Below are 576,716 nucleotides of genomic sequence, written 5' to 3'. Positions count from 1 at the left end.
TCCAAAAGGTAAGTGGACATGATATTTCCAAAAAGTGCTTTTCCACCTTCTTTCAGCCTTTAGAAACCAGGGTGCATGGAGGATGCTCATGGACACCCAGCAGAGCCACCCCTTGCCTGTAGCTCTCACCCAGGGCAGGCTGAGGGGACATGCAGCAACCTGAGCAAGGAGCTGGTGGATAAATCACAACAGAATCAAACACAAACTCTTCAAGCTGTATATTTTTATGGCTGTAGCTCATTCTTCCTCTCTTGTTCCATTATTCCAGTCTCTTAGAGCAGGACATTGTCTTATATTATAAATATATGTTTACCATCCACAGTCAAAGTAACAATAATGTTTGATTTTCTCTCTAGCCAATGGGTATTTGCTGCCTAGGAAATGATCAATGAAATGATAAAGATTAGTCAGAGTCATATTGTATATTATGAGAAGAGTCACATATCAAAGCTGGGTTCTGAGGTTTCCAATTAGAGCTATTTACTTGATTGTATATCTTTCTTGATCTTGGAAGGACTCCCAAAGAGCCTAAATCTTACCAAGCTGTTTGCTTTCTTGGCATCCAATGGCATTGTGTGGCTTTTGTACAAATAAAAACATAAAACCTTAGTAAAAGACCAGAGATGTTGTCCTATAAAAACACACAGAGCATGTAGAGCCAAATTCTAGAAACAATAATAATGTTTTTCAAAATGGAACTCCTGAGAGTTTTGCTGACTAAACACACACATATAAAACTGAATATTCTTTAGTATGTTTTGAATACTTAAAATATATTAAAATTTAAAAAAAAAAATGGAAAAAGGACAGAAGCAACAAAACACCTCATCCTTTGCATATACTTTTAATGAAACCAGTATCTCATCCTAGTTGTTTTCTTTTGTTGCTTTTGAAAAATGGAAATAATTCCTGCTAACGGGCACAACTGAAAATTAACTGTTCAAGTTCAAACGTTTTCTAAGTGTGCCAAGAACAGACCATAAAATGGGTAAAAAAAAAAGAAAGAGCACTAATTACTTTATTTGTCTCCTGAAACTAAACTAACAAGAAAAAGCCTTTAAAGAACACCGGTCTGAAATACTCATATCAAAGGAAAAGACTGCTGATAATCCTGGATTCATTTGCAATGATTTATTCCATATTTTATTGCACAATTTATAAAAGAGAATTGCAGCAATCGTAGCCCTTGCATTGCTACAAGAGATTAAAAGATTTTCTTATCAGACAACTCAGAATTGTGATGATTCACACCTTCATTATTTCTTGAAACACTCCAGCTTCCTCCAGTAGGTACAGCAAAGGTTTTGCATGACTACATCCCTTAAACTAAACAGTGCTCCTGTCATTTTCCCACGGTGCTCAGAACAAGCTAGGGGTGAAAGAGTAACCCTTTTAAGCCAGTTAAACAACCGTCATTATTTTAAAATAAATGAAGAGGAGCCGAGTTATTTACGACTCTGTGCTCATGTTTTATGCATGCCTTACCTTGGAGATATTCGATAGCCCCCCACAACACTTTGTTGGCTCTAGTCTTCAACAAGTGTTGGCCAAGAAGGTCACATTGGCCTGTTCACACCGAGAAAGGTGAGATTTGGAGACACAGTAAAGTAACAGGACAAATGGGAAGACACTGGAAAATTATTTTTGCTGCCAGGGTTTCCATACAAGCGTAAAATCCGGGGCAGGGAGAGTCCTTTCAGTTAAAAGTGAGTGGCAGTACTTCTCACTGCCAGGTTAAATCAAGGATACGCCCAGCCTTGCTGTGCAGGGAGGAGAGCCTGAAGGAGAATGAGCTACTTGCAAGGAATTTCTTGAAATCAGCAAAGAGGAGCCATCATACCCACAGAGAGTTTTGTGGAATTCCCCAGCCAACCATTAGCACAGACCAGACTGGCCTTCAGGGTCTGCAAAAAGATGGAAACTCAGACCCAGAGAGAAAGCACCTGAAACTGTGATGTGTGGTCCAGGGGAGACCTTTCTGTTTTACAAAGAATTTTATGGAGAACAGGAGACCTGAGAAGCCAAGCTTGAGAGCCAGCTGCACCTAATTGTATTGTTCTTCACAATTGTTCCACAGCATCCTCATGTAAAATTATATTTTGGTTCTGTAACAGGTAGATACCTTCTCCAGATGTGGCTTTTACCAGGAACATCAGTCCTGCCTTGGTAAAACCAGGGGAGGGCCCCCATTACACCTCACAAAGGATGATGAGGGGCTGTGTTACAAGCCCTGGCTTAAGGACTGCTTTAACCCCACATTTCCCCTGTTATTAACTTCAAATATGCCCCCCAAAGAAGTCAAGGAGCACCTCTTTTCTTTTGTGATGTCTCCCACTGAGCAATACTGAGAAGAAGTTGAACAGTGGCAGTCACTCCGGAGATGTCCAGCCTGATGCCCACACTCAGGGCTGACCTGCTTTCTCCTGCACACAGTCCTGCAGCAGGAAGGCTGAAAGCTCTCTCTGTGCCCTACAACACACATACATGCTCTGTTCAGGAGGTTGCAGCCCTGTTTTGAACACAAAATGTGCCCAACTACACACAAATTGGTGTCCACTGGTATCTCTACTTTAATCTCATTGATTTGTGTGGCTTACAGAGACTTGGAGTGAAGCAAAACAAAAACACACCTCTGTACCACCTCCTACCCTGGGAACCCCCAAAAAGGCCCTTCAGTGACTTTCCAAAGTCCATTTCAAGTTTCTTTTTAACTGAGAGTTTCATGGGTGAGATATTTAGTAGAATGTGACCCCCCCTAGCTCATTTAGTTTTGTAGACAGTGTATTGTGCTGGAGTCTCTCATCCATTCATGCACTTGTATTACCTCATAAAGGTATTTTTTAGAAATAACACATGAATAGGGAGATTTTTCTTTTCCAGCCTTAGCGATTAGCTGGAGATTAGAATTCAATTGAACAGTTTAGTTAAATATGGGTTTGTGTGTGTTGATATGGCTCCCCATTGTCACTGCAGGTATGAGAGGTTTGGCAGTTTCCCAGCTTGGCTCTCCAGTGGGGGTTCATAGCAATGCAAAAAGCAGAGTCCCACCTTTCAGTAAAATAAAAATTCTTATTGAAATCTTGCTAGTTTCAAGAGAGAGGCATTTGCATGAAACTTATTGCTGTTCCAAAGCTTTACCTTTTTTTTTTTTTTTTGACAGAAATATCTGGTTTTTTACTTGATTTTATATATTCATATATAGTTGGGGTTTGCTCCCCCTTCAATCTAGCTCTGAGGAAACAATATTAGAAGAAGAAGTAATTAGGGAGGCCAACAGTCAGCTGCTTTCTCTGAGGAATATTGGGCAGATGACAAACCCACTACAACATTTGGCACACTATTTATGGGCAGGAAATTTTAACAGAGAAATGAGAAATGACACTCTGCAAATCATGCTGAAGTTCTATGAAAGTTTTTTCCCTGCTAAAACTGAAGGGCCATAATGACAGACAGACAAAAATGAACTTGTGTGCTTTCTCCTTGTCATGATGGTAACTCATAGTTTTCTAAGCATGACATATCTCTTTTTCTGAGCAGTGACAACATTTATAAATGGTAGTCTAAATGAGAAAGATCTTTGGAATAATCTGTTCCAGGTTAGCATATCATTACCAATAGAATACCTCTGATTTGCACAAAACATGAAATTTGAGAGGGTTTTTCCCCTGCTGGTGTAACTCCTTTGCTCTTTGAACTCTCAAAACCACAAAAAATGCTCTCAGAAATATTCCCAGCTGCTCAGGTCATGCTCAGCTGTGCTGATACCAGTTTACAGAGAACACATTTAGCACATTAAGTCTTGATTACATGGCAAAACTGAAGTCAAACAAACATCTCCTCATGCATTAGGGAACTGCACAGCTACAGTAAGTCCTGAGGCATGACAGTGGAAGTTCCACTTGATAAATACACAAAGTAGAGGCAGAAACCACCCAAAGCTCTCTCTGTGTCCCCCATGGAGCAAGCAGCACATGGTGCAGATGGGCAGCAGGGTGGTGCTGGCACTGCAGCTGAGAGATGGCACCATGACATTTCTCTGTCCTCTGCCACAGCTCTGCTGTGCCCCTGCAAGTCTGACCTTGAGCTCGTGAAAGCAGAAAAGACATCTCCATTTCATTAATCCCAGGCCAGACGCTGAAGGCATGTGATGAAGGAAATGCAGATGCACCTACAGAGCTCTGCGGCACAGCAAAGCCGTGTTTCCCAAAGATAGGGATCACAGCTGGTGTCGTGTTACGGGCTCTGCACCAAGAGATCCTTCCTGCCAACATCTGAGCCATGGCAAGGAGGAGCAGTGATGCAGGTTCAGCTCTGTGTGCCGCCAGAAACCTGACTTCACACTCTTGTCTCCTCTCTGACCTGACTAACCTAGCAAGTGACAGCCTTGTTATAAATATCCAAGAATCATGAGGTGGTCACTTTCCCACTGTCACAGCTAATTAACTTCTAGGAATAACTATGGGAACTATTTCATTTCACCATCCCAAACATGTGTGGAGTGAATGTGTACATCTGACTGAACTGGCTGAGAAAAAGCACCCCTCTGTTAAACATCAGGGCAGGTATAAAATCCTGTGGGTATGTGCCACGTATTTAAGGCTCTGCAATTTGCTAGAAGCAGCATCAAGATTTACAACACAATTTTCAATCACTTCCATCACCATTTTCAATCTCTTGCACATGGTGGTACTTGTGGACAGAGGAGATATCAAAGGGTTCATCTGTGTAAAAGCCTCAAAAAGTGACTGCTTTTTAAAAATAAAAAGAAAGTGTATATAAACTGTCATTTCAGTTTAGAAAAATCGAGGCATAACCTCATAATTAGGAACAGCTAAATTGCCCACTCTTTAGTCAACAGCACAAGGAGAAATTTATTTTGCTTAATAAACTGCTCTTAATGATTACTGTTTGTTTGCTTCCTAAATCTCAGAGTAATCATGTACTGCAAGTGGAAAGTGCTGGTGAGCAGGTTTGTCTCCCAAGCTTAAATGACATAAAAAAACTCCTCAGTTTTCCGGTTTGAGGGAAGCTTTTTCTCCATAGCCCCTCACCATTGCTCTGTGAACCTCCTGCCAGCTCCTGGTCAAAAGGGGAGACCTTGAGTTATGGGTGTGGAGGGCTGCCAAGAGCTTGAAACCAGCACCTATATCTCAGGGACACCAGAAAGCTGTAAACTGGCTGGATATAGAGCAGCAATTGTTTTATAATAATTGTCCACCATACCTGCATCCTGTTCCTGTTCCAGGAGTTTACAATGGATCAATGTACCCAAAGTGTTTATACCCAGATGAACCTGGGGCAACTCAGTTCAAAAGACTTTTCCTTCCCTCGTCTGGAATGGCCCAAAAAAAAAGGATTTTGCTCTTCTTTCAAAGAGGGATTACAAAATAAGCAACCATCTCTTTCCCTCTCTGCCCATGTGCTGGAGCACAGAAAGGACAGCACAGGTGTGTTTGGCAGGAGGAAGCCACATCATTCATGATTTCCCTTTTGCAGAAGATTCTGGAGCTGCAGGTTGGCTTTCCAGACAGCTTTCCAGGAACTGCCAGCTGGAATGGCAACGCAGAGAAGCCATGCTTTGCACAGAGACATATGTGCTCTCACATACATACATAAAGCCACTGAACTCACTGCAGGAAAGGTTTTACCCAAACAGCAGGATAAGTAAGGTGTGGAAATTACCTTATTGCAAAATCTAGGTGAAGATCAGCCCCTTCAATTTTACCACGGTAGCAAGGCGATCCCACTCACAGCTGGGAAAAATGCTATTGCTTCCACTTCACTATCTGGTGGCAAAAGCTATTTTAAATTCATAGACAGAAAAAAATGACAGAGCTGAGAGGTTGAAGTTAGAGTGAGCCAAGAGTAGGAAGTGCTGCACATTGTATCCTAGAAACAGCTTTCAGTTTCTCGGTCCTTTTCAGTTATTCATTGTAGAAGGGAGGTTGGAAGAAGTGGTGCAGCTAAAGTAGATAGCAGCTGAATTTTTGCCAAGTGGTCATTAATCCCTAAAATTTCAATCTTATTTTCATTAAAATTTAACAGCAGAGACATGCCCTGGAGTACAGAAACACAAGTGAGTTTGAGCTTCAGGAATGTGTTTATGTGTACATGGGTGGGAAAAAACAATAGCTGGGTGGCACAGCCTGAGACATTCCCTCACCTACAGAAAAAGGATGAAATTATACCATGTGCTTTTTATCTGTAGTTTACACCAAGAAAACATGTGTGAAAGACTGAACACATTATGATTCAGGAAGCATCTCTTTATCCAGATGAAGATGAGGATGGTTTTCTCCAAAGGAAAAAAAGGGAATGTTTTTCCCTCATTATGAAAGAGAATCTTGTCATGATTTAATGGTCCTATGAGAAAGAGTGCTTTGCCTTTGAGAGTCAAACAAAGCTGAGTAAGAATCCAGAAGATTTAAAAGTAACCTTGGAATGATATGCAGATGCTGGTTAAGATGTAGACATGCCTGAAAAAATATTCAGGCCCCCCTCATAAACCTTCCAAAACATATTTAAAGCTTAAAATGGAGTAAAAGTTCTGCATATTTTTAGTGAAATCTAAAGTGACAAGGAATTCACCTGTTTTCTCTCCCCTTTGGAACCAAGTCAAGATCGCTTTGGTGAGAGGAGCTAGCATGTTTTTCAAGTTTATATCATATTCAGTGGGGAGCCAGTGATTAAAAAGGCATTGTTCTTTTGGGGTTTAGCTTTATCCAAGGCTGAGCCTTCAAATAGAGATTCCAGTATGTAGGAGGGGAGGAAAATCTAATTGAGGAAAAGGAGAAGAATGCAGCTTGCAAATTCAGAACTATTCCATCAAAGATAACTAGATCATCTTTTTCATAGCAGGAATTAGAAGTGACAGATGGTCTTGCTGCTGAACCAAAGGTGTAGAAGTCCTGAGATTCAGTCTGTATTTCTGGCTCTGAAACAGATTTCCTGTGCAAGATAGGGTAAAAAAGCAGCATTTCAGTAATGGCCAGCTTCTGCAGACTTCATCTGAAACAGAGAAACCCTGATTTTTAGAAGATTGGTCTGCAAGCCCCAGTTTATTTTCAGTGTGAGGGACCATGTAAAGGCACTATGGAAAGGACAGCTTCTTTCTCACAGATTAAAAAAGCTGAAAATTTAAAAATGCAAAAGCGGTGCCAGATCTTGAAAATTCTGACCAACCGTGTTCCTGAGTGGTGGGTTTACATCTGTGAAATAGAGACATTTATCCCCTTTCAAAAATCCTGTGCATCCACAGGAAAACATGACCTCAGACAAGAGAAACAGAGCAGAGGTAACACCAATGGCAATACCTACAGGTAAGACACCTTTTACAGTTTCAATTACATAAGCCTGCCTTCAATTAAACCTCATCAACTTTCTTCACATGAACTGAAATTGCCTATTATGGTGCTGAATTGCATTAAGCGTTGAATTTGAATTTTATTTCTGTATGCAGATATATTTTTAGTTGGCTTATGCTTTTCACTAGTTTCTGAAAATGGTAAATTGACTTCACTTTTTCTCTAACATTAAAATAAATACCACCATAAAACTAGAACTCTCCAGCAGCTCCGTGCTTTTGACTAGAATTTAAAGTTTAGCAAAAATGTGCATGAAAACAGTGCTGATATTTGCAGCCTCTGTGAAAATCTGCTCAGGTCGTGCTGTGCAAGACTCAGAGGTCCCAAAATACCCACACACAGTCACAGCTGATGGGGCTGAGCAGGACAACCTGACATCTTCCAACAAGCTGAGGATGCTGCAGCACCGAGCAGAGGAGGTGAAAGTGATTTCTGATGCACTCTGGTTGCTCCCATCCTGGTGCTCCAGCGAGGGGGAGGAGGAGAACTCCAGCTGACATGGAAAAAGAGCTTGGGAGAGGATGAGGAAGTGAGGGGCTGAGGGGGAGCAGTTCAAACTGCAGAGCAGAGGAGTGGAAACCTTCAGTGAGGACAAAAGGTCTGCACACAGAAGGCAACAACTGGTTCAAGGAAAGGTGCAAAATGAGTCAGCTGAGGAAAGATGGCACTGGGAAGAAAGTAAAAATCTAAATTGAAACCTGCACTTCTCCATCACCACCATGAATCAATAAAAAACCCCATGGGCTTCTCCATCGAGTTCCCAAATAACCTCCTGGCTGATCAGCCTGTTACCCTAATTGGTAAAGATGTCTACTTGGCATCTAAATTCTAAAACTGTTAAGGGAGCACAAAGGCATAAGTTTAGCTCCAGATGATGGATTGTGTTTTATCATTTCGCTGCATTTTAAAACTGAGCATTTTTTTGGGAAAAGATAAGGCTGTGAAATCAAGTTCTGTAAGAATCTAGTCTATGCTAGGATTAGAGGTTCTTCTGCAGATTTAATCTGACATATCAAATGTGTATTTTGACACTGTCTTCATTCTTTAGGTATTTGAAAGTTACATGATCTCACATTATCATTGATACTAAATTTTTTTCTTTCCAAGCTCATATGTTTTTTTTTCTATATTTTCTAGTGTGAAGACTTTGCACAAATGGCATGTAAAATTCCTAGGACATATTTGGTGAAAATTAGCTTCTGCTGCTGGATCCCTTCTCTTCCACCTTCAAAAAACTTCCATGCACCTGCATATGTTTGCTGAATTCCAAAACAAAAACCCAGAAAAAAATTTCCCTTTTTTATTTTCGCACCTATAAAAAAAAAAGAAAATTCCTTTCTATCTGTGCAATTATTTGGAAACAAAGCTCTTTGTAAAACAAGTCAAAAAAATACACGATAAATTAATGGAAAAATAAAAGTACAGTCTCCTGCCTCCTCATGATACTTTGCTATGTTGTCTGGGAGAAGCTGAGCATTTGCTGCCCTCAAGTGGTGTCCTATTTTTTTCTTCCTACATACATTCATGATGATGCTTCGTCCTTTTTATAGCTTAAATTCAGAGCTGGGGGTTTTTTTGAAAGAAAATGGAAAGCTTGGAGCAAACAGAATTCAGCTTTGATTCACAAAACCTGTGGTTTAAAATGTATTTTTTTCTCTCTCTTTAAATATTAGAGAAATCTTTGGCCTTATTTTGGATATGCTTCATCTCTGTTATACTGCATTGTAGGAAAGGATGCTGACATACACAACCACACAAAATGTGGACTTCAAAAGACCTAAATGTTGTTGATTATTCTTTTGTGGCTTTAAGTTTTGGACTATGCAAAACAAACCAAAAAATACAGTCTGAGAAAAATGTTATTGCTTAAAAAGGCAATTGTAATGGCGAAAAATTGAGTTTGTGTTTATTGAAGATCACGTTGCATCACTGACAATGGGCTAAAAATGAGTCAGGGAAAATGGGATTCCTATCACACTTCAGAAGTGGATTATAACTGACTCAGGAGCTAATTCAGCTGCAGCTCAAAGACAGCTGGGTCAGATTCTAACCCAGCTGAAAGGAGCAATAAGAATTGTGTCTTCACACTGCATCACAAGAGAAAATACACTCTTTCTAAATATACTCCAAACAGAAACCTTCTGTAACAACACACATGCCTTGTTGCAATCTTCACCTACATTTCCAAACCAGCACCAATTCCTATTGACTGCTCCCTGGGCTGGAGCTTGTTTTATTCACGCTCTGGATCCAGGAGCATCAAGGAAGTGCAGAACTGGCCTGTTCACCAGGCTATTGATGTGTGTCATCAGAGCACTCAGGGGCCGTGTGTGCCAGGTCCCAGGGTGGTGTTTCACACAGGCACAAAGCAAACAGATGGTGCCTCAAGGATAATACACGCTCTTGGTTACAAGGAAGTGCCACAATCAAACATAAGGCAAAACTGGGGAATAGGACTGGGACAAAAGGAGTGAGGAGAGCAAGTTCCACATGGTTCCCCATGTCTTTATGCAATAAAAAACATCTGCATATTAACATGAAATAACCACTCTGGATGCATTTATATTCTCCTCCCTCTCCAATTTTGTCCTAATGTCCCCGTCCCTCTGACATATGTTGCAGTCCTATTGTGAAACCAGTAATTTTCTGAAATGTCTGGAAAATAGCAGGTGGGCATGACACGAAAAGGCTAAACACCATCATTTGGGACAGATTGCAAAGGATATGTATATTGCACATACTAAAGGGGGGAAAAAAAAGGAAGGGAAAGGGAAAAAGGACAGTAAACAAAGCAGATTTTTCTATTTCTTTCTAAGATCATACATACCCTGAACTAGGAAATCTGTATCTCTTGGACTGCAACCTGGACAAGCATTGATCCTGCCCCCAGTGCTGCTGGGAGCCTGGCTGGTGCCAGGGCAATGCCAGGGAGGCATCTCTGCTGTTTTGGGGAGCCAGCAGGAGCTGCAGAGCCTGACACAGACAGCACAACACACCAAGCAAAACATTTCATTAATGTGCCACTGCTGCTGGTGCTGTGAGCTGAGAGCTGGTGCTCCTCAGCTGTCCCCTCACCTAACCCACCCCTCAAAGCCCAGATTTCACCCTGCTGGTTGGGCTTGTCTGCTTTTTACAGAGCTCCTTTTCCTCTCAGTTTGTGACAACATGCCATCTTCTGTACTTATTCCCTAATCCAAGCAGGAGCACACATCCAGTCTCAGAACACGCTTGTCTTCACAGCCAACGAAGTCAAACGTCGCAGCAATTACACTTTGGGTTTTTTTGGCAATTTTAGTAACTGCTTCTCTTACATTTCTTCCAAGGGGCAGTAATGAAGCCTGGGCTTTGGTTTCCACCAGGAAGAGAAGCTACAGGGATCTCCTACTTCCCTTCATCCTGCCTACATACCATTTCCCAAAGATTTTGTTTATCTGAGGAAAAGTGTAGCACAACAGAGCTGCAATAGAAAAGCCCACCATGTGATATGATGGGAAAACTTTGAGGAATTTCATGAAGCAACCAAGTGGGAAAGTTGAAGGATTTAACAGAATGCCTGTAATTCCAGCCATTTTGTGAAAACATCCAAGCATTTTTTCTAAATAAAAACAAGCACCTGTTCTAGACTTACAAATACTCCATCTTTAAATTCCAATACTTTATGTTCCTATGACAGATTTTAAGATTATGTAACTTGCCAAGTTACATAGACCTTGTCTTTGTCACACCACACCTGGTTTCCTGTACTAGCAGATGTCATGCAAATATCAAAATATATGTATCAGGAGAAGAATCTAAAATGCCACCATTGGAAAGATCAGCAGAGTTGAGTTCATGAGCTGGAAACAAGAAAATCGATCTCCAGAGCTTTTTTCTTACCAAAAACCCCTCAGGATCCACAATGTGTACGGACAGTGCTCATGTCTGTATCACCCTGCTCCATCTGAACAAACAAAAAATCTGCATTTAAGGAGAGGAGTAATCACAGGCTGCTTTGTTTTGCTTTAGTTACTTGAAAGATACTTTAAAGTGAAATACAGCATGTCTAATTGCAGATGAAGGAGAAAATAGGGATTTCCCTCTGGTGTTATCAATGTTAAACACAGGACAAGAAACAGAATATGTAGGGAAATCTTGACCTTCTATAGAGGAACATTTTTCCTCCTAAATCCTCCAGTTCCTACTTCAGGCATTGTCAGTGCTGTTACCCTGAAATTCTTCATTGCATAGCACTCACTGCTTTGTAGTCCTGCTCCTGGTTTTGCCATCTCCCCACCACTAATTTATTCCTGTTTTGTTTCAGCCCTTCTTCTGTTTTAGCAAGGAAGGAACTACAGAAAAGTAAGGAAGGACTCCACTCACCAGGACTCTGTAATATTTTCCTGCTATACTGTAAAACTTAAAAGCCCTAAATGGAACAGTTTGATGGAAGAGGCCAAGAAACCAGCTGGTGTCTGTGCTTAGACAGAGAGGAGCAGAACCCGCAGCATCTCTGCAAATGATGCCCCTGGCAAGGAGTGAATATAGTTTTGTGGTGGTTTTAGCTCTAACTAAACTTTTTTCCTAAATGCCAAACTACCACATGTTTCAGCAACTCCAGCTCTTTTGCTGTTCCCTAATAAATGTATGAGAAGAACAGCACCAGTGGTCAGCCAGGCAGAACACACACCAGAAGAGAATTTATGATTGAACAGGAAAACAAAGCAGCATTTACATTTCTGAGTTTACAAATCTGGTCAAGCACTGGAACAAGAGTAACAATGAAGCTCTAAAACAAACCTATTCACAGGGAGCAGGGCAGAGGATAGAAAGGTGGAGCTTTTTCTGTCTTGTTGGGAAGAAAGGACATAGAAGACACACACTCTTGCCAGGAGTTAACACAAGGCCAACCATGAACTGCCGTGACTCCTGGGATGGAATAGATGCCTTGGACTAGAAGTTAAGCGGCAAAATATGAGCTGCATGCTCATGTTATTGACCCAAGAAGTCACACATCAACAAATAATTTGGAGTTGTTAAAAGTTCCTTTATTAAAGGCACATTTGTGGCTCTGTTACTCCAGCCAACAGGAGAGGTTCTGGTTTGTAGAGCAGGTGAGATCCAACCTAGGAAAAGGCATGCAAAGAGCAAGAGGAGATATAACTAAAAAAACCCATGGTCTGAGCACAGACCCTTGCACAGAACAAGGTGAAGGACCAGCAGCTGGCTCTGAGTGGAGGTGTTGCAGTACAAAGCACCATCCACACACGACAACACAAAAAGCAACGTGAAAAATACCCTGGCCACGAGCAACAGGGAGCCTAAATGACCTCCTCTGGTCAGAAGGGGCAGAGCCAGGCATAAAATAAAAAATCAAAACTCCCCATGCTGGAAAGGATAGGAAGATTTAAAAACACATAACTGGGGCAGAGTAAAGTCCATGTTCCTCATCACTGTGCCCAAATATCAGGTAAAGAGCAGGAAAGAAAAGTCCAGAGCACCACAAAAAGCAGAAAGATGATTTAAGGCAGACAGTTATACTTTATTCCTTGTATTCTACTAAATATAATTTTAAGTCTTCCTGCTTAAATTTTGGAACACAACAGTGTTCAGTGTCTGGATAAGACACTGAATCAGGTATATGGTTTAATTTCTTATCTTTTCTATTGTCTTGCAACACGATGTTGGCAGATTATTTTCTTCTCTGCATCACCTACTTCACCTCCTAAATCTGGTTATTCTTGAATACTTAGAAAAGACAAATTTCCTGTCAAGAGAAAACTCCTGTGAGTTTTTACAGTGCCTGGTATAATGGGATCTTAACACTAACTTACACCTCAAGGTACTAATAAATTTGAAAATGGTCACTTACACATTTTACAATGCCTGAATGAATCCACTGCTGCAGGGGGAGCTTCACATTAATGTAGAAAAAGTAGGTAATTTTACCAAAGAAACATTCTTTGCAAACCAGGCAGAACTGGTCAGCTGATGTGAGAGAACACCCCAACATGGGGACTATCACGACTGCACCCTGCAGGATGGGTTTCGTGGTATGTGGACACAAATTCAGTCCCTGAATCCACACCACTGCCTGGAGTTTTGCCAGTGACTGCTGTCATTTCATGTTGTGGTGTTTTTTCATAACTTTCTGCATGAGTGAGACTCCAAAGGGCCTTTTGGAACAGGGACCTAATCCCTATAAAGAAAAATGCTTTTAAAATCTATTTGTGTAAATCTTGGCCCAAATATATATATATATATATATATATGTATGTATGTATACGTATGTATGTGTGTGTATGTGCACGTGTGCATTTCTGTCTGTACTAATTATTCTTTTTTCTACAGATTTTTAGGAGATAAGGTGCCAAGTATGAAAGAGAGAGGAAGGCAGCTGGGTTGAAAGCAGAGGGATCGTGGTGTCCCATCAGAAAGCAGAGCTGGTGGCACTTCTACTACAGCTTCACTCAGTTGCCCTAGTGGAGACCTCCTATGTAAAGATTTACAGTAGCACTTCAAAATACCACCATGGGAGACAGGAAGATGGTGAGGAAACAAATATGCAGGAAAGGTAACTGGAAACCAGATGAAAAAGCAATATAAAAATGCAGTATGTCTGTGGTCTCTACTGTTTCTATTCCTCTCACCAATCTGTGACATTAGGTAAACTGATTTATAGCTCGATCTGTTCATTATTAAAAACAACTGAACAAATTCCTGGTTTTCCAGAAGAAGCTACCACCTCTATAAACCAGGCTACTGAAAAGTATCTCCCTTTTTCCTCACTCTGGAGTTCATTTGCTTCCGATAAAGAGTTTGCAGATTGTTTTTGCATATTGATGCACATAAGAAATGCTCTATTCTTTTACACCTTTCCTAGACCACGGGGTAGGCAAAAGAAGAGGGGCAGGTGATAGGGATTATGGAATGCAGCAGGTCAGGAAGATCATTTCATATGACAGAAAGGGTATTTCCAGCTATGGACCAACAACAAGGGATAAAAAGGGGACTTCTGACATTTTGGATACCATTTCAAATCACTGTTGCATTCATTAATAAAAAATAGAAATCAACCACACAAAATTCAAGAGACCTTGAGTTCTGCCAAGGATTTATTCACCGTGTGACTGCAACCAAGTTCATTCCCTTCCAGAAGCTTTTGTTTGCTTTGTCTTACCCATTTCACTTCTTTGGGGCAGGGAATATTTCCTTGTCTGTGTTTTCACAGAAATCAGAGCAAGGGCACTCCAGTCCTGACTGATATCCCTTGCTAATATTTTAATAACGATACCTAAAAATCCATTTAGAGCAGATGGGCTCAAAGTCTTCCAACAAGCAAGGAAGTTAAATGCTGGTTTTGGTTAAGGACACTTGGAATAAATTGAGGTCTCTAAACCCACAGACAGCTCCACAGAACCAATTTAACCACTGGTAGCCCCTCAGGTGAGAAATGTAATCTGCCCCCATAAAGCAGTTGCAGCATTTCCTTCCACACAAAACTCTGCTGCCCACAGCAATTCCTCACAGGTCAGCACAAAACTAAGCTGACCTACAGATGCTGCTGAGCCTGGGGCCAGGGAGGTGGGAAAATGGCACTGGATCACTTGATTGGAAGAAAAGCTAAAAGGGGAAAAAAAAAACCAGAAACAAACCATTCAAGCAAATAATTAAAAAAAAAAACAGCAAAAGACAAATATGATGGGAAATGCAACACTTGAAGGAAACTCTCAGAAAATAAGCAGAGCAAGTTCTTTTTCTCTCATTCAAACAAAAGAATAATAACTACTTCAAAGGAGATACTTAAACAGAAACACAATGCATCCCACATTTAGTTTATTTATGCAGTTGCCAAGGTCACCTATTATATTACCAATGGAAAAGTGGAGGGTTTTTCAGCTTTTAGTAGTTTTGAGTATTACATATTTTACCATTCAAGCACATTCACAGGGTTCTCTTATTTGTACCTCACAACTGATTCTTTAAAGTGCGCAATGTATACTCATTAAAATGTTGGTTAATCAATGACCACATATTCAGTAAAGGTTTGGGGGAAATGGAGATATTACAAACCAATTGTCTATTTAGAATTATATTTCCCAGTCTAGGTTTATCTCCACATTTTCAATTTATTTCTTTATACCCACTAGCTCCTCACCTAGACCCAAAGCAAATTCTGTACCCATTTCACTTAAATCCTTCACAGGTTTATTCATTTCAATACTAATTTTTTTTTTCACTTCTGACACTTTCCAAGATGTTTTCATTTTTTCAGGTGATGTGAATTGTGCCATTCATTCTGCTGACCTTTACAAAGTAAGAGGAACCTTCATTTTTACAAGTCTCCCATTAACATTCAAAATGTCTGTGCCACGTTTCCTCTAGCCAGGTAAATGCAGCTGAGAAGATTAAATGGTCTACTTAATCTGCTGATTCCAGCAGAATCATTCAGACTCACTTAAGGTACCCACATTTAAACCAAATGATTCATACAGTGACAGTGGAAACCAGAGGAATTCCTAATTATTAGCTAAAGTGTTAGTGGTAATGTAAAAAGATTGTGGATGGTGTCTCAAGGAATTTTAGCTTGTTGGGTCAGCCTTTTTTGGGGGGTTAAAGCATCATAGCAAACCACAGCTAATAACTGTGCTTTATTAGCTACTTCTGGTTTTCAGCTGCTGTAGGTTTTAGTTCTCAGCATCCTTCCTTGCCCCACAGATTGAGGCTGACTGGATTGGATACTCCTGTCAGGAGTTTACTTTCGTCTGCAGTTTTGAAATAGCAGCTATATTCTTTCATTTTTGTTTGCTCCATTCTGAAGTCCTTTCCTGGTCCTTCAGTGTTTTTGAAATGCCCAGTTTCCTTAAAAGAGGGTACCTAAGTCTCCCTCACATTTAATGGGATGTGAAACCTGGAAACAGACAAATTGTTTCTGTACATCTTGCAGTATCTCTGAGAATATAAAACACTCTTCAATTTCTACATTTTCTACAGGCATCACAAAAATGAGCACATTTTACTGCAATATTAAATAAAATTACTATTAAAAAGAGAACTGGCTTCACCCTCTCATGAATTTATAAGGAATAACTACAGCTAAATGCTCTTTCTTGATGTCACACCAATCAGCCTCTGGAGGATCAGAAAACCCTTTGGAGAATTATTTTTCTTTCCTGGAATACTTCAAGCAAAGTTTCCAGGAGAAGGAGACAGACCATAGTCTTAGGTGACTTTCAAGCCTCATATCCACATCTCACACAAACATCTGAGCTGGAAATTTGGCTGAAATGACTCACAAAAGCCCTGACAATAATCAAACAGAAATCCCTGGGCCGGTGCAAAGGGCCAGCTGGGGCTGTGTTTTGTGCCTTGTACAGAGTCTCAGATGCTCTAATGGTTCAGATACTCATGAGGAGACTCTTTATGTCCTCACAGCCTTTTGAAGACCAACAACAACTTTCTAGTCCTGGCCTGAGTCACCTTCCAGACAGAGGAGCACATTTATAGGCTGGTGTTTTGCTCAAGCAAAGTGAATGCAGAGACCCAGCAGCAGCCCTACATCCATGAAATCAAACCTATAGGCAGAAAAAAAAAAAACCCTTAATATATAATCCTACCAGGAGGATTATGAAGACATCTGCAGTAAGACAGCTGTCACAATATTTACTTTACATATGACAGAAAAAAAGTCCCAAAACGTTTTAGACACTCTTCAATCGTAACATCTTAATTTGATAATAGCAATTTATATTAAACATGCTGGTAGAAGTTTGAGAACTGGGGGTAATTTAGAAAGAATCAGGTTGCATCCAACATAACAATTTCAATAGAAACAAAATGTTATTTAACAAATCTAGAGTAAATCAAGTCAATTTATCACTGATGCCACATACTGCGAGTTTTCAGCAGAAAATAATTTCATAACTTCTTGGGGGAGAAAAGGGATTTTAGTAGATGCCTGAAGAGAACTCTCACTTCTCCAGCACAGCCAGTTCTGGTTTAGTTTGTGCTAAACACATGCACATATTTACAAAATAATACCACTGTCGAATACAGCTACATTGAAGAGAAGGCTGGGGTGGGAGAGGTCCTGGAAATAAAGTTCTCTAATTGAAATTGCTTTTGGCAGGAGATAGGCAGGAAGCTTAATAGTACAGTATATACCACACAAGTCACATTTAATAAATTCCCTAAATCTGGTAGGCAAGTCTCAGTCAGTTTAGAACATCAGCTGAGACAGACTCGGTTTGCTTCCTCCCACTCAGCCTTGATGCAGAAACATCAAGACAAATCTTTTCCTTACAGAAAAATTATCATATTGGTGTATCTATACAAGGACCGATTACTCTCTGCTGGAAGAGAGTGTTACCATAGAATCAGCCTCTTGTGCTTGGACTCATCAGAAAACCAGGCAGAAATCATAATAAACGCAAGCCAAATAAGCCATGTGAAATTACAGATGCAGAGGAATTTATCATACATGGCTCCACTTTGCCTGAGGCTCAGGAAGTTTCAGGTTCTCTGCTCTGAACTTCTCAGCCAGGAAATATGAGGGTCTATAAAAAATAGCACTTTTGAATATATATCTGTTACATGCATTTTAAAAACCATGACATAGAAACAAAGACAAAAAGAAGTGTTAGTTCCAAGTCAGCAGCAAGTATCTACCATTTATTCATGATTTTTACTTGTGTTTGGGGAAATGTCCTTCTGAGACAAACCAGCCCCTTCCATCTTTCCCCTGCTTTTCTACTCTCTAGACAAAACTTCCACTGTATTTTGCCATTACCAGTGTTATTTCCAGGCATCTGAAAGTTCAAATGGTCTCATGCCATGAGAGGTATTTTCTTCTTTCATCCCATCCTGAATAAGCATATCCTCTGTCTGGTCTATAATGTTCATTTTGGCTGAAGTTCTTCCTTCCTATCTCCCCCTTAAGCACAGACATACTTTTTCTATGTTTCAGGTCTTAAAATCTGTCACTTAACAAAAAGCTGAGAACAGGAGAAAGGAAAGAATAAAAGCTGGTTTGTTCCATTGTGGAAATCCTTCATATTCTGTTCTAAGAGGGTCTCCCACCTCAGATATTTACCAATTCCAGATGTTTCCGTAAGAGGATTAATCCTGCCCCCCCACCCCAAATGAACTTAATTGTTCTGTAGCATCCTGCAGGATATGGAGAGGGGAAAAAGAGGGTATTTTCTTCTTGACCCTTAGCTGCAAAACAATTTGTACCCTGCATTTGGGAACAGACAGTTTCTCCAATGCTCCCACAGTGTAAACATGAGCAATTCTCTGCCTTCAGACTGCCTCATTTAATTAAAGATATCAAATTGGCTTTATTCAATGATATAACAGGAGCGAACTCCTAAACTACCCACTCGTGTTGGTTTCTATCCTAAATTTTCTCAGCAGGCATTTGGGAGGTTTTTGATCTTCAGACATCTGCAATTCACTCTGTAAAGAGACAAAGTCACAAGAAAGACAAAGAATGGCTTAAATCTGGCTGGCAGGGCTAGCTGGCACTGCATAATGCACTTTTTCAGCAGGTAGACTCCAGAAACTTGCTTCATTTACTTCAAAACTGCACTGTGAACTTATTGAATGTAGCATATCTCTGGAGCCAGATAACACTTCAGGGATGGCTTAATTACCTGTGTTGTTCATGGACACAGCACAATTCAACAGAACCTGATGAAAAAACCTGGTGGTGAAATTTAAAACACTAAAGGAAGGTGGAGTGGGCTTTGGTGATGGCATTTTTTCTGGTAGCACCTAAAGAGCATCATGTGCTGTGATGATAGAACTGTTCAGCACCAGGTTGTAGCTGAGCTACTTGGGATACACTCGGGATTTTTAAAAACCTAACATTACTCCTCTGCCTACAATCTATAAAAATTCTTAGCTACACACCTACATTTTTGTGCTCCTTTAGGATGCAGCTACCCTGTATCCCCTCCTCAGGCATCACACAACCCATGGGGATCACCTGGACCACACAGGAATTCCCCAGCCACCACCAATTAATGCTATCCATTTGTAAACACCTCAAAAGATCAGCCAAACTTTGGAGACTAAAAGGTGATCTGTCACACACAACAGGGGTGTAAGATCAGACTTTAATGTCTTCAGTACAGAATTTTCCTTTCAAAGTTTCCTACTTCCCAAATAAATAACCTGTAAGCATATGTGGGGTTATAGAACACAGCTTCTGGGAAAGCAGCTGCCCCACTCGCCCACTTTTCAGAGTTCCAGTTCTCTCTCTCTCTCTCTCTCTTTTTCTCATCTGGCCTCCATTATTTCCAGGATTTTTTTCTTCAATGAATTCTGAACAGAAAGTTATTTGCCATAATTTCTTATTAATTAAGTGCAGAACTATAATCAGCTAGAAGCACTAAAGCATAGCATACTTGAGTTATTTTATGTTCTCTTCCCAAAAAAGGCCAATAAAAATAAAGAAATCAAGAGGCAGGATTGAAGAGTAATTAGTGATTTTGAGTTCCCAAAAGGAAAAAGCTTAAAGGCTGTTGTCAATATCTTTTCTCTGTAAATCAGGTTCTTAGAAAATCCACCCAATGAGAAAAATACTTCCAGATATAAACCCTCCTCTCTTCCAGATTTATAAATAAATGTGCATAGCTAGATTTATATCTCTTTACCTTGCCCAAGTAGAAACAGCTATTAGAAACAATTAAATGATTAACTAATTAACATAGCAGCTCACCATTAACAGAATTTTTTTGTCTTACATTGAGAAGTAGCAGAGTGGAAAATTATCATTCTGTTGCCAGCAGAGCACCAGGAAGCTCTTCAGAAGCAGTGTGAAATACAAAAATTCACTTTCTTACCCGAGGGGTGCTTTTTCCCCCTCACATTATCACCCGAGTCAGTACTGCAGAAGAGATAAATGTCTAAGAAACAGAATTACTTTATGGATTAACTAAAGCAATCAGGCTGCAACTTCCACAGCATGTTGCCATTTTACAGCTGGCTACTGGTTCTGATCTCACTGGTCAGAAGAAGGAGAAATGTCATTAAAACCAGAGAAATTGTCTCAACAAAGCAGAGAGAAGAGCATCCCTACCTTGGCACCTACATCTGCCTCCCTGTGCTGCCTGATGGAGACCAGCTTCCCCAAAACTGGAGCAAGACATTTTGGTGGGGAGTGTGGGCTATTTTTATTTGGAGCTTTTAATTCGGAGCCCTTATGTTTCACATTTTAAAGAAAACCCAAGTGTTTGTCTTTTTCTTGTTGAAATGCAAGTTAAAATGCACACAATTGCATGACAGCAAGTTGCTGACATCATATCCCTCACATGATGTCACCAATGCTGTCAACACTGTGCCATATTTTTAAGTAAAAAATAGCCTTTTACAAAAACAGCTCACATTTTCACTGCCACATGACTCTTCTCTTTTTTTTTTTTACGCATATAACATGCATAATTTACCTTCCTATGCAAATAAATCCTAGCCTTTATTCAACCCCTCTGGTTAAAGCTATTTATAATGGATTAATTCAAAGGCATACAACTTCCTTTTTCACAATTTCCTGCTCAAGACCTTCCTGTAACACCTTTTAAATGACAGCAAATAAGTTCCCAAATACCTGTTTTAAACCTTACACAAATTAAGTAGAAACAACACCACCCCACTTCAAATTAAACAGGAACAACACCACCTCCACACCCCACATATTTTTATTTTTTCCTCATGTAAGGCAAACCCATTCAGCCTGTGAGCTGTCAAACACATTGAGTTCTTGGTTAAGGAAGGGAAAAAAAAGAGATGCCTTGTGTTTGGCCAGGATGGCAAAGCAATGTGCCTCTCACCAGTTGAAAAACTGCATTCCTAAAACCACTGTTAACACTCTTTTTGATATTTTTTTTGGCATTTTATGATGAGCCAGTGATCAAAGGTGGAAATCACCTACTATTTTGCATAATCATGTTCAGCTACATTTTCTCCCAGGGGCTGGAACATCTTTGCAGGGAGTCCAGCAGAAGTTCCACTGGAAGACTCCCTACATTGGCACTTAAAAAGAGTTCTGCTTTCATTATGTTACTTAAATCACCCCTCTATTTCCTATCAGACATGTGGCAATAATAATTAGCAGCAAAATAGAGAAATTTGAGTAAATTCAAATTAATACATTCTCTAGCAAAAAACCTGTCAGTTTCCTTCTTCATTACACATTTTCCCAATTGCCTGTAATTCCCTAGGGTTGGAAGACCTGTCCAAGGAAAAGTCATGGATTGCCATCACTGCTGGCTGGGTCATCTTTCTTCTGAAGTCTTTAAAGGATGTGGTGGATGGGGGAAAATCTAGAAATTATAAGCCTTAAGTCTTAAAGCCAAAAGATGTGGTGAGATGATTTACTTATTTCAGTTGTGACTGGATTTCTGCACCTATAATGACATTCAGCCAATTAAATTTGGTCTCATACACTCACCTGTAAATAAAACATTGTCATTAAGTCCATTTTAAGTACCACTGCAGAAAGGCCACTGCTAAGAAACCCTGAACTGCATTTCTCTGAGCCATCCTCTACATTACATCACTCACAGGCTTCTTGGTGAAAAAGAATAACATGGGAATACCACTGTAAAAAATACTGGTATTATTATAAAAACGAATATTACAAAGGGTAGCACCTCCGCAGCAGGATGCTCCTCATATAAATGAAATAACCCAAGCTCATTACTAACACTTACATTCCCTCTTTCAGAAATTTCTCAGGTTGTATATATTGTGTGACATTTTGTCTTAAATTCGAAGAAGCTAAAACTCACCTGCCAACACCTCTGAATTCACAAGGATCACGAAGAGCCACTGTCTGTGATGTAGGAGATCTTTAGAATGTTGGATTTGGTTTGAAGCTCCACTTCTGCTTTTGCTTGGTTTGACACACTGCTCCTCCAGTGCTCCCCTGATTTCTAAATTGATTAAATCAGCCTGACTGATGGCAGAGGAGTTGGGACAACACACACATTAACTAGACAGAGTAAAATTCACCACAGGAATATTTTGTGACACACCAAATACTGCTGACACTGAATGTATATTGTGTTGTGGTGTCAGTTAAAACTTAAGTTGTAGTTCACAAAATTACACTTAGCCATATTTCCAGTTGAAGAAATAAGCTGGGTGTTACAAAAATACATTACTTCGAAAAGCAAGGAACCTCCTCAGACCTGAACTTGATAAAAGCACTGGAAAGAGCACATTGGGAGGAAGTACAGCACTGCAGGGCCAGAATTTGTAGTATTCCCTTACTGCAGTTGATTTATGAGAGTCCCTGCTTTGCCATGCTGCAAATATGGGTTTTCTGAACCTACTGAAGATCAGGACCATACCCACACTGCCACCAGCACATCCCAGTGGAGCTGGGAGCCTCTGCTTCCCAGTCCTTTCAGCCAGGAATACAAGTGTTCATCTGAGTGCAAAACAGTTTCAGTCAGCATTTACCTAAATTGCAGGAGATACAGGGAAAACTGTCCCAGCTCCTGTGTAACTCTAGCCTCTCTCCAGGAGTCTGGAAGTAGCAATCTTCCTTCCACCACCCCAGGCACACTGACACAGCTTTTAATGGCACTGCTCTCCCTGTTTTTCTAACCTGCTGTATGGATTTTACAGCCCACTTACAGCCACCACCACTTCAGCTCTGTTTGGATTAACCCACAGGTTATTTTCCTGTGGTTTGTGCTCATACCCCAGCTCCAGGAGGCAGTTTGCTGAGGAACAGAAACCACTGGCAGCAGATGCTGCCAGAGACCAGGTATCCAGGAGAAACCTCTGCATCCCAGGGGAAAACTCCAGGGGGAGAGGGCAGGACCAGGACTGGAGCAATGCCCCAGAATACTGATGGAGGTATGGTTTGAAACAACCTTTTTCCTACAAAAAGCTGGCGATGCAGCACTGGGAAGAGCCCACATCCTGTCAAACTCAGCTGCAGGCACCACAGAACACCAGAGAGAGGCCCCAGATCCCCTGCTTGCTGTCACACCTGGGATGGGAAATAAAAGCAGAATATTCACAATTCATTTCTTGTCCTCTCCCTCCACCGAGGAGGGATCCCCACACACTCAGAACACATCTGGCAGATGTTTTCCAAACCTTTTAAGAATCCCATGAGGGAGATGCCATGGCAGGAGAAGATGAGAGGGCCCTAAATCAGCTGGGACAGCAGGATTCCCACACAAACATTCTCTCTCTCAAGCCAGTAGGATTTTGACATGGGTGTCATAACCTCCATCCTCACCAAACACACCCCACCAAAAATTCTGGGCTCCAAACATGACCAGTGGGATGCATTTCAGAGGTCACATTGAGTGATATCTCCAAGGACATTCCACTTCCCAGTGATGGGATTTCTCTTTTCTTTTTCATCCAGACAAGAATTCTGTTATTACTGCTCAGAGATTTCAGGACTCATCTTCCATTCTCCAGCAGGAAACTAAACACTTTTGTGACTGTCCTGCAAACTCTGAGACAAAGTTTCTCAAAACCTAGCACTTATTTTGTGGGAAAGTCCACCTTTTTCAATGAAGTTTTACTCTCAAAGGAAAAGATGATTTCCAAAATTTCCCATGGAATAAAAGCTCTGAAATTTCTTTCAAAAAGAATAGCTAGGAATTTTCAACTATTTTAAAGGAATGCTTTACTGCTTCAGTTATATATACTGTTCTTATTTTATTTAACAAATGGAAATATATGAAATTATTTAGTCAGGAATTAAATATAACTACTCCCATTAATTAATAAAACATTATTTTTTTATTCATTTTTGAAAATCATTAATAACAACGGCAAATGGATACACACTGATGGCTTTGCTCTTCTTTCTGCTTAAAACTTCTTTCTCTGTGCTGAAAGTTTCATCACATTTTTACTAACAGAACATATATAAAAGCTGAAATCAAATTTCAATCAAAATATTCAGTTTCTTTTCACACCATCTTATTATTTTGAAACATTTTCCAAAATGTAAATATATATACATATTTAATTCTTCGTGAATTCCCTTGAAAAATATACTACATGGGCATATTTCCACATAAAGAATTCACCAGATTTTTCCAACAAACTCTTTTCTGGCTAATTGCACTGTGATTTTCATCAAATACAGAATTTTATTTCCTCTCTATACTTCCTTTTGGGATCTTGAGTGCACATACTTTTGCATGGACTTTTCCTTTCAAAAATTAACCTGTTCTCCATTTCTCAGATAAACAAACCATTAAGAGACATCCATCAGATTGCAGAAGGTGGTTGCTTTTATTGAAAATACACATCCAGGAAAGCTGGTGCCCCACCACGTCCCTTTATGACCCTCTCAATTCCAGCTCTCATTTGTTACATCCAGGCTTTTTCTCCTGTGAATGCTGATCAAACTTCTGCTGAGCCTGGGGAAAGGACAGGAAGATTTTCTACCAAAGTGTTTATTTGATTTGTTTCGTCCCTCTGTTTTTCAACATCAGAACCGAGGTGACCAGAAGTTTGTGTTAATTGGCAGTAAATTAGATTAAACAAAAATTCCCCAAGTAGGGACAATTTTGGCTGCAACATCTGCCTCAGTCACTTGTGCTTCTCTGCCTGCACTGGAATTTATGGCAAAATAAAACCAGCCTTATAAGCACAATGACAAAGCAAGCAATAATTTCACCAAGGAAACACTCACCACTCTAATAGCACTAATGTGCAGGTGTTAAAATGAAGATCCCAGAGCTTTTAATATGTGAAATATATTTCACATCTACCTCCTGTAAACAACATCAGACTCTTCACACTATGACAAATCAAAGGGCACAGTATGCTTATTCTTAGAACAAGCAGGTACAGAACATTCCTATCACAGATGATTACATAAAATAATGGATCTAAACCTGACAAATAATAACATGAAACTATTTTTAAGATTTGAACAGTCTTTTCTTACAGACAGAGTTCATTTTCCTACCTTTCTGCTTCCTTGCTTGGCATTAATTCATATTAATGAACCAACACACCTTGTCTGACTGCAGGCACATAACACCACAGAAATCCAAACTTCCTAAATCCTGTCTTCCATTTAAGAGTCTGAAGTGTGTATTTGGAGTGTCAGAAAATCAGAGTGTCTCACACTGTCAGATTTTTCTATTGTCTCAGATTATTCATCACAGAAGCCTGTCAGGGTCAGGTGTATTAGAAGTCTCCAGGACTGACCACCTGCCATGGAAGGATTCCCTCTTACAGGAATGAGGAAGACACAGGGGAGTGAAGGGTGTCAAAATATCAGCCTTTAGGGCAGCAAAAGCCCATGCATTATATCACAGTTACAAAGTAATAATCCAGGAAGGATTTGGAAGTAGACCCCATTCCCACCTCCCTCCTGGTGGAACAGTTTCCCAGAGAAGCTGAGGATGCCCCATCCCTGGAAGTGTCCAAGGCCAGGCTGGATGGGGCTCTGAGCAACCTGGGGTAGTGGGTGGCACCCCTGCTGATGACAGGCAGTTCGAAACAGGATGGTTTTTATCATCTCTTCCACCCCCAAACCATTCTATGACACTTTACAAAGGCAGAACCTGCATGAAGGAACTTTAGTTGAAATTTAAAACCACACAGGTTCCAGGTCTGGATCAAAGCAGGATTTCTCCACTGCCTGAGGATGGGCTGTGCTTCAATCTACCAGCAGTACAAAACCAAACCTGAATATGCTCCCAATGTGAGCTCATCTAAAAGGAAGAAGCTTCAAATTTTAGTTGTCTGTATCTAGGGAGAAAAGAGGAAGTAGCAAAGAGAAGAAAGGAGGTATTAGTAATTCAGAGAAAACTCTTCTACTTTAATACAAACTCCTTTATAAAATTCTTTCAGAATTTTTTGTTAGTTAACTCAGGGGATTCCTACCTCTTTTTTTCTGTGTTCTCATGTTTGTTTCTTCTTGTTGGTTTGACTCAACAGAATAAAACTGCTTCCCCAGTTTATACCTTAATAATACTTTATATTATATTATATTATTATAGTGAATATACTTTAATACCCAGTAAGGTATTAACAGGCACTGTAAACTGAATCATGACGTTTGCATTTGCTCATTCTTGCTATCAACTTGGTATTTCCCCTTCCTCCTCCAATCCTCCAGGTCTCTGAAGGAGACCACTGTGTGGCAGCCCAGTACCAAAAACAGATGGCTGACAGGGTCAGCAGTGTCCCAGTGAAAATTCATCATGGCAATAAATACATAGGGAGTAAATATTCAACTCTTTTTGCTGCAGTCACAGGTGGCAGCAGTGAGAGGGACAGGATAACTTGCTCTGTTGCTGAAGGAGCCCACTCCATGCAGATGTAGTCAAACAGTGTGTTAAGGATCTTCTCTCTGTCACCTTTGCAGGGAAATATTTTGCAGAATAACAGATCTGATGAGATTTCTTTGTAAAGTTTCAACTTAAAATTACCTTTTTTGGTATCATTCCACTTAATTCATGATACGACTTTTATTTTAGAAAGGTGAGTAATATATCAGCTCTTACATAGTCATAAAATAACTTTTAGCTTCTTTCACTGCTCCCTGTGAGAAGCACTGCAGCTGATATAATGGCAAATGAAAAAAATAAACAAGTCCACAAAACTCAAACTCCACCATTGTGAAGGAGACTCATGCAGGGAAAACAGAATCTGAATCAGACAGAATATTAACATAATCTTTCAGTGTCCTAAGGTGTCTCTAAACCAGGACTTTCAAAGACCCCAAAGAGTACCTTCTCATTTCTGAAGCGTGAATGATGATTTCCCTTTAGAAAATTCTAAAATAAGCATCCTGAGACCTCCAAATCCTGGTGCCCTGCATCACACCTCCTTCTAAATCCTGGACAAACAACCAAGCTATGAAAATGTCTTTTTTTTTCCTCTCATTACCAATATGTTCTGACACAACTTCAGCCCCTTGAGCTGTGACCTCATCCCACCAAACAAGCTGAGTAGATCTACAGGTGTGATCACTGCTTGGATGGACAGAGCCAAGGAAAACCTCACCTCATCCCACAGCTCTGTGGCTGATTCAGCAAGTGGAACCTTCTCTTCTGAGTCAGCACTGAGTCACTGGTGGGGCTCAGTGCTATGGGACAAGGTGTTTCCAAAGGAAAAGTGTTTCCACTAAAATACAAACCAAGTTCCAGCTGAGGACTAAGCACAGCTCTCCTCAGCCAGGACAATGAGTGCAGCAACTTAAACATTCAGAAAGTCAGTCTTTTATTTCCTGCATCTAGAAACTAGATGGTTTCATCTAATTATTAAATAGTAAAACCTTCACATCAGGCAGTGGCACTGCTCTGTCTTGCCAGGGGATCATTCTCCTCATCACTTCCACACTGAGAATTAGAGCTCCAGTCTCACTCCTCCCACCCACATTTCCTTACCAAACAGAGCCATATGCAGGCTCCATACTCAACCACCACAGCTCCTCTTCCCTCCCTGTCAAATGGAGCTGGAAGCACTGGATATGTGGCCCCATGTAAACCTGGTTTTCTTCTAGAAAAGCCTACAACCACAGTAACAGGGCAATATTATGAGGGTAAGGGTAGGAAACGTTGCAGGATCTCCAGAGCTCACTCAGGACTTAAACCCTTTCCTTCCTTCCCACAGGTTTTTGTTCCTACAGTCTTCTGAGCAAGCACAGGGTAGAAAAGCATCCATATGCAAACCCTTGCAAGAGTTCATCTCTGTTGAACAGCCTGTGTGAAAATAATTCTCTTTTTTGTGGCTGTTTATATTCTTAGACACTGAATAGTACATGGGACCCACAGGCTTTTTCCCATTATACCTGCCAGGACTGGAGAAATTGCTTCAGCTCTTGTCTGGTGCCTGGGGCCAGACACTCTGTTTCTGTCCTGGTTTCACATAAGCCTTTCCATGTGCCATCCTCTGGAATACCCAGTGGGAATTCCTGGGGGGCTGAACATGGGCCATGCTACCCCAATCAGCCCCAAACCTTCCTTCTTTTCAGCACCTTCTGTCCCTCATGGTGCCCATGCTGGCAGCACAGCAGCTTGGCCAGCAGCCTCCAAAACACCGTCAGATTTCTGGGGAAAGCACAGCCACAGGCTGCTGAAAAAGCAGCCAGTGCTCAGGGCTCTGTCAGCTGGTACCAAAAACTGGTGCTTAAATCCAGAGCAGACACCCAATTCCTCAAGTCTTCCAGCTGTTGGCACAATGGGATCAAGCCCACAGTCAGAAAGTTGATTAAAAAGAATAAATTGCACAGGGAAATGCACAGGACTCACAGCTCTCACACTGAATATGCAAAGCTGAAGAGAGTACACATGTTCTCACCGTGCCTTTGGCTTCTTCTTTTGCTTCCTCTGGCGTCTCATTTCCAGACAACCTTTCCCTGCAAGGCAGAAAAATATCCCAACAGTCTGCTCATTCCAGTGCTAGCTTTAGGTGGACAGATAACAGCACAAAAATCCTTATAGGATAATTTTAGGTCATCCATAGGCTGCATTTTAGAGGTCTGGTACAGCTGCCTAACTGGCTGTTAGATTGTCATATATTTACATACATTTACAAAGTACATGTGGCTTTCCCACCAATGCAGCTAGAAAGGCATGCTCACTAATCTCCAATTTTAACTCAGCAAAACCTTTCCTTTTTTTTCCATAGGAAAATGCCAGTTCCTGAAAAATATGCATATATATTCTGCAGGAACAGATTGATTGAATCAAATCTTCTAACAGCGAGCAAACACACTTCCTAGGGAAACCTGGCTGGTTTCCTGCTAGCTCCTGGCCTCCCTGGGAGCCTCCCTGGTGAGCAGCATGTCTGGGCTCACAGGCTCCCTGCTGCACTCATCACAGGGAGCCCTGTTCTTTTCTGTTTAATATTGTGAAAGAAAAATCTTGCTTTTATTAATTAAATTAAATTTCATGTTCTCGCTCTGTGGGAAGTGAAAAATTCCAAGATAGGTAATTTTCATACAGAAAGGATGTGAGGGTGGTGATAAACTTGCTCATTTCTCCCTCTACTGGAATTTGAGGTTCTGGTGAGCCTTTCATACACATCATTGCTTATTCCATTGCCCACCTCTGGCGGGGTAAAGACAACTGGTGGAAATCCAAACCTGACAAATTAACATTTGAAAAAAATTAAACTAACCAACTGCTATGAGTTTGACAACAAACAGGAGCCTGCATTCCCCAGAGACCAACCATGGAGAGCAGCTGGCAATAAAACTTGATTGCATGTGGTAGCGGTTAGGAAAACAAAACAAAACAATAATACAACTTCAGCACGCAAACTCAAACTTCTAATCTCACCCAGGCCTTGGGAAAAAAAAAAACAAAAACAAAGAACAACTCCATTTTGAAGCAGTACTTTCCAACCATGAATTTCAGAAAGTTTAACCAAGCTAAAAGTTTTAGAAATAGAAAAATCCACATAAAAAATTTAAAAAATTAAGGAAGATGAGCAGGCCAGTGGTGGGTGAGCAGAGCATGTTTCACAGCTCAGCACCCAACCCTCAAGAATTTATCAAGGTGGGTGAAAGATTCACCATCTTAGGACATCTTGTGCTCTTCAGTTGTTGCCTGTGAGCCCTGGACTGTTCTGCTCACACTGCCAACAGGCAGAACAGCCCCTGAAGGCAGCAGGATTTCCAAACAGCAAGGACTGATACCAGCATGATCACCTTCTATTAGCTACTTAAATGAAGTCATCCTCTTTAGGGACATCTTTTGTGGCTGGTATCTGCATCCCTCTGGGTGAAGGTGCAGCCAAAAAATAGCTTTTTTTGTCTTACAGTAGCCTCCATTCCAACAACACATTTCCTACATGGGGAAATGACTGAGGCTTGACTTTGCCCATCCCAGAGAACAGTCAAAAAGCCTGGAGACATCTGCCCAGGATCCCGAGGGAACATTTTAGCTGCAAGCATTGTAACATCTAGGCCAGCATGAGGTAATGTTTTGGCTATCTGCTGGAGGTAATTTGCATGATGAGCACATGATCCTGTTGTGGCTGGTGTTAACATTTCAGATTAGGGCTGTGAAGGGTGTTGAGAGAAATGAAGTAAACATCTGGTCATACTGTTGGAATTTATATGGGAAGCAAGAGAAGTATCTGCAAACCACTGAAAAACAAGATTTAAACATAGGAAAGGGTGAAAAAAAAGAAAAGATAGTTCAGCAGGCCAGGATGGAAGGTATGAATGGGGAGGCTGCTCCTCCTGCTGAGTTTTCCACCATGCACAACATCACTGCTAGGCAGCGTAAGTGCAAGGAGCATTTCCATGTTGAAAGACACAGAGGGGTTCTCTAAACCACTCATGCAGAGAGAACAGTGTGATAGGATTTTCTGTGGCAAGAAACAGACTTCCAGAACAGATTAAATAATAAAACCCCACAAACTCTGCCTTGACACAGCCTTGCAACAAACATGACATATCCACTCCTCCTTGCAGCAAAGGCATTTCGGGTAGGTGTTGAAGAAAACTTGGTATCAAAGATGAGAAAATTAATTTCTATACTGATTATTTTCAGCAGTGAGAGTCATCCCCTTTGGGTTTTGTTGCTGCCATTTCTTTGATGCAAGAGCTGGGAAACCTGTGGGAAGAGAACCCAGGTTTTTTGGTTCCAATACAATACCTGAGCCACCAGATCATGGCATCTTTCTGCACAGAAAGGGCAGTTACAGGCACAAGAGAAATATCCCATATGAAAAACAAATCAGAGAAGAAATTTAACATTTATGGCTTTTCTGACATTATTTTTTTGTTTGTTGATAAGAGGTTTTTGAAAGGAAGAAAATTTAGCTGATTACAATGTAAACATCCTTTTTTTAAAAATAATTCTCAGTTTACTTAAAAGCTCAGAATTGACACTGCTCAGAAAAGTGGCAGCTCCAACAACCAAGGCATTCTCCAAACCTAGACATTTATTATAAATATTATTTGCTGTTTGAAAGAAAAATGTCTTCTAGTAAAGGACATGTTTCTTCCTGAAGGGAATGAGAAGTTTCCCCACAGTCCTAAAAAAGATCTTACTTTCTAAATTGATAATCCTATACATATCTGAGGCAGAAAAAATATACTCAGTCATTAGGACTTGTGTTTTGAATGATGCATTATTTTCACCTGCAAGAAAGCATCTCCAGACTTTGGGAGTCACAGTCTTTATTTTAAGTCTATATAAACAAATATTTATTTTTAAAGTTAACATTTGATATGACCACCTTGGTCACAGAACGGACTTGCAGATTAGATAGGCACCACTGATAGGTCTGAGACAGAGAAAGGAACAGAACCTAAAACCCTAGAACTTAGAGAGCACTTAGAGTGCTTTGAGAAGTGAATAATCTGCTTGAGAAAAAGCAGCCAGTACCCATGAATTCATAATGCCCAGTCAAACTGGAGACAAAAAAAATAAAAAAGTTGCCTTATCTTGCACTTCCAAGTGAAATTCCAATGTCCCCAAGGCTGAGAGCAAGTGCTTGCAAAACTTAATATAGGAATCTTTTGCACCTTCATATTTTATGTGTGTTCCTGAGTTAGGAGCAGATGGGTTTTGGAGATTTAAATCTTTGGGGCTTGACTGCTTAAGGTGCACTTAAATACTTCTCCTTGCTGCTATTATAATGAACATATTTCACCAGTTAATAAGGTAGCAAACTTTGAAATGTAGGCATATGGGCAGCGTGGGAATTCAAGCGAACTTGTGTTTCTGTGGGATGGAACAGCCTTGTGCCATCAAAGGTGAAAATTGTTAATGGCTGGAAGTCCAACATCTGCTACACCACCTTCACATGGCTTCATGTGAAAACAAATTCCATATGAGTCCCTGGTAGGAAGCAGGACCTCGTGAGCCATCTTCAGGCTCACAGGACGCCCTGGCCATCCCTGCCTGGCACAAGCCCAGCCTCCAATTTCACCTGTCACATGAAGCAGGGCTGTGCAGCACTTCAGTAAAACACTAACCTTACACTTCTCCTGCATTTAAACTACATCATTAATTGGTATTTTATGGAGATAATATTTTTAAATTAATATTTCTTTCTATTTTACATGTTTTCCTGTAACAGCAGAAAGCTTCAAAAATGAGACTGTTGCTGAGACTAATTTTGCCTTACCACCACTTTATTTACCACCATTCTGTTTAATAAAACATATTTTTTAAGAAAAAATAGGCTGTTTTTAATTTTATCAGTGTTAACCCTGAAAACAATATTCAAAAACTTCAACAACAAGGAGAAAATTAAGAACCTTCTCACCCTGAAAAATTTGTATCTGATTTGCAATAATTTTTCTTTCAAGACTTTTTAAAGTCTTAAACTTTTTAATATACAAAGCAAACATTACAAACACATTCTCCTCATTAGAAAGGACCCTGCCTCACATCTCTTCATATTTTAAGAATAGAAATTGTTGAAACTTGCACATTCTTGTGTCCTAATAAGTCTTTAGGCAGAGGTCATTCCTCCAGCTAAGGTGACTGTATTGATTAGCATGTGTAGGATCTTGCACAGATGAGTTGTTTGAAAACCCTCTATGATTTTTTAACAGCTATAATTAGAAACACTGGCACAGCTGAGTGAATCAGTGCAGCCACACCAGTGCTGGACAGTGGTACAAATGTGCCTCCCTCCCTCAAAGAAGAAGAAACCACACATACATAACTCTGCTGGTTGAAAAAAAAAAACTAAATTACCATACCCCTAATTAGTTTAAAAAAATATGCAAAGGCCAAGCCCTGGGAGAGAGTTGTACCAGAGTTAACTGGCATTTCCGTGGATAAATTTCACTTGAGAGCATATTTATTAAGTAAATGTGGGTGTTGGTTACCTGACTCACTGCAGATTCTTCCAAGAGCTATTTTACAAATTACTGAGAGAAGCAGGTACCTCCAGGACACAACTGCTTCATCCTAAGGAGGAAAAGTAAGGCATGTCAGGTAAATCACGTGCAGTAATGCCTGTTCTCTCCACTGACTGTAACTGGAGCCCAGGGAGATTAGCTCTGATAAAGTCACCTTCTTCAAATACCTGTAGACACGAAGAGCACGCAACATCATTCCTGCTCTAGCTAAGGCTCCAAGAGACCACAACCAACAACAAGCCTTGATTAGAACAGAAATCTCCCACTTTAGGGCCAGAGCTGCACCAATAATCAACTGAAGCAGAGTTACCACTTACTACATTCATAGGGCACAGCTCCTGCTGTGCCACAAGCAATCCCAAAGGCTTTTGGCCAGACTGCCTGTGTGGCAAAAGGTTGGATGACTCCTGGGGGATAAACCACATCCTATCACTGATCAAGAAGAAACCTGAGGACTTCCAAGTCCCTTGAGGACAAATTACTCAGAGAAATATCTATAAGGCTTTTATTAGTCGTGGTGGTAGTATTAGTAGTAGAATTTAAAATACAAGTGCCTTAAAATAGCATGACCAGGAAGGGTGGATTCAGGGAGCTGACATCTGACAGATGTTGGTAGTTAAGAAAAACTCTGAAATCGAGCCCAAAAACTCACTGACTGAAATAGGCTTGACACCCAGATCTAACCAGGGAAACAAATGCCCAGATCCCTCCATCCTCTGGTGCCTGGGTGCCAGATGTGTCAGCGTCTAGTCAGCAGCAGAGAGGCCACAAAGTACTTCCTCGCTGTTACAAACAAAACCCAGTCCTGGCATGTGTCATTTAATAAATGTGCCTTTCAGTCCTTAATGTTGTGGTTCCCAAAGCAGCCCAAGCTGCGGGAAAGGAGGATTAGTGTCTTTCCAGAAAGGATGCAGCAGTGAGTCACAATCTCAGCACTGCTGTGAGTCACTTCAGCAGTGAATATAAAGTGACAAAACACTCCCTTTGCATTAGAGATCACAGGCAAATCCCCAAATCCAGACTGGGAGATGTCTGTGGTCCAACCCTGAATCCAGATAAGAGCTTCCCCTCTGCTTCTGCTCATTTTCATGATAACAGGGAGCAGAGAGGAGCTGAAACAAGAGACAGCTGGGCTGTAGCTGTGTTTGCAGCTCTGCTCCAGCACCCACTGGAGCAATGACCTGCACCAAAGTTCTGACCTTTCACTTACCACTGTGGTAGGTGCTCCAGCCATCCCTGCACCTCTCTGGGAGGAGCATGGTGTCTGTCCTGGGCAGGACAACCCTCCCCACGCACAGGTCACAGGGAACAGGCAGGAGATTTTCCTCGCTATCCAGTGGGCAGGAAAACCCAGCCTCATTGGGACAAACCTCTAACAAATCAAACCTCTGATAAATATCTCTTTTCCTAATCTAGGTTCAAACATTATGCCTGAGTTGGAGTCAACATCTTTCCTGTAAACAAGTGACTTCCCTGATCAGAGGTTGGACATTCACTGGAAAACCTCCATGTTTTCTGCTAGCAATGTCATGTAAGTCCTCAGCTTAAGCTCACCTCAGATGGTAAAATGATCCCAGAAAAGGTGATGTTAAGGCATTGCCTGCTGAGCCAACCAGATCATTCAGCCCCCCAGCCCTTCTTCTCATGTGCATCAGAGTGAAGTGAAACTAGATGGATAGACCTGGAGGTGTCCAGCAAATGAGTCCTGCAGGCAAATCTAAGCCCTTGCAACAAGACACCTCTGCTGCTCCTGAGAGGATTTTGCATATAGATAAAGCAGAGCTCACAGCTTAAAGAAGTCACAGCAGTTCATGGCAGGCTATAATAGAAAACCTGGCATTTAAATGGAGACCAAAAATACCTTTCATTATATAAAAACTCTAAATCACAAATGCTACTTCACACTTCCAGATTACATGTTTTAGTGAGTAAGTAAAACTGAGCAGGGAACAAACCCTTCTCATTAGTGAGAGACTTACCTGGGTGCATTATCCTGTTACTTCTGAATGACTGCAATTTGAGAATTGCCTCATTGCATCTCAAGTTCAAATTCACTTGGGACAGGAAGGAAAAGCTTGCATGCAAGGAAAAAAAACCAAAAAACAACAAAACACAACTAGAAAACAAAGGTTTGGATTCATATTGTACATCAGTTGCATTTTCCAGTACTTTGCTCCCAGAAAACCCCAACCCTTTGTCTCCACTTCTGAAAGTATTTTTATAATGTAGAGTTTATGGAAAAGACAAAGGAAAGAGCTGCTAAAACCTTTTCTTTACTGTTTAATTTTCAGCAAGGTACATAATAGTTCAAAGAAAGTGGTATCCAAGCAACAGGTTTGAAAGGGGCAAAGTATTAGAAGATTGTTCAATCAATTATCATAGCCTGAACATGCTGTTAACTGGCATAATTGCCTTCGATGCAAAACACACTTTTTATAGTTATAAATAATCACAGAATATCCAGAAGCTATATTAATAATGAAGAAAACCGTCTTTTGGAGCATTCTTCTCACACTCAGCTCACACTCATATATATTTCCTCCCCTAGCCAGAACATCATATCTCACAGGAACTAAAAGCTGACACCTTGAAGCAATGTATTATTTTGATTTTTAGTTAACTATAGCCAGAAAAGTGATATACCTTCAAAACATATATATATATATATATATATATGTGTGTGTGTGTGTGTATATATATGTATATCTGCATTCAAAACATATTTAATGTCAGATCTGCCTCTCTGAAAAGACTAAAAATAATTTTCCACCGTTTCATTCCCTTAGCTCCATGGAACTAACATAGCTGAAAGATTATGGGTAGGATTCTACATAAGCATTATTAAAGAGATAATAAATAACACAGCACCACAGAGAACCTTTTCAATCAGGAGAATAAATATTAACCATGCCCTAAGTGTTCCCCTGTGATCGCTGAGTCAAGGTTACAGGTGATGATTCACAAGGCAGAAAGAACACAACTCGACTTTCAGAGTTTCCATGGCTGGCAGATAGATAATCTCTGTTCCTGCAATGAGCACAGTTGATGGAAAGACAGCAAATGGATAATCTTAGAATGCTGTATCTGCAGAACTGGGCAGCAGTCCTGGAAACATTCATATTTAACAAGCACGTTAAATGGTGCTGTTCAGACATATGAAATGGTGTGTATGTGCTTGGAGCATTAGGCTTTGGTTCAAAAGCCAGAACTGCACCTTATGATGTGACAACACTCCCTCCAAACTGCCACAGACGGGGCTGTTTCCCACTCAGATATAAAAATGAAAATACTTCTCCCAAAGGAGGGTATCTGGCAGTGCAGAAACGAGCAGACAGGTTACCAGGCAGCAGGAGAGGATCAGTGAGGAGATACAGGCATCAACCTTCCCTCTCTGCTCCAGGGCTGCTCTGGCAGAGCCTGAGCCTTCCCTGTGGCAAACCAACTACTTGGGCACAGCTTTTGGGAGCACAGAAAGCAAGGAGGGCATATGGCATCTGTCTGGCTCCAAGCAGAACTTTTTTTCTCCAATCCCTTCCTGTCTGCATTCCCCTGCTCCAGAGAGAACCTGGGTACAGGGATGGGGAGACTCTTCTCCACTGCTCCCAGCCTGCAGCTCAGGGCAGGGTCCTGGCAGCCCCTCTCAAATCCTCCTCTACTTGGCCTGAGGGATCCTACACATCTCCACGGTGGTTTCACCAATCCCTTAGCAAGGGGGCAGTTGAAAAATCGTCTTTTGTCTCAAATAAGAGACAAAACTTTGTCTTTTCTGTCAAACATCAATAGGCAAAGTATTAGGAATTAATTACACTTGGAGATGAATACAGAGAAATTAACTTATGGTGGGCCAACCTCACAGCTACCTGGTTTGGCCCCAAGGTGTTTCTGTTTTTCTCTAAGCTTGTTCAAGTCAATCTAAACCTTGGGATAATTCATGGTAATAAAATTGTGTGGCAAGCCACTTTTTTTTTTAAGAATAAGCTTTCCAAAAACAGTTCCTTAATGTGGTAAAAGGCCTTTCCAATAACTGTCAAATCTGATATCACTCGATTTAAAGAAGAAAACACCTTAAAATGTTCCCCGTGTAAAAACTCTGTGACAGTTTTGATCATTGTTGAATAAAGACATTTTCAAAATGCAAATTCACAAATTTGGAAGATTCACAAATGGAAAATTCAGCAAATCTGGCATCACCTTGACTGCAAAACAAAAGCAAAGTTTGACAAACAAAGAAAACTTCTTTTCTGGCAGGGAAAGTAGGTAAGGAAGTGTTGCATTACTTGTGGAATGTACACTAACACCAGCCACCCAAGGCACACCAAATACCCTGTAGACAGATAAATCAACAGGAAGAGGGAAGATGGATTTGATAGGGATGAACACAATGTTCAAAACAAAGCTGGGGACAACAGTGACTGTGCAGAAGGTGACTGTAAGCTGCACGTCAGCACCAGAGTCTGAGGAGAGGGACCCATTGGTCAGAACACACATAAATAAAGCTATAAGGTAATAATAAGGTAATTTGCATGTGATACCAAAAGTGGCAAGAACGAGGAAAGTGTTACCAGCTAACAGATTCATTTTTACAGCCATCAGCTTAGACACTCTCTCTAAAAATATCACAGAAAACAGATTACTATTATTATTATTATTAGTATTAGTATTATTATTAACTTATGTGCTCATCCCCCTCGAAGCATAAGGGACTCTACACTCTGATGAGAGCTCAGTTCTCAACAATTACCTTGGGGGTACAACCCAAGTTGTTAAATCCTTGTTCTAAAAGTCAGTCTGAAAAATGTTAACATAACTCTTAAGCATCTCCTGCACACTCAATGCTGACACACTGCATGTCTTAAATATGGCCCTGCCACCAACCTGTGCATTGGTAACTGATTTCAGACCAAATTTTCTTTGCTGATTCCAAAGTAGTTTTAAATTAGAGCTCCTGCTTTGAGACTGTGAACTTTGTTGAACCAAAAATGATTTTTAGTACAATTCTGAAAGCAGATACAAAGTAGTACACAAATGGATGCCTCAGAACTAAATGTAAACAGCTCTGTCCCAAGTCAATAACCAATAAGTAGCTGGCAGGTGCTGCTTGAGCTTGCCACCTACACACACAAAATCTGACAGAGGATGAAAGACAAGTAGTGTACTTGTGTTCCACCTCAAGCCCTCTGAATTCACTGCTGGGACTGACACTTGGAACAGATTCCTGCAAAAACACAGTACAATGAGGTGTTTGAGAAGCTCAGCTGTACTTCACTCAGCTGAAGTGGCACACCAAACTTGCTGTAATAATAGAAGGAGGCTGTAGCAAAGGATTTATTGTGCAGCTGGGATGCAGATGATCGCAATTCCATTCTCTTCTGCATTTTACATGTCCTACCTGATTGCACGAGCACCTCTGTCATTGAAACAGAGAGATCCCATCCCTAAAATGATAACACCACCTCACAGCGGTGTTGTAAAATAAATATATACAATCTAACATGCAGCTGCCAAAACTGTGGCACCTGACTCAATAATGGTACTTGGTGTGGATTCACAAGCTGACCTTCCACAGTCATCTTCCCAAGAGATTCTGTTTCAGCCTTCAAATTGCTTTTTCTTCTTTCTTGATTTAGATGCCTGTAGTTGGTAAAGCTTCCTGGAGGTGCAAGCTCCCACATCTTGCTGCTCAGGTTTAATTCTCTTAGGACTTCTGGAGTGTGAGAACAATCCCTAATATCACAGGATATCCCTGGAAGTCCAGACCAACCAGACCCAAACCTCTGTGCAAAGACGAAGAGTTTAGGTCCATTTTTACTCACTGAAAGAATGGCTGCAAGGCAGGAAGGGAAGGAGTGCCATGGGGAATGGGACCTTTAGGATTTACCAGTCCCTTTTGAGGCTCTTGGGACAGGGATTCAAAGGACAAAGTGAATCAGAGCATGGGGCTCCAATGCACCACTGCCTTAGAGACTCTGCTGCTTCAGACATAATTTTCATCATTTTCTTCCAGAAAGAATTCACATTTTGCTTACAAAATGGTTATTTCAGGAGCCTCTTTAACTTCATATCTCCACATAATCCTACACTCTAATTGTACTTCATTTCTTTAATGCAGTGTTAAGTCTTCAGGCACATTTAAAGGCTAGAAAGAACATTAACTGCTTTGCAGGTATTTTTAGGAGACGTTTGGATGACTTTGTACCATAGAGTTCAGTTAGAGTTTCCTTTCTAAAAACAGCTAAGTCATCAACATGATTAAAACATTAGTATTAAATCCTTTAAAGCATTTAGATAAGTTTGTGGCTAGAAATAGAAGAGTTCTTCATTTTTTTGGAGACACAGGACATCCAAAACTGTGCTATGGTTTAAAAGATAACTTTGACTGAGAAAAGGTCACTGGACCTTCATAACCCATCTACAGATCCAAGGCTAGAACCCACATAAATATTCTTTGACAGTCTCAACAAAATTCAGACCTAAAATTATCTCATACATATCAATTAAAATTTGCTCAGTCATCACTGATTTCCCTCAAATGTGGCAAATTCATTCATGTTAATGAAAGAAATAGATTGTATTTGAGCAGGGATGAGGGGCAATAAAGCATTAAACAAAAGACATAATTGAAAATCTGACAAATTCAACACAAAGTCTGTTAAACACGTTTGCTCACGTTTGGTAAAGCACAGCCTCTTTCTCTGCAGAGCCACAGAGCTGTGGATGAGCTTTCACAAAACTTAAGGGGCCAAGCCCACAAATCACCACTCAAGCATTAGCCCCATAATGCAAACATCCCTGCACCTTTTAAAGGGTTTCACAATGTGAATAAGAATTACCTTCAGAAAACAGACTCTGGCAGGATGAGTGGATACTGAGCAGAAATTTAATTAAAGAAATGCTGTTGTGGTTCACAACACAGCCAAGCTGCAGTGAACACCACCAGACCCTTCCCCTCCTCTGGGGAATGCAGAGCATCACAGCTCTCCAGCAACAGCCCACGGGACCCAGCAAGCACCAGCAGATGGTGCTCTGAAAGCAGGCAGGTTTCTAAGAAAAATCAGCTTTTATGAATTGAAATTTGACAAGCATCAACAAAAAATATCTTCAGTAAAGGTATCACAGTAAAATAATAAATTATTCCTGCCTTCAGAGAAAAATACAGCGCCGTAAAAGTGCAATTTCCCCCCAACTCATCTGCTTTCAGGTAATGCTGCTTTAATTATAACAGCACTGCTTTGTTTCCAGAGCACAAGTGCCAGTCATCGTGCAGCAATCTCCTCCTCACCCATCAGAGCATCTTCAAGGCATCATTCCTTCTTGATAATTCACAGATTTGCCTTGGAGGCAAGAACAGTTCAAGTCATTCATTTATGAAACCAAAGACATGCACAGTGTTGTCAGAAATTGTGAAAAATTTGGGTACATGATTCCAGTGCCTTCTCTTTTCCTTTTGCTTGGCAGCATAAAATAGCACTGATTGAATGGATCTCACACTTGAATTTTTTTTCATATATTCTCTATTTAACAGCTTCCAGAGTAGGACTGGATTTCAGCACATACAGGTGCAGTCACGCAGCTGCAGAAGGATGGAGCACCACCTAAAATGAACTTCAATACTGGAGAGCCAGAGTGGGATCCTTAAAGGAAGAAACTGGTGATAAACCAAGTCAAGATATTTAATTTCACTCATAGAAAGTGATCATGGACTCAAGCCTGACAGAGGTGAAGAGGTGTTTGGGCCTCTCTCTCAGGCACATGGTGGGATTCTTGGGGTGTCCTCAATGATCCTGATGGGTCCCTCCCAACTCAGCATGTTCTGATTCTGTGAAAAATGACCACAAAAAATGTGACCTGACGTCCCCAAACAGACAAATCTCCTCACTGGGATCAGGGAAGGGATCTCCACCACATGAGCTGTACCTTGCAGAGCAACAGGAATGTGCCACAGTCAACCAATGTGCTCCAGTCAGCCTGGGCAAGGCTTACTGATCCACTGCAGGAAAAAAAACAAAACCCCCAAACCCCATGTATAGTTAAAATATAGATACTTGATACATGTTTCTCCATTGATTTGTTTGCAGAAGTTCCTTGTATGTCCACTAAACCAGGAGCCAAATCTCTCTAATGACTTCAAATAAGGTATGTGGTTCTCTCTTTGGCTTAGGAATCATGTCATCTTTAATTAAATATTTAATCATTAGGTGGCTCTCTGGGGACTCAGGAGACCCGAGTTGCCTGGCCCAGCTCAGGTTTTCGGTCCATGGTAAGACACCCCAGCTCAGCAGGGAGATAAATCAGGAGGGAGAAGGGGGAAGGAAGGGTAAGGGGGAAGGGGAAGGGGGAAGGGGGAAGGAAGGGGAAGGGGGGAGGGGGAAGGGGGAAGGGGGGAGGGGGAAGGGGAAAGGGAAGGGGAAGGGGGAAGGAAGGGGAAGGGGGAAGGAAGGGGAAGGGGGAAGGAAGGGGAAGGGGGAAGGAAGGGGAAGGGGGAAGGAAGGAAGGGGAAGGGGGAAGGAAGGGGAAGGGGGAAGGAAGGGGAAGGGGGAAGGAAGGGGAAGGGGGAAGGAAGGGGAAGGGGGAAGGAAGGTGAAGGGGTAAGGAAGGGGAAGGGGGAAGGAAGGGGAAGGGGAAGACAGCACCGAGTCCTGGAAGGAGCAGAGGCAGCTTTGCTGGGCTGGAGCAGCAGGGACAAAGAGGGCTGAGATGAAAGAGGAGTAGGGCAGGTCTGAGGTGCTGACACAAGGCAGAGCTGCTGGGAAGAGGTGTGGAGGAAGGGGAGAAGGGTGGAAAGAGAAGGGGAATGCAGTATCCTGCATGGATGCATCCTGGCAACAACTGGAAACAGGTAACTCATTACACCACACCACTAATCCTAATTAACAACCTTAATCAAGTATCAAAGACTTACTTACTGTAGAGTCTGAGCTTGACACTTCTGGCTGGTTTGGATAAGCCCAGGCCACCACTGCCTGCAGGCAGGAGTGGGATTTCAGTCTCAAGGAATGCCAACCCATAGAGTTCCTCAGAACCAGGTCTGTTTTAGGTGGCCTGTGCTCATATGGAGGGAGTGGTGGGCAATATTTTTCCTCTCTAATTGAAGAGTCCACCCTTTTCCTGTCCATTTTGAAGCATAGGTTAGACCAGCTTTGAGGACATACCTTACAAAGCTGTTGACCTGCAAGGACGGATTTTCCCCTGCACATTTCCATGTCAGTTGTCAGCCAGCTATTTCACATCAAGGTTTGTCTTTGGCAACCAGTTCCACCATGAGAATACTCACACCTACCTTCTCTCACCACAGCATTTAACTCCAGGCAGAGAAAGAGCTGCAGTGGCAAAGTGGGCACTGCTCAGTGGGGATGCACCACTTGCCTCCCACACTGGGTCACAGTAGAGACTTGTCAATTCTCTTTTTATTTGCTTGTGATCAATACAAGAGAAGCAGAGAACACACCTCACTCACTGCACCAGAACATACCTTATTTTGCTGTATGAGTAGAACAATTCATGTGTAGATTTAGTACTCCTTAGTTCCTATGATCTCTCCCTTATCATTAAACTCCTCTCTTTTGCCCTGCCTGGTTTTAATAGGATTTTAAATTACTGAAAGACTGTGCACTCTGAGCTTCATTTTTTCCCCTAAGATTTTTTTTATGCTATTGCCTGTAAAATATTTCTGTATGTTTCAAAGTGAAAGGTCAGAAATTATCATGAGGTTGTTTTCTCCTACTGAAGCACTGTTTTCCCACCAAGTCATTGATTTGCATGCAATCGGAAAGTTCCCCTTGCTTAATATCTTTGTCAATCCTAAATCTTTCATTGCCTTGATGAAGAAAACAGATGATCTATCATTTGACACTGCTCCTGAACTATCTCCACTAAAATTAATTGTCTACATTTTTTCCCTTGGAGTAGTTGTAGAGCCAGCTGGTCATGTGGTGATGTTGCATATATTAGATTTTATCTCAGCTTTGACTGATGCAAGGAATTCACATTTGCTGCCTCAGTTTCTTGTACAAGGACATACATCTGGATCACAGAATAGCCTTAGGGTCCCAGTATGTACCTTTTCCCTTCATGAACAATCTTTCAGCTCTTCATCTACAGCAGAAAAGTATTCTTTCATTCCAGTGAAACATCCTACCTTTAGCCTGATTTTATTTTCAGCCCTTCCTGACATCATTGCTATCAACTTCTACTGGTACAACAGATCCCTCCAGCACAAAACCCAGCACTTGCCCTAGGACATGATACAGAATATGATGGTTTTAATTTCACTTTTTAATACATCAGGAAAAAGCCCTGAAGTGTGAGAAGCAGGCAGTGGATATAGGGTTTGTTCAAAAGGCAAGAGGAGCGTTTCACAGCTGCAGAGCACATTTCAGCTAAGGGCCTCAAAACATGAAATAAATTTCACAAGAGTCTTGCTGAGATAGGGTTTTGTGAGGTTCATTTAATTAAAGTTTAGTTGATGAATGAGGGTAATGTTTGGCTTTCTGCAGAGGAAATCATGACAGTGACAAACAACTATATTTCTCATTTATTATGTGAAATTTCTGATGTTTCTGGAGAATTTTACAATAAGCTTTGAAGACGGTCCTGGAAAATCTTTTTCACACCAGAAAATTAAAGAAAACCTGCAACTCTACTATGTCAAACCATAATTTATATCATATTGACTAGCAATGTCACAAATTTATAACAAGGCACTGAGGAGCAAAACACGCCACAAATACAGAGGAGAACAATTGTGTGGAAAATAAGTGACAGGATTATTGAACTAACTTTATCTGATATTGCATGGGAAGATGACTTGCCATTCAGGCAGAAATTACATACCAAAAAAACATCCTTAAACCAGGAAAACTGTTAATTAACACACTCAGGTTCACAGATGTTTTAATCAAGTGCAGTCTAGATGATTGAAACTGTAACTGTTTGCTACCCTGAGTAAAAGACATCAAAATAAATCTTCAGCATTAAACCATGACATGAATATGGACCTTCTAAAAAGACAAAAAAATTTACAATAAAATTAGCATGGGCATTTTTTGACAATTCAATTAGCTTAAAGAAAAGTATGGTTTTACACAGATCACCAAGGATCTATCACTTTTAGGAGCTAAAATCCTTTTCCATTTACCACTAAAAAATCAAATTTTATATACCTCAGACAATACAGAATTCCAGGAATTCTAGCCACGTTCTTATGGTTGTATTGTGTCATGAAATAATAATTTCAAATATTTTGGGGAAGGAGGAGAGCCTTTGGGAGAGTGATAATGGAGGGATAGGTTGGGTCTTACTGCATGGTGTAGGCAGAATCTGCCTTGGGTCTGTCTTGATGTCCTGAACAGTCCTGGGAGATTCATGTCATCACCCCTTAAAATGGAAGCACAGGTTGAATGAGATGTCCTGTAAATGGATTAAAACTGTTAATTGGGGCTTGGGTGGTGGAAATACAGAGTTTCCTGTTATCTGCGGAGAAAAACACCCACAAATCTGCAGCAGGGGTTAAAAATGGGGTAGTGAAAGTAGGGGAAGTTAAATCACAGAACCACAGAATGACCTGGGGCATTGGAAGGGAAAATAAAGATCTGCCAGTTCCAAACCCCCTGCTATGGGCAGGGACATCTTCCACTACCCCAGGCTGCTCAGAGCCCCATCCAACCTGGCCTTGGACACCTCCAGGGATGGGGCAGCCACAGCTTCTCTGTGCCAGTGCCTCCCCACCCTCACAGTAAAGAATTTCTTCTGAATATCTAATTTAAACCTATTCTTTTTCAGTGTGAGGCCATTCCTCCCTGTCCTGGCACCAGGCTGTGGCAGTGCTGTCCAGCCAGCCGAGAGCTCCCACTAGTGCTGCTCTTTATTTCAGCTCCATCGCCTGAATAAGGAACTAAAAACAGGGGATTACTAAAGAGAGGGAAAAGCACAGTAAGAGAAAGAAGCTGTGTAAGGGTTGGGCTCACAGGTGCTTTCACACTCAATTCATCAGCTGTAAAGCTGATCCATGTTGTCAATTCCTCAAAGCTTATAAATTCTGGAAGTTATATCATCTGGAAATCTTGTTGAAAATATTCAGATGCCACTGTCAGCACCTAATGAAGAACTGTAACACTGTGAAAAACAAGGCTTTCCCTGGAGCTCTGGAGAATGATGGAGGTCAGGGTGATCTGTCACCGCTGCCTGTGTCTCCTTTTAGGGGTATCCATGGGCGTTTTATACCTGGTCCTCCAAATTCATGCTGTTGGGACACAGAAGGTATCTAAGACCAAGGGTAAATCGATCTAGTTAAAATAGTTGGTGGGGTGGGGGGATGTTTGGTTTTTTTTCTTTAAATCAAAGCTGCAAGTTGAAGATCTGGCTCTTAAAAATAAATCATGGAGGACTGGCTGTTGGATTGGGCAATAGTAGGGAACACAGGAAAATTAAAATCTTGGGAAGAGAGTTAAAGCTGGCACATCTGGAAGCAAATATTTCCATAACTGTGAATTTAAGCTGGTTGGTATGAGATAGATATTTGCACAGCTTAATAATAACAGGTGATTTTCACCAGATTATGTTTGTGTAGAGCTGAGAATTTCTAATGTTGGGATCTTTGTAATATTCCAGCCAAGTTCATATCTGTTGAATTATATCTTCTAACACACTGAAGTACATCCCTGACTTGGATTTTTCTTTTCTAGCAAATGATGAATATACATTAAAAAGAGCTACATGTTTTGGTCTATGTGTACAAGAACTGGATATCTACATAGGAAGGGGCCAGAGGAAGAGATTTTTACTTTTGGATTAGATAAAGACATCAGACTCAAATAATATCTTTGTACTTTCATTGAAATTTGCATCCAGTCTGGCAATTTCCAGGCTCATATCCTGCATTTGTTATTAAATACATATTTTATATTTGTTTCCTGCGTATCATGATTTGGCTGGCATGACGACTTGGGGGAGCAACCAGACTTTCTGCTGGTACTCAGGAGTCTACTGAGAAAATTGTAAAATTCCAAGTAGTTTACATTTTAGAAGCCTGGAACAATAATTATGAGGAAATTCCACTAGAGCATACAAGAGAGATATTTGTAACTCTTCATATCTCTTGGCACAAGATCACAACAAAATGCAGAGTTCAGGATGAGAAAGCCACACAAATCCAGATGAGACAAACCTTTTATGTCGAAACATGCAGCAATGACCAACTTAATACATGGTCAATTTTCTGATTTTTATTTTTTTAAGCCTTTAATGTGCAAATACAGATTTTTAAGTATTTGCTATTCACCAAATATATTCAGACAAATTACCTGTGGGACAGCAGTTATGTAAGAAATAGGGAAGAAGTTGTGACTTCAAAACCCCATTTCCCTTTCTTGGTAAAAAATGGAATTCCCCAAATAAGTGTCACAAATAATAAAAAGAAGTGATAATCTTGCTTTTCTGGAAGTCATCTTAGAAAATAAAATAAAACATATAAGAAGATTTATGGATAAATGTAGAATTGCTGCCACTAATGAAATTCAAACTTCCCTATTCCTCCAGGACCACCATACACAAAGTTTTGCACAAACAAATAGTAGCTTAATTTTTAATCTCCCCAGACTTGTGTCCATTTAAATGTACCCACTATAACAAAGGTGGTATATCTGCCAGCTTCTTTTGAAAAAATGAAAAACAGAGATAAAAAGTTCATACCTTTGGGTTTGATTTTAAAAGGAGAAGGAGTAAAAAAATAAGTTGAGCCTCCATGAAAATGAACCTGTACATCTTCAAAACTGAAGCTTTAAAACAGCCTGAAACTTTGCTGTTTTATATGAACAGATGCTCCTGCTTCAAGTGATTGGATGCCCTTGACACTTCCATGAGTGTTAAAGCCACGAGTAACCAGCTGTGTTTTATGTATCTGTGCTTGAGCACTCACAGGCTACTAAAAAGAAACCAGAAATAACCTGCACAGCTGATGGGCTGTCATGCTTAGGTATAAATCTTCATTGTCTTTTGATTGATTAATTGAAGGGGGTGATTTTATTACTGAACCTGATCAATCCTACACTGATTTCCTTTGTACATATTGTTATAATAATGCATGCCTTATTTTTCAAAACAGATACTGTGCTCTTTTGTCTTAAAAGGGAATCATCATCAATTACCCTTGAACTTTTAAATCACTGTTTTGCAAACTTCAGAAGGATTTTTCAAGTTAATGAAGGCAAAGGTACTTTCTCGTGACTCAGAATTTAACTTCTGTATTAGGTGCACACAGGGTTTCTATTTACAACACCAAAACAATGCAGATTATCACCACTGAACATTTCAAAACAGTAACTGTGGGCTTTGATGACAAGACACCAAATATTCTTCTAGCAAAGACAAAAACATTGCCGTAGCAGATTTCATCCTACTTCAACGGGCTTGGCTTCCAAATCACTTTGCCCTTCAGAAGCCCCCTGAGAATACAAAGCCAGGGGTATCCAGAGTCAGCAGTTTAAAAACAGTTCCACACTGGAGCACTGAGAAGGAAAATCCTCTGCCAGCTCCTGCCCTTCATTCCCGTCCCCAGGAGGGGGAAGCCGAGCTCCGCCGCTTGCAGAAGAAAGTTGCAGCGGATTAAAAGGAAGTGTGGGAAGGACCTGGTTTTTTTTCCTGAACATCAGCTATTCTTATGCTTGTTCCCAGGAATGAAATTAATGCTTTCCAAGTGTCTCCTCCCATGGCCCCCCACTGTGGACAAGAATCTTTCTGTCCTCACTGAGAGTGCTCTAAGTTTTGGGTCAAAGAGGATTTTTTTATTTTTTTCCTATTTTTTTTCCTTTTGCTCTTGAGCAATAGGAGGATGGAGCTGCCAAGAACCACAAGACCCTTCTGGTTCTCCTCTCAGCCACACAAATGTGCTGCTCAGAGCTTTAACAAGGAGTCCAGAGCCAGAGCATCAGTTTCAATTAACATGAAATGCAAATCTCCTGTTTGCCAGGGCCAGCAGCCTGTCTGGAGGGTTCCTCTCCGTAATGAGGAGGATTGTGCTGCTTCCACAGAAGCACATTTTTACTGCTGGAAATAAGGAGGGCGAATCAATTGCCAGAGCACCTTGGTGCCATTGGAGCCAGCTTGGTCCCCAGGTAGGTCCAAGCTTCGTGTAGTTCCACATTGCACCCCCAGATGCCCAGGGTCATCTGTCCTGGCACCAGAGCCCACCTTTGGGCACCAAATCCTGCACTTGGAGGTGCTGGCTGGCCACCCTGCAGGGCAGGGTTTGGTCTGTGGGCAGGATGAAGTGTGGGATGCAGAAAACAAAACCTTCCCGTGAAGCACTTTGACCGCACTGAAGTGGTGGCTGGGTGTGTGTCTGCAGCAAAAAAAACATCAATTCTGAGTCATTGCCTACAGTTGTGGCTGCTCCAAGGAAACAGAGCCCAGGGAACTGTTTTTTGAGCCTCCCAGGCCGCGAGGAGCTGGGGTGACAAAGGAACACGAGTGTTGTGTGGATCATTGCTGCAAGGGAGGGCAGAGCAGCAGCCCCACTGCCAGGCACTGATCCAACATCCAGGGCAAGCACCCAGACCTGTCCTCCTGGGAAATCAAAACCAAAAGCTTACTATGCACCAATAAATACATTTTATTATCCTCAATGGAGAACTTCAAGGACTCGGAGAATTATGCAAAGCCATCTTTCGATTCAGAATCATCCTGAGAGGAATCTGTCTGCCCGAGGGCCCAAACAAGTGTCCTTTCCCTTTTGAAAGGTGAGCACACCTGACAAGGTGTGAAATCAGGAATTAACCAAGCAGATTCTGCCTCACTGGTTTTAATGAGGAAACAGCACATGCATTAGAAATAGATCTGGCTCCTGCTACCCTGTGGTAAGCACACAGAGCTGTCCCCCTTCTGATGCCTTACAGCTAGCCCAAAAAACGTCACAAGAAATCAAAAAAAAAATTTTTTTTTTTTTTTACAGAACTATTTAGCAAAAGATATTCAGGTTCTCCTGCAATATGATATTTCTTATAGGGTGTGTTAGCCCTGAACTTTTAAATCATCTTGCTTTCCAGTCTTCTTCAAAATTACCAAAGCCAAGCAAATCAAAAAATATATATTTTTTAAACTGAGAAACATAGAGAATATTTTTTTATCTCAGTTCTCTGCTGTGCCTTTCTTTGCATTTGTATAATGCACAGACTTTTGGTTCTTATGGGAAAAGCAAGTACACAAGCAATATACAGCATTGTTGGCCCAGAAGTTTTTGGAGTTTCCTCCTAGGAAAAAAAAAAAATCCTCCTTTTTAGGTACGCATCCTCAGGGAGCAGAAAACTGATTCTGTGCATGACAATTTTTTGTATAGAAATAAATTAAATTTGGCACTGTGATTTTTATCTCCACTACAGAAGAATAAAAGAGTTTGAATGCTTGAATACAAAGAATTTCTAAGGGTATACATGATTTAATGATATACAAGACTCACTGCCACTTTCTCCATTCCAGGAGTTTATATTTCCCATCAGGAAGTGCTGAACATTTTCCTCCACATTAATGCAAATCAGTATACAACATAAATTATTCTCTTAGACTGTTTTTTAATTATGCCTGCTGGAAAAATCTTTATCTGTATGAAAGTTGTGTTAACATTGTGCAATTCAGTGTCTGACTGTATTCATGCTCATTCCCCTGCCAGTGCCAGTGCCAATAGCAGCTCTGTGGCCCAAACCCTGTGCATTTCTGTGGCACAGCAATTCAAAATCTGGGACTGTCCTCTTTTTTTTTTTTTTTTTTTTTTTTCTTGTTATTACAAGAGGGTAAATTTAGATTGAGATACAAGGAATAAGTGCTTTACAAGTGTTTTACAAGTGGTTTTGTGTTCAAGGAATAACTGAATGTGGCACTTGGCCACAGACAACTTAGTTTGGGGTTAGAAACTGTGGGAACAACACCAAAGCCACAGCACACAGTTCCCTCTCTCCCTTAATTTAATTGTCAGGGTGTCTTCTGTACAGATTTGATTAACCCCACACAAATTTTAGCTGGTGCATTCTTTTTGTATTTGGATTTGTATAAGTCCTTTCTTTTGGTGTTCCTGTAGACATCACCAGAGTTCAAGAGAGGCTGTGCTCCCTGCCACAGTGCCACACCTCAGGGACCCTGTGTCACTTGAAAGTATGGAGCACATCCCAAAATTCCTCTCAGCCTATTCCTGGGTCCCATCCAGCCCAGGGTCTGAAATAAACCTGGTGGAAGTGGCTGCTCCCTGTGGCCTTGTGCTGACCTTGAGCGTCCCCCAGCACTCTCTCTCCAATACATCATTAAGCCAAACCTACATAAATCTTTATACATGTGAGAAACAGCATATTCCCTCTCAAAAAACCTCTACTGCCATGTCTTTCTTACTTAAAAGAGAGAATTTAGGAGCCTCTTTTCATGAGCTTGGGCTAGTGAGCCCCTGTGTGCCCATTGCCCTTCCCACCTCTCCCACCTCCTGCCCATGGCCTGGAGTGTTCTCCAGCTCCTGGCAGGCTTGGGAGGTCAGTCCTCTGGTTAAAGGTGGATAATCTTGATTTAATGGGCAGCAACAAGCAGTTTCTTGCCTCTTTAAAGTCCTTGAAAGTTCTCAGAAAAGCCACTGCTTTCCTTTATTACTCACACTCATGCTTTGGAGTCTATGTCCTTCCTGACTGAAGCAGAATTTGTCCTTCAGAGTGTCAATGCTTTCTTTTTCTTAAAGGCAGCCCCAGTTTGTTTTTCTGCTCTTTAAGTCTCTCAGCTCCTAGTCTAGGAGGGGGGCAGCAGAGTCTGGGGCAGCAGGCTCTGTGGTGTCTCTTCAGCCAAAACATCAACCATTCATCAGATTAAAAATGGAGAGTCTCAATTTGAACCTACCCAGGGTTTGAAGCAGAGGACCTGCAAGGATTAGAGAGAAAATAAATGGCTGATGTTGGAAGCCTGGAATCCATCTTGCACAAATTGATCTCATTTTACACTGGGATTCATATTTGAACATCTTTGGCTGTGGGAAGACTTGGACAAAGTTCTTGGCCTAAGTCTGTTATGTATTAATGCTAAGTGTATTTAAAACAGCATAAAAGCAGCTACAGAGTGTGTGCATGCCACAGGTATTTGACTGTGTTTATAATTTTGATGCACTAATATAAAATAATAAAGTGAATACACTCAGATTTTAGTACACTGTGTGTTTATCACTTTCAAGCACCTATTTCTTCAAGAATTTCAATGCTTTTCTAAGAAATAGATGTTCCTAATGATAGGCCTTCAATACCAGAAGCACCTCTGTATTTGATATTAAAAGAACTATAAACTATCCACACAATTTAAAGCACTACACATTTATCACTGGTATTACAGTATTACTTGTTGGAGAAGCCCATCCCCACAGAATCTGGATACTTTACACAGAATTTGAATACTTACACAGAATTTTGGATACTGGTTCTTAGAAAGCATGAGAGCCACGTGCTCGTATTGGCCTCAGCAGAAATATTTACATCAGGGTAGGGAATTGCCCTATCCAGCCCACAATACAAAGATTATGTCTAATGCCCCTCACAACATTAAAACCTGGCTGACACTGTAGCCTAAGAGTTGCACAAAACTGTGTATTTTTCTCCTTTAAAAGACAAAAGCCTTGACCATACAGAGATATCACACAGAGAACATCCAGAACTAGATAATCACGGGAAACAACACTGCTCATCACCTGCCCAAAGGTGACCCACCAGGGAGTTTGTGTGGGTTCCAGAGTTCTCACTTCTGGCCCCATTTTTTCTGGTGAAACAGCCAGCTATTCCCATCACCCTCTCAGGTTACTATTGAAGAATAAAGCCTGTTATCTGCAGGTACTTTAGCACCATATTAGGATCTGATCCTCTGGTTGACCAGCGGCCTTGGCTTGGGACTTTTTTTCTCACCTTATCTGCAGCTTCATAGTATTGTCCTCAGGCTGAAAGACCCAAAGATATTTCTTGAGATGGCAGAGATATTGATTATTTTCTAGATAAGACTGCCTTATACTTCCTGCATTCCCAGAATTTATGCGGGGGTTTTTTGGGAGCAAGTCTTTTCCCCTAAATACATCTCATAGTGAATGAAATTATCAGATAAACTGCAAAGCAGTTCCTATTTGTTGCCCTAAACTTGGTATACAATGAACATCCTATTAAAACATTTAGAACTCTTCCCTTGATAAATAAAATATGTTTATTTTAATTCTTCAAAGTTGACCTAAGAAAATAAGGTCACATTTTTATTTAGCTAAATCACAAGTAGATAGTGCTTGATTGGACACAATTATTACTAAGTTTCAGTATCTATTTCTACTACAGTCACTAAGAAAACATTATTTTAAAATGCTTTTAAAAGGACAGCAACATTTCTTAATACAATGGAGTTTTGATAACACTGTCTGCTGGCATGCTTAAAATATGGAGTTAACAAACTCTTCCCTGGCTTGGACTAATAATCCCTCCAGTGCTGCAAGCTCAATTAACATTTGCAAATCTATAGTAGATATATAAATTGACTAAAACAGGCTGTCTCTCAGGTCAGGGGTTATCCAAAATTTGTGAGATTTCTGTGTCATTTCCTTATTAAGTCCTGGTTTAGATTTCACTTAGGTAAGTAAGACCTTGTTGATCTGAATGATCTTGATTCAGATCTAGACTGCAGCTTTCCTTATTCATATTCCTTCCACAGTGCATAAGAAAATCACACCTTTATTTTTCCTTCCACAACCACATTATTGTCTTTATATGAGATGAGGATGAGATTGGTTTTATGTTATTTCATCAGCTACTTAGAGACTGTTTATGTTGACCTTTGTGGTGACTTTGTAGAACCCTGAGCTCTTGATTCTGTAAATCCCTTACTAAGGCAGTCCCACTGACCCCTCTGTGTCCTCATTTACAAAGCTTACTTACCTGGAGAGTGGAAACCTCCATCAGTTTCCATCAGGTCTTTTACATAAACACTAACATATAAAAATATTCTTTCCCTTCAACCTTTTCTAACGCTTACCAAAACAATGACTATTTATAGGTTAGAATAGTAAAATGTGTCTCATTTTGAGAAAACTGTACAGGATTGTGAATCTGAGAAAACAGGATTTCTTACTCTACAAGTTTAAAAACCATCCTGTAAACATTGAAGGTGTTTTATTTGGCTTCTAATACTGCAATTGCAAGGTTTTTCACATCTGAATAGAAACAGAATAATAATCAGAAAATAAAATCTCCTGAGAGCTTACAGGAAAACAGAGAATAAAGTCAATGCAACTGGTACAATCCCATCAGTATGTTACTGTTTTGTTCTGGGCAACCTCGATTCACATCCATTCTGGCAACAGATGAGAAGCAGTCACAGAACCAAAGCAATCACATTAAATCACAGCTAGACTATTATTTTACTGGGTAATTATTAGAGATAATTGCTTTCAGCTCTTGAGGAAAGGCCGTACAGAGCACTCCCAAAGCAGGCACCACTGCCAGCTGGGAGGAGACCGAGCTCTGCCGCTGCTTCCTGATGTTGGCCCCAGACTAATTCACTTCATGGTCTTGTCTCTGGCTCCAAGCCCATCACCTTTTGGCAAAGCCTGTTGCTGAGGTGTGAGTGCAGGCAGTGACCAGCCTCACAAACCTCTCTCTTTTCTCAGCTACACCCCCTCAGCAGAGTCAAAACCCTGCCTGGCTCTGAGCACAGCATTCAAAAGCAGCCCAGCTGTGCAGCCAACCCTGTGTTCAACAGCTGGACCTCAGCGCAAGCCCAGTGAAACACCACCAATCACTACAGCAAACTTAGGACAGGCTTTTCAGACACTTTCCCAGGCTGCCAGAGGTCAGCAGAAAGTTCATATTTTCTATAAAATATGACTCAGGGCTGTGTACAAGAGCAGGGGATGTTCTCCCCTGCAGGACTTGCTTTCCTTTTAATGGCTTTTCAAATATTTTGATCCTTCCAGTGGGAATTAGCAGAATGCCAGATGGATGCTTTCTGCTTGGGCAAGACCTTACTGGACTGGCTCCACACAAAGCCATAGTCATGAACCAAAAGATAAGGTTCTTAGAAACAATTAAAACTCACTGTTGGGAGGTAATACAGGAACAAATATATTTAGGAGCCATGAGGACATAAACAGTCCAGATAACTTACTGGAGTCTGATACTGGCTTGGGGAAAAGAAAAGTTACTGTCAAGGGATCTTAATTAGAAATTAATAGATTTGATTAATCCCAAGGAGGTAGTAAAGTTAAAAGCATTTGTAATATATATCAGAGGTATATCTGGTATTGTGGGTCCAAATAGCAGATTTAAATTAAATCCCCCCAGATTTCAGGGACAGAATTATCCCAAATTTTCTTAAATGAATTCCACTGCTAGCAACATTCCCATTAGGAAGGGATGCCCTCCATCAGTCTCACCATGGGTGATTTAGGCTCTCACTTCCACACATCCTGCAACTCCTGGCTGTGCTTATTTAGAAGTGAGCCACGCTCCGTACAACATTTTCCATTGTGTCACTGAGTAGCTGCTCACCATTTCTGTCTGTCTTCACACTTGTTCTGCTTTTGTGGCTGTGTGGGTGGATGGGGCTGGGCAGCCCAAGTGAGGAGCCCCCAGGCACAGGAAGAGGCTCTGCGTGCACGCTCCACTGAGACCCTTCCAGCTGTGATTCCAGGAAAACCCTGCAGGGCCCAGCGTGGAGAAACAGGTGTTTGGGTGGGGAAATCAGCACAAATGGGGAAACTGAGAGCTCCTACCTCACGTGCACTCACATTTTTTTAATCCAGCAGGTTGGATTATGGGTGAAAAATCTCTGTATGGAATGCAGAGAACAAAATAAAAGACGAATGTCTGCTGAATTTTGGGTTGCCTCGGTGGTGTGTTGTGTTGCCAATGTATTAATTCAAGGTGGTTTTCATTCCCACTGATTTCTTTTCCAGCCTCCTGTGCTCATGAGTGGAAGCTCTCAAAAATGAAATGGTCAAGGGAAAGATACATATTTTTAACCGTGTCATCTTACATTTCTTGTGGATCCATGCACATGTGAATATATACATTCACTTCCCTTGCCTTGGTCCTGATATTCTGAAAGCAGAACACAGTATGGATTGCATCTGCTGTGTAGATATATGAGTAGCATGCAAGAGGACTGGGATTCCTTCCCTCCCCTAGAATGAAATGAATGCCCAATCTGGTCCATTTAAAAAGAAGAAAAAAAAAAACCAAAACCAAAAAACAAACAAAACAAAACCACAAAATCCACAAAACTTCAAAACCCCAATACTAAGAGCAGGCTTATGAGCTCTAAGGACAATGCTCCTTTCTATCAAGGTTGATGTATTATACACTGAGTGGGAGTGAAAACCACCAGAGTTTTTAAGAAAAATAATCCCAAACTTCCTTTCAATTCATAGACAAGTTGCCTTGCAAATTCCTCCCTGAAAATCCATAATCATCTATTGTTTCCCACAGTCAAAATACACTAAATCCTAATAAACAGACATTAAACAAACACAGCTTTTCAGGGAGATATGCAACAGCACAAACTCTGAGCTGGCCTTCTTTGGGAAACAAAATAAAACTGATTGGAGCAAGGGAAATGATGACTGCTGTGATGAGTCAGTCCCTAAAACACTCACTCAGAGAAGACCCAAACATTGCTGAGCAGCTTTTGTGCTCCTAAGGCATCTCCTGAGGATTTGAGAGGGAGGATGGAGATGGAACACAGCTGCACATCCATCAGCAGTCCTTCACTCTGTTTGCTGTGCCAAACACACACAAACCTGCTCATGAGGGGAAGAGAAATGCACATTTCTGCACCCTAGCTGAGGTACAGCAGGAACAGACAGCCTCTTAATCCTATTTGCTGCAGAATAGCAGACTTAGATCCTGCTAATATAAACACAGTCAAAGAGGAAAATGAAATGGATTGCAACTCCTCCTTCACACTACAGAGAAACTTAACAAGTTCTCGAGAAAACTAAGCCTGTAATACCTTAAACATTGAGAATACAATATTAAAACATCTCTCAGCAATCATAGACCTCAAAGGCTGAATGACCACCCTGTGCTTTCAATAATAAATTAAATATTTGTTTTTACAAGGGCAACATTTCCTTGTTTCTACTTAGAGCATGAATTAGCACACTTAAAAAGAAAAAAAAACAACAAAAACAACCTAAAAACCCTAAAACAAACAAAAAACAAATAAACAGACAAAAAACAAATAAACAAACAAAAAAACATAAAAACAAAGCAAAAAAAAACAGGCAGAAAATAAACCTCCTGTACAACCAAGAACATTTTGAATGTATGTATTTAAGACTTTAAAAAAAATAGTCTATTGGTCACAAGAGCAAATGTTTTGCATTTTTAAAATAACAAAACTGGACACCTGTTTTTCCTGTGGCACAGTAACATTATGGTGATGATGATGATGATGGAGGAAAAGCTGAACTCTGGCCTGTCCTCCTCACAAAATCAGTTTCTACAACATTTAACTCAGAGCTTAATTTGGGCTTATTTATACAAATCATCTGGTCTTAAAAGTAGGTTTACCGGGATTTTGTATTTCTGACTGCCTTCCTGTTCTTCTTTTTCCATTTTCCATTTAAGATTTTGGGAAGAGCCAATCTGTTAACAGACAATGAAGACAGCAGTTTCAATGCCCTGCTAAGAATAGACACAAGTGTTTATAGACTTTAAATTTGTCTGATATGTTGCTCCTCTCATGGAGTAGAGGCAAAGGACCTGATTCTGAACATTTAAAGCACATCAGTGCTGTTGTACTGACTCAATCATTGAACTGCCTTTGAATTTGGGTTCTATTCCACCCTTAGCTGCGCTGCTGTACAGGTGAAGAACAGCAGGCCAAGTCAAAAATTCCTCCAGCTGCAGAAAAGCAAGAAATGCAAAGAAAGGTCAATGTTAACAAAAAACCAGAAGTGTGTTTCAGTTCAATGCTGTGGTACAAAGGCCATCAGGTGGCTGGCTGAGGGAGAGGAGAGAGAAGATAGTCACTCTAACAAGGCTCTTCACTCAGCACAGAAATGAGAAGGGAAACCAAAGACTGGAAGCAAATCCAGGCCACTGCCATGGGAAGTGAAGAAGTTAAAGAACAACGAGCTCTGGAAATGAGCCATCAACTGACATAACAGATCCATGTGGATGTTTTTGTCCTGGGTTGTAGGTTAAACCTGGAGATTAAACCTGGAGGTCTTTCTGGAGGTGATGCTCTAGCCAAGCATCTGCTGAAGAGCTCAGGGCCCTTTGACTCTGGTGGCTTAGAGGAGTCAAAATAGCAGCTTTGATGGTCCTTCAGCCTCTGCAAAGTCACCACAACAAACACAGATCCCAAACAAGATGGGAGGCGAGTGAGGTACCTATGGGAGCAAACAGGCCAGAGGCTCCAGCTGCTCTTTCCTCTGCTCTGGAATCAGAAGGAGGAAGTCTTAAGGGAGCCTGGGTGGAGGTGGCAGGAATGTCTGTCAGCCCTGGGGGCCAGCCAGCCTTCTTATCTTTCTGGTTCAGCATGTTCAGAAAGCAAAAGGAGAGTTCCTTTGTTCTTTGTGGCAAAGGGAGCACTGTGGCTGAAAGCAGCTGCCCAGGAACAGGACCCAGAGGTGCTGATGCCCGGGGAAGCTGAAGGGCTGGAGCCAAATGGCAGAGCAGGAGTGCCCAGCACTCTCTGGAGCAAGGTCCCCTCAGCTGTCACAAGGGCAGGGTCAGTGTTTGCTTCAGTGCTGGCTGTGCAGCATGAGCACAGTGTGGTCAGATGTGTGTGCAGGTGAATGGCAACATTCATCTCCTTTTCACTGCTTTCTGGAGTGTTTCAGGGAGGTAACATCAGAATGGGCGGTGTTTGTCGAGCGGCTGACACCCTGCCAGATCACATCCTTCTTTACCCCAGGAAAAATTATTTCTTCCTCATTAAAGGCAAAAGTTCATCTTAAATATAATCAAGTTATGGCAGATCATGTTTTTTTTCATACTAAAAAGCAGAGTCTTCAAAATTTCCCCTTCAGAAATGAAAATCAGAGTGTATTATCTCTGGAATATGTCCAGACAAAGATCACATTATTGCCTTCATTTGTCACAGGAGCACCTACAGCTCTGTGAGGAAGATTCTCTTTCTTTTCTTTTCTTTTCTTTTCTTTTCTTTTCTTTTCTTTTCTTTTCTTTTCTTTTCTTTTCTTTTCTTTTCTTTTCTTTTCTTTTCTTTTCTTTTCTTTTCTTTTCTTTTCTTTTCTTTTCTTTTCTTTTCTTTTCTTTTCTTTTCTTTTCTTTTCTCTTTTCTTTTCTTTTCTTTTCCTTTCTTTCTTTTCTTTTCTTTTCTTTTCTTTTCTTTTCTTTTCTTTTCTTTTTCTTTTCTTTTCTTTTTCTTTTCTTTTCTTTTCTTTTCTTTTCTTTTCTTTTCTTTTCTTTTCTTTTCTTTTCTTTCTTTTTCTTTTCTTTTCTTTTCTTTTCTTTTCTTTCTTTCTTTCTTCCTTTCTTTCTTTCTTCCTTTCTTTCTTCCTTTCTTTCTTCCTTTCCTTCTTTCTTTCCTTCTTTCCCTCTTTCCCTCTTTCCCTCTTTCTTTCCCTCTTTCTTTCCTTTCCCTCTTTCTTTCTTTCTTTCCCTCTATCCCTCTTTCCCTCTTTCTTTCCCTCTTTCTTTCTTTCTTTCTTTCTTTCTTTCTTTCTTTCTTTCCCTCTTTCTTTCCTTTCCCTCTTTCTTTCTTTCTTTCCCTCTATCCCTCTTTCCCTCTTTCTTTCCCTCTTTCTTTCTTTCTTTCTTTCTTTCTTTCTTTCTTTCTTTCTTTCCTTCCCTCCTTCTTTCCCTCTTTCTTTCCCTCTCTCTTTCCCTCTTTCATTCCCTCTTTCTTTCCCTCTTTCTTTCTTTTTTCTCTCTGTCCGCAAAATGAAGTGGCAATCAATAATCTGGCAAAACTGAGAAATAAAACCCACTTCTCTCTCTGAGTTGTAACTGGTACTTCAGTGTACACTGCTCCACCAAATCTTGCCTGCATTACATCACACCACCATCAGTGATAGGAAAAGGACAGAGGCCATATTGCAATATTAGCTGGAGAGAAGTTCCAGGAAGAAAAAAGTAAGAAAGAGGTCAGAAAGTCAGAATTAAAACATTACAAAATATTACATATATGCAATCAATGGTGCAAGAATTTGAGCCCCAGGGGCTGGAGGAAGATGTTGGACAGCTCATTACCAGCTGATGAGCCATGCAATATTGCTCCTTTTTTACTTTCTGTGGTGAGCCCTGTCCTGCTGTGAACAGAAGAAAGAGGCAGCCCATCCACGGCTGCATTTAATGGCATGGCTGAACACAAAAAATCCACAGGTTATAAGTTATAATCCCTGTTATAAGTGCATATTATATTATTGGCTTTTCACAAATATTCAAATGAATGTTATATGTATAAGGTTAGAAAACTTTGTTGTATTAATACAGTTCCTTCTAATTTTGTTATTGATGAAACTTAGAAATAGTGGTATAATACATATATATGTTAGGCTATAACATGATATTAAAGCAAAATCTAATTTTGTTTATATAACCCAGAGACTGAAAAGATAGTCAGAGACCCCCCTGCATTCTTAGATTATCTTGTCCAGTTGAAGACAGCAGTGCCCAGAACTCCAGGGGAGGAATTTATTGCACCTCTGTTACTGGAGAGTGTGAGACTGAATGGAGCTGAGAAGATTGATCCATTAGGGAGGGGGGCGAGTTAAAACTAAACAAAGAAACATCTGAAACTTAAGAGAAATGTTTGAATTATGTATGAGAATTTATGAATATGTAATAGGGTTCTGTTTTTAAGGGACAATCCTTTTTTAGCAAGGTGTGCTCTCTTGGCTGATTGAAGAGACACCCGGCCATATTTGTATATTTTACTTTATTTCTGTCTCCTAGTTGTCTTTCTATTAAACTTTTTAAATTCTATATAAAAAATATGTGAACCTCATTTTTCACAATGCTCACCTGTACTGACTTGCCCCTAAGCCATTATGGTATCAGGCTTAATGTCCTGACCACTACACCTCCTGAAAGACAGGGCTTTTAGGGGAATTCAGCCCAACCACTCATCTGTCCTGCAACCACATTTTCAAAAACCCAAATGCCACACTACACTATATCTTCATTCTGTATTGCAAGTGGTATCAGAGGGAATTTTTTGAGTTATTTAAGGGCCAAACCAATAAATTTTACATTTTACAATAAAATGAAACTACAGTCCTCATCAAATCCTGGTAGTAGTGCCATGTTTTATAAAATAATTCAATAAACAACATTAAGTCATACAGATTTCAGTTCCTGTTTCTCACTAATTGTCACCCATATCATATCCTGTTGCATTACATGGCTTCCTATTCAGCTGTGCTATGAGGAGAAATAAACACTTTTCTAATTTTTTTTATTTCTAAAGAGAATATTAAAACACTCTTTTTGGTATGTGATGGGCACTGTTTTGCTCTGACACTAATGTAACCAGGAATACAGCTTTCCTTCAAGAGGGAATATTTTCATATCAGAGACTGATTTCCAGAATTTGCTAGATTCTCTACTTCATGGCAATGGCTAAGAGCAATACAGATACATATTCGTTTTTTAACGTAGTATTAAGATTTGTTTTTTACTACACCACTTCTTAAAATAGCTTTCTATAAGGTCCATTTAGACTTGGAACACAATATCAGTTTTCAAACCCATGCTTAACATGTTTTATAATTTGAAATCATAACTCATTTATTTTAACAGTTATGTTGACTTAATGATAATCATAATCAAGTTACAATTATATCTAGAAAATTATGGATAATACTTTTTATTTTAGTCTGCTTCTTAAAAAAATCTTGATGTTTGGTGAGATATGAAACAAAAATCTTTAATTTGTACAGCAAATACCTGTGCTGCCTTTTATCTCCTTAGAGTAACTATTAGTCCTGAGACTTTACATAATTGTGCTTGCATTTGAAAAATGTTTCACCTGTTCACATATTGCCACGATGGCTCTTAAGCATTTTCTCTGAACATTTCATTAGTTCTCCTCACAGAGGTTCACCATGATCACAAACAAAAAGAGATTGTTAAAATAAAATGCCTTAATTCTACCTCATTTTATGGACTTCATCTTACCACAGTTTGGGAAGACTGAGGTTTGAAATTAGTTTTGGTGGGTTCTAAATACCTTTATGTTTTAGTTTTAACCAGAGGGCAGCCAACGTATCCACCATGGGCTTCCTCTTCATGCTCTCTGTGGAGAGTTTGCCAGTGACTGGGATCCAGGCTATGCTGTGATGGGCTTTTTTAATTGCTCAGAGGATTTCCAATGCTCTGTTTCTTACATGGCATCAGAAATGCCATGCTGAAGATGTTGTCCTAAAAACTAACAACTTCCTGTTGGAGAAGGAAAATTTCTGCTGGATGGTTTCAGACAATCTGGTCCTCCTCTTCCTCAGCTAAAGGCATCTGCATCTGCCTTGAGGCTGAGTTTATTCAGCTGTGCTCCCTCTCTTGTCATTCTTGCAGTCAATGTGGTGAACCTGGAAAAAAGAAGGTAACCCTTCTCCAGGGGGTATTTCACACTCTAAAACCTGTGAACTCTAAAACCTGTGAACTCTATTCCCAAACAGATTCTTTCATGCATTATCTAGTGTCCTGAGCAAATGATCGGAGCAAAGGACATCTGGCAGAAATGAAACTGAGCAAAGGAGCAGAGGGAAATTCAGACAGCAAGAGCATTCTTCTCTCTGGAATCATTCCACACAGCCTGAATATGAGAGGCTCAAGAGACATTTTCAGCAATGACATACTGTGGTAGATCTTTTTTTTTTTTTAACATGCCCACACACAGTGAGCTGGGAAAAGTATTGCCAAGGTAGTTATTCCCTGGCTATTCCTAAAACAGCAGGAAATCAACTATCTCAACATGCACAGCTAATAAAGAACTGCAAATACCAGTGCTGCCTTCTAATAACATAACAGAATATAACACAGTACTTTCCTTCTCCGGGTATAAATAAATTGATTGCCATTGCTGCCACACACACAGAGCACATTTTGTCCAAAACATGTGTTTTACAGGGCTACAGGTTTCCTCTTTTGCATTCAATAATCTTGGAATTTGGGTGTTAAAAGTGATGTTTTTGGCCAATTCCCTGAGTGCCTGGTGTGACAATAAAATGTGAGCTAGAGAACAAACAGACAGACTATTGTTTCCTCTTTTGTTCATTCACTTCTCACAAATAATTTTCTCAGAATCACAAGATACTTTAATTGCAGTCTCATCACCAGACTGTTCTTAGCAGTCAGCTTTGCTGTCTTACTCCACTGTCTCCACTAGTTAAGTAAAAAATTTTGTGCACTGTTCTCCCCTCATCCTCTATTAAGTGTCCCTCTTCTGCTTGCTAATTCTACTCACTTCTCTGTAGGCAGAGAAAAAGTGCTGGAAAAGTGTTGCAAAATCATTCATGCTTTTTGTACCTTCTTTTGTTCTTTATCCCTACATAAAACTACACAAAGGTGGCCAAAGCTACTGTGATTTCTCTCTTGGCATTTTTCTCAGTTGCAAGTCATACTTTGCATAAAGCTCTAGTGTCATGCACTGGAACCTCCACAGTGCAAAAGCCAGAGATTTGTGGACACCATTTGACAAGGATGTGATATGTTTCAGGAGTCACAGCATTTCTTTCATGGCTGTCTGGCTCTAAATAAAGTTGAAGTTCTCCACACCACACACAGCCCCTTTTTCCTGTCCCCAGAGGTGTTCAATCTGTCTGAGATCTTCTTCTCTCCTCTATATATGTAGAAAGAGGTATGTCTCTGCTGCACAAAACCAAGTCACTCTGGATTCTCAATACTGTATTAATCAGTTGGGTATTTTGCACATCCACAAGTCCTCTTTGCTTGACACACATTTGAAAGCAAACAGCTCTCTCAGTTCTCTGTCCAAGAGCCCAGAAAAACTGGGATATTGTTTTCCTCTCTTTTTTTCCCCAAATCTTCCCAGTGTTTCTAGTTTCGAAGTCCACAGGCAACATATTTGCCACACACAAGCTATAGGAGTTACTTTCTTCTCCTGACAGCCTTAGATGCTTTGTGTCAAATCGTGTGTGTACAATAAAGAGAGGACAGATTAGCTGTCAACAATTAGGGTGTTTTTCTAAATCACTCTAGGAACTCAGCTGCCTTTGTCTGAAATTTTTCTATAAGTGTGTGGTAATAGGAATGAGGAGCCACATCTTTGATGAAAACTTTTCACACACTCCTGTTATTATTAACCTTGTTTTTGGTGGGATACTTGTAGGGCAAAGATCCTGTCCCTGATGTCTCTCTTTTGACCTCGAGTCAAATATCCCAGCTTATTTCTAGCAAATGCCATATTAACAAACCTGTGCTCAAAAGAATAAAAAGTACATTGTTATTGTATACTATTCACTGTAAATACAAGGAACCGTATCAGCTGCAGCTACTTCTCTTTTCTCGCTTGTGTGGTAAGAAACATCCTATATGTGATGGCAATGATTTGGCTGTGAGAACCCGCTTTAATTAACCACAGGGTTGTTCAGCGTGTGCCCTAGGAATGGAGTCACTGACAGAAGAATGTTTTATGTTATGTTTTATGTCCTCTGAGGAGATCTGCAGGTAGGGACAAGTCAGGACCTGCCTTAGGCTGGGCCTTCATGAGCACCATTTAGAAGGGAAATAGAAGACAAGGTTGCCTTATAAATTAAAAATTCATCAGGCAATCCATATTCAAAAGTCTGATGCAGGCAGCGAAGAGGTTTGGCACTTGACCTTTCTAAATCCTAAAGAGATTCCGAGCTATGGAGACACATTTGCCTTTCTTGGTTATTGGGAAATTCCTTTCCACCAAAACTGGTACATATGTATGAAAAAAGCAGGACAGAAACCACTGCAAAGGACAGCAGAAGAGTTCTTTCAAATTATGCATCTTAGAAAGAAAAAAATTATATCCAGAAGTGTTAAAAGTCACATATAAAAACACAAGCTTTTAAAGTCAGGAAGTTTTTAGCCACAAAGAACTGATACCATGTGCAACATTCACCGAATGCCTTTTATTAAAAAGTAACATCTAAACATCTTTTGACATCTAAAATATCAAAAGAATAGTTCCCAAACTAAGATATCCCATCAGGAAATATTTCAGTGGAAGACACAAATTGGCTGCTGAAAATATGTTCTGATTCAGGCATAATTGCATAGAATGTTTATCTTCCTTTAAATTTAGCACAAATTTAAGCCTGTCCTCCCAAAGTGATCACTGATTTGCAGGTGTCAGTGGTACACAGAGAGGCTGAAGTAGTGCAAAGTTTAAGACCCAAAACTGAAATCCCCCTTCTTGCTGCTGGCTGGCAGCGGAAATGGCGTTGGGTCTTGCACAACCCGAGTTTCACGTTCCTTGTGCACAACGTAATTGCATTCCCAGGGTGACTAAAAACAAGAAAAAATAGAATACGAACGTGGCAGACTTTAACGACTGATGTTGTGACAGCTTTGTGCTGTGTGCCACCAATGCTCACGTTGGCAAAGATGTGCCAGCTGGGTTGAAGATCCTGAGAGCAAACAAGGCAAACGCTGATGTGGAGCCAAAAATGAAACTGCCGAGGCTGGGAACCGCAGCTTTCAAACAGCCGGGTGGTGCTAAAACACCCCCTCACCAGCACACCTACCACAGCTCCAGGTGCGCTTCTCTTCTCTATCAAATCCCATTCAGCTATTTACAAAACACAAATCTAGAATAAATGTGCTATTTATGCAAACATACACCTAATGCACTTTGAAACACAACTTTCCCGGCTCCCAGGCAGGATTCTTCGAGATCCCGGGGCGCCCCGGGCGCGGTCCCTGCCCTCCCCCGGGGCTGGGGACCGATCTCCAGCGCCTCGCAGAGCCAAGAGGATGCCGCCGTGCCCGAGCTATGGCAAAAGCTGCCCAGGTCCGGCTCCCCAGCAGCGGCGAGGGAACACGGATTTGGGGAGAAGAAGGGTTTTCGGGAGCCGGGAACCCCCATGCAGCGGCGCCGGCGATGCTGTGGGAAGGGGTGAGCGGGGATGTGGCTGAGGCGGCCGGGACGGGCAGCGGCCGGTCCCGCTCGGCTCCGCCGCCCGCGCCGCAAGGCGGAAATCCCCTGCGGAGGTGGCGTGGGAGGGAAAAGGGAACGGCCCAAGGCGGGCAGCTGAGCTCGGCCGGGCTCGGCACGGCTCTTCGGCTCGGCTCCGGCACCATGAAGCCGCGGGGGTGAGTGGTGGTCGCGGGGGAAGGGTCGCTGCTGCCGCTCCGTGCGCGGCGGGAAGCGGGGACACGGCGGGTCCTTCCCGGGCAGGGATGCGCATCCCCCTTAGGGAAACGCGAGGTTTGCTGCTGTAGGGGGCAAGGAAAGCGCTGCCGGGGGTTGGGCTGCTTAACTGGAGTCAGGGGCGACCCCCGGCCCCGGGACAGGTCCCGGGGAGCCGGGTGTTGGCAGAGCTCCCCGGCAGCCCGGCCCGGGGTCCCGGTCCGTACGCGGCCATCCAGGGCATGTAACAGGCCTTTTCGGGATATTTTCAGCTGAAAGGTTGCGATGGGATGTGGCTCATCTGGCTTCTATAGCCCAGGGTAGCGCTGCTTTACAGCAGGTGTTAGAAAAGCTCCGCAGGTGACCTGCTCAGGGCACCTGCTGGTCGAGAAGAGCCGTGTCGCAACAAGGTTAGGGGACAAAGTGGGTCTCAGCAGCGGAGCAAAGCCCCCAAAGTTGTTATTGGATATCGGGATATCTCTTGCCTGGCTAGAGTGTGCCACAGAACATCCCATGGCTTTAAGATGAGTAGTGATGAAAAAGTTGAGGTGCAGGTAGGAAGAATCTCTCACCAAGCAAGAATGCATGAAAAGCGAAGTGCAACTTTCTCCTGTTTCACACAACATTTTAAAAATTTGCAGAAGAGGAAGGTGTGGGAAAGAATTGAAACATTAAAAAATATTTTTTTTATTTTTTTTTTAATTAGGAAAACAAGACCGAAGGAGGTAGTGCAGCTATGCCAGCACTTAATTAAGCTCACTGCTAGTGTGATGGGCATGGGAGCTGAGTGAACACAGAGGCAAAAGCAGGCAGAGCATTTCTCCCTTTTTCCAATTAAAGCTTGGAATTAAAACTATTCCAGGGAAACACTGAGGGTTGACGCTGACTCCACAAACCACATCTGCAACTTCCTCCAAGTAGGAGGATGATGCATTTCTGATCTGTCCAACCTTGACTGCAGCATCACTTATTAAAATCAGAAATCAAGGTCTGCGTTGTGTACATACATATGAGAATCAGTTCTGGCTGAATATCTAAATGTCTGTTGGTATTAGCAAATGCCTACCAGGGGGAATTCCCTAGAGAGTCCCATAAGGATCAGTCAGTTATTGTTATCAATCTATTCAAATGAGCTGCTATATCCATAGCTTCTAACTTGGGTGGGGAATAACACCGGCATGGGATTATGAAAGATTTAGGACTACATGAGCTGAGCTTGCCAAGACAGACCTCTAAAAGCCTGGCACAAAAGTGATGACAATGTAAAAAATACAACAGAAGTAAAAAACAAATCCACATGTAAAAGCCACTGTCAGAGGCAGAACAGAATGCTTATGGTGTGCTTCCTTGGGTTTGAGATGGATTGCAGATTTACTGAAGTAATAGAGCAGAAATTCTCTACACTGGGCATCCACTTAAACTTTTCAAGCCTCATCTATCAAATAATTTCAAAAGACACAGAAAAAAAAAATAAAGTATTTTCTTTATACAAAAAATAATACAATTCAGACTGGTTCTCCACTAAAGTTTCTCCAACTCAGTCTCTGGAAATGGGCCTTCAAATAGAGAAAGATTTTGTGTCAGGAGTGTCCTCCGCTTTCTGCATGGGAAGCTGAATATGTTTGGGAAGATGATAATTTTCTTGAGGGGCAGGTGGGAATTAGAGACACTCCTCTGCAGAAGAGGAGCCCCAGGCTGTGCCCAGGCAGGTGATTGCAGTAAAGCTGGGCAGAAGCACAGCTTGTGCCTGGGAAGTGATGTATGAATTCCTGTGCTTGGCTGGACAAAGGAGCAGAAGCTGTGGGAAAAGGGCAGGAAGCCTGGAAGAGAGGGGATTTTGTAAAACATAGCAAAGTGAGAAGTGGCTGCTGGGGAGTGAGCTTAGGTTAGGGCTTGGAGGGAGGAGGGCTAGGCAGGGCAGGGTTGGTTTGGAGGGAAGGCAGTGACCGGTCTGGGTGGGAGACTCGAGCTCAGTCCTGGATAGAAATGGCCTGTGGGAGCAGCTGTCCCTTTGCCCCAGGGCTCAGTGCTGGGCCTGGCTGAGGGCTGAGAGCACCGGGGGAAGGCAGCCAGCTGTACCTGGGAAAGGAGTGTGGCCCCAGTCCTGCCTGCACAGGTGAGCTGGGGACGCTGGTGACAGCCCAGTGCTCCTGTCCCTCTGCCCGTCAGCTCAGCTTTATTGCACCTGTTGCACCTGGGGCAATATCAAGGTGGACATCTCATTCCAAAACCTTTCCTTCATCCTTCTTTCCCTTCCTACTGCAGTCTGGAGGAAAGAGAACACAATGTGTAACTAGGTGTGGTGGTGAAAGGCCATTTTAAAGTAACTCACAGTCCATTTATCTTCCTTAAAACCCCTGTGGGATGAGGATGATAAATCACTTGGACTTTATAAATGGGTTAAACTGTGTTTCCTGAGGCATCCTTTCCTTCGGGGAAACCCCTGCACAGATTTGCCCCTCCTGAGTAATCAAACACATCAAATTCTTCCCATCAAAAACCTTTGCACAGCTCTCCACTATCAGCAGGTTTCCTGTTTACACATTTTTACTGAGTGCACAGCCTGGTGGGCAGCATGGCCAGCTGCTGTTTGTCATTTAACCAGACAAAACCGTAACTCCTTGAGTTTCAGCAAAAGACTGGAAAACCTGTTTTTGACCTGTGCAGCCACTGTCCTTCCCAGTGACTCAGACAGACTCCAGAGCCTGTTTGTCCAGCAAGCCAATTGATTCTTTCAGAAGAAAAGACAGGCCCAACACCAGCCTCATGCCCTCTGCCCTGATTCCAATATTAGTGCATTTTGCTGCTATTCATGGCCTTGGCCACCAAACCACTGCTGAGGTGTATAAAGAGAAGTTTTGCAGCTGTCAAAAATGCAAATCCTTAATGAGGCACTACGTGGGAGCAGTACCTAATTTACCTACTTCTGCCACTATATTAAAACAATCAAAATTGGGTTTATTGCTTATTTAAACAAAAGAGATGCAGAGTCATTTGTAACACTCGTTTGCTTTTTGTTTTAGGTATGGATTTCTATTACTGCTCCTTCATATCCTGAAAACTGGTAAGTTCAGAAAAACTCAGTAAAAATTAAACTGCCCTCCCTTTAATACGTTTGGCCAAGGGCACAAAGTAGTTGTAAAATGTACAATATGAACATCTCTGTGTTTTCTACAACATACTGAAGAATTCTTCAGTGTGAAATGTTTCTCTGACATGCATCATGGAAAGAAGACACAATCAATTTCTATCAGTTTCATTGCAGAGAATAGCAATGGACCTTATGGATGCTCTTGCTTGGATTGCTTTGCTTGCTTTAGAGATCTCCCTGTGTCAACAAAAGGCCTTAGAAGTGGAGTAATAAGAGCTGCCTGTATATATATACATATATGTATATATGTATATATGTATATATATACATGCCTGTATATTCAAAAGTAGAATTATACATCATGGTATCAAGTAGCCAAAATCAGTAATTTTAATTCTACTTATTACTAGTAAATTTACTTCTACTATTAGTAATTTAACTTTTACTACTGTTCTAAAATATCCCTTGCAAAACAAAGGTGGAATTAAATCACACCACCTCGTGATATTTAAATATTCTTAGAGTTCTCTCCTCTGTTCTTGCTTAATCACTGAGAAGGACCTCAACAAAGTCACCAAGGAAACTCCCTGGCCCCAATATCAGGACAAACTGTACCAGATTCATTCTCAATAGATGCTGGCTGGCCTGTTTCTGGCCAGTGATGGAGTTGCACCCATCTTGCCAGGGCTTTACTTTTCCTACTGTTTCAATGGGTTTCCCAAAATCTGAGCCAAGGAATTGTGTTGCAATTCCCGTTTCAAGCCTTTTATTTCCAGTCCCACCCACAGAGTTTACCCTGGTGAACACCCTGCCTTTCCTCCTGCAAGCACTGTGCCTGCCTCAGTGGAATTTTTAGACCAGGGTGCCCAACTCAGATGAGTAGATGAGCAATTTCTGAGTCCAGCCCAGCCTCACAAAGACAGGTCCCCCTTCAAGGTTGACACCTCCCTCCCACCTCACCACGAGCTGTTTCTACATTTCCAAACCTCCACTCCTGTCATCTTCCTTTCCCTCAATCCCTTCCCACATAATCCCTTCCCCCAGCAGTAATCTCTCCCATCCAGCCCCACGCCTGACCCTCTCTTGCCTGACACAGCTCATACCCGGCTTTGTATATATATAAAATATATATATACATATACCAGCCAGTTGCACCAGAGGGGTTTTGGCTGCTCTGGAGGTGATGGATCCAGCAGGGAGGCTGTGGGCAGAGCTGCCCAGCCCTGTGGGAATCACTGACCTGTGCTTTCTGTATCAGCTTTCAGCCACCTTTGCCTTGCTCACAGGGAGCAGAGGCCACCTTTCCTCTGGAAAGCAGAAAAAGTGTTCTGAAAGCCAGATACAGTCATGACTTTACCTCAAGTGACCCTCACGATGTAAATGTCTAATGAACTGGTACTGGAGGTATCTGGGCGTGCTGGTTTGCCAGCTGAGAGTATTTGTTGAGAGGGTGTCACTGATAGTAGCAGTAAAATGTGGTTGCTTTGTCATGCTGGCTTTGAGAAATACTGCTTTTACTCCCCTTCTTAATTTTTTGTGTCTCAAAATAATGGCAGCACTCTTTCTTATCAATGTTTCCACTTCTTGGGATTTAAGGGGAGTTATTTTGCATTTTTCTTAATTAAAAAAAAAAAAAAATCCCAAAAAATAAAAGGAAAAAAAGTGATTATTAAAGCATTAGGACTTGAATGTGTCTGCAGTCAGTTTGAAAAGTGAAATGTGGGTACCCAAGGGGCTAGGAATGATTAAGACTGGTTAGCTCTCAGAGAAAAGTTCCCTTTGGACAATGCACAGACAAATGGACATGGAGAGAATTAGCCACTGGAAATTTGGGGGTTAGGAATGCCTATGAAGTGAGCACACTCACCCACCTGCTTTAAAACTAATACTGGAATCTATATGTGGTAGAATGTACTCGAAAATAATTCCTTTTTTCTCCACAAAACCTCCCTTTTTTCTCTTTCTCTCTTTTAATCTTGTAGTTACTGCACTCGAGAAGAAGAACATCATCAGTAAACTTGGAGACAACGTCACACTAAGTTGCATTTATACAAAAAAAACCTTGGAATTAAAAAATCTACGGGTGTATTGGCAAATAGCTGATGATTCCTATCAAGAGAAGTGTTCAGTTGTACATGCACTGATCTCTGGCCAAGATGATAACACAAATCAGTGTATTCTCTTTAAAGACAGGACTCAGTTATTCTGGGATAGGTTGGAAAGTGGTGATTTTTCTCTGCTATTGCTAAATGTCAGCCAGAGTGATGGACATACATACAAATGTGTAGTGCAGGAGAAAACTGAACATCCCAAAGTGATTCACCAGGCAGAAGTGGCTCTCAGTTTAGCAGGTAAGAACTTGTGTCACTCTGCCCAAATTCTCATTTCCGCTTTTCAAATTTGAGCAATTTTAATATTCTATTTAAGCACACCTTTAATTTTGAAATAGACTTTCAACTACTTTTCAAACTACCCTTTGATGAAGTGAAGTCCACTTAATTTAAATATTACTGACAACAAATGTAAAACTTGGAAAAAGCATGTGAAAATTATTTACTGAGCATGTGTTTCTTTTCCTCTTGTTTTTCATGGATATGAGGGCTCTTGCATGTGACTGGATGACAGCAGCTTAAGTTGGTCCTTTCTCCCTTTGGTTTTGGCTTTAGCTTTTGGCCCTCCCAGTGATTCTCTCAGCTTACAGACCAAACCTGCAGGCGTTTCTCTTTCAAGCAATGAGGGTGGTGTGAAATCCAGCAGTTTGGCTTCAGGATGCATCTCAAAATTTTTCCTTTCCTGTATGTTTCAAAATGCCAACAACTGTTTCTTTTTCTTCTTGCTCTCCAGCAAGTTACAGCCAACCAATACTCAGTGGACCAATAAGAAACAGTGACAGCCCTGGAGAGGAGGTGACCTTCAACTGCAGGTCTGGCAATGGATACCCAAAGCCCAATGTTTACTGGATCAATAAAGTGAACAACAGCCGCCTGTCTCCATCAAAAATAGAGATCATACCCCACGACGATGGCACTTTCAGCGTTTTTAGCACACTGAAGGTGAAAGCCACTTCTAACATGCAGATAGAGTGCTCCATAGAGAATGAGATGCTGCAGGAAAATCTATCAGCTAACTGTAAGTTCCTTCATGCTGCCTCATGTTTTCTAGGTAGCAGGAATATCAACCAGCATGTCTCTTAGGTGTGCACTAACGAGGGCTATGCATTAAATTCAGTAGTTCCAAAAAGTGCTGAGAAGATCTCAGGCTTTGTTTCAACCTCTAGTTATGCTTAGCCATGGACTTGATGTTTAATTCTTCCACGCTGAAGTGAATAACCCACCAAGTGTGTTATGACAACAGCACTGAGAAGCTCTTGCATGCAAGGCAGTTTCTGAGCTTAACCTTTTAGTTCCTGAGGAACATGATGGTCTGGGGAGTCAGGTTGTTTTTTAGGGGCCACCATACAGCAGATCCATGATTTCTGACCCCCTACTCAATGGCCTTGCAACATTCACATTTGCTTTTTACTCTGCCTAGTTCCAAAGTTCAATTTTCAGTTTCTCCAAAACTCAATTTAATACAGTGCACAACTTAAACTAGGTCTGCAGCAAATGGGCAATATGAGCTCAATAGAACAATGTAAAACAGCACAAGTATAATGATATTTATTGCTGATGTGATGATTAATAGTAAAAGCAAGTATTTACTCACTCAACTCTTCACAAAACTAGAAAGCTTTTTTTAAAAAAACCAACCTGTTAACAAGTTATAGTTACAGTACAACTGCTGCAGTTCATTATTTCCAAAAAGCTGTGTAGAGAATCTGTCTGGAGTGGGAAGGCTGATCTGGAGGTGGCTGTTTGATCTCATTGCTGTTCCTGGTCCTGCCTCCAGCCAAAATTTTCTCTCAGAGGTGCATCCTGGTGCAAGAGATAGGAATGTTTCCATAACTGTAGCTGGAGACCCACAGCTCATTTACCTGAGCATCCCAAACACTGATCCCATGACTGTAGGCAAATGATAGAAACTGTAGAATAGAAATAGAATAGATAGAAATGATAGAAATGCATGAGCAGAAGTTGCACAGTAGAGTGTTTATGTGATTATACACCATGATGTCATCCCAAATTAAAGGAAAAACTAAATAACCTCATCATTAGTTTCCTAATGGCAGTGTCATGTTGTCTTCTGAGGGAAAAGACCTTCATATTACTATTTTTGGGGGGTTTTTTTAAGCCTCACTATTGCACTTGAAAGAGTAAGTGATGTGATTTGAAACCTTCAGTTTGCAGCAATGAGTGAAGATTCTTCATTAACTTCAGGGAAACAGGTTTTCACCCATTTTTCTGGATACCATCAGATTTACATTATAGATTCTATATAGATTTATTTTCAACTGAGTCTAGATACAAGCCCAAACATGCTTTCTCACAGTCTCTCAAAGCTGGAGGGAAAGAGGAAAAAGGAAGAAAGTATGGATGCACTATGATGACAGGGAGGAGTAAACTGGTATTTAGACATAATTAGTTGGAGATGAGTCTCACTCAGAAGGAATCACCAAAATCACAGTGGTATGAATAGCACAAATCTTTAGTCCTTCAGAATTTTTTTATGCATGCAAAACATGGTGAAATATTTTCCTGGTATGAAATGTGAACATTTACACCTATGACATCCTTTTCTATTTTATTCTAGACACACAGCAGAAGAAAAGCACTGGTTCTGGCACAGAAAGTGATGAAAATCTAGGGAAAAAAGGACAAGGTGCTCAAGCAGCTGGCATCATTGGCATTGTCTTTGTGATAGGTCTTCTAACTGGTTTAATCTGCTGGCTGTGGAGAAGGAGGTCCTCTAATCTAGTGTCCTATAGAGGTAATGAGGCACTTTGTTTGCCTGACTAAATCATAATTCTTTTTCACTTGCCAAAGTGCTTGATGTTATCCAACAAGAAGAGATAAAGTATGACTAAGCTGCCTGCACACGGCAGCAGTAAATCATGCCCTTATCAAAAACTTGGGGTGCCCTGGGAGGAAAAGTAGTGCCCCAGGATATATTATTCTTCACGTTTTTCTCTTCCTGTGTCTGAGCCTCACAGGAAGTAATTTCTGAATGTGAGAGTAACTCAGACTTTGTGTCTGTTCAGGCCATGGCTTGTCTATGATTGTTTTGTTGAGCTGTGATCCCTGCAGGCTCCTCCTGGACAGATGGCATGAAACAGGACTGGGGTCAGTAGCTCACTCACTCAGCACAGTTTGAAGCAGAAATCAGAGCATAATTCAACCCTGAGAGCTTTAGAGTCACTGGCTGGATGATTCAGATCCTGCTGGGATCAAGCAGAAATGTAGCTGGTCTCACCTGTGTTCCCTGGTGTAGCTGGATTTGCCCACGTGTGTGACTCTAAAAAAACTCTAAAAGGCTTCTTGTGGACCAGACTGAGTCTGCCAATGCAGCTGGGCACTTGCTCTAAGCCCTTTTGCAGCCATCCAGGAGCTAATATCTAAGAGACAGAGCAGGGACAACCACACTTTTCATGGACAAATCCGTGTTTTCAGTGCAGGCTCTCTTCCTCAATGTTAGCAAGGTTGGGTGCCTCAGAAAAGACCAGGGGAAATCAGGGTAGTGATCTTGTCCAGGATCTGCAACAGCTCTTGTAGAGGTCATGTCCTTCCTTCAGAAACAACCCAAGAGTGAGGCAGGACTCTGTCCCAAGATGAGGAGCAGGGCTGTTGCTTCAATCACAAAATCTCTCTTTTCTGAAATGGTGGCTGGGGTTGTAAGCAAATAGAACATTGGCCTGCATTTTACAGAACATTTAGCACATTGAACCCTCAGCTTTGGTGGATAATATTAATATTGCTTAATATTAATCTCATTTTTCTGAAGACTGTGGTTATCTATCCCACATGCTGAAACCCATGCCTTTGTTTCTACAGATGGCCAACCAATAGAAAATCAAGGAGGACTCAACTGTAAGTACTAAAAATATTTTGTCTCAAGTGACCTAACTTCATAACTCCAGTACTCAAGTTCAGCACAAGCCTTTAGATTAGACATAGTGGATGATACAAACTGAAGCATTTTTTAGGCATTAAATCCTAGGTGTTCTTTAACAGGGATGTCATTTGCATCATGTCTGTGAGCCTGAGCCTATATACACTCAATTCTAAAATAAACCCTCCTTTCCTAGAAAAAACACGCTCTTCAGACCCTCACCATGTTCGTGTTTTTATAAGCAAGAATGCAATATTGCAGGCCAGCTGGTTTACAAATTCATTTGTTACTTATAGTAGGGAGAAAAATGAAAATTGGGTGAAAAAAATTAAGACAGATTTGGGAAAAAAAAAACAGAAGACTTGCAGGAGTACAGGGTGAAATCTGCCTAGCTGATATCTCATTTGGTACTTTCTACTGAAGCTAATGACTGTTGGCTGTGTGTCTCTGCAGAACAGGCAGAAAATACTGTGGTTTCACTAAAACTGTCATACTTAAAGAATAGTTCAATGTAGCAGATCCTGTGAATGTACCCAATTCATAGTATCAAGCAGAAGCAAAATAACCTTTAAATTAAAAAAACTTTCTCTGGAACTTGTTTGACAGTCATGGAAAGTGGGTTAATGGTCAATTATTTTCCAGACTGCAGCCTGATCCCCAACATTTGTGTTTGCTAAACATCAACAGGCATTGCACTCTCTCCTGCAGAGCATAATCTATGGAGGAGGATGGATTTTCTCCTTAAAATAAGGAGACATTTTGTCCCTTTGTTCCTGGGAACTGCATTAACATAACACAAGCAGTTGATTTAAGGTCAACTTTTCTTCTCCAGACTTACTTATACCAGGCCTGTCTTGGTTAGATCCCTGGATTTAGCCCATTAGTAAAAAAAAACAAAACTCTGTGAATAAATAAGAGTAAATATTTAACTTGTATTGAAGGCTGCTGTAGCATGATTTGTTCATTAGGAACAAAGCCAAGGCACTTTCCAGATGCTGTCTTCCTTGTCATTTCTCCACTCCACTAGTGGAAGAGGAGGTGGGACAGCAGCCTTGGTGTCTCACTGATGACAGAGGCTGTCCCACCTCTCAGGGCCATGTTCTGGGCATCCCAGTTTAAGGGCAACCTGGATCAATACCAGAGAAAGGAAAATGCTCCAGGAATGTGATCTCTGGTGAGAGATTGGTCATGTCTGTTTAGGCTGGAGAAGGCCAGGCTGATTAAGTACACAATAACAACCCTCTTCAGAGTGTCCTTCGAGAAGGAGGGACAAGTTATTTATTGTGCTAACCCAGCTGACACTGCACTTAAGGCATAACAAACTTAAACAAATGAGATTTAAGCTAGTTGTTAGAGGAAATTGTCTAAGGGTAATTACCCTTAGTAGTTGAGCACTGAGGCAGAGTTTGTCCAGGCTATCAAGTCTCCATCAGTCCAGGTTTGTTGCTTTGTTTTTTCTTAACAAAGAAAAAAAAACAGTACCTGTCTGAAATTATTAGGAAATAAAGCTGGTACCACCTTAGTACAAAAGATAGGATCTAGGAGAAATTCTAGCCTAATTCAATCATTATTTGGTGTTCTCAATCCTGTTGTGTGTGGTAGATTGGGGGGTAAGGCCCTGGGGAAGTGCCCAGCATTTTGCTTTTCAATGCTGCTGTAAATGCACTTGTTTCTGGCTCCTTATGAAGAAGGTCAGGTTGCTTCATGGCAGTGAGAATCTTGAATGCTGCAAACCAAAATGGGACTACTGAAACTAACCTTGCTGATACAAAGGCGAAAAAGAGTTTGGAAACTGGGAGGAAGGTAGACTGTAAAGAAGAGTAACTCCATCCTGGTGGGATTAGTCTCTCCAGGCACCCATTCCAGTCAGTGGGGCAGGATGCTCTGGTGAGGAGAAATTCAGAGCTGGAGCAATTCTGATCTATTAGCTGGAAGAATCCCCTCATTTCCTGAGAGAAGCCTGAGGAATTTGTATTCTCTTGGCTACAGAGAGGCTTTGTGCATCTCATTCTCTGAAATAGTTTTAAATGAGTAACACTGTAAAGGTAACACTGCTGTCCCCTCACATGGGAGGCCACTTTTTCCATTTGCACAGAGAGGCACTTCCAGGCTGTGGCATGAGGACAGAAAGCCCCCAGTGTCTTGGGTATCCAGGCAGGACTTCTCCCCAGTCAGTTCTCTCTCAGCAGCATGAGTGTGTGTTTCCATAGCTTTGCAGCTTGTTCCACTGGTTACATAGGAAAAGCAATGCTAGGAATTATAATTTCTGGACAAGTTTTTTTGTCTATTATTTTATAGAAAGAAGTTATTTTGTTTTTACAGCACCTGCATAAATGGAAGGTCTGCCAATGATTTGGGCAGCTGGAGATGTGTCAAGGGAAGCATCACTCCCTCAGTGCAGCATTGTTTGTGATACAAGTGACAGATTTCTGCCAAGAAAGATGGCAAACAAAAAAATCTGCTGGATTTTCATTCCAGCCACTGACTGTGTCCACAGAAGTGGACACATCATGACTGTGTCCACTCCAGCTCAGCACTTTGGACAGTCCTTTGTGACTGTCAGTGATTTGGGCACCTGTACTGGGGAAAGCAGAAAGCCTGGGACTCGGCTGCTCTGTGCCAGACCACTGAAAGCTGGTGCTTGTCCAGTCTCTCATCACGATCCTTGAGGACTGTCAGGAGCAGAAGCAGCCACATTTCAGGAGCGTGGGACATTCTTGCTGTCACCTTACCCTGAGGATGACTACTGCATGTGAAGAAAGGCAGCTAAAACAAAGAAAGAAAACTGAAGGACTCTGCAGAGTGTAATTTTTGACCTCTTCCATGTTTCTCTCTCTCTCTAGAGTACAATTCTTTTGTTGTCTGTTTTCACCAGCTGTTACTGGGTACAGAACCAGGCAGAACACTTTGACCCAGTCCTCCAAAACCAGGAGTTGCTCTAATGGGGTCAAATACTGAATGTGTTATCATAAGAGAAGATGCCTCCTTTAAGCCTTGATAGCAACATTTTGGTTTTTACCAAATATTCCACCAAAAAGGGGACTTCCACCTTCAACAGGAGCCAGCTGTGAGAAAAAAAACAAGCTGTGGAAATCTAACCAATTAAAAATAGTGCTCTCTGCTATGTAAATGTCATGTTACCTGGACTTACCCTTCTCAGGATGGAACAAAAACTGTGGTTGAGCTCTGCTTGATTCAACTGAATCTTTATTTAAGCACTTTCCCATGGTTTCCAGGGAGGATTTTAAACTGAAGGATTTAAATTGAACTTGTGATTGTGTCTCATCCTTACACTCATCCAACAAAACAAAGAAGTGCAAATTCTATCAGTGTGTTGTCCATGAATATCCAGAAAGCCAAGAACTGCATTTTCCTTGTGCCAGTGCATGTGCCTTGCTGTGTCAGCCCCAAGTCAGCCAAACTGACTGGCTGAAAATCACAAAACAGTAAGCTTTGCTGATGATCTTGAATTCTGAAGGAGGAATTTTTACTAGCTCTCTTGCCTAGATGGAACAGTTTCCCCATCTTGTCATGGGAGGCTGGAGATTGTTATTTTTTAAACAGAGCTCTGGAAACACTTGACCTCTCCTGCACCAGTTGCTAGACTGAAATTGTATGATTTTTGTGAATAAGTCACAGCCTTGTTTATTCTTGCTGTGTGTGAGAAGCATCAACTCTGAGCTCAGACACTGATTTTTCATATCAAGATCAGCTTTCAATTCCCAGACAAGTGAAAATTCTGTTGTGTCCACATCATGTGGAACCAAGACCATTGGGCAATAGTGCAGCAGTGATCTTTTGTCAAACCAATTCCCCCAGGGAGGCTCCCAGCTGAGCAGCTGTGCTTCTCTCATGTCAGTGAATCCAGATATTAGATATTTTCTGAGTCCAAATCTAGTCTTCAGAGTACCCTAAAGGGAATTTGCTTGAGGAAAGCTTGCAGACACCTCAAAAATGTGACCAACATCTGTGCAGATGTGCAGGGTAACCATTTCCTAGTGATCCATAAAAAGTCATAATAAAAAAAAGATATTTCCTCCTTATCTGTCACATGAAATTGTTCTGTGCAGCCTCTGGTGCTGCTGTACCTGACAGGAGCCTTTCCTACAAGTAATTTTCCACTTTTATATTCTGCAACTGTAACAGTTCAGAGATATAAAAAGTGACCTAGCAGCCACTCCACAATATGGTATTAAAACAAATTTAGACTGGTTGGATTTTCTTATTTCTGGGCTACTTCATGGATACACCTAAATACAAAAGCCTTTTCTTGCAAAATTTGTGCTTTCATTTAGCTCTTCTTGGAGGTCAGCAAATCCTAGATGATGGTTGTTATCATTCAAATGACTTGGGAATTTTGTTATAGCAGTTTTTATCTTCACATACTGTGTTTATATTTTAAATAAAATCTATTCATTCTTCTGGATGTTTGACTAAATCTATCAACACACAGAAAAGTCAATCCAAGCCATTGCCCCCACCCAAAGTGGCAGTTTTACTTTTAGCCACGTCCCTCTGTGCTCCTTTTCAAAGCCCTCAGACAAGGGGAGACAAACACAGCACAGAGCTGACCACCTTTGCTTTATTTTGGCTCACATAACAAAACCCCTTGAACAACACAACGAACTCAAAAAAAAAACAGGCAGTAGCCTGAAGGCAGCACTAAGCCTGAGCTGATTTCTCACCCAAATTTACATGTGCAAAGGTACAGCACACGCTCCTGGCTCCTGCTTCCGGAACTGAAACCAGCTCATTGCACTCCCCCAGACCAGTCTTGCACATGAGCACCAGCATCCCTCTGTTTGCCTTCACTAAAGACAGCAGCTCACTTAAACACAAGTACAGGAAAACAACAGTTGATGCAGCTTTGGAGGAAGACTAATAAATGGATTCACTTTCACAGAAAAGTGAGACTTTTGTTGTGGCATGGCTGGTAAACCACAAATGGAAAGCCCCAAGAGAAAACATATGTTGCTACTTAGTGATCTGAATCCATCTGTCCTGTTGTCAAACTCACTAGTTAAATCTTTTTACCTATGAGAGCTGAAATATCTCTTTTGCTCAAGAAAGCATTTCCTTTCTCCAGCTACCCTGACTCCAACATCTGTTCTCAGTTGTGCTAGGTGAAGAAAACTTGTTGCTTTCCCAACTTGCAAAGTGAATCTTTCTCTTATTTGTAGCAAAAATGCACAAAAGGTCACATTACCCCCAGATGTAATTTTGCTAACCTGTCTCTTTTCCAGAGGAAGAGAAACTGCTCTAAAGAACAATTGAGTACAGCCTAACTCCACAGGAAGAAAACAACCCCAGTGCCATAGCTGTAAGGCTCTTGGGAATTTTCTTCTCAATACATGCTGGCCATTAGGGCTTCCACCACCTTCAGGGTATGATACAGGATGGAATCATTGTAATCTGGTCCCCACTTGAGGATTGTTGTGGAGCTCCTGAAGCATGTCTTTAACAAGGATACAGAGGTGACTGGGGGGCTGGAGCACCTCAGTGATGAGGAAGAGACACCTCAAGAAGAGACAACTGAGAGGGGATTCAGCCATCTCTGTCATTGTCTGCAGCGGGGGTCAGAGCATGGAGCAGGCTCTGCTCTGTGGTGCTGAGAAATGGGACAAGAGGAATGGGCAGAAACTGCTGGACAGGAAGTTCCACCTGATAATAAAGAAGAACTTTTTGTTGTGGGTGGCTGAGCACTGGAACAGGAGGCCCAGAGAGACTGTGGAGATCTTCCCTGGAGATGCTCAAACGCTGGGTTATGTGTTCCAGGGGACTCTGTGTGAGCAGGGAGCTTGGACTGGATTACCAGCTGTGGTCCCTTCCCAACTTGCCCATTCTGTGTTTATAAAAGGCACCCCACCTGTTCTTTGAGTTGATCTCTGCATCTGGCATCCCAGGGAATTACAGAGCAGTAGCTTCTATGTCATCCATCTTTCAGGACACACTTATGTGACAACAGGTTAGTTTGTACAATTACCTTCCAACACAGAAAAAATGCTTCCAACATTTCCTGTTGGAAATGTGTTATCAGCGCCACTTAGCATAATTCCTGTATCTGAACCATGCTCCCTGCTGTCAAATGCAAGTCCTTGGCAGCTACTCGTGACATTACTATTAATCACAAATTCTTTGTCTGCATATTGGTAGGAAAGAGCCAGTCTCCCATTTCAGTCTGGCACAGAAAACTGCTGTGTAGAGATAGAAGCTCATATATCAAAGATGTTTAGGCTGATCTTTGAACTTGCCCAAAATAGGTCCCAACAATTTACTAATAAATTACTTATTTGTTTTTCTGTGATTCCAAGAAGCGCTGCTTAGGACGATTGTCCAATTGACAAACTTGGACACAGAGTCATGCTTGGGGTCACACAAGGCTGCCTGTAGCTGACTTGGTGCTTACACTCCTATCTCCAGCTTGCAGAGACCCCTTTCCACTTGCTAGACTGGAAAGTCTACTTTCTTGCAGCCCAGTAGACATCGTAAGTCAACAGAAACTGCTAATTTTGAATGGGATTACACCACACAAAATAAAGATCACCTCTAGAAAAAAATTTAGCACGAGGAAGAAGATATCTCACTCAAACTGGAAATCTTTTAAGAATCTGTCACTAAGAAGCAGCAGTAACACAGCCATAATGTGGACAGCAAGTGACTTCAAATGTTTTCATTTCTTCTCCCAGATCTGTGCTGTCACATGTCATCCCCCTTACAGAGCTGAGACTGCAGTTTCAAAACAAGATCAGATTTGCTTGCAAGAACAGTTCTTCCACAGCATCATGCTGGGCTAGAAGCAACTCTACATCTCTTGATTCATGTCTCTGTCAGACATACCCTTACTGTGTTACCTAACTTCTAAAATGCATCACCACTGCAGTTTTCATAACTAAAAATAGGTCAAGGAATAAAGGTGCAGAATGCCTGAACTGTATCTAATTTTATAACAGTAGGCAAACATGAAATATCTTTATCATCTTATTGGAAGTCTTATTAACCAGCTCAGATCAGTGTGATTAAACTCTGTGTCAGCAAAGTACTACAAGTCCCATCATAAACCTGGTCTTTCAAGGCCTTTTGTTTGGTTTTCCCTGCTCTCATGACCTGAGTCTGAGTGTGCTCATATTTCCATCTGGCTGTATCTGCAGCACAGAGGGCTGCTGTCTTATTCAAGATATGATACTGAGTTCTCTTGTCAAAACCATGAGAAAAATCCAGTCCTGTGCTGGTTCCTGACCTACTGAACGAGGCAGGAGGGCTGACAATAAGGGTCAGATAATGACCATGCTTTCCTGGAGAATTCACTGACTGAGTACACAGGGTGAGGCAGGGGGACTACACCCCAGGAAGCATGCCCACAAACTTGAAGGACTGGAGAAGCTGAGGAGGTGGCTTTGGAGACAGGGAAGTCTCCAGGGATCCCTGACAGAGTGAGCCTTGGTGCCAGGTCTCTTCTCAGCAGCTGGAGATCCCATGAGGAGTCCTGGGCACACCCCAGTGCTGAGGCGTAAGTGCCTTTGAGCAGGAAAAATTAAAAGAACACATAATTAAACACATACATAAATAACCCCCAAACTTTGCACAACTGTTCTGTTTAACTTCAGATTATCTGTTTATTATTTGAAGTTGCATTTTGCATGACTACCATGAGGCAAACAGCTGCCTGCCCACAGTTTTGTATGGGACAGTTTGATCCAGCTGAGAGGAGGAACAAGAAAGAAAGAGGGGGAAAAAATAAAATCTTTTAATCTGCTCCAGCCCAGTGACAATTCACCAGTCCTCAGGAGATGAAGGTTTGTGGGGAAATTGACTGGTTTTTCATTTATTTTTATTTAAAGTAGACCTTAAAGAAGGGCTCCCACTAACAAACATTCTCTGGCCAGCTGGAATCATTAACCACAAAACCAACAGGCATGCACAGAGTGAGCCAGTGCCTTTCATCAACATTTTTGGTAATATGGCAACTGCTGACAAGTTTATATAATATATAATAATGTTTACATAATGTTATACAACACATATAATGTGTCTTAGCTTCATTTTTGAGCAATTCCTACTGCATCACAACATAATCTGGGCAGAAAAGTATTTCTAAGCAAAATCAAACAATTGTTCTTCAGAAACAGAAAACTTGGCCAAAGGAATCCACCAGATTCTGTGGCTGTATTTATTGCATCAATAGACCTTTGAGTCTTGGGAAATAGTAGTAGATAACCCATGTGTCATATACATCCAGTAGTATTTTATACTGTACCAGATTTTGCATTAAAACTGGTTTTAGTGTTCCCAGGTCACAGGTGCTTGGGTTTGAGCACCCCACAGCCACGAGGGATCCCAGGCACAAGAGGGTGTGTCCCTGCCTGCATATTTTTCAGAAGATTTGGGGTGTGGTTGAAGGGCAGGAAAGGAAAGGAATTGTTTGGTTTATTCTCCAGGCAATGCTACTGCAAACAGCGAGGAGGGAAGCACTGAACTTTTGCACCTAGGCAGAAGCCAGGTGAGAAGTTGGCTGTGAAGCTGGCAATGGACCCTAAACCCCTCCTACACAGGCCTGGCTCTACAGCCCAGCAATTTTACTAATCTCCCACTGTGTGTTTTACAAAGCAAGCTATGATCCTAATCTCTGCACTCCCAGATAATGGAATAGAGCACCCAGCCTGGCAATAAACACTTGCATATCATATCTCTGATAGATCCTATCTCAGCTGGAAGCTCCATGCAAGCAGTCAGCAGGGTTGCAGAGGTGAGCACAAAGCAGACACAAGCAAAAATGTATTTGAGCAGAAATACAGTGCAATTCAGCAGAGTGCCAAATGCTGGTCAAATTTTGCAAGGAGATAAACAAGAAAGCACATGGCCCCCACAACATCCTTGTCTGAGTGGCAGGACTGTCACAGACCAGATGCAAACACAACTGGAATATCACTGCTTTCATTCAGACTCTATTTTTTGGGGAGGGAAGATTGATATTCCTATCTCCCCCGCACCCCAACATGTCAAAGCTCGTCTCCCTGTTCACTGCCTATTTTTCACCCTCTTGAGGTGCTGCTCCCCACAGGTTGGCAGAACACCAGCACCTCAATTACACCATTACTAGAGCCTGCCTGAACTTTCACACTAGGAAAAATTCAGCTTTCTCTCATGAAATTTAGAAATAAATATTGATTTTTAGTGAAGGTGAGGTCCAAGATCTGAACAGTTGCTGCTATATACTTTGCCCATCACAAAGTCCCTGCTCACCTTGCTGTCCCTGTGGGTCACAGACACAGTGAAGGTGTTGCTTTAAGGGCCTTTGGACACTCACAGCACAGCAGGTGTTGCTGAACTAGACAATTTCCCCACTATTGGACCAACTTCTGATAGGCCAGAGGTAAAGGACTGCAGATAACAACTGCAGAATGGGCACTTTAATTGCTACTAACACTTACATTAACACATAACCCTTCAAAGACAAAAAAACCCTCTACAAAATACAGCAAGAGAGGCTGGATCTGCAGTCATGTTCAGAAATGGACTCATTAGGCTTGACAAAACTCACACAGGATAGCACAGAGCATGGCAGGTGAGAGCATAAACCAAGCTGTAGGACTTTTTTTGCTCTTGGATCTCATGGTATCCCTGCCACACCTAAGTGGAAGAACCTCTCCTATAATTAGGCTTAGCCTGAGTGTTGCATCACTGCAGGACTGCAGTTGGCATCGCTGGGACCCTGCTGAACCTCTCCCAGGTACCCCTGCTCAGTGCCTGGCTCATGCAATTCATAGGCACAGTTACACCCCCCAAATACTATTATAGTTGCAAATAAGCTGGTTGGAATGTTAAATACCTTTCAAAAGGTGGGTGTATTCCCTGCACATTTCTAGGCAAAGCAGGTCCCTCCCAGATGAAATATTCTATTTTATGTCTTGCTTATGCAGGGAGGAAAGCAACCATACATGGAGCAAATTACACTTCCAACACCTCCCAGTGCTTGCTGCTATTTCCTAGGAAAATCCAGAAGCTTTGTGGCAAGTACAACCATCAACACCTTTACAGGAAAAGTACAAATCCTCCCTCTTGGTGTCCGAGATCCTGAGCCCTGGAGCAGCCACCCACTGCAGGCTGCTCTGAAAAAAGGGGAGAATTTACTTCAAAGAGAAACAAACAGCTAAGAGATTGCCCCAAAGGCTTTATCATTTAAGGGATCAGACTGACAAGAGTAGTAGCACAAATCAGCCTCACATTTGTTCCTTTCTCATGGTCAAGGCTGAATTTTTGTTCTCATTCCTACTGGCACATTCAGTTCATTAGGCCTCGTCAACAGACACATATTTCTTGGCAAGTACCTCCTATTGCCAGGACTTAGGAAATCTTTTGGAAAAAAATGCTGCTGGCTGCCACCTCTTCCTTTGCAACTGAACATGCCACTTCAATTTTTGCTACTATGGCTGCACCATGAAAGATCTTCCACTGTTGCTCAAGTGGTTCAAAAGCAAGCATAAAAACTCATTATTTCTTCATAACTCTGCATCTTCTCTCATCCTGGGATGACAGTCCTAACCACATAAGGTTAAATACATGGAAACAAGGGAAACCAGCCACAAGCAGGATAGCTCCCCACAGGCTGGAAAGCCTCACTCTGCAGCCAAATCCAAAATGACAAATAAAGTACACAGATTTAGGTGCTCACCAGCCTCATGTAAACAGTCTTTTTGTTTCCACCTGAATTGGAAAAGGATTAAGGTTTAGCAACAGGAAGTAGAGAAGATGAGCATGGTAAGATACAGCTACTGCTGGTCTCTGCTGCCTTACCCAAAAAAGCTTGCTGTCTTCTGCTCAGAATGACAAATGGAGTTTGCATTTTCCTTCTGATGATAACCTGGTTAAGACTGTCTGTATTATTTGGTTCATCTGATAGCAAAATGAGAGCAGGGCAAAGAGAAAAACTCACATTTATTAGTAATACCAAGTAGGGTCATCAATATGTGATGAATAATTGCTAGAAAGAGACTTGTTTTTTTGGAGTACTCTGCCAGCAGGTTTAGAAGCCATTTGGATAACAAACACAGAGGGGAAATAAACAAGTGGAAAATGGAATATTGCAAGGTTACAACATGCTATCAGAGCACCAAATGAAAATAGGTGTTATGTTAGTTAAGGTCCCTTGACCAGTCTGCACCAGTACTTCGCTGAAGGCAAGTTTATATTCCAGATACTGGAAATTCAAATATATAAACCATTCATTCTTCCATCAATTCACTTATAGGTGATGAAAACAGTCTGGCTCTGACTTTGGAAAGTATCTGATTCAGTGTTTGAATTAGCAGATATGTGGGCAACTGTGACAACAAAAGCAAGGGAGCTGTGTCCTGGGGAAAAGCAGGCTGTGTTTTGTTTCAGTTGGAAACCTTTTAGCAAATATGCAGGATAGAGCAAATAGAGGGGAAAAAGCACATTTATGCACCCTAAAAGCAGCATGACAAAGGTACTGATCATGTGAACATCTCAAAACACTGAAGTGGAGAGCCTCAGGGACTGAAAACCAACTAGACATTAGGCAATGGCCTGTAATACATGAGTCAGCTTAAGGATTTGTGTTGGCGTGGTAGCTTGTCTCAACAAAGTTTTGTTCTGTGCTTGCTTCATTGCAATGAGTAAGAAGCAAAAAAAGCCAAAACAAAAAACAAAACATACCAAGAGGCCTGCATGGATGAGCAAGGAAATCCTGGCAAAACTCAGGCACCAAAGAGAGCGTGCAGAGGGTGGAGCAGGGATGGGTAGCATGGAAGGAACAGAGACACTGTCTGAGCACGCAGAAACATGGTTAAGAAAGCCAAAATCCACCTGGAATTTGATCCATTCAAGGTTTTGATGGGATGCACCAATGAGTGCTGAGGGAGCTGGCAGATATCATTGCAAGGCCACTCTTGATAGTCCTTGATGATGATGGCAACTGTGAGCAGTGCCAGAGAAGTAGAGGAGAACAAACATCACCCCAGTCTTCATGAAGAGGAAGAAAAAAGATCCATGTTGAACACAAGTCAGCATTGCATCCTCATGGCAAGGAAGGTTAAGGGTATCCTGAGCTGCAGGAGGCAAAACATTGTCTGCAGGTTGAGGGAGGTGATCCCTTCCCTCACCTCAGCATCAATGAGGCCACTCCTGGAGTTCTGGGCTCCCCCATAGAATAAATATATACATCTAAAGGAGAGTGAAGGGCCACAAAGATGATGGAGACTGGAGTATGTCTTCTGTGAGGAATGGCTGAGAGAGCTGGGGCTGTCCTGCCTGAAGCAGGGAAGGCTCAGGTGGGGTTTCATCAGTGCATGGAAATTTCTCCAGGGAGGGTGCAGAGGCCAGAGCCAGGCTCTCTTCAGCAAGGCCCAGGGGCAGGACCAGAGGAAATGGGCACACATCTCTGAAGATCAAGTAGGGGGCTTGAGCAGGGGAGCAGAGCCAGGTCACTTCCAGAGGTCCCTTCCAAGCTCAACTGCTCTGTGACTGTGGAAAAGCCATGACTGAAATTTGAAAGTGTATAGCCGTAACAACTCTCCTCTTCAGGTCACTCAACCCATGCTAAGTTTAATAGGATGATGTTGGAAGAACAGGAAGGGTAGGAAGGAAAAATATTTCTTTCAGTTCTTTCTGTCAAGATAAACAATTGTAAGCCAGTACTGCACTGCTGACAGGTCTTATTTTTCTTTCAAGTTTGACTGCACCCAGGGTAGCACACTGGAACACTGAGCAATCACAGCACCTCACTTCTGGCACATGAGCCATTGATGACCCCGGGAAAAAAATCATCCCCAACAAAAAACAACTCCAAACCAAAGCCCAGCCACCCACTGGAAAGGTTTATCCTGGTGAGCAGTCACCACAGATCAGCTGTATCTATCACTGAAAATCAAATTGAGTGAAAACTGTGCAGCCAAGCCCGCCAGACCCACAGCCTTCACTCCAGCCATTAAATGGCCACAGGTGTCTGTGGCTCCTGTATTTCTGTACACTGAGAGGTTTTGAAAGAATGCATTAGTGATCCGTATCTGCTACCTCCTCCTGCAAGATGGGAGGACAGGAATAACGTGAGGAAAGAATGGAAGACACAGAGGGTATCTAAGCACAAAGCTTAGCCTTTCCAGCCTCAGGATTTATTTTTGCTGGGAGATACTTAATCACCAAGCCAGGGCACTTGGAAGAAAAAATAAACACAAGAGAAACTTGTATTTAAAGACATAGGACTTTAAAGGGATGTAGTGGAAAAGGCTGTTGAAATCACTGGACACACAGGGGAATTACTCCAGCTGATGGTTTAAATTCAGGCTTGTTCAAAGCACATAAAGGAGTTCACCTATGAAGCGTTAGGGAAGCACTGTCACATCCTTAAGCTTTGTTATTGAGTGATTATTTTTTTATCTGGAGCAGGACATGGCACCTCTGAGTCAGATTCCAGCAGCTGAATTATCTTGGACAATACTTCTGCTGCTGTGAGAGGAGCTCTCAGAGTAGCATTAAGATCTTCCAGAAGAGTAGCTCTCAGAAGAGCATGAGGGAAAAAAAACATCAATATGACTTTCTCTTGACATTAATACAGCCATAGATGGTTTTGGTACTTCATTGGGAATTCTAGTCTTGGAAGCCTTCCATTTTTGTGTTTCAGTGCTAGAGAGAAAATAACTTCTACAAACTCAGAAGTTTGTGTCTTCCACCCATAAAATATGAGTTGCATCAGCATTCAAAGATGTCCAAAAGTGAAGTGCCTCAGGAAATACTCTGGATTATCACTGCCACAGGAGCAATTTCACAGCTCCATTATGGGCCTGTTTGAGTGAGAAATTACATATTGCTGAAATACTACCATGAAGCTGATTTATGAAGTGTTACTTTTAAAACAATTAAGTAGGTGTGGGTGGCTTTGTTTTCTATAATAGAATAGTAGAGTGAAATAATAATAGTAAGATGAAAGATTATTTTCTACACTTTTTTCAATTATTTAACTTCTAGCTTAATACAAAAAAAATTCAAGAAAAAAACAAACAGGCTTATTCTAAAATTTAAGTAATTTTTTTTTTATAAGTGTTACATATTAATATTTAAATGCATCCAGCATGATTAAATAGGAAGCCTCTACTAAATCCAAGCAGAGGAGTGGAGATGAATGAGAACGTTAGTTGTATTACTGTTATTTATTTTTAAGAGTAATTATTATTTAATAATCATTCAAATCAATGGGTATGCCTTTCATGGTATGTTTATATAATGTAAAGGTCAACACTAACAGTGCATTAAGAAGTGTGTGTGTGTACATCTGTAAAGTGAACAAAGGGAGATGTCAGAAGGATTCAATTCAATGCAAGAGAGACTACACAGAAGCTAGCAGTTTTAATCAGTGTTGAACAGAATCCACCAAATATACTGTCCCACAACTGCTGAACTGTGCAATTATGCAACTATTTGCAAAAAAGCCCACCCTAGTGAAGAAATGTCCTTGGCAGCAAATGCCCATTGAAAGAAAAACATAAATTTCTTTATGAAATGCCACAGCAGACCAGGCCAGACCCACAGCTGAGCCCACAGCTCAGGGAGATGCAAGAGCTCTCAAGGAGAAAAAGGAAGGCTTCTGCCATGGCTGGTTGAAAACATCAGGGGTAAATATTGCTCAGTACCTGCACATCAAAAGCAGAGAGCCAGGGAAGAAGCAGTGCTTGATTGCAGAGCAAATAAAAGAAACAGATGTTTTTGGCTGTGTAGAATTTGGAAAGGCATGCTTAGAAACTGCAAGGGGTAGCCTCTGTGCTCAGCTGTACAGGAAACCAAATACATGAACATCAGTCAGAACTAATTGTAAGATAAGAGTTTTTGAATTATTTTTTTTTCCTCAATAGAAAGAACTAAGCAAAGTCTCAAGTGCCTGCTTAAGCTGAGATACAAGAGTTGTTTTAGAAACACTGGCAAAATCCTTGTTCTGAGCATTCTCAAGTAGCACATTCATGCAAAGAAATGTTTAACTATAGGACAAAAGGTAGGCTGTCCTCCTAGAAAGAACTGCAACACCTGAAGGCTGCATTATCATAAAAAGCTAAATTCTGGAAAAAGATCAAAGGTGGATGTTCCTGAGCTGTTTCTATTGGTAAAGCAGTAGCTTGCAAGCCCTTACGTCAGCCGAACGTACAACAGTGAGAGCCGACAACAATTCCATTTATTCCTCAGCTTGGCTTGAGAAGCAGCCCCTGATCTGACTCACTGCTCACATCCTGCTCCAGCACTTCCCGTTCACAGCAGAAGCTCCTTCCAGCACCACGTGCAGAGGGAACACGGGGAGATTCCACAGAGGTAAGAAACAAATTGAGTTTTCTGTCTTGAACGAGCAAGTGCTAGAATTGCAGTATTTGGGCTATGGGTTTTGGCTGAGGTCTTTTATACTTGCTTCAGATGATGTAGGCGTGGGGAAAAATGAAAAAGAAACTATATGGATTTGGCGTCTGGTTTGTTTTTTCTCCTTTGTCACAAGCGACAGTTTGTCTGAGGAAAATCTCCAGATTGAGGGGGTTCCCAGCTGTGTAACCACTCTCCCCTGTGCTGGCTCCCAGCTGGGGCCTGCTTAGCTGCAAAACAAAGTGAGGCCACCACTAAAACAAAAGACATTTCCAACTAATTTTCTCACTGAATTCCGCTTTGCCTTTATTTCTTTCTGCTTTTCCTTCGTCATTAAAGTGACACGCTGACAGAAATGACTGAACAGGGAGTCTCAGTTCAGTGAAATTCAGAGGATGAACACCAGGCTGAAAACAATCAAATCACACTCTCTGCCTCAGAATGTCACCTGAGCAAGAGCAAAGGCTCAAGACATTCAGCATCTTGGCAATGATGAGCTCTAGGTAATTTCTCAGGTTCTGAATGGTTGCTGTTCACAAACTGGCAGAGAGTAACAGCAGCTGAAAAGGAAGGCAAGAGGTCCCAGGGTGCTGAGCAGCACAACCACAAAACCTAAGGTCCAGGCTGCAGGCAGTGAAGAAGCCAAGTGTAAGAGTAGCAAGACAAGAAAGAGGGCAAACAAATGTACAGGAGGGTTTTCCCAAACTGAGTCACTGTGGTTTCTGTTACAAGTGGTGGTGGAAATTGAAGAAAAAAAAAAAAAAAAAAAAGAACCAAATTCTGTTGCACAAGCAGGCTTCAGACAAATTTTGTGTCTTGGTTTTGACAGATTTATATTAGATTAATTTAAAAATAAACCACAAAAACTATGCAGCAATAGATGTACATGCCAGTCCCAATAAGAGGGCATTTAAAACAACTTTCCTATCTTAAAATCTATTTTTTTTCTTTATCACTTTATCCTTGAGAGGGGACTGTACCCAACAAATTAATGCAGGGACAGAGGAAGGTAAGAGAGAGACACCTGGGAAAAGTACAGAGCAAAAAATGTCACAAAATCTAATTTCTTACACCTCCTCACCATGAATCTGGCTCAGGCTCCTTAAGAGCCTGCTCATGCCAGATAATTTTGTCTTTTTGAAAGCTAAATAGAAGTGTTTCACCATTTGACTAAAAGTGAATCCTGAGGAAGAAGTGAAATGACACAGCTATAGATTTCAGTTCTCATTAAATCAAAAAGCTTGCCATTACTTGGAGTTTATCTTGGTAAAACAAGTGTAAGTAGTGCAAAGGTCAGCACTGATTTTTCATTCTAGAGAAATTATTTGTCTCTTTCTGGAAAGGAAAAGGAGGTGGTGAGAAATTTTCAGCTCTGAGGGCTCTTCTTGTAATATAGTTCAGGTTATTGGAATATTTACCACGATAAGCATTACAAAAAAGTCTCTGATACACTTTCCCCATTTGGGAAAGCCCTAAAAAAAGATTGTATGGTTGTATACCACACTCAGGAGACTGATCTTTTGGTAGAGCAGTCACCAGTTCTGGGCATTTTTTTCCCCAGAGAAGTCACTCAGTGGTTGGGGGGAGGTGAGGGATGGGTGAGAGAAGAACATTTCACTTTACAAAAGAAAAAATTATATATTCTTTAAAAAGAAAAAAAGCCAATCAACACCATCACCAAACCACACACCCAGGTGGAGTCAGCTCTTTAGGGGGGTTCTTGGATTTTCCCACCTTATCATGGTAAATGGCATCTACAGTTTTCTGCTAACATAAAACAGAGACCTGTTGGAGGAGATCCAGAGTAAGTCCAAAAACAGTGCTGGAACACCTCTCCTCTGAACACAGGCTAAGAGAATTGAGGTTGTTCAGCCTGGAAAAGGCTCCATGGAGACCTCAGAGGAGCCTTTCAGGGGCTGGTAAGAGAGAGACTTTTTACCAGGGCCTGTAGTGACAGGACAGAGATTTTAAACTAAAAAAGGATTAGGTTGCACATAAGGAAAAGATTATTTACTGTGAGAGTGGTGAGGGAATAAAATGGTTTGCCCAGAGAAGTTGTGGATGACCCATCCTTGGAAGCACCCAGGCCAGGCTGGATGTGTCTCTGAGGAACCTGCTCTAGTAGAAGATGCCCTTGGGGAACAAGATGATCTTTCAGGGTCACTTCCAACTCATTCTGTGCTTCTATGATGAATACTTAAGAATCCCTTGAAAGAGTTCAGCTGGTTTGTCTTTCACACCTTTCTCACTTTCCTTCTCTGAACTGTGTTACAGCCTTCCCTCCCTCAGGACACAGAGCCTACACAGCAGCTGCCTCCTATAGAAGCTGAGCATTCCTAAACAGCCACCAAAGGTGACAGCCCAGGTGCCAGGACATGTCCATGACTGAGTTTTGGTTCAACAGGTGAGAGGAATAAGGGGAGGAGAGGAAAATGCATAAAAACCATCCTCTGAGCAATGGGACACTTCTCTGCTACAGTCCAGTATATGCACACACACACTGAATGTGATCATACTTCACTGAGTCTCTCACTGAACACTGACAATTTTCAGGGGCATTTGGGGATGTGTATACATTGTGAATGTACCTGCAGTCATATTTTTCAAAGCAGCCTGAGCCTCAGATACTTCCATTCATTGGTTTCAGTTCACATTGGCTCATGTTTTTTAAACTGCAGCTTGAGGCAAATCCTAACCCCAGGGCAAGGTGTGGTGCAGAGGAGCCTGTGCTAACAGGAGCTGGAGAAGTGCCACTGTCTTAGTGTAGCATTGCATGGGCATGAATTCCATGTGCTGAAGGGAGTTATTAATTGCATCACTCCAATACCCAAAGTTTCACTCCGAATTCACTTCTGTAAGAAAGAACAGTGGTGAGTGGTGCAATCCAGTTTTTGCTTGGTGCAGTTGAGGAATGCAACTTCATTACAGAATGGGAAGGATGGAGAAAACAGGCAAATTATTCATCTAGATTACTATGATGGGTTATAATCTATAGGGTTATAATTTTAAAAATTATTTCTACAACTTAGTTTTGCATGTATTTATTTTCCTCTTACACCACCTTGTGCATATGCTACCATGCCATTTTCCATTCTATTTTATTCCACTTACAACATCCTTGCAAGGCTTCCGAAAAGAGCAGGCTAAATGAGATGGAGGCTGCTGTTTGCTTGATATTTTTCTTGCCTCCCATCAATTTATGAATATAGTTAGTTGTACAATCCAAACACATTTCTCAACTAAGTGCATTTAAGTGTAACTTCCAACTCTGGCTTCTCTTCTAACATCTGAGCACCCCGTGTTCTACATTGGCATGTGCTTAAGTTCTGAATCGGAAGTTTTTTTGTAAAAGCCAAATTGCTTTCAGCTCCTTTATCAATAGTCTTGCCAGGCCAATGATTGCTGTCACCACAGAGAGAGATCAGAGCGAGAGCCAAGCAGAACCTTCCCACTGTCTCTCCAAAGGGAACTGATTTATTTTGACATCAGGAAAGGGAAGAGCATACAGAACTCCATATATGACCTCCTTGTGGTAGACCTTAAACTTGGTTGTTCTTCTTACCCAAATGCAATTACCCAGAGGATGACATTTTCTTTAAATAGCAATAGCAATGATGAAGGGAAAAAAGAAGATGCCCAGAAGACTTTGAGAAATCCACAACGTGAACAGAAATGGAGACAGGAGTGTGCCCATTTTCCAGCTCTACCACAGATCCAGCAAGGGCCATTCCGTGGTTAATTCACTCCCACACACTCCTCACTCAGTCACCCATAGAGATGCAGCTGAAAACTCAGCCTGCAAGCTAAGTTTCCCTGGCAGCTGGCAGGACTATGGGTAGCACTGTACTTACACTTCTCTGAGATTTTTGAAAGATATTTAGATTCATAGACCCTGTATGAATCTAGAGGCCCACAGTGATAGGATCTATACAGCAGAATCTCATCAGAGCTTCTATTGTCTCCTACAACAAAATCAATATTCTTTTACAGAATGATTTGTTTAAGATAAGGAAGGATTTTTTTCTTGACAAGAAATTCTGCAACAATATGTGAGGATGGGACTCCCTGGGGTCCCCATGTGTTGCATTTCTTGCACCTTTCTGCTGGGAAAGGGAGTAGGGGCATGAAATTCAAAGCTTCAGAGCTAAAAGGTTTTCCTGGAAAAGCCCCCTCTATAAGATAGCTGTGTCAAGCTACAGAATCAGGGGTCAGAATTGCATTTCATTTCGTCCCTAAGACGCATGTAAATCCCTGTGCTGTAACATATTTTAATACACCCTCCCCCATTTCTTCTCTCACCACAGAGGAATGAAGCAGAGAAGAGAGTGTTGATTTGTACTAAAGCATTGTCATTCATCCAAAAGTGTACTCTGGGGAAGCCTAATTCCATAAACATTGGCCCACACTTGGGATCTATTAATGTCAAGGAAAGCAGCAGTGTCTTGCTGAGTACAAACTCCTTTTACAATACCAGGATAGAGCTGCACAAGTGCCTGGATGAAACCTTCAGAGTCTCAAACCAAAAAGCAAAACAACTAATTAAAGAGCCAGCAGGGTTGTATGGTAGGTCTGTCTAGGGGATCTTTGAATTTCCTCATGGGAAACTTCTGTCCTCAAATATTATCCTCCACACAGTTAATTTCACCTTTTGAGAACCTTGCTGTGGCTACAGTTTTCATGGTGGTCATGCAATGAAGCCACTTCATTACAGCTGCTTTCCAAATATTGCTTTCACTGAAGCTGAGCCACCCAATTCCGATGCAGAGTGACCTGCAGGAGCTGATCCGAGCCAGTGCAGCTTTGCTGGCTTGACATGGCTGGCAGCATGTCCCTGCCTCAGACCCACCTCAGGCGTGTCCCACACCTCAGAAGGGAGAGAAGGATCTAGCTTAGGATATCCTCGGTTAAAATTCAGTTTTATTAGCTTGGTTCCTATTTTCTCTTACTCTTCTGTGATGAGAGATGTGTGAACAAGTTTCCCACTCAGAAATAGTCCTCATGTCAAGGGTTATCTCCAGGGGGTGTAAATGGAAGCTTCAGCTCCAATGCACCTTGCGTTTGCAGGCCATAAGGCAGTGATTTGGGGGTGAAGCAGCTGTAAGAGATAGAGCTCAGGGAGGTCACACAAATCATGGCAAGGCCACCAGTGACTCCCTACCAGCAAGGTGTGGATCAGAGACACCCCGTGTCTTGTTCTGCTTAGGCCAGGGCAGGTATTTCATCTTGGGTGGCTCCAGAACAGGGACTGCAAGGCCCAGACATTTTGCCATCCTTAATAACTGTGTAGAAATAGGATTATTTCAATTTCTGAAACCTGTGTTCTGTTTCAGAGCTGCCCTGAGGTGTTCACTGTCCTTCAGCTGCCAATTCAATCTCTCAAATGATTGTTTACATTACAGCTTCAGTGATTATAAAAAGGCCAACATGCAACACTCTTAGTTCAGTCTGCTAAATAAACAGTCCTAGAAGGACCAAGGTCAGCTTTGAGTTCCTCCCAGTCTGGGGCATTGAAAGATACAAATTCAACAAGGCTCTTCAAATCCCATCTGGTAGCAGGACAGGAACGTAAGGGCTTTGAACTACAAATACGAGATCAGCATGTTAACATCTAGAGAAGATTTCTGTGAGTGCTCTGAGGAAACTAGGTCATGTCAACTTCACATACCTTGAATGCTTCCTACAAATCATTTCTAACTTGGGTTGAAGCCAGAAGCTACTACTTTGTTTAACAGCTGTCAGTTAAAACTCAGGACAAATCACACCAAATAACTACTAGTCAACTTTCCACAAATGTGTCAGCAAGGGGAGGGGAAAAAAACCAACTTGTTCCATGACATTCTCACAAATAAGACAGACATTTGTGTCTGCAGAAAGGCCAGCTGTAAAGTTTAATGCCATTCCATAGTGCTCTAAATATCCAAATACAATACTTTGTTTTCCTGCATTATAATGAGGCCTTAGGATGTTTGGCAGCCAGCTGTAAAATATACACAATGCCATACCTAATCAATTAGCACCTGGTACTTTGCCATCTGAGGACACCACATCCCTTTTCCTTTGAGAGCTAGGGATGCAGTAGGTGGCCCAGAAGTCCCACCCAACACTCCTCCCCACTGCCCCAGCTGAAGTTACAAGATGCAGTTTGGGTAAGAAGTAGGTAATTGTGACATTCCTATCAAGGATCAATCACCTCAAGCTCCCATTGAATACATCAGCTCTTTTTACCTATACGCAAAGATAATTTGGAGAAGGAATCCTGCCTTTCCAAATCAAAGTTTCTGTGCAGTTTTCACCTCAAGTTTAGTCATTTCTGAAGGCCCAAGTCTGGCCATCTCTTACCACAAGTACTCAGAACTCAAGTTTTGGGCACATCGAAAAGATGAGTTTGCATGAAGAAAACCTTCTTGGTGGCAAGAGAGGATGTGAATTCAGACAGTCCAGCTGTGGGAACAGGGCTGTCAGGGAAAACATCTCTTCCCACCCATAGGAAGACCCACTCAGTTTCTACATCTGTCTGGACTAAAAGTAGCAATGACATTGCAATGACAAAAATCCTCCTGTTTGTTAGACATCTCCCTGGAAGTGTCTACTTCCCTAGAATCTGATGGCAAAGCAGAAAAATCAATTGTTTATTTTAGCAGCAACAGCTGTGCATTGAATACTACTGGGCTTTAGGAGAGTTTGACTGTAGTGGAAGCACACTGATAAGTACTTTGAGGCATGCAAAAAAGGACATCCCTTCCATCCAAACAAAATATCCTCAGCATACTACGAGATGCCAAAGCAGCCCAGCCAGATATGGTCCTGCCTTTACCCTGCACATGGATAAATAATAAAGTATTTGGGCTATGATTTTAAACATTTTGTGCAGGAACAGAATAAAGGAAGGTAGTCTTTTCTAAGGACAGTGCAGCCAGCATTCTTAACTAGAGAAACCCAGAGATAAACAATGATCTCTCACATATCTAGAAGCACAGTTCCTTCAGCTGATATTTTACACATCACAGAACAGGGTTATTCACTGGTGTTTACATACATACACGATATGAGAGGAAGCTCAGATCCTGTCTCTGGTTTGTGTCTATTTGTACCTTAAGAGATCACTAAAGCAGAGACTACCAGAGGAGCTTGAGAGTAACCAGCTTAAAAGTTTTCACAGCTTGGATGCTCAATGTTTAAGTCATGAGTCTAGGAAATATGAACAGAGAAACATTTGAGAAGGCTGGCCCTGACACTACATAGCCATAACCATCTGCTCAGTTATGGATGGCCTCATAAATGACATTGGTTCTCTAATATCCCAGAAGGCATCCAAGGATTCAGAGTTCTTAGGGGATATTGGAGATTTCCACTCACACACCCCCTTGATTTTTGACATGGCTGGAACGACCAGTGCATCTTTCTGCCATTCACGCTCCCAGGCACATCACGCACCCAACCAGCAATTAGCTGCCATATAATATACATATTCAACAGTGTTTCCAAATCAGTGGCACAGAATCTCTGTAGTGCTCCAACCCACTTTTTCCTGGATTTCCAAAGATTAGTTGTTATCTAGGTGATGCAAAACCTCTTCATTTGTGCACAACTCCAGCCAAGAGCTCAGAGGGTGCCAAAGCAAATGTGCCACAGGCACTTGCTACTGTGCAGAGGAGCTTTGTGTCTGTGGCACTGCAGAGACAAACAGCTCCTGCAGCTACCCAGAGATACCAAATCACAACTGTGGAGCTGCAATCTGTTCCTGCTCTTGCAAAAGCATGTACTGGGTCATCCTAGGGAAAAAGCATCTGGTATGAGATGGCATCAGATGATATTTCACAGGGTGTTAATCGGTGGAAAGAGCACGAGTTCAAGGGAAGTAAGGATGAGTGTTGGGAGATGTCATACAAGTAGTGCTTCAGCCAGAGTACTGTCAAGAACTCTCAACAACACTGGTGAAGGTAAATGTTGCTGTTTCAGAAAGGAAAGGTCTGAGTTATTTGGGGGAAGGCAAGCTCTAAAGACCCAACTGTGGGTCAGTGCAATGCTCTGCTGAATTTTCAAGCCTTATCTGGGCTGTGCATTTCACACCCTCAACTTCCACATCAGGGAAAATAGGCTGCAAAACTAAGTTCACCTAAAACTTTCACAGGGGGATTTCCTACATTGAAAGCATAGAAGCACAAAGAGGTCAGGTTGATCTTTCGTAGCATGAAACCTTGTGGTTCTGCACAAACTGCTGCTCTTTCTTTTCAAGTCACTGCTTACCAACGTGCTCCAAACAGCACAAGCATCTAAAAGAGATGCTCTTTGGCATCTCTGACAGCAAGAAAAAATTAGTTTGGTGCACTCTAGACTACAAAAAAGACAAGACAGCAGCGACCCATGTGCTGCTCCCTGCTGCAGCTGCCCACATAGCCAGCAAGTTTCCTTTACAGAAGAATCTCACACAGTTGAGCCAGTGACTCATTGCTGAGGTACTTGGTTTGGGCCCAGGGCCATATCTAAATGGACCTCCATCATATCCCTCAGGATGACCCTATGGCCCCTCAGGATGACCCTATGGCCCCTCAGGATGACCCCACCGTCCACTACCAAGTGACCACCGGATGCTATTGCAACACAAAACATCTGGGCAGAGTTTATTAGCCTGATATCATCTGGCTCCTTTCAGATATTCATTCTCCAGCCTACTTTCAGCTGTGTCCTACTTTCAGATGAAAAGTACTGTGCTCTCTGATATTAAACAAACTCACTGGTGAAGACAGTTCATTACCAGAGCTCCCTTCTCACTGAACCATTTCATCTTAGAAGAGCAAACTAAAAACTATTTTAAAAGTCAGTAAGTTTTAGGACTTCTATTCCCTCCCCCCCCCCCAAGTTCTTGGGAGCTATCATAAATTTACATATTGGGTTGTCATCTTTAGTTGTTAAGTTCAAAGACTGGCTTAACATTTCCCATTCAGTAACAACTGAAAATCAGCACCAGCCAATTGCACAAGGATGCAATTAACAGTTCACAACCTGGTTTCTTAAGAAAAGTAAGGTTTGTAGGATCAAGCAAAACACCTGCTTAATTCCTGCCTCTTCTCCCCAACATACCTTGTAGGCCTTTGACAAATCTTGCAAAAATAAGAAAATAAAAACTCCAAAGAGATTCTCTTCTCAAGGCAAGAAAAAAGACAAAACTAAATCCTGTAAAGTTAACTATTGAGTCCAGGGAACTTGTGTTCGAGGGCAAAAGCATTAACTTCAGGAGACATCAGAGAACCCATGCCAGGACTAATTTGCCCTTTCTGTGCAGTTCTGTGCCCTTTTCTCACAGCAGTTATGGAACAGTTTGCCTTCCCTTGACAGCCAGTCTATCAGGGAATGCAACATCCAATGCAAAATATTTCCATTACTCAGTTCTAAATTCATCTTTTGTAAAGCCATCTGTAATGCTGCTGTAGGCTGGATTTTCTATCCTCTCTGTCCTAGCTATCCCAGAGAACAGCTTGCAAGGCTGCCAGAGCTGATTTTGCATTAGGAAAGGGAAAACACAAAAAGAAATTGCAATAAGAAATGTGACAGAATAAAATTTTGGCTTCCATCTTGCACTGCTCATCTGCTTTCTCCAGGGGAAAGAGGCCTTTTACTGTCCACTGGGGAAAAGGGGAGAGCAGGAATGGGATGAGCTGGGTTTGGGCTTTAAGATCAGAGCTGTTGATAGTCTTCCAGTTCCAGAAGTGCAACACTTCAACCAAGTACAGATTTCACTTAAAAGATCATTCACAATAAAAGTCCTGCTGAAGTCCTACAGTCTCCAACAGGAAAGCCAAGGCACTGAACCACCACAGAAAAAGCAAAAGTAACACACAGCCCCTCCTCACCAAGAGACATGCACAGATAACAACAATGAAACAAGTTGCAGTAGGTCCCCACATATACCTAAAGGGGAGAGCAGGAAATATGAAAATTAATTTACATGCACACAGCCATGGGAAAAATAGGACACTGTTGTCAGAAAAGGGTAGGAGGAAAGATGCCACCTCTTTCTCATGTCATGGTTCTGAGCAGAGACCCCTAAGTAGGAAGGAAACACAAGTGGTCTTTTAGAGAGGTTCAAAAGAAAGGAAGAGTTCCTTACTTTGCTTCCAGACCCCAAGCTTTTTAATTTGAAAAGCAGCCAGCATCTCCCTGGCCGTGATTACAGGGATAAAAAAAATGCTATTAGTGCCATTGCATTACTAATAGAAATTTCTCTTTTGCTGGTGGGACAAGAATGAGGTCTGATCATGCTTACACAATGCTTGAGAGATGGGTGTTCCAGACAGGAAATCATTTGGCTGAACTAAATACAAACCAGACATTAAAAAGATCTGAAAGTTTTAAGAACATTGAGAAACATTCCAGAGCGTGGGGCCTGCAGGAAGTGCTTATGAACCCCACTCTTCCTTCTCCTATTTACACAAGTTGATTGTTACAGACATTTTCTTCAGACAAAAAAATAGATCCACTTCAACTCTGAAGCCAAAAGTCTACAGTCCTTCAGCACCTGGGTAAAATATCTCTGTATGGCTGTTCTGCACTTTGAACAATTATTTACAGATGAGCAAAAGAAGCATGAAGTGCTTACAGGGATTAAAGGCCTGTGCTTGGGATCCTGTTCACATCTGTCTCTGACAAACAGAAGTTAATTGGACATTAATATTCCCATGGTTGTAACACAGCAGTAAAAACTGGAAGCTTTCTGCTCCAACACCAGAGCAGCTAGGTTTAAGAGACTGTGTAGGCTTCAGCTTCATAAATATTTTCAAAAAGCTGGAGATGGGAAAACAATTCCATAGGGAAGAGAGGGTCAGGTTTAAGTCTGCAATATTTAGCAACTCTCAGTCTTATTTTTAACACTGGTTTAAGAGTCCTTGAACCACTACGACTCCATCCCTGTACTAGTTCAAAGTATTCCATGAGCACTTCATGATTTATAATCCAAGCTGGGGCAACTTGGGCTCCTGGAGAAGGGAACAGCTTTTCCATCTCTTAATTATTTTCTCATCTGTTTTCTTCCTTGCATAAAAAAAGGTGCCACCAGAACCTGCAGAAATATCAGAGATAATTCCCCAGCACACCAGTGGTACTGGGTACATGCTATGAATTACTTGGGAAAACTAATTCTATAAACAGCTCCTCTCGCCTCAAAAAAGTTCTCACAAACTGCAGTTGCAGGTCTGTTTACAAGAATTGTGAGAAAACAAACCTCAAATTAAACCCAGACACCCTCACTTTCGCTTTTAGAGAGCAATGCACCTTGAGAGAACAGCTCAGGCAGAGCCCAGCTGGTTTTGGTTCAGTAGCTCTGACATCAGTGAACAAATTAATATCATTGACTGGCCCCAGCACTTGTTCCAAGTCTATAAAACCTTTATGATGAATAGTTGCTAATAAACATGTTCAAACAACTGCATTTTGTAGCTGAGTAGAAGAACACCAGATGTGACTTGGGTGGTTTCTCTTGCTCAGAGGAGCTGTTGTCAGGGTTTGTCTTCCAGGTCTACAAACCCTCAGCAAGGGACTCTGTCAGGTCAGTCCCAAGTGAACACTATTCTCCAGGGAAGAGCCAAGCAAAGATACACCAGCCTTCATCAATCTCACCCTGAACTTCTATTTTCAGACCAACCATTCACAGCATTTCCACATCCAATGCAGGAGCTTCAACAGCATAGGCTGCTAATTAGCCTCATTTACCTAAGAGGCTTATCAATTTTTTGATGCATACTTAACCCTCTCCTATAGAACAAAAATATTTTCTGAACTTGGTCCAGCTTTCTTCCTCTTCTTACCTGGTAGGAAATATAAATCCTACTCATTCTGGCATTACAATTCAGGGTTGAGACATATTGTCCTAAGAGGTCTGATAGAGGAAAAAATAAGCTGCTGTTGAGCCTTGGTGGGATTGTTATATGTATCACTAACAACTACATCTTGTAGAAAGAACCTCTCTTTGAGACATTATGCAAATAAAAATAGCTAAGGGAAGAGAGGAATCACAATAAGGAAAAGAAACTGGTAATCCTGAAGCTTGTTGCTAGCAAAAATAAAAAGCTGCAGGTCAGGATTTTCCCTGGTCTCACTGTATTGGGCTGGAAAGCAATTTTGGGAAATAGAAATTCTCTGGCGTTAGTGTGTTACACTTCCTCCTAAATAAGGCATCAAACAAAAGCAATAAAGGCATTTTATTGACTATTCTGTCAGCTCAAAGCAGTCACTTGAGCCTGAAATAGTTTCCCTTCTGCTTCCTAAGAAATTTCCCCAGAATTTCCCTTTCTCCCTTGTGATTAGGCTATATCCACCACCTGAATTCAAAACTTCCAAGGGAGGGAGTTTTCCTCTTTCCTTCCTTGGGTTGAAAACATTTACCAAGGGGGTTTTATAATTCTGGATCAGTGTGAAAGGTAACTGCAGACTGGACAGGGAAAACCCCACGCTTAAAATTGATCATTTTTGAGTTTTACAATTTTAATAGCTCAATACTGTTCTTGGTATGATCTGGGTTTTAATGGATGTTAAAGATCATCCCATTCTAATCCCTCTCCATGGGCAGGAACATCTCCCACTACTCTGGGTTGCTCAGAGCCCCATCCATCCTCGCCTTGGGTTCTTACTTAGTGTTCAGTATCTCAATTATTGTCAAGTTTCATCCTCTCTAAGTTTTATGGGACTTCAGCTGCACTCTGTCAAGACACTGGACAGTCAGAATGGAGAGCAAAGATAAAGGGAATCACGTTTATGAGCTTTTAGACATTTAGCAGCTGTAAGCAGTGGAAGAAACTGAGACTGTTGAGACATCCCAGGTGTCAGGCAGAGAGCTGAGGTCAGACAACATTCCTTCTTTCAGCATTTCCAGGCCCCAGCTGGAAATGCATCCAAAACACATTCCCACTTAAATCACAGAGCCTGGCTGAGCAGGAGGGCTGGACTCTGGCTGCACTTGGGAAGCAAGAGGGAGCTGCTCCTCCTGTGATGCTCACCCCTCCTTAGCAAGAGGGAACATCCTCTGGCAGCCACTAGCTCTGCTCTGCCCTTTCCATCATTTCAGGCAGCAATACCCTCTTCACTCTGTTTTTCCAAGAAGTCTGAACCATCCTTGTACATGTGTATCTGTGCATGTACCAGGGACTCCTCCACCTCGACCTTCCTTGAGGAACAGCTCAATTAATCATGATATTTCCAATGCAAGCAGAGGAGCTCAGCCCATGGAACAATGGACCTGCAAACTATTGGCAGAAATTTATACTAGGTGGAGATATTTTGGTGTAGGGAGGTTTCTGCAAGTGACAGACAAACAACAGGATTAGGCTTACATCCTCATCTTTAACAAAACAGAATTATTTCACAAAGGGAACCTCTAATGCAGGTAGCATAAAGCCCTTGAAGGCAAGTAATAACTACAATGGGAGGGAAAGGCCATGAGACAAAGAGCAAGGAGAAATACCTGCCAACCACACCCATGCTAATGCAAGAACTCCCCACATATTTCAATCCATTTTGGTCCTTCTTGCTGGTATCTGTCTTATGAGAAGCTATATTCAGGAATTCCTACCACTTGACATAATCCATAATTCACGTGTAGAGGACCAGAGGAAGGGTAGTGAGGTTTTTTTTATTTCACCCATCATCTCTCCTACCCCAGTAAGTTTCTCCCCAGTTTGTATCTAGCAAGAACCTCACACACATCCCTGTCAGTAAGAAGGCTAAGTAATCATTTCAGAGATTATGGCACACTTGCACAGAAGTTGAGCTCTCTGCTCCAAAATGCTGCTAGTAACCCAACCTGGACCATCACTCTTCAAAACCAGGTCTCATTTTTACATCTCCAGATCATCCACTTGAGAAGTATTAGTGTTGGCCAGTGTTGTATTAATCCAAAAGTTTTCACTGATATCAGTTAAATTAATAATGCCTCCAGGACTCTTAACACATTTTAATCTAAGGATCATCTCAGCTGCTTGGTTGTTGAGTAACCCAGAGTCAGGCAATACCACTGATTTAAGGGTTAGTTTGAGCAGATGCCAGAGGAAAAAAACACATCCAGAGAGGAAAAAAAAAAAATAAATCCTTATTTCCATGTTAACATTCTAGCCTACAATACCTCTGTAGGTTAACCAACAGTAAAATAAACCTTTATACAGAGAGTACTAGAAGCAGATGTTCAGGCAGGAACTGCCTCCAAAATAAGAAAAAAATATATAACAGATTCAGCTGAATGAATCCTTGTTTCTTTCTGCATTGTCACTTGGGAGCTTCTTCTTTAAGGCAAGAGTTTCCTAAAAGATAAAGCTTCACACACCTATGCCTTTTTCACATAACTGTAATCTCTTGAAAGAAGAGATCTTTATTCTTGAGAAGAATAATTTATTCGCCAAAAGGGGAAAAAAAAAATATTTTGTTGGAACTGGAAGATAAAGAGCAGTGGAAACTCTCAGAAAAGCAAAAAGGAATTGAGAAAAAGAAGAACTTTGATGGGAGCTGTCAGAAGGACTTTACAAAAAGGAACAATGGCTTTTTGGTCTCATTCCAGAAGCTTCATCAAAGGGCACGAGACCACCACACACCACTAGTCACAAGGAATAAGTCTCACCCATCAGGCAAAGATCAGGCAAAGGAGGGGATACACCTCATGCTGCTTAGGCTGTGCTTCCTGGGGTGTCACAGAGTGTCAGATCTGCAGAACTCAATCCCAGGAGGGTTTAGGACATGCAAGACTGGGATAGGTGGGGCTGGGAACACTTGTTAGGGATTTAGAAGGAGGAAATTCCTCCCTATGCCAAGAGTCTTTCAAACAGGAGGAAAGCAAATAAAAGGCACTGCCCTGCATACAGCAACAGAATTCTCTTGAAGAGCTAAATACTTGACATGGGACAAAAGTTATCTCACACAGAGAATAAAGCATGAATGGGATGAGAGCCCACTGCTGAAAATTACAGACAGATATCATGCCAAACTGCCTAACTCTGACTACACAGGCAGCAGTGACATAGTGTCCCTCTGGAATCTGAGTACAAAAATCCTTCTCCTTCTTGGATTTGCCTTCACACAAGGGAATCAAGCAGATGGAAGACTCCAAATTTTTCAAAAATAACAGCTGGAAATATGGATGCCATGGATCTTGACTGTCTGAGAATTCAACCAGACCAGACTTAACATGAAAACACCAAATACCCACAAGACTGTAGCATCATTTGCTCAGGGTTGAATTCTGTTCACTTGCATACCAAGAGCATGCTTCCTTCCCCCTGAAACTTGAAATGAAACTTGCCACTTTTAGCATCAGCCCCCTGAGCCACCAAACCCTTCCCATTTTACAAAGCCACAGACCAGTTTAGTCTGAGAGTTATTTAGAATGGCTTCCCTGAAATCAAGAACACAGTCTAGTTTCCTGAGGCTTCGTCACAACTGTGTGAGGTCATACACAGTCCATTTTTGGCCAGACACCTTTAGAGTTTTGCTATTTTCCTTCAAACCCTTGGGAAGATGTTCATGTTTGAATTCTGAAAATTGATCCATTACAAACTGAAATTCCTGTTTTCCCTACACATTTTATTTCCATACACAGAGATAAATGCCTCCTTACCAAAGCTATTTACTTAAAAGCCAGGGAGGGTCTAAGTTCCTGCTGCAGTACCTGTATGTGGTACAGGGGAGAAAACAAGGGACAACAGGGGTGGGAAAGGGTCTGGAGCACAAGTCTGGTGAGAAGCAGCTGAGGATCTTCAGCCTGAAGAAAAGTCTCAGGGAAAACCTTATCACTCTCTACAATTATTCAAAGGAGGCTGCAGCCAGGAGAACAAGTGACAGGACCAGAAGTGGCCTCCAGGTGCACCAGGTGAGGTTTAGATTAGATATCAGGAAGAAATTCAAGGGTTGTAAAGCACTGGAACAGGCTACCCAGGGAAATGATGGAATCACTATCTGTAGAAGTGTTCAAAAAATATGTAGAGGTGGCACTTGAGGACATGTTTTAGTGGTGAACACAGTGGTGGTGCTGGGTTCACAGCTGGACTTGATTCTTAGAGGTCTTTTCCAACTTCAGTGATTCTTTGATTCTACAACTTTCCACTAGGAGCAAGTCATGCACCATCACTCATTCATTATCCCCAAGAAGGAAAATCTTTTCAGATCAGAAATGCCTTTGATAACCTTTCAGTCCTCAGAGCCTGTCTGTAGCCCACAACAAGCGACGGGAAATTCCAGCAGCCCGGGGAAACACAGGAAAGCCCAAAGGCAGGACCCCACCCACCGCCTGCACAGCTGGGCTGGTGTGACTGGAGCACAGGGAGGGAGCATGGACAGAGCACACAGAACCCCAGTGCACAGGACAGGGCAAATTCAGAGAATTACAGCCATATAATGTCTGCTCAAACAAACATGAAAAGCAGGCCAGCCACCCACAGCAGGGCACCTGAAGATAAGGATCCCAATCCAAGACTCACCAGAGTCACCAGAGCATGTTTTGCAGCCTGAAGCCCAAGGAAGCAGAGGATGCTCCTTCCCACTGCCTTGAGCCACACGGATGGCTACAGAAACACTCGCTGCCACCACTCACAACTCCCAGAAGATTGCCTTCAAATTAGAGCAATTTCAAAACCTAGAATCTTGAAGAGGAAAGCACTGTCATTTTTGACTACATATCAGCATGTATCCCTCTTCAAGATGTCTTAAATCTCTCTCCTTGAACTAATTATAGGACAGGCCTGTAAATGATGCCTCATGTTGTTTATAGATAATGCTTTCAGATAAGACCAGAAGTAATCAGCCAGTTTCAGTACAGGCTGTTACACCATAAAACCTTCTCTAAGAAACCAGGCTGAAATTTCCACTTGTAAACTCACTCATTAGCTTTCTATTAACTAATGGCTTTTACCTAAAGGTGAAAAGACTGCTACTGTGGTTACATGAGAGGAGGGCATTTAAAGAAATGACAGAAAACTGCCTTGATGTGGCTAAGGAACAGCATGGTGGCATTTTTCAGATCAGGGTACACTCAGGATTTCACAAAGTCATGGAGGAAGGTGCCTCCCACACCCTCCTATAAGCACCAGGTAGCGACAACAATCACTTTGCATAAATCTGTTTTCAAAAGCCAAAGGCATGCAAGGTGGGGAGGGGAGTAAAAAACATACTTGAAAAAATCACCAATGACTAAGCTACCGAGCTTTGCCAGGTGCACTATGAGAAGTTTCCACCTTGGCAGCGGTTTTCGTTCATCTGCTAGGTGATTTTGGCTAATCCTTTCAGGATTACTGCTGCCTTCCCCCGCTGGTGTCAGCCCCACCCCGTATAACCATTCATTCAGTGCCCAGCGCTGGAAGGTACCAGATGAAGGGGAAGAGCTGAAAAAGTAAATCAGTTCCTTCCATTTGTCTTTCCCATTTAACTCACAACAACTTGGGTATCAATGTCACACTCTGGTCACCACACAGGGAGAGCTTTAGTGCTCCAAGAGCATTAAGCCACTGAGAGCAGCATTCAGACCCTTTCTCACCCCATCCCTCCTGCACTGGAAAGGGACAGTTGGAATCCATTTGCTTTAGGACACAAAGCCCTGTTAATCCACTGGGAATGTTTGATTACTTCACTACTTGATTAATTTAATTTTACTGCAGGCTGAGCTAGCATGCTCAATAAACGGCCTTGCACACATGAAGCAAAAGTTGGATGACAAAGATTGTCAAGAAGATCATAATTTTACAGTTTAATCATATGCTTTACAATTTAATCATATTTTAATTGCACCCAATGCCTTAGTTATTTCAGATAGGTTAGCATGTTAAGGAGTTATTAATTAGCATTCAAATTCTTCAGGAAGTGATTATTCATTGCAAAGCCTTACTCAATTATTTTAACTTTGGGGGAAAAAAAAAAGTCCTAAAAAATTCCTCCAGCTGATTTAAATGAACAACAAATTGATCAAATCTTAAATTTGAAAAAAAAATTACAAAGAAAAAACTGTTAGTTTCCAAACTTTCATTTTATTTAAACCAGAAATAGAAAAGAAGGAAAATTAAATAGCTAATAGAAACTGTTATAAGGGCTTATCCACATGGTGCATGAAACATCTTACACCAGCTTAACTGGACAGGAACAGATCTCTCCTTTAGTGTACTAGGAGCATCAAGTTAAGTCAGCTCAAACCAGAAAGAAATGCTATTTCAACTAAACAGCACTGAATTAAGCTAAATTAAGGGTCAGGTTCTCCAGCTAGACCCATCTGAAGCACTCCTGTGATTTGATTCTGCTCCCTTAAAAAAGACCTGCCTTGCTCTCTCTTCATGCACAAGCTTAACTTCAGTAGGGAAGTAACACCAGCATGTGGATGGCAAGGGAGCTCAACATTCTCACACAATTCCAATGCAATTTGGTATTTCAACTCTGATCTCCGTCACTCCCCAGTCCAAAATTCCCAAAGAGGTATTTGTGAGAATCAGACACTGCACAGGGACTCCATGGGAGTAAGCCAGCCAAAGGCAGGGACACAAACAAACCAGCTGTGCTGGTACAACCACCCTCATGTTTTCCTGGAGGCAGAATCAAAACTGCCAGAAAATGACTGACCCTGCAGAAGAATGATACATCTTTCAGGAGCTCTGACTTGTGGGTCATTCCTGTCTGCTGCTACTGTACCTTTAAAAAGGCCTGATTGCTGGCCACACATGCCAAAATTTTCAGCTGTTTCTGAATCAGGAGATTATGATAAGGAGCACCTGTATGTGCAGAGGGAATGGACACAGCCACGGTACCACAGAGCAGCAGCTGCTTGGCCAGACACCTTCAGCATGGCCAGAGACCTTGCTGCTGCCCAAAAGGAGAGGTTGGTGTGGAACCCTGCTCCAGCAGAACCAGTTTGCTCCTGGTATTTTTGAAGCCTTATGTGGAATGGAACATCTGCACAAAGCAGAGAGGGAAGATAAACTCTTGTCACAGGCAGCCACGATGAGAGGACACAGCCTCAAACTGCACCTGAGGAGGTTCAGGCTGGACATCAGGAAGAATTTCTTCACAGAAAGGGTTGTTAAGCACTAGAGTGGGCTGCACAGAGAGGTGGCAGAGTCAGCACCCCTGGAGGTGCACAAGAAACACCTGGACATGGTGCTCTGGTCAGTGCTCTGGTCTGGCTGACAAAGCAGTGATCAGACAAAGGTTAGGCCATCTCAGATGTCTTCTCCAACCTAAATGATTCTGTGATGGGAGTGACCATCAGTGCCTCAGTTTCATTGACAAGAGATTGGCAGGAAGGAAACAAATATGCTTCCATAAATGCATGCCCTTGCCTGAAACATTAACCCCCTCCTGTGGGGAGGGAGGCAAGCACAGGAGTCCAGCAGACAGGCAGGACACACTGTTAATGTCAGGTGGTTTGCACTGAGCATCAGGAAAGGGCTGCTGAACAATTCATAACCAGGGCTTGGCCACGAGGAGAGAGGGAGGAACACAGAAATCCAGGTCTTGGGTCTTGCTCACTGCAGAAAGCCACATTGTGCCAGCAGCAACAGGCAGGAGAACAGCACCAGAACCTTCCAGAACACAGAGTTTCCACAGGGAGAGAGAACCTTGCCTAAACCACTGCTTCCACCATCAGCATTATCTCTGGAGCAACGGGGAGGAGCAATCAGATACTCCTTAAGCTGTGTGATCCTATGAAGATGGCAAAAGGAAGCCCAAACTCCACATTCATTCCCTTCTCCACTCCTGCTCCATTTTGGATTTTTTTCCTGAGAAACTACCTGATTAAAAAGCCTCCTCAAAGAAAAGTGTCCTCTTTTTCTCTTCATTTTCCTTACAGGCTTATTATTTTGTTGGTAGATGTGCAGGTTTGGAGGTATTTGGCAGTTTGTAGGATGGTGCCTACACCTCCTGATAAATACAGCACCCATCAGGTTTCTCCACTTTCTTTGCTCCCAGCTGGCTGCAGAACAAAATCCCTTCCCTAGGCTGAGAGCTAGTCAGTGCAAGGCTTGTGACTCACATCCATCCTACACAGGAAAATACCTTCTTTGTATTGCAAGAGTGTATGCAGATTGCAAACACACAGTGAATCTATATACACAGAGTGTAAATAATATATACCCAGAAATTATATAATAACACAGTGTTTTACATACACAAAGTGAAAGAAAACAGCAAATGAAGCACCAGTAAATAACTTATTCTCTCTTATAAGGAACGCTTCTAGCAACAAAAAATTAAGAGCCTTTCACTCTTTTGCAGAGACACAAGTACCAGCTGAAGTGTCTGGTGAAGCTCCTGACAGGGGCAGATTCCCAAGGGCTGGGAGGCACAAAAATGAAATGGTAAGCTATGTTTTTCCTTGGGCTGTGAAGCAGCTGAAGTTTGTGAGCAGAAGGAATTTCATTTAATTACCAACAGAAAATAATCTCAAGATCAAACTATGACTATAGAGAGGCAATTAACATTGTCTATATGTGAAGGCAAGAGGGAAGTGCAGGTCTGGTGTTGGCTGAACACTGAGAAACCTCAGTTCTACAGACAGGAGATAAAACCCACAGCAAGACTAGATGGCAAAACAAGCCAGGGTTTCTAACCCATCTAGCTTTATATCCAAATTACCTTCACAGATGAAGGAGCTGGGAAAGACAGCATAAATTACACCAGAGAAAAGGTGTTTGATCTCTGCTCTAGCATTCTAACAAAGCATTTGACCTTTCTCTCTTCTCTTTCCTTCTCATTAGGGAGACTGCTCTCTGGATGGTTGCCTGCTTACTGCTTTCCTCTCTGCCCAGAGGTAAATATACCATAGTGCACACCTAGGAATTTGCAGAGGCATTTACATGCGAACACACAGGCTGCAAGCAGGATCTTGGAGCAAAACAGAACAAATTCATGCATTGCTTTGCATATATTTCATCACAGTCCAAGGTTTGCAGGTAACCCCCAGATAAACCTCAGTACCCAAAAGAAGTGGTTTTCAAATTTAAGGTGTTTCAGATCCATAAACCTTAACCTATAAAGTTTATCCTGCCACATCCTTAAAAGTACTCCACCATTTTCCTAAAATTAAAGATGCCTTGGAATTTCATCCTTCACAACCCCCAACCATCTTGCATGTGCTTAGTTCTAGCAGAGTTGACTTTCTGACATTATATTAATTACATACCATCTTCCCTATAAAAAGGATAAACTAGTACGTGTTGTTGAGAGAACTCTATACAAGGAGCAGTTTCCTTATTAATGCTTAAAGTCAGCATCAGTAAGACCTCTGTGTTTGCCCAGAAGTGCCTCACATTTGCCAGATGCTGTGGTGGTTAAAGATGCTACACTTCACCTGTAAAAAAAAGGGGGAACAAAAAAGCCCAGTCCTCATGAGCTTCCCTGCACCACACTTTGATTGCTGAAGCAGGAGTGTTTTCTCATTACAGGAATCTTAGAGATTGGTCAGATTGTCACATTCAGCTTCATCTTAACAGGCTTAAACATTCCAGCAATATTTAAAACACATAAATGAAAAAAAAACCCCCACAAAATAAACTCATCCCATTTTCCATTCAAGCCTTACAGCTGAAAGTGAAAGCTGTGTGGCAACATTCATCTTCTCCAAGATGGAGAACTACCCCTTCTATGTGCAAAGCTTACTTGGTAGGTAACATGAACACTATTAATCCTGATTTACATGCCTCAGCTGCCACCACAAGGCTGCTTCAGTTTTCTGGCCAGGAAGCTCCCTGCTTCCACATCCCCTGCTGCAACAACAGCCTCAGTGGGAAGCTTACCAACATCACCAGCCTTCAGCACAACTTTACTTGGCTTCTATAAGGACACATCCTCCTTGTCTTACCCCTAGAAGTGTGTTCTCCCCATCTAGAAAACACCTTGTGCAGCTGTGGGCTGATTAAATAGCTCATTACAGCAGATTTCAGTCACCTGCTCTTATCCCAGCCAGCTTCAGCAGTGCCTCCTTTTTTGCCTCCTCCTGCCCTGGTTTTACCAGCTGGAGGCAGCGAGGGCAGGGTGGGCTGAACCCTGCAGGTGTTCACAGAGCCCTCAGGAGCGTTACAAGGTTTGTACATCTTGTCATGGAGGAGAGGGAATGGGCATGGCTCACCTCAGACAGGCTAAATACAGGTGTCCTCCATCTTCAGAAAAATAATCAAGAGCAAATAGGTGCACTTCCAAAACCAGTATCAAATGTGCAGGTGTCCACAGTCAGGAGATAGGACCCACACCCTTTCTCCCTCTTTTGTTCATTTAGAAAATCTGTATTTCCCATTTTTCTGAATAGAGTTACAAGCTGTTTATCATCTTTTCTCCATCCAAGTGCAACACCATGCATTGCAAGCACTCTCTCTCCTAATAGCACCCTGCAGACAGGACATTTCCCACCAGGAAAGTCTCACTCCCTCCTCTTGTGGAGGCTCCTTTCTTCCCCTGCCCTACCAACCCCCTGCAGCAGCCTCAGGCACGTTCATCTCCCGCTGTGGTTTCCTGACCATGCTCAGCCAGAGCCACAATCTGCTTCCACACATGGCCTTGCCTCAGGGACACTGCTGAGCACAGCCCTTCCCCAGGCACAAACAGCCCAGGGAAGGGGCTCAGGCTGCTGTTGTAATTCAGGTTCCCTTTGAGAAGCAAAACCTGGCCAGCAACTGATACATTCCGAAAATTACAGAACCACAGAGTCAATTAGGTTGGAAAAGACCTCTGAGATCGTAAAGTCCAAGCTATGATCAAACACCACCTTGTCAACCAGATCATGGCACTGAGTGCCATGTCCAGTCTTTCCTTAAACCCCTCCAGGGGTGGTGGTTCCTCCACAGGCAGCCCAGGTTCCCAGCTGTTCCCAGGTCTAATCACCCTGTGAAGAATTTTTTGTCATGGCCAAAGCATAATGACCGAATGGCTCAGCTCTCCACACAGCAAGGGGATTCTCCTTCCACCACTAACCAGAAAAAAATCTTGGGATATGTGGTTTTTTTCAGCTAAAAGTTGACATTGTTGGGCAAATTGGACTGGGATTTTTAGCTGAAAACTCTGAAAACCCAAGAAAAGCAGATGTGTGGTGATAGAGTTATAGCCAAAGACATTTACTTGGCTGTCTGGATCATGCTTTTCTTTCTGCTGTCGTGTCTGGATGAACAGTGTGGCATCAAAGAAAGTTGATGATATGGAAACAGAGGCCTGAGCATGTGACAAGATGAGCCATGGCTGATGTCACTGACTTCAAGGGGAAATTGGGACTCTCTTTGGTCTTTAGCCTGACACATGCAGAGAGCTGATGCAAGCCAGGAACACCAGAATGACCCCATTGCAACAAAGAATATTTATTTCAATATTCAGTCTAATTAGTTGCCCCTTATGCTTCACAGAACTTTGGCCATGGAAGCAGACTGAGTTGTTTCACAGTGATTTTTTTCTTTTCTTTTTGGAGCAGTCACAGATTCATGCTGCTTTTGTTCTGCTCCATGCTGGGAATAACTTCTTCTTCCAAATAAATTAATCTGCATTTTAATTTTTAACATTATTTTATGCAACTGGTTTGGTCAGAGTGTTAATTTAAACCCACATTCTGTGTTGGAAATAGTTGTTCATGCTTTATAAATATATATAAAAACCTTCTTCCACAACCCAGTTTTCCCCTGGAAAATGTAGAACTACAATCTGATAGGAATTGTCCCACATGATAGTAGCAGACTCACCCATTTTTACAAGTTTTAGTAGCTTTCAGATAACTTAGAAGGATTAATAGAAATAATTGCCATCAAAGTTATTAAATGAAGAGTGTGTGTAAGCTGGCTGCCCACCCTGCCTGTGCCCCTGTTTGCCCACCTGCAGGATACCTTCATCCTGGCTCCTGCATGTGCTAGAATTGGTTGGGAAGGTTGGGAATGCCTCTTCCTGATGTCAGGGACACCTACCTAATCTCTCCAAGGTCTTGGAAAAACCATTTATCTAAAATGGGAGTGACAGAATTTCCTTTCTAGCTGCTGGAGATTAACACCAAAGCGTATGAAGGACTGCCAGACAGGGATCAGCAACAGTGCACCAAGCCAGATCTGCAGAAAAATGCCATTTTCTGTCAGACCCTTTGCAAGATTTTTCAGGGGAAGGGGGATAGGGGCTGCCAGCACATTTTTTACAAGTTGTGAATCATGGTCTGATAGCCAGATAATGGGAGTTGTAGGAGACTAAACTCATCTAGGGGTTTTCTCCTGGTCTAGCACTGTTTTCACACTTTCTTTTTTCCAGCCAGACTTCCTACAAAACCAGAAATTGCTTAATCATATCTGCCCACACCCATTCCACTGCATTCCTTTTTCCTCTTGTGAACTGACATATTAATTAAAGTCAAATCAGACACCTAATCCTAAAAACTGAGATCCCAAAAAGCTGGAAGAAAAATCACCAGCTAAGAGGACAAGCAGAAACAAGCTCAAGCAAAAGCCACACTTACAAAGTGGAGGCAACTTGCATGTATCAACATCTGTCCTGCTGCACAGCTGGCTGGGCTCTGAGCACACATGGCCCTCCTGGCTGGAAACAGAAGGATTTGGGAGGGAGAGTGGCAATAAGGATGTGGTGAAGCCAAATTATAGGAAACCTGGTGCCCCATCTCTGCTGCATGCTGATGGAACTGTCTGGGTTTTATTGCAGGCCAGCTGGGCACCACGTGCCATGCATTTGTTGGGGAAACTGTGGTTTTACCTTGCATCACCACCCCTCCTGGAGAGCCAACCCTTTCCAAGTCCATGCTCTACTGGCAGATTGGCACCAATCTGGTGCACTTCTTTAAGAATGGGCAGGATTCACTGGATGGCCAGGACGAAAAATTCCATGGTAGAACCAGTCTTTTTCTGGACCAGATGAAGCATGGCAACCTTTCTTTAAAGATCTCCAATGTCCAGTTACAGGATGATGCTGAATATTCCTGCATTTACAGACAGACTGACAGCCATCAAACAAAGAAATCTACAATTAAACTCAATGTATCAGGTAAGACTTGTTTTAGTACAGAGGAGTGAGTCAAGGGCAAAATTTTTTGTTGATAAGCCATGTGCAGCCATTGAGAGGGGTTACTTCAATTTTTAAAACAATTTTTCACTCAGTTTCATTCTGTTCCTTGCTTTTGTTGGAAGAATATGTGAGAAAGAAAAGTCCTTTGTTAAGCTTCAGCACTTCAGGACTCCTAAAGGCAAGGCACCTGCCTCTTCATCCTCCCTTTGAGGAAACGTTAAGGAATAATGTCCCCAGATTTTAGCATTTGGTTATTTATGGGTTTGTACTGTCCTTGATCCACTTTTCCCCAGAGGAACAGCAGAGTTAATTTCACTATTTGCACATGGGTCTGTGAAGCAGAAGTTTAATCTCTGGGTATTGGATCCAAAGTCCAGGTCCCAGACCCATTCAGAGGAATGACAGCCAGCTGCTACTTTCCTTTTCCCTTGCAGCTGGAAGATGTGGATCTGATGGCATGGCTGGACAGATGCAACAAGAATTTTTATTTTTGCTCCTTAGGAAAACGAGTGAGACCATAACACATGTTTGAAAATGCCAAACAACTGAGATAACATGTTTGAACTACCCACAAGCATAGTCACCAGAAGGATGAGGGATTGAGTTAGACCAGCCAAACAACTGAAAAAAAAAGGAAAAAAAATAAGGGATACACATCAAAACAAATCATACGTTTTTAAGGTGTCTTTCATGAATAAGTCAGCTGGAAATTTTCATAATGCTCAACCACATAGATTCACTTCTGCTTAAAATAGAAAAAAAAATGTTTTCAAATAATATAAACCTGTTAATATCTTTTTTTTAAATAATTCTAGAGAGAAAAATGTTTTCAAAATGTAAAGTGAAATAACATTTGTTAAAAAAAATTTCAAAGCTAAATGTTTTGCAGTTTTCAAAATTAAAAAGAAAAGATGTTTCGAAAATGCAGAATCAAAATGTTTCCATCTAACTTTAGAGAGCAGTAAGGTGTCTTTGATATAATTCTGTGATCATACTTAAACTTTCAGTTTGTTTGACAGGTGTAGAAAAATCCAATAACATTAACCCTTAAATCAATTATCAGAAAAACAGAAAAAGTTCTAGGCCCAAACAATTAACTTTGATTATTGTGGGGTTTTTTCCCAGCTCCACCTAGGATTGAGGAGCCACCTTCCCCTTCTGGTAAGGCAACACTACTTAACTTGCTAAGTGTCTGAGTGATTATCCTGTGCTTTATTTTGTGTTTGCAAGATTGGAAAAATGTGCTGAATAGAGAAAGTCCAATAAACTTGGGGTGCTTGTTCTCTCTCACTAAACCTGGCAAAATACAGCTGTCCCAGACAGGGAAAAATATCTCCACCACTGAGACAGACCTGGACTGCAGGGAGAAGAGTGCTGAGGTGCCAGGACACTCACCAGTATGGGCATTATAAAAATCACTAAAAAACAAGTAACACAGAAGCCACTTGGAAGGAATAAATCACAGGGTCATCAAGGCTGTGAGACACCTGCAAGGTCATCCAGCCCCACCATCAGCACAGCACCACCATCAACACCCTAAACCATGTCCTCAAATTCCACATCCAGGTGCCTCTTGAGCACTTCCAGGCACAGTGGCTCCACCAACACCCCGGGCAATTTATTCCAATGCCTATTACCCACTCTTTCAGTGATTTTCTTTTTTTTTTTTTAATATCTGATCTGAATGTCCCCTGACATAATTTAAAGCCATTTCCTCTCATCCTTTCATTTGAGATATGGCAGAAAAGACCAACCCCCACCTAACTACAGCTTCCTCTCAGCTAGTTCTAAAGTTAAACTGCCAGATCAAGAGATCTGGGGGGTCCTTTTGCTAATAAATATTTTTTTAAAATACATGATTAATGACTCCACATAAACTCTTCTGGGAAATTAGGGTAGATTTCATCCAAAGGCAATATTGCAATATAGTGCAGATGTTATTATCTAGGTTTATTCATTACAGAGAAGTAACTACACTGGGGTCATTTGTAAACACTTCTGGAGTGAATTCAATGCAGAAAGGATGTCCAGCTTCTAGGTACCATTGTCATCTTCTCTAAAAATCTTAGCTGCAAGCCAAATGATTCTTATTAGTGCTACAAAACCTTAAATTGGAATTAAACCTATAAAACTTTGTCATATAAAATCAACAGCTGCATTTTTTATTTTACTCAGTGGGACTGAAAGATAAGATCTTTTACATAGCAATTATTATATTACATTTAACACGATAAGTTCAGCCACACTATGACATTACAGACAGTTTAGGCTGCAATAAACTCAAATAGAAACTGTGAAAGAGAAATGTTGTAATGTTTTATCTCATGATCACACAGAACTAAAAAACACCCAAACAACAGTTCTTGTGCCTGATAAGCACAAAAAATACAGGAAAAATACAGTCTTAGACCTAAGATAGTCTAGCTGGCCAAAAGGTCTTTAAAAAAACATGAAGTTAAATTCAAGATGGTATTATGTGCTTTCACATTACTTTATAAAAGCAAATAGAACAGGAATTAAAATATCTCCAGCTGTCACCTTCCACAAGAAATCAGAAACTATTGAGGATCAAACTTCTTAATGCAGCATGGAAGATTCTCAAAACCAAATGTAAGTGGGTTATATTTAAATGAGATTGTTTTATATATGTTTGATTCAGCCTTCCTGACAACAGCCCCTGAATATAAACTATTTCTTGTAATGAAAATACATTTTTATTGAGGAAAAAACAAATAAATTATTGGGACAAAAGGGTAGTGTTTCACTTTGCTATAGGAGTACAAACTGAACCACACACCTTTGACACCTGATGGTTCTTGTACTGCAGGATTTTGTGGGACTTGGGGATGAGGAAAGAACAAAAGCCCAACCTTTTAAGTGTAATTTTTTTTACGAAAAGGAAAAGTATATTTCCTGTTTTCAACTTATTTTAAATAAAATCATCAGCCACAGCTCCCCCCCCTTGTTTTTTTTTCCAGCAATTTCTTAAGAGAGAAAGGGAATCTGTTTTATATTAGCTGTTATTTCAGAAGGGACTTAGGAAAATTAAAAAATGACATGCTGAGAACAAAGGCATTATATACAGAAACAGTTCTCACATTTCAGAGTCAACCAGATCAACTAATACTATTTTTATGTAAAACAGAAACAATTTTCATCTGTTTCACTATGGCTACATATCTATTTGTTTGCTGCATGGATTATTTTTCCCAACTACTTTAAAGAGCCAAATTTTACTTTCACTCTGAGTGTCTTACAAGACTCCCTCCGACTCAATAAAACCAGTTTAACACTTTCTCTGGGAAAAATGAAAGGGTTGGGCCTGGAAGAAGACACAAAAGGCCAGGAGGCTTGTTGTTACAACCCTACATTTATTTCAAAGCATGACAGGGGACTACCTGATGTTTACTTGCTCTCTACACATCAGTATCACAAACTCCTTCCAGGAACTGGGGGAAGCTCCCTGCTCGAGACAAATTAACTACAGTGAGCTACTGATAGCTGATACCACAATAGGAACAGTTCTCAGGTATATAAAAACCAATATACATCCTGTTCTTCACAGAGAGGGACTTGGAACACTTACAGAAAAAATATTCTCTTCTTTTTAAGTCAGGGGTTGAAAATCTCTTTTCACTTGTGTGCTACATCCAGCACAGGTCAAAGGTAACACCCGTGCCAAGGGTAATTTGTGTCCTGTGTCCATGCTGTGGGTTTTGTACCAACAGAGGCACGCAGTGCTGCCACCAACTGAAGTGTGTCACCTACATTCTTTAATATTTACTACCATTATCTATGGAATCTTAATCAAAGCATCTGCCTCAGGCCCTGAGTAGGAAGAATGAAAATGTATTTTCATCCTAAAATCATGGAATGGCTTGGGTTGGAAGGCATCTCAAAGATCACCCAGTTCCCACCCCCTGCCATGGGCAGGGACAGCTCCCAGTAAACAGCTGGCTGGTTGTTGCTTTTCTGTCAGGATTTTAAACAAGGATTCTCAGTCATCCAGAAAAGTTGCATTCATTGTTGCTGAGTTTCTGCACCTCTTCTGTGGAAAAGAAAAAGTGATTTGCCTCTGTACCTTTAGACTCTTTTGTCTGGACTCTGTACAGACACACAAAATGAGAATTTTGAAAATGAGCCCAAATCCATTGTTTTAAAAACAATCTTCCACCGATGCATTCATGTAAAATGTGTCAGGCAAACTTCTAATACACTTTCTTGTCAAGCCATCACTTACATGCTGACCTTCTCTTTGTTAATTTTTCAGAGCAGAATCAGATTCCCTCCGGAAGCCCCACGGATGTGCCATGTCTGGCTGTGCTTCCCCTCTCTTTCCTGCTCCTGCTCCCCCTGTAGCTTTGGCACTTGTAACAGGGGAAGTCAGCTTTGTCTTTGGGAATTTTTCCTCACCAGAGGATGTTTCTGGGCAGAACAGGTCTGTGGGGTCAGTGTGACACCTGCTCCAGAGCCACGGGAAGGAAGCACCGAGAGCTGGGAACAGACCAAGCAGTAGGTGTTTGCATCCCACGTTCTGCTGTTCCACAAAACCAAGGGCAGCAAAACTCTGAGGTGGCAAGTCTGCTATTGCATTTGTTTCTCAGAGTCCAGTTTTACTGCTGTCAGGATATACATTTCATTTTGGAATTGTGTGGGTTTGCTTTAATGACAGGATAAAAGGCTCACAAAACTCCGGGATCAGATTATAGTTGATCCCAGTGAGATCTTTTACCTCTCATCTGCTGTCCTTCAAGACGACTGAAAGGAAGAGTGGGGGTAACTCTCCTCTGTGTCAGACAAAAAGTGGAAGTAGGAAGATACTCACATTTTGTGAAATGTAAGGATGGAAACCTTGTGAAACTTGATTCTGTGGAACTTCAGCTTCTGTTTTCACTCCTAAGCGTCATGGGCTATGAGTAAGAGCCCCTTTTTTCCACAAGAAATGTAGTATTTCTTTAGCAGGAGGGTGAAACTCACAGAGAAAGAGGGTAGAAGTTCATAAAATATCCACATAGAGGAAGGAAGTGATGTATTACTACAAAATCCACTGCTAAAAAAGCCAAAAAATTCAGAAGACTGAATTCAGTATTATCATTTTTGTCATGAAATATGGCAAAGCTGGATTCTTACGCTGGAACTGTGCAATGAGAAGTCGTTACTGTGACAATGTTCTTCTTTAAAAGCAGTGCCTTTGGAGGGGAAAAAAAATATTTAAAAACTCATCAAAGTAATTGTAACTGATACCTATGCAAACTAAATGGGTTTATTTCTGGAAAAGTTCCATTCAGGTACCAGAGGTGTCCTGTGCAAATCGAAAGGATCCCGTATACAAACAATATCCAGGAAGTGTAGAAGTTTTTTTCAGGCCAGAACTGCAACTACCCTGCTTCACAACTATAAAAGCATCCAGAGAACAGAACTGGTGGCTGAACACACCTCTCCTGCTGAGCCCTCAGGCAGCAGGAATGACTCACGAGGATGCACAGTGAGTCACGTTCATTTGGAACACTTGAGCCTCTTTTTTCCCAATGAAGAGACAAGATTGCAATGGCAAGGAAGGGACAGAATAAATCAGAGTTTAAAATGGACGTAAAGGAGACAGTTACCTTTGAATTTCTTAACTAAAGGCCTTTTCCCCATGGTGGGGAAGAGAAACAAAATCCCCCACACAGCCTGTGCTGGTGCTGCAGTGAAGCTCAGCTGATATTTGGCTACCCAGCAACAGAGCAGCTCAGTGGAACAGCTGGGGTCCAGCTGCAGAGAGAGATTTGACTGTAAGAATTGTACATACTGTGACTGTCTTTTTGTGTCCCGTCCTCCAAATGTTTGTCTCAGATTTTGTGTCTTTTTCAAGATACAATTTGATCACAAATAAAACCTGAAATAAAACAAAAAACCCTGATGAGAGCAATTGCTTGGTCTATAAGAGTTCTTTATTTGTATTCAGGTTGTTCCTACAGTTAGAGAGACTCAGAAGGTTTAAAAGGTAACATCTGTGTAGTTTTGCTGGCCCTAAGAGTCTGGACTGCCTGCCCTCATTTCAAGGACTCTATGACTTCTAAAAATCTACTAGCCACTTAAGCAGCCCAGCATTTCTCAGGAAGTGCAGAATCCCTGAACAGCTGAGGCTGAAAAAGATCAACAAATCCGACACTTAACTCAGCACTGCCAAGTCCACCATTAAATCATGTCCCTCAGAGCCGCATTTACACATCTTTTAAATCCTCCCAGGGGCAGCAGTTCAGTTAAAGAATCTCAAAATGTTGGTGCCAGCTGTGTGTGAGGACACAGGCCCTGACACGTGTCCAGACACAGCTCTGATGGATCAGCAGGCAGACACAGACTAGAGATAAATTCCCTTGCCAGCAGTGCCCCTGTCCAGAAGGCTGCCAGGAAAAAAACCAGTCTGTCAGGAGCAAGGATTTCAAACCATATCTCTTTTATAAGCTAAAGCCCATGTTTGGTGTCAGGCTTGGAAACAAACAAGGAGCCAGCACATTTTAGGAGCAAACTTTGCTCTTTGCAAAGGGTGCCACAAGGATGTCGAAACTGCACATCCTGAAATAATTTGCTGTAGCTGTGCTAATTGCATTCCCACATAGTGCTGTATGTAGCAACAGTCCGGATGGGAATTATAAAATTCCATAATCATAGCACTGACGGCCACATCAAAAAAGACAATGTCACATCTTTCAGCCAATGCAGGTAGATTTTTTTTTTTTTGGAGGTGCAGGTGTAACTCAGCTGTCTTCTTCCTTTAACAATATACTCCCCTCCTGTCCTACCTCTTCTCCTTTCCCTTTAGCATTTTCCTTTTCCTTAAACCTTTTCTCTCAGCTTTTCTTTTCTAAACTATGGTCAGATTTTGGGTTTATATCTCATCCCAGGTGCCTTCCAGTTCCACTGTACATAAGACATCAAAAACCTCTCCCCCAATTCCTCCCTTTCCCCTCCCCACATCAGTCACTCAGCTCTGCCTTCCATCCCTTCTAGATCAACAGGCACTGTGTGAATGCTGATTTAGCCTTTACTAATTACATACTAAGGACAGCAGTTTTCTCTACTTTTACATGGAATTAAAAAGGTGTTTCCATACTTTCTGAGTACAGAAAGATATTTGACAAGAGTCACAAAAGAAAGTTGAAACAGCAAATCAAACAAACAAAAATCCCCCAACCAAAACAAAAATATTCCCACACCTAGTTTATAATTACTTTTTCTCTTTTTTTTTTTTCTAAATTCTTTTTCTGTCTCACCCTTTGAGAAGAAAGGACTATCAGAAATGTATCACTACACACATTACACTCAGGATGTGGCATAAGAACACAGACCAAGCAGTTCCTGTTTCCTTAAGAGAAATAATTTTAAGAATAAGGATCTGGAACCAATAAATGAAGACAAAAGATAGGAGGAGAAGGAGGTTCATGGCATTTTCCAAATGATTACACTTACTGATGCCAATCTTTTTTTGCCTGCCAAAAATTGCTGTGCTGGGCTTCTTGGCCAGAGATGGGAAAGAGAGACTGAGGGCACGAGTGGTGCAAGGGCAGTAGCAAGAAGTGAGCTGCAAGGACCCAGAGGAGCCCTGGCAGGGCTGTGCTCAGTGCTGAAGGACAGAAGCAACCCCAAGAGCCACCTGCAGCAGCCTTCCCCAGCCTCCAGTCCTCCTCCAAGTAATTTCCCCAGGATACTGGAGGATGCTGCTTTTCACCTGCCCTGCACCATTGGCTTCCCTGTCCACCAGGTACTGATAGGTCACTGAAAATGTGATGTAAATAGGTTTGTAATGTAAACTGTTATGTAAAAAGGTTATGTAAATTGCAAAACCAAATATGCAAATAGTCTTAACATTGCATTTAAGGAATCCAGAGTGGTAGCACAGGGTCCTTCTTGTGCTCCCAGCCCAGATGCACTTTTATTGCTGGAATAAAGAGAGAACTTCTGCTGCCTTTTTTTCACAGTAGCCTCCAACAAAGTAGAAGAAAGCTAAAACATAAGGGAATCCATTTCAGTAACACCTGCATGGCTAAAGAACCTTTCAATTTCAGCCCCAAACCTGAATCTTTTACAGGAATGCCTTTAAGGCACAGAAGGGAGGCAAACTTCCCAATTGCTTTAAACCCAGAGGACACAAATGCAGAAATCTCAGTGGCAGCATTTTCCCAATGACAAACCATACAAATCCCTTTTGATGCAGGCAGCTCAAAGCATTTTTATAAATTTAGGGAGCTCCCCAACAGCATCCCTGCTCAGTGCTGGAAAAGAGTCATTCTTGATTTAGGGGAAAAAGCTGAAGCAGTGCAATTTTTTCCAGCTGACATTGTTGACAGATCAAAAACCTGAGTCAAGATTCCTCACTTTGTTTTGGGTTTGTTTTGTGCCAACAGCAGGAGAAACATCCTCTTGTACTGCTTTACACAGTATTGGGAATTTATTCTATCAGCATCATAATTTCTTGGTCATAAACTGAAAAATATTAGAAGTCAAATCATTTAAATGGACTAATATATTCATTCTCGGAGTGTATTTTGAAAATAAAACCCTTGTAATAAATGCACAAGAACACAGACACATCCAGTGTATTGCATATGGAACTAAAAGGTTTCAGTAACAGGCCCAGTATAAACACATGAGATAGATTATATGCTATTTAATTTCTACCAACTTTACCCCCAAAAAAATTGTAGCTGCTAATAAAATTTTTATTATAATAAAATTAAATATAATAAAATTATATTTTTATAGCTGCTGTGAAAAGTTACTGAAAAAAATGGTGTTAATAGATTATCACCTGTAAATCAAGCCCATTAAAGTTGGCTTGTAAAGCTATGATACAAATAAGACTCTGATGCTTTCATATTTTTTAAAATGCTTCACATGGCACAAACTTTATATACTTGGGTCTGTGCTGTTGTTGGGAAAATAACATTTATTTTGTTGTTGTATCATCCATCTGTTTTTGAATTTAATCATTGCTGTGATTTCTGTGTGCTGCTCTGTGCTGTGTGAGCACCTCCACTGACAAGTGTGAGTTATGTGATTGCAGAAGGGCCTGGATGACCTCTAAATGTTGTTTACAACTCTCCTTTTTTACCACTCAGATTTGCAGCAGCACTTAGGATGTTTAAATGGCCCTGTTTGTTATATTTTCCCAGAGCTGTACTTCATGGCATTCCCAGTGGTTATCTACAACCACCTTTCCAATTTCCTGCAAGTGAAGGTTTGAGTGACCAGCAGACCTTGAGCTGTCCTTCCTTGGCTGGGTGATGACACTGGAAGTGTCTTGTCTTGAAAGTTCCCTCACTGTGAAAATGAGAGGAGCACTCGGTTCTTGTGTACTCCAGAATTTCACTGGGAATGAGAGGGAATCAAGGATATTTGAAAACCAAGGAGCACAAAAACAATTCACACATTGAAAGAGTAATCTCCACTTGTCTCACTTGCAGTACCTTGGTGGCCCACACCTACATATTCTATAAGGCAGGAGCATATGGCTGACAATGTGTTACATTAAAGAAATTTTTAAGAGGTCTTTGGACATTACTATTGCCAAAGAATGACTGTAAAAGAGTATTTATTTTTTTTCCCAAAATTTGGCACTGTAACTGGTAAGAGGCAAAAAGGAGTTATTTGATCATGCTTTTCTAAATTTACAGCGAGGCCAGATTAACTGGTTAATGCTTTCCACTGTCAGCTCCCTTTAGTTTCATGTGGTGTGGGAGAAATGGCCCATAGAGAACATCAGCAAGAAATTAATGTGGACACATTTAATGTAGAATCATAAAATCTTACAATGGTTTGGGTTGGAAGGGGCCTTAAAGATCACCCAGTTCCAACTCCCTGCCATGGGCAGGGACACCTTCCACTAGACTGGAATTTTCACCATTAATTCAGCTAAGCCAGAGGGCAATCATTCCATAGCCTGGCACTCAAAGTTAAACAAATAGCACTGAAAAATACTGAAAACAAGCTAAAAAGGTGATTTTTAATTTAATTTAATTTTTTTAATTTAATTTACATTTTTAATTCTATTTATTTTTTAAAAAAATTTAAAATAATTTAAATTATTTTTAAATATGCAGCAGGAAATCACATTGCTATCAGTGCCATAATTTTCACTGCAACTTCTGTTTCAGCTTTTGGGACAGTCCAAGTTTAGCCCCCTCTCTTCCCCTCTTTCTGCAGAGATGTTGGCCACCACTGGAATTACCCTGGAGAAAATAATCAGATATCAGCTCCTTAATTCTCCTGAGGGCTAAGGCTCACCCATTCAATAAACAAGCTTCCCCTCGGGCATCTGAAGCCCCAGGAAGAAGAAAACCAGGTCAAACAAAAGACTCAAGCCCTGAACTGCAGGCAATTCTTAATTATTTACAGGTGGAAGATTATCCAAGTTCCCACTCTGAAAAGAATTATAAGTAAGTGCATATTCACACGTATAAAATACTGCTAGCCTGCAAAGCCACAGACACTTCAAGAAGCAGTGTGTTTCCTTCCAGGGATATTTCTAGGCCTGATAAAAATCATTCCTGACAAACCTTCATTTTCATTCATGTTGACCATAACACCACTAGTGTTTAAATAAAAGCAAAACAAGAAAACAAAAGAAAACAGAAGAAACATCATCAAAAAACCCCAAACCTCACTGTGTACCTTTATGACTTTATACTACACATTTCTGCATTTTTTTTCCGAGATAGTTTTATCACAGGAAGGGGCTAGAGCTTAACTGATGTGTATTTGCTACTATATTTTCAGGGGGATAAAATAACTATGCTGAAGAAATTAATCTTAACAGCGCAGTAGAACAAATGCATTCATTGCAATGGAAATGAATGATGACCTATCTATTATTGGGAAGGCAGGAGGACGAAATATTTGTTTTATTCTCCATATGGATCCAAAATGTCCAAAAAACTGCCCGACAGAACTGTCCCACGTTCCAGCTGTCACACAGCTGGAATATTGTCCCTGGGTGAGTGGAACCCTGCACAGAACGTTGTTCACCAAGTGCCCTCTGCTGGCTTTTTATTTCCCCAAAGAAATGTCTCTTGTAGCCACAAACCAAACAGGCTTCTCAAACCCCGACTCCCCTTTCTGCTTTTGGAAGAGAAAAGCACTGCTGCCAAATCTGTGAGCACTACAACAACCCGCAGAGAAGCCTTTCATTAATCGGGGTTTGTGTGTAACCATCAGTGAGGCAAAAGGGGACGGGCAGAATCAGCAGCTGAGAGGCAGCAGCTCCTCCCACCCCTGAAAGTTCATCCTGCAAGCACTGGAAAAGCAACTCGAGCTGGAACACATTTATAACAAACTGCCTTTCAGCAGCACAAAGCTCCTGAATGCTTCCCAAAGGTAAGAAATGCCAGGAATGCATAAGGCAGGTGTTGCATGACTCCTGGTGGAGGTTTCAAGAAGCCTCTTTCACTTCTTGTTTCTGGTAGCATTTAGCAAAACATATTAATCATAAACTCCTGTCCACTCGGCTGAAAGTAGCAAACCCCTCACCAGCTCCAATCTGCCATATGGAAGGAAAGGAAAATCCCAAATTTGCAGACAGATCTAGAATAATAATCTCTAAATGCACATGGAATTTCCCTCCAAATTTACACTGGCTGAAAGCCAAGATGACAATCCTACATCCTCCACCAAAGAAACAACTTTCTTCTGATAATAAAAAACTAAAACCAAAACAAAATAAACACTTAACAAACACAACCAAAAAAACCCACACCACCAAATCCTTGAAAAATGCGTGTATCAGAGATAATCTAGTCAGCACATTACTGGGAAATTAGAGAGAATTTTAAAAATGAAAGGTAATTCTGGTGCATGATTCTTTCTCCCTTAAAAAAACCCATACTCTCTAAATTCAGACAAAGTGAAAAAAAAAGGTAAAAAGAGTTGAGGACTGTTAAGAGGGACCATCTGGATGATCCAACCACCAACCTCCCACAGGTGACAGCGATTTCTTCCAAAGATCGTCTTTTTTCTCAGGGCACCTGAATCTGAAGATTTGGCATCTAAGAAAGCTTTGTGCCAGCACAGCTCCACTTCCCAGGAACTGTAGGTATGAGAGCCTTCATTTTCAGCCTTCAGCCCTGCTGTGGTGAGGGAGTTCATGGGAAGGTTTAACCCAGAGCTCAGCTTTTCCAGCAGAAGAAGGTGCTGTTAGCAAAGGCACAGCTGTTCTTCCACCCTGGGGATTTCAATGCCATTTCTGCTGTGTGATAGAAATTCTGTTACCAAATTTCTTTTAAACCTCTTGCAGATGTGGGAAACACATGCACTTTAAAATGCTATTACATTTTATATGAACAATGACCTGCCATCCTCTGCTAAGGCTCTGTGTATAAAATTAACCATAAAAATATCCACTTTGTACAAGCAAAGCTCATGAAGGGGTGTTTTTGAACTGAATTACATAGTGGCAGTGTTTTAAATTCTGTTTCTTACCAACTTGATGCTGAAAATTTCATGAAGAATTTGATGCAGAAGCAAAAAAAGTTTCAGCAAATGTCCAAAATCCACTTTATGAACCATGCCTACTTCCACAGTGACTTGGTATCTGTATATGATTCCTTTGTAACATCACTGGAGTTGGTGATCTGCACAGGGAATATCTGAAATCCCCCAAGAAAAGTGCCAGCACTGAAGTACAAATTCAAATCTTCTAAACACAAACGTGATTTTTTTCTTTTAGTGACAATAAAATTAATCATTAGGAGGCTCCAGGAGCAAAAATGTTTATTCCCTGAACCCTGACTAAGCTGAGCATGCCCAATACTCACACTCAAGCTCCTCTTTGCTCACTTCAACAAGAAAATGTCACTCCACACCCCTGGGTAAGTGTTCAGCCACAAATGGCATTTGCCAGACACCAATTCAATCTAAGGCTTGTAGATTCATTTATAAAGCACACAATTCTCCCTCGAAAATATGGGTTCACTTCAGCAAGTCTGTCATGGAAGAGAAACTTTAATCCAAGTAAGGGATGTCATGTTGCTTGTTTGTTTGAATTTGAGAGATGTTGTGTCCTGCTCAATAGAAAGGTGACAAAAAACTTGGAAGAGGTGGACAAGATTCTGCTGAATTATATATGGAAAAAAATGCACAAAATTGGTGAACTGAAAAGCAGAAAATCTGCTAAAACCAACCAGCATGTTATCAAAGGCAGCTCCCAAACAAAAGTGAAAGGACAAGGATAAGATAAAGGCAGAAATTTATTTATTTATACATCATTATTCCAGACATTCAATAATACTTCTTTGGAGAAAGCTTTATTACCCTAAATCAGGGGAAGTTAGGATAATTTGAGCCTGTTTTTTCCATTCACTACTTATCATACAACTGCTTTAATAGGGGTGCTGTCCTTAAGAGTTGTGCGTCATGTCAGCGGAAATTATTTTCTTCTTCATTTCAAGACCTTTTAAAACTATAATGGGCCAATGGATGAGTTTTTCAAAGTGCTACTGTTGTGGCAGTTGTGTCCTGCTGCTGATTGGTGTTCAGAATGACTTTGTGAGAGTGAGATTCTTTGAAATGGAAACAAAATCTTTCCACTAATACCGAGTTAAATCAAGATGTGGAAGATGTCTTTTCCTTCAACAGATGACCCCGGCTGTCTGCTCCCAAATACAGGCCTGAGCTCAGACACCTTGAACCATACATTCATTCCTCTCTACTCCCATTCTTCATCCACTAGGTATGTTGCCACATGCCAAATCCCTACAACATCTCTGCCCTCAGCTTCTTCAAGGGCTTTGAGTCTCTTTTTCCCTCTTAGAACTGGTTTGACATTGGTGTGTTGGGACGACTTTGCTTCAGAACACATCCAGTCAGCTCCCTCTAGATGGAAAAGCTCAAGAAAACACTCTGTGTCTCAGGCCAGGCTCCTTGTCCTCTGCAATGCCCCTCTCTCAAAAAGGCATGGAAAATCCTGCAGCTGGGAATCAATCAGCTTTGTATCAGCATTCACTAGAGTGTCAACAGGACAAGCAGGTGCAAATGTCTCCATTGGTCCATGATATGTTTGATACTATGCCCTAAATTTAAACATTTCTGATTTTATTTGCCAGTTAATTTTAGCACATTCTTTACCATAGCCCCAATACCATCAAAGATATGGTGTAATGCTGTTTCACACATAAATGCTGGGGTGGTCACCACCTTATTTTTTGTATCCACATGAGCTTCGTAAAAAGGAGTTAAGGAAAACACAGCACTCGCAGATGCTGCCTGCAAAATGAACCAGCACTGACAAAACCTCACAGCTCCACTATCCTATAAAAACTTCCTCCAAATATGTTATATCATTCAGTTGTAAAGACAGCTACAACCTATAATCCAAGCTATGATAAGGTATTTTTGCCAGAAATACAAATGCTGCATGAGAAACCTGTGGAAACACCCAGAAACACAAGAAAACTACAAAATTCACTGATGGCAGTAAAATGTCTCTGAGCACAGTCTGCAGCTTTAGACTTCAGAAGAAGAATAAAAATCTCAAAGAGAACTGACCAGCTGTAACTCACACCAGTTTCATGTGCAAATTCATTTAGCACTTAGTGCATTACTGGGTGTCCAAGGGAGCTGACTGAGAATGACTTCTAACTCCCAGTGTGTAGCTACACAGCAGTAGTTACACAGCTGTGTACAGAAGACTTTCTAATCCTGCACTGCACCACTGCTATCTGCTACCCACTGCACATTCCCATGAAAATCTGTGTGGAAAAGCACAGGTCCTAAATGTGTTCATTCCTTTAATGACACATTTCTAAACTATCTCCCAACATGGAAATTACCAGGAAAGGATATGGTTACTTCTTTCACACAGTGCTTTGCTCCCAGCTCTTTGATGGCTCCTGCAGTCCCAGCATAAGGCCACTTGCCCCCTTCCTCTTCTTCATGGCCCACAGTTACCTCAGCACCAGAGAGCACCTTTGCTGCCAGCACTGGGGAAATGCAGCACAGGCTGCAACAAAAGGAATTTTAAGAGCAATTCTACAACAGCACTATTCCAGAACTTGCTCACAACTGACAAGATTCAAATGGACACAGTCTTGAAAATCTGAGATACATCACAAGGCAACTTCCTCTCAGCATTTCCTCAGCTTCTCCTTTGACAAACACCTACACAGCCAAATCTTTAAAAACACATTTAAAAAAATAGGCTACAAATGATACAAGACAGAAGATACTATTTCCAGTTCCAACAACAGCAGCACATTTCAACCAAACACAGGTTGTCTCCAAGCTCACACTTTCAAACAAATGCCATCCAACTCACATACATACCCAATAGGTTTGCCTGCTTTGTGGAAGTCTTTCAGGACTCGCTCAACTTCTTTGTTCACCTTGCAATCCTTCCCATCAACAGCAAAGGTAGATCTGTCACAACAAAAAACTTACACAAAGCTCAGTATAAATCTACAAACATAGGTATTTCCTATCTGCTGTGAAACTGGCTACAAAGGATCATCACAAACTTAACAGCTACTAAAACCTTGTTAAAAACACTCTGTAGATGACTACCAATGCTTTAGCCAAACTGTCTCTCTTCTAAGGCTTTGGTCTTCCAGAAAATCCCTTACTTAAAAAAAAATCTTAAAATGAGAATTATCAAATCAGCTTTCTAGGATTACTGAGAAGTTGAACAACAATCTTTTCAAAGAAGGTAAATATGTAAGAAGAAAAGGGAAGTAACATTCATGTTTCTCAAAACCAACAAAAAAGCATCTCAATAGCAGGATAATCAGTATTCCACATGGCAAACACTTCTTGTTTCCTTTTTTTTTTGAGCCAGCTGTTGTTTTATAATTATATAACAGGCAGAGAGGGAATAACAGAATAATAACACTACAAGCACCTGAAACCATTTAAGTTTTACCCTTACTTCCCTCAGACCCAAAAAGAAACACCACTAGAGGGGGGAAAGAGGACTTCTTATGCATTATCTAAACTCTTGAATTCTCATCAACATTGTTCAGGGTATTTAAAACAAGACAATTTGACAATAAGAAAAGACTTTGACAGAAGTTATCCTATTAATTAGGAGTTACATATGTAGTAAATAAGGCCATTTATGAATTTTATTGTGTGAATCTTGGTTCACAGAATGACAGAATGGTTTGTGCTGGAAGGGACCTTACAGATCATCTCATTCCCAGCCCTCTGCCATAAGCAGGGAAATCTCCCTCTAGACCAAGTTGCTCCAAGCTCCATCCAACCTGGAGTGGAACATTGCCAGGCATGGGGCATCCACAGCTTCTCTGGACAACCTGTTCAGTGCCTCACCATCCTTACAGCAAGCAGCTGCTTCTTAATATCTCATCTAAACCTACTCTCTTTCAGTCTGAAGCCATTCCCCCTTGTACCATCACACCAGACCCTTGTAAAAAGTCTCTTTCCATCTTTTCTGCACGTTTCCTTCAGGTACTGAAAGGCTGCAATTAGATCACCCCAAAGCCTTCTCTTTGCCAGGCTGATTATGCATAGTTAATTATGAATATTTAGTTGAGGAATCTGATGCTCAGTTGGCACTCACAAGTTTTTGGCAGCTCCAAATCCACCAGGGAATATCACAGCATCATGGTCTGCTGTAGTGAGCTTAGCCAGGCTTGAGATTTTACCACGAGCGATTCTTGCAGATTCCACTAAAACATTCCTTGAAGAACCAGAAATAAAACAATGTGATTAATTAAGCATTTGCACACAGAACAGTGTAAGTAAAGTTTTGCAGAGGAAGAGGAGAGTGAGGAAGGGAGGAAGCAAGAACATTGGTATTTAGTAACTGAAGCTGTTGATGGATCTGAAATGCTGCTGCTGCTGGGAAACACAGGCACTATATATAGTCAAGTCCAGAAAACTCATGTAATATCTTCTCTCCAAGAAAACCACCACAGCTGGCATAAAGCTACTAAAGGCATTCAGCCACATGCTACAAGAGCCATTACAGGCTGCTATATCTCAAGAGTGCCTGACACATCAGACTTACCTTGACTCAGCTTCAGCTGGTTGCCCTTTACTGTGGTCTATGACGTGCATCTGAGGGACATCTGGAGCATACATCTGAACCTCAGCTCCCCCACGGCTCAGGTGCACCAGTACACTACAGAAATGGAGATTAGACATGCAGAAAACTTTTAAGGGAGAAGCTTTATCTGACCCCTAAATCTGCTACAAATATTCCACCAACTGACTTTGAAAGATGAGGGAAAACACAAATCCTACCAAAACAGGCAACCAAGAAGAACAAAAGCTTCCTTCCTCCAAGTCTCCAGGTATTATGGAAGAATCCCATAATTAACAATTAATTAATAGCCATTAACATTTAATCTAGGCCTAGGTGACACATCTCTTTTTAATTCACAGTAAGAGTTAATTCCACTTAAGTATTAACAATTCTGCTGTTAGATTTAGCCCCAGGAACGAAAACTCAAGTGGTTCTGGAATTAAGACTGTATTGAACTCTCTTGAGACTGAATCTGGAACTCCAAATTTCTTTTTCTGAAGAGAGTGTCTCTCAGACTCTGTTTTGGCACAACATGCACAGTACTGCATTTTTGGACAATCACTGAGTTCTACAAGAATGCAGCCTGAGCTCACAAGTGTGAGAAAACTGTAAGAAACCTTCATCATTCATCTCTCAGGGTAATTCTGATGGCCAGAGGCAGCACAACTAAATTAAACAAACTGCTGCAATGTAACGGAGACTTTTTAGGAGCCCACAGTCCCAACTTACGCTGATGCCTCGTGGATTTCTGTGCCATCGTAGACACCACAGCCAGACAGGACCTGCAGTGAGAAAATAATAGAGTATTGCAGGTGACATGAAACTCCCCACAGGATCTTTCACAAGATTTAAAAAAATAGTTAACATACAACAATTTAAATGCAAGCTCTTACTGTGCCAGTGAACACCACGCTATTAGCACTGGTGTCACCACTTGACACACCGCAGAACTGCCATTTCCTATTTATAGCAACCCATCACAGAGTTCAGAAATAACCCCTATTTATTTCCTGGCTTATACATTTATACCACAGTTAATAAACTGACATGCTACCCTTAGGTATGTTTTTATTGTGCACACAGTGGGTTGTTCTGAATATCATTCATCTTTCTTATGAAGTGTCCATATCCATGTGAAACACTTTCTCATTCAGCTGCATATCAATCAGGAAAGGGACAGAAATTCACTTTGAGGTGGAACTTTAAATAAGCTACTTTACCTGCTGCTGTATTTTACCTGAGAATCTGCATCAGAGATCAAAGCTAAATCACTTTTAATACAATAATACAATTATGCTGTATTAGCCATACTTTAACAATGTGGAAATAATACCTTTGATTTGTTTACACCAGAGAATAAAAAGCACAAAGCAGTCAGCTACCCTTTGTAGGTGGAGAATTTGACAAAGTAGAAGGAGATAAAAACATTATCTTTAAAGTCCTTGTAATAAAGAAACAAAATCAAAAAAAACCAAATGTTTCTCTAGTTCCTGAAAGTACACAGATGAACTCTTTCGGGGCTTTTTGTTTGGCCCTTTGTTCTGAAATTTAAAAATCCAGTTAGAAAGTCAATTTCCTTTTCTCTTTTTTCTTTTTTTTTTTTTTTTTTTTACTTTAATCTCCTCCTTCCTGGCTTTCCCTCAGTTGTTTGTTTTTTTTTCTCAAAAACCTTGAGAGTTGTTAAATATGTTCATGTTTTTAAACATGAACAGAAACTCACAACTGAAAAGAACTGAAAAAAATCTGAGCTAGTAATGTTAGACTTGAAGGGACTTTCAGGTCACAATACCCAGGTGTCTGCTATCATGGGCATCACTTCACCAAGTATCACCATCACATTGCCCAGTGAGCAAGATACATGAATGTTCTTCTGTCCATGTTAATCCGGTTCTGATATTTAAGAGCTGCCTTTTACTTCACAACTTTTTATTTTTCATGGAATTTAGACTGAATAAACAGACAAGCAACTGTTCTAAGGTTATGCTCTGTGAGCAATACTTTTAATTTTTTTTTAACTCAGTGAAACCAAAATACTGTGACATTATTATTGTAAACTCTGCTATATATATAAATTCTTCTCTTATTTCAGTACCTGCCTGATAACAAATCTTTTACCAGTCAAAAATTTATATCATTAATGTCAAAAATCACATTTGTTTTCCCAGCTATATTTAAAAAGCTGTGATTTGCTAAAATGACAGCACTCCTGTTGGGTTACTTTTTAGCCATTTGGACCAGCATTCAGCCCCTTCCCAAGCCAATTCTGCCCCAGATTTCCTCATGAAGGTAATGCCTTCTTATGCCTTTATATTTAATGCTGTCTAGACTATGCAAATCTCGAGCTGCAAAGACTGTCCACCGAGTTCCAATGCTGTGTATCCATTTGGGACACCACCTACAGCCTATATTTTCCTTTGGCAATCTGTAGCTCTTTCATCTCCTTGCTTTCTTCTTTATCTGTAACATGTTTTACCCCTTCCTGCCAAAAAGCATAACCCATTTTAAATATATTCACTGCCAGTGACCTCACCCAGTAATACTATGAACTATTTCAAGTTAAAGCCTCCTGGGTTCCTCAGTACAAAGAAGACATGAAGCTCCTGGAGTGGGTTTTGTGGAGGGCAGTGAGGATGAATGAGAGACTGAGGAATCTCTCTTACAAGGAAAGGCTGAGGGAGCTGTTCAGCTTCAAGAAGAGATCACTGAGAGGAGACCTCATTAATGTGTACAAATATCTAAATGGGGACTGTCAGAGGATGGACCAGGCTCTGCTTGGAGGTGCCCAGCAATGGCACGAGAGGAATGGCATAAACTAATGCAAAAGAAGTTCCAACTGAACACGAGGAATAATTTCATTCCTGTACAGTGACTGAGAACTGGTACAGATTGTCCAAGGAGGGTATGGAGGAGGAATACTGAAGATATTCCAGAACCGTCTAGACACATCCGTAGGCCATGTGCTCTGGGCTGGCCGCGCTTGAGCAGGGAGGCTGGAGCCGGCGACCCGCTGTGGTCCCTTCCAGCCTGACCCATCCTGTGATTCTGTGCTGCTTCCCAAAGCATTTCCAGGCCAACAACAACCACACAGACGCCAATTTTCACATGTTTCCGAACCCTGGTCTGGCTTCCTCCAAGTTTCTGAACTGCCAGGGGCCTTCTCAAATTCAGCGTCTGTCCAAGGTTTCCCGCTGTCGCAGCCACCAGGCGAGACTTTCCCAGGCCGCCGCTCCGCCGAGCCCTCGCCTGCACCGGCCCCACCGCCTGAGCGACCCCGGCTGCAGGGCCGAGTGTGGCTGTGGAGAGCCAGACAGTAATAAACCCAACAAGCGCTTCTCCTCAGCGCCGGCCCGGCCCCCGCGCCCCTCCATTACTCACCACAGCGACGCGGGCGGCGCGGCAGCGCCGAGCGGAGGAGTGGAAGGCAGCGAGGCCGGCGGGCGCCGCTCGCCGCAGCGCGGTGCACAGGGCCGGGCCTCGGGAGGTCAGCATGGCTGAGGGCAGGGGGGGCGGCGGCGGAGGAACGGGGAAGCGGAGCGGAGGAGCCGGGAAGGGGAGCGGGTGAGGCCCACGGGAACCGGGATGGCCGCGCCCGGAGGCCGCTGCGCCCTTGGCGGCGGCGGCGGCGGCGCCCCCTGGAGGCGGGGAGGGGACACCTCAGGGCCGGGAGCCGCGGGCCCTCGTTCCCTCCCCGACCCTCATTTATCGGGAACGGCAGGGCTGGGAAGGCGGCTGAGGGCAAAAAGAATACGGTGCGGAAATTATAGGGGAAAAATAAGCAAATTGGCAGACGGTACAAAACTGGGAGGTGTTGTTGGGTCAGTCGAGGGCACGCAGGGCCTGCAGAGAGACCTTGATAAAGCAGAGATGGCCAGTCACCATCTGTACGAACATTAGAAAAGTGCTGGAATCTGCTCCTGGGATGGTACAGTCCCGGATGTACGGACAGACTGGGGAATTAAAGGCTGAAAAAAAAGGTATTAAACTATCAGAGAGTGTCCAGAGAAAGACAAGGAAGATGGTGAAGGCCTTAAGGAGAAGCCGTGTGAGGAGCGGCTGAGAGCCCTTGGTCTGTTCAGCCTGGAGGAGACTGAGGGGAGACCTCACTGCAGTTACCTTTAATATCCATACCTCTCTTCTATTCCAACAGTGGGAAATGACCAGAAAACAAATCCAGAAAAGCAGAACATGCTGAGAAAATAAATTCTGAATCACTGGTAACATCTGCAGTATCTTCATTAACAAAGCCCTTTCAGCATGTGGCTTGAAAGTATTACAAGGACAGACCCAATTCTTTGTATTCAGGTCCCTGCTCTTATTAGACAGTTCTCCCATTAATTCACAAAAACAGAGGGAATCAGAAGTTTCAGATTTTAATGTGTTAATAAACAACAGTAAAAAAAAAAGACAAGAAAGGGCTTTCATCAAAAAAAGAAAAAACACCCCCAAAAAAACCAACAAACCATGAGATTTGTTACACATTCTCTTATAGTTGCCCTATACATTTTCTCCATAGTTGCTGCTATGGGTCCTCATTTATCCTCATTATTGAAATCTCATGACGTTTGGAGGTTACAAAACTAAGAAACTGTTCCAGAAATATGTACATATTAAATCCAAGTAAAGTAACATTTAAAAAAGTTGAGACCAATACATGTCCAATTAAGGAATTTTTTTTATCCTTTTTAAAATTCAGAGTCCAACGTACGACAAGCCTGCACTATAAAATTCACAATACTTAATGTGCAAGGCATTTTAATAAAGAATAAACTTCTTCCAGTTGTATTTCTAACTTCATTAAGAACACTTTTTTGTTTTCTTCCTTGAAGTCAGGAATTATTGAAAGAAAAAATAAATCAGTTAATCAAGAAATCGATGCTGTCAAGTTTATAGCCAAGCAGTACTGGAAATAGGCGAAGTGCCATCCATGGCATATCCTACATTTCCATCACTACCTCCCATGGAACTCCATCACACTGTCAGGAATTGATGCCACTATGAGGGCCACTCATTCTCAGTGAATACCACTGCATAAAATACTGTCTGAGGTTTTCTCCCTCTCACAAACAGTAATTAGGAATGCAAATTATCCTTATGAACGTCTTGCATAAGATAATCACTGTCAGAATCCAATTCTTCTTCATCTTCTGGTGTTTCCTCTGCCGGGCGTTTCATGCCCCGCTGCTGTGAAATGGCCAACGCGTATTTGATGTTGTAGATGTTCCACTCACAGCTGTAAAAATAAATAGGAAAACGTTGTTTTCCTCCTAAAATAAACTCTAAAAGAAGACTGTCTCAAAAGTTTTAACAGCACATTGTCATCCCCCAAATCACTCCAGGTTTTTGACTTGAACTTTCAAATGTAACAATACGTACAGTTTTGAAACATCTTCAAAGTGACGCTGGATGCTCTTCTGAAGGAACTGAATCACAGGGAGCAGCTTCACTGACCTTGGGTGGAAAAAACATGCAGTTTGCAGTGCAGTTCATATTTACATATGGAAATCTAGAACTCTCAAGATTTTAACAAGCATACAACTTCAATGCCAAATTTTAAGATAATCCTAAAGAAACAAAAAGGTCTCTGCTTTTGACTCTGCCCACAATGATTACAATCAATACACGTAATATATTGTGAGAAGTATTTTTTCTAATGTCAAACTACATCTTGAAGACCTAATTCTGCCTATTGCAGCAATGACAGTTCCTTTCAGACACTACAAGACTTCCTGAACAATGGGGAATTTGTTTTAAATTGTCCTCTTGTACTTTAGCAGGAACAAAAGGAGATATTTTGTTCCAGTCATTTCAATAACTGAAACATTAATACCCATGCTGAAGCAAGGGAAGAGTTACACAATGCACTGTTTTTTTAAACTGCAGGACTCCTCAGATTACCTCTCACTTAGCCCATTTAAAATCTGTAAATTTGCCCGGTTTTTTTCCTAGGAATCTAAAAATTCCGTATTAGGGGTGGGCTGAATATAATTCCCACACCAGGCCCGAGTAGTTCTGAAGTACTCTGTAGGAAGGCTGAGTACTATCAGCTATAATCACAATCTGAGTCTGTAAAAATGCAATCAATACCTGCACATCACCTTTCAGCTACATTAAAGATGCATAACTGTTTAAAAACACAGTTGCCAAAATCTTACTATCACTCTTGAACTCACTATGCAGTTATTGTCTAAGCAACTCAAGCAGTTTTATCTGTTGCATTTGAAAAATGTTTCTGCAATATATCTTCACAAACCCAATAATGCATTCCAATTCTGTCATACACACTTTTTATAATTTTTTTAGACCTTTAAGATCAAGTCCAAACTGTAACTTTTATCAATAGTACAGAAGCTGCAAAACTGAAGTGTTCTAATTGCAGTGCATGTATTATCTAGAATGTCAGTAAATGTTAAGTAAAAGCCTTAAACTAACAGGTTTTTAATTTTAACAGTATTTTGACTTTCATGGGATCTCACCTTGTTTTCAGCTTCTGTCCATGCAGCATAAGCAACTTATGAGCCCAAGTGAGATAGAACTCCAAGTGACAAGAGGTCTCAAATGCAGAGCCCAGGAACTCCAGTAACTTCTCCACATACAGGTCTGGCAGTGATGAGCAGACAACATCAACTGTGCAAAAAGGAAAAAAAAGCCCATAAAAATTCAATTGAGTTGAGTTACTGTTTGGAATAACATGAAAGAGACCACAGGAAAGCATAAGGGGAAGGAGAAGAAAGAGGCATTTTGGCAAGTGGTGGGTATTTGGTGCTGTATTTCAGGGCAGAGTAGCACAATCTCTCAGAGGACAAATGTTCCTTCTTTGAACCTTCCAAATACTACCATATTTAAAAGCAAGAAATTTTTTTTAAAAGGAAAAAAAATGTCTTTTCTTGTGCTGTCAGTCCCAGAACTAGGCAGACTACTCCTGATGTGATGCCACAAGTGCTCAACAGACAAGATTCATCACTTTCCTCAAACTGCTGATTACATCTTTGTTTACTGGTTAATGGTCTTCATCACACAGGCACAGTGCTAAATCAGGTTAAACCTGATGTGCCCTTCCAACATCAGCTGCTTCTGAGAAATGACATCCAAAAACTCTGCCTGCAAATCTAGGCCTGATCAAATTCCACGCTGAAAAGTCACTAAATGAGCATGAAGTAGATTGGTAAAATTAAAACATAAATTAACACTAAAAAGTCTACCTTTACACCTCGACTTGTGGCTCCCACATGTTTACAGCTAGCTCAGCCCAGTTTCATGGCAGACCCACTCACCTTCACTGCTAGGGACAGCCTCTATGACCTCCTGAATTAATTTCTTCTCATTCAGCTTGAAGGCCATGACGATAGCCATAGTGTACTCCTTCTGACTCAGTGTTTTGTGTATATTGCTGGGTGTGACATCAATATCCAGCTCAAAAGGATCAAAAATTAGCCCAGAGTCCAGTGAATAGAGCAGGAGACCCTCTGTGGTGGTGGCTGCCCAGCTTCGTCCTAGAAGAGAAATAACAGTATTTAACAACAGAGTGTTCTAGAATGGAAACAGAAGAGTAATAATAATCCTCCACTACTCTATTATTTTGCATGTTTTATACAGAATAAAAAAGAAATCCTAAATTAATTGTTGATACTAACCTGTAGGACAGAATCGCACACAAGTCACCCTTATTTCTGGTTTGAAGTGTCGATAGCTCATGTCACCTAAAAGAAATTAAGAAGTGATTTAATGTATTCACCACAAGTTCACAGTCTAGTTATCAACTCTGACTATGAAGTTGCCATTAAATAATGTGCAGCATGGTAAAACCTGGCAGAATTAAAGACTGGGTAAGGAAGGCACAGTCCATGTCCAAGAGATCCTACAGCTTAAGTGGTGGGACTGAATTTTGTAATCCTGATGTTAAAACTGAGTTAAAGAAGTCAAACACTTCTTATCTGTGTCAAAGGTTCTGATGCACATAAAAGCAGAAACAAGAGAGCAAAGCCAAAGCCATACCTCTTTTTACTCCAGGAAGAGGGATGGCAACACCCTCATCACCTCCACCCCCTTCATCAATCAGAGCCATGCTGCCAAATTCAGTCATTTTTCTCCGATCTAAGTACTCCTGGAAAAACATGCAAGTTCCATTCACTGCACTGAATCTCTTCTCAAACAGCATTGCTCAGTTTAGACTGTGGTTTCACATTACTGTAACTTTGTTCTACTCCAGAGATGCACTGTTTGCTTCCCCAGCTGCAGTCCTACTCTTTCTGTCCTGCAGGTTCCCAAACTGCACTGTGCTAATGCAAGGGCTGTGTGGCCAGAACACTGAAAATGAGATTTTAGGGACCTCACAATGTAAGTGAGATTTTAAGAATCCCCTAGGCCCCCATTTCTAAATACCCATCCCCTCCAGGATTCTGTTTCAGCTGGTTCACTTTCTTTCAAGCCAGATGTAGAACTACACCAGCTCGTAAACCACTGCTGATAAAGCAGGATACTTGGAACAACAGTCAGATACAACCTGACATGAAAAATGTAACAATAATAATTCTTTTTGGTAAGGAGATGGTGAAAAGGGTTACAGGCATTTTTTTCCTTCTGATGTTTTTCATCATTCACTTTGCTTTTGAAGGAATTTAATTTGGCATTTGGCAATATTTAGAAACAGGTTTTTAAAGGTCAGTGATGTTCTCTGTCCACAAAAAATATCCTTCATTTCTTTGCTAACACAAATTGACACCGAGAGTTAGCTTAGTACAAAATGTTGGTAATTTAATTTTTCACTTCCATTTTAAGTTTAGTGCCAACTTAGTATGCTTAAGAGTTCTGCCCATTCAACACAGGCACACTACAAATCTGGCAAGAGATTCAGGAATTAATTCTGTTCCAAGAGGAATATTTCCTTCCGTTTCTCCTGCATAAACATAAACCCATTCTTAAAAAAAAAAACATTTATGAATCACTCTTAATGAGATGTTATACCAAAACCAAAGTTTTGTGGGGGTGAGGAAATGAAAAAAAAAGACTCCTGTGCTCACATACCTCCATTGCATCTAAAGAATAGTTGCATGAAATTTCAAATTTTTTCACAAGAATCTGTTCCTTGACATTATATATACAGACAAATTTTGACAATCCACCTGCCAGAATAGATTGACCATCTGCTGAGTAGCACAGAGTTGTAAAAGATCTGGTAAAGAAAAAGAGAAAACAGTTTAATTTCACTATCACATCTGAGCTAAAAGACATGAGAACAACGTGAAGACTCAGAAAATAACTACTCCATAGAAAAAGTGGAGATCTTCATTCACACATGGTACATACTTCACACACAAATTTATTACCAAGCACTTGGTGCTTTACTATGAATCACAGACAATTTAGAACTTCAACAGCTTTTCAAAATACTTCCATGCTCTGAATCTGAGTCACAGCTCAGTCAATGAGCTCTCAACTACACCATGCATGACACTAAAAAGCAGAAGAGATACAGAAAAACCAATGCCATGGCATGTTTGAAAGACATAGTTGAGAGCTCACCAGCAAAAAATACTGCTTTTTTCCAAAACTTTTTTTCCAAAATGTTATTGTTTCTTTTTCTTTTAATTTGTTTTGACTGGAAGCAATACAGAAAAAAAAAAGGGGAGGGGGGAAAAGAGAAGAATAAAACATTCTCTCATATACTTTCTGAGAGCACATAAATTCAACTTGCCTTTAAACATTACTTCACATGCACAGCAACAAGTAATAAACCCCATACCTTAATTACCTTCTTTAAAAAACATAATAGTTTCTACATACTAATGGTTGCATACTAGTATTTCTGTAGGAAGATATCTACTAAAAAACCAACCCACAGCAAATTAACCACTTGGCCTGAGAAGTTAATATTGTGTTGGCAACCTCAGCCCATCACTGATGAGAAAGAACACGTGCTCAGAATGATGCTGATCAGTCAGAGAACACAGCCAACAAAAAGGAGGCATCTAGATGTCAGGCAGTCTTTTAAAATCCAGCATCAGAATCAGAAATATCTGAACAGCAGATCTGAAATCTTCATGCAGAAAACAAACTGAAAAACAGCTCAAAAGTAACCCAGCGTGGCAGCCCCTTGTCACTGCAGCCCCCTGGACGTACTTGCCCTTGGCTGCCTGCTTGGCAGTTATTTTATCCAGCTCCTTCCTCCCCATCTGGAGATCGTGCCTGCCCTCAATGGAGCCAATCTGCACTGCATTTTCATGATCCCAAAATGTTATCTGGCCATTCAAAGCAGCAACTGCGAGCTCCTTGCCATCAGGACGGAAGGCAACAACAAGAACTGCAAAGAATTTGGCAACAGTTAAAAATGCAGTCAGATACTTTTCTAAGAAGATATCCTTCATTTTTCTACAGTCTTATCACAGCGAGTAGAAAAAGCTTAAGAATAAAAACTATGACTGTATACTTTTTCTGTGGACAACATACAGATGTTCAGCTAATCATAATTTCTTCTCATTCAGCTTGAAGGCCATGACGATAGCCATAGTGTATTCCTTCTGACTCAGTGTTTTGTGTATATTGCTGGGTGTGACATCAATATCCAGCTCAAAAGGATCAAAAATTAGCCCAGAGCCTAATTGAGCTAGAATTAAATTAAAATATTTACTGCACTGTTAACCAAGTACAAGAGTGAAGTATCTGAACTTTTGATTTCCATTTCTATGAATAAGTCTCTCTGTATTTGACATGCTCTGTGGATATTAATATACTTCACATAGTATTTTTATATTTTATAAAAGATGAGAAATTAAACAAAAATTACCATCTGAGTTCATGATAAATGTCTCCTTAGTTCTCCAGCTGTCCAACATATCCCATAATTTGACAGTCTTATCCCAAGAGGCACTGGCTAGAACACACTTCATTGGATTAAAGGATAAGCTGCTGATGGGACCCTCATGACCTGCTAAGACCTAAGAAGAGAAGAAAAAATAACCTGCAATTAGGTGAAATAAACTTAAATCTGTGTAGTCTGCACTCAGTAAACTCCAGATTTAGCCAATAAACCACGCCTGACTTGTCCACACATGCTTGAGATCACTTTTGGACACAGTGCATGATGCACACCAGTGATTCTCAATTTTTTACTTTCACAAGTTTTTAAAAAACCCTCTGAAGTGCTACCACTATATAGGCATCTACAACCACTCCTATGCACACACTTTAGGAATGCAGTGTGCCATTTTCCTCCCTCCTTTCCAAACCATCTGACCAACTGTGAAAAACCAAGTCACTGCTCTGAGAATTCAGTATCTCCTGTAGCTGCTAACACTCCAGAAAAAAAAAAAAAAAATAAAAACTGAAAATAAGAGTAATAGAGTTTTTCATTTCATGGAGCTCCTACTCCTCAAAAAAAAGGTATCAAGGAAAGAAACTGAACTCAAAACTCTGGAGATCCAGGTCAAGTATATCCTGAGTTACTGAAGTGATCTGTATTCCATTGCAAAATTATCACTGAGCTCTTCTACATGTACAAGATATACAGAAATGCTTAAGAATTGAAGAAAATAATTGAAAAATCATGCTCCTGCTCTTCTCCAGCAAAACCCTTCACAAAATCTGTATCAGCCTTAATACAGGAATTAAAATTTTTTCATTGCCTCCAGAAAATATGTGGAAAAGAACATCTCTGAACAAGAAGGGAAAGATTCTCATGCCCATGTGCTACCTCAGCAATATGGGTGTTACTTCATCACCAGAAAGAGATCATTACTCAAAAATTTTAAAAACTATTTCCCACACAAATTCAGGGTGATCTCCGTGCAATAAATTAAAAAAAAAAAAGCTGAGAGCAACATAGTGCAGCTCCAGTTTTTGAATATAAATGTAACAAAAAACTTATTGTACTGAAATCCCTGACTAATCCCAAAGTTTGTGAGTATCACCACACAGTGTTAAATTCAAGCCCTCCCAACACTGTGGGTCCTTACATCCAGCAGCCTCCCACTCTGCATTGACCAGATGAATATTTCAAAGGAATCCTGGGAACCAGCTGCCACAATCTCACCACTGGAGTCCACAGCTAAAGAGGAGAACTGACTTGGTCGTGGAGATGTAAAGGTGCGGAAATTCCGGTACCTGTTGAAGAGGCATAAAGAAATTATGAGAACATTTTAGGTAGATTTAAATGTGTGTTTAAGAAATTTGTTCACAAAAGGAGTTTATTTGTTTTGTAAAGACTTCTAAGCTATGTATAGAAAAAATACTGTTTGTATAAAATTAGATGTGATGCCTCAGCATGATTACAAGATTGAAAAGAAGAATGAAAAACTCTGCAGAAATAAGAGACAGAAATACTCTGAGGAGCTTTCTTCTATTAAATAGCATGTGTCAATTTTTCAGAAACGTGGGCTTGTTTACACACCCAATTCTGTGTATAGCTGTATTACAATATGGAAAATGCTGTTAGCCAAGTGCCTTCTCCCCACTCAAGTAAAGCCAGACAATGATCTTCCTGGATTTCCAGCATCTCTGAGGAAAGTTCTTCCAGAATTTTCTTCACAGAAACTGGATGCAGTAACAGCATTCCTAATTACTATCTAAATTTAAATCAAAGGCTGAACCAAAAAACAGTAAGGCAATGCTGCTCACCTTCATGAGACTTCAAACAAGCAATCAGCAGCTTGCTGTATTTTGAGGGGAGTGTGGAAGCTGAGGACCAAATAAGACACAGAAGCTTTCATGCAAAGAGTTACCTGTGCAGATCAAAGGCACGCACTGTTCCATCGAGGGAAGCACTCAGAATGACATAACCAGTGGAAGTGAAAGTTACAGCAGTGACACCACTGTTGTGTTCTGTGAAGGTGACAAAACAAAAGCTGCTTGAAGTGTTCCACACTTTCACCTGTGGGACAGACAAGAAAAGACTTCTCAGAATCTCCATCATCAGTAACGAGAAAATAAGGGTAAGGCGGCAGCAGCAGAGTAAAGAAAAACTAGTTCTAGAACTCTGCAACAGCATAAAAGACTTTCAGTAATATCCCTAGAGAATTCTCTGCAAATGAAGAGAACAGGCCACAACTTTTCATTAAACCCCTAAAGATACATTTGCAACATACAAATTTAAGTGGAGAAACACAAAGTTGAAACAAAGTTAATCTTCAAGAAAAGCTGTAACATTTGCTGAGCATCTTGAGTTTCCAAGCTGTGTACTGTCAGGAATAAGACAAGTGTAAAATTCAAAACCAACTCTGAAGCCACTACAAAAGTTACCATTGAGATGATATTTCAGTTGTCTGTTTTGTTTTTTCCCTAAACAAAAATCTTACACATTTAAGTTTCTACAGTTTGAGACTTTGGGGGTTTGGCCCATTTTCATTCTGTATGGCAGAAGCCATGAAGTGACAGATCTTCTGGCATTCCAAAGTTTTGATAGGAAATCAGCTACTACTGTTATCCCATTTATGCACCAAGACGTTGTGGCAAAACATCTTTTAAAATAAAAGTACCTGCACACACAGCCTATCATTTCAATGCAAGTCATCCATGAGAAGTTTATTTTTCTTTTAAATAACAAGCTTATGGAATGGCACATCAGAACAAAAAAATTGCACTTGTACAAATCATTTGCAACTAATTTCATATCAAAAACAATTATTAAAAGGTCAAGAAGTTGGGCAGCTGAAGTTCATTTATCCCAAAATATCATGGAACCATAAATTAACACATAATGAATTAAATATTTTTGTATTTATGGTGACTGGACCTATAATAATTTAAATACTATCTGCTTGAAAGCATAAGTGATGCAATTTGCAGACACAAGTAATAACAAAGCAAAATATATACACTCTAGAGAGAAAAATCAAAACATTTAAGGGAAGGATAAAAATTTGACTTAATAGTAAGAAAAATATGTACCGATTACAGTATCAGAGCTTTCTACATAAAATGGAAAGTCAAGCTACTTATGACATTATTAAAAGCTCATATTCCAGCAATACTGCCTCGCTTACTTTGCCATCCTCCCCTCCAGTTACTATGTACTGTCCATCTGGAGAATATGCCAAGGAAACCATGCTGTTGAAATGGCCCTGCTGCTTCAGCACGTAGGACTCGCTCTGCCATTCCCACACCAAGAGCTGACCCAGACCTGTAAGCACAGCAGGATTAACCACAATGACCTCCAAATACAAGCCACAAAACACACAGTGGCAAGCAATATTAAAAAAAACAACAAAGGTTGATGCAGACAGGTTGAATTCTGCATCTTTCAATCCTAATAAGAGCTTTTTTCTTTTATAACTTCAAGGCAATTTCCATAAAAATTTCCTCCATGAGCTGTTACTTGGAATAATGTTTTTAATACCACAACAGCAATGTTTTCAAACAGTTGAGAAATGAGCTGGTAAGAAAAGCAGGGCTGCACATAAGAGCAAAATTTTGGGTTTCATGTAAACAACTATGGACAAGGTGGGAATGCTGGAACATCCAGATAGGTTTGTAAAATGCCATGGGCTACATATGGCAAAAGAAGAGGGAACAGTCCAGAATGAAAGCAGAAATTAACTACAGGGCATCTGGGCTCACCCAAACTCTGGTAGGGCTTTCCTATATAAAAGATGTCTTTTTTCCTGTATCAGCAAAATACTTTCTTGACTCATCAGAATTCTGTGAGAGATTCTTTAGTGATATTTGCTTTACTATACCTAGACACTACAGACATGAAACTATCAATTATTTAACACTTGGAGTCAAAACTAGCAAGAGGGATTTGGGCCTCATGCCCACCACATTTCCCTGCTTTTCCCATGCATACAGACTAAAACGAACTGACAAACCTGAACATCCAAAAGCAATCCAGTCACCGGTGCAGTTGATAGAAATAGAAGCTATCCTTTGGTCTGAAATACTGAAGTAAGAGAATTAACCAATAAACAAACTTGTGTGATAAAACTTCAAGTCTAATATTTATTAATAAATAAATAGCTGTCCAAACAAGTTGTTGGATTGTTGTACTGAACTTCTGTACCACTGTAACATCAAAACTCACAAAGTTCATTCCTTTGTTCTACTCCAAACCATCAAACATTCCTTATTCAGAATGAAGGTAGAGTATCTGCATCCCAAAGATGTACTTGCCAACAGAGAGTAAAACTCCTCAAGTTTAAGAAAATAAAATTGGGGTTTTTTATACATGGAAATTGTTTAGCTGCCATCATACAGCTATGGAAAAGAATCTGATTTGATTTCTCAACTCAGACACAACTTACAGATAATTTTACATATGCAGAACTTTCCAGTTAATATTTTCTACATAGAAACTGAAAATTTTAAAATGGACAGAGTTAAAGAAGTCTACAGCCAACAATCAGGAACTTGAGTAGTCTCCTTATTCAGACCTCATGTTTCCAAAATAAGGAGTGAAATTATATGGTATTTATTACATAAATTTATGGTTCTGCCTTTCCAGAAATTACAGTATTAAATAGATAGTCTTAAGATTTTTGTGCTCTTTTTATTCATCCTTCACTGCTTAACATGATGTGTTCTGAATCAAACAAACATGAAACCGCCGCAAAAGAACCTATTCCCTTCCCCCACAAAAACCAAACCAAATATATTGACAACCCCGTACCTCACCTCAAGGAGTGGATCAGATTGAAATCTGGAAGTTCGTGGAGATGAAAGATTCCAGAGGCAAAACCAGTGACTAAAAGGTGTGTTTTCTTGTGATAGGCTGCAGCTGTCACATTATTAAAATCTCCCTCTTTATTGAAAAAATACCTGGCACCCAAGAAACAAGAAAAAAGGTGATTGTTAAAGAACAGCATGTTATGGAGCTGCATCTCCAAGCAGCTCACCAAAGAGCTGATGAGCCACCTTCATGTCATCTCCTGAAGTCAACCAACCCCTTCCAGCAAGAAATCAAAGCCTCAAGACTTAGGGTACTGTAATAAAGATCCCATTTACACTTTCTGAGTTTCAAACAACAGCTCATCACAGGCCAGTATTTCTTACATTGTTAAAATTACACTTGTTATTCTGAAGGTGAAAGCTAGTGCCCATCATATAATCAAGGTAAGACAGAGAGGAGTTGTACCAGAACTACTTAAAATGGGATCTACAGTAAATTTCTAAATCCTGGGTAGTTTTATACTTTGAATAAGTTTAACAGATGAAAAAAAAAAGCCCAGTACAATAAATCACCATTACAACTTTGATTTTTGATAACTGGAAACCACTTACTTCGCAACACGTGAATATTTAACTTTATTTCTAGTCTCTTGTTCACTTGGATCAGCTTTCCCATGAATTTCTTCACCCTTTGGCTCTTCAAGTAGTTCCTCATCGTCTTCTGCTGCCTTCTTTTCCTTTGCTGCATCTTTAGGGGGCATGGGCTTCAAACCATCCAGCTCAGTGTCACACTGCCACACACACAGAGCTGCATCCTGGCTAATTGTGTACAGCTAGAACACAAACACACAAATTATTCCTGTCCAATACCCATGCTCTGTGCTCTGCGAAAATATGAATATGGACCTGCAGAAGGGTTAGAAAGTGTGCATTCTGTTCTCAGGATACAATTCAAGATGCTTTGAACTGGGAGTTTCACTTGTCCTGAACTGGTGAATTATTTTGCCTGCCCTCAGAAAAATTTTGCAAGGACCAAAGGGCTCATTACCAGTCAGCAGTACAGCTAAGATAAATCATTTTTTCATATTTAAAGCCATAATGCTTTGGGGAAGCAAATTTAAACACATAATTATGGCAGAGCAATCAAGAGACACTTCTAAATTCTGAGATATTGTCAAAACAGTCACCTAAAGATAAGATTTTGTTTCCACTACTTTAATATTTAATATTAAAATTAAATATTAAAATTCAAATGTGTTGTGTGATTATACATACATCTAGGCTGTTCTCTTCAAAAAAACAGGCAACTATGACATCCTTATGGCCTCCAAGAGAATAGTAAATCAAGTTTTCCCATCGTTCTGCTCCAAACACCCACGTGGACATGTCCTTGCTCCCCACTGCAAAGCATCTGCAAAAGAAAAGGCAATTCCAATTGGAACACTGCACTGCAAAACTCTTCACTGGGTGGAGAATGTTCTGGGCTCAACACCAGCAGTCACCACTTTATTTTACAAACAACAGAGTTGTAATCTGAGGGTGGCTTTCTGGTCTGCCTAATTATATTTTTTTTAATTAAAGACAGAATTTTTAAAGTTCATGCAATACTTCGGAGGAAAGAAAATGGGACCACAATGTGCATTCAAATATCTACATGTGCAGCCAGACAGTGCTTCAGTTTAACAACTCACTTGGAATCATCAGTCCAGTCAATACAAGTTGTTTCATCATATGGACCATAGTAGGTTTTGTCCAGAACAAATGCATTAAATTCTCTTTTCTTCCCAGGAGCATGGTACAGGTAAGCAAGGTTGTCTTTTGTAACCACAAATTTCCTGGCATAAAGGGGGGAAAAAGACATAATTGCACACAAATCTGATAAAGCAAACAACTGTTCAGTACAGACTGCAATACAACGAAACAATACAATAATAAAAAGGTTCCTGTGCTACTGAAACAATAAGAATGGATTGCTTTTGAACAAGAAGTATTTTCAGACTGATATTATCTCCCATTTCAACATTATTGAAGAGAAAACCTCAGTAAAAGTCACTGAAGTTGAATAATGAAATTCTTATTCTCAAAGCCTAAAAACAGAAGGAAAAGTTCAAATATTCAAACAAGGATGTTCTGTTTCCAAGGCTTTGCTTTCCTTCTTTTCTTCCCCTCTCAATTCTACAAAGTGACCCTGATCAGCTCAAAATCTCCCCTGACTCATGAATAAGAAACATTCCCAGATCGGTTAGGATGGCTTCATAATCACAACTAGTTTATGGGGCAATTCCTGCTGTTTAATTCTAAAGCATGCAGTCTTTACTTACTTGCCATCAGGGGAAAAGCTGACACTGTGAACTGGCTTGTGAAAATAAAACTGATGTATCACACATTTCCCAATCAAACTCACAAGCAAGGCAGCTCCCTCTGTTAAGAAAAAAGGGATCATGAGAATAATTGAGTTCCCAAAGAAATCATAATCCTAGAAAACCTTTTTTTAAAGAGGGGGGGAAATTTTCAAGACAGGGTGCTTAATATTATTAAAATAAAAAAATACAATTCAAATTATGAGATACTATCCAAATTCTGTAAACAAGTTATTTTTAAGTTACGTAAATAAAGATAACTTCCACAAAAATTCTAAGGTAATTTTTATAGCAGACTACTTCTAATTTTGTGTTAAGGTTGAATACCTAACAATAAAAGATTTCCTCCTCTCAAGGTTTTTACCGAATTATTTTACAAAATAAATGTCTCTTTGTGCAAGTACCTTCATCAATTAGAATGGCAAGGCTTCCATCTGGAGAGAGCCCCACACACACAATATTGAGCCTTGTAGCCAACGGCAACGTCTCACACTTGTTACTGCAATAAAGACACACAACAGTAAAATGGGAACAGGAATGCAGGAAGAACATCTTCGGTGTCAGTGGAACGTTATTTGATACCTTTGTTAAGACCACAGACACAATTTGGACTTAAACCCCCACAATTTTGTTTAGCTGCCACAATGCCATGAACACCAGAGCTGGACTCGATGATCCTTCCAGTCCGGGATGATCTGTAATTCCACATAAGAGACAGGCTCCTGACTGGGATACGGGCACAGGGAGCATCAGTCACAACTCTGGCACACAGAACAGGCTGAAGATGCTCCACGTTTTGTTACACACAAGAACCATACAACTAAATCAAACACAAATCCATTTCTTCCCTTTTCCTTTTTTTCCCCCCTCTGAAATACACCTTTACGCAACTCCTCTGCTGTTCTCCACATGGGTGTACCCACACAACCCCTGACAGCTATTCCATTAGGCAGGCTTCTACCTTTTAATGCTAAAGCAGACGCTTTCCAGGATATTTTGGCAGGCCGAGCATCCCGGAGAGCCCCATGGGTCGGCCTCCAAAACCTCCTCAGAGCTTTATTCCCCCCGAAACCCCCGCGCCGGCAGCGCCAGGCCCTTCCCCGCTCTCTCACTTCTTGAGGTCGAAGAGGGAGATCCTGTTGCCGACGGGGCTGAGCAGGGAGTTGCCATCGCGGGTGAAGCTGAGGTTGCCGCGGCGGTACACGGTGCCCAGCAGGCCGGAGAACTGCGGGGGCAGGAAGGGGCAGGGTTAGAGGGGCTGCGGAGATGGGGATCGGGGGAGATGATGGGGACATGATGGGGAGATGGGATCGGGGGCTGCCCCCCGGCTCACCCGGTACGCGAAGCGCATGGCGGCCACACGTGGGGAGCGCGGCCGCGGAACTGCGGCGCTGAGGGGCGGGCGCTGGGCCGGGAGCCGCACATGCGCCGGGAACGGGGCAGGAAGGAGGGGAGGAAGGAAGAGAAGGAAGGGAGGAAGGAAGGGAGCGGAGCGGTTCCTGCGGGCTGTCACTCCCGGGCGGTGGCGCCGCTCTCTGTCCCCTTCCCCATCCTCGGGCCCGCCGCCGCCGCTCCCGGGCCTCCCCAGCAGCCGCCACCAGCCAGGGGAGCTGTGGTTCTTTTCAGTGAATATATTGCGGTATTTATACTTTTTAGTAAATGCCTTGGGGTGACTGCGGGAGCTGAGCCTGTTTAGTCTGGAGAAGAGAGGGCTGGGAGATCTCATCAATCCATATAAATATGTCGCAGGCAAGTGTCAGAGGATGGTGCCAGACTCTTCAGTGGTGCCCAGCACCAGGATGAGGAGCAATGGCCGTAAAATGAAACACAAGGAGTTTCAACTCAACATGAGAAAGAATTTCTTTAGAGAAAGAGCTCTGGAACAGCTGTCCAGGGAGGGTGTGGAGTCTCCCTCTCTGGAGACATTCCAAACCCCCCTGGGTGTGTTCTGTGTCACTGCTCTGGGTGGCCCTACCTGGGCAGGGGGTTGGACTGGGTGATCTCCAGAGGTCCCTCCAACCCTGAATATCCTGTGATTCTGCAATTAGAGTGGAACAACACCAAATGCCCAGCCTATAGATGTGGGAGGTTTACTTTAAAGCAGTTTAATGGCAGTGGAAAGGATGATGGTGGCCAGTTTGATTCTTTTCAGTAAAAATTAAAAATATCACTAAGAAAATACATAAGAAAGAAGGGAAAGGAATGGGTAAGAGTAGATAGTGGAAACATAATACCACCTTTGGATCTAGTGGTGACACTTGAGTGTTGTCATTTTGGCATTCTTTGCTTAGAGAGATGGTCACAGTCTCCATCCTTTGGGAATGGGGCCCCACAGAACGAAATTTTCTCAGGTTATGTACATTCAGGTTAGCATTGGAACACCCAGATCCCTCCCCAGGAAGGGAATTCTTCATGTCTGATGCAAGTCTGAGGCACGCACCACCTGCTGAGGGAGACTTCCAGAAGGTGTCACGGCTGCTTTGGGGTCCTTGGTGGTCTCAATCCCCATCTCTTAGACTTGCCTGCTCCATGACCCCACTTGTGCACCTGCACTGGGGGTTGTGTGGCCACCATGGACCTGAACACCAAAACTGGCACCAGAAAGATGCTGCCCTACCTTTGTATTCCCATTTGAACGGCTATTAGTGTTTGAGGCTTAGCAATTCATGAAATCCTTACTGTCGATGCTTTTCAGCTGGGTCCTTGGATAATCACTCACAGGTGTTAGTGTTGCAAAATGTGGAGTATGTCAAAAGTAACTTAAGTCAGGATGTTCTTTGATGGTTCTATCTTTCTATTCTTCCTAATCAGCAAGGAAGGAGAATTAATCAGCAGTACAGAGAGCAGTGTCCTTTAGTTATGGATATCCTGGAACTAGCGAGCTTCAAGGATGCAGTAAATCAAGATATGAATGTATGTCTCATACATAAGTTGCTAACTTGGCAAAAGACTCAGGTCCAGGTATGCTAAAACTGAACTATCTCCATTAGACCCTTCCCTGGAGGATGCACAGAAATCAGCTGGAATTACACAACTTGTGTGGAAATGATTAACCATTCATAATAGAGGGGCTGTACCTGAGAGGTTGCCAACACTGAATTTCTGTGTATAAGTAACAGCAAGAAAAGTCTGGAGGGATGTGCTTGATTTGTGGAATACTGTGGTACCTCCAGGCTTGTGCAACTCTGAAATAAATAAATAATCAGTGTCTCCCTCGAGTGTGTAATTGCACCCCAGGTAATGAATCTGATTTTTGCAGACAAAAGCAGCTTTGGTTAAAGCAGATGAAACAATCACTCCTCCAGACCAAAGACAACTCACAGCAGTGGAGAAGCTGATTTCTTTTTAAAACATGTATATTTAGAACTGTAACGCTTACAATTTCATTAAACAATCTTAGTACAATGTGTTTAATCTAACAGTATATTACAGAACAATGTGAAAAATGATTTAATAGCAAACCATGAAAATGGAATTAATAATACCTGCAGTGTCAAAGTCACTAACTTGTTACCTTTTCCAGTCAAAGAATCCCAGCAGTCATTCACACTAAATGATGCTTTGGGTTTTATCCAGAATCAAATGGTATGATTTCCACAGAGAAAGGGCATTCCTTCACAGAAAGAAGATGCATAATAAGAACATTTTCAGCTAGCAGGTCTACTTTATACATCTATTTAGAATTTTAAAATTAAAAATAAAATTAAAAATGTTTAGACCAGTGCAGGGTGCCTATTAATTTTTCAACTTATTTGTGGTTCTTTTTGGAAAGAGGGTTTGTTTTTTATTTCCCTTTTGTAATTTAGCAGAAGAAAAGAAAATAACAACAATGGATTTGTCCAATGAGCAGCTCCTCACTTTTGTTTTGGTGACAAGTGTTTGATGTGGGACTGTTTCCTCTGTGGAGTCTGTTGACAATGCATCATTATAGATCTGCAAGTAGAAAAGGTCATTCTCACATTAAATGCACAAGTTTCAATATCAGAAGCAGGACATCAGAAGAAGTTGTAATTTTTCCAGTCACAGGTGAATTTGCAACATTCACAAAAATTACACTTTTTTTTTTTTTACATTTTTTGTATTTACATTTCAGATATAAATAATGAAATTCTTTAAGTTACATGTTTTAACTTTGCTTCACGATTATTCTACATCTGCAAGCTTTCCTGTATCAAACCAACCTCCTTCTTTCATCATGAATGCACAAGTCTGGCCTCTAATCAGTAATAATTACACTAAGCCTTTATGATGAAAGGTTGACTGTTCAAGTATCACATCATATTGATATTTTTGCCCCAACTTAAAAATTGGGGCAGCAAACCAAGCCACTTGGAAATGGTAATAAAAGAAATTAATCTGGGAACTCAATAAGCCAAATAATTTATTATTAAATTCTATCAATATCTTTCTTTGGTAAGAAATATGCAAGAGGATAACCCAAAGCCCACCCCCAAAAAAAAAAAAAATCATATAATATGTGACATCACAGTGTCTACTCTGTGAAGGAGAAAGCCTCAGAAAATTAAGGAATTTTGTTCAGTTAAGATTGTTTATAGCAGTAGCTCTTCCATGCATCTAAATATGCAAATGATGGAAGTTTAATATAAAATTGCAATGGCAGGAATTAACAATGATCAAACAAACGAACAAAACCAAACCAGAAAAGCAACTGTTACACCAGTGAATGTGTTGTTGTATGCTCTGTTATGTTTCTGGCACATGTGTAGAAAAGCCTGTAAATTATTACATAAAAATTCAAGATTTGGATAATTATATCATCCAACTCTACATTCTAAAATATGTAGGAAGCATGAAACAAATCTCTCAGCTGCCTGACAAAAATAAAGAAGTGGTCCAAAGATTTGGATTTTTTGCTTTTTGTTGCCCTGTGTTGGTTGTTGTGATGCAGGGATGTGACTGCAGGGAGAAAACCCAATAGCTGACACAAAACATACTAAAGTGGCAATATAAACTAGCTGACACAAGCCTCACTGTACATTTAAATTGATACAATTGTCTGGTGCTTCCATGGCCAGTACACGCCGAGTGCCACAGGTCTCCTTGGAGTTAATGTTGCAACAAAGACTGAGCAGGTCATTATCCCATAAAGTGCTTTCATATCCAGTTCCTAACGGGTTCCTGGTCTCCACTCCGAGCTGTCACGTGACATTGACCTCCAGAACGTGGTCGTCCTTGCTGGGAATGACAAGGATTTGCATCCCTGTGCTGCTGTTGAAGACCTGGCCCGGGGAGAAAGGCTGGAGCCGGGGCATGGGCAGACCCTTGTGCTCCCCGCTGGCTGTGGAATGCAGGCTCCCCCTGCTCCTGATGCTGCTGCTGTCAGCCTGCTCATCCACATTCTTGTCCACAGACAGGTTATCGTTTTCAATCCAGCTATCTGTTTGCAAACAAAACAAAAAAAATTGTTTTAGTCTACCAATTAACTCTAAAAAGTCATTTCAGAGCTCTGACAGTCAGCTTAACTCATGTTCACAGTTATTGATCATCTCTGCTGAGGTAAGTCTGTGCACACTTTTGGCCAGCACCAGAAGCAAGAGTGAATTATACTGGTTTGAAAGGAAAATTTCAGTAGCATGACCTCACATCTGTCACAAGCTAGAGGGATGCACACTGGCAGTTCCATTGACAAAAGCTATGTTGCTCCTGTGAGTGAATTCTCACTGCAGCTCTGGGACTACTCATCAGTACACATAAACACTCTACGTAGCTGTGGTAATTTAAACTCTGTATCTAATCTAATGCCCCAATTTTTCAGCAGTTCTTGTATTTCACATTCAATCCCTTGAAAACTGGGAAAAAATTTCTAAGCTAATGAAGACACACACAATTTAAAGAAAATGGAACTGCAGGATTAGAGGGCTTATCAAACAGTTTTCACTTGATTATTAAATCCAGTGACAATTGATTTGCATATTAATCTTTAAAGGAAATGTAAGAGAACAATGCATTTATTACTCCTCCTCAGAGATTCAGGTGGCAACCCAGATTGAAAGTTCCCATGAGAGCAAGTTTTAATTTAGGACTGTGAGTGAAGGTAGCAGAGGCACCTATGAGTACCTGGTCCATTTATGACCAAGTCCATGTATTGTCAGTGTATTTTTTGCTTTGCTTTCCTCTTTACACAAGAACACAGGAAAAGCAGAGTCATTTCTGTAAGTAGCCACGTGGTCAAAATGGCCTTACCAGCATCAAGCTGCATGGAGTGAGCAGAATGGTGAGGGAGGTATTTAAACAATCTGACATCAGGGAAAGGCAGGTACCCAGCAAACAGCGGCATCACTTCCATGTGGACTTTGTGAGTTGCTCGAGGTGCTACAGGCATAGAAATCACTCCAGAGCTTTTCCCACAGACTGCCCAGTTACTACTGTTGTCAACAACTGCAAGAACAAAGAGAAAACACCATAAAGATCTATTGTGAAAAATGGAGAACCCTCAGGACAGTTTTAGAGCACTTTGAAAATCTGCATTTTAGCAACATCGAAAAGCTTTTATGTGTGAAGAGCTATGGAAGGTAAGAAAACAGCCCTACACTGAAGGGACCATAGTTGGGCCTCAAGCCTGTATCTATCCAGTCTGAAGAACATTTCTATTCCACTGGAAGGCAGATTAATGAGGAGAAAATAAAATATTCCCAGTCTAGCAAAATGAAAACTGCTTTACTAAGCAGCTGTACCCACAATAAAGGAATTTATGCCATAGCAAGTCTGGCAGATGTCATCGTCAAGAAAAAATTAGGGGGAAATTTATCAAAATGCTTAGGAAAAGTACTCTTACCTTCATACATAAGTTTTGTTGTGCAATATCCATCTGATTCTGTTAATGCTTCATCTCTGTCAACCTCAGAGAGCTCAACAAGCCGGGTGATGGACACCTCTAAGGAGCAGAGTGAGCCTGTTTTACAGTACTCTGCATCCAAGGGTGGGAAGATTTCAGTTTTCACATGGTACAATGTCTGTCAGGAAGAAAACTGTGCTGTTATCAAGAAAAAGGGGTGTTTTATTTGTGTTTAAACTGAACTGGACAACGGGTACAGTAACAACTTTACACAAAACAGACACAGCCTGTTAAATCTTCTTAATGCAAGAGTCAATAAGTAATGTTCACTTCATTATCGTGCTCAGTTTAAGTAAATCAAAGAACATAGGATCCTGGAATGCTGTGCAATACTAGCAACTTTAAAGATCACCTGGTTCCAACCCACCTGCCATGGGCAGGGACACCTTCCACTAGATCAAATCAAATTTGATTCAATCTATTTCTGATACCAGCAGGGAAAATATATTTTTTTCCTAAACTTCTGGACTTTAACACGGCCTTTCAATGCTCCTACAAAATAGAGCAGTGAATCTTACCATTTAAACAGTTCTTATCAGTTTCTAAGCTCTGCCCTTTAGAGACCCATCACTCAGATTCTGAGTAATAAAGAACTACTTCATCCCACTTTCCTGTCATAGTCTCTGGAATAACAGTGCCCACATCAAATAACTGATTTTTAGTTCCTGCAAAATTCAATTTCTACCAGAAAACCCCCACTGTTTCACAGACACTCGTCTTTAAAAACTCCAGAAAGATGCTGAGAAAGGTGCCAAAAATGCTTGTTGCATGCCAGTAGGCAAACAAACACCTGAAATGTTGATCAATGCCAGTTTGCAACAAGCAGGATGAAAACACTGAAACGGATTTAAACAAAAGGATTTGAAAAACAAAGAGTATTCTCATGATGCTGCTTTTTACCCAAGCATAACAAAGGGTAACACTGAGTTTAGAGATGAGATTAAATAATGTTGATAAAACTTCCTATTAAGGGAATTCTACCTAGCCTATGAGCTTCCTAGCTGATCAAAGGAATAAAAAGTTTGTCCATAAAGGGCAAGAAGAAACATTTCAGCTAATGGCCTAGAAAACCCTAAATATTTCATTAGAGGAGCTCATCTCAAGCACTGCAAAAAACTACTCAATGCTTTCAATAGCAAAGATATTTTGTAAATTGCAATTTGCTTTGGAGAGCACAATCTTAAGACAGTAGGGAAAAAGCAGCTAGCTCAGTAAGCTGCAGACAATCTCCAGCTGCACCAGGAAGGTGAAAACAGAAAAAAAAAGGAACACAATTAAGCACAAGTGTTATGGCCCCCACCACATTTCTGTGGCAAGGATATAATTCCGCTACATCACAATCAGGCTGCAGTTCTGTCACTCACAAACTGACTTTCCAGTGATTCTAAGCAGGTATTAACCTCACGATATAAACAGAATTTTTCTAATATATTTCTTTTTTTTAGGAAACCATATTCAGTTACAGCATGCTACCCTATACTTGGAAGAGTACTTACAAAAAAATTTTCCACTTGGAATTCATAAGTGAACGGCTTCAAGGTAAGAGACTGTTCTTCAGAGGTAGCTGGACAAAAGCTGACTGAAAACAGGCACTGCAAGGAGAGAGGAAGCTCTTTTGTCCACTTCAATTCCCATACAAAGAATATTGATTGCTTACTGTACATGACCTGAAAGAGAATGTTTGGAGTGTTAGCTGCTTCCTTCCTCTGAGCAAGAAGGGAAAATGCACACAAGCATGTTTGTCTGTTCTGACATTGGTACAGTTTATTGAAACAAACTCAATAAATCATTAGGAAATATGCAACAAAATGACTAGAAGTGAATCTTTTTCACAATACACATATTTTTAAAAGATTTCCATTTCACTGTTAGAATCAAGTGTTTCAAAAGGAAACATTTCACAATCAGTGAAGTGCAATTCTGTATTTGAAAATATTTTAATCAGAAGTCAAATTTAATAAAATTACTAATATGTTCTTATGTACTTTTTCCAGGCACCAAGAACGAGCAATTTAGTATGTTCAGACAAGGCTGAAAGAAACTTCAGGGCTCCCCAGAGAACTTGTGGATGCCCCATCCCTGGAAGTGTTCAAGGCCAGGTTGGATGGGGCTCTGAGCATCCTGGTCTAGTGGAAGGTCTCCTGCCAGGAAAGGGGAATGGAACTTGATCATCTTCAAATTCCCTTCCAACCCAAACCATTCTGTGATTCTAAGGTAAAAAACTGTTCTGTAACTGAACTGGTTTATATCTCTATTTAATAGGAAAACTGTCTCTACCTGATTGTTTTTCCTAAAACCCAAAGACAAAACTGCAACCGTAAGATGAAAAAATCGAATAAACCAGCAAGTGAATTTTACCTGTTGAGATGCAGGGTTGAGAGGTACCAGCTGCAAATCTGTACACTCAGCAGAATTTTTTAGGCTGTAATCTGAAAGCTGGAAACAGAGTTCTGACAAATTCTGTACGCAGACTTGCACATATTTCCTGAAAAACGACACAGTTTTTTCAATGAAAACTGAACAGTTACATTGGAAGAGTTCATGTCCATAAAACAAGGCTCTAAAACATCCTCTTTCATATCAAACAAAACCAAAGAACTACACAGAAACAGGATAACTGGGTTCATCCTGTGGTCTTATTTCCAAAACCACAAATTTGTTTTATTGTCATGAAAGAACACGAGAGGAAATGCACATGCTTCCAGGGGAAAGATAGTAGAAGCCCAACTTATATATTTTAAAAAAATAGGCTGCTATAAATATGAGTTATGAAACCCCAGCTCCATACTTTGTAAGAAGAAAGAAACAATTAATAAATAATGAGTACATTACCGTTTGCCAGCTGACAACAAGGAATGCTTAGCATTAAAGGGTATGCAGAATGTTAATGCAATAATAGTGGAGTAAATCGACCAAGGACAATCAATGGTCACCTAGAGGAAAAAGAGAACACAGTTCTTATTTGCAATTGTCTTTGGCATAATGATTTTGCTTTTCTTTTCCTTTCTAAGAGAAACTTTTCTTATCAGGTGTCTATATCTTGTGCCTCCAGGAGGGGAAGAAATAAAAAATTTTAAAAAATCAGTATTCAAAAACTAATCTGAAAAAATAGAGGTTTTTGTTTGCCTGTGAGTGGGATATGAAATCTCAAAGCATCTTTTCCTCTAAGAACTGACATACCCAGTTCTAAAGAATATAAATAAAGGAAGGGGAATAGAAGTAAGAAACTATGAAAGGACACCAATGGCATCTTAATACAAAAGCAAAGGTCAGTATCAAATAAACTTCTATAAGATCTATTATTTAAATGCCTTTATAATAATTTAATATGTTAAATACAAGCTAAAAATATTTTTAAATGCATTTAATGTATATTTGTTTTAATTTGAAGCAGTGCATTTGACTTCATCTTTCTCATGAATCAGAAACTGGAATTAAAGACACAGGTATCCTCCATCCTTTATAAACTGTGGTAAAACACTAAAAGTTAGATTACTAGCCAAGGGAACAGCTGACAACTTATTAACCATAGTGTATATTTCTGCCTATATTTACAATTTCTTTACATTTTAACATTCAGTATGATTTTTGCATATATGTCTTTTGAAGAAAAATAAGTTCCAAGCAAGCAAGTTCCCCCTCACCACCACTTCTATTTTGTGATGTGTTCAAATACATTTCATAATAAAAAAGTTAAGCTACATCTTACTTTTTGGTCAACAGTAGCCATGCAGTTGTCCTGTTTCTGCTTCTCTTTGTTTTTTCTGTGATTTTCTTTATTTGTAGTGTTTTCTTTCTCCACTGCAGGTTCTGTGGCTGAAGGCAAATACATGACTTCTAGTTCAAATTCAATCACATGATAAGCAGGAGCCACTGGCAAGCTGATGCTTGTGATTTTCTCAGAAGACTGAATCCTTAATGATGACTCTGAGATCTTTTCTACAGATGTGTAGAATGGGAAAAAAAGAAAATCATAGAAAAATACGTGGTGCCATATCCACTTCCCAGAATTGTTTGCAAAGACAGCAGCAAGAAACCATGTTTAAAAACTCCAGAGTAACCTCTTCAAACCAGCTATAATCTGCACATGTTAAATATTTAACTTCCCAGGAGCAATGCTCTATCCTTCTTTAACTGCAGGAAGGTAATCGCCACATTCCATGTAATAAAAAGGTTCCTTCTAATGTTCAGGAAAGAACTGAGAGGGCAATTTAACAACAAACTTCAAACCAGCTGAAGAGCTACTTCAGCCCATCACATGACACTTGATTCAAGTTTTTTTATACTTGTAAAAGTTAAGTCTCATAATTTCAATTCAAGCAACCCTGGACACACACACACACATGCAGCAGTTTCACATGCCTTCTGGATTTCATCAATGGAAGTAAAATTGTCCAGCTATGTTTGTCCAAATTCATACTACTACTTTGAGGGTGAAAATTTAGGACCTTTCTAGCACTGAAGTACTCAGTTGCAAATTGTTCTTAATAATGACTATTGACAAACAGTGTCAGTGTTCTTAATACCATAAGTACAGGTTGTTTCAGGATGACTGAACTTGTCAGCCTTTTAAAGAGTATTCATTTTCAGCTCCTGGCTTACCCCTGGTGTTGGAATAGATCACAGCCTTGCTCTCAGGGTGGTACAGGATGGGCATGGCATCCGCGTTGCTGAGCTGCAGAGTGTCCCCACTCTTCATGGTGTAGTGACCAGTGGTCACTGTGAACTTCACCTTCTGGGGAATGCCAGCCAAAAGGCTTTCTGAAGGACAGAGCAGGAATTGTTAACAGATTCCAGCACATGGTTACAATGCAGTAAGGCTTGTTAGCACACAGTTGGTCACACACTGGGGTAACTTACAAGTGTGGGGTTTTGCTGTTATGGGACACATTAAACCCAGCTGAGATACAACTTGTGGGGAAAGCACTTGTTTCAACCTGAGAACCCAAGCCCACTCCATCTTGGATGGCTTAAATGAGCTTTCTCTCTAGCACAGTTTTCAGTGAAATACAATAACCCCAAATAATTTACTAAGATTTTCAAGTTCTCCAGGTTGCAGACAGCTCTGTATTTTCACACCTGCAATTCCAGTCATACCCATGTGCTGTATTTACACAATCAGCTCAACAAGAATGACAGTGTGCACAAAGAATCACAGCTATCAGTTTCACAGGGGTCCCTAATTTGATTTATGCCCAATATGCCTGTCCTTCCTTTGCTACACACTGCAACCTGGAATGCCAGCACAAAATTCATATTAACTCCTCAGCTGCCACACTCAATAGCCTGAAAATAAATCACTATTAAATTCCATTTATACAGTCTAGTAAGTGTTCAGCTGCCCCTGAAACCAATGGATGCATTTGATACTCATTTTTAGTAAGTTCTTACTATCCTCTCTAGTAAAGAATCCCATTTCTTACTTATTTATTGTAAATATCAAAGGGACTCTAGCATTAAGTGAGGAGGAATTTCTTCACAGCTAGGGAGAATACACATTGTAATGGGCTGCCCAGGGAGGTGATCACTGTCCCTGGAGGTGTTTGAAGGGAAGACTGGATGTGGCACTCAGTGCCATGGTGTGGGTGACAAGGTGGTGTTTGGTCATAGGTTGGACTCAATCCCAGACGTCTTTTCCAGCCTAATTGAGCCTGTGATCACAACCAATAAGGAGCTTGCTCAATTACAAATGTAAATATTCACTTCTAATCAGTGTGGCAGCTCAAATCACACCTGGTGTTTCAGTGACACTGCATGTTCAAATCAAAGTTCAAAAGTGACACTACGTGTCCAGAGCCAAGCACTGGACTCAGTTGTTCATCACTGGCAGGACATTATGATGGATAATTTGAAAAGCAAGGCTGTATTTTAGACTCACAACGCAGAGTAAGGCAAACTGAGTAATACTGAAGCCATGAAACACACAGGAGCACAAGAGGAATCATCAAAGCAGCTTCAGCACAGCCACTGCACCTACCAGTCATGGGCTCCACTTTGAGCTGGGGCTCCTGGGAGTACACATCGTACTGCACGATGGGGTAGATGTGAAGAAGGACAAACTGCACCTTTCCCACTGAAGTGCACAGCTGCCTGAGAGTGTATGTCCCAGGTTCTTTGGCCTGGGAAGAAAAACATTTGAATGGTTTTTTTTAAGAAAATACTTCTAGAACAAGCCCTCTACTAAAGAATGGCATGTTTCCATCTCATCAGGTACTTTGGGTTTGTAAATTAAAACTGCTGATTTCAGAAAACTCCGTTTTCTGAATAAATGACACGATTTGCACAAAGGAGCACCTTTTGCCCCATTAAGATAGAAGCTCTAGAGTGCTGTCTGATTCAAGAGAAAACATTATAATTAACAAGTACTAATAATCAAGATAACTAATGTAGTAGTTATACTGTCAGTTTGTTACTCTGGGGTGTGTTTAGCCTTGTTTGTTGTTTGATTTACCCCCAAAGTGCAACATCTATGAAAAAATGTTTAGGTACATTATTAAGTACCTAAACAATACCTGTGCTTATTTGGCTAATTCATAAAAACAACTATAAAATCCTGCAGCATTTATACAAGGCACAGCTTTCAGCTCCAGCTATTGATTTCATACACTCCCCACCACACATCCTGAGTCAATGTTTACAAGAAAGTAACACATACATATTTAATTTCCAACTCTTCCCATACCCTGAGTAATGGGATTCTGGATGTTTCTCGATAAGATTAAAAACAAAAGCAAATCTGTAACACCTTCTAGTATATTTACTCTTGATTCTATTTGGTCTTAGGGACTGCTATGTAATGAGAAGTGTTTTCTTTTCTTCATGTGCCATTTTCCAAGTGTAATACATAAATACCAATGCTGGGTATAATTAAATAAGTCTACAACTTCTGGAGAAAAGTTGTACCAACTCAACAGTCAACCATCATGCAGTTCTTTACATGGCAAATCCAGACTGAAATTCAGTATTAATCATTCTGACATTAAAGTCACTACATTTTAGCCCTAAAAAACAGAAAAGCATGAGTCAAATAATATGTAATATACACATATTTTAAATCTTAACAAGGGATGGGAATATTGGTCTAAAGAATTTAGACAATGCTTTCTGATCTCTTTTAAGGCTTGGAAAAAATTGGAAGATTGCTGTCAGCATAAATAATGCTAATCATCAGTGTAAGGTCTACAGAAAGGATCATACTCCCTCTGGGTCATAGAAGCACAGTCATTCCTCTCCCTGCAGAAGTGGTGCAATTAAGCATTACTTTAAGAAAATTCAGAAAACGAGCCGTCAGCAGTTTCTATCCTCTGGCCAGCTGTGTAATCCAGTAAAGTGACACCGTGTATTACTACAATGCTAATGGATTTTTAATAAATATTTTGTAAAACTGCAGCTCAAATTTAGAGCTTTCATTGTTTTATCTAATAATACACTGCTAAAATTATAACATGCTCAGATTTTCCATTTAAGGACAGGTAAATCATGCCTTGAACAACTATATTGTGGGATTCACACTGAGAAGTCTTCCCATGCAAAGTTCTTCTCTTGAAAGCAAGGTTGGAAAAACAGCAGAGTTATAGAAGTAATGCTGTTTATCCTCCAGTGGCCACCAGATTCACAGCAGAACCAGGGAAATGCAAAGCAGAGCTATATCTAGCTTTCCATCCAGCTCTTCTCCTGGAGTGTCCAATTGCATCCTGATCCCACTAACCCCAAATGCCAGCTCATTGCAGTCCCTAACAGCTTTCTTCTAGTAATGCTCCTTCATCTGAAACCCAGTTTTACATACATGTGAATTCATTTTACATAACAGGGCATTTCCAGCCACCTAGGCCTCTGGTCCAAATCTCATTAACCTGTCCCAATCCTTTGAAAGGATGAGAAACCTCAGAAATTAGGTCAGTAGGCAGTTCAAATGACTGTATTGCCATTCCACAGACGAAAAGAACTAGTAACTAATATCTAAGTAAGTTAGATGATGACTAATGGGGACAATTTTAATTCTAACATCTTCTAAATTCAAATACTATGGCTGATTTCAACTGCTTGCAGGGAGGTTTACTACATCTCTCAAGTGAAAAATTATTCTACCACCCTCTGCAGAGAAGAAAAGGCTGTCAACCAAATTTAACCACACACTTACTGAAGGGCTAGAAGAAGAATTCAAAGCTTTTAGATGTTATTCTGAATGACCTCAACAGCACAGGCAGACTTCATGAGCAGTACATTATACTGCATATGAATTTATCAGTTTAATTTTTGGCAGCAATAGTCAAGATGTTTAAAATAAGTTTAGGAAGGCTGACTCAAATGATTTTAAGTAGGAGAGTTATGTTTTAGCATAAACACAACAGCATCCTTTCAAGGCAGATGATGGTGTAGAACAAGAAAAAGCTGCCAGGGGAATGGATGATCCAAGTGTAACAGGAAGCAATACAGGCACCACTCACCAGCACAATACTCAGCCACTATTTCAAATTCTTCTGTCACGAGTGCTACAGTCACCCAGCTACAAAAGCATACCTGAATATTGAACGTTATTTTATTGTCCCCTGGCTCCAGAGTCAAGTTGTTGCACTTCAACACGTGAGCCCCATCTTCCAAAGTGACCCCCGAGGGCACGTCCAGGGAGCTGCTGCTCTCCTGCCTCCACAGCAGCATGTGTGCGTTTTTGCAGATGATTCCTGCCGTGTTCAGGGAGTTGTCCGAGGGGCTCCTCTCGTACATTTCACACAGCTCCAGTGCTGGCAGGTTGTTTCTCGACAAAGGCAAGCCTGCAATTTCACTTGGGAAGCTGATGACACCATTGGAAGTTTTGTGCTTGGTGAGCCACTCGGCTGTTTTCCTGTAGCTGTTCTTCTCAATGTTGAAGTGAACGTGGATGGCAACCTGGTCCACCTGGACAGGGATGGGCATTTGGCTTAGCAAAGTCAACTCGATGGACAACTTTCCACCCACGTGGACAACAGCATTTGGAGGGTCAAAATGCAGAGTTTTCAGCTGGGCAAAGGAGTGCATAGGCAATATAACCTTTTGACCTGGAAAGATAAAAACAGGGATTATATTATTTTCCAGTGCTGCTGAAGATGAGCAAAATTTTTCTCTTAAAAATTCAGTCCCTAGAATTAAATGGATGAACAACTTTTCAACAAAGAATCATTTCACAAGGAATCAATGCATTCCAATTTTTTATCTTACATGACAATTAGAAGATGTTGAGATATGTTTTCCAACAGTTACTTATACTACAATTTCTATTTCCAGGCTATTAGAAACAACTGAATTAAGAGAGATTGTCCAAGCAGAAGCTGAACATTTCATTACTACAGAACACAGCAGCATTAACTGACCAACTTCCCAGAGCTTGTACAAGTTTAAGAAACCAATAATCAAGGCTGGTGCCTTGAGCCAGCAGCTCTGCTATGCAAGGGGTTTTCATTCTCTTTTCTGCATTCCAAAAACAACCCTAAGGCAGTACCTAAAATTAATTAAGAATCAAGTCTGAAATAACATATTACTTATGGTACATCTAATCATTAATAAAAAAATTCTGAATAAAAATAAGTATTCTTCAGATCTACAGGAAATATTCCATATGAATTTGAATTATGATGAATATCTGACAAGAAGATGTTACTGAAGCAGCATGAAGACCAAAGAGAGGAAATGGGATGGACAAAATAATAAGCTGCAAGTGGATGGACACAGATCTAACATCAAAATCCAGGATGTACTATCACAGAGCTGCCACTTGCATGCCAGCACTGAGAGATAAAGATAGGTTAGGAACTGAAAAAACCCAACACACAATAAATTATGGCCTGTTAAAGCAAAAAAACATAACTGAAAGAGAAAAAAGACTTTGCACTATTCAGGATGAAAATGTTAATTACCCCCTCATCTTTGACTATTCTTAATTAGTGTCGATTTATAAATGTTTTAGAAAACAAAAGTTCAGAAATTACATACAGAATAATAAACCAAATCAGAAAATGGCTCCCCACCTAGCTTTAGGGAACAACCAGATTTAGAGTACCTTTAGTATTAAGACCCAGACATACCTTGGTTCTCTGCATGCTGATTGGTAAAATCCAGTATTTCTTGGCAAAATCTTTTGCGTTCCTCTTCTGTTAAGTGATTATCACCAGCTAAAAGGCTGCTTGTTTGGAGATAACTAATGAAGTTAAGGAAACAGGAAGTAGAAGCCCACAACAACTGGAAATTTGAAAACAAAACATTCAATTACTGCTTTCTGATCTTTAGAGAGAAGACCTGCTGTTATCATCACTGCACTTTTCCGCTAGAAAAGAAACGATGGAAGATTTACCATCATCTGAGATTATTGCAGAATCTCAATACTTCTGTAGCAGACCAACTGAAACTATGACCCATTGTTAACCAGTGCAATCCTGACTCATCTAAAAAGATGCACAAGCACAAAAAATTCATTATTTGTGTATTTGTGTGCAAGACAGTGTCTTGCATCACACTGGCCAACATTTAGCATTAAATAATCTTCAGTATTCTATTTTATTCCAATTTACTTGGCTGAGAATCTGCCAGTTGTTACAGCATCACTTACCATAACTAAGTTGTAAGACATTCTTTAAAGTTTTAAGTGCTGGGAATATAAATGATCACTTGAATATTTAGCTAAGAATGCAATATTTCTGGCTCAGGTTCCTTATGAGCACTTGCAGTGAAGCAGAAAAATTTAAGAATGTTTAAAAGTGATGTGGGAATTTGCAAAGGAGGCTGACATTTAGAATGTGTGTCTTGTTCTAAAAGCACATGAACCAACAAAAAATCAGCACAACAGAACAACCCCCAAAATACACTCTATGGTATCAAATAACTCAGCTGTCTCAGCTTAGACTCAGCATGTCTGACAATCTCTACTGTTAAATAAAAGTTAGAGATATGTCAGAAAAATAATCCCAAGCATCATTTCCTCCTGTCTCAATTGTTCAGGCTCTGCCTGTTAGAGGATACTTTTCAATCTGCCCAAGCTGCTTCTGACACTCAGCCAGCTGCTTCCTTGTGTGTGTGACCAGCAGTGCCCAGCCCTCAGCAAGGTAGGTTTTCAGTGCTCCTTGAAGATACACCTCTGCCTTCTGGGGACCTTTCTTCCTCCTTGGAAAATGAAAAAATGAGCACAGGACAATGTAAGAACCTTTGCAGCCATGAAAACTCTTTACATCTTTTCTCAAGGTGCCGGTGGGGGAGGAACACTGCAAGGAAACAGAGGACAAACTGCAGTGAACCATTTTAATTTTCTGGTAACAGATCAACATATGTGCTTTCCTTTGTTGCAATTCACTTAAGCAAGTAGAACTGCAGTTAATGTCATTATTCCATGTCAATGAAAGGCTCCATATGCAGATCTGTCCCAAGTCAGAGCAAATGAGGTGAAGGAACCTACACAAATGAAACAAAAGCCACATAAAGCTTCTGACAGTTAGCTAAAAATTTGCTTGCTCAAAAATTTTGAAGCAGAAGAATACTTCAGTGAAAATTTTATCACCACACAGCAGTTCCATGGCAGTCTTTAAACATAACATTACTCCCTCTGGTGAAAATTTAAGTTAATTTAGGAGAATCTGTTGCAATGTGAAGATCAGACTGCTTAAGTGAGTATTGGTGGGAAGCATGCCCCAGCATATTTTCCAAAAAAAGCCACTTATGACTCCCAAATTCTTCTAAATAAGAAAAACAAAATGACACAGAAAAATGCAGGAGGTTTTCTCAGTGGATTTCAACAGCAGAGCTAAAAAGAAAAAATATATTTGGAAATCAGGAATAAAATTACTGTTTCACAGGAAGTGAAACAACCACTTTGCAATGATAACCTCAAATATGAAATGGATTACTCTCCAAAAACATGTTTTCTGGCTTTTTTTAGATAGATGCAGTCTATTATTTGTAGCTCAGGTAACAAATGCATTCACTATAGCCTGCTTCCTAAGGAGGCTTCTGACATGTTTCAAAGCTTACTGTTATCTTTCAGATCCTTTTCTCCCTAGAAGAAAGGATCAAGCTAAAGAACATAGGACAGTTAAAGGAAAGAGTACAAAATCATGAGGTGAGAATTAAAGTTTGATAAAAGAGATTTCTAGTTTTCTTTTTTTTTTTTTCCCTGAAATACAGCCTGAAATAGGGTTTATTTAAGTTTTCAAAAATACTTTTTAAAATTCCTGTTTAATGACAGCATATCTTCCTCAGGGATAATATTCAAACTTTTCAAAGGCAATGCATTTAAGACATTTTAAAGAGTCATTTACATATAAAACTCTGCCAAGTCCTTTCCCACAAGCTTGGCTGAGCGAATTCTTCCAATATTTGTGTACATTTCAATGGTGGCATGGGACAGATCCTGTTTAAAAGAAAAGAAAAGAAACCATTATAAGCTTTATGTATTTTTGGCAGCTGTATGGTTATTTCACACAAACTCATAGCCAGTGATTAAGTTACTGTAATAAAATGCCCAGAATGAGTCACATTTGCCCTGAGCACAAAATACACAGCAGTTTGTAACAGGTCACCTTCACTCCTCCTGCAGCTGGTCATATCCCATATCTGTGAATGCTAAGTTATAATCAGAATAATTATTTTCACAAGAGTGCCTTAAAAGAATTTTGCTTGCATTCCCAAATTAAAGTTTATCCCTCATCTTTAAGCTTAATCTCCAGTGCAGCCAGTGTCCGAGCATCACCTTCTTACCCTTGCTCACTTTCCTCCCCTTGCCCTAAGTTTTAATAACAGCAGCAAACCTAAATTAGCAGTTACAACACACACACTGTGTTCAACCACCCAATTTCTTTCCAAAGTCCATAATAATCTCTGGCCAGATGTGTAAATGTATAAAAAACACATCACATCGTGACAGGATAAAGGGGAATGGCTTCAAACTGAGAAGATTTTATTTTTTTTTAAATGCAAATAAATTATCTTAGGTGTGTCTGTAAGTTTAAACTAATCTATGTTCTTGTCCACTGAATACAAGAATTATTATGAGTATACATAAAATGCATATATTTACATGACAGCTACGCAGAAAACCATCTTTTAGAGTGTATCTGATACTGAATTTCCACTGCATAAAAGTGCAGTCATAAATACAAAGAGAAATGGCAATTCCTCTGGCAAACACTACAGATCCCACTTAGTTTCTTAAATTTAGGAAGTCACTGCTAAGCTTAGCAGAGATCTTCAGGTGCAAGTTGGAACTGAATAATAGGAGAAGGTGGCAACTCTGAAGATTTTAATTCTGATCCAGTTACACAGCTAGTCCTATAAATAAATGAAGAACAAAAGTGAAACCCAGTATCTTCAGACAAAATGTTTTGAGATTTTTCTCTTTTGATAAAACTCTGTAAAATTGAGTATCACATTGTTGTCATGTTTCAAGAAAAGTATTCAATTTTTCTTCAGGTTTTTTCCAGAAAATCTTATTGGCCATATGTATATATGAGAAATTTTAAAGGAAAATTATTTAAGGAAAAAAAATTTAAAAACCCAGCAAAAACTGTCAAACCAAGCCCTCAAAAAATCTTTTGACAGTCAAGAATTTAATAATCTTCTATTTGAAAAACTAAACCAGCAAAACAAAAAAACTGAAATTATTACAATGGCTCCTCAGCAGGGGAGCTGTCAGGAAATACACATGCACAATATTAGAATCCTCACTGTGTATCAATCTATGCCAGATACAACCCTGCTATCCACAGATGTCCCACAGTTTATATATTAAAAAAAATCAACAGTATAACTTTAATCATGCAATACTCATTGCAAAATGCAAGCCCAAACCATTTATAGGGAAGCTGAATTCACACATCAATATTCTTCTGGGAAAGAGTCAGTTAATTCTGAATTTGGGATAGCAGAACGTGACAGCCATGACATTGGCTTTTTTAATATCTAAGTATACATACCCACAGATAATAACCTCCAGCTCATAACTGTAAATATTAAAGTTAACTCAAATGTTTGAAACTTGGGGCCCCTACAGGCTGTTAAACAAATCAGCCTTGCACTCAGTGTGCAAGAAATAACCTTTGAGACCAAAATATGGAAATACAGATTTATGTTCTCAATGTATCTTCTCAGGTTTGAAAACTTTGGCCCTATGTAATCCACAGTATAAACACACAAAACTACTATAAATAAGCAAAAGTCATACTTACTAAGTAGTGTTTTTCAAAAGCTTCTACAGATGATAAGGCCTCTTTGAGTTTCTTGTAAGGGCTCTGTGATGCATTGGCTTTGGAAAAAAGCAGGACAAGAGGTGTCACTTACAAATACATTCTGAGAACAGCATCCCCCCATGCCCCATCCCTGCTTTTTCTCCAGTAGAAAGTGGAGAGAAAACTAGAAACTGTTATCACTTTGTAGTTCCAGGTGCAGGTTATCCATTTGCACACAATAAGGTATGCTCCATTTGTTTTCCCAGTAATTTTATTTTAAATACTTGTCTGAAAGCATTAAGACCTTAATTAAAATCCAGTGTTGTTCAAGGCCATTCATCTAAATGCTGGGAAGTGGAGTACCAATGGAAAAACTTGCAACAGTAAGGAGATGCATTAGTAATTAGAAAAACTAAACTGGCATTAAAAGAACTTTTAAGAGATAAAGTTCTATCAATGTGTGTGTGTATATGTAGGGATACTTGAAAATTCTTCTTACTGATGTACTTCTGTGCTCTGCATTTCAGACAATGTCAGCTATTGGAAGGAATTGCACCGTTCCTGGAAGTACCTGTTTCAGGGCGCTCTGCTCCCAGCCCTGCTAACAGATCCACAGTCCTGTTAAGGTCTTCTGAATTGGGTCCCTTCTCTGACACAAGTCCACACAGGTAACCCAGAGATTTCAACTACAAGAGAAGCCAGATGCTTGCTTTTAATAGGCTATAAAATCAATATAAAACTCCTCTTGCTCTATTACATCATTCCATTTTCATTGCTTTCATATTATGCTGCTTACAGGATCCCAAAATTAACTGTTATTCTCACAATATAAAGTAATTTGTTAAGGAATTAAATTGCATGTAAGTTACTGACTCAAATATTGGAACACTCCTACACACACAGATCCTTACATGCACAACACCTAATCTGAGTAAATCCTTCTGATTTTCATCACAAACACCAACAAAGCTTGAGATGTTCAGCAGTTATGACCAAAGATTATTTCTAATAGCTGTGTCTGTATTTTTGAAAACTGCATAATCAAGAAAAGCAGGCAAGTCTGCAGTACAGGGATTAGGTAGCTTGCAAATTCACCTGAAGTATTGTACTCAGGAGAAAACCTTCCTGAAAGAGATTAGCACAGCTAACAGCATTAATACAGTTAACTACCATAAAACCCCTTCTAGACAGCAGCTGGTGGCTCAAGATGAAGAATTTTGTCTTAAAGAAGCTCTTATCTATTGGCCATTTGGTTCATTTACTTAGAAAACTCAATCAACTACTGATTAAGCCTGCAATGGAATAAAGGTCTCAGCTTGTCACATATGAAATGGGGATGGATATTAACCTTTTTTTTTTTTAATTTATTTTAAACTTAATTTTGTCACTAGTTGCTAAATTTCTTCATTCAGTCAGTTCCACATTACTGTCACTCATTATCCTGAAATTCTTCCCTTTACCCTTTGTGTTAGAAAAATGATGGAAGGGAAGAACATTACCATCTCACATTGTAACTCATCTTCCATAGAAACTTCTAAGGAGCATAGGAAGAATCTGATGCACCAATTGCCATTTTAAACAATTCTATCCTTCCTTTATTCTGATCTCCACCTCCCTCTTTTTTATCTTAGCAATAACTCTTCAAGGTGAAATTTCATTTCCCTGCTTTTGTAATAAAACAAGGACCTCAAAGACTCAATTACAGGATTGTTAAGTCTACTGAAACATGAGCAAACTATGATTAAAATAAATAGCAAATATTCTACAGGCTATGCAAACAAAAAGGTGAGTCTTCAGAAGATGTTGGTCTTCAAAAACATCCACAGACACCACAGGAGACTATTTCAGTAGTTTCTGGAGTTTACCTTCTTTCTAAAATGTTTTTCAACTGTGGAAAGCAGTAGCAACCTCAAACATCACATCTTTCATAGGAAAAGAGTAAGAACTCGAAAGTTAGAGAAGCAGTTTAACCAAACTGAAAAGTTCACTTTAGAACATTTATGGTAAAGGCTGGTAACTGACAAACTGGAAATTATTTGTCACTTTCACAGGACACCAAGGGTAATGCCTCCAGTGAAGGCAGGGGCCCAGTACTGCTGTACCAACATGCTGGAGAAATAGTGACCTGTGTAAACAGACTGCTGTAATCTCCATTTTTAATGGTAAATGCATCCAAATCTGGGCATTTTTTCTGCTGTATCTGAAATTCACATGCTCTCCTGCTCAGCCAATGTGGACTGAGCTCATTCTAGAGTTTAATCAAACTAGTGATTAATTATCAAATGATGAGGAATGGAGGGGACAGAAAAAGAGAACAAATCCTTGTAATTCCCAGACTTCAAACGACAAAGGAAAAAGTGAATATAAACATGGATGTCTCATCTAGACCAGATTTAAGAGAATGTACAGAATCCAGTATTATATTCTACAATAAAAAGGACAAAATCTGTTCCAGGGAAACAAATATTATATTTCAACATTGTAATGCCACTACCCCAACACATCGTTCACTCACCTTCTCCGTGGCATAGCTCCACAGGCCAACTGTGTGGGAAATATTTGCATCTATTTGAGCCCTATCACAGCAGCCTTCTATTCTCTGTAAGACTTCCAAGCAACTCAAAAACACCCAGCAATCCAAAGCTCCAGGAGGAACTGAGACCTGGAGATGAACAGGTAAAATTAACTGGGAAATAAACCATTTTCAGATGAGAAAATACTTCAGCAAATGTACTGTATACAGCAAAACCTCTTAGAAGAGTTTACTCTCAGAATACACAAAGCACAGCCCAACTCTTGCTGCTTCCTGAATAATTTATATATATTAGTTCACAAAACATATTAACTAGATTTGATACATTCATCAAGATGCAAGAGAAGGAAAGGAAGACTAATAGGTCTTGGAAAAATTCCAAAAGTCTGAAAACTCAGCTTAAGGAAAACAGAGTTAGGAAAAAATTTCTGTAAATAGACTGCTACTTTCCTAAGGAGACATCGGTTCTAATTGAGACTGAAATGGAAGTATGAAGAAATGCTAAAAACCTGGAAAAGACAAATTGGTCTCTAAGATTCCTTCACAAAAAAACAAGCTTATTCATCAAAGGATAAGACATCTGTCATGGACAATTAATTAAAAAATGGAGATGGAAACAAACAAAGAAATACAAAAAGAGAAAGACAAAGAAAGACAAGAGAGTCTGATACTAGAATCTTTTCAAGAATTAAGATAAAGATGAGCATAACTAAATACATGGAATATAGACACAATAATGGTGTTTCAAAATCCTGTTCATAACCCATGCAAAAATGTTCCTTTTAGAAAGACCATAAAAGTCCTGAAACCTATAATAAACTAGATGACTAATGGGATAGAAAAGTCCAAAGTATGAGCACAATGAACTTGAAGAAATAATTAAGATCTAAATTCTGAAAGAATTTTCAGGAATACAAGGATCCTAAGAACAGAGTAGTTTAGATTTCTGCTGTGTGTTCAGTGGCCATGTTAAGAGGTTTGCCTGCATTAAGAAAAAGGATCACAACAGGGGGAAGTACAGGCTATGCACAATTAAGTGTCACTGTCTCACAGTCAGGACACTGAATTCAGTTTAGACCACCACAGCAAGACAGGAGCAACAGAAATGAGACAGGGCAGAGGAAAACTCCAAATGCTGGGTGCAGCAAAAGGGGAACTGTAGGAAGGGCCTTCAGAGGTCTAGAAGGCTACATTTTGGAAATTAAAAACAAAACAAAACACCACAAAATGCACACACAAATCATACTATCTGTGGGAATACACATTAGTTTGAGAACACATGAAGGTGTCAGCAAAGCATCTGAAGCAGATTTGCAGTTTTTAAATGCAGATGAACAGATGGAACTTACTACCACGATGTCAGACAGACAAAAGTTAGCAGCTGCTGTTATAATGGCACAGATAAAACTAACAGAGCACCCATGGGATGGGGACATGGGTAAGCCACAAAGTATTATTCAGAAATAATCTCTTCTTTTTGTTACAGAGGATTAGCCTGCATAACAGCATAATAACCACTCTGCCTTATTTCCTTCAATACAACACTGCTATAGATTTAAATTAGGGGAACTACAGTTCAACAGATTGGTAATAAATCCATGAAAAAAGCAGGCAAATAACTACCAGTTTAGAGAATAACTTTCCAGGTGAAAACTAAAACACTTTAACTAAACAGATTTGGTTCCCAGATGTGATGTCTCCAAATTTCTTGCCAAAGACATCCTCATGATGACACAATCATGTGCAGCACAATTGTTATTACAGCATCATTTTGATAACTCCCAGCCAGTGCTTATTGAATGCTGGTCAGCAACAGCTAAATTTGAAACATCTCATTAGATTCACATAGTGGAATAGATGACACTGACTCACTTCCAGCAGCTTGAGTTCCTGCACACAGTTGTGAAGAAGCTCCAGTGCTCGCTGGGAAACCTCCCATGGCCTCTGCAGGAAGATTAACAATGTGCACTGCCGAGAGAACAGGTAACTACGCAGGTCCAGCAGCGTCGCCTCTTGGTTCTGAATCAGCTCTCTCTTCTCCATGTCTATTGGTTTCCGCAGAATTAAGCCATTCCAACTTCTCACTGGCTGGCAAAAAAATGTCAGCCAGTTTGCACCATCTAAATAAACAAAGTTAATATCCAAGAATCAACCACTGCTTTCTAGGAAAGCCTCTTCATCCTCCCTCCAGAGATCTGAGCTGCCTTAGTCCTTCCCAAGTTTATCACATGGATAATGACTTAACTTCAAAAAGCAAACCACGAAACCACCAGAACTTCCCCAGCGAGCTAAGATAACTGAATTTCACATTCAATTCCCACAGGCATTTTGTCTTAATTCTATATTTGTTATCAGTATAGTGACAACCTGTCTGTAGTTTATTTATTAGCAATTAAGCCTACCTGAAGTTCAAAACAAACAAGCTTTATCTGCTTAAGTATTTCTTACTCAGCCATCAAGGATCTGCCCCCACTTCCAGGTATTGCACTGCGTTCAGTCAGCACAAATCTGTTTCACTGCAATTACTCCTGCACTATATTTTCACCAGATTCATAAAATATAGCTCATTAAAGCTGTTATATAACAGCATGTGCTTTAGCTCATAAAAACAGTTTAAAGCTATTTGATACTTCTTGCACAGTAATTTTTCTTGAAAATGAAGTTAAATCTTCTGTAGTGCAGATTAAGCACCTATTTCTACTAAGTTTTGGAGTGATTACCAAACATCTTGTGTAATTTGAGGCAACACTGAATGCACTTTTCCAGAAAGCTCTTTACTGAAAAACCTAGCAGTCAGCTGTGAAAACAGCAGCTGTATCTCAGCCAGATCAATACTTGTGTCATTTCACAGCTCAGGGTTCTGGCTGTAACAATCATCCCATTAGAGCAAAACACAGGTTTTCATTAAAAATTGCTGCTTCTAAGACTCAGAGACAAGAAACAAAATTTTGGTAAGACTGTAATTGATGGACACTTGTGTTCGCACACAGCATAAAACAAGAGCACAAACTGGCTGGTGCAGCCTCCCTGTGACTGCCCAAAGCACAGGACTGCTCAGCACAGTGCAGGGATCCCTGCACTCAACATTTAGTTCACATTTTCAGACACTTACCACCAGCCCCAAAGTTGACAACGTATTGAGAGAACAAGGCATCCAGCTCATCATACTGCACCAGGGCATCCTCAAACTGCTGCAGCATCTCAAAGACAAAGGCCAGCTCTTCCTTTTGGCACACAAGCAATACAGGGAACATTATTTGCTATTATTTTGTAATTATTGACATTATTCATGTCTGGTATTACAGCCTATTACAGTATTATCCCCATTCATCCACAGAGCTATTTTTTTTCTAATTTTAATTTCACACATAAATAAAAACCTGCCATTGGAGCAGATTTCTTTCCAACCCAGGGAGGTTCACAAAAAGAAATTTCATACAGCTCTGCCAGTAAATTTTGATGTGTGTCCAGATCCTGATTCACTACAAGATATTGGTCATAAATCTATTAAAAGTTTGAATTTAAATAAATAAATTAATAAATGCTGAAGACTCATCTCCCATAATAGTATTCATGATTTACTCTCAGTTTACACCATGAAGGCATCAGTTGCAGCACATCATAAAAGGGTTTTTTGTACACAAAGCCAAACTGCTAAGTAGAAAAGGCCTCAAAATTAGATATATCCTATGCAAAAGATAGCACCTGCAGTCAAAGGAGACATGAGGATGTGGTGGAGTAGAGATCAGCACTGTACAGGGACAAGAAAATTCCAAAGGAATTGAGATCTTTGATTTTATCAAACAAGAGGTTCTTGTTTTTCTCTAAATCAGCTAAAACAAAATTGTATTTATAACTACATAAAAAATAGAATTCATGGCTCTCTCTATATGGATTACTTCAAAATAGACACTTTTCTAAACATCACCTCCATAAATAACCGAGAACAATCTGAACAAAGAAAACAGCCACATTCATATTAAATACCAATTGTGAGTTAGAGTGTGTATGCACAGTAATGGGACATTTACCCCAAATCCAAGATCAACTACTAAAACACTTTTTAGATGCAATTTGTTTGCTCCAATTGAGCTTCATAAAACTTTGACAAGCCTGAAGAGATTCTGCTTTTTTAACACTGGGAAACTGTATTACTGCATTAACTTATTAAAAGGTAACTCAAACCTGCTTTTAAACCAGTCTCCATAATTCCCACCTCAGCCCTCAAAGAATGATCAAAACATTAAAAGTACCAGAAATCCAACCACAACAAAAAAGCATCATTTTTAAAACTAGGACTCAAGTATTTTCTTCAATATCAAGAGACTCTTACCTGGACCATGAAGTACTCGCAGAAGCTCCATCCTGGCTCAGTCCTTTTCTCTCTCAGAGTTCTCATGTCATCTTCAAACTTGCCTAAGTTTTTGGTAAAGGACATGAGAAGCAATGTCCTGAGTTTGGTCAGGAAGGCATTCCAAGATTCCTGAGAACGGGAAGAGTCTTTCAAAGGGTCAGAAAGTACCACACATCTGTAAAGAGATTGATAAAACTGAATTTGAGGAGGAAAACATATAATTCACATATAAATTCACAGTTGAATACTGTGCATTCCTGATGAATCCAGAGTGAACAATATTTAGTTTTTCTTCCACATTAATCAGAGGAAAAAAAACAAGGTTGAGGGTTATGTTTGTTTGTTTGGAGGCAGCTATGTTGGGGTTTTGGGTTGGTGGTTTTTTTTGGCTGGGGCTTGGTAGCTTTTAAAAAACTTTTTCACATGATATAGTTTATGAGAAGAGTTAAGTATTTTACCCAGAATGAGTACTCTAAATCTTTTCTTTTTTTTGGAAGCAAATAATGGATACATTATTCTAACTACTTAAATATAAGTAATGCTGTAGAAAATCCTATAAATTAGCACAGAAAAGTCTGCCTAGCAATACAAATCAGCAGAACACCAAATATAGCTACTCCTGGTAAAGATTATAAAAAATACAAATCAGGATCTATAAGATCCTGATTAGATATCTACATCAATATATCTATCTATATAGATAGATATATTTATCTCACTTGAAATAATCATCCATAATATATTCTTGAAATATCTCAATATGGTTTTACACATCCTATTTGCTAAAACTACCCCTGCTTTTCTCAGAAAATAAACAGATCCCACTGATTCACAAATAAATAAACTTTTTCAGAGCATCTTCCTTACACAGTTTTTCTATCACAATTTATTAACATCCAGAAAATTAATGATATCTCCAAAGACAGGAAAGTCTCTCATCCACATAAAACACTATTTCTGGTTAGAAACCCCTGTTTTGTTGGCTTTAATGAAAGTGAAAACGGTTTCATACATTCATTACTATTTCCTTAGAATAAAAACATCTGAAGAAACTAGACTCATGTCAATTGTCTCAGAGTGGAAAGGTGATTAAGTGACCACCAGAAACTACAATGGCAAAAAATCAGCCCCACTGGCTTCATATTCCCTACTAACCTCACTCCCAATACCTGTAACTTTGATAAGATTTTTGCAAGCTCCTAAGCAAACAAAAAACCCTGAAGGTCTAAAAGCTGATTATCATCACACTGTTCCCCTTAAACCTCTCTTAGCCAGGAGGAGATATTCAAAAACTATTTGAAACACATTTCAGAGCTGCCACAAAACCCAGGAAGAACTGAAAATAAAATTTCTCCCTTTATTCTTTGTACCAGCCTCCTTCAAAGCACAGATCTTACTGAGCCACCAGTCTGAACGCTGGATATCAAGGGAAGTCTTTAAATGTCTTGCATATGGAGCTGAATTTATAAATCAGCACACCAGTCAAAAGATGAAAATGTTTGCAAGCCCAGGAATGCTCACCTGTCACTTTGCTTGTTACAGAAGTCATTCCTTATTTTATCTACGATAGAGGTTCGGGGAAGGATATTGGTTTTGTTCTTTTTCTTGGCATCACTCTCAACCACCACAATCAGCCAGTCCACTGAGCTGTGAGCTTTGAGAACGTTCTGCCACTTGGTGATGTCATCCTTGACTGTGGTTTTGTACACTTCCGTGTCCTGGGATGAGAAGTGTGAATCATCAAATCAAACAAACATTCTGAACGATTTCAAAAGGCAAGTTTTGTTCCAAAAGAAGGCAAACAGAAAGACATATCAAATGGAATTGGTGACAGTAAGTTCACTTACTGAAAAAAATCAAATGAGGTAAAGCATAGTGGAACTCTAATCTTTTAATGTAATTAATTTCCAGTATTTTGGTTAACAGCAAATATAATATTTGGTACATTATCATTCTTTAGATGACTGAAATTAAGATTTTTAAACATCATTTAAGATCTTTATTTTACACCTTCTAGAGCTTTACAATAAAAACATGTTTGAAATTACAAAGCCAAACTCTTTTATTTTCACATAGTAACAGAAGTGTGATATTTGCACCTTCTGTACTGCTCAAATCTCAACCTGTTTAAAAGCTTTTTCATAAATACATATTTTTTTAAAAAAGCAGAAGCATTGTTTGGAATTATTTTGCTTCTGGGTTGATGTTACACAAATATATTCAGATAATTCTTAAGGCTGTTCTTTTTGACTGGTCTCAGATCAGATGTCGCCTGTGTCCTTCAAGTGGATAATTAATTCACAACAGAGGCAAACCAAAAGGCAGTGAACTGGAGATAAACAGGATTAAGACATTCCAAATCTTGCCCAGTTAAACTGCTGACATCCACCAGTACCTGACACACAGAGAAGATGGAACTAAAGGGAAAAGAGCATATCTTTAGATTTGAGTGCAACAACAGATCATAACTGAACTAGCCTGGCCACATTTCTGTGTTACGAAGAAAGTGCCTTGTGCCACTCCAGTATCACTGTAAGTTCCTGAGCCTTTTTGTGACAAAGTACTGGAAACAGGTTATTCAAATGCCTGTCCTCTTAGTGTCAAGTAACATTACAAACAAAGATACTACTTTTGGAATGAAGTGCTCAAGGTAAGTTTTGTTTCCAGCAATATATCAGGTATGCATGCTTATGCAACACAGACTTAATTGCTTTGACTTTCTGTTTGTGCTGTCTGTTATTTTCACTTGCTTTCCACGCTTATGCGAACAATTTATTTTTAAAATTTGAGTTTTTCTCAGTACTTACACAACATTCTGTCCAATAAATATGAAGGAAGGGAAAAGTCAAAAGGGCTTTATTCCCCTCTTTGGGTAGTAGCTCCTCTTTAAACTGCACAAAGTTGGATTCCAGGTGAATCATCTTCGGAGCACGGCCGTAAGACCTACAGAGTTTAAAAACTGAAATTAGTGGACAGAACAGAAAAATGAACATGTGTTGTGGGGAAGCGAAATAAAGTGAAATACTCTGGCACTGGAGTACACAAACTACACTCACTGCAGTTTGTATAAAGTCAACTAAAATTTGGTATTGCTTGAAATAAGATAAAAGCTCCTTTTTGAAGAACAGAAGCTAGAAGCTCTTCCGCTTTCTTCCAGTAAAAGATTTTCTGTATCTCTAGGACAAGTAGAAAATACCAAATAAGAGAATTCCCCAAATATTTTTTTCAAAAAAAATCACAAAACAGTGCCATACCAAGCTTTCTGAAGGGAAGTACATCTAATTCCATGTGAGGTCTACCTATATTCTCACTGAGAAGAAAGCATATCACTTTCTGAAAACAGCTGCCAAAGTACATCAAAGCACACCAAGACAAATCTGCAAACCACAAAATCAAGAGGAGGAACACAGCATTACTATAATTTTTCTTCAGGCAAAGTTGAAGGGTTGAAAAGATCATCCTGAAGTGCACAACATTCACTTTGATTATCTAGTTTCTCCAATTTCTTCAAATCAGTTCCTCTGTTCAACTCAATTTATGGTAAAAGCTCCTCAGAACACAACAAATACATATTTACTCTAGTCAAAAAATGGACATTGAAACAGTATCACAGAATATAATGTAAGTTTACCTCCTCCATTCCATGGGTTCTCTAGGAAGCTGCTGAGAAAGTGTAGGATACAAGGAAGTAAATAAATTCTGATCTCCAGCACCTAAAAATGAAAGGCATTCATATATTAGCATGTGCAAATTATAGAATATATGTTAATATGCAATTCTACTAATGGTCTGCTTTTATTAAGAACATTTAATTTTGTCTACTATGTGGAAACTGGAGTCCAGCATAGAACTAGATTTTTTTAAATCACTCTCAAGACTTAATACAACACTTTTAAGCAGGCACATAATACATGCACTGTTACAAACTTCCTATTGTGATTTTCCACAGAGCAACGTAATCCATATACCGAAAAGAGTATTATAAAGCTGGTCCAACTCCAAAAACAAGACAAGTAGCTCCTTAGCTGGAGTCATTGGTTAAAAAAATGAAATAAAATAAAATTTAAAAATACTCCAAAATTTAGACTTCCCAAACCAGAAGGCTGGGTAGAGAGTGGTTCCTATCCTTCTGTAGCTGGTCCTACCCCGAGAAAATTTGGTTTAGCACGTTTTGTGCTTTACTGGACTGGACATCATTTCTCTCTCCTCTTTATCTGGGGCTGTTGTTAATACAAAAACACAAGAATACAACACTGCTCTTGAAGTCTTCAGAAATATGAGGTCTTTTAACACAATGCAGGTCCCAAACACCTACATTAAATACAACACCATTGCAAGAGCTCCTTCTACACAAGTTGGGACAAAATGGAGTGTCTAGCACATGAAAAAAATGTATTACCAGTAACCCTTCAACAACAATTCTTAAATTCTCTTAGGTACAAGGAGTCTGACAAGGACAAGACATTAACTAAGATTTTAACAGCCTTATAGACAATTCTGCTATTTCCTGGTGGTTTTCCTTTTCACAATCATTCTGCACACCAGAAAGGGAAGCTCTTCTCACCTTCCTGTGGAACTGGAAGCTGCAGCTGAAGAAGTATCTGACATTCTTTCTTCTCCCTCCCACCCCCCAATCTCACATCTAGACACAAAGCCAGGCATTGCCTCCAGCTTCCTTTATCCTTCTTTAGTTCATCTTAGAAATCCTTTTCTAGTTCACTCTCTTTTCCCCAATTTTCTCATATATATTATTATTTGCACATACAGTATTTTGATGACCAGCACTAGCACAATACTGTCACCACACAATAAAGTATATTAAAAAATTAAAGTTTACAAGTCTGATTAAGTGCAAGAACAAGCAAAAACAGCTCTTCTGATGCCTGACCACATTAGCTATTATTCAACAATGCAATTTCATAAAACAGCTAAAAGCCAAAACAAAATCAATTAATACTTTAGCCCTGTTTCTCCATAAAAGTACTTTATGCTTGATCCTTCACCTTCATCCCATCTGAATTAAGTGTACCATACCAAATGCTATTTAAGACCACAAGCAAATGCCCTGAATAAATACTGAAACAAGTGTTAGTCATATTGTTAATGCTGTTTTATACCAAGTTACACCTCTGTGAGCCAAACCAAGAACAGTCTATTGATTTGCAACTCATTACTGCCCACAGAGAGTGAAACATGGCTTAGTAACTTAGCATCAGCACAATGACCACATCAAAATGAGAGTCTGTGAGCTCAAAGTCTGCTGGAAAGAACAAGCCACATATTTTATCTCTGTAGCATAGCAATGTATTTTTCCTGCACCTCAAAATTCAATGATTGCCACAAAAATATTCCAGGATTCAACATTTTAAGTAAAAAGGACTGCTACTGAATACAGAGGAACTAAAGGATAATGTGTAAGCACCCTGCTATTCCAGACAGACACATCACATTATCAGCTTAAAATGGGTATATTCATTTTAAAACCAGTCAGCTTTTCCTCCTGCATTGGTTTTGAGGGCATATCAAATACACATAAGAATGTGTTTTATGATCAAGGCAACACAGCCCCCTAGGATTAGAAGAAAAGTGATAACAGACCTTCAATGTGAAATACATTGGCTGTCTTTGAACGCAGACCAAAGCTGCTACCATGTATTTCCAACACCCAAAGGGCTGCAACATTTCATGTTCTGCTCAACTGTACCCTGTATCTACTGTAATCAGCATGTTTGAGCTGATCAAGCCAAGAACACTAAAAGTGAAGTTATCAGCAGGCAACACCAGCACAGCACTGACACGGGACCAACCCTGAGACCAGTAAGTACATCAAGGAATTGTAAGGGTTGTCAGCCTGGAAATATGCACAATAAATTGTGAACTGGGTGCTACTGGGCTGCAGGGAAGGAGGGGAGCACCTCACAGCAAGCAGACGAGCACGACCTGTACAAATAAGAGAACATAAAGTCCCAAAAGATCACTATTTCTGGAGTAGTGTTGAGCAAGTTTCCTACAACACAACAGACCTCAAGCACGGCATAAGTCTCATTCTCTATATATATGATGCCTCAGTAGTTGGTGTACCTATGATCTACTTCCCAAAATATTAAAAAAAAAAAAAAAGTAAAAAAATAAGATGGAGAATAAAAAAGAAATAAAGGAGAAAAAACAAACAACACCACTACACCACTACAGGAATTTTTGCTTGTATCTGACCAAATTCTATGAATTTAAAATGAAACATTCCAAAACCCCAAGTAACCTTGGAATTCAAACTTAGGAGTAAACCCAAAACATCTGCACAAAAGTCTGAGAATTGCTTCAAAGATTTTGTTGTAGGATTTTTTGTAATTTTTTGCGAGTTGGTGAGGAGATTATTTTGTTTGAGGTGTTTTGGAAAACCAAAAACAAACACAAAAAAAAAAAGGAAAAAAAAAAAGAAAGATGACGACTCAACCATATCACAGCAAATTCAATTCAGTGGATTGGTCTCAACACTAACACCCAACCTAAACTATTCTGTGGCTGTCAGTAATGAGGCCAGAGAGTAAATGATTATCAGCCACAACTTGAAAAGGACAAGGAATGATGTGGATATAGGAAGGAAAAGTAATTCTGGCATGCTATCATAATTAAAATCAAGAAGCCATCTAGAGAAGGGTTTTCATCTTTCAGAACCAACAAGCAAATAAGACCTAAATATCCCATAGAGATGATAACTAGGGAGTAACAGTAGAGTCTGATAAGCTCTAGGAGCACCTACCTCAGCCTTTAAACCATGTATGTCTGAATTAATCTGCTCCCCATCCAGATGTCAACAGACAGCCCACAAACACAGAAAGAACTCAGTAGCTCTTTCAGTGATACCGCACCAAGTACAGCGTGCTTCTGCACATGAAGTACTAACACACAATAACTGAAAGCAGTAATGTTCAAGTGATACACGTTAAAAAGAAATACCCCAGGAGAAAGACAAGATCAAAGCACTTGTTTCCTTTCTTTCCACATGACAAAGTTCAAAGGGTAGGGCCTTTGGTACTTATCTAAACACTTAACGTGCTGTGGGTGGAGAATGGAAGGAGAGCAGCCCTGAGGAGAAGGAATTGGGGGTGCTGGTGGAAGAGAAGCTCAGCATGGCCAGGCCATGTGCCCTCACAGCTCCTAAAGCCAAATGTGTCCCGGGCTGCATGCAAGGCACCGAGGGCAGCAGGAGAGGGGGGGATTCTGCCCCTCTACCCTGCCCAGGTGAGACCCCACCTGCAGAGCTGCCCCAGCCCTGGGGCCCTCAACATGAGAACATCAACCAGTTGGAATGGGACCAGAAGAGGGACACAAAGATGCTTAGAGTGCTGGGCACCTCTGCTATGGAGAGGAGCTGAGAGCTGGGGTTGTTCAGCCTGGAGAAGGCACCTTAGAGCCCCTTCCAGTGCCTGCAGTTGCTCCGAGAGAGCTGGAGACGGACTTTGTACAAGGGCCTGGAGAGACAGAACAAGGGGCAATGGCTTTAAGCTGAAAGAGGGTAGATTTAAACATCAGGAAGAAATTCTTCCCTGTGAGTGCAGTGAGGCTCTGTCACAGGGTGCCCAGGGAAGCTGTGGCTGCCCCATCCCTGGAAGTGTTCAAGGTCAGGTTGGATGTGGAAGGTGCCCCTGCCTGTGTCAGGGGTTTGGAACTGGACGATCTCTAAAGTCTTTTCCAATGCAAAGGGTTCTGTGATTCTTTCCTCCTTGTCCTTCTTACTGACATTCTGGTAGATCAAATCAGTGCAGCTTTCCTCCCTTCCCTCTTTCCCTATCTAGGACACTTGTTCTACTCTAAATTTGCACAGGAACAATGAAAACCAGAATGATCATCTAACCAGGACTTCCAAGGGGAACATGCACCCTTTGTAGCAGCTATCTAATACCAAAGAACCATAAAATATTGACATTTTTTAGGTTCATGCCTGCCTAAAACCACCAAAATCCCCAATAATCTATTTTTTTCCTAACAGTTTCCAAACTTATTAGATGCTTAGAGGCTTTGTCACTGTAGCATCTAAATATACCACAGTGATTTTTTTTTTTCCTCTAGAGGAAATTATCCTAACCCACTAACTACACAGGCAGTTTAAAACAAAAACTCCTCAGGTCAGATGACTAAAGAAGACAAATATTTTCCTTTGATACCAGTGACAAGCCCAGTCAACTGAGATAAAAGGCTTTGAATACCTTTAAAAAAGGCAGGGCCAAGACTACAATTCAGTGTAGTTTTGTTTGGGTTTTATCCTGAAGTATCACTCACAGCTAACCTTTCTGACACCACTTATTTTTCTACTAGTAAAAAGTTCTACTGTGAATATTTTTTTCTTAAATCACCAGCCTGTAAGAAGTGGATCTACCTGAAGTTTTGGTGAGGTTTTTATATTTACATCTTTTAAAAGTCCTCCTCTCACCCAACTCAAATTCATATTCAAAAGAGGTCTAAAAACCAAAACACAACACAGCTAAATTGCTATGTAAAAACTGTAAGTGATTCACTAGAAGTCCTTTTAGCAAAACTTTAATGCTGCACTTCTAAATCTGTAAACCAGGTTAACACTAACGAGTATATGCCACTTCTTCTCTTGACATATGTAATCAAATATTTAAACACAGAATAATGTATCAACTACACAGCAGTGATGACTTACAACGCAGGGAGCAGTTCTGGTTGAGAACAGGGAAAATGCATTTATAGGATATAGTTGTTAAATGGTCTCACTAGCAGCAAATCATTCTAATCACTTGGGCTACATCCCACTTCTTGCTGGCACATTTTTTTATTACATCTGTCTACTAGTAACAGAAGAACTTTTGAATCAAACTCCTCTAGTCCCAGAACAATATTCTTAAGCCCCTCTAGTCCCAGAACAATATTCTTAACTGCAAGTATTTGTTTTCACCAGAAAAAGATGCAAAATTCCTCCCCACTCCCTACTTTTATTAACCTTTCTGTTCCTGCTGTAGATAATTGGAAACATTTTCTATTCTGGGGCCTACAAAGCTTTTGCTGATGGTTTTTCTGTTGCTGTATCACAGAACATTCTGAACATGGACCAGATAAAAATGATGCATGCCATTCTCTCCAAAGATTATATAAAGTCCATTGTGATAAAACAGATTATTGACAGTGAGAGCAAACATGCAAACACACAATATAAACAGGCAGTAGACAATATAAACAGATACTACGAGCCGATAACGGAATATTCCACAACTGCATGAAGATAATTACAAAAGAACAGCTTGTTAGGAAAGCTCTGAAAAAACTATTAATTACTTCATTTAGCAGAATTGCCTTTTGTCTTCAGCCTCCTTTTCATATGGATAGAGCTAATAATTTAAGTGTAAATCAGCTACATAGGGATAACTTCTTTGGCTGATATATACACCCAACAACAATGCATTTAAGCTCCAAAGACTTTCTCAAAGTTTCAAATAGAATTCCTGAGAAGGAAACATTGTTTGGATTTCCTAGGAAATCAATCTGCACTGCTTTAGAGATTTTGTAAAGTCAACATCGTACAGAAACTACTCGAGTTCAAGATGTTCAATGCAAACACTCAATTTGCCTCTGCAAAAAAAACCCAAAAATTAATGATGCTAAAAATAACCCTTCTACAGCAGTGAGAAAGCTGTAAGATGATTCAAAACACTTTGTAAGCTTACCAGGTTTGGTAGCAATGCAGGTAAATTGCTACAAACTTGAACTGAGAGTTCACAAAGTAATGTGCCAGAGAGAGCAGAACCACAGCTGGACAGGGAAACTCCCCAGTGACTTCACAATCTAGTAAGACTGACAGTGTAAAAAATATGGCTCAAATTAATTAGGAGTTGAGTCATCATGGCACTCAGTCCTACATGACAAGAGTGATTTAACACTCAGGGGTGCTGCCATACTGAAAAAAGGGGAAAAACAAAAAGGAACAGCAACTTTCTGTGAATATACTACTTTTGCCACATTTGGAAAATATGGTTGTCTGTATGCCTAGAGAAAGGGTCTCCAGAAAGTTTGTCATGCCTTGCTGAATTCTCTGAACTAAAAATTCTCTGTTAAAACTACAGGCGTTTCCAGTGATGCAAGCACAATAAAAACAAGGCTAAATCACCTATGCACAGCTTCTGAGGGCAAAATAATCAAGTTACAGCACAAACATGAAAGAAGTACTGACAAAAAATTCAAATGCAACTGGCATCAGATGTCTAAGACATGTGGAACCTGCCATTTTTTTCCACAGGCCAGAGCCTGTACATAGAGTGCTGAATTCAGGGTTGTGCAAACACAGCAATTAACTACGGTTACAATACAGACTAACTCGTAGATTTAAAAGCATAACTCTCTTTACCAAAGCACTCCTTCCAGAGCACTGACAAATTTATTTCAAGTAGGTAAAAACATTTGTTTACAAACAACTCATTATGCACAATGTTGAAAAGAAGTTTCACTATGAACAAAACTCCCTCTTCAGTTCTCTTTTATTAAGAGCAAACCCTAAGAGTTAACAGGAGTTATTTCATGATGCAAAAGTTTACCTGACAGAGATTAATCTAAATCTTGTAGCAAAAGGAAATACTAATGTTCTGAAAAGCACCCTCACTTAACCTTCACTCTTGCTTGGTGTAATCAGAATTCAGCCATCCCTTCAGAGGTCTGCTTTTCCCCCACATGCACCTCCTGGGTGGGACACTTATCCCAGACAGTTCCAACTGCCTGAAACTGGAACCACAGACAAGATAAACTGTGTTTGTTGAGCAGCTTCTAATACCATGGCTTTTAATGTGTTTTGCAACAAACCAACACCAAGTCAATCCTTTCCCTGGAAGGCCAAGCCTCACCTCTCCATAAATCTCTGGAATATAATGCTTAGAGGAGCTTTCCTTCAAGAAAGTCATTATTGGTGAATGCCCTTATTTGAAATATTGCAGTCTCTAAGTACTCCACATCTCTGAACAGAGAAGAAAGGAAACTAAAGCAATTACAGCAAAATGTATTCCCCATTGAAATCAAACATTTTGATTTAAAGTGTAGCAAGTCACCCTTACTGCATTCACCAGAGAGGTAATCTCTGAGCACTTTTGCTGAATTAATTTTAACTTCTGAATTAGGCTGTCTCAGACCAAGCCACTCTAGTCCATACCAGTAAAGATACTACTGCTGTGCTTGTCCAGAGCACTAGAAATTATTCCCTCAGTCCAGGAGTGAGGCATACAAATGACACGTAATGCTCACCTCTTATCTCATCTTTAAGTCTGCTGCTACCATACTGGATGGGGATTGTCCTGGGGTGACTTTATGATACTGGTATCCCCAATCGTCTGGTTTATGTTATATATTAAGTTCTGCACCTTTAAGACTGGCTTTGAGAGCAAGAGAGGGGGAAGAAGAAGCGCGCAGTTTGTGTTAAGGAAAAACATCACTCCCACACATCCCGCTCCTGGACTGTGGTGTCTGCAGCACGGACAGACAGCGGGACAGAGCTTCTCTCTGGCTTTTAGTTAGTTCTAGCTAGCTGAGGCAGAAGAGTTCCCTGGACCTTTGTTTGTTTTTTTCCCAATTTTCTTGGATCTGTGCAAGCCTGCTCTGGACTGAACACCCAGCCAAACCCCAGGAGCTCACGCCTGTGGCCCACCGGGGCCTGGGCCTCGGCACTTTCCAGCGACGGAGGGACTGATAAGAACCTGAGCGAGCCGAGCTATACCACATGAAAAGGACTTTTCTTCCTAGACTTGCCATCCCATCGAACAGCAAGAGGTTTTATTATTTAATATTACTCAATTTCTGTTAAATAAACAGCTTTTTCCACTTCTCTCTAAGGAATTTTTTCTTTTCCCGGACCAGTTAGTGGGGAGGGGCATTTCCCTGGGGAAATCCCCATTTGGAGTTTTCCTTCCTAATTTGCCCTAAACTAAGACAGGATAAAAACAAAACATTTTACAATCATAATGTATGCTCACTCACTACGCAAAATTAATACTGTTTTCAGTATCAGACAACTGGGCTTGATTGAAATCTGGTTAAATTTTGTCTTTGGAATTTTGAAAATTTCCTTATACAGAGACCAGAGTTCTTTTCAGCATCTACTAATAAAAAGTACAAGGATTTACCCTGAGGTAAAACTTTGTGTACTTCAACGGACTAAAATGTTACTTATTCAAATCACACAAGAACTGAGAAGACTGATCTGCACCACCAAGTCCCCCTGCTGCACACATGGAGACTCTCCAATTCTGAATACACATAAAGCCAGAAAATCTAAAAAACCAGCCCCCACAGCCTGAACAGTAGCATTAACACTATAAACTATATCCTCCAGATATTTCTGATGTGCATATTTTTCTGAAATGTGCATTTTTCACACATTTCTTTAAATCTAAAGTGAAATGGATTTCAAAATTCTTTAAATAAGTGAGTAGAGAAGATTCAGTACAGATCCTGCTCACTTCAGCTTATGAACTGCATTCAAAAAAAAGGAAAAAAAGTTTGAGACAGGAAAAAGGACATTTATAAAACAGTTGAGAAATACATATATATACACGCAGAGCTCAACAATTATACAGCTACAAGGTTACAGTTGGATACTTTCTCTAAGTAAGGTCTAAGACCTTAATCACCAATAAATGCTTAGTCCATAATAAGACGACACAGAACTGTGAAACAAGTTTCTATTTCACAGGCACATAAAGCATTCCCAGTGTTCTGGTGATAAAGTGCAAATATGTATTTTGTCACATCATCAGTAGAGATACTTCTGGTAGAGACACTACTGGCCTGACTCAGACCAGCCCCTGGCTGCCTTTTGTTAAAAAGAAAAAGCAGAATTATGTATGCTGATCTCATTCACTTTACCTTTTTATTGACAGCATTATGGATTAGTTAGAATAAAAAAGACTATTCCAGTTGGAAGGAACCTACCAGGATCATCTGGTCCAACTACATGACCACTTCAGGGCTGACCAAAAGTTACAGCATGTTCAGGGCACTGTCCAAGTATCTTTTAAGACACGGCCAGACTTGGGACAGACAGACACCTCTCTAAGGAGCCTCTTCCCTTCTCCCGTTAAAGAAATGCTTCCTAATGCCCAGCCTAGTCCACGTGCTTGTTTTAAGCGAACTTTGAGTGCATCCCTCTATACCTGTAAGAGCAGGGGGGCTCACGTTTTACATCAGGACCACCTGCCTGTCTCTGACACCTGAAAGGACTAATTCATCGCTGGAAGCACGAGATCCCGTTTTGGTTAACTAAACTGTCTCAGGGATGGAACTAAAGCACAGCAGTTAAAGATTAAATTATAATGTCAGTGGGAATGCATCAGTGGGATCGCCGCAGAGGATGCCTCCTCGCAACTTCTCTTAGCACCAGCAAAGCCACACAAAGCTCGCCGGCAGGAAGTTTGGGATTCACGATTTATTCTCGTATTTTACCCTCTTCCCCTAAACACCTCTGAGCACGACATTCGGCTTGTTATTTACTACAGAAACACCCCCAAGTTTGCCCACTGCCATTAGAAAGGTGGGGGGGAGCAGTGAAGAGGCAAACCCCGCCATCAGATCCCCTTTGCAGACGCCCTGTCCCCACCCGGAGCTGCGGGAGCCCCCCAAAACCAGCCACCCCCTCCTGCCTCGCCCCGGGCCCGCAGGGGCACCGGCCGGACCCCCAGCCCGAAGAGCAGCGGCGGCGGGGACACTCACAGGTCACGATGGGCTTATTCTCCATGGTGTAAATCACGGGGGGCTTCTCCCTGCCCTCCTCCTCCTCGGCGGGGTCCATGAGCGGGCGGGGTCGTCAGCCCCGGCTCCCCCGCCCGCCCGGCGCCATGGGAACACCGCCGGGGGCTGGGACGGGACGGGACAGGCCGGGCCGGGCCGGGGGTGGTGCTGCCGCTGCCGCCCCCCCCCCCACCTCCCCCCACCCCCTTCCCCGCGTCCCCGCAGCGCCGCTCCGGAGGGGAAGGCGGGCGGGAGAGGCTCATCCGCTTCCTGGATCACCGGGCAGGCATTACCGCTTCCGGGGAGCGCCGCCGCCGGGGCACCCGGAAAAGGGGGAATGCGGCGGGCGATGAAGGGAAGCGCGGCCCGGCACCGGAGGGAGCTCCCGGCATGCGGGGACCCGGGGCGGGGCTGCCCCTGAGGGAGGGCCCGAGGCGCCCGAGGGTCAGAGCACCCCGGGCCGCCCTGGTCGGTGACGGCCGGCGTGAACGGGATGAATCACGGAATGGTCGGGGTTGGAGTGACCTGTGGAGATCACTCGGTCCATCCCCCTGCCTACACAAGGTCACCCAGAGCAGGTGACACGAGGATGCGTCCAGGTAGCTCTGAAATGTCTCCAGAGAGGAGACATTTCCACACCCTCCCTGTGCAGCTCTTCCAGAGCTCTGCCACCCTCAATGGACAGAATTCCTCCTTGTGTAGGGGTGAAACTTCTCGTGTTTTAGTTTATGCCCTTTGCTCCTTGTCCTGTCGCTGTACACCACGGAAGAGGCTGGCATCATCCTCTTGACACCGTCCTGGGAGATGTTTATTTGTATGGGTGAGATCCTTTCTCAGCCTTCTCTAGACTAAACAGGCCCTGTTCCCGCGGGCTCTCCTCATAAAAGAGATGCTCTTTATTAAAATGAATCTTACTTAAATTCATTGCAGGAGTTCTGTGAGGCTTTGGTGGACTTCATGGGCAGCCGCCCGATGTGTCATTCCCATGGCTGTTCCTGGCTGGTTCAGTGGGAGTCAGAGCACTAGGGATCTATTTTCCACTGACTACAAATATATAAGTAAATATAACCCTTGAAGTTTAATGATTTATAATGTAGGGTTTTAAATGCATGGGGATAATAACACCCCATTACACTTCTGTTGAGTCTAATTAGTGGTATTAGATCCATAAAATTGACCCTTGTTTTACCTTGCACTGAGATGCTATTCCTTTCTTTTAAGTAAATCTCCTGTTCACCTTGGTCATCTGTAGTTTATTCAGAATCAATCCCAAACTTAGAGGGTTTGCATTTACTGTCTCAAATAAAAGTGAGTAAGATCTAGAAGGGCATATTGAAAGTAGCCTACCATAAGGGGTAAAAAATGGAAAACACTGCATACATGTGTAAAGCCAAATGTAACCTCAGGTAGGACTATAAATAATCTGTGAATTAATCATAACTCTTTATTGCAGAGTGGCATTGTACTCAGGTGTTTTGGGTGTTCAGATATTTACAGAAGTCAATTTGTTTAGAATTTTCTTTCAGTAAAACCTTAACCCTATTTTCTGGACTTAAAATGTTGATTCAAAAATACTTACAGCATCCTTGTAGCATATTTCATTCCTTAATACTGTTAAATACTCCCAGTTTTATCTCTACCATTTTACTGTGGGGATTATTGGTTGTTTCCTATTTGAATAATTTCACCAACACATGCACAAAAATTTGCTTTCACTTTGGTTGTAACAAAGCTTGTTTCCTTGGCACAGACAGACTTTAAGAATTTTATATAGCACAATAAATTGTTTTACCTGATTTTCAGGTTTAGGTGAGCAGCTGGACATGAACATTTTTTAGTGCTGTGAGAGTCAAGATATATCATGGTACAATTTTATTTTAAAAATGTCAGCACTTAAACCTGTTTTACAGTGTAAGTGGTAAGTGTATGGCAAAAATTATTTACTGAAACAGAAAAGAAAAAACCCTCTTTATGCACTTATAAAAAATTAGAAATTCCTCCCAGTAAGCTCCAAAGTAACTAATTTTGTGCATCTGTCAAATGGTCCTGAACAGCACAGGTAGGGAAACAGGTACACCCAAGTCAAATGTATTTATCCTCTTTTCTCAGAGATTAGAGCTAAGGCAAATAAATTCATTGGGATTAACATTTTAATCACTATAGAATTTGATAAACAATTTGATTTCCTTTAGTTTTTATGTTGCAGTGTTCCTGTTTCTATTAAAAACAAACATAAAAACACTTCCAAAAACAACCAACAAAAAGATAACCCCTGTACTAGCCCCGCTTGCTATTTTTGATAGCAAGTGAAGCAAATACATCTCCATTTGTGGCTTTTTCCTAAACCATCTTCTCCCTCCCAAAAAACAAGACAGACTTATTATTATAGACAAGAAGACTAAAGAAAACAACTTTTCACTGTGTCTCAGGTGTTTAATTGCCAAAAATATTTCAAAGTCATTTTGATAGGGAAGTGAGATTGACTGGTCTCTGATGGGAAAAGTAGATCTTTTATAGCAAACTGCACAGAGAAAAAAATCAAGCATTTGGAAACTGAGACTTTGACAGTGTTGTGCTTTTACCTTGAATTTTGAAATTAATAGATGAAATGTTCCTTCTGGGGAAAATGTGGTAAAGGGAAAAAGGGACCACTTGAAGGACAACTGGAATTTTGCTTTTCCTCTTTTATACCAACTAAAAAAATCTCTGTCTCTACTAGAAATCATTACATGTCTTAAATGAATATTAATTTTGTATCCACAAAACATAATCATTACAGACACCAGGGCACTGTGGTGCTACAGTTCGCTCCAGTTTTTCAACCTCAGATGCATAGCAAGATGGAATTTAATTCTTGCCTATCAGTCTGTCTCTTTAGGGTTGAAATCTTCACCATTTCAGATTGCTGGGTGTCAGGTACCTAAAACTTTTCTGTTGCCACATTAGAAGGGCAGAATTATGCCTGCACTTTGATTGAGGAGTCAGTAAGAGAGAAGGAGCTGAATTTGAGGTAGTTCATGGCCAGGCAGAGCCTGTACAAGTGCTTATATGTATCAGCATTATCATTTCTATTCCAGCCACAGGCTTAGTGCCCAAGTAGGTCACCTCTGGGATGGATCTTGACTTTGAGGCACAGTATAAAGGAGCAGATTAATCTAGGAGGCGTCTGTATGACTGGATGGAAAGACTGCGTGTATATTACTAAACCAGGAAGAGTTTCCTGGTTTCCAAGTCTGTGCATCTCATTTTCCTGTGCATTTCAGGTCAGTGTGGACAGAAGGGCACAGCAGCCTTTCTTTTCATCCCAATTTCACAGCCTGGCTTCTGCACAGAGCAGAGGTGTGCTGATGGAGCAGGGCCATAGCACACACCATCAACACTCGGGTGGGTGTTCACAGGAACGGGGCTCTAGCAGGAAAAACAACCTCAGAAAAATAGACTCTCTCCAAAAACAAGACACATAAACTCATTATATTTCCACCCAGACTCTGCACATCACACTTGGTTTAACTGCACTTCATTAACTGTTTCATTCGCAGTAGCTGGTGTTTCTTCCAACTTTCACTTTGTGCACGCTGACTGTGCAGCCTCACCACTTCTCCCTCAGTTCATAGCTTCTCTGCAATAGGATTTCTAAGTTACCATACAGAATTCAAAATTTTCTCCTGTCAAAATTTTGCACAGCTGTTCTTCTGTGATGTTTCTTCTTACTGATGAGTTAGATTTATACACCCAACTGCCAGCAGGCAGTCCCATCAGTACTACCTGGCTGGGTTTGGGTTAGGCTAGCTTCATGGGCAATTTCTGTGGCTTTTGGGAACTCTCCATCCTAGAGGAGGAATGAAGTCTGACTTGAAAGGTGAGAATTGTTTCAGAGAAAGAAACTGGTTTCAGAGGTGCTGTTTGTGTATATTGTGTGGTGGTTAATGTAAAACAAGGGTTAAATTTCTCATTGTCCTGTTCTATCATATTTTGTGTGCACAAACCCAGTGGCACAGGTGTCAGGCAAACAGAGGAAGTCAGCATATCCCATATCCCTTTTTCTGCTCCTGAATTTCCATTTCCTTTTTTTTCCCTTGCTCCTCTTCTGTTACGGGTTTGTTTAAATGATGTGCTCTGCAAGGCAAGACAAGGTATTTCATTGTAAAATATTTGGCACTCTTAACTTGATCAAAATAAAACATTGCTGTACCCTTAAGAACCATATCACAGAGATTAATGAGCTCAGTAACTGAAAGAGAAGCAGCAGTGGTTTTCTGAGGAACTCAATCCCATGTCTCAGGTCTCCCAAAGAGCAAGAAGGTTAATTAAATCCTGGCTCTTTGTTGTAACATTAAATCCTAAAATATCATGTCAGCCTTCAGGTCTCTACTGGGAGAACTCTTGGTGAATTTCTTTCAAATATTTAAGCAGCAGGAAAATGAAAGGAAAGCATGTAAAGTGAATCCCTAATTGCCTTATGTTTTGATGCAGTGTCCATTACAGGGGAAAACCCACATTTGAAAATGTTCCTGCTGAGTTTGAAAATTATGATAACCATCCTATTTTGGGGAAGCAGAGAGAGAAAAGATAAACAGAAAGAATGGTGTTGATGAAAAAAAAATAATTACCAGCAGGCAAAGTTTTGATAGGAGGAAAGTAAAATTCTTATGCCAGGTTTCTGTCAGGATGAAGACAAAACCAGCACTGTCTACAGGACAATTTGATTCTCCCTCTCCACTGTTATCTAAGATAACCAGGGCCCAGGGGTATCATGGTAGATCCTAGGATCCCAGGATTTGCTATCAATAACAGTCATGAATTTCTTGTATCTTCTCAATCATATAAAATCCAAGTAAAGATTTACCACGAAAAATCTTATCTTTATATTCTCCGTATCTGACCACACTCTAACATTTCTGCTGGATGTAGTGGGTTGAGCCTGGCCTGCAGCCACACAAACACTCACTCTCCCATCCCCAGCAGGACAGGGGGAGAAAAGAAGAAAAACAGAAGTGGGAATGTGTCGCCCTGAAAACTCAGCTTCTGAGCTTGCTGACATGGTTTTCTAAAGACTCCCAGGACAGTGACTGTAAACATAGATATGCGTACATTCTTTCTGTTACACTTCTTATGATGGACATCTCTCATGGCCAGTGCAGTGAGAAAGTGTTATCCTGACCATCCAATCCCTGGCCATGGTCAGAAGCCTATAAATCCTGGGAGGAAAAATAAACTCTCTCTTCTTTTCACCACACCTCAACCTGTGTCCGTGTGATCTGTTCATCTTCAGTGGCAACAGGAATGCACATGGGTTGAGATAAAAACAGTTTATTAGGTGAAGGAAGGAGAGAGAAATGAAGCAAAGGAAATAATTCAGCCCATCCCACATGCAGAACAGCCATTCTCCAAACAGAAACCACTTTGGAAGCCAGAAATGTCCCTTTCTCTGTCCTAGTTTTTACTGGTGACCGTGACCTTTTGGCATTGTATTGTAATAAGGAAAAGCCCTTTGGCCAGTTGGGGTCAGCTGGCCCAGCAAAGTCCCCTCACAATCTCTTGCCTATCCCAGCCTACTTGCTGGAGGACAAGAGTGTCCAGTTCTACTTGTTTTTACAATAATCTCATTTAACAGATTGGGTTGGTTTCCCTGCTATGACTTAGTGTAGGATCATGCCAGAGATACTAATTAAATGATATCCAGACTTTGACATATTGTCATCCACTACTTAAAACTGAGCCTGTAGATGGACAATCCTGGGTGAAATGGTAGGAGAGAGCTTATACATGTGCTTTTTTACCAAAGTTTTAAGTTCTGTCTGACCTGAAATGATTACAGAAGAGAATGATTACAGAAGAGAAATTTTATGGGGAAGATGAATGTTTGACTGTTCAACAGTAGCAAGTTTTGGAATGAAAAACTGAAGGAATTTCTAGAGAAAGAGTCCCTTTTCAGGCTTAGCATCAACTTTCACCTGTGGAGAAAGTTCAAACAAACTTTTCCAATAAGGTTGAAGGATAAATCCTTGCTTGTAGGGATTTTTCTTTGATACTTTTGGTAATTAATATTTATGGAGAAATGGATATTGGAGTCCATGGGCTTCCACTGAGATGACCATCACTCCGTACAGTGTTTGGGATTAAAAATAAAACAACACAATAACTATAACTAACTTTTACAGAATTGGTGAAGGAAACTTTACCCCAAAGGAAGAATTATTCAAGGAGTCAGGGGAGAAGCAAAAGCCTAGTTTTATGTTTTCACTTTGATTTGTGGCAGCAGTCAGAAAACTGTCACCAAAAAGCACAGAAAGTTTAACTGAGGGAATTCTGTTTTTAGTTAACTAATTTCTTGAAATCACAGCCACCTGCAGAAACAGAAAAAAAAAAGCTAGATTTTTATATTTGGGAAAATAATTTTATAAGATTCTAAATTCCTTTTTTTTTTAAGTGAGTACTTTAAAAGCCACCTTGTCTTTTTTGAATTAGTATGTCAGCCACAAATCATTAGTGGTACATTATAATCAGAATGTTGGCTTTTTATTTCATATTGTTGGGAATGAATCATTGACAGAAATACATTTAGTAGCAACAAAACCAGCATGGCAAACCTATTTCCATAGAAGCTCTATTCAAGAGCATTTTCCTTCCATCCATAGATTTCTGGAGCAGAATCTGCTGTGTTTTGTGAACTATTCCCAATCACCAGAGTTAGAAAAATATGGGAATGTAGAGAAGGTGACAGTAACTGTGGAAGAGCTGCTGCATGTCTCTGTTCTGAATCTCCTAAAAGACAACGGGACAAACCAGAGGGACAAAGTTGAAATGTGGGACCAAAGAACTTCTAGAAGGGTCAGGAAAAGCAAACAGCCTGAAGAAAGGGAGAGAAAAAGAGAGAAATCATAGAAATGCTTATTTTGAACCCTCATTATAGCACAGAAAATATTTAATAAAAGAGTCTACAGAAATACAGGCCAGCATGTGAGGGCAGAGCAGCTGGAGCAAGGAGGAGATGCTCCCTGGCCTGGAAGGGAGAATCAGTACCTTGCTATTTGTCCAGCATAATCTTCACAATCTTTTCAACATCAGTCTCTGCCATCTGGGACTCCTTTCCTGGTGCTGCCTCTCTTCTAGCACCCCTTGAGACAGACTTTCCTCCTCCTCCAAACAGTTTGCTTTGACTAGTTCTCTAAAATCCTACTCATCCAGGGAGGATGCCACAAAAAGGCAGTGTGTTTGAGTTATCAGAGGCAGCTCCAACTTGCAGACATGAGAAAGGCATTTGGACTCAGATCTAGTGCTGAGTGTGTTACAAGCATGCCAACCCACCTCAGCAAAGAGGAACGAGTTCAGAGTGTGAGATTTTGAGTAGGAAAGTATAAACATCATTACCAGGATGTTAATGTTACATGTCTAACGGTGCCAGCAACTGCTTTTGCTCCCCCTGTACCACATGAACCACATTAAAGAAAGAAGAGGGAAAAGCAGACATGACAGACCTTATTCCAAGTTAATTCTGAAGACCAGAGGAATTCAATCCGCAGCTGAGCTACCACTGCCCTTGCTTCCTTTTCTTCTCCCCCTACACATCATTTAGATCCATTTCCCAAGCCACTCAAACATATTTAGTAACTTATTAGCAATAGTGCAGTCATCTTGGAGCCTTTCACAGCTCCCTGAAATCCAAACAACTTTTCACAACCAGTATGGGTAGAAATAAGGTCAGGTGCCAGCAGGCAGAGAAGGCCCTCAAGCCCCAGGAGTTCCTGCAGCTCTGGACTATGTTCAGGATAGACCCGAGTTGCAAAACAGAAACACTTCAGCTGCCAGCAGGGAGACACAGGGCTAATTAGCAGGTCTTGAACAGCAAGAATCAAACTGAGAGCATCCAGCACTCCCCCTGGTTTTTCATGGATGCTACTTCTCTGTATCACCTGTCTGTTCCCTAAGCACTCACCTTTTCCCTGCTATCCAGCCCTGCTGAGCAAGGAGCTGTAGCAGTGTCATGAGAACATCAGCTCAAACTGTGTGAAAATGGAAATCAATTCTCCTGACTCATGAAAGAGGTTTGTAGCAGGAGTTTCATTCTCATTTATGCCACAAGTATGAGTGGCAGAGAGCCCAAGGCAGAGTCCCAGGACAGTCACACCTCCACATAATTCTGAACTTCCTCTTGAGACTGGAGACCTTAGAAGAAAAGGCTTGTTTGTCTGGAAAATTACCCTATCCTGAGAGGAGTTAGAGGCACAGAAAGATACACATTTGAACACTGGCTGTTCTTTGGAAAAGGGGGAGGTAAAGGGACCACCCCCATGGGATGTTTCCATGCACAATTCAAGTGCAGAGGCTTTGGTACCACCACCAGCAACGTGATTTCGTCACCAGACACAGGAAACCTGTCATGGCCTGCCATGAGGGCCTGCAGAGAGCACAATGTTTAATTTAATCTGTGCACAGCCAGAGAGCTCCCTGCTCCCAGTTTACAAGGTAATTCACTGTTCTTTTTTCAGCTATACTCTGCAGTCTGTACCTGGACTCTCTCAGCTGTGGACTGACAGCCCTTTCCTCCAGAATATATTAATTTATATTCATTTTTATTTACTACATGATTAGAAACATAGATGTGTGGTCACTTTAAAAACCACATTACAAAAAATATTATTAAAATACACCTTTACTAACTAATTATGCTTTTGTGCAAACACATAATAGTACTTCTGGGTTGTTACTTCATTTATCATCTTTGTTAGGAGTAGCTTCTGAAGAGTAAGAGTTCTGAAGAGTTGGTAAGAATGAGACCATAAAATTTCTAATTCAATTTTCTAAACAATAAGGATCTATTCTAAGGATCTTCTAAGGATGATTGTTTAATCTCTGCCCATCACACCAGCCTGAGAAAGAGCTCACACATGTCCAAGGGATAATGTAAAACTGTTGGGAATAAGGAAGAAGGGAATCTTAGAGTTACACCATTATTTAAATACTCCTCTCTGCATTTATCAAGGGAAAGCTCAATTCCAAATTAGAATGTGAAATTATTAGTTGTTAAATTAAAATGCATTATTAATTAGAAATTAGATTCCCTTGCAAGCTTATCTTGAACAGGTCCTCCCTGGGTGGCAAAAGTGAAGTACTACAATAATGAAGTCTAAAGAAGAGGCCCAGGAAGCCATTCATAGTAAGCATAGAAGTAAATATTCTGTTGAGAATCCTCCCCTTCAGAATCCTTTTTTAAATTTTTGTATCCTGCCATGACAGCAGCACCCTCTCAGAAGGTTAAATTGATGGGGTATGTGTGATGTCACGGAGAAGGAGGAGGGCTAAACAACCAGAGACTCAGCAGAAGCGTAAGTTTTGAGATCATAAAGACATCCAGGCCACACAGGCTATTTCCACCACAGGTTTCTATTCCAGGCTTTGATCCTATTAGACTCCAGTGCTCTTAGTAATAAAGCTACTGAGACAGCTGTAAAACAAAATATATCATTGATGGGAGAGAAAGGACAATGAAATCTCTCATCAATTCTTGCTTTGACCACCACTGCCCCCCAGATAATACAGCAGCAAATATTTCAAACAGATGATGCTGCTTAGATCCAGGTCCTGTAGCAGCACTGCAAACAAACCTTCACTCCTGTTAGTCCTTTTCAGCTGTGCCTGAAGACACAAAGGTACTGAGAGCCTTGCCCTGAGCACCAAACTGAAGCTAAGTAAAACTAAGCTTGAACCCTCCTCCATGAGCGGTTGAGAAATGAGGTTTCCTCTTGCAAGTGGAACAACAAAATTCTGATATTTCATTTTTGTAAAGGTGCTACATAGTTATGATGTTTTGTTTTGTATCTTGAGTGGGACTGAGTACTGTTTTGTCACAGGTTGCACAGCAGGTGCAAGGCCCTTTATCCTTCTGCTGGGTCTAATAGCAAATCTCCTTGTCTGAGGGAGACAAAAGGGAAAATCTGGGTGTACTGGTGGTTTGGGTGACACTTCTGAACCTGTGCTGAAATCTCTGAGAAGCCCAAGGGAATTAAACACTGACTTCCATCAGACTGAAAAGGAAGTCATGTGCCTAATCCTATTAGTGCCTGTAAAATTCCCAGACCTAACATTAGCTCCAGAGGTTACTCCACCGAGAGATCCCTTTGATATTAAGCAAAAAACCCCATATTGCTTCCATGCAATTTGTTCTCCTTAACCATGTTATTGCTTTGGAGTTAACAGCAATAATTTTTGTTCCATTATGTGCAGTACTTAATTTAGATAGGCCAGCTGCCTTCCTGCATTGCTGCCAGCAAAAGAGTGCACACTCTCAGGAAATAACAAATTTGCAGGTTTCCCTTGCCTGCCTTTTTAATCTGACTGGAGTTCTGGGCCAGGGGTGCTGGGGGGATGTGGTTTCTTTGTTCCCATCTAGCAGGGAACTAACCCTGGTGTGAACAAGTTTTCCTCCCCAAAAACACAGAGTTCCAGTCTGCAGCACAGAGCTGTGTCTTGTCCACAGCTCACAGCTGAAGAATATTCAAAAGCCTTTTCATAAAAGCATGTATTAGCAGTTTGAGGTCTTTTCCATCCTTTAAATTAATCTGGAAAGAAATATGGGGTTTGCCAGGTAAACTCTTTTATCGTGTTCTGTTAGAGTCTTGCTCTGAACCTACCTGCTGGCAGGAAGAGGAAACAGTGCATCCTTCTGTCAGATTATGCCATTATAATCCAAATAAATGCTCTATACTGAAAACCTTAAAATCCTTAATAAATTAAATTTTAAAAAATCAGAATTTTGCCATAAAACTTAAAAAACAAAACTAAATGATGGGAATCACACAATCATGTGCTGAGTGGATCATGAGAAGAAGAAAGTAGCAAAACAGTTTTGCCTGCCCATTCAGCGTTGATTGTATTTTCCCTATACCTCAGTTTTGTGCAATTGCTTAAAGTAAAGCTTTTCACAGCTGGGAGAAAGCCCAGTTGTGCCTAAAAGAAGTCATCCCTGTTTGGTCAAACATGACACTTGCAGCAATTGTGTGAAGAGAGGAGTAACCTCAGAGAGAAGGATTTTCCCCCAGTGAGCCTCAGGGGATCAGCTCAGCTCTGTGGCAGAGTGGACCCTACTTTTATCATCTACAAAGCAGCTTTGCTGCACAGAGGCAAAGGACAGCAGTCTCCTACCTTTGACAAGGTGCTCTGAGCTGATAGGAAGCAAACAGGAATTAGCATTTTCCTGAAAATACTTGTGGAATTCATATTTCACTGCAGCAAAGGTGGGAGGAGATTTGTATGTGTTCCTAAACTATTGGTTTCTCTCTTCTAATGATCTTCCTTATAAACGGAGCAACCACTAGCACTTAACTACTTGTAACTTCATTGGATAAGTGGAAAAAAAAGAGATGTCACAACTAGGCCAGTGCTGAATTTGGCTTTTGCAAGTGTTGCCCGACATCAGCAAGATGAAAAACAAAGGCAGTTCACACCACAAGGCACAACAAAGTAAAACAAGCAGTGCTCAGAGCGAGCTGTGCCCTGCACTGCTGCCTGTATCGCATCAGTCACGTGCTGTGTCTGCATTGAGGCAGTGACCGCAGATGGCACAGGGGCACCTGCTTTTGTCACCCTGCTTTTGGCACTCTGATTTCTAGCAAATGTCTTTCCAGCAGAAAGCAGAAATACCTGCTCCAGGCTCGTCAGCTCAGGTGTCACAATTCCAGTTCTAGCCCCAGCAGCTCATCATAGCAGTGCTGTCCTTTTGGAACAAACCTTTATCACAGCAGAGCATAACGATGTTGGCAGTACAGGGGACTTCTATATGTGCACGTATCTCATGTAATGTATTGATATCATATTTATTTTTGTGGGTGACCCTTAACCCCTAGCAGGAGAAAAGGCTCAGTGAAGATCAGTGAGGGTGATGTGTCTGGTGAATGAATAATGGAATCATAGAATTTTAAGAAGTTGGAATGGACCTTAAAGTTCATCACCTGATGATGAACCTCCCACTAGACCAGGTTCTTCAAGACCTTATCCAACCTTGCTTTGAACATTGGCAGGATGGGGTGTCCACAACCTTCTGTGCAACCTGTGCCAGGGCCTCACCACCTTCATAGTAAAGAATTCCTTCCTGTCTAACCCAAATTTCCCCTCTTTCAGTTTGTACCCATCACTCCTTGTCCTGTCACTACAGGTCCTGACAGAGCCCTTCTCCAGCTTCCCTGTAGCCTCTTCAGACTCTGGAAGGTCACCACAGAACCTTCTCTTCTTCAGGTTGAACAGCCACAACTGTCCCAGCCTGTCCTTGTGGAGGTGCTCCAGTCCTCCCAGCAGCTTTATGTCACTTCTCTGGACTTCATCCAACAATTCCACATCTTTATGTTTGGGACAGGAGAACTGGACACAGCACTGCAGGTGGGGTCTCACCAGAGCAGAATAGAGGTGGAGGATCTCGTCTGGGCCTCCCAGCCATGTTCCTTTTGATGGAAGTCAGGACAGGGTTGGTTTCTGGGCTGTGAGGGCTCACTGCCAGTTCAGGTTGAGTTTTTCATCAGCTATCACCCCCAAGTCTTTCTCTGCAGGGCTGCTCCCAATCCCTTCCCTGCCCAACCCCTAGGTGTGTCTGGGATTGCCCCAAGGCAGATGCAGGACCTTGTACTTCGCTTTGTTGAACTTCATTATGTTCACACCAGCCCCACCTCTCAGGCCTGCCAAGGTCCCTTGCTGTGGGGCATGACAGACCACAGCTGTGGCACTGCCAGCAGACTTCAGCTCTGCACAACAGGGACCAGGGGTGGCCTTTGGTTCACATCAACAGCTGAGTGGATCAACTGGTGGTCTAAATATGGCCCCGAGGGGAATTAAATATTATCCCCTCCATGTGTGGGATGGCTAAAAGAACCTGGGCAGAGAGCACTGGACTCCGACTTATAATATAGGATGTGATGAAATCTGGGAGAGCCTTTCATTAACCCATACCACAGCTAGGAACCTTGTATCCACCTACAAAATCCTGTTACACAAAGTTCAGTTTCACAGAGGCACTCTGTCAAGCCTCTCAGGAACAGATTCCAGTTTTAGAAGCATGTAGCAAGTGTATCAGCCTATTCCTCACCCCAAAAGCCTCTGCCCAACACAGCAACACTCAGAGGGTGGCACATCTGAACCATGAACTTGCTCCCAGTGCGGCAGCTGATTGTATCTGGTATTGAGAACACAGCATTGCTTTCATGGAATTCCAGGCTGTTTTCCCAAATATGTTAATGCAGTATTGGAAGAAAAAGAGTGGAATTAGTAAAATGAAAGTACATACAGAAAATGCCACCACCACAAGCAGCCTCCAACGGTGTTTGCAACTTAAAGAAAGGTTGTGTAAGAAGCTCCCACAGCTTAAAGGTCACTGTGATGTGGACTGCCTAGCACAGAAACAAACCACCTAACAACATTCCCTTTGCCTTCATCCATGCAGCAAATGTATTCTTCCATTTCCACAGCTCCCTTACGCAGTCCTGGCTGTCAAACACTGCAGTGACACACTGCCCCATTGACCTCCCCTTGCCCATAAACCCCGCTGCTGACTGCTTCTTACAGGTGTAGTTGTGATGTCTGACACTGGCTCCAGAACAAATCAGGACATTGGTTTCAGATCAAAATCATCGTCCTCTAAAAATGAATTATGGATCCAAGGAGATCCAGCAGAGGCACTGAGGCAAGAAAAACTGTTATTTGTGAGAACTCAAATGTAACACAAGAAAGTTTTTGCTTGCATACTCTTAAAATGGAAGCCCATCCTCTCCACAAAAAATAGGTCCAGGTCCTCCCACACAGTGACACATGACACCACTCACCTGTCATTTGAAGGCAGCTCAGCCCAACCTAGACTATTCAAAGGGGAACAGATCAAGGAAGAGAAAACCTGCAGGAGAAGCCAAGAACCCAGTGCTTGCTGGGTAGCAAAAAGATGACCCAGGAATGTGATATTATGACACAAATATCATTTGCTAATGGATCACATAGGCAAAAGAAGAGCTGATGGCCCAGAGGACAGACCATGTATAAAGGTACAGCGTATGATGTTGGTGTACACAGGAGGAAGTGCTTTGTCTTCTAGTGAAAAATAAAAACTTAAAAGATGTCAGATTTGACAAATTTGTTTAATCTACAGTATCTCTGTGTACAGCCACTCTACCCTGCTGCAGTCTCAACTTATTATACAGCTTTGGGGTTACTTTGGAGAATTCTTCAGGAAAGGAAGATACCTCCCTCCCCATTCTGATCTTTCAGAGGAGCCATGCAAAAACTTTATATATTGCTGCTATAAGTGCCTCAGTAGTGAACCATCCCTCTGCAGTTCTCAAGGACTGGCTTTGTGCGGGGAATGCCCACAGGGTTAATCTTGTTCTTGCCTCCCATCCCCACAAAACAATCCATCCATGTTATTGCTGCAGACATGTGGCCCTCACATCAGTCAGTTTGCAGGACTGAGACCAAAAAGCATAAATGGAAATTAAACCAACCAAAGCAAAATGAAAATAGCCCTTATTGCATGTTTAGTTACAAACACCAGAGTGGCAAGTAGGTGAAGGATGCAGATCTTGCAGTTCCATTATGGCCTGCTCAATAAACACTGGAAAAAAACCAGATGTTGGGCAGTCACCCTTTTTCATTCAAGTACAATTAAACCCCCTCTATTCCATCACAATATGTACAAAATCACATACAGTTAAATAAACAACTGAAAGCGTGAATGAGGTTCTAATATACAGTACTTTCACACAGCCAAAGCTATTTTATTTTACAAGACAAGGCTTTTGCGTTCATCTTTGTTTCTGAAAGCCCAGTAAAAACAGCGTAGACTACTTAAGCAAAATTTAAGAGACAACTTACAAAGTAAAATTTGCATAGCACTGTAAATCTGCGTATTTGTTTGGGCACAGTTCTCTGTAAAAACTACAGTAGGTGACAGGGTTGGGTTTTCTTAATAGCTTCTTATTTTTCACCAGATTCAGACACACTTCTTCTGAACATCATAAAGTCAAGTGTACGAAATAACTGTAAAAACGTACAAAAATATATACACATGCACAGTAAATGCATACCCTGTATACAGTTTTATTACTCGTTAGATTTGGCTAATAATGATCATCTGGTGACTTACACTTCCCTCCAAATGGCAGGTTTGCAACACAACAATCAGCTTAAGGAGGGCGAGTTTCCTCGGAGAGAAGGTTTTGATTAAAGCTACAGTACTTGCTGGTGATGTGAGGAGTGAGCGAGGCGCCGGGCGGCAGCGGCTGCCGGGCGTTCAGGCGAGTTCAGCATTCAGATGTCACAAGGGACAGCCCGGACACAGCTGAAGCGAAGGGACACGAAGGGACACAGCCTGGCTCTGTGCACAAATGCACATGCACGGAATAAAGGAGGTACACAGAACCCACTCATGCCTCGGGGAGTAAAATTTAATTCCTGATTAGGCTCTGCTACCTACTCTCCCTTCCTTCGCAAATTGTATTTCAGTAATTAGTAACTCATTGTGTTTTCCTTAAGAATGCACGCTGGCCAAAATGAAAAAAGTTGTGTAAGACTGAAAATTGGTAGTGGTAGCTCCCACACTAAGGAATACTTCTAATTTAAATTTTAAAAGTATTATTATATTCTGATTGTTGCTGAAGTGTCTAATTTTAAAATACATTTTTCTCCTGGAAAGATAAAATGCTGCTTTTGCTAGTGGTTTTTAGAACTAGACTATCTGCACTCAAGTGGTCTCAACAATGAATGTGCACAAATAATCCTTCTTCTTTACAATCTCAAAAACTGAATGGTGGCTGGTAACTACAGGTGTAACATTTTAAGAAATACAGGCAGCTTTCTAAGAGCCTAGAGAGGTCAAGGATCAGAAAAACATGTTTGTCTTAGATGCCAATCCCATGTCTTCCCAATTCTGAAGTATGAAATATTTTCATGACTTTTTCTGGTGGCTAACACACTTGGCACAGACCCTGTAATGCTGACTTCCAGAATGTTGTCACTCCAAACCACAGCAGGTAAATAACACACAATCAACAGCCTGCAAGCATCTTGCTGCAGAGACAGATAAACCAGCCTTAAAGACAAACAGGTCAGAATGAGAGCCCCCACCTGAAACAAGCCCTTAAGAGGAATTCTGACCCATATCACATGAACGTGGCAAGGGTTATTTTGTAAGTTGTCACAGGGACGTCTCACATCCACATTACAGTCAGAGCTTGCCTCTCACATAGTTGTCTCTGCTTTGCAAAGCTCCTGGTGATCACTCAGTTTTCTCGGAAAAACAATTTGGTCAGTCAGTGTTCCTGCTCCTCCCAGCGATGCACCTTGCAGTGTTCCTTCTCCCTCACAGCTCCCAGCACAGCTGTCACCTGCTTCAAATCCCAGCTTCAGTCAGCACCAGCAGCTCTGGAGCGGCCTGTTATGATCAGAAGGTTCAAGCAGCTGTGATACACTGGGTGGGAGTACAAATTCAGCATTCCCATTGCAGGGATGAGCTTCTTTGTGTGGGCACACAGCAGAACGTGGAGCTATCACCTGCTGGGGATCAGAACTTTCACACCAGGGGACAGAAGCGCTTAGCATCCAGGAGATGCCGTGAGCTATCCTGCTGCATCCCATCTTTAAAGGAGATCAAGGAATGGATTCTTCACTTTGATCTGTGTTGGCCTCCAGCATCTGCATAAAACACTTTGGTGAGGTCAGCCCAAGCCTGGCTTTAGACTTCTTAGCAAATACTTCTCCAAGATGCCAAAAAAAATCAGACTGTATGTCTTCAACCTGAAACACTCTGTGTAGCGTGAAGTCAGCATTATTAAAAGCCTCCAACTCCACATTTCTTCAAAAGGTACATGAAGCAAAACCAGGTCTTGGGGTAGTCCCAAGACAGAAACAGTACTTTCAGCAAATATCTGATGGACAGTGACTCCCTTGCTTTCTCATTATTCCAGGTCTTAATAAAAATCTTGTCCCAACTCCCTTTCACCAGAGGAACCTGTTGCCAGATAGGGAGGGCCTGTGTGAATAGGCCTGGGAAGGTCTTCTCTTCCCTGCTAGAAGTTTTGCTTTGAAGCAGCAAAGTTGCATTATCACGTAGCAGAAACACAACCCTGTCACTTCAGACCTAGAGCTGTCAACCAGCGCCAAAATTCAGGAAGACAAAACCCCAGCCACAAGAGACAACTGCTGTAGGACTGGTTGAACTGGAAAGCTCCGAGTTCCTGCTAAGAGGTTGTAACCAAACCATCTGCAGAAGATACAGGTGAGCAGATATACAGACATGGGTGATGGAGACAAGAGGTACCACGTGGAAGTGAGCAGACACACTCACTTTTCCTGTGAATACCAGGCAATTAGGACACAGGCAGCAGTCAGATTCATTGGTCAGTAATTAAGTGTAGAGCCCTTCGAGATAAGTGAAAGCAGAACAAAGGAACATTACCCATGCTCTTTGTGCCAGAGACATATTTTGCTCAGTGATGCAAAGTCAATTGCAAGAGCACATTCAGCCCACAATGAGCAAGAGAGAACTGTAATCCTACTGAACCAAGCCCTTCGGGTACCACATCCTTCTTTAGCATCGGCTCTTTGTGCCTTCCTAACTCAGAGGTGCCACATGGCCAGTAGTCCCTGAGCTATCTCAACAGGTTATCAGATGTAGGTCAACATGATGCTACCTTGGAACTGCAAATCCCACTTGGAGAGCAGCAACATTGCTGTTGGTGACAATGACAAGTGCTGCCAAGGCCAAGAGCACACATCTATATCTGTCCATGTCAGTCTGAGAACCACTCCTCTTCAGAGTCAATGCTGAACTCCATAGCAGTCAGCTTGCAAGTCCATACTGAAAAACTATTTACTCCAAACAAATAAGCAGTAAATGAAAATTCTGAAAGGTGGAAGGAAGAAACACTCCCATAGCTTTAAGTTTATTAAACCTAGCACAGTTGAAAAGCAAAAGACAAAAAACATGATATATTTTTGTTTATTATTGCTCTTAAAGGGCTCGGTAGTCAAATATACAAGCTATGCTCTATTAAACCAGAAGAAAATAAGATATAAAATCTATGCTCACTTTTCCAATCCAATCCACTTGCTAATCTTCATTAGTGACATTAACTTCAGCTATTTCCAGTCATTTTAATTTATACATACTCCGTGTACGTGTGCGCGCGTGTGTATAAAAACCCCTATTTGAGAGATAAAACTCAAAATTAAGAGATTTGTGTTGGTTTTGTACTGTTTTGTGCACTGCTGTAGGTTTCAGTTTTTCAAGTGGTTACTGATATGTCTGTTCAGAAGAGCGAAATTTTAAGTATCTGATGATGTATTTATTATATTTTCAAAAAGAAAGCATGACCAATAAGTTATGATAAGAAAATATGAAAAGTTGATTATTCTCCCCTTGATGTACATGCACTAATCCCATGATCCTGAATAGGGAGTTACATGCACTAAGAGGAGAAAAGGATCCTGTAAAGAGAAAGGCTATTAATTCCTTTCTTCTCTAAGCAGCTCCCCTCTTCTCAGCTTTAAGAAGGGATTTATTTTGTGAAATTCTTGTCATGCCCATTAATATACTGCTCAAAATGTAAGTATAAAACATAGTCAATGGTCAGCCTGCTCTGCAAGCCTCTTCTGCTAAGCCAGTACAACTTATATATACTCATTATCATCTTCAGGAAGCAAGTATACAGCATTTTTAACATCTTTCTAGGAAGCAAGAATTATACCCATTACTGAATTACTTAAGAAAAAAAAAAGAACAACAACAAAAAAAAAGAACCCGCCCCACTGTTCTCAGTCCTCTGGTTAAAAACAGGGAAAAGCCAGAGTTAACTTTATCAGCATTTGGATGTCTGACTGTATTTGAAGACAAAGTATAAAAACACGCAGCAAGGAAAACAGAGTTATGGCTAGGCTCTGCTCTCCTCAGTTCCCAAAGCACATTTCAAATTCCACTAACATTTGCAACAGATTTGCAGCCCCTCTCTTAGGGAAGTTTTATTGAGGGGACAAAGATGACACACTAACGTTGGGGGTCTGGGTACAAGGATTCAGCGAGGTGGAGTCTAACAGGAGACAGACAGAACTCAGGTCATCCTTCAAATGCTCTTGTTGAAAAGACCACAAATAAAAATCAAGTGCATGACAGAACAAGTGATTAATGACCCCAAGTAAAATATTTTTCTAAGTTACAAAATTGCTCTTCCAGTGTTTGAAAACAGAAAAACCTGTGGGAGAAGAGGTTACATTCCAACAGTCAAGAGCAAATTTGGAAAGAAGGTAAATTATTACTCTCTTATCTTGGTTACTGGAGCAAAGATGAAAACAACAACCAGTGCTTTGATAAAATCTGCTCTTTACAAAAGTGAGATAAATATTCTAGTGGCAGCTGGGTTAAAGATACCGACCCTGAGGGTTAGCTTCTGCCCTCAGCTCAGATCTGCAACTCATTTCACCCACTTCTGCGAGCAGCAAAATGCAGATTGTGACCTTCAGACTTGAACACACAGGTATAGTTACCATCCGTTTGCAAATAATTCTCCAGCTATGCATACAGCAGCAACCTACAGAAATCTCTGAATCTCTGAATGTGCGTTCATAAAAAAGGGAGAGAAAAGGAAGAAAAAGAAAGGAAAAAAAAGAGGCAGGTACAGACATGATTCTGTGCTCTAATTTTCAGTGAAAAAGACCAAAATGTCAACAAGCAAAACTAAAGATACTTAAAATCCCTGAAGAGACCTTATACTCTTTCTAATGCTTTAACAGCACAATTCACCTTGCAAAAAAACTTCACATGAACATCTAAAGCATGTCAAGTCAAAAGAGCAGCACACCCTGTCCTGACACACACAGGGTAAGGTCCTGGCCCCATCTGAGTCCATGCTGAAACTCTCATTAGAAGTTCAAGAGATGCCAGCATTCAAAATCTGACTGCTACAGACCTCTCTTTTTCACATTATTTTGCAAAAGAAGACATTTTGAAAACTATTGTGCTGATTTCTAGTGCTGCCTCCCAGTTTACTGAGAGAGGTTGGCTGAACTGGACTTTGGTAATGAGAGATGCAAACAGAAATAAAAGGAGAATTGAAAAAATTTCCTTCTTTGCTAAACTCTAAATCCCACAGTCAACCACTAATTCAAAAAACCCAAACAGATCCAAAATTATGGAACATGTTTGATGTGAAACAGGGCAAACAGCACTCAAGACTGAAGTAATATTTTGAAATTAAACAGCCTTGAGCAGTTAGCAGGAGATAGGATGAGAATTTTATCCTATTGGATCTGCTCTATGGGATGTGCTGATGGATAACATGCTGCTTCCAAACTCCAGTATTCCTTCTCCTGCATTACAGAAGTCTTAAGATGTTACCTGAAAATAAAAAGTGTCAGTGTAACATACAAACAGGATTTCATCTGTAGTCATGACAACATAGCCAAAAACACTCTAACCCAATGAACACCTGTCAATTCATTTAAGGAGGGTGTTTTTTCCTGGCTCATTAGTAAGAGAAGCTGGAAATCAATAAACGTTACATTGGCTTTAGCAAGAGGAAACATTCAATGGCTCCTGTTGTAAAAGTGAGTGTAGTGCTCTTGACAGAAACCAGTGTTTTCAGTCATCTGAAGTTACATGTGGCCATGGCCAATGCCCTCTTTTCTCCCCCATCCCAAGTCCCCCAACAAAGCAAGAAAAATTAGTTTCTTCTTCCACCCCACCCCAGATTTTCTCCCACAGCTTGACTACAGGAATCCTTGATCAGGCAGAAGGTTGGTGCATTCTCTTCAGCCGATGCCTCCAACATCTTCATTCTTGGCTCAAGTTTTATTCATTAATATTAGTCATCAGTTATTAAGAAAAAGATAGTTTCTAAGTGTTTGTTGTTGTTTTTTAACTGAAGTTAATCGGATACCATAGTCTGGTTATATGTGCTGAACTGCAGCCATCAGTTATTCCTTTTTCTTGAATTCCTGGTTGCCATAGCTGGAGCCTTTTTCTATTTCAGTTACTCCTATCAGTCTACGAACTCCAAAGGAAGCTTTAAAATACAACAGAGAAATGAGAGGCACATTAAAACCAGTCCAAGCACCTAAGAAGTTACATGTAAACACACAACACGTGAGTTAACCCAATCCCCAAGTCAGCAGTGACCAACAGTGCACTGTACAAGGCTGCACAGGGATCACAGGAAAAATGACACTCAAAGAGAGGGACAATCTAGATTTAAAAATATAATTACTGCTTCTCTTGGTTAACAGGACATGTATCATGAACACTGAAGCATATCCTCTCCCTCTACTTCCCCTTCCTTCATTGTTAGGATTTTCTTGTTGAAGGGGTAGGGGGGGGAAATTTGGTGGTGTTTATGTATTTTTTGTTTGTGGTGGTGGTTTTGTTTGGGTTCTTTTTTAATTCACAAATTATCCAGTACAAGTATTTTTTCTTCAGGCATCATAACAATGGGCTACAAGACTCACCTGCTACTACTACAGCTTTTGTTTAAGATACGAAGGCAAATTTGCCCAGATTAAAGCTTTTGAAACAATAAAAATGCTGTACAATAGAAAGACTAATGAGTGAGCTCCAAACATTTTCCTGCAAGCCCCATTCTCATTAATTAATACACAGAACTTATTGGAGGTAAAGGCTGGGCTTGGCATCTTCTCTGCTTTTATTACCTGCTCCTACAAGTCCCAGGAATGCAAGGATAAGGAGAGGTGATCCACTTGCAAAAACTCCAAAGCCAAATGTGAAGAGAGGAGAGAGGAGAACTGTGGCCCAAAAAAGAAAGTTTAGGAGAGTCCATGGTCTCCTAGGAGGTTTAAACTGCTTGCCAGGAAATACACCTTCCTGATTATACATCTCTTGCAAAGCATCCTGGGGGAAAGAGAAAAGAAAACTGGTTCATGTTTGCACCGAGCAGCCCAAGATTAGTCAGCTCCAGGACAACACCAGGGACAGTATCTGTGCTACAAACTCATCAAGAGTGCACAGCATCCAATTCCATCTACTGCCACTTATTTGTGCATTTCTGTTGACCATCCAAGTGACCTTTAAGCCTTTTGAAGGCAATTTTAGCACCCTCAAAACAAGAAACCTTATTGTCCTCTCCACTACCAAATACCTTCCTCTTGCCTGTTAATTGCTTAGGAATTTAGGGCAGCTTCAGGTCAGAGACCACTTCAGACACTACCAGCCCTCTTAGCTTTTCCTTCCAGAAAGGTCAGCATGATTCAGCACAGCACAAAAATGCTGTATGGAGAGCCAGGAGGGAAGGTCAAGACATGAGCTGAGAGCAGAGACAGCACCACACCAGCCTTAATCCCCCCACTGCAACTGAGCCACTGCACCCCAAGCTCAGCCTGCAGAGGTGCAATGCTGGAACACACCACTCAAAGGAACAAGGTGTGCCCACCACCTTCCCTCAGTCTGCAAGATTCTTTAAGGTTTCCAAGCCTTTACCAAGTATGGGTCAAATCTCTGGTGCTTCTTTTTTTTATTTCTTATTTTTTTTAATTTCCTTTACAAATGGCTGAGAAGTGCAAGGCATTCCTTGCCAATAACAGCCCTTTGAGGACACATCCTTTGTGCAGGAAGAGGATTCCAGTTACAAAGTCATTGCAATAAATGGAATGAGAGGATTCCAGTTACAAAGTATTGCTAACACTGTATGATCAATATGTATAACACCCATGTCCATAAGCAATACCTCCTTGTCAACATCTCAAAATTAAGTTGAACAGAGGTACAGCCAACATCAGGAGAGATGATAGGAAATGGTGTCACATTGCATCAGGACAGGGTTAGATTGGACATTAGGGAAAAAAAAAACCTTTCATTGCTTTGCAATGAAAGCAATAAGACTGTCCAGGGAACTGGTGAAGTCATCATCCCTGGAAGTGTTCAAAAAATGGATCTGGCACTTGAGGACATGGTTTAGTGGTGAAATGGTGGTGGTGCTGGGCTGATGGTTGGTCTCTACATTCTTAGAAACCTTTTTCTACCTCAAAGACTCTTTGGTTCTATAGACCTGCTAAGGGAAGGTAGGGGTAGAAGATGATGAGCTACTGTTCTTTGTAAGATAACCCCTCTCCTTAACTGAATCAGAGCTCAGATAGTCAAATAAATTAGGTTGAAATAAATATAGTGAAACTCAGAACAATTTGCTGTATCTAGAGGCTGAGCATAAGCCTGGCAATGCTGCAGCACAGGTCATCATAGCTGGGGAAAGCCCAGTATACTTAAACTTTCTGTGCTCTGCTGTCTCCCCACAAAGATAAGCAGCATAGAAATCAAAATACACTTTTCAAGTTCAATAATCCACTACTTAGGGCTGGACAACAATTACAGCTCTCTGCTACTCCCCACAGAAGTGTTAAATCTGTGGTTGAGAAAACAATCATCTAAGGTTAGAAAAAGAAATGACACAAGGGAAAGCTGGGAGCCCTCTGAAGGCACGCTGGGCATGTGCTTTATCAGTCCCTGGCAGCACATCCCAGGGACTGTCTGTCCCATGTCACACACCACTGCAGAAGTATTACCAGGAGGCAGAAGGAAAGTGACAGTGGAAGAAAAATGAAAGCAAAGAACAATTGCAGCTGAAAGCTGGGACCAGCTCTCTCTGACAGACAGTTATCACTCTTCTTGAGTGCCTAAAAACACCCACAGGGAAAATGGAGCTTTTAGAAATGCATGACAGAGATCCAAGTGCTGAAAAATGTAAAAAGACAGTGGATTGCTATTAGTCTTCCACAGCTCAGGCATATCTCTAAATTCCATTGTGCTTCCCGGTAATTTGAGACCTCACTACCCAGCCCTCTGCTGCCAAGGGGCTCCTCTGTCCTGCTCCTTCAAGCATTTTGAGGGATGGCTGCTTAGTTATACATAACATCCTCTCCATTCAGTGCAAGAGTGTGTATTACTCACTGCCTTAATACACTCCCCTGTGCAAGAAAAGACAGGCAAGAAAGCAAAGCTATTTACCTTTTCCTGGTAAAGCTTATGAAGCCAATTTGCAGCTTCCTTTTCATCTTGAGGGATATCTTCCAGAGGAAATCTCCTAGTTTAATAAAGAGATTAAAAAATGGAAAGAAGAAAAACAAAAAAAAAAATAATTAAAGGAAAATCCAGTTATTTGATTTTATCCCTCTGCTAGGGAATATCTTCCACTCACTGAAGGGTGTAAATCACAAACAACACTGTCACTGATGGCAGAGGTCTTAAACACAGAGAACTGGGACTTAAGAATCTGAGGTTTTAGGTTGGGAACTGGATGCTATTTAAGACAGAAGAAACTGTACCAGCTCCTGTCAGTTTCAGAGCACATCAGTAAAAGATACATTTCCCACTGAAACACTATTCCTCCTTCACCAGATCTACCACTGGCTGATTCCCAGTGAGCTCAGAAGGAGGCACTCGGAGCAGGGAAAACACAAGCAAGCAGAAAACCCAAGGATAATTGTTTGTTACATTTTGGTAGTGAAAACCCTATTTTGGAAGTAATGAGAGAGGCAACTAAACATTTGATTTAGAACCATCTCTAAGGAAAACACCTGCAGTGACTGCACTTGCCCCTCTTTGCAGCCCCTCAGACTGAGGCACACAGTTCTGGGGGTGTGTGACAATTATGCCCACTACCAACCCATGACCTGACCTCACTGAGAACAGGTCCCTTGTCAGAGCCACTCTGTAGTGGTGAAGAGCCAAACATCCTCCTGCATTCTTTTATTATCTGAGACCTTTCCAACTCAGACCCCTCTATGACTCTGTGAATATGTTCTAACGCATTTCCAACGATTTTGGCAGCCCGTAAGCCAACTGAACACCAGATCTGGCAGATTTACTTACATGAGCTCTAACAAGAGACACTGCTCAATTCACGTAAATAATGCTCAGTAGAAGCTCAGTGAGAAGTCATTTGCTGGAAGCTTTCTGGTGAAGTTGCCATGGCGCTGCTGTCACCACTAGAGGGGACTCACAGCAATAACATTTGATGATTTCCTGATTATTTCCTCTGGAGTCAGTGGGGATAAAGACTGGATCTACTGCAGAGGTAAGCTGCTTACCTCTGCACAGGTAACTACATCTGCATATACCAAGAACAAGAGCTTATGCGTTTCCCTTCTCTGAGCTACATTAAGTCTGTTGGCACAATAAGGACATGCTCCATTTTCAGCAAAAATATCTGTAAAAATAGTCTCCTTACTCTCATAGCTTCTTCCCCAAAACAGAGAAAAAAATGTAGAAAAGCACCTTGAGAATATTCATTCCATCCACAAACATATTTTAAATCAAAACTATCTAAACACAGCCATTTGTAGGGTACAATTAATAATTTTACCTGGCAACATCATCCTCAACAGAATTTTTCGAACCTGAACCTCTTCTAACACTATTGAAAACTACATTTCTCCCCATTATCCCTCCAAGAAGTAAAATAAAATTGCATCTCCATGAGCAAAAAAGGATATTTAACTGAAGGCTGCCACAGTTCAGTGTATAATTAATAATTATACAGATGTGCATCCATGCATGTGCACCTCAGATCCAGTTACATATCCCACGTGCATGTGCCATCAGTGTGGAATTACAGGTGGAACTGCCTGACCAGCTGTTTTGCTGGCTGCCAAATTGTCTGCTCACTTTCCTCATCAAGAATGTTTGGCAAGTGTAAACAGTGAAAATGAAACCCCTTGCAGGTGAGCAACTCCACCTCTCCACGGACAGCTCCACAGTAATCTTTTCAGCTAAGAGACTAAAACGTTGTAGATATTGCAGCAACACACAGACCCAAAGCCAGATGGGAAGGGTGTGGGGAGGGAAGGAGAAAGGCTTTTTTTTTTTTAAACTTTTAAAAACCAAGCATCAACTTCATCATCAGAATACATCAATGTTTTCCAAAGAGTGGGTGAAGCCCCCAGAGAAATAGAAGCAAACTGTCCAAAGAACTGTGGAAAGAATAACCAGGTCATGTCTCAGGTCAAAACATAAAAGGGAAAAGAAGAAATTCAACAGGATTGACCATTTTTATGATCACAAGGAAGCCTTTGAAGCAGAAGGCAGCAAGGAGAAAGCAAGAAAGAGAAGGAGCAGGTGTGCATGCAAATGTGTATGTGCTGGATGGGGTGAGGTGTTAGCAGCTACTCCTTGAGGCAAAGGAACAGTGAGGAATGTGAGCAATGTCCCACCTCATTCATACAATGTCAGAACTTCAGCATTTTTTAATTTTTAATCTGCTGATCAAACCATGTGAGCGAGGGAGAGAAACTGGCATGTAAAAGAGCTATTTCCTACAAGTGACCACTGAAGCTGAAGGATAAGGAGAAGTTGAGTGGACTACAGGAAAGGAAATTACGCTCTAAAATCTGAATACACTCCAATGTGCCAAAGTATGCTTCTTATGGCTCACCTTTATCAGTATATGCTCACCTTACACACATATCTGCTTCATATTTCTTTCCATAAAGAATTCCTAATAAAGATGGGTTCTTGTTTCCTCTGAAATTTAGTGTTACATCATACACTGCTGAAACTGTTAAGGAAAAAAAAAGAAAAAAGAAAACAGGGCTGTTACAGTAGCAGTTCCAACAAGCACCTTCTGGCATCCTTTCTTGAGACAGCAACAGAGCCTTGTGCAAGTCTTGCATTAATGATGTCAGAGTCCCTCACTATTTTGTGTTTACACATCACAGCTATCTGTACCAGCCCCCCCCAACACTTGCAGCTCTGTAAAACACCAGATGACTTGATCAACTAAGCAACATAAAAAGGTTTTTAGTATTTTTTAAGATTTGGATCTGACAGTTCTGTGGTAATTTACAAATTACCAGCTGACACACTGGATCCTCATTACTGCCAGCTCACTAATTGTAATGAACAGAACAGACTATGCTGTGCTACACAGTGTGCTGAATAACACATTACAAGTGCTGCAAGGCTTGGCAGTACCTGTTCCCCTGAGACACTGGACAGCAGTGGTGAAACCTTTGGTTCTGGGCAACAGGTGGTATTTCAGTTTAGGCAACCCCTTGGATTCAGCTACTTCCATACTGATGCGGTGCTTGGTCTCTGTGAAACGAGTTCCTTCACAGTACAGCAGAAACTGTGCAAGACAAAAGCAAAAAAAAAAACCCAAGGTTATCCTGAGATATCAAAAGAAAGCCAGCAGTATACTGAAAATTTTTCCAAGATAAACATACATGTGCACACACTTCAATTGTCCCATCTCTTCACCAAGTATTAGGCATAAGCACTAATCCCCAACTCATTTACCATTACCTTTACATTTAACAACACTCATCCCAAATTTAAGGTGACAAAAAGACAGCCCTAATTGTGACATTTAGAATGCACAGAAAGTAGGAAATTGATTTGCTCAAGTCAATTTTAATCATGATTTCAATTACCAAGCAGGAATTCTTGATTTAAATAATCAATGCTAACTACATTTTGCACTTATATTTTCTAGTTGTTTTCCCTAGAGACTAGTCCTTGGTTCTCAGTTGTAGAATCATTAAAATGTATAGATCTGAAGCTCAAGTTCAGTCTTGAGATTTTCTAATTGGTAGGATTTTTCTGTTTTTTCTTTTCTTCCCCACACTAATCAGGAAGATATATTCAATACAATTCATATCTATATAGTCAAGCAATTAAGTAGCTTAAAATACATTCTCCAGATTCTTACTTTTTCTATCTTTGTAATGGTAGAAAATTACAATGCATTCACAATGTTCTGGTTAAGGCTTAATGCTTCACTATTCATTTTAACAAGCTGTACCAGATAATACTGAAAACTCACTTAAAATGCATAAAAAGCCTCTTAATGTTTTATAAGCCAAATAACTGTACATTACATGTGCTGCTATAAAAGCAAAACTGAGAATTTATCAAAATCTTTGCATTCAAAGCTCTAGGAAGGTTAAGGGGTTGATTACACCACTATGCTGCTGCAGTGAAGTCTAATAGTGTTGCATACAATGAAACAGATGTTTTATCCTTGATTTTAAATAATGTTAAAATAGAAAGGAAAAAAATCTAACTGCAGAAGCATATATAAGTTTGCCCATTTGTTCTCAGAGACTTGCTGGGAAACCTGTAATTTCATGGATCAATGGACACACTAACAGTAACTTTCAATCAAAATCCATGGTCTTTGCTGTCAAATTCACTCACTTGTCCAGAAAAGATTTTTTGTTGATGTGCCTTTTCAGCTTACCTCCTAAAATGTTATACAGATGTAGCAATCAAATGTAAGTATTCTTTTTAAATGGGTAAAAATAAGTTTGGACAGAATCACTAGTGTCACACAGGCCTGATTTATAAATTATTCTCAAGTTTCTGAACTGTTTCCCAAATGACTTCCCTTACCAACAGGCAAACAGCAGCTGTCTGCAGCATATCCCAAAAGAGCCCCTGAAACAGAGCATGGCTTTTCCCCGACAACTCTTGGAAGCGAGCACACCTTCTCCTGGCACTTAAAGCCACAGGCAGCAGTCTGTCACCATTTCACTTCTAGCAGCCAGTACCAGAGGAGGGACTCAACACTTACCCACATATATTCAGGATAATCAGACAAACGTTTCAATCCCTCAATAACTGTATCTCTGTCCTCTTCCCATTTCCTTTTGCAGAAAACGATCTCGAGGAAGTACCACGTCCAGCCAATTAGGGGCACATATAGCAGCTCTCTCTTAGCAAGAACTTTGGAACTCTTGGAGAAAAAACAGAAGTGACAATCCAAAAATGTCATTTGCTGATTTGTGCAACGAGGTTAAACACTTTAAAGCTAAGATGATGGGAGTTGTATCTGGGATCTTAAATGCAAAGGAACTGTTGATAGATGGGTTTTGAACAGACCTATCACGCTGCAGAGGAAGGGAAAGCTCACAGCCCACGTACCCCCAGCACTCCAAAGCGCTCCGTCATCGTCCAGCCGCACAGGAAGTCAATCTCAAAGTTGTGGTTCAGGATGATGATGACATGTTCCTTCCCAAAGGTTTTCACCGTGGCCTCGTCTGAGAACAGGGTGCATTCTGTGCCTGACCACCATTCCAGCAGCATTACCAACTCTAGCGAACATGATGAAGTTGGAGAGAGGAGTTAGGGGGACCCCTCACAGAAAGCATTTAGAGTTTCATCCTCAGCCCCATTCACTGCCCAGCCGCTCCTGACTCCCAACACCGTCACCTTCCCAAGCAGAAATGAAACAAAAGCTTGGAAGGGTACAGACCAAACCACAAAACCATCCCTAAGCAGTATTTAAGGCACCAGACATATGCATTATAGATAATTCAGGAAGTTTTTAACAGCAACAAGTTTGGGCATTGCATTACAAATGCAAAATTTCACGACCACTGGAAAAAAAGCCCAAAGACTTTTATGCCTGAAAAAAAAGACAGTGGAGCTGTTGATTGTTCCACTAAATGAGCACAGTTCCTCCCAGGTGGAATACAAATTATGCATAGATGCAGCCTAATGTTTTCACTCCACATGAAACAAGCCTTATGGAGGTAAACAGACCAATAAAGGTCTTTTAAAGGGATGCAGTGACATAGATCTTCTGTGATAGATTTTAATATTACAACACAGTGCTCTAATTGTTCTGCATTATGATCATCAACACAGAGTTAAAAACAGCAGAGAATTGAGCTAATTTATCAAAATACCTGGGCAAATACAGGAATGGTAAATTTTATCTTTCTTTTACTGCAAAAGAATGATCCCTTTTTCCTCCATTTACTCCAACTTCAAAGTTGGAGTATTTATTCAGCCCTGAGCATTTGTTACCCTTTCTTATTTTCCACCTCCCCTTTTTTCATCATAAAACCCCCTTCCACTTAAATTCAGCATGCACTGACTGTAGTTGCTATGGTTAGCTTATTTCCCTCATTTCAGAACATCGAGGCAGATGGAAGGCATTGCTTGCATCATGGGACAACTATAAAAAGTATGAGGATAGTTCATCCTCCCAGTAGGAAGATTTGCTTCCCTGCAAACTGTAGTCATTGGTATTTTCTCATTTCAACGAGATATGGATGAAATAAAAATGTGGCCACACAAATACGGCAGTTAAAAAGAGTCCAACCCTTCCCACATGACTACACCTGCAGGGTTACCCCTCTGTTCCCTCTATCAGGCTCTGCCAGGAGGTTTTTCAGGGAGATTCTGTTTTTTTTCCAAATAAGGCAGCACCTTCCTGCACAAAGGTTTCTGATCAGTGAGATCAGACAAGGTCAGCTATCTGTACTGCTAAACAAGAATTTGGGATCCAGTCTTGCACCATGCTAGAGAGAAGGCAAACACAATATTTAGGTGAATAATGGGGAAAACCAGTTCTGGTCTGCTGAGGGTACAGAGCTCACCTAGCACTGCTTTTTTCACTCATGACCACTTACCCACTGGGGCTATTCCCCTGTATCACTTCCAGCACTTGCTCATTTGGAAGCAGGACAAATTTATGCACCTTGCTGGCCAAGACAGCTCAACCCCGGTCAACTGGAAATACGGCAGAGGAAAGACAGAATTGTTCCTTTACACCAGGTACAGGATTCTATCAGTGCTTCCCAGCTTTGCATGCTTTGTGATCACTTCCTTTTGCTGGTTACCTGGCTCAGTAAAAGGGGAAAGAGGACAGCAAGAGTGTCCTCAGAGCACCTTCCAAGCAGGTGGCCAGGAGAATGGAGCAGTGGTACCAAACACATCGTGGTACTCTGCGCAAATTTCCCTTTCCATTGTTCACTGTACCAAGGAGGAACATCTCCAGGACCTGCTACATTTTCTTATAAAAATTATAATAATTTGGTTGTGCTTCCTCTTCAAAATCAGGAAAAAAAACCTGCAGAGGCCAGTGTGGATGACTTTCTGCAGAACATTTCTTTCACCTTTCTCCCTAAAACAGTGGAGGATTTGCCAGAGTTCATACTGAGAGAGGAGGGCTGACAAGCCAAAGGATTAACACGAGGAAACAGATTGTCCTTTACAAGTGTGCTGACAAATGATGTAATTATAACCAGGAGTGGGCTCATTTCCTTTTTTCGCTGTGTGGGTTACAGCTCCTTTGCGTGGCACTGATCCTGCCAATGCTACAGCAAGAACATCCTTCTGAATAAAGGAATGGGAACACTTGCACTGCCCAGGAGAGTTCCTACAGGGAATAAGCAACAAGCTGGGCTTCCCACACACCAAAGCAGCTGCATTTACAGCCTCACAAGCCCTCCTGAAACAAAGCAAACAAGGGGCACAGCACAGCACATCCCTCAGCTGAAAGTACCAACATTTGAGAGGTTATTTTTGCAACTGGACTAACCCAAACACGCCGCGCTCTCCAAGGGTGTGATTCATCTGAAAGAAGCTGACGTGGGAGAGCTGCAAGTACAGACTACCTGTCACGAATTTATGGGTTTATGTTGAGGCCAGAGCCTGAGAGACTTCCTTCCCCAGATGTCTGTCAGGAACATTGGATAGAGTCTCTCTCTGTCCCTTTTGGAAGCTGAGCTTTAGGTATTTCAGATACAGTAAGAACAGAGCCTGGTTTTCAGTAGAGAGCCACATGCAGGATTAGCTGTGTATCCCTCCCTGCACACTGATCCTCTGCCAGCTTCTCTTACAGACCCCCAACCTAAAACCACAAACAGCTTGGAGAAAGTGAGCAAAACGTAGCATCCAGAGCAGAACACCAACTTACAGGTTCTTTGCCAAAAGGCTTCTCCATTCTGAAATATATTTCATTATGAATGGCAACACTAGAGCTAGTACATTTAACCCAACTTACCTAAATTGCTATAAATCACAATTGAAGAGCATATTCTCTCAGCTCTTCCATTACAGGCCACCAGCTCTCTGCAATCCCACATAGCATTTACATTAATTTTCAGAGTTTAATTTCCCAATGTGTTAATTTATAACAGGTTATACACTAGGGGTTATCCTACATACAACCCAATTATCTACTCAGATTCTCCAGACCTCTTTGAACAATGGTGTGGGTTATTTCCAGTGTTTAGAGTATATAAGACAGCAGCATTTTTAAAGTGTGATTTTTTTCATGCACAATGCTAACTAGGGGCTGAGCCTAAAGCTTTACAGGAATAAGCAGCTCATATCCTCAGAAAAGTCTAACTATTAATACAGCAATAGTTTTCAGCATGAGATGATATTCTAGATTACAAAAAGCACAAAGAAATTCTTACAAGCAAATTAAAAATAAAAACTCCTATGTTTTCCCACTCTTATCCAACCAAAATACTTTTAAAGTTTGTACTAAGCTCTTCTGTTATCTTCTATTTTTCCTGACAATTTGCCTGCTAGTCTATTTAATTTCCTCTCTCCTGTGCTTCTCAGTGGGCAGGACAAAAAGGACAGCAAAGGCAGGGACAACAAGCTTAAAAAGAGACTGAACCAGACACCTCAGAAAGCTTTTGTTGGTGATACTTCACATCGATGATTTACTAAATGTGTGTGCCTGTCAGTGGACTGCTGAACTGAAATTTCAGTGCTCATTCTGGTGACTCATTTACCCAAAGTGGGAGTTGGATGCTGAGCTGAGCACTAAGGTAAGTGGCCATGCATGCTGGGAGGGGATAGAGAATGGAAATCGATTAGATGATTCACTGCTGAAACAGGAGGTGACATTTGGGTTAAGGAGCCTTCTAAACACACTAAATATTTTCAGAAATCCAGCCCTCTGTTATGCTCTGTGAGGAAAAGAAGAAGGCAACCAACAGGGAGGAAGTTTTGCAAAGGTCTGAAAGAGGAGAACAAAGAAGCTGCACTCAGTGCAGAGCTGACCCATGGGCAGAAGAAGAAAACTCTGACAAACTGCTCAAAGAAGAGACCCTGGCTTCAGAGATGGGCACTGAAGGGTGCAAGGGGATTCTGAAGCTTGTCACACAGCTCAGCTGCAGAGACATCTACACGAGATACTTGAAGATAGACCTCTCCCTCTGCAGCGCATACAACAAACTTGGGCTCCTACATGACCAGTATTGCTCATATGCTCAGTACCTGAGCCAGTCTCACGATTGTCCCTTAGCACAAGTGCTGATACTGACTGAAGATGGCATTGAGACAGAAATACCTCCTATCAGTCCAGAAAAGGCTGAAGGTGCAGAGGAGCTTTACTTCCCACTTTTTTAAATGACAGAATGACAACACACACCAGACCCTTGACTTCTGTATAATTTCCCAGCACTCCAGAAAAAAATAAAGGCTGTTTCGACCTGCTCTGAAAGAATCTACATCTGACTTACCATTTCTCTCGTCTCTGTGTGCAAACAGATACATGCACATACACATATTTTTTTGGTTAACAAAAGCAACAAGAAGAAAAACCCCTCCCCAGCCCTACCCCTCCCATCCCAGCATACTCACGGCTCCAAAGGGAATAGGCAAGGCGACAGTTTACTCGGCGATAAAGCTGCTTGTTGATGGGCCAGAGGACCAGCGTGCATAGTTGAATGAAGTTAATGATCAGTCCACTGACAACAAAGACGAACCCAATGAGGAGGTGAACTATGAACTGGGTCTTCAGGAAGGCAATGAAGCCCATGATAACCACTCAGAAGCGTGTGCAAGGGCCGTCACTCAGAATAACTGTCCTGGAAGAGGGAAAAAAGGGAAAACCAACAAAGGAAAGAATCAGATGGAGAGTGGAGTTACAAGCTCTGAGACAGGACAAATCAAAAGCTCTGAAACAGTCCAGGCTCATTCATCAAGAGGGACCCAACCCAATAAATACTGCACTCTCCAAGCCTGCCTCATGCAGGTCTTCACACAATAAACTGGTGATGGTTCAAATCCCTGACCAAAATAGGAAGAAATCATTATTTACAATTTACAGCCCATCAGAAAGATTACTGTTTGCTGAAGAGACTAATCTCACACCTCTCTTCAAACAAATACCATGTAATTGGGAGTTAATGCTGTGAGGAAGAGCCCTGCACTCACAGTGAGCAGCAGGGCCCTTGTGGGCAGACAGGAGCTGTATCTTTAGGGGTGCTGTCCTGAACTGGAACAGGAGCCTCACCCTGCAAAGAGCAGGGCTGGTCACACACAGCATCAGTCTGGCAAACACCGAGGCATGGAAATGGAAATCAGGTATTCCCACATCCAAAACCCATGCTGGAGCAGGTTTAATAACTTCTCACTTTGTCAAGCCACAGTTCTGTGATCAAATATACCAGTTAGTGTGGGGGAAAACTGTAAAATGATAAAAAAGCCCTAGGCTATGTAGCAGTACAAACTTGATCTGGAATGGGCATTGGTGTAGAATCTTGATTCCAATGAATTAGCCAGAGCACTTAGCTCTGAGTATGTGCAGTTTATACCAGGTGCAGAAAGACTGGCAATGTGTGAACCAGCAGAGTGCCACAGGAGCTTAGACAGCCCTGATCCACCACAAATCCTGTCAGCACAAAGTTAACCCAGCAAACTGTATTTACCAAGCCACCAAACTGAGTTTATTGCAAACCCCACACTATCCAGCACTGGCCTGTTTTACCTGTTGGGTACTGGAAGCCCTGCAAGGCCAACCAGGGTATTATATATAAAACCACAGCCTCGAGGTCTCATCCCAAAAATAAAAGCTTGACCCTGATTTTCTGCCACAGTCACAGCTTGCTGATGGTTTTCATGCTCAGCTTCTACAAGTGTGGCAAATGACCAGATCAAGCAGTAGATGGTAACAAATACTTTTGACAAATCAGGCATACCAAGGTGATGTGGACCTGCTGTCTGAAAATAAAGCCCCTGCCAGTTGCAGGGAACCAAACAATTTTCACTTGCTATCTGCTTACAGTGTGCTGCTATTTATAAAACTCTACAGCAATTTTATTGTGAAAGCTTTTTTTCTTTGTCTCTTCTACCAATCAGGTACAGCCTTTCAAGGCACAGAGTCTCTAGTTTTTGCACAATTAACATCCATTTGCATCATTAGTAACCTACCCATTTCAGATGTACATTAGAGAGGCAAAAAAAAAAGCCTGGTTGAACACAGCCAGTATTGTGCCTGCCACAGAAAGCAAAGCAAAGCAAGATGAATAGTATTGGAGCTCATGATAAATAATCTAAATTCTCCCAGTGTTTTTCTGTAAGGATGAAAGAAACATTTCTTCCACTAATAAATTACTTTAAGAACAGCTGTTAGGAAGCAGAGACTTCTGTTTCAAAAGGAACAAGGGGAGCCCTCCTTCCTCTTCCCTCCCCAAGAGGCTGCAGTTGTCTCACACAGCCAAAACACCACACCAGTGTTCACACATTGCCGTGTGGGAGGCAGCCGTGGCATCCAGGGACTCCCTAGCACTGGGCTTGTTTGTCTTTTCCACTGGCACACTCTAATAAATACTGCCAGACATCAAGCACCAAGCTCTTCACTCCCAAGACCAGAGTCAGTCTCTTCATCTGGTGTATCTCAAAAGCCAGTTCAAACAAACAAGAAAAGAACAATTCTCTCCACCCCCACAAGCTATTTCTGAAGTTCTTGCTTGCCCTCTGCAGAGCCATGGGCAAGCAGCTTGGCTGATGACTGTGTCCTGTCAAACCATTCAAAGGTTGGACTTGAGGATCTTGGAAGCTCTTCCAACATGACTCTACTACCTGTGACAGTCATTAGAGCAGCACTTACAGCCTTTTGCTGCACAGCTTGGCCCCTCCAGACAGGGGCACAAAGCACACACAAACAGCACAAGGACAAATAGGGATCTCCTCAAATAAAATGGTTTGGCTCCACTTCCACAGCCTCTTGGCTTTGACAGAGTCTGTGGCACTCTGGTATTTGTCCCTTACGTTAAGGACATGGATGTTTTACAGACCCCAAAGAACACATCCCTCCTCACATTGCAGCAAGATGGTTTCTCCAGCTTTGTTAGACGTGGAAAACAGGATTTATCACTCTTGCACCAGCATCCTGCCCCAAATGCTCGGCATCACAGAATCATTATGGTTGGAAAAGCACTCCAAGATCAAAATCCAGTCTTTGACCAACCACGACCTCGACAACTAAACCACAGCCCTAAATTCACATCCAGTCACTCCTTGAACACCTCCAGGAATGGTAACTCCACCATTTGCCCAGGCAGTTTCAATCCTCAACAACACCTGCCATTAAGAAATTCCTCCTGATGTCCAACCAGAGCCTTCCTGGCACAGCTTGAGCCCACTTCCTCTCGTCCTGTTGCTGCTGTCTGATCCTCCCAGTGTCGCTGCTGGATACAGAACCTGCCAGTCTCTGCTTTGACAATCCCTCACTTAAATGTATTTGACTTTTAAGAGAATTAGAAATTAACATTAATCCAGGAATTCTGTAACTTTCTGCATCCCTGCCCAAGTAGGCCAGCCAGGCAATTTAGGGACAGGGCAACAGGAAAAAGGTGGACAGCAGCTGTTCTGTTGTATCCCATGGTCAGGGTGGAGGGAGGATGTGGAAATCAATATTTGCTGAAATGAGGAAAAGTACCACTTCTTCATTTGACATATGTATTAAGATCAGATTAGTGAAATATCTAGGAAGTAAACATCTGCCCCAGTCTAAGACATCAAGTCTTAGCACTATTAATTTTTTCTTTCTTAAAAAACCTACCCATATCATCTGCATTTTTAAAGACCTGCTGGTAAAATCTTATTTTTGCCCTTGTTTTCCTAAAACACTGTAACTTCCCAGCATTGACCTTTCAACACAAAACCTTCATTTCCTCCTCTACAACCACACCGAGAACTGTGGGGAATTTCAGCACTCTCCCTGCTTTCACAGGATCAGAGAATGGCTTGGCTTGGAAGAAGCATTAAATATCACCTACTTCCAACCCCTACACCATGGGCAGGGACACCTGCACCAGACCAGGCTGCTCAGAGCCCCATCCAGGCTGGTCTTGACCTTTTGTCTGCCCTGATGTAAAAGTTCTTAAATGCTTTGCATCCTTCAGGGCTCTCTCCCTCACTTCTTTGTCTCTCAAGAAAAGGACAAGGAGACAAATGCCTTGGTGTGGTGGGCTGACCCTGGCTGGAGGGCTGGTGCCCCCCAAGGCTGCTCACCTCCTCACCTGGACAGGGAAAATACAACAAAAGGCTTGTGGGTGAAGGTAAGGACAGGGAGAGATCAGTCACCAATTAATGTCATGGGCAGAACAGACTCAACATGGGGAAATCAGCTCAATTTATTACCAGTCAGAGTGTGGTAATGAGGAATAAAACCAGATCTTAAAAAACACTTTCTCCCAACCCCTCCCTTTTTTGTTGGGCTCAACTTCCTGATTTTCTGTATTTCCTCCCACCCAACAGTGCATAGGGACAGGGCTGTGGTCAGTCCATTAAGCATCTCTGCTCCTTCTTCCCCAGAGCAAGAACTTGTCACACACTTCCCCTGTTCCAGTCCAGAGTGGAGCCCCTCCCACAGGAGACAGTCTTCCATGAACTTCTCCAATCTGAGTTCTTCACCAGCTGCTCCAGCCTGGTTCCTTTCCATGGGGTGAAATCCTTCAGGAACAGGCTGCTCCAGAGTGCGTTCCTTACAGGGTCACAAGTCCTGCCAGCAAACCTGTTCCAGCCTGGGCTTCCCACAGGGTCACAGCCTTCTTCAGGCTCTCAGGTGAGCCCTTCCAGAGGCTGCAGATGGATCTCTGCATCCCCATGGATCTCCATGGGCTGCAGGGGCACAGCTGCCTTGACAGGGTCTGTAGGGGAACCTCCACTCCAGTGCCTGGAGCAACTCCTGCCCCTCCTTCTGCGCTGACCTTGGAATCTCCTGGGCTTCTCCCACAATTCACACTCCTCTCTCTGGCTACAGCTGCTGCTGTGGAGTTATTTCCCACCTTCCTTCTTCAGTACACTATCCCAGAGGTGGTACCAGCATCTCTGATGGGCTCAGCCTTGGCCAGTGGGTCTGTCCTGGACTCAAGGACTGAGCTGTGTCTTGAAGCCTCACATGGATTCTCTGATTTCCAAAAGATATAATGTGCCTCTCAGTAGAAGTCAGAATATAACCATTCTCCTTTACCCTTTCTACAGTCATGGAAGTCCTAACAATTAAACTTCCTGGAGACTTCCACCTCTGCCAAATGTCATTGGAATGTGTCACCAAGCTCAAAGCCATTAGAAGTGAGAATGACAGAAGTGCGGTTTTCATTAAGAAATCAGGTTAAAAAAACCCCAAATGCACAACATGCACATTACAGTATTTCATGACACACAGCTATTTATGAACAAAATTAAAAATTAAACCATTATTTATTCTATAAGAGAGTGTATTCAGTATGAGCGCCAGATTTTAATTAATTTCTTGCTGCCATGTGTGTGCAATCCCTCTGAAGTTCATGATGTTTGTATGACTATGAGCATGAAATTAGAAACTGGCCCACTGATCCTAATATTCCAGCCCAGTGAGAATTAATGTGCTTGACAACAACAAAAACTGTGGCAGGCAGTATGTACATCTCTAGACCTTTGCCTTCAGTTTTTCTGAACATGTTTTGCCATCTTCTGCCCTGAACACCTTGTCCCCACCTTGAAATCTGGTATTTTACCTACTTTTGCTATTTGAGAAATGAGTGGAACTTTTAGATAACTGCATTTTACTTTCCACCACCACATTTTAAAAGAATGCATTTTTCAGAAGCTTAGAAGCTTTCTAAGCCTCCTTGATGTCTATATAATCATGGCAAGCCCTGCCTGTGAGGAAGGGTTAATGATGTTGCATGTCAGAAGCAGTACATAAAAGACATTTTGTTGCCCATCAAGAGTTTCCTGATGATTTTCCAGAATTCTACAAACACACAAGGAAAATAAAACCTAGTTTTTATTCAAAGTGAGATCTACCTGTTTCATGGCTGCTTCATCAGTATGGGGACAGAAAAAAGCAGCAGAAACCAGGAGCTCAAGAAAATGGCTTTTTCTCAGTATACTTTCTACCCTTACAACCTTTCTGATGACCCAACTCAGATTTCTCTTTCAAGAGCATGAAAATCATCAGCTTAAGTGTCTGTTCCTTCACCTCTCCTTCTGAGATCAGAAAACTCAAGAATACACAGCAGCTACCCAAGAGCCAGGGCAGAAGTATGAAGGAAAGCTTCCAATGAAGAAGGTATAGGCCCTGCCTATACTTCTTTGTCACATAAATAAAAGTACAGATCCCAATCTGGTTATTTTAGACTCCTTCAGAAATACCACAATGCCACAGGGGTAACAGGTTATTTTCCTGGCGATTTCTGGGACATTTCACACAAGAATATGTTGGTCACCTTATGATCAATGCTTAGAAGTAATCAGTTACCACTAAGAAATATTTTTTTCTTGCAGAATACACAATACTCTTCTGGCTGAAAGACAGAAGTGCAGTGGCTATCCAGCATTTAAAAGCAAAATGATACATTCATAGCAAACAACCCTGATAACAAGAAAACGTTCAGAAAGACAACAGGTCATTGGACTCCCACTCCCACTGTACCACATCTCTTTCTGGGATAAGGAATTTGGAAAGCTGACCCCCATGATGCAGAAGCCACACAAAACCAGTGGAGAGATTATTTACCCAAGGCTTTGCCCCAGACTTTGAAAAAGCATCCCAAGACTCCTGCCCACTCTGCCAATGGCACCACTAAAGCAATCCCCACTCAGGCCTCCTTTATTTTACAGCCACCACTGGCAACCACAGGTGTCTAGGTAGGATGGAAAACAGAGCTTAGATCAACAGCAGTGAGTCAGAGAGAACAAGCAAATAAGGTATAACAACAGTTTTGGTACCCATTTGAACAGTCTGTACCAGGGATTCTCCAGATAAGCTGTAAAAATAGACAGCTACTCAACTGCATCCCACACAGCATTACAAACCGTCTACTACAGACCCAGCCTTTTAAACCTAAGCATGACAGAAAGATTGTCTTAGTTTCTCACACAATAAAGGTCTAATTTCCCTGAACATGCCTCAGTGAGACGCAAGGCTGATTCAGAGTCCGTTAAAAATCCTGCTTGTCATGAATTTTTAAAATTGAAGGGTATGGAAAAGAACATTAAGCTAAACTGAGATCACAGAGTTGTAAGCTTGTTTTTGAGTTGTAAGAACTAGGAATAAGATCTTGAAAGAGAAAAAAAATAGTACCATCATGAAATCAGATGAAAACATGAAATGTCCATCTTGGCCTTGAGACAGCACCACAGACAATTTCCAGAAAAGGTCAAGAGTGAAAGATTATCACCACTATCTATCTGAAATATATTCCTTACTTTGGGCTTGATCTAAAGGCATTAAAGCCACAGAAACTTCCACTCATGTCAATAGGTTTTTAGAGTATCTGTAGAGATTTTTGATAAGATTACCTCCATCAAATAAAAAGCCTTTGGTTTGACTCATTATCCTAACGAGATGCCAGTACTTCAAGGTTAAAAAGAAAAAAAAAAAGAAAGAAAAAAAGTTGTGCACGTGGCTCTGACATTCATGATCCCTTTACAGGCATATAGAATTAGACTTACTGAAAAGTTTTTACATTTCCTTCTTATCTTCAGCATACAGGTTGCTCTAAGAAAAAAATACCAACATAACCAGTTGATTGTTTAACTTGCATTTTGTAGTCAGAAGACTACAGAACATAATAACAAAGCAAAGAAGAGCATTCAAACAACTCAGTGCAACCAGAATGGGAAAAAAACAGCCCTAAATACTACACATCACTGCACAGAGGGGCAAGATTTCCCTCTTCCCTGCCCTAAATGCAAATTTACTGACATGACTGAGCCTTCTCAACAGCTGCAAAGAGCATTGTGCTTATGCCACCACTAGGGATGAAATTGTATTTTCTCTAACTTATTGCTACAATACTACAGCTGAAAACACCAGCAATATTAAAACGGCTGTTTTCCAAATTTAATTTAAACCGTTTCCTTGTATCACACTTGGCACAAAGAAAGAGAGAGCAAGTGTGCACAAATTCAATTTCTCCTCAGCATACACCCTCAGTTAACACTGTCTCTATTTGAACAAATGGATTGGATAATCAAAATGAACCCTGACTTGCTTAGAAATCTGCTGGCTGCAAGACAACCCCCACAAGGAAGCAGAATGCCTTGTCTTTATTGACAAAGAAAATAATGGTATTTTCATAGGGATTTTCTGTTCACAACAGGGAAACTAGAGAGATTCTGTCATGAGTTCCCTGGGTAAAACCAGCTCAGACAACTTCAATGTCGTGGCTGAGTCTCACCAAACCAGGCTGACATCACTTTTCCCACAAAACAGCCTCCCACACTCACAAGACATCACAGGGTTCTGCACTGAGCTTTCCAGGGAAGGCACCCCACAACTTCGACACTTGGTTGTGCACCCAACTTGTTTTTGTTTCAGGAAAACAATCACTGTCTTATGTTTTAACAAATTTACAATAGCTTCTATTAGAGTATGTCACAAATGCTTGTAGGTGTTTGTGTGCTGCTTCTCCCCTGGATACACACATTTGTCATCCCTCAGTCTGCAGTCTCACGCTTTTGTTTCAGTGTGAGCAACGCAAAAATAATTTTTCTTAGAACTATAATTACAAAACCCTAATTGCATATTAAATTTAGATTAGATAATAATTACGAATTTGGCAAGTTTGCCTCATTTCTCACAGCTTCAGATGGGTTTTGTGGGTATATGCACATTTACACAGACTTGTGAGAGCTCTTGTAGAACTCAGCCTTAACAAACCTTGTCCCAAACTTGAACATTACTGATCACCACCATTTACCCAACTGCATTTGAGCTTGAGTTTTCTTTTATCTGCTTGCTATCAGGGGGAAAAATTAACACCATGGAAGTTCTGTTGTTCTACAAAGCATACAATCACATAATTAGCCTGATTTTGAAAACCAGAGTCAGGCAGACAGATTACTCCTGGTTTCATCCTTAGTGGAAGGCACAGAGACATGAGCCATCCACCCAGAACAAGGGGACCCATGCTCCCACCAGCACAGCAAGACACAGCAGGCTGGAGCAGCAGAAGAAAAGCAGGACTGCAATTTCAAAGAAAAAAGAATTAAAACCAAGGGAAAATACCAGCCCACTGCAAGACATTTACACTGAAATGCACGAGCTAGAGCACTGTCATATTCTGTGTATTTTAAGAAATAAATAGGAACAATTATTCAGCTTTGCAAATTCCTCCTGGCTCCAGACAGACAGCTAAGAGTGACTCACTCAGAAATGGTTGTCAAACACCTTCTGCCAGTCTTGTTCCTTCTCTTGGGAACTTTCAAACTTCTCCCTGGCCTTTTTTGTTTGCTTGGTGGCAGCTACTCTCCCCACTTTGCCACTCCAGATAAAACTCCCCCAAGGAAGAAGCAGGATGCTAATCCTTGCTAGCTCCTCAGTTCCCTATTCCTTTCCTCACGTCATCCTCTCCTCTTTTATACACACCAGCAGCTTCCAGGCCTGTGCAAGAGCCCTGCTTTGTGCCACAGTGGATTTAAGCCCATCCCATCACTGTGCACAGCTGTGCACTGCCTGCCCACCTGGTGTTCAGTTTGTGTCTCAACCCCAAGTTCTGAAAAAATGTCAAGTTTCCAGCTTGCTTTGAGAGCAAAAGCGGGCCAGGAGAAGCTCTTGGAGAGCTCAGCACACTCCAGCAGGTCCACTGCAGTTCTTTAAAGGACAGGCAAATATTTTCAGTCCTGGTAACTGCTCCCTGGAATCTCCCCCCGAGTGCAATGGCTGAGTGTCCTGCCTGAGTTAAAATTGGGGAGATTATGGGCAGTACTGGGATGCAGTATCTGCCAAGCAGCACTGGGATGCTCCTGCTGTTGGACTCTCCCTTTCTTTCCCCAGCCAGGTTCACTCACCAATGATAAACAAGAAAAGACATCACAGAATCACAGGATGGTTTGGGTTGGAAGGGACTTTGAAGCTCATCTCATTCCACCCCCTGCCATGGGCAGGGACACTTTCCACTATCCCAGGCTGCTTCAAACCCCATCCAACCTGGCCTTGGACATTTCCAAGGATGGGGCAGCCACAGCTTCTCTGGGCCACCTGTGCCAGGGCCTCAGCACCCTCACAGGGATGAATTTATTCCTAACATCTCATCTAACCCCACTCTCTTCCAGTTTCAAGTCATCCCCCCATGTTCTGTTGCTCCAGCTCCTCTCTGGCTTCTGTGAAGGCCTCTTCAGATCCTGGAAGCCTTTCTGAAATCTCCACACAACCTTCTCTCCTCTAGGTTGAACAGCCCCAATTCTCTCATCCTGGCTCCATAAGGGAGGTGCTCCAGTCCTATGAACTTTGTGGCCTCTGGACTCGCCCCAACAGCTCCACATCCTCCTCATGCCAGGGGCACAGGAGCTCTACATGGTATTCCAGCTGAAAATCTTGGCTGGAGAAGCAAGCAGAGCACCTTTGGCAAAGACAGTACACCCCTTTAACCCTGTACAGGAAGGGAGGGATACCTGGGAGATCCAGGAGCCAGCTGGAGCTCCCTGCACAGCCCAGCAGCCCCTCACACATCATTTAATGCTGCACTTGCAGTGAACAAAATCGCCACCAGCACCACAAATCATTTAAGCAGTTTTGACTGCTCATTGTGAAAAATAAGCCAACAAATCTCCAATAAGCACAGAGTTTTGCATGCTTCCTACTCCCAAAGTTATACCCAAGGCATGGGAAATCCTTTCCTTAATGCCAACACAGCTTTAGGATGTTGCAGATGTAAAACACACCCCCAGAGAAACCTGCTGATTGTCCACTTGCTCGTGCTCTCTGCAGCTAAGCCATGACTGACCAGTTTGTGTTCAGCACCACACTGATGTGGCTTTGAGGTTTATGGAGGGAGCAGGAGGCAATTTATCTCCCTGGAAGGAGCAGGATGCAGGGGATGACCAATTTTAGCCATGTTTAGTGCTCACAGTATGGGCACTCTGGAAGCCTTGCAGATAGCACCAGAGAATGCCCCTCAGCCAAAGGCAGGGCCCACTACTAAGGCAGAAATCCCTGGATTTGAAAATCACTTTGTTTATATATCAGTATACACATAGATACAACAACATGCTGAGGGGTCCAGCAATTTCCAGGACAGAAATTGTAGGCCTGAAGGAACTTCATTTTAACCCAGTAGTTACACTGGTATTTGGGAAAAAAATGATCTGTAGAAAATCAGCACTGTAATCAGAACAGGGTGGGAAGTGGAAACCAGGAGAACACGGATCTGATGATTGAAGAGTAATGAAACAAGGCTGGACTGACCATAATCAATGCTCTTCTGGAATCAGCTCATTATTTATTCCATCCTGTTGCAATCTGAACACCTATGTAAATGCTACACTGCATCAGCAATCCCACAAATCTTTGATAGAGCTTGCATTTGGACAGAAGCACTAATGTGTTTGGTTTTTTCTACAGGCAATGTGGCAAGAGCATCAAATCTCTTCCCTCCCCACAAAAGTGATTGCTGCCAGTTGAATTTTCTCCTGTTAAGTCGATGCATAGGCTAACCAATAAGAGTTGTAAGAAAGTTAAAGTGAACATTTTAACATTTTAGACATACTCTTGCAAAAAGGACAAACAAAAGGAAGCAATTCTTCCCAGTTCTCAACTGGAACAGACTCCTGCCCTGAGCTTAACTTCTGAAATGCTAAAAATGTGACACATAATTGGTTTCTCCACTTTTGTTCCCCATGCAGGTCACTGTAATTTCTGCACCAACACCTTGAATGTTGTGAAACCCTGATCAGGCTGGGTCCTGACACAATTCCCATGGCTGTGACAGGCCAGGAAGAGCTATAGCCTCCCCCCTCCACTTGACATGAAGGTGGGCAAAACCAACAATAAACTACATACTTGTGAGTCAAAAATACAACCCAGGATTTTAGTTTGATTAAAAACCAAAACAACACAACATACCAGGTACTAAAAAAAAAAACAAAACAAATACTATCTGCTTAAAATGATGAAAAAGGACTGAGACTAAAACTTACAAACATGCTATTTCACAGAAGCAGTTGGAGCTGTAAGTTACCTCTGCAAGTTCTTCTCATATAGCTGAAAAATGGGCACATTTTTAATTTGGAGAACTCAGGACTTTTGCACCACCTGACTGCAAATCATGTCAAGATTTCGCCACCAGGAAATCACATTCTGCATCTAGCAGCTCTATTATTTTCAGCCTTTCCCATGGAGCAAATGCTGATACTGACATTTTCCCCCTCAAATGTATGCATTTTCCATTTCTCTTGCAAAGAAAGACTTTTTGCCTTAATTACTTCGGCTTCTGATAGAGCTAGCAGGTGTAGTGAGTATTTCCTTCATTTCAACTAGTTCATTCAAAGCTGAAAACCCAACTGGGAGTTGGAAAAAAAAAAGTCTCTTGCAATCTCTGAATAAAAAGCAGGTGGGAGAAAATGAGTTCTCTGAATTTTAAAGCAGCCAGACTTTCCTTGGCGCTTAGGCCTTGTTTTCTCCCTTATATTCTGGCTGTGGCTGCTCTTTAGTGAGAAGAATACTATCCAGAGTGGATTTTCACAGTAATTCAATATATTTCCAAAGCCTTTCATTCTTCCTGAAGTTAAGAAGGATAGCTTGACTGCATGGGTGAAAATGCATTTTTATGAATCCAAAAATCTGAAGCTACCACAATTACAACTGGCACCATAAAACAGGATTTAGTCAGATTTATGTCTAGACTCTGATAGTGACACTTTTTAAGCATTAATTGAACACTGTGGGGAAAATACTAACAAATAGTTCAAGAGTAACATGCTTAGATAATATGCCATCCCTTTGACTCCTCATTTCTAATTTGAGATTAACATCTGACTTGTATCTGGTAATTAAACCTCTCATTATGCTCAAAATTCTAAAGTTTAATCTGGTAAAAAAAAAGTTTTCTTTGTTAAAAAAGACAAACTCAAAAAAAAGACCAATCAAACCAGGCTGAAAAACAACTATTTCAGGGAGAAACTTCAGCATTTCTGTATTTCTTATGCAGGGATTCTCAATTTGACAGCAGATTTACTGAAGTGCCCTTTCCTGAGTCACCTGCTCTGCTTTGTACAACTCCCAGGTTGCAAAAATTTCAGAGTTTCTCCACCCTCATTGAAGACAGAGTTTCACTGACAGCAAGTGGCCAGAGCAGAGCTATGGAGCAACCAGACGAACTGGAACATAATAATTTAATTAGACACAGTAAATGAAACTAGATTTTTTTTTTTCCCCAGGTTGCCCCAATAAACTTTGTAACACCACAAAGCCAATATAAAGGCTTTAAAGAAGTTAAATGTTATATAGAAAGGAATCTTTTAGAAAATGTTGCCTGTTTCTAGATGAGTGTATAGTTTCCCCCAAAGACCAGAGCCAGGTGTGCCCTGGAGTCACTCCCCTGGATGGAGGAACAATTCCCAAAGTGAGCTTCACAACTGCTGAACAGAAAACCTGACCTGTGGGGCTGCCACTTCCAATATCAGCAGTAAATTAAATCCAAGGAGTGCACAGGCACAGCCAAACCTGCAAAACAGCAGCTTCCCCACACCCCTGTGGAGCAAGGGGCCCAAACCTGATTCAAAATTGCTCAGCTGGAAGAGAAAGGGGAAGATAAATGAACATAGCTTAAGAGCTGAGAAACTGAGGAGTACAGATCATGCTCCCCCCTGAATCCACAACATGAATAATCCATCACTCCACCTTCCACTCAGCACTCTCCACCTCCATGCCAGAATATTTAGTGTGTTATTTCCTTCCCCTCACTGCATGCAACTACAGGAGTTATTTATACATCAGAAGAAACCTCCATGACTTCACTTTTTCCTCTAGTTGCTGAATCCACAGAGTAAAATGACAATCTGATGTCCTGACATCAATCTGATGCTAGTTACTATCATTCCAGAGACATGGCATTGTATAAATAACCATAACCACTATAACACTTGGATTTAGTCAGACAAGATTACTAATTGCAGAAAAAAACCCTCTGAACTGGGCTACTTGTTTCCCAACCCACTGAGCACAGAAGGAAGCTGCATCCATCCACACACAGCTCTGCCCTGTTCCAGTGCAGCTCTGCCCTGTTCATCAGCTTCCTTCCACCAGACCCGATCCCACCGGAGGAGCAAAGCAATCTCCAGCTAATCCAAAAACTTCCCAGACATATCAAGAGGGTAGTAAACCTAAAATATCTTTGCTTCATCTCCTTCTCCACATAAACATCTATTTTCAGAATTGTAGCTTCTATTATTGATCTCTGGAGAACAAATGATTTGTTTTTAATTCTCCCCTCACCATGGCAATACATGCACCAAGCAGAAAGGTCTCTTTAGTGAAGTGCATTTGATGCTATTTCTGAACTCCAGATACAAAACAGTATCTTAATGGTTTACAAGTTTTATTTCTACAGTAATTTCACGAGAACTCAAGTATCCATCATTTTTTCTGATATTACAAGCCACTTCTCCACTCGTGTTTTCTGATAAAGAAGTTTTGAACGAGGCTATTATATTTTAAGAGTTATTTCTTTTTTTTCCTGACATTTCATACCATCATTTCTAGATAGTTTTCTCTGCAAAGTTTCTCACTCTCCTCTGTGTTAATGTATTCATTTTTGTCATCCTACTTGCTCCCATGTACACAGTTGGTCTCCTCAATCCTTCCCTGGATGACAGTTCCTATGAGAACTTTATGATCTTTGCTACATGTGTCAAAGTTTTGCTTTCACCTTCTGGTTTTATAAATGTATTGGACTGTGTAAAAGCAAAAAGAATACATGTATGACAGGGATCTGAGGGAAAGCATCTTCAAACAATTACAGATGAATATGTATTTCAAACTATAGGACAAACAGGAGAAAGGGAGTGACTCCAGCTGCTGACAGCGTGTTTCCCTGGCACACTCCTAGTGCAGGATGAAAAATCAGCACTTCACACAGACAAGGACAAACCATGGACACCTTCACTGGTTTGAGTCTCTCCAGGCAAAAAGGGACAACAAAAGAGAAAACCCACAGGCTTCTTCCAGATTTATTTCAGTTTCAAAGTCTACCAAACTTCAGATGTTTGCATTTTCAAATGGCCTGTCCCAAGCAGTCACCTCTGGAAAAAGTGACTCATCACTCACTTTTGGACATAAACTAATAAGTTTAAGTCTTTAAAAGAAGACACCAATTTATATTAGTGCCAGTTGTGTTAACAACACAACAACAGTGGTTCAGCACTGCAACAAGGTGAGTGCAACAAGGCCAAGGGAATGCCACCCTTGGACATTTTCAAAACCCAAATGGACAAAGCCCTGAGCAAACCAACCTGTTTCTGAAATAAGTTTGGCTGAAAGCTGCCTCATACTCAAATCACACCCATGCAACTATTTTCTGTGTTGTTTGTTTAGTTTTTTTTTTTAATGACAAGCCCACAACAACAATCTCCACAGAAAAAGAGATGCTGAAATCTCTCATTTGACCATGTGAAGCCATTCTGAGACCTCTCTCCTTGAAATGTCATCAGTGGGCTCTACAGGACAGCAGGCATTGCACATGGAGCAATAATAATTTAATCCAAACTGCCTGAGTTTTCACTCCAGTTCCCAGGTGTTTTTTGCAGCCTGCAATGAGCTTTACCTTGTCATGGCTACTCTTACAAGCATTTCACCCCTCCTTTAAAACTAACCACATCCCCGCTGCAGTACAGTAACTCAGCCACAGATTCATTTCTAATTCTAACAGCTAAATTTATGATGTGATTTGAAACACATTTGTCCATCTTAAGACGGACCTAAGTTTAAGTATTACTTACAACATTTGTTTCACTCCTCTTAATCTCTTTGCTAGCATTAAAATGATGGGTCTCTCTCATGGTGTCTTCCAGATTTCAGAGTACTGAATCACATCTCTCTCACATCACAGTCTGACAACATTTGTTTGCAAAGGGCAACCAAATCAGCCACGGGGGACCAAGTGCCAGGGGAACTGTGCTGCTGCACATCCTCAGTGGAACGGGAACTCCGGACCAGAGGTCTGTGGCACAGCAACCACTGCATGGAGCCGGATCAGCCAAGTCCCTGAGGCCAGCTTGGTTCGTGTTCAAATGGAAAAAACAGCCTGTGCAGTGTGGACAGCTGCTCCTCCAGCCTTTATTATCTCATGTTTTATCTAACCTCCAACTCAGACCCATATATAGGAATCTTTGTTTAGTTCTCGGATAGCAATTGCTTTGGTTGTAGAGAAGAGCTTAACTAGCTTAGAGAGCTGCCTGCCAGAGAAAGGAATTTAGAATGTAGTTCCAAAACCCTGGCTCCTTATGAACTTGGATTTTAGTGCTGACAGTGCTCACATCCATGTAGAGACATGGATAGCAAAGAACATCCAACTTTGTCATAACAGGTTGTTAGCATCCCCCTTCTCCTCTCCCTGGCTGCTTCCATGAAACTTGTAGAATTCCAGTTATTTTGGAGACACCCTCACAGACACTTGCCAGCCAGCCAAGTGTGTCTGGAAACTCCTCCATGAGTTCAAAACATATCACTGAAGAGAGAGACAGATGAATGTATTTGAACAGGACAACACTAAGTTTAATTTCCATAGCAAAGCAGGCTGAAAAATCTGCCAAGCTCAACCTCTTCAGCTCATCACACTTGAACACAGCAATGCTATGTTAGCCCTGATAAATTCATGGTTTAGGCATGTGGGCATGGTCACAAAATTCTTTGGATAACAAGCTTTTAGATAGTCGAGGTTTCTGTATTTTCCACAAGCAGCAGCCACAGCACAGAAACAACCCCCCTGAAACCCACATTGAGAACGCTGCTCAAAGCTCCAACTTCTCTGCAAACTCCTGATTTAGATGAATATACTCTACACTCCTCAAACTGCGTGGTTTGGTGCTACGGGTGTGCTGGGAAGACAGAGGCTGTTTTAATCTCCAGGCACTTATCTCAGAGACAACTACTCAGTCAATGTAGGACACCTATCATCGTCTCAGTGCTTCACTTTAAGCTGCCTAAATAAAGCAGCAGAGCACACAGTGCCTTTTACACAAACACGGTGACGCTTCAAGCACGGGCTGCTAGATTATGGGCACATTATCCACAGATGACAGATAACACAAACCCAGCCCTGATGTGACAGGAACAGGGCTCAGTGCTCACATTTCACCAGTTTAGTGTTTACACTGCGCTTCCCAGAGTGCCAAACCATTCCCATGGCCAGGGGCTTCCCATGGAAACAACCTGTCCCCACTGTCTGTGAATCACCCCCCCCAGCACACAGAGATTGGGAACCTCCAGCTTATTGTGGCTGAAATAACAGATAATACATTCAATCCAAAAACACCATTATGGGAATTGCTAATAAAATTCAACTGAAGATAGACAGAATTAGAGATCACATGTGAAACTACTGTTTAAACACTAGAAACAGAGAGAGCAAAGCACCATTACAGCCAATAAGCAACAAAAAACCAATAAATAAATAAGTAAATACATGAGGCTGTGAAATCATATAGTTCACTAAAACTATACATATAGCATAGGTCTCCCTTCTCAAAAAAACATTAATTTATTGCAGCCCAAAATACAACAGTAGCCAAAATGCTGTGCTCTGAATTATTTTGCTCTTAAGCTGCATTAATAAAATCAAAGCATTCATGGCAAGTTCAGGCATTTGGGCACATCACTCAAGCAACAAGGTTGCTCTAGGAATGAAGTAGAATCACTGTCTCAAATTACCTTCACTTCTAATACAATGTATCCCAATTAATCACACTAAATACATGTTAGTGTTCCAGGTTCCTTTGGTGGCCAGAAGCTGAAACAGAAGGCAGTTTTGGCAGGAGGGGAAAAATAAAGGAAAAGCATTTATTTCAAGTATTTTGTCGCTTGGAAATGGTCAATTAAAACACACACAAAAAAGTACAGAGGATTCTTATGAGATTATCCTATATATTAAGTAATGACAAGCCTACAGAGAGTGATAAATCCATGATTTATGGACTAGGAGATTTCTTGACTGGTTAAAAAGGACAATTCTTTTAGGGGTTCATGTCGTGGAGAGAATTTAACCAAACACACACTCGCTGAAGCGGCAACAAGTGAGCAAAGACAAAGAAGAAAATGTGATGTTGACGCTCTTATAATTCCTGTGTATGTTGGTTCTGCACTGCCAGATTGCTGAGCGTATCCTGTGAAAATTCCCACCTGGAATCAGAATGAGCCTGCGTCAGGAGATGAGGCTGGGAAATGGGGGAACCCTCTGGATTATTCCCATTACAGCTGCCTGTAACTCTGAGACTGTGGTGGTCCCTCACCCTTTCACCACTGCCCGAGCACCATGTCCAAGAAATACAAATTTATCTTTCAAAGGTTTTTTCTGGGGGGAAGTAGCAGGGACACGCTGATTTCCAAGGCTTGGGGTGATGTTACATCAGAAATGCAGCGAGGGCACCCCAGACCTGGAGGGTGCCACAAATCCCAGAGGAACAAAATCCTCACTTCCTTAGATGAATTCCTTAGAAAGGAAAAACTAAATTTAGCCCAGAAAGTGACCAAAATACATCTAGTCCAGCAAGTTAATAAGGGTGCTCCAACCCAGGAAAAGCAAAAGATCTGATGGAATTACAGGGAAAAAAAACAACCCCGAGTTAATCTCTCAATATGCAAAGTTGATTCCCTGCTGAACTGGTGATCTCTGATCTTAATCACCCCCAGCTCTGTCTGAGGATATTCTAAGGGAATTGCAGCAGCCAAACTAACATATTTAAGAAGAAAAAGGAAATAATTAGTCTTTCTAGTTACTTCCTACAGGGCAGACTTATGTTAAAAATTAATGAACTAAAATATTTATCAAAGCCAGCTTTCTTCAAGCAACAACAAACTAAGAGTTAAAAAGACCCAAACCAACAAAGGCAAAATATACTCTGAGGTACTAGCATTAAGTCTCATCTATATCTAATCAAGAGGTTTGAATGAGCTCTCTTTTCACAAACAAGCAGGTGATGTAATTAATTTTCTCCTGAACCCTGAGGTTGTCAAAGAAGAGGATCTGACCTAATACCAGCTAATTCCTGCTGTGTGCAGAATTGTAATCTCTTCTGCAAACCAGATTTGACCTGGATTCAAGTCAAGAATTTTAAGAGGGAACAAAATAAGGGGAAAAAAAGAATTATAAGAGATGTGTGCATGTTATGCTGCATGCATAATGCACACGAATTTGTATTTGCACCAGTACAAAATCTACCTGCTATCAGATGCACACACCACATCCCAATATTGAGTTAAGACATGAAGAATTAATTAAAAACAACACTGGGTTCATGTACATACTTATCACATGAACTTTCTTTTGTTAAAAATAACATTTAGCAGGACAGCTACAGATGTCCCCTAAGCTCTAGAATTCCTGATTTTAACATTAAAACTGTAAAGTCCCTTACACATGCCTGTTTTCTTGCACATATTGAGGACTACAGAGACTAGTAATCGCATACATTTTAATTTGAGCTGCCACACTGTATAGCTGAGAGTTTACATATCTGCAGAGAATCACTGTCAAGCTTAAATGTAAATAAACTCATTAATATTACAAGTGTGTGCATACAAACACAGAGGATCGTAGGCTTGTAAATAGTGCAGGCATAACTGCCTGGAGGAAATACTTGGCAAAATAAAACCAAGATGATCCTACATAGCTTTTAATTTATTTTGTTTTTTAACCACCTTATAAAACAAACAAACAAACAAACTCATGTGTCATGCTGGAAACTTGTTCTCAGCAATGTCACACCCCTTGGAAAGTTCTCCAGGTACAGCCATATTAATTCTAACTCCAGCAAGCTTTTCCTTTTACAGCTGATGTGTATTTTTCACTAAAACCAGTCAACAGATTGGGTTTCTAAAAGTTGTGGTTTGCTCCAGACAAGGTTCTAAAAAGTTTCAAGGTTTATTTTGGCTGAAAGTCTTGGACACATGTGGAGACACAGAGAAACAAGGCCAGCCCAGAAATGTAGGGCAGCCCTGTCCTGCTCCTACCCTTCCCAAACCCAGTCTAAACACCCAGGCAGATGTGGGCTCCTGGCTCTGCTGCTCCCAGCCACCACCCTCCCAGGCCCAGCCCACCCTCAAGGGGTAGGATCTTAATTTTCACCTGCCTGAAGCATCCCTTTTCCATGCTGAAGACATACGTGTCCCACAAACACCCTAATAATACACAGTGAGCCCGTCAGCCTAATTTCCGTGTTATGTGCTGGGACACAGCTGTGAGAACACTAAGAGCACAAAATAGGAGTAAAAGAGCTCTAAAAGGGCTTGCAGAAAAAAATGTAAATACACAGTCACCATCTTGCCCAAGTGGCATCCTCAGCCACTGTGCTCTCAGCTGAATAAGACACAAAAACTCAAACAGCAACAAAACCGAGTCCGGTAACAAATAACAAGGGCACCAGAGCAAATCAGGGAAGATATCTACCCCAGCCATACATTAGCAAGTAGACATCAGCCTTCCAGAGCACTTCAGGAAGGACCACCACTCTCCAGCTCACCCCAAGGAAGTGCTTTAAAGGACAAGCCACCACCAGCACAGTCACGGTACAAAAATCCAACTTACCAATACAAGTAATAGGCTAAAGCCAGGACAATCAGCGTGGCGCAGACTCCAGCTAATAAGCAAAAACCTGACTGGTTTACCAACATCTTCCTAATTTGTTATTGATTAATAAACAAACAAACAAACAAAAAAGGGGGAGAAGAAATGGAACGGCAAAAACGCACGGTGTGAGTCTTGGCTAGGAAAGCGAATCAGTCTTGACATGGAGGAGGGATTATGGTGACAAAAGCACATCGAGGTAAATCAGGAAGTGCTTCAGCTACTAAAACTGCCTGTTCAGCAGCCCGAAAAAACAGCTGGGTGTCCTCTCCACTTTGTGGCTTTGTAAGCCACTGAACTAAAAAAGCCCCTCTTCCCTCAAGAATGAAGGCATGAACGGGGCAGAAGTGGGCTAATATTTCAAACAGGTAATACTGCTCAATAAATATTACAGTCAGGTGGTGTTGCTGACAAACCAAGCTCTAATCCAGTAAGCTCCTTACAGGAAATTACCAGGCTACAATCAACCTCTCCTGGTCCTGTGTGCGCTCAGCATGGCCACTTGACACTTTTTGTTTCTGCAGGACCTGACCAAAGATTTTAACAAAATCCAGATTTAAGCACAAAGGAGCCTCCCATCACAGGACCCAACAGATGACAATGGTGTTACCTCTCCCTTCTCCCTGCTCCAAAATCAGGGCTTTTGGAAGACCTGAGCAAGAACAGTCCATTAGTTTGGTTAACAAAAAAGAGAAACTGGAGCCTGGGAAGGGAAGAAATGAGGTGGCAGCAGCTACACCCTGTGCAGGAACACAGTGCTGATGGGGTGGGTAAAGCTCAGAGCCCCATCCAGATGCTCTGCACCCCAATCTGGACAGTCCAGGTAAAGAGAGACTTGAGGGCACATCCACACAGCTGGACTGAAGAGTGATTCCCATTTATCAACACAGCCCTCTATGAAGATGAAGCATAACTCACCTGGTCAGAGTTAGGCCTCTAAAGAAACAAAATCCAAACAAAATCTAGCTTAAATACCAAAAATAAAATTTAAGTGGTAGTCACAGGCCCCTGACACTCCCATTTTTTGACTAAACTTTAGCAACAGCACTAAAGAGAGCTAAGCCCCTCTTAAAACCCTGGATGCCCTGAAGGTAGAGTCACATCAAAAGATTTCAATAAAGTTGAAAGAAGCAGCACAAAACCACTTAAGATGCAACAAAATTTTTACATTTAGAGAAACAGACAATGCTTAGAATTATTTAGCCAAAAAGGGAAAAAAAAAAAAAGGAGGCTGTGAATTTAAAAGTTACAGACAAATAGGAACTTTATCTGATTTAGCAGAGCTGGGTGAAATAAGAATACAAAAAGCTTCGTCAGAGTGTAAAAGCACACACAGGTTAAATACAACATACTCCAGAAAGTTCAGTGAGTAAAGGTGCAGTGGAAAAGCAGGACAGAAGCATCACAGCATTCATAAAATGTAAAGGAAAATTTCAGGTGCTCTCCATGCACCAAGTCAATACATCCTCCTGCCCTCTTATGCCCTGCACAAAGTCCAGGTCTGTTGTAAAACCTTTTGCAACCTCACCTGTAGCTCAACCACATTTCTCAAGCAACTCCAAGGTAAAAGTCTTACAACTATCTACATCTCTGTCAGCGCAGGAGACAGCTTGCAACTAAATTCTTTGCTTAGGAATAATCAGTTTCTGTGGGCTCCATACTGATTGTGTTCCCCAATCTCATTTTGAGACTGCTCACACCGCTTCTGTTCTCAGTTGCAGAAATAAGGTTATATTTAATAACATCAAAATAAACCCCAAAGCCCAAGAGACAAACACACACACAGTTCAAAGATGACAGGAGGGTTTCAGACATGCAGAGTCACTAAACTGGCACTTGCAATGTTTTCATAGGTGAAGCTCAATCACCAGTTTCCAGGACTGCTGATCAATACTTTTCCAATGCACAACATTCATTACAGAAAATGCACATAATGGATTATGACTGGGCACAGGACAGCATTGTCATTTTTTAAATGAAAACAAAACCCAAAGTAGCAATTATCAAGAGACCTCATTTGGGAAAAAAAAATTACAATATTGGAATAACTGCCTATATTTGGAACAAGGCTTACTTGGTATTTCTATCACAAAAGCTATTCTAAAATTATAGTGCTGGTATTCAAACAGCAATTCTATAATACCAGCCCTTACATAACAAACAGAAAAGGAGTTATCTAACAGAAGCCCTATTAGTACAAAATTATTTCAGTAATAGGCCTCTTGCAATGTATAAAATAGATCAATGTTACGTAATTACAAAATGCTGCCAATCTTAATCTCTGATTATTAAGAAAAAACATCAGTAATGTCTACTCATCTCTAAGACTACATAAAATGCTCCTCTTCACTCCAAGTGGTTGAATTTTCAAGACAAATGGGAATTCATCCTTTGTATTCAGATAAAAATAAACTACAAAAGAAACTTCAGGAGTGTTAAATGCATTTACACACCAAGCTGTGAAACCTAGGGAGCCACCAGCTAGACAGAGTGGGTGAATCTGGAAAATGCTTTGTGGCACAGGCTCATCACTTGTTAAAACAGGGATGCAAAATAAAGGATAAACAAAAGAGTCTCACCTGAGAGATGCTATAGGGAGAATGAAATACTTTGCTTTCTAGATGGAAAAATATGAAGGAAAAAAAAAATAAAAAATAAGCCTCAAACATATGACAGAGAGAGAGAGCCAGCCAGGAGACATCTGTCTGCATGCAAATGTGCTGTGGCTGAACACAAAGTCTCTGACTGCTGCCACACACCGCATTCGTGCCCGCAAGCCCTGCCCAGGTTCAAAGCTTTCCTTTGAAGTACTGAGCACTAATTGGGAAGAAATGGAAACTCTGTCTTCCAAGAAGTGCTGAGCTGCTTTAAATTTCAGGTATAAAACACTATCTTCTGCAGAAGAGAAGCAGTGTGATTTGCTCTCTGATCCACACTAATGCAGGATTCCCTGGTGCAAGGAACAGGCAGGGGCAGGAAAGCTCCTGGGGCTGTCTGGTGGCAAAGCCAGCACCTCCTGAGAGCCAGGGTGGCCAGGGGCAAAGCCAGCACCTCCTGAGAGCCAGCTCAGAGACAAATGCAGGGCTTGGCACATCCCCTTTGTTCATTTATGCCTCATGCCTCTGCTCCAGAGTTTGCTACCGTGAGCTGTACTGCTGGGATGGAAAAGATTAAATAGGATTATTTATTATTTTTATTATTAATCAATAAGTATGATAAACAGGGTAAGGGTAAGCTCTGGTGACACCAGAGCTATCCACATGCTGTGGGAATCACAGCTGCAAGACCAAAGAGAGACAGAAGGAAAGCTTTCCCCTGCCAGTGCCCTGCTATATTAAACCTAAAAAATCCCCAGAAAAGCATTTGCATGATCTCACCTACAAATGTACCTCCAAACCAGGAACTGCTCACAGCTTACCAATGAAGAAAGGCAGCTCTAAAACAGAGAAGCAGAATACATGCCATGCAATTTTGACTTTACAGTCCCCAGTCTTCCTAACAGATCTGTGACAGGTGATAAAGACCAGCCAGCCTCCTGTCACCAGGCTGACACTTGTCACACGGACAAAGACACCTTGTCTATACATTTCTATACAGGAAGACTGTGCTTTCACCATGAAATTCTCCATGGCTTGAGCCTGGAAGGAGACAGAGGCCACGTGGAGAGTAAGCGAAGACAAAAGTCACCATTGTCCCAAATCCACATGTTTCAGATCTTTGTCACAGGGGAGACAGAGAAGCAATAATACTAACACCAAAAGCAGGCATTCTGCTGAGTGCCCGTCACCAAGGCACCTTCAGATAAAACCCACTGTTCTGCAGTCAAGAACAAATAATAGGTGAAAAATAGGACCTGAAAATGCAGCAGGTACACAAGCAAACAGTTTCTCAGTAAGTTGAGTGAGCTGACTTGACAGCCTCAATTACAGCGGATGGGAGCTGGATCCTGCATGGACACTGCTCATACAGAGCTGGGCATCTGCTGTTCACAGCCCAGAGGGGCAAAAAGGAAGAAAGGAAAAGCTGTACAGCAGGGCAGGGACCCACATGATCCCCTCCCTCCTTTTATGGGACCCAACTTCTCTCTCCTGGATGTCACCCTGACTGCCATCAGCAGCATGTTCACTCCTGAATAAGACATCTATTCTTCTTTTGGATTATTTCACTGACAAATATTGCACAAGGCTGTTATCAGCCTGAATCTGTCATCACCCCTGTGGTCAGATCTCTATTTTGCATATACACAAAAGAAAGTATCTTCCTAAAAAGATAGACCAGACTTATCAAGCAGGATGATAACAAAACAAATATATGCTGAACAAAGTTTTGTTGTTCTGTGTTTTCTGTCAAGATCACACCACCCCCTTCTGGTCTCTATACCAATACTGGCAGCAGCCACGCACCACACAACCTTTACACCCCCTCACCCAACAATAAAAGCCCCTCAAACCCCCAAAAAAAGCCACCATACAAAGAAAAAACCCTTCTCCAGTGAAAATTTGAAGATCACATTTTTAACTCAAAGCTGAACTGCATGAGCTTAAGTGTGCACTTCTGCACGTGGTGAAATCTTTATGAATTACAACCAGAATTCTTGACAAATGCAGTAGCCCACAATTCAAAAAAAAAAACAACTTATAAGTGGGAAGGCTGTACATTGTGAAAATTCAGGCTTTTGTTGGCCATTCTGGGTCAGCTGGTCAGCTGGGAAACTAAACAGCAGCCATTCTGTAAACATCCCATCTGTCTTGAAAATCCACATCAGACAAAAACCTGAAAAGAAACATCTACAGCTCTCACCTTTTCTTAAGATCTCCCATCTCCTGGGTGGCTTTGGCATTCTACTGCTAAATAGGCCTGCATATTTAGTTAATTTAGACCATTCTGGATTCTGCAGAGCTGGAGACCCTTCTGTGGTAACACACAGAGACTTTGAAAGATGCTGCCAACAAAGATCACAAATCCAGGACTGGTCAGCCCTGTCACGATTCAGTTTCCCTTGTTCAACTTCTTCTGAACAGAGGCCTTTTAATGCAATGTTTGAGAGAGACATGACCTAAATACCATTTTACTGAGGGCTGCAGGAATCCCAGGAATGACTGGCCCACTAGAAATCCACGCTTGCCTTCCACCAGCAACATTCAGACAGCAATGTTGCACAAGGGATGTTCCACAGCTGATAGTGAAACTTTGGGAGTTCTCACAGATGCTCTCTTTATCATGGGCTCATGTAAACTGGCTCTGACAGACCCAGATAAAAGGACATTCAAATATTCTGCCACTGTGAGTACTTTTTTCAGTCCTACAAGTGCCACAAATCCTGACACTAATCTGACCACAGGAAATCTCTCAGTGATCACAGCCCCAGCCAGGTGGGCAGATGCCTGAGTGGAACCTTCTACATCTCCCTACATTCCTCTGCATTGCTTCCATTTCTGTCAGAGACACAAAAAACCACCGAAGCAGAGGTTGTTTCCTGCTGGAACAGTTATAAAATCCTGGAAGAAATGCAGAATGTGAAATTTCTGGTATAAAAGTAAAAAGAAAAAGTAAAAAGAGCACCCACTTCTCTTGGAGCTTGCAGCTTCAGAACAGTTTGCAAGTCAAAAACTGCTCCCCATCACTTGAAACATTAAGAAGCTAATTAGAAAAGAGAGGTGTTCACTGTACCAAAGCTTCATATTCAAAAGACCCTATGTGCCAAACTGGAATTATGGGTGTCACCACTGTTAGCTTGGCACTGCTTTTCAAAAGCTCCTCAGTCGGGCTGAGTAGCAGTTTGAGAAGCAGCATTTATGCTCTTATGATTCATTTCTATCTGCCAGAATAACCCTCAGCTCATCTGCAATTATATGCCAAAAAATTCAGATATTCAAGGGTATTACAAACTGCCTGCAGTTCAGTGCAATGTGTTAATATAGGACACATTTACAGACTATGAGTCTAGCAAACCAGAGTAGCTTCATTTAAAATCAACAAGCAGCCTGGTTAATTACCAGAACTAATCTAGAAGAATCAATATTTCTCCTATCAAGACATATAACAAGAACCTTCATGCTATTTACTCAGCAATATATAATTGTTTCTAGAATCTGCAGATTTTGTTCACTTTTAAGCCCATTAAGCACTAACTACTTTTTATTAGGTCTACTTAAATTCTTTTTTACCTTTACTGTAATAAACCAGATTTTGAAATAACTAGAATAATTTAAACTTCACTGCATTAATCAGAAGTACTTTACTGTAAGTAAGTTCATTACTTCCAGGCAACTGGAAGCTTTTCCTATGCCTGGTTTGACTGACTGACTCTCCTCCCAGGCACTACTACAGGCTCTAAACTCAGGCTTAAGGTCAGCATGTCCTCAAGGTTTGCTTGTATAACTGCTTTTACAGTTATTACTCATCCCACATCTGTACCAACAAGATATATCTTGAGCTAAACTGTTTGGTTTGGGGTTTTTTTGTTTAGGTTTGGTTTTGAGGTTTTTTGGGTCTTTTTCCAATTTTATAAAGTAGATCACTTCAGTAGACATTAGGGAACAGTTAACCCAGGGCACACAGGACAGTAGTAAGGGCCACTGCTATATCTTCAGCACAGGAAAAAGAACTGCACAAGGTGATGTTTGGGCCTTTTGTTCCCATCTTGCAACACAGATCCAAAGCACCCAGATGACTTCGTACTGAGCAAGTTGAAAGCTCACAAAGCCAAGGCAAAGAGCATCCAGAAGTGACCTGCAAAATGCCCACAAGGGCCCAGCAGCCCCATCACCAGCTCACACACTGCACTGAGCCTCTTCCTCTCTGTCCTTTTCATACATCCCACAGGAAGGGGCTTGCTCAGCTTTTAGAGGGTGTTCTTTATCAGCATTTGCAACCACAGGTTGGTTGTCTTCAGCTCCTCAGTCTGATTCACTCTTGGGCACCACTTATCCCATTAAACCTGAACACCACAACAAGGAGGAAAGGGAGGCTCTCTCTGGAGGGAGACGCAGGTGCAGAGATTGGGCAAATGAAGCCTTGAATCAAAAGTGGCCTTGCTGCTAAAGTACAGTAATATTGTCCTGAAACACATCCTGTGACAGTATTTGTATTTAGATCTGTGCTTTCTGCTGTTTTGGAAAGCACTGCCAAAGGTCCTGAACGTGTGGCCTTCACAACTTACACATGTGAAATCAATTGCTCCCACAGCAACATTGACATTTTCAAAACAATTATGAAAGAGTAAATGCCATTATGGCTTCTAAGAAAGCACTTTGCGTTTGGATTACTTTTTTCTTCTCAAAATAAACATCCCCAGCAGATCAAGTTTGGTCCTTAAAGTTTCACCAGCAGATATTCCCAGCTGGAAGTGGATCCTGTGCTGGCCCAGAGCAGTGACCACCCTGGCAGGGCTGAAAAGTGCTGGGTTCCAGCCATAAATGCACCCAGCACCGTTCAGCAAGGCTGCTCTTTCCCTGGGAAAGAGGCACAAAGCTTAATGGTTTAAAAAGTTTCTGAAGAGCAGGAGAACTGAGTGCTACAGAAAAAAAACACTGTCATGCTCCCTTCCTCCAAATACAAGGTGCAACGACTCAGTGCCCCCCCTGTTAAAAACAGATAGGAGAGAACATCACTTCTGCAAGTTGGGCAAAACTGATTCTGCCTGAAAACCAGACCACACCAACAACAGCAGGGATCACACCTCTGGGAGCAGCTTGTCAGAACATCACTCTGCCAGTGGAGGGGCCTCTGTCCTACAGGCTTTGAAACCACAGCCTCCACACTGGTAAATTAAACATGAAAACAGTGGCTATGACTGGTCTTCCAATATATTTTACATTTTGCCTTGCTTGAACTGTATAAACTCTTGAAACTGTGACTGCCATGACTGCCTTTGTGAGCTGCTTTCAGGTCTAGCCTGATGAATCCAACTATTTTGTTTTCCTCTTTCTGGTTCCAATTAAGTTTTTTATCAAAATTGACTTTTTCAGCAATTTCTACAAATTAGAACATTGACAAGCCTGAGAGACAAATCCCCCCAGAAAGAGACACAATAAGGACAACAGCAGCAGATGACAGATCACAGAATCACGGTTTGGGCTGGGAGTGACCTTGAAGATCATCCAGTCCCAACGCCCTGCCATGGGCAGGGACACCTGCCTCTATCCCAGGTTGCTCAGAGCCCCACCCAACCTGGCCTTAAATGTTTCCAGGGATGGGACATTCACAACTTCTCTGGGCAACCTGTGCCAGGGCCTCACCACCTTCACAGGGAAGAGTTTACTCCCAGTATCTCCCAATATCCTTCTCCCTCTTTCAGTTTGAAGCCTTTCCCCCTTGTCCTATCACTCCAGGCCCTTGTAAATAGTCTCGCTCCATCTTCCTTTCAGGCTCTCTTTAGGCACTGGAAGGCCACAGTAAGGTCCCCTTTTCCAGACTGAACAATCCCAATCCTCTCAACCCTTCAGGGCAGCGGAGGTGTTACAGCCCCCTCATCATCTGGGTGGCCTCCACTGGACAATCAAGAAAAGTAAAGGCTGAAGGAATTATTCAGGGGGTTAGGCAATCCATGCAGCCTGCAGCAGTTCTTCACTCAGAACATTTCATATCCAATTTATTCCTCGTTGCAGGTTCTAGTGACCCAAGACACGACACCCAGGCCACACCACACAAGGGCACAGGTAACAGGGCCTGGCAGCCTGCAGAGCTGGGTATGAGAAACTCAGATTTTCTCTTCTCTGAACAGCTGCACAACTTGAGAACTCAAGAGCTGTTACAATTCAAAATCTTGCTCTCCCCTGCCCCAGCATATTTTAGCTTCTCAGCAAACTCATCCATGGCCTTTTCAAGCCTTACACACAAAGAAAGGCAAAAATTGCAGCCGTGCGAGTTAAGAAGTATCCTACAAAACAGCAAATGCATAAAAAAGGGCTTTCTTGTGCTTCTGGGGCATTTCTCCTACACCAGTGTCAACCAGAGCAGGCAAAAACATTTTACACAACCAGTTTTGAAAGCAGCTGGTCACCATGACACTGGGACAAGGCTACCTTAATAAATCAATCTACTGGGTGTCCCTCCACCCACCAAAGCTGCAGGCACTCAGCCAGCTATAGCTGCAATAGCTAATTTTTGAGGGTCAAATTTTTGACCCAAGAATATTTTGAGCTTGCAGGGAGCATCTATTTGCCCACCTAATGAGCTGGGATCACTGCTTTCACTTCCTCTACAGCAGGAAAATGTACATCTTAAAGGGATGTAACTTTGCACAGGGTCAGTACATGCCCTGAACACAGATTGTGGCTGATCCAGTATGTGCTGCTTTATGAATCACAGCTTTGAGAAATATCTCACAGAAAATAACATTTTTGTCCTACAATAAACCTTGAAAAGTGATAGAATGCCAAAGCAATAATTTAGGTCCTTGCAAAATCACCAAGATCAAATTATTTTTCTTACCAAAAAAAATCTACTAATAGCCCCTGAAGGGTCAGGGTATCAGAGATCATCATTAAAATGTCAACATCTGACAGTAACCACAGGTTTTAAGATCTTGCCTTGAAAAATCTGCTCCACTGCTGTGTCAGTGGGGTCTCAGCAGCTTTCCACTTTCCCTGTCACTGTTTGTAGGACAGACTACCAAAAAAAGGCAAAAAGCAGGAAGCTTGCTGATATACTTACAGATTTTCACACCTGGTTATTAGATAAAATTTCAAGATGCTCAGATTAAAGGCAGCCTAAGGTGACCCCAGTCAGTAGTGATGAGATTTCTATGAAGCCCATAAAGGAGGTCCTCCAGGCACTGTAAGGGCACAGCTGCCCTTCTTGTAGATTTAAGGAAGGAGGAGCCAGATAAGCACTTCTAGAGTCCCAGGGAGGTTTATTTGTGGTTAAATCTCTGCTACAATGATTACCAGCAGATACAGCACACACCAGACAGCAGAAGCAACAAGCTCAAGTGCTGATTTCATTCCTCAACTAAAATTCTCTGAGTGGGAGACTTCTGACGCCTCTCCCAGCAGTTCATGCAGCTCTATGAAAAGAACAGGATTTGCACACCCTTTTTTCCAGTTTGGTTTTTTTTTTTTCCTCTCCCCAGAAGCATATTGCTACAGACAAAACGCAAATACAGAAACATGGGGGAAGATTTCTTTCTTACCACCACCTCTGGGGACCACTTCTGGCACCTGGCAACACTCAGAGCAACAGGAGAATCCCCATCTCCTCCCTCCAGGGAAGTACCACTGCTTATGTCTCAAGAGATTTGTTTTCTCATTTGCCTATAAGCAAAAAAGACATTCTCCAGTGAATGAAGGTAAAAATATTTTGTTTAGAAGCAAAATGCAATGCAAACAAGCAGCTGCCAACCCAGGTAATGAATAACTCAGACACTTCTTTCTACAGTTATGAGTCTTTTTCCTTTCTCTGTATAAAAAAAACCCTACTTGATCCTTCTTCACATATATATTTCTACATTCAGCTCCACAGGTACCAACTATTATTGCTTTCAGAAGGCCTAACTGGCACATGTCTATGAAATTAAAAGCAAGTGCTCTAAATCTACCACTAATAGTGAAATTGCAGCTTCTATTCAGACAGAAGCAAAGGCTTGCATAAACAAGAACTAGCCTACTTTTCCTGGCTTTACTAATCAGCATAATAAAAGGTTATTTTATTTCTCTTACCTCCAAACCCTGTCTTGAGAGAAGTTACTGAAAACGAAGCAGAAGCAATTATCTGCTCTCAGAACACACACTTAATCCCTATATTTTATTAAGAGTGTTTTTTATGATCCTGAAGCAATTAAGCTAATCATTATTTAATTTTAGATTACTGAACTGGAGATTTACTTCAGACACAAGCTCACTTTCCACATAATTTAGTCTCAGTAATTAGAGATGTACTTTACCCAGAGGTGGCTTGTTTAAAGCATGTTATCTAATTTCACAAGCCTCACACCATGAAAGTTTCATGCAGAAACCTACACCCCAAACTTCAAAAATGAGAAAAGCCCTGAAGACACTCAGATTTACCAGACCTCAAACCTATTTTTCCCTTAAAAAAATAAAAAATAAAAAATATTCTCCAAACATGTGCCCAGCAAGTTAGTGTATCACAAAAGCTAACACAAAGCATTTCTATAACCCACCACTCCTTCAGCAAGTTGTTAGAACAAAGAGTGCTCCTCTCACACAGATCACTTCATTTATAACTTCTTTTAACCAGGATGCAAAGTGTGCAGACAAATAGAAGTGTTTGATTAGGATGTTCAGCAGGTACCTGCCACAGGATGTAATCAGTGAGGAAACATTCAGACACTTGAAGAGTTCTGTGACAGTGTTATCAGAGGAACAGAAATAAGGACCAGGCAGGTAGGTTCTTAGTGTACACGCTGACCCTGGACATGATGCCATTGGAAAACTGCTCAATTCCAAGCTACTTCAGATAAAACTGTGCTGTAGAAACCAAACTGTACTTGGAAACACCAAGTACCCTGGACACTCCTACCCACCCTGCTCAGCTTTAGCTCAGCAGACAGTTAATGCCAGGTCATCCAGGCTGGGACATCGGCCAAGGTTAGTTTTATGTCAAAACACACTTCCTGGCTTTTGGAACAAAGGGCATCATCTTCCACCACTGCCACTAAAGAGAAGGAAAACATGACCAGGCAAACATTTGAAAAACACACACTGCTTTTTGCAACTTTTTGCCTTCTAAATCCTCCAACAAAACCAAAACGTGCATCTGCTCAACACTCAATTAAAAGCCAACTGTATTCCAACCTCTAAAAGTGCAGAAGATACAGATTCATTTCAAGACTTTAGTGCCAGTACTTTCATGAACCAGTTTGACTTGTCACATAAGAAAGGTGACAGAACTCACCAACAGCACGTGAGATTTCAGCAAAGACTGACAAAGAAGAATCAGAACATGAAGCTACAAAGAGCTCAGAACAAAACAGGCTGGTTACTGGGAGTGTGTTCAAAATAAATACAAGTAAGTGTCAGCTATCTGGATATTCAACAAACATACTTTTCCACATGGTATCCCATTAGAAGTGTGAACTTGGAGACAGAGGAATTGTGACAGCAGTAAAGATTCTGCCCAAAAGAGATGGTGCTTGACAGCACAGAAAGAAAAATCTGCAGGCTTTTTGGAAGTAACTGATGAAAAGACAAACCCCAACAATCAGTCTTCTAGTTAATTAATGGCTTGCATACAAAAAAAAGAGTAATTATGGCAGCTGGTGACAAAGCTGGGAAGCAATCTGAACATGAAGGCGCATGGAGATGTTAACAACACAGGCACCATGGCCATGACTGGAGCCACAGGACTGGGATGCACTTGCTCCTCATAAGACAGTAAAGACAACAATTAGGAAGGAAAATAAACCACTTCAGGCAAAAAAGGCTGCTGAAACCAGAACAAACAGGTATCAGCTGGTCAAGAGTAAGTTCAGGCTTGAACCCTTGAGAACAGCAAAGTTCTAGGAGAAGTTTTTGGTGGCAATAAACCTACACGCTTAAGGAAGCTCTATTATGACATATTACCAGCTTTCTTTAGCTCCAACTATTTTTGTAGCTGTTCCATCTAAATATTCATCAAAAGGTCTATGAAAGAATCACCAAAAGCAAGTGGTTCAGTTGTCAGTGCTGGTGGGGGAAGATGATACTGTGAATTACAGAGCTGGGGGGAAGCTGGCTTATAGGATAACACATAAAAAACTGCCGTAACATTCCTGCACACCTGCATGACAAACAAACACTGTTAAATTTAAAATAACATCAGCCATGTTGTTTTCATTAGAATCCACACATGCAACTATGGCAATAAAAAGTGTTCATTAAAAAAGCTCAGCAAGTCACGAGCAGTATCTCATCCTGCTTCCCATTATCCCACAACAAAGGGATCCTTAAAACCAATCCAACACAAGTTGAGCTGCTCCTTGGAACAAGCACTTTCTCTGGTCTTGAAGCAATTCTTGAAAACATGGGCTACCAGAAGGATCTTTGCCTTTTTCATTGCCCGTGTACAGCAACTCCCATGCAGACATTTTACTAAAGCTGATAAAACTGAGGTCAAAGTTCCCAGAATGAAAGAGTGAAACTGGTAAGAGATTAATTTCTGGTTCAAGACTGAAGCACAGCAGCGATATGCAAGAGAATAGAATCTGAAAGCAAGCTTTGATCTGGAAATGTTTATTGTACTGGTGCCTGCTAAGAGGTACCTGAGCCCCAAAGAATGAGAGAGAAGCTCTTCCCATTTGAGATCTTCATCTTTCTCACTTGGAAAATAAATGTATTGAGATACAAATATATAGATATATAAATAAAACACTATGTACTGGACACTGGCAGCTGTATCAAATTGCTTTTCTGATGTCTTCTAAAATGGAACAAACAGATTTAGGCAGCACATTGAGGATGAGAGACACAGTTAAGCATACACACACAAGTATTTTTCCATTTCAAAACAGTCCTGCAATTAATTATAAATGTGCATGCACTTAAACACAGTTTCTTTCTTGCACAGTACTTGCACTGAATTCAATATAACCTTCAAACCCATGTTTCCATTAGCTCCTTTGTGATACCAGAGCTTTGAAAATATTCTCAGTGCTCCAACATTCAAGGCACACAAGATTCAAAAGCGGCCACTCACAACTCTATCTTCAGCATCATCTCACAAGGAGAACATTACATTCCTTTTTATTTCCTCCACCCCTTCTTTCCTTTTTCTTAAATCATTTATTAAAACTACTGAAAGTATTTTCTGGTCAGCTTTCTTCCTCACTATAGGAAGCATAAATATCTTCTAATCCCTGGTTCCACAGCTTAGTTCCCTCTCTAAAGGCCATCTTCTATATAATAACCTGATGTTGATGGACTAATGTCAGGAGAAAAAGTGGGTGAAATGATAATGTATTTTTAATCACAAGTTGAATTACTCCCTAGATAGCAAAGCTGATTTCATGGCATGCCCCTCTCTCAGTGCCTTATGGAATCATCCATCACTGACAGAATGACTTTGAGAAATTTCTTCCTGCTACCATCCTACAACTGTGACCATCACCTCTCAGAAAAAGAGCCTTTAAAAACAAAACTAAAGATAACTGGAAATTAGCAGCAGGAAAACCAGAGAGGATGTCAGTAAGTTATGATGGGTGTACAACAATCAGAAGTGGTTTCCCCCCTCGTAATCCATACCTGACCTATGAACCTTCTTGCCACGGCTGTCAGAGGTGGTGTAAGTAGAGTGAAAACAGAACTGGAATCCTGAATTACACAGAAATGACAGAGCAAATACCAGTTATTGTGTTGACTGTAAATCCTGTAGTAGGGAAATCCATTATAAACCAGACTACTGATCTAGACGGACCAATGACAGACAAATTCTCTCCTTTGCAAGACGGAAATTAGACTTCTTCAGCAAACAAAGCTATTCATTTTCCATTGCAACTTGCAACCAAACCCTTCAAGTCCTGAGCTTCTCTCTAAGACAAGAGAGGCAAGAATGAAACGGGTGAATGTATCTGTGGCCTCATAATACCACAAAGATCCATGTTCACTCAGCAGGAGAATGTGAGCACCAGCAGCCCATCAGTTTCATCCAACTCTCTCCCTAACCATGTAGAGCCAGGGTTCTGATGGATAAACATCCTGGAGCAGGTTCAGCTGTGGCAGCCTAAAACATTACTGCCCCCTCTTGCCCATCCCAGCCTTCTGCCAGGCATCACTGCTCCATTCATCCACCTCAGCTGCTCCAAGCCACAGCACAGTGTCACTTCAACCTCCTGATGAAGGTGGGTTCTTATCATGGCTCTTATTTATTTTTTATAGGCAAACTGCCTATAAAAAAAAAAAAAACCTGTAATTTTCCAGCTGTGAACTGCTGGGGCTGAAGCAGCTGCACATGATCCCTTCTGCAGTGGTTGGCAACACCTGGAGGAGGAGGAGGTGATGTCAGAGGTCATTGCAGCAGGTTTGATACAACTCTGGTCCAAGTCGAAGAGGTTGAATTATTCTTGGTGAAAGAGGCTGCAATTCTCCTGTTGCTAGAGCCCAGAGCCAGGGTAAGTTCTCAGCAAGTTAACTCAGTACAGCACTACAGTGCTGGAAAACTTTCACTCCGAGTTTCAGAGGGGACAGAATTCCAAATACTGGACAGGAAACCATGGCCATGTGAAAATGAAGCTGGGAGACAGCTGCCCTAAGCAACCAGGGCAGAGCATCTTTGAAGCAAGTGAAGTGTTCCCTGTCCTGGGAAATCTAATCCCAGTTACAGTCCAGACAGAGCACTGTACTCCCTCGAGTAAATTCTTACAGCCTGGTTGCCTCTGAGGTTTTCCCATGCCTTACCCCTGATTAAAGGCCTACATGAAAAGCAGCATAAGAGAATAAGTGTAAGAGGGGAATTTGAACAGGCTTAGTCAAGGTTTCTCCATTTCCTTGTGTTTTGGAATGCTTGGGGGTCTAGATGGGTTTATTAACAAAATTTAAATTGTAAATAAATCTTGAATGTTGATGCAAGCTCATCCATACTTTCTAAAAGTGTTGCCTAAACTGGCTTCTGGGAAGAAGTAGGCCCTGAAAAAGGACCTAGATTATTATTTTTTAATGACCATTAAGTGCACACTTTTTTTTTTTCTTACTGCAATATATAATCTGTCACGTTCAGAGTGATTCTAAGAATTTCTTTTTTCTTTTAAACACTTTTACTTAGAACAAGCCCATTACAGACAATGTTTATGGCAACAGCAGAACACAGAGCTATGTAAAGCACAGAAACAAGGAGAGGTGCTGTAATCAGCATTGAAATACTACAGAGACAGACCTGAGCAGAGTGAGTGTGGGACACATACACAAGAACAATCTGCAGAGTAAGGGATAAGCTTAACTTCCTGATTTCTCCTCCTCTTTCACTTTTTCTTAAATAACAAACAAACAAAAAAATAAGCTGCAAACATCCTTCCTCTGGCTTCCATTCTTCCTCATGGTTTCCTCTGGCTGATCTCTGTAGCAGCACATCCCTTTCACTACAGTGGTCCTCTGCCACCTTCATTTTGTGCCCTGCCTCAAACCCTGGGGCTGAGGGCCCCTGAATTGTCCCCAGGTGCTGCATCAGCTTTTCTCTCCTATTGCTGTGATGTTTTCTTTGGTGTGCAATAGATTTATAGGTAGCTTTTAGAGCTTTCAGTGGACTTTAGTCAGGAAAAAAAAAAATAAAATTCCTAAAGACAATTCTTCATAATTACCCAATAACAAGAAGCAATTGATCATTAACTTTCATGCTCTGATCTTCCACAAGCAGACTTTGCAGTTACTGAAAATTAATCATTTCCTTAGGTACTCTTAGGCAAAGGTAACAGGAAGGAGCTATCTCATGGGATTTGAGAATTGCAGCAAGTCTTTGGCAGAAATACCTTTCCTTTACCAGCTCTGAGTCTGTAAGGTTCCAAAATGAAAACCTGTAGGTGAAGTGTCATCAGGATTAAAACTCTCAGCCACCTGGACATCCCAGCAGGCCAGACTCACATCACCTTGAGCTCACCCACACCCTTTCTCAGCCTACTTTAAGCCCCCTTTAGCAAGGGACTCTCACCAGGGTCACAAGTCAAGCAGGCTTGGCTAAAAATATTCCCTGACACTGTCCCTGGTCTGCCTCACTGTCACATCCACCTCACCCTGGACATCATCCAAGGGACAGTCGTGTCCCAGCACTGGGCACAAACCTGTTTGTAGCTCAGGGATCCTCCAGGAGTTCTTTTACTCCCCCTGGTTAGATTAAACTACCTACCAATGTTTCTGTTTATTCACCATTCGTAATTCAAATTTGAGTGAAATTAAAAGGCTCTAGAATGGCAATCTAGTTAAGAACTTTAATGAAGAGCACTTTAGAAATAAAATCTATTATAAAGCACTTAAACTAATGAAGGTTGCTCCTTGTCCAAAATCCTAAGCATTCTGCACTAAGAAGGTAAAAGTCTTTTAAAGAAACCTTTAAAATTCTGAACTGCTGCAGGTAAGATCTGAAGAGACAACAGTGAAACAAGCTACATTTGCTATCATATCTCATTCCAGGACAAAACAAGGAAAAAATAGTTTAATACCCCTCTAACCTGAGAAAAATACTATTATTCTTTTTTATAGGTGAAGCCATTTCATAGTGAATGAGATGATAATCTTGAATGCATCACCACTTCAGGCTCTCAGAAAAATTATACATCTGCATACTCGTACTATACATATTCATACTCATACCAGGGAACAGTGTCTAACAATAGTATAACAATAAAAAATTCAAAATACAATCTTCAATAGAGCTAACAGTGGAGGTAGAGAAGGCTTAGCTCATCTTATGTAGCAGGACTTGTACACTGGAGTTTTGAACTGTCTTTTTTCCCCTTGTTTACACAAGGAAAGGTTTTTAATACCATCTTAATAGCATTTTTAATTAACCAGAAATATACATAAATAATAGATTTCCAGAAGCCTGATGGGGCTTGCATTATAAAATAACAATGTAATTAATTCCTATGAGGAAGCATTATCTTTACACTGTCCTACCTTGGTCAAACACAGCGAGACAGTAAATTTGGTTAAAACCAGAGAAGAGGGGGAGAAAATAAACCAAGTCAAACAGAAGAGTAGCAGCTGAGGAGACAAAAATACTTGTGATCAAAGGCTGGCACAGCATGGGTGTTTTATTAATCTTGCAGAGCCTAGGGAGCAGCCCTGCCATGGGTCTGTCCACGCTCCTCCCCATGGCCACACCTGTGACAGGCACAGAAAAGCTCCCCAGACCACTCTCCCTGGCCAGCCAGGGCTGGCACGGGGCCCTGCTCACCCCAGCCCAGCGGGACTGGAGCAGGTGCCAGCTATTTTTATGTCTCAGCTGCAGTTTACATCTGACCTGCTCTCAAGTTCAAAGAGAGAAGCAGCCTCAGCAAGCCCTCGGGGAGGGCAGAGCCATGTGCTCCCAGCTCATCCGTGGAGGAAGGGTGGCTATGGATGAGCAGGTGGTGGCCATGGAACCGTCTGCAGGAATGGTCTGCTGCAACCATCAGAAACCAGCACCTGTCTGATCCTGCACAACCTGAGAGATGCCCAAAAGGCCTGAGCCCTCATCCCCCATCACCACAGCAGCCACCCCTGACAGCAGCAGGCCATGGGGACGAGCTCGGGCCAATCTCAGTGTTTCTGGACACTGGAATGTCTGCACAGCTCGTAAATACAGGAGCACGACACTGAATTCATCCGTGTCAAAGGGCACTGAAGTAATAATCTAATCTCAAACTGATTCACCAGTTCACTCTCACACTGCAGATCTCAAAGGACTATTTGGAACAGAATCAAGTGGCCGAATACCTGCAAGGAATCATGTCCACAGCAGTTCATCTGCAAACTGAGAACTACTTGAAAATCCACTTCAGGTAAGTCATTCTCCTGCTACGAAAATCTCAGCTTCCAGGATTAGAAACCTTTTGGAAGATTATTCACTCCCTCATCTGACAGCTAAAAGGATGCCAGAATTACTATATCCTGGACTGCAACTGAGGCCATTCAATGAAAGCAGCTTTCCTATCAAGGGACCATCTTTTCAGTGAGATCCATTACATATCTCAGGGTTTGACTGAAGTATTTAGTATCCTTCTTTTTCCCCATAAACACAAGGGCTGAGCAGTCTTCTAATCTTCAAGATCATAAATGCCCAGCTTCTACAGCTGCAGTAATTAAACCAACTTCTCATTCCATTACCCACATCAAGTCTCTTCCTCGGCATCTGCTCTATTCCCACACTGCACTTTCAATCAAACCAAGATAAGCTATTTTCTAAGATCAGCTGATTTGTCTGTCCCTCAAGACATCACCAGAGCCAAAAGGATTCTGAGCAGATATGATGCATCTTGCTAAATATCCGAAAGGTCTCTTAAAGGAAAAAAAGCAGACGTCAATGCAAGTGGTTATTTTTAGCATCTGAGTTGTTCTATATTTATTCCTTTACGTCCTTCTAAAAAAAGCACAATCTGATGAAGCATTACAATAAAATACACTCTACTGGGAAGTCTGCTTTATGACTCCTGGCTACTGAGTACTGCAACAAGTACATCACAGCACCCATTGAACCACATGAGGTGGTTTAAGGGTGCACACAGAACAATGCTTCCTCAGTCCCAAAGTAATGTCTAAAACAACCCAAACCCAAAAACCAAACCAACCCATCCACACAGAAAGCAAACTCCTCAGTATAATCTGTCATTCCGATTAGATGCCACTCTTCAGACTCAAGCCTAAAACCTGCCACTTTTAAGTATTTCTAATTGTCTAAACCCCCAAAAAACCCTCAAGACACCTTGTGAGTTACCTGTTAAAAACAACACAAACCAAACTCCAGGACACACCATACTGCAACAAAACCTTAAGTTAGCAGGAACAGCAGCAGCTCAGCTCATACAAATTCTCAGACTGTAAAAGACTACTTAATCTCTTCCTTATTCTCTTCCCTCAGAGCTTTTACCTTCTTGCCCTGAAGACTCCTGGCCCTCTACCTCCAATATATTTACCCCAATATCCCTGTGCATCTGATCTTATGCAAATTAGCTGAAGATACATTTTCAAGGACAAGAAAATCAGTTTATCAGTTAATCAAAGGTGTGGTGTGGTTTATTTGTGTAGGAAGAATTATGTCAAATGAATGGGAAAAGAAAAACTGTGTCAAGGAAGCTTCTGCTAGTTGCAGTAAACTTTAATAAGAAAAAGAAAACAGTTTAAGACAGGGTCTAACATTTACAAAACTGGGAAGAAAACTTGTGTTTTGGAGCTAATAGTATTTTAATTTGCTGCTCTAGAAAGACAGCTGTTATCAAGCCACAGTTATTTTAGATTTTTGCATTATGCTAGATCTCTCAACGTGCCCATTGAAACAGCAGGAGTTGGGATGGGGTGGGGGAAGACGATACATGTATTGTCTCTGTGCATTAACTTGAAACCTCTCCCTCCTCTGACCTTGAAGAACTCTGTCTTCCTTCCAGGTATTCCCTACCTACAAGACAGACATGTCCCATCACTCAGCCGTGCCCTTCAAGTATTTTACCAACTGGCATTGCCTACACATCAACAGCTCTCTGATCCCAGGGTAAACAACAGATGGTGGAGGGACTCCAGAGTATGAAGCCATGCTCAGCACACACACTGATATCAGATGAACAGGATTGGTCAGTGGCAGGTCATTGCTGCCTTCATGCAGTGCAAATCAGCCAAGTCAGAGATTTTCCACCGGATAAAAGTATGGATCTTCAAAAAATTATACACTTTTGAAGTTAAAAACATACATGCCTTAATTACCTCAGTCTCAGACTGACCTTTGTATATTTGTCTACAGAGACATTGCACTACATAACTGCTGTACTATGGAAGCCAGAATGACTCCAGGTTAATTTTAAAACAAGCTGTTCTGAACGCTTTCAACTGAGCAAACCCACCTAACTTCTCCTATCTTGTTGTGAAATATTTTTCCTTACTGATTAAAATGTTTCCCATGCAGCTGTGATTTCATTTTAGTCTTCTGCAGAAAACTGAAGAAAATATCTAGTTTCAATTCAAGGATCCTCTTCTCATAGCAACATAAAATCCACCAAAAAAGGGAATTCTCTCACTGTTGTGCATCCTCTACTAACAAAAAAAAAAAAATCAGTTTCTTTATCACTGTAAAGTACCCCAAAGCAAGGCAGCAAAAGCATGAAAAACCTTAGGGAGAAATTAGATGCTTTTTATCCTCTCTGATTATTAAAAACAAACAACAAAACACATACACCAAGCAAAATGAAGTTATTTTTGCTTAAGGAAAGTTCATCTGTGGCAGAAGGAGCACACCTGTTTTATTCTAATTTCCTAGATGAAAAGCTATTTTGTTCAGATGAAACTTCTGAGGCAGTTTGTCTCTTTTGTGAATTGAATAACCCCTTTTTCAAAATGGATTAAATTCCAGAATAAGCACGTCAAGAGAAGTTTGTTCAGAAACCTGCTCTGTGAATGAAATGGGGTTTGCCTCTTGGCAATCTTCTCTTTTCCTCTATTACTTAATGCCCAAACTTAGCTGTTTTATAGATCTTGTCAGTATTTGGGTGTCAAACTGGCCAATACAACCTGTGCACTGGAGAAGGCCAACACACAGCCAGGTGTAACCCACTTGTAATTAGAGCTGCTCACACGTCCTTCCCAGCTCCCTGGTGTGCTCCTCTGAGCAGACACCCTGCAGACCTGAGCTGGTTCCACGAGTACAAAGCTCCCAAGGACACAAACCACCGCGGGGGTCACTCCCTGGACCAGCCATGCTGTAATCAAGAGCACACAAGGGACAAAAATAGCTTCTTTCAGAGGAATTAAGACTGCAACATGACCTCTGGCACCTGCCCCTGCTATGAGAAGGTGGAAAAAGCAAGAAGGGAAGTCCAGCCAGAACACATCCAAGTCCCAGCCATAGCCAGCATCAAAGGTAGTAGCTAAAGAGGGCTAAGTTGCTCCCTTTGCACTTTTATAAGTAATGCATTTTTATATTTGATGTTAACCACCATTTCTGCAGCTCTCAATCCTTTGTGCTGCTTTGCCTTCTGCTGAGGCCCCTCCAGCCTCTTGTACCACTGCTCTTTCCTCAACATTTGCTCTGCCTTCTGTCACCTTCCTGATCACTGCTGAACACCACCCCTACTTTCAGCTTTATTTTGTATCATCCGCTCCAAAATATTCTTTCCCAAGACAAAGATCAATCCCCTCTATGAGCACAGAAGCATAATCTATTGGTTTATACTGCCTTCCAAATAAGCCAGGCCTAAATCCCCCCTAGGCACACTTGGGATCTGGGACACCTGGATGGTTTGTTACAGTCACTGGTTATCCTCATCCTAAAAACTCCAGGCACCACTGCCTTCCCTCAGCAGCTTCTTCCCTTGAGATGGCAGCAGCTAACAGGGCTTTTGCTAAATTTTCCTTCCCTTCCTCAGCCCAGCAAAGCAGACAGCACTCCAAGTGCAGGGTCTCAATGCCCTGAAGCCCACTCCCCTCAAGGTCTCCCCAAGGAAGGTGACAGGAGTCAGAGGCACAAACCTGGAAACAAGGAAGATCCAAAGGGTTGGAGGCCCAGCAAAATTGCTGTAGAGGATAATCAAAAGGGACAAAAGGTTGATTGATTTGAGTGCACACACAGGCATGAAAACATGGGGAGGGCAGGTAAAGCAGATTCAGGATCCATCTGCACCATCTCAGGATCCATCTCTTGCTTTTTATTCATCAGTGCTCACTCACTAAAAAGTCACAGCACAAAGTTTTGTCCCCCTGTGTCTGTTCCAAGACACTGATCACAACAGTTTTTCCTCTGTGACAAGTGTCTTAGATGAGACCCATGCTGGGTACTCCAACTTTTTGAAGCAGACATGTGAGGCTGAAATGACACCCTCAGTGTCCACAGCAGCGCCCTGTGACTCTCAGGGCCCTGCACGTATCTGTGTGCAGCCTTTCCTGCAGGCAGAACCGGGCAGCACATGCCACCTCCATCAGGCAAGATACGAGGTGCTGGCCTGGAAATACCTTTCCATGGCCTGCAGGCAGCAGGACGAGCAAAGAACTGCCCCCAATGTTTATTTAACAGCGGTCCTGGTCAAGGCACCAGGCTGGAATCAATACTGCTCACACTGCCTGGGGATCCACAGAGAGCAAAGGCCCAGGTTACCTTGCTGATAACTCCCTCTACATGAAGGTAAAAGGTCTGGAAGACATCCTTGGAAACCTTGACCATAACTACACCCACACCAGGCTCTCTCACCCCACATCAGCTCACAACTTGTAGGGACAGAGGTTCACGAGACTTTACAGGTGACAGTCACTGTTTTGAGCAAGGCTGAGCTGTTAAAGTTCCATTCAAGGACAGCAGAGATGCTGTACCACAGGGTGGAAGAAGGCCTTGGCTTGTCCTCTCTCACAGCAAAACTCTGTGCCTGCTCCTTATCATTTCACATATTGAGAGGAATGGATCCAACTGGATCAAGCTTCTTCACTGGGCCAGAGGAAAACAGCTGCAAAACTTGAGAGAAAGCTCCTTTTCTGTCTCCCCCAAACAACAAGATGTGCAGAAAGGTGAGACCCTGGCCTGGGTGTGCTTCTGGAGAGCTGATGGTGAAAAACACCCACCCCCTGACAGCACCCTAATCTCGGAAATCAAGCAGGATTCAGGCAGCAGGTTCCACAGGTCACTCAAGTGAGCAGGAAGAGAAATAACATTTGTTCCCACAGGAGGCTTACACAGACACCACTGTCAGGGAAATGACACTCTGTGAAATGAGGAAGAGGATAATTTGACACTTCCTGGAGCAGCAGTTCAAGGACCAGAGATCCAGGGGACAAGTTTCCTCCAGAGAGCTCTGAAGCACATGCACAGGAAGAACAGCCAGTCGAGGGAGTAGGGTACCTCAAATGTAAAGAACATGAAGAGGACAAAAGCAAGTAAAACTGAAATCTGCTCTCCTGGCCCGCTCCTACTGCACTGCACATGGGGCTCAGCTCCCCTGGCAAAGGGATCCTCTCCTGTGTGGAGAAAAAGATACAGAGAACAGCTCCAAAATCCCAGCCAAAGCCCAGCACGGGCACTGAGGGGAAGAGAGGAGTTCTGCTAACAAGTTTTATGAGAATTACATGCTATACTGCGGTATGGTTCTGTTGCTTGGGGGTTTGTTTGTCTTTATAAACTTTTGCTTCAGGCGTCTGATGGACAGGTAAATTTTCAATCTTCCTTACAATATGTGCCTTTGTCACTGTGGTTATAATCCCCACAGCTACTAGAAAGAACAGGGATTAGCATGTCTATTTGAACTACTGATAAAGACAGAAAAGCATACCACATAGTCCTTTGATTTCCAGTTTGAGCAACATCCTGAGCCTGAACATTCAACATGGGTGTATTTTCCCCCCTTCCTCCTCCAAACACAACATTCAAACACCCAGAGGTTATCACACACAGAGCTAGTACTAACCAGCCTCTCAGGATATGAATCCCATGGGCTCAGGGCAAATTGCTGTAGAAGCCTGTTTCTTCTTCAGTGGACTCTGTGCTGATTCACAAGCCTCATGAAGGGCTCAAGGCAAGGGCAGGATTCCACCGTGACACGCACCCTGCCAGGCAATGCAGCCACTGCTACTTAAAGTTCTACTCTTAAGCTTGACCAGTGCTGCTACAAGACAGGCCAGAAGGCCAGATTTGGTCAAAAACAAGTCGGGGGGTAACCTAACAGGGTCTAAGCAGAGTGGATGACAAGGGGCCAGTCCTTACAATCATATTTCTGACTTTTTCTTTTTTACCCCCAGAATTGTCTTCTTGTGTCCCAGAGCACTGCAGCAAGTAACACCACCAAGTGCTTCATTGAGCCTCTGCTTCCCAAACATCTCCCTTTTACAGTTTGCCATGAAGCATCACCAACTCCCACACAAGGGCTCTGTTTCAGACATGCACTGAAGATGTCTCCTACCCTGACCCTCCCTGTCTTCACTTGATGAGTACCCAGAACCTAGAGAAAGCAGCTATCAAAGGAGAGAGGGATGGTTTCCTTACATCCAGGCTCACCCTGACACGAGCAACATGTGGAGCAATATTTTAAGTGTGTGGGGGAAATCCCAAATCTTTATGAATATATTAGAGACTGAAATATTTTTTTTTCAGTAATTTCTTGTTCTGTTTCTTTGCTTTCTCTGCTCCTGCTCTGTATATCATACATTCTGGCTTATTCTCCAGCCATAAGCACTGAGCCACTGAAATCTGAGAGAAAGCAGATCTCTCATGCACTCACATTATCACCACCTAGATGTAAATCCTCACTATTGGCTCCCCAATAAAGAACCAGCTGCAGAACAAAAGGAATATATCTTTTTATATATATATAATATATCTCTTTATCAGGCAGTTCACTTCTCTTATAGGGTCTGGACAACAGGGAACAGCCAAACTGAGGGGACAGGGATAAAAGGAATAAAAAAGGTCAGTGTAGGGAACAGACAAAGCAGACCTGGCAGCTGCCTGCAAAAGGAGACAGAAACAGTTCTACTTCCAAATGAGGCAACAAGACCCTCAGAAACAGGCAGGAAAAATCCTTACCAGAGCTGTACACTCATACCTAGCACCATTCATTCCTGTTCATGTCTGGACAATACTCTGAAGCCTGAGGAAAGGACTAATTTGAGCACAGCTCTTCATTGGGCTGATGAATCAGCTCTCCAGTGTGCATTCTCCTTAGGGAGAAAAGGGAGAACTGGCAGAGGACAGCACTGCAGAAGACAGCAATACGAGGAAACAGCTGCTGAATTTGATGCAGAAGCAGCCCATCATGTGGGGAATATTTTGGTGCAGTATTCTTGGCCAAAATCCTCACACCCAGCCGAGCACATCCTCCAGCATGAAAGGAGCAAGCACATTCCCTTAGGAAATTCACAGGCGTTCCAACTCCAAAGCGCTGGCACAGCAAAACCAAGGCTCTGGGTTCAGCGCATGCAAGTAACAGCAAGACAGAAAATACTCTGTAACACACGGCAAATACCAAGGGAAACATTATCCATGGTACTATCCTTGAGAGGACTGCAGCAGTGTGCACCCAGAAGTGATGAGCTTGTCACATGCCCACATCTGTATTTTCATGAAACCTGCACAAGTCTGAGGATAGTTTTTACAGCACCTTGAGGTCCACTGGCCTTAAGTCTGTACTGTTAACTTCACTCACTAACCTTTCATAAGATTATATGCAAAATGAATTTCAAGTCTTTTCTATAAAATTATTTTACAAAACCCTTAAAAATACTCAGAATAAAACAAGGGTACAAAGCAGGTAGGGCCTCTATACCCTATACATGCTCACTTCCACAGGCAAAAACATCTCCAGGAGAGGCTCCTGCAGGTAAGGGATGCAGAATCAGCACTTCAATTTCCTCCTCTCCATGCAGAGGCAAAAAAACCATCCCTGCAAGTGTCCTAAGGCCATGTTAGATGGGGTCCTGAGCAACCTGGTCTAGTGGAAGGGGTGTAGAAATGAGATGATCTTAAAGATCCCCTTCCATCCCACCCCATTCCATGATGCTATTGATGACTCTGAAACATGTAACAAAAAATTACAACTGCAAATGTACATGTGCTCCAAGGACTCCTCACACAATTCAATCTGTTCCACCAAGCAATTTTTATACTTGGAGGAACATAAGTGGGTTTATATTCCTGTGCCAGACTGACTGGTCTTCTCCTTTTCCTTGGAAGTAAAAAAAAAACCTTCTCTCAATCCTGTCAGCACAGAGATAAGGATCAAACTTCAGAGAACTGCAAGTAACCCAACCTTTTAATTTTTCCTAATGGCTCACATGTGTCCCGTCAGTAGCAGACTAACATTTTCCTTATTTGTTCTTTTCCTGCACAGAAGAAAAGAGCTTTCAGTCTGTGTGAAAGACGATGCCTTGGGCACTCCCCACGGGCCTCTTATTGTTCACTGTAACTTATTTCTCCTGCTGGCAACTGGAGACTCATTCAGCAGATTTCTCTGGTGACAGGTATAATAAGAGACAAGCAGATAACTTCTATTGCATCTCTGGACACCTGCTCTGAAAGGGGTTTCTGTTCTTGCACGCTGTTATTTGAACACATATTTGACCTTTCCAAAGAAAGCTCCAGTTTTCCACAGAAAAGCCTTGGTCTGACTGTCAAACTGAAGGGTGGTAAAAAAAACACTTATTCTCCTCAAATCTCTTCCAGTACTCCCTTCATGAATTGAAAAACCAACAGCCTCAAGGACTTATTTCCAGTCCTGCAAAATACAAGGCTTAAAGCAAATAGGCCTTACTGTTGTAATACAAGTAAAACTGACACTCTGCCTATCTACCAGAACTGTAAAAATACAAGAGTCCTGTGAAGGAGTCCTGTTGTTTTTCCCACGAGTTTTTTTCCATGTGACCAAAAGGTCTACTTTCCCCCACAAAAGCCTTGACAGGAACCTGGAAAAGCAAAGCAGCAGATTTTTTTTTTTTTTTTTTAATTCTGAATGCTGAGGCACTGAAAACTAAGGGAAGGCTCTACATACACAGCAAATTCCTGAGCCTGGTGAGACTCAGGAGTTGAGATCATTGCTTCCTCCAAAGTCAGCCTGAAGAGTAGAACCATACTAGCAGTCTTCTAGAATTCACTTAATGGCTTTCAAACCAGTCAGTAACTCAACCCAAATGGCATAAAAATTAAGTCCTGAAGAAATGTGAAGAGGAAAACATGCACATCAGATTTTGGGACAGTTCTTGAGCGAGGGGAAGAAGAACAGATAAAGAAAACTCCATTGGAGAGGCAGGAGAAGCCACACGAGTGAACAAAGATGCTGGATGAAACTAAAAAAACAAAGAGGTCACGAGCCACATACTTCAGCAAAAACCAGCATCCCCTGGAACAACTTCCCAAGGGCCAGGATAGTCTTTGTAACTAATAATTTTTTATATCAAGTTTGGAAGCTTTTCTTGGAGGAAAATTACAGTTTGCACCCAGATTTATGAGACATGGGCTTATCCCTGGGATAATTCCTACACCCTCTAATTTTGGCTTGTGACTTGAGAAGCCAAGGGGTGGCTCTGCAAAGGGATCAGGGAATGAAAAAGGGGAAGGGAAGGAAAAGAAAACAAGAGAAAGCACAGAAAAAGATACAGGGGGAAACAAAGAAACCATACTGATAATGAAGAAGGATGAGTAAAAGCAGACTAAAAAGATAAAGTCAAAGTATGTATACAGTAAGTGGATTTCTTTTAGTAAAAAATGCGTGGGAGAAAATAAACAGATTAAGAGAAAACAATTCTGTGCAGGAAACAATTCTGGGGCTGGAGCAGGACAAGCAGAGGCCATGAGGGAAAAGATGACAACTTTATTTGCTTTTTCTCTCAGATCACTGAGTATTTCAAGGGTGACTTTTCAAGCACAAAATTTCCTGTAGCAGAGGCAGGGAGCATGGGTCCAGCTGGCCATGCAGACACACTGACCAGTGCTGAGCTCAGCAGTCAGTACACAACACCACATGACAATAAGCCAGAAAAATGCTACACATTCACCCAGACTCCTCCAGGTGACAAATCCTTAGTGATTCCCCGTTCCAAGCAAAATGTGGGAGCAGCTGCTCTTTTAAACTCACTTTACTCCTTTCCATGCTGTCCTGATCAATACAGCTGTTGTTCATTTACTTGTTCTGAACTCCATGACAAGGGAGAGCAGCGAAACTTTACCTGGACACCAGCTCTGGGGGGGATCAGATGTGTGCAGGCTTTGTGATCTATGCAGAAAGAAAGGGGACACCAGGAACAGGGACACAAAAGCAAGGGACTGCCCAGCCAGGCTCTTTCTACTGCCTTCTTTAAGCAACAGCTACAGAATCAAGTAACAGCAACCAAATTTAAAGGGTTTGCCACATAATGGTGTAAGTTCAGGTCTTTATAGTCAAGTGTAGCTTGGGTGGAAAACTGTATAGGACAGATCAAAACATCCTGACTGATTCATTAGGCACAGAGGTTTTAAAGCAGGCTGGTTTGTCTCATTTACAGCTCTATCAATGAAACCAATCAGCCTCTCTGAACACAGCAAGAAAGTTTATTTAGGGCAGCACAGAGGCTTCTCTCACCTCTTCAAGGCATGGGATGGCAACTTCCAAGGGGTGCTGGACAGAGGGATCAATTCCCTCACCAGATCCAGGTTTACTCCTAGCACATCCAGCAAAACACACAGACAGAAACTTCCAAGTGGATAAACACTGTATAAAAGCTTACAGCAGCTGGGCCCTAACTTAGGCAGAAAAGGGCAGAAAACACACACAGCATCATATGTACACAAAAAGCCATAGACAAAAACTAACTTAGGGAAAATAAGTCTGCTAAAAGTCTTAGGGAAGTAAAAACAGGCAGCTTTACTGCATCCCCTTTTGCTTCCACCTATATGGTTCATCCACACAACTTCTACCTGAGACAGAGAAACAAAACACAAAAAAAAAAAAAAAAAACAACCCAAACCCAAAAGCCAAAACCCCCTGCAATAAACAGATATTAAAAAACATGTTTCCCCTCCCATCAATCCTACAGAGTTTCTTTACAACTCATGCAATACTACCCTGAATCAGGTCAGTGATCCTCACACTGCACGGTATCAGAAGAAACAGAAAAAGCCCTGCTCACGTACAGACAGACTTGAACGACTCCAGAATGACTCAAGGAGAAGGGAATAATTATTCCTAAGCACTAAAGACAGCTGGCAATTTACTCACACCACATGCAGAAAGACTTTTGAGCATTCAGCAGCACAGTCAAAGAGATTTATTCCTTCTTACGTGTGCCTCTCTCCCTGTGCTTCCAGTCTCTTTGCTCCTGGGAGCTCCATTAGTTGTGTTAAAGTGTATTCCTTTTTAATCTACCTACTGCTTTCCAGATTCATTTCACAGCATGGTTTTTAAAATTTTAAAATCAAAGAGGAAAAAAAAAAGAAATCACAACATTTGACCATAGGAAACAAACACTGCCCAAATAAGCAAGCTGAGTTTGTTTTTTTTTCTCCCTTGCTCTGTATAAATTTTTTAAACACAAAGAAAGGCAATGGAAAAAAAGATAAATGAACAGTCAACTACCAAATAAACCAGATTTCTCCATGTCATTTAAATTTGACATATCTGGGTCCTGCAGTAAGACTGACTGCCTTCAAGCTCCACCAAAAAGACTCAGTTGCATCCGCATGTCAGTAGTCTGTTTTCACACCTCCCTGTCAGCCTGAGTTCAGGTTCAGGCTTTCCCTGATTCTTATTTTCCAGGTGCCACAAGAGGCTAAAATGGAACAGTAGAGCTGCTTCCTACACAAAGAAATTAAAAAGAAGTGAGATGCCTCTTCACATCCATCACATTCATTTCCATACAGAAAGCAAAAGACGTCTACTTATTATCCTCAGAGGAAACAGAAATACATGAGTAAAGACAACTTTTCCTAGGTAGATGAGAAATTTAAAAAGTAATTGCTGTTTCTGAATTATGGAACCCATAAAACAGTATTGGTAGTTAAAGGTTAAAATATTTACTGGCACATGGAAAATAGAATTCCATGCTGACAGAGCATCCCAAGTATAGCACATTCAGTGGTAAATGCATTAGGAACTCATACACACTCCAGAGGTGACATGTAGGGGAATTGTGGTGCAGGACAAGGAGTAACCAGTACAAACTGAAAGAGGAAAAACTTAGGTTAGATATTAGACAGAAGTTCATTACTGTAAGGGTGGTCAGACACTGGAACAGGCTGCCCAGGAAGGTTGTGGATGCCCTGGGAGCGTTCAAAGCCATGTTGGATGAGGCTTGGAGCAACCTGGTCTAGTGCAGGTGTCCCTGCCCATGGCAAGATTATCTTCAAGGTCCCTTCCAACCCCTTGACATTCTGTGATTTTGTGATTTTGTGATTACAGCTTTCCTGTAACGAGTTCCGAACTTCACCTTGCCCCCCAGCACAATCATCACCTCGAAATACCAAATCCCAAACCACTTCTAGCAAACTGAGAAACGAGGTTGCCCCGTTCTTCCCACCCAGCACCAAGGACCTGCTGTGGCAGAGCTCCACAGGAAGCAGCCCTGGCTCACCCACTGCAGGGAGAGCTTCTCCAGGACAGGGGAACCGCACGCTGTCCGCACCAGGAATTCAGGCACAGCCAGAGGAGCAGCTTCCCTGACTTCCCCAGCTCTCACAGCTCACCAGAGTTCACCTCAGGTTCAGTGCCCCAAAGGGATGGCCAGCTCCACGTTCATGCCCTCTCCTTAATCCAGGGATCCTTCGGCAGAGAAGCGCCCCGCGGTATCCCCGGCACAAAGCACGGCTGGCCAGACGCCCTGCTGCCTCCAGATGTGTCCAGCTGCACGTCAGAAGATCAGGGAGGCACTGCTGGAATGGCCTGTGCTGCTCAGAGCAGGCTCAGAGAGGAAGAGCCAGCACGTTCTGACCATCCCGTGCAAACCACCCCTCACGTCCTTCACGGGTCCAGCCGCAATCTCATGTTGCTTAAAATATAAATACCCCTTGGAAAAGGCACACAGCCAGGGTAAAGTGCACAGGTAAAGCAAACACACAGCTGCCCTCTGGACCTCTGGTGGGTTTTTTTTACGATCACAAGAGAGGGTTTTGATTCCTAACCAGTGCATTTTGCCAAGAGCCAGAATTGGCTTTTCAACCCCATGTCCTGCCCCACTGCCCAGCCCTGATCACAGCGCTGCAGGTACTGCTGTCGCCTCCTTCTGAAGCTAAATCCTGCAAACTTCACCAGCCCCGCTGCCAGTGGTTTGTCACACCACAAAGCAGCATTTCATTACAACCCTCAAACGTAATTTGAAATATTTAGAAAGCACAAACTACAGTATTACTTATCCATTACAATTCTATGATACACTGCTGTGAGACTCTGCTTTTCAATGTACATACTGGCAAACAGAATATATTCTGACCCATATTCAAAGTTGTGGCTGAATTTTAGACCAAGAAAAATAGGTAAAAATAAGCAGAATGCCTTCTGAAATCAGGCACATTAACGACTACTGCAACAAGCATTTGATGCACTTCAAAGGAAAGAATGTTTACTTTCAGCAGTGTAATAACCTGGATGAAGCATCATTCTAAATGCTTGTCATTAGAGATGGGCACAAGTTACTGATCTGCAGGGAAGGTTTCTAGTTATTAATTTCTAGGTATAAGGTTCTGCTTATCACTTGATTCTTAAAATCGGCCAACTCTGCTCCTTTCTCTTGGACTTAGAAAAAAAACTAAGAGAAAAGGAATATATATGTAAACTCCCCCCATGCAACTTTTCCCCTTCCATTCTATGCCTTGCCTCCCAGAAGGGTATTCAAAACCAGGAAATACTTACTCAAAATATTAAACAACTGAATCTATACAAACCTCTGTAAAAGGAGCCATAACAAAAACAGAGTCTTAGTGACCAAGTAACCTGCACCACCTTAATATCTGAGAGATATTCAGACAACAAGAACAGCACCATTCAGAGACTCCTTGAACCTTACCCCAGTTTGCACTGTTGATGTGGCTGCTTTCCAGAGACTGGATTTTCTCCTAGTATCTACACTCATCCCTCTTTCCACAGCTCAGGATGGTTGTCATATTTTTTGTTCTAAGGCAATTTGCAACAACACCCCCTTTTGTAAGTCCAAATCACTCTTCAGGAATGATGACAGAATTAAAAATAATGAAGCAACTTCATTCAGGACACATGGGAATCTTGAAATCAAAAGGATTTAAACATTTATCAGAGTGTTATCCTCTGGATAACAGAGGACTAGAAAGCACAGAGGTGCAAGTAATTTTTGCTAGGGAATGACTTCTGTCTTCATAGGACAAATATTTTTCCAAAGCTGCTAATCACTGGAGTTGTTTTATTTTGTTTCTTTAGACCATCAGAGCCACCACAAAGCTACCACACAGTGTTTAGTTTGGAAGTACTGTGTTAAAAGACAATGGCAAAGTAGTGGTAGGAAAAAAAAAATCTCACCATACCGATCACTACCTTACTCCTTCTGCCTTGATCAGAGGAGCTGTATTTCACTGAAATGGGGATAATGCTGGGGGCCAGAAACAGGGAAGACAGCAAACAAGCAGACACTACATTGCTCAGCTGCCTATAAACTGTTCCATGCATAATAAAAATCTTGATCACAACAATAATGAAAATATTAAGGCTTACAGCACTTGCAGGTCCGTACGTATCTGTTTTTCAAGGCAAGTTATTCCTACTCCGATGCACCTGCATTTTTACAATGTTCCTTTATTACAGATTAAAATGACTCTGAAATTAAAGTCCCTGAGTAAAGTCATATAGCCATGAAATCATATGTTCAAAAGAGTCAGATAATCTCAAACTGAATTCATGCACTGACCTGTGGGTGCATTTGCATATTGGCACTTAAAGCTTTTGGCTTTGAACACACTGACACTGAGCACGGAGATGAAAAGGTGACTGAGGTTTGGGGAAAAGGCTTCCAGGTAAACAGGCAGAGAAAAGCTGCTCCTTGAACTTCTAACCAACACTTATGGAAAAGAGCTGGTTTCTAAACATAGCGCCAAGAGATGTTTTTAGATGTTTCCAAGACACATCCACAACATCCACACAGGACTGGCAGATGCCACATTAGACCATTGGGAAAGCAGTGCCCTTTGAGAGTGGTGGCTCCAGGCCAGGAGAAACACCCTAAATTACCTAAAGAGACATTAGATGTTCAGCTAGACAAGCTGCCCCACAAGTCTCTACAACATTTAATTAAAGCAGAGGTAACAATTTAGAACCAGCCTGATCCCTCCATCCTGTCCCCTTCCAGACAGTTCATTTGGTGGACATGTGATTTCAGTGTGCAGAAAAAATGCTGCTGTCTCAGTGTAAATATTTTTAGTATTTTACATGGTACCAGTCTGTCTGAAGAAATTTTTGAGAATAGTGACTATGAGAGAAAGAGCACATCATAAAAAAACTGAGCTGTACAGGAGGAAAATAGAAGGTAGCAACAGGAAACGTCTGGGCTTTCACAACATATAAAGGGATTTATAATACTGCTCCCCTCTATTACTTTGTGAGAGATCATGGCAGTTTTTCCCACCCTTAAAAAAAAAAAAATTAAAAAAATCATTCAAGCTTAAATATGAAAAAGCATGCATTATCAACTCAAAAACCTCCCAAGTTTTAGATATCAGACATTATAGATATTAGCTACCTGATACGCAGTTTTTGAGAAGTGTTTTCTAACTTCATAGAGCCATCCTGTTCTCCAAAGCCACAATGACTGCTAATAGGAACCACCATAATGTGGTGAACAAAGGTGACATCTTTTAGACTCCAAATACTCTGCCTTAATCTGCTTGAGTGCTTTGTAAGTTTACTCTGCTGCGTGGCAAGAACTTTAAATTTCAAGTTCATACTAGCAATGAAACAGGTCAAAACAAAATACATCCATGTTTGATCTACAGAAAAAACACTATGTCAAGAGGAAAAGGTTTTGTTACCCTTTGGGCTTTATTACTTTCCCCAACACATTTCTGTTAGTCAAAAGTACATTTAATACAAAACAAATTAGTGTTATGAAGTCTGAAATGAAACCGTGTCAGGAAAGCCAATCATTGCCAGTGGGAAAGACCTAGTAAAAATTAGTTTGAACACTCCAATTCTTCCAACTTCTCTTGTGAGCAATGCCCAGCAACCAAAACATGCCCATACAAAATGAATCAGCCCTGACTGAAATTTGATTTTTGACCCGATTACATTCTTCCTCCCAAAATAACCTCTCATTAAAGAACTAAAAAGGCTGCAGTGAAGAACTGGCCAACACAACCAGAATCTTTAGTGAGTTAGCACAGCCCCCTCCACATGCAGAAACTCTCACTTCCATCACAAGAACTGCAAAGCTGTCTGTGGTAAGTTAACAGCTGAACAAGTTTTAAGATAGGATTTCTACATAAATTAGGACTGCGTCCAGACCTGAGGCAGAAAACTAGGACTCCTCAAAAGGAAGTGATAACACATCCTAAAATATGGCCAGCAGCTCTTAAATGGCTGTAAAAGCCCTCCAGAGAGCAGTCTGAGCCTCTTGGCCTCTGAAAAAACAGCACAAAGTGCCTTGGTGGGACACAGGAGGGAAGAAGCAGCAGGAACAACTCCGCAAGTTCCTAGTGGAGAAAAAGGATTTGACAAGCAGCACATTCAAGATGCGACAGATCCCAAGGAGCAGAAAAGCAAGGCCAGAAGAGAAGTGCCACAGGAATTTAGAACAGGCAACAGGAGTCCCAGAAAGCAACAGGTTGAACAGATGATGCTGCACAGGCCCCACAGCATCTCCCTGACACATTCCTCTCCTCCAAGCCAGACCAGCCTCTAGACCTGCTGGCTTGCTTCACAGCTTAAAAAACAGCAGTAGGTGCCCAAATGTGGACCTGTTACATGCAGGTCTGCTGGTTGCCTACAGATGGACTTGGCAGAGAGCAGCAGCCCCCACCCCATGGCAACATAAATATTAAACCCAAGAAAAACCAGGAATAAAGTTCATTTTCACTCCCTTCACGCTGCTCCTCTTTCCCCCACACAAAGCCTGTACCAAAAAATAGAGGTACAGGAAAGAAAACCTGATCTGAGTATATTGGAAGCACAAAAATGCAACCCACAAAGATGAAGCATTGCTAGTACAATTACTGCATCTATCATGCTGTGCAGTGCTCAACTTACCTGCTTGTTATTGTAATTTGGCAACTGATTCTAAATGCCAAAAAAAGGGCCCTGACAAAACCCACAATAAGTGGGATGAAACAAGGAAGAGAAGGAGGAGGAGGTGAACAAGAGAAAATTATACCAAGATAAGTTGGAGATGCACAATTTCACCTGTCTGAGAAGATCCACCCTCTTCTAGAGAAGACATGCAAGTTAAAATTTCAAGAAAAAAAGCTCAATGCAGGAAAAAAAATCCCCACTTTGTAATCAGGTTGTATCCTCCTGATGCTGCTGTAACTTGTTAAACACTATTGCTGTCAGCCAGGCACCCCTGCAGAGAGGACCTGTATCAGTGCAGTGGGGATTTTAATCTGTGTAACAATTATTTACAGCTAATGAGGACTCACTGGCTATCCCGAGCAAATATGGACTGTGGAGTACAGGTAACTGGCTTTCTGCTGCTCATTCCCTCTCTCACACGTGTAATTCCACCAGATTTGTGAACTCCAAACACTGTATTATCTGCAAAAGACAGTCTTCCACGATGGAATGTCCATTTACCTCACAGTAACGTCCAAAATGCTTCCAGTGGACAGAACCCCACCTTAATGTTGTCCTGGAATCAAGGCAGAAACACAGCAGGGCTCCCCTCCCAGAAGCCCATCTGGTATTTTTAAAACCAGTAAGTTAGGATTCCCCCAACAGGTACTGAGTTATTAAATGCAAGCTCAGTTTATCTCAGTTCTGTCTGCCCTGTGTAGGCACGGGCCCCGTGGTGAGACTGAATTTCCTTGTGGTCAGGAGGCAAGTTGTGCCTCATTTACATTAGAGATACACACATTTTTGATGCTTTTTAAAACACAGCTGATGAGAGCTCAGCACTGCCAAGGTCACATGTTGGTCACTGCTGGGAAGAGAACTCCAAGAACAAGATGCTCCACTTGCACTTCCTTGCATGGAGCATCCCAGATCGCCTGTGTTTCACCAACACACAAAGACCATATGTCCTGCCAAACAATTTTAGGCTCACCACACACCAAAGAAATCAATTCAGGAAGCTGGATGGTACTTCTTTTCTGCTCTCACAGAGTGACAGACCATCACAGTCCATAAATTTTCTGGTACTTCATCTCAGATGCTTGCTAGCAAAGCCTTCGCTGGTACAGGGAGCCAGGAACTTGACTCAGATTTTAATTCAGTGCTTATGGTTCTGCAAAACTACTTCAGCACCCACCAGCTCTGTGCAATGGCTGCAATACCAAAAAGGCAAGCAGGACTGTGCTGTGGAGAGAACCAGCACCTGAATTTAAATTCTGCCTGCACTTACCCTGCCTTTCAGCTTTTGTTTAGTGTCCTCCATGCATTCCTGGTAGTTACAACTCTGCTTTGGCTGGTCATCAGGAATTAACTGTGCCACAGAAACTCACTGAGAGCCCAAAGGCTGAAAAAAATAGCAAACTGAAGGCACCATGGTTTTTCTGGAGGCTGATCTTTAAGGTCACCACCTTCAAGGCTTTGCTCCACCATCTCCACGGAACACACATGAATTGTAAGTGAATTGCTTCACGTTCTCAAAGAGGAAGATAAGAAGCAGCCCCTATCTGAAAGGACCACTTGACAGAAATACCACAAAAATACCAATATCCTTCCCAGGGTCATTTGATCTGACACTCAGATAGGTCAGTGTTGCCCTGTGCTGGAATTCACAGCACGTGAGGCTCCAAGAGCAGAGCAGGGTTGGAACACAACTCTCTCCCAATATAAAATTGCAGAGTGTGCAGCTAAAGGAGATTTCTGTAAGCCACCTAACCCAGCTGTCCCCAACCTGTGACAGCAAAGCTTCTTCATCACCTTTTACTTCCCTTCATCGTGACTACTAATTTCTTGTCCCTCACCCCCTCCTAGCTTTTTTTCGTTTTTTTTTTACATCAACATAAGGGATGAGCAGGGAAGGCCAGAACTTACATTCTTTGGATCTCCCCTGCCTTTAAAACATCTTCTAAGGGCTCATTTCCCACCAGGGACCAGGCACTCCACTCCCCAGTGCAGAAACACCAAACCCCAAGTCTTCTCCAGCATTTTCCAGGATCTTTTCTTTTTGAGTTTCTTCCAGCAACATCAATTTTACAACTCCTGCTTGGCAACAGAAAGCTTTTTCCAAAGTTTTGCCGCTCTCCATTCTGCATCTTAAATCCTTAAGCTGTCCTCTCTACAGCAGGCACAGACAGCAATTCACTCCCTTCTGCTCCTGCAGCAGGCTTTCAGGTCTTCTCTACACAGAACCATCTTGATTATTTAAACCTTCCCTTTATTACTGTTTCCTAGACATCTCTGTGATTTCTTTTTTCCCCCCCTCAGTTTTTCTTACAGCTTGGTCCACAGGAAAAGGTGCCTTCAGCTGCATGCCACAGTCCAGCTCATGCCAAGGAGAACCATTCTGCAGGAGTGTGTGTGTGCACCCTCATCTAGGGTGCCTGGTTTTTCCTTCTGGAGGCAGAAAGCAAGGAAGGGTTTGTTCTTCTTGGTGTTTTTTTTGCAGTCAACTGACTGACCTGCATTCAAGTTTCCAACTGCTAAGTGGAAGCACTACAGTTTTGGTTATTATCAGACAGGTATTTGGTAGGAGTAAAAGAAAGCCTAGAGCTTTTTTCCCCTTTAGATATTTTGCCAACCTTGCTGTGTTAATAAACAGCATTGAAAAGCCTCCAGAGTAAACACAGAGGCACAAATGAATGTAGACAATGGCATCACCAAAAATTGAGGGTGTTGTGATTAATCTTATTCAGAGGGAGGGTTCAAGAGTACCAGCAGACTCCTCTGTCCCACATTAAACTGCAATATCTCTATATATGATTTTTTTCCAGTGTTGGTATTCCTACTGCACTGGGGAAGAGCAAGGACCCAGCTAGATAGGAGGTGGCCAGTTTTTATGCTCAGTGACAAAATCCTGCTGCCCAGGAATACTCCACCATCCCACACACTGGATTTTGAGGCAGAAACCTCAAAAGAGGGGAACATGGCTCTGTTTTCTCTTTAGGGATCCAGGACAGTTAATGCTGGCCAACAAGAAAGGACAGGCCTGTGAGAGGAATGGGGGGTGAAAAGAGGGAGGAAAACCGTAAGTTGGTTATTTTAGGTCACCCAGTAAAACCAAGACATCTGTGCAATGCTGCAAGGCTCATATTTGGAACTAAATTCATGAGGTTCAGAAAGGCAGCTTTACAAACGCCACAGTATGCTTCAGACCATTCTTAATGCTTTTTGGCCTGAACCCATCACTTAAAAAGTCAGCAATTTTTTTTTGTCACCAAGCCTATCCCTCCCACATACCTCCCTGCCACAGGGCAGCGATACAACAGACATTTCTCTCCAAATTAAATCCACTTCTTCTTGAATGAAGAGGGTCATGGGGATGAGGGCACTACACTTTAAAAAAGGGCATTAAAAAATAATTATGCTAAACCACGTATCAGCACAAATTAAAGAGAGACAGTAAAATGCCTGCTTTCAGCTTGCTTAAATATTCAATTAAAAAAGCCATCTAGGCAAAATTTTATTAAAATAAATCAACGGAGGAAATGCCTATTAAACCAATGTGAAACCACATTCTTTTGGATGTTCTTTCACTGAGAAGGAAGTCTTCACTGTCATTATCAACCTGATCATGTTCTCAAAGGCTGTGCCTTCCTTCACAGCAGCAGTGGTGTGAAGAGCAACCAGTGCTAGTTTCAAATGCAACACCAAGTGCAGTAAAGCTTTTGCTGGCCTCCCTCGTACAAAACCACATCCTCCTCCTCTCTCAGGCCCAGCAAGCCACGTTACCCACAGATAAACCTTCACAACAGTTCATAGCTTCCTTTGGGAGCCATCAGAACGGGTTTAGAATTGCTGCTGGAAGAGTTAGTGTAGATGGATGCAAAGTACAGCCTTTGCACCCTTCAGTGCCTCGAAGGAAAACCAAAGGTTCAACCTGCAGACGAGATCTACTGACAAACGTGGTCACTGCAGATACAGAACATGTCAGAAAATGTTTAAGGTTTGGGACACTAAAAAATTGATGAAATACAAACAGCATGAGGAAAAAGAAAGGATTATACCACTTTCTTTTGCTGTAGAGAAAGGTAGACACTCATTACCTGAATGAAACAAGGCTCATAGTGGGTTACATACAGCAGGTCCTGTTATTTCAAAGATGAACAGTGTCTACCTGGTTTTAACTGTGAAGTATAACTGAGGTGATGCTGTGAGTGCCCCAGGACTCATCACCACCATTTGGGTCAGCTCTTGTTCTCCAGCATGATACTGCTTCTGAAAAGCCAACACACTGCTCCAGCAGTGCGCTGGAACACACCAGAAAAAAACTATAGTATCCAGACAAAAATTAAACTTCTTATTGGAAAGTTGTTGGCAAAAGCTTCAAAGTCAAAAAAGACAAACAGAGAAGTACCATCAAGAGGGCTTTGGTATAGGCAGAGCTGCACCCAGGAGAGCTTGCCAGCAGCAGTATTCACCTAACACCATAAACATACATATTTAATGGACATGTCTTCATTCTTAGACTCTATGCTCCAAAAACCTTTACCATAAGTCATGGTCCCCAGTTCACAGCCACAGCTCCAGCTGCAACAAACGAGCTGAAGCAACGGCATTTTAAACCAAAGCTTTCAAAGGCGAGGTTAAATGCCTTTTCTGGGGGCTGAGCAGGACCCTGGCAGCAAACAAACACGTCTGTACCAGGTCAGAGCCAAGGTCCAGCCCATCTCACAACACATCCCTGGCAGCAGACAGCAACTGATGGCCAGGGAAGAGCAGAGGACCAGGGCAAGCACACTGTGACCCTGCTGCCCAACATCCCAGTGATCTGCAGCCAAGGCACTTCTCTGCTGCTGCCTTCTAAGTTCAGTTTAAGGCATCACTGCTGTTAAGCAATGAATGCAAACTCAGTCTTTTCAGAGCAGGCAGAGGGAAAGGGCTGAGTGTTTTCTAATGAATATTTGGGCAGGAAAGCTTGAAAGGAATCAGCAGTTTTTGGCAGCAATAGGTCTTGTACCATCACAGAAGACGCTGAGGGAAAATGCAGCTGGAGTGTTAGGCCAGCCAGTTCAGCTTCCACTGAGAGAAACAACTCAAAACAATAGAAAGCAAACTGAATTACTTAAAGTACATCCTACCTCATCTCAATTCCTAAAAGATTACACAAACAACATTCTTGCTACAGTGCTAGCTAAATATGATATACTTCTTTTTCCAAGTAGCTGTCCTCTCCACAAGTAAGAGCAACACAACAGGCTAATTCAACGTGAAAACCTTTTACAAGTTTTAGAATAGTTGTGAGCAGAGACTGCAGAAAAGCATGGCCCTGTACCCTTGCCATGAGTGGCCAGAAAAGCAAAAGACAAGATAAAAACCATAAAACACAAAAGCCACCTCAATCCCATGATCCCAGCAATGATACTCCACTGGAAACAGGGATCAATAACAACCTGCAATCTGCTCCAAACTCCCATTGATACTTCTACATTTAGCCAAATGTACTTTACAAACAAAGCAAGCTTTAAAAATTAAAAAAAAAAAAAAAAAAATCCCTGAAATAGAAAGGGGCTCAACCCTCTGTACCGAAAATAATCACAGAAAGTTGTCTGAGGAACCAGAGGCACCACCTCTCCTGTGACCACCAGAAGGAGAAAACATTGCTCAGGGGGTGATTTGGGTCACAGCCTCTTCACTGGCCTCAGGAAATGAAAACCTTTCTTTCCCTTTGGCTTCAGCCCTCTCATAATTCAAACCTGGCTAGCTATATGGTTAATAACCCAAGGGCCATCAGCATCAGATAGATGCAAGAGGAGAAAATTCAGCTCAGACACACTGGTAAGGAGATCAAGACTTCAGAAAGGTATTTGGAGCAAGGAGCCCACAGAAGACACTGCAGCATAACCTCGGGTCAATCAATCACAGCTGCAACTGGGAGACGAGCTCTTGCATTAGGCATTAGAGATGTGTCACACCTAGAGCTGCACATCCCTGCTCAGATGGGAGAACAACATTGACACTGAGACCTGCTGGAAGGTTACCTACCTTTGTCAAATACACTGATTATGACTGTGTTATTTAGCAGTATGTCAGCTGTTATCATGACTTGGGTCCATGAGCAGTCCAGCCCATATCACTACCAGGAACATGAAAGCTGACCCAGCAAGAGAAGACTGAAAACTGGTAACACTAAAGCATGATATGAATTATGTCAAGAGGAAAGACAGGCTGCTTTTGAACCAGCACATAAATCACACATTTCCTCCATCGTGTTCCCCTGAAAAGACCAAATCTGCATTTGAAGTACCAACAACTTTGAATCTCCAGGGGGAAAAAAAAGCGTTCTTTGTGCAGAGTCAAGCTTCGGCAAATCTTGCAGCAGTAATTACAGACACTGCCTCCCCAAGCCATCTGCTGTGGCATTTATGACTCCTGGAAGGGCAGCAGGCAGAGCTGGTGGAGGAGAAGAGGAGTATCTCAAGTATCTCAGCAGCCACAGCCAGGCTGCACAGGAAAGCTGTGACACTGCTCTGACCCAAACAGGAACTCATGTCCTGGTTATCCAGAGCTCCTTCAGCTGCCAGATACAGCTGGTGTTCACACAGCAGAGGAAACAGTGGGATCTGCACCCTTTTCAGATCAAAGGAAATTAGGAGACCATCCTCAAGTCAAACTAAGCCAACCCAGGCTGGCCAGAATCTCACCCCACAAATGAGGAAACTTGTGCTTGGATTCAGTCAGAGCAACTTTCCCATTCAGATGGACACTCCAGCTCACAGCACAGACAACAGCCCCACACACCTCTCCTCCAAGAAGCAATGCCAGTGGCACGGTCAGAATAACTTGGAACAAGTTAAATCCATCCTTTACCAGGACATGCAGGCTCCACCCTGACCTACACACCTTCATGCTGATGACTGCAGCACCTGCAGGTTGTTTTTATCAGCACAGGTCCAGACAGAAGAGGCAGCAGGACAGGCTCAACCACCCCTTGCTCACACAAGCAGGAGCTCCAGCAGCAGGCCAAGCCTGCAAATCCCACCTTCCCAGTACAGCTGGAGACAATGCCCATTAGTTGTTTTGCCATCCATGCAAAATTACTACAATACTCACTTCATAGGGTTGTCACAAGGATTATTTAACATCTCTGAAGAGCTTTGACGAAGAAACTGCGGCTATTGTTCTCAGTACCATGGAACTGGGAACTATCTCACATGAATTTTGCATGACTGTGCACGTGTGACAGTTGCAGCACCAATAGATAATTTTTCTTCACAAAAAAAAAGCACCTCACAGAAGCTCATTTTCTCTGGGCAACATTTTAGTCAGAAATGTATTTTGTTTTGCTTGTTAATATATCCTAAATAGAAATCAACTTTGACTATTTAATTAATAGATTCAGGTGCTGTTTCCAGTCTCTCTTAATTAAGGGAAACACCACGTTTTTTACAAAGAACTCAGTTTAGGCTGTCAGGGCTTCTAGAGAGCACAACTATAATTACCTAAGCAATGCTAACACACAAGAACAACAAGAGGAGAAAAAAAAGGAACTAAAAATGTCACTGGAATCTCATTTAATTTGCAGCAAATGAGAAAGTCTGCATGGAGAAGAGCTGCTACACACACAGAGTCCAATGTCATACCACTTAGGCCTGACCATTGAACAGCTCTTAGCACTGATGCAGAATATTGTAGCAGTTTAAATAGTTGGGTTTTTTCCCCTGAATCCACAGGAGCTGTTGGATTCTAAATGTTCTGCAACACACTTGGATCCACCTCATTGCTATGGAAAACTTCTGCCATTTCAGTCCAAATGTATAAGGAACCTATATGCCTTCTCTTTCTCATAAAATACAGGGAAATCAACATCTAGTTCACTGATAAGCATTTTCTTTTTTTTTTTTTTTCCTGAGCAGTCTGAAACTCCAGCAGTAATCACACAATTAGGCAACAAGGTTGCAACCCAGGGCACAGCCGGTTTGGCAGAGAAAACTACCATTTCCCCTTCTCCAGGCTTCAAATGATCTTTAAACTCTTTGGGACACAAAACCACATCTTTTGTTTGGAAAGCAAACACCCCTTTATTGATACTACTGCAAGATAAATGACAGTATTAAGACTAGTCAGCACACCAACTTTCATTCCCCATCCAAGTAGGAACAGAAAGCTCGTTCTCTTTATTTCGTGCTGGATCTCTACAGAGGAACTGGCACCTATGGGTGCACAAAAAATGCAGCATTGCAGCAGCTAACCTCACAGAACCTAGGTCCCAAGTTCCCCAATTCCCAGGGGATGCACAAGCCCAGAATTACATTTGCTTGTTAAATGTAAAGTTTAATGTTGCATGCGTCACAATAGCCACAAGGGCTGGGGGTGGGGAAAAAGAAATTTAAAAAGATAAAACCAAAAAAAAAACAGGAGACAAAAAAGCAACAGGAGCGACTGGGCTGTTTTACCAACAGGAAGGAGATGTACTACCAATTCTTGCTTTCTCCAGGTTTGTCTCATAGAGATCAACAACTTTGGAAAGTTCAAGGTGCAAGACAACACTTACACAGAACAGGCATGAAACAGAAAGGCCACTCTGGTGTCTCCTCTGCCCATCAGTCCAGTGTGAGGTGTCCTCATGTACCCTGAGCTGTGCATTATTTCAATACCTTCCAGGAAAAAGGCCAGGAAAGCTTTATCAAAATTGCCACCCAGCACTTCCTCAGTCAATGCACCGTCCTCCTAGAACTTTTTTGGGTTTTACTTACTGCAAACAAGATCCCCATAGGCTCTCAGTTCTTTCTCGTAACACTGAATACTCATTTGGACAAGTACAAAAGCCCAAGTCTCCTGCTTCCCAAGACAAATGTCCCATCCAGCACAGCTGCTTAGACAGCTTCAAATACACTCACAGCAGAAGGAGCTGCTGCAAAGGGCTGGATCCAAAGGCAGCACTTATAGATTGGTCTTTACAAAATAGACAAATATTTCTTTCATCTTTGCTATGAGTTGTGTGTTACACATCTAAGTGCTCATCTTCTCATCACTGTCACATCTTGCAAGCTCCTAAATGTGTCCAGACTCACAGGCACAAGGAAATGTTACAGATAAATCATAAATATATACTGACTTTGGAGGCATTGACAAAAAAATACATAAGCAAGGGTTCGCTTCCTTTTTAACCATTTGAAATTTAGACCTCTGCAATTAATAAACCAAGTTTGGTACACCAGCAAATTAAACACTTCCTAGATTATGCTGATTTTGCCCACAGGTGCCCATGTCCTAGTGATAATCAATCCCTAACTTAGGTGCTGACTCACGCCTGGAATCCTACCAGGATCCTGCATCAGATGGCAAACTGATTTTCATGCAACACATTGAAGAGTTTCTTCATCAAGCACACAGCAGAGGCCTGGGGATTAGTGTTCTTTTTTCTTATTTTATCTTGGCTAATATCATGGGTAAAGAAGAACTTTGGATAACGCCTTCAAATATCTCTCTATTCCCTTCCTTTTCATTTTGGTAAAAAAAAAATTATCAATTACTTGTTAAGAGCTAGCAAGAGTAGACAGAGAGTACTTATTACTGATGTCTCTGCACCAGAAGGGAGTAGAACAATCCGAGAAACAATGAAATCCCAGGTTCTCTTTGGGTTTTGTAATTTCTTTTGTTCTTTATCTCCCAGCAATCTGGGATTGCCAAGACACCTGGTCTTTGTTCAGGCACTGACTATAACCAGGCTATGCATGCACTAACCAAGTATGAGCACAAAAAAAAAAGTGAAAGAACAGGACATTTTTAGACACTGCAGATGATAATTAAGTATCTTCATCAGTACCCTGCCCATTCTTATCAAGAATTATGTTCTCATAATCCAAAGCAGCAAGACTGAATGCAACCTTTCTTGGGTTTTTTTGTTTTTTTAATTTGCATAGAGTGTAGAAGCAGCCTCCCAAATTTATGGCTATCATAAATTTAGAATAGGTGAACTCATTACAGTTTACAGCAATACCTTATTCACACTGATACCCCAAAAAATGTAAGCCTCAAATTAATCATTCTGTAATAGTTTTGTGAGTAAACAAAACACCATTTAGGATTTGAAAACAATGCATCTTTCTGCTAACAGAGGCAGAAAGGAGAAAAAAAAAAAAAAAAAAAAAAAAAGAATCCAGCACAGGACTATGCAATAATTTCATTTTGTAAGAAGATTAACACAGAGCAGAAAGCTTTAGCTCTGGCTGGGAAAAGAACATATACTTTGTGCTAGTAGAGTTCCCTGTAACTGTAAGTGGAATTTTGTCCAGTTTGTTAATGCACCTCTTCAGAGATAAAAGAAACCACAAGAGGAAGAGGAAATAACATTCTTTTTTTTCTGTCCAACATTACCTCAACTAAAGCCCATTCTGATTTCAGCCCTTGTCAGGCACAACTTGAGCACTCTCAGCGGAGCTATCTGCAATGCATTGTTAAACTGCACTACAAAGTTTTGATAAGTGGTCCTGCCATTTTTATCATGCTCAGTGGGGACAATCTGGTCAGGTGTTTTTCCTGTGCTTGTTGAATTCCAGCTATATTTGGAGACCAACTGTTCTCTGTCCTGCTTTCTCCAATTAACTGTGTGTATAAGGGTGGAGAGGTGAAGGTGGGAATTAGGCAAGAAAGAGATAATGAGACTTTCTTAAGAGTACATAAAACTGCTCTTAGAAAAGGCTGAAAACCATACTGAAAGTAATGAGCATAATCTTAGTCATGAAGGCTCAGTAACAATAGATGTGAAAGGGAAAGAAGAGTAGAGTACACAGAAGGAAACCAAAAGTCAAGGCTCCTATGAAAGTTACAGGAACTATTAGCACATTTATGTTTAAAATCCAAGGGTCAGAACCATTCACAGCACAAGGAGCTCTGTAACAGCCCAGTGCTCAACTACAACTCCATCTAACTTCATCATCTCCTACACAGCTGCAGTCTTGAAAGAAAATTAATGGAAACTCTGCAAGTTCTACCGCCTGTAGACTCAAACTTGGGAAAAAAAAACCCACATATACCTGAGATTACGCTGAACTTCACCCAAATGACCTGTGGTTCAAGCACAGTCTCAAGTGAAGAGCATCACCACAAGAGAAAGTGCCAAGTCAAGTGGAGAGCTTTACCACTCTGCTCCCAAACACGCTTGTCACGTCAGCAATTCACTGACAGCAAACATGCCATCTTGGACTCCAGCCTATTTCCCTCAGAGCAGGAGAGGGGAAAGGCCATGAAGTTTATTTTGGCCTTGAAATTTATGAGTAAGGTAACATGATGAGCTAATGAGATTATTACTGCTTTGAAGAATGAGCAGCAAGATTCCTGGGAACTCTTGACACTTTCCTTTCTCATACCACACAAGCTCTCTGCCTAATCAATGAGGAAATATGAAGATTAAAAGAGGAAAAAATACTGGAGGGGAAGAACATACAAGTGTGGCATCAAACAGGTAACCATCTCAACACAAAAATTTCCATCAGAATACAGTGTATTAAAAGCTCTAAGGGGATAATCAGCATGTTTATTCATTTAGATGCTTAACACCTTAATATATCCATCAGCACCCTCTGAACAGGCACAACAGCATCCCATTTGGTTGCCTCTCTCAGATCAATAGGGTTTGTTCTTCTCCATTTTGCACTCGCAAGCCGTGCACCCAGGCACAGCCCGGCTCTTCCGAAACGGGCTTTCCTTCTTTCTTTCTTTTTCTTTTAAACCGCTGCCCCACGTTTTGCCTGCCCGCCCATCCATCCATCCATCCATCCATCCATCCATCCATCCATCCATCCATCCCTCCATCCATCCCTCCATCCCTCGCACCCAGCCGCCCTCCTCCCGGCAGCGAGCCGCCAGCCTGCGCCTCCCGGGGCGGCGTCCATCTCACTCGGGATGGGCAGGGTGCGTTCCAGCCGGGACCATTGTGCCCTTCCCCGCACCGCCGCCGTCCCCCCGCCCCGGTACCGCCCGGGCGCACAAAGCGCTGCCCCCGCCGGCGGCACCGGCACCGCCGGACCGAGCCGGGCTGGGCCCGGCGCGGCTCCTCCCCCGCCCCCGCAGCGGGGGCGGCGCGCCGGGGCCTTCCCGAGGGGCCCCCCGGCCGAGCCCCCGGCGTGCGGCAGCGCCGGGCGGGGGATGCTGTCCCGGCCGCCGAGGGTCCGCCGCCCGCATCCGCCCCGCATCCCGGTACCCGCGCCTCGCCGGCGGAGCGGCCCCAACCTGCAGTCCCCGCCGCCGCCTCCTCCTCCTCCTCCTCCTCCTCCTCGGGAAGAGCCGGAGCTGCCTCTGCCCGCTTCAGCCTCCAGCCCCCGGCGGGGGGGGGCTGGCTCGGCGCCGCTGCCCTCGGGGGGCGGGGAAGGGGCGAGCGGGGCGGGCGGCTGCGGGAGCGTCGCTCATTGAGTGCGGCAGCCCCGGCTGTCGCTGCCGCCGCTCCCCGCAGCCGCTACTTCCTGTGCGGCGATGGTTCAGTTCCTCCCGGGCCGCTGGGGGCAGGAGAGCCGGGGGGCGGAGGAGGAGGAGAGGGGGGGAGGTCGGGTCAGATAGCGGGGGCGGGAGCGGCCGCGGCCGCCGCTCCTCCCGCCCGGCGCGGCTCCGCCCCGCAGCGCCCGGCCGGGGCTCCGCGCTGCCCGAGCCGCAGCGGGACGCGGTGCGGCGGAGCCGCCCCCTCTGCGCCCGCACCGCGCCCCCCCCCGCGCTCCCTGTGCCGCTGGTGGCCCTGGGGACATTACCCAGCCCGGGGACGGCAGCGGCCCCGCGCTCGCCCGGCAGCGCTCACCGGAGACATGGCTGTGGCTGCCGCCGCTGCCCCCGGGGAGCGCGGTCCGTGTGCGCCCGCCCGCCCGGCAGCGCATCCCGCGGCACGCACGGAGGGATGCAGGGATGCAGCGAGGGAGGTGCCCGCGGGCCCGGCCCCGCCGCAGCCGCCCCGCGGGGCCGGGAGGGAGCGGGCGGCCGCCGGCTGCGGTGGGAGAAGCTCCCGGGCACGGGCGATCTGCCTGGGAGAAAGGCGGAGATGGAGCCGTGGGGGATCGATGACGGAAACACTCAGTAAGGCAGGAAACGGGCACGTAAGGGTGTTAATAAATGGCACGGTCCCGGGGCGGGATGCAGGAGAAGCGATGGAGGGGGTGGGAGCTCGGTTGCAGGCGCTCCATGCGCTGTAAATCCGTGCCCTGCCAAGGACCGGACGTGGTGGAAGCGCTCCATGAAAGGAGCAGGATCTCACCTCGGCTATTTGGTTGCTATTTGGTTGGTACAAATGTGACACCAACAGACTGAAGGGGTCTTTTTGTTCCTACACATAAACATAAAGGAGCAGGTCGGAACACATCGAAGGCAGTACAAATTCGGTCCATTTTTCAGAGTAAGTTTTAAAAGATGATGGTTTTGTTTGGAATCGTACTCATTCTCCTCAAGCTGTGACGGGATTGCATGCAGGGTCTGTCCTGGCCAGAGAAATTCAGCATGAAGAGGTATTTATGGGCAATAATGAGTTGAGATAGGGACGTCTTCCTCTGCTTTCTTGGATGCAGCATAGGAAGTGTCAAAGCTTGGAAGTCAAAAGGAGAGGAGAGGAGACTCGAGGAGAGGAGACTCGAGGAGAGGAGAGGAGACTCGAGGAGACTCGAGGAGAGGAGAGGAGAGGAGAGGAGAGGAGAGGAGGAGAGGGAGAGGAGGGAGGGGAGGGGAGGGAGGAGGGGAGGGAGGGAGGAGAGGAGGGAGGGAGAGGGAGGGAGAGGAGAGGAGAGGAGAGAGGAGAGGAGAGGAGAGGAGAGGAGAGGAGAGGAGAGGAGAGGAGAGGAGGAGAAATCATAACAACATTTTTAAATACCAGTTCCTAGTTTTAGCTTGCAAACACCTTACTGATGCTACTGAATAATTAGGTATAATCTCCAGGATGGTGAGTGCTTGCAGCTCATAAAGCTTTTTGTTCAAGATCACATGTGTTCATTACCACTGAAAGATAGTCCCAGAATACAGATTTTGAGGAGATTAACATTAGACAGTAGCATGGAAAGAAAGGGTCATAGTGTTCTCTGAATCTTCACAATAAAGCAAATGTTACCCTCAGCAGCCATGCTAGACCTATATAAAAAAAAATAAAATAAAATTTGGATTTAACTGTGATTTAGGTTTCAAAGGTTGTCCCTCTTTTGCCTGTGATAGATGACATTCAGAACATCGTAACTCCACCTACTTTAGAAAAGTACACACAAGGAATATCTAAACATTTATGCTCTGTGTTGATTTGAAGAGCCATTAAATCCCTTTATTGCTGTGCTTTTACTGCCATCACAGAACCCTCAACTGGTTTCCAATTGTAGTAGGAGGCAGAGATTCTGCCCTTAGGTCAGGTGGGTGTGTTGCTTTTCCTTCCCTCTCTCTCCTCCTGGCAGTTCTGATCAGCCTCAGCTAATGCTGCTCACCCCACGCCGCCTTGGCCAACCACAAACTCTGGCTGATCTCCTGTGCTGGTGCAGCTTTACAGGAGACTGCCATAAATTCCAGCAGCCTCCCTGGCTTCCTGGAGAACACCACAGGTGTATTTCAGTCCTCCCATGGAATGGAGACAGGACAAAGGCAATTCCCCTGAGGTTCCTCTGAAGTGCTGAACCTCCTCTTTGTTTTCCACACAGGTATTTGTAGCTCATTTTTTTCTGCAACTTTTGTGTTTGGACAAGGATGTTTATAGAGTAGTGCTTCAATTTTTTTTTTCCTCAGTGTGAATTTTAGTGTATCTCACAAGTTCCTTTCCAGATAAGAAATAGCTCATTCAGAGAAATGATCTCATAGAAGTAGTTCATGACAGTTTGACTGCAGAAACAAAGCATGATGTAATTCTTTAGTCAGAAAAATACTCAGATTCTATCACCAACAGGACGACAGTTAAGCTTGCTTGACGTGTTTCTGGTCTACCCAAATTTTAACTACAGCAAAGTATAAATTCCCTATATTATTATATACTGGCAGTCCTACTTTGCAGTGCTTATTGTGTCCAGTGAGGGTGTTGTGCACATACAAATCAAATGATCAAAACCAAAATCTGAAAGGATGATGCATTCATGGGGTATTTTAACATGAGACAGATAGAGAAAAAAACCAAGAACAAATAAACAAAAGGAAGTACTTCTAAAGTTTGGAAATAAAAATGCTGAATGCAGAAACAGCATTTTAAAAATCCCCAAAGGTACTTACAAAGTTTGCCAAGAAATGAGTTTCCATATTTGTGCTCTGCTGTGTTATGACATCTTCTGGCAAATGACATCTCTTTTTCAGCACTTAAGAGAGCTCTCTGAAGTTCTGGCCATTACCTCTGGGGTGAAACCAAGAGCAACTGTCCTGATATTTATCCATTGTCATCCCCAGGATTAAAATAAACTCTTCCACAGAAGAGTTTGCTGTGTGCATGAAGCAGGATTTCAAATAAAGCACTGCTAACCTTTTCAATTGAACAAAATCCACTTAACACATCAAAGCAGCTGAAATCTACTTAAGAGCATGAGTGAAGCAACTGTTTCAGAGAACCCTGGCAGGTCTGCAGGGCATCCTGGAAAGAAAGTCTCCTGCACTGATCTTCACAGGTCAATTTTTCTGAAAGTCTGAAAATAATCAGAAGCAGATTTCTCTCTTTACCTGGAGACTCTCTCAGTACCCATTTCACCTGCTTGAGCCCTTCCCTCCCCAGATCTCATTCTGGCTTCTCAAACCATTGGGTAGAAGTCACTGGAGAAGGTTTTCACATTAATTTTCAGTACTGAGCTGTGTCTAAGGCATGTTCAACACCCTGGTGCAAGGGCAGCTCCTCATTGTTCCCAGTCAAGTGCAGAGAAGCCCCAATTCCCTTCTGGAGCGAGCAGAATCGAGACAACCACTTGCTTATTGATACAGCAGGTTCTGCACAAGCTGCTGAAGGGTCAAGGAGACTTGAAGCTGACACTGAACTGGAGCTCATCCATTCTTAAAAATTCAGGGGTGCTCCAGCAAGTGCAGATGCACAGCTTTGGTCACATGTGCGAAGCACGACAGCAACAACACTCATTTTCTACTGTTGACACATCCTGTCCTAAATTTAAGCTCTAATTAATTTGAGGTCTCAAGAAAAAAACACATGCTGACAAAATGCATTAACGTGCATGTGATACAAAAGATGGAGAAGGCCAGAATTCATCTCCCGAAGAGGTTAATGCTGTAAGTCCAACCTAACTGAATATCCGCTTAGCTTACCAAATGTTCAGCACTGCCTTCTCCTCATTACTGCAATATTCCCTGTCCTGCTGTGTTCCTGGCAGTGTTGTGCTGCTGTTGATGACAAATGAACAGAGACCTGTGCTATGAGAGCAGCTTTCTAACAGTTACCTGAAAACTAATTGCTGTTAGAGCTGAGATTTCTTAATGCATAAAACTTTTTTTTTTCTTTTTTTTCTTTTTCTTTAGGGAAGTGTGGTCAGCTTTCATTTGGTCATTTTTGAGTTACATAAGCATTTAAAAAAAATGTCCTATCACCATAATTACAAAGGCTTCCAGTATGGTAGAAGAAATGACTAGAAATAAAGAAGCTGCAAGCTAAAAATACATATATAGAGGGCATTTTAGAAGGGACTGCTGATTTGGAGTGTCTGTGTATACTTCAAGTGCCCAGCTTTTCAAAAGCTGTTGAGTTTGTAAAAACAGTTCCCTTCCAGATGTCTCTGGAATTATATTTATGCTTCTTATTTTTCTCTCTCTCCTCTCAGATTTAGTGCTAGCTCAATTAGGAATGAACTCAGAAAGTCTGATAGGGTTGCTTATGAGACTGGACCACAGGGATTCCTGTTTTAGGAATGCCAGATGATTTTAGCCAGAGGTGACATCTCTAAATTTTCATCTCCATATGCAGAATTTAAAAAACTTTAAGTAAGCAGGAAACTTCGACACCTCTGTGAGGTAGGAGGTGTGGGAAGCAGCTTAAATTCCTTTTGTGCACTTTAAATGCCTAAGTGCTTTGCTGCTGTTTTGGTTGGAAATGGACTTTAAATCATATTAAATACTAGTGTAGTTTAATTTGGATTTTCCTGATGCCTTGTACATTTCTTTGAATGAAATCTTAACAAAACTACATATTGCAACAGATAAGTATGTGTATATATTTTACTTGTCTGTATCTTTTAAAAGGATGATGAAGTTAAAATATATATATGTATAAACAGTAAAGTAATGTTAAACTGTGTCATTGGTCTGAACTAGGAAAAATCAGTATTGTCTCTTTTCCACTGGAAAATTGATTCTACTTCTTTACAGAAGAGTCTTCCAATACAAAAATCACATGATGCTGGGAAATAGGTCATGCTGCTCAGCGAAGAACAAAACCTTGCACAATACAAACACACACAATACACATTTTGCTGTAACTACAATCCCTACACTTTCTCTCAAAATTTCATTTGTTGTCTTTGGATGCCCTGAAGTGTATTTTGGTTCTGTTCTTCTCACACGGCACTTGGAGCTGAACCAAACACTCTTGATTTATATTGAAATTGCATATTTTTGCCTGTAGTCTAGGAGCTGTGTTTTGTACATCTTTTTAGGGGAGAAAAAGTACCCATTAATGTTAGTGCGAGATTTTCTGTACAAAGGAAGCAGAATCACAGTCCTATACATAATAGAATCTGAGGAAATACTGGGAAAACACCATTTTTATTTAACCCCTCTTAGCAGTATTTATTCAGCCCCTCTCTTTGCAGTTTATTTTCAGCCTCAGGAGCCTGAGCAAGGCTCGCTGTCCCAGCCAGGCCTGTTTCCCACTGATAACACAGGAGCCCAGGGAGTGCAAACATCTGTACTTTAGATGCTGAATGGGAAATGAATCCAGCACATGCTGTGTTGTGTGGCTGCAGAAGTGTGGATCTGGAAGGGACCCTGGAGATCACTTAGCCCAGTGCTCATTTATCTGGTCCAAGTGCTACACAACCACTTTAGATAAAATCCAGGGGTCTTGAAATGCACCCATGAAGGTTTTCATTCACCAGTAGAAAGCCCTGGGTTCAGCTTTGAGTGACCCTTTACTTGGTTTCCTTTAATGAACTGATTTTCTTGTTTGCATGCATGTAGGTTTGATCCTACATTTGAGTTTTAGTGTCCTGTTCCATCACCCAACTTCCGACAGATTATGAGCTGTGCACAGTCCCCAGATCACAGAGTGAAAAAGAGCTCCTCTATGGAAAACATCTATACAGAGAAGTAGGATGTGGTAATGAAAACCCCACTAAACACATGTGATCAAGGAAACAAACAAAGTGGAGTTCACTGGGGATTCTTAATTCTGAATTTCCTGGTGTTTGCCACAGACACAGGAAATTGATTTGACACTGTTTGAGTCTCTAAAGTAATTCTGGAAGCTTAGTCAATTGATTTCCCTTCACATTGCCGGAATGGTGGACCTGGGCCAAAATGTGAGTGTAAATTAGGTCCCTCAGCTTTGGGAATGCATCAGGAGAGGTTCTCTGCCAACCACAGTACCTTGCTCTCTAGAGGCACTCACACACTGCTCGGTTTTGCTGTGTTTATGGTGGTGGTCAGCACTGCAGGCAGTGCCTCCAGATTTACAGCTGAGTGCTGACAAACCAGCACACCTACTTCATGCTCTGCTCCAGTAAAAACCTCCTCACTCAGAGCTAAGCTGTCTCTTCTGGTTTTGGCCAGAGCTGCTGGCAGGTTGCCCTGCTATGTATAAACATGGAAACCACAAAAAGATAAAAGGCTGCAGCATGCCAGATCCCTAATATAGATGAAAACTTGATTTCTTACCTCTGTGAGGAAGAAGTTGCTTTTTTCCTGGTTTTGGAAACATTTGCAGTTCAGTAAGCTGCTGTTACATGGAAGGGGATGTGCTTTCCCATCATGGTTTTGATTTACTTCAAAATGCTTTTCTGGAGTAATCGATTGCTTTGCCAGCCTGAAACTCAATAAACACGGTTTTAAAAGGACAAAGATTTAGTGGTGCTGCAGTCTGCACCATAAATCTCAGATGATTTATTAATGAATAAATGAGGCCAGAGATGATTGTCCAATATTATCTACCATCATTGTTTACAGTCCCTGATTTATGGACCTGACTCTTTTTCTCAGGTGTGGTTTGGTGATGCTTCTGGAGTCAGACTGGTGCTGTGACCATAAACCCAAGAGGAAAACCAGCTCCTATTTCTGCCACCAATTAATGTTGTAGGTACAGGTACTAGACAAGCCCCCAAGCTCAAGTGGGAACTAGTGACCAAGTTGTGGCAACATTTCTCTTAGTCAGGCTTATTTTTATTGTTTTCTCTGTGTGTTAATCTCTACACATGAGTAATTTTCCCCACACAATGAAATGAAAATTGAGTGTCATGCTATCTGCTTGCTCTGTACATCTGTTACTGGTGCTCTGTTTTGCAGAATGGTGAAATTTTCTGCAGTTTAGAGTACATACATATTTTATTGCAGATTTCAATGTCACTGTCACATTTCTGAGGCTAAGTGGAGGAAAGGAGCCAGTGGACATCCCTCCCTGCAGGAGCATGAAAGGCATTTGTAATTCACACAGCCTTACAGATCCCATGGCTGAAGTATTGCTGTGGTGCATTCCTGCTTCAAAATCTACATTCACAAAATGCAAGTTTGGAGAAGGGCCAGTTCCACAGTCATGTCACAACCAGGGCTTGCCAGAGCTGGGAATGGTAGCAGGGAATGGCAGATTTGGTGTCATCAGCAGTGCTTCAGCACATCTACAGCTGGGAAGAAATGTTTGGTATTTGTGTCAGAAGAGAAAAGCAGCAATTACTGATAGGGAATCTCTGAGGCACATTCAAGTGCACCATCACATGAAACAGACTGTCTCCTCTCAGAAGAAAAAAAAACCTAACCAAAAACCCAAAAGCAACCATATTTGAAAGAACCAGGGATTCTTCAAGCGCTCCTAAGTATAATGCACAGTGACCAAATGCCTGAAAGGAAATGAGCAATTTGTGCTTCCCAAGTTTCCTATGAGAGATTGGGGCTGTAAAAGCCTGTTGTGATTGTACTTGCTCCCATGTATACACTGAGAATGAAGAGGTCATTATAGCAATATATAACAGGGACTGTTAGTCTGGAGTCTAGATTAGAATATGCCCCTTAATGCAAACATTTCCTGGTCAGAAATAGGATATCCATTAATCCAAGTGCAAGGGCTGTGACTGACTTCACAGTGAGACCTATACCTCTGTGAATTCATATTTAGAGGATTCATGGAAGAAACTCCTCCCATTGTAAATGAGGGAATGAATTTGAGGAGCTACCGAACACCCTTGTTAAGACAGGAAAAAAAAGTTACTTTCAGGTCACTTCTTTGGAAAATGTTTGCTATTGGTAATCTGCTGGTAAAAACGTAGCTGACATTTCAGAGCTCAAACCAAGCAAACACAAAGCACAGAGGCAATAGATTTTGAGCAGAGCAGCATCATGGCAAAGAGCTGACTTCTCTAGTAACACCCTGTGAATCACTGTGAGGAAAAGGACAGGCAGAAGGGAACAGGAGGCCAGCTGAAACCACCCCAGGAAATAGTTGTGCAGTACAAACTGAATCAAAGCAAAAGGATGAGTGGATATGTGCAGACCTTCCAGAAGTGTATTAATGTTTCCAGGAGGGAAGTGGTAGATTTCACATGGCATTTGATATCTGCCAGGAGATACCAATAAAGGCACTGCAAAAAGCAAAGGAAATTCCTCTTCTGTGACACACCTGCAAGCACACTGTCCAGGAACAGAGACCTTTTGTGTGTAGCCCTATTTACAATCCAGGAGTCACCAAATTATCGCTTGAGAATGGAGAAGATTCTAGTGAGAAGCTGCATGGCAAAGATCACTGTCCCAGACATGGAATCTCAAGCAGACTCACCAAAAACCACTGAGAGCAAGCTGAGCTGCTGAAATCAGCACAGGAGACACACAGATGTGTCCTCCAGGATGAATGACCAAATCAACCCCCACTAAAGGCACAGAAGCCTTGGATTCAGCAATGCTGTGCTGCACTGGAATATTGGGGAAGTGCTGCTGCTTTCTTCCTGTTTTTCTGAAACACAATCTTGGGCAAGACTCCCTGCCAACAACAATAATAATAATAACAACAACAACAATAACAACAACAACAATAATACATGTTCCCTGAGGAGTGGCTTTTGGGATGAGACACAGCTTGTGCATGTTTCTGCAGTCAGCAGAGCCTCAGGAGCCCTGCTACTGACAGAATTCTTGCAGGCCTGGATGTCAGGGGAGTTCCCAGTGGGAAGTGTGGCAGTGCAAAGTGCAGTGGATGGTGGTTCTGGGCACTGCAAGACTCCTGCCTGTGCCAAACGTGGGTGTAGGTGAAGCCAGGAGACAGGGATTATCTCCAATCACTTATTCCACACAGCAGCCACCAGTGCTAGGAAGTGAGAATCTGGATAACGCTGCGTAGTGTGTGCACTATTTATTTTCAATTCAGGTGGGGAGAAGAAAAACAGTATTGCTGGAATTATGCATCTTGTATCATAATAGTGTCTTGCAGTGTACATCATGGGCATTCGTCATCAAAGAGTAATATTCCATTTGTTTATGGTGCATTTAAGCAATGAATATTGGTACTTGTATTGCAACTTTATCTGCTAACTATAACTTTGTGAAGTTCAAGCGTTTTTGCACCAAATACATTTGTCACAGATGGGAGGAGGTTGCCATAAATACATTAATTACTAGCTGATAGACTGCTACAAAGAGAAGGTTGTTATATCTAAAACAAGCCTAAAAATTAGATGTCTCCAACAAAGCATCTTTAGAATTTGCTGCCTTCAGTGATGCCAAGAGCTGATATTTCCAAATTTGTCTCACTGGCTGCATGACCCTTAAAGAGTGAAAGAAGCAGTGTGCTCTGGCTTTGCTGCAATTGTATTGTCATCTCAACAGAATTCCACACCATCACAACATGAAACAGGTAAAAAAAGTGTATACCTGCAAAATAGTAAAATCAGCAGCTGTTCAGTACTAGATTATGTGTAGCTGAAAGATTTTCTTACCCAGTAACTGAATAAAGTCTTGGCAAAATTTAAAAATGTGAAGAATTCCAATTACTTGAGCAATCAGAATATCTGAAAAAATACTTTCTGAAGCTTTTAAGATTCAGGGAAAGGAGTGAGTAATTATTTGTTTGTTTAATAATTTAAATGCAGACAGGTACCAGAGAAGATTCTAGGCAAATAAATTACAGATGTGAAATATTGACTTCCCACATATCTTTCAGTTTCATTCTTTATCAAAAGTGCTTGGCATTAGTTCATATCAAAATATTTTATTTTTTTTTACTGTCATTATATCACCCAGCACATTCAGAATGCAAAAATTAAGCATTTGGATAAATGTATGTTAGAGCAGGTAATTAATTTAGTAAGTATATACACAGATCTTGTTTGCAAGAAAAATACCTGACAATGTAAAATTATATATGATTGCAAAGCAACCTGTTTTAATGGCTTTAATGCAATAATAACCAACTTCTCCAAATGAAAACAGCAAAAAGATGAAGGGCCAAAAAAAAAACCAGCCTAAAATTGAGTATATAAATCTGGGTGTATAAATCAGTGAATGTCCAACCACTTAAAGGATGATTGAAGTGACTATGGATTCAAAATTAGAGTTCTTGAGTACTACAATTTCCAATACATTAAAAACTTTTGCATATAAGAAAGGGCTTTTTTTTCCCTCACACAGAAATTGAAATGGGAATATTCCTGACAGCAGAGCTTTTAAAACTCTAGCTGTTGAAATGTAAAGGTAGGATACAGGCACACACACAGCCCTGAAAATGTGCAGGTACAATTTGCCTGATTCACAGCTGCCCAGTTACCATTCAAGAGAGAAAAAAATATGTATTTAAGTGTCAACAAAACACAAAAGAGAAGCAAATCCTTCTGGTTTGGAACCTGAAACAAAAAAAAATCCTAATATAAAAAAAAAATCCTGTCATAGATCAGCATGCATTTGTTGCCTGAGTATACAGACCAGCTTTCCAGTCATAGGTTTAACTGAAAGTATGAGAAAGGAAGAGAGCAGAGATTAATATCTTGATTTTTCTTTTTGCCAATCAACAAGATATTACCTCCTTACAATATATTCCATCCACCACGCAGCTTACAGAACAAGTACTGATGATTAGAGTGTTTCATAAGACAGTCTGAACATGGTTTTTTGGGAAAAACTATAAAAGTTGCCATTTCCAACTGGGAGACAGCTCATTAGAAGGCATGAGATCAGCTCAAATTATGCCAAGAGGGAGAAAGAAGAAGGCAAAAAGATCCCAAGGTAGGCTGTTATAAGTATGGATTATTTGCCTTGCCTTGAATTTAAGAAATATTTAACAAAGGGGATGTTTTCTGTTACTCCTTGGAGACTTTAAAAATAAATCTACTCTGCTTTCTGTAATTTTTCCTTGGTTTTAATTGCTCAGGACTCCGGGGTTCTGCTGTGGTAGCAGTCTTTAAATCAGCAACTGAGGCACATCAACATCTCAGTGTTTATTTACCTACCTCTGAACTTGGTTAGAGGAAGGTAAACAGCCTTCCTAGGTTTTCCTGGGTGCTAATTATTTGATTGTAAAGCACAGTGAGGTATCTTTGCCTGAAAAAATGCCTTCTGTGCCTTTTGAGTGGCTTCTAAGTAAACCCTCCCACATCTCCCCAGTGGGGCAGCCTCACTAGTTAAGTGGAAAGGCGATCCTAAATTCACTGAAGGATGTTCAGTGTGCTGAACCCACCCTGCCCTTCATTTCCAGCTGCTGCCAGCTTGTCTCACCAAGCAGTGCCCACAGCCCTGCCTCTGCCTCCAGTCTGTGCACACAGCCCTGTTTTTTGGGAAGGGGGTTGCAGACACTCTAACCATGGATGTCTGCATGGAAGGGGTTTTTTTACCTTCTTTTACTTTCATTTAGCTGGTTTTTACTCAAACTTGCTCCTTGGCACTGACTGTAATTAGGAGGTGCAGCAGGCTCGGGTGGTTTGGGTTTGGGTGTTTTATAGGTTTTCAAAGCTTCAGCAGCAATGTTGGGTTGCCAAGTGCTCTACCTGTGTCGGGAGGTTCTGGCCATCACCATCAGATGACACAGAAGAGAGGAGTTTTCCTAAAGATATGCTTTTAAATGTCACCAAGATAAGGGAAAAGTCCTGCAATCTTGAATTAAAGGTTTTTTACGCTCACTGTCTCAAGATCATATGCGTTTATGATCATAATAGATAGACACACTTAACTACTGCCTTTACAGCATTAAATTTTACAGATGCTGCTTGCAAAATCTGCTGTTCAAAGTAGTCTGAATTTATTAACTCAAGGGTTTAAGTGTAGCTTCTCTCCATGAAAAAAAAAAAACAACAAAACAGAACAACTAAAACCCAGCAAAACAGCCAGAAAACGTTTAAGACAGGTCTTAAGAAAGCTTAGTTCAATATAATTGCCTTGTCAGAGAGAGGAAGGGAAAGTCATGTTCATGTTGCTTCCTCTTCCCCTAAATCAAGAAATGGAATTAAATGAAACTGATGCAATCAGGGCTCGGATTTGGCCATGTTTGTGCAGCTGTGTCAAGCAGTGGCAGCTCTGATCTCTGCCTTGCTGTGACACAGCACAGGCTGTGCAGGAGCCAGCTCCAAGGAGCTCTACACTACATCTCTCTCTGCAGAAAATTTTCCCCCCTCTCCCTTTCTTTCTTCTCCATTTTGCCTTCATTAAGCACTTTGCCTGGTAGTGTTATATCCTATAATACCTCAGAAAATATGCAAAAACATTTACAGTAAGTCTACACAGTATGTGGCAGTTTTGTTGCCATTTCCCTAAATTCTCCCACTAGTTAAAGTCAAGGTAAAGTCCCCATTAAATGGAAGGGCAGAGGATGCTTTCTAAACACCAGTGTCCTCCCAAATTCAAGGTGCAGAGGAATGAATCACAAAGAGAGGAGGGCAGGGAGGTGGCCTTGGCAGCCAAGGGGACAAGGTGATGTTTTGTGTGGTGGGAGTGACCAGAGGCCCACATGCTGAGGTGGTCTGGGGAATTCTGCACAGCCAGAAGTCGTTATTAGGGAGCTATAAATATATATATTATATTATATATGTATATTATGTATATTATTATAATATATAATATATATATATTATAAATAATAACTGATGATACATTTGATCAAAAAAGAGGGGAGGGTGGTATGGGATGGAACTGTTGACTGCTCAAGGGAAACCTTGAGACTCCTTTCAAAACAGCAATCTGACCACCCAAGAGAGGTGGTTGGTGTTGCAAAGCTCACTCTGTGAAAAAGGAAACCAATTTCCTTCCCAAGACAAACACAGGGATCACAGAAAGTCCTGCTCTCCTTCTCCTGGGGCTCAGCCTCCTGGTGTAAGTCTTCCATCCAGCCTTCCAAGTTGCACTGGTACACACCAACAGCAGTCTCACATGACGTTTACCAAATTTCAGGACTTTTGAGGAATTTGGAGGCTACTGAATAAAAATCATTTCTGAATCAGGAACAGGAGTGCAGACATGCACACCTAGCAAGTGAGGGATTCGGTTTTGATGCTCCAATTTGCATGCAGACAGAAACCTGTGCAGAGTGGCTTCATTGCAGCTGAAGGAGAACCTTCCCCCAAAGGAAGCAAACCTGACTGAATTGTTCAGGAGGGCAACATGGTATCAACTAATGGCAAAGAAGAACCACCAAATAAGCATTGGTTTAGCATAAATTTGTGTCTGAAGAGAAATTTAATCAAGGCACCAAGGATATGACAGGAAGAATGTCTCATTTTCTATAAATGAGCACTTGATGACTGGGTAATAAACGAGATTTGGGATTTCTTACGTAGCTCAGCCTGTTTAGCTTAATAAGGAGAGAGTGATGATTATATGATAGGCTGTAAATATCTACCTACAGGGGAGCAGAAATCTGATTAGTGAGAGCTCTTCCACCTACCAAACAAAAAAGTCCAATTGTCTAGATGAAGCTATAAACACAAACTAAAAATGACATGCAAAATCTGAAATGTGAGGACAGGTAACTATTACCAAGCTGTACTAATGCTGAATTCCCATTTCTTTAACCCATTAGAAAGCTGTAGCAATGGAATAGTGGTTTTCCTATTTCTGATAATCTTAAAACTAAAAAAAGACAAAGGTTATGTTTCTTTGTAGTTTTGTTGGGGTTTTTAAAGTGGTTTTTTTCCCTCCAAAATAAGTTGTTTTAAAAAGATTTTTGGGAAGGTGGATTGTGTTGTAGAGATGATCACCCTACATAATCAAACTCCATGTTATTTATAATCTGCAAATCCCTTTTTTGTGCAAACTCATCTTTTCAAGGTGCTTAGCAGGGTGTACCACAAAATAAAGGAGTAAATTTTTCTGGGAACCTCTTGCCAAAACGTTGGTAGCCCCTTAGCATGGCATCCTCATGGAATCTTCACCTTGAAATCACAAGTGTGTGTGAGAAAAAGACCCAGAGCTCTGCAGAGCAGCACCGGTAAAATTACAGTGTTCTGGAGAGATTTTTCTCAAGTATATCTAAACAGAAAGGAACTGAAATGATTCACATGACAAAGGGAAATATCTGCAGTTGAAATTAACTGTCCCATCCATCAAATCTTGGATTTAAGCCTGGCACTTTACACTAAGCAAGAATTGCTTCCAGATTTCCACCAGTCACAAATTGACAGTCTGGGCTAAACAGATCATAATGTGAGCGCTAAGAGAATTTTGATGGAATTGGACAAAGGGTGAAGAGCATTCTAAAAGCTCCACATCTGGTGGCTTAGAAAAAGAAGAGTTTCAGCAGAGAGAAGTTTTATTCAGTCATGGTATAAGTGAAGACATCTTTGGTGTGCTGTGGACAATGCACACAGCGAGATGGACCAGCAGCACTGCCCAGTCACAGTGTGAGCCTCTCTGGGATCTGCCTCTATTTTAAAAAAATCAGGACAGAGATCCAATAAAAGAACATTTCTGCTCCTATTCTCCCCCTCCATCCAAGGCAGGTAGAAGAACTTTGCTGCAGAGTCTGGAGCCCAAGGGTTTGGGCAAACATGAGTGACCATGGCTGGGACATGATTTATATATCCACACATAAAAGTGAACTACCAAGACCTGGAGACGATTCCTTGGGTTATTACCAAACCTTATTTTTGCAGCTTTTCAGAGCAGCAGCAGAGTTTGGTCACTTCTAAGTAACATAAATAGCCTTCTTCTACACATGGTTTAGGTCAAAAGCAAACTGCTTTTATTTGGTTTTTTTTCTGTGGGAGAAGGATTTCTCATCTGAATTTTAGGCAAACAGATCTGAAATCTCAGACTGGAGTCACTCTCCAAGAGATTTGCTTCCAGACTTCAGGCTTTATTGATTGTGTAGCAAGGTTTAAAATCAAATTAAATGCAGTAATTTGCCCACAGGAAAATTGTGTACAAAAGATGTTTCTCCAAGCAAATCTGCTAAAGGAAAAAAATAAAAAGGAAAAAAAAAAGGAAAAAAAAGGAAACAAAACAAAATAAATCTCCATTGCTTAATTAAATCCCTTCCTATGTGACAACATCTTTTTCTCTTTAGAGAGAATTATTTTTAACTTTGATTTTGAAGAATACTGATGGAACAGCTCTCGTGTGAGCCACAGCAAGTAGCAGCAGTGCCAATAGAATAGCTAGGATTTCGCTGGGTTGCTGGGACAGTAGTGAAACTACTGTTGTGTCACCTAGAAAGATAAAAATTATGCACTTTTCACAAATTCAGACAAAAATGTGATAGCAGTCAGATTTTGAGAAGGAACATCTCCATCCATTGTATCAAAATGAAGCTCATTTTCTACCCTAGTACACTCTGATGTATTTTGGGATATTTCCTAGCATATCTTTTTTCCTCATCTCCCAGGATTGCATCAAACCCATCAGCTTACAGCATTATACATCAACAGCCAAGGAGAGAAGAGGGAATAAGACATTTCTGCCAGCTCCATTTGCAAAGCTCACATGAATCAAAATCAAGCACTGTGATACTTCTAAGCAGCCCTTACTGCTGAACCCTGGAGCTTCAACCTGTCATTTCAACAGTGGGGTTACTGCTTGTGTAAGCAATCAGGTCTGAGCCCTCTGGAATTTGAGGAGGGGGGAAAAGTGAAGTCAAACTCCCCTTTTTCTGTCTCAATTAAAAATGCTGTGATTCCCAGGGTGAGAGCCTGTTGGGCAATACCTTAATGGTATTTTCTTTTCATTTAGCACAATTAAAAGGTGATTTGCAGCAATCCCTGCTGATGAGGACAAGTTCCTCCCCGCTCACTGCCCCAAATCTTGCCCTAGGCAGCATCCCTGTCTCTTGGATGCTGAGCCCCTAGAGCATGCTGCTGTTAGGGTATGAGGCATCCTTTCTCAGGGATATGGGAACCTCTGCCCCAGCTGCCAGAAAATCCCAACTGGAAGGAGCTCTGGTGGGAAAGGGATCAGCTGGAGAGGGTTCCCACTGAGGGCAAGGCACAGAGACCTGTTTGGAGGAGGCCTTGATAGGAGAGCTTGTCTTTGGGAGCTGATGGATAAAGGGAGAGCAGCCCATGAGTACACGAGGGGCAGCTGCAGAATCACAGAGCAGTTCGGGTTGGAAGGGACCTTTAAAGGTCAACCAGTCCAAACCCCCAGGAGGGAGGTTCCAGGAGGACACAGAGGAATGGGTGGCTGATGTGGGATGAGATTGCTGTGGCATATTAAAAAGGATGGGGAAATGCTCATGGATTGTGCCCAGAAGCAGCCCAAGCCCTTGGCATTTATCCCTGATCTGTCCCAGCTCCTCTGGGCTGTGCCCTCAGCAGGGACAATGCAGCACACCCAAGCAAAAGGCAATTAAACTTCCTTCTGTACAGCAGCAGGGACTCTCTTTTTAGCTTTAGAAAGCTGCTCTCCAGGGCTTAAATTGAACTTTAGTCTACAATTGAGCAGCACTATGGGGGCTCTGTTCTCAACTGGAGTACCTGCGAATTACTGCAATGTAAATAATAATTTCATAATATTCATGTAAGCCTGTTGTTGGATTGCAGAGTCACACATTAGATTTAACATGCCTGGCAGAAGGTTTGCAGAGAGTGTAACTGGGAGGGCTAAATAACTATGAAGGGGTTACTCTGACATTTCTTCTGAGGGTGATACAGGTTTCACTGCCTACAACTCAGTAGATCCATATGGAGGATTCTGCTTTAAGACTGGCTTTTATTCAAGGCTCTTCAGAGAATCTCCCTGCTTTGCTTTTCAAATGCAGCCACAAGAGGAAAGGAAAAGCAGATGAAAAATTTCACTCTTGTGGGATTTTTTTCTTTAGCTTTGCTATAGCTGCATATTATTTCCCCCCTATGCAAAGTAGCTGTGAAACACATAGGTTAAAAAGGGCAGAGAACATTCATTTTTATTTAGTATTACTATTTACTGCAGAGAGATTATAATTTGGGTAAATTTTCCAGGTGCAACCATAGCCTTGCTCTCAATAACAACTCTCCACTGCCTTTGTGGGATGAGTGAAGGGGTGTCTCCTCTTCTCCAGAGATACTACTCAACCCAAATCTAAACAAACCTTGGCTTGACTTTTAGTTTTATGCTTGAAGGTCACAAGTCTCAGTTTTGTTTAGGCTGCACATGGACCTGCTTCTACAAACAGTGGACTCCTCCCACAAGTACATCTGGTGTTTTATCTCTGGTGTCCAGGAAACGAACCTCCTATCACATGGCTATGATGAGAAGGAGGTTTTGTAATATATTAAAAGTAAAAACCATACAGGACTTTGTTAATTCAAAAAGATCTTGCACTGGGACCATAAATAAAATACTCCATCAGGGTATAGTTCATCCTCGTGCCAAGAGATACTGAAGGACTGCTGAAATCAAAGGACTCCAGAGGACACCACAGTTTTCAAACTGCAAAACTGATGGATGTCAGGATGATACAGGTTGGTCTTTTTCTTACCTGTGATGATAACTTTCTGGTGGCAGATATTCCCAAATTTGAGTAACAAACTAGAAAACCATCCTGAACTGCAAGGACTGCAGCTGTACTTGGTAAGATTGTATTTCTACACTTTGCCTGTTTTGCACTGAAATAATTTTGCATTAATTTCTCTGACTGCTTAACTGCTCCTTTTTCTAATGAGTTAATTCACCTAATTTGGCAAAATACACATGCACATTCCAATTTCTACTTATTTACAGCACTGATCATATAACTCCATAAATGTCCAGCTTAATTTTGTGGTGAGTTATATGTGGTGGAGGCCACCACAAGAATTTCATTAGCCTCAGCTCTAAAGCAGTGGCAGTAATTGCTGTAAGGTTGTAAAGATTGAGGATGTCATAAAAACACAGCAGTGGCAATAAGAAATGTAAATATTTTTGATATCTGGAGACCAGTTAATCTGTGCAGGCAATGTATCATGTTCTATATATTTGTAATATTTCTCTCTGTGCATCCTGTTGGAAGCAAGAAACTTTAAACTGCAGAAAACTTGACTCTAACTCTCAGCAGGTCACTCATCTCCAAAACTGCAGCACTAATTTGTGCTGCTAATAGTGAATCAATAACTCCTTGAAGAAAACAACTATCAGCAGTGGAAATGTTTGAGTGGAGGCTGGGGAACAACCCACAGTGGCACTCACAATCTTTACAAAAATGACCTGTCCAGAACCTCTCTGGGCAACCAGAGCCTCACCAGCCTCACAGCAAAGAATTTCTTCTTAATACCTGATCTAAAGTTCCCTTTTCACCTTAAGGTCATTACCACTTGTTCTATCACTCCATGCTCTTGCGAAAAATCCTTCTCCAGCTTTCTTGGAAGGCTCTTAAGGCTGCTCTCCTTGATATAATTTGTGCTTTTCAACAGACACCAGAATCTCATCACTCCCTTCTTTCGAAGGTGTGTCAGTGGTAGTTCTCTACCCACACTGTCCTGCACAAGCCCTGACAAGTCAGTCTCTTCTTCCTGATGCAGCAAAGTATCCTAAGAAAGATGAAAATGCAGGAACTTGTTTCTAGCGCCAAACCTGCCATCTTACTCCAAGCAAGACAAGCAGTCCTCTGCAAGAGCTCAAAGGGTGCCTGCACACATGTAGACAAACCTTGGTGATGTTAGAGACCAAACACCTCCATTTCAATGTGCCTCTGAGTCATCATCCTTGATGAGGCACAGGCTTCGTGGCTGCAGTTCCCTGAGCTGACAGTAAGGAAAATAAACACTGCTCTGAGAGAAGCAGAGCTGAGGAAGCTCAGTTTTTGGGAAGTTTTTAGGAAGCTACATCTTTTCTCTCTACTCTTCACTCAGTATCCCCCTCTACCTTTGTCTCCTGCAATTCACCCTTTTTCTCTGATTACTCCAGCACCCCTCACATCTCCTCATCACTGCATCCCATGGATGTGCTCATCCTACTCCCAACCTCTTCCCTTGCACTAAGTCAGGGGCAATATCTGCTGTGGCCAGTCCCAAGCCACAGATGTGCTGCTTGTCTGGACATCTGACCACAGGCTGACCCTCTCTCAGGTCAAACAGACCCCGTGGCTGCCAGCACAGGCTGCAGTCTTCCCCAGAGGAGGACACACATGGGAGCTTCACTACTCTGTCTTCAACTCATCTCTCAAATTTGGGTGAAACTGGTCGGTTTTGAGCAGGAAATCTGCAGACCAGTGTGATCTCATGGTCTTTGGAGAAAGCAGCAGGGTTTTTGATGTTATGGTGGTACAAGTGGGCAGCACCAAGGCCCAAGGCTGTGGGACATCATGTAGCAAATCTCTCTGGCTCTCTTTTGCCTCTCTTGCTCTCCTCTTTCCTATAAAGCTCCAGTGTCCATATAAAAAAACTACCAAAAGCCTCTGGGGCCACAATTGCACAAGCTGCTCTTGATCCTCTCTCGTGCTGTCTGTCCTTTTGCAGCAGCCCCTCAGGCAGGGCTGACTCAAGTGTCCTCACGGCCTCCTGAGAGACAGAAACTGGAAACTGATCTGACTGCAGGGAAGAAAAAAAGGCAAAATGGGGGTAGGCATGGTAGCATTAGAGTTCATGGCAGTAATGCTTAAACCAGCACCACTTCTAGGAGGTCATTTATCTGATACACCCTGAATTTAGGGCAGGGGCCACTGCAGTCAACTTGAAACTGAGGTGACAACCCTTGACAAGGGAAAAAACAGCCAATGAACCAATAAAACAAACAAACAAAACCCAAACCCTCCCCACAAAATACAGGAAGTCCAGGGACATCTTAAAACATCTTCTGGGAAATGGTAGGGAAGCCAAATGTACACAGCATGTCTGCCACCAAGGAAAAATTATTCCTATGTGGAAATTTGTAAGAGAAATAAGCCTGGTTGGAACAAAGCAGGGATGAAAATGTGGTTTTTAAATCACCAGAAAAAAAAAACCAGCAAAACAAGGATTAAAAGAGTAGCCTCTGCCAGTAGCCAAAGTCAGACAGATAGCTGTGATACACTAATGAAGGTGTTTATGCCAAGACCAGGTCTGTGCTCAGATAAAAGCACAGCTGGGATTGTTCCTCAGCAGGATCCCACAGGAGGAGGGCAACAAGATTACAGGTACCTCTAAGAATCCCAGAATAAGGAAGTACAGACAAAGCACAGACAAAGGTTTTGCTAAGGTTTTAGTCATGAGGGATGAAATGAGCAAAATTCTGAGGCAAATTATTGCTGGCTATAATTGCTGGCTTCTAAAAGGTATTAAAGGCCCATCCAAACCCAACTGGCCATCACCAGTGAAGAGAAGCTGCCTGTGTCTCTTACTCCCCACGTTACACGAGTGGTCCTTGGCCAAACTGCTTGAGCTCACACCTCTGCCTCCCTGTGAGTGACTGTAACAGGCTGTGAGTGTAGAGGGTGAAATCTGCAGTGCAAAAATCCCTTACATCTCCCTCAGACATCACTCTGAGCTCTGCTGCTCTGGTTTCTTGTGCCTGAAAGCGTAGAGACAAACAAATAAAGAGGTTCATAGCTCTGAGGCCTGATCTGTTCACAGCCCAGCCCCCTCACTCATGATTTTATGTGCTCCCGAAAGGATTGCACTTACCAGCTGATTTTTTTTTATTAGCACTTACCTTTATCTGAAGTAGCTGAGCAGGTGGAAAGGGTTTAACAGTTGGCAGCTTTCCAAATCCATCTCTCTCACCTTCCAGGTCTTCTCTTCCTCCTGCTGCTGCTTTACTGGAATGGGTGAGCTGTGTCCCTTGTTCCTGCTTCTCCTCCCTGATCCCAGCTACAGACCACTGTGTTTGGGAAGTGCCACAGCAATGAGGTAACTCATCCATTTCTCCTGAGCATTTCCCATTCCTGCCTTCATCTGGTGACAGCAGCAAAAAGCAGAGCACCAAGAAGCCTGAATTCCATCAAGATGACTGAAGCATCAGGCTGTGACCTGTCAAATCCCTCTGAAACCTTCTTTTATTGTCTTCAAAACAAGCCCTTCTGCAGAGTCCCTTCTTGTGTTCAGTGCTTTCTCTGTTTTGACCTGACTCTTAATGATTAATGTCATTTCCAATATTCCATTCATGTAAGACATGCATCCATTTATTTGGTTATTGTCCATATTTCTCCACTTAATAGGCACAGAGTACTCACAGATTCAGAGGCTCTTCGCTGTTCTTCAGGAAGTTGAAGTTCAGAGCCATTAGAGACACAGCTACCATCTTGCTGGGCACCTTCCCATATTTTAATGCAAGGCATGAAAGGGCTCTTACAACCCAGGAGTTAAAGCAGATTTATGGCATAGCTGGAGCAGGGCAAAGGTATTTAGAACTGACTGTGCCGTGCCCTGCTGCTCACCAAAGTGACCACAGCTCCCTGGGTCCTTCATGGCTCTTTTCCCTCCTGCCTTTGGATGATCCAGGATTAACCATCTTTCTCCTCTTTTTGCTGGAACTATGCCATCTCCCCATCCCTCCCTGTCCTCTTGAAGACTTCCATGACTAATCTGGGACCTGGAAGTTTCCTGCTCTACCTGTAAACTTAAGCTGAGGGTTCCACTTGCTGCCCAGTGGAGTACAACGAGGGGATGAGCCAAAGTCCAGGCAGAAAATCACCTGTGCAAATCCTTATTTGTGTGCCTGCCTGGGGGATGTTCAGCTTTTTATCTGTGCTGCAGCTTCATGAAAATAAAAATAATAGGAGCAGGGGAAAAGCCTCCTGATTTGATCCCAGCATTTTCCCAGATTTACTTTGTGATTGTGTAGAATCACACCCATCTGCCACCCCTTTGGTAAGAAGAGACAAATAATTCAGCTATTTGGTCTGCAACAAGCACAAGTGCAGAAGTGTGAGCAGCCTGGTTAAGGGAAAGGTTGTGTAATGCAAACTTACAGTTCACAGTAGTCAGCAAGAAGTGGTTTATGGCTTTACTTGCCAGAGGCTTTGTAGAAACAATTTCTGGCCTTGAAAATTCCTGTCTGCCCAGAAGATGAGGAGCATTTCTATCACAGCAATGATAGACGTTCCTGGAAAAAAAATGGTAACTTTCATGTTTCATCTCAAATATTTATATGTATGAGTGATAATACATCACTTCAGAAGAAAAGGTTGATAAATATTATAAAATCAATGTATAGCCAGGGCTCAGCTTGGCCAATAATGCCTCAGCAAACTGAAGGCACTTCTACCTCCTTTTATCTGAACCCGTGTAAATTATGGAATAGTTCAGCTAAACAATAAAGTTACTGAGTTCTCATCATCCATATTATCACTTTGGATCAGGCAGTGATCTGTGGCAGCTTTTATGCTTCTGGCTAAACTGAGATCTTCCCTCACATATTGTTTGTGTTGTATGGAAGGAAAAAAATATTTTGTGCTTCTCCAATAATTTTTAGAAGGTGAGAACTCCTCTGAAGCACAAAAAAGGGAATCATCCTTTCAGCACTCACATTTCTGGAATAATAGCATGAATATTTTATTTCTTGCAACTGTTTTACACCATGTGTTAGCAAACCCACTTAAGAGGAAGTTGATTATTCAAAATATCAGAGACACAATGTGGGCTTGCTGGTACAATGAGAGACATCTTTCTGTGTCTGAGGGGTTTTTTTTTTGTTTTGTTTTGCTTTTTGTTGTTGTTGGTTTTGTTTGGGTTTTTGGTTTTGTTTTGTTTGATTTTTGGTTTTTTATTTGGTTTTTGTTGTTTGGTTTTTTCTGTTTGTATGTTTTTGTTTTGTTCTTGGTTTTTTGTTTGTTTGGGATTTTTTTTTTTTTTTGCTTTTTTTTAACTGCCAAGCAACATTTGGATGCTAAATGGGAGAACTCTGGACAGAATGCTTTCTGTAGCTGAGTTGTTGGTGGCTTTGCTATTGTAGAAATCACAGGTGGTCTGCAGGAAAACCTGTCTGGCAGAGGGTCAGCGACATAAAAACCCAGAATACAGAGATGCTCTGCCTCCCTCCTCCCCATGTGCTACACAGAGCAACAGAATATCCCACACTCATTTGCAACCCAAATCAGTTTCCTCTCACTGGAGACTCACACAGGTGCTGCTCAATATTTTTTAATTAAAAGACTTCTTCACCTTCTGGGAAGAAAAACACCCCAACCAAACCACAAAAAACCAAACAAGCACCTGGGCAGGATCTTTCATTTCCAGCAAAACTAAAATGCACCAATTTCTCTTTTTTTCCCCCACTGATTTTTTCCACTTACTAGAAGACATTGGTGCATGCATGTTTTATTTTACTTTAAATAATCCAAACCCATTCAATCTCACCACCTTTGCACACCCACCAGTGACCTAGCCTGAATTTACACAATTTGGCCATTTCACAGTTTGAACATTGAGATTATCAGAATATTTTTCAGAATGAATCTGTGCAAGCCACACACAACTCTCTGAAGAAAATGAGTACTTGGCTGCTCCAGCTCTCATCACCATCCCAGAAAACTTCCCCTTACACCAGCTGGGTTTCATCTATGATCAGTCAAACTGGAACCACAGAAAAGTCACTATTTTTTGCAAAATTCTATTCTTTGTAGAGAAGGTAAGGTGTTTTTTTTCAGATAAAGGAAAATTAAGAGAATCAGTACATAACCTCTGAGTGTTTTCTCCATTCCAGATAATTTTGTCTTCTTTAAAATGCATCAGGAATTAACTAAAGCCTAGAAAATGAACATCTTTGGCATGGGGCAGAGGGACTAGCCTTACCACTTAGTTTTAAAAAACCCCAACCAACAGAGCAGAGGCAAATCATGAATGGTATTACTGCATATCATGGAAAAGCAGAACCATTTCAAGATCCTGCTGAGCTGGGTAACACCCAGCTGGTAACACCCAGCGAGGGAGACACCAGGCAGGAACCTTGAGACCCAGCCTGATTCAGCCTCCTGGGAAAGGAAAAAGCTGTGTGGTCACATTTGCCATCATGTGAGTGCAAACCATAGAGCCTCCTGCTGGAAATGCTCTCAGGGTGACCCCTGTGCTGTGGCCCCTGCCCTGACAGCTTTTTATTCTCCAGAGCTGCTCTCAAACTGGGGGAAAAAAGGCCAAATGTGAAGCAATGGTAAAATATTTCTGCAAAGTTTTGATAGTCTCTTGCAGCAGAGGATTCCTGAAGCACTAGGCTCTCAAAACCTGTGGCTCTTGGAAGAAATTCTTCCAGACTTCTAAAACCACTTCTAAAAGCATCCAGTTCCCCCTTCAGCTCACTGCTGGGCTGAACCACCTCAAGTCCTGTGCACTGCAATGCCAGATCATTTCTTTTTGTTTTGCCTTTGCCTTGAGGTGGGATGTTCAGAGTTGGTGTCATTTCTTCACCTACCTCAGACAGCATTGTTCCCAACGTTTTCTGGAAATAAACATGCTGAGCAGCTCCTAATTGGCTTTCATCTGAGAAACTGCAGTCTTCTGCTCCTGTTCCCACCCATCACCCTGCTTTGTTCTTGTTTGTATATCTCACTGGTTCTTCTGAGAACTAAAGCAAAATATTTTTATCATTTTGGTGACAAAATGGCTATATTTATTTCCATCCTGCCCTCACCATGTGGCAGACCCACTTCTTCACTTTCCTGATGCCAAAAGTATTTAATATTGGTTTTTTTTCTGGGTTTTGGTTGGTTGGTTTGTTGTTTGTTTGGGTTTTTTTACTATTTCTATTAATATCCTTTGCAATACCTATCTCAGTTTGATTCTTGTCCATTTAGCTGTTACTCTCTCCAGCTGACCATAGCCTGTTCCTAAACACCCTTCCTCATTTACTCAGATCCAAAGTCCCCATTGTCATGAACTAAAAGATGCAAAAACTTTCAAAGCCCACTCTTGAACTGAGCTTTTAAGCACACCACAACAGCCAACTCCACAAAGATTTTTTAAATCAAAACATTGTTGATAAGCCTGTTACTCCTTTCATTTAATCTGAAGAATTCACTTGATCCAAAGTTAATTTCCAAAACAAATGTATTATAATATTCTTATTTTTTACCAAATCAAAATTTCAGCGTATCCCCACAATTTGTTCAGTAGCTGTGTGGGAAAAAATAGATTGATTTTCACTTCCCAAAATATTTGGGATACATACATACCTACTAAATTACCAACATATACCTTAATGTCTCAGGTTAGCAACAGCTCTCAGTAGTATTAATCCATACAATCCTAGAGAGACAATTAGCATCATCCAGGTCTAAACCTAGGGATATTTATTACATGGAACTTCTCTAGCAAAGCCCCAGAAATTTTTCTGACACTTCCCTGCATCCCTAGGGTGATATGGCTTAATCTGAAATTGAGTTGTTTCTCCCTCTTCTCTACAGATACTTTTTTATTGAGAGTTCTCTATGTTTAACATATTAGATTAAGGTCCTCAAGTTCTATTTTTTACAATATTAATACATTAGATCCATAACTTCTCTGAGAGGAAATCGTACAAACAACAAAAATCAGTGTTTTTTCTGATGTGAACTCACAGAGTTATTGGAGGAAAATCTCTTTGTCAGACTTATTTTTGATTCTGGGCATCCCGCAGTTCTTACCCCAGATACATCTGAAGTCTCAGAGCTGTTCAGAGGCAGCACTGGAATTTGAGAATTCAAATCAAACTTGGTTAAAATGATAACCTGCAGTGTATCTTGGAAACCCATCTGTTTCTGACTGCTCTTTGCTCCTCTCATCATGCACACAGCACTCTGTGTGCCCAAGATTAGCCTCAATCAGAAAGCGTGAGCATCACTCAATGCCTGAAAATCTGAGTTTGGACCTGGATGTGACTTCTGAGTGGCACAAATCTGCCTTTCCTTGAGCTGAACTGAGTCTCAACCCCCACTGAGTCGTGCTGATCTGAACAGAGCCCTGAATGAGAAAGGCAATTTTCAGAGTAAAGGGAAATAAGGACAGAGAGGGGAAGATTTAGGTTAGAAGGGACCTTAAAGATCATCTCGTTCCAAACCCCCTGCCATGGGCAGGGACACCTTCCACTAGACCAGGTTGCTTAAATCTCTGTTTTGTTCACACAACAATGCTTCATCCCTTCCAGCTATGGAAATCTTAATCTGATTTCAGGAGGCTGAAGCAGCACAAATAAAATGTTCCTGAATGTAAAAAAAAAATAAATAAATAAAAATGCAGCATGAAAACCCCCCTCCAAACTGTCAAAAAAGAAACATTGATTTCAGGACTACACAAGATAGCATCTAATGACCACAAATGCCATCAGACACTCTGCTTAAACAGGATTTCAGATTACTGTTCTTGCTAAATGAACAGTCATAATGAAAGCCATAACCCACTGAACCTTAACAGAACAAACAAAAAGATCTCCTATTCTGGAGACAACCTGCAGCAAATACTGTAATGGAAATACTTTGAGCAGTTGAAAATTTTTCCTTAGAAAATTTATTCTATCCTCACTGGGGAGAAATCACACTGAAAATATGCAGGAAAATCAGTGGTGACCCTGTAAACCATGACTTTGTGCCATGACTTTGTGGTGGTCACAGTGCTCACAACTCAACATTTAAAGCATCACTGAATTGCAAGAGGAGGGAAAAAAAAGAAGAGTGGAGGGCAGGGGGGAAAAAAGACCTTTGCAGTGCCGCTGGGAATGATGGTGTAAATTTGTCAGGGTGGGATGCTCTGAGTGCAGGGATGTGAGTGGCTGCTCCTCTTGTTCAGGGCAAAGGGCTGACAAATTCACCCACACCTCTGGGAAGGGGCAGCAGTGTGAGTCATTTGGCTGCCAAGTGCAGGCAGAGCAGGTAATTGCCCCTGATCACTCCCTCTGTGCTGTGTTTGATTTCACATCCCCTGTCACACATTCTCTCTCCATCAGACTGAACTCTCCCTGCCTTTTTCATTTCTACTCATGCAGCAATTGCTTCAAAGCTCTCACCAGCTTTTTCCCTTTTTTCTCTGATTTTTCTGCTTCTCCTGAAATCTTTCCTGTAGTGCCATGAGCAGCCCAACATGAACCTTTCAAAATGAAAGCTCATTGTAGGTCTACAGAGTGGCAAAACATCCTGCTTTATTCCCTCATTTCTTTCCTGCTGGTTTTTAATTATCCATTTACCTTTCTGACAGCTGCTGTGGGTTTAGCTGAAACTTTCTTGAACACCAAGATAGTTTCCTTCAGTGGCGATTCTTTGGGGCCCACCACTGTGCACGTAGAGTTATGTGCACTGAATTAAGTCTACTCCTCTGCACTTGATAACACTGACATCCAGTATTTTATTCTCAAGCTATTCAGCACTCTGAGATCTTCCTGTAATTCTTTACAGTTAGTTTTTGTTTTGATTACTCCAGGTCACTGAAAGTTGGTTTTTTTTGGGCAAGTTTTGTCACCTCCAATAATTTTTCAGGTCACTTATGAGTACATGGAGCTGCCATGTGGCCACCACAGATCCCTGAGAGACCCTGGCTAGAGACCTTGTCCTATTGTGCAGGTCTTCCTGCCCTTAGCTTCCTGTCTTTAAACTGATTGCTAGTCCATAAAACAACTTTCATCCTCATGAAAACTTAGTTTATTTAAGGAAGAGACTTCAACAGAAGCTTGGAGGAATCCAAGTACATGGAGTTTACTGGATCAGCTTCATCCACATGTCTGCTGATTCTCAAAAAAATCCCTTAACAACAGATTTATGAGCCATGGTTTCTAAGCTGTACTGATTCTTCTCCATTATTTTGAATTTCTCCATATGCCCACTAATTTTCATTTTCATAATTCTTCTCACAAATCCCTCTAAAATGAAATCCAAGGTTATATGTATGAAGTTGTTTGAGTTCTTCTAGGGACCTTTTCAGGAGTGGGCATCACGTGTCCCACTTCCTCTGACCTTGAGGCTAATTTGAGCAAAGCCAATTTCAGCAGTAGGTTACTCACCACAGTTAATAGTTTGGCAATTTCACATCAGAGCTGCTCTGAAGCTCCTGTGTGAGTGCCATCTGGTCCTGTTGATCTGTTGTTATCTGTTTTAGTGGTTTGTTTTAAAAAGGCTTTTAATGTCACTTCAGTTTGAGACCTTTCATTACACTTGCCCAAGTAAAGTTTTCATTATGGCAACTCCACTGACCTCCTAAATGGGAACAAACACCAGGACAAATAATCCATTTGGCATTCCTGCTACTGCTTTGCCTTCCTTTTACACTTTGATCATTTATCAGCTATACTGAGTTTCTGACTGTGACCTTCTGTTTCTGACATGTTTGAAAATTTTCTTATTATTATCTATATGCATTTAGTGTGATGCTAGCAAGAACCTTTTCACTACCCATTGCTTTTTTATGGTTTTACATTTCCTTTCCCAGAACATGTATTCTCTTTTATTTTAGTCATTTGTACCTTCCCCTCTATTTTGTAAACTAACTCTTTTTTTGTGGTTTCTTTTACTTTGCTTTTTACATGTCCCAACTTTGAAAGTATTTTTTGAACACAAAGTACATCCCTGCTCTGAACTTCCAATGTCAGTAAGTGTGTCTATGACACCAGCATGCATTTTACCTTTTTTAACTGTGCTGTTGATCTCTAAAATGTTTTCTCATTTGCACATTTTTGCCATTTCTGAAGCTCTGCACTGGGGTTTTTGTGGGTTTTTTTTTGTTTCCTGCATTTGAGTGTGCTGTGGTCACCCTGCTAAGATGTTTGTGTGACACTTGTCCACAGCAACTCTCTGCTCACGGCTCAGTCAGAACCAGGCACTGGTTTTTCTCAGCCATGTTCCTTGTTCTGCAAAAAAGCACATACTCATGGCATCTGCCAATACAATCTCTGCCTCATCCTTTCTCATAACCTTCACCCACTCTGCAGGACATCACTGAGACCTCCAACCTCCTTTGTTTTCTGCCATTTCCCACTTTCTCATTGCTATTGCCATTTCTCAGTCAAGGTCAGGTGGCTGAGAGCATCCCTCTGTCCTCCCTCTTAGGCACAGCATTTCAAACCACGGGGATTCTTTGTTACCTGCATGCACAGATGACTTATTTACCTGGTTTGATGCCAAGCTTTTTTATAAACACAGAGTACCACAACGTAATCTTCATCAGCTGCAGCCTACAACTGTGCCATCCCATGGCTCAGCTTGTTTTCTAAGCTTCTGGTATGTCCATTGCATCAATAACTTAAAAGTCGACACATTTTAATTTTGAGTCTCTTGCCATTTAAATTTTGTACTTCCAGCTTTATAGAAAACCCAGCACTTATCTGTTCTTGGCTTTGATAAGCAAGATTTGGGGTTTTTTTATTCATGACTGCTCCTTGCTGTGGCCCTCATTAAATGAATCAGAATTTAAAAAGCCCCACCTTTTTTAGTTGCTGCTGGTTTTTTTTCGTTTGGTTTGTTGTTTTTTGGTTGTTTTGTTTTTTTTGTAAGTAGGGATGTTATTGAGCACTGTATATGGTCAGGAAAGATCTTCAAGTAAATCGAGATTGCTACAGGATGTTTGGCCACTGATATCTAAAAAAAGCTGGGGAGCATTCTGCCAGTGCCTGGCTCCTGCAGTGGGAGCTGTTACACTTTTGTGCTGTTACTCATTAATTAATAGCGCAGAACTGGGCAAAATCAGTCACATCAAGAAGCAAACGAAGCAAAGCAAGGATACAGCTCATGCTTTATCCTTAAAATGAGCTGCTAATGAAAACCTGCTCACCAAGCAGAGCTGTACCCCTGAGCTCTGTGCTCCCAGCAAGAGAGCCTTGGAAAGCTGGCAGATGCATGACAGGGACCTGAGCAGAGCTGGAGAGCTGATGGTTTGACAGGTCATCATCCTAAACAGGAGTCAGAGTGCTTGCTCAGTCAGAAAATCTCTCTGGAGTTTGGGTCACTGAAAAATATAAAGGATTAAATGTCCAAGGAACCCCACTTAACACCAGAGACATGATCACACAGCACTTGCTATCCTGCCAGATCTCATTGCTCCAAGGTAAAAATGTATTATTTACCCTTAGATGACAAACCCTACAGATTTTAACAGATTACTCTCTCTCCAGCAGCAGGAACTTGTTTTGTTCACCATCTGTCGCCCTCGCCTCCTGCTCACGCTGTCACAAGCACGTTACTAATTATTCACCTTCCGTGTCACCACCACAGCAGTGACCCTCCCACTGACCCAAAGCCCACCACAATGGGGGCTGAATAAACACAGAATTATAGTGACAGCCTCCCCCTTCCCACCCCCCAGCCAAGTTTGCAAACTGTGAAGAATTCAGGCTTTTTTACGGGTCAGAGAACTGTAGCATGTAATGCCCTTTAAATTATGCAGCTTCTTAGCTGGCCTTGACCAAACTCAGCTTGGGATGCAGATGGCCCTGAGAAACTCTGCAAGAGCTCGGGGTGGCTGAACCACACGAGTGATGTGGTTGTTCTGCTCAGGAGGAGCAGCAGCTCAGAGCTGGCCCAGCTGTGGTCACATCACACCCAGCTGAGAGCACAACATCCCTCCAGGTGCTCCATGGTCACACACAGGATGAGAGAAGGCCATCAAACACATCTGGCAGTCATCCCTGAAGTGCAGTTATCTGCTCCTTGTCCAGTCCATTTTTGGCTGAAGAGACTTTGCAGAAGACAGAATGGATCTGTGTGTGTTTCCTGGGCATGGTTCCTTACTGTGCAGAGAGTTATGGGGAAAAAAACACATGAAGGGAAGGGATGTGTGTTTATAAACTCCTGAGATTAGGTAATGTCTACCAGCAAGTATCATGACTCATAAAATTTCATTAGCAATCTCAAAAGCTGGCAATAAAACAGTTTTCTATGGAGACAGAGGGGCTGAACCTGCACCTTAACAGTTTTTTCACCCTCCAATAATGAAACAATTCCTCCTTCAGGTCCAGACACTTGTGTGACCTCCACAGCTTGTGAAATTACTTACTTTTACAGAGTAAAAAAAGACAGGGGAGAAAGAGGGAAGAAGGGGGAGAAATAAAGGAGCTGACCTTTTATCATCCCACCCATCCTACAACAGGAATACCTCCATGAAGGAAAACCACTGACTGGGAGGATTCCAGCTCAGAGCTCTCATGGGTGTGTGTTACCCACAGCCCAGCCGTGGCTCTGGGTGTGCAGGGACTTTCTGTCAGCACAGAACCAATCTGCTCAGGGACCTCCTGGAGACCACAACAAGCAGGATTTGCTCCAGGCTTTTGAGCTGCCCTCGCTCCTGTGGTGAAACCTCAACCCCTGAGAAGGGCTTGTCCCAGCTCTGCTGTTGAGGGGGTTGTTTAACTGTAGGAAGATGTTTAACTTCCCTCTCCAAGCCATCATCCTCCCAAGTGCCTTGTAAAGAGACTCCACATCTTCGTTTTTACTGCCAGATGTAACTACAGATAATTTAGAGTCTTCCAGTTATTATTTCTCATTAGTTTTTAATTCAGGAGAAGAAGCTCATATAGTCTGTTAAGTGCTTTACTCAGTGCCTTGCTGAGACTCTCCTCTGATTTACTGATGGCTTGTGAAGACCTTCTCATTGATTTCTCTTTCCCTTTCATTGTATTACTCTAATACAGGAGTAAAAAGATTAACTGGGATTGGTGGGTGGCAGGATGAATGTGCTGGCAGAGGAAAGAGAAGCCAGGCTAGGAGAAGACAAAGCAGTTCTGGGGCCACCAGGGCAGTTGTTTGAGGCACCTCATGGCTCTTATCATGTACTTTTGAGAATCCATCAGTGAGAGGTGGGAGGCACCATGAAGACAAAAATTCTTACTTCTCCGTAACAAAAAGGGAAGGAGAGAAGCCAGGGATTGGCCAAACCTTCACTTTACTGAAATAAATGATAAAAGCCTGGAAAAAAATGTTACAACCCTTTGAAAAAATAAAAATCAGAAGGCTGATGAAATAAAAATACATTCCCCCCCCCCAAAAAAATATATACATATTTATAAATTTAAGTCTCACAGCTTTGATTCATAGCTTTGGTTGTGAGGGGAGCACAAACCATTGAATTCACCCCAAGAGACGGAGTCAGAGCACCAACAAAGGAAGAGGCAAGGGAAGGACCCACTTGGGGCACAGAAGACAAACCTGAGGCAGTTAAAATAGACACTTCCTCTGCCTGCAATAGGCAGCTGATCCATACCAACAAATCAGGAAATCAGGTGAAGGGGGAGAAAGAGAGTTTTAGGCGGAGGTAAATTAAAGTAAGGCAGTACGCTGCAATTACTGAACTCTCTGACCAAATAATACTGTTTTCCTAGATCAATTAGTATTCCATCCATCACACTGAAAAAAAAAACAACCCAACTCTGACATGCCCTCCACTTCAAGCTCTGTTTGGCTATTTATAGTCTCTCCATTTTCAGGAGTGCACCAATTACAGCAGTTCTGCCACGGCCTCCGAGTTTCAGCGGAGCTGTGAGGGGAAGCTGGCCAAAACAGCCTCACAAATCCTGCAGCCTTTGCTCTGCCTGGCCCCATTAGTGGGGGGTATATTTCATCCCAACTCTTTCCTGAAATAAAGGATGCTTTGTCCAAACCCTGCAATGCAAAGGAGGAGACCTGTCCCCTTGGTTTTGGCTCAGGCTCTGCTCTCCAGTTCTTGCTCTCCACCACCGAACCCATCTGAAGGCTGCCAAGAGCAGCTGATGGGGAGCCAGGCCAAGGCTCCAGAAATCTCTTTTTACTCCCCTTTTCCCTCTTCAGTTCCTTGCACAGACCTAGAGATGGTGCATGGGGCCAGGGCAGCTGCGTGGCAGTACTTGAAGCTTCACTGTTAAAATCAAACTAAAGAGAGCTCTGAGAAAGGCAGGAATTCTTTCTTACCCATACCCCTGGGCCAGAAATTGGAAAGCATCTTGAGACACAACTGAAAGCAGTACAGAGCTTTGTGAATAAAAGCCTGGTGGACAGCTTCATTTTATGAGCATCTTGTTCCTCAGAGAAAAGCAGCAGGTACTGATTAGGGGCAGTAACACTCCCAAGGAGAAACATAACTTGCTTCTTTTGACTTATTCATCAATAGAACTGGCCTCTATCTCAGAGGCAAAGAGTTTTGCTATAGACTCTGTGATTTAAGGTAAATTCTTATTTCTTTCACAATGTTGTTTTTCTGGGGTGGGAAATGTGCACACAAACACCCCCAGTCTGCAGACCTGTGAACACCAGTTGCTCAGCAGCACCGTGTCCAGCACGTCTTGGAGGATAAAACACAGCTGGATCCTGACTATCAGGGCAACTACTCTTTTTAGTGCCCAGAGCACCCCAAAACCTGACTGTGTACATTGGAATTAATCTTTCTTATAGTCAGTTTTCGGGGCAGCATCCCAGTCCTCACAGCAGGAAGCAGCTTGCCATGGAACCTTAGAAAAGATCACCACAAAATACGCAGCAGGAGTTCTCCAGATGTAATATTTGGCAACAGGCTTTTTTAGCATTCCAGCTCACTCCAGCCCAGAAAAATCTGAGTCCTTTCACCAAATAATTGTTAATTTGACAGAGCCACTTATGCTCACTTCATTCAGCATTTTGTGAGCTATTCACTTTGGAAAGACATTTGTCTTCTTTTTGCAGATGGAGAATCCTGTAGCCAAATAGTCCTGGATGTTATCCCAGGCCATTTCTTCTCTCTTCCTCATTCCCCTTCTTCCCTACCTCTTCTCCAGACTGAAGCAGACTTCACACAGATTTGGAGGATTTTTAATTTCATCGAGTGTTTGAAAAACAGGAGTGACTCAGGGGATACAAAACATATGCAAAAACATGGTGATTTTAACTATAAAATTTTGAAATCCAATGTCTTCTTGTTCCATTCCTGCATTTGTTTGGTTAAACAAGTTATATTCCTACAGATGTCTTCCCATCTCAATTCCCAAGAAGGAACACAAATAAGAATATGAATTTTCACTCATTATTGAAAGTACCTGTGCCCATCTCAAATTTCTCAGGGCCATTTCAGGAGACATTCCTTTGGAATCTTTGTTTCCCAGGTGCATTTTAATATTTTAATGTTATTTATTAATTAAATATGTATTAATTAAATATTATTAATACTTAATATTTACTATTTTAAAATAAAAATAACTGAGAAACCATTTACCTCCACATACCTCACTTAATTCCCTCCTCACTCAAATCTTTGAATATTGTATTCAACCTTGCTAAAGAGTAGGGACAAATTATTTTTTTGTCCAGTGAACAGACTCTGAAACTAAAAGCTTTTGTTTTCAACTTCTTTTTCTCTCCCTTTTTTTTTTTTAACAGAAAATTGGCAAACCAACCAATCTAGAAAAGAACAAAAAAAAGACAAAATGAAGTGGGGAGAACATCCATCCCAGAAGGACAAAGAGCCAAGAAAATACTTTTTACTTGAGCACAAATGATTTTTAACAATATGTTACTGACATTCTCTAGCTCTGGCTGGAGGACTGTCAGGAGGAACTGACTGTGATCCACCAAGGAATGCAAGCAGACACGTCCAGCATCTGCAGCAGGAACCTTTCTTGGTCAGTCCCTGACTATAACACAGTGACTGTAACACTCTCCTCACCTGTTAAAAATCATATCGTGCAGATATTGAAAACCATCCCACCAGCACACAACACACATCCTCCTCCCTCCCAAAGCTCCTAAAAAATAAAAGGTTTATCAAATGAAATGAGTATTGCTTCTGGAGGTAGTTATTCCCACACACCTGTACAGTTTCCCCCTTTCAGAGACAAGTTTCTTCCAAAAGGACATTCCCAGATGCCCAGAAGCCAGGACAGTCAAAGCTCCAGTCTGTGCTTTCCATATTTGTTTTGCTCCCTTGTTTTCACCAACAGGATAAATTCCTTTTCTTTCCCTCTTGTTACAAGTGCCCTGTCACAAAGGCAAGGTATGAATAGCAGAGGATGGAGATTGAATTGTGACTGGTCCCTGTCCCAGGACTCTGTACTACATCAGGAGGTAGAAAAGAGGGCAGAAGGAAAAGAAAGAAAAAACATTTATTCTGAATTTACCAGCTGACCACTACCTGAGGGAGAGGATGCAGACAAGCAGGCTGCTCTTTAGGAACACATCTGTTAAGTTGGTCGTGGTGGGAACCCTGCCTAAACGCCTCAAAATTTGGATAGGAAAGAGAGGACCTGAAGGTGGGTACCATTAGGGCAAAAAAACACTAGGCACTGTAAGGACAAAAAGGATGATACTCCCATGTTTCTCTCCCAATTTTTAAGTGCTGTAGTCAGTATTCAGTAACTTAGAACAGAGAGTGAGTTTGCTTCCCAGAGAGAGCCCCACTGGAGGTTTTTTCCCAAATTTTGCCCTAAACCAACACAAATACACACTGTAAGGGCTTGCAGTGCATGCCAGGCTCTCACTGCTGCTGGGATTTAAGTGTCCAGGGTGGCTTCATATGGGAGCTGACAGTGGTCAAATAAGAGATTTTTAGGCTTCAGGCATTAGCTTGAGCCTGTGTGAAACTAAGTCACACAACTTTTTCACTCTGGCCTGAGAAATCATAAAGAGGAATCCAAACAGTCATTGGTGAGAGAAAACAACCTTTGCAGGTGTTGTTTGTTCCTTGTTGTTTACCTGTAAGAAATGGTCAAGGGGTGTTGCTCCCAGTTGTCCAGTGATGGTGATGAGTTGGTTTGATGGCCAATGAGAGTTTTACCTTTTTGGACCTTCTTGGAACTGTCTATAAAAGAAGATCTGGAAGAATAAAACTTGCTCTCTTGTGCAACCCAGCTAGAGAGTCTGTGTCGTCACTTTGCTGCTCCTAATACAGTGTGACAGCTTCATTGTGTCTTACCTGGGCCAGAAGTCACCGTGAGGAGGAGTTGTGGGGTCTGTGGCAGCCCCAAAACAGCCTCCTGCTCACTCCCCCTGAGCTGGGATGAGGGTGAGAATCAGAAGGGTGAGAGTGAGAAAACTCCTGGGTTGAGATAAAGGAACAACAGGAAGAGCTGCTGATGAAAACAAAGCAAAACAAAATTCACTCCTCACTTCCTGTGGGCAGGCAGGAGTTCAGCCATCCCCAGGCCAGCAGGGTTTCACCACAGGTAACAGTGACTTGGGAAGACAAATTAATCACTCCAAACATCTCCCCCTTCCTCCTCCTCCCCCCAGTTCTCTCTGCTGAGCATGGCCCCATGTGGTGTGGGACATCCCTGGGGTCCTGGCTGTGCCCCCTCCCCTCTCCTTGTGCACCCCCAGCCCCCTGGCTGGGCTGAGGGGCAGAAAAGGCCTGGGCTCTGTGTGAGAGCTCAGCAACAGCTGAAACACCCCTGTGCTATCACCACTGCTTCCAGCACAAACCCAAAAACACAGCCCCACACCAGCCACTGCCAAGAAAAGTAACTCTACCCCAGCCCAAACCAGCACAGTCATGGGAAATATATCGTTCTTATAATGAGATATCATTTCCCAAGGAAGCAGGACAAATGCTTTTACAAAAGAATTAAGATTACAGCTGAGTAAAAGGCGAGCATGGCCTGACTCCCTGTGCACAGCCGTGGCCTCCTGGCGTGGGACAGAGGGAACAATTCTTTCCTTTATAGGAAGCCAGTGTGAATCCAAGAGTGGAGAAAGGGTCTGTGTGGAAAATAACTCACAGCTATTTTAATAAAAGCCTGGTTCAACACTTGCTGAGCTCTATGCTGATGAAAAAACAACCTTGTTCCTCCTGCATGCTGCCCGCCGAGGAGCCCAGCGAGGAAACAAACGCAGGATACCAAATAATTGTTTCCTTGACCTCGAGGTTTAATAGCAAAAAATAGCTTCAAATGCATTATGCAGCCCTCCTCTCTAGTCCTGCCTTTTAAATTTCCTCAGGCATATTTATCTGCAGCTACTCCATTGATTTCAGTGCTGGGGAAAGGTGTCAGAGGAATATCTGTGGAAAAGTGGGGAGCAGTACTCGTGTAACCATTCCCTCAGTGCAGGATCAATGAGTACCCCAAAGGAGGGATGAGAACCACCAGTGTCAATGAGGGTGACTCACTGCCTCTGCTCACATGTTCCTTGCCTTCCTACCTGAGGTAAAAAGGAAGAATCCCAGAGAAAATCTGGCAAACAGGTTATTTTCTCAAGGCCTGGTTTGCTGATAGCTCAGCTGCTGGAGCTTGCTGTCTGCTCCAGGGAGTCAGGCCCTGGGTTTGCTTTTGGCAAAGGTTTGCTTCATGGGTTTATTCCAGCAACAGCATAGGAATTTTCTGGAAGTTACTTGAAATGCAAATGGCTTCTATTCACCCTGCAAAATATTTTAGTAATGGAGAGGAGTATCAGAAAATAGCTCATTCTGACAATTTGTAGAATTTTCTTAGTTACTTATACAAAGATTCTTGTGCCTGATCAGTCAGTTTTGATCTTTCATTGTTTAGACAAACATTCATTGAAGCAAGTCAGTTTTGTGCAGTTGTGGCCACAGACACTCATGCAGAATTTCCTGATCAAGTCAGGAAAGAAATCCTCTCCTTCAGAAAACAAGAAGATGCTGCTATTGAACCAGAAATTAGGAAATGTTTTTGAAACATTTCAAAATTTGATTTTACATTTTGTTATGACATGCTTTTTTTTTTTCTTCTTTTAAATGTATTGCAAAAATCTCTCCCAAGATCCTAATTTTTACACATCTTAGGAGAACAGTTACCTTTTGTTCTGGTTATCCTCCAGGAGAGCTGAAGGTGAGTTTATAAAAATAGTATACAACACATATAAAATCAGCTTATAGTTACAGTACATTTGACTGTAACCAGCTGTCCAATATGCACACAGGACCAGTTCACTTTCTAAAGTACATGATTTATTTTGTTTCACTTAGCTAGCTCTCCCCCAAAAAAGAAAAATAATTTTGTACATCGAAATACCTCAACCATATTAAAATACAGCTCAGCATTCTGATCCCACTGAATCCAATGGCAGATTTCCACACCAGATTCTAATAGCACAAATATTTCATTTCCAGGTGGAAAAAACAAAAACAAAACACAAACAAACCCAGCCAGCCTTTAGCAAGATAAAAACACCTCTGTTTTAAGTCAGATGCTTTTAAGGACCCAGAAGGTGGGTTAGAAATAAAAAAAAAAAAAAAAAAAAAATAGCAAAAAGGAAAAAGAAAAAAAAGAAGAGAAAAACAAGTGAATACTAGTGCATCAGATTTATGCCATATGGCAAAGTGATGAACAGTTTGTTGTGTCTGAGGCTGTCATAAACTCTGCTCATTCACATCCCCTGGAGATGCTCTGCAGGGGCATTCCTGAGGATTCCAGAGGAGAGCATGTCCCCGTGTGAATGGCCTGATGATGACACCTCCTTCTCCAGAGGCACCGCGTTATTAGGAGGGCAGATAGTGTGAAAATGCAGAAATAAGTCAAAAAAAGGCCAGAGGAGTAGGCAGGGCAACCTCTCCCAGGTCTGCAGCCTGGCCAGCAGAGGTGTAAAAACCCACAGGCGTTTAAAGTATGGGCTGGCAGCGAGGGAAGGAATTTCCCCCTTTCATTCTGGAGGTCAGAACAATGCTGGCCAACCACAACCAGGTGAAATGCAGTGAAATGCAGTGAAATGAAATGCAGTGAAATGAAATGCAGTGAAATGCAGTGGGGGCTCCTGGGGAAGCTTTTGGAAATGCCATTCTTTGGGAATTTTTCAGGGCAGCTCTGGGCACAGCCTTGAGCATCGCAGCTTTGGCAGCCTCAGGAGCCACTGGGGCATAGAAGGGGAGAAGGGTGGGCTGGGGAGGGGATGGGGCAGAGGCAGAAGCAATTTTGATTAAGCCTTTGCTTTTTCTAGTGAGCAGCTGTCCTTGGGTTTTAGCATCTTTATGGGCTTATAAAGAAAAAAAAAAAACATGAAAAAAACCCATATTTGGGCACGCTGATGAAAAGACCTGTTATTAAACATACCAGAGGTCACAGAAAAAGGCATTTTGAAGCTGCCCAGGCTGTCCTGTTGTAAAAGCTGCCAGATTTTTTGCCAGGTTTTGCGACTGTGCCGAGGCACCACTGGCAGGCTGAGCCTCCCAAGCTCCTCGTGGGCAACTTGGCAGTGAAGGGAGGTTTCTGGCAGGTAAACAAAGCTCTGGTGGTTGGCAGGCCTCTCTGGAGACTGTGGAAGCAGGGGATATAAAAAGAAGGATGATTTTGGATCAGCTGAAGTCCCAGGTCTGTGCTTGCAGAGGAGCTGCAGGTCACCCTGGGGTGGGGGAGAGCTGCTCCCAGGGATGCCAGCAGGAGCAGGGTGAGACATCCACTCTCCATGGAGGCAGGGCTGGGTCATCAGGGGCTCTTCTTAGGAAAAAAAAGAAATAAAAAGAGAAAGATAAATCCAACACAGCTCCTCCAAAGTAGCTGATGTACCTTGAAACCAGTTATGAAAGCACTCTTCATTTTATGTAACAAAACCTTTTACTTTAATCTCCTCGTTTCAAAGTGCCTGGGGTATAAAAAATTGAGCTATTCTGATGAATGCTTCAGATTTCACAGCAGCTTCATTGGGAATTTAAGTCCAGTTAACTTCTTACAAGGTAAGAAAATTTCCAGTGACACTGGATTCATTTTGTTCCCCCAGTTTGCTCCCCTTTGGTGCCCAGTCTGGGCTGTAAGAGTTTAGCGCACACTGAAAAAAAAATCTCCTGCAGACTTGTGGGGGAGGCAGCAATCTTTGGTTGGAAAAGATAATTTTTTTTTAAAAGGCAGCCTTTCCCCCAGCTGAACCCTGAATCAGTTAGTGGTACTCACCATACTCAGCTGGCTGAAGAACCCCTCCTGGATGTGGGTGTATCATTGCTTTGCATTATTTCTCTGACTGATATCACGGGAAAGGCTTGGGGTTCCATCACTGAGTAAAGCAGACTGCTATTAGGCTCCTGGATATCCAAAATTCTGGGGTTTTTTCCACCTTTTTTGCTGTCTTTTTTGATCAAATGAGATGCTCATATTATTCTAGGTGTGAGAAGAGAGGCAGACCAGCATCAGATGATTTTGATACCAGTTCACTTGTTAACAAAACCACACAAAATCCAGCTTTGATGGAGAAATCATCAAGTTTTCCTGCTACCAATGCTAAATATCCCCTAGCTGCCATTCCTGCCCCTCTCAGGAGGCCTATCCTTTGGGTCACAAAAGCTTGTTCAACCCCTTTTCACATCTTCATATACGTACACTTACACATCCCAACCTCCAAAAAATACTCAGCTAAAAAAAGGTCTGCACAAAGCAGGTTAGAACCCACAATATTTTCCTTAACTAAACCCATCAAGTGGGCCAAACCCAGTTTGGCCAGTAAACCCTGGATTAGAGGATTTGAACTCCAAGTCAGGGAGCCATCCAGCCTGTAACAACACTGAATACAAAAGGTCTAAGCTCTCCCCTATTAATGGGCACATGCATCAAGAGGCAGAGCAGTGGCCTGTGCTACCTGTCACTCTGACTGCTGCTAATGAACAGTCCTGATTAAAAACTGTTCTCTCCTCTTCTGTCCATATTAGCATTCTGAAGAAAGTTCCTCTAGTAAATTAAATCTTAAGTGAAATGTTCGTTAGAGGGTGTAGGTCGTTAAAGCATATTGGAAATCTGCTAGAATGGGGCTAGATTTGAAAGTACTTTTAATTCATTTAGGGTCAAATCGTCCCTGGGATGTCAAAATGGTCTCTCATTATACCCCCCAAAACTACACTTCCAAGAGGCAGGTGAGAAAGGTGGCAGGATTTACAGGGTAACAAGTGGCAGGAGGTAATTAGCAGCTCCAAATGTGAAGATGAAGCAGGGAGGGCAGCACAAAAACAGTCTCACCAGCAGAAGGTGAGCCAGCACCGACAGCTGGGCTGTGTCTGCTCAGGTTACCATGAGCTTCTTGCTTCAAAGCCTGCCAGTAACACTCAGGGTGTCAGAAAGCTCCCAGAGCTGATTTGGGCTCCCAGCACTCGGCAGCCCCTTGGGCTGAGCACAGCAGTGCAAAATGAGAGCCTTGAAATGGGAACGAGCTGCAGAGCTGACACTGCCTGCAGCCACAGCTCACTGTGCCAAGGGATGTGGCTGAGAAAGGGCCCTTTTCTTGTAAGAGAACCAGCTGAAATGATGGAAAAGCAGGAACTAAAGCTGACCTTTCATTCCCCAACATAGCCAGCACTGCCCCATCTTCTCCAGGTATAAAGTGATGGGTTGGTACAGACTCCAGAAATCAAGCTCATCCATCAAGCATGGATCAGTTTGAGATCTGAGTGAAAGGTGATTCAAATGCCTAGATTTTTTAGAGATTTGAAGAAAGTAGCTAATCCTACATTGTAGGATATGTTCTGGGTTACCCTGGGAGAGGCTGGGAGCCTGCCTGAGTTGCAGCCCAGCGTTATGTCAAGGAAGGGAAAACCAGCAATGTCTGTCCCATGGCAGGCAGGGAGTGCTCCCATCCTGTGGTCCTTTACCCAGATAACACATTAATCACTCAGGCTTTACAGAACAGAAGGAATTCACTTGCCTCGCACTGATTATTGGGATATGCTAATGAGTTCTCAGTCATAGCTAGATAATTGCAGGAAGCATCTGAGACCTTAAGAATTGCATCTCTAAAACCAGATGTTTAGATAATGAGGTCCTCAAGAAACCCAGCTAACAGTAATTAAACAGATAACAAATTTAACATTTAACAGCACCAATTACTATTTTTTTTCCCTTAGCAAATTACCACTAAATTAGAAATCACCATTTCTTTGCCCTGTGGCTATTTTTTAACTCAAAATGACAATGGGGGGAAAAACATAGCTTCTCACAAAGCCTTTATTTCTCTCTGTTTTCACTGTGGATCCAAAGCAGGGAAAAGAGGGAAGGCAAATAAATGTCCCTGAATTAAAGTAATGAGTACTGGGACACAGAGAGGAGTACGTGGAAAAGATCAAATAAGAAATTTCAGGGATGTATTAGAGAACTACAGTAAATTGGGTGGTGGTGACTCAAGGAGAACAAGATCTAAATGCTCCTTATAGCAATTACCAGTGCCTGACAACAAATGTATCCTCAGGCAAAGGTGATTGCACAGAGAAGTCAGGGACCCTCTGAGGCTGGAGAAGCTGCAAAACACATCAGAGCACCTGCTTGGCAACAGGGTTTCAAATCCTTGCCCCTAAATACACACTTGCCCTGGTAAAGCTGGAGGGCAGCCATGGGAGAGCAGGAATATTAAAATTCAGATTTAAATTCAGATTATGTCAGCATTACAAGGACAAAGAACAGCACTAATGCTGCTCTCTATGGACAGATAAAAGCAAAACTCAGAGAATATGACTTGCAATTTTTTTCCTATTTCTGTAACTGTCTAATACTCTTGGGACCCCTCTGGGATGTTATTATATCATTGGAGGCTATTACTGGAGAAGGTAAGAAACCTAGGGAATTTCAGGAATGAGAGAAAAGCTGTGCTGAACAATGGATTGGAGTTTTTGCTGCCAAGTATCCCACAAAGGCTGAGAAAGAAGCAAGCGAAGGCCCCTGAGTTAAGGTTTGAGTACAGCAGGGACTGTTAATTAATGCCTTTAGCATGTCATGAGCCACATTTGCTGAAATGGGGATATCAGGAGGGAATACTATGCACAGCCTGGATACAGGCAGCATTTGTACCAGCTGTGGAGAGCTCACTCAAGGGTTTAATGTGCCTGGACAGAGGCTCTCTTCTCTCCAGTTTATCTGCTCCACCAGCCCAGGATATCATCCTGTTTGTTATCAGATTGAATGGGGTGGGGTTTGGGGCACGATTGTCCCACTCCACCCCAAGGTCCTGTAGTTTCTTCTGGTTTTATATTGAATTTGGCTTCACATTCAATTTATTATTGTCAGGGTCACCCTGTATATTTCCATCCGTTATGCAGGGGATGTTATTTCTTTAATCTGTGCAGTGTCTGGGGGATCAGGACGCTGCATATTCATCACCTCAAACTTTCCTTCCAACTTTTTGTTTTTACTCCTTCTCTTCCTGTTTCTGCAGCTGCCCAGTTTTCAAAGAGATGTAACTCAGCTGCTTTCCTGCCTTCCTTTTCTTCCTTTAGGTCCTGTTCCCTTTTATTATCATTCTTCAGGAACTGACAAGCAGCTGTTGGGTGGCTGCCTAACATTTTATAAATCATTCCATTTCCCTCCTGTGTGTGATCCCTGGCCACCTTCAGGTATTCTTCCACAGCTTTCCAGTCCTGCCAGCCATCACAAGTGCACTCTTCTGAGGGTTCAGGACTTGGATCCCTTCCATGCTTTTGTAAGGAATCAGGGATATCACTTGCCATCCTGCCCACTCTGCCGATTTGTTATGCATTAGTGGTTTTGTGTTGCTTGAAGTTTCACCATCAAAGGTATTAGCAGAAGTAGGTTAAATATGAATTTGTAAAAGTGGGACTTAACAAAATTTGATGGCAAGGGTCACTCTATTACTTACTACACTGATGAAGCACACAAAGGAAAACTGAGTTAAAATTGATTTAGGATGATTTACACACAGACTGCAAAATGTTAAGGGCAACCCTCCCACTGATCAGATCTTACTTTCTAAACCCCTGATAAAGCTTAGGTGAGCTAGGTCCAACCTTAGTCTCAGACTTCATCAACAGTTTTTATCTAAAAAACTTTATTTAGCAGCACTTAATCATTGACTAAACATTTACAGAGTGAATCAATAGGATTTACTACAGTCACAATAGTGATTTAATTATAGATCTGAGATTCCAATGTTTACACTATATTTGCTATAGGGATTTAAATCAATTAACACATGCACACACAAAGGGAAAAAAATAAAGAGAAATATGTGTATGAAGGATTAAATACATAAAGGTATTCCTGTTAAAAATTCCCCTTGAGTTCAATGAAATACTTCAAATGTCTTGGTATTTCTCAGTGGGTGATGATGGAGCCTTGAGGAGTGAGGAATTTCATCCCAGGCCTTGTTGTCAGCTTTTGACAACCATCCTCTGAGTGTGGAAAAGCTGAGGGTTGGAGAACTCAAGAGATCTCCTGATCTCTTGCTCTTCATGCTAATCTGGCCCACATTCTTTAGTCGTTTTATCATTTTTCTCTCAAACAGGGAGTTTCCAACTTTCCAGGCCTTTATCTCCTCTCTATCTTCTGGTTACCTCAACATTCTTGAAAGGTCATAAATTTAAGATCCCAGATATCCAATCTTCAACTCCCTTTGGCTTTGTTTATTGAAGCTTGTCAGGGTCAGTTTCAGCAAACCTAAGGTTTGGGTGATTTCATGATCAAAGTAACAATAAAGATCTGTGAATAAACTGCCAAGTGCTCACACAGGCAAGATGATGTAAATTGAGATGATTTCTGGCTGCTCCATTTTCCCTCCCCAGGGCTTATAAAAGATTTCCCCAGGCTGACCTCACAATTCTGAGGTGGAGTAAGAGCCTTCAAGAAAAATGATGATGAAAACCCCAGTCATTTAATAATAAATCAAGACCAAAATGAATTTGTGATAATTGAGGCAGTGAGTTAACGCTTTGGATTGAGTCTCCTAATTTTAGAATGGGAACCACTTTGCAGATCTTCTCTCTCAGCCTTTCCATGGCCTTTTGCAAGCCCCCACAGGCTGTGTAGCAGCTAATTAAAAATGTTACTTAGGGATGCAAAAAGGATAAAAGTGCTTTCCAAGAGCCAGCTGCTCTCTTCCTGCCCAGAACTCTCATTCTGTGCTGCAGCTCCTGTGCTCAGGACAGCACCCAGCACTGTCCTGTGTCCTCAAAATCAGCATTTCAGGATTTCAGCCCATTAATTGCTGAAGCACAGCCTGAAATTCTTGCCTATGCAGCAGCCTGGGGAGAGATGTGCCTTCCCAGCACCATCCAGGAGCTGGGATTCCCATGGGGCTGAAGCTTTAGACAGCTTGGTGCAGCTTTGCACAGCAAGGTCGTACTTGATAGACTCGAGGGAGCTTTCTCAAAAGGAGAGGAGCCTTTTACTTTATTCTGATTTGTCCTGCGTTTCTGCATATCTATTACAGTGACAATTGGCAATTTTTAGGTTAATTTTGTTTAGTCTGGGGCAATTTCCCCTTATGGCTGGGAAGAGTCATTCACTTCTCAGGGGAAAACTCACCAGCTTCAGTTCAAATGTTTGTGAGAGACTTTGGGAGGAAGGGAGAAGGGGTAGGTGGCAATGGCCTGGACATCACTTTTAGCAAGGAGGGGAAAACTCCAGTGTCCTGCTTTGCTTTGGAAGAGTTGCCCAGCTGGGGTGCCTGAAGGGAGCTCTGAGCACGAGTGCAGCACTACTGAAAATGCAAATAACTCCCCTGTTACATTTTCTACAGTTATTAAATACACCACAATAAATTTTAATTTTATTTTGGAAACAAAACTCAGGCTTTTCTTTCCATTTAAAACTGCCTTTTTGTTTTTCTTCTTTGCATTTTCGTCCAGCTAACACCATGGATATTTTCCTCTATATTTCCAGTGCACTATACCGTTGTTTCAAAAGGTTTTTCCCACTCACCTTCAACAATTCTGGGTTTCCAAGTAGGCACCTCTTGGGGTCACCCACAACCCTCCATCTCAGGCAGTGAGGAGCACTCTTCACCTCAGAGAGGGGAGGAGCAGTCCAGTATTTGGGGGGTTCCTGGGGGTCTCTGGGAAGGGGGAAACAGAGGGAGAAGTTCCCTCTCCTGGAGCACTGGGACCAAAACAGGGAATCCATTCACTGCCAGGGTGTTTGCAGGGCTGGTTAACCCAGGTTTGGCCACCATCAGAGCACTTCAGCAGCACAAAGGGGAAGTCAAACATTTCCTACCGATCCAATAAATCAGCAGCTGTGCTATTTCCCAGCTATTGCATCATTATTACTTCATGCCTTCCCCTGCTCTGCAGGAAGCCATTTGACAGGCAATAAAACAGTCCTTGTGGAGTCTGGTGGGGTAAATCAGCTCCACCCAGACTCTCTCAGTACATTCCCCAAAGGCAGGGCCTGGGGGACAAGTCACCTCCCTCCTCCAGCATCATTCCAAGATCACCATATCCCTGATCCCAAGAGAAAGGCAGGAACAACCCACTCCTTAACCTCATTTATCTGTCTGTATGAAGTGAGGACCTCACTATCTGTCATTACAAGGTCACAAGCAATTTCTTAAATATCTGTGCCCTCCTTCCAGCCCTTTGCCCCTGCACTATTCCTGGCAGCCTTGTGGCTCAGGAACTGATCCAGGTGAAAAGCAATCCCATTTTTGGCTAGCTGTGGTTTCCAGCAGGATCAGCTCCTTGGCAGCTGAAGAGAGGACTCTGGCGTGTCCTGCACTAAATCCACCCCCCAGCTGCTTTGAACCATGTGTATTTAACCAGCAGCAGGTGGAAATTTCACCACACATCTGAAAACCTCATCTGTGCCTGCCCCCGTCATCCTGACCCATCCAAGGCACCTCTGTTGCTGCCGGTGCTGCTTAACTGTCTGCTGCAAGAACCTGAATTGTGTCAAGGGGGTAAAAAAGCCTCAAGAAGACTGGAGAATTATTCAGATCCAGGGAATAATACAGGTGATCTCTAAAGGTGGGCCTCAGATTATTTGGGGGTGTTTGCTCTTACTGACAAGGGCACCTGGGGTTTTTGGTAGCGGTGATTTAGCAAACTGTCATTTAAATATTATACACAAAGCTCAACCTTTACTAGCATAATAAATATAATAAAGTTATAATAGTTCATTATAAACCTTAATAAAGTTGAGTTTTGCACTCAGCCTTGCTGGTCAACAGCACAGCCCCAAATCCCCAGCTGGAGGAGCCCAGGCTGAAGAAGGCACCTGAATGTGTTGATGCTGCATCTGCACCCAAGACTCAGCTGTGAAATGCTGGTACCAGTGCAGGGGAATGTTAAACCACTCCCTGGTTTCCCTGCAGCTGAGGTATTGGTGACAGCAGATTTAATTGCCTTTGTCCTAGCAGGCAGCTAATGAGCATTATGAATAATGCTGTGGCTTTCCAGCCCTTCTGAAATCATTTGTGGCACCTGACTCATAATTCAGCTCGAATCAAAAGGCTGCCAACCTTGTGTATTACCCTTCTGTTCATATTTTATGATTATTATTCAGGCTATTCTTTGGAATTAAAAGGGAACAATGGGATTGGGAGGTGAATTTAGCTTTTATTATTTCACTAAAATTCCTCTTGGTTATGTGGCCTGTCATGATCTCCTGTTGTGTTTGCAACTAAACTTATTTATCCAAGGAAAACAGGGGTGAAAAAAAGTCCAGCAGGGGTAACCAGCCTGCTCCATGGAGAGGGCTGGGCTTTGGGCAGTCAGAGTCCATGGCTGGGACAGGAACGTGAGGACTCCAGCTCCTTTCATCCCCAGCAGCACTCCTGGGGCATGGACAGGGCATGCAGAGCTCAGAGGCAGACGAGACCTTTCTGTAGCAGGTAAATTCCTTGTTCAGAAACTGAGTTACATCCAAAAATTCTCCCCGGAGTCACACCCACCTCCTAAGTCTTTTCCTCCTTACATTTTGCTCCCCCTGGCTGTCTGGTCTCTGCACCACCCCAGCAGCATTCAAGCCCGTCACAAGGGGTCAGCAAGAGCAGTGTTTTTCACTCAGTTCGATTCTCAGCTCTCCCGGCTGACTCAGGGAAAGACCAGGAGCACTTGTTTTCAGGAGAAACTCCTTTTCTTTCAGGACACGTGAGTGTCTCCCACCACAGATCCCCTGGGGTATGAGATAAATACAGATAGAGATAGATACAGACAAATAGATGCCATAGAATGGTTTGGGTTGGAAGGGATGTCAAATATCATCCAGTTCCAGCTCTCTGCCATGGGCAGCGACACCTTTCACTAGATCAGGCTCAGAGCCACATCCAGCCTGGCCTTGAACACTTCCAGACTGGATGAGCCCTGAGCTTCCTGTGGAGATGGATGGAGCTGGACAGAGCTCTGTACACATCTCCATATAAACACTGATGTATGCATCTCTTCGCCTGTGTGCACCCATGTGAATTGATTATGGAGTCATTGCTATCATGAATCTATAATTAAGTCACTGTTATAATTGTAGCTACTCCTATTGAGTCACTTTTTAAATGTTAAATTAGTTGATGATTAAGAGTTGCTAACCCCTTCTACACCTTTGTCTTCTCGTATCCATATACTTTACCCCCTTACCCTTCTGCATCTCTGGTCTTTGTGTAAATCATCCTAAATTGACTCTAATCTGATTTTCTTATGTGTGCTTCATCCATGTCCTAAGTAATAGAGTCACCTTTGCCACTGAACTCTAATAAAAGTTGCACTCTCATAAATTCATATTAAAACCTGCTTCTTGCCAGCTCCTTTGACAGTGCTTCTTTGAGTGGCTCAACTGCTCATTCTCACAGGGCTGTGAGACTTTCCACTAAAATATCCAAATATTTTCAGACCCTTCCCGAGCTGCTGTTTGTATGAGCAATAGGAGAAACAAACTGATTAAATGGAAGCATTGGGCAGCTCCCAGAGCTCTGATATCTGGTTTTGGTGAGACTTGGAATGTGTCCCACATTGGGAGTGCTGGGAAGGAGGGTACAGGCTCAGGAGAGGCAGGTGAGGTGTAAGGGAGAGGTTGCACAGCCCCTGCAGTCAGTGATGATGTGGTTCAGAGCCTTGGAGTGACGACTGGGGGGGATGGAAAAGAGGAAATTTGTAGTGGGTGTGTGCTACTGATGGCCCAGCATCAATGAGTTATTCTACAGGCACTTAGGAGAAATTTCTGGATTTTCATCCCTGTGAAAGATTTCAACTTCCCAGACACCAGCTGGGAATATCATTCTGCTGAGCAAACCTTGAAAATCCCTGACTTTGGTAGGAGGTAACTTCTTATTGCAGACACTCAGTGAGACAGCTCACAAAGATGCTCTCCTGGACTTGCCCTTTGTGGAGAGCAGAGGACTTGTGTGGGATGTGGTGTTTTGTGGCTGCCTTGGCCACAGCAATCGTGAAATGGCCGAGTATAAAATTTTCAGTGTAATGAGAAAAATATTCAGTGTAATGAGAAAAAAAGGACAGCAGAGTTGCTACCCTGGACTGCAGGAGAGCAAATTTCAGGCTATGCAGGGAGCTGTTTTAGTGGAGTACACTCAGAATCTGCTTCTGAGGGTTTAGGGAGCACACAAGGGTGGGTCAGACTTTAGGAACCACCTTTTAGAACCACTGGAGCAGATGATTCCACTGTAGTTTGAGTGAAGCAAGTGGAGCTTGGCCAGCTTGGCTGAGCAGGGAGCTCCTCGTGGAGCTCAAGAGGAAAAAGAAATTATGTGATCTCTGGAAGCAAGGTCAGGCTGCACAGAAAGAGCACAGAGCTGTGGTTCACATATGTAGGGAGAAGACACAAAAAACCAAAGCTCCGTTAAGAGTTGAAAGAGAAACATCACCAAGGGAAAAAAACAGAGACCCATGCTTAGGAAAGGAGATGTATTTTATTGAAAAAAAAAAAATTACATTTCACTTATACACCATGAAAATACTGAGTTGTGTGTTATTTTCATAAGAAGAGGTCAAGACTTGCACAAGAAAACCACATTCTTTATTACAGCATTACTCCACGAGATGAGGCTCTGGTGGCATCTGCACTGGGCATTTTCACTAAACAGTAGAGCAGGGCTAAATGTGCTTTGGGCAAAAACCCTAAATATTGGCCTCTTCCAGGTGCTACTGCCCATTGAAGACATGGCATTCATTTGGTCAATACTGAATTATTTCTGACTTAGAGACAAATCTTACAGTTTCTCTACTCACGTAGGTCCCAGGCAAATTCATAGCTATCCCTCCCCTCCACTTTTTACAACTTTGATTAATTTTTCACATTCACCAGATAAAAGCATGCTAAAGCAGTGTATGGGCTGCCAATCTCCCAGAAAGGAAACAACACTGACAGGGGATGCAGCACACTAACAAACACTGACAGCAAATGGCAGGATCATTGGATGGTGCTGAATTCTCCAGTTTCCTCCCATCACTGCAGCTCCAGCAACAAGCCCAAGTTTCCTCCCCACCAAGGCATGTGTTCACATCCAGCACCTGTCAGGCACTGAATACACGAGCTGTACCAAATGCAGGACAGGTGACATCCCAATGCCATCTGTCACAGCTGTGTCCCAAGGACTGTGCTCCAAGCCAGCTGTGACAGGCTCTATCACACCTCTGAAAACCCCTTGTGAACTAGAGACCTCTTATCAATCTGTCAATGAAAATTAATACTAATGCCACATAAATTCCCAGGTAACTGCCCTTATTTATTTATTGATTTAGTGATTTTTTTCCTTGCTTAAAGCTGGTGGGAAGGAAAAGGTCGTGACCTGGACAACTCTGACACCATGCAAGTGCTGTGAAAACAAACTTGACATTTTCTCCACTTGGATCTCCCTATTATATTCCCTACTTAGAGCACTGATTTATTCAATGCTATTTTCTACTCTGCTAGGCACAAGCATCACAAAGATCATGAAGAACAGCCACACCAATTTTTTTAAGTATTATAATATTTTTGCAACACGGGATGGATTGAGAACACCAAACTCTGCTGAATCGCCAGCTCTTCTTTCAAGTACTTCACTCAAAAAATTTTCTTTTCTTTACCACTAACCATGCAGCTCTGCAATTAGGTCCTGCTCACCCAGCACCTCGCTGCCAGGGGGAGAGGCAACTCCACTCTCCCTCATTTTCAGCAGCTGCATTGTCCCAGACCCTCTCTAGGAGCAGCATGGGCACTTATCTGTTCCCAGGATGAGGAGGTTAAGGGAACTAAAGAAGATTAAAACTTCAGGGGGTTTGACTGGATGAATTCCCCATTGATTTTAGCTCCTTCATGTCCCTTGTTATGGGGACAGGCATATCAGGGACAGCAGAGATGATGGGAGAGGAAGGTTAGGGTGCAGTTTTGTGGTGTAGCTGAGATGGACGAGTTAGATCTACGACAACAGCTGATAATTCTCCACCTTTCTTTTCAAAAGCACAAAAGCCAAGCCTGAATCATCTGAATAACGCACTTCCAGAGTCTCTTGGTTCTCCATGGCCTGCAGAAGAAATCTAAGGGAATTATTACACTGTGGCCAGGGAAACAGGGGGCTGTACACCAGGAGCTTTTGGGTGCACAGAGTTGTGCTGAACCACAGCCTCGGTCCAGCACTGCCCAACAAACCCAACAGCTCCCCACTTGCTCAGAGGAACTCCTCCACATTTCCCCCACGGGAGGATGCAGGCAAAACTCTGCCACCACCATGGGGATGCTGCACCCACAGATTCCCAGGGGAGGAAAAGCCAGGTACAACATATCCCCAGCACTGCTTCTCCCTGCCACAGCCTCCCTCCTCAGCAATTCATTATTCATCTCGGTGACATTTCTCCTGCTAACTTAGCAAAGCAGAAGGATTTCTTTTTTAACACGTCCAGAAATCGGGAACTCTCGGGAGAAAAACTCATGATAAATTCTCCTCTACTTTTTGCAGTGGTAATTTATTCACAAGAGTGGTGAGGATGCTGCCACGTTAATTAAAAGGGACGTGACCAGTGACCTTCAGTTTTGCCAAATCACCAACTGCTCCGGTAGGTAATGACATTTATCATAGGATAATGCTCCAAAAACTCTTTTATGATGCAGACCCTTGTGCTTTTTACAGAGACCCTGAAGTTCAGCCAAAAAAAATTAATCTGGACAGTATGTGGCCAGTTGTGCTTTAGCTCTGGTTTCCCAGCCATAAGAAACAGACTCAGTGTGTTTAGCAAGATGAAAGAAATTCTGCTCTGATTTTGAACCTTATGAGCAGCTTTGCCTTTTGACTGAATGGGATTTTATTAATAACTCAGCTCTCCTGGAAGGTATTTATGAATTTGCATTCAGAACAAACAACTAAAATTCTTCATTCTATTACAGCTGACAAACCACAAGGAAAAAAATCTTTACTTTCCTCATTTGCCTATTCACCTGTCTGTGCACAGGGTTAGCACAAGCTATGAATTAGCTTGGTCAGCTCCATACAATGGGAACAAGCCATTTCAGTTCCATCTTTTGGCTTGTCCATGTATATGTCACTATTAAGCACTTTTAAGACCTCCCTGTCTTATTTAATTAAATAAACAAACCCATCCCAAATTTTTAACCTAACCTAGATGTATTCGAAACTTCTTTCCAATGCAAAATTTCAGGCTTATGATGCAAAGCTTACCTGATTTTAAAATGGATAAGGTAGCAATATTTAGGGTTTTCTTTTTAAACAATGGTTATCTACCATCCTATTGCCTCTCTCTACAATCAAGCGTACAAGCCTTACTGCAGGAAGGATACAACTTGTAATGGCCAACCAGAAAAATACACAAACACTACAAAGCCTACAGTTTCATCAGAAATTAAATCATTTGCTATTACACAGAACTTCATTGTTTTTCTGGCACAGAAGTCGTTGAATTACTACACATGCCTCAAGGACAATCATTTAAGATGTGTAAACAGATAACAGGTCCACCTAATCAGTACAAAGCACCACACAAACTTTAAGTACATAGAAAGTTTGCTCATAAATATTTCTTTGTTTAACAATTCAGCACTAAAAAAATATTACTTAAAAAGGCATCTTTTATTAAGTTATTCAGTTTGTCCAGGGCTGGTGGGGTTGTACTATCCCTACTATATTACAGCCACCTGACTCTCTTTCCAAACCATTTTACTTCTCTGGAAGAAAAGGCTATGTGTGGCTGGGACCCAAAGCTTCAGCACAATCTATAAAAATATAATTCTTTAAGACCTTCTGCTCACATCCTGAAGGCCTACTCAGCCAGCCCCCCAAATTCTGTTTCCCACCCCTACCACATTGCAAATAAAGCTTCAACATACACACACACATACACACACACACACAGAGTACATAAATTACACTCTTCTACACACAGATTTTTCTAAACAGCAATGCAACCACGAGGGCAATAGGTAAGTGTGATTCCAGTGGTAACATATGGCACAGCCTTCTCATATTGCTGGTTTTCTCTCTCTGAATAATGTGCTGCCTTATTCACTGCTCTGCACGTTGGGGGATTTATTACCATTATTTGCACTGTGGAGGCACTGAGTCAGGAATGCACATTTAGGAGCATCCCATCTGCCTCGAGGTCCTCTGCTGCCACAGCAGTAAAAGCACCAAACTGGTGGCACTGGGGCTGTCACCTGGCACTGGTTTCCTGGTGAAGCAGATGGGAGTTTTCCTTGGCTGTTGAATGCCACACCACATTCCTCCCTTCTGGAAATGGGTCACTCCTGAAGCAGTGCCCTGACAGCAGCAGCCCTTTGCTCAGGGCACACTCCTCCAGTGGCTGACAGAACCTCAGGGATTTACCTGAAATCTGCTCCTGCATGCATAAACTCACTGGTTTCCTCATTTATTGACAATAATGCACTTTCAAGAGTTTTCATTTATTTGAAAGGGCTATTTTTGGGCTGTCATTGAACATCTCGAAGCTTGGTTTCCACGGCAGACAAATGTCTTTAATGGACAGGTTTTAGAAAGCTACAGAACTGCTCAGCAGGCTCTCACTTACCAGGAACATGAAGAACGTGTGCTTTCAGCAAGAACATCTCTCTGGGTAACTAATCCTGGGATTCTAAACAGGAGTGGAATGACTGCAGTCAATAAACCAGTAAGGCAGCAAGGGGATGTAAAAGGGACGTGTTTTTCTTTATGAAGAAATATTTTAATACCAGAGTGACCAAAATTCATAACGTGTCTCAAATTTTAAAAGTATTCTTCAACTGGACAAGAACCTTTACTTGGGAGAGCTTCTTTAGTATAAAACCAAACCTGTCCAGGACACAAGTGTAATGATACAGCACTTTCTGCTCTCCTTAACCTGGATCCCTGCTCTCCTCCTGCTGCAAACCACCACCCTGGCAGGGACACTGCTGAGTGCTGGCAGAAGCTCTCGTTCCCACACGAGAAACATTTGCTTCCCACTCTACAGCCCTGTGTGTTCTACCCTACACAGCGGAGGTAAAAACTCAGTGGAGTGCTGTTAAATGCTGCACAAGAAACAGATCTCAAAATGAGTTATGGTTCTTATTCCAAGACCCTCTTCTCACCTTGTTTGCAGGAAAAAAGAGCACAACACAATGAGGTCCATATAAAATGTAAGAGGAATGCAAGGGAGTGGTGAAGAATGCCAGCAATTTTCTTCCTATGAACCATCTTTAAGAAAAATAAAGACAACAAGCACATTACTCACTTCCACATCCATATCTTACAGTAAGATGATTACAGGGCATAAATGTGCTCTCTGCCATTAACTACCCTTTCTCTATCCTAGGACATAACTAAGGAAACATTTAATTACATCCACTTTATTCAGCAAGACTATCAAACCATTCTTGTGCTGTTTAATTCTGAAATGATTAACATATTTAAAAATAGGATCTAACAATTTGTGTGTGCACAGTATAATAAATGTAGATGCTTTTATTACAATCTTCCTTGCCACGTATTTTAAAATAAAATTAATCAATACAATCACCGTAACAGTCTCAGACAAAAAAATTAACACCATCCAATCAAGACACAGTTAAGATACTCAAAAGGCAGTATGAGTAGCTGGAAACATTGGTCCTCTGATTCTTTTGTATAACACATGGATTATTCTCCCCACTTGAGATAAAAATCAGCACACAAACATTAATAATTCATACTGCAGGTTTCTGAAGTGTTTCTATTGAGTGTGAGTAGCACTGCTTTTAGCACAATGTCTTTATGCATGTCTCAATTCTCAGCATGTAGAGACAAATCCAGGCCCAGAGTAGACTGCCTGTAAACAACTTTTGGTCTCTCCTGAACAGGTGGCTCCAAAAACGAGTGGACTTGAGCAGTGGCCACAGGCACTGCAAATCACTCCAGGAAAAGGGGATCCAACACAAATTAATTCCAGAATGGAGAAAGATTGTTAGGGAAGTTGAGTGGACACAAGCACAAAGCATTCACCTCTCCCATGCCTCCATGTGCTGCAGCAGGAGAAGCCTCACTCTGACCTCACACATGTGGCAGTGAAGCCACCAGTCCCCAGCTGGTAGTGCTGGACTGCTGGGTTACACCTTTCCTGCTCTCAGGATGGGAAGATTACCCATGTTACAGACTCCACTCTCTGGGCTAAAGTGCTTGTTCTCCTGTCATCAATTAGTACCTAAGCTAGTTCAGACTGACCTTTTATCTTTAACTAAAGGTTTGCAAGTCAACAACGCTGCAAACACCAGACAACGCTGGTCAGTCTCCTCCAAGGCCCTGAATAAATAGCGGGCACTGTCTGACTGAATCACTTCCCAGCTGTATCAGACAGCAGGAACTCAGAAAAAGATACAGGTATTATATGCAGGAGGAGAGGAGGGAATTAAATATTAGACAGGACTGTGCTGAGTCTTTGAATTTTGTTCTGCACATAAGCTTTGTGTAACTCTAAACAAAGAAAAAATGTGTACCTTGACATTCAAAAATACCTGTTAGACTGCTGTGGCTACAAAATGTTAGCTACAGAATATATTTACAGATAATTTCTGATGTTTGTTCCTGGCAAGAGATGTTAAGCCCAATTCTTCACTGAAGACATAAACCTGACCTAATTTAGATCAGGTGAGTGGGAGTTTAAAACAGGTATCACATGAATAACCCTCAGGGACTCAAGCAGATGAAGCCAGCAGCCCACTGCTACAGGATCCAACTACTGTGAAATAGGAACTTTTGCAAATTGAGCACATTAGTATGAATATTCTTTTCTTTTTCTTTTTTTTAACATGGGTGTGTCACAGATTCTAAGGAAGGTGTGAATTATTGAATGTATCCATTCTCTGAGGAAGTGGAGAAAGATTACACCTGACAGGTATAAACTGCTCCAACAAACATATCACTTTGTCTTTTATGTCAAGATCATGGCTCATCATGGTTTACAATTAAAACCTTGTTTGCAAGGTAGCTCCAAGCTTCTTTATTTCAGAGAAAACAGCCCTTGCCTTTCTCCTTATCCTCTTGTGAAGTCTCTTTATTCCAATGGCAAAATAAAATTGTGCTGTCTCACACTTACTATACGGGCATTGACCATTGTCTGTACAGGCAGGGAAGTTCAGGAAGTTGAGCCCTTCTTCCTAAGAGGATGGCAGGGATTATGCACTTCCACATGAAATACTCTAATTTTAAAAGATAAATAAACTCATAGTTATGTTTGGAATATGGCATGCAGCACTTGGTTGATCAATGTCAGAAACAATTAAAATCCTTTTTGTGTTCAACTGTTGAAACATATCACCAGCTATAGTATTTAAATATCTTTGCTGAAAGCAAAAGATATCTCAAAAGAGGTTAATTGTGCTCCTGGCACAGCCACCCAAGCAAACAGCAACTTATCTAAAAAAGGGGGGAGTATCAGTATGAGTATTTTCCAGCCCATCTGGAAGTTGGTGTTGCAGGGAGAACAAAATTTTAAAATCCAGTGCTGCAAAGAAAGGCAGTTCAATGTGCTCAGAGGATCATGGAATGGCTGAGGTTGGAAGGGACCTCTGGAGATCCTCTGGTCCAACCTCTGAGCAAACAGGGCCAAGTACAGCAGGTTTACTCAGGGCCATGTTCAGTCAGCATCTGAGAATCTCCAAGAATGGAGACTCCACAACCTCTCTGTGCAACCTGTGCCAGTGACTGATCACCTTCACAGTGAATTTTATTTTTCTAATATTTAAATGGATTTTCCTGTATTTCATTTTGTGCTACTGCCTATTTATCACCTCTTGGGCACCACTGAGAGGAGCCTGGTTCCCTCTGCACTGCTTCCCATCAGCCACTTGTACACACTGTCAAGGTAGTTCACATCTTTTTACAGGCTGGGCATCAGCCATGAGCTCATATCTCTGACTGCTAATTTTAGCAGCTGTTCACAACACCAAAAATATTATTGCTAGAAAGGTATTTCATGACAGTGGTTAATAAAAACTGTGGCAGTAGAGTCACATTTTGTAGATAAATTCCTGCTAATTTTTTCCCTTAAATTGTCAAGTAACATGATTTTTTTTTTCACTTTCAATGCCAAATGCAGGAGAGGAAATCAATCAGAAATGCAATTTCCATCCCCTTATGCAGTCTGAGACAAGTAAAGCTCATCAATTTGATCTGGATTTAACTTCACACTAGATTTTATCTTGGGACAAGCAAGAACATGGATCCCAGACAGAAGTCCTATGGAAGTGTGAGTGGCCAATACCTGTCAGCAGACCTGCCCTGTTGCTTTAGTATGTGGCTGTGATCCATAGGACACTGCAATGATTAAAAATCCCATTTTGAAGCCTTATCAAGCAGAACTGTGCATTAAGAATGACATTAATAATAATGTATTTCTGTAATCTCTAATTGGTGTTGCTTGCAGAGACATTATGAACAAGTTAATTATTCTGTTTCACTGCAGTTGATAAACCAGTCCAGACCAGATCCTACTAAACCAAAAGTACTACTTTTGCCACATTTCTTCATTGCTAAGGCTGCCAGCAGTGCTCACTAATGTAAGTCAAGTGCCCATGTAGTTTGTAAGTAAATCCACCCACAATGAACAAATCAAAGCAGCCAACTTCCAGGGTAAGAGCTGCTTCCTTTTTTGCCCTTAGATAAAAGAGAATCAAACCTGGCCTCAGAGGCCACACTCCTAACCAGTGATACTGAATAAAGGCATGATCTTGTTAATCAAGATGTTTCTGGAGCAGTTTTTGGAGGAAAATCACGTGGGCACCCACGGACATGAGAAATAAGCAGCCGGAACCTGTGACAACTGAAATTGTGCAGCTGTTCATGGACAAGAAACAGGAGCAGAGATCAGCAACATGAATGACATCTCAAGGTCACTTCAGAGTACTGAATATGCCAAACATCTTCAAAGTACTCCTACACACAACCAGAACTGTGTGTGTAGCTTTAACCCTGCTTAGTTTCGTAGCAGCTGAGATACTGAATACCAGAGTAGGTAACCAGGTACCTCCAGGAAAAGGGAGCATGGAGCCAGCTCCATTGGCACTAGATGCCATCTTGAAATACATTTTCCAGTCAGTCAAGCATTCCACTAGCAAATTCACATCTACAGTCTTTGGCAAGGCAGGAACATTGCTCTCTTGCCCTGGGTAATCACACAGACTAAGTGAATCTGACAGACATTGGGATACCTGGGAATATGCTTCAATGCACACTAACTGTTCTGTTTTTAAAACGGAGCAAGACCAGCACATATGTTTGAGAGTGGATATCTGCCTATGCTGGGCACTATTTCATGAAAGTCAGGTTTCTGTCACAGATCTAAGGCAAATATTACAATTTACAGGAAAGAAATGAGGACATCGATACATTGTGCGTTATTGGAGACGTGGAGCCTTTATAACACGGTGGCTTTCACTATGATCTCTGGGTTTTCTATGTCCTTTTTGCTTTGGACCATTCTCAGTTCCAGCTGGGCTGGGTTTGGTTTGTTTCCTTCTCCAGCTTGCACTAAAAAGATGACATCAGAATGTCATTAAAAACAGCAGTTTGAAAAGAAACAAGTTACATTGTTCTGTTACCCCACTATTTTCTCCACCTTCCTCCCTTCCCCATTCTCCCTTACTGCTCCCTGCCAAAGGCTTCCAAGGTGGAAAATCCAGATCAGCACTGTGATTTCTTATCACCACTGTTCTTATCACCACACCTCTCTCAGGAAAGAAACACAGCTCTGCTGTTAATTAGGAAGTCACACAGACATGCTCAGAGAACCCACAGATTTCATTAAGAACTGAAATATGGGAATTCCACGGGGAGAGAGCCGAAAAAAAATGCTCCTCACAAGGGCCAACACAGCAAACAAACTATTCTTAGTTGATAAACCCCTCTCAGTGCTAAGCACGCACTCAGAGGGACAGTGGGTGAGCTACACTGAAGCAGGAGCTCTTTGGCACACCAAACTCGGCATCTCCTCAAGCTCTGCCAGACTTGCAGAGCTGAGTCAGGCACAGTCAGCACGACTGTCACCCACCACAAGCTAAACAGTGACATCTGCAGTCGGCTCTCGTCAACAATGGGCTGGGAGGACACAGCAGGAACATGCAGACAAAACCACCAAGCTCTCATTCTGTAAATTCTCTGCCTGCTTCTGCAGTGAGGGGATGCTTCAGGCAGGAAAGCAAAAAAGCTCCTTGAGTATTTCTTCTGATGGCAATCCAGACAGAACACGGGTCTGGACGAATTTACCTTTTGCACTCTTAATGGTCCTTTGCAGAACATGCTGCATGGCTGACACAGTCTTTTCACATGCCACCTGCATCAACACAACATATTCAGGGTTTAGTAAAACTTCAGCTACCTACTTTAATATTACTTAATATTAATTATTTTTAAAACACTGCTATTAGAGGAAAACATGACTGACAAAACAAACATGATGATAACTATGCAATGCAGAGTTTGGGTAATTTTTTTTTTTTTTCACTTAATTTTCCCCAGACAGGTATTAGAAATCATAAGTGTATCAAGGACTCTGTGTCCTTAAGGGAAAGAAACAGAAAAATGGATTTGAGAAATTATTTTCAATACTTATTATGAAGTGAGGATAAAAAAAAATCTAATTATAAACATGCATACAGACTCTAGATGCATACATCTCTAGAAAGTACAACATCTTATTTGGCAAAACTAAAAAATTAATCTAACTGAAATATAACTGTTTGATATCCCTTTTGGCAAAAATGAAACTGTGGCTTTTTATCTGAGGTGAGCGAAAAAAAGCCAAAACAGAAGATAGTATTTAAATAATGTCACAGATTAGAAGTTTTAAAAAAAACTCAAGAGAAACAAGGTCCAACTTGCAGAGAGATGAGTAACTTCTCCCCCACCTTCAAATTGTTTGGGTGCTTGTGTGTCCATGCCAGAAGCATAGCAGCAAACAAGTCTCCTGTTCCAACAAAGACAGCATCCACTTTAGGAGACTCCACTCGAATTCTTTGTGTTATCCTGGTACCATCTGCTTTAGCTACAACACAGAACCACAGTTAAGTGACAGCAACTAATACAACAGCAATCACTAGAATTCAAAAAGAAATGTTTTTAAAAGTCATCATCAGATTTGAATTCCTTTGCTGCTTGGAACATAAAGGAGGATTTGTACCAACTTTGTACCAGCTCTTTTAAAAGGCACAGTCTTCCGAAACTTGGCCAGTTTGGAATAGCATTTACAACTTCTGTACTGTACATACTCCATTTAAGAGGGAGGAGGGAGGAACCACCTTCATTTTTCATCCCTCATAACTGTGTCCTTCTCAGGTGGAAACTGTGTGACAGTGAACACACAGTAAATCCTGGGGACAGTACAGAAGGGGATACAGAGAAGAAGCAGAAGGATATTTGATAACCTATCAAGGGAGGCACAATCTGCTAACAGGACAGTGTGACTTTTCAGAAAAGCATTCAAACATGCCAAGTTCCTGGTTTATATCCTTACTACGAGGGTCACCACCAGGGGCTGTAAGAGTCCCGATAAACCTCGCCTAGGACATCCTCCTCTGCCCAGGAGCTGCATGAAGCTCAGGCATAAGAATCCCTGCCGGAGATATGGTGCAGTTATTCCTGTGTACAGCCCTGCTGTCCTGATGTACTTACTGAATTTTCCAGATTAATCTCAGACCTGGCTTGTCTCCCTAACTCTGGATTGTCACTGGGACCTGTCTGCCACCAACCCCCTGTCCTGCTCACCATATTCAGGTCCTGTGGGTCTGTTCCCAGTGGGTGGGGACAGAGTCCTGACTGGGCTATGGTCACACTCAGCTCTTGTCTTCCCTCATGGAGCAGCCCCAGTCTTACCACTCCTGCTATTACTGCAGGACAAGGTGCCCTCTTAGGAATCTGTGCTCCTTCCATGCATTATAGATGGGCCTGATGAAACTGCTTCTTCAAGGAGTAACTGCAAGCACAGACAGCTTTAATGAGAGCACAGAGAAGGAAGGAGCTCTTGACTTACTTTTTCTGTGGCTTCCCAGGGCAATCAGGTAGTCGTTTCCTAGAGGTGCCTGTAGGTCTGAGCTTGTTATCACCACAGTCTCTGGTCCCATGGCATGGAGCATATCCATTACCTTTCAGCATGCAAAAAGACAGGAATCACTGACTGCAATATGTGTTGATTAAACTTCCATTCACAGTACTGAGGATTTTTAACAAACATCTTATTTTGGCATCTTTTGTAAAGAGAAACAGTCTCTATTCAAACAATCCACTTGAGTTAGGGGCATTACTTTGAAACAGGGGAATCAAAACATCCACATTTAAATGTACACACTTGTTAAAATATACAAGCACTTCTGTTTGTGTTATCTTTGGATGTTCTTTTGGAAAGAATACTGTTTCAGCTGTGCTCAGAATTTTTGCCTGCATCATGTTTTCAAAACATACTATCAAAAGAGTAAGAGAATAAATATACAGACATGTGCTCCTGAGCTGGCATCTTGAAGCATTTACTAGAAAGCCAACAATTCCAGGCCATGAAATCTTATTTAGCTACTGCTTCTAGAGTTACCAAAAATTAAAAAACCTAAATCGAGAGGCACAAGTGTGTCTATCTCAATTTTCTTCTCTCATTCTGTTTCAACCTCCAAACTACAGCTGTAAATTATATACCTTTGCAGATGTATTTCCACTCTGTGTTCCTCACTTAAACTCATTAATAATGTACTTCTGACATCACAATTGGTTGTTGCAGACAGAAGTGATTTTGATTTCACAGAAAAAAGAATTATTTCAATAATGAGTTTAGTATAAAGCATGAATAAAATATTAATTCTCCCAGAAGTGTTTAACTAAAAACCTTCTTAGGCTAGCTATGACTCATGAGCCGATGAATGATAGGGATTTATTTCTGCTAGTTTTTTAATACTTTATTGCTTTTTTTCCCATGTCTAAGCCTCCAAGTTTCTTCAGCTGTCAAACCTCTTTGCACAGACATCAGCTGGGTTTTAAAGAAGCAATAAATCCACCAGCATACACTGACACAATCAGTCTGTGCAGTAATATTAAACTGAATTTCATTTCTCAGTCACAATTCACCAGGATCCTAATCTCCACTATTCCTAGCTGTAGGACTTAGTCCTTTTTATGTTAATATTACATCATACTTAATTTTATGCTAGAAGACACTACTGTCATCACAGGTCTTGCTAAGGAAAGGAAAGCCAGCATGAAATCATGGAAATCTATGTAGAATTCCTACCACATTTAAAGGAGACAAATTCCAGCATGGATTACTACACAGACCCATACATGGCATGCAGCTGGAAAGACAGACAGATTAAAAAATAATACCCTGCTAACAACTTCTTTAAAAATGTTTCTATTTCTAAGCATAATTCTGTCTCTTTGGGAGAGAATTTTTTTAAAGCCCATCACAAATCAGAGCTATGGCATGAATCAGTCAGAAGACTAACTGGCAAAACTGATTAGCATATGCAACTCATGTTTGCAGCTGAAATATGCAAATTTAAAACTAATGGCTGCTCAGCTAATTATCTTCTTCTCAAGCCTAGTTCCACTGGGAAGGATGAGAACAGAAGAACTGAGTTGTAGTCACTGCCATGAAGCACAGCTCATCACCCTCACCCAGCATGGTGGGGTCATGTAAAACTGGGGGCAGTGGAAATTCAGAGATGAGATCTCTGCTTCCTGCTGTGAAGTGATGGTGACCAACTTGTGTTGTTTGACGTTGCTGAAGCAAAAAAACAACAAACATTTGGGCTGACAGGCCCCCAGCTACTCTCCAGGGTGCCACTGCAGTTGCTGCTTGTTTTAAGATTTTGTGTTCTTTTGAAGTTCAAAACTGAACTGGAGGGAGTCCATCATGAAAGTACTTGACTAGCCAACAAAACAAAGAGTTCAACCCTCCTCAAGACATCAATAAAACTGGATTTCTATTTTGTCCTTCACCACCAAGCCCTACAGCTTTTTATTTTCTTCACTTTGTGTGAAAGAACAGATCTTTACGCCTCCATGCAATATATTTGCAGGCCATCTATCAGCTCTATATGGCAATGACAGCACCTGTCAATGCTGTGGATTTATCTGGGAGAATGAGGCAAAGCTGTCCTCACACCCAGCATTGCTGAATGTGGACAGCAGAGCCCCAAACAGGTTCTTAATGCCTGGGGTCCCCTGGGGTTTTTCACCCCAGCCAAATAATATCCCCAGAGCTGGCAGTGTCTGGGTATTTTCCACGTGTGCTGCTGCCATCCTCCTTCACTGCAGAAAGCAAGTTCAGAGAGATGTACTCATTACCACTGTAATCCCTTAATGTGGAGCTCTTTTGGGAAGTTTCTTTGGAATTCTGACACTAGAACAGGAAATCTTTTCTGCCTGAATCATACAAGCTTTAATGATAAACACATGAAAAGGACAGAGGCCAAAGTGACTCCAAGGTTGAAGGCAAACTGCAGCACTGCAGGCAGGAATGCAGAAAGAGATGTCACATCCCACCCTTTGCCTACTTACCTCCAGTGCATCTTTTTCCGTGTAAATCTTCCTGCCTGTGAGTAACCTGAGAATGAAACAGAAGCTTTAAAATAGCAAGAGTTCTCCAGGCAGTGACTGTTTGTCTGCCCTTTCAAAGGAGGAAAGCTGGGACTGCACAAACAGGCCAAACCCATCTGTAGCTCCACGGTCTGCTGGACCAGACCTCTACGTGCACAGACACACAGCACTGCTGAGGTGCACTCACACCAGTCCTACCCTGCCTCTTCCAGAGATCCCTGCATCACAAAAATTCCCTCACAAGTGCTTCTCTCCGTCTCCCATGTAGCTGCTCCCTCCCATTAAGGGGACAGCCTGTGCTGCACCACCTCAGATTATCAACTGACCAAAGAGTCACAACTATGTAGACAGGACAGGCAGGAGGCATTTAAATTCTTAGCTCCTATGAGATGCTGCATTTAAATTCTTAGCTCCTATGAGATGCTGCATTTAAATTCTTAGCTCCTATGAGATGCTGCTGTAGTGGTACTTCTGAATTTTGGATGTGATGGGGGTTGAACCAAAATATTTCAGCTCTGATACTCTGGCACATAATAAAAATTTTCATAGTAATGGAGAAGGATGGGGAAGGTACTTTTTTAACCTGTCCAAGAAACAGGCCTCTGGTGATAACAAGAAATAATCAAGAAAATGAGACACTGGAGAAAATGGGGAGAAACTTTTCTGTACACAACTCCTGGATTTTTTATTGGTTTCAACATATGAAAAACACCACTTGAAACTAACAGCTAAAACCCAAAACCCAACACAGACGTACATAAGGCACTATATTGAGACAAGTAAAATTAAGGGGTATCAATCTTCCCTGTTTTTTTCCACAAGTTTATTTGGCTAGTAAAGGAAATAAGCACTTACTCAGCTTCAAACTGGTTAGGAGTGATTATATCTGCAACAGGTACAACTTTGTCCCTGTAGACTGGCAGGAGATCCTTGGGCACATACTGGGGATAAAACAGAGTGTCAGAAGTTGTCAGCAGTGTCTGAGATGTGGGACTGCAATTCTCCTTCCCTCAACCACCACTCCTGCTGCTGCTGAGAGACCTGACAGCTCCAAGTTCTGCAGGGTCAGAGCATCCTCTAGCTGGGGACACTGTCACCAACAGCCCTTTCTTCCCTGGAGGTGATGCAAAGCACCATTTTTAAGCAGATGAACCTAAACTGGCAGCATTAAAAGGAAATGATGCCTGGGTGCAGAACCTTTGAGTTCTCTCTCACCAAGGTGACACAGCAGCATGAGGAAATACAGTGTCCCAGCTCACTCATGTCCTTACCTCCAAACCAAACTATATTGCTCATAAATTTCTGATCAAAAAGGAATGGTTTTTTGTCAGTGTGCAGCCTGGTATTGGCACCCTGACCTTTCTGTCACCCATCACAGCCCAGTGCCCAAGAGCTGTCAGATCCCACATGAAATAAGTCATCTTCATTTAGGTTCCAGGGCTGGGTCAATTCCCAGGAGGACTGACAATGGAAGCCAGGCTACCAGCCAGAACACAGCTCTTGATACATGATGAGAGAACCCCAGAGAGCCAAGGATGGGGAGCAGGGGGATATTTTCCTGTGGACAGGGTCTGTATAGCCTCTGCTGTCTCAGGAGAGAGCCAGAAATGATCCCAGGGCTGGGAAGCTGTCATTCTTTCCAGATACCAATCTCATTCAAAACCAAGAAATTTAAGTAGAAACTTACTTGATGCTGGGATCCAAAGCCACACTTAGGTAAAGCACCTTTGTTTTGTTGTTTAAAAAACAATAAATCTTTATATAACAAACCCTCACTACACCAAGAATCCAAACAGAAGAGTACTCACCATAGAGCCTTCTCCATTCCACTTGTCACCCATCACTGGATCACACACTGTAAAATAGTTTAGGTTAAGAAATAGGGTACAGTTATAAAGACCCTGGTAGGAGGGAAAAATTTTAGGTTATAGTTTGTAGTAGTGGCTACAGAACAGCACTGAGCACCTCAAAGCTTACACACTCTCACAGCTCTTGTAGCATGCTGAAATTTGTATCTGGTGGCTGCCAATTTTGAAAGAGTAGATCATGTGTCTTAAAAAGTTGTCTGGAATGGTAGTATGGAGGGGAGAAGCATGGGAGAAGCTAACAGCTCTGAAAAGAGTCCTATTTTTACTTCAGTGTATGCTGTGTGTATATTAAATAAAGGAAGTATTATAAGGAAACAGTAAGAAAATTCATGCCAAAGTACTTGGTGTAATGATATTAACACATGTTTGGCACAGGTTCTGGATCACCAGCAGTATTAACAACACATTCCAAGTGTCCTCAGTGAGGATGGAAACAGCCTAGCATTGCACTTCAAAAAGGACCATTGTTCATTGTATTAAAAGATCTTTAGGCAAGATCAAAAAGAAACACAAATCCAAAGATATCAAATCAATGTCAGTATTTCAGGAAGTTTCTATGAGTGAAAAGAGGGCAATTTGTTTTACATTTTAAAAATATTTTCTTTACATTATAATCTATTTATTAAACATAAAGGATCTTAGAAGCCTCGCTGTGATCTCACCACCTGACCACTTCCTTCCTGTTCTACACGGTGAGATGTCTCTTTCTGTTCATACTCCAAAAGAGACTTTGGCTTTCACACAAGGCTGTGAAGAATTCAACAATCCAATAGTATAAATAAAGGCTAAAAAGCAACAAAACCCAGACAAGATTTCTCTGCTATATTTTGCTAATTAAGAACTATGCTTTGTTAATTTTAAGTCAGGTATCACAGCTCAGTACAACACCCTGCAAATCCTGCCAATCATTCTAGACGTTTCATGGCCACGCTGTTTACTGAAGATGACAGCTCAAACCATCATTTCCAGCTTTTTATCCCACTAAATCCTCACTGACTTTGCCCTACCACTCTGAAAGCTTTGCTAAATTCAAGCCTATGCTGGTTATGTTCAAAATTGCTGAAACACTCCGGAAAGGAAGGAAGAGAAGAGAAGAAATCTTTTCTCACAGGTGGAAGCCTGATATGACATATTAGTGACAACAGCTGCTGGAGCCTCTTGCTCCCTGGATAGTCCTAGGGAATATTAGAAAGCACTAGAGCTAAAAAAGCCCTGGAATTCAAGGTAAATCATGAAACTTATGAGGCAAAGTTCAGGGATGATACATGGAACCATGGCAGGGCAACATGGGAAAGCCTGTCCTGCTTTGGTTGACTTGGCAATCAAGGAGAGGCTTCTTCTGTCAGTGCACACAGCCTCTGAACCAGCAGCAGCAGCTGGCTGGGATTTTTAGCTTTTCCTGGATACAGACAACCAGTCCTCAAGGCACATTCTCCTTTGGATGGCATAATGCAAGAAACACACTGAAAGGCAGCAAAAAGAGAGAGAAAAACCCAACTCCCTCAACACCTCAAGCTGCAGTGAAACATCACTGGAGGCCCAGCTGGCTCCAGACAGACCAGAAATGTTGTGTAACATCAGAACAGTGTTTTCATCCTAAAATGTGAAAATGATGAGCATACTCAGTGAGGAAGCAGAAAGGATTCTAATGCACATCCTTACCATACACAAGGTTAGAATTCTGTTGCTTCAACTCCTGGACAATATCCACCACCATTGCAAGAAATGATGTGTCTCTTGTATACCCTTTCAGGAAAAAAAAAACAACAAAACACCTTTGAAGTCCAATTTCATGAACATTTTTTCTGGTTTTAGTTTTGGATAGGAATGCTACACACTTCTCATTCTTTGGATAAATGCATTTTTAGAACAAAGGTATTTCAGTAGTTGACTCGGGAATAATAGGTTGGAATACAAATTGAGACAGTGCTTGCACAACTACAAGTATAACCTTAAAAATCCATTTACTAAGAATGTTGTCTATTAAAGGCTCATATAACTTCAAAATGCTTGAACATATATAAACAAAAGTCAATCTAGAAGGAAAAAAACATTCCTTTTAATAAAAGCAGTATTTTGATCAGTATTATCTTTCATGCAGTAAATGGGAATTTTTTTAAATTCCATATACTTTTCTCATACTTTGTCTTGAAGCAATTTTTTATTTATAGTGCTCTTGCTGATAGAATCCAAAACATTAATGCAATAGAGATTTAACCTTGATAATTTTAGAGTAATTTCCAAAATACCAATAAAGTTCCTATTTTTCAGGCTTAGTAGTAACATAAACTGGAAATGAGTTTTACTGTATTTCAAGGCCCCAATCACAATGCTAGCTAGCATCATATTCCTCTTTCATCATTAGTTCTTAAATTTTATAGATGTTCCTTAATTTATATATTTATGTATTAACTTTAGTTACAACATTTATGAATTGTCAATTTGACTTTAATTTATTGCAGTTAATTTCTTGGGGATGGTGCTGTGCAGGGCCAGGAGCTGGACTCGATACTTGTGGGTCCCTTCCAACTCAGCATATTTTGTGATTCTGTGATTTAATACTATTATTTTTAGCAAGGTAGCATCTTTCAATGTCCTTGGAAATGTACACTCTAGTAAAATATTTTAAAGTACATTTAAAAAGTAGATTTTGGAGATTTCTTTTAAACTTGAAAAATTGATCAGTTCTTGGGTGCTGCAATGAAACAGAAAAGATTTTTTGCCAAAATGCTGGATTTTATCCATGAAATGCTGATAATCACTCAAAAGATCCAAGCAAAGATTCTTTTTTTAAATGACCTGTGATGGCAGACTCGCTGGAAAATAATACTGGGTTTGATTAACATCATGGACAGAGGTATTTAAAACAGTTACAGTGAACTGTAATTTATCTCTTACCTCAACTGTCTTACTGTAAATGAAACAAATACAAGAAGATCTGCAAATAACTAACAGTCACAAAAAGTCCACGGAGTGTTACTTTGTATAACTGGCCTAAAGATAATAATTTTAATCTCAGCTGAGATCCCTACAGTCATCAGACAATTAACAGTCAAATCCCACCTGCTGATAAATTGCTTTTCAGTGTTTAAATAATCATATCCAGGTTGTTTGAGGTACAAAGTAGTTGTGCACTATAGGGAATTTCTGTTTGAAGAAAAAAATCTGACTTTTGGCCCTGAATGAAAAAAAAATAATTGTATTTTAAGTTCAGCCGCAGTGCAGCTGAAGACAAACACAAAAAGTGTTATTAGAAGTTCAGAAATTACTGCTCTTTCTAACCATGCCTTCTTTTTGTTCATACTGAAAATGGCTACAGCAAATCAGATTTTAAAATAAACTTTAACAACACACAAAAATCCTATTTTAAAATAATTTTATTAATAAATATTCCCTTTTTCTCCAAAATTCCTTTTTGCTGAAGATTTCTATTTTCCTTCTTCAAGGAATCTTTTAAAATCTCTTACATCCATTTTGCCAGTGATAGGAAAGGAGTAGAGGTCTTTTCCAAGAGTTGGAAGAGAAATAAAAAAGGAACATTTCAGCTAAAAGAATACTCAAATATCATTTACAAATTTTCCAAACTAACATCTCCTGAATATGACAGTGTGCTTTTCCTGGAAATGTCCTCTGAGTTCCTTCAGGAAAGAAAGGGTGTTTATCTATTTCTCAATAACAAAGAACCCATTTCTGCCAAAATTAATTCCTTAACCTTAGTTCAATCTATTTGCTATTCAGTCTCCTTTATTTTGGAGCTATTCTGTGAAAAAACCTTGACAATAACTCTTTGGACATGCCACACCCTTTAAGCCAGAAGGACAACTTTGGAGTTATAATCCATGCACTTAAAGTTTCCAGTTGTCCCTGTGTATAAAAAGCTTTCCTATATGTAGAAGTCATGAAATCAATCAAATCTGGTGATGTATTTCTGCTTACCTTCAGAAAGTCCCTGTTCAGTGCTGTAAGAAATTGATACTGTTATCCAAACCAGATGCACACCTCTTACTGAGGTGAAATCTGATCAGTAACCTACTTTTGAGAAGCAGGAATTGGGTGAGAAGAAATTTTTAATAAAAACTTCTTGTAGAATCTCTCCTTTCTATGCAGTATTCTACAAGAAGTTCTCTTTGCCTGTATTTATCAACACTTAGTATACAATGCAAACACAGGAAAACACTGCAGAACTGCATTCACTCAGATGACCTACAGAGTAACAGCCAAAAAAATCAAGATACGTGACAGTCAAAACCAAAACCCAACTCTACTCATACTTTACTCACTGTCCAAAGCACTAAGCCTGAAAGACCAAGTAAAAAAATCAAGGACATACACCAGTTTATCAAATCATTCTGCAGTACCACAGAGTTCTAGTACTGCAGACTCAGGAGAAATCATTAAACTCATGTCTTCCTAATAAATTAAAAAAAAATACTCTGACATTCCTCATGTATTGTTCCAGTAAAGGCACTCCCAAAATATTAAGTGTGCCTGTACATGACTGGCCTGTACAAGTCTGTAAATTGTACAAGGGGATCAATTTACCTGCCCAGTTACAACCTCCTGGCTGTTCCAAATTAAACAGCACGAGACAGTTCAGACTATAATATACAGGTGACATTTTAATTGCTTGGTTTGCAACAAGGAGGGATATGTTTTACATTTCCTTAGCCCTATTTTTATCTCCTGGGTACTCCAGGGAACAAGCTCTTCTTACCTGTGAGCACATAATCGTACCGGTTGACCATGTTCAGCTTAAGTCCTTCGTAAAGTTCATGAAGCTCATCTGAATTCAACACCTGACCCTTCCAGTGGGCATAGCCTGCAAAGCAAATAGCAGGTCATTTTTCAAGGGATGGATTTTCTGTTTCAGATCACACAGATGATACATGTGGAGGGACCATGCCAAGTATCAGCACCAGGAAGCATTTTCACCTCCTCTCCTGTGAAATGCTGCTGTTGAATGAAAGCTGCTGTCAGCAGAACAGTTTATGTGCTCAACTTGAGCACACACAGGCTCCTGCAAGATTTCCCATGGAGCTTTTGCAACTACCCCTTTCCTGTGTGGAGGAGGAAAAACATATGCTTTAGACTTTACTGGAGGAGGGTGTTGGTATAATCTATTTTTGTTATTTTATACTATTAACAAAAAAGGAAACATTGACAGTTAGATGACAATATTAAAAGGTTTATAGATTTGTCTGGGCACAGGCCTGTACCAATCAGACACAGCATCCACTGGGACCTGCATGTCACAGAGTGACCACAGCAGAACATTGCCATGGATGCTCTTTAAACATCTAGTGTCACCTGACAGACTTTCTTCCAAAAATAGCACAGCTTCAGTGCTGAGGATCCTGGAGGAGGAAATGAGTAGCAGAAAGACACTACAAACAGATAAATAATATCCATATACTCATCCTTGAATGATCTTTAAGAATTGCAAGCAAATACGCTCAGCTGAGAGAAGCAGATGGAAAGTGGAAGTTACTTGGGATAAACTCAACTGCTTTAAGCAAATAGAGGACCAAGGTCCATAGCAGTCATTTCCAAGGGAAAAAAATAAATGTATCTCCCTTAACAGAACCTAAACATTTGCTGAAAAATGTAAATGCACTTTGCACGTTGTCATCAAAGCCTGCCCATCTAGGTGGCACCAATCACTCCTTTGTATGTAGGAATGGGACTTCCTCCAGGACATTAAATGAGGCATCCACAATTCAACTCTTTCAATCTCCATAAATTCAGAGTTTGTTAAAAAGCTTATATTTTTATTAACTGGAATTAGGAAACATGAAAGGTTAAGTGAGGTATCTTCTCCCATACCTCCCTTGTGTAAAGACAATGGTATTTCATTTAACTTCTGCTCTTGCAGTTACAAAATTCTGTGATGAAAACTGTTGGCTTTGATTATCACTCTAAACTGACTTATTAGAGTGACTGCCAAAAGGTGCCTAAAGCCTGGGATAAGCACATTTTTCAGTTTTCCTTCTTATGAATGAAAATACACCCACGAAATGGTGAGCAGATGGATCATTTTGCTCTCCTCAGCTCACAAAGGCCAAGCCTCTAAAACACGACTGGCTGCCAGCTGGCTGGGGGCCTGACTCACATCAGCCACCACGACTCCCTCCCAGGAAAATGCTTTTCACAAAGTCCCTGGGAAGAAGGGGACAAAGTAAGGGATTTCTGTAGTTTCACTGTAACACCCACCCACCTTGGCACAGGCCCAGCCCCAAGTGTATGAAGAACCCCTGAGTGCACGTAAATCCAGTATCTGGTTTATTTAACAAATATTTGTTTTGTCACATCTGCAGCATCACAGAGGAATAATCTGCTCTCTCCTCTCCCCCAGTCTCTGTAGCACTGAAAAGCCAGTAAAGAAACACAACAGAGTCCTTCCATTGTGGCCACCAAGGAAATTGGGTGCACATTTTTACCTTGAATCAAGGCAAAAAATGCTGACATTTATCTTACACATGGCCATAAAAATAACTATGATAGATGGCCCAGGCAAACCCAGATACTTTCAGGAGCCATTCCTACACAGACCCTGTAAATTCTCTACTTAACCAGAAGTTCACCTTCCCAAGTCAAGCTGTCTTAAATGGTCAGTGCACAGGGTTCATGTTACACTGGTCCTCCAATGAGGGAGAGAAATAAATACAAAGTCAACTTTAGGCAGCAGCCCAGCTTATCTCTGGAGCTGGTGTCGCCCACATGGGGCAGGGACATTGTCTGAACTCTGCAGCAATGACTTCCACATGTAACTTGAGGATTAATTACCTGGTAATGTGTAATACAACCTCAAGTCTGACTCCAAGACAGCCAGAGTTAAAGCCCTAGGGGAAACTCTCATGGAAGCCCCAGCTACTGAGACACTAAAAAAAGGGGAATGCCTTCACTGGAGCTGCAGAGAACTGTGATGTCACTAGGAATTGAATTATGTACACGTAATAATCAAACCAAATCAAAACTGGCAGCTAGATGGGAACCCCCCTATGACCTTTCCCTAGGGTAATTCCATGTAAAATGACAAACAAGAGGCAAATCCCATGACCCTGCATTTATCCTGCTTTCCTGGCAGAATATAACACCAAAATGCAGAAAGACAGAAGAAAAAGCCAATTATCCATGTTCAAAAAGGGTTTCACAAACTGGAGGATGGGGTCCCAGGAACAGGAACTGTCTTGAAAGGGGAAAAGCAGAAAAGGAAGAAAGCTGAGTATTCCTTTTGGGTACAAAACCACCAAATAACTCCCCTCAGTGCTGGTCTGAGAGAGCAGAGAGAACCCTGCAAATCATGACACAGCTCTTCAAAACTCTACTTGGCTCAAACTGCATTAGTCTCCCACATTTGTAATAATTTAAAACAAACAGATGAACATAAACACTTAAACAACCTTATACCCCTTCTGCCTATCTGTGTTATGATCTTTTATTGCAATTACTTGTTGTCTATTTGCTTTTAGCAGATAAGGCAATGATAAATAAGTAAAATACAATGCCTCATCTCACTAAAATGATGAACATATTCAGTCTCCAAAGAAATGTCTTGGTTCAATCGTATGAAAAATAAACAAAAATTTTAAAAAATAAATAAAAATTAAATAAAATAATAAATTAAATAATATAAAATAATATATAACTAATATAGAAATATTATGTAATATTCTATAATATATTATATATAATATTATGTAATAACATATAACTGTGTATATAATAATAAATATATAAATAGTAAATAAATAATATAATATAATGTAATATAAATAAATTTAAATTAAATTAAATTTTAAAAAACCCACAAGAGAGGCAGTTAATACTTCACCCAAGATGAACTTACATACTTGCCTTCCTCTGCTTCTTTTTTCCCACCCGCTCTGGAATTTGTTTACAATCCTCTTAATTACTTTCAAAAACAAGGATGAAAGGAAATGAAAGTACCAGGAATATCAGAAAGAAGAAAAAAACCCAACTGACCAACACAGCAAAACAAAAACAAACTACCATTTTAGTATAGCAAAGCATGTAAGATTCTTGTTTTCCAACCCAGAACATTCTGTTCCTGGGTTTGAGTTCCTCCTTGTGTTGCTCTCTACAGAACTATTCCAAGCGGCTCCAGGAACATGGAAAAATGGAAGAAAGTTGTAGTGTTTAAAGCTCATGATGGACAGGCAATCTAGGCCCAGCTGTGTCACAAAATTCACATTGCAAACTCCGGCAGACAACCTGGTCTGAACACATGATTCATCTGTAGCTACCAGGAAGCCTTCAACAAAGCCAGAAATTAAGTACCAAATCCCCACTGGATTTTTTTACAGCTGGCCACAGTGTGGGAGTAAAATGCTACCAGTGTCAGGCACAAGTGGAGATCTTTTCTTTTTGCCCTGCACACACAGGGGTGAATGAATCACCTGGGTGGGCGGACTGTGCAGAATCACATCAGGACATAACTGTAATTTCTCATGTGTTAGACCTACCAGCCAACCCAACCACCTACTACACACCCCCTAAGTGGAAGTCAAACGTGCTCAAGAATAAAAGGAAAAGTAACAGAAAAAACCCCAGGCTGTTTGTTCCAGAGCTGTTTCAAAGGTAGGATCTGGATGGCAGAGTAAGCACATTATTGTTTAAAATTAACCTACCAATGAGAAACAAAACTGGAAATCACTGAAGAATTAAAAAGGCACTCCCACAAAAATCAATTATACAATTAAAAATAAATCTAGATTTTTATTTTTGCCCATCATATGAGGAGATGCTTCTGCAAAAAATATATTAAAGTACATTAATACAGGACAAAGAGCACAGTCTTAATAGGCTGCATGACAGCTTCTTTCATTTGTATGAGAAGCATGATGCCACTCAAGTGTGAGTCACTCTAATCACTGAAGTTCCTCACGAAGCAATGACAAACTATTCTTCCAGGGGCACTGATTCAAAGCACATTTTCCAAATTTCAGGATTATCAGAAACTAAAGAAAGCTGAATTTTCTGAGCAGGAGTCAGCAGAAGGAGGCCTGTGGTATCTTACTCATTTGTAGACAGAGCAAAAAAAGAGCAATAATGATTCACCAAAGTCTGTTAGTCATAAATTCTCTCTGCATTTTATTTGCTGCTAATTCCAAATTTAAAAACAGGGAAAGAAGGAAAGAAAGTATACCATATCCAAAACTCCACACATTCTTCCACCTCTGCTCCTCTAGCATTCTTTCAGAAATTAAAGTTCACAACTAGATTTTGAAGGAGGAGTTTGTCCTCCAGCTTTAATGATGATGACAGAAATGGTTCTTGCAAAATTTTGTTTTTACAGGAAAATCAAGTTAACTTCACTCACAATGCCTGTGTACTGCAGGACAGTGCCAGACATGAGCTCTGCTTCCCAAAACCATGAGGTTGTGTGGCAAATGTTGGGATTTTTAACAGATTTAGTGAAAAATAAAAAAAAATTTAAAAAAAATATATATACAGAAAAAAGTCAAAAAATGAAAAAATGTGAATCCTAGACATCAGGAGTAGTTCCAGTATTTTAAAGACTTGTGATATTTGAGATATTTTTGGGTTTGGGATGCTCATTTTGGTCTTCCTGTGGGAGGAGGAATCACTAATTTACTGTTCCTTCCAGAGGTTGTCTGCCAAACCCTGAATGGAACACTGATAATCCTTCCTTGGCTGTGATACTATTAAAAACAAATTTAAAATCTTCTCTCTTTTAAGAACCTGGTCACCCTACTGATAATGCAATTTTCCCACCTTCAGACACATTCAGTTTATGGTCAATAAAACTTCTATTAAGCTCTTTCGTGCCCTATAAAGCTGATTTGATCTTGAAACAGAAAGCCAACAAACCACACTTGCTCATGCATTTCAAGTACCAAATAATTTGACATGAAAAAATTGCTTAATTTCTGGAAGATTACAACAGTTTTATCCCACTACTGAAACTAAACAACAGAAAATCCCAAACTGCAAAACTAAATACATTCTTTAAGTAAACAGAAGTCAAACCTAAGCATCTTTGAAAAGTATAAGAGAACCTTTGTACTGTGCCAAAGGGTACAAGCAAAATAAGCAGATTTTTGCCTAAGCTAGGAAAGGCCTCATTCCCTTGTTTAATTATTACCTTTTTTGTGCCCTTCCTCAATAAGCAGAGACAGCTTTCAAGCCACCTTTGAAACACTAATTTTCTATTTCCAAGGTGACACTAAATTCCCTCCATGATAGGCATCTTACAACCTTTTGAAGGCTGCATGAAGTTCAACAGAGTCTGATCTCTGTTCCAAAAGTTAGTAGTTTATTAATAGATGTGTATCTGTAGAGGTATTTAGAGAAGTACCTCAACTTTTGCCTTCTTTTTCCTTTGTCACAAACAACTTTTGCTCTTTTCCAAGATGTTAAAGCCAGAATTTGCTCCCACATTATTTTCTGAAGACACTTAGAGATTTTCTCTATCTAGAGTAGCTCTCCCCTCAAACAGCCTGACACCACCAAGACAGCAGGTGTGTCTCCAGTGATCCAAAAATAGCAAGTTGCTTGGAGCTTCTTCATGGGTGAAAGGTATTGCTAAAATAAACATAAATTTCAGCTTTCTTTTAAAAAATAGCACTGTATTAGGAAGTCTGAATGTATTAGGTGAGTGCATTCCATTCAGGCTTAGAGCTTAAATAAAAATACACCCGAAATGTATCAACACCCTTCTTTCCACCAAAATGAGATTTTTGGATACTTGATAGTACCTGGATGGGCACATAGCAAGGAAATACTGCATCTACTTTCAGTATTTTTCTGATATTTGGGTTAGTAATTTGACTATGACTCTCACAGAGCCATAATTCACAGAAAGCCATTTTGAAGATTCCCTTATTTGCATGCCTGGCTGTGTAAATGGCTGTATTTGTGTTACTTCACTATCTGACTTAATTAGGTTACTCCCTAACAAAAGAAACTCACACTCTGAAGAGCAGAAGGGGACATTAGCACCATCATATCAATGCCCCACTCCCATATTCAGACTTCTGTGAGACTTGAAACAAAACGTGAAAATTACATTTCCATCCTATATCATGAAAATGTGAGTGAAAACATAAGACAAACGTCCTCTCCACTACCATGGGATGAGGTGAGCCCCATGCTGAGCAAGTTCAGTGACTGTGGAGTAGTATCTGTAAAATTTTACCTGTGTGGTTTGAAAACTGGACAGAGTTCACCGTATCAACTTCAAATCCCAAAACCTGTAATAGAACACAGCAATAGGAAAAGTTCTTTTACTAACACAGCTTCATTAATACATTACCCATACCACAAAACACGAGGAAGAACTCCTGGCTTTCCAATGCATACTTAAGAATCTTGGGAGCTGAGTCAACAAACATGCAAAATAAACAGCACAGTGCTCTACTACAGCAACAAACAGGGAACAAAAGTGCCTCTGGCAACAGCACCAGAAAAACAGCTCGGGATCCTCAGGCTGGAGTTCAGCTGGGGATAAGGGCAGAGGGGCTGGTCCAGCAGCAAGCACTGAAACCTTGAAGAAAGCCTTGGCTGGCCTTTCTTGGCAAGAAAAGAAGTACAAGGTACTAAATTAAAGCACAATATGGAGAAATGATGCTGTTTGCATACCAGAAGACCACTTTTTCTTAAAGGAGGACAGAAGGATCTTAAAAGGGATTGACATTACAAGCCATACTCAGATGTCACAATCAGTTCCTTTACAACTAATAGAGAATAGAAAGAAGTCATGAAGAATTAATCTGGTATATGACTGGGCAATAACGGGGAGAAACAAACACAGAATAAAAAAGCCTAAAGCATGTTCTGAAAGCCACCTGCTACACTGCATTACCAGCAATCCAAATACTGAAATACCCAATAATTTCCTAGTGCAATCAACAAATATTCTTGTTGCCCAAAAATATATAAATATGAAAATAACAGCATCCAATCAGGAGAAAATTAATGAGAATTTGTAACCTGACAATACCTGTTTAATACAGACAGGCACTGCTAGTCAAGCCATTTTTAGACATTTTTATGTGTCATGCAAGGAATTCTAATGCAAAAGTGACATTAACAGTCTGACGCCAAGTCTTTGTTTCCACATCCAGCTTGCTCTGAGTAAGAAATCTCCTCAAAAGAAGTGCTGCTATGTATGGCTCAGTGAGTCATAGTGGGAGATAACAGGAATGATGCACCACTGTATATGATCCTCTTTCAGGCAATTTGCTGGGAGGGGGGAGCAGGTGAACAAAGCTTTTCCAGTCACGTTTTCCAGCGAGACTCACGCCTCTCCCCTTTTTGTCGTGAAGGCAACTCCTCTGCACAGATTAAAACCCTTTTTGGTGTCTGGTGCCAGACATCAGGCTTTCCCTGTGCCTGTACTTTCCCTGTGATAAGCCCTTTATTCCGATACCTGGCTACAAAATGAAGCTACGTGCTGTGACAGGTCGTTCCTTCTGCCTGTAGGTGCTACTCTTCTGTTGTGTCACAGCTCACGTCCATGCAGATCTCCATAGAATAAATCTAATTTCAATATTTAATAAAGCATTCTGCTCCTTCCTCACCAAATTGCAAAGTAATTTCGGATTAATGGTACACAGAATGGTGGGTTACCTCAACCTGACCAGGTTCAAATTAAGCTCAGCACCTATGCTCCCCCCAGGTTCTTGTTTCACCTTGGTGGATTTTATTTTAAAGGCACAGGAACTGAATGGTTGAGAACATGACAACACTGTTATGACCTTATCCTTGATGTCTGAACATGCTCTATAAGGAAATAAATGGGAATATGGCCTCTAACCAGACTGTCATCCCATAATCAATTACCTTCCTGTAATGAACAGACCTAAGTTGCTAGTTCCTTAAAGTATCTTGGCAATAACTGTGAATTAATCTATTTCTCTGCAATATTCAGATCATGTCTCTCCAAGTGCTCAACCCCTGAGACTACAGCACACACTTACTGTGATTTACTGACTAATCAGGTTTACACTCAGTGCTTTAGGGAAGGAGAGCAGGCACAGTGCTGCAGAAAGGGCAGCTCTACAACACTGGTCAGCACTGGCCCAGGCGATGGCCACCAAAATGAGCAGTCCTTATTTTGTGTTTTCCCCAGCACTAGTCATCATTTGATTTCTCAACCAAGTTTTCCACAGGATTAGGGATTTTTGGTTTGTTTTGGCCAGTTCGTCTACTTCAACCAAAAGATGGAAAAGTACAAGGGAGGCCACCTCTCTTGGAGGTAGACAGGTGCCAGGTTAGCTCGGCTGTACACTTGGTAAAACATAAATAAAATGGTTTGGAGAGTGGATGAAAAGCCACAGCTCAAATTCTGCAAGGGACCTTGATATTCTCACTTTTCTCATCGGTCCAAAACAGGCTAAAAAAAAACCCTTTAAAGGTCTCCATAAAAATCACTTACTGGTGTTAGTCTATTCTGTCACAGCTTCCAATTTCCTCCAAAGTTCTGTTTTGAATAAACATATAAGACTGAAATCTAATACACCTAATTTTGAAACCTGATTCAACCCTCAAAATAACTCCGTTACTCCAAAGCATTTCCTTTTATGAAGGTGCTTACTAAGGCCTAGGCTTAGCATTAGTAATAGAATAATCAAAAATAATATTGAAGCCATGTTAAACCAAGTTGTGTTTGTTTTCAAGACAAACTGCATTGAAAAGTCCTATAGAGTTTAGTCACCAGAAGACAACCTGAAAACAGGATTGAGGTGATAAAAGCAGCTTTTCACAGCAATCACCTCTTTTAGGACAAGAGAAAAGAACTGTGTCTTTATTTTGGTTTGCATAATTCATTTTAACAACCTGATCGTTCCTAGTGGATAAGGAAGTGTTGTTTTCTTCCTCCAAACAACAATTAAAAAACAGTGTTAGTGACTGTCATGCTTCACACCTAAAGGACATTAGAGACAGTTTCTGATGCACTGAATGATGGATATTTTCCTTGCTTACAAAGGGAATTTTGTTCAAAAGATGTCTTGTTAAACCTTTTTAATATATAATCATATCTTCAATTCTGTGGGCAAAGCTAACTAAAAGTATTGTTTTTGAGGGTTTTTATTCTACTTAATTAAAATTTTCTACTCCAACCAGAGGTTAAATAAATACTAAGTGAAAGTTAACTAATTAGAAATACATTATTTTTGTATGTACAGACCTAGAAAACTGAGATCAAAGCAAATTAATTGAATGACACTAATCATATTAAGAAGAGTCAATCTTTCATATTTGCACACACAAGTATCAACTATGACCTGAAAATACGTATTTCGTAGGATATAACAATTCTCCTACTGCAATAAACAAGTAAGAATAGATTTTTTCTTCAGAAAACTAACAGAAAGTAAACGTTCAAAACAGGACTAAACTCAACATAGAAAATTTCTTGCTTCTATACACACATGTGCTCCTTGTACCGCTGTGTAACTAAACTGAAGCACTCATCTCATTTGGATTTTGCCTGTGGCAGAACAAGTCATATTTGATCAACATCAGGATTGAGCTTACAAAGAAATGAACTTTTAATGTTTAATTTCTGCTTTTCTACACCAGCTTTAGTTCATACCTGTGCTACCTCCCCTGCTCCTTACAGCAAGGATCCTGTGGTGATATTGCTGCCTCTGGTTTGAGACGTGTAGGGGACATCAGACACTGTGCAAGTGTCCAAGGGCTCCAGCTGCCAGGGACACGCATCCCCTACACTGCCACCATCCCCTGACCTGCAGGGTCTGCTCTCACTCCTACAGGCCCTCCAAGAGAGAACAATTCCAAGTTTCCACACTCTCCTGTCACCCTGTGTAAGTGTCATTTGCTCACAGATCTGGAAACCTTGAGTGAATCTAAACCCAGCGCAAGGGTGGGTAAGGATGGCAAGCACTCTTCCAAGGAAAAAATCACTGAGTCCATCCTAAATCTCTCAGCCTGCAGTCTAAGCACATGTCAAATGTTGCTCTTCTTAAGACCCAAACCATAGTTACCTGGATCACATCATACAGTGATACTTGCAACTGAAATCTTAAAGGAAGATGAGAAAATTCAACATATTTTTCAAGTATCTTCAAATAAAAGAGACAGAACTCTTACTCTTCTAAAATTAAATCACAAAACATTAAAACTGGAGGAGTTCTGTGCTTGGAAGGCATGGCTGGCAGATCTGAGTGACACATTTCAGAAAAATATTTGCAAGACTAAATCCAAGTACACACACCAGAGCAGAACACATTAGAAGAAACAATCAGCATGTAGCACGTTATGCATGACATCAAATTCAGCAGAGCACTTCATCACAGGTAGCTGAAGGAAATGAACAAATGTCATCCAGTTCTTCCCCCGAGTGCTTTCCCAGCCTTGCAAAGAGAAAGTGGGACCAGGGCAGGGACATGGTCTAGAGATCTATCCAAATGCACCTCTTCAAAACAGCAAATACTCAAGGGAAAAATCAAAACACAGGAAAGGAAGAGATTTCAAAATTCATGGACAACCTCTAAAGTTGCTGGGTTTTTTGGAAAATGAGGTAGAAGAGGACAGACAGCCTTGTTTTCCTAAAAGCACGGAAGTCACTTAAACTTATATCCAGCTATTATGCCCTAAATAAAAAGCCAAGAAATTAAAATTGCCAGGATTAAATGGCACAAGAAATACCAGTTGTTTCACTAGTAGAGCAAGTCTAAAGGCCCAGACAGACAGAAAATGTTTTGAATTGGATTCCCTACTTCATCTGGGTTCTGAATTTGTTCACGTGAAAATTCCCAGGCTGGGGGATCAGAAAATTCCTTCAGAGTTCAGCCAATTCTCTCCCATTCTCTACACCAATCAGGATTTCCCACACCTGAGTCTACTTCTGGGGCAGGGGTCTCGTTGGCTCCTCTGGATATCTCAGCCCTCACTCTAGAGAAGTTGCAGACCATATAGAGGAAGCTCAACAGCTGAACTACCAGGAAAGTGACCAGGAATGTGGTATCCTTAACACTCAGGGGAAACTGGATATTCTCAAAGAGGGACATAACAGATTCAAAGGAGACGAAGGAAAGAAAAGGCTGAAAAGCCTCATCCCCTGGTCTTCCTCTAACAAACTGTGTGCAATTACCAATAAATCCCAAAATGTGCTACTGGGACTGGGAGGCAGGGTCGAGCGAAGAAACCATAAACCAAACATACCTGACAGAAACTTCAGTAGTTCTATAAACTTCCTATAAATCATTATCACCGAGCCCAGCACAATAACCATTCTAATCCGTGCCCCTCTACTGTGAAAGAGGGCAAAGACAGGTATTAAAACCTCAAGAACTTTTAGGGACCAGGTCCACATGAAGGCCTCCACCCCAAGAGACATTATGTATCCAAACAACATGGCTACTGACTGCTTTATCCCGATACAGAATAAATACAACCAACACTCAGTACAGGTTTTTCCACTTTCTCTTGCCCCACGTTGGGCGCCAAAAAAAACTGTATTTGTCTTAGTTTAGGGCAAATTAGGAAGGAAAACTCCAAATGGGGATTTCCCCAGGGAAATGCCCCTCCCCACTAACTGGTCCGGGAAAAGAAAAAATTCCTTAGAGAGAAGTGGAAAAAGCTGTTTATTTAACAGAAATTGAGTAATATTAAATAATAAAACCTCTTGCTGTTCGATGGGATGGCAAGTCTAGGAAGAAAAGTCCTTTTCATGTGGTGTAGCTCGGCTCGCTCAGGTTCTTATCAGTCCCTCCGTCGCTGGAAAGTGCCGAGGCCCAGGCCCCGGTGGGCCACAGGCGTGAGCTCCCGGGGTTTGGCTGGGTGTTCAGTCCAGAGCAGGCTTGCACAGATCCAAGAAAATTGGGAAAAAAACAAACAAAGGTCCAGGGAACTCCTCTGCCTCAGCTAGCTAAAACTAACTAAAAGCCAGAGAGAAGCTCTGTCCCGCTGTCTGTCCGTGCTGCAGACACCACAGTCCAGGAGCGAGATGTGGGGGAGCGATGTTTTTCCTTAACACAAACTGCGCGCTTCTTCTTCCCCCTCTCTTGCTCTCAAAGCCAGTCTTAAAGGTGCAGAACTTAATATATAACATAAACCAGACGATTGGGGATACCAGTATCATAAAGTCACCCCAGGACAGTTACATAAACAGCTGGATCGTTATGGTTCACCTCTAATCATGCAACCCTTTGGACTTTGCCACTGTGCTGTGTTAATTACAGCTTTGTTTAAAATTTACAGTCTCTTCTCATTCTTTTCTGAAAACATTTCAACCACATAAACACTAAAATGTGTTACTTCATCACCACAACAAACTATTGCCTAAGATTGTTAGAAATTAAATATTCAAACATATATCCCAGAGGAGAGTCTCAGTTGTTATGTAAAGGGGAGGATGAAAAACAAGAAGAAAACTATTTCACAATATGGGAAATTGTGAGTGCAGCAACAGAGAAACGAGCAAGAAGATTTTGAAGCAAATGCAACATCTTGAATTCAGTTTCAATGATTGCCAACCTTTATATTTGTGTAATCTACATTATGTACCAATGGAGTACATTGGAGACAAATAAAGGCACTCATTTTTACCTCCTAATCCTATTTGGTATCTGATTATTAACACCACTTGAGTTAGAAAACTGTTAACTTCAAAGATTAGCTCTGCCTCCGAGTAAATATTAATATAATTTCTCATTTAATAATTTTATTTACTCTGAGAAATGTGAAGAGCTGTTACTGAACTGCTTCTGTTTAAATCTGTAATGCAGCTTTACTATGTTCTGCTGGGGAAAAAGGTGTATTTCCAGAAGTGTCACACACTTTGTAGTACTCAAGAAATTCTCCTTTCTTTGTTGTTTGTATGTAGTTTGGGAATGAAAAAAGTTTGGTTTTTTTTTTAAGAGAGAAATATCTTACATCTCCTAAGTGTGTGAGAGAAACTCACTTGAATTACAGAAACACCTGAACTGAACTAAGTTTTAGTGGTTTCCAGGATACTAAACATTAGAAAAAACAAAAAAAAATTCCCAATTTCCAATGCATTATATGCACATATTCAGAGAAAGGGGGCTTAGAGGGGGCTGAGATGCTCTGGGAATTGCTGTCATTGGAGGTTTTCAAGATCCAAGGAGGATAAACCCCTGAGTAGACTGGGCTGAACTTAGCGCTGCCCAAACTTTGAGCCAGAGGCTCCTCATGTCCCTTCCAGCCTGGGTCACTCCAACATCCAGTGACACAATTACCTACAAAAAGCTCAGTTTTATCCATTGTGGAACTCCATGTGTAAAATCACACAAAATACCACAACCCCAACCTGAAGTTCTGGCTCTAAGGGTAAAGCCCAGGAGTATTCTATGTTTACTCTATTAACTACACCAGCTTTGATAATAAAGATAATACATCCTTTACTGTTAAATGACCAGTGGACCAATTTAACTAGAATGCTTTAGTTTGTACTTAATTTAAACAACCTTGGAGAACAATGACCTAGTTCTGCAAGAATGAAATTCAATTAAAACCACCTCTCTACTCTGCAACATGACCAATATATATTGCCCTCATAGGGCACTGGCTTTGTGCCTCCAGTGGCAATTCATTTTAAGGTTTGAAATGAAAACCACAAAGCAGTAATGCAGCTCAAGTTAGAGGAAAAATCTGGAATGAGGAAAAGGCAGAGGGAAAAAAACCAGAATAGTGTCAGAAAAGAAAAAACGCAAAGTTTGTTTAAAACCACCGTGTGTAGACCTGCATACATGTTTCTTCCATAGCATTTATGTTCCCGATACATGTTCACAGGTTGTTACCTAAATTTCATGGAATAAAGGCAAGACTTCCATCCGAATTCTTCAGTTCCTTCAAAGTTCTTAATTTTGGAAGACATTAGCTTTACCATACCAGAACACATCAAAACCCATTTTCTCAGATAAGCCCCCAAATGAAACAGTTTCTAAACCACAAATCCAGGGAAAGTACCAGTAGTTGACGTTGTAAACCAAGCTCAGCCATTCATACCTATTCTTTTATTGTGAACACAAGGCATCTTGATTTTTTATGATCTGAGCTACGAATGTGCCACAGGTAAAAATCTCAACTCTAAAAGATGAGTTTATCTCTAAGGGAAACACAGTTTGACAGGAAAAGGGCACAGAAAAATGGTTAAAAGGTAATAAGGAGCAAAGTTCTGCCAATCAGGAGACAAGAACCTTTGAGACTCCACTTCTGAAAGGAGGATTTGACTTCCACGCATCCAATTCTCCCCAAAATAAATGCAGCCTTGTATTACAACACCTAAATTCCTTGCACATCAACTCTTCTGCTTTGTAGCAAGATACCTTTTATTGCAAGTAAAACTTCCATGGAAAAAGGATGACTCTCCTTCTAATTAATAGTCAAATGATGAAACATCCAAGCCAGGCATATCCTGTCCTTTGTGCCAATAAATGGTAACAGACTGATGAGTTAGTGCAAAGTAGGAGTAAATACTGAAAAAAAAGTATAACACACATCATCAAATGAACCAAAACCACACAGCTCTCTCAGCCTGTCCTTGTAAGAGAGATGATCCAGTCCTCTCATCACCGAACTGTGAAATTGTGTCTAATTTTCAAAAATTAATAGCAGCACATGACAAGCCACTGGGCTCTATAGAAAGGAAAAAGAAAGTCCTCAGCTTCAAAAGCCAGTCAAACTTTCTAAGCACTGGGGACTACTTTGATTTATATCCTTTAAAGCACACAGCAGCTTTTTAAAAAAACAAGTGAATATTTAAAAGCAAATACAAATACACAAAATACAAATATTCCCCCCCCACCCACCCTGATTGTTTTAACACCCTGTGAGTTTTATCCCAACTGTGGCATCAGTCAAAGGGCAAATTTTTATAGCACAAAGATGTATATAAACCAAGAGGATTAGCAAGACTTAGACACAATTTATAAGGAATTTTCAAGAAATCTTGTGGTAAGACTCCAAATTGCTGACTTTCAGCAGATCATGTGTGCAGTTCACAAACTGAATTAGCCAGGAATTTTTTGTGTAAAAAATTTTGCTCTATTACATAAACCAAATCCATTCTATTCCTTCCAACTTTTTTATATATATTAAACTCAATCTTAATTGAAGGACATTAACAGAATTAACTTTACTACCACCGTTAAAATTACCCTGTCAAAGAAGGTAATCAAGGTTTGGGGTGTTTTTTGCCAAGAAGTAATGGCAGCAATACTTTCCATTAAGAAAGTCTGTGTGTCAAGCCATGAATTGCTCTATGTATGAATTGTATTACAAGCTGTTTGCATTAATGTCCTAGGGTTTGAAACTTCATCTCACACAGCCATCACTGCAGCTCCAGTGAACACCATTGCTCCACTGTATTCCTCTGGAGATGGCATAGAAACATGTTTTAAAAGGCTGAATTTCTGTAATCAAACTAATTTGGACTGGGAGAAAGAGAAAAATTTCCCAGTTGCAGCTTGTGCCTCTCACTGTGTGCCAGCTCTTTCACTTAATTGCATCTCCTTCCTTTTGCTGCTGAACCAAAAAAACATACATTGTGGTGGGTGCAGAAAAGTAAAAACACTAATTCAGTTTGAGAAATAGGAACTTGGGAAAAAGAAAAGGCATGTCCTGACAATTAGTGAAGCAGGAATAATTGCTGGCGTGGGCTGATAAACCGAACTGAAACTGCTATTGACTAACAATCTCTTTTTTTCTCTGAGCTTTTAATAAGGCACACCAAATATCTAAAGAGAACTTTGTTCTTATAATATAGTTGTATTTTAGTGCAGCTTTTGACAAGGCACTGCAAAGAAAAATCATTAGGATATTGGGGATATTGTGCCAGGATAAAAATACTAGAGCAAATAAACTGGGGACAGGGATGCTGGACATATTATTGGTGATTTATGAACTGACCACTTCAAATTCTGAGGTTAGAAATAGAAAATTACAAAACAGACAGTAAAAAATATACACAAGATGACCTTGAATAAAAGACACAACAATGGAAGAAGGATATTAAGCTATTGGAGAGCATCCAAAGGAGGGCTACGAAGATGGTGAAGGGTCTAGAGGGGAAGCCTTACGAGGAGTATCTGAAAGGACTGGGGTTGTTCAGCCTGGAGGAGACCAAGTGGAAACCTCACTGCAGTTACAACTTGCTTGTAGGGGCAGAGGAGGGGCAGGCACTGATCTCTGCTCTGTGATGACAGTGACAGAACCCCAGGGAATGGCCTGAAGCTGAGTCAGGGGAGGTTTAGGTTGGATATTAAGAAATGATTCTTTCCCCAGAGGGTGGTAGGGCACTAGAACAGGGCTTGTTTCTTCATTGACTCCCCTTTTTTACCTGTGATCAACTGCATACCCATTTTCAGGATTTATAAGCTAACTTCAGCATTGGACACCACAGAGGACACTGTAAAGACTCAAGCAGAAAACAAATCCTTTCTCTTCTGCAAGAGCAGACTACAACTTTTGTCACAGTGCTCTGGCAAAATTGGTACTCACTGAGAATTTTCTGATGGGCTGATCTAGCTGTAATATCATGACGAAGCGAACAGAAAAGACTAGAACAGCCTGAGACTGCAGTGAATCTCTTCTCAAATATTTTTTTTGATTTTTCTGAAAAGGCTTGCAATGCAAGTATTTATCTGAATCGTAATTAGGTCAAATACAAGATTATCCAGTAATGCCTTAAAGATGCTTTTCCAAAGAAGTCTTGGAGACACAGGAATACTTCAGAGCAAATACCACCATGTCACTAATTTTTATTTGCACCTGGACGGACTGATTGGCATGCACTACTAAATGTTCAATGCAAGATGCTCAGATGACATAAAATATATCCCTTTATCAAAATTCCCCTCAGCCATTTTATTCAGCACTGAGAAATTCCTCGCTCTACATCATGACCATTTCCATCAGCTACTCAAACAAACAGCCTCTTGTGCCTGCAAGACACACACCCTCCTCAGCACTACGCCCTGCATCACAACAGTTCTAGATTGGGATCAAGACAGCTGCAGGGTCCAAAGATTCATGGCAGACTGCTCTATTGACCCTTCTATGGGCAGGAGGCCATTCCTGCCGTCTGGAGTGGTATTAAGTGATGGATCCTCAAGACACTCATTTATAAAGGTTACGGCAAATGAAAGACATGAAAAAACTTGGTTCTGCTGCTGTTTTCCCTTTCACTCTTCCCACAAAAGGACAAACATAAAAATAGCAGAATGAGGTGGTGCTGGGGGTCTCTGCCTGCCTTCCACCTAAGAAACACATTCCACCTGAGACTCTTTACTGTTAGGCAACAGTGACTTTAGATGCTGATTTCAGATGGAGAAGTAGGTTCATTGCAGATTTCAGATTCATCATCTTCATGCTGCTTCCTTCTACACTTGGATGTAATTTGACAAAAACACCATACTGTCACTGCAAACTCCTGCCAGCTGGAATCCTGCAGTGCTACACGAGGAAGTTTGCAAACACTGATAAGGAGAGGCAGACACAGACAGCAGCAATAGGTTCAACAGGCGTGGAAACGATCTCTTTTATTTTAGTCAATGGAATGGTGGAGTAGGATCCCACAGCACATTCTTTTCCTCTAATTTTTACTTCATTTTTAGTCCTGCTGTTCATATTTTGGCTAGCCAGATCTCTAATCACCAGTCCATCAGCAAGGTGTGGCAAGCACATTTTGTACATCTAAGGTGGAGTTATCCTAGGAGGTTTGTTTTATCCAGCACATGATTTATGTGGACTTCTTAGGTAGACTGTGAATGGATCCCACTCTCCTACCAAAGGTTTAGACCTTAAACTGTATGGTAAGAGATACTTGAATAAACACAACAGGAAACAGCTCCCTGAAGGAGGGCCCACATTATGTGAAGATCAGATCAAGGTCACACACAGGAAGAATGAAGCTAATAGAGAGTGGATGTCTCACCACTTCCTTCAGAATAAGCAGATGTCTTAGAGAAGAGTACTCTGAAAAATGTTTCCTTCAGCAGACACCAGGTGCAGGAGCCTGAGGCTTGCTCATGCCCTGACACCTCAGCTATACCAAAAGAGCTGTCTGTGGGGCTATGTTAGGGAGCTGGATCAGGAAACTGGCTCAAAAAATAAACACTCACTTTCTTCTTTTCCATTTCTGCCAAGTCATTTATATCCTGGATGACTTCTCAGAGCAGTTTACCACATGGCCTCACAAAATTACTTTCCTTGGAGCATCAAAGTGGACACAAAATAGTGCAGGTGGAACGACCAGCTGGCAGCAGTAAGGCCAGAGCAAACGTTTCCCAATCTGGCTTCTCCACTGAAACCAGCAGATTTCAGTAGCCTTAGAGGACAGGTGACAATATAAATATAAAACTTAAACATTAGCTTGCCATGTATTTGTTTGGTTGTTGTATGAATGGGCAGAGGCACAACGTTACTTCCATTAACTACAGCGAGAACAAAACAGCTGGGTTTTTTTAAAACATATGTTTTCACTTTTGTTAAATGCTCAGAGTTGTGTTGATGTTTTCTCATAGGTAGCGTGGTTCTCACCCCTGTGAGCCAGGGACTGTATCCTGCCAGAAAAATGAGGGTAACCACAGTGAAGATGGATGGAAAAAGAGTTTTTCTTCAGTGTAACCTTGAGCAGTAGTACTCATCATACAAAAAAGCCTCATAAAATACACAGATTTGTAAGGTAGACAGATTTGTAAAATATACATATTTATTTTTTCTAGATTTAGGCCAGACTTTACTAAATACATGACCACAAGCTCCAGTGTACAATTCTGCAAAACAGTATTTAATTTTGAGAATTTAGCCAACACTTTTTTTTCTGCTGTAACTAATTTTCTTTTTCTTTCCCCCTAGAGAAAATGAAGACAGAATTACCACATTGAGCAGCTATAAAGAAACATGGTAAAATTCAGGAAAAAACCCAAATTACTTAGTGTTAAAAATAAGGGGAGTATGAAGGATAACAACTCTTGGCTTTATTGGCTAGTAATCTGCCAAATGAAGTAAGAGAAAAAATGTTGCTGTATTTTGATATTGTGGGACAGACCAGCACTGCACTTCTTTGGATGTTTCCAACGGGCACTTGAAGACTGTCACGGATTCCTCCCTTCAGTTTATTAATGTCATTGATAGCTGTACCACCCTTGCTGGGGATTTCCTAGCAGATCCTCTTCTGAGAGGTAAAACATGAGTGGACCCCGCAGTGGGGAGAAGGGGAAAAGTTGTGGCCAGACTGGAAGAGCTCTGCAGGTCAGGAAAAGCATTTACTGCTGATTTTGGGAGCACCTGCATCCACAGATCAGAAAGCCCTCCAGCTTTTGTTCTGCCACAGGGGAGAGACTTTCCATTTTCCAGTGTGTGCTCTAGCACCTCCTCAATCCCACACATCCAGCTGGCAAGAGGTGCTTTGCATTCTCAAGACAGCAAAGTTAAATCACCATGAAAGGATTTCTACTCAGCCCAAACTACTCCATATGCTTAAAATTCACAAAGGATAACAGAGGGTGAAGAGAAGTTTGTTTTGTTTTTAAATGAACCACAGAAGAGGATTTGGTATCTCAGTTCTCTCTCCTGCTCTATGGATAATTGCTCCAGATGTTAAGGGAACTGGAGCTCGGAGGTGTCACGGATGAATTAACATGAACAAATACGAGTCCTGAACAAAGGCTTGGAAAATTTCAGGTAGTTCAGCACAGTAATATTTTTTTTAGCTATGGTAAGTCATCCCACTGCTGCCAAGCCACAAGATGATGAACTAGTCTGGTTTCTCCTGGGGCTCATATTATCTATCAGCACAGACCTCCCTGGCATGTTTCAAACATTATGCTCATTGTATATATATATATATATATATCCCCTGTACATATTACTATGCAGCTGAACACTCTACTGCATATAGTAATTTCAGAAGAATGGACATTTTATGTCCCAAGACTAATGTCCATCTCCTCACATTAACCTTGCCTCACCAACTCCAGCCTGTTTTCCATACAACATGAGCAACTGAAGTGGAACTTCCACTTGCATCTATTCAGCCTAAAGAAACTAAAAATACCTGCCTGGTATGTGCTCAGTCAGCCATGGATAATGCTGTATCCCTTATCTAAAATGACTAAATATGCTTTTCAAGGAAAAGTGACCATAATTTTTTGGATATAAATAGAAAAAGTGAACAGTAAAAGACAACAGTTTACTTAAAGGAAGATTTTAGAGAGCTATCAGTAACTCTGTATGTCCCCTGTTTTTCTCAAGTATACCTTTTTACAATTTGCATATATATATAATTAAAGATTTTGTTATTTCAAACTATACTTTTTTTTTTAATACATTTCCATACATTTTAACTTTAACTTGAAGCCTTTTCTTCTTTCCCCAGAAAGCTGATCATTCTTCACTCTGTTATCTGTCCCTGTTTGTTTATACACAAAAAAATATTCTCTCATCCGGAGATTTAATTTGGAGCAGAAATAAGACCTCAAACACTGGAAAACTTTAAAAAAACCTCTAAGACTTAAAGACATAAAATAAGGCCATTCCTAACATAAAAATGCCTTAAGCAAGTAAACACTTGCCACTGAGTCTCTGAGTACATTATATTCCCCACACGAACAGTGCAAATCCACCTCTAAGCAAGGTTTTCCAGTCTTTTAATAAGATTTGCAATTTCTTGACAGCTCAATTTTTTTTCCCAAAGAGAGTGGGTGAATCAGGGTAAAGTATTTTTGCTTCCTCTTAAGTCAAATATTTGCATGCACTTTAGACACCAAATGGGATCCTCCTTCATCTTTTCCCTTTGCTGTGTTGAGACAGATAAAAAGATTACATTTCTGTCAAAAACTATTTGTTCACTACACGTCACTACACACACTCCAGTGTAACCATTGTGTCAAATACCAGCATATGCATCTGCATGGTTCAGACTTTCACCATTTACTATGAAAAAGTCAGTGAATTACCAGAATCACCAATCATTGTAAATATTTATCACCATCTTTTTGAAAAGTTTAAAATGCCAACTGGTCAATTGGCCCCGTACACACACTGCACAATAACTTTTAATACATCTTAAATTACTTTCTGCAGCTTTACAACTGTTCTATAATCAGCCTGTGTGAACATCCCTCAGCATTTCTGTATTTTCATGACCATATTTTCTGTATTTGCATGACAAAGGCTTATTTAACAAGCTGCCACTACTGAGTGACTTGCAGGAAGAGTCAGAAACCCCACAGTCCCACAGACCTGACCTTGGATGAGGATGGTTCAGTCAGTCCCACTCTCTGTTCATGAGAGGCTCTGCCCAGCCACTCAGAGTCCACAGCACATCTGCAACCCCAACTGCACTTCTTTTAGGCAGGTCAAAATGACTAATTTTTCAGGCTGACTATTTTGCATTAGTAGCTGAAAAGATTCCATTAGGAGTTTGAAGAGAAAGTTGAGGTGTCTTTGTTTAGAGTTGTGGACCAACAAACTCCCATTATTAGGTAAAAGTGAGACCCCAGCAGCCTCAGTCTAGCCTATCTCAAAGCAATGTTGGGAGCTGAAAGTGATACAGACACCCCTTCTTGTTGTTGTTTGTTGTTTTTGTCTTTTGAGTAATAATCTACTTTCTTATCCCCTTCCAGTCCTGTCCCACTCACCTTCCCTCCCAGCTTACCATGCAGGTGGAAAGTCCACCTCCTGCAATGTTCTGAGAGGTTCAAAGTTTTCTCAGTGCACCTGAGCTGGCTTCATCTGGACAAGCACTTCTGGAAAGGTCTGGTAAAGCCTTTCCCGAGAAATCCATGCTGCCATGTGAGGGGGAGCCACCTTGCTTGGACTTTTTGGATTACAAGTTTTTTTCAGAGCCTCACCTTGTGGAAGGAATTCACAAAACTTTTGCAGCTACATGTGCTGACATCCACATAAGAAGCAAATGCTCTTTACACAGCTTTGAACAAGCCTTCCCATAGGAGTTGTGCATTTTTTTTTGTCTTGGGTTGTTTTGGGTTTTTTTTAATTCATTCACCCCTTATCCACCTTTCTTGAAAGAACAAAGGGAGAAAAAAACAGTCTCCCACAAGCTTCATTTGAAGTATGATTCTAGAGCAGTAATTGTTGTTTCAGATATGCAATTTAGAACAATCTTTGGATATTACAAAGACCAAATGCATTCTTTCATCTTTGTATTTATTTTTTGTTTAAGGTTTAGGTTTTTTCAGCCTTTGATCTGTAACAAAAATAAGAGCTACCCAGTAAGAACATTTCTTATTGTTACTCTGTAAAGACTTTTGATTGATTAATCCTTCTTCTGACTCATACTATTAACACAATAGCAAGGTTTGAAAAAGAAGAGTCATCTTAAATAAGAGATGCACTTTATCTTTCTACACAATTTTTAAGCCATTTGACTGTACTTTTCAACAAAATAAAGAAAAATAAGTCTTAAAGGTTTTTTTGCTGAGGCAGTAGATAATTAGGAAAGATCTACTGCTACTGGTTTTGTTCTCAGCATATACTGGACAAGGCAGCTCAAGACCATCCCTAAATATCAAAGAAATTACCACCTGTGCTTACCAAAGTTGTTTTCCCATCTTTTCTACAATTAAGAAGGAGATGAAAGTGTAGACTTACTATTTTCTTTCCAGAGGAAGGAGAATTACTGAGAACTAGTCTGAGACTCATCAGTCCTTTTTAATATCTGGAACAACTATCTCCATTAGCAGGGAAAAAATGTTAAAAATAAAATAAAATAATTGAACAGATTTGAAAAGGCCATTTTATCCTGTATTGTATAAACTGTTTATGGTTCTACAGCTCAGGACAGACAATTTCATTCTCCAGATCCAAATAATTAATGGTGATTGTCTCAGCTTTTAGCTCTGTCTTCAAGGTAAGCAGATATAAAAGGAAGTCAGGAATTAAATACTCGAAACAGAGGCATGATTTTCTGAAATTCTGTGAGTTTTAGGGCAGACAAAACAAACAGACAAACAAAACCACCCTAAACCATCACTGTTACTGAGACATAAGCAGGGATCAACATTTTCTGGTTTGCAGACAGGAGTGTGAACTATTCCAGTGGCAACCAAATGCAAATGTCCAGTGCCCAGGTAAAACTGGCTGGGATTTTCTCGTGCCACTTCCTTATACATTCAAAACTCTTTCTTAGAAGCTCATGGAGGCCCCAAGAACTGAGCACACAGACTGACACACTGATTCCCAAGAGCTGATATTATGATGGGTGCAGTATATGAATCTTAAATTCCTCTGCCTACCAAAGGTTTCCTGTTGGTCAGAATGAGGTACCTCTGCAGAAGAGGAATCACCTTGTCACCTGGTCCTTCTGGATTCTCTATGGTTTGAGAAGCACTGTATCTCTCTGCCTGCCAGTTCTGCTCCCTTTACTTATTGCCACATTCTGCCTACCAAAAAGGTGGGGCAGGAAGGGCAAGCTAAAATTATATTTAAAATTAACAGCTAAGAGATGTCTCTAAGGAAAAAAAAAATCACATATGATAAAAGTGAAGTTGAATGTCATGGTGACAATATGCACCATAAAAACTATGACAAACCTTAGTCAACATTAGAAACATTTAGAAATTTAGAAACTTTTTTTGTGTTTTAAAATAATTTATCTGGCTCACAGTAGCAACTCCCCAAGGTAATGTACACCCTACTGCTCTTCTCTCTTAAAAACTGGACAATCCTGAACCACTCCCTCATACTAAAAGCTAGGAATTCACAGCTGTGGAATACCTTAAGACTATTTTAAAAATAATTCAGAACTACCTTCAGAACTTTTTAAGCTACTAAGACCATGCAAGTGAAAACTATTTAAACTCTTGACAAGGCAGAATTCAAAGCGGGGCTGAGGGCAGTTCACTTCCTGGCAAATCTAGGTGCATGTTTCCTCTATGACCTATTAGTTAATCTAGATTGTCTAATTACTTAAATGTATTTTAACCTGAAATGATGTCAAGAGTGCTAACATTTCTCATTTAGCTCTATTACTTCCATTATTATAACTGTTCTAATATATGGTCTAACTACGTTTTGCTGTGTTTGCCATATAGAAAGAGTTTACAACGCACTCCACAGAGCAAGTCCTTCCACAAATCTACATTTTAAATACTTTAGCTTTTACTCTAGTGGAAGCCTGACAAAATGCAACCAACTGATTAAAAAAGATCTTAAGGAATTCTCTTCTGTGCAGATTGCTGGCTATTGATAGTAATGTCATAGATTTCCACCAAAGATCAGGTCATGCAAACACGAGTAATGTTTTTTGGGTAAGTCTGCAAAGAGCATGTGAAACCATGTCAGGTTTTTGATTTGGATGCTGCTGTCCAAATGCAGATTCCTGAACTGTTATGTCAGGATTTCAGCCCATCAGACCTCACAAGCACACAGACACACATATCTACATAAACCCTGCCTTGCAAACTCAATACTGGTGAGCTCCAAAGGGAGCCTCACGGAACTGGTTCAGAAAACTAAAGTGAAAAAAAACAAGAATGGGAAATAAAAAGAGTGCCAGACTTGCACCCATCCTCAAGAATAGATACAGGTTATAATTTTCATGGCTAGATAAAAACAATGTAAGAGAAAGACTCAGGTTTGTAATTCTCTTCATAAAGAAAAGCAAAATTTTACTTTGGAGCACCTTGCCCCATCTGATGTTCTAGGAAAACAAGGGTTCAGGTAACTTTCCAGCAAGCACATCCTCACTGAGGGCTGCCTACATAGGATTTTCAAGTGCAGCCAGTAGTGGCAGGAGTTTGGCTGCTCCCCAAGTAAATTTCTTTTCCTCCCACTCCAGAAACTTCTTGTTACACTATACAGAGGAATATTACACAGTTTGAGTGCAACTGCCTCCTTAACAAAGGAGCTACACTCTCAACAGGGTTTTTTTTAACTCCAGTAGTATTTTTTACAGTCATAGCCAAGGAACTAAAAACACTTCCCAGGAACCCATTTGCCAAGTTACACAGCTCATGTGTCACAGAAAGGTTAAGCTACAGAAAAGTAAAGAGAACCTTTGACAGAGAATTAGAATAGAGAGAGAACAGTTGAAGAGACTGGAGATTTCTGGAATAAGTACTACTGTGTGGTCTTCTGCTACACAGAAATTGAAAGGGGAAGTACAATTTCGAGATAATTTTGTTAGGAAAGGAAGGACAGCTCACCTGCAGTTCATGACAACCTTTCTGGCCTGGAGCTCTACATTCTCGTATTTTTCCACAATACTTGGATTACACAGATACATCATCCTTCACCACACATTAATTTTCAAGAGACTTGGTTACACTGTAACTGGACTGTGATATGGGGGTGTGACACTGGCTTGTTGCAGGCCTGATGTCACTCGCATCATTTACCAGAGTACATCTCTCCTGTCTAGCCAAATGAGTTACACCATCGTTTGGTAAGCACACCCCAAGATAAACAATGTCACAACACAGCGTGTTCTGGTAATGACGTTCTTAGAGAGCTCCATACAGACACGCGTGTGTCAAGGCACAAGCACCTATGGATGGACAGGCCCCACATTAGCCCTTTTAGGGTACAGACCCTTCACAAGAGCCAACAGTGCGATGTGCAAAGGTTCGCCCAATGTTTTCCCACCACCGGCGAGATCCAAGCAAACAACTCCGAAGGCAGCACATGACAGCCATGAAGGCCGAGATCTAATTACACCCTCGAGCCGTGTCAGGCAGCTTCTCTGGCCCTGCCGTGCACACGCATTAAGTGGCCCTTACACCCCACTACAGCTTCCTCACACCATCCGTGGGGGATCACCCAGCCCCGCCGCCGCCGGGCGCAGCTGGGTGCCAGCACAAGGACACCGCTGCCCCGGGTCCCCGGCACGGGACACTGCGATGACCCTGCCGTAAGGGGCAGAGCCCCGGCTGGATGCGCCTGTTGGCGGCGGCGACGCCGCCCTCATCCCGGAGCCGGAGCAGGCAGCACGGAGCCGAAGAACCCCACCAGCAGCACCCCCGGCTCCCCCTCCCCTGCCGAGCCCGCTCGCCGTGCCACAGCCCCAGGAGGAACCACGTTAACGGGAGCGGCGCGGAGCCGGCGGGAGGCGCAGCCGCAGCCGCCGCGGGGTGCGCGGAGCCCCGGGACGGGCACTGCCGCCGGCACCGGGGCGGGCGGGGAGGGTGCCCGAGCGGGCATCTCCCCACCGTGCCCTGACCTTACCCCGGCTTGGCAGGAGCCGCCCGGGCGCCGGAGCTCGCCGGGCAGCGCTGCCGTCACACCGCCCGCCCGGCTCCCCGCGCCGCCCCCCACCGAACGGCGGGGGAGCGAGAGGGGGGGGGGCAGGTCCGCGCCCGCTCACCTGCAGGGGGAAGGTGGCCGCCTTGTTGCCCACGTAGCCGCGGACGACGTGGCTCTGGATGGAGAGCACCCGGCACTCCGGCTCCATGGCTGCGCCTCGCGCGCCTGCCCGCGCCGGGCCGAGGTGGCGGCGCCGGGAGCAGGGGCGGGGGGCGGAGCGCGGCCGGCGTGACGCGCTCGCCCTGCCCGCCTGTCACACACCCCCCGCGGCAGGGAGGCAGGCGGCCAGGCGGGCACCGGCCGGCTCCCGATGGACGCCTGCCGCCGCGCCCTCTGCCCGGGGCCGCGTGCGGGACGGGGGGGACACGGCTCCCGGCCGCGGGCAGCCCCAGCGCGGCGCCCCCGGCCCCCCACACCCACCGGCGTCACGCGGTCACGCGCCCCCGCGGCCGCCCCGCCCGCCCGCGCCCGGCGGGGCCAACGGCAGCGAGCGCCGGGCCCGGCCCGCTCCGACCGCAGCTCGGACACCCGGAGCGCCGAGCCCCGGGCATCGCGCCATGCCTCCGGCTGCAAGGGACCGCAGCGGGTCACCGGGTCCAGCCTCCCTGCTCAAGCAGGGCCAGCCCAGAGCGCACGGCACAGGATTGTGTCCATATGGTTCTGGAGTACGTCCAGTGAAGGACATTCCATACCTTCTCTGGGTTGTCTGTCCCAATGCTTGGTCACTGCACAGTGAAGTTCTTCCTCGTGCTCAGGTGGAACTTTTGACCGTCTGTTTCTGCCTCTTGTCCCCTTCCTGGGAGTCACCAAGTAGAGCCTGATCCATCCTCTGACAGCCCCCTTTTAGATATTTCTACCCATTAATGAAGTCTCTTGCAGTCATCTCCTCTCCAGCCTGAACAGGCCCCAGCCTTTCCTAGTAAGAGAGATGCTCCAGTCCCCCACTCATCCTCATTGCCCTCTGCTGGACCTGCTCCAGGAGCTCCATGTCTCTCCTGTCCTCAGGAGCCCAGAACTGGACACAGTAAAGGAGCATTTTATACCTGAAAAGAGATTATATTGAGTTGGGGGCCAGTCTCATCTCCCCATGCCTACAGTGAGAGGGCTAGAGGAAACGGCCTTAAGCTGAGGCAGAGGTGATTCAGATGTTTTTTGCAATTTTAGGGTGCTCAGACATTGGAATAGGTTGCCCAGGGAAGTGGGGGAGTTATCATTCCTGCAGGTGTTTAAGAGACATCTGGATCTGACATTGTATAATGTGGGTTAGGGGTTGCAGTGGTACAGTGGGGTGGACAAACCATGCTCCCCTGTGCCATGCCATGAGCACAGTTGCCCACATCCAGCTGGAAAGCCAGGACTGGCAAAAACATCCCACTTGTGTGACAGTTTCCCTTCCTCCAGTGTTGGGAAAGCCCTGTGGAGTCACAGATGCCAGAGGCAGCCCTACAGGCAGCAATGCCTGGAGGTGGCATGCTGGCCCAAGCTGTGGGTGCCTGACAGAGCACCACCCTCACAGCTGGGTTCTGAAATGAGTGCAATTGTGTGTTATTGACCCAAAAGAAAAAAAAACCCTTCAGAGAACTGCCAAAGAGTAAAAGAAGATGTATGTGTTGGCTGGCAAGTGCTACAATACATCAAGACTCTGCTGAGATAGGACTTGGTAATGTGTTTGGGAATTTCATCTTCCTCTGGCCATTTGTCATTATTGACCAACACAGGTTCAATCGCAGCTCACAACAAGGAATGGCACCTCTTGTTCTTCTTTGTGGAAAGATTTGAATTGACTCTTGAAATAGCATGATTATTTCTTAGCAAGGTGAAAGAGTATTTTCCTCATCATAATCTATTGGAAAATGAGGGAACATACTGTTCTCTCTTCAGTTGTCACTTGCATTAAAAAACTTTGGGCTCATTCTAGGCTGGCCTTAGTACCAACATTTGCTTCAGCCCTTCAATACATATTTTTTTGAATCGCAGAAATCTGTCCATCTCCATGGAAGGCCAGAGCAATGAATTACCTGCATCTTGCATGCTCCCTAGCTTAGAGGACAATTGCTGGGAAACAGATTTTTTTTTTTTTTCCCTTTTCCCTGGTTTTCATCCTTTGCTCAGCATTAGTGCTTATGCACCACCCTGACCTTGTAAGCGAAGATACACACGTCCCAGTTTTATGCAGGATTGCTACTGTCTTGCTAATATTCTGAAATGTCCATCAAAATCCAATTCCTAGAAAATTTTATGCTTTCTGCAGAGGAATATCTGAAGCCTCTCTTGATGCTTTATAATGGATTAAGGAGTAAAACCTGCATACACAGAATGTATGTGACTCAACAGTATCCAGCCTTAACATTTTTCAAAGTATGGGGGAAGCTATATGTCTGTACACTAAAAAAGTTGCCACAAGCAAAACAAAGGAGAGAAAACAATTCTCCTTCCCTTCCAGAAAGCAGCTCATCTAAAGGTGAGCACACAATTTCTGAGCTCTGTTTTTTTTTACAGACATTGCTGTATTTATTCTTTAAGTCAGGCCTCTCCCTCATAAAGAAGGCTAAAAAAAAGTGAAGTTAAGCTTCAATTTCATAGTGATTGTGCTTCCTACTGTGCTATCCTTCTCAAAAATAAAATAACTCCCAGGTACTCCTCCAAATTTGGGGATTACTAAGACTGTTTGAGGAGCAAATAACTGTTCAATGGATGACAGAAAGATTCATTAAAGAAAAAAGGCAGGGCAGGTTAGATCAAAATGTCAGCAATACAGCAGCTGTTCTCAGCTTCCTACTACAGCTGCTTGCTGTAGAACTGCTTGAATGATACCTCCACAATCTCCTGGCCTCCCAGTGGACTGTGCATGGAATTCTGTGGTTTATTTTCTTTAAACTAACCTGACCTCTCAAACGAGATCCCCTTTGTCAGAGCAGAACATTTGTTGGAAATGTAATTTGAGAAGTTTATCAGTTTGAGCAAGAAAGTATAGTCAAAAAGACTACAGGTCATCAACAACTGGCAATCTTTCTTCCACAAATGTTCCTCCTCCTATGCTCTTCTACAACTCACCTGGATGTTTCTCACATCTCCCTCACTCTCTCCTCAGCCTGGCAGTGCACCACAAACACACCCTGTGGCAGACCTGAGGCAAGAATACAAACGAGAGTTGTCTAGCCAGCAGTTCTGGGAGACAGACATCTTTCCCTGCCTTCCTTGCTCCTGGGCAGACAGGACAAACATCCTTCTGGGCCAGTTGTTGCACAGGCTGCCGCCTTCCTACATTTGTGTTGTTACCCTTTGGAATTCCAGCTCACTATGCATGAAGAAATTGTGAGATTACAGCTAATAACAAGCTTAACATGGGTCAACAATGTCACAATATTGCAATATAGGTAATCACCTTTTGGACTGCATAAACAGCAGCAGAGTCTGGCAGGTATAGGAAGCCATCCTGGACTCATCCAGTCATACCTCAGCACTGGTTGGGTCTCTGGGGAAGTACTGCCAAGTTTTTGAAATGGTGTTTTATTCAAAATGGGACAATGGCACAATGCAAGAGGCTGTAAGGAGGATCCAAGGCTCAGGACACACAGCCTAGGAGGAAAAACGACACAGAGCTGTGAGGAAGTAGAAGGGAATAAACTAATTTCCATAATGGAGGGCTTGCTGCCATTATTAAAGGGATTATGAAACATACAGGAAGAGATTGCTTTAAAAGATTGAAGAGGTTTCATTTTCAGTTTGTTTGTTTTTCATAACTACTGGAAGAAATATTTTATAAATATTGATGGCTGTGTGTAAGTTTGTTTTGGAACAGGGAACAGACTTTACCTACCAAGGTCTCCCAATGCCCAGATTTTCAATATAAGCACAACGGGAAAGATATGGGGCTGCCAAGAATATGATACACTGAGCTTGATAAAAGATGCATAGAGAGAGGGCCTAAAATTAGATTTTGTACATTGTATGTGGATTCTATAAATCATCATAGATTTGACAAAAAATAAACAGGCCATGGTTATGTGAAAACAGTATGATTATCCACTCCTTTCTTCAATAAGTCTTGAAGTCAGCAGAATTGGACCATCAGAGAACAATAATTAGAATCATAGTGTCTTTTAGGTTGGAAAAGACCATTAAGATCATCAAGTCCAGCTGTCAAGTCCACCACTAAATCATGTCCCTGAGTACCACATCACATCTCTTAAATACCTCCAGGAATGGTGACTCAGCCACAAGCAGCCAGTTTCAGTGCTTAACAACCCTTACAGTGAAGAAATTTTTCCTAGTATCCAATCTAAACCTCCCCTGTTGCAACCTGACACCTTTTCCTATTGTCCTGTTGCTTGTTGCTTGGGAGAAGAGACCAATCCCTTCCTACCATTTCCTTTTAGGTAAGGTCACCCCTGAGCTTTCTTTTCTTCATGCTAAGATAAGGTCACCCCTGAGCTTTCTTTTCTTCATGCTAACCACCCTCAGTTTTCCCAGCTGTTTCTCAAAGGAGTCATGTTCCAGACCCTTTCCCAGCTCCAGTGAAGAGTGTACCAGTCCAATCAACAAGCAATTCTTCTGTTTTTTTCCAGAAGAATTCTGTGGAAAATGGTGTCAAAGTCTTTGCTCATGTCTAGACAACATCTAATTGTGCATTCCTCAGTCAGAAAACCATCTGGATTTAAGATACTGATTTTTGCTTTTCAGTTGAATGTTTGCTAAGACAGATTGTAAAGTACCTACTTATGGTTGTGATAATTGCCATAAAGTATTAGCAACATTTGATATAGGAGGGCACAGTTATCCTTGTTTCATGCCAAATTTTCACTTGGCTTCATTAAAGTGATTAACTTTGTCAAGAACTGTCAATATTAAGGGATGACACAATCAGAAGATCAAGTGGGCTGTGTATTTACTTACACTTTGACTCAAACCTGTTCTCTGTCACTGACTTCCCAAAACTCCATATATTCTGAGCATTCTTGTCTCCAAATGTCAGGCCTAGTCTTGCAATCCTCACATCCATTGTTTTACTGAGGTAAATGGAACTGCTTCTGGGATAGCATCCAAGGGGCTGGGTGTCAAGCTGAGAGATGGGCCAGTGATGACAAAGTTCTGTTTAAAATGCTGCATTGCTGTCTCAAGTTGCCACAGCTGAACAGCACTGTATGGCATTCTTGATCCTCTTCTCCTTCAGAACCTAAAAATACAGCTTTTTATAAAAACATGCAAGACCCCTATGCTGGGCAATTCTAAGCTAAAGCACTCCTTACACTGGTACAACTCCCCATAACTATACATAAATATTTTGGCTGGTGCTGATGTCTGCACATATTGGTTCCAGTGTCCATTTAATAAAATAGTCAAAGTTAATGAAAGCCAGGAAGCCTCCTTTGCTTGGCTAAGGGAGCTAAAGTGCTTTGTATTAGCTTGCAGTTTTGTCCTGAATGCTCATGCTTGCATCCTGAGGAACCATTTCTATTGCACTTAGTATCCACTCCCTAATACTGGGGAAAAGTAACTCATTGTCAGGAGTTTAATTCCACTTATCTCTTTTTGTCTTTGAATGATAATAATTATAATTCATATAATAATTTAAGGGCTAGCCTTAATTTTATCAACAAAGGTATTTCCAGCAGCAAAGCAGAGCCCTGCTCTGAAAAGCAAAGTAGTAGGAGATACAAGTAATTATGGGGTGACACAATACAACATGTAGTCAGGAGGCCAGCTTTAGAGAAATGCATACAAATGTTTTTGTTTTGCTTCATTTTTAAAGTACTTTTGGGGAAAAACATGAAGAAATTGGTGATATTTCATTGCCTTTAATTCTTTGATTTCACAGGCACTTCTGTACCTGGTTTTTGATATTTAATCTTGAAAATTGTTTGACTTAGATTTTGGGTCAGAAATTCTGCACATATTGCATATCTGTTTTATGAAACGTGATAACAGCTGGAAAAGAACAAGGCCTTTTCTGGCAATGGGAATAAACCTCTCAGCCATGAACTGCATCTCTCAGCAGTTTGTCCTGTGTGTGTCTTGCATCACATGCTGTCTTCTTGCAGTCATGAGTCACTTGCTTCAGCTCCTACCGCTCAGGGATATCGGCTTGGCAAAGCTACACAGCTTATTCCCTGGGGAAATGTGCACACAAAGCAGTGGGAAGTCAGGCCACTGCTCTGCTGGAAACAGAACAGATTTGCATTTGAGTTCAAGCTGCAGGGTGTACATGTTAAGTTGACTAATACCACATCTATTTCTAGTCCTGTTACCTGGGAAATGGTAATTTCATTTTGTTCTTTTCCGTGGTTACAAAGAGATTTCCTACTTTAAATTAACCTTTAAAAATCTGAATGAAATGCAGTAAGTTCAGACATGAGCTACATAATTTTTACAACTATTGTAATTTCACTAATTAGCAAAATAGCAGTAATAGAGGACAGATTTCAGAAGGCTGAGAGATGCTGATACTGTCCCAGGCTGGAAATTCCTTCTAATTTGCTCTTTTTTTTTTTTTGTCTATTATTAGGAGACAGCTCTCCCCATTCCTGTCACTTTGACAATTGTAATTAGTAGCAAAGTCTAACCAATGTAGTTCTGAAAGTTTCCTGGATTTTTCTCCTTAGAACAAAAATAAAATGGTAGAATGAAATCAGCAGACATTAGTGGCACCAGGATTTGATACCAAACTTTGAAACTTGCATTCTCAATGATTTTTCTCCAGGACAACTAACAATCTCTACAATTAAGTAAGCTAAGCTAATAAAAAATATATGAAAATTACATGAGATAAATGGGCAAAAACAAAGACTTGTCATCTGGTTCTGTCAGATATTTGAGCTAACATTATCAGCAGCAGTGGCAGGTTCCTTGAGCAGATAACATCATTGTCCACAGCCAGTTAGAGATAATCAGCAAAAATGTGTGTGCAAGCCCTGAACATGCCAGTGGCCAACTGCAAATTCCTGTGCCTGGCATTACAATGCATTACAATACTTCCTACTCTTGGCAAGCAACTCTGTGCAGCTCAGGCCCTCAGTGGCCAATAGTTGCAGGTTGTGAACAACAAAGCAATTTCTTGCCCTCTCGCCAGAACAGATTCCTGAGTGGATTTCGAAGGGAGAAAGAGCCAGCACACTCTGCTCTCTGGGAGTCTACTAAAAGGCAGTGCAGAGCTTGTGAATGATTCCTAGCCTCGTTTCCAAAAGGGTTCATTAAAGAGTTGAGGGATTTATTTTCAGAAATAAAATCATTCCATGACAATATTCTGCAAAGGCAAGTACACATTATTGGATTAGACAAGTGTTTACAGTTTTAGCCTTCATTTTCCAGTAGATGTCTCCCAGATGTTTACTGTAGTGGCAAAGCCTATGAAAACACAGATCAGCACTGGAAAGAGATCTGCTCCCTAAACTGAGACTGGAATTAATTTCCCTGAAGAGTCTAACTCTTGGCACTTCCAAGTTTTTTTCACAGACTTGACAGTGAGGTAGGATTTGGTCAGGGATTCTCTCCCCATCCCCATTGCTTACTAAAGAGCAAAATTTCCTCACATAGATCTATTTTAGTACTGTATCCTCTTCTGAGCAAGATCCCTGAGAAGGGTCCAGGCTGCAACCTAACCAAACCTTCACTGATTGAAAGCATTCAACAGCAGAAGGAAATTCTAAGGAATGACACACTCACAAATCTTACTGGACTTAGAGAAGTCTGGCTTTTTTGTCATTAAGAAGATCTTGAACAACTATTTCAACATTTTTGTATTCAGTTTCATTCTTATCTTACTGACATATAATGCATTTTTTGTGCTGCTCTGCCCACAGGAGAGCTGTGGGATTAGAGTGTGAGCTATTCCAGTGATGAGGAATTGGCTGGACGGACACAGGACTTGTGGGCAGTGGCTCCATGTCCGGCTGCAGGCTGGGGACAAGGGGTGTCCCTCAGGGCTCTGCCTTGGCCCCGGGGCTCTTGCCTGGCTGCCCCAGTAACACAGACAGTGGATCCAGCTCACCCTCAGCACATTTACAGGGGATGGGAAGCTGAGCAGTGACACCATGGTGACACCATGGAAGGACAGGGCCATGCAGAGGGACCTGAGCAAGCTTGGGAAGTGAAACTATGAGAACCTCACGAGGTTCAATAAGGCCAAGTGCAAAGTGCTGCACCTGGGCCAGGGCAGTCCCTGTGTCACTGCATCATCAAGATTGGAAGAGACCAGCAAGCCCATCCAGTTCCATCATCATCCCAGCACCACCATCACCACCCCTAAAGCACATCCCAAAGTGCCACATCCATCCAGATGGCCAGGCTCAGGGGTGGGGACGTGCAGGGATGTGTGGTGATGTGTTTTTGTTTAATAAGTTTAAGGTTTGTTGCAGAAAGTTTGTTCTGTTTTCCCCTTCTGATGTGGGTTTGTTCCAAATTGTACCCTCCTCCCTACTATCATCAATCATTGTACCCCAACCCCTTTATCCAGATCCTTCCCTGTCAGTCTTACTTAGCACCTACCCTTTGTTCTAGAATCCTCCCTGTCAGTCATATGATATTTGACATTCCATTGGATTTTGTTAACTGTTCCTGCCCCCCCAAGCTTTCCCATTGGTTTATGTACTGCAAGCTCCGCCTTAAACTGCTCCCCTAAGTCTTCCCTATTGGTTCATGATTTGTATCCTCCCCTTACTCCTCCCCCATATATAAGATGTTGCATAGCCTACAACTGTTGTTTTTTGTTCCTAGCTCCTTTGGAGATTAAGCTCGTCTTCAAAACCCATACAAAAGCCCTCCCCTCATTCTTGCCTCCACACTGCGCCTGACTAGCCAAAAGTGCCGTAGAGCTTTGCTCTAAGCCGCACCTCGGGTCATCCTGCTCCCAAGGTGTGTCCCACTCACGATGTGGAGCTGAGGGAGAGCTAGCTGGCTCCAGCACAGTGTCAGGGATGTGTGCTTGGGATGGGTGGGATGGGTGCTGGGCATAAGTGTAAGGGTGCAAGCAGGGTGAGTGCAGAGCAGGAGTGTGAGCACACATGGGGTGTGCAAGCAGGGCACCATGATGAGTGTACAAACAGGCAAGGCTCTGTTGCAGACAGCTGAAGCAGCACTGCAGCCTGGGAGTGTGCAGGGCACGGCTGGGAGTGTGCAGGGCACTGCCCTGAGCTTTGGATGTACTGGAGGGGCTGGAATATCTAGAGCTGCAGTTGGCAAGGCCACCTGAAAGACTCTGGGGAAGGACTGGGGGACGAACCAAGGGAGAAGGTGTCACTGTGGGAGGCTGCTCTTGGCCACCCAGCCAGGAGGTTGATACCAAAAAATGATTCTTTAAGGAACCAGGGTTCACCTCCAGATGAGCTGCCCTTGTCCCTGTGGGGGAATTCAGCTTGCCGGGTGTGCACTGGGAACACCACACAGCTGGTCCAAACAGCCCCAGGAGATTCCCCAAACACCTGCACGACAACTTCTCGGTACAGGGACTCAGGGAGCGGCTCGGAGAGGAGCCCTCTGGGATTTGTTGCTTGTTCCCAGAGAGGCTCTCGTGGCTGGTGTGGGATTGTCTTGGCCGCAGCGACCGCGCAGCCGCCGAGTTTCAGGTCTCTGCTGCTTTGCCTGCGCCCGTCTGGCTCCCGAGATGGGGCAGGCACAGGCGAGCATGGCAGGAAAAGCAGCATCTTTTATCAATGTGTCCATGGCAAAGCTGTTGTCCCAAAACGGATTCTTTCACCCCGTGTGCAAGAAGACGATCCCCACACAGAGTTCAGATACTTCTTTTATTTACACTTCTGCACAGAAACAGGTGCTGGGGGGCAAATCCACAAAGCCAGCACAGCGACTATCAAAACATTTCACTATTTATACATTTTAACAGACAAAGGCATTCATGTGTACTGGCTACCAGTTACATGGTTTTCTTACTAATTTCACATATTATTTCCTTTTAAAACTATTATTTTTGTAGTATCATATCTAAATACTTAGATATTACATGCATATATATGCAATATATAACGTTCTGTATCATATATGTATGCTCTGTCTTATGATATTCAAAAGGTATTTCTTATTAATAATATATATTGATACTATAAATATTAAATTACATGGAATATTTAGTTTGTATGTTATATTAGTATTATGTTTTTGCTATTTACTAAATATTAGTGTAATAGTTTTGGTATTATTAGCTAGTATTATTAACAGTAATTTATAATTAGCCAATATGAATTTCTTAATATTTTCTTCTATTGGATATAAGACTATTTTGCTTCTTGTGCTAACTACTCTTTCTCTATGCTCAGTCTTCCTTTTCTTTTGAAGAATGTTCTTTTTTCTCGCTGGGTTATGGGGTCTCTGGGCCAGGAGTCGGTGGTCGCCATCTCCCTGTGCCAGAAGTACCTTTTCCCCAGCTGGAGCCGATTTCAGCACAGTTGAGTTTTGTCCTCATCTGGGAAGTTCTGCCAAATGTCCTTGTGGCTGTCACTCGTGCGTCCTTGGTGTCCCCTCTGAGCCCGAGCTCCTTGTCCCCAGGCTTTGTGGCCCTGCCCGTGGCTCTGACACCACTGGTGCCTGTCAAGGCCTAAGGCTCAGCCAGGCCCTTCTCCTGCCAAGGACCTGATGTCCCTGACACCTGGCCATCAAAGGCAGCCCGTGTGACAGGGGCAGGCTCCGGGCCAGCCGCCACCTGTGGGCCCCGGCCTGGCGCGGGCAGCGGGCACTGATTGTCCGTCTGTGACCTCAGGCAGGGGCAGCGGAACAGCGCCCGCAGCGCCCGCAGCGCCCGCCTGAAGCGGGACGGGCGTTTCTTGGGGGGAGCCGGCGGCTCCCTGAGGGCCTGGGCTCCCGGCTGGGGAGCTGAGGGCTCCGGGGGGCAGCAGGGGCTGTGCGGGGCAGGGCCCTGGCTCTGTGGAACAGCGTCGGGGTCCTGCAGGAGCTGAGGGTACTTGGGGTTGACCCAGATGGTGTGGATGGTGACGTATTCCCTGTCTGTCTGTGACTCCTTTGTGTCACTATCACCTCTCTCTTGGGACACCTTTGGATATTGTCTCATTTCTCCTTCATACAGCTCTTGGTCAATGGAGTGTTCCCATTGGGGAAACTTGTCACCGTTGTTTTCCTCCTGGAACAGCTCTTGGATTCTTATGTCCAGAAACTTGAACAGCTTTTGGTGTCTTGCAGATTCCCAGTGGTACAGCTCTGGGTCTATCTCACCTTCTGAGAGCTCTTGGTCTATTTTGTCATCCTGTTTGTAGAGCTCTGGGACATTCATATCTTGCTTTTGGGAAGACTCCTGGCCCAAGTAGGGTTCCCACTCTCTCTCCTCTCTGGCCAAGTCCCACTCCACAGTCTGTGGCCCTGGCACATCTGTCCCCCCTACTGCCCCCTCCCACTGCTCCACGAGCTCCCAGTGCACTGCTTCCAGCCACCCAGGGCAGGGGCTGGGGGGGCAGCAGGGGCTGTGTGGGGCAGGGCCCTGGCTCTGTCTTCTGGCAGGAGAAGCTGCTGCCTTGGCCGAGTCCTGGGGAACAGCATCGGGGTCCTGCAGGAGCTGTGGGTACTTGGGGTTGACCCAGATGGTGTGGATGGCGATCTCTTCCACACCCTCCAACTCCTCTATGTGTCTCTGGGGTCGCCTTTGGGACAACTCTGGGTCTTGTCTGACTTCCCCTTCATACAGCTCTTGGCCAATTGGGCCTTCCCATTGGGAAAGGTCATGGTGTCTCTCATATTCCCATTGGTAAAGGTTCTGGGCACCTTCATTTCCCCATTGGGAAGGTATCGTGTGTCCCTCATACTCCCATGGGAACAGTTCATGGACTACCACATTTCTCCACTGGGAAGGCTCCTTGTATCTCTCATATTCCCAATCTCTGAGCTCTTGGACACTCTCGTTTCCCCCTTGAGAAGGCTCCTTGTGTCCCTCGTATTCCCAAGGGAACAATTTTTGGGCTCTTACGTCTCCCCACTGGGAAAGTTCCTGGTATCTTTCATATTCCCACAGGTCCAGCTCTTGGACAGTCTCATTTCCCCATTGGGAAGGCTCCTTGTGTCCCTCACATTCCCAAGGGAAGAGTTCTTGCACTCTCACATCTCCCCACTGGGAATGCTCCTGGTATCTCTCATATTCCCAAGGGAAGAGTTCTTGCACTCTCACATCTCCCCACTGGGAATGCTCCTGGTATCTCTCATATTCCCACTGCTCCAGCTCTTGGACATTCTCCTTTTCCCACTGGGGCAGGCCCTGGTCCAGGTAGGGTTCCCACTCTCTCTCCTCCCAGGCCAAGTCCCACCCCGCAGTCTGTGGCCCTGGCAGCTCTGTCCCCCCTACTGCCCCCTCGCACTGCTCCCCGAGGGCTTCCAGCCACCCAGGGCAGGGGCTGGGGGGGCAGCAGGGGCTGGGGGGGCAGCAGGGGCTGTGTGGGGCAGGACCCTGGCTCTGTGCCCCGGCTGTGGGGGAAGGAGGCACCAGCCCAGCCCTGGCCCCCAGGCCGCTGCCTCCAGCCCCATCCCAGCTCCCTCTGTCCCCTCTCTCTCCGGGGCTGGCCGTCACCTGGGGCCTCAGGCACAGGCCCGGCTGCTCCGTGGCAGGGGGGGAGTTGGGGTTCGCCTCCTCCGCGAGCGTCTCCATCGTGCTCTGCTGCTGAGGCTCTCAGGGAGCTGCTCTCTCCTGACAGAGCGGCTCTCTGGGACTGGGCACCCAGGGCTCTGTGCCCCTTATATACCCCTCTGGCAGCGTGGGGCTCTGCCGTGTCACAGAGGCCTCTGGGCACCATCATGTCCTGCATCAGCGCCTGTGTCACAAAGGGCCACACCCGACATCCCTTCCACAGCCGACCCCACTGGAACTGGCACCGAGCAGCCCCAGACTTGGGCACTTGTAGCCCCTGATGTGCCCAGGCCCCTGTGAGGCTTTGGACACGGTCCCACACACGACAACCCCGGCCTCACCCTGCTGTCACCATCCGCTAGCACAAGTGGGAGTTTGTTTGATCTCAGAGTGCAAAAAGGACACCAAGAGATTTCAGTTTAAATCACAACAGCAATAATGCATCTTTATTTTAGTGCCAGCATCACGGGTTATGTGATAGATGAGAGGGAGAGAGAGAGGGATAAAGAGTCAAAGGAAAGAGACAGAAAAGCAGGGGTTGTAGCTACCAATGGACGTGACAGGGTCACTGGTGTCTTCTTCCGTGGGGAGATCTCTCTCGGAAAGTAACTTAGAAAAGTCACTTTTATAGTCTATTTCAAAGCGAGGGGCAGTTGGCCAAAAGTTGGTGAGATTTATTTACTGTTGTGCTGTGACCTGTTGCTCTGAGAAGCCAGTGTCAGGTCAAGCACACCTTCAAACAATCACTTAGCGAGAACCCACCGCAACCAGGCCAGAACCCCTGCACAAAGTCCCTAGGGGTTTTCAGGGTCTTAGTCTCTGTTCTTGTGATGGTCGTGAGGCAGATGAGGGACACTTGGCACCGTCTCTTCCACCTGCCCTGGCTTTGGAGGCTGGGCTGTTCGGGGCACGAGCCACTGGCCAGATGGATGCAGCCAGGGACTTGTGGGCAGTGGCTCCATGTCCGGCTGCAGGCCGGGGACGAGGGGTGTCCCTCAGGGTTCTGCCTTGGCCCTGGGGCTCTTGCCTGGCTGCCCCAGTGACACAGACTTGGTCACAGACTGTAGCTGTTTCAGTTTCAGATCTCTGCTGCTTTCCCTGGCCCCATCTGGCTCCCACAATGGACCAGGCACAGGCAAGCACTGTTGGAAAAGCAGCGTCTTTTAATGTGTCCATACTGAAGCCACCCTGTGTCGCTTCCTCAGGATGCTGCACAGGCTCTGGGCCAGCCTCTTTTACACTTTTATCTCTGTTCTTGTTTCACCTGAGGATTCATGGTTTAACTTTACTCGTTACAAAGTTTTCTTTGAATAATTACTTTTGCATTCCTGAAAATTATGTGCTTGTCAAAACACCGTGATTAATTTTAATTGATCCTGAGCTGGTGCAGGGCCTGCCACTAGCTGAGGTGGGGTTGCAGCACTCTGCAGGGTTTCTCTGTACATGAATTCTTTTGGATGTGCTGCTGGTAACAAGCAGGCCAACAGCTTTCCAAGTGTCCATCTCTCACCTATCCTGGCACTCTGCAGTGCACATCTTGCCAAATTACCACTTTAGTTACCTATTTTCATCACCAAGCAGTGACAGGGTGTGATCTACACATTCACCAAGGGAAATTACAGGTTGGATATTAGGAAAAATGTTTTTTACAGAAAGAATAATAAAGTACTGGAATGGTCTGCCTGGGGAGGTGGTGGAGTCACCATCCCTAGATGTGTTTAAATAAAGACTGGATGTGGCACTTGGTGTCATGGTCCAGTTGTGGTGTTAGGGCTGGGTTGGACTTGATGATCTTGAAGGTCTCTTCCAACCTGGTGATTCTGTTGAATTCTACTAATTTCTCCTGAGCAATCTGTTAGGTGCTGCTATCTCTGACCCAGTTCCAAAGGTAAGAAGTTCAAGGTGTATGAACAGCTATGTCCTGTCCCAAGCCTATTCCAAAGGCATCTGAGTCTTCATCAGTTTGGGCTCTCTATGCGATCGAATAAAAGGAAGATAGATAGCAGGTACATGCTAGCAAGAACAACTTCCATTGTGCTTTCAAGTATTCTCCCAGATGTTACCCTCTCCAAACCTCCCAAATTCACAGATTTACCCAAAATACAATGTCCACAAAAAATATGGTTTATTGGACTAGGTTAAATGATATAATGCTTAGACATTGTATTTGTATTAACAATGCTCTTGCAGAGGAACATAAAATGAAACTTTTTTCCTGCCTCTCGTGAAATCTCACTGCAGGTAATTCATGACAAATGGCACAGGATACTTTCCAAGTCGCACAGCTTTGACAAGACTATAAGAGATCTTGCACATCCAATAACTGAAATAGAATTTCAACTTTTTGCCTTGCTGCGTTAATGTTGTACTTTTGCGTTCTCTTGAAGCTATGAAGAATTATAAATTATTTGACCTTGATAAGTTGATCAGATTTGTAACAAAAATATAGAGACAATCATTAAAAACCACTGTCTTTTAAAAGTTAGGACACATTATTTTTGACTCAGAGCATGGCTGGCAGCTAGAGCTGGAATAACACTGAAAAAAAAACATGAAGTGACATCAAACAGATGAGTTTTCCTCTTCTCTTTTCTTACCAATACATTTCTCCTCAGGAGTACCACTGTGTCTGTGCAGTGGATATTGTGAGTTACATTTCTTTTTTCTTTCCTTTAATGTTTATTGGCATTGTCACTACCCAAATACTTTGGGTAATGTATTCAAATGTAACCCAACAATGCTGAATAAACTGCATTGACAATGGTCGGGTTTTGTTTGTAAAGTTATCCTGAATGAAATTCCAGACACCACGGAAGACAATACCCACCTCACAGGTATATTTACAAAGCATTACACCAGATTTGTGGCACAGATAGATTATGGATGCATCGCAACAAGCAATCACATCACTCAAATTTTAGATAAAAACCTGACTGCCATTTCTGCCCTCTCTATTTAACACTGTGGGCAACAAAATAGTTGGGCAAGCAACAGGTTCAGTGGATCTACAATCAACAGAAAAAGATCCAGACATTCAATACATTACCATAGTAAATTATATGTATTAAAATCAAACCAAACCCCAATGTGTCTGGATCTTGAATTTTTCTGTGCACACCAGATTCACCAAGTGATTGTTTGCATCTCTGTCCTTGGAGGAATGTGGCATCTCCAAACAGGCATTTACAACCATGCACAGACAAATGGTTTTATGCATATTCCACAGGAGACTTTTCACCCACAGGACAAAGTAACAGTACAACATATTGAACAGGCTGTTACACCCTATTTACCATCATCTTGTCAACAAAATCCATTATGCTAATATACAGTGAGCTTTTTTAAGCATAAATGAACAATACTTGCATAAACAAATATCATTAATTTATCAGTGTATTCTCCAGAGTTCTTTATTGATCACAGAAACAGATACAGCCTAGCCCAGTACCAAATTCAGTCTTTCACTGTAAATGAGACAATAGCAAAATTAATTTCCGGCAATACCACAAACCATTGACTGTCACAAACTTAGTGAGAGAACTGGGACGGATTAGAATTGATCAGCTGAGACCACCCAGCCATCTGGAAGGGCCCCAGTGTTTTGAAGCAATTGTAGATGAGCTTCAAAAGAACAGTTTCAATACAGTTCCTTATGAGAAATAATCTCATCCTCCTGGCAGAGGACAGACAACATTAAGGACTCGTAAAAAGCAGCACTGAAGTATGCAAATATGTCACAAAATACAATTCTATTGGCTGAAGTAGCTAAATAAACATTTATCAGTTTATTTACTTGATAATCCACTTATCCTAAAACAAGGTAATGAAGAAGGTTCACCCTCTTTCTTTCAGGATCACAGAATAACTGGTGTGAAGCTTCATGAACAGCTTTGCTCCGGCACCAGGCTGTGCTTCCAAGCTGAGCTCTAATGTAGAGATCTGCTGAAAGCCTTTGCCTCATTCACATGAGGAAAATTTCCAAAGAAAGATTTCAAATCTTCTAATTGTATCAAAAAAGGTTTTATTTTGATTTAGTCTCCCCCTCCTCACTGTTCCCATTCAGATTATATAAATGATCTCTTGCAGCAATGCACCTCAATCTTTATCAAAGAAGCAAATTATAAACAAAACACGCAGAGTAGTAATAAAAGATCCAAATAAAAACTGAATTCCCAAGAAATGCCAAGTGGACATCTGATTCTACATCAAAACCAAAACCAAGCTGCATGGACTGTAAAGTTTCACCCTGTACTGAGAGGCACGAAAGCTTTCAGAGTGATGTGTCCTATCCCAAGATGCACTACACCCATTGAGCTCACTTCAGTCCAGGCAGAGATTCATGCTCTGAATGGGGGCTGAGTTCTGGCACAATCTGGTGACACCAGCTGCTAAAGCAGAAAACTGGGAGTCTTGTCAGACCTCCAGGAAAGGCAACAGAGGGGGCTGGGGAAAGACCTGGAAATATCATAGATTTCTCCTGCGCAAGAAGGACAATTCACAACTGTGAATTTCAGTTCAGTGAAGAGAAGGAGCCAGCTCACAGTGTGACAGGCTCAAGCCAGCTTTGGCACTTGTGTTACTGAAAATAATGTGGTGACTTTTCCCCAGCTCAGCAGGCAACCAGCTGTGCAAGTTTATTTGCACCAGTGACCACTTGAGCAACAGCTGGGGGTTTCTTATGCCAGGGAAAGCTTGCTTGCTAGCTGCAAAGCTATGCAAGTCCAGCTGTTATTAAACACAGACACAAGGTAATCATTATTTCCAGAAGAATTAACAGGATGCCAGGAGTGACACATGAAAAATGATACAGGAGAATTTTAAAATACATGACCGAGTAGACTTAAAATTTGCATTGCCTTTTTCCAATTTAAACTCTTGTCTAATGAAAGACAGTTTAAAAGCGTGAAGTGCAAGTTGTCTTACACTGGCTCAAAAAAAAAAAATAGATCACTGGAACAATCAAACCCTGAACATTCCTAAGTTAAATGGACAAATCTCTTGGGAATGAGTTGGGCAGAGACCATACTTTTCATTGACCAAACCTGAGCAGAGATTGGATTTTGATTCTTTTCTGTAAAAAGACAAAACAAGTATTTCAAGGTAGAGTTGGTTTCAAAATAGCAATGAACCAGGTCATAATCAGAATTTTGTATATACAATTAGTATTAACTTAAAAAAATAAAGAAGTTCAAAATACCTCCAGAGAACATTCTAGGTTAGCAAAATGTCCTGTACAAAAGTAGGCCACATTTGTTGGTTTAAAAGAAGTCCACAGCAGCTGGTCTCTTCTTAGCTGATAAAGTAAATGGTCTCTTAATTTGGGGCTCTTTTGCTGGGGTCACTGTGGGTGACTTCAGCACTCCATGACGAGGTTTCTGTTCAGGATTGAATGCCACACGGGAAGGTCCTTCTGGGCTCACTAATATACTTTTGTCAGTCTTTTTAAATTCTGTTGAAAAACAAGCCAACAAGTTAAAAAGAAATGCAACCCCTGGAATAATTGTGCCTGTCAATCAACTGTAATTTCCCAGCACTAGAAGCCTGAGTTAGATCCCAGCAAGGATCAGAAGCCTAAGCCTTGGTTTAGAGAAAAGAGATGGTGGCAAAGCACATCTCTCAGCAGAGCCCCTTGGGGAACAGGGTCTGCTGCAATCCACTGTGAGCCCTCCCCGTGGTTCCACAGAGCACCAGAGACTCTTGGCCTTTTCCTCAGACACAAATGTTCAGTTATCCTGAAAAACACCACACTGGACTTCAAAAGATGACAGTGGGTAAGTAGTGTCTCTACTCTGTCTGCTGAACAACTCTAGATCTAGACTCTTGGCCATCCCTCCCCAGCAGGCAGGCATTTATTTTTCATTTTGTTCAGCTGTGTTATATTAACATGAAGACATTTACCTTAATACACTGTTCTCAATTTGAACATGACCTATTGCACACCTCAAAGTTAAAAAGTAGCTAAATGAATACATGGAATATAATTCTATGCTATGGAGTAAGACATTTATTTAACAGGGAAAACACCACCTGCTTACAGAAGAGAAGTGACCTTTATCTACTCATGACCATTAATAAACCACAAGCAGCCAAGATAAAAAGCAAACTCTGCTACTACAAAGTCTGATTTTATCAGCATGTCAGCACCTTTGCCTTGAGAAACAGAAATGAGCAATGAAGACTGTGAAGTGCCCGTGTTCCCAGAGTGCAAACAGGCAGCTCAGGAAGGCAAGTTCATCACCCGGCTGCAGTTTTCCATCCATGAGGCTCCTTCTGCAGGTCACTAATGCAGCACCCTGGAATTGCTCAAGTCTAGCTGCAGGGCTGAATGCCCTAAACTTTACCACCTCCTCTGGAAATAAACTTGAGGAGGGTTTGTAAACTAAATACAAATATTGAGACAAATAAAGGAACAGAACCATCCTGTTTTATAGGTGTTCCAGAGGTGCTGAGTGTGTACAGCTTCTCCATTCCTCAGCTACCAGAGAGACCGTGGACACACACACACATCTCAGACTCACCTGCAGTCATGTTTTTATTCAAGCCAAACGTGACTTTTTTGGAGCTGGGTGTCTGCAGTTTGTTCAGCTATAAAGCAAAATAAAGACATGAAATAAGTAAGATTCCTGTGGCAATGCTTTGAGTTCTTTCACCTGCACCCCACTGATGTAAAGCAGCCTACTTATTCCTTTTTGTTTGAACTGCCCCAATCCTCTGGCACTGACTGCTGCTGAGACAGCACTGTTTCCCTAGCCAAAAGCAAATATATTCCATTTGTACACACATCACCTACTCTCCTTAATGTCATTATGTAATTCAACAACAAACAAAAATATTTTTGTGTGTTAAGCAGATTGGTCCCACTGCACTCAGGCCTCAAACTGCTAAGAGGACTTGAAAAGCTTTAAATGTTAAAAAGGTCTAGAGAAGAGGGCAGACTTCTGAAGTCCTGCACTGTTGCCACTCTCCACAAATGAGAAGTAATGGAGGTTCAAAGTCCCTTTCAAAGATTGAAATCAGTTTATGTTTTTGCTTTCTTGAGAAATGAGCAGATTTAGGATGGTGTGTGTTCAACAAGAAGGCTGAAAGCAAAGGGGAAGGAAAAAAAGACTTCAGAGACATCTATAATTCATTTTCTGAAACTCTGGAGTCATGTGTGACTCTGTCTACAGGGAAATGCATCAGCATTTCCAGTTATATCTGCTCATGTTAAGGAGACTAACAGGGAATGGAAAAGACAGCATGAGTGAGGTCACACTCCTTGCTGGGGAGCTTGCTTGGGAAGATATTTGTCCCCAGACTCAGATGCCCTTTGTGAGATCACCTCACCTGCATGGATGTCCTGGTAGAAGAGATGGTGCTCCTGGCTTTCCTGAAGAATACTGCCTTTGGTACAGTTGATTTTTCAAACTTTACAAAATCACTTCCTGGTTTCGCTTTCTTTTTCTTTAATGGTGACAGAGCACCACTGCTTTCCTGTGAAGGAGGGAAAGGGAAAAATGCTTCAGCACAAAGTACTGTAGCTAATTAATAACTAGTGCTGTGACCAGTGCTGACCACACACTTGCATCAGTTAATCATCATATTTAGCTCCCAGCAGGTAATTTTGCAATTAGTATGACTGAAAGCAGAAGCTGAAGGCAAGTTCTGTGCAGAAATAGGAAAGTCATTGCAAAGCACAAAAGGAAGAATTTAATAGATTTGCCCAGCCCAGCAGAATGCAAACAAACACGTTTTCTCTATGTGCATGAGGATACTTGGCAATTGATCCAGCTCTCCTGCACACAAGTGATCATTTTTTTTCCTTCACCATAAGCAAAAACTCTTTTGTGGTACCTCTGGATGAATAAGATAAATAACCAATGAACAAATACAGCTTTGGGCTAAGATGGAGACTTTGAAGAAAAAAATGGAGTATGAATCTGACTATACTTTTAGAAATTCAGCTATTGTGTAGTGCTACTGATTTCCTGCCTAAAATTCATACTTCTGTGGCATTTAAAGCAATTCTTGTCTCCAGTACAAGACAATTCGTAGGAATTGCACTGGCAGAGCTTTCTACCCTGCTGTGTGTGGACTGTGGCAAGGGGAAGTTCAGTTATGGTTCTCATCAACCTACAGACATGGAATTCCAAAGGCATTCACTGACAAACTGTGGAAAATGTATAGCAGATATGGGATGCTATAGGAAAAACCACAAGGCTTTTAGTTTTCTGAACTGTGGAGACATAATAATGCTGATCTTGTCTGTTTATTTCCTCTTCTCCTCCTCCTCTTTCCTCTGAATATTTGAAGCTAATCCTCTGGAGGTGTGTGTTGTCCTTGAAATCAAGGATCAAAACATGCCCCTCATTTCTGGGCACAAGGCCAGGATTACATAACTAAAATCAGGAAATAAAACAACATGTTATTTCTCAAGCAATGAAAACAAAAATAGCAAAGCTTAATTTCCTCCACATTTCTGCTTTTTAGCTTTACCCTGCCCTCTTCTTTCTTCCATCAGTATTCTCCTTCTCCTGACTCAACTTCCAAGTGTCTCTTCTTGTCTCCATTCCTCTCCTCCCATTTAACACACACACACACTCTCACACAACTACATGGACTGAGCAAGAAAAAGCAAATGCCATGATTTCTTTGGAATTCCACATGAAGAGTGACCCAGTAGCCCATGTCCTGAGAGCCAACAGGGCAGTGCTGGGGTTGTGCTCCCTTTGCCTCAGTGCCTACACTATGCTCTGCCAACAACTCATTTCCATCAAGTCTGCAGGAACTTCTTATCTTGAATCTATCACAGGTCCTGTGATACCTGTGGAACCTGTTGGCCACCTGCAACAAAGTCTTACAGAAAGACGGGGGTGTCATAATCGTACTTTCTTAGACATTAAACTTTAATAGACAAATAAAAAACAGGGCTGAAACATGGAATATTGAGGCAACAGGAGACAAAGCCAATGGTTCCTACTTTGGAAGCCCCACCGTGAGAGAAATGCAGTTTGAATAGTGGGGAGAGAGAAACCTTTTGGTTTTCCTCTCAGCACTTCAACATCAAAAAATAGAAAATGTCACTTATTTCATTACTATCAAAGCAAAGTTTCAATATGATTTTTTTCTCCTGTGAGGGAGTGAGTAGTTGTATCTCCATATACAAGGCTGAACTACTTAACTAATCCTACAGTTTTAAAATTAAGTCAAACAGAAATGAGCTCATATGCTCATAACATGCAGGTTTAAAGTATTTTTTGCACTCATCTGTGCTTTATGAATTTTTTCCACCAAAGTGAGACTGTCAGCGAGACTTCTAAGAATGTAACTAAACCCCTGAATGTGTTAGGGTGAATATGCACATGGGAAATGAGCAGTCAAAAAGAATTTCAGTAGCATGAGAGGGAATAACACCTGCACTCTCTTTCTTAGCCACATTATCAAAACTATACAGTTTTAAATGCTTTTTGACTCTCAAATCACTGAGAAAAATCAACCCTATTCTACCTATTACAAAGAAGAAAATGGGAGTGCAAGATAGAGAGGTCAAAAAAAAAAAAATAGGTTGTTCCCAAACTGCAAAGCATACACTTTTGAAGAAGACATCAGACCTTCCTAGTGAACAAACACAGTATTGTCTTTATAAAATACTGGACCATTCATAAATGTGATCACACAGTCATAGATTACATTAAAGGTCACAGTGCCATATTCTCTATTCCAATGTTCCAATGTTTATTCTCTTTCCCCAAATGCTTTCCCCAAACAGTCCTATCAGTTTTAAGATGGAACAGTGAGTGAGCAGAAGCAGTCACTCCTGGAATTGCTCTGGGCAGTTTCACAAGGAGCTGATACTAATCTTTTGTGCTGCTGCTGCTGCAGAAGGGATGTTTCATCTTCCCATCTCTCACTGTTTTGCCAAAATATGATTCTCTTTGTGAGTATGCTGAAAGCTCAACCGGAGACCCAGTGCAAAGGAATAATTAACCCAGGGACCACAGGTAAAAACACAAGAAAGGACAACCCCATCTTGCCCCTAACATCCCATTTTTCAGCTAGATGGGTTCTTCCAGCTGAGTGTCTGGCACAGGATTTAGTGTCATTGTACAGGAGGGTGTGACACTGTAGCAGTGTGTGGATTTCTGGGGAATCAAGTTCTTTTTTGGTGACAATTTATGATGACATCAGGAAGCAGCCCAGGCAGTTTCCCACGCTCAGAAAGCTAAAGCCAAATTTGAAAATGAGCCTGGCAGTTCCTGAAGCAGGCAGAGAAAATAATGAGATGTACATACCACTTTCCTGCTTTTCTTGCAGACAGTCTCCAGAACTCCGTTGGCTTCGACAGAGTTTAGCACCTCTTTCACTTTTCTCTTTTTTTTCAGAGTTGCTGCATTCTGACTGGAGACTTCCATCCCTTCCAAACCAACTAACTTTGTCTTCAGTGTGACCTTTCTAGAGGGTGCAGATTCAGTCCCTGCCTTTCTTGGCAGGGTCCCCAGCCAGCCTTCCTTGCTGGGCTTTAGGTCAGTTTGCTGCACAGGGGGATCCCCATTCATCAGGACAGCCCCTGCTTTCTGCTTCTTTTTCACAGCCTTAGGAGGTAACAGCGTGACAGACAGACTGACATCCTCTGCTGCACGGGCACTGGCTGGTCTGTTCTGACACGCTGGTTTTGCAGGAACATTCTGCACTTTTGGATTCATTTTCTTCAGCTGTCTCTTTTTCCTCTGTTCTGTGTCAGTCAGACTGTTCTGCACACAGATACTGGGATTTTCTCTGTTGTCAGCTGCTACATTTGTGGTCCCACTGGCCTCTTTTACTAGCAATTTCTTTCTCTTCCTGTCCTTGTTATTTTCTGGCACCTTTTCCTGGCTGGAAGCATTACATCCAGATGTTTCAGCTTTTCCCTCCTCACAACTTCCATCAGCTCTTCCAGAATCAGCACTTTGGCTGTCCCTCTTCTTCCTTTTTTTCCTCTTCCTCTGGGGAACTGATGGCACCTTCACACTTGACAGCTCTTCTGTAGCCTCTAAATCCATCCCCAAAAAAATGCCATAACACACGTGTGAAACAACTGAATTCTATTCTATTTTTGTTGTTTTATTTTAAAATAGGCGCACCATTTTCCTGTTACCAGCCTGTGCAACAGTTTCACTGTTACAGCTGCTCAGGACACTGCAGTCTGATGATGTCTGGCCCAATTAATACTTCGCTAATTTTGCCTTGTCACAGGTAAGATCTAAACCATTCCCTGTGGCAACCCTATTTTTCATAGCAACATCCCTAAAAAGAATTGTTACTACCCACCTGTTAAGCCCATCAGAAGGGCAACTCAGGGGCTCAGTATTCCAACATCCTCAAATTCTTATATTCTAACACTCATCCTGTTCTAAGATGGACATGTTTCTGCTTTCCTACAGTAAATGCACCTGCTCAAAGGAGCAATGTGAACAGCTGCTTCCAGCTCTGCTTTTGACTGAAAATTTTAAGGTGATGCTTGCCTCAGAACTGGGAAGAGAACTCCCCCCACTTTCAAAGAGAACTTAATTTCACATTTAACGTTTATCACAACAGGATACAAATCAGCACATCCTAACCAATAGTGCTGCCTTCCTCAGAACAGCTTTTATCTGACACTTTGCCAAACTGCACAAGTCTCTGCAGATTCTCTCTCTCCCAAATATCGATCTTCCCTTACCTTTTACTTTTTCCGGCTCGTTTTGCTGCCAAGGCTTGACAGCTTTTTTCTTTCGCTTTCGCCTACCAGATTCATCGTCATCTTCATCTGTAGAAACATCTTCAGGAATATCTTGGGGGAAGATTCCTGTTGAGGAAAAATAAAGTATCAGAAAACTGAGAGTCCTACTTCTATGAACAGTCATGCTGTTCCTATACAGCACGACTCCCACAGAAAGAAAAAACAAATCCATTTTCCACATCCGACCTTAAAGAAAAGCATATGACCAATTGCTATCCGTTTAAGCAAAAATAATCATCTTTCATTTAAGGACAAAGTACAGGGTTGCTCAAATTGTGAAAGGAAATTGGCCATCTCACAAAAAATATATCATGTGTCTTAATGAGATTTTGAAACCCCACAAAACCCCCAATATAGTATTCTTGAAATACACATTAAAAAAGAGAAAAAAAAAATTCCAATACACATTTTATGGGAACATTATATATAATTTCATATATATAATGGAAAATAACTACTATATCTCTGTCTGCTGGTCAGTCCTTACCTTCTGCTAAGTCTTGAAACCTGCAGGTGAGAGGAAGGGAGAAAAGAAAAACCAAAACATTATTATTCATTGAGTACCAGTAACAACACTGGCAGCACAGCATCACTGTACTTATTATGATTTTGTCAAAATAGGAACAACATATTTTTGCACAGGAAGTTACAAACTCCGGAAGAGATTTGCCTCAGAAACCCCCAAACTCACACCAAGTCATTGAAAGTATTGAGAAAACAGCAATTTAACACTTTTCCTGTATCTGTTCTTTGCATCACACCCAACCTGATGTCACATCCTGCAGTTCAAACCCACACTGTGCAGATAAGCCCCAGCTGGCTGCAGTTGTCTGATACCAGTGAGGAACAGCACGACAATGTCACCAAGACAAGAGAGGTTGGGCAGAAAGAAAACCAAAGTTATCTTAGGATGAGGTTTATTTCAGCAGAACTCACTTTTTGACCAGCTTGTACAGCCGCTTTCTGTTCAGGGAAGGTATATTTTTCTTGCTTGCAAATTCAAAGATTTTGTCAGCAACCGCCTTGTAATCAAACTGTTGGAGGAAAGTACAACACAGCTGTTCTCAGTTTATCCATGCAGGATAACCCAGTGCAAGTGGTGTTACAAATATAGCAAATATTAAGTTCAATAGGTAAATTGTAAAGATACACATCTTAAAACAGACACTTCCTTTAAACCCCAAATGTTTTCCTCTGTTGAAATTTACGCCCCCTTCACACACGGACTTGTACAGATGGCTGCTTCATTAACAGAACAGCTGAACTCCGTATCACTTTCTTAAACGTTCCTAATCTTAATTCTTACTCGAGAGAAGCAAACCCACTTCAAAATTCCCACAAATATTTAGCTAAATATCAGATGTAAAGTGTGCCATGTCCTAATTCTTGCTTAAAAGCCACAGATGCATGAAGTGTATCCACCTGTATGTGTGTTTGATGGGAGGATGTGTCAGAATCACTACACTGCACTGGCCCTGGGTCCAGAAAACCCAAATTGTAACATATTACCCTGTCTCCTACATATCCCATCATCCATGTTCAATGAAAATAGGCTGATTGCTTCACCACCCTCACTGATTTAGCTTTTAGCACATACATTTTTTAACTTTTGAAACAGGAAAGGAGGAGCAGAAAACAGAAGGTATGGGACAGAGGAAAGAGGAATTTAGACATGGATTTTTTTTTACTACCACTCCCAGAATCACATTACATAAATACCACCTTAGAATAAATCAGATTAAAATATGTTTATCCATTAACACCCTTTATTTCTGCACCTTTTGAAGGGGATGAGAAAAAAAGAGAGCAGAAATATCAGTAACAGAACAAAAAAGCCACAAACCTGAAGAACAGCCCCGATCCCATCATCAACATTTTCATTGATATCCTCTGTTTCTTCAGAGTTCTGTGCTGATTTTCTTGATGGACATCTGTCTCCTATTATAGAAAAGGACCGAATATTAATGCTTTGTCTGAGATAGTGACTCCAAAAGAACAAGCCTTATTAAGCACATCTGAAGGGTAAGACAGGAAAACAGTTATCCTTACAACACCCTGAAGATGTGTTTGTTTGGTTCAGAGCAGAAATGTATTTTCAGGAAACAGGTTCTTCCATCCTTGCAACTCTTCCCAGGGCAATTTAGAGTTTCCTCCTTACCTTTAGTTTTAAGCATCTCTTCATTTTCCTGTTTGTCTTCTTCAGATACATCCTCGTCATCACTGTTGGTGCCCAGCTCTTTCATCAGGTCCTCGATGGCAAAGGGGGACTGATCCACGATCATCTCAAAGACACCGGCGACCACAGCATGGAGCACACGCCGACTGTGTCACAGCAGAGCAGGGTGAGACCAAAGGCAGACCATAAACACCCTCCCCTCCCATGTCAAAAAGGTGGGAATTTGAGGGAAAATGAATGAGAAACAAAGTGGAAGAACACCGAACTCTTCAGATGATGAAAATGAACCTGTTACTCCCTAAACTGAAGTCCTTTAATCCAAGCAGTGTCCTGATAATGTGCCCCACTTTAAATTTAATCTTAAATGTTTAAATGCTGACCTGTATTACGCTGCAAAGAAGCAGCTCAGCTGCTCTATGCATTAAAGAAATAAAATGACTGGACAAATTAACCAGCAAAGGTAATACAGTTCTTATAAATCCATGGAGACTATCCATAGCTTTATTAAACACAAGTTATCTTCAAATGACTGTGCACATTAATGGTAAAATATCCTTCTTTCCCTACATTCGGAAATGATGACTCTTTGATCCATTTATTACCACATTCAGAGATCTTTAATTCTTAAAAAAATATTTATCCTTTCATTGAACTTACTCCTTGGATTTGGCGGCAATTTTGCAGAAAGGTTCAATGAACTTGAGATTCTGGTCTGCTGTGAGCTGTTTGATTAGAAAGAAAAAAAAACATGAGTACAGAAAATGCTGTTATGTGTACATTGAAATTCCTTGAATATTGGTGTTTGTACAGGAATTGGTGTTGGGGATTTTCTTTAACAGTCTTTCAGTATATTATCTAATTCCAACTGGCAGAGGTATCCAGGGCTTTTTGTTACTACTGCTACCAGTAACTTCCAGATATTCCCCAGAAGTATTATTAAAACACTGACTGCCTTGCAGAATTTATTCTGCTGAGTACAGAAATACAACAAAGATTCTTACTTTAGATAAGGAACCATGAGGCAGAGAAAGCTTAAATAGTTTTGTGTACTGTCCCAAAGGTCTGTAGCAGACAAGAATAAGATTTGGGTTTCTCTTAAATGGGCTGCTTGCAACAAAACCCTCTCAGCTAAAATAGAGCTAAAGACCCTTCCCTTCCAAGTCCAATTGATGAGCATCATCTGTGATTTCAAATAGTCTGGGGGATTCACTCCCCTCTCCAGGCTTCCAGTGAGTGGCTTAGCTACAGTTGTGTGACTGTGGAGCTGCAGAATTGATTTGCACTGCAAGAGCCCACACTTCCCTGGTGCAGACTTCTCTCTCTTGATCCACAGTCCAGATCTCAAAATCTGCAGGCAGGATTGGTTTGAATACTGACTGCAAGGAATAGGAATGAAAACTGCTGACAGCTTTGTCTATTGCAAAGAGAAATACCAGAGGCCAGAGACAAGGGGAGGTAACTGAGGAGGAGCCCAGGACAAACGTCCTGGGGCAGCAGGAGGGGTGGAGGAACAGGAGAGATGCTCCTTGGCTTTGCTGCTGCAAAACTCTGCACCACTGGACCAGCAGCCCTTAATTGTCACAGCAACACACAGCAGAGCAAGACATGTCACCAGCAAAACAAACATCTGGATGGGGAGGGTAAACTGCATAATGCACAGACAACTATAAGCAAATATTAGACAACTGTGAAAGCTCACTTTCCTCCTCTATTTAGGTGTTACACAATGAGCCAAGAGCAGGCTTTATGTCAGCCTTTGCAAAAGCAAAGACTGGACAACATGTTCACACAAGGGAAATTACACTGAGTCCCCTCTGAAACAAACAAATGAGAATAGTCTAACTTTTCTATCACTATTTTTCCAACCTCAGTTTGGAGCAGCATAGCAGTACTCAGGAACTTGATAGAAACTACCATATTCCCACTGTCAAAGACATGAATAAAAGTAAAGGCATAACTTGTAGTAAGTCACTTTCTTCATGCTTACTCAGTGTTGTTATATTTAAAATCATTAAAAATTACATAATCTAAAAATGACATTTCTTCTAAGATGCTTCATGCCACAGTTAACATCAATCAGGAATAAAATTACAAAGTGTTTTCTAACCTCCTTTGCACCAACTTTAGCCAATTCATCCAGATAGATATCAATGAAGTGGAATTTTATCCCAGTGGGAGAATTGCTGTCTGGGTCCATAACTTCTTTCATTAATAGCTGCAGCAATGGTTCAACTACACTGAAAAAAATAATAAAGAGGAAAAAAAGAACAAGATACTCATATTCAATTGCTCATGTCTTATTTGCCTTGAAAACAAACTCTTGTCTTGAAAACAAACTCCACTTCTTTACAGTTATGGACAGCTATCCAATTTGAATTTTTTTCCTTCTTTTTTACCCTGAGACCTATCATTGCTATCTTTCAGGAAAGTGACATTTTGTACATACCAAACTTTCTTCACTGGCATTCTTTGGGACCTACTGCAATTTTGCCCAGAACAAACATTTCCAGTCCCAAAGAAAATTCAAAACATTGAAAACCTGTAAACGTTCTTTCAGTTTTACTTTAATACACCTTTCTTCAAAAGCATTTTAAAAGACAAGAGGGAAAAAGGTCATGTTAGGCAGCTTCTTGGCTCCACTCAGGAGGGAAATGCAGTTCTTGAGCTCTCTCACTCTGCAAAGAAAGGAATCATGGTCCTCTCTTCCCACACTGCCTCCTTCCAGTGAAAGATGGAGGCCAAAGCCGTAAGAAACCTTGTCAGAGAACAGTTTGGGTGACCATGTGTGTGGGAAGAAGGGCTCCAGCTTTATCAAACCTCCTCCCACACCTTCTGCTCCTGTCAAGGAACATTTTCATCTCTTGAACCTGAGGGCATTTACCCAGAGCAAAATTAAGGTGGAACAGGAGGGAGGGATGGGGTGTCCTTTAGCTCTGTATTCCTTTCTGTTTCCACAAACATGCCTGTCTGCATCCCACATTTCAGAGGGTGAGAGAGAAAGGATAACCTTTAATTGAAAATAATTGAGCACTTTCAATTAAAAGATTTAAATCTCTTCATCAAAGACAACAAGCTTAGAAGTAGCACAAGAGCTCTAGACAGAACAAATTATTGCAATTATTTGCCTTTTAATAAAATATGGAAGAAATACAACCAAAACTACTGATGTTTACAACAAACAGGAGACTAGTTTACAATTAAGGGGTTCTGTCTTATGAGAAGTCACCATGATACACCTTAGTAAAATAAATACTTATAAAAAAAAGTCAAAGCCAATCAGAAAACCATAAACAAACAAAAAATGCCTTTGCTGTATTTTTTGGGATGCAGGTTCCCTGTCTAGTCTTGCTGTAGGTGATATTTCATTGATAGCTCTTCTGGCTACATCAGAACATTAAATACATTAAATACTGTATTTAATTTATGATGTGCAACACCTTACTATGTTACTAAACGAAGTGATATGAGTAACAAATATGCCTTAATGTTAAGACTTCATGACACTGGCATCTATGGAAAGAAAGCAAGAACCTATTAAATGAAAATATATTTTAATACAGGTATATTGGGTGACTTGTTTATGTCAACAACAATCAAAGATCTGCTTACCCCTCATCCCATTCATTTCTTTTCAGCACTTCAAAGGATTGCCTCAAAATAAGACGCATCAGCTGCAAAGCACAAAGTCCATTAAACATGTTGTTTATGAAAACAGGTAAAAGAGTCACTGTGACTGTAATATGAACAGATTTCTTGATAAACCTCTATAGCTCCTCTCATGAACATTGACAGATGTATCTATCATGTAGTCCAACAGAAGGTTGCTGTGAAGCAAAAAAAAACCAACAAACTATTTTCATATGCTAAGCTCAAAAAACGCATGACCATTTCTACTATAAAGCTTTCTCTTGATTCACGCCCCTGATTTCTTCATTAAGTGCTGCCTTAACCTAAGAAAAGCCACAGCTTAAATAGGACACAACAACATGGGACAGACAATAACAATAATAATTTAATTTACTTGAAAACTGCGCTAAGAGACAGTCACATGTAAAACAGCCACATTCAACTGGCTCAAAACACTTCACTTACTGAAATAACTTTCATCTGCTGATATTGGGAAAGAAAAACCACCAGTGAATTTGCCTGTAATTAAATTATTTCAAAGAAGAAGATAATGGGATTTTATTCTTTATAAAGGTATGCTTTTTAAGACTTAATTTCCTGTTTTAATATTCTGTTTCCTATAGAAAGAATTCTGACTACTGAATGTATTACAGTGGATACTTTACTGGTGGAAAGTTGGGATTCTAGTGCAGAGTCATAAAAGAGTCTTTAAATAGTCTGATCTAAACAACTGATGTTGATACAGTGTCCATTGAGACAGTATTTATATTCCATACAGAAATCAATGATAAAAATCACTGTGTTAGAAGGGAAAGCACCTGAGTACAATATGAACTGTACTGGCTTTTAAATTCACACCGTGATGAGAGAAAGCCTTTAAAACAAACATCTCTTACAATGTGTCAAGAAGACGATACCTTGTCTTCTCTTACAATACACACCAAGGCATGTGCAGGCAGAGCTGCCTTCCAGCACAGCAGCACCACACATTTTCTAGGAGAAAACACCACCCAGACAGGTATAACTACCATGTAGTACTTGTCCAGACGCAGATTGTCAATCCCGTTCCATTCCCGGTTCATCGTCTGCCAAAAAGTCTGGATGAACAGGTGTTCTGCAAGGGAGCATGGAAAAACATCTGTATGAATGGCACAGTGGGCTGCTCTGCTAATCTGAAAGAATCTCAGGAAAGGGATGCAATGCCCTAGGATTCTCCTAGTGATGGGGTCAGAGCTGTGGGAAGACAGGCCTGACACTGGTACAAGAATCAATTAAACTTGAGAACAATGTAAGAAAACGCACACAGCTACTTTTAAAAAACAGTTTAATTACAGGGACAGATTTGTATTTGTTTGGTGTTATATACACACAAGTTTGAGCAAAATATCTATTCTGCACCCATTTCTATCCATGCATTTTTGGCATTGACTGAATACTCCATTTCATAAGCATTTTGAATACCAGGGGCTTAAAAGTTCATGAAACAAGGTTGGTTTTCAGCAGGAAATACACAGAACAGTCTATGCAGAATGGAGAAGTAAGGGGACAAGTTTGTTTTGCTACCTGTCCTGAAAAATCTCACTGGTATCACACTGTGAAGACGCAACTCTTCTCCTGCAACAGCCAGAAAAAACCTGCATCTCATGCCTCCCCTAATGCAATCACACAGACCAGCTGGACAAAGAGGAAAGAAAAAAACTGCCAAAACAGCCCCTCTATCTGTCTGTCTTTATTCTGGCACTGTGATAGTGGAATCACCAAAGAGGGAAGTACCCTACAAAGCATTAGGTAATTAAACAGTACTTACGAGCCTCTGTATTCTGAAACATGTGGATAAGCTGTGAGATATTGGCTGCAAGTTCCTCCTAAAAGTAAATAAATATAATTACCACAAATAAATAAAAGTAAATAAATATAATAGCAGGTTTTAGAGTTTGGTCTCCTCACATGACCAGCAAACAGCAAGAAGTGTGAATTTCATGAGACGGCTCTCAAAACGAAATATATTCTCTCAACAGCTGCTTTAGTACTGCAGTGATCCTTGCACTGAGACTAGGTCAGCTGGAAGAGAAGTTTCAAGGTATCAAAACCTGTTCATTTTACCAGATCTCTGCACAATCATCTTTCTGACAGCAGACAAAATTAAATTAGGAGGAGAAGAACGCCATGTATTTGAATTAATAAATGATGCAAAACTTATGGGGCACTGCTCTCATATAGGTCTCTGTGGAGGGGTGTGAGCTGTGTGTGAGATAAACCTTGTTCATGCAGACAAGTGATTTGAAAATTGAGGAGGTTACTGAGAGCTGGTACTCCAAAACCAGTATCCTTAGAAAGTAAGGAGACAAACCAGTAGAAGTTGACAAAAGTATGCAGCAGGAACAAAGTTGGTAGTAGAGGAAGTGCTGCTGAACTAACAAAGGAAAAGGAAGTGTGGTACTTTCACATTAAAATCTGCACAAATGTTGCACCTGCAGTTAAGGGCAACCTGCTGTTACTGCTTTAGTTACGCAAAATCAACATTTCATGAGGCATTTATTTTAGCTCTCCTTTTGCAAGGTAAATAGCTGCACCTCAGAAGGTGACTCCAGAGATGACCTGTTCATGTGCAGATCACTGAGTTACAGTCACCTCTTCTGCATGTGCCACAGATGGGCTGCAGGGGAAGGAAAAAAATAAAAAATAAAAAATTTCCCCCATTCTAAATTAGTTTGTCCCTAGAGTGTATTTTGGAGGGACTCCCTCAAGCAAATACAAACTCAGTTACTATACCTGAAGCAGAGGTTTATCCTGCATCCACATACAATAGAAAAGGCCCTTCCATATTTTCAGCATCTCCTCCTGACTGAAGCCACCTATGGTACAGAACAAGTCTGAATGAAAGGAAAAAACCACACATTTCCACCAGAATATTTTCATGCAGTTCCCTCTTCTCCCTGCTTCCTTCTTTGTTATTTTCTCTGGGTTCCTACTGAAAGCACATTAATTGGAAGGCAATTTGTCATAGAACAGTGATTCAGTGACTGTAAGCTTCTACCTTGTATTGAAACAACAAAGATTCCAAAGTAATCACAGGTAAGATGAATACCAAGATAATTCTGATAAATGCCTCTGGCATATTTTTAACACCAAGTCTGAAAGAAATTTTTAGTGAGAGTATCAGAAATAGTTTTACAAGAGACATGTTTTTTGTTTTGTTTTGATGTTTTTAGCAAGTCTCACTTTACCAATACTTTTATTCCTTACTAGGGGTTTGTTTTGATAGAATTAACTTCTAGCAATCAACATATTTATTTCTACACTAAACTTTATAGTCAAAGAGCCTGAGCAACTATAACAAAAATATTTCCGATAGTTAGTCTTGGGATGTAGTAACACCTGAATTTTAACAGCAAAAAAATATTTTCACATTCCAGAAGTAAAGTACTACATGGAAAGTCACTAACACCTGCTCAAGAACTGGATTTTTCCTTACATTAGCCAAATTTCTGTTTAGTAAAATTGCAACAGTACATTGTTACAAGGCAGCTACAATGACCTACCACAGCTATTTTCAAATGATGCCCTATTAAATACTGCCAAGCAATCTCATGAAAAATCACTTTGAAAAGGTCACCATCTTCAGTTCTTCAGTAAGCTTAAATTTGCTCCAAAAAGATCACTGTCTCAGGGGTCTGCCAGTCAAAAAGCCCGAGACCCAGTGCAAGACCTAACTTGTGCACCTTCTTCTTGGACCAAGTTATCTGAAAGCAGTTATCACTCAGACAAAAACACCTGCAAACACAGTAGTCCTGATTGCTTAAAAAGAAAGGAAGTGAGGAAATATGCAAAATGCTATGTAGGAAGCAATGTGTCCAGTAGTATTACAGCAGTATTAATTATAAATTTAACTTAGATTTGACAGTATTGTTATGATAAAATATATAACAATTTAATTCACTGATTTAATATTCATGGCAATATTAAAATTAGTAACTCTCTTAAGGGAATTATATGTGTCATACTGAGGGGTAAGAAGCAGTTTTAACCTCACAAGCAGCATTAACCCTACAAAGGCATCACCTGCTACCTATAAATGTGGCTCAGGAGTTCACAGAATTCTTCAAGTTGGAAAAGACCTCTCAGATAATCACTGCCAAGGCCACCACTAAACCATGTCCCCAAGTGCCACATCTACACATCTTTTAAATCCCTCCAGGGACACTGAATCCACCACTGCCCTGGACAGCCTGTTCCTGTGCTCTGAGGGAAGAAAACACAGACTTTCATGGGGTTGCTTTTCATACACACAGAGCTTTTTTAAGTGTCCTAGGCAATCCTGTACCCATTTGACAAAAGACTGACCAAAAATGAGAGCAATTTTCTTATCCTCAAAAGAGTCATTTCAAGATTATGTTTCCTGTTTTTCAACTTTATGTGTTGTCCCCAGCCACAGGTGGCAAATAATAACCATTAAAGTAAGGTAATTTTAAAAACTGAATGCATTGAATTAGCAACCACAGCGCCCACAACTGAAGGCCTTCTATACCTTATTCCTATCCTGAGAAGGATTTTGGCTTTAGGGCTTGAATTGTAATTGTCCCTATGCACAGCAACACTGTTCTGTGTATTGTGGGAGCATGTTACAACCACTCACAGCTACTTTAGTGCAAGCCTTTCAGCATTTGTCTGGGAGTTGGGCTGCTTTGACACTGCTGTCATTGAATTTGTTACATTTTTTCCTATTCTAGATAATCCCAATGGGCCAGATCCGCACAGGCACATTTCAGTGGAAATTACAAAAATCCTGTAAAGATCTAGGCCCAAGTAAGTGCAGTTCTGTCAGACAGGAAATCCCCCAGCAATCTTCCCTCTTTTACTATGAATTATTTCTGTTCACTATTCTTTCGAATTCTTATAGATTCATCTGGTAGTTCAGTGCCTTCCACAGAGTTTAACTTCTTGCCGAAAATTAAGAGCTCTGGCACTCTAAAGAAGCTCCCTCAGCCTTAGCACAGACCACACAGAGCAGTCCTGTCTACTTCTAAAACACCTGACAGCCCTGAACATCAGGTCAACTCCAGCACTTCTTCCAGAAGTCAGCACATTCTCAACTCCTCAGGTTAGGGCATCTTACCTGGGTTGCCTGATGTGTGAGCCTCATCCCTCTCAGAACACTGGATGGGTATACAGCTGCTAATTAATAAATAAGTTAAAAAAAACAAAACCTCTCTCCTGAACATGCTTTTTCTCCAGGCCCGAAGAAGTTAATCTTTGTTTCAATACTACCAGTTTGGATAGTACCTAACAGCAAGTACATCTAAAGGCTCTGGAGATTAGTCACCCTTGTTTCTTACTCATTTGCATTCCATGGTGTGCTGATTTTAACATGCAAAAAGTTCACAGCCCAATGGAGCAATTCCCCTGTGATGGTTTCACAATGTCTTAAAGCAGTGCCTGAACCTGCAGCCTTCTCCCTCAGTTATGGGCACTCCTGCCCTTCTTGTGGCTCCTTCCACAAACTGCAAGGAATCTGCACTTCACAGTGAGGTGTACAGAGCACTGCTGAGCAAAAAGAGTCCGCCTTAGAAAGTCTCCAGTGCTAAGAAATAGAAAGTACTTGCGAGGTACATGATGTACACCATCCTAGTCCCCAGGCAGTCCCTAGATCTATGTTAACTATCAGGAATGGGATCATGACTGTTTGCCTCCCTGGCCTGACCCTGTAAGGCTGTTCTAGGTGCCCTTCCCTCTGTCAAATGTGGTTAATGGGTCAAATACTACTCAGAAAGGCAAGAAACCATATTGATTCTACAGTCTTTTCAAGGAATTCACTGAGGTCCAACCAACACTCCAGCTGCAGTTTAGCTCTTGGGGTCAGCTGGTTCCCCAAAGCCATATATATAATATATATAAAAAATATATACTAATAGATAAAATACAGATGTAATATGCAATAATATATTATTTAAATATGTGGTAATAAAATAATGTGTAAAACAGCTCATAAAATACATGTTTTGTATAAATGAAACATAAAACATAGATTATGCATTATATTATATATATGGTATAGGAATAACATGCATCCATGTGGAAACTGTGCACATGAGGCACTTTCAAGTGCAGAGAGCTTCAGACTGGCCTTGCCAGCCCCAAGCTGACTCCAGGGACCCCACTGAGCTCTTAGTTCTAAGGTGCCAATATACAGCTCCAAGTAGAATTTTTGGAAAAACGTAGAAAAAAAAAATCTTTTGATATACCATGAAGTGGAGGCAACAGGGAACCCAAATGGGTTACACAGAATCAGCTGCAACCACACAAGTGTTGAAAGATAACTCAGCTTTCTTCTATTCCCTCTGATGCTCCTGAGTATCAGTCATGGAAACACAGACATCACTTCACAGAAACAACAGAACATTAAACTTTATGCTGCATATACCGGGATGTTTCCACAACAGAATATAAAACTTTATGCTGCATATACCAGGATGTTTCCAGCCTGGATCAGTTCAGTGCGTTTACACCCTGTTCCTTGGGAACAAGAGCACACAAGGCATCCTGCTCCCATCCCGGATTTGCTAATGGTGCCAGCAAGACCCTCCCTCGATCCATGCTGATCCTTCCCGAGCGGGGATCCACGAGTCCCTGGGCCCGCGGGTGCTGGGGCTGCGCTTGCCGCAGCACCGGGGCCATACGTGTGTATACGGGGTGAAATATATGCTTAAAACAATAAATAAATTAAAAAAAAAATTAAAAATAAAGACAAAAAGTAAAGTAAAAGATAAAAAGAATTAAAGAAAAAAAAAAAAAAAAGCCGGAGAAAAACCCCCGAGGAGGCGTGCCGGGCTCAGGCGCACACGTGGTGCTTCCTTTCCTCCCCATGCTGTCGGTCCGCCGGGGCCGCCGCTCCCCCCGGTTCGGCACCGGCACCTGTCCCCATCCCTGTCCCTGTCCTCGTCCTTGCCCCCGTCCCTGTCCACCCCCCGGCCCGGCCCGGTCCGTACCGGCGGGGCGCTGGGTCCGCACGCCGATGTAGCCCCGCAGCTTTTTGAGGGCGCGGTCCCGGATGCGCTTCTCGTTGGCGGCCAAGCGCTGAGCGAACTGCACCTCGGGCGGCTGCACGGCCGCGGGAGCCATGGCCCAGCCCTGCCCCGCTCCTGCCCCGCCGCCGGCCCGTCCCGCCCGCGCCGCGCCGGCTCCGCCTGATGCCGTCACCGGCGCCGGGCTCCGCCTGATGCCGTCACCGACGCTGGGCTCTGCCGTCACCGCGGGGAAGGCGGGGCGCGGGCAGGGACGCCGGGATGGGTGCGGGAGCGCCGCCGAGTGCTCGTCAGCACCACCGGCCCGGGTCCCCTGGGGCTCTCCACCGGCCCGGGCACCCCACAGATCACAGAGTCATTAGGGCTGGAAAAGAACTTCTGTGATCATCGAGTCCAGTCTACGACCGATCACCACCCTGTCAACCAGCCTGTGGAACTGAGCGCCACGTCCTTCCTGAGTCGAGGGGCCCAGAACTGGACACAGCACCTGAGGTGTGGCCTCACCTGTGCCCAGCACAGAGCCATAATCACTGTCCTGGGCCTGCTGGCCCCACTATTGCTGACACAGGCCAGGTGCTATTGGCCTTCTTGGCCACCTGGGCACTCCTGGCTCATGTTCAGCCTCTGTTGACTAGCACCCCAGGTCCTTTTCCTCCGGGCAGCTTTCCAGACATGCCTTTCCCAGCCTGGAGCTGCAGGGGATTGCTGTGACCCAAGTGCAGGACCCAGCAGTTGGCCTTGTTGAACCTCACACCACTGGCCTCGCTCCTTCCACCCATCCTGTCCAGATTCCCCTGCAGAGCCTCCCTGCCCTCCAGCAGATCAATACTCCCTCCCAGCTTGGTGTCACTCCTGGAGCCTCCAGTCCCAGCAGCACCACAGCAGGGCCGGGCTGCAGCTCCCCACAACTCTGCCTTGCTCTGGCCGTCCCCGGCAGCCCCGTATTGTCACGGTGTTGTCCCGGTGTTGTGGCGGGGTTGTCCCGGGGCCGCTCCGGGCGGGGCTGGGGGCGGAGCCTCAGCCCCAGGCCACGCCCCGAACGCGGCACCCGGTGCGGGTGGGCGTGGCCACAGCGGAGGCGTGGCCATAGCGTGTTCCTTCCCGCCCTCACGCGCTCCCCCTCCCGCGCGACGCCGCTGTCGCCGCTGTCGCGATGTGGCGCAGCGCCGGCCTCGCTGGCGACGCGCAGGTATCACGAGCGGCCCGGGGCCGCTCGGGGCTGGCTCTGAGGCCGGGCCCGGCCCGGAGGCCCGTGTGGATGCCCCGAGGAGCAGAAGGAGCGGGGGGGTTGTGTGGTGGTCCTGGGCCTTGTGGGGCCCTGAGGGGGCGATGGCGGGGCCGCAGGTAGAGGGGAACGCGGTGGGAGCTGTAGAGCGGTGCCAGAGGCACCCTGGGCTGGTGGGGAGTGGGTGGGGAGCGGGCTGGCAGTGATTCCTTGCTGGGGCTTCATCACCAGTTGGGAGCTCTGCCCTGTTCTGGCAGGGAAATGGGATTTCCTTCACTGGGCTCACAGCAGGCAGGACATGAGCTCAGGTGCATAACTTGACCCCTGTGAAAGAACTCGCTGAAGCCAAATTTCCTACCTCCAGCCACCGGCTGTTACTGCAAGGACTGGACAGAAAACTCCTGTTCTCTCCTGTCTGTATTTGGCTTTAACATACTCATGTAGTGCAGAGAGATGTGGAGAAGCTGCTTAAACAGAGGAAATAAAACTTGTCTGCTGTACTGCAGCACTGCAAGGACCTGTGCTTACAGCAGGAACCACAAATGAGAATTTTCTCCTTACTGCATATTTCATACCTCAACACCAGTGATTCACAGCATGTTTTATTTGAATTCAGCTTCTGCTAGTGAACAGAGCTATTTTTATGTACCAAATTTTCCTCTGTAAGTCTGAGTGATACTGAATTCTCTCTGTCATTCATGGTTACTGAGATGCAGATGGCATTCCTCTAAAGACTCCTCTTCCCATGTGTTTTTTCCATGCTTTCTTGAGACCTAGATGAGTGGAATTTTTCTAGACTCACATGGTGTGGTGCTACTTGGCCTTATGAACCTTGCCATAAGCACTTCCTAGAGCAACTTGGAGCTTACAGTTCAAATTAAACCGAAGTCTTTATTCCATACCTTTATTACAGCAATGAACCTTCAGGGGTGGGATTGACCTGTCCCAAAACACTGGATTTGAAAGATAGCTGGGAAAGAAATAGAGTAGAAAGCAAAACTGAAAGGAAACGTTCAATCTGAGGAAGTAGGAAAGCAGAAAGAATTGTAGGGAATGCTTGGAGAGGATGACTTCCATTTGTGTTGTGTGCCTGCTCTTGGGAGGGCTGTGGGGATGGTGCATTTTGAACCTGTCAGAGATGAGATTTTGGTTTGTTAGCCTCTTTCCTCTGGAATATGATGTGATACATAAAAAAATGTCATTTTGTCAGCACTGTTCTCAGTGCAGTGCAAAGCAGTACTAAGATATCTTTGCTTTCTGAAAGTGTATTAAGTGATTGATGTTTTATTCAAAACAATGTTAAAACTTTGTTGGTGTGTGTGTATCAGCCTTTATAACATCCAGCAGAGTGCACTTGTATGTACATCAGAAACTGGACTTTATGGGGTTTTTTTGGTACAGAAATTTTGAAATTAACACACATTCTACTGGAATATTGAATGAAAATTATTCTATAGCTATAGTTTGGCAGGAAAGGAAGCTAATAGACATTTCTGTCTTACCTCGGGATTAAATTATTTACACGAGGTTGGGTTGCAGATGGCTGCAAATAATTTTTGCTCTTCACAAAAGACAAATTGGTTTTGTACAGTGTCCTCCAAAAGAGTTGTTGTAATTTAGGACTGAGGGTCTTGCAAATGTTTGAATTAATTAAAAAGCTGAGTAATTTTATACTTTAGGGCAGTCATGAAACAACAGCTTGGCATATGCTGCTCACATTTTAAAATGTGAGTGTTTGTTTTTACAGTGTTCTCAGATGTATTGCACACACATTTGGGGTGAAGAAACACATGCAGAGAGGTAATACTATTTATTTTAGGCCAAAATTAAGATTTAGGCAAAAATTAAGATTAACAGTCAAGGGGTCAACCTCAGAGACTTTTGGGTTTGCTTGCTGGATAGTTCTCTTAAAGAGTTGCAAATTTCTGAAATGACGTCATAGAGAGGAATATTTTTGTCCAAGAAAAGAAATTGAAGAAGAAAAGCACTACAGGACTGTAACAGTGTGTTTGGTTGGTTGTTGGTTTGTTTGTTTTTGTTTTGCTTTTTTGTTTTATTTCAGAAGGCTGAGACCAAAGAGGAATTTGTAAAAGTTAGAAGGAGGGATTTGGAAAGGCTGACAACTGAAGTTATGCAACTGCGGGATTTCTTACCCAAAATAGTAAATGGAGATATCTTGGGGACATTCCAGAAGCTGGATGCTATTGAATCAAGTGAGTAGCACCATCTTACAAGCTCTTGCAGTTTCTGCCAGAACTGCTTAGAACAAACTGTTGTGCCCCAGAAATAGTTGTAGAGTTTGTGGAGCTGTTCCAGATTCAACTGTGTTGTTCAGTGACTGCTTCAGTAAATTAATGTGTTTGTAGTGAAGAAAATTACAGGCTGCCTTAGGATAATCAGACATGTCAAATTAATCTTTAAAAATATTTTACTGTAGATAAAAACATATGTAGTTCAGGCAGTAAGGGAAGCTGTATGAGGGAAAAAAAAGTGTTTACCCTTTGAGAAAAGGCAAAAACATTTCGTTTTTCAAAAGGTCACTTTGCACAGAACAAAAACCCCCAACAAAATAATGGTAAATATCAGTGGGTAAAAATTTGGAGGAAGTGTAAGTTAATCTTATATTTGGCCTGTCTTGTTTTTTAGCTTGTATGCTTTACTAATAAAAAAAATAATAATTCTGTAATAGAAGTATTTTTCCTGCTGTCCCCAAAGTGCAGTTTTTCAATGTTGTGTTTCTCTGTGCATTACTTTTTCAAAAATTCCCTCACTCCCAACAAACCATCAGGGCCAAAGAGGAGTCAGCCCATAACTTATCTGCAGCTGTACAATTTACCTGGATTTAGGTTTGCCTGAAAAGACATGGAAAAAGCACTGAGACAGATTAGAGAGAGTGTGTCTCTTCTAGAATATCAAGTGATAAATGGGAAATTAATTTGCAACAGCCAGCTAAGAAAGAGCAGGACAGGGCCTCAAAGCCTGTGTATGACAATGTAATATATTGGGGCAGAGCTGCCTCAATGATCCACTCTTTAGGAAGGTTCTTCGATGTCACAAGCAGTGGATAGGGTGTGGAAGTGTTCTCTTTATGCTGTTGCAAGGCATCAGGGGCTGTTTCCAGTTGGGTTAAGTGTTCAAGATCCTCAGTTAGTTTTTACCTACTTATCCTGAGCTTCCTCTCACTGATCCTTCTCACATTCCTTGTGCCAGGCAACAAGGAGACACTGTTGGGGCCATACGCAACAGGCTTATGGCATCAGCGTGGAGATTTTAAAACTTCCTGAAATGTTCTGCTGGCTGCCCAGCATTCTCTGGGTCCTCTAGGGCAGGATCTGAAGCTGAGTCAACCTTTGAATTCTCTTCAGTCTTTCCCCACAGTGGAGATTTCTCTTGCAGGTGATGAGGTCATTTGAACATTTATTCAGGCTCTGGCCATCGTGTGCCCCTACAGCTGGACAAGTGAAGTGCAGATTTTTGCTGCTCCAGTCTTCTTCTACCTCTGCAGCATGAAATAAGGCAGACTGAAAGAAGGCTTTGGAGCATACACATTGCTAAAGGTTGGACATCACAGGGACACAAGCAGCCCTCACTCTGAGAATGGTGCTGTTTGCTACATACAGCCTCTTGGTGTGGCATGTGAAGCTCACAGGAGTCCTGGCAGCTCCTAGAGATGTCTTTTCATGTTGTTCCTACAGAAGCCTAACATGTGATTTGTACATCTCTAGACTTCCATCAGCTGTTGCAGTTTTCTGGGTACTGTTGAGGTGTGCTTGAGCAGAAGAGTCTTCTGCTTCTCAAGAAGTGCAGATTACAGTCAGAGGCTTTCAACATCTCTTGCCCATTCAGTTGAGAGGCTGATGGAGTCTTGAACAGCTTTGAGAAACCTTGAGAACTTTGCACGTTTCACTGGTGTGTGTAGGTCAGTAGAACACACCCATTTCCTGTGGCTTCCCAGGGGTGATGTCTGAGATCTGAGCTGGTGGTGCTCAGTGCAGCCAACACCTACTTTTCAGGCTTCTGTCAGGGTCTTCATTAAGATTTTAGCCAGGGTAGTTTTCATTTCAAAAAGAGGTCTCTGGTTTTTTCTTATTACCCTTCTCAGGAAGAGTGCTTGGCTCCAGGAGTCTTAGAAAAACAGTTCCAGAAGTCTTAGAAATACAGCTCCAGCAATTTTTCTGTACTATTATGGATCTGTTTCATGCAACTTGCTCCACTAGGGAAACGTTAAGAAGTAGCATTTGACTTTGATCTAGCATTTGAATGAGTAGAATTTTAATTCCATCACTTCTTGGTATTCATTCCTATTGTACTCAGTTCTCCACTTTCCAGAGTTTTGAGATTAGAACTCTGATCCAGAAAATCTCCTGCTATGATCTATAACTTTCTGTGGATGAGAATGAGTCTACCTCACATCTGAAATGGGGGCCTTCTCTTCTTTCCTGTGCCCAGTGCCTTGTTCTGCTTTTGAGTCTCCATCTTGGGAGCAAGTGCCACTTCTTCCCAGAGTCTGATTTACCACTGGAGTGATGAAGTTACATGTTTCTTCTTTGTGTGAAGGTGCCATTTCATTTTTTTTTTTGCTCACCCAAGTTGGTAGTGACAGCTGCTTCTTTCTCTTAAGAGCAAAGGTACAGCTGGGAAAGCTGATTTGGCATAGCAGGGGAGTTTCCACAAATGAGGGACAACTAGAGCAGCTTCCACTATTGTCCTTTTTGGCCCCTTCTATATAAAACATTGTGACACCTTCAATTACATTGACACATCCTTTTATCTGAAGCCCTTTAAAAAATCCAGGTTATGTTGTGTTAGCGCTCAGTGGTCAATGTTATTCTCCTTCTGGCTCAGGTTTGGTTCCAGGACCTTTGAAGTTTGCTGGTGAAGGATGGGGCATCTTTGTGTGTCTACTGGCTGGATTCAGGTTGGATCCATCCTTTCAAAGGCTGGAAGTGGTTCTTCTCTTTCTGGAGAGCTTGTTTCCTTGCAGGGACAGAGATTTTCACTGGATGAGCTTACCTGGCACAGCTGAACAGGTTCTTGGCTTGCTGTTGGTAAGAGCACGTTCCGCTCCTGCTCAAGACATCTTGCTGTCAACTTCTTAGGACTCACACCCACACAGTCAGAAGTGCATGACACTGAATTTTCTCCACTTGACAGAAAGAAAGTTTCTTGCTACTGACCAGAGTTGTCCTCAAATACTCAATTAACCCATTCCTCCCTTCATTCTTTTCCTTTGGACTGCAGCTTGAAAAGGAGTTACTAACAGAGCATGTCCTGGCACAGAGATATTTCTCAGCAGTGAGCCCTTGCCTTGCCTCTTTGCTTTCTGTTAAAAAAGTGCTGCTGGCTTGGAATCACACGAGGGCTGAGTGGAAATACATTCTACCTCTTCAGATAAATCAGCCACAAACAGCTTTTCTCCTTTTATACAGGCTACTCAAAGCAATGTGTGTATATTTGAGATTATAAACTTGACAATTAGCACCAAAACAGGAAGGTATCACTTTTCAAATCATGTAGAATTACTAAATAGAATGCCAGAAGCCAAGTCCTTTGTTTAATGAGAACATATTTGGATAATTTTTAATGATGTTGTCTTCTTATGGTAGAATTTGATATGATTTTTGGTAATTACATTAAAAAATACTGTCACATGTTGGGGGAAGTATTTCAAGCCATCCGCCAAACTGTCATGTTCAAAAGTATGGTGGTTGAAGTGGGGTGTAATTTATTATTTTTTAAACTAACCAAGGTTACAGTAGATGCTGTTTGGATTTTACTTTTTGGAGCTACTTAAACATGTTTCCCTTTTTCAGTACAAATACTAAGCATCAAGGATTGTGTTTTTTTAAAGTAAAATACAATACACAGCTATTGTTAAAACTGTCCCTCAAAAAGAATTTTTTTAAACAGGCATCATGTTGGTGAAATGGAATACTTTTAACTTGATTTTTATTCACTAAAATAAAATAAAATGCCTAAGTTAGAATGAATTTCTGATAACAGAAATTTCTGATAACATCAGAAATTAATTTTAGAAGGGAATCTTAAAATTTGCTTGTAACTGAAATAATGTTTAAATAGTTTATGATCACAGAATCACAGAATGTGTTGGGTTGGAAGGGATCTTAAAAATCATCCAGTTCTAACCCCATTGCCATGGGCAGGGACAACTTCCACTAGCCCAGGTTGCTTATACTACTTTATAATAGTACTATTATTTATAAAGTACTATTTTAAAATATTTGGTATAGTTGCTTTTAATTCTTGCTATCCATGTAAGTTGTACTTTTGACTACTGTTGGTATTTTTCTTACATTTTCAATATAGTCACTGACTTGGGTGAAATTTCACTTACGGATTTTTCATGGAAACCAACATGAAAACAAAGTAGAAAACTGAGTAAATGTTAAAAAATCTTTTCAACCCTCAGTGTTTAACAGCTAGATGTGATTCTGTTAAATTGGATGTGTTGGTTTGTTTTCTGAGCTGTTGCCACACAGCAAGTTGTGAGATTCCCATTTAGCCACGGGGAGGTGATATCGCACAAGCAAACGGCTGAGGCACCTCAGTAAAGTCGCACTTGGTGGATTCTCTTTCCTTTAATGCAGGCCCAATGACCACAGTGTGTTCCTTCTTTCTTTTACCTGATTTATCCTGTCACAGACCTGGAGAAAAAGGAGGAGGAAATAGAGCAGCTGAGAATGGATTGTGAGCACTTCAGAGCCCGTCTGGAAACGGCCCAGGCAGATTGCATGAGAGAAAAGAAGGTAGATTTGCTGCCAGGAAATTGATATCTGTGTGTTTGAGTTTTAGTAACAAAAGGAGTAATGATAAAATTTTCATTTTCATGTCACAAAATGAGTCCTCAGTCTCAAAAACAGTTTGAGATTTCTATCCAAATAGTCATCCCTATCCATATGAACATGTTAAAGTAAAACACTGGGTATTTGGGAAGATTGTGGCGTAGCTGGAATCAAAAGTCCTTCACAGAATCAGTTCTTGTGAATTTAACATTGCTAATTGTGAATTTAACATATTTGCAAAGAGGACAACAGAAGATAGTTTAAGCAGTGCAATTTACAGAATGAAAGCAGCCTCTCTTGGTTTGCTGTGAGATGTGTACTTTTATTTAGTGTTAATAGTCTTTCTCCAAGCACCTATTGATCCAATTGCCATGTACAACTGCGAATCAAAGAGCAATTTCAGGGCTCCTCTTTGTCAATATTGTATTAAGTGATTATGAGAGGGGAGATTCTTAACAATTAAGGACTAGCAAAGACACTGATTTCTCAGACTGTGAAGCCATTTGAGTTCAAACGAGTCTCTGTGAGACTCAGTGGTGATTATTTGCTGCAAAAGTTCATTTCCTTGGAGCCATCTTCAGTAGTCAGCAGTTGGGGTTATACAGCTGGCATTTGCCAGCCTTGGGATTGCACAAAGACAGATGAACCACAAAACTTATTTCAATTTTGAAAAGGAATAATGAAGAGTTCAGAAATGCACTTTCAGTGACATCTGCATAGACAAGACACTCTGGAATGAAATTTGTTATGATGGAATAGTTGTCAATCTGGATATTCCTTATTTCAAAATAAGTATCTTCTGGGATAGGTGTTGCAGTTTAGCAGTAGGTACAGAGTTCATACTGCTGTGCACTGAGGTCTTCAGTTCCAGGATAAAATCCCTGTAAAATTGAATGTTGTTGCTTTAGATGTTAATGAAGTGAGTCCATCCATGATTCTTGTTAATACTACAAAATAAAGGGCAGGTTTTGTTTTATGATTTCTTTTGGATGAGTTTTACTTAAAGCATGGATAGGTTACTAGGAGCAGTTGTTTTAGTGTTTCTGCTCAAATCTCTTCATGACTTTGCTGTTGTGCAGTGTGGGGCAGTTGTCTGACTGGGTTGTTAAATGACAGGAAGGTATATTTCAGTGGATTGTGCTCATAATGTTGTGAAGTCCTTTAGCTCTTCAGGATACAACAAAATGGTGTGTGTATATGAGTGATTCTTGCTGCTGTTAATCACTTTCCTGGTGTTTCTCATTTGGTTGCTCTAGGCATCCTTGTGTAGAATTTGTGAATTATTTTCTACATATTTATCTTCTGAAGGAGAAAAAAAATATTCACTGAAACAAACATGAAATAAATGCATTTCTGGTTGAGCAGTGTCCTTTTCTGAGGCTGTCATAAATCAACATTTTGCATTCCAAATTCTCTGTGCAGAGCTGTATCACTGATGAGAGAATTGCTGTGCTTTCTGAACCTGAGCAAAACTTGAAGTGCACATGTTATTCTTGGCTAATGTCTCCTTTGTCTGTCTTTTTGCAGTTCCATACTTGGTCACTGCTGTGTTTTTGTGCCTTGACCTTTTCCTGAAGATGGTGGTGTTGGATAGCACAGGCATTGCTGGGTGATGTGAGCTCTTAGGAGTGTTGCTTCCAGCCAGGTTATTTGCTTTTGCAGGCTCTGTTTATTTTCCTGGCTCTTGAATGTACTACTTTGTTTTCCTTGCCTCATATCTTTGTTCTGATGTTGCTTTTGATCTACTAAAAATTCTGGCATTTTTTTCTGCTGGCTTTGCATGCTTGATGGGGGATCTGGATTTGGTATTACTGGGTTTTATGTCTTACTCAGTATAAGCATCCAAATGCAAATAAAATGTATTAAAGATATATTTCCCTAAGACTAGGACAGTGTGGAAAAGACAGGGAGAATACAGGGATTAGACAGGAAGATGCCTGAGGACATTTTGTGCATGAACATGGTGGCAGAAAAGCTGATAGGCCTGGCAGTGAGTCATGTAAAAGATGGAATTTAGCTAATTTGCTTAAAAACGATCAAAGTATTAAGAAATAAGAGACTTTTCCTGGGAGATTCTGCCTATGGAATCAGCAGCAAGTGTCATTCTTTTGCACATGTAGGTGAGACAGACTTCAGAGATTAAATACACACAGAAGTCTACTTGAGAAATTAAACCTGAACTTTACAAATCCTCACATGTGTGTTGCATCAGCAGCAGTGCAAATCAGGCTGATAGGTGTGATCAGGAGGCTCAGTAGTAGTTGGTGACAAAGCAGATGCAGCTCTGTACTGGTTGACACCACATTATATAAATTTTCAGATGAGTTTACATTTCTATTCTTTCCAAACCCTCAACATGAAGCACTGAGGTGAACCCCAAAAACCAACAAGATACTTAAAGTCTTGATGACAAAACATGGTTGAAAGTCTTGTTCTGTTTAGTTGCTTTCAAAATTGACATAGAAAAGATGCCTTCTCATTTCCCCATACTTCATCCTGACAAACACATTGGGAAGGCTGAGCTGAGGAAGGTGCTTTCTGCAGTGAATTTGAAGATACCATGTCTGTAAATGGGCAAAGTAAGAGCCTTCTGGTTTTTGACATTGTGCAGTCTGTGATTCTCTCTCTTTTAATACTTGAATTAGCATCATTTTTCTGGCCTGGCCTTGGTCTTTCCTTTCAGCACTGTCTAATGCCACCCTACCTGGAGTTAGCTGGGAGCCCCCACCCAGCCTGAGACATGGACTGCAAAATCCCTGCCTTGATCTGGCTGGCTTTAAACCGAGAAGTGCAGCAGCTTTGCTACTCCTGTGGCAGCTGGTAGAAAGCTAGTGAGACCTAGAATCCTGCCCAATTCCATGATATTCTTCTAGCCAGCTTCCCATGTGATTGGAAAAATGTACTACCAAATGGAAGTTGTGCTCTGGTTCTGTAGGGTTGATTTGTTCTCTCTTTATGCTTTGTGGCAAGATCCACTTAGCAGCTCGCTTAAGTGGTCACAGAATCATTGTGTCACAGAACAGATTGGGTTGGAAGGGATTTTGGAGTTGTGTTACCTCATTCCATCCCCACTGCTGTGGGCAGGGATGACTTTCACTAGCTCAGGTTGCTCAGAACCTCATGGATGCACAGTGGTGCCTCGACTTTCTTGCAATGGAAGGTCCTACAAACTTCAAACCTTAGGTGTGTTTTCTGGGGACTCTGTCTTGCTTTGCCACTGCTGCTCAAGACTATGCTGACGGAAAAGAGCTGGAAGAGAAACAGTATTTATCCTAGGTATCCAGCAACTTTCCATGTTGGCTAGAGCAGATGCCTTTTTTGAAAAAAACCCTCCCCTCCTGTGAGATGTTTCCTGTATCTTTTGGAAGGTGTCAGGGAATGCTGGCCCCTGATGCTGAAATCCCCTCTCTCTTGAAGAGACATGGAGCTGTTTGTTCAGGGGGAGGTGTCTCCTATCAGGCTTCTCTAGGTGCCACTCAGTCTCAGTGGGTCACTTGGCTTGACCTTGTGGACAGTTTCTGGTTCCTGTCAGCCTGCACTACTTAGAGACCGCTCAGGAGAGAAGGAACATGTGTGCAACTGCTCTGGGTTACCCTCTATTTCAGAGAGGGCCATGATTGTGTTTCTTGTTCTGACCCCCTAGCCTAGAAACTTGGTGTGGGAGATGTGAAGTGCAACCAAAATTTCCTTACACTGTTCCAGGAGAAGCTGGACTTGCGGCAGCAGCTGAGCGAGGCCAAGCAGCAGCTCCTGCAGCAGGCAGAGTATTGCACAGAGATGGGAGCAGCCGTGTGCACCTTGCTCTGGGGGGTATCCAGCAATGAGGAGGCTGTGAAATCCATTCTAGGAGGAGTAAGTATGGCAGGTGAATACTGACCCCTGGGAGTGCTCTCAGGCCTATGAAACAAGGACCTTTAAAATAAGGGCCCTGCTGTGGAACACACTTTAAGGATGTATTTCAGAAGCTGTTTGGACAGCAAAAGTGTTTTCTGGTTTGCCTGTTCTTTGGGAACCATCCATTTTCATTTAAGAAGCATTGGAGCTGTGAAGTGTTAAGAATAAATGCAGTAATTATTTCTTTTGTTACAAATGAGGGTTATCTGTTTTCCACCACACACAGTTAAACTGGAAGCAAGGCTACAGTTAGCACAATGTAAATATCTTCACAAGCTAACAGGAGGAGAGAATAGTTCCTGGGCACATGCAAGAGTTTCCATGCCTGTGGAGAGCTTGGAGGAGCTATTTCTGTGGAGAAAAGTTAGATCTGTTGATTCCCAACTTCTTTAAATCTCTCTGCTGCCTTAATATGTGAATGACTCTTGGAAATTTAGAGATCCTCACTGCTCGTGGATCATATTAAATCATCAATGTTAAACACTGGCAAGTAGATTATTTGAAAAAGCCAACAATAATAACAAACCACAAGACCAAAACAACAACAGTTAATGACAGTGGCAATATTGCAACTATCACTATTTCACTGCCAAGTGCAGCTGATGGAATTAGGAGGGACTAGGGCAACAGGCCTGATAAAAATACGATTTTCATTCTTTACACAGCCAGCATGAGAAGGAATTGCTGTATTTAATCTGAGTGAACTGATGCCACAGTTTATTTTGCCTTGATTTTCAGCAGCATGATGAACAACAGTGTGAATAGGATTAGTTCATTATAGTAAGTGGTAAGCCAATGTGTTTGTAAGAATTGTTCTAGTTGGGTGTTCCAAAATACAATTACAACTTTATATTGGATATTAGAAAGCTGTACAGTGATGCCTTATTAATGATAACTTCTGATGTTTCCAAATACAAGCAGCAGCAGTTACTAGGGAAAACATCTGTAAAGCACTTCATAAAGCAGTTAAAATTTATATAACAAGGTTGGTTGTTGAAAGCAGTCTTAAGTATTAATATTCAGTTGAATTAGTTAAAAACAAAACTGTTGCCTGAAGATTTGTTTGAAGGTAAAAAACCCAACTGTGAAGATGCAATACTTTGGGAGTTAGGTTGGTTTGAAATGCAAAATACTTCTAGTCATTTCTGCAATCATTAAAGCCTATTGAGCTGCTGTACTTCTGGTGAAGATGAGAGCAACATTTGGGGGCATCATTTTCTTGACATGGTAAGAAACGTGCCTGGGGTTGCAGCAAGACTCCTAGGAAAAGCATAAATGAATTCTGTGGCATGGTGTCAACCACAGATTGCAACTGGCAGTGAGTCAGGTCATTAAAAGATGATGGAGATTTGTCATACAACATATTTGGTTTGGGTTATTTTGGGACAAGTTGTACAGCTTGTAGCTTCTTCACTCCTCCCCTGAGAAGGTGCTGTGAACTACAGAAATGTATGAGAACATCAAGGGTGCTTTGAAACTGTAGCTGATATTTAAGCACATGGGGAAAGTGGCATCAATTCAGAATCATGTCGTGCCTTAGGGAACAATGCCCAAGTTTTTTTCAGTCCTTCAAGCAACACAGGAGTAGGTCTTTCTTGCAGTCCTGTAATGCAAATGGACTGAAATCATGTTAGTGACCAATATATGTTTTGTGTCCATAAGGATTGGGAAAATCAGAACTTAAGCAGCAGATTTGAAACGTGACACAGGTAGTTCTCAAGGCAGTGGGGGAGAGATGCCTGCTGGTTTTGCCCATGTTCCTGGAGAGGATTTGAAGAGGCATCCAGAGAAGCATCATGAGAGAGTTTTCAAGGTTTCCTACCTGCAGCTACCAAAAAAGAAGTAAATTAATTCCCATGAGATTGTTTTGGACGTCTTTCAAAAAGCTTCAGTCAGATATGACAGGCTTCTCACATGGAAATACAACCTGGAAGTTTGATTTCAGAACAGCATCAAGGCTTGCTTCAACTTGAGAAATTTTTGATCCTACAAGGTGTTTTGCTACTTCAGTTGTCTGATACAGTGACAAATGACTTCATGTTTTGTGGCAGCAATTTTTTCATGTTACCTGGAGCTTTCACACAGGATTTCCACAGACAGCAGAGGGTTCATTGCACCATCTGAGCTCAAGCATCTTAATGGCTGCTTTCAGAACGGGCCTTATCTCAACGTGTGTGGGTGAGACATTCTTCAGTCCCATGAAAATGCCGTCAAGTTAATAAGAGATTGTGCAGAGTGTGCAATGTTTGCTATTTATAAACCTGATGGGTTTCTGCTGGAGCTCAGCACTAGTTCAGTAGTGGCTGTCTGGAAAGGAGGATCAGCAGAGAGGACACCAGTGAAACTTCAAGAGGTTGGCAGATGGAAGATTTCTTTTGTTTTCTGTGCAGCATACCAACTTCTCAGAGTGCTTAGTACCTTCATGTTGCCATGTGAATATGTATTTTCATAATGACTTGTTGGGCTCCTCATTTTCTCTCACACCCCCTTGCTTCTTGAGCTATAGTCAGCGCTTGTGTTAAAACTCCTGTCTTTGAGGAGTGGTGTCCATATAAAACCTACATCCAGCACATGCACTTATCTTCCTCCTCTTGCTCCATGATCCCTTCATTCCTGTTCTGGGGCCACAGCATCATTTGTGAAGATACTGTGTTGACTGAGCCTGCTCTTTGTCCCCTCTTGCTGAAGTCACCCCACAGGAACGGTACATCTTTAATGTGGTAAATGTGCAGCAGTAGAGGAATAAATAAATGTTACCGCTAGCTTTGCAGATAGTAATTTTGCAAAAGTATTAAGATTTTCAGTCACTTTACAAAATGAATAAAAGTTCAGGCATTTCTTCAGCTCTCCATTGGGTCAGTGCTGGGAATGACCAGAAATTTCAGCTGCTCCATGAAACAACTGGAAAAATTATTAAAGACACTGGGAAAACCCAGCATTATGGGCTTTCTGCCACACTATTTTGGTTATGAAAGCCTTCATCATCTGTGGGAAATAGAGTTCCAGCAAAGTTTTACTAATTACAGAATTACCAATACACAGAAACAGGTCTCTCCATCCTTTTTTGTGGGCTCTGCACCTCAGGCCAGGCTCTTTGACCTGCCCTGAGCTTTGTACCAGGTGGTGCTCCCTTAGCTGAGATACCTCCAGATGGAGCAGGATTGCAGCTGAGGGGAAAAGACTGTTCCATAATTACAGCCTGTGCTCCTGTTCGTGTGCTCTGCTGTGGTGATTAATTTTTCTCACGTGACGTGGTTGACTTAAGTTCAACCTGTGACTCAGGAGAGACCTCCATTTCCTTTTCCAAAGAACTCCTGCATAACTTGTTAATCTCCATGCTGTATTGAGCAATTAATGAGTCCTATTAGGATCCATTTGAATTCTGCTTTTTTTCCTGGGGACTTTATTGTTTTCTTAGGAATTTAATGCTAAGTCTCCAGTCTTCAGCTGATTTTGACAAAAGCTACTGTAGTAGGCCAGGTAAATATGAAACACCTGGTGCAACTACTGCAAAACAGAGATAATATTCTTAATTCTGATAATAAGCTTTAATTCTGCTGGTTGATTATATATAGTTGTGTGCTTAGGAGGTAGATATGCAGTAGTTCAGTTTTATTAATAAATGTAGCATTGAGTAGTTTCCTGTTTTGTTCTAAGGTAATGGTTTCAAATATTAGGGGATCAAACATGTCACCAATGAATACCTGGTATTTTCTGTTGTTTATTTGAAGTAACTGGATGTTTTAATAATTTGGAAGATTGACCATTTTTTACTGTAGCATCTAATAATTATAGTTGCTGTAGTGTGTATAATCTTTCTTCTCCTCCATACTTGCAGAGTAAAGCAGTAAAGTTTTTCACAATCACTGCCCAGACCATGGAGAGCTTTGTGAAGTCATTAAGTGAAGACATGAAACAGCAGGATTTGGATTCTGAGGAAAATCAGTTTGTATTAGCTTTGGCAGGGATTGTAACAAGTAAGTTAGTGTTGTCTCAGAATAGCATTCCACACCTGCTGGGAACTTGTATTGCCTCATAGAAGCTGCAGTAAATACAGCTTTTCAAAGTTAAGTTGTCAATGTTGATATCTTGGGTGACTTTCTGGTTTTCTGAAGGTCTAGCAAATTTTGTCACTGACACTTCTGGTACAGAAGTGCTCTTCAATTTCAGTTCTGTTACACTTCTGTGCTGCCTGGGACATCGTTAAGGATCAGATGGGTAGGAGCCATTGCGTTCTGAAATTCCCTGTTGCATCCCTCAGTCTGGAATGAAACAAGGACCATTGTACCAGTCTTATATGCTCACATTAGTTACTACACATTGAGCAATGTACTTTGTGAATCACCAGTGGTGCCAATATCTACAAGATTACAAATTGCCAATGGTGCAAATAGATCAGCCCCAGCTTAAGGCATGGACTGAGGATTTTGAAAGTGCTTAAAAAAATGGTTATTGTCAGATACGCTGCACTTTCACTGTGTAAGAGAAGTAAAAGGTTATAAACCTGACTTCCATACTAAGTGGGTTTTTTTAGGGCCAGAAAATAAGTAAAAAGCCACATATCTGTTGTAGAATGACTGTGCTTGATTTGGGAAGCTGTGAGGCACAAGGTTGATCAGAATTTCTGTGAAACTGTAACTGTCAAAATTACACTAAAGACATGATGCAAGGTAGACGAAACAGTCAATATTGGTATAAATAAGTGAATCTTGAATGAACAGCTTTTCTGAATGTGGGGTTTTTAGCTGTTTGGATGTCAATAAAGATAAAATAATAAAATTATTAGGTGATGCATTATGCTACTGTACTGAGTAGTGGGGCTGGTATAAGGGACAATAATAAAGGAAAGTCTGTTTGGAGCAGTAGCCTTTGGAAATAATTTTGTCGTTTGGTTTGTGCTTGAATAATGCCACACTTCCATAGAGGTAGGAATTAACTCCTTTTTTTTGGTTGTGTGATGTGCCAGGTATATTGAATTAAGTGGTTGTAAGACTCTGCAATCCTGTTCCTTTAAAGTGGAACCTATAATGATCAGCTTTGTTTCAGTCACACATTACCTGTGGATGAATATAGCCTTTTGTTTCACAATTTACTGTGCTGCTATTGGGACACTGAGCATTTTGAATAAATGCTTTGGTTGTCAATGCAGAATTTTGAAGGAGCTTGACCAATGTTTGTAGTTCAATATTTGCTGTACAGGTGAATGTAGTCTGAAGTTTATATCAATGCCATAGTTCATTCTTCACAACTGACTTGTCTTTTTAGTGGTCCTGATAATTAGCATAAACTTTTGTTTGAAACATGATTTTTGGTGATGTTTTGTGCTTTCCCACAGATGTGGCTGCACTGGCGTGTGGCCGTGAGTTCCTCGTCAGTTCCAGTCGGGAATTACTGGACACGATGATGCATCTCCTGGGAGACATGAAGCCAGGACTCTGTAACAAATTTAAAGTGTATGTTGATTTTTTTTGCCCCTTTCAGATGAAATGCATTATCTTGCAGTGCAGTTCAAGTGATGACACTAGTTTTCCCACTCTCCCATTATCCCTTTCCTGGAGAGGAAACATAATTTTTGGAAGTTCTTTTCTCAGTATCATTCCTTGCAGATATACTAGGGTTGACTACAAAACTTTATCCAGGTTTTGTGTCTCTTGGGAAGTCTCTTTAGCACCATAATATTGTAAAGGTGAGCAGGGGTGCCCTCTTCTAGCTTGGGAGGGGGTCATGAGTTTGGCATGAAATAAGGAAGGTGTGAGGTCAAGTTTTACAACAGAGAAGATGTAGGAAATGTGAACTCATTTTTATTCCCTTCTGATATGAAGTGTAAAATGTCACGTGTCCTTAGTGAAGAAAATGACTGGATCTGCTAAGAGAAAAAATGAAATCATTTCAGGCTCTTTAGCAGCCAGACTCACCACGCGCTTCAATTTGGAAGAGACAGTGCCTGTAAAGTGACCTTGCAATACAGCTTTAAAGGCAAGGCCCTGTTACACAGTTCAGCTACTGTAAAAGTGCTTTTAAGCTGATGGAGAGATTAAATAAACAATTGTCTTTGCCTTTTCCTCCAAAACCTTAAAATCTGAGGATATATGGGTTTCACTGAGCAAATTACTGTGGCTTAACGAGTGGCTCATCTGCTGAGCTGTGGGCACTGGTCCTGTAGACCTGGTTCATTTGTTGATGAAGGTGGTTTGAGCCACTGTGGTGTTTTTTTGATAAATACACAAACAATTTATGCCCCAGGTAGCTGTCCCAGCTCAGCTGACAAACAGCAGCTCTGTCAGCTACAGTAACCTGCCCACATCCAGGCACACATTTAAGCAGGTTGGATGTGATAGTCATGAAACCAGGCTTAGTCTTCACTTTGGAGAGGTTTTACCTTGCCTAACCTGAGCTGTCAGAGAGGGGGATGTCAGGAATTTGCTGACTGACTGGGCTCCTTCCCACAGTCACTGGGAGGAGATGGTGCTGTCAGGTGATTGCTCATGTGAGGGGGAGCAAGTTGTCCTCTGGAGGAGTTTGCCTTTCCATGTTGGGTGATGAGGGGAAAGCTGAACAGCTTGTGCTGCAGATAGTGACTTGATGATTTGAGATCAGTTATTTACTCTGTTTGTCAAGCTTTGGGATTGAAGGTCAGTGCTAGGGTTTTTTTGATAACATCCCAACTGAAAGAATTGTGGGAGAATCTCAGTTTATGAAAGAAAAGGTAATTTGTGCTTTCATGTGTATAAAAAAATCAAGCCAAACAAACAGAAAAAAACAACCCTGGAAAGGGAATCCATACTGTTTCAGAATCTGTAAATGGGATAAAAATAAAAGTGGACTTTGAGAGGAGGAGGGAAGATGTTCCTCTGAATTTCAGGTGGATACATGTTTAGGGTCCAGATAAGCTATTAAATTATAAACTATTATAGATCATTTAATATTGTATTAATGTAACTGGTTTTGAGGCCCTTTCTTTTGAGTTTATGTCTTAGGTTGCTTGTTATTATGCTTCAAAATCTGCCTGCTTTGCAGAAGAGTTACCCAGGGTGGTGTAAAGTTGGCTGCCAATACAGCACTGCTGGTAAAATATCCATAGAGCAATCCCATGAGGTAGCAAGGAATTCAACAGGGGCCAGCTTTGTAGGCTAACAAATGGAGGGAGGCTTGGATAAGAGGTTGCTCAAGGTGGTTGATAAGTGAGAAGTATTAAACATACGATGCAATAGCTTGAATGCAGTGCAGTGATGACATTTTCTGATATCCCACAAAACCAACATTTTTTTTTCCTTACTCTGAACTTGCCATTGGATAAAAAAAATAAAAATTGCTGTATGCTGACATTCCAGCAAATGCCAGAAAGGACATTTCTTCATGGCCTTGTCAGAGAATGAGGGAGACTAATTTGCTCAAATGTTTTAGTGCAAAATGTTTCCCTTTGTTTATCTTTCATGTCCATAGTCAAAAAAAAGTTCTTTTTTTTTATGAGCTCTGTATGTGTCTTGCCACTGTTCAGTTTGAAAAACCTGTTACTAACACTAGATTGTTCTCGTATCCTTTTGGGGAATTTTACAGTTTCCCAGTCGAGAAAAGAAGGGTTTTGGGGGGTTGGTTGATTTGTTTTTAAATTGTTCTTTGCATGTGAGGTTTTTTAGCTGCTGGTTAACCTTAATCAGCATTTTCATAAGCAGATGTTTCAGAAGAACTCCCTTTTCTCCTCCCATAGGAAGCATAAGCCAGGACAAAATGAAAGACAACTGTGAGACAAGGATACAAAGGTTACCATAAATTCTAGTGCAATTTCAAATTTAGGTGAAGATGGACTCCAGAATCATGATAAATAATGTTTACAAATACATTTATATACAGATAGATTTTTAAAACTGCACCTCACAGATGAAAATGTCTATTCATTATTCTGGAAATGCAATTTATTAAAGCATCACCGTGGTGTTACATGAGAGGACATCAACTTGCAATTCAATCAGTTGAAGAAAAGTTTAGCTTTTAATTTTAAATGCTATGGTTGTCTTTTGCTTAGTTCTGAGGTTTTATTATTATTTTCTAGCTTCTACTTTCAAAAATATTTTTCATTGCTGTGTTACAAATCATGGGAAACTGTGAGTCCAGTTCTACACACAGCAGTATCAAAGTGAGCTGATAAAGAGAGGAGTTCTCTTTTCTAGTTCTAGCAGTCCTGTGTTCTATTTGGATGAATATATAAACAAAAAAATTACAGGGAGAACCTGTCACTTACTCCAAAATTGCTATGATATCCACTATAGTCTATGAGTATGGGATAAAATATATCCCAGGCATCAACCTGAGCACTGAGACTGAAATCTCAGGGGTGTCCTTGCCTTTCTGAAATAGCAGATGTGAAATACTTTAGGTTTCCTTCTCACTGGTGTAGGGTTTGTTCAATGTTAGTAATTGTTACAGTCAATAAACATTTACATAATTGTTTGTAGCTATAATTAAATGGTTAAGAATATGCAACTTTGCTTTTGTGGCAGTTGAACGTAGCCAGTAAAGAGAGATATTTAAACATAATAGTATATTTTATGTACTAATCCCGTGTATTAACAAGACAAGAGTGAGCTTTAGCTGTGCATTTAGTTCTAGATTTTAAAGAAAGCATTGACAGATATAGTAGTACAAGATGTTAATTAAATTTGGCTTGTCTAAGTAGGAAGATTATGAAATGCATAATTAAGACTCACTCCACATTTTAGAAAAAAACCACCTGAAAGTATTGTTTATCCAGTAATCAGTAATTTGTGTCAGGTTTGCTTCAATGAGCACTTTTGCAATTATTATTGCAAAAGATACTCACTAAAAATGTGCTGATACTGGAGATGAAGGTGGTTATAAAGGGCCTGGAAATGCTCCTCTGTTGTGCCTAGGTGAATGTGTTTAATTAAATATGCTGTTACATATTAATATGCCACTACATTGGCTTGTGAGGTATCCCAGAACTCCAAAAACCTCAGCACTTCCCTGGATCACCACCACCAGTCCCTGCACAAAGCAAACAAGTGAAATAAAAATACAAACACAGCAGTGCCTTTTTACGTCACTTTATTTCTAACTGCAAATGTCAAACAGATTAAGGGTGAAAGACATTCTCAAGAAATGTTAACATTGCCATTATAAGATGATGGTTTATTGATCATTTCCATTCTGGCTGATTATAGGTAGTGTTGTGCTGTTTTGTCAGGGCTTGTTCTGGAAGCCCAGAGAGCTGGCTGAAAATGTATGAGCTTTACCAGCTGCAATTTCAGATCCAGAGCACCTCTCCCTGCTTGGCAGTGGCCATTGGTGCAGTAAATTTAATAAATCTGCTCTTCCTTCTTTCTCCTCCTTAATAAGCAAGGTGCACGTAAATGACACCTCTTAAAATTTGGTTTAGCCTGCAACGGGTCACTGCCTTTTTTTGCTTTCTGAAGGTGTTCACAAAGTGTCCAAAAGTCTGCTGGTGGCATAGGAGCTTAAACCATGAGACCTTGTTTGAGAATTGGATGTGAGGTGTGAAGTGCATTTGGAATTACCATTTCTCTTTTGTTTGGACATGGTGGCAGTGCAGTGACATGCAGGTTTATCTCAGGCATGAGGGAAAGCAGTAGCCAAGCTGGCTCCAGAGCAGAGAACATTCCAGGCCCTCCCTGGGACCTTCTTACTCTTTTCCTTGTGTTTGTAAGATGTGATTTAACAGTAAGAACAGAGGTTTGCACAGCATGGCTTATATATATAATTTGAGATTTCTCTCTGTTACCAAAATATAAATTATTAGCACAGGAATATTTATATAATTTGATGCAGATAATAATCTGCATCAGCACACGCTTGACACAAATGTCAAAAGTTGCTGAAGCATGCAAAGAAATCAAAGGCTCTCACATCTCCTTTCTTTCAATTCTAGGCTGATGCTAATGTCACTTTACAATGTGAGTATCAACTTAAGAGGCTTGAAGTACATCAGTGAAAGTCCAGGTTTTATTCCCCTGCTTTGGTGGCTGTTGAATGGTAAGTTGCTCTAAGAACCTGGTGAACTGTGACTTTCAAGATTTTGTAGATTTGCAATAGATGTTGCAAATAATAAACCAGAAATTTATATCTGTAACCTGATAAGCTGACATTAGAATAAAAGTAAACATAAAGGACAAATAGCTGGAGGGAGAAGATGTGGATTTCCCACAGAATTTTTGCCACTGTATGTAATAATCCATTAATGTAAAGTTTTAGGGTGGTAGATTCAAGAATAGGGATTGGAGAAATTTGATGAAGTGATTTAAAAAAAACCAGCCACTTGTGTCTTCACATACCAACTTTAAAATAAACCTTAAGGGGAAACTACATATCTGTTCACTACCATGAACAAAGGAAAATGTACACATTTGGGGGGAAGAAGCCAAGTCTGTAACTTCACTGACCCATTGCAAAAGTGTCTCTTTCTGAAGAGAGGCCTTGTGCTTTAATAGGATTTGGGGCTCCAGGGCTGGAGAACTATTCCCAGCTATGCCTTTGGCCAGTGCAGGACTCCAAGGACGTCAAGGACTTGTGTTGTCACTGTCAGGAACATGAGTGACATCAAGGCTCTGCTCTTTGGAAGGCTTCAAATCCCTGTGCAGGAGCCAGCAGGGACTGACGTTGCCAGTGTGCGCTGGACTGGGCTGGCAGCTGTGTGCACAGCTTGTGAGGGACAGCAGGGGGACAGAGCTGTGACACTGCCCTGCCTGGGCTTTCTCGAGATTTATGAGGAGATTTTGGTGTGCAGATAGAATTGGGGAGGTTAATTATCCCTCTGTGCTGCTAAAGCCCTGCTAAGGTACGACTGCTAAATACTTGGAGCAGCTGAAATGAGAGAGATTGTATCTGCTTTTTCCAGACCTTATTTTGATGCTGATTTTTTGAAAAAGCTTTGGTTAGGGTTGGTAAACTGAAAGCTATTTGTATAGCTCATGGTTCCTTTAATTATTTTACAGAAAATGTAGCTGCTCAAGCTTTTCATGAAATAATTTCCTGCTGTGGAATGCCACAGGCTCTCTCTTCCAAGGTCTCAGGAAATTAAGTAATCCTTGTAAGGGAAAACACCATTTCTATAGGAGTTTTTAATATATTTTGATAAAAAATGGGATCCTCAGAGAACATCAAATACATGGTCCTTTGTTCTGTGTTTTGAAATTTTACACATCTTAGTCCAGGTTTTCCTTTAATTTATGATGGCTAATATATATATAAGTTGTTCTAGTGAAAAATACCAACCCAAAACACGCTCAAAGAATCCTATCAGACTATGAGTTCACAAATATGCCCTTCCAATTGTTGTGATAAAACAAAAAATATAATAATTTGATGCAGTCTGTTGTCTGAAAAAGGCTCATAGGTCAAGTAAGAGGATGGAATGGGCAACATTTATGATTAATTTGCAGCTACTAATGGAAATAAGAAATGGAAAGGCTACTCTGCAATTTGGAAGTGCTAATTGTTTATGGCTGGGTTGTAGAAAGAAGATGATCATGGCTAATTCCTTGACTTTTTGATAATAAACTTCTCCAGTTACAGCAAAGGAGGAAGGTTTTCAGATAAAGCAGTTCTGCAGGTTCAGATTCCTTTGGAGGAAGTCTGCTTACTGTCAAGAGAGAGCTGACTGGTTTGGATATCAGATGAGGGGTCAGATCCAAGACCCGATCTTGTTCCCATCATTTTGTGTGAGATCTCTGTAGTTTTCCAACATTTAACCTATTTCTAAATGTCTCTACTAGGAAAATTCAGCAGCTTCCTCCCACTTTTACTCCTCTCCTCTTTCCCTGACCAGCATCTTCAGGTTCTGCTAGCCAAGATTCAGCTCATAAACACCTGGAGCTGCTACATTATAAGGTCTTGTTTTTTCCATGCAGGAGAGTAGAGCACTACCCTGTGCTGGCAGAGTATCCTGGATGTTCTGCCTGCCTGCAGGAAGCTTCTTCAAAGCCTGTTTTGTTTAAGGCTTATGACATGACTCAGCTTTCCAGTTTTGTATGCTTTTATCACCATTCCAACTAAGAGAGGCCCCAGAAATCATCCTCTGATATTTTTTTTTATTTTCAGAGAATCATCCTATTTGCTTTTCTATTGTCAATCTCCAAACATCCATGGCCTAAGCCTATATGCATCAGCCCATCTTTCTTCCATTTGTATGCAGCTGATAAATCCCTCAAATTCCTTCTCTGAGTTCTCAGTCTGTGCCCATCCTTGTTCCCTAAAGAACAATATCCTTCCCATTAAATGAAGAGAGCAAATAATTGACTTGATTGTCTTTATTTCCCCTTCTTGTATTTGAAGCAAAGATGGATTTGATTCAAGTTGCCTCACAGAATTTTTGAAGAGACAGAAACGTGCCTTGATGTTGAATACACTGACTGGAAGAGATAGAAGGGAAAAAAATCTAATAAAGGTTCCTAGTGCAGTAAGAATGTTAACAGCAAACTGTCCTACTGTCTTCAGGAAACTTGGATGAGCTGGTGTGACTTCATGTTCACTAACAAGAATTCTTAATCGATCTTTCTGCTGGAGGCTTTACTGATCATAGGAGAAAACCAAATGTTTGACATAATTTTTGAAGATAATTCAGGTCTCTGTAGTTTTAACACTTCATGAAGTGGACTGTCTTTTTCTTCCTATGTTTTCTGCCAGTTTTAAACTCTCTAAAAGATGGACACCCTTTAATAACCAACACAGATCACTAAATCCTCTGTGTAGGTATCAGCTGTGCCTGCCTACACCTTCCCAGCCTGGTGCCAGCATAAAGCACATGAATGATGACTCAGATTTCTGTCTGTGGAGCAGCTTGTGGGATCAATGGAGTTCTCCTCTTGTGGAGCACCATGTGTTTGCAGAGCAGCTGTTCCCATCTTGGACAAAATAGGCAGCTTTAGTTTCCTCGATCAGCTGCTGTCCCTGTGTTGGTGTCCTGGCTGAGGGTTTCACATAACTTTCAGATTTAAAGAAGCCCTGTCCTCAGCCACAGAAAAAGAAGCCTGTATCATATTGAGTGGAAATCTACCTGAGATTTGTCAGTATTTTTTTTCTGGTGTTTTCCATCTAAAGATGCAATAAGACCTCCACTCTGTAACTCCCAAAGAAGTGGATTGAAACATTACTCTGCCAAGGATCTCTTGAAGAAAAAGAACTAACAATCAGCTCAGGTATTAATATTAAAGACTAAATTTATTGTTTTTCATTTTTCATCATTCAGAACATTTACCAACAAATGAGAGCTGGAGAAAAGGTGTCTAGGCTCTTCTCTACTTTCTCTGTTTGGTTGAGGTTTTTTGGTTGGTTGGGTTTTTTTAACATTGTGTGTCTTTATTTTCTCTTCTTTTCCACTTTCCTTTTCTTTGAATGCAGTTTAAAAAATTTGTCTCTTTGGATACTTGAGAAAGCATGGAATTCAGAGACACTTGGTTAGTGATACTTCTTGTCCATAGCTGGGAAATTGCTCCAGGTACTTCATTAAACAAAACACAAAAAGAGACATAGGACTAATTTTAGATCTTGCCCTTCAGTTTCTTCCACCACTGTTTCATGTGGAAATCCAACCTTGTTTATCCAAATTCTTTGCAAATGATGGTCTCTACTAGAAATGCTTGTATGAAGCACATTCTCACTTTGCTGCCTGCACCCTCAATATTTGCTTTTCATTACTAACTCTGAAGTTTCTAATGCCTTGTTCTTCTGTCTGAATTTGTTATGGCTGTGAGAGCTTTTGAAATTTCAGGTTGTTTGCATGGCCTCATGTTATTTAAAAAACATCTGGACAAACAGAACCGTCATATTTATAAACTGATGTCTGTATTAAAACAAATTCTGCTTCATAAATCAAAACCAGTCTTTCAAGTGCTCAGCAATTTCATCCTCTTGTCATAGAATCATAGAACCATAGAATATGCTGAGTTGGAAGGGGCCCATCAGGATCATGAAGTCCAACTCCTGACCCCACAGAACATCTCGAGAATCCACCATGTGCCTGAGAATGTTGTCCAAATGCTCCTTGAACTCTGTCAGGCTTGGGGCTGTGACAGCTTCCCCTCCCTGGAGCTAATTCTAGTGCCCAGCCACCCCCTGGCTGAAAAACCTTCTGCTATCCAGCCTAAACCTCCCCTGACTCATCTTCATGCTGTTCTTCAGATGATGAAATTAATCTTAAGGAGAAGATTGCCCTTTAAGACCACATCCATTTGGGTGAATGCAGGGATGTCAGCTCTGACGCAGAGTTCCCTGAGCCGCAGTTATCTGGGAGGCTGGAAGAGTGGCCAGGGCAAGTCTCATGGAATGTTTGCCCTTTTCCATACTCAGCTGCTTGCCTGGATGGAGCTCTGGGCTGTCCTTGCCATCTGAGCAGGAGCAGGAGGTCCTTGCCCTGCCTAACAACTCATGCAAATTGATGTTCTGTGAGGAGCAGTGTTACCCACCAGCTACAGAGCTCTGTGCAAACTCCTGTTCATTCTCATCCCCTCAGTAGAGGCCAGGCAAATTGTGACTGAATTGCTGCTTCAGTTTGGATCCTGGGAGTCTCTCTCAAGGATTTCCCTGATAAAAGTATGACAAACATGTCTGTAGGAGAGTGGGGAATTCTCCTTAGCTGAACTCCATGTGGGAGCAGCCACCCAACCAGGAAGGAGCTGACAAACCCAGCTGGAATATAGGAGCTGTGGCAGAAATATTGCAGAGAGAAAGTGCATTTGTGTCTGTAAGAATTGCAGCAGCAAAGCTTGGTCTTTTTTTCTACTTTGGTGTTCTCCCTGCTTCTTCCCCTCAGAGCATCTTTACCACAACATTTCTTGTCTCCTCAGACCTATCAACAGCATAGAAATGTCTGGAAAATTCTGCTGCTGCAGGTGCTGCCTCAGCCTTGCCAGCACTGGCAATGTAAAAGGATCGTATAGGGGGAAGCCCTGGCCGTGGCTGGCACTGTTGGATATGCTGTGAACACAGATAGTCTGACAGGCTCATTATAAGGAAAGGCTGAGAGGCAGATTGCTCCTTCCTGCTAGAATCAGACAGGAATTGAATTGAATAATACCTACAGCAGTGGTGAGAAGCTTTTGAAATTATAAAGTCATAGAATGGTTTAAATTGGAAGGGATCTTAAAGAGCATCTCATTGCAACCCCCCTTCTGTAGGAAGGGACATCCACTAGACCAAGTTGCTCAGAAGTCCATGCAACCTGAATTTGAACACTTCCAGGGATGAGGTATCCACAGCTCCTTTGGCCAACCTGTGCCAGTGCCTTATCGCACACATAGTGAGGAATTTCTTCTAATATTTAATCTTACCATCCCCTCTTCCAGTTTTAAGCCATTGCCCCTTGTCCTGACACGTTTCTTTGTACAAAGTCCCTCTCCAGCTCTCTTGTAGCTCCTTTAGGCACTGGAAGAGGCTCTAAGGTCTCTCTGTAGCCTTCTCCAGGCTCCCCAGCTCTCAGCCTGTCTCTATAGCAGAGGTGCCCTGGCCCTCTGATCATCATAATGTCCCTCCTCTGGACTCACTCCAACAGATCCATGTCTTCCTTATATTGTGAGCTCTGGGGCTGGTGGCAGCTCTGCAGGTGAGGTCCCATCTGAGCGAGGCAGAGGGGCAGACTTGCCCACAGTGCTTTGGATGCAGCCCAGGACACCTTTGGCTTTCTGGGCTGTCAGTGCACATGGCCAGCTCATATCCAGCCTCTCATCCACCAGCACCCCCGAGTTCTTCTCCTCAGGGCTGCTCTCAATCTCCCAGCCTGTACTTGTGCTTGGAATTGCCCCAACCCATGTGCAGGACCTTGCACTTGGCCTTGTGCACTTCTGTGCTGTTGTACACAGGCACAGCTGTAAGCAGTGTGCTGGCAATAAATCTTGCATTCAGGTGGCCAGGGGATGGTGTGGCCACGTGTATATTGAGTTCACACAACTCTGAGCCAATTGTGGATAAGCTGTTCAGCATTGATGTAATGCAATTACTTAAATACTGCTGTAGGGGACAGTTCATCTGAGAGCCTGGTGCTAATGACAGATGTGACTAAAATCCATCCACGTTATCAGCTGCCTTTTGTCAGTGACTGAAAGCCAGTGACATCAAACTGAGCTGGCAGCTTGCAGGACGTCAGCAAACTCCAGCAGTTTCAACACCTTGGTAAAATTACATCAGCACCTTACGATGGTGATAGGTTTGTGCTATGCCTGTGATCCTGGCTGAGGCAAGCAGCTTGATTTCTCCCCCTCTTCCCCAGAAATAATGGTGATAGTTTTGAAATTGTAGTTGGAGATGTGTGTGCTGGTGGTTGGGAGGATGTGATGCACTGATTTGATTACAGCTAAAGGATTTTTTTTGATCTTGTACAAACAAAATGTTACTCAGCTAGTGTAGAAATAACTAAATCTGGAAGCTGTTGACATAAATATAATGCTGAATAATGAAGATTCCTTACATTTCTCGGAGTGCTTTGTAGACAAGGCTTTTAGAAAACGTCCGTAATGATACTGGAGACAAGAGAAAGATTTCTCTGGTATTTTTTTTAAATCCTCTTAGGAAACATGATTATCCTCAATAAGTAGTATTCTCAAAACCACATGTAATCCTCAGGGAGTGTATTTTAAGGCAGATGTATTTATTTAACTCAGAACATCTCAGAATGCATTCAAAACAATGGCAATCTGAGGTTAAATGTGTATTAAGTCATCTTCTGGTGCAGGATTATTTCCTTCCTTTGCTGGATGCCCGCGTGCCTAATCTGTTCTTCATTTGAGTGACTCAAGCTGTTGAGCTTCCCTGGCTGCTGCTGGAGATTCTTCCTAGAACCTCTCTGCTCTTACTGGAAAATGTTCTTGTTCATCAAGCTGGAAATCATTTCCTGATCTCCTACAGATCCTCATTTTCTTGGCTCCCCTGCTAAGGCTTCTCCCCTGATCGATTCTTTAATTTCTGCAGCCTTTAAACACTTGCAGATAATATTAATATTGATTCCTGTAACAGTATTAATAACAAAGCTCTTTTCATCTTACATATGTGAAGCTTCCCAGCAGTACTGCAAGCCATTAAAAGTATTAGTGTCTTTATTTCATGGAGGAATAATGTCACACAGAGAAAAATTGTAAATGAACTACACAGATTTCACTCCCCAAAGCTTCTTTCTTCTTACCTATTTGGGCTGTAGTTTGTGGCTGCTATTTCCAATGATTAAGTGTAGAATAATACTAAGAACAGAAAAAGGGGGAGGTGATCTGTGCAGTTGGAGCAATATATCAGGCAAAAATATAGGCATTAAAAAATACACAGTGTGGAAGGCATGGAGGCAAAAAAGGAAGGCAAGAGAGGACAAATTCAAGGCTTTTAGTCATATTTTGATTAGGTCAGAATAAGTCTGAAAACCAAAACTTGTACCCAGGTTTTTTCAAAAGGATTCACTGAAGTGTTGCCGCCCTGGAAATAGGACATAAAGTCTTGCTGTCTGTGAGGCTGAGCTGCAGCATTTCCCCAAGAGTTACAACTGCTCATCCCTCAAAGTTGCACCTGCAGGTACTACTGGAGATGATGATGGAAAGAGACTCCTTAGAGCCTTCAGCCTGGGTGTCAGCAATAAGACTGGCTGTGCCATGGGTGTGCAGCACTAATCATGGGGCTTTTATTGATTTGACATGTTTAAAATTGTCCAGCATGCCCAACAGCTAGGATTCTCGTTGCACGGAAAAGGAGAAAATGCACGTTGTTTTTTGGGTTTAGACAATACCTGTGTCCTCAGATTATAGCCCACCCTGCTGCTTTTCCAGGAGAAAGTAGAATTCCTTTCTTAAAGAGGTTAACACCTGCTTATTTCCATTTATGATGGAAGATGGGGGAAGAGAGAGAGAGTGCCTGGCTTTTGGGTGTAGATCAGATGTCACAATCTTTAATATTGTTCTTCAGCCTTGTGCTGCTGCAAATTACTTAAAAATCCCCATCTCAGCAGTGAGTTTCATGCTGAAATCCAGAGTCTTCTTTGGCGTCCATCACATCCTGTTCTCTGGCTCCCCTGAGTGCTTTCAACCCCTATGCTTTAATGAATAATTCTCCTCAGTCCTTTTTCAGGTCACCAGTGTTACATGTGAAATAAGCCAGGAAAGGAAAGAACTTGCCTCAGCCCCACCAAATGCCTCCTCCAAGCTCAGTGCAGTCTGGTTCACCACTGCACTGGTTTTATGCTCCTTCAGTGAGATTTTGGTCTCTCTGGTGATTTTGTGCTCAAAGTGATCTGAATTAATTTTCTCAACCTTTCTGCACAACCCTTTTTCAAAAGCTTGCTGAAGACTAGGTATGCTAATGAAAAACACATTAAAAATGCATGGCACGTGGGACAAATAACTGCTTCAGCTATAAAAATATATTAGATGTTTTCATTTGGAATATGCAGAATAGGGAAGTCTTTCTACCACATGCTTTTGATAAAGCTGTAAACCACTAAATGCAAATGGGCCATTGCGAATGATTAAAATGTAATGCTCCTAATGTTTCAGTAATTAAAAATGCATTCTGTGTTCTTAGCAGTGGAGTTATTACATGTCTTCCTGGCTTAAGTCAGTCAAAGGTCTTTGCTGCATTTCCCTGGCACATTCCTGAGCAGCAGTGCTTCAATACCCATTTCAATTTTGTGCAGACTGAATTAAACACTTGGAAGGTTGATACGTGGTTGCTAGAAAGTTTTATAAAGATTAATATTTTATTGAGCTTTGAGGAAATCTGAAGCCTCATATAAAAAGAAATTAAAGAAAAGCCTGATGATTTACTGCAGATTTGATTTGTTAGTCTGTTTTTAAGTCTGAATAATCATGGGATATTGTTTGTTCATGGCAGTTTGTTCTGCTCTTAAATTGGATTGCATCCAACAGTACATCCTGGGTACTGACTGGATAAATTCAGGGTGATAAATTCCCTGCTTCACAGCAGTTTCAACATCTGGAAAATAAGAGAAAGGTTCCTGGTTATCTCTCCCTCGCAAACACTGCTGGGCAGAAGCTGCTGAGGGAGGACAAAAATGTGGTTTTCAGGTACCTGCTAGAGCCAGCCAGCCACAGCCAACAGCACCTGGGATTAGGACACTTCCGTTATTCCCTGTGCCTGGTGGATCCTTTCACACTTGCTCCTAACAAGCACTGGGTGCTTTTCTTCCCTGCTTTTAGACCCGGACACAGAGGTCTGCCTGCATGCCCTGCGGCTGCTGCAGTCGGTGCTCCTGGAGCCGGAGGTGTTGGCCAGGTCGGGCGCCGAGGTGCGCGAGACGCTGCCCTTCCAGCGCATCGTCGCCCTGTCCCAGAGCCGCAATGCAGAGCTGCAGGCACTCGCTAAAGAACTCCTTGAGGATCTTAAAATATTTGAGTACGAAGCATAGAAGAGCTCTACAACACCAAATGCTTACGTCTTTCCTATATTTTTATGCTGCAAGAGTTGTTGGAGATGGGCTTGACTGAAAAAAAACCCTCTGCCTAAGTTCCTCTGACAGAATCCTTTTTGGGAATTCGAATTAACCTGACGAAAATTGTACTTGTTGGGTTTTAGATGCCCAGATAAAACCTTGGGTGATCTGGTAGAGATGGGACAGGCTTAATTTCTTTGAGCAGAATTTTATTGATAACGGGTTTCCAAAATGGTCTGTGGTTATGTTGTGTATTTGCTGTCTAGATGGGGTAAAATATTCTCATTCCTTGATAACAGTTCATTGAAGTGGTAAACAATCCTTTTGGTCCATCCTTAAGAATTATTGTACTGTGAGAAAAAAATCTGTTGCCTTTTCTAACTCTTCTGTGACAGAATGCACCCCAAGTTCCAGTTTTATTGTTGTTATTTCTCACTGCTCTCTTTCTGTTGTAATAAAAGAAAACTGAAATTCTGTAGCATGTAATGGATTCTGCTTTCAAAATCTGTATTCAGATTCACTCTTAACTGCAAGTCAGGCTGGTCTGTGGCTGCCAGGCATGCTAGAAACTGGGCTATGGTTTTTAGAAAAACCCTGAGAAGGGAAATAAATTGCTGTTGTCTGTGGTACCCAGTTGTGTGCTGAAGAGGCTAAAAGGAACTGCTGCTCTGTCATGAGCAGCATCACATGCCCTCACAACCTTGGGGTTTGTTGGAGCTTCTGAGTACATCTTGCTTACCTCAGGGGTAAATACAAACACTTGGTGCTGGATATTGGTAGAATTTATAACGTTTTTAGAAAATAATAGCACTCATTCCTGTAATGTCAGAAACAGAGCCAGTTAAGTGAGGCTATTCAAAGGAACAGCAAATGAGAAGTGCAGTGCTGTGGTAGCACCTTTTTCCATACTAAAGTTATTGCACCTCACCTGGGAATGCAGCATGTTAATAAAACAGTGTGAACTTCAAATTACAGAAAACACAAAGTAAGCTCCATAGGATTTAAATATTATGATTGGCAGACAGCTTTAGAGGGAGAACAGTGTAAAATGCGTAAGTTAAGGTATGGGGCATCTCCCTTTAGGCTGTTTGCAGAATGATGGATGTTCAGAGTTAGAAATGTAATAAATCAGCTTGAAATTACTTGGCTCAGATGCTGCAGATGGTAACAGTCTGGCTTGGGGCTGTAAAATGAAGATTGAGATCTCACATTCGGGTGGGTTGCACGGGGTTCTGCATGTAAGCACTACACTGAACTTACCAAGCACAGATTTGTGGAAGGCTTTAAATCTTCTGTAAAGTGTGCTTTCTTTGGATTTGTTTTCTTGTCTTGCTATCCTAGTTAATCCTCCTAGAGTTTAATCCTAAAGGGATCAGAATGATAATTGGTAGTTTCCTGGAATATCAACTCATGAAAGTGTTTGCTTTTAAGAAACACTGAAGGGCATCATCTACTTTGCATTGAATTATCTGCTCACAACGGTCTTTCATCACACTTTGGAAGCCAGCAAATAACAGAAAAAGAAAAAAGTAGTTCTGCATGTAGAAAAGCTGATGGAGCCTCATGTCCTGTGGATCTGAGATATTTCTTGAAAATTTCCCTGTCCTTCCCAACTTGAAACTAAGACCTTCCAAGGGTCAGTGTGGTGTGCACAAGCTGGGGGTGACACAGGTGCTCACCACCAAGTCAGTAAACTGTGGTGAAGGGACAAATTCAACCTTATGAGAGGGACTGGCAGTGCATCTGCACCTCATTTCCATGTGAAATCAGGAAACAAGGCAATCAGGACGTTCATCTTAATTGTGTGTCCACTGGCATGGTCAGCCATGCTCAAAGTGGTGATTTGAGATACAGTTTTCCCCAGCAAGCTGCTCAGATCTGATGATAAGTTCTTTCAGTGTCTCCCAGATGACTGTTTTCAGGTGTAGCTTGCCAGGACTGGCAAAGTTTTGGCTTCTTCAGAGCCAAATCATCAATGACCCACCAACCTCGAGACAGCTTTTTCTGTACAAAGTGTTTCATTAAGCAAGACTGGAAAATAAGAAAAAGTCACCTCATCTGTGAAATACAGTGTATATTTACAAATTCTGGAGAAGAAAAGTATCAGAAACATTGGAGAAGAACCTGTGTCAAACAGTTCTCTAGGAAAGTCCGTGTGTTTTCCCTAAGCTTACCTTTTTGAGGTGTTAACAATTAATTGAGTTCATGGAAGATGAAAAGACAATATTTGAGGGAAACTTATCACAGGGAAGCAAAGGCATAATATGTTTTTGGTTAGAAAGTGTCACTGGAGTAAAATGATGCTGAAAAAAGGTGAGTGGATGAAAACCAGGGATAAGCCTGACCCTTTAACATTCCAGAGTACTTGAAATGTTCAAGGTTTCTCATACTTAAATGTTTTAGTGAAATTAAATGTACATCAGTAGTTACAGATGGCATGATGAGCTGCTAGGTCATTCTGCTGTTTTTTGGGTTCCTTTCTTCCCTAATCCCCCATTTGATGGGGCCTGGGACCAGCCCCTCCTGCTCCTCCACAGCTCTAGGGCTGTGCACAGTTAGTTGAACCTTTTCACGGTGGAGTGAAACCTGCAGCTTTCCCCACAGGAGTCTCTTACACCTCGTGCATACTCTTGGACATGTCATGGTGGGATTCTCCCAGACCCTGGCATCTGTCATATACTCTTCTGATGTGCCATAAACTATTCTGGTGGGGGAGAACTGATCTGTTCTCTCCCACAGCAGCATCAAGCCTTCTTTACTGTTCCTTTTTCCATCCTAAAATAGGAGGGAATCTCATGCCATGGGCTGTAGAGGAAGCCGCAGTGACTTGCGATGTGATGCCAACTATTTAGATGGCTAAAATTAGGTGAGGTGAATCCTGCCCTTTGGTGTCTATTTTGCAATAACAGATAAGAGTAAGTTTTCAGATTGCCCTACTGTTTTCAGACAGCATTTTATAATCTTGCGTGTTGATGAGCTTGAGAGATCCCTGTTGGAAAAGAGTGTCTGAAGGCCTGTCTTCATGTGGTCGGTACTAGAAATTAGGCTATTAAGTGACTGTGGATCTCCTTTCTCCTGAAAGACATCTTGTTTTGACAGGTTATGAATAAATAAAGTCTCTGAATAGCAGAGACTCCGAAAACTCAGTGTGCCATAGCTTTATGAAGTTGAACAATGGGTGCTGCACAGGACATTGTGTGACACAAGGGGCTGCTGCAATTAAAGGCTGGTCAACATGCATTGTAAATCTCAGCTTTTATTTTGCTTCAGATTTGCTTAATTCTGAAATTCAGGATCATTAGGAAGCTTTATTGGTTTAAAGTCAAGAGTTCAGCCCGGATTGTAAATAACACCGGCTTTGGAGTGTTGCTTTCTTTGGATCCTTTTGAAAAGTTGGGATTCTTCTGTGTAGTAATTGATTAACTGAAGTATTAATTGATTAACTCCTTTACTTGACTGTTTTGATAGCTTACAGGAGTAAAGGGAGTTCACACAATCAAAGCACAAGCTTCAGTAGCTGGGTTCAAAGTCCAGACTTATTCCAGCTTTGCCATTTCCTCTGTTGCACAATCTCAGAGTTTCAGTGGAAGAGAAAACGTGACTTTGGTGTTGCTTTGAGATTATCAATTACTCTGGACTTCAACCCATATAACTGAAAGTAAAATTTGACTCTTAGGCTAGGCTGTCTCAAAAGATGAAAAATCTGTTTTAACAACTTGTAGAAGAAAGTTCACAGTATCAGCTGCACAATTAAAAGAGAACTTGGCTCCTTTCAGTCTGTATACACCATACAGAGCCCTGGAATGATGCCTGTTTGCTGATGCTCCAGGGAGATACTGGCTCTTTATAGTTCACACTGGTGGTAAACTAGAGGCAGAAGAAAAATAAATGAGGATTCCCTAAACTTACTTCCTGCAGCTGAAGAAGTTTAGCTGTATAATGTACTGCCCCACCAGTTCTTTGTGTGCTATCTTAGGTTGGTGTTCGGGCTGGACCATGATCTGGCTGGAAAGAAACTGGCAAACCTGAGTAGAAGCAAGCTGGTGGCTCTGTACCCTGTGCCAGGCATGGTAGCAAGAGGGGTCTGGCATCTCTGAAGGGCACTGTGAGAGCTTGGGTGGGAACAGCAACCAGCTGTCCTGAGGGGAGGTGGTGTTTGGTTCCCTGAGGACACTGCCCATTCCCAGCACTCATGAGAAAGGCAGTGAACTGGAGTTCAAGGCACATCATCCTGTTATGGTTGCTTAAGAGAAGGAAATAAGTCCCTTTTAAGGAAGAATTGGAGGAAGAATGGGAGATGTGACAATTTGGTCTGGTGGCCACAAGTGAACTTTCAGATGATTCAATTTCAGCTGGTTGCACCAGTCATTTAGCTGCTCCTTTGAGTTATCATTTGCACTTGCTGTATGTGCTGATTAGCGCAAATGGGCTTTCAGAATTGATAAGATTTTACAAGTCTTGCAAATATTGTATGATTCATCTCCTCTACCGCCTCCAGTCTTGTGAGGACACTGGAGGTGAGGAGAAAGGAGTTTTCCTGGGGAATTAGGAACCCCTTCTTTGTTCTGTTATCCCTGCCCAGTGCTTCTACTACAAGTTATGAGCTATGCAAAGCATGGCTGCCTCTTCATTCCTCTTCATAGCATTTAATTTGCAGCTGCATCTGGCCCTGTCTGTGTTGTTTGGAATTTTCCTGGTTTCTATGCTGGAACTTTTGCAACTGCTGGTTGCTGCTTGAATATGTGAGTTCCAAGTTACAGCTGATAAAAAGTCATTTGAGAGCTCTCGAGGTCATAGAGATTTAAACTTCTCTGATGCTTTACGATGACCTTCACAACCTGTAACTTGTTCAGTCGGAAACCTTGAAAAGACTTTGACCAAATTGTACTTGCACATGCCATTTATGGGAACTATAATTTTTACTGTGGGTGTGACTGCAGTGAAATGCCAGGTCCTTCCAAATGCACGTGTTTGTGCTGTTGGGCTGTTGGGTTGCTGGGAGAGGCAGCAACCACCGTGGGGAAGGCTGGCATGGACTGGGGTTCAGAAGGGGTTGTGTGACCTGGGGTGGATGGAGAAGGTCAGCTCTGACTGAGCTGCCTAAGTGGCTTTCGTGCCACCTGAGTCTTGCTTTGAAGTTGAAAAGTTTGAACTTTGAGTCTTGCTTTGAGGCAGGGGATTTGGTTTGATGTTAGGAGAGCAGGTGAGCTGCTCAAAGCTCTCTGCAGAGATAAATCCCTCCTTCTGTAGCTGTATCACCACCAGAGTCAAATAAAGTGCAGCAGTCACCCTGTACTAGCATAAAACAGAAAATGGGCAATGTAGGAAAAAAAGCCCAGTTCTTGGATCTTCACACTTTCCTCCTGAACAGGATCTGTGGTGTCCAGAATCAGTTTTGTGGAATCCCAGATGGCTTGGGTTGGAAGGGACCTTAAAGATCATCTCATTCCAACCCCCTTCCATGGGCAGGGACACCTCCCACTAGACCGGGTTCTTATTCAGCCTGGCCTTGGACACTGCCAGGGATGGGGCTTCCCCAGCCTCACAGTAAATAATTTCTTCCTAATATCTAACCTAAATTTCCTCTCTTTCAATTTGTACCCATTCCATCTTGTCCTATCACTACAGTTTCTGACAGAGTCCCTCTCCAGCTTCTCCCCTATCAGACTAGGCCCTGCTGCCCAAAAATGGGCTGGGAGTCATCACTAACACGGAGTTAGGTCTCTGAGGCTGCTGGAGGCAGGGCTGAGAGGCTGGGGCAGACATGCCCAGGATTGCAGCAGTGCTCCAGGCTCTTCTCCCAGCAGTTTGTGCTCAGGCTAAGGGGCACTGGGATGCACTGTCCTGAGTGAGTGTCCTGAGCTGCCTGACTTCAGAGAGGTGACCAAAAGCACCAGGGCCTTGCTTGTGCCAGGAAATGGTGCTGGCATTTTGTGGGATGCCTTTTCCAAGGAACAAACCTGGGCAGAGGACAGGGTGGCCAACCTGAAGAGCAGCCAGCCACTGAAAACCCAAGTGCAGGCTCTCTTGCTGGCCTCCCCATGGGTGTCCTGGCAGCCTTTGCTGGCCCTGCAGGTGTGTGGGCAGAGCTGCTCACAGGGGAAATGGGACTTCTGTGGGATCTGTAACACATAAGTGACCCACAGCGTGGGTGGGCAGGTGGTTACCTCCGACTCTCCATAGGGCTTGCAAGCTCCCCAGCAGGCACACGCAGGAACACACACATGCTCTCCTCACTGTATTCTGCACTCCACAGCCTGGCTGTTTTTGGAAAAAATTGGAAAATGCAGTGGATGCATCATCCCGTGGCTGACACAAAGGGACGCAGAGCTCTCCATGCACTCGGAAATTGTTTAGCAGCAAGAAGCTACCAATAGCAACAGCTCTTCCCAAACATCCTCTCTCCTCTTTATATTGCAGTAACTGTTTTTTCCTAGGGATTTTCACACACATCATCACTGCCCTGGTGCAGCAGGAGCATGATCTCTTTGAGACAAGAGCGGCTGAGTGTGGTGAGTCACCCACATTCCTGCAAGGAAGCCCCTTCAGGAAGCCTCTCTAGCAACGATCCTGTGCAGCCCTGCTCAGCTCTAACAATGCTGACAGAGTGTAACACTGCCCCGGAGACCTGCCGAGATTGCTTGTCAGGCACAGCGATCTCCAGTGCCCAGGCAGCTCAGCCAGCAGCAGACAGATCCAGGGTAAGGAAGCCAAGGGAAAGGAGGTGCCCTCTTGGCTGTAAATGGCAAGGGACCAAACGGTGCTGGAGTCGTTTCATGAGCACTGATGACAATCTGGAGCACAGTCAGAAAAAAAGGGATGGCCTCTGGGGATCCTGAAGTCAGCTGAAAAGCTGAGCTGCTAAAAACAATAGTGCTGCTGTCAGTGGCTGAGGGAGAGACGAGGTTTCAAGGGCAGATTGCAAGCATGAGAGCACAGCGACACTGATGAAGGAGCTGCCACAGGGCCATGCATGGAGCCTCTCACGGAACGCATTCGGTATCCCACAAGCTTTTGTCCCCAGAATGATACTCATTTCTCAAGATTAAGAGAGGGAGAGAGTGTATTTGCCATTAATTTTTAATTATAATGGAGTGTTCTATAGTGATAGGGAGCTTCTACTGTACAGGCTGTCTGCGTCAGGGGTTGACCCACTGGCAACCTTTTCACTGATAAAGCTGTCACAAGAGGAGAACAGAGGGAAGGGCAGGAAAGTGGTACTGAGGCACTGCTATAATGCCACAAAAAAAAAGGGGAAGCATTACTACACAAACCAAGCATTTCCTCTGAAGTGCCCTGCTGCTATTAAAATTCAATTTCTTAGACTGCATTCCAGTTCCTGTGGGCACAAGAAGATTGTACAGCTTGTGTTCCACTGGTGGCCGGGAGATGTTGTCTCCAAGGCTCCTGTTGGGGCAGGAGATGCAGCCCTTGGGCCTGAGATAAGCTGCTGGGCTTATCTTGGACTTGGGGGAATGTAGATTCAGTTCCCTGTGCAGACAAAGACCTCCTGTGTACTCAGGTAAACAATGTGGAGCAAGTTTGCTGAGGGGCTGAGCTTCTGTTTGAGCATTCCTGATTTCAGAGGGAGCATGCTTGAGTGTTCAGTCCTCCAAAACAGTATTCTGCTTTGGTTCTCTTTTCATGTGACCCCCCTCCTTTCTGCCTTGGCCTGGTCACTTTTACTTGGATTGCAGAATTCTTTGGGATAAGTAAGTAAAGTATCTGTCAGGCACGAGGGGGATGATACTGCAGTCCAAGTAAGGAGTGGCTGAGAGAAGAAGAGGGGGCCTGAGGTGTTGAGGATTGCCCAGTCCTTCTCCCAGCCAGTTGTGTAGCTGTGACATGGCCTCTGCTGTCCTGATAGTCCTCCTGTGGCAATGAGTGAGACCCCTGCAAGCTGCTAAAAGGACCCATCTCAAGTCCTACAAGTCCCTTCCAGCCCAGGAGATGTTGTTCCTGCCAGGTTGCCAAGAACCCTGTGGAAAAAGAGGCCGTGGGCTTTCAGCTCCTGCCTATCTGCAGCCCAGCTTGCTCACAGCAGGCTCAATTTGTGTTAACTCTCTTTGGCTCATGCTATGAAAGCTTAACATGGAAGAAGCCAAAAGTAGCATCTCCTCTATTGCCCAGAGTGTTCCTGCTCTCACCACCATGAATTATGGAAGGGAGAAATGCTCCTCTGCCTTTTCAGATGGGAGACTGCTAAGATCCTAAATGAGGATCCAAAGATCCAAAACTAAATGCTAAAATCCTAAATGAGAACAAAACAATCCCTCCTGAAGATCTTGAAGGAAGACAAAAGGACAAAGGGCACACTGGAACTTAGAGGAAGAGAAAAAAAGAAGCTTGCTTCCAAGGACTCAGCCCTTAAGCACAGTGACGTAGAAAGAAGGAGATTCTGTTTACGGAGGAAGTGAGAAAGGAAATGAGGGTGGGGGAGCAGTTAGCCAAGGAAAGCTCGTCCTTCGGGACAGGGCAGAGAGGTAGGCCTGTTCCCTAGGGAGCTCTCCCGGGAGCAGAAACCTGTCAGTGGCTGCACTGCCTGTGGGCCAGGCTGTGAGGAGACATCTGTGCTGTGCTCTCATTCCTGCTGCAGCACAGGCTGAGCTGGCTCCCTTCCCTCCCCTGGGGAAATGGATCATGGCTGGATGCTTTCAGAATACTGAATCTGTTCATTCTTGAAGAACTCAACTTCCCTGGAAAATAAAAGGTATAGTCAAGGAGGAGGCAACCTAAGATTTGGACTGTGTCTTAGAAACTGGAAAATGACCCATGTGTTTTGTTTCTGATGCTAGTGGGAGCCTGGAGAAGCTGCTTGAGTCTACAGCATTGTTCTGCCTGTGGATCAGCACCTCCCAGGCCTTCAGGCAGGCACAGCCTGTGTTAGTGCTGCTCCTACACTTCATCCCCCATCAGGTCTCAAAACATTCCTCCCTTCCTTTCACAAGGAGTAACCTCCCCATCCTGCTGAGCTGCTGGTTCCTTTGGGCTGTGTCTGATCAGCTACAGGGAAGCTGCAGTGATGGTACCCCTGAGGGGCTGCAAAGCCCATCTTAACCAACCAGGCTGGTATTTCAGCTTCTCTGCATCAGCCACAAGCACGGATTGCAGCAGGGGAAGAAGGAAAACAGCAGCAACAGCACCCAGAGTGCTGCCTAAAGTTACCTGGCCTGTCTTGAGCAATAGGGCCAGGGCAGCAGGAGCTGCCCAGATGCAGAAAGGTGCTTTCTGTCTGCCCCATGGCCACAGCCTGCAGGGGGGAAGGCAGGCAGACAGGTGAGTGCTGTGAGCTGCTGTTTATTCAGAGCCTCTCCCAAGGGCTCACTGTGGTTCCCTTCCTTCCTCTGCCCTGCAGGGGATGCTTTGTTTTTTTTACCTTGAAAATCTCACTGTCCTTGAATTCAGAATAGCAGCCAAGGCCAAGGATACAACAACAGGGACAGGGAAGAAGGTCTTATAGTTATCTGATGATGGGAATATTTTTGCATTTCTTGTCCTTTTTACTCTTTCCCATAAAGACAAGCTTTTTCCTCCGTTCTGTTCTCTTTCCTCCCATGGCCATTAAGCACTAGAAGATATGGATGAGTCTTTGTATTGGAAAAGGCTGAGAAGTGCTGTGTTGGCTCTTAGCAGCACCTGATGCTGGTCTGACTTGGAGTTGTGTGAGGGGCTTGCAGAAAGCACTTTCAGCATCATGCCCTGCCAGCTATCAACTGCAGGGCTTCAGGAGCCTGTGCCACAGGGGGCCAGGACAACATCAACCATGAAATGCCACAGAAGTAGCACCTATTATGTCCTGTTTAATAGAATTTCTGCCCAAAGCCAGAACTAATCTGCAGCTGAGGAGCAAGGGAGCTGTGTGTAGGCAGCTGGCTGAGTTTGGGGGTGACTCAGCTTGCTGAGCATGTGTGCCCTCAGATCTGGTCATTTTCCACCTCCTGTTTGACTTCTCTATCTTACAAAAATATCTGAAGAACTAACTGAAAATGTGTACTCAACAGCATGACACAGGGTATGAGTTTCTGTGAACAACCCAGGTTTTCTCCTGAGGAAACCAATGTGGAATATTTGGGGAAAAAAGTTGGATTAGGTTTTACTCTTTTTTTTCTCATTTTTGGTATAAGACTTATGATACAGAGCAAAGCCAACAGCACAAAAGGACAGAAGTGTGACTTTGCCAACAGAGAGCAAAATGTAACCTCAGCATTGATGATATCATTTTCAGATGAGAAGCACTGAAAGGCATTCCCAAGCCATTCCCAAGCCTCTGCTCCTCACCTATCACTTAGGCAGAGCCAACCCCATGTGTGAGCACTGCAAAGCAAATATCTGCCAGTGTTCCTGCTGTGCCAAGGGTTCTGCATTTGCCTCTGCACCCTGGAGTGTATCTCTTAGCTCTTGGAGCTGGGATGCTCTGGAGTTCACTCCCAGTCAGTTAAAAGGAAACCTGCCTGTCCTTCCAGGAGAGTATCAGGGAAAGCAGTGGGAGGTTTTGATAACTGATTTCTTTCCACACCTTCTCTGTGCAGAGCAGCAGCTCAAGACATCTCTGTTGCCCTTGACCACACCAGCTAGTGGAATTTCCCTGAGCCAGAGTCCTTCTAGATGAAAAGGTAGTGGATGAAACTAAGAATGAAACTTGTGTGTCGACAGAAGAATTACTGGTGAGAAGTTCACCTTTTGATGGGCTAATTTTTCCCCAAACCTGGCTCCTTAGAGTTTTTCATAGTATTTAAAAATAAAAATATGTCCCTGTGCAACGAGTGCAAATGGGCTTCTTGCACCTCTAAGGTACCTCTCCCTGAAGGTGAGTAAGAATTTGAAGGCTTCTCTAGTGTATCTCAGTGAGGATGTGCCACTGATCCTTGCTCTAGAAGAATTAATATTTGCTTCATCTATTTAGAGATGAATAGGAAATTCCAGCAGCTGCCATCTCAGAGGAGCACTGCAGAAGGGTATAGTTAAAATCCAGCATTATGTGGAGCTCCTGGGAAGGCATCTCTCTCCTAATGATGACATTTTTTAAAACACTCTAAAGGTTTGATCTTGGTCCCATTTGGCGTTTTGCCATAGATCTTAATGGCTCTGTGGCTGATCTCTTAATCTCCAGTGCACCTGTGCAAACTTGACAGTTTATTGCAATTTCATGCTTTTTGGAAATCGTCTCACACTAACACCATCAGAGAGAGCAATTTTTAAGGTCATTAGCTCAGGACATAACAAATAAGCACTGAGAGAAAACAATCTGTAAATGTCATATTTGTTTAACACACAAAGTAGCTCCTGAAGAGCAGTTATCCTTATGTCTAGAGACAGCATGAAAATTGCATTCTGTGGATCTGTTGAAAGAGAGAGGAGTATATATAACATGGCTTTTTGTCTTCACTACTCTCTTCCCTATCTCCTCATTGTTCCTTGTGCATTTTTTATTTGACTTGTTCAACAATATTCTTAAATTTTTGGACTACAGACCAGGTCTCAAAGAATAAAGACCTTCAGGTTCTGGTCCTGAGATTTTATAATAGTTGGGGTTTTTTTTGTTCTTGTTTTTTTGCTCAGAGGATAAATAGTACTTTCTAACTGCTATTCCCAATAAAAAGAATTGTGGTGAGTGGGAAGTGTTATCCCTTTTCCACATTAGTATAAAGGTAAGGTCCACTGATGTAACCTGATGTAAATGCTCTCTGAAAAAAAAATAAAAAAATTAAACTTTTATCAGCTGAATCAAGCCTGTGCCATTAATAACTCTACTTTCTGTACTGTGTTATGATTCCCAGGAAAAGAGGCTTTGTTCTCTCTGTCATCATCTACCCTTCCTCTCTCCCATTCTCAGCACAGGATCCACTTCCTAGTACTGGAGCATCTGCCTGTGAGACATCACAGATTTGCTAATTTAAAAGGAACCTTGACTTTTTTTCTGCGTAATTTTTGGAGTATCTGTGGGAAGTCACAGTGACTTTCCCGTTGGTGAGACTGGAAGAGGGCGACAAAACCCTCAACTCCTGAGATGAATATTTAGTAAATACTCACCCTGCCCTGCTTTAGCCATCTGACTTGATATATTTTTCAGCTCTACAAAGACTGACTGTAGCCCCAAGTAAGTCATTTGAAGCACCCAAGTGCTTCTTGTTTATACACTTGGGCCTCCTAGGGATTAAATACAGTGGTATCCAAGATAAATTGGGTGAAATATGCGCTGCTTTATGTGCTTCAGGAACTACCAGGCTATCAGCAAGCCCAGATAAGCTTCAGTAGTGGATAATTATTACAAAGCATTGTGCCACACTTGGGTTAAGCATGACAAGAATTTCCCCAGTGTAAGAAGATGTCAATGTTTGCTGAAAGTATGTGCATTTTTCTTGTCTGCTTAAAATATTTGTTTGTTCATTCTGGAGTAGGTTAACACTGTAAATTGACATTTTACAATGTAAACATTAGCCCACTAGCTAGTTTGGTTTTTTTTTGGCTAAGTTCCTTTAAATATTAGCAACATGTTTAATGGTTGCTTAATTCATTTCAGTTTCATACATTCCTCTAATTAATCTTGTAACTCAACAGGGTGGTTGAGGCTTGAAGCAGGGCTTCACTCCCGTTATGATGACATCTGTTTGCTTTTATCAAGCCCAGTGACTCAGTTTCAATTGATTTGTACACCCAGAGTTTCAGCCACTCTAGAGTGTAGATGCAATTTCAAATTAAGAGACACAAAATGCAGTAAATATAGAAATGCTGTCAGTTTTGTCATGGCAGGGGATTCAGCCTCTTTGAATATTCAGCTTCTGCAAAAGGCTTGAAGTTTTGTCCAGTGGGAGTGTGAAATTCCAGGACTGGCTGTTCAGGTGGCAGATGCAAGAAGTCAAAACCCTCTGGATGCTGAACAGCCTGACACTCTGCCATAACCCTCCTCAGCAGCAACACAGACATTCCCACCCAAAATGTGCAGTTGATCAGCACTGAGACACCAGCAAGAGCAGTTCTTCCGCAGGCAGGTTGTTTCCATGTGGTGGGACTGTGCAGACAGGAACAGCTGTATCAGGGGGAACCACAATAAGCCAGGTTTCCATTTCCACCAGCTGCTCTCAGGGAGAATGCTGAAAGTCTGGGAAATAGGTACTTTTCTTAGGGAGAGGAAGAGGATAGGACACTTCTTCCTAAGCCCTGTTGTTTGCTCTGGAGCATGAGCTGGCCCCTTGGCTTTCAGCAAACGTTCCTTGGCCACTGCCTCACTCTCTGCCAGGAGAAGGCCCTGCAGTGTCCTGCCCCAAAACAACCCCACCATCATGCCCAGAGTGAGTGATGCCTTTTCAGGCTACCTAAAACCAGAGGCCAGACAGAATTAAGGGAGCAAACTGCAGTTATATTTATTGAAGGGCCTTCGGGTACACTTGAGGCAGATGAAGCCCCCCCAGGGGCTACACCCAAAAATGGATGACAAGTTATGGGTTTTCACACTTTTATAAGTTGGGTCCATTTGCACATTGGAGGCTAATCTTCCAATTACAGCTTCAATAATGAAGTAATTTTTTGAGTTTGCTCACCCTCAACTCAGTTTTGTTTACATTTCTCAGGGCCTGAGGCAGTGAGGTGTCCTTGATTCCCAGGATTTCCAGGCCTAGAGAGTAATTGTGTTGTCTGACCAAAATGAGAAAGCAGGAGCTGACACTCAATATAGAGTTTAGAGTTATAAACTGAAGAGTTTAGAGTTACAAACTGAAGAATTTCAGGATTACAAATGCTTAAAAAATAGAAAAGCTAAATTCCTAAGGCATCATGAGGGGCCTCAGCAGGGCCTTGTGGAGTCCTGCCAGGAGGCACAGGTGTCTCTGTGCCCTGCCCGGGCCCACCTCTGGTGTTCCATCCCATGGCTCGGTGATGGAGCAGCCCTCTCCTTTAGGGGGGTGTTGTAGATGCTGAGGGAGTTTGTGGATGTGGATGTGGATCCAGGAGGAGCTTAAACACCTTTGCAGAGGGAAATCCACTGAGCATCACCAGAAGGGTTGTGGACATTGCAGCTGGCTCAGGAAAGCTGGGGCACAAGTATGTTTTTAGGCCAAAAGGGCATTTAGGAGAGGCAGCAAGTACAGCTGCCCTGCTCACGGTGGGCCAGGGGAGCTCAGCCAGGCTGTGCTTTTGCACTGTGGCATCCTTGGCAGCACAGCCAGTGGTGGATGCCCTCAGCTTCTCACCGCAGCCTCCTCCTGTGCTGCCCACCTGCTTTTGTCCAGCACTGCCTGGGCTGGGTCAAACCCCAAGGATTCTTTGCTGTGGGTACTCTGTACAATTTCCCTGCTTGCTTTTCTGCTGGATCCATTCCTGAAGCCAGTCCCAAAGGTGGCCCCACAGACAGCAGTACTTGGCGGTGTGAGGGAGCGGCACAGGGGACAGGAAGGGAGGGCAGTGTCAATTGTCTGAGCCAGAATTGCTGCTGATGGCATTGTGTTGTGAAATCCTGTAAGGCCTGCAAGTCCTGGTGCCCTTGTGTCCAAAGGAACCTCTGCAGATGAAACTACTGATGGTAACACCTGTCTGGTAAAGTTAGGAGAAGAGTTCTAATTTGCAGCAGCAAGCAGCGATTTTAGAGAATATCCCATAGCTCCATAAACTCCACATCAATCCTACCCAGCCTGAGAACAGGTTGCTGTCCTGTGGCAATGAGCTCTGCAGGCTGCCAGAGCTGTGCTACATCATTTGTAGTCCTACAGGTACAGATCTGAAAAAAATATTTTTTCTTTCTCATTTTGTCTCTTTCATTATTCACATGAATAAAGCTAAAAATCTTCCGTTTTTTCAGATTTGAATCCAATGTTTTTTAAATGCCTGTGGCTTTTTTAAAATTTAATTTCTCTGTTAAGGAAAAAAGAAAGTAGAAAATATATTCCTACATATGTATAGGCATGTGAAAATATGTTTATATATAACTGCTGAGAAGAATAAGTCCTGCTATCGTAACAATTTTAAGCAAGAAATGGCTCTGTGAAAAGCAAAGAACAACACATCAGTGAAAGAAATGCCGGTATAAAACAATTGCACAGATTCCTCTGTGAGCTCTGATTGCTGTGCAGCTTTCTGGGAATTCAATATAGCCAGAAATTCAGCTTATGGATAGCATTTTATGGCTCAGAACAGTCACTCTGAATGTGTAGCTGGATTGGTAAATTCATTCCCATAAAATGCAGAGATTTTTCAAGTGCTGAGTGCAGCCCCTGCTGCTCACAGATCTTCCTGTGTGTCCTGTGGAGACCACAGCAATGGACTGGTGGCACATGGGAGCAATCCTGTGCAGATTGTGTATCTGTACACTGTGTATACCTCCCCTTCTGCAGCCTGGCATCCTGTGATTCATTGACCCACTTGGGGCAAAATTTCCCTCTGGAAGTGGAGCAGCTTTCTGTGCCTCCAAAATCACCAGTCCCTCTGGAAACCTGAGAAGTAGCTAGCTGAGGACAACACAAATGTAGGTCTGAGGTGTTTGTTGCACCTGAAAACCCCAAACTGTAACAGTGGTGGGCCCAGTGTAGGGGGACAGGGTGGGACTGACATCCTGGCAGTACATTCCTCACTGAATTATGGGCCTGAGGCAGAGACCTCATTTTCTCCAGATGACTCTCAGGAAATACCCTCCCCATCAGCTATTATTGCTTAAATAATAGGGAGGGAAGTGCAACTGGCTTGAGCTATATCTGAGGTACTCCACAGGGCACATCTCAAATCTGGTACAGGGCAAGGCAGCTGAGACAACTGATTGTAAAGTCACTCAGTGGGCGTACACAGTTCTCCTTTTGCCCCAGAGTTATGAGGTCATGTGGAAAAATACAGATACTTGTTTAGAAATAGGTAATGTGCTGAAAAGAAACGTTACAAAATCTGTTCCCGGTCAACATTTGTGCATTGATCTGACTTCAATGATGGGGCCTCTAGGTAGGAAAACACACATACAAATGTTTGCAGGATTAGAATCTTAAATGTTAAGTTTCCAGAAAGTCCAGTCCAGGAAGGGAAAAGCCTGTCGAGGGAGAGGTCTGCTGGGATTTGATTTATGAACAGGACATCCTGCTTAGTTCTGAGATCTTGCAGATACAATTCTGGTGAGGCCGCTGGGTTATTGTCATGGCAAAGAAAAGGAGCTCACCCTCTCCCTTGTCTGCCAAAGGCACTCAAACCTGTCTGGGCATCGTATCAGTGCTAAACATTTGGCATTTTTTATCTTGTTTCATCACCACTGTTTACTGAGCGATGTTAAAAATGCACGGCATGTGTGCAGCTCCCTGCTGGGAGGCTGACATGGCTGTCATTAATTAGTGACATGCTGTCATCTATGCAGTTAAGATCAGGGTTGGTTCTATCACCCAGCCACAGAAGGTGACTGGTCAGAAAGTTGGGGCAAAAGGCAGGACGAGACAGAGCTCTTGTGAAAGTGTGAGGAGAGGTAGAATTCTTAGGATCTTTCCCAGCTCTTCTGGATCACTGCAGCTGCATCTGCATTTTCCACAGGCTGTGACATGGATCTAGCTCAGCCTGTGCACTCAGATTTCCTCTGTGTGGGAACCAGGGTGCAGTGGGGATGTGAGAAAGGATGTTTCACTCCCACATCATTCTCTAGTAGGAGATAAGAGATCTCCAAGATGTGTTCTGGGGCTGTGATGTTGATACATCTTCAGAAAGCTGCTCTGTTCTTTGGGATGCTCCAGCCACTGAAGGGCTGGCTGTCAGGGACTCCTTGAAACTGTCCCCTGGCTTTGGCTGGAGCTGCAGCACTTCAGAGCCTTAAACTGTTTCTCTGCTGCTTAATTAAATGATGCCAGAGTCCATTCATTCCCAGACTTTAAGGCTGAGTTGTCAGTACTCTCCAAAGCACATCTGTGGTCCTTCAGATGTTTCCCAGGCACAGCTTGGAAGCCAGCAGAGCCTGGAGACCATTCTTGGTAGACACTGGAGATGAAACTGCCTTATTTTGGATGATGAGGAAGTTCAGTAGACTGGAAGCATCTCATGCTGGCTGGCCTTGGTGCCAGAGCACAGACCTGGGCATGTCTGAGACACTGTTCTGGACATGGTCTGGGTGTCTCCAGCCACCTGTCCTTAGAATAGAAGGCTCTTTTGTCTACAGAGTGTTTGGAAAGGATTTTATGGTGCTTTAAAGGTCACTGCTGGAGCTGCTCTTAACTCAGGATAAGACAGTGTAGCTTGGTGGGAGCTGGCATGGAAGGAACTGGGTAAACTCACTTGTCTGGCTGCTCCCTCATACACCAGGGAAGGAAATATCTGCATTGGTAATGTGCTTACCTGTGTTTCCTTCTGGCCTTCTGACCACTGACAAAGTGAACTTTTTAACTTGTTTTATTCCTGATAAGTGATTTATTCACCTCATTCCTTTCTACCTGACCCCATGACCCCACAGACAAGTGCTGAATATTGTACTTTATTGGACACTGCAGAAAATCTCGAGCCCACCCTGTTGACAGTGCGTTATTGGGAGGCATAATTCATCCAGCTGCAGATGAACAGAAGAGTCCTCCAGGGAGAGTATCCTCCCTACCTCATTCATTACCTTGTCACTGGCTGAATCCCTGCAGTTCATCTTTGTGCTTTGTCATTTTCCTGGGAGTCCTGGCACTTCACTTTTACCTCCAGATGAAGGGAGACCAAAGAAGAAACCCCAAGCACATCCCTCCTAGCTGCCTTCTGGAGCTCTCTCTGTCTTCCCATTGCCAGGGTCCAGTTATAGCCATGTCACCTCTGGAATGAAGAGACTCAGGGTGGGTCTGGCTAGCCACAGTTTTCACTTGGAAAGCCCCTGTTTCTAACCTTGTAAGTAGCCCCAAAGGTATGTGGGGCTGCTAAAATTAAGAGTCTGACCCAGGACTGGGACAGGTGACATGACAGCTGCAAAGTGGCCTTTGCAGAGGTTGTTAATCTAACGAAGGGTGATTGAGCTGTGTCAGCCACACACGCACATCACAACTGCAGTAGTGCCTGCTGGGGGTGTGATCTGAGACCCCCCCTCTCAGTGCAGGGACCCCTTCCAAGGGCTGTGTCCAGTGTGGGCATAGCCTCAGCTGTGGGGCCGTGTGTTGGGGAGGTGGCAAATCTGGGTTTGGAGCACTGTGTCCTGGGTGAAAGAGCACTGCAGCCAAGTGACACAGAGTGCTTCACAGAAATAACATTTCTTGGCTCTGTCAGAGAGGTGTGAAAAATTCAAGCTGGTGTTTGCACTGCTCTGTCCCTTCAGGGCTCTTGACTCTTCCCTAGAATTTTGCTCAGTCATCTCATCTCCTTTCCCTTCTCAGCTCTCCAGAGCCATGGCTGCAGGAGTGGCCCACACTCTTTAAGCAGGTTTGTGCTCATACACATCTTCTTCCACTCAGGTGCTCCTCTGACTCATGTAATTCCTTGCTTCCAACTGTTTTGTGCCAGCCTCCTCTGCAGCCCAAAACTTGGCTCTCCTGCCACTTGGTCTCACTATACTGAAACTCTGGGACATATTTTGGTGTCTCTACCCAAATGTAGGCACAGGGGTGCAAACCACCTATGCTTTCAAAGCTCCAAATGGACCCACACAGTGAATTGGGATGGGGCAGGTCCCACCAGGGAGGGCCCTGTGTTCCCAAAAGTGGATGAATGGGAGAGAGGGTGGATGAGAGGACAAACCGTGGTGTCAGCACTGGGAACAGGCAATTGAGAGCCAGAGGGCTCAACTGTCCTCCCTAATCTCACGCAGGGAACCCGTGGCAAATTGAAACAGCAACTCAGGCTTCTCATGTCTGGATCCCAACCACAAAAGAACAGCTTTTGGTGTGATGAATGAGGAGAAAGCCCAGCACATGTGCTTTATCAGCTGTCTCTGTCTGGGACAGAGCAGATCTGGCCCCACACAGGACGTCCTGGGGCAGTGTGTGTGGGAGCTGGTGTGGGCTGGGTGGGAGGCACCGGCCACTGGCAGGGACACATGTGACTGGTAACAGGCAGAGGAGCTGCCCCATTTTGTTCACAGCTGATTTCAAGGTGACTTTGAAGTGGTCTGTGGGATTTTGAGCAGCTTTGTCTGATTTCTGAGAAGAAACTTAAAGTGTCTGCCAGTGGAGAGTCCAGAAGTGACATGATATGCCCAACAACAAAGCTCCCAAAACAGATCCCCTGTAGATGTAAATCAGCACCATCCCCTTGGTCTCAGCAGAGCTACTCTGGCTCCCATCCTGTGCTCCCAGCCATGCTCCTGGGAGGTCAGCAGCACTGGAACAAATTCAGGTGTAATTGCTTCTCACAGGAAAAAAACCCAAAACTGTAAGGAAAGGCAGCTAGCTTAGTGAGGACCAATCTAGGTCTCACTGTTTTCTTTTCCTTGAAGGAAAGCAGAACTGTGATGCAGAGGCAGCAGGACAGGAATGCCATAAAACAATCAAATAATGGTGGAAAAAGTTTACCATCTCACAGTCTTCTTTCCCCTATGCCCTCCTGCCACACAGCAGCTATCCAAAGGGACTTGAAGAAAACCAGAGGCGATGACTGCCTGAACAGCCTTTGAAAGAGCCTGGGCTAGTTCTCACCATCATTATGTTGGGTTTTTTTCACCAGTGCTACTCCACTGATTTTCACTGCAGTGGCACAGCTGTGAAACAGGCTTAATGTAGTGGAGAATTAAACCTTATGTATCTGTATTTGTTTTTCAGAGCTGTGTTTTCCTACAGGAAAAAAAAAAAAAGTGCCTCGAATTTAAAGGTAAGCTCCAAATCTTCACCGCACCATGAAGATTTGCAGATATAAATCCCATTTAGATGACTTTTATAAACCACTGAAGTGCTCCACAGCAGTAGGATTTAACCTTGGGATGTTCACTTGCTGTAATGTGATTAATGAGCCTTTCCCCATGCATAGCAGATATCTAAGCAATTTTTTGTGTATGGAAGTGGAACAATTGTCCAGCTTTACGCAAATGAGGAGCTACTTCAGTGACTGCCCTGTGAAGAGACTTCAGTTTCAATGGGCTTCAAGATTGCACTTTTGTGTTAAGTGGAGCTATGATCTTTTTCCAATGAGTGTTGCTATGCAGGGCCAATTTGTGACGTCCATTATTCTAAAATAAGTAACTTCTGCACAGCAGAAATATGCTCCACTTGCACTGCTAATCTCTCACACAAAGGCGTGTTTGGAAGAAAAGTTATTTATTGCAAGTAATAAATGCAGGTTCTCAAAAGCATTTATAACTTAGTTTCCAGGGCACTCCAGTTTGAAATAATTTCCTTTCAATTTTCTATATTTTCAATCTCTTTCCTGGCTGTTTTAGACCATATATTGCATACTTAATTATTCTCCGAAGGAGAATCTCATCCATTGAAAATGGGATGTGCTTAACAAAATTCTTCACGCAAGAATCTTTTCTTCAGGATTCAACTATGACCTGTTATACAAAGGGAAACGTGACTGTGTTAAATATGAATGCTGTGTCGAGGTCTCCTGACTCAACTACAAATGCTTAGAGATCTCACCTGTGTAGTTTATGAGCTCTTCTCAATCATTGATATAATTGTCCTTTAAATGTCCTCTAGTGGAAAATCCAAACTGTAGTTAACACTCACCCAGTTTTTCTGAAATTACAGAGAGCTTGGGATGCAATGGGATCTGCAGTCAGCTCATCTGTTTTTTTATATGTTGTCTTTCCCTCTAGATAAACTGCATCACTAAAAGCAGAATGGTTTAAATTTGTCCCAGAAGGACCCAGAAACCTTAATTGCATTGGAAACCATGTGAATTACTAGCTACTGAGGACTCCACTTACTTGAGGAGTTTGCATGGGTTTTTTTCAGGCTGTCCTTAAGCAGGTGAAATGCAAATGTATCAATATTTTGGAGAGTTTCTATGATTATTTCGACAGTTCTTTGTAGCTTTGACCATCAGGTGCCATGGGATTGGGAAGTGCAACAGAATAACGTGATGGCAGCAAAAAAATGAGTTTCTTGCAGTCCTGCTTATCTCCTGTATGAGGCTGGCTAAGAGATCCTGACCCTTTTCCCTGCCCTAGCAGCAGCTGGCTGTGGCTGTGCAGCTGCACAGCTCTTGCAGTGGGACAAGGGCTGACTCCATCCTGGTTGTGCAAAGGGTTTGCATACTGGATGAACTACAGCTGCAACCCTCTCTTGTTTCATAATCATGAACGAATTTATAGTCATCCAAGTAGGTCTGAGGATAATTAGCCAAGTGGAAATGAATGTTTCTAGCAAATAATTCATGTGCTTAAAATCCCTACTTGTCCTGTGTGTTTGACTTGCTGATGCCCCTTAGGAATGGGAGGAACTGCAGGTGTTCCTGTCATCTCTCCACCTCTGGAGGGAGGGAGAAGTGAGATTTCAAAGGGGGAGTTAAACCACTGGTTATACTAAAGTCACAAAAAATCTGTGCCTGTAGTGGAAATATCCACATTTCCCTCTCATTTTCAAAATCCTTCCAGGATTTAATTCTTTCTGGCAGACTGTGTTAGTCAAAAGAGGTTTTTCTCTATTCTCTGAAAGATCTTTTGTTTTACTGCTCTGTCATTTGAGGAAAAAACGCTTCTCCATAACAAGTTTTCCTTGAATTTGTTTGGCTTGATTTTTACTTCATCTTCAAACCCACAACAAAACTTCTACCCCAGCATAGCCAATTTTCATGAAGTTCTCTATGAAATACAGGGCAAGCTGTGTTGTCTGCATGCTGTGGGAGTGGGAAATGGAAGACAGCCACTCCTTTAGCAAGGTCTAAAGCCTGTGTGGGACTCAGGTTCAGCAACTGAGTTCGTGGAGTGCACTGTACTGTGAGATGGGAATTGTCCATAGCAGGATGTAGAGCACAAATTTCCATCTGCAGTCAATTCCAAGGCATCCATACATTGCTGTTTCAGCCCGTTCTAGCATGTGTGATGTAGCATGGCTGGGATTGCTTATGGAAGCCGCTGGGTGCCTTTGGAGGCCAGATTTTTCTGGGGATCGTTCCCTCCCCAAAAATCACAGTTGCTCTCATCAAAGTTTAAAGGGAGACTGCAAAAAGCTGTGAACTAATCTGTAAAGTCGTGGCTTGCTTCTCTTTCACCTCCTTCCTCGGGACACGTCTCAAGTGTGAAGCTGGCATTTGTATGTGTAATGCCTGTGCCCTGCGGGAGGCATCCCTTAAGTGAGTCAGGAATTTGCTGTGTGCCTGCTTAGCACACTGCAGCCATGCCTGCCCGCTCCTGCTGTCCTCAATTTCCATTTGTGCTGCTGGGAAGAGAGAAGAAAGCTCTTCCCCTGGTGCTGTCACAAGTAATATGCTGTCCAGACTGGCTGCATGCAGGAAGAGAGGGAATGCCTCCCTCCCCAGGGCTTGTGCTAATCAGTGGGGTGCTGATCAGCATCCATGCTGACCTGGATACCTGGGAATGACACAGAGGACATGAACTGAAAAGAAAAAAAACCTTTAAGCGTCATACTGTGGTCACTGGTTGCTCCAGGAGTGGTTGGAACCCCGTGAGCGGGGATTCCACACACCCCCATGAATATTTACAGAATTGCTGAGTTCCCTCATGCTGCCAAAGTTTGAAGGTAACTCACCAGAACGTTTTTAGGCTTGGTCTGGAAGCTGGAAATTCAGCTACACTCCCAGAAATCTCGAACTCATACCTAGGGGTTGAGTTAGCAAGTATAAAGAAGGGTTCAAGTTAGTTGGCTGATCCATTGGAGAGGTGCTCTGGTTTTTTACAGCTATTTATGCAAGAGTGTGGACACATGTATATACACATAAAGAAGAAATATGGGCTGTTCCCTTGGCCTCATCCCACTTTCCATGAGCAGAAGTGTTGCCCTGGAAGCTGTAACCATTCATGTCTCACAATCTGCCACCTGTCAAAGCAATCTGAGATTTGCTGGTGACAACTGAGTGCTGATGTCTGCCATCCTTGCCCTGCAAATAGCTGAGGCATTCTAAGTCCCAGGCCCCTGGCCCTTGCGTCAGCTCTCCTCCCTGGGATTAGTTCAAACTCAGCCAATCACCCAGTGGCCATTTAGAGTGATTCACTCTTAGCAGTATCTTCAACACTCACTGAAACTTCAGGGGGAAAATGAGTCATTTCACATTATAGAAAGTCATATCTTGCTCTTGGTATTTCTGTGTATACGTGAGTGATAATAATTTATTTTTAGATCGATTTCTACAGCATAAATGCTGCTTCCTTTATAAAGGCCGTCTTGAGAGCCACTGCTAATATTCTGCTTATTGCAGAAAAGCTATAGGAGTTCATTTATTTATTCATGCGGTTGAATGACAGGGAGCCACAGCAGTGGCTGATTGTTGGGAGCCAGCCTGCAGACAGGGGCCCTGTTGCTAGGCTTATCTGCCCAATATGTGTTCAATAATGCAGTGAAATTATCCCCTTTCTGGCATTTGCTCGCTGCTTGAATCACTCGGGTCTGCCTCCGAGAACGTCTGGCGATGACGCAGAAAATCCTGGCTTTTCAGGGAGAGCCATTAGACAAGGTATTTGTCACAGTGTCCTGGAGAAGATCTTGGCACTGGATAACCAAGACCAAGCAAAGGGATAAAGCAGAGCCTCAGGCCTCATTAGCTGCTGTCAGCATCCCAAGGAGCCAAAGCGTTCACCACAGCAGCTGTGGGTGGATGTGGTTTTGGTCCAAGCGCACCCACTGTGCCTGTGCCACCCACAGCCCGTCTGTGTTGGGACCTGTGGCTGGTTTGGGATGTGCCAGGCCTGATATTGCACCCAAAAGCTTCACCTGCAGCACCCTCTGGGTAACAGCCTGGCTCTTTCTGTGTTTAATACAGCAGCACTCCTGCCTTGGGGTCACCTGGCCTTGCCTCACCCAGTTTCACCCGTGGCAGGTCCATCCCTTGCCAAGCCTGTGTGAAGAGGGCAGCACAAATTCCGTGGTAATTCCCAAGGGATCCAGCTCTTGGGCAAGCACAAACTTCCATCACCTTCTCATACATCATCAGAGAAAGGCAGGGAATTCCATCTGGCCAAGAGAGGCATTTCAGAACCCTGCCTGAAGGGACATGGGACAACTTTCTGCTGCACTTCAATGTCTTTACAAAATAATCTCTTGAGTTTTTTACACATATGTGTGTAAATGTATATTTCCATTCCAGATAACATGCAAAATTATATTTAAAAATCCAAATGCATAGCTATGTGTCACAGAGAGGAATTTTGCTGCTCCCGCACCCCCAAACTGAAAAGGATTCGGTATAATTCCACAGTGGAGCGGCTTTCAGCCCAGTCTGAGGTAATTTTATTAATGAACCTAAAATAACAGCAACCTTTACATGAGGGGATCTGTGTGGCTCAGTAGCCAGTCACTGAACACCTGGGGGAGTCCCCCCTGTGCCCATCTGCCCCCTCAGCAGCCCCTCTGGAAGCAGGGATCAGTCCCTCCAGGATCCCATCTCACAGACCCCAGCAGGGAATGTGTTCCCGCAGTTTGAAGCCTGGCCCCTGGGGTTTGGGCTGTGTCCCTGCAGAGGAGATGTGCAGTGTCCTCAAGCACAGAGGGGCGAGCAGGGGGAAGCTGTGGATGAATTCCTGGCTCCTCCCAGGACAGCACAGTGGGTCGAGTTGTCTCCTGTGCCAAGATTGGCCTGTGTCCTTCTCATTTGAGCCTCCTGCCCTGTAGCATATATTTTTTGGGAAATTCCAAGCGCCTTTGCCCTTCTGTATGGAGATGTTTTTCCCTCCCCACTCCTCTCGTGCCTCTCCCCTGGCCTGCAAGGCCAGAGTTCATCCCTGCTCTGGAGCCTCTCTCCAGGTCTTGTTCTCCAAGAAGCTCCCCAGAGGCAGTTCCCTCTGTAACCAATAAAACCTGGTCCAAACTGTGACTTGCCTTCCTTCCCATCCTCCAACTGTTAAATGCAATTTTGGATATAAACTATCCAGATTAAAGAGACAACTGAGACATTTTACTATCATGCTGGCTCCTAAGTTAGATAAATACTATAAATTGTGGAGCCAGACCCAGCTCTGACTTGAACTTTCACATCAAGCTTTAGTTTGATGTTGAAACAAGGTGACACTCCAATTTCAAGAGTACTGACTTATCCCCTATTGGTGTTTATGTAAAGAGAGTTCAGCTCATGGCCTTCTTCCTGCATCATGGAAATACTGCCAGTGTGACTCCAAGTGGTGTTTTCCTTCCCTGTCTTTCACTGTTCAAATGTTTGCAGGGAGAATGGGGCTCAGGCAGCATCTGTGTAGGAGCTGTTTGAGCACAGATGTTACACCACTTTGGCTCAGGATGACAGATAATTCTGATAATTATCAGAAAACATTTCTAAGTAACAGGCTCATTGTCTGCTCTATTTAAAATGATTTCTGGCGAATGATCATATCACAGGCAAAAGACCAACCATCTTCTTATGGCAGGAGAGATGTGTGTGATGAATATGCATGGGAAGGGCCCAAGTGAGGATCAAGTCTGGGAGATGTCTGTCTCCTTACAGTGAAGCTTTCTTGCTACCTTACAGAGAAAATAAGGAAAACCAAGGGAAAAGGCAGGCTGTGTATGATGGAAGATGTGTGCCTGAAATGTGGCATTCAGCGGTTTGGCTGTTTTTACTGCAGCAGCAAAACATGTTCTCAGCTGGCTTAGGAGAGGAAGTAAGGCAAGTACTTTGCATGCCTCCATTAGGACATATTTATGTTTTATGTGACTGGATGACATAAACCACTGGTTCTCATCTCTTTCTGGAGCTGTGAAATCTGGCTGCGTTCATGCTGCACCAGGTCTGCTGGAAGTCAGCACATCAGTGAGGATCTCTGTTGTTTGGCAACCATGGCCATAGAAATTACCAAAACAGACAGCACAGTGTAGTGCTGCTTGATATTTTCCCTGCCTGCAGTCCAGCTGCAGAGCACACTTTCCCATTCTCCCTCTCCAGCACTTCTGGCAGAGACAAAAGCTTTTCAAATCTTTTAAATTATTGCTTTCGTAGTCTTCAATGTTTTTAAATCCTTCATGCCTGGAACATGTTGCCCAGAGAGCTGTGGATGCTCCATCCTAGGAAGTGCTCAAGGTCAGGCTGGACAGGGCTCTGAGCAACCTGGTGGAGTGGAAGGAGTCCCTGCCCATGGCAGAGGGCTGGAACTGGATGATCTGTATTCCAACCCAAACCATTCTATGATTCTGTGATGATTCTATGATTCTAACATCACCTTGCTTGACCTTTGTGTGATGGAAGACTTTGAATTTTATCCTCCAGTTCCAAAAACCAAGTGAGCTTTTGGTTGAACAGCATCTTTTGTGGAAGTTTTGCCAGATGTAAAGGAATCGAGTAATGGCCTTGCTAATGAGTCCCTTGACTGACTGTGCACTGTGTTGGATGTGTGCCAGGACAGTTTTCCTCAATTCAGTTTCTCTGCTCCCTTTACCAGTCCTTTGCCTGCTTTGATAAAGAACTGTCTCCACTTTGTACAGCTCCCTTGGCAAGGCACCTGGACACTTCCCTCCGGGGAGCTGGTAGAGACCCTGACTGAGCTCTAATGGGTGACAACCTCTGACAGGGACCTATTCCCACCACAGCTTGACAGATCCAGGTGTGCTTCTGTGACTGGAATTCCACAGAAGGCTCCATGGCCATGTGCAGGCTTGTGTTCTTAGGGCTGGCCCTGGGAGGTGCTTACCTCGTCTGTGTGGTGTGAACACGCTCACCTCCCATCAAAATATCTGCTGGTGGAGGACATTCCGTGTCCCTCAGTAAACCTTGGATCAGCTTGTGTAAAAGGAGTTTCCTGACACCTGGAGTGACCTGTCCCTGCCTGGAAAAGAGCTGCTCTGTTGCACAGGCCACCCCAGGGCTTCCCTCTTGGCCAGCCAGCAGCCAGTCTGAAGGTAATTAGGGAATCCTGGGCAAACTACAGATGATTTGTTGGGTGTGATGGAGTAATATGAGGGAAATGGAAGGCAGGAAAGAGGACAGTATGCACTTGGAAATCATTTGTGTTATTTATTTAAGTATATCTTGTTTGTTGATTTTTGTTGTTTGGGTTTTTTTCTTTAAAACAACTCTGAAAGTCTGAAGTGCAAAGAAGCATGATGTATTTATCAACTGCAGAACACAGAACTGTTTGTTGACCTGTGGCATTTTTAGCTTCTGCTCCCTCAAGCTGCTGCTGAGAAATTGAGAAATACTTGTTTAGTGGCCTTAGAGTTGTGTAAATCATTTTAGTCAACAAACTTGGCTGCTCTGTCAAGTTAAGGTGACCTTAAAATGCAGTAACATTAGACTATTTGTTTTTGAAATGTTAATGTAAGTACTTTTGCATATAAACAAGAAGCAGCTATAAAAAAGACTCAGTCAGTCCTGAGTGTGCAATAGTGCCCTATCCACAGGGCACATTTTCCAGAAAAAAACCCACATTTTCCAGAAAAAAACCTAAATTACCATCTGGCTGAAGCCTGTGGAAATATTTCCGTTTACTTCAACCAAACCAAGATTTGGCACAACAACAGAATAAGTTTTGGGTGTCCACATTCCCTATCTCTCCCAGATGCCCAGACATGAATTTTGGCCCTCTATATTTATTATTAACATAGATCCCCAAGCACTCTTAAACTCTATAATCAGAAAATGAAGGTGAAATCCCTAAAGCTCTCCCATTAGTTCAGATCTCCTTTTTCCCATGAAAGACAATTGCCTGTGCCATAGATGCATGTCAGCAGCTTCCCTGTTGTATGGATTATATGCTATAATTTGCATAAATATCCTTAAATTTAGGTCTCTTTTCCCATTAAAGCCCTGAGAAGAATAAGAAGGAGAAAGAGGAGGAGGTCTCAGGACTCTAGTGACCAGAACAGAAAAACAAAAGCAGAAACAAAACAGGGAAATCTATTTCATGGAAAATGATCAAAACTTATCCTGATGCATCTTTAATGACTGTTGAGATAAAAGGGGGGTGTGTGTGTGTGTGTGTGTGTGTGTTGAAGACCTTGGGAGGACTGGGGTAAAAACCAAAACAAAACACCAAAAAGGAAACAAACAAAAAAAAACCCAAATAAAAACAACAAAACTAGAAAAACCCACTAAACAAACAAACAAAAAGCCCTACATATAAAAACAATAAAAAGCCATATGCAAATTACTTCAGAGCTATTTGTGACACTGACAACATTTCTTTACTCCTGAAACAATAATAGGAATAAAGGGGGAAAGTGAGAGGAAAAAGAGGAAATTAAGTGCAATTTTGGCAGTAGAACATATCAGGAGCACTTAGGTACTTTTTAAAATGTTATTCAAATTTCCCAAGTAGCCGAGGCCATGACTCAATGAGATCATAAATAACTTTCAGGGCACTCAGCACTGACCCAAATCCATTACAACCACACAGCACAATACATTGAGCTGCTACTTGAATCCCTTTGATGCATCTCATTCACTAGACAACACAGCTTTGGATGCCTTAATGTCATTAAATCAGCTTTCAAGCAAACCAGGTGCTCTGTGTCCACCTGAAGGTGCAGGAGGTCAGGGTGACAGGGTAGAGCTGGGTTGTGGCTTATGCAATGGAGAGGCAACAGTGTGAGTGTGATGGCTCAGCTCAGCTTTATCCTGCCAGAGAAGAGCAGTGGGGCTTTGGGAAGCTCCTTGGTCCCCAGCCTCCACTGAAATAAATATACTGGGAAAGTGGGATCTTTAAAAACCCCTCTGGATGCCCTCACAAATGTGTCTCATGGTGTCAAATTCTCACTAGAAACCACTCAAATTGTGAAATTTCTCCATAATTTCCACAGACTTGGACATCACCTTCCCCTGTGGTCCATGCTCCATTGGGCTGGCCCAACCTGCTCATCCCCCAGGGATGCTTTTAGCTGGCACTTTGGAAGATGCCATGAAGAAAACTCAGGACTTCCCTAATTCACAAGGGCTTCCAATTCCCAGGTTCTAAGGATTTTCCTGATGGAAGGGATGAGGAAGTCAAGAAGCTGCACCTGACTAAACCCCACTCTTCCCTGGCCCAGGGTCAGGGCTGTGGAGCACAGGGAAGGCACCACTGGCAGAGCCTGGATTCAGATGTGACCCTTCAGCCTGGAACAGGCACTGTGGAGCCTCATGGGAGTTCAAAGAGGAAAAGGAAGAGCCTTTTTAATACCTAGCAGGAGGTGGGCAGCCTCAAGGTCTCCTTCAGCAATCTCTAGATCTTGGAAACTGGTAGGATGAGTTTTGGGGTGCTCTGCAGAGCAGTTATGTGATGAAAGGGACCTTGGGGTAGGAACTTCAAACTGAAAGAGAGTAGGAACTCTAGAATGAAAGAGAGTAGGTTTAGATACGATGTTAGGAAGAAATTCTTCCCTGTGAGGGTGCTAAGGCCCTGGCACAGGTGGCCCAGAGAAGCTGTGACTGCCCCATCCCTGGAAGTGTCCAAGGCCAGGCTGGGTGGGGCTCTGAGCAACCTGGGATAGTGGAAGGTGTCCCTGCCCATGGCAGGGGGTTGGAAATGGTTGATCTTTGTGGTCCCTTCCAACCCAAACCATTCTATGATTGTATAATTCTAACTCGGTTGCTGTGAGAAGCTCCAAGGACAGTGAGGCATAGAGAGAAAATACCTCCTTCTGAGGAGTTTTCTAAGGTGAAACTGAAAGATTTTGCACTACAACAGGCTGAGGACTTTGAAAGAAGAGTTTCAAGGCAGGAAGCAAAAACCCCTGAGGTCAGCTGAGGTCCACAAGAGACATTACTTGTGCTGTGTCAACGTGGCAGTGATGCAAGGTCAGGTGAGGTTGGCTCTAATGGCACACAGCTCACAGGATGCCTGGGGAGCCGACGTGAAAGGGGCACTCCAAGTTGCTAATGCCTTCATCTGGGTCAGCAACTAATAGTCAGACACTGATTCACAGAACTTCCCTTCCCTGAGAGGTCCTGTAAATAGATGTATTTTTTTTAAACTGTGAGGAAGTGAGCAGCCCTGCTGAGGATTAAGTGCTCCCCATGTCTGACCTCAGGCATGCTGGCTTTGCCCCAGCCCAAGCTGCCTCAGGCGTTCCTCTCCGGCTTTCTTCACATTTCCCCCTCATCCTTTCCCCCACTCCCTTCTCCCTTCTCCTCCCTCCTCTCCTCAAGGAGGGGCTATCCAAAATTAAATTCCTGCTGGAGTAGGGAACAAGTGTTGAAATCTGGTTTTTTTTCCTCTTTTTCTGTGAAATGCAATTCTTGCTCACTGGTCATCTTATTCTCAGAATATCCCCTGCTGGATGGACCCCTTGCCCCTTTCCCCAATCCCAGTCCTGCACAGCTGCACAAAAGAGGTCAGTGAAGTTGCAGGAACAGCTTTTCCCCCAAGGCTTGGTCTGGCTCTGAAGGCCCCTCGCTGGTGCCAGTTCCTGTGCTCAGGAGATTCCTGCTCACCACAGCTCCAACTGGCTGGTTCAGAGGTTGGCTGGAGCCCACTTGCACTTTCTGGGGTCTATTTCAGTTAAGACTTTAAATACTGCAGAAGATGCTCAACAAATTTCAGCAGAATCCTTTAATCACAACCATGAAATAGTGGAGTTTTCAGTTCTTGGAGAAGTAGGGAATGGGATCGGCAGAACTGCCACCTTGGATTTCCAGAGGACAGGCTCTGGTCTGTTTAGGAGTCTGGTTGACAGAGTCCCTTGGGAGGCAATCATGGGGGTCAAAGAGGTCCAGGAAGACAGAGAGGTTCTTAAGAAGAAAATCCTAAAGGCACAGCAGGACGAGGCCATTCATCCCCATGTGCCAAAAGACAAGAGGGAGAAGGACTGGCCTGGCTCAGCAGAGAACTTTGGCTGGAACTCAGGGAATAAAGGAGCATTTTTGACTTTTGGAAGAAGGTGCAGACAACTTAGGAGGATTGCAAGGATGTTGTGAGGTTGTGCAGGGAGAAAATCAGAAAAGTCAAAGCCCAAAGAGAATTTAATCTGTCTACTGCTGGAAAAGACAGTAACAGTTGTTTCTATAAATTACATTATTATTACATTATAAATTACATAATTATACATTATCAGCCAGAGGAAGGTTAAGGAATCCATCCTTTCTTGGATTTGGGGGGAAATATAGTGACAAAGGCTGAAATACTTAATGCCTTCTTTCCCTCAGTCTTCAGTAGTAAGACCAGTTGTTCTCTGGGTGTCCTGATTTGGAAGACAGAGACAGGGAGCAGCATGAAGACTCATAATCCAAGGAGAAATCACCACCAACCTACTACAAGACATACAGACATACACAAGTCTGTACAAGATTCATCCAAGGATGCTGAGGGAGCTTTCCATGCCACTTCCCATTAATTTACCAGCAGTCCTGGTTAACTGAGGAAGTTACAGTTGATTGGAAGTCAGTAAATGTGCTGCCCAGGTAAAAGAAGGACCAGTAGGAGAATCCTGGGAACTACAGGTCTGGTAGCCTGACCTCAGTGCTGTGAAGGTCAGGAGGCAAATCATCTCAAGTGCCATCATGTGGCACATGCAGAACAACCAGGGGATCAGGTCCAGCTGCCATGGGTTTGGGAAGGGCAGGTCCTGCTTGACAAACCTGCTCTTCTGTAACCAGGTGACCTGCTTAGCAGGTGAGGGGAAGGCTGTGGATGTTGTCTTTACTGGACTTCAGTGAAGACTTTGATGTCGTTTCCCACAGCATTCTCCAGGAGAAATTGGCTGCTCATGGCTTGGGAAGGTGCACTCTTTGCTGGGCTAAAAACTGCCTGGATGGCCAGGTCCAGGGGTGGTGGAGAAGGGAATTGCAGGGTTCCCCAGGACTCAGTACTGGGGCCAGTTCTGTTCTGTATCTTTATTAATTGTCTGCATGAGGCGATTGAGGCACCCTCAGTCAGTCTGCAGATGACTCTAAATTGGGCAGGAGTGCTCTGCAATGCAGGAAGGACATTGAGGGGCTGGAGTGTGTCCAGAGGAGGGCAGTGGAGCTGGGGAAGGGTCTGGAGCACAAGTCTGATCAGGAAGTGCTGCAGGAGCTGGGGGTTTTTAGTATGGAATAAAGGAGGCTCGGGTGAGACCTTCTCACTCTCCCCAAGTCCCTTACAGGAGGTTGTGGCCAGGTGGGGGTCACTCTTGTCTCCCAAGTAACAAATGAGAAGGAGAGGAAATGATCTCAAGTTGTGCCCGGGGAAGTCTAAGTTGGATATTAGGAAAATTTTCTTGATGGTCAAGCATTGGAACAGACTTGTCGTGGTTTTAAACCAATAACTAAGAAAATTACTTATTTCTTGCTGTGAGATATGGATTAGAACAAGAGCAAAACAGGCATAAAACTTAAAAGGGAAAAAAAAGAAGGTTTATTGACAAACTACAATAAGAACACCAGAATAAACTTCCAGAAAAACCTTTTCATCCCCTGTCTACCCACTATTCCCTTGTTCACATGACAAAAGAGACAAAACCTTTGGAACTCTGATGGTTAAAACAGTCCCAATTCTTGCTACAGTCTTTTCACCAGTCTTTATAGAGAAACAGAAGTTTCTTCCTGTTAATTTATGGAGTTTCTCACAAGAAAACTATTTTTCTTATAGTTTTCCATTGCTCTAATGTTAGCTGCCCAGAGCTGCTGTTATTAGAGCCCACTCCTCCCATTTTCACATCCCAAGTGTGTATGGGCCATGAGTCTAGGGATGGGATTTTTAAGGATAAGTTATTCAAAGGCAAAAAGTCTTCTTCATCTGTTTCTGTGAGCTTCACCAGAAAACAGTTTTCTCATTGCCTCTCAAGGCTTCAAATCTTCCAGCACTTCACTGTACCATAATTACTCTACTTTTTTACTCAAAATTTACACTTTGAACACTCTATTCCTCCCTATTTACTGTCATGAATTAAAGGAGTGTTTTCGAGACCTTATTGTCCATTTCCATAGTTTTAACAGAAAGATATTTCAGCTTAATTAAAGCATCTTCTTAATTCTCTACCTTTTCTTTTCTTTCCTGTCACTAGTAGTTTATAAAGTCTCTTTTCATGTTGATCACTCTCTTTTCTCTGTCTGGATAAAAAGATTAATCCGCAAGTCTCATCTGGGAAATGAAAGAGTTAAAATCTTGCCCAGGCTGTTGTAGGTAGTTCTGTGGCTTCGGCCGGTGCAGGAGCTGGAGCCGTCTGCGATGGAAAGTTCCTCATGGCTGCTCTGAAGAGTGTAGGCGCCGCGCCCAGCCCGCTGCAGGCCCAGAGCCCTCTCTCCTTCTTCACTCAGCAGTCTCCAGTGAATCCAGCCACAGCAAAAAACCTGCAGCCGAGCCAGAGATCGGCTCGGCCCGGCCCGGCCGGAGCCCGGAGAAAACCCCCTCCACAGGGCCCGCATCCCCCGGCCGGGAGACGCTGGGCCCAGCCCAGTCCCCGCCCGGCCGCATGGCCTGGGCAGGGAACGGGAGGCCTGGGGCTCTGCCGCCCTTCCCAGCCAGGAAACAAAGAGAACCAAGAGAGCTCTGGTTTTACACTTTAAGGTAGGGTTCACAAGTTGATCCCACTTTTCAATGGCCTAAACTGCTGTCAATTCTCAGCAATGACCGATAATTGGTCAGGAGAAAAGACGCCAGGCAGATCCCAGCAACTTAAACTTTCTTAAAGGTAAAGTAACTCCATGACAACTGCACAGGGAAGTGGTGGAGTCACCATCCCTGGAGGAATTTAAAGGATGTGTAGATGTGGTATTGTGGACATGGGTTAGTGGTGGTCTTGGCAATGCTGGGTTAATGGTTGGACTTGATGATCTTGAAGGTCTTTTCCAGCCTACACTGTTCTATGATTCCATGATTTAGGTCTCACTATTTGCTTCTCATCCCCAACCTCTGTCCTTCAGAGCCTGGCCATTTCTGTAAAGGACGTGTCCTTCAGGCCAATATTTTATGCATTTCTTGATGTCTTTCATTTGTCCATTAATGTAAACTCTGTCTGTGACAGGCTTTTAGCATGACTGTTTCTGTGATAAGTTGTTTACTTCTTTTTCCTTTGGGTTTTGCCTGTAACAAAAATGATTTACCATTGGGAAGCCTTTCCTTGCCTGTTTTTTATCCCAAATTTTCTGCCTCTTGTCATATTTTTTTTTCCTTTTTTTTTTTTTTTATTTCTCCTAGACTTACATCTTTGTGTGTTTGCCACTGTATTGGTCTCCTCAGCCAAGCTGACATTTTTCTGGGCAAAAGTGATTATCTCCCAAACCAGGTTAGGTTTGGGAAGTAAGTGAGCAGAGTAAGCAGAATTTAGACCAGCAAAAGAACACAGCTTTATTTTATTCAGGGAGAACATTAAGATAAATCTTCCAAATCACCCTCCTCTAAATATAAGCTGAGTTTTCTGATATAAATCAGCCAATTTAGCTGCTGGTAAAGGCTTTGTAGTGTAGGCAAGTGCTCCTAAGTGGAGCTGGCTGAAGTGCTGGTGGTTTGACTCAGTTGCTGCACATCAGGTCAATAAGGTCACTGCTCCCCTCATGCAGCTTTCTGCAGGTTCATGCAGATCCCCAGGGGAGAGATGCTCTTCACTGAACCTTTCTGCATTTGTTGTTCTCACATCCTGGGTGTCTTCTGGCAGCACTCATCATATGCATCATTGCTCAATTCAAGGCTCTTGTGTTCTCAAGTCTCTTTACAGGCAGGGTGGGATGTGGCTGGTGGAGCTCGGGGTTGTCTGGGCTTGAGTGGAGTGAATCATCCTCCCAGAGTAATCTCCCTCTCCCTCTGATGCTGAGCTGCTGCAAGCTGTTCCTACTCAGCAAAGCACATAAGCCAATTTCTGGCTCCATTTCCATTCAGCAGAACATTTAACTGTGAGTTTAATATTAAACTCATGCTCAAATCCCTTAGCTTATTAATGGGTTTAGGTGAATGTCCACTCTGCATCACTGAATGAGGCAGGGATTAATTACAAAGAGAGAGGAGCTCTCCAGGTCTGGGTTCAGACAGAAAACTGGTGCAGTCCCACCCCAAGGCTTCTCTCCCCACCAGCTGTGCATCCAACAGTTTATTCCCAGGGTACAGTGTTGATACTTTAATCTTGCTCATCAAAGGATATTTTTATGGCATTAGATTTCCCTGGTGAAAGAGCCTGTGAGGTGGCTGAGGACCTTGGTGAGCCTCTCAGCTCTGCTGGTGTGGGAAGGGTGCTGGCAGCTGGGTGATCTCACATGGCATTCAGAGGCCATCCCTCTACACACCTGGCTCTTCTCATCTCCAACTTCAGACAGCAGAGGAGGAGGATGCACACAAAGCACAATGACAGCTTTCCCATAGCAGATGTCACATGAGCTCAGAAAGGGTAGAAGCTGAAATACTCACTTGCTGCATGTGTTTTCAGAGGGGAGGAGGTGACAGCTCCCTTTGTGCACTGCACAAGAGCAGATTGGGCACCACGTGCCTGCTGGTCTCTGTGAAGATCTTCATTTCTGTAAAGGAGATTCCTCCCTCACTGTTTACTCATTGTAGAAAATGCTGAATTGAAGATGCTTTTAGAAGCATGTTGTATTCAAAAAGTCCTATAATTTAGAAATATCTCTTCCTCTGTTGCAGGAGATGACATAATATTTATGAAAGCCCCGGTGCATGTTGTCCAGATATTGTGGATGCCCCATCCCTGGAAGTGTTCAAGGTCAGTTTGGATAGGGCTCTGAGCAACCTGCTCTAGTGAAAGATGTCCCTGCCCATGGCAGGGGGCCATGGATGGGGGCTGGATGATCTTTGAAGTTCTTTCCATCCCAAACCATTCTATGATTCTTTAATTCTATGGTTGATTCTGTCAGTCCCCGAGTGCTGACAAAGACTACAAATCTGTGGGCAGAGATCAAACTCTCAGTCTTTGTACCTCACTTTTCCCACCTTTATAATGGGAATAATAACAGTTGTTAACCTCACAGCAGTGTGGTATCAGCTGTGTTTAAGCAGAAAGTCTGAGCACACTTGGTGAAACTCCATTTAATTGCTCCTGGATTTAAATTTGGGTTTTCCAGTGTTCTCCTTCTACCCATTAGCCTGGACACCCTCTGATATGCAGTGGCAGTAGGGGACTGATCTGTGACTTCCAGGTAACAAGGGACAGGGTGAAAGGGAATGGCCTCAAGTTGCACCAGAGGAAGTTTGGATTGGGTATGAGGAAAAATCCCTTTACTGTGGAAGGGTGGCCAGACATTGGAACAGACTGTCCAGGGAAGTGGTGGAATCACTATCCCTGGTAGTGTTAAAACATGTGCTGCTTAGGGATTTAGTAGTGGACTTGGCAGCACTGGGTTGATGATTGGACTTGATGATTTTAAATCTTTTTCAGCCTTAATGATTCTCTGATTCCAAGGGTGCAAATCAGAAGCCTTTCCTTGAACTGAGTGAAGTTGTGCCATTGCCAGGCTATGGTAAGGAGAGGATGTTTATCGCAGACTGTTTTGATTTGTAGAGTAAAAACACAGAGCTTAGTCATCAAAAACAGGGGTTAGTCATCAAAAACAATTTACCTTCCTCTCAAAATATGAAAAGGCTTAAAAGTTTGGTGAGGTTTACAGGGCATTGAAAAAACACTGCTATTACAATTGCCGGTGTTAATTCTCATCAGGTAGCCTTCCTTCCCCATTCGAGGGGAGACTCAGAGCTCCTTGTCTGCTGCCAAATGCTGTGACCTTGGTGCCCATAAAAGGTTTCTGCAGTAACTGTCTTGTTATCAGCCCATCAATGTCCTGACACTTCCTAGTGATTAATCCTGTGTTGAAATGAAATTAAGTTTCCATATATTTGGCCAGTGACCCCAGGACTTCCTATTTGGGGAATACAAAGAATAAAGCATCTGTAGCCTACAGGAAGCCAGAGTCTCTGATTTCCTGCAGAGGCAGAACAAGAACAAACAGGGAACACATTTTTCACCACGGCAGTCGAAAGCGCACGTAAGAGCCCTGTTGGCCCCCATGATGAAAACAATTGGAAGGGAGAACATCCCTGGTCCCAAAATTATTTGTGGGTGTTTTGTTACATACACAATATGCCATTAGAAAATAGATGTAACTCAAGTTAATGTTTTTTCCAGGTGACTATTAAAGTTTCCTTTGGCATAGGTCTTTTGGTTTCCATCAGCGAGACTGTGCTTGTCAGGCAAGTGAGTTTTACTTTGCCTTTTGCTGCACTAGGCTCTCTAAATCCATTTGAGATTAGGAAAATGTAGGGATTTTTTTTTCATGGCTTTGTTTAAATGAGCCAGGCCAGATTCAGGCTGATGTAAAAGCCAGTGAAAGGGGCAGGAGGAGGTGATAAGGCAGCAAATCCTCCTTGCAGCCTAACTCTGACTGGTGATGAAAGGTATGGGGGGAAGTAGAGGCACCAGCCTGCCTCCTGAGGATCCCTGAGGGAGAGCTGTTGCTGCCTCTACAGTCCAATTCAGCTGCTCTATACCCACAGAAGGAAACACTTTGGATTGTTTCCAAATTGCTGGTTATGCCTTGCACTAAAGGGCACCATCAGCTTAGAACTGACCTCTCTCTGAATAATGCTCCAACCTGAATACACATAATGGCACAAGTGCATCTGCACATAGAGATGTGTGTGTGTATGTGCAGACAGAGAAAAAGCTGTTTACCCATCACCTGGTTGAGGTTGTTTTGGTTGATGTGTTTCACCCAGCTCTCTCAGGTGGGTCTCACTCCCCTTTCTCAGGGCTGGTGGTGCTGCTGCTACTGGTTCTTGTAAAACGAAATTGCCTTGTTTCTGTCCTGCAGGGGTACTGTATTACCATAACCACTGTGTTTGAGAATACCTTGTTTCCTACAGTTTTCCATCAGTAAAGCCTCTTCTCATGCTTTGTAACCCAGACTGGAGTGAAAGAGGAGACTCAGGCAGAAGCTGAAGGAAGTTGAATTTGGTCTGATTGGTGGCTGGCTAACAGAGCTGTCCTCCAGCAGGTGGAAATGGGATTCCCTGGAGAGTTGCTTGTCTTGGCATTTTGAATAAATTGCTGCCTAGAGAGAAAATGCAAAATGTTGCTCTCCATGAAACCATGGGGGACTGGCTTTGAAGTTTTGGACCTGAGAGAAGGCTCAAAGTCTAACCATGATATTCGTCTGAAAGGGGATCTTTAAAATTTTGTTTGAGTTGTCAGCCTTGGAGTGGGAACTCCTGTAGCCCTGAGAGCACCAAGTGCCTGAGGAACAGGGGATGTGGCTCACAGGTCCTTACTGTGGTGACACTGGGATGATCATGTTATATTAAACAAGTCCCAGGAGAGCTACAGAGAACTGTGAGTGAAGTACGGACAAATTTAAACCACAAAATGCTTCTCACCACTGGAATGCCAGAAACAGTGGGAATCAAAGCTGGTCTGCAGCATTGACTGGATGCAGTCTAGACACATTGACTTTGCAAATGCCTGGAGTTAATCAGCTCTTTTTCTTAATTCAGGCTATTGTCATATGACCTTTGTTTACCCTACAGTTTGGTAGAAAGCTCAAGGGGTACCTGTTTGTGCTGAAATCTGTAGGGATGTGGGAACATAGCAGGGAACATGGGCATTCACAGAGAAGGATGATCCACAAGACTCTCACACTGAAATTCTATGTCTGCAGTGAGCTGGGCTGCACTACCTTTTCATTTTGTTCTCTGCCCTGAGTTTTACAAGGCACTGTGTGTCTCTGTCTATGCCAGTGAGCTGGTTAAGTCTCTTCTAATTATTCTAGAATGAATATTGAACAGACAAATCCAGGCAGTGCTGCCAGCTCTTGTGATTTTGTCAGCCTTGCGATATTTGCTTTTTGTTCTCATGGCTTTTGCTCCTAGATTCATACAATGAAATTCCACTTTCCACTTGCAAACAAGGGGCAGGGAAAGAAAAGCATTCCAGGTCCAATCTACCTGGCAGGGGAGGAAAGTCAGGACCCGTGACACAGGAACTCCCAGGCTGTCAGAACTGGGCTCAGACACATCAGCCCAGAAGAGCTCCATCACTGCACCATGGATATTGCAAATTATCCCTGCTCAGTAAATCAGACTAACAAACTACTGCTCCTCCCTCTCTCTGCTGCACATCACCATCCACATTATCTCATCACTCTCTTTTCTTGCAATTTTCTTTCCTGCTGAGAGCTGCTTGTGGTTTTCTGCTCTTCCAGGGGAAGGATTGCAGGGAGAGTGCTGCCTTCCCTACCCAGAGGTGCTGGAGCCAGATGCAGCAGGGCCTGAGCCTGGGGAGAGCAGCCAAGGCACAGCTCTGACCTCCTTGGCAGCTCTGGTCTGCAGAGAGCCCAGGAGAGAACCCAGGGATACCAGATCCACACAGGATCTTTCCTCAGGAAACATGGGGTGCTGCCCTGGGGGTGGACAGGTTCCCCCGGGGTGCCCCAGTGCCATGGATGGGACCCACTGCTGGTACCTCATCCTGCATGGGAACCACACTCTGCTGCTTCTAGCAATGGTCACCTCTTCCCCATCAGTCAGGGCTAAGCCACTCAGCCACCCCTTCCAGCACAGATTTCCTGTACTGCACTCTCAAGTCCCATGTCCTGCATGAGACACAGCTTTTCTTGGGTTCTTTTGCCATCTGGCCTTTGCCTGCAGCACAGGCTCTCTCTGCACATGTGACTCAGCAGCCCAGATGTCCCAGATGTTTGCAAACCCTTCCAGCACCCTCCCCTACCCTGAGCCTGGTGCACTTTCTTCCACAGCCCCCAGGCTGATAAGGCTAATCCTTATCACAGCAACAGTTCAGTTTTGGTCAAAAGGAGCACTAGCTCTCATGGGGACACCTTGACCCAAAGGTTTAAAGAAAGATCTTTAAGGAAAAAGTAGTTGGGTTGCAAAGGTTGCTGTATACAAACTCAGATTTTCTTGTTCAGAGTGTTTATTCTTGCTTTTATTCTTCTCCTTCCTGTTAAAACACACCATTGTCAATGAGTTATAGATATGATACATGTCTGGAGATGGAGAAGTCATTTTCCTGCTGCTTCTGTTGGTCAAACCCTGCTCTTTCTGTAAGCACATCAGGTATAAGCATTCCTTTCCCTTTCTCTTTCACCAACACCAAGCTCTCCTGGCTGTGGCTTCCAGCTTCACCTATCAAACAGAAAAATAAGCTCTCCTGCTTCTCTTCTGCACAGGGATAACCCCATGGAAGTCATCAGCACTGGTATCTAATGTGCAGCACAGATGGAAAACGCTGTTGTTTTTTTCCAGTGGTGTAACTCTCCTGATGCAATCATTACACAAGGATTTCATCAAAATCACTGTTGTCTTGTCAGTAAACACAGAATTTCCCTGACATGTCAGAGGTGATAACATTTTCCTGATACAGCACATAAATTGCCAAATAAGTGTTCTCCTCATTTGCATCACTTTTACCCCAACACAGCTCCACTAATTTGACAGCTGCAGGAGGGGTGTGGATCTCCAGGGAGGAAGCTCACCTTTGCAGTTCTTGAAATTGATGATCTCTGGGTTTCCAGCCTCTGAGCTGTGATTGTTCAGCAAAAATGAGCTCTACAGAGAACTGATGGAGCTGCACAGCAGCAGGGTCATTAAGAGGCAATGAGCAACCTGATCTCGTTTGCATTGTTTCAGAGACCATTTAGAGTTGGAACTGCACAAATCAATGACAGGACCCTTAGAGGAAAGAGTGGGTTAAACTTTCTATCCTTAGGCAGTCTCTAGTCTGAGCAGTAGTAGAAATTTTGGGTTCTCTTTGATCCATCCTCTGCCCAGTGGCAGAGAGATCAGCTCAGAGGAAGGTCTGGCCTTGTTCTCTTATCCTACCCCTCTTGCAACACCATGCAAGTGACATTTCTGCTTTGTCTGTTCAGTGTGTGACCATATCACTTGCACTCATTTTCACACCCCTTGGGTCTGAGAAGAAGCTGGGATTTTCTGCTTGCAGTTAGAAATCTGTAGATCACTTTATAGCTTTTATCCTAGAAAAATGTGCTCTAGGAGCCAGAAAGGTTGCTGGCTCTTGTGTGAGGTTGCTTGTAGTTTATACGATGCCTGATGCAAATTGAAAAACTTTGACGTTTGAATAGGGAAACTTTTGGTCTGCACTGTAGGTTTGGCTGATAGAAAGCCCTTCTGTGCTTCAAAGCTTTCCTAAGATGTCAAACATTTTGAGTTAATTAGGGTTAGGAGCCATTTCACTGTTTGAATTTGTGACAGCAGAGAGTTAAATAAAGCTTTGCTTACAAAGTCTCTCACTTGGAAACACACACAAAGCTGTTCAACCTTAATTCCCGAGTTTGCTTTACGGTTTTTGGGTAAACATTGTCTCTTCTCTCAACTTCTGTGAAGGAGCTCTTGCAGGCCTTTATTTGCCTTCCTTTCACAGCAGAGTTTGTCTAGGCTTGGTGGGGATTGTGCTAACTTTGCCACCAAGTCTGCAGGAAGACAAAATGCTTTCTACTTATTCACCAGCTCCTTGAGATGACTGCTAACAGAGGCCTGGGGTTTCAAATACAATAGCAGCACTGAGATGATGAGTTAAAAGTTCACAGATGACTTCTGACAAAGTATTCAGAGCATTAAAGGAGGCTCACCACTTGGAAGTTGAAAAAAGAATTCAGGATTGTCACCTGAGCAAGGTGGTGGTGCCTTGGTTAGGTTTATTCTTGACATTTTCACTAACCCTGTAAGACTTTTGCAGAAAAGAGCTGCAATCTTCAGGATTTTGTTAGGATGTAGAACATTCCTCCTTGGTTTGCTTTTTTTATTTGAATAATCACTGAATGAGAGGTTAAGGTTTTATCTACACTGGAAAAAAACCACAATAAACTGTTTTTGTATCAGAGTACCAAAGCAGACAGCTTCATGCAGACTCTACAATACAACATTAGAGTCTTTTACCAATTTCACTTATGTCTCTTGGCAATAGCTCACATTTAAAGTTAAATATAAAAGGTCATTTTTATACTGGGCTAGGGGTGTTTCCATGGGGAAAAGATGATGGTGTAAATGCACCAGATATGTTATAAGTAACTTCTAACACTTTGATAAGTAGACAAGGTCTTTGAGATTGCATGAAGGAGTGATTCCAGACCTAAATCTTGGCCCAAAGACAGTCTAGAGGCTTATTCCTACACATCAGGGCTCAGGCCCTCAGCTGGGGTAAGCTGATGCCTCTCTATTGATTTCTGAAAAGCTAAACCAATTTCCAGCAGAGGAGAATCTGCTCCAGATTTCCCAGCTGCCCTATCAAAAATCTTCTCAGAGCATTGACTGGGGAAAGAAAAAAGGCCTCAGCCTGATTTGAAAGAACATAATAGACCTTTAATTTAATTGACTTAATTTTATTGGCAGCCATTGAATGATGAAATGAAAACAGATGATCTGGATGAACAAGAAAAGGTTAGATGGGAGTAACCCATTAGTAAATATCAAGGCATCATCCTATTGTCCTCATTTAATAAAGGAACGGGTCAGTAAGTATAATCATAAACATTTTTACATTTTAGTGAAGATTTATTTGACCTCATTACTAGCAGAGAGATGGATTCTTGGAACAGCAAAAGATGAAACAGTCTAACAGATGAGAAGTTAGTTCCTTTAGCTGGGAGAGAATGGCACAGCTCTACAGCCTGACCTATTTAATTCCACCTTTTTAGCAGCTGAGCTATTACTTTGGACTGCTGTGGGATAGATGATATTTTTTAAGAGTTTTCTTTGACAAATCTTCCATGCTTACATCTTCTCTTGCCGATTTGGCATTGCTCTTGTGGGTTCCTCAGAGCCAACTAGTCTGGAGTGGCTGGACCATGAAGTTGAACACATGGCTCTGTGGAATGGGCCAGAAAAGCAGATTTCCCACAGCCCCCCAAGCCCAGCAGAGCAGGGAAGGGGTGGGCTGCTCTGGAAACCTGCACAACACAGCTGAGACCTTGTCTGGAGAGGCAGCTTCTCCCCATGGCTGCTCCTCATCCCAACAGTCCTATCCTGCATTCTGTGCAGCCAAGCTTTCAGCTGTCTAGGCTGTCTGGAAGTCCATCCAAAAAGGATTTAACAGCCACACTAAAACCTCATCCAAGGACAGAAGTGCCCTGAGGGGTAGAACAAATATGATATGATGTGAAAGAGAGAAAATTCCAGTTAGATGCAGGGAAACCAGACATGACTCCTCAGTCAGTTTCTTATAATTCACTAGTGGTGGGTGCCTCTTTTGTGGGAGTTTTAAAAGAACATTGTCCAGATCAACTTTGAAGAAACTTTTCTGAATTACTACCTGCAAATAAATAATTAATCAAACCCTAAAAGTAAATTTTTTTAAAAAATGAAAATCTTAGATTTTTCTTCATTTTAGGTGGAGTTGGTTAGAAATATAATATTCCAGGAGTGCAGACTTCTTGCAAAGATGGGACTGGGTTACCCAACCTGGAGCTCCCATTGAGGTTCACCAGCCTCACTTTGCATCTCTGGCAGCTGCCCAAGGGCTGCCCCACTCCCCTTGCTTGTAGAGACAGCCAAATTCTCTATGAGCACCCTGGGCACTCAGGAAATCTCCCAAACCTTACACCACCCCAACTTGCATTGGCTGCCTCAGTCCCACCAGCAGGATGACGGATGCTGCTCTTGTCCCTGTGCCACAGGGAATGCTTAGGCTGTGCTGGTTTCTGCCTTGATTTTCTTCTGCCCTCTTTCCCCAGCTCCACTGAAGTGGCCAAACCTGGCTCTGTGCTGCATCCCCAGCCAGACCTGAGGGGCAAAAAGGCAGAGCCACCAATGGTAAAGAACATGACAGCCCAGTGACTCCACACAGGCTGGGATGGCACTCTGTGGAGCTGATCACACAGCACAAACTTATTTTTGCAGTGCTCCTGTCCTTTCTCCCAATATTTTTCCCTTGGGTTTAATAAGCAGAGCCCCCCCAGGCTTCACAGGTCACAAAAATCAGTGTTCATCCTTTGGTGCCATCACCAGGACTGAGGAGAGAATCTAAAGGGTTCTTGTTTTGGGGAGGGACACAGGCAGCTCCTCTTGTCCCAGAGCAGTGATGAGTTACAGGCATATCCTGTCCTCCTGGGGGGAAAGACTGCTGAGGGCAGAGTCTCTAATACTGCACTCCCACAGGGCACAGCCCAAACCACTGCAGGACACACCTGCTGCTGTGAGACCAGGTGTCAGAACAAACCAGTTTCACCTGAAAATCCAAACACTTTCTCTAGACATAACCCCAAATACAACCAGCCCCATTCTAAATATTTTAATTTTCAGCACTTTTCAACAACAACAACAAAAGAAGTGAAAAGAGGTTTTCCTGGGAAACCAATTCTTGGTGAAATTTTTTGTTCTGGTCGAGAACAGAACATCTTGCAGGGAATCTCCCTGTTTGAATTCCAGCACCAGCACCAGCCTGTGACTCAGAATCAGGACTGCTTTGCTTGGCTCCCAGGGCTCTTGAAATCTGTCTAAGCACCACAGGCCGTGCCTGGCATGGGGTGGGCTCCACAGAGGGAGGGCTGTTCCCTGCACTGAGCTCTGCAACAGGGGAAAAGCAGCTTGTATCTTAACACATTTTGTCTGGCAGGCATTTCAAAGGCTTCTCCTCTGAATCAGGGCTGCAGGCATTGCCTACATTTCCTCTTCACAGAAACTGGCAGGTTGAACTATGCAAAATTCCTTAATCCTGTTTATCTGCTGTCTCCTGAAGAGGCACAATGATCCTGTGCCCTCTCTGAGCTTTCCTCTACTCAGAGTTACATTTGCCCATTTGAAGGCCAAACACAGGCAGGATGAGAGCAGGGCAACCAACAGCCCCTCAGCACACCAGAATTTGGGATTTCAATGTGCAGAAAGGCAGGCAAGTGCAAAGGTACCGTGCCCATTTCACCTTTTTGGATTAATGAAGTCTACAGTGTCCAGAGCAGAAGCTGAGCACATGAAAATTATCCCTTCTGAGCTACAAGCTCAAAACTATGACCTCAAGGGAGGAGTAGTGGAGGCCACACTCCTCCTTGCCTGTTCCTCCTGCCCTGCAGTCCTGATGGGGCGGGAGGAGAGTGAAGATGCAGGCAGGGGAGCCAGGGTTACGTGTCTTGTGGGCCAAAATCTTGATCTCACTGCTCTGAGCTGCTCAATGCAGGGATGCTGTTCTGTGAGCTGAACACAGCTTGTACCCCCGAGGGCAAGGAGAAAATAAATCAGCTCTGTCCTCAACTTTTGCACAGGGAGAATCACTTCTCTGCTTGCCAGAGAGGAGCAGTGCTCTGGTCCTCAGGGGTTCTGCTGGACTGGGTGTCCATGGGGGACAGAAAGTGACCTTGGGAGCTGAGCAGGGCCCAAGGTGGGGATGGTGATACTGGGTCTGATTGCAAAGGTAGGAAGTGAGGCACTGCTGGAGTGGAGGAAGAGGAAATGCTCAGGTAAAGTGTTAGGCCCCAGTCAACCACCTTTTAAAAGGGCTTAACAGTGGTTCATGTACTCTGAGTTGGATGCACCAAAGAAATACCAATGAGCTGTTCTCAAAGGGTCAAAACAACACAGAAGACTTTACTGACAAAATTCAGAAAATCAGGGAAAGTTTGGCAAAAGGTTTGGTACTCCAATCAACATAAAACACTTCTCATAGCATTAACTTGGCCCATTCAGCTTAGCAAACTTTGAGCCCATTTGATGTTAAGTTACTCAAAATATTCCAAGAAGAGGGAATTAGAAGAGAGAAAAAGAGAGAGAGACAGAAAAGATATGGCAAAGCACACATACTAACACATGCACACAGCTACCAACTCCTGGGTTCCAGTCATGATAGAGGAGAGGTAGGGTCCAGATAAACATGATAGCCTTGAGCTCACCCTTAAATAAAAGGCCTTAAAACCTTAAATACCCCTTGGCCTTCACCAGCCCTTCTCCCAGGTAGGACTTCTGGTCACTTTGCCCCTCAGGAGCTGGGTCAGGGCTCCAGACGGGTGGGATGTGAGCAGGGCACTGCCCCACCAGGACCAGGCCCCACCTGCCCCTGCCCCACACACCTGCACCCCAAAATGTCTCGAGGCATCAACCTTTCCAGTCTCTGACACAAGGGCAGCATAAAAGAGGAGGAGGAGGAGGAGAGAGGAGGGTCTCCCTCTGGGGAATGGCCCAAGCCCTGTGGCACTGGGAGCAATGCTCACCTCCTCGGCTGGGACTGGAGTGAAGAACGTGCACCGAATGCTGTGGGAGAAGGCGTGTGATAGCCCTTGGAGTGTTCCTGTCTCACCCCTCTCCCCTCCTGGTGTGTGCAGGTGCCCCTCACTCCACCAGCTCCATGATGGGGGTCCAGTGATGAACCTGAAGGTCTGGATCCTGCTGCTGAGTGCCTCAGGGGCTGGCACACAGCTGTGGAGCGGTCCCAGAGCAGGGCTGGTGGCACACACGTGTCCAGCCGATGTTGGTGCCAAAATCTTGGCTTTGCAAAGTTTGTGTGTGGGTATTCACTGAGCAGAGGTCCTGCCTGGATATGATTCACCTTCCTTCCCCCTCAAGACATTTGGGGACTTATGACCAGGCTGGCAGCCACTCTGAAACACTGACTTTCTCCTGTGGGGCTAAGGAGGGAGGTTCCCTCAAGCTCATTTCCAGAGTCAGCCTCTTTCTGTTATTTATGACATAATTTTGCATAACAAGGGTTGCTCGTGAGCCTGTTCTCTAGGATGGCAAACTGAAGGACCATATGTCATGGTTTGGACTGCCAACACATCAACATTGCAATCATTTGCAGACTGTTTTATATTTCTTTGATTTGGGAATCTGTGTAATTAGCTCCTCAGAACAGCCGGGTAGAGGAAACGCGGTCTGTTATTTAGGCAGAATTAACATCCTTGTTCTCTGCATTGTGATCCTTAGTTTCCTATTCCTGCTGCCAGAGCAGTGGAGAGATCAGTGCTGAGACATTTGTTCTTTGAGTCTGCCTTCATTGCAAAACTATTTCTGCTCCTTTTCTAGGCTATCCTGATGACCTACAACTGGCACAAGATGTGCTGATGCTGTAATTAGTAAATACCCTCTGCAAGTGGCAGCAAAAGAATTATAGCCACCATTGGAGGCTTCGCTTTCAGCAAAAGGAAAAGCACCAAAGAGTTTGCTGCTGTTTACTGCATTTTTCTGCAAATTCCCAGCAGGCTCCAGCCAGCATTTTGTGCTGGAGGCCTGGTAAATAAATCTTTACTGTCCTGTTGTGACAGAAGCCACATATGAATGTGCTGGTAGGGCAAGAGTTGTTATTTTAGTAGGTTAACAAATCCATACAGGCTTCTGCACTGTTAGCCTTTGGCCTCCTACCAGGAGTATGATCATTCTGTTACACTTTCCATTCCTGTCCCAGTGGTTTATGCAGGTTGGTTTTGAGCAGTGCCTATGTACAGCCAAAAAGCAGGAGAGCAGCCACTCCAAATGGCCTGCCAGTCACTTGTGCTTTGGGGGCAGGAGAGGGCTCAGCCTACAGAGAGAAGGGGAAGGAGTGAGAAGGATATCAAAGACAATTTCATTCCCATATTTGCCCTGGCACTGAAATCTGTGGGAGCTTGTTTTTCACCATTTCAGGTAGCATATCTTCCAAAGAATTTACCAGCTCCATACTGTGTCTAGTGCTCAATCAAGAGAGCTTGGCCAAAGCTGTTTCTGATGTTTGGACACCTCTCTTGCTCTTTTTCTTCCTCACCCCTTCAGAGGCTTGTGCACCCATGGATTCTCTGTTGCTCAGAAAATTGTGAAGTTATATTGGTCTCTCAAATACGAAAAATTCTCTCCTTTGCCTGGCCTGACAAACTCTTACAGGGATGATGTCTTTGATATCATTGCCTCTTAATAAATTCAGTCAAAATTGGCCAATAAGTTGAAAAGTTATTAAAGTCAGGGGGAGGGGTGAAAAGTTCTTTGTTTCCATAGGAAAACATGCAGAAGGGGGTAATGTGTGTGTCACAGAGGAAAATGGAAATGATAATTTGCAATCTCAGCATGCTGTAACTTGTCTCCCTTTCCGTATCTTCTCTTCCACATCTAATACAAATGTTCTAACTGATCATTTTGTCTTCCTATCCACCATTTCTGCTGCCTTGGCCAGCTCCACAGGCAGCATGGACAGACTCCTTGGGTTGTTTGGAAAGCCTTCCTCTTCCCAGACACTTTTTCTCCTTGGGAAGCCCACCCTCACTGCCCGAGGGACACACTTGGCTCCTCAGCTACAAATGCAGACAGGTTAGAAGAGGAGCAGTTAGTCAGGTACCCCCTCATGGCTCCTGGCTCACACTGCACCAGATCTGCTCTCCCAGTGATTCCCCTGTCCCGCTGAAAGGCGCTGCAGCCCCGCTGGAAGGTTGGACACAGCGCTGGGCGCAATATCCGGGGACAGAGCCAAAGCTGGGTCAGCTGGATGAGCTGGAACACGTCCCCTGGGAAGCGCCTGACTCGGCTGCGGTAGCTGGCTCGGAGCTGACCCTCAGACTCGTGGTGTTTCAGTTGGGGGATGCTATTTTGATGGTGCTTCTGCAGATTCAATGTCATTTTGGCCTTGCTCCCATTGACGTTGTGGCCCTAGGTCTGGACACCAGCTGGCCACAGCCTCTCCTCTTGCTCACCTCTTTTCTGCTGCCTTTTGCCTTGCTGTCCTCAGCCCTGGGCTTTGTTTTCATTTGGGAAGGGGCTCAACAACCTGCTTCTGCCTGCAGTTACTCCACCTCCCTTCTCTCCCTGGTGTTGCTATTTTGGTTCATAAACTTGAGGTGTTTTCAGATTTCAGGGTACCCTTTTGTTATTTTGTTCTGTTTCTAGAGGTGTTTTGAGGAGCTTGAGGTGATGGAGCCTGAAGAGCTTGAGCACCCCTCCTGCTGAGAATTATTCTCACCTTCAGCCATCATCCCTGTTTCAGTCCATTTCTTTTCCATTTGGCTGCCACTTAACCATCCAAAGGTTTTGGCAGCTGTAGTGGTATAACCAGGCATGAATTTGACTCCTAAAAAGAGTCTGAAAATAATCGGGTTTTGGATTTATTGGGAATTCAGTTGATCAGTAGAGTAGGAAGGGGAATTACTTGCTCTCACCCAGAGGATGGCATTGTGATTGTAAATAGTGTGAATGGTAAGAAGCATTAATTGTGATGCATTAAGCTGTTTGACCAGAATCTGCTTGGAAAATATAGAGGTTATGGTAAGATTTTGGTAAGAATGAGGCTGCTGCTGATACCTGTTTATAGATGACTGTGACCCTGAAGGTTTCTGGTAAGATGTTTGCAAAGCCACTGATATGAACATTCATGTAAACGAGTTGGCATTTTCCCAATGATAAAAGTCCAGCTCCAATATAGAATCATAGAATTATAAAATCATTTGGACTGGAAAAGACCTTTAAGATCATTGAGTCCATGCATCTGATCTCTTTCTGACTACATGTTGCAGGGTATTTGCAAATGAATAGTAGAAAATAGAAGTGAATAGAAATGAAGAGTAGAAAATAGATATCTGGGGTCATAAAAGGGCATGTTTGAGAGATTGCTTCTGGGGCTTTTCCCAGAATCCCAGTGATACTGGTCTGCCAAGCAATGGAGACTGTGAGCATGGAGTTGATAGCAACTCACCAATATGGTTTGTTTTGTGAAAAAAGGCCCCTTTAAGTCAGGGGTTAAAATGCTCCCTCTTCCCTTGGCTTCTGCTAGAGTCAGCCTATGACTTTCAGTAATAATTTTTATCTGTGTGTTAAGAATTTAACCTCAAAAGCATAACTGCACTGCATTAATTAGGCTTTATCTAATCTCCAGCTAAACTGACACTCAACAAACAAACAGAGCTTTCTCAGGATGGCATTGCCTTGCTTTTACGTGATTCACAGCACAGTTTCACCTCTTGGGCAGAAAGGTGTTCCCAGTCATTGTGTGGTGCACTTTCTGGAAGGAATGCATCCCCTCATTACAGCTTATCTATGTCAACCATAAAATATCTCCAAGCCTCTTGTTCCAGAAAATATGGGGGGCAAAAGAGATCCTTTTGGACTGCACAGCATCCTCCAAGCATCCACAGGGTGTGACACTTCATAAAGTGCTCAGTTTGTAAGATCTGGTCTTATTTTGCAATTTTTTATTTCCCTCGTTGCTGCATCTACTTACTCAACATGCTGCCTCTTTGAGGAAGGTATGGATGTCCATTTCCATCATATCCAAGCTGGAAAATATGACTAAATCCATGTCTTACAGAGAGGTGTTTACAGAGAGTTGTGAGTACATCCCCAGGACTGATCAAGACTGATGTTGGTTTGCTGTTTGTTGGCAACGTGGGCCAGATGGGCATTATGAATTGAAATGGAATGAAAGACAAGAAATGAGGCAGTGACTATTCATATTTACATTAGTGGGTGCCTGTGCAGGTTTTCAAGGAATACCAATGTGCTATCACAACTGTTTTCATTAAAACTAAGCCCAGCAGGATGTTATCTTTTCACAATAGGATTCTTAGGTTCTTTTCTCTCTGAGACAATCTCACTGTTGTTCACATCTGATCATAAATATCCCATTCCAGCCTGATTTTAGAAGGAAAGACATGAAAGATCTGCTTAACTCAGGTGTTCTCACTGTCTGTGTGTTCCAGTGAGGCAAAGGCATCAGGTCTTCCCCTGGCTCTGGAGTCAGAACTGAGCAGCCCCACTGCAGAGAGACAAAGGGAAATGTGCAATAATAAGTCCCATGTGTGTTAAGAGAGCTATGAGAGAAGCTGAAATCATAAATGAAAAATCTCTCCTGATTCAGGAGGAGATGCATCACCTTCTTCCAATGAAACCTTCCATGGGAAGAAACACAGAAGGAAAAACCTTTTCATTTGTACATAGTGGGATGCCAGCAAGTGGCAGCAGCTCCCTGCCTGGCAAATGGGCTGTCCACACCTCACATCATCTGCCTGCTCTCTTGTTTATCTGAAAACAAAGCAGCAAAAAAATGTGCATGTCAGAAGCTCTTCTGACACTGCTGAAAGCTTAGTCCAGGTCTGGCTTGAGGGGCTGCAAGAGGTGAACAGAAAGCTGAGGGAGAAGTCCTGCTCTGATCCCTTTGTGGAGAGCTCCAAGGAGACCAATTAGGGTGGAGGAAAGGAGGGAACTGGGAAATGTGGAATTCCTTTTTTGCAGGAGGAGCTCCTGTTGCTATTCTGGTTTCTGTGTCTTCAATCATCAAATGCAGCTTTTGTCTTTTGATAGGACAAGGAGGAAAGTAGTGTACAATGGTGTTCTGACAGCCTGGCACACCCCAAATCTGTGGTTTAAAGCTTTCTTTGTGCTGAATTTGTTCTTGTAGTGCTAATGACCAGGTTGCCATAAATAGCCACTAAATGGGTCTGACATGGTAAAGGAGAATGAAGGTCAGTGTTGGCTCTTGTGTTGTATTTTAGATCTCTGTATCAAAGAACTTCATAAGGAAGGGGAAGGTGCATTTTCAGCTTGGGTTTCCTTTTAGATACAGAGGGGGAAACTGAGGTATGAGCACAACTTGTCAGAGCAGGATGGGGATGAGAATGGAGGTGGGCTCTGCCTGGTGTTCTGCAAGGTCACAGCCAAGCAACATTAACTCCCCATTGAAATCAAAGGTAAAGCTGCCACGGAATTCAGTGGAGGTGGGGCTTTGCCTGCAGCCCAGCTTGAGCAGCCTAAGCTTTGAGCCAAGTATCCCAAACTGAATGCCTGTGTGGGGAAGGAAGTATTTGTTTTTGGGATGCTGGGATGAAGGTGCTGTGCTGGCCACAGTGGCTGCACGAGCAGGGATGGAAGGGGACATGGAAGGTGCTTGTGTGTGAAAGCAGGTGCTAGACTGCATGGCCCATATAGAGCTGATACCTCATTTTTGGGTCTTGACAATGTGTTTTCTTGATGGCTTGGTCACCGAGCGTGGCACCCTGAGAGGACATCACCCTTTCATGGGTGCCAAATGGGTGAGAAATGCATCCCTGTGAGAAGCCCAAGTGCCCTCCCTCTCTGCCTCACTAACTGTTGTAGATGCCTGTCTTGCACCTTGTGTGGGGAGGAAGTCATGGGGCATTTTTAAAGGTGGGCAGTGCCAGATGTTTGGTGGCTGCATTTCCTTAACCTGCCCTAAGCTTGATTTTGAATGTTACAGCTTGAGCACTGAACCACACGCTCCTTGGATGTACCAGACCTCACTGCTGGCCACACAAGCTCAGTTATGGCCCCGAACCAGGGGAATTTAGGATGTGTTTCCCTTTTCCCTCACTGCCACAACAGTGAGACCATCAGGTCTACAAGCGTCCAGACTGGTAGGCATTTACTGAGTGGAGATAAGCCAGAGCCTAGCTTGGATTCAATCCCTTAGTAAGACTCTGGTTGCACAAAAATAACAAATTAGGCAGGGCAGAATCACTCTGAGACTGGAAACACACTCTTCTGGGTACCAGTGGTTGGATGGAGGGGAGAGCAAGGCACAGTGCAGCACCACCAGGGACACCAGCTCTGCTCCCAGTGACTGTGGGTGCCAGAGGGCTCCTGGATATCTCCTGCAAAATCAAGTGCAGTTCCTGCCAAGGAGGTTTTCACTTCAAGGCTGTGTGAAACTGTTCTGGGTTGGCAATGCTGGCACATGCCCCACTGCCACACTTTGGGGGCCACATTGGCACCATTCCCCAGGGCTTTGTGGGGCTGGGCAGAAAGCAGTTTAACTGTTGTTGCTACAGAAGGGATCATGTGTGGGCAAGGGACACAGAGCTCTCTGGAGCACTGGCACTTGCTTTACTACATGGTAACCACATGGTAACCAGTTTGTACTGGCAGGAGGACACAGATATGACAGGTTACATCCATGGGGGCAGTGCTAGATGCTGATGGCATCTGCCAGCTCCTGAGGATCTGAGTTTAGTTTGCAGCAGCTCAGGAAAGTCTCCAAAAAGGAGACAGGGAGAAGTTGTCCTGCAAGAGAGGCTGTGGCTATGCTAAGAGGGTCGAGCTCATTTCTGGGCTAGTCTTAGCAGCCACTTCAGTTCATGTGCTTGTGAAGCACCCTGTACTGGCTGCCAGCCCCAGAGTGACATGTTCCTCTTCTCTTTCTAAGAAATTACCCCTTCCTTTAGACATCTCTGTTTTTCCCTACCACCTGTGCGTGCCTAGAACTTCCCTGCCTGGCATCAGCCACTGTTGGGGGCTCAGGTGACAGAAGCTGAGCCTGAGAAGGCATTTTCCAGAACAAGCCACTGCCCAGGACAGAATCCTCTTTCCAAGTAGGACAGGCTGGGTTGGAGCCCAGGGAATGACCTTTTCTATGTGGCATTCTCCCACATAGTGTGACTTGATGTCACTCAGCTGCCAGGCAATGTTGTGACGTTGCAATCCTCCCCCAAATCCAAATCCAGGCACTGCTGGTAAACCGCACAGGATGCCAACCAAATTTTGCCATTTTTCACTTAATGTTGCTTAGGGTGAAGTATTTGACCTTAAATTACTCTTTCTTTTTTTTTTTTTTTTTTTTTTTTGAGAAGGGAGCTTGTTTCTCAGGAAAGATGGGTTTGATTCTTTGGTTTTGGAATAAATCTGGTATGAATCCCCTATGGTTTCATGCTGCCTGTCCTTCCCACCCAAACAGAGGCACTTCTGTAGTGGGTGTCATCAGATGTCTGTTGTTCAGGTAGAGAGTCTGAACCCTGCTCTGTGCTCACAGATTGGGTTCAGGCAGCCACCCAGGAGCAGGGACACTCCTGGCTGCAGAGCAATGCAGGCTGTGTACCCAGGGTAAATGGAATTTACCACAGGCTGGTAAACAGCTCTGTTTAGCACGTCAGCTCAAGTGGGAGACAATCCAGTGTGAAATGCTTGCACTGAGATGAAATCACTTCTTTTCCACTATCTGGCTTCGTCCTGATACTACTCAGCCAGGCTTGAGTCCGTGCTAATGTGTAGAGAGGGTGAAATGCAAAGAGGTAGAAAATGAAGCTCTGAATCTGCCACTGCCACTGCACTCCCTGGCCTCATCTTTTGCAGGCTTCTTGCTACCAGTGCAAAGAAACAGAGAAGAATCACAGAATGGTTTGGGTTGGAAGGGATCTTAATGATCATCCAGTTCCAACTCCCTTGTCATGGGCTGGGACTCCTTCCACTATCCCAAGCTGCTCCAAGCCCCATCCAGCCTGGCCTTGAACACTTCCACTGATGGGGCATCCACAACTTCCAGGGCAACCTTTCCCAGGGCCTCACTACCCTCACAGCAAAGAATTTCTCCCTAATATTGAATCTAAACATAGTCTCAGTTTGAAGCCATTCTCCCATGCCCTTGTCAAAATTATCCCTTTATTTGTAGCTCCCTTTGGGTACTGGAAGGCTGCAAAATGTAAAATATATTCCTCCTAATCTCCCTACCTGACTTGTGCTTTGTCACACAACAGGTTTATTTTGCTCTGGGCATTAGAGAAATAAGATGGAAATGACAGAGATCTTTGATAGAAATGTAAAGATGGGAATACCCACAAAATCAACAGAGTAAGTCAAAATTCAAAAGAGAGAACTGCACTCAAGAGTTCCGGATCTGTTGTTGCTCTAGTCAAAGGTAAGTTTTTTGACTTAATAAAAAATAAAACAAAAAGGGACCAGATAAATAAAATAACATGACTTTTGGAATCTGTGTGGTCAAATGATAGTATTTATTGTTGGTATTTTGACCTAAAAGAAATAAATGAATAAATTTATATATATGGCAAATTTCTAGTATTTATAAGTCTTGCTTTCCAAAGTCAGTTCAACTATTGGGAAGAAACTTTGCTTGTTTTTTTTAATTTATGTCTGCTGTACCTTGTACAAATTCTATCTGCAGCTTTTTACTTTTCAGTGCTAATGATGGCTCTGTAAGCAACCTGGCTGGGCTCTGAGAATGCAGGTGGGGTTTGTACCAGGAGCAGTTTAGCAGACCTTCCTCCTGACCTCCTGATGCAATTAGCTGTGGTCTTGCTGTGCTCAGAGAATCCCCTCTGAGTGCAGCTGCAGTGAACAAGCAGAAATTTCTGAGGCAGCACAAACTTGCAAACCCTTCCACAAGATTATCAAATGACAGCAGGTTGGAAGGATGTAATGAGAAGCACGGGTTCACTGACTAAGCATCCCTAAAGGGACTGCTGCTTAATCCTTTCGTACATGGTGCCCTGTCACCCTGCTCTGAAGGAGCAGGAGGAGGCAAACGTGCTCTATAATTGAGAGGAAGGTTGATTTACTGCTAAATTAGAGTAATATGGAGTTTGCCTTCTTACTGATCTGCCTACAGAAGATCAAGCAGGCCGCTCTGTACAGTCCTTGATTTGTCCCCACTGCTCTCTTTTGGGAGGCCAGAGAGAGCTCCTGCTCAGCACATAGAAGTGGGAATCAAGCAGCTCCTGCACCTAAGCAAGCCCATTCCTCTCAGGATCAGCTGCTCTGGCTGTCACAGCTCCACAGCAGGACATGCACGTGAGTGCATTAAGGTAACCCTGAGGGTTTTCCATGTAGATAGCACAGGGGCAGGGGACAGTTTGAGTACCAAAGTCCTGTCCAGGTTTGTACAATCCATGCCAACAAGCTCATGTTAGTATTTCACTGATATCTCTATCCAGGATAGAGATTATGAGACCAACATGTGTGTAGGTATGGGGCATTCCATCACACCTCCTGCCTGCAAACATCACCCTGGCAATGTGCCAGTGCCTCCCTGGAATCTCCCTGGCATCACCCCTGCACTGCACAGGACTGCATTATTTCCCTGGCTGCTGGGAATGTCCTGAGAGCTGAACGGGTGGCAGCTGCTTTGGGGTACTGTGAATTCCTCCTGCTAATGTCCTCTTTTGTCTCCTCCCTGCCCTGCCTCACCCCTGCCCCTGCCCTCTTGTTCTGTGGCAAGGAGGATACATAGGCATCACACGGATTTGTCTGGCAGGTTTGCAATGAGAGGAGTGTGATGACCCTGCACATTCATCAGATGGTTGTTTTCAGCCTGGACCCATCTGTGATGTTTTTATTATTTTTTTCCTCCCTCTGCTCTGCTCAGGCTGCTCCGGGAGAAGTGGCACGTAGGCACATACGTCCTTGCGCACACTATACTTGTATAAACTCCATCAGGAAGTCATCTGGCCAAACTTTCCAGAGCTCTGCTTTTAACTCTTCCCTAGGCAGGCTGTCCTGTCAGCCAGGGGATTTCCAGGGAGTGTGGACACGTGCATTCATCCCTCTGTTCTCTTTACTGATTCCCACTGCTCTTCTTCCTTACCAGCCCCGAGCTACACGTGGATGAGCAGCTTCTGCACCCATCCTACTCTGAATTCCCACCAGAAAAAAGCCCCTTTAGCTCTGCTCATGCACTCATGCACCCACAGGGCTTTGCAGTAAAACACTGCCTTGGCTTTTCTGGAGGGTGAAGTGTCAAAATCAGTTACCAGAAAGTGCCCCAGTGGGGCAGGAGGAAGGAGTGTTGGTGGGATTAGGCTGTTGGTGGGGGTAATTCTCCCCTGCAGTTGTTATTAGTTAGTTATTATTTCTGATAGTTGTTTCAGAAGTGTGTCCTTACTAGGCACACAAGTAGCAGAGGAAGTTCTCACAGCCCTTAAATGTCTTCTGTGGTCAGGGAACGATTAAAAAAAGGCAGCCCCTTCAGAAGTGACCCTGTGTTCAATGAAGACGTGTCTCACTGTGCGTCCCACTCTGCACAATTAAACACCCACCACTGTGCTCAGAGATGTTTCAAAGGGCTGAGAAAATCCCTGTGAGATGGCTCACGTAGCAGAAAGGCTGCTATTCCTCCCCAAGACATGTGTGGATTAATAGCTAATTGTTAAATGCAAAATAAGTCATCCCGTTTTGCCAGTGACTGTTAACTACCCACTGACAGCTTTCAATGGCTCTAACAAGATTTATCCCTGGAGGTGTTCAAGAAATGACTGATGTGGCACTTAGTGCTGTGGTTTAGTTGACAACATGGTGATTGATCAAAGTTTGGACTCGATGATCTCGGAGGTCTTTTCCAACCCTAATGATTCTGTGATTCTGTTCTATTTTGGAGCCTACTGCACAGGAGTGAATAACTGGAATTGTTGGAAATGTTATCCTCTGCAACTGGGCATGGAGTTGGGCAAATGGGCATGTCTGAGCTCATTTGCTCTTTGGCCAATGGCTCCATCCACTTTTTGCTCATTCTTTGAATTTTGAACACAAAATGTGTGTCAGATCAGCACTGGAGATGTGCCACCAGTGGTAATGCTGCCTCTCTTGACTTACACCACTATAACCAGCCCAGAATGTAACCATTTATCCATGAAGTTGTTCACAGGCTTTGTCCCTGCTTTACGGCATATTAATCTTCTAAAGTGTTACAAAACCATGACATGATAAAATAGATAGTACAGGTCTTTATTTTTCTCCTGGGTGCACAGGTGAAAATAAAAAGTAGCTTAATTGAAGTTAATTTAGTTATCCTGGCATTAATTTTGCTTTCTCTATCAGATTTATGGGCATTTGTGTGGAATAGAGGGGTGTGAGTTTACACTCAGCCTGGCTCAGACAGCTGTGGAACAGAAGGGATTCTACTGCCAGAAATTCCCAAAAATTTAAGTATGACTTTTATGACAGACTTGTTTCTTTTTTTGAACAGCTGTTTGTGTGCCATAAACAGCAAAGGAGCCTCTGTTTGTCAGACTCCTGAACTTCATGAGGTACAAACCACGACTGCTCACCAACTGGAGTCAGGGGTATTTACAGTTTTCCTTGGTCACCTCCTCGCCTGCAGTTGGATGAATCAATCAAGCACTCATGGTCCCTCAAGGAGGTGGAGAAGCTGAAAGCTGAGGAACAAATAGGCTTTTGACCATGCACAGTGTACTCCTTTCCTCTTAATTTCTTTCCTCAGGTCATTTTCAACACAATTTATTCGCCTGTCTCCTCATCTGGAGGATCACAACTCTGATTTCTGCACTTCTACTCTCGGGAGACCCCACCTGCATCCAGCTCTGGAGTGCTGAGCTCAAGAAAGACAGTGACCTGTTGGAGCAATCCCCAAAGAGGAACATGAAGATGATCAGAGGGATGGAAGAGCTCTCCTATAAGGAAAGGCTGAGAGAGTTGGGGTTGTTAAGCCAGGAAAAGGGAAGATTTTGGGGTGCCCTTATTGCAGCCTTAAGGGGCTACAAGAGCATTGGAGAGGGACTGTTTAAAAGGCTTGTAGTGACAGGACCAAAGAACAATGACTTTAAACTAAAAGAGAGTAGTGTTAGATGAGTTATTGGGAAGAAATTCTTACTGTGAGGCACTGGAACAGGTTGCCCAGAGAATCTGTGGATGCCCCATCTCTGGAAGTGTTTGAGGCCAGGTTGGATGGGGCTTGGAACAACCTGGAGGAAATACCTGTAATGAAATGGTTGATGGTGCTCACCAAGGCCTGAATTTTTGTCTGATGGGAAGGAGCAAAGAAATTACTGAGCACCTAAATCACAACACCTCCCTCTGCCACCTTAGGAGAGCCAACACTCGCCAAGTGATGAGCCTAAGGCAGCAGAGATTTGCCTTCTGATTTCAATGCACTACATATTAATCATGTGTTAGGACTGTGAGATTGTTCTCAAAATACCCAGCAAACAAGAGAAACCTGTACAGCTCAGGGAATTTGAGCTGCATTGGCTGTGAGTTGACAATGGCACCTTGTGTGACCCCTGGCCACAGCTGGGACCATCTCGCTGGTCACCCAAGGGTCTGCTTGTTTAGTGTGTCTCAGAACTCCCTTAGATAAGTCAGCAAAAGGTTAAATTCCTTCTCACCAAGCTTTGAACCTAAACCTCAAGCAAGAAGAAACTGCCTCACATCCCATTTGGCTGCTGGGTTTTGTGCTCAGGGGTAATCTGACAGACAGACTGGAGAGAAGGTATCCTTGTAGGTGCATTTCCAGCTCCAGGACAGAGCCTTTGGGATTAAGTTTCCCATATTTAGGACACAAAAGGATGTACAGTGCTCAGTCCTGACCTTGCTGTAACCTGTGGAGAGGCAGCAAAGATTATCTTTAACCATGTATGGCATAAACAGCGAGGAACACTCTTGTAGCAAAATCAGAAAGGAATCTGATAGAGAGCCCCAAAGTTAAATGCCACTTTAGGCAATGTTGCTTTAAGCTGTTGACAGGAGCACCATCCAGAGAGGAACTGTGAGCTTTAAGTGCTTCTCTGCTTCTGGGTGGGATAAGGCATCATGTAAAATGCATTTTGTGTTCTTGTTTCATCTCCCTCTCTCCACTCTTCTCCTGTGAGAGCGCACACACCGAAAGCATTAAAAACAGACTGCGGTGAGTTTGCTTCACTAATACATCTCCACATCAAAGACGTTGCTGGAATCTATTGATTCTGGCACAGTTGCAGTAACTGGTGACGTTTTCAGAGAGAAATCATGCACTTCTCAGTTGATTTCGGGAAAGGTTAAAAAAAAAAAGGGAAGAAAAAAGCTCTAGCATGTGCAAATATTCACCCCACAGAGAGGCTGATAAACCATAAAATGTTTGGTCTGGCTCCCTTGGTGCCAGCAATTACTCAGGGATGACTTTACTGACAGACAGATGAGCTTTAGCTTACATGAGGTTACAAAAACCTGTCCTATTTAAGTTTTGTTTTCTCTGTGAATACCATGTCACAGTTCTTGTCTGATGTATCCCTTCCTACTTCTGAAGCAACACACCCTATGCCAGCGAATAGCACGGGGACACAGCCCCATGACTTATCTCAAAAAGCCAGGGATTATCAACAGCCCCAGGTCAGGAGCACAGGGCAAGTTGTCAGGCTTTGGGAGTTGCCCAGGCAGATTCACTTCTAGCACAGGTGTACCTTGACAGCAGACTCATTGGAAAATCTACTTCTGCTCACAAGATCCATCAGCTACTTCTACTGACAGTACTTTTGCTTTTAACTTTGCCTCATAGACATGAAACCATTGTGTTTGTATGTTACTTTAACTGAAACTACTCATTTTCTACGGAAAATGTCTCTCTGCTGTAAGACCTGTATTACCCTTGTGTTTTGGTGTAAAAATCTGAAAATGACATAGATCGAATCACAAGTGGGAAGAATGGTTTTGTTCTTCTCTGGCTTTGAAATTTTAGTATTTGTAGGACTCTTTGGCTCTACTTTGTCTGCATCCTGCCCATGAGCAGTTTCCAAAATGTAAAAGCATTAAAGTGTTTTCAAAAGGTACCTGCACGCCACACCTTCTCCTTAGAAACATCCTCCTTGAGGCCTTCCCAGTCCCAGCCACTCACTGCTTTCTTCAAACACAAGTCAGCAGCTGCAGCCCTCAGGCTCAGTGGGCTCTGCTGGTGGCACTGCTGTCACCACCAGCCACAGCTTGTCCTGGCAGTGCTGTCCCTCTGCTCCCCGAGGCAATGGGGCCCTCTCCTCCTGCCTTGCCCACCAGCACTGACCCACAGGACACAGTGAAAACCCGCCCTCACCTCCTCAGTGGGAAGAGAATCCGCCTGGGCACCCAATTATAGTGAGATGGAAAAACGTCCACAAAAGGATGAGGTTAAGTTTTCCAATACGTAGCACAACAGTAATCAATACTTGCATCAATACTTAATTTATCTGTGTCAAGCAGAACAGCTCCAGCAGGAGGGGGTGAGATCATCTCTTCCAACCTGCCGTGTGCCGTGGCCCAGTCACACGGGGTGGGAAATGATGGTTGTAATCCCTTCACTCTCAGGCCTCAGTTCTCAAAAGTTTGAGAACTTTGGGTTACAGGGTGCTGCTGCCAGCAGATCTTTGACAGGATGACCCCACCTTTAGCTCCTGCACAGAAGAACACCTTAACCCCTCTGCAAACCTGACCCCCAGACCCCTAACCCCTGCATAAAAACCCACTGGGATCAGCGTGAGTCTTCTCTGATTTTGGGAGAATTTTCAGCTGCCCTCTGATGAAAGGCATTTGCCTCATGGCCACTGAGTCAAGCTTCCTCTGGAGGACTTTTCTGCTTCTTATGAAGAGCTGCAGTTTCAGTAAGGAGCTGCAGCACTCCCCAGATATCATCCCCCATGAATGTGTTCTCCCTTGCACTGCAGGGCTGCTCAGCCAAGGTATTTGCAACATTCCCCATGAGATATTCATTTTTGGGCACCTCCCCGCAGGGACATCAATGGTGTGACTCAGTGACACTGAGAGTTTGCTGGGAAGTGGGGGAGAGCTGCCTGCCACGCACAAGTGGTGACATAAGTGGTGGGCAAGTTAGAAACAACAACTCCTCTGTTGCAACAGGAGGTGAAGGTTTCATCTCCCCTGAATGGTTCCCCTCACAGTGACTAAGCTGTTCCCTTCATCCAGCTCATGGAGAGACTGTGCCACACGCTGTGTATTCCTGTAAACCTGCCAGCTTCAGGTCATCCGTTTTCAAGCCTTCTCAGAAGGGATCTCTCATGTGCTGGTTTCATGAAAGGTGCGGAATGCAGACTGAATTGGATTTCAATCACTCTTTCCTTCCTTGTCAAACACTTCCCGTAGGAGTTGCAGGCCCTCAGTTTAGCTGACAGGAAGGTAAGGATACCTCCCTCTTAATCCCTGTGTGTTCATGTGTTCACAGCTTGGGTCTTGCTCCTGAGCTGTGCTGTGTGTTGTTACCCCTTTGCTTGCAACATGAGATGACCATCAACATTTTCACCACACTCTTAGTTTTCACAGAAAATCTATCTGGTGTTAGTGTCAGCTGTAAACTTAGAGCACAGTGTCTATTCCTGGGTACTTTAGCCAAAACTGAAGAATTGAGTCACATGTGCATTCTGGGACAGGGGTGCTGGCACACAGGAAAAGCTATCATAGACCAGTTCCAGGAATCACTGAGGAAAACTGGAGAGGAGAAATTGGTCCCAGTGGATTCAACAAATCTCAAAATTGCAGAGAGATTCCAAATTAATTGACAATCCTTTCTTCAAGGGTTTCTGTTTCTAAGCTTTCAGTGGACAGTGAGTGCCTGCTGTTCGTGACCTCTTTGAGCTCAGACCTTACTCTGAAGGTCTGTTTTATGACTATCTCTTTATCTGAGAGAGGTGTCCAGCACCCAAGTGAATGTCTCCTGCTGCCCAAGCAATTGTGCAGGCTGTCCCTCCTCTTTTTGGGGACAGGAGAAGAGAACGTGCTAAACATCCATCAGACAGGCGAGTGCATTGCCGGAAAGGGCTCAGACATTGTCGTGATAAGTGAATACAACAACTTACCCAGAACACAATGGAGTCTCCAGTTTATTCCTAAATTATTAATGTTCCCTGAGGAGTGGCTTTATAGTGCTGACTCGGGCACTGTGGGAACACAATCTCTTCCCAGCGAGGCAGTGGGCTCCTCCCCTCAGTATCTCCAGGTGGGATCACAGTGGAGCTTGGCCCATCCCAGGTGGGTTATCCAAGGGGGCAGGACATGGCTTTCGGTGCCAGCTGGGACAGGATGTCTGCAGCATGGGCTGGCAGCCCCATGGGTGATACTGTGGGTGGCAAATATCCTCTTCCCTGGTTAGCAGGCTGGCAGCACCTTTCCCCATGAAAAATATCATTGTTCACTGCCTCGGGGTTTGCCATCACCACTTTTTCGAATCCTACTTGTCTGCTCCGTACACAGGAGGATGACAAGCCAGGACTTGGGCTCCCTCACCCCACAGACTGTGATTCTGCTGTAGGGTGACATCCCTCAAAGGCTTTTAAAGGTGTTCCTGTTCAGTCTCACTGGAGCCTGGTGAGCATCCCAGAGTGGAGGAGCTTGGACACAAAGCTGTGGGACAGTGTACAGGGTGGTCTGTGCAGGTTTCTGAGGGGAGAGGTGTTGGGGAGATCCTATGGATTCATTCCAACTCTCAGATGTTTTCCAGGCAATCCAGATACCTCCACCCTCACACAGGAGATGTGTGGCAGCTGTGCTGGTATCCCCTAGGCACCCCAATGTCAGGATACTGGGCTCTGGCAAGACATGGGTCTCTTGAAGGAGAGGGAATGGCACAAAATGGTCACAGCAGGGATTCCCTCCGACAGGTCCTGGTGCTGATCTTGGCTGTGAAGGGGTCCTGGTTTGGCTGGTGGAGTAGAGTGATGCTGGAGAAAGTACCTCTGAACCTTGGTGAATCATTGCCAGAGTTAACACAGAGTGAAATCCATCCTAAAACACCCACCATGACAAACGCCTGGGCAAGAGGGAGAAATAAGTGAATCCCAACAGACAGAACCAAGGATGAGCTAGAGCAAGTGGGGGAAGAGGAAAGGTGGGGAGAAGGTATTGAGACAGCCTCTACATGTTTCTGCTTCCCCTTTTTTCAGTTGTGTGGCAATGTCATTCATTAGGAAACATGAATAAGCGACATTTCCCCACTCTGTGCTTCCCAGAGAGCTGCTGCAGCCCTCCATGAGACCTGGAGCATCTTTTCCCTGCTCCTCCTGCACTGTAACAGGCCACAGTGGAGCCACCAAGACTCACCCTGCCATGGCTGAGGCCTGAGCTTGTCTCACAAGGCTTTTGGCAAAGGTCAGCAGGAGCAAGGGTTGGCACAAACACAACACTGCAGTAGAGGAAGTTGTTGTGCTCATGTATCTTGCCCAGCAAAGGTGGAGAATGGCATTTATGGCATTTCAAAGGCACACATTTGGTACCTCCTGTCAGCCTAAGGGTTGTCACTGCCATAAAACCTCCAGCAGCATCAGGATGTTAGCTTTACCAGAGCTCTACCACATCTCCTCACCTCATCTGCAAGGAGTCAGGCTTTATCCCTGCTCTTGGGAGGCACAACTTCTCCTGGCTCAGCATCTTCCTGGGGAAGGTGGATTTACACTGACCCCAGCTGTGTGTGGTGAAGCGTGGATGCCATTGGGCCTGGAGACTTCTGGCACCTTCTGTCCCCAGCTCCTCGCTGCGATGCAGAGCACAGAGAGAGCTTCAGCCATAGCGATTGTGTGTCTGAGTCACCAGCACGGGCTCTGAACCTGGCTGTGTCCTCTGGACACAGTGAGCCATGACAAAATACCACGTAGGACATCTTGTAGTAGATATAGACATTCTCCTCCTTGGGCACTTTCCAAAATGACACTGCCCCAGGCAGATCAGGCACCAGTTCTGGAGGTGGGTGACAGTCACACAGAAGAAGGGAAACCATGTCACTGATTTCAACAGCAAATGGCACAAAACTAGAGGGGAAATGGGATCTGGAGACTCTGCAGCCATCACCTCTCTTCCAACACCTCGGGAGTGAGCGGCCCCCAAAGGAAGAGGAGGGTGGCCCCATAGCACTCACAGTCCCCCCGACTCCCCTGGCTCTGTGGGTGGGTAGAAAAGCCACCCCACTTGGTGTCACCTCCAAGAGCCCCTCAGTTCCCAGCAGAGGTCACACCCTCCCCTGCACTAGGGTTTGGTGTGGCCACCGAGGCTGCTGGAAAATGACATTTCAGTCCTGCTGGCAGCCTTCCAATTTCAACATTTTTTTCTTTCTTCCTTGGAAAAAGTCAGAGAAGTGAGGCCAGGAGGGGTCAAAGCAGAGGAGCTCAAACCAATGGCTTCTGACACTTTGCTTTGCTCAGGCCTCCTAGAAAGGCTTATTTGGGAATGGGACATTTTGAAATGTCCTATTTAGATGGAAAATGCCTTATCTAGTAAAGAAAGTTAACCTCCTTCTCGTCTGAGATGCCTAAAAAAAATTTCCCTTGGCTCCCTTCCACACAGCTGACGGACGACCCCATTCCAGCCCCGCGGCTGCGTGCTGGCTGCACTGTGTCCCGTCACTGGTGCGGTGCAGGGGGCATGGTGTCACTCCTCTGGGGCCTGGGATAGCAGCCAGGGTCCCTGAGGGTGGTCCTGCTTCCCCCAGTGGGGAGCTCAGCAGATGGATGCTGCCAGGGGCACAGGACAGCTCCCTGTCTGCCTCTGGCTCTTCATCTGGATGAGTTTTGGCAGTAACTGTCTGCAGAGTGGAGACAGGCTTTAGTTAAAGGGCACTGACATTTCCATTGGTCATAGCCTGCTCCATTTCATCTCCATCATCTCCATCTCCATCATCTCCATCTCTCTCCTTTTCCAAGGCAAGCCCCTTCCTTCCTCCCAGGAGCACAGCCATGTCCCAGCTTCCTCCCAGTGCCATCCTCAGGGATGGAGTTACAAACTGGTTGTCCTCTCCCATCATGACTGCCACAGTTCTCTGGCTGCCTGTGCTCAATTTGCCTGTGATCCACCTCTCACAGCTCCATCTGGGGGAGCTTCAAAGCCAGCTTCAGACAGTGATGAGCAGCACAGCCACCTGTGCTAGCCATGATCCACCACCTCAGCAGGTTACCCAGGCGGGCAGAGGGGTCCAGCCAGGCTTGGGGAGGTTTTAACCATAGCGTGGTCCCTGCTGCTGGGAGTGATAAAGGACTTTCAGCAATTACCCCGCATGTTTTGGAAGCCAGGGTTTCAGAACAGCAATCAAGCCCTAATTGATTAAATGCTCACCCGCATTCCCAGGAGTGAGCTGCTGCCCCCCGGATAAATGGGAGTAAGTCACAGGCAATTAGCAATTTGCCTGAGGTGCTTCTGCTTGTTGGTAATGTCTGGGCTCAGACTCCTCTGGCCCTGTTAGTCATTAGACCACACATCCTCCATCCTCTCCTGGTGGCATCCCAACAGTCCTGGCAGGGTGGAAAGAGCAAAATAATCTAACTTCACGTTTATCTAGGAAAAAGTTTCCCACAGTCCCTTCTGGCTCTTTTTGTTTTGATTCTGAGGTTTTGTTTTTCTGCAAAGTTAAAATAAATCTTGAACTGCAACTGCTGGGCTTTTTTGAACACAGTTGGTTGCTAGAGCATCGTTTGAGGGAAACACATTAAAAAGCAGAACAGTGTGTTTATTGCCAGAGCCGGCTTGGCTGGACGAGGCTGATCAAGTATTTTAAGCACCGTGTGACATTTATGCATTGCAGAAAGCAGTTGTGGTCTCTCTGAGCTTGTGGCTGCTGCTTCTTTTCCCTCTCACAGGATCTTACAGCCTTTGTCTCCAAGATTTGGATTTGCTGTGCAATACAGGTCCTGATTTTCTGTCTGTTTACCCTGTGCTGTTCCTGGAGTGCAGGAGGACCAGGAGGCATCTCCCACCCCCCTGCTCCCATCTCTTTTGCCCACATCAGCAGTGCTAAGGGCACTCAGTTGGTATCAGTGTCCAACAAGCACTGAATCACATCTCAGTCGTCCCCAGGCCCAGCCTGTGATTTGGGAATCAGTGAAGAAATTTTAGTTCTTTCATGCTTTCTTTCCCATTAAAGCTACTCTAAAGCAAATGTCATCTTCTTTAGGAATGTGGTGTTTTTGAAAAGCTTTTAAGATTGTTTTTATCTTTCTCTTTTTCCCTGTGCTATTCAGTACTATCAAAAGGGACTGGAGTGTCATTAATGGAAGTTAAACAGGATTTTGAGCTTCTTTAGAATGTCTAAACCAGCACTTAGTGTCTCCATCTTGCTGCATATTAGTGTGTTTTGAAAAATCCTTCCCATTTGATGGTTGGGATGAGCCAGCTGGAGGGTTCTTTCCAAGAAAGCCCTAAAAAAGCACTCTCTTTGCAGGAAAATGGGTATTTGTAGGTAAATGCAGCCCTTTACCCCAGACTGGCTATTTTAAAGCTGTGCAGTAACCACTGAGAGAATTTCTTCAGCTGCACACACACTGCTGGTCTATAAACCCCTGAACTTTGCTTTGACTTGATGTGTATTTGCTTGAGAATATCTTGACCTACGATTCTGGCAGTGTGGGATGGAAGTGCTCCACTGCTGACATCTGGGAAGTTGGGAGGAAGGGACTCTGTCCTCCCAAACCGTGCTGCCCACGGTGCTGTGGCTGATGCTGTCCTACTGCCAGCTCTGGGAAAAGGCAAAGCTCCTCCATGTCCAGAACCCAGGGTGGGATTGTGGCCATCCAGCACTGAAACCCAGCTTCAAATGCAAAAGGATCTAATTAAGCCCCAGAGGGCTGAACATATACCAAATTAGCACTTTGTTTTAGGATACTATGGATTTTTCAGACAGACAAAGCGGTTGTGTTTCACTTGAAGATGTGGCCTTTAAATTGCAATTAGCTGTATCTTCACTCCAATCACAGTTGTCTCATAGCCAAATGGTGTCCTAAAAGCTGATAAAGCAGCATTCCTGACCACTGCACACATTTTTTGAATATCTTAGTGATATGGATTTCATCCCTTGCAGTCAGCGGAAAAACCTCCAGTGACTCACAAGGGATAGGAATCCTTAGGAAAATAATCCGTGCTGGAAAACCAACACTTCCCCTCCGCTATCTCTGCTTTCTGCCAGCGGGGGTGAGAGCAGTACAGCCAGACAAGGACTTCTCCTGCCCACTCCAGCTCGGGTTACACTGCGGGGTGAGGAAGGCACCCACAGCCCTGCCTCCCCTGCCAGTGCGGGCCAGGATGTGCTGACAGCAGCAGAGAACAGATCTGGATGGGAACCCAAGGAAAGGCCCTGTGAGACTGTTCTTCAAAAGCATTTAAAGTGTCATTTCCACGTGGCATCACTTACCACACCTCACCTGGCTCCATACACGGGGACACAGTGGAGATGTGACCCAACAAAGATGTGCTCCCTGGGGTCAGGCAGCTGCACCCCAATCTGTTCACACTTTCATGGTGCACCTTCAACTTGTATCTTCTGTCATCTCCTTTGTGTTGCTGCTGCTTGTGTACAGCCAACTCTTCTCTTGGCTGCTGTCCCCATCCTGAGATTGGGATGGGATGGGATGGGATGGGATGGGATGGGATGGGATGGGATGGGATGGGATGGGATGGGATGGGATGGGATGGGATGGGATGGGATGGGATGGGATGGGATGGGATGGGATGGGATGGGAGCTGTGCAAGCAGAGGAAGCCATCCCAAGGTGTGAGTGGCATTGCCACCACAGTGGGATGGTAGCTCCCTGGAAGAGCCCATCACAGGGAAATCTCCTTTGGTGGCTGGGGTGTGTGAAGCTGATCTCAAAATGCTGAGGGGGTTTGTCCTCCTGGGGGTTGAGATGAGGGAGGCTTGTGGCAGTAGGACCTGAGCATAGAGAAAGTGCCAGTGTGATAAACAGAGTGGAGAGCTGCACCCACACTCCTGCACATCACTCTAGGTGGTGCTCCCTGGATCTCAGCAGGATCTCCCTTCCAGCCACAGGCTGTGCTTCCTTCAGGACCAGCTGCTGAGCTACAAGAGTGCCCTGATGTCTCAAAGACAGAGGAAATCTCCCTTGAAACTAAGTGGCCTCTCTCGCTGCAGCTTTATCTTCTTCCTGTTTACTTTGAGGTCCCTGAAAGGGCTGTTTGTTCCCACCATCACAGGGCCCAGAGCCTCTCAGGGATGTCAGGATGTCTCCCATCGCCCTTGGAAGCCCTGCACTGGTACCTCCCTTCCCCTCCCCATCTGCCCTCACCCTGTTCTGGGCACAGCAGGTCCCCTGGAACAGCCGGCAGTGCCGGTGCCCTCCCTGCCTGTGGGGCTGCCCCTTTCCTCCACTGCCATGCCACCCACTTCCCTTCCACCTTTGGTCAAGCTCTTCACCCTGACATTTAAAACTCTGGGCTGAGCAGCCTCTACTCACATCTCAGCTCAGCTTTCCTCCCACTCTTCCTCTCCTCATGGTAGCACCACAGCCTCATCTCTTCTACCATTCTCTTCATCTCTGGCTCCTTCCCCTGCCTCCTACTCCCCATCTCTCCAGGCTGCTCCCTCGGGTCTTGCTTTCACCTGTCAAGAAACTGGCCCATCTTCCCCACACTGCCCCAGAGCTGCCCTCCTTCAGCTTGCCTTTCACCTATGCTCCCTGCTCAGAATGGTTTGTTCCTCTTTTGGGCCTTAGGACAAAAATATCTCCCTACCCAGGCAGTCTGCCCTGCTGGTCAGATTTCCTTGTGAGTTGTGTGAGCAGTGTTGTTTCTGTGCTGGGCAAATACACTGACCTAAGAGCAGGCAGCTCCTGTGAAAATGTGTCCTTATGTTACTACTTTTCATCTACTTTTTATTTCTTTTTTTCTTTTTTAATAGATCATTCTCACTAGTTTAATGCTCAATTTTTATTTTGAAGCACACAGACATGCCCCTCCCTCTGTTATTGCAGTGTTGCAACTCTGTCGAAGAAAACTGTCCCCCATATAGAGCAAGACGTGCTGAAAGCCTCAAGGTCACAGCCATAAATCCTGCTCACCTCCCTCTCTCTTGTTTGCTCTCTGCTTAAGGTGTGTCAGGCACTGCTGTGCCCCCGTTTCCTTCCTTCTGGAGGTATCCATTGGTTTGTTCTTCTGTCAGTAAAGCAGAGCAGTAGGGTTGGCATGGGATGGAGCCCCATGCTTGTCTGCTCCTTGTCTGCTCCCCAGCAAAGCCCCAGGTGTCTGTCCCCCTCCTGCTGCAGGTGGGGCAGGACACAGGGCAGGAGGTGAGGGCTGTGGCACAGGGTGTGGGCAATGCAGATCCCACTGCTTCACCCCCGAGGGAAACTCCCATCTCCAGCCCCCTCTGCAGTGTCCTGACTGTGTCTCGGTGTCTTGGGGGCTGGGTTACTCCCAGTCCCTCGTGCTGGAGCTGTTCCTCTTTCCACAGGCTCTTTATATAGCCAGGAGCAAAAGAGAGGATGACTTGGGAGTTGAGAGGTTTCCTTGTGTGGTGGGACATCGCTTCCACCGCTTGCTCTGAGAGGGGCAGACGGGTTCCCCACAGCTCTGTGCTCTGACCACAAAGTGCTGCTGCTGGGTCCCAATGGCTTTGTGACTTCCCCTGAAATGTCAGCTGCTGAACGGGAGCTGCGTGTTCTGTGGCTGACTGGAACTGTGTTTCTTGTGGAGAAGGTCTCAGCCAGAAGAAAAACCCTGTGTTAATAAAGTTGTAGCTTAAAGACAAGCAGGAGCAGTGTCTCCGATGCAGAGTAGCTCTCTGCAGTCCCCAAGGTGAGTGAGAGGATTTCTGCACTGTCTCATTTAAGAGTTATGAAGCAGAGGAGAGTTTAGCTCAATCTCCATCCTCAGGGTGCCTTTTTGAGTCACTGTGACTTGGCTGGCATTGGCCACAGCTCATAAAACCATTGACCTGAGTGTGTCTGGCAGGTCTTTGGATGACATCTGGTCCCAGCCCCTGCTCAAAGCATGGCCAACATAGTTCAAACATCTCAGGGACTTGCCCAGCTGAGCCCTGAGTCTCTCTAAGGCTGCAGATTATGCAGCATCTCTGCTCAGCCTGGTGCAGTTTGTGACCACCCTCACAGGGAGAGAACTTTTTCTAGGACCTTGTCAGAATTTCCCTCTTGCAGCCCACTTCTGTTGCCTCTCTTCCTGTCCCTGTGCACCTCCACCACGACACTCCCTGTCCCCCTGCCAAAGGACTCCAACTCCTTGGCTTGTGCTTTTGAAGTTCTGGCCACTGAAAATGCCAGCTGTCAATGTGGTATTTGCAAAGAACCAAGACAGGCTTCACTTTTTGCCTATGAGACACAGCCCCTGGCACAGGAAGTTCCTGATTTGGAAGAAAGATTAAATTCATGAGGCTTTGTGCCCATCCCACCTACCTGACCTGTCCAACCCATTAGTGAAGCTTGCATGGTGCAGAGATCTGCCCAATTCCTGTGCCAGTCCTCCAGCAGTATTGCACCAGCTGTGCTGCATTTTATTGCCCAGCGAAGTTTGGATGCTATTAACACATCCATACAGGAATATTTTGGGCATCTCCATCTGCACTGGGTTCACTGGGTTCCTGAGGAGCTATTGAAAACATTGCAATGCTCTTCAGTGTGGTGGTGAGAGGACTGGGCCCTGCAGAGTGGTGTCAGAAAGAAAGAGGTTGGGCTCTTGCCATGGAGGAAATGGGAGCAGAAGGATCAAAGTCTGTGACTAACGATGCAAGCTGGGTATCCAAAGGGTACTTCTACCCCTGGGAACACAGGCAAAGCAAAAAGCCTAGCCTGGGGTTCAGACCAGGCACAACTTTGTACAAAAAAGGGAAAATAAAGGATGACAGACTCGAAATTACAGCTCTACTGGGTCCTGTCTGCTCAGAGCTGCGCAAGATCTTCACAGCTTGGACCCCAGCTAACAGCTAGATTGTCTTGGAATTACCTCTGCTTTGACTCATGGTGTTCCTGCAGGATGCCTTGACTGTAATGCTGCTCCTTCCCGAGAGCAATTATCAGGGAAGCATTCGTTTTCACTGTTTAACACAAAGCAGACATTAAACACGCCTCGTGTGCAGGGGAGGGGAAATCAGCAGTCAGTGCTGCTGAGTCAATGAGGATGTTCTCTGGGATGTGCATCACATCCCAGCGGCCAGCCCCTGAAAGCTGGGTAGTTGCCCACTGTGAGAGCATCTTTCAGTGAGAGCACCTGAGCCCCTGTGGCACTCATCCTGACAGACAAAAAAAACCCAAAACAAAACAAAACAACAAAAAAAACCCAAAACAAAACAAACAAAACCAAACCCCCAAACCCCAAAAACAAACGAAAACCCCAAAACAAAAAACCCAAACAAACAAAAAACCACCAAAAAAATCACCACAAAACAAAACAAAAAAAGCCACAAACTGATTTTATGGAGCACTTGCTATCTTGTTTTTCCAAGGTGCAGAATTAGGCCCCTTTCAGGCAGACCTGGGCTGGAGACATCCAGATGGAGCCATCCAAAACAGACCCACAGTGTGGGCCAGCAGCAGGGACTGGCAGGTCTGTGTGCACTTCACCTCTTAGTGCAGGTAACCTGTGAGTGCCCATCTGGGGCTCATTTACTGCACTGGGCTCCTCCACACAACCTAGGCTTGAGACACTTGTTCCTTCTGCACAGACTGTGTCTCAGGGAAGCCAGATTGATGAATCAGTCTCCTTCATGACTTACTCTTTCATGGAGCAGAGGCAAAAAAAAGGATGTTCCTCCCCAAAACATCTGTGTCAGTCCCTTGAGCCAGCAGAGCTTTTGATGTTGGGGTTGAGGTGGAAGCAGAGGGCTCACACTGTTCTTCACCTGTATGTGTTCCAGCTCTCTAGTCATTAAAGCAGAAATTCAGCCTGTTTGCAGATTCCTACATCACGGCTGGTTACTGACCTGGCAAACACATCTTTGTGGTGACATGACTGCTTGATATAAAGGTTCTTTCCCCAGGAGATGGGAGAGAAGGGGGAGGAATGCTGGATCACAGCAGTTAGAGAGGTAAAAAGTGTCCATGATGCAAAGCCTTTTGTTGGTTTGTTTTCTTTTTGTGCATAGATTAAGTGAAGTCAAAACCTAATGCTGGGCAGTGAGCAGAACATCTAACCCAGTGGGTGGGCAGGCAACCCTCTCCAGGCTCACCACATCTGCTCTGTGAGGATCCCCAGAGCCCTACCAGGGCTTGTCCAAATCCTGTGCACACACTCTGCCAGATTTTGCAGTCACTTCATCTTTTTAGCAGGGTGGATAATGAGAATACTCCGCTCAGCTGCCTGCATGGGGCTGCTTACGCAGAAAGGCGCTGCAGTTTTGGAAACTGAAGATCACACCACCACAATCTGTTCTCTGGTGGCGATGTCCACCTTCTTCCATTACCTCTGAACACAGGATGATGCTGTAGCCAGAAGCCCAGTGGCCTCAGATCAGGAAGAATACACTGCCTGTGTTCCCAGCAGCTAGCACACAATTCCAGAGCAGGTAGGGGATTTCTTTGGATCTGAGGCATGGAAATGTCAGAAGCAGCTGCACTGCTGTTATCACCTGTACAAAACAGCTCTTGGTGATTCCAGGAGAACAAGGAAGATGAGGTAGTTATGGTTTTGGCACAGTCAGCACTGGCTGAGGGCTTTTTCAGGCCATGACAAGCCATGACAAAGAGAGTGTTGTTCCTTTCCAAGGCAGTTGAGACAACTGTGCACGTTGCAGGAGCCCCTCTCCCCTCCAGAAATCCAGCTGTTGCACAGCACATGGAAACACAGAGCAGCTGCTGGGGGCCATCCATGAGAACCTGCTGGGCACTTTTAGGTGGACAGGATGCAGTTGTCCTAAACTATTTTGGATCTGGAGCACACCAACTATCCTGGCTCCAGAGCGAATGAAAGACTCGACAGCTGTGAGGGCTTTCAAGGATAATTGACTGCATCGGCCAGGGAGCCACTGGGAGACAAAGATGAGCTATTTGGTAACTCTGGGAGGAGCCATTTGGGAACCCAGGGAGGAACAGTTCCCCTTAGACAGCCCCCAGGGTCAGGAAGGATGGAGGAAGGGACGAATGGCCAGTTGGTTTGCTTCTGCCTGGCCATCCCGAGCTGGCTTTAAAAAATGTGAAGGAAAGCTTAGGATGCCTTCCAGCACCCTGAATGCCTAAGCAAAGACTCCTGCTGTGAGGAGATACTAGAGACAAGAGCAAGGACTTTTTCTGGGAGAAGCAGCTGGCTAGATACACAGAGCTTCCCGTGCTGGGCCTTGGCAGGAGGTGATGGAGCCCACAGAGACAGCAGGCAGTGAGGGAAGGGTCAAGGCTGCCAGGAAAGGGTTCCACTGGAGCAGGTCCCTGCTGCTGGGCACACTGGACTTGCTGGCAAATGGCAGCAACAGTTGAGGTGGAGGGGAAAATTCGAGATTCCATAGAGCTGTGAACACACAGAGACAGGGTAAATGCTACAATTGGAACTTTTAACTTTCTTCCAATTTTATTTTTTTGGTTCTAGTCTGACAGTTGCTATTCCTCTCCCAAGGGCTTCAGCCAGGCACACATTCCACTGGCACTTGAGTGAGCAGGAAGCCCAAGAGGAATACCTGTGTCTGTGTACAGCAGGGATCACTGATGATTTTCTTGCTTTTAAAGCTTTTTTCCCTCCCTTCTTTCTATCTGTTTTGTGGGAGGTCTGCCATTCCAAGAAAGCATCCATGTCACGAGTAGGAATGCCCTGCTGGAGTGTGGTGAAATGTCCTCTCAAGGATACCTTGAGCAGTGGGACAGATGCAGGGGCTGTCCAGTGCAGCATCCCCCTCACACTAGGACTGCACTGGCAGTGTCTAGAATTAAACTCATGGCCAGTGGACCAGCCCTGGCTGTGAAGACCCCGTCAAAGAAGACATACTGTGCAGCCAGCACAAGTCTCCAGCTCTCTCATGCTACTGAGTGAGGAAAAGTTGTTGCCATTCCTCCAGGATAGGACCTAGCCTTTTTTGTCTTAGTTTATTAGGATGACTGGTTTATGGCTTGCTGTGTTTTTATTGTGTTCACTAATGGATTTTATGCAAAACAATTCACTGATGAGGCTGTAAAGGCTGGCAGCCTGTGCTGGTGATGCTCCTGCAAAGTTTCCCTGGTGATATTTGCTGGGGCAGTGCAAGAATGTTGCTCCCTCTGTGTCAGGACGTGATGATACAGTGGCACACATAAACTCCACTCTGCTCTCTTCTAATGCCAGGAAAACAGCTTGCCATTAACAATGTGACCAAGAGAAGTTGCCTTTCTGTCTACTGATGAAGCTGGATGCAGAGATACTTTTTTATCACTGGACATTCCTCAGTGAATGGCTTCAGTGGCTGGCACTGGATCACCCAGTGAACTGCACTCTGATAATACCTTTGCTATTCATTTCCCATCAGGTTTGGCCTTGGCATTTTTTTCTGACTCCCAAACCAGTATTTCCTTGCCATAAATGTTGCTGCATGAGTACATTCTCTCTGAATGTGGCTGCGGTGCTATTTAACAAGACTCCTGTTCATGAAAAACAGGAAAAAAAGAAAAAAAGTTTCTGAATACCTTTCTGTCTTGTGAAGATGCAGTAATAGATGTTCTCAACACAGCCCCATCCTACTTGTGGTGATGAGTGTTGCTCCTTCCTGTACTTTGTCCCCACTATACTGCACGTTTGTGTTTACCCAATTCAACCCATGTTCTGTAAGGCAGATTATTCCACTTTCCCAAAAGCATTCCTCTTTTCCCAAAAGTGCTTCTACTTCTAACAGAGAAACTACATATCTCTTTATGGCTTATCCCTGTGATTTCAAAGATGAGAAATGTTTTTGTCTGAAGAAAATATTTATCAATATCACCAGCAGGCTAAAACCCCAAATCCCAGGTTAGACTACCTTTGATATTACAAACCAGCAGAATAATTTCATGCTGTCAAAGGAAGGAACATGAAAATATATTGACTTTCTTATCTAGTGTCTCTTATTAACAAATGAGTCTATGGAAAGGTTTGGCCATCATGTCAATTTTTATTGGCACACAGTGAAGCAAAATGATGTATCTGGATGCCTTGCAGACTATACATCTTTTTACCACCAGTTTCCTCAATCCCAGATCAGTCCCCATGATGGGATGTAGCCATCTGCAGCTACAGGGTGGGGTGTCCTCACACAGACCCACCAGAAGAGGTTTTGTACTGGAACCCTCTGTAAATCTATGCCCATCTTGTTCTCCTTCTTCACACTCTTCCTCCTTCCACTAGAAATGACAGAATTCAGAGGGTTTCAGCCCAAAACGCCCTGCTGCTGACATGAGTGACATGACTTACCAAAGTAAGAACATGCTGACTGGAGGAATTCACGTCACAGATCTCAGCTCCTATGGAAGCATCTAACCAAAATTTTCAGATGAGTTCAGCTCCTGACTTTCTCACCCTTGCTTGCAGTGTGAATTTCTGCATAATTAGGTCTCTTCCTAATCTGACTCTCTAACTCTTATGCATCTAGAAATGTTATTCTTTAAAATAAATACTCAAAGAATCTGATCTTGCCATCCTCACATAATTAGAACACCTTCTGAAAAGGCATCTCTTTAGATCAAGACAACTGTCTGTCTTCAGCACCAAGATGAGCAATGGCAGATTTAATTGTAAGGGTTTGCTCCTGGTACATCCAACAAGACTGGGGAGCCATCTGCCCAAATGAAAAGCATAAATTAAGCAGGGAAAGAAAATCTGTGTCACTGATCTTGTGAGAGGTGATGAGTATCGACAGAGAGAGTTTGAGCCAACTCAAAAAATTATCAAGAGTGTGCAACAGGAAGACTTCTTGAAGACAGCATGTCCTGCTGAGTGTGAGGACAAAGCCGTGTGCTCTCCGGTTGTATCAGCTGCGTAACAAGGAGAGGAGCTCTAGCTGAAGCAGGAACATCTGGTTTCCTATTTGAGGAGTCACAATCAATCTGCTCCAGTAGCACAAACTGCTTACTTCACCCCAAACTCAAAGCTCTTGTGAAACCATCACTGGAGAACCATCTGGTTTTGAGTTGTCTTGTCAGTATCTGTCTTGTGAAAGATATTTTCAGGATGTCAACAAACAACCCCATCCAAAAAGTTCTTCCATGTTTCTTGTCATCCATGATGGCATATATTTAGATGCCATATGCCCTGTACTTTTCTTCCCTGGAAACTCAGGGCTTGCTTGTACCAAGAATTGCACATAAGACATTTTCCATGTGTTATTGTTCATAGGCTCTTGCTCAGCCCTGGGACTGGAGCGTAACACACGTGTGCACGTTTGAAAATAGATTGTCTTGGTGTCCCACTCACAAACTGTGAGCCCACCCACCTCCCCCACTTGTGCTTCACTGGAGTAATTTCATCAGCTAGGATGCACAAAGCAGGAATTTTGCTAACCCTTTGTCCTCTGAAAGGTTATTTATTGTCCTCCCCTCCATCACAGCCCACATGCAGAATCAGTGTGTAAGAACACATCACGCATGATTCAACGCCACGCAAAAAATTCTGCAGAGCTCCTCACGCCCAGCTCCAAGGGGAACCTTTGTCTGGTGAGTGACTGCAGAATGCCAGCCTCCCCGTGTGGAAAATGCACTTAGTTCCAAACAACCCACGTGCACACCCAAAGCACCAGAGGACTCGTCACATTCGTGGTCCGCACAGCGGTGGTTTTGTTCTGTGTCCCGGCTCTGCCCGACTCTGGGTGGATGCAATTGGAAATGCCGGAGACGCAGCTCCCAAGTAACGTAAGAGCAGGATCACAATTTTCCTGACATCGGAGGGGGGTGACAACAATGCAGCTGACGTAGGAGGGGACGGGTTACAGCGCATCTGACAGAGCAGCAATTATAGGAAATGTATTTGCAGGCATGGATGGGTGGAAAAGGAATTGAATATGCTGTTCCAGAGGAGGACAATAAAGGTGTGTTGCAACAGTCCTTCCCCCTGCTGGAAAGCCGCATTTCTCACTTGTGCACCGGCACAAACAATCTGTGCTGCATGGCAGGAAATATCCGACGCAAATATCGCATCAATCTCTGAGGAAGGATACCTGTTTTCGTAACTTGCTCATTGACGAAGGGCTCCTGGTAGTGCCTCAGACAATAGGTGGATATATCAGGTTTTCCCGGTGGAATAACTGTACCACCGGCGCTGTGCTGTAAACACAACTTTTATTTTGTTTCTGTTTTCTTTCGGAGTGAGCAAAGTAGAAGGGGAAGGGGGAGGGGAGAAGCTCCTGATTTCTTGGTGTGCAGTAGACAAATGACATTAAAATCCCTTTCAAAGGAGCCTGTGCACATCCCCTTGCCTGGCAGAGGTACAGACAGGCACAAGCAGATGAAGCAATTACCTGGGACTCTGGGGATGAGATTGCCTTTCCATTTCAAATTGCAGTGAGAGCACGGTGGATCTCAGACTCTAATGCATGAATACAGAGGAAAAGCGAGGGGGCCCTTATTAATTTTGTCCCTGGGGAATGATTTGGAGCTTTCCGCGTGAATCACTCATCAGGTGCGGGGAGGGGAGTGGAGGCTGCAGCGAGGGGACACCAAAACTGCCTGGCTCAGGTCACTGTTTCCAGCACAGCCACCAACAGAGAACATACGTGTGCAGCGAATTCCATTGTCTCGGGATGTTTCCTGTTGGGCACGTGTCCACGGCGCCCACAGCTGCACGGCCGGGGCCACCCCGCATCCTACGGCACTCCCATAAAACCCAACAGGACACTTGGGAAGGTCAGTCCAAAAGGAACGAGGCTGAGTTCCCTTCCTGCCCTCTCAGATTGCTCCTCCAGCCCAGCTCAGGAGCAGACACCCAGTCCCTGCACTGGCTGAAGGATAACTGGCAGGTCTTTCCCAGGTGGAACACCTCATGGCAGCTTGAGGACAGCAGCCTTCAGTCTCCTGCCCATGGGAAGGTTCCCAGACTTGCTGGACAGGGCCTGGTTTCCCACCACTCCCATCAGGCTGGCAGAATTCCCCCAGCTCTTCTGTACAGATCCCAAAGAGAAAAGATCTGACACAAGGAGAAGGGGAATGATAATTTCACAGGAATTAAACCCCCAGTCAAATGGATCATGGACACACCTCCCTGCCACCTCTACTCTCATATCTGAAGTCTACTTAGCATTTATTTTTTGCTTTGGGAGCTGGCAGCTTCTGACTGATCTTACATTGCTAAACTTCCCTGATAAAGTGTGGCCTAAAAAACACCAAACAACAAAGCAACACATGAGCTACTACAGTGTTTAGGATGTTTCAGGCAGCAGTGAGAAGCAACACACGCTTTTAACAGAAACTGCTGGCAAAGAGTGGCAAAGCTTGGGAGTACCAGAAGGCAGCTGTCTCTGTTTGACCTGCTCCCTGTCCACATTTCATCTGGGAGTGGGAGGATAACATTAAACTACAAGTACTAATCTCACAGAAAGTTCAGCCTGAGAGAAAAATCACATATAAGAGCTGCCTCTTGTATAGACTGTGTTAAAGCCAGCATGTACATAACTGTATTTATACCAAGTGCAAGATTAACATTAATCATCTAATTTCAGTGTGAAGGATGGAGTTAAAGCAATTTCCTTGAGCTCAGGACACACAAAGGTATTTCCCAGCTGTGTCACAGACCTGCCTCATCACCACCATGGGAAAGACATTTCATCCTTGCAGTCTTTTTGCCCTCCCAGCCATAAAGCAAGTAGTGAGGGAAGTCACATATTTTCCTTATCTTTTGTGCTTTTTGTCTGTGAAGATTGTATGGTCTTGGTGGGAAAGTGCCATTTCCAAGTGTTGGTCTGGAGGCATCTGAAGTCCAGGTGGTTCTGCCCCAGGAATGTCCCTGCCTGGCTCATCCTGATGCCAACAGTAACAGCAGCTTAACACAGATGTGCTCAGACCCAGAAGATTTTGGTCCTCTTCAGCCAAATTTTGGTAGAATAAGTGCTTTACCTTGCAGGATACCTCGAAGATGGATGTTTTAAGAGATGCAAACAAAGTGATTATCATCTAAATTTAGATAGGCACAGCTAGATTACAGATGTGTATTCACTTTTACTACCACGACCACCTTTGGTCATTAAGCTTAATTGGAAAAACCCTGATTCAAAAGCCATTGTTCCATGTTGGCTGTTGAGCTTCTGCTTTTTTTTTTTCTTTAATCCTGGGCAATGGAAATAACCTGTCCCACTTCTCCTTTTCTACATATTTTTTTTTGTGTATTTGTTGCCAGTTGTCAGTCAGGCTCACCTGTCCCAGCACAGTGGAGCACTGTAAGTGACAAACATGGAAGGGAAATTATTACAATGAAACAGAGATGCTCTCAAGGGCATAGACCACCTCATTTGTTCTGTGTTTGTACTTCCTTTTATACAAACAAAGACACTCAGAGCCTCAGCATGAAGGCAGATTTTGTACCCCATATTATTTAGGAGAATGAAGAACCCAAACATACAAGGTGGTGACCCCTTCAGAAGATATTTCCTAGCCCTAGACAAGGAGGAATGATGAGGAGAAGGTCTGTGTCCCTTTATCCTGCAAGACAAGCTCAATGTATTATGTCAGTGAGATGTCATTGCCTCATTAATTATGAAATGTCATAAACCTTAATGACAAAAGATCATCGTTGTGATCGTAATTATGTAACCGTGATGCAATGTTATGACCAAAGGCATTCCAGTGGTCTGAAATATATTTGTGGATACCATTGTGGTGCCTCAGTAAGGACATCCTAGCTTTAAAGTATTTTTGCCAAAATTGCAGTGGCAGCCTGGATTTTTTCAAATTCAAAGACACTTTGAAGTCATATTAGAAACAGTCATGCACCATTTTTTTCAAGATAATGCTTTTGTCTTTGAAATAAGCCTACAAGTATTTTAGTTGATTATCTCATCTTCTTTGCTTCAAATGTCACTATACTTTTTGTAATGTGACACCTTCCCTTCTGCTTCTTTTTCGGCCAGAATCTAACTTGCTGTGACCAGGTGACTTCAACAAGGTTTTACTCAATTAAATAGTGTAAAATAGTCAAACAAATCTCATTTTTATAATAGTCATACTGGTATTTGCTGGAAAACAAACAAACAACCCCAACAAAAAAAAAAAAAAAACAACAAAAATGAACAAACCAAACTACGCCACCCACCCTGGGAAAAAGAAATAAAAAGAGAAAAGAAAAAATCCCAAATATCTACTGCTCTACTGCAAGCAGTGCCCCAGCAAACTTGCCACAGAAAACCAGGCTGACTTTAGCTTTAGCTGTGGAGGGTGAAATGGGTAGAAAGGAATGTCTCCACTTCTTTGGTTTGTTTTCTTTTTGCCAAGTGAAGAAAGTTGCTATTGTTGTTAGTTTGTTTTGAAACTGATAGAAAATGCTGAGTGAAATGACTAAAGGCTGAATTGCTGGAAATATCTGCGAGATGAGTTCTGGAAGGCATCAGTCTCCATTCCCATGCACAGATCATGCTGCCCGCAGGGAGGGAGCACAGAGCTGCTGCAATGGAAAAACTTAGCAGTTGTGTCCTCCCAGTTTCTCCCTCTTCCTCGAGAAAGAACATCCTCGTGGATATGGTCTGAAAAGTGCCTCGCTTTTCTTCCCTGGTTATGAACAAGCCAGCTCTGTAATTCCACCTCTCCCGAGCACGGATATCATGGAATCACCCAAGGTGACTCCTCGTCCCGGATATCTAAAACACCAGAGGGCAGCAGAAGTGTTAAAGCAGAAACTGCAAAAGCCTCAACCTTCTCCACAGCAGCACCTCTCCGAGCCGATAAAACTCGATTGCATAAGAGGTCTGTGATGCCTTCACAGCATTCAGAGTGAAAGTGGCAGAAAAACGATGTAATTATGACACTACCAAAATTGTGCAATGGTTACTTCTGAGCAGCGCTGCTGGAAACTGTTTTTACCTGGATGAATGAAAATGGAAGAGGAACACCAAAAGGTTGCTGAAAATAATAGAGGTAGGGGGTCTTTAATTCCCGACAAATGATACAACAGTGTTTTAACTTCAGAAATTAGGTGCTCCCTCCTTCACTGCAGATGCCCTGGAAGAGAGATCACTGTAAATACTTTCCACAGGGAGCAGCACTTGCCAGTCCTTGCCTCTTCCATCCAAAGCAGGTAATTAAAATCAGGATGGTGGATTCTCCTCTGATGAGGTCTTACACTCTCCAAGAAGCCCCATGGCACAGGTGTCCACCTCTCCTTAGTGTGGGAGAATCGTGAGATGTTCTGGAGAGCACCAAACCCAGTCATCTTCTTCCCATTTCGGAAGAAAGAAATTCTGAGTCCTTTAGAAAGGAATAAAAATGTTCCACTCCTAGCTGGGGCTGGATGTCTTTGAGTGTTCTTTTTAGAAAGACCAGCTCTGTTTGCCATCCTAAAACACTTAATCAATTTCAAATGAAAACAGCAACTATAATTAAAGGGAGGAAAATCCCACCACAGCAGAGGAACCATTATTAAGGTAATTTTTTTCTTTATAACTCCTGGGGCACTGTTCACATGCAGCTGCTACTGTATGTGCTGTTTGTGCGTCACCTCCTCTTCATGAGCTCCACAGAGAATATACTGTTAGCTTAATAATAACAATAATAACAATAATAATAAGTCAGCTTTTCATGTGAGTTATTCAAGGCACTGTGTAAGCACTAATTGAATGCTACAATAGCCCGGGCTGGCTCTGTGCTGTTCCCCTCTCTACAGCACATGGCACAGCAGTCCCGTGACTTGGGTCACAGCACAGCAGCAACTCCTGTCCTTCAGCTCCTGCCCACCAGCTCTGCCCTCTCCCAGCTCCATTCAATCCCTGAAAAATGCCAGCCTGCCTGCTCACAGAGAGCAAGCATCGGGAGAGCGTGGCTTTTGTGTATAAACAAAGTTTGGGTGCTCATTTAAGGTGTTATTTCTCCATTTTTCTAAGAGAAAGAGCCTGCAGTGTAAACACTGAAACTTCACTAAAACATCCTGACAGAACTCAAGCACGCTGATGATACACAGCTCACAGATCATGTAATTTGATTTATGCAGAGCACCGCATCTTCCTCAAACCACCTTTAAAGAACTGACAAATTTACAAAATTTAAAGTAAAAGTTTACAAAAACTGTCAGAAATCTTGCTTTCCCCCATAGCACATCCCTCTTGAGCCCTCTAGGAGTCATTCAGGACCTTAAAGAGAACATCAACAACAAGTGAAAACATCAGAATCACAGAATTGTCAGGGCTGGAGGGACCTCTGGAGATCACCCAGTCCAACCCCCTGCCCAGGCAGGGTCACCCAGAGCAGTGACACAGGACACACCCCGGGGGGTTTGGAATGTCTCCAGAGAGGGAGACTCCACACCCTCCCAGGGCAGCTGTTCCAGAGCTCTGCCACCTCCATGTCAATAAATTCTTCCTCATGTTGAAATGGAACTTCTTGTGGTTTATTTTATGGCCATTGCTCCTCATCCTGATGTTGGGCACCACTGAAGAGTCTGGGACCTTCCTCGTGGTTCCCACCTTGGAGATATCTATGTGTGTATTTATTAGATCCCCTCTCCATTTTCTCTTTGAATAGATTTTTACCAAGTGCTTTGAAATTTTCAGCATGAAGCAGAGCTGTAAGTTTTCTACCTTATTTCTAGCATATCCAATTTGCATGGTGCCCCTGGATGGAAGAGGAGGGTCACCTCCCAGTGTGCCATGGGCTGTGATGCTCAGGGGAGAGTTTTCCAGTCAGACACCCATCTCCTGACTGAAGAACTACCTGTCTGAAAAGAGCCTGCACTGACTGCAATAGAGAAGATAAAGATGAAAAACAGATATGGCAGGCATTATTCAAGACTTATTTTTGAGACCAGATTGGAATTTGACTCCAAGTGTACAAACATTTTGGTCACCTGCTGTGTGGAGGCTGAAGATCTCCCTGTTTGAACCCTGTGCATCTGCTGTTTCACATCTGACCTTGAGAGGAGTCTCTTGGCTGAGGTTCAATCCTGAACAACCTCCTTAAGCCTTGGTGTGCCAAAGGGAAGCTTCCCAAGCCTCAGTTCCACATGGACCAGAGATAATGGCACTACTGCAGATGTATTCTGAGCTGCAATAGTACCCCAGGGCCGCATTTGTATATGGAACATGGACCTATTGGAGAGCATCCAGAGGAGGCCACCGAGATGGTCAGAGGGATGGAGCACCTCTCCTAAGAGCAAAGGCTGAAAGAATTGGGATTGCTCAGCCTGGAGAAGAGAAGCTTCAGGGTGACCTAATTGCAGCCTTCCACTACCTGAAGGGAGCTACAAGAAAGATGGAGGCAGGCTATTCACAAGGACCTGGAGTGACAGGACAAGGGGCAATGGCTTCCAATTGGCAGAGAGTATTTTTAGGTTAGATATTTGGAAGAAATTCTTTACTGTGAGGGGAGTGAGGCACTGGCACAGGTTGCTCAGAATGTGACTGCCCCATCCCTGAAGTGTTCAAAGGGAGGTTCAAAGAATGAGGCTCTGAGCAACCTGGTCTAGTGGATGCTGTCCCCATCCATTGCAAGGGGTTGGAACTGAAGGATCATTATGGTCCCTTCCAATCCAAACCATTCTGTGGTTTTTAAATATATATATTTTCTCCTTATTATTACTTTTGCTGCTGTCGGTGCCCAGCTGGTGGACCCAGAGGGCTGCTGTCCTCAGATCGGGGTGTCCCCAGCCTCTGAGGGGACACTGCAGCATCCCCTCCATCACACCCTGGAAAGCAGGGACAGGGAAACCGGCCTTACGCAGGGAGAGGCGGGTCCGTTTCCTGCTGCAGCACCAGTGCAAAGGGTGCAGTGCATCCGCAGCCCCCCTGCGCCTTGGGATGAGGGAGAAATGCTTCCCTGCAGGGCTGCAGCCGCACTTTTCCTACTGCCAGCGGGACTTCCCCGTCACACCGCGCCAGAGGTGCCTCGGTGGCTGGGGACACCGGGGCTCGGCACCCCCGCCGGCAGGAGCGGCGGTCACCGGGGGGTCACCAGCGCCAGGTGCTGTCGCCGGGGCGGTGCCGCAGTCGCGACATCCCCGCGCCGCGGGGGCGCCCCGGCGGGGGCCCCCGCCGCCGCTCCGGGGAGCGACCCCGCCGGGAGGGCGGGCCGGGCCGGGCCGGGGGGTGGGCAGGTGCCCCCCCCGACCCCCCCTCCATCCCTGCCTCCCTCCGCCCTGACGTCACCGCCCCCCCGGGTCTCCCGGGCGACGGCTCCATCAGCGCCCGCGTCAGCGCCGCCCGTTCCCTGGCAACGTCCCGGTGTCTCCGCTCCCCTTCAGCCCCGCGCCCGGGCGCGCGTCTCGCTGGCGTCAAAGTGACGTCAATGGGCCCGTCTCGGCTTTCGGCGGTGGGCGGGGGGAAGAGGCGGGCGGGGAGGGCGGGCGGTGCGCGGATGGAGGCGAGGGGCGGGCAGGGCGGGGGGCCGGGACATCCCGCGTGGTGCCGCCTGCCCCCCGGTGCGCGCTCGCCCCGCCGCACTCGCTGTCCCGGCCGCCCGCCCGCACAGCCCTGCGCGCACACCGCGCTCCGCCCGCCAGGTACGAGGCGGCTCGACGGCCGCTCCGCCGGGCTCCGCGGGGCCGCGGGGGGGGCGGGGGCGGCGGGGGGGCGGCGGGGGGGGGCGGGGCGGGCGGGGCGGAGCGCGGCTGACGGGCGCTGCGGTGCCGTGTCCGTGCAGGTGCCGCTCGGATGCTCCCGTCCTGAGGCGCTGCCCGCCCCCCGCCTGAGCCATGGTGATCATGTCGGAGTTCGCCTCGGCGCCCGCGGCCGCGCACGGCCAGCAGCGGCCCCTGCGAGTCGGCTTCTACGACATCGAGAGGACCCTGGGGAAAGGCAACTTCGCCGTGGTCAAGCTGGCCCGGCACAGGGTGACCAAAACGCAGGTGGGTGCGAGGGGCCGGCGCCGTCGGGGCGCGGGGAGGGAGCGCGGCGGCTCCGCGGAGCCCCGCGGGCGCTGCTGCCTTCGCACGCCCGCGGAGATGCCGCGCTTCGCGGGGACTGCGACTTTTCCCGCTGGGTAGAATTAAAACTCGGCCAGAATACGGGCAAAAATTCCCAGCCCGGCTCCCGCGGCTCTGAGTGTTACTGTAGCTTCGTTGAGTTTCTCTCAGTTGGCTAAAAACGCACTGCAAATCGAGGATCTCTTGAAGACTTCAGACGTTTTGGATTTTTGTTTTTTGGTTTTGTTTTTTTTTTTTTTTATTCCGTGCTCTTCAAGAACAAAGAACCTGGGGTCTTATTTGCAGAAATATTTTTTTTCCTTGGCGTGCAGCCGTATTTATATTTCTGGTGCATGTCAAAGTCGTCTCAGTCACTACAGTAAGAGATAGTCTGTTACAAGAATCTGTTTTTCACTGGCATGGGACGGATTAAAAGATTTACGGAATCCTGTCCAGTGCTAATTTCTGCAGTTCTGTTCGCTACCTTACGTGTAATCCTTTGACGTAGAAAAGAAAAACGAAAACGTTCTGTGCTGTGAATTCTGTGCGGTTCAGAAAAACAGAATCAGCTTTGTCAAGTCTGTGCTTTTTTAAAAGCTACTTTAAAAGCTACTTTACTTGGATTTTGTGAGTGTTGTGTTTGTACGGGGGTGTGTCTTTTTTTTTGTCTTTTTTTTTTTTTTAGCATATCTTAACAGTGAGAGTACCTGTTTTGTAATACCTGGGGTTGTTTTGTTATTATTTAAATTTGCAGGTTGCAATAAAAATAATAGACAAAACAAGGTTAGACCCAAGCAATCTGGAGAAGATTTACAGAGAAGTTCAGATAATGAAGCTTTTGAATCATCCCCACATTATCAAGCTATATCAGGTAAGAGTCCAGCTTTGAAGTGCAGCACGTAGATAAAATATGCTCATGATCTTCTCTGGCATGTGATTTTTAAATCTAATATTTGCAGAGAGATTGCATATTGAAATACTGAAATACTTCTTGAAAAACGTTTGAAATAAACTGTGTTTCTTCAAAGTCATTCTTCATTCTTTGAACAAGGTTCTGGTACATTAGACAGCTTTTTGACGAAGTGCACTGTAAAATTTGCAGTTGCAACCAGGCTGACGTTTGTTTCAGACTGAGGAACGGGTTATCTGAACTTCTGCGATTAACTTGCCTTTCCTATCTCCTCTCCTTTTCCCAGTTTAGAGGACTGGAACTTCTTACGTGCTTTAGATAAGAGGAAGACTTAAACTCATGTTGGGTGGTAGAGAAGGAAGCACTAAAGTTGAATTTGCCTTAAGCAGAAGGGATTTAAAATCACCAACAATTAAGCTAAATTAATCTAAGTAGAAAGTCTAAGTGGAAATTTAATCGAAGAATTAGATTAGTGAAAAAGGAAAAGGTGGAAAATGTTAGTCTCTTAGAATATGTCAAAAATTACCTGTTTGTGTAGTTTTGAAAGTGAATTTTAAGTATCTTTCCCCTGCAGAGTTTCACAACATGAATTTTGATTTAGATTTGTTCAGTTTCTGCACTGACAAATATTTTTAACTGTAGGAACAAATGAATGTGTTGTGCAGAAAGCAGGATCACATTTGTCTTGTGAGCAAGGACTGCTTTGCAAATTCTAAATGTTAGCTCTAAGTAGCCTTTGGTATAAGTTCCTCTTAATCATTTAAATAATGCCGTGTGGATTTAAGGTGACGGAACAGTTTGGGTTGGAAGGGACCTTTAAAGGTCACCTGGTGCAAGCCCCTGCCATGAGCAGGGCAGAGGAATCTGTCTCTCTGGACCTGTCTAAAAGGGCAGAGGGGAGAAAGGTGGAGATGGATGAAGCAGCAGGTCTGAAAGTCTGTGTGCAGTAATAAACACTATTATCAGCTGTGATCTTACTGCTGGGCTTGTTAGCTTAAAAAAAAAGAAAAAAAAAAAAGTTTAATTATAATTACCATGTAAGGCTGAAGAGCCAGTAAGGCAGGTGCTTAGGCAAGGCATTCTTTTAAAAGACCTTGACACACATGAAGTGTTTGTATTTATAGTGTTACCCATCATAACAAACATGATTCTGTGTTAACAGCTGACGTCAGGGTTACCCATGGGGCAGTATAGGACATACAGAAACATGCTAACAGTTCGGTTGAGTTCATTTCAGTGGAATGATGTGGGTGAAAATACTGTTTCAGAGCATTTAGAAAAGCAGGTTAAATTCCATCTCGTTGAACCACTTCACTTGATGCAGCAAATGACGTTGGTAGGGGACCATAATTTCTTTTCAGTGAAGTTTTCTTTTCTTTGTTGTTGTAACTGATGCTTTACCTGTTTGGTAGAGGCTGAGAAGCAGGGATGGAATTAGATGACATACCAATGTAGGGTGTGTGTTCTTGTATTATTTCATCATTGTTTTAGTTTCAGCACCGCGTCTTAATTTCATCCAGCTGGCAACTTTCCCAGAACACTTTCCTTCAGTTTTTTAAACTGGGAACCTCTCTTCCTTTGCTCCTTGTTTGTTTATTTTCATTTTGCCTCTGTGTGTACTTGTAGCGAGGGGAGGACAAGAGTCTTTGAAAAAGGTTACGTGTTGGGAGCCTGGAAGTTACAGCCTTTGAAGTAGATGTGAGGCTTTCTGGATTGTTAACTTGTTGTGAGCCTCCTGCTTCCAAAACAAAGTATCTGCCCCTTGAGAGGGAAGTGTTTCCAGGGAAATGTTGTATTCTGAAATCTGAAATGCAACATTTCAAAGGTGTGCTGTGGCAACTGAAGAGGAGCTTGGAAACCTTCAGCATCTCTCATTCACCATTTGGATTTTAATTATTCTTTTTTGTTTTCCTGCAAAGGCAAATCTTGTGAAATATCAAAGCAAGTTGATACTAGATTGATAGACAATATATTGACAGTTGTTGATGTGCATCAAGCAGTGCTGTTGCACAAACAGCAGCCTGTTATCACTTGCACAGGAGGTTCCCCATGTCCCAGCCAACTCTAGACAGGAGCAGGGGATCTGATACCACTTCTTGCTTTGTCCAGTTTGCAGCTATCTCTGCTGATCTGAGCCCCCACTAGCCCTGAAACAACTTTGGATAAACTTTTGAGTTTCTTTGCATGTTCAAAATATGTCACTTTAATTGTAAATCTATATATGCACATGTTAACAAAAGAGGAGCATATGAAATTATCTAAACACTCATCTGCTTTCTTACAGAGCTTAGGTAGCTTGGTAATGGTGAGAAGAACAATGGCCTGGGAAGCCATTGTACAATGTAGGCACATAAACCTTGATTTGTTACGTTTTTCATTATCAGTTTGCTTGGAAAGAACTCCGTGGTGCAAAATTAGATGCTTTTACTGCCAGCTGCTGCAGCAAATATAAAATCAAACAGATATGTTTGAGAATTCACATAGAAAAACAAATGAAACTATAAAGCTCTGCTTTTTTTTTTTTTTTTTAATTGTGTCCTCTTTCCTCTTGTGTCTTCACAGGTTATGGAGACAAAGGATATGCTGTACATTGTTACTGAGTTTGCAAAGAATGGAGAAATGTTTGGTAAGTCTCTGACTGAGCTCTCAGTTCCTTAGATGTAGAAACCATGGCTTTATTTTGTCATTCCTGAGTAACAGATATATTCTAATTAAAAACCCAGGGTCTTCTGTTGCCAGCTGTCAAACAGCAAGTGCAGCACCTGCAGGATTATGAAAAATTTGCTTGGGGTGTTTCTAAATCCTCTGTGAATTTGTCTCACAGATCACCTGACCTCCAACGGGCACTTGAGCGAGAGCGAAGCACGGAAGAAATTCTGGCAGATTCTCTCAGCAGTGGAATATTGTCACAGCCACCACATCGTGCACAGGGATCTCAAAACAGAGAACCTCCTGCTGGATGCTAACATGAATATCAAATTAGCAGGTAACAGGAAATAGGAGGTCACTTTATAAAGAACGTCAGGCATGTTGCTTAGACATTGGGTTTCCCTAGGATGATCCTATAAATGTATTTGTGTTGGTGTAAGTGAAAATAAAATGATAGTTACAGATATTTCTCAGAACAGATTTTGTGAACAGAAGGGAAGAGCTTAAATGAATGGGCAGAAAACAAAGCAACACATCTGTTCCTTTCTCTCCATTTTCTGCTGCTTCTGAAATATTAGTATGTGGCTGAGTGTTGTTGTCTTACCCCAGATTTTCACCTTTATTTCAGACTTTGGCTTTGGAAATTTCTACAAGTCGGGAGAGCCCCTCTCCACTTGGTGTGGAAGCCCACCCTATGCAGCTCCAGAAGTTTTTGAAGGCAAGGAATATGAAGGACCTCACCTTGATATATGGGTGAGCTTGCTATTCCTCAGAAACTGCGTTTCACACTTTGTGAGGGTCTGTGGGCCTTCAAACTCGTTGTTTTTCCTGGAGTCACTCATGTGCTGTGCTGTTTTCTCTTGGCAGAGCCTTGGGGTGGTTCTGTACGTCCTTGTCTGCGGTTCTCTGCCTTTTGATGGACCCAATTTACCAACTCTGAGGCAAAGAGTGCTGGAGGGGCGGTTCCGCATCCCGTACTTCATGTCCGAAGGTGCTTTTTTTTCAGGTCCTTGATGTTAGAATAGGTGCTATAAAGGAGTAGCTGTCCAGATTGCAGCTGGCAATTATTTTGGTTTTATGTACCCAGTAGTTTCTGTAGGGCAGAAGACATTTTCTTTTCTGGGATCTGCTTTGTGGTGCATCTAAAAGGCTGCAGTTTCCTTTCTTGGAATATCCTTATGGCTTACAAAAATACTTGACTCCCTAGCTGGAGAAATAATCGCTCAGAAAAGAGAAAACAGGATTTTAATGAGACTAGCCTGCAATGCTGACATAGGTGTAGTTCTCATAAGTTATTTTATCTATGCAGAAGGGGTGTATTCCAGTGTGGCTGTGCTGCCAAGGGGAGCAGGAATAGTGGGACTTAGCAGTGTTTCCTGAGAACTCCAACAGTTTCTGATGAGAAACATGAAACTGAAGAGTGTTATCACCTCTCTCTGATTTGGTTTCAAAACCAAATGAACGTGCCTCTGTCGTCACGTGGAGATTATCTGCTGAAGTCTGAAGTTTATCAGTTACAGCCATGAACAGCTCTATTTCCTGGTTATAAGTAAATAATCAGTGTAAGACCAGGAACCTGTATGTGATGGGGTTCTATACTATATTCTGACCTATTTTATGTGGATGTAATGCCATTAAACCTGCATCCTCTCAAAACCAGCTCTTGTACAAGGTGCAAGGCCACCTGGTATCCAGTACAGCTTCATTTCCTCTAGCGAGATGTTGTTTCTGTGATATGTATGTGGGCATCTCTTGTGCTGTCTGGAATATCTGATAGTCAGATCAGGCATCAGCTGCTCCCAAACTTTTAATTCATGTCTTCATAGGCATCTTACACTGCTGCTGGGAAGTGCTCAGAGCAGTAACCTGGGGCTGAGCTGGTTTATTTTGCCCGTTGCTCATGAGTTTGTCTTTGCCACGCAGACTGTGAAACACTAATCCGACGGATGCTGGTTGTGGACCCAACCAAGCGGATAACCATCTCCCAGATCAAGCAGCACAAGTGGATGCAGGCTGACCTCTCCCTTCAGCAGCAGCAGTCCTTGTCCTTCTCCATGCAAAACTACAACTCCAACCTGGGCGACTACAACGAGCAGGTCCTTGGGATCATGCAGACCCTTGGCATCGACAGGCAGAGGACCGTAGAGGTGAGTTCTTGCCCTTTAGATACATCTTCAATGACCAGCAGAATGCCAGTGGTGCAGTCATGGGTCATTCAGTGACTGGCCTTGATCTGCTGTCACAGCATAAAATCTTCACTGCCCTTCTGGATTTTGCTTGGTTTTTTGACTGTGCTACTCTGAGCCCTTAGGTGATGAGTTTTGGCTGCTTACATCCCCAGTTACCTGTAACTCAAAAAGGCCCTTCCATTGTCTTCCAGTCTCTGCAGAACAGCAGCTACAACCATTTTGCTGCGATTTATTACCTGCTCCTGGAGCGCCTCAAGGAGTACCGGAGCAGCCAGGTGTCCGCTCGGCCGGCAGCCGGCCGGCAGCCGCGGCCCAGGAGCTCCGAGATCACCAATGCTGAGGTGAGGAGAGGCAGCTTTGCATCTGCTTCCCATGTAACTGCCAGGCTTCTGAAAACCAGTTCTGATAGTGGTGCCCTCTGACAGGACACAGCCTGCTGTTCTTCAGCAGGAGGCTGAGTGAATATTAATGCCCTCTTTCCTAGGAAGTGACCGCAGGTCATGGTCCAAAGAATAGTCTGCCTCCAGTGCAGGTCAATAATGAGCCACAGGATTAGACTTCTCATGGAAATCTGCCCTTTTAGGCATGGCTTGGTTATGTTTCTTTGTTGCATATCCTGTAGGTTCCTCAGAAGTAGTCTATGAGTCACTTAATGTGTTTTTCTGACATTCTTATTATTTTCTTCGCCCCCACCCCCTTTAAAGTGCGGTTTGGGTGCCTTTGCAAATTGCACTTCCAGTTAAATTGCCTAACTTGTGAGGAGGAGTTCTGTGTTTGTGTTGGCATTGATGGATTAGCTTTGTTCATTTTCATAGAAAGCATGAGGAGAAAGCTTGCAGGGAAGGTGGCTCTGAAATTCTGTGACTCTCCAGTATCTGAAAAGTCACGTGGAACTGCAGTGTGTGTGATGGCTTCTGTGCATCGCTCTCTCTCCAGATGCCTCAGGACAGTCTCACTAGTGAAACCCTGCGATCATCTCTGCTTTACCAGCAACCTCAGAGCCTGATTCAGCCATCCTTGCAGGCAGAAATGGACTGTGACATAAGCAATCCACTACAGGTTGGTGTTCCCAGCTAAACTCTGTGTTGCTTTTTTATTTTTTTTTTCTCTGTTCTGCCAATCCACAACAATGGGGCTTGTGGCTTTTGTTCTCTTCCTCCTATGTTTTGTTTGGCATTTGGGCATAGTGTCACATACCCCCTCAAACAATATTCCTTCTGAAGACATGCCACAGAATTGTGGAGAGTATTAAAAGGCAGTGCAGAAATAAGGAAAAGGCCCTGAAGTCTGTGATCTGGCATGTTTTCCAGCCTGTGTTCTTCCCTGTGGATACCAACTTCAACGGGCTCTTCCGGAACCGCTCCATCTCCCCAAACAGCCTGCTGGAGACCACCATCAGTGAAGAAGTGAGGCAAGAGAAGGAGCTGGAAGATGAAATTAAGGCATATGACCACCCCATCTGCATCCCTAGCAACACCAGCAGGAGGCACACCCTGGCTGAAGTGACCACCCATTTCTATCAGCACGTCCCTCCATGTAAGTAAGTCTGGGAGAGATGAAGGGTGTCTGTAGGCAGAGGAAAAGAGCAGAGAAGCAGTGCCATGGAGCCCAAATGCTGAGGGAGAGTGTGCTGATTTTACTACCTTGACTGGGGTAGGAAAGTCTAGAAAAGAGGCTTGTAGTCTGTCCTCCCCTGTTCTGTCTCCCTACAGATAAGCAGGGCCCTTAGGGAAGAGAAGTTGTGCTGCTGCATTTCACCTAGATCTCTTCAGAGGGGAGCATGCTCACAGGGAGAACACTAACCTGGTCTGCTTGCTTCTGCTGTTGTACTGGGGGTGGGGAAAGTGCCTGAATTTGACAAAAAACACCTCACTGATTGTGTTTGGTACATACCCAGACCCTGTGAGCCAACTAAATAAGCACAACCATTCACATAACAATCGTCCTGGTTGTGCTAAAGTAACGCTATGTGCCTGATCCAGCACAGCCTGGTGATGCTAGCCAAGCCCTGCCAGCTGGACAGGAGCCCAAACTGAGGTTATTTGTTGATGACCCCTTGCTGGAGTCAAGCCCTGGGACAAGAAGAGTTGCTGGACACCTCTCCAGCTTGAGGCTGTTTATTAGTGCCAGTGTAGGTGGGCAGAAGGCTCTGATGTCATGTTTGTTCCTTTCTGTACTCATCTTGGGAATGTTCTTTCTCTCCTTCCTTCCCCTCCATAGGTATAGTCATTTCCTCCTCTGCCAGCCCCACAGAGGGAACTAGCTCAGACAGCTGCCTTACTTCATCTTCAAATGACAGCTCAGTGGCCCTGAGCAGCTGTTTGGCAGGTCAAGTAATGACGGGGAGCCCGGCCACGGCGAGGATGACGTCGCCTTTCCTCTCTTCCCAGTCTGACGCTCCCGTGTTACAAGCCCAGGGCTGCATGGGAGGTGCTTCTCTGCTGCCTGTCAGCTTCCAAGAAGGAAGGCGAGCATCTGATACCTCATTAACTCAAGGTAATGTCTTCCTGGCTCTGTTGATGACAAATTGCACCCTCCCAAGAGCTACTGGGAAAGGGTAGGGTGCAGGGAGGCTTGCTGTCTGTAGTATTGCACTGAGGCTGGACACTTGGATATTTTGCTTCTTGTGTTCACGGGCCCTGAGGCAGGGTGGGATGGCCTGGGGAAGGTGCCTGGAGGAAAGGTTCTCAGACACTGATTCAGCCTGCCCATGGAGATATTTCTGCTGCCATGAGTGGGATGGCAGGCTCCACCTTCCTCCTAAAATATGGGGTGCACAACGTCATGATTTCTCTCTGGCTTTTCCTACACCGTGCATGTCCATCTGCACAAGGGTGCAGCTGTCCCACTCCCTGTTCTGTTACCTAAATCCTGCTCTGACCAGCAGGCAGAGGGTGAACTGGAGTCTCTTCCAGCCCAGTTCTCACACCCAGGAAGGCAGTGCCCAGAAAGGCTGATCTGTACTGTAGGCAAACACTGTGGAGGATTAAAGTGCATTTCTTTTCCTCGTGTCCCACAGGCTTGAAGGCTTTTAGGCAGCAGCTGCGGAAGAACGCTCGAGCCAAGGGGTTTCTCGGCTTGAATAAAATCAAAGGCTTTGCTCGGCAGGTGTGTCAGTCCTCCTCCTCTCGGGCAGCAAGGAGTGTCATGAGCCCTTTCCAGCACACACAGCCCAACACCTGCATGTACAGCAGCAGCGGGAGCAGCAGAGAGGGGAGAAGCCTCCTGGAGGAGGTGCTGCAGCAGCAGAGGTGAGGGAGGAGCTTTGGTGTCTTTTCATTTGGTTTCCTTTGGGTTAAGGGTAAGCAAAGAGGGGTAAACACGGCAAAAGAGGTTGGGAGTTTGGTCACTGGGGGTTCCTGTCCTCCATCTTTGCTGTGTGGCAGTGGGTAAACTGCTTGGCTTCTTCTGTGGCTTCCTGCCCTGGCACATGTAACACAGGACGTGCAATTCCACTCAAAAATCTCTATGTTCAAATATCTGGAGGTTGCTGAATTGAGAAGCAGTTTGGTAGTGTGGGGGAAAACATTGCTTCTCCCTACTGCAAGCTGTGTTTTTCTTTGTTAGTTTTGGGAATGATTTCTTTCCTCCTCTGCCTCCTCCTGTAATTTTCCCATGGCAAGGAAGTGAGACCTTGTAATTTGGAAAAGTTACAGCCCACAAAGGAGGCACAGTTCCAATGGCCTCAAATGTCATGTGTGGTGGCACCTCTTCATTCCCATAGAAGCAAGATGGAAAATTGAGCTTCCGGTTTATCTGCACACATTTTCTCTAGAACATCTATTATTAGGTGGCCAAATCGTGACCAGATAAACTTGGTTGTGATAGTTGCCCTCTACAGAATGAGGGAAAGCCTGGCATGGGCAGCTTGCTCTGATTGTACTGGCTGGGGTAAGGAGAGGTTCGATAGAGAGAAGGAAACAAAGGGGAAAGTTACGGTCAAAGTTAGGGGCAAGATTGGAGGAAAAAGAACATGAAATTATCCTAGCAATGCAAATTAACCTCTTCCCCCTTGGATTTTGTTCAGAATGCTCCAGTTCCAGCATCACCAACTACTCCAAACAGCTTGTTCCCAGACTTCCCAGACACCCGCAGCAAGCAGCATCTCCTCCTCTGACGGGCCAGGTACCTGCAAAGCCTCCAACTCCATTCTGCTGTCGGAGCTGCAAAGAGAGAACTCGTTTGAGCTGGCCTTTGCTGGCAGCAGCCAGCTGCTCCAACCTCATTTCTTCGGTGTGAGCGTGTCCCCGGTGTCGTCGGCCGCTCACCTCCTGGACACTCACCTGTACATCAGCAGCAGCAGCAGCGTCCCCCCGCTCGCCACCACCTTCTCCCAGCAGCAGAGCTTCTCCGCGCCGTCCCCGAGCTACGACGCCGTCACCCTGCAGCACGGGGACTGTGAGATGGAGGACCTGACTTCCAGCCAGCTGGGGAAGTTTGTGCTGGTCAAGTGAGAGCTTTGGGCCGCTCTCGTTGCGGGGAACTTTCACCTCTGTTCCGTGGCTGGCTGGCGGCGTGGGGACGAGTGACTCTCAGAAGCAATAAATTTTGAAGTATGTGAAGATGCTGTCTGGCTCAGAATGCTGGCAACTTTGTAGGACTGAAACAAGCAATATGTATGTCTTTTTGCTTCTACTATTCTTGCACTGAACAAATACGAATAGAAACTGATTTTTTTTTTTTTTAAAGGAAAAAAATAATGATGGGGCAGATGGGTGGGGCATTTGTGGGGGCAGGGAGGGATGTGGTTGGGGAAGAACTCTTCGGTACTGTACTCAAGTCAGACCAATACAGCTCTGCTGTTATGCAAGATTAGCAGCTGTCAGAAGTGGTGACACAGCAGGGAGAGGCTTTTCAAAGAAGGGACCAGAGCCTCCCTTTTTCACAATATTCATTTATGGGTTTGTGAAGATGATTACCTCTTTTAAAAAAAAATAAACAGAAAACCAGTGGCATGCAGCATTATGCATTCATAGGAGACAAAAATGGAAGCATTGCCATTTGTTGTTTTTCCTTTTCCCTCCTGTTAACACTCATTTTATTTAAAGGAACCAACATCCCCATTCCACACCTCCCAGATACACATACTTTAAATGAAAACTGTGAACTTCTTGCTTGATACATCAGCTGGAAAAGCTCAGCAAGCCCCTCTAATTAGTACAGAAGCAGTAACTATTGGAAATGTATCCCTTGATAATCAGGATCTAAATTGCATAATGCCTGGTCTTTTGCAGGGATGTTTGGGAGTGGTGTGTGTGTGTACATACACACAGGTGCACACATGCCTATATTTTGTTGGTCTGGGTAATCTTTAGGAATCTTTTTATAAACTCTTAAGTTTGTTCATATTCTTGCCGAGGCACTGAGGAGGGGAAGCAGCAGCACCTGTGGGGTAATGGGAAGGGTTTTCTTTCTAAAAAGCCCTCCTGGAGGTTGCCTACAAAGTTGCCTGAGGGGTATTTCTTAGTGCTGCACATTGTTATTTCCGCTGCTAATTATGTTTTTATGCATTTCATTATCAGGGTCCAAACAGAACTGATTCTTGGGGAAATGTGCAATATTGAGGTTATAATTATATACTGACAAAGACAAAAGGAATAGGCTAGAACAGAATTCTACTCTAACAGAGTACAGCTTTTTCTGAACAAAACTGTATTAAAAGTGAGTAAAACAGCACAATCTTTGGGTGTTTGTTTTTGGTTGGTTTGTTTTTTGGCATATTAGCAAAACAAGGTTTTGCATTAGACAGGTGTTTTTCGTATGGTTTTTAATGCTGTATATGTATATAAATAGGAAGCAGAAAACTATATAACACTAGTTATTTTTTATATTTTGTAACATGCTTCTGTTGTGTTTCTGGTATAAACCCCAACTCCCCTCCTGAGGCAGACCATGACTTCTGTTGCTGTCAATAGAGGTTGTGCTGAGGTATAAAGGGGAGGACAGGCCGTGCTCCTCCAGACATGAGCTGGGGAGTGCATGCAGACTTTGGAAGCAGGTGAGCAGACAGTGAGACAGCTTGGCTGGGAGCTGCCATCCGAGTGTCAGAGCGTAGCTGCGTTCTGGCTAAATGCTTCAAGGACCCATCTCCCTAGTGTGACACAGGGTGCCTTCAAGTTACCTTGGCTTCGTGCAACCTGCAGTATTACACATTTGCAAATAATATAGAGACCTGTTCTGGGGTTTTTTTTGGGTTTTCTTTTTTTTTTTCTGTTTGGTTTGTTTAGTTGTTTGTTGTTTTGTTTTTTTAAGAAAAAAAAAAAAAGAAAAAAGCCAAAGATTGACTGGGTTAATTGGTGAGGGTGGAAAGAGTTGAAGATGTCACGTGGCTCTGTCTGTGGCTCTCCATAAACAACCTCTTTATCTGTGTGTTATATCTGTGTCTCTGTATCGGTGCATCTCCAGCTTGCCACTGCTGCTCCAAGATCTGGAAGCTTCAAAGTGACAGAAAATTGCTCGAGTTGAACTCCTGTTAATGAGTGGTGCCTTGCAGCAGAGAAAACACCAAAGTCTCATGCTCATTTGTAGTGTGGGTTTAGAAGAAAACAAACAACCAACCCCCCAAAAAACCCAACCCAAAAAAAGAGATTGCATGGAGATGGCTGGAGAGGAGGGCAAGAAGAATCCAGCTTGTCACAAAGCAGCAACTTGGCCTTCAGTTTTGTAAGGGGTAGCACACGTACTTAAACCACAGAACTTCCTCCAGTTTGTGTTTTGTTTAATGCCATGGATCTAAAGGCCACAGATTCTTTTGTTTCCTGTCCTGAGCAATGACAAGCACTTTACTTTCATAGTATTTTTTTTTTTCTTTTCCAATTGCTGTAGAACCTCTTTGGAATTATTGCTGGAGCAGAAGAGGTCATTTTAAAAAGTCTGGGGTTTTTTTGTAGATATCCTGACAGTGCTGTTCTGCAGACTGCAATGCAATAGGGTATTTAAAGACACTACATGACTGGTTTAATTGAGATGTATAGTTTATTTTTTATCATGACTGAACAATCATTTTATTTCTTATGTTAAAATGAGAGGTGTACACCAAAATGATTAGTTGATGTGTTTTATTTAATATTTAAATAAAAAATGTTTTAAAATTGTTGTCCCACATGTGATTCTGTGGAGTATCTTCACCCAGTGCATTTATGACTTGCATAGTCAAGACCCATTTTCAAGCCAAAGTCCGTAGGACATTACTGACACTTTCTATTACATCCTAAATGAAGAGGGATGGCGGGCTCACAAATCTGATAATGGGATATTGAGCCTTTTGCTGGTAGGCAATCTGTCTGAATTTAACCCAAGACTGTGGTAATCGGGTTATGAAATGCAGCAGGAGCAGAGGTCCGGGCAGTGAGGATGGCCTGGCGTGGTGGAGTGTCACCAGATGGGCACCCCCTCCTCCCTCCGTGTCACCTTCAGCTGACACAGCCACAGCCAGATTAGGGCAGCTACTGAAAGAGAGCAAAGGAAGGAGGGGGAGGGAGGGATTCACAGGGGAGAGTGGACTGTGTCTTGTAAAATAGAACTTGAGAGTTAAAAAAATACTGAAAAGGCTTTGTATTCAGCTTGTGCAGTCACAATGAGAGCAAGGAGGGGTTTTGTCTGCAAAGGGACCCCTAAATATTGACGAGCTTTAGCTTGACCTGACAAACACTCAGAAAAAAAAACCCAAAAAAAACAACAAACCAAAAAAACCCCAAACCAAACAACAAACATTGGTGGGTATTTTTAAAAAAATTAAGGATCAATTATTTTTTTTTTCTGCTCTCTTCTTTCCTAAAGTTTGTATTTTAAAATCCACCCATCATATTTTGAAGGAGACTGATGAAACAATAAATCCAAGAAGTTAAACAGAAGCTTGGGGGGAAACAAAGACAATATTTACTTATTTTGCTTTCTAAAGTAGTTGTTTGCTGAGCTGGAATCTGTAGAGCTCTTTGTGCATCTACTGTGACTCCTGAACTGGTAGAAAAGTGTCATGCACTTTTCTCCAGGGTTGTGTTTTCAATGTGACCATCCAAAGTTAGGAATTTTGCAACTCTTAAAAAATAAGGGACACATTTGAAATAATCTTTAATTAGGTTTCAGTGTGACCTGACTTATGGATAATCCTAACTGTTGTTTTCAGCTGGGTTCTCAGGGCATTATTTTAAACTCCAGTAATTCTGAGAAATGTGAGAAAGTTGCTTCTTAATGGATAGAAATCAGTGCAGCTCCACCAACTTTCATTGACATCATTGACCCTTGGGTATAGAGGGATCCCGCCAGCATCATGATTTCTGTGAAATGGTAGGAAAAACAAATACAAAGAAACCCTGGGAGTCTGGATTCAGTTTCCATGTGTACACTGTTTTCACTCTCGGTGCTTTAGTCACTGTCTTCCTTCTTTCCTCTGAAATCTGTCTCTGCTCCTGTTCACAGCACTTGTTTTTGTCTTTAACATCTCTCAAGATGCTGTTTTTCTTGCTTTCATTTCTCATATTACAACTTGGTACCTTTCCTTCTCTCCCTGTCCAGGGCTGGTGTTTTTCCCCCGCCGTTCAGATGGAACAGATGCTGGCAAGTTTAGCACAACCCCAGAAGTGAATGATCAAACCTTGGTTGTTTTTTTCTTCAGAAAGGAAATGCCTAGAGCTGGCAGGAGATGCCAGACTGGTAGTAGTGAAAAACACAGGCTGTTTTTGCACTGAGCAGGCTGAGCACAGACCCCAGCCGAGAACTCTGGTGCCAGTGTGGTCCAGCCATGGCAGAAAGGGATTTTCACCTGCCCCTCTCCTCCTGCAGGCCATCCATAACTCATCCCCACGACCTTCTCCTTCACTGTGCCCAGCACAGCAGCCACACCTCGGCGAGGAGAGGAAACCCTCATGGCAAAAGCCACCGTTGTGTAATCCCGGCCGCTCAGCTGGAAGGGGGAAGCGGCAGAAGGGAGAGCAGTTGAGCGAACGAAATTATGGTGCAGGAGATGGAAAGTGATCTGTGCTTCCTTTTTACTCATCCTGCAAAGTGAGAATAAGGCACACGTCATGCAATGAAGGAGAATTAATTTAAGGCTGATAAAAGGAAATATGTGCCTCGGGAGGACGTTGCTTCAAAAGTGCTTGCTGGCTTATTTCAAGACTGCTAACTACTTTTAGTGGTGACAGTTAAATCAATGATAAAGGTAATCCACTGTCATGGTTTATGGATTTAGCAGAGCAGCTGTGGGAGATCAGGAAGGAGCAGGTCCTTGGTACAGACTGCCAGGGGCATGATAGATATTTTAGGACAGAAATGCCCTTCTCCCAAGGTATCAGATATTAGCATTTGCCAGAGACAAAACTTCCATGCGAGGTGAATAAACTTGACCATCACCTGCAATAAATACCAATTTCTTAGTAAACATCTTATGTCATGTGTAATATGTCTTATGCAGTGATAGTGGCTCTGAGCAAAGGTCCAGCTAATTGGGCAGCTCATTCCAGCAGCAGACTGTGAGGTAAAGGGTGTAAGGACAGAGCAAGCATAGCACAATGCCTTTGTGATATTACCAGCTCAGTAGAGAGCAGACTGTGGTTAAGGGAATTTTTGACTGGCATTTGGGTCATTATTTGGGTCATTGTGTTTAACAGCTGCAGATGGGTCAAGCCTCCAAGAATTTGGCTAACCCCTTTTAGAATTCTTTTATAATTCTGATCTTCAAAGCATCCTGTGACAAGTGTCATAATTCAATTATGCATTGTGTGAAAGAAGTACTTAATTTTCTTGGTATTACACCTCCAGCCCAATAGTTTGGGTTGTGCTGCCTCTCCCTTGAGACAACAGGCACAAATAATGGTCTCCTGGTCACATTTCCATGTTGAGTTGTCAAGATCTCTCTCAATCCCTTCTCAGCTGAGGGGGCCAAGAAGTAGGACTCTGCTGTAATTCTCTTTTCTTCTGTGTCTTCATGGATTGTTCTATGTCTTCCTTGGTGGACATCCTGTGTTTGAGGCAGGGTTCCTACAAGGAGACATTCTCATTCTCTTTTAATTCTGTAATCATTCCTAAGGCTCTTTGTTTTTTTGCACCTGTTGAGGAGTAAGCTGGAATTTTCAGCAAACTCACTGACTGAGGTTTCCTTCCTGCCTGATGTTAATTTAGTGCCCCTGATGGTCTTAGTATGACTTGGGTTGGTGTTTCTCACAGTCCTCACTTTTTGTTTGCTGCTGGTGAGTTCCATAGGTTATTTCATCAACCTGCCATTCAGTTTTCTGAGATTACTCTCCACCTGGTTGCAGCTGGATCTTTTACAAATACGTCAAATTGCCCAGGTCTTGACACAAATGGATTTGCAATGCCTGAGCTCTCACTCAACAAACTTTGCTCTTTCCCATTCTATCACACTTTTAGCTATCCTGCTTTTTGTTATGCTTTCTGTCAATTTGCCTTGCCCAGCTTCCCAGCCCACAGTTTTCTGGATGACCTCTAAAGGCCCTTTTTAAGAATGAATGTAACATTTGCCACCTTCCATTCCTGTGGTGCCTCGCCATTTCAACAGCTGCTGTGGTATTGTACTGAATAGGTCAGCAATTTCAAGTCTGAGTTCCCTCAGAGCTCTTGAGTGAAACCGTCTGGTCCCAGCAATCTGTTAATATCACTTGTACAGTTTTATCCAAAAGTCTCTTCTACTGGCACTTGGAGTTCTGGAGAGTTTCTGAGGCTCGTACCCTGCGCAGCTGGAGTGGGGCACAGCTGGAGTGAAGTCAAGCAGAACTGCCAGGACTGGATGGATTGTCTGCACAGCCAGAGGCTGAGCCACACAGACCACATGTCCCTTTTGCACCTCAGACAGGTGACAAAGCCGTGACAGCAGGGTGGGCACGGGGGAGTGCCCAGGTCAGCCCAGCAGTCCCCTTCTCATGTCCTCCAGGGATGACCAAGCCTTTCTTCCCTCATTGTATTTACATTTGTGGAGCTGAATTTACAGATGGCTTCCTCAGCTGATGTAAACTGGCGTTGCTAAATCAAAGCTAATGCAGCGCCGCTGCTTTATGATATAAACATTATTAGCAGCACATTAAGGCTCCGACGTCCAGAGCCAGACAATCTCATCCTTTGTTTCTTCAGCCATTGAGGCAATGAATTTAGATTCATTATTTTTGATGGAGCTTTTCCTGTATCATGCCGGGGTGCTTTTTTAGTGCTTCTGTCTTACATCCCTTTCCGCTACCCTGGGCAACTGTGTTTTTTTAACAGTCCTTGGTTTATTCTGTGATGAGAAAAATATCTTAGTCAAGAGCTGGAAGGGATTTCAGAAATTCTAGCTAAATACCTTTTCTTTTGCCTAATCTTGCTGATCATTTCTTCCCCATTTCCTGGTAAGGTAACAAGATGTTATCATTTGGTGAGCTTGTCTACACACTTGATAGGTGGATGAGTATTTAGGGCTTCTCACAGCCATTATCTCCAGGCATCTGCTGGATTTCCAAACAGATCTGCTCCTGCAAGAAACATCTTGCAAAAACTGAGCTTTAAACCTTCCTGTTCACACCACATTAGAAAAAAAAAAAAAAGTCATTAATCATTTTATTTTAGCTGCTTTTTCCTGGTTGCCTAACAATATTACTCGTACATTTGCTGGAATACATTCACACTTTCTGTTCTTTGGAACCAGTGAAGGTAATTGTGCAGTGGTCAGCTAAGTGTCTTCATGGGTTTTTCCTGTTCAACTCTTGTTTGGTAGCAGATGATTTTATTGAACATGTAAAATTAGATTTCCAGGAACAGTTATGTACACGCCTCTGAAACCCATTTTCCATGAACATTTCTGCTCTCTGCTCATGAAAAGTGAGCACAAGGAGAACGAGAACACAGAGCCACCAAACTGACTGCAATGCTGGACAGATTAGACAGTTATTTATATGACCATGGCTGATTTCCCTTTACTGGTATGTCTAAGAAAAACTGGGATATTTGTCTTAATTTTGGGTTAGGGAGGTTAAAAACTCTTTGTGCACTTTGAATTTTGGGAGTCTCTCTGTCCCAGAGGGACCAAAGTCTTCCCTATGGATTAGTTGAGCTAAGATGGTTTTAAAAGGCTACAACAGTGTCTTCATAATGACTTTGACACAGAAATGCAGCTTTGGTTCTTAATTACACAGATCTCTGTTGCCAACCTCCAAAGTCAGACACGATGAGTCGCAGGCATCCAGAGGATGTGACCCCATGGGTTGTGTTCCCACAGGAGGGGTGAGGAGCAGAGAAGTTGCCTCCTTCTTGTTGGGAAGGAGACCCCATTCAGCAGCCCAGTGTGTGGTGAGAGCTGTGCTGTCCAGAGAAAAGGAAGGAGATGCTGTGTTTCAGCCTGGGAAGATAAATGTCAGAGTAGCAGGAGTGAAACTGGAACCCTGGTTCCCTCCTCGTGCCTCTTGTTTGTGGAAAGGAGCTCTCTGGGCAGCTTTGGTGCATTCAGTGCTGGTGTCTCTTCTACCACAGCCCCCTGCCATCAGTGGCACAAGAGGTGGGAGATGCAGGGATGTCCCAGGCAGCAGGAGGGAGTCCTGTGATGGAGGTGTTGGTGTGACCAGGCTACAAGTTTGTTCATGCTGCTGGACCTGTGGGAATGGGGGGAAATTTGTCCTCAAAAGGAATTGAGTCATGTTGCTGCACAGAGGCCCACCTTGGCATATTTTGGGGTTAGTCACACACTGCAAAATCCACTTTATCCCAGCTCCAGGTAGCAGACACAGGGGTGTAGCAATGCCTGGTTGTTCTTCAGCACAGATTCTGTCTCACAGACCCATAACCACCCTCCTGGTCTCCAGGTGGATCCACTTCTGTGCAGGCAGGACCCTACTAATTGGATTCAATAACTGGCCTAACACCGTAAATGCAATCAAGTCACTGGCTGCACTCAGCCCTCGAGCCAGCAGGATTAACCAGTTCCTCAGGGCAGGATGTGCCCTTACACCTCAATTCATGCAGGAGAGCAAGAGCCAGGCACCCCAGGAGTACCTCTCCCACTGGTTTAGCTGGCTGCTGGATTCCAGCTGCCATGGATGCCTGCACTGCATGTCACAGCCACATGGGCAGACCACAGGTTGGGGATTTTTTGCCTGCTGTGTGTTTTTATTTGGATTTTTCCTGGTGACCAGCACATTGTCCAGGGCTTAGGCTGCTTTGGAGCTGATTGCAGCAAGGCTGATGAGCCACCACCAAGTCTTGCCTGTGAACTGAGCTCGCTTTCACCTGAGTTTGTGATCTCTGAGATCATACTTTCAGGTGCATGTTGTTTGCTGGAGAAGCTAAAAGGATAAAAGCTTCCAGTGTTACCAGTTTTTTCCCCTGTCATGCCAGCTGTTACCAGAGCTGACGAGGAAATCACAGCAGCTCCTAATTGCTCTCTGCAGAAGACCTTGCATGTCCAGACTGTCCCAGTCACTCCCTTGCCTGCTCAAGCCCAGTTGCATCATTGAAATAGGACTTGGCTCCAGTGCCAAAGAGGAGCCTTCCCTCTCTTTGCAGAGATGAGCTGTGTTCCTCCTGACATCCTCATGTGCTTCATGTGCCAGCAGCAGAGGCTGTGCTGGAGCAGGAGCCAGGGAGAGTTCCCCAAACTCATCTTCTGCATCTCACCCCTGGGGCCAAGCAGATGACTGGTCTAGAAGGGATTGTCCTCTGAAAGGATTGGTGCTCTTAAAATTGCATACAGGGGGGAGTTTTGGAGTGGGCTCACCCAAGCAGGTTAGGGGTGCAATTCCAAAGGGCTTCTGAACTGTTTTTTAAGCATTTGCTGAAGCTTTGCTGTTCCCTCAGGTGCACTGAAGGGAAGGGCTGAGTTTTTGATGATTGAGAAAAGGAGCGTTTGTGTCCTGGTGCAGGAGGGGGCTGTGGCAGGGGAACAGGAGAGCTGCCACTGCAGAATGCTGCTCAGAGCTGGTGTCTGGCAGGACAAGGTGAGGGATCAGATGTGACTCTGGCTGTAGATGTGCCCAGTCCAGCCAGAGAAGTACAGACTAACTCACCTCCTTTCCCCTGGCTGGTAGGCATCACCAGGAGTGGGAAGGCACATGTACATCCATGACTGTGTGCCCGAATACGTGGGTTCATGGAGTGCTTTGAGCTCCCTGAGTTGTGTTCAGAGCCTGAATCACTGCCATTTCTCAGTACCACACAAAATAATATTCCCAGAATTAATAATGGCACTCTCAGGAGCTCTTTCTTTGCCTAAATGACTTGTTGGTTATTGCTTATTGTCAGTCCTGCCAGGTAATGAGGGGCTAATAAGGCTTTGCAAGACTCACTAACAACGAGGGAAACTTTTCCTGGGGTGAGTGATGGGAGGGGGAACCACACGCAGGATGGATGGATGCTCTTTGCTGGAGGGTGATGGGCAGCTGTTGGTAGCCAGGGATGGATGGAGGGTAGGAGTGGTGCTGAATTGTGGTGACACAGAGCACAGAAAGGCTTGAAGTGGGGCACTCCATCCCTCTTGCCTACAGAATTGAAGGAGGGTGGGAATGGGAGTTTCGAGAAGTTTTTGGTGGGTTTGAACCCTGACTTTTGTCTGAGCCACCAACAGTAGTGTGCAGGCATGTACATGCGTAGGTATGAAGGAGAGCTTCATTTTATAGGCAATAAGGAAGAGAATGTCTCATGCTTACTCTCCCACCTCCTGGGAACCAGGTCCCTGCTTCCTCATCCTGATATTTTACTCATGTGAGAAGGTTTCTTTGAGAATTGAAATCCTTGAAGGGATGAAGTTGATACTAAGAGTATTAACATCTAGCAGGTGGATTATGTGCATTATTCATTATTATAAACCAAAGTGATCCCAGTTTTTTTATTAATTTAATATTTGTTGCTTGTTTCTTTACTTCTGTACTGTGATTTTTTTAAATTTGTGGTGCTGGGAGAAAGGCCTAAATTTTGTTGATCTGGATTAAGATCAGCAGACTTGTGGGCCCTTCCTTCCCACAAAAATTTCCAGGTGGAGGTCCCCAAAATTCCAACACTGGAAGAAGAAAAAAGGGAATCTGGAATGCCCCAGAAGCTACTGAGCCTAATCCAGATGAAGTATTTTAGCTATGAAAAAAACTAAGTGACACAAATGTCCCAGGTGTGTTCCCTCACCCTGTAAATAGGACATGGGCTGGGTGGTGAGGTGCACCCACAAGTCAGATCCCAAATCCATGGGTGATGGAAAGCAGTTTCCACACTGGAATATGCGTGGTCATTCATGTTACACATAGGTCAGTGTGGTCGCCCAGAGCTCCCACGTACATGGATATGCGTGCTTGCATTTGTGATGTTGCCCCAGCCCTCTTCTGGCTCAGGTCTTGTCACAGAATCCCAGATTTATGGGTGGAAACAACTTGTGAGGTCATCTGTTACATCCCTCTGCTAAGGCAGATTTATTCCCTCCTGCCCATTTTCCAGCACTTGGTCCAGTCTATTGTTCAAATGACTCAAGTGTTCCCTTGAGGGAAGCCTACCAGGCTTTGCTGTCAGGATTTTGCTTCCCGTCATATTCCTCCTAAAGGTTCTTCTGCCTAATTTAGTTACTCTATCTGCAGAGCAGTGATGAGGAACAGGGCTGTAGGAAGAGGACATTTATGTCTTACTTATTCAGCTAATTCCTGTTATCCTATTTTGATGGCTCTGCCAGTCCTGTTCTCCCTGGTGTTTATCACCCCACACTCCTCTCCCAGGAGTGTTCCAGCTTCACCTGGGATGTATAGTAAAGTGCCTATGATCTTTGGGGAGGGCTGAATGGAGCCAATACCTGCACAGATACAATTTTCCCCACCTCATTTTCATTCTGAACAAATCCCTTAAGCCTTGGCATGAATATGGTGCATCCTCAATGATATTTGTGAGTGAGACTGTTAAATCTGAGTTAAAGTTGGAAAATAACAACTGTTGGTAAGGAATTTTGATGCTCTGTTGAAATCAACTTTTAACATTTCCCTCCTCTCCCTTTCATTAGTTACAACTAAGTGATGGGAAAGAGAGAAAAGGATGCAAAGTTCAGGCTGGAAGAGGAGCCGTGAGGAAGTCAGGAAGTTTAAAAGGAGTGTAATCATAATAATGGGGTTTTCCGAACAACATGAACTTGGAGTTATTCCACAGCCCAAGTACTTCATGTTACAACAAGAGCTTCTATCTGATCCTGATTTTTGCAGGATGACATCCCTCTGCAGCCAAGACATTCAGTTTAAGGGGATGAGAATATTGCTTGCTCATTGGGTGTTTTACACTGTCAAGGTGGTGGAAAAAGCCTCCCTGTAGAGGACAGCCACATGCCTGATGTGTAGAGGTTTAACTTTCCTGAGCAACAAAATGGGAATTCACACTCTGATCCCTCCTCCTCAGTCCATGTCCTCTCCTTGCCAGCAGTTCACCATCACTCCTGTTTTCAAAGGTAACTCTCCAAAACCTCTGGGGCACCAGCTCAACGCTTTTGGTGAGCATGGAGGAAAAAAAAGGTCTTAATTGTCTCAGCTTACTAAAACTCTTATCAAAAAAACAAACAAAAAAAACCCAAAATACAGATCTGTTTTTTTTAAACCAGGTAATTTTTGAAAGTTATCTTAGAGCAGAGAGAGGCAAACATTGATGGTCACAGCTGGATGGAGGGAGCTGCATGCACAGCAGAGAGAAGAGCAGGAGGGCACCTTTTAAGTGAAATCTGCTTCCCCAGGAATTGTAATAAGGAAATATAGCCAGAGTTGATGTTGCCAGGTCAGTTTTAGCTTTAGGGGATTTTTGTGGCTCCTAGGTATAGAATACCTGTAGATATATATAGAATCTATAGAATATAGATACAATGTGGCATACTGACAGTAGTCATTTCAGCATACAGAACATCCTGTACAGCTCAGAATCCACCCTTGACTTATTTTCTAGACTGCAGGGTTAGAGAAGGAAGGATGCCCTTGGAAAAGGCTTCAGGGAAGGCAGTGAGGAGCGGGGATGAGGTTACCCTGTGCCGGGTCTGTCACGACTGACTGAACAGTCACGGCTCCGTGTTCTTGATTACGCCAGTGGCGCTAAATACAGTAATTAAGGAAGAAGCTTGTGTGAAAGGCTTTAGTTACTGGCTTCATACATCACCAGCCTTTTTTTTGTGTGTTTTCTTTTGTTCCTTTTGTCTGCATGCACCACAAGCTTTCTGTGTTCCTCCACCTGTGCCCTGTAGGTCTCTGCTATCTTGTAGCCAAAGGAACAGAGAAAGGTGAATGGAAAAGGCAAGCTTTTATGGGGAGGGAGGGCTTGGGGGAGTTTTCAGCACATTGGACTGTTTCAGACCTGCAATAAAGCAGGTTTCTGTCCATCTGGTCCTGCTTTATGGGACCGTGTGACCTAACTATCTCTATTCCAACCTTGCTTTTATGTGACCCTGCGGTCTTGGGTTTGCATGTTGTCCTCCCTACAAGCCCTAGTAAATTTTTTATTGTCTCTTTTATTTGTTTTTTTTAATGTTATTCTCTCACCTGGTCTTTCTTTCCTTTTCATCTAAGAAAAAAAAAAGTTTCGCAAAAAGGAAATGAAATGTTGACTGTTCCCTGGAGGACATTTTACATTGTCAAAGTGGTGGAAAAGACCTCCACACAGAGGACAGTCATGTCCCTGATGTGAAGAGGTTTAAGAGTAACATTCTGAAAAATGTCCCTTTGGGGCTTTTTGCCAAATATATCCTAGCCTAGTTTTGCCCCAGAAGTTTTCAACAAGAAAAAATTTCATTTTCTATGTACCTGTGCACATGCCCACAGGGAAACTAATCCTTTCTAACACACCACACCAAAGTCATCAGCTAAACAATCACTGCAGCACAGCCTGGTAAACAGAACTGGAACCACCATTCTCCAGCACAGACTCAAACAAAAAGAAAAAAGATTATGCATGACCTGTCTTGGATCAGACTGTGAAGAATGAAGCAGATCTGATTGATGCAAGTGCCACGTGAGAGGTGGTGAATATGTATTAGTTCAGTGCATTACCCTGTTCGTGGTTCTAAGCTCCCCTTTGTCATTACTGGAGGCTTGAAGGTGGTTTGTGATTAGAGCTTTCGTTAGGCTCCTTGGAGAGATTTCCTAAAGTACACATGCAAATGGCTTTCTCTCCAGCTTTTCAAGGTCACCTGCACAAATCTTCACCTCACCTTTCCCAGCCTGGTGCTGTCAGCTTGGTGTGGCAGCACTTCGGGAGACAGGGAAGGTGTGACCCCACCTATCCAGAGCCACATGAGTGGCTGGACCCAACTTAGCAGCTCTGCCCCAAGCCCACAGACACCCACTGCGATGGTGGCACCTCCTGACCTGCGCTGAGCACATCGGCGCTGGAACTTTCCTGCCAGTCCCAGCAGCCACAGTGAAATTGTGAGTGGTGCTGCAGGCATCAACCCACCACACTCCACGCCTCTCACTCCCCACCAAGACAGTCTTTTTCTTCCAGCCACTTTGCCTTGGGCTGCCAGCACATGGTTGTGGTAGAGCAGTGTACCTGTGACTGCTTCCCACTGACTTGGCTCATGAGATGGGCCTTCCTGGGTAGCCCAGAGCCAGGTGCCAGCATGTCTCCCAGCCCTTCAGGGCTCTGGGGGAACCTTTTCTCAGGAAAGCAGGCTGCTGGTAGAGGGGGAGACAGCCTTGCTGCTCTCCTTGGGCATGCCATTGCCAGGGACAGCACCAGAAGGAAATCCTCACAACAAACCACCTCTACCCAAGAAAAGATTAAAAAAAAGCAAGCCTCCTCTGTAGCCCTGAACCAGAACACATATCCAGCATGTGGATGTTTTGTGCCCTTCAGAAGGCATTTATTAATGGGATGAGACACACAGGCTTGGGCAGGAGCTGGCTTCTTTGGGAGTGGGCAGCAGGCTTGGAGAGCACAGTCCTGCTGGAGTGGAAAGAGCACGGCTCCCCCAAGGGCTTCCTGAGGAGAGGATCTGGGTTCTGCCATTCCCACCTTGGAGCTCCTTCCCCAGCAGATTTCTGGTGCTGTCAGGGGGTGATTAGTCAGGCTTAGCAGTAACAATACCCTGTAGAAGGAATGAGCTTGTTTTCCATTTAGTTTGTCACTGAACCAGCATTGACAAAAAAATCATTGTGTTGAGCACCTCAAATAACGCACATTTCTCCAGAACACACCATCACTTCTAGGAAAACAATAATACAAATTACAGGGGCTCTTCAGGACAATAAGGGCAGCACAAAGAACACTCCATGCTGGTCTGCTGGAGGGTGTTGATGCCTGGCATTGCAAGGGGTTGCACAAATGACTGTGGAGACCCAGGTGTGGCAGACCCTGCAGAGCCACATCTGCAGCATCTGCAGCAAAAGGACAGCAGTCAGGAAACAGGAGGTTTTGTCCCTGTTTGACTCTGGATTCTGGTAGCATTTCCCCTAGCAGCTCACAGATTTCCATTGCTCTCCCCCCTTTCCCATCCTTCTCCTCCAGGGAAGGGTCTCTCCCCAGTGTTTTTTCCCAGGACTGATCACACATATCATTAACCCTGTTTTCAGCTCCCCCTGATCCTCCTGCAGTACTTTGAGGGACTTGTACTGCTCTGTACTCTCCTGGCAGATTTTGGCTGATGGGCTCACCCTACCCCTTTTTCCCTGCAGTATCCTCAGTGTTGTTTCTTATGACACCAGATATCTGAGTTTCTTGATCTGACTGAAGCTCTGGAGAGAAAAAAAATAATCCTTGTGATCTCTAGAAGTCTCTCTCCAAAGCTGATACTGTTACCTACAGGACTTCTACCAGTTAAGCCAGCCAAAAACTCAGAAAACTATTCTGTTTGTTTTCCCAGCCTTCACTGTGACCAATGAGCATGTGTTATCCAGGTCCTTTCCTTAGAATGTTTTTATTACTGAGGAATTTGCGCAAATATTTTGTGCTGCATTAGTGCCAGACTAGTGATCCCTTCCGAGGAAAGTCAATTTGATTGCATGGACTGATTGAGCTGGACAGGTCAGCCAAGCAAGGTGAGCAGGCTCTTGGTAAACGTGTTTCTCATATTGTTTTGGTTCAGCCAGAAGTACTGAACACAATGACTCACAGAAAAGGAGGAAACAAACCAAACTTTGTGACGACCCTTTCAGTTTGTGGACTGTCTGGAGATCAGTTAAAAACACTATTTTATCTGCACTCATCATAAAAGCAGGATCAGAGCAAAAAAACAGGTCCTTTCTTTCTTCCATCACTGCTTATTTCCTTCCTGAAGCGATAATCCTCAGAGCCATCACAACTGGTTGCTATGGAAGTGACAGAAAGCACAAAAGCACAAAGAGAAGATTATGGTTTCAGGTGAGAAAACAGCAATGGGCACAGACAAGCTCCTAAAATCTAGTTTGGCTCTGAGGAGCAACAGTGCAGAGAGGCATTAGAGGACTCTCTCTGCTTTGTTTGTCTGATTTATGTGTTAGCTCCAGCTCCACAAGAACAAAGTAGCAGATTAGAGCTAAAGAAATCATACATAAGTAAATAGAGAGGGGGCTGGAAGGGCTGAGGGGAGGGCTCTGTGGGGAAGCTCTCTGTAATGCAAAAGCACCTTGGAAATCTGGGGTCCTTTCTCTCACACTCATATCCCACAAAAAACAGTCAGAAACTCCTTAAATCCAGCAGCCAAAGCTAGATCCGGGTTTTTCTGCAGAATTCCTGCAACTGATGCAATGACAGATACCCATTGATATGTCCTTTGTCACTAAAAGAAGGATTTGAAAAAATTGTGAGATCATAGAATATTCTGATTTGGAAGGGACCCACAAGGGTCACCAAAGTCCAACCAAAAGGAGATGGGTTTACCGAAGGAGTACGCTTTATTCCACCAAGGGATGTACTTGAGAAAGGTCCCCAGAGAGTGGTTATGTGAGGGTGAGGGATGTTCTTAACAAGGCCACAAGCAGAGCTGCAGCCCTGGAGCCCAGATCTGTGGCAGTCAAGGAGTTTGGGACAGGGATGGCAATTGGGAAAGGCAAGCACAGTCAGCTGCTCAAAGAGCTTAATTTCTTTCCTTTCAGCTCAATCCAGCCTTGCCAGGGCACTGCTGTGAGCTGTGGTGGTTTGATGAGACGGGGACAGGCTCGACAAGTCCTGCTCAGCAAACATCTCCCTCAGACACAGCTTGTGCTCCCACCATGGCACTACCTGGGGAGCAAAGTGGTGCTTTGTACGAGGAGACAGAAAAGCAGCAGGGCCAAAGTGGCTGGAGCTCTGTCTGTGTTCTCACCACGCGTGGTTAAGCCCAGGTCAGAGGGCAAAGCCCCAGAGATTATGGTAGAAGTGCTTTACAAGAACTCAGGTCATCCTTCCTCCTGCCCACAGCCTCATCCAGGGCCTGTAACACTACACCCGTGTCTAGGTGGAGAATATAGCACTCTTGGGCTAGATGGGGGCTGAAAATATATTTGTTAAAAAAAAAAAAAAAAAAAAGAAAAGCCTGTTGGCACAGCTCAGGGAAACTGTGCTAGAAATAACTGTGCTTATGCAGAGCTGTCAAAAACAGGCTGTCGCCGGTGCCGCTCGGACGGGAGCGCAGCCAGGGCCGCGCTGCCCGGCGGGAGGAACAGGCCGTGGCGGGGCTCTGCCTTTGTCTCCACACCGAGGAGGATACGTCCCATTAAAAGCCATGGAGGTGTTTTTGCTGCGTGCAGAGGAATTCCCCCACTTGTCAGGAGGATCGCAGCCCTCCCAGCTCTGGCCTCAGACGGGCACAGAGGTGGGAGAGGGTGGCCGAGCCCCCGCTGCTGAGGCACGGCGGAGAGGTAACCCCAGATGAGCCCTGCGGGGGACATTTGGCAGCAAACTCCTCGGTGGATTTTTCCACTTACACAAACTGCGTTTAATTAGACCGGACAATTTTAGGAACTCTCAGAGGTTGGCTGGCAGTTTTCTTTGGCCAGCAGCAGTAGGACCTATCTTGTGAAATACCCGGTCAGAAAAGGCAGCTACAAGGTCTTAGGTGCTAAGCTGAAAGGGGGGGGGGGGGAAACAGAGCAGCCTTGTAGAAATTTGAGTCATGACATGGTTAATTACACAGACCCATTAAAATAGTTAATTAACACTACAGTTGTGACATAGATTAAATAAGGATGTTGGACATTGTTGTAATTGCAGGAAAGCAAAGTAGTTTCAGGCTAAAAAGTGAGACCTTTTTCATCTTCCGGGTCTTACAGAAAAAACACCTCAGAGAGAGCAAAGATGACTGTGACTGTATCCCAGGGTACAGGCTGTTCCTTATTTCCCACTGCTGACATACAGTCGTGACAAGGAATTATATATTGCATTCATCACGCCTGCTCTCCAGGCATGATCCCCAAATAATTAATCCTTTTAGCTTGCAGTAGCTGCCATCTGGCCAGTTTCCAATCGGCCTGGCTGGTTTTACTACGGAGTTGCCAGTTGCCTGTGCTCATGTGGGCATGGATTGCAGTTTGCTTGCCTCAGGTGCCTGGGATTTGTATTTTTTAAATTGTAAGTTTTAGATATGCCACGTGCTGCCCCAACACGGAGAACAAACCAGCCTTTGCCTCAAAGCACTTAATGTCCAGAGGGAGAAGGAGGGAGAGCTGTTGTACATAACACACGGAGCAGGACTCAAGCAGACCTTTTTGTTTGTTTTGTGTTGAAAAACTGACTCTGAATAAAAGGCTCAAATAAAATCCAGCTGTTTTTTTCTCAGTCCTCTTGGTCCTACAGCACAAACATAGCAAAGAAATTAGGAAAGGAGAGAAAATTATTTTGACACTACAAGTCTGGAGCTGGGTGATGAAACTGAATTCAGTTTAAAAGAAGCAAAGTTGTCTTTGCTTCAAAGTGTCTGACCTGCCTTAGTTGTGGTGGACAACTGTGTGTGGAACTGATGTTCTGGAGAAGCTGTCCCACAATGGGGACAACTGTAACTTCTTGGAAGGGGATCTCTAGAACCATCCTCAGACCCCACACAGCAGAGGATCCTCTCAGGACTTAGCAGGGACCTGCGATGAAGCTCTAACACCCATAAAGAATGAATGCCTGTATGTTCCTGAAAATAGTCTGGTTTATGGAAAGTTCATTGTTTCATTGTTTCTGTAAGATCCATGCTCTCCCTATTTGCTCTGCCACTGGTCCTGGGTCAGGCAGAAGGTGGAGGTGACCTTGGCTCTCAAGCTGCTCTCTGCTGTGGTCAGTGTGGAGCCACATTTGCTTGCTGTTTTAGAAGAACTCCACAGCAGACCTGAGAGGTCTAGAATGCTCTAGAATGCTTCCAGGCTTGAGCTATCCAACTGCTTGGATCCAAGGGAATTTGGGTAGCTGTCCAGATGAATATCTGCCCAGTGGTAGCATCTACTGTGCTTAAGCCAGAATCCTAGTTAAAGGGTACTGAGGGAATGTTAGAGAAATAATTATGGAGAAATGTTTCTGAAAATCTCAGGATTGGTGAAAAAAACCAAAAAATTGTAGCTAAATGTTTTGTGAACATACCCCCAAGAAAGTATCCTCCAGCCTCCATGACTGAAAAACATGCTGTGGTTCTCCACAGTGCAGTTCTTTTCTGAAAAGGAGCTTTTGATATGAAAATTAAGATTCTGTAGAGACCCTTTGGGTGACAAGTGAAAATGGGTGTATTTTCATAGCTGTTTTTTTTGTCTCAGACTAAAATTAGAACCGTACTTCCTTAGGCCACCTGGCCACTGGTGAGAACCAAGGTACTGCTGGATAAATCAGGCTCCTGGTGACACCTGAAGAAGCCATTGTCATCAGCACAGACTCTTCCAGGGCAGGGCTGCTGTGGAGCATTTCAGTAGGTAGTGGGATTGAGTAGGATTTTAGTTCTGACAGGATGCAAGTCGAAGAGCCTGCTGTCTCTGGGGTACTTTGTCCCTCTGCATGAGAAACAAAAAAGAAACACCCAAAGCTTTGCTCTTCATTGCATTTTCATGATCACAGTCTCCTAACAGCATTAATTCCCATGGGAGGAGATCAGCAAGCATTTTTGCAGATCTGAGTGACTGGGACAGAGCAGCTGTATCAGAATTCAGATTAACAGCTGCTCTGCCAAGGTAAACCCCCCTCTGACGTTTGCTTATAATTGGAATAGTTGGGGTAGGTGGACTCCAGATACAGTAACTTTCTTTTTTTTTACCTGAAACTTTTTGTATTTCCATTGAATATCCTGAAACTTTTAACTTTTTAAGCTTCTCAGTGGCCACCAGTCCATTACCTGAATCTGAATCAAAGCTGTTCAACATAAATTGTCTCAGTAACCAAATTATGATGCTCATGGGCTTCCTTTGAAAAGAAACAATGAAAGATTGCTCCCCTTACACAAACACACACACACACACACACACACACACACTTGCACATCAGCATGTGAAATTCCTGGTTGCTAAATCACAAACTACAAAGCAGCACTTTATGTATCCGATGAACTGTTATGTAGCTGGATAACAACATTTCTCAGCTCAGGAACTCTGTTGGAGTTGGGGGGGTGTTGGATATCCTTGGTCTGAGCTAGCTGCAACAGTCTTCTGTGAAAGAGATCCTTTATTTTTAAGGTTATAGAGGAACAGGAATTAAAAACTAACTACGAGCATGCTAACACAAAAAGAGCAACACATTCTTCCAAACAGAAACATGAACAGGTCAGATCAGCACTGCCATTAACTCTCTTCTCCTTCTAACTTTCAGGTTCATGCTTGGTGAAACCTGTGCTGTCAAGAGAAGTTTGGAAAACAGCCTTAGGATCCAGGACTGCAGAAAGCAGCTTACAGGCAGGACGGAGCTTCCACCCAGACCCTGGGGATGGCCAGGCTCCCCTCTCCAGCTTGCCCATCCTTCAACCTAACATCCGATTTGTCTGCTTTTCTCCCATGGAAAACTTTATTTTGTAGTTTAAAATAAGCCTCAGGGGTTAATTCTTTCTTGTTTTCATGATTCATCTCTCAAATGTGGGTGTATTACCTTGTTTTCCCTGGATCGGATACTCCCTTCTTTTTTCCCCAAGCAGAGCTTTGCTGTCATTTTAGTTCCCACTGCCACAGTTCTCACAGCATGTTTGTTCATCTAAAAGTAAATGCTCTGCTAGGAGCAGAAATAATTTTTCAAGAAAACAAAAGAACAAAGAAATTGAGTTTTACAGAATTGAAGGTAAATTATATTTACAAAAAGAGCCTCACAAAAATCTGATTACCAGCCCAGTGGTCTTGCAGCCCAAGACTTTTTTTTTTGTTGCTGTTTTACTGGTTGTAAACAACTTTATGGTCTTAAAGCTTTAAGAAGCACCTTCAAACATCTCAGTGGCTTGTCAGCCTACTTTGGTGTTACAGATTTTGTCAAAACTACTGATTTTTCTGGTAGAAAGAAGCAGTGCAAGGTGCAAACCCAGCACAGCCAGAGGAGCAGGTGAGAATAGAGCTTTCACAAGTTAAGGCTTATGAACACCCAGGCTGTGAGACAAGGGAAAAAAAGAAAAAAAAAGTTTTGGGATGTTTTACAGTATCTAATGAGATCTCCATCTCTGCCTGAAGGTAAATGGGTCACTGCTGGATGAGGAATTTGGCTGCATTTTTGCACTGTCTGACAATTGGGAAAGTGCTGTGTGCCACCCCTTCACCTTCCCAGACCTGCTCTTCTGTAAAAAATATAAATGTAGGGGAGAGAAGGGGAGGTTTTCAAACCTTCTCCTCCTTTCTTGGGCAGTAATCTCAAGCATGAGCTCCCTTCTTTCCTGAGAAGTCCCATGGAAAGCTGAACTCGTGCTTCAGAAGGAGGGGCAGCTGGAACCTCTTAGCAGCAGATGAGCTGCTTTATGTTTTGTATTAAGTAATGAAGGGGTATAAACAAATTAGCATCGTTGTCTGGGGCTTTCGTGTGCGTTTCAGTCGGGGCTGGATTCTTCCCATAAGGTCAAGCACAGGCAGAATACCCGGGCAGCAGCAGGAGCAGACAGTCGTTGCCAAATCTGTGAGAGAGGGTGTGGAGCACTGAGGAGATGGGAGCAGCAGGAAAAAGCACTGAGGAAACACTGAGGCTGGCTTGGACATACGGGTTAACCAGCCAGAGGCTGAGTGTGTGTCCAGGGCTACAACCCTGGTGCGGGGCAGCTGCAAAATTGTACTGAAGCACTGAGTGATGAATGGGGAATGGTCAGATTACAGGAATATTTATTTATATTTAATATTTATATATTTCTATTTCTATTTTTATTTAATATTTCTATTTTATATTTATATAACTGACAATCCCTTGTAAATAACTCCCATTATCCTCAAATACTAAGCTACTTCAAGCCTAATTGAATGGACATTTAAGATGTTTAATTTAGTGTTTTCCTCATATGACCACGGGATATTTTCACCCTCTTGTTCTCTGGGGGGAGGAAACTGAATCAGCATCTTCCCTTTCTCCAAAGTGGTTCCTCCTGTTTATAAAGTGTCTGGAGGCCACGAGGAGTTTTCCCGGCAAAAAATGAAAGAGCTGTTGCTACAACAAACAATTTTGTTCCTTTTTTGCCTGCTTAGGCCCTCGGATACACTTTGAATATGAAAGCATGTGGTGGTGATGATGATGCAAGAGGTCACTAATGATGCTCATACCCATTAATTACAAAAGCATAAATAACATGTAAGTAATACATCCTTGATCTGGTAGCTGAGCTGCAATAAAGAAAAAATAACAAGAGCAAAACACTGGTGTGAAATGTTTCAGGGTTCAGTTTTATTTTCCTCCAGTGTGACCCCTTCACACACACTACTTTGTTCTGAGTCAGCAAAAGGCAAGCTCAGACCAAAGATTCTGTTTCATCTTCAGGGCAAAATTTTTTCCCCACATCTTTCCTATTTAACATGTACACAGTATGAAACAACAGCTCTATTCTAAAATTAACACACTGCCTAACTTTTAAAATATCAATACCTTTCAAAATGTTTTTCTCCCTCAATCATTTTTTAAATATAATTTGTCAACCAGAGTCAAGTTTGTAAGTATTTAAATATGTAAATGGTACTTATCTCTCCCATCTCTGCTTTTATTATTTGTCATGTTCAAAAAACATGTTGTTCTGCTCTGACTGTTCATTGCTCAAGTTCTTGTATGTAGATGTGGTGGTCTGCTCCCAGAACAGAGTGTCCCTTTGCAGGAAACAAAATAGGTCTTCACTCCAAGACCTGACTATATTAGATGGTGTGTGGAACTCATCTGGTGCAAAAGAAAGAGAAGAGAGAAGGGGAAAAATAAAGTTGGGGCTTTTTTTTTTTTTAGTTTTTTCCTATGAAAAACTCTTGAAAATAATGTACTGGATGCTTTGGGGCTTTTCAATCAAACACAGAAAATCATACCCTGAATGTTGACCTTTCAGGAAAGTGCTGGTAATAACAAAGCACTTTTTGCACAACGGACAATTTGGGCCAAAGGAAGTGTTTTGTTTTTGTTTGGTTGGTTTTTTTAATTCCGTTGTAGAAAGTGTGGGGGTTTGTTGACTAGTAATAATTACTATTTTTTTTAAATTTCTATCAAGGTAACAGCATCCAGATCAGTGCTTTGCAGGCCACAAATCCCATTATTGCTCCCAACCTCAGGCCTTGGACAACAGCTGTAAAGTGGAAGTCCCAGAGGAAGGTGCTGACTCTGTCGCAGGCAGATCAGTGTCCCAGGCTGAGAGAACATTTGAGTTGTGGGTTCTCCTTTGCCAGACACTGGGAAGAAGTGAATTGATTGCAGTGAGTAGAAATGTGGGTTTTGTAGAGAGATTGGGAAGCCTCTGAGGCTTGGGAAGGTGCAGGAGCCCAGTGCTGACACTTTGGAAGTTTGTGGGCATTGGGCTGCCTCTGTCTTGCAGAATTTCCCATTCCATGAGCAAGAGTGCAAAGGGGAGCTAGAGAAAAACAAATGGGAGGCGCAGACGAGAGGGGGTGGAAGCCAGGATCTGTGTCAGACTGGCAGGAGCAAGGCCAGACATGGTAAGAAGTGAGTGCTCAGTAAATTCCCCGTACGTGTGTTTTGGGTGGGTTAATAGCTTGACTCAGCACAGAGGACAGACAGATTTCCTTCTCCAGCACAGCTTATGAGCACAGACCAAGCTTTTGATTCACACTTCGAGTGGGTTAGTTTCACAAGTCTTCTAGTGAACCTTTGAAATTGGATAAGAGCAAAACCATAGTAAAAAGGGCTACTTGCATTTCTGAGCACATAACTGCTGCTGTTTCATTATGATCTAATGTTTCATTGACCAAACCTTGGCTTGGGAAATTGCAGAGAGACATGGTAAAACACGATCCCTGAATAACTGATATGTCAGGAAGAGAAAAAAAAGCAAGAACTGTGAAGCAAAAAAACTGGTATTTTTATAATT

The 576,716-nt window shown here is 42.7% G+C and overlaps 10 protein-coding genes and 2 long non-coding RNA genes across 20 annotated transcripts; 6 read left to right on the top strand and 6 right to left on the bottom strand.

Moving 5' to 3' along the window:
- The first annotated feature begins 65,358 nt into the window (after window positions 1-65,358).
- Window positions 65,359-78,968, top strand: ICOSLG (inducible T cell costimulator ligand). The gene is made up of 7 exons (XM_005526608.3): window positions 65,359-65,429; window positions 68,490-68,530; window positions 70,540-70,908; window positions 71,402-71,686; window positions 73,247-73,423; window positions 74,485-74,520; window positions 76,865-78,968. The coding sequence occupies exons 1-7, from the start codon at window positions 65,416-65,418 to the stop codon at window positions 76,873-76,875; spliced, it is 933 nt and encodes a 310-aa protein (XP_005526665.3). The 5' UTR covers window positions 65,359-65,415; the 3' UTR covers window positions 76,876-78,968.
- A 10,767-nt stretch (window positions 78,969-89,735) lies between these two features.
- LOC102106124 (myelin-oligodendrocyte glycoprotein-like) lies at window positions 89,736-120,714 on the top strand. Its single transcript, XM_014255657.2, has 7 exons — window positions 89,736-89,851; window positions 92,168-92,297; window positions 110,120-110,202; window positions 110,602-110,654; window positions 114,518-114,856; window positions 116,003-116,038; window positions 119,148-120,714. The coding sequence occupies exons 3-7, from the start codon at window positions 110,195-110,197 to the stop codon at window positions 119,234-119,236; spliced, it is 525 nt and encodes a 174-aa protein (XP_014111132.2). The 5' UTR covers window positions 89,736-89,851; window positions 92,168-92,297; window positions 110,120-110,194; the 3' UTR covers window positions 119,237-120,714.
- A 7,368-nt stretch (window positions 120,715-128,082) lies between these two features.
- On the bottom strand, window positions 128,083-135,495 carry GATD3 (glutamine amidotransferase class 1 domain containing 3). The gene is made up of 6 exons (XM_088051961.1): window positions 135,267-135,495; window positions 132,621-132,673; window positions 131,874-131,987; window positions 131,424-131,543; window positions 130,175-130,267; window positions 128,083-129,851 (listed from the first exon to the last, which is right to left on the bottom strand). The coding sequence occupies exons 1-6, from the start codon at window positions 135,378-135,380 to the stop codon at window positions 129,659-129,661; spliced, it is 687 nt and encodes a 228-aa protein (XP_087908087.1). The 5' UTR covers window positions 135,381-135,495; the 3' UTR covers window positions 128,083-129,658.
- A 750-nt stretch (window positions 135,496-136,245) lies between these two features.
- PWP2 (PWP2 small subunit processome component) lies at window positions 136,246-151,292 on the bottom strand. The gene is made up of 21 exons (XM_005526515.3): window positions 151,179-151,292; window positions 150,958-151,070; window positions 150,250-150,344; window positions 149,807-149,906; window positions 149,177-149,320; window positions 148,761-148,896; window positions 148,098-148,318; window positions 147,492-147,635; window positions 146,690-146,760; window positions 145,865-146,001; window positions 144,605-144,753; window positions 143,840-143,987; window positions 142,672-142,822; window positions 142,008-142,188; window positions 140,913-141,060; window positions 139,884-139,992; window positions 139,523-139,588; window positions 139,163-139,381; window positions 138,365-138,515; window positions 137,265-137,339; window positions 136,246-137,121 (listed from the first exon to the last, which is right to left on the bottom strand). The coding sequence occupies exons 1-21, from the start codon at window positions 151,194-151,196 to the stop codon at window positions 136,962-136,964; spliced, it is 2,736 nt and encodes a 911-aa protein (XP_005526572.1). The 5' UTR covers window positions 151,197-151,292; the 3' UTR covers window positions 136,246-136,961.
- A 1,891-nt stretch (window positions 151,293-153,183) lies between these two features.
- Window positions 153,184-191,651, bottom strand: TRAPPC10 (trafficking protein particle complex subunit 10). The gene is made up of 23 exons (XM_005526516.3): window positions 191,479-191,651; window positions 181,403-181,484; window positions 180,579-180,714; window positions 179,293-179,489; window positions 177,751-177,946; window positions 176,530-176,641; window positions 175,290-175,537; window positions 173,400-173,546; window positions 171,456-171,570; window positions 170,885-170,961; window positions 168,980-169,071; window positions 167,691-167,831; window positions 166,760-166,872; window positions 165,222-165,736; window positions 162,679-162,820; window positions 161,304-161,462; window positions 160,411-160,640; window positions 159,534-159,634; window positions 159,060-159,186; window positions 158,198-158,368; window positions 156,642-156,819; window positions 156,050-156,244; window positions 153,184-155,243 (listed from the first exon to the last, which is right to left on the bottom strand). Exons 1-23 carry the CDS (start codon window positions 191,555-191,557, stop codon window positions 155,005-155,007), a joined length of 3,792 nt encoding a protein of 1,263 aa, XP_005526573.2. The 5' UTR covers window positions 191,558-191,651; the 3' UTR covers window positions 153,184-155,004.
- A 207-nt stretch (window positions 191,652-191,858) lies between these two features.
- Window positions 191,859-192,689, top strand: LOC106628355 (uncharacterized). Its single transcript, XR_001331712.2, has 3 exons — window positions 191,859-192,095; window positions 192,222-192,316; window positions 192,427-192,689. It is a non-coding gene; the product is annotated as an uncharacterized LOC106628355 (long non-coding RNA).
- Window positions 192,690-209,448: 16,759 nt separating this feature from the next.
- On the bottom strand, window positions 209,449-293,120 carry AGPAT3 (1-acylglycerol-3-phosphate O-acyltransferase 3). Of its 5 annotated transcripts, XM_088051450.1 has the most exons (10): window positions 292,544-292,737; window positions 255,179-255,299; window positions 224,852-225,078; window positions 220,382-220,551; window positions 220,032-220,193; window positions 218,432-218,585; window positions 217,913-218,015; window positions 215,468-215,543; window positions 213,163-213,361; window positions 209,449-212,522 (listed from the first exon to the last, which is right to left on the bottom strand). In XM_088051450.1, exons 3-10 carry the CDS (start codon window positions 225,027-225,029, stop codon window positions 212,434-212,436), a joined length of 1,131 nt encoding a protein of 376 aa, XP_087907576.1. In that variant the 5' UTR covers window positions 225,030-225,078; window positions 255,179-255,299; window positions 292,544-292,737; the 3' UTR covers window positions 209,449-212,433. The 5 variants fall into 5 exon arrangements, with proteins under 5 accessions (XP_087907576.1, XP_087907579.1, XP_087907577.1 ...); XM_088051453.1 differs by lacking the exons at window positions 255,179-255,299; window positions 292,544-292,737 and adding an exon at window positions 293,100-293,120; XM_088051451.1 differs by lacking the exon at window positions 255,179-255,299.
- A 17,029-nt stretch (window positions 293,121-310,149) lies between these two features.
- LOC148184770 (uncharacterized) lies at window positions 310,150-327,325 on the top strand. Its single transcript, XR_015772052.1, has 3 exons — window positions 310,150-310,284; window positions 313,505-313,623; window positions 326,979-327,325. It is a non-coding gene; the product is annotated as an uncharacterized LOC148184770 (long non-coding RNA).
- Window positions 327,326-342,085: 14,760 nt separating this feature from the next.
- On the bottom strand, window positions 342,086-389,518 carry PDXK (pyridoxal kinase). 3 transcript variants are annotated; one of them, XR_001331721.2, is made up of 12 exons: window positions 389,382-389,518; window positions 369,258-369,312; window positions 362,793-362,897; window positions 359,741-359,824; window positions 358,019-358,065; window positions 357,066-357,151; window positions 356,172-356,217; window positions 353,659-353,770; window positions 352,538-352,674; window positions 351,897-351,963; window positions 346,751-351,161; window positions 342,086-346,275 (listed from the first exon to the last, which is right to left on the bottom strand). XR_001331721.2 is itself a non-coding variant. In XM_005526518.3 (11 exons), exons 1-11 carry the CDS (start codon window positions 389,466-389,468, stop codon window positions 351,049-351,051), a joined length of 939 nt encoding a protein of 312 aa, XP_005526575.1. In that variant the 5' UTR covers window positions 389,469-389,518; the 3' UTR covers window positions 342,086-351,048. The 3 variants fall into 3 exon arrangements, 2 of the variants coding, with proteins under 2 accessions (XP_005526575.1, XP_087925120.1); XM_005526518.3 differs by having other exon boundaries at window positions 342,086-351,161; XM_088068994.1 differs by lacking the exon at window positions 369,258-369,312 and having other exon boundaries at window positions 342,086-351,161; window positions 389,382-389,494.
- A 14,474-nt stretch (window positions 389,519-403,992) lies between these two features.
- RRP1B (ribosomal RNA processing 1B) lies at window positions 403,993-426,620 on the bottom strand. 2 transcript variants are annotated; one of them, XM_014255722.2, is made up of 16 exons: window positions 426,418-426,620; window positions 422,204-422,286; window positions 421,239-421,296; window positions 420,460-420,545; window positions 419,414-419,475; window positions 417,912-418,041; window positions 416,462-416,526; window positions 415,787-415,950; window positions 415,472-415,566; window positions 414,565-414,662; window positions 414,116-414,135; window positions 413,569-413,694; window positions 412,163-412,899; window positions 409,218-409,364; window positions 408,410-408,476; window positions 403,993-407,340 (listed from the first exon to the last, which is right to left on the bottom strand). In XM_014255722.2, exons 1-16 carry the CDS (start codon window positions 426,548-426,550, stop codon window positions 407,150-407,152), a joined length of 2,262 nt encoding a protein of 753 aa, XP_014111197.2. In that variant the 5' UTR covers window positions 426,551-426,620; the 3' UTR covers window positions 403,993-407,149. The 2 variants fall into 2 exon arrangements, with proteins under 2 accessions (XP_014111197.2, XP_087907933.1); XM_088051807.1 differs by lacking the exon at window positions 426,418-426,620 and adding an exon at window positions 424,548-424,668.
- Window positions 426,621-427,548: 928 nt separating this feature from the next.
- HSF2BP (heat shock transcription factor 2 binding protein) lies at window positions 427,549-458,205 on the top strand. Of its 2 annotated transcripts, none has more exons than XM_005526520.3 (8): window positions 427,549-427,642; window positions 429,741-429,891; window positions 434,342-434,445; window positions 438,184-438,333; window positions 442,214-442,352; window positions 443,711-443,828; window positions 448,280-448,383; window positions 457,533-458,205. In XM_005526520.3, the coding sequence occupies exons 1-8, from the start codon at window positions 427,607-427,609 to the stop codon at window positions 457,739-457,741; spliced, it is 1,011 nt and encodes a 336-aa protein (XP_005526577.1). In that variant the 5' UTR covers window positions 427,549-427,606; the 3' UTR covers window positions 457,742-458,205. The 2 variants fall into 2 exon arrangements, with proteins under 2 accessions (XP_005526577.1, XP_087907801.1); XM_088051675.1 differs by having other exon boundaries at window positions 427,585-427,642; window positions 429,744-429,891.
- Window positions 458,206-542,144: 83,939 nt separating this feature from the next.
- SIK1 (salt inducible kinase 1) lies at window positions 542,145-555,521 on the top strand. The gene is made up of 14 exons (XM_005526521.3): window positions 542,145-542,269; window positions 542,410-542,614; window positions 543,426-543,542; window positions 546,144-546,207; window positions 546,406-546,567; window positions 546,859-546,983; window positions 547,098-547,221; window positions 548,154-548,377; window positions 548,611-548,760; window positions 549,356-549,478; window positions 549,730-549,955; window positions 550,640-550,915; window positions 551,439-551,670; window positions 552,447-555,521. The coding sequence occupies exons 2-14, from the start codon at window positions 542,462-542,464 to the stop codon at window positions 552,871-552,873; spliced, it is 2,403 nt and encodes an 800-aa protein (XP_005526578.2). The 5' UTR covers window positions 542,145-542,269; window positions 542,410-542,461; the 3' UTR covers window positions 552,874-555,521.
- The last annotated feature ends 21,195 nt before the right edge of the window (window positions 555,522-576,716 follow it).

This window comes from Pseudopodoces humilis, chromosome 2 (assembly GCF_049639895.1).
Source record: "Pseudopodoces humilis isolate 2021_Gansu_Grassland_sample_001 chromosome 2, ASM4963989v1, whole genome shotgun sequence".
Lineage (NCBI taxonomy): Eukaryota > Metazoa > Chordata > Aves > Passeriformes > Paridae > Pseudopodoces > Pseudopodoces humilis.
The sequence above is the reverse complement of the archived record's forward strand: the minus strand, read 5'-3'. Positions and strand labels throughout refer to the sequence as shown.

Excerpts from the sequence above, each read along its gene's own strand:
- ICOSLG (XM_005526608.3), top strand. Across the intron at positions 68,531-70,539 it reads CCTTCATATCCTGAAAACTG|TTACTGCACTCGAGAAGAAG; the intron begins GTAAGTTCAGAA and ends TTAATCTTGTAG. Across the intron at positions 71,687-73,246 it reads GGAAAATCTATCAGCTAACT|ACACACAGCAGAAGAAAAGC; the intron begins GTAAGTTCCTTC and ends ATTTTATTCTAG.
- LOC102106124 (XM_014255657.2), top strand. Across the intron at positions 114,857-116,002 it reads AATTAAACTCAATGTATCAG|CTCCACCTAGGATTGAGGAG; the intron begins GTAAGACTTGTT and ends GTTTTTTCCCAG. Across the intron at positions 116,039-119,147 it reads GGAGCCACCTTCCCCTTCTG|AGCAGAATCAGATTCCCTCC; the intron begins GTAAGGCAACAC and ends TTAATTTTTCAG.
- GATD3 (XM_088051961.1), bottom strand. The coding sequence starts at position 135,380 with ATGCTGACCTCCCGAGGCCCGGCCCTGTGCACCGCGCTGCGGCGAGCG. Across the intron at positions 132,674-135,266 it reads GCGCCGCCCGCGTCGCTGTG|GTCCTGTCTGGCTGTGGTGT; the intron begins GTGAGTAATGGA and ends TTCTCACTGCAG. Across the intron at positions 131,988-132,620 it reads GAAATCCACGAGGCATCAGC|TGTACTGGTGCACCTGAGCC; the intron begins GTAAGTTGGGAC and ends CCATTTCTGTAG.
- PWP2 (XM_005526515.3), bottom strand. Across the intron at positions 148,319-148,760 it reads TTGAAGAGAACAGCCTAGAT|CTGTACACAATTAGCCAGGA; the intron begins GTATGTATAATC and ends TTTGTGTTCTAG. Across the intron at positions 139,589-139,883 it reads TCTTCCTGGAGTAAAAAGAG|GTGACATGAGCTATCGACAC; the intron begins GTATGGCTTTGG and ends AATTTCTTTTAG.
- TRAPPC10 (XM_005526516.3), bottom strand. The coding sequence starts at position 191,557 with ATGGACCCCGCCGAGGAGGAGGAGGGCAGGGAGAAGCCCCCCGTGATT. Across the intron at positions 177,947-179,292 it reads TGTAACAAGCAAAGTGACAG|ATGTGTGGTACTTTCTGACC; the intron begins GTGAGCATTCCT and ends ATCTCTTTACAG. Across the intron at positions 170,962-171,455 it reads AGCAGAGCGCCCTGAAACAG|CCAATGCATCACAGAGCCCT; the intron begins GTACTTCCAGGA and ends TTTTTTCCAAAG.
- AGPAT3 (XM_088051453.1), bottom strand. The coding sequence starts at position 225,029 with ATGGGCTTCATTGCCTTCCTGAAGACCCAGTTCATAGTTCACCTCCTC. Across the intron at positions 218,016-218,431 it reads CCAGTGTCTCAGGGGAACAG|TTTCAGCAGTGTATGATGTA; the intron begins GTACTGCCAAGC and ends TTTCCTTAACAG. Across the intron at positions 215,544-217,912 it reads GAAGCAGATATGTGTGTAAG|GAGATTTCCTCTGGAAGATA; the intron begins GTGAGCATATAC and ends TTATTAAACTAG.
- PDXK (XM_005526518.3), bottom strand. The coding sequence starts at position 389,468 with ATGGAGCCGGAGTGCCGGGTGCTCTCCATCCAGAGCCACGTCGTCCGC. Across the intron at positions 369,313-389,381 it reads CGGCCACCTTCCCCCTGCAG|GTTTTGGGATTTGAAGTTGA; the intron begins GTGAGCGGGCGC and ends GTTCTATTACAG. Across the intron at positions 362,898-369,257 it reads CCAGTTTTCAAACCACACAG|GCTATGCCCACTGGAAGGGT; the intron begins GTAAAATTTTAC and ends TTTGCTTTGCAG.
- RRP1B (XM_014255722.2), bottom strand. The coding sequence starts at position 426,550 with ATGGCTCCCGCGGCCGTGCAGCCGCCCGAGGTGCAGTTCGCTCAGCGC. Across the intron at positions 421,297-422,203 it reads AGGATAAACCTCTGCTTCAG|GAGGAACTTGCAGCCAATAT; the intron begins GTATAGTAACTG and ends ATTTACTTTTAG. Across the intron at positions 412,900-413,568 it reads CGAGCCGGAAAAAGTAAAAG|AGGCTACAGAAGAGCTGTCA; the intron begins GTAAGGGAAGAT and ends GGATGGATTTAG.
- HSF2BP (XM_005526520.3), top strand. The coding sequence starts at position 427,607 with ATGTGGCGCAGCGCCGGCCTCGCTGGCGACGCGCAG. Across the intron at positions 427,643-429,740 it reads GCCTCGCTGGCGACGCGCAG|AAGGCTGAGACCAAAGAGGA; the intron begins GTATCACGAGCG and ends GTTTTATTTCAG. Across the intron at positions 443,829-448,279 it reads CTCTGTAACAAATTTAAAGT|GCTGATGCTAATGTCACTTT; the intron begins GTATGTTGATTT and ends TTTCAATTCTAG.
- SIK1 (XM_005526521.3), top strand. The coding sequence starts at position 542,462 with ATGGTGATCATGTCGGAGTTCGCCTCGGCGCCCGCGGCCGCGCACGGC. Across the intron at positions 548,378-548,610 it reads ACAGGCAGAGGACCGTAGAG|TCTCTGCAGAACAGCAGCTA; the intron begins GTGAGTTCTTGC and ends ATTGTCTTCCAG. Across the intron at positions 549,479-549,729 it reads ACATAAGCAATCCACTACAG|CCTGTGTTCTTCCCTGTGGA; the intron begins GTTGGTGTTCCC and ends CATGTTTTCCAG.